General features: G+C 48.0%; 22 protein-coding genes and 3 long non-coding RNA genes across 67 annotated transcripts; 11 read left to right on the plus strand and 14 right to left on the minus strand.

Annotated features, from left to right (window-relative positions):
- The first annotated feature begins 9,064 nt into the window (after positions 1-9,064).
- On the plus strand, positions 9,065-12,905 carry LOC125723319 (uncharacterized). The gene is made up of 4 exons (XR_007386860.1): positions 9,065-9,372; positions 11,598-11,737; positions 12,212-12,298; positions 12,691-12,905. It is a non-coding gene; the product is annotated as an uncharacterized LOC125723319 (long non-coding RNA).
- Positions 12,906-16,758: 3,853 nt separating this feature from the next.
- rnf24 (ring finger protein 24) lies at positions 16,759-33,592 on the plus strand. 2 transcript variants are annotated; one of them, XM_048999791.1, is made up of 6 exons: positions 16,759-17,137; positions 25,515-25,664; positions 28,110-28,152; positions 28,885-28,926; positions 30,380-30,459; positions 31,243-33,592. In XM_048999791.1, the coding sequence occupies exons 2-6, from the start codon at positions 25,522-25,524 to the stop codon at positions 31,382-31,384; spliced, it is 450 nt and encodes a 149-aa protein (XP_048855748.1). In that variant the 5' UTR covers positions 16,759-17,137; positions 25,515-25,521; the 3' UTR covers positions 31,385-33,592. The 2 variants fall into 2 exon arrangements, with proteins under 2 accessions (XP_048855748.1, XP_048855747.1); XM_048999790.1 differs by lacking the exon at positions 16,759-17,137 and adding an exon at positions 20,240-20,328.
- A 10,829-nt stretch (positions 33,593-44,421) lies between these two features.
- Positions 44,422-70,647, minus strand: fbxo41 (F-box protein 41). Its single transcript, XM_048999885.1, has 13 exons — positions 70,517-70,647; positions 59,021-59,998; positions 54,056-54,263; positions 52,650-52,723; positions 48,235-48,590; positions 47,714-47,949; positions 46,976-47,091; positions 45,864-46,016; positions 45,687-45,782; positions 45,467-45,585; positions 45,157-45,315; positions 44,921-45,036; positions 44,422-44,504 (listed from the first exon to the last, which is right to left on the minus strand). The coding sequence occupies exons 2-13, from the start codon at positions 59,755-59,757 to the stop codon at positions 44,442-44,444; spliced, it is 2,433 nt and encodes an 810-aa protein (XP_048855842.1). The 5' UTR covers positions 59,758-59,998; positions 70,517-70,647; the 3' UTR covers positions 44,422-44,441.
- Positions 70,648-82,642: 11,995 nt separating this feature from the next.
- Positions 82,643-85,781, minus strand: LOC125723366 (early growth response protein 4). The gene is made up of 2 exons (XM_048999878.1): positions 84,506-85,781; positions 82,643-84,255 (listed from the first exon to the last, which is right to left on the minus strand). Exons 1-2 carry the CDS (start codon positions 84,660-84,662, stop codon positions 82,916-82,918), a joined length of 1,497 nt encoding a protein of 498 aa, XP_048855835.1. The 5' UTR covers positions 84,663-85,781; the 3' UTR covers positions 82,643-82,915.
- Positions 85,782-93,123: 7,342 nt separating this feature from the next.
- On the minus strand, positions 93,124-98,695 carry mogs (mannosyl-oligosaccharide glucosidase). 3 transcript variants are annotated; one of them, XM_048999719.1, is made up of 6 exons: positions 98,606-98,695; positions 97,644-97,711; positions 96,398-96,770; positions 95,726-95,949; positions 95,362-95,555; positions 93,124-95,254 (listed from the first exon to the last, which is right to left on the minus strand). In XM_048999719.1, the coding sequence occupies exons 3-6, from the start codon at positions 96,762-96,764 to the stop codon at positions 93,493-93,495; spliced, it is 2,547 nt and encodes an 848-aa protein (XP_048855676.1). In that variant the 5' UTR covers positions 96,765-96,770; positions 97,644-97,711; positions 98,606-98,695; the 3' UTR covers positions 93,124-93,492. The 3 variants fall into 3 exon arrangements, with proteins under 3 accessions (XP_048855676.1, XP_048855677.1, XP_048855679.1); XM_048999720.1 differs by lacking the exon at positions 98,606-98,695 and adding an exon at positions 98,304-98,325; XM_048999722.1 differs by lacking the exon at positions 97,644-97,711 and having other exon boundaries at positions 98,606-98,678.
- Positions 98,696-101,300: 2,605 nt separating this feature from the next.
- Positions 101,301-115,313, minus strand: pdcd4a (programmed cell death 4a). 2 transcript variants are annotated; one of them, XM_048999725.1, is made up of 12 exons: positions 115,149-115,313; positions 114,941-115,024; positions 109,230-109,520; positions 108,786-108,883; positions 107,449-107,562; positions 107,013-107,234; positions 105,636-105,733; positions 105,271-105,385; positions 104,039-104,146; positions 103,404-103,514; positions 102,544-102,683; positions 101,301-101,794 (listed from the first exon to the last, which is right to left on the minus strand). In XM_048999725.1, exons 2-12 carry the CDS (start codon positions 114,984-114,986, stop codon positions 101,743-101,745), a joined length of 1,395 nt encoding a protein of 464 aa, XP_048855682.1. In that variant the 5' UTR covers positions 114,987-115,024; positions 115,149-115,313; the 3' UTR covers positions 101,301-101,742. The 2 variants fall into 2 exon arrangements, with proteins under 2 accessions (XP_048855682.1, XP_048855683.1); XM_048999726.1 differs by lacking the exons at positions 114,941-115,024; positions 115,149-115,313 and adding an exon at positions 111,279-111,445.
- A 187-nt stretch (positions 115,314-115,500) lies between these two features.
- On the plus strand, positions 115,501-116,855 carry LOC125723281 (uncharacterized). The gene is made up of 2 exons (XR_007386847.1): positions 115,501-115,638; positions 116,181-116,855. It is a non-coding gene; the product is annotated as an uncharacterized LOC125723281 (long non-coding RNA).
- Positions 116,571-129,230, minus strand: LOC125723279 (WW domain binding protein 1-like). Of its 2 annotated transcripts, none has more exons than XM_048999724.1 (6): positions 128,402-129,230; positions 125,164-125,205; positions 124,521-124,565; positions 124,092-124,233; positions 123,632-123,793; positions 116,571-123,308 (listed from the first exon to the last, which is right to left on the minus strand). In XM_048999724.1, the coding sequence occupies exons 1-6, from the start codon at positions 128,525-128,527 to the stop codon at positions 122,464-122,466; spliced, it is 1,362 nt and encodes a 453-aa protein (XP_048855681.1). In that variant the 5' UTR covers positions 128,528-129,230; the 3' UTR covers positions 116,571-122,463. The 2 variants fall into 2 exon arrangements, with proteins under 2 accessions (XP_048855681.1, XP_048855680.1); XM_048999723.1 differs by having other exon boundaries at positions 124,521-124,730.
- Positions 129,231-142,474: 13,244 nt separating this feature from the next.
- On the plus strand, positions 142,475-160,011 carry mxd4 (MAX dimerization protein 4). Of its 11 annotated transcripts, none has more exons than XR_007386835.1 (7): positions 142,475-142,680; positions 143,347-143,446; positions 146,024-146,053; positions 153,703-153,817; positions 154,142-154,301; positions 155,056-158,475; positions 158,938-160,011. XR_007386835.1 is itself a non-coding variant. In XM_048999666.1 (6 exons), exons 1-6 carry the CDS (start codon positions 142,617-142,619, stop codon positions 155,286-155,288), a joined length of 702 nt encoding a protein of 233 aa, XP_048855623.1. In that variant the 5' UTR covers positions 142,475-142,616; the 3' UTR covers positions 155,289-160,011. The 11 variants fall into 11 exon arrangements, 5 of the variants coding, with proteins under 5 accessions (XP_048855623.1, XP_048855620.1, XP_048855619.1 ...); XR_007386836.1 differs by having other exon boundaries at positions 159,037-160,011; XR_007386837.1 differs by having other exon boundaries at positions 159,136-160,011.
- A 1,125-nt stretch (positions 160,012-161,136) lies between these two features.
- Positions 161,137-168,212, minus strand: LOC125723255 (PRELI domain-containing protein 1, mitochondrial-like). 5 transcript variants are annotated; one of them, XM_048999672.1, is made up of 6 exons: positions 167,938-168,212; positions 166,589-166,775; positions 165,486-165,711; positions 163,759-163,872; positions 163,464-163,542; positions 161,137-162,094 (listed from the first exon to the last, which is right to left on the minus strand). In XM_048999672.1, the coding sequence occupies exons 2-6, from the start codon at positions 166,678-166,680 to the stop codon at positions 161,955-161,957; spliced, it is 651 nt and encodes a 216-aa protein (XP_048855629.1). In that variant the 5' UTR covers positions 166,681-166,775; positions 167,938-168,212; the 3' UTR covers positions 161,137-161,954. The 5 variants fall into 5 exon arrangements, with proteins under 5 accessions (XP_048855629.1, XP_048855625.1, XP_048855628.1 ...); XM_048999668.1 differs by having other exon boundaries at positions 167,880-168,212; XM_048999671.1 differs by lacking the exon at positions 167,938-168,212 and adding an exon at positions 167,549-167,786.
- Positions 168,213-169,844: 1,632 nt separating this feature from the next.
- On the minus strand, positions 169,845-170,492 carry LOC125723327 (transmembrane protein 215-like). The gene has a single exon (XM_048999812.1). It carries the CDS (start codon positions 170,490-170,492, stop codon positions 169,845-169,847), a length of 648 nt encoding a protein of 215 aa, XP_048855769.1.
- Positions 170,493-174,484: 3,992 nt separating this feature from the next.
- Positions 174,485-175,915, plus strand: ndufb6 (NADH:ubiquinone oxidoreductase subunit B). Its single transcript, XM_048999674.1, has 4 exons — positions 174,485-174,794; positions 175,153-175,245; positions 175,542-175,586; positions 175,747-175,915. Exons 1-4 carry the CDS (start codon positions 174,615-174,617, stop codon positions 175,816-175,818), a joined length of 390 nt encoding a protein of 129 aa, XP_048855631.1. The 5' UTR covers positions 174,485-174,614; the 3' UTR covers positions 175,819-175,915.
- A 1,575-nt stretch (positions 175,916-177,490) lies between these two features.
- On the plus strand, positions 177,491-192,581 carry LOC125723301 (methylthioadenosine phosphorylase). 3 transcript variants are annotated; one of them, XM_048999766.1, is made up of 9 exons: positions 177,491-177,509; positions 177,630-177,710; positions 178,828-178,914; positions 179,602-179,660; positions 180,105-180,272; positions 185,765-185,867; positions 186,214-186,453; positions 189,466-189,588; positions 190,414-191,084. In XM_048999766.1, exons 2-9 carry the CDS (start codon positions 177,687-177,689, stop codon positions 190,450-190,452), a joined length of 843 nt encoding a protein of 280 aa, XP_048855723.1. In that variant the 5' UTR covers positions 177,491-177,509; positions 177,630-177,686; the 3' UTR covers positions 190,453-191,084. The 3 variants fall into 3 exon arrangements, 2 of the variants coding, with proteins under 2 accessions (XP_048855723.1, XP_048855724.1); XR_007386851.1 differs by lacking the exon at positions 177,491-177,509 and adding an exon at positions 191,657-192,581 and having other exon boundaries at positions 177,526-177,710; positions 190,414-190,522; XM_048999767.1 differs by lacking the exons at positions 177,491-177,509; positions 177,630-177,710 and adding an exon at positions 177,984-178,631.
- Positions 192,582-193,119: 538 nt separating this feature from the next.
- cdkn2a/b (cyclin-dependent kinase inhibitor 2A/B (p15, inhibits CDK4)) lies at positions 193,120-195,252 on the minus strand. Its single transcript, XM_048999768.1, has 2 exons — positions 194,902-195,252; positions 193,120-193,792 (listed from the first exon to the last, which is right to left on the minus strand). Exons 1-2 carry the CDS (start codon positions 195,199-195,201, stop codon positions 193,544-193,546), a joined length of 549 nt encoding a protein of 182 aa, XP_048855725.1. The 5' UTR covers positions 195,202-195,252; the 3' UTR covers positions 193,120-193,543.
- Positions 195,253-238,988: 43,736 nt separating this feature from the next.
- Positions 238,989-261,163, minus strand: cxxc4 (CXXC finger 4). Of its 5 annotated transcripts, XM_048999879.1 has the most exons (4): positions 260,010-260,124; positions 259,760-259,821; positions 257,037-257,988; positions 238,989-240,500 (listed from the first exon to the last, which is right to left on the minus strand). In XM_048999879.1, exons 3-4 carry the CDS (start codon positions 257,871-257,873, stop codon positions 240,456-240,458), a joined length of 882 nt encoding a protein of 293 aa, XP_048855836.1. In that variant the 5' UTR covers positions 257,874-257,988; positions 259,760-259,821; positions 260,010-260,124; the 3' UTR covers positions 238,989-240,455. The 5 variants fall into 5 exon arrangements, with proteins under 5 accessions (XP_048855836.1, XP_048855839.1, XP_048855840.1 ...); XM_048999882.1 differs by lacking the exons at positions 259,760-259,821; positions 260,010-260,124 and adding an exon at positions 261,040-261,163; XM_048999883.1 differs by lacking the exons at positions 259,760-259,821; positions 260,010-260,124 and adding an exon at positions 260,172-260,327.
- Positions 261,164-280,350: 19,187 nt separating this feature from the next.
- Positions 280,351-312,149, plus strand: tet2 (tet methylcytosine dioxygenase 2). The gene is made up of 10 exons (XM_048999711.1): positions 280,351-280,525; positions 298,792-301,806; positions 302,044-302,134; positions 302,230-302,323; positions 302,702-302,910; positions 304,629-304,779; positions 304,919-305,008; positions 305,878-306,015; positions 306,666-307,020; positions 307,110-312,149. Exons 2-10 carry the CDS (start codon positions 298,836-298,838, stop codon positions 308,507-308,509), a joined length of 5,499 nt encoding a protein of 1,832 aa, XP_048855668.1. The 5' UTR covers positions 280,351-280,525; positions 298,792-298,835; the 3' UTR covers positions 308,510-312,149.
- Positions 312,150-312,379: 230 nt separating this feature from the next.
- On the minus strand, positions 312,380-318,792 carry ppa2 (inorganic pyrophosphatase 2). Of its 2 annotated transcripts, XM_048999712.1 has the most exons (12): positions 318,552-318,791; positions 317,265-317,329; positions 315,952-315,999; positions 315,489-315,542; positions 314,814-314,933; positions 314,523-314,609; positions 314,313-314,439; positions 314,061-314,188; positions 313,862-313,947; positions 313,584-313,653; positions 313,320-313,359; positions 312,380-313,115 (listed from the first exon to the last, which is right to left on the minus strand). In XM_048999712.1, exons 1-12 carry the CDS (start codon positions 318,724-318,726, stop codon positions 313,087-313,089), a joined length of 1,029 nt encoding a protein of 342 aa, XP_048855669.1. In that variant the 5' UTR covers positions 318,727-318,791; the 3' UTR covers positions 312,380-313,086. The 2 variants fall into 2 exon arrangements, with proteins under 2 accessions (XP_048855669.1, XP_048855671.1); XM_048999714.1 differs by lacking the exons at positions 312,380-313,115; positions 313,320-313,359 and having other exon boundaries at positions 313,584-313,700; positions 318,552-318,792.
- Positions 318,793-322,556: 3,764 nt separating this feature from the next.
- arhgef38 (Rho guanine nucleotide exchange factor (GEF) 38) lies at positions 322,557-334,986 on the plus strand. 2 transcript variants are annotated; one of them, XM_048999781.1, is made up of 14 exons: positions 322,557-322,873; positions 326,060-326,253; positions 326,610-326,727; positions 326,896-327,043; positions 327,224-327,241; positions 327,508-327,707; positions 328,275-328,408; positions 328,749-328,853; positions 329,273-329,395; positions 330,414-330,731; positions 331,286-331,417; positions 331,825-332,026; positions 333,258-333,529; positions 334,272-334,986. In XM_048999781.1, exons 1-14 carry the CDS (start codon positions 322,657-322,659, stop codon positions 334,452-334,454), a joined length of 2,364 nt encoding a protein of 787 aa, XP_048855738.1. In that variant the 5' UTR covers positions 322,557-322,656; the 3' UTR covers positions 334,455-334,986. The 2 variants fall into 2 exon arrangements, with proteins under 2 accessions (XP_048855738.1, XP_048855739.1); XM_048999782.1 differs by having other exon boundaries at positions 330,462-330,731.
- Positions 334,987-335,296: 310 nt separating this feature from the next.
- ints12 (integrator complex subunit 12) lies at positions 335,297-339,060 on the minus strand. Of its 2 annotated transcripts, XM_048999787.1 has the most exons (7): positions 338,905-339,060; positions 338,632-338,787; positions 338,296-338,483; positions 338,065-338,224; positions 337,654-337,806; positions 337,229-337,555; positions 335,297-335,748 (listed from the first exon to the last, which is right to left on the minus strand). In XM_048999787.1, exons 1-7 carry the CDS (start codon positions 339,058-339,060, stop codon positions 335,725-335,727), a joined length of 1,164 nt encoding a protein of 387 aa, XP_048855744.1. In that variant the 3' UTR covers positions 335,297-335,724. The 2 variants fall into 2 exon arrangements, with proteins under 2 accessions (XP_048855744.1, XP_048855743.1); XM_048999786.1 differs by lacking the exon at positions 335,297-335,748 and having other exon boundaries at positions 336,319-337,555.
- Positions 339,061-339,098: 38 nt separating this feature from the next.
- Positions 339,099-365,860, plus strand: gstcd (glutathione S-transferase, C-terminal domain containing). 3 transcript variants are annotated; one of them, XM_048999785.1, is made up of 13 exons: positions 339,099-339,219; positions 339,750-339,873; positions 340,442-340,897; positions 341,520-341,960; positions 343,365-343,619; positions 345,260-345,353; positions 358,514-358,629; positions 358,773-358,817; positions 359,322-359,450; positions 362,712-362,845; positions 363,110-363,140; positions 364,199-364,268; positions 365,010-365,860. In XM_048999785.1, the coding sequence occupies exons 3-13, from the start codon at positions 340,490-340,492 to the stop codon at positions 365,159-365,161; spliced, it is 1,875 nt and encodes a 624-aa protein (XP_048855742.1). In that variant the 5' UTR covers positions 339,099-339,219; positions 339,750-339,873; positions 340,442-340,489; the 3' UTR covers positions 365,162-365,860. The 3 variants fall into 3 exon arrangements, with proteins under 3 accessions (XP_048855742.1, XP_048855741.1, XP_048855740.1); XM_048999784.1 differs by lacking the exon at positions 339,099-339,219 and having other exon boundaries at positions 339,785-339,886; positions 358,514-358,689; XM_048999783.1 differs by lacking the exon at positions 339,099-339,219 and having other exon boundaries at positions 339,862-339,996; positions 358,514-358,689.
- Positions 365,861-368,897: 3,037 nt separating this feature from the next.
- npnta (nephronectin a) lies at positions 368,898-397,505 on the plus strand. Of its 6 annotated transcripts, XM_048999796.1 has the most exons (14): positions 368,915-369,420; positions 374,912-375,012; positions 378,041-378,091; positions 380,101-380,193; positions 383,104-383,199; positions 386,091-386,210; positions 387,211-387,330; positions 388,579-388,713; positions 389,203-389,325; positions 391,247-391,636; positions 394,298-394,387; positions 395,501-395,599; positions 396,549-396,808; positions 397,222-397,505. In XM_048999796.1, the coding sequence occupies exons 1-14, from the start codon at positions 369,350-369,352 to the stop codon at positions 397,330-397,332; spliced, it is 1,860 nt and encodes a 619-aa protein (XP_048855753.1). In that variant the 5' UTR covers positions 368,915-369,349; the 3' UTR covers positions 397,333-397,505. The 6 variants fall into 6 exon arrangements, with proteins under 6 accessions (XP_048855756.1, XP_048855753.1, XP_048855755.1 ...); XM_048999799.1 differs by lacking the exon at positions 388,579-388,713 and having other exon boundaries at positions 368,898-369,420; XM_048999798.1 differs by lacking the exon at positions 383,104-383,199 and having other exon boundaries at positions 368,917-369,420.
- Positions 397,506-411,440: 13,935 nt separating this feature from the next.
- Positions 411,441-447,248, minus strand: tbck (TBC1 domain containing kinase). Of its 2 annotated transcripts, none has more exons than XM_048999761.1 (26): positions 447,163-447,248; positions 446,447-446,654; positions 445,585-445,657; positions 444,183-444,297; positions 443,984-444,057; positions 442,602-442,743; positions 442,161-442,221; positions 441,706-441,767; positions 440,514-440,575; positions 440,092-440,240; positions 437,942-438,080; positions 437,138-437,237; positions 434,897-434,946; positions 434,091-434,220; positions 433,668-433,766; positions 433,512-433,574; positions 433,231-433,357; positions 432,843-432,893; positions 432,633-432,716; positions 431,336-431,421; positions 430,000-430,036; positions 427,680-427,841; positions 424,961-425,136; positions 420,534-420,709; positions 418,206-418,365; positions 411,441-412,062 (listed from the first exon to the last, which is right to left on the minus strand). In XM_048999761.1, the coding sequence occupies exons 2-26, from the start codon at positions 446,637-446,639 to the stop codon at positions 411,952-411,954; spliced, it is 2,682 nt and encodes an 893-aa protein (XP_048855718.1). In that variant the 5' UTR covers positions 446,640-446,654; positions 447,163-447,248; the 3' UTR covers positions 411,441-411,951. The 2 variants fall into 2 exon arrangements, with proteins under 2 accessions (XP_048855718.1, XP_048855719.1); XM_048999762.1 differs by having other exon boundaries at positions 447,081-447,197.
- A 450-nt stretch (positions 447,249-447,698) lies between these two features.
- Positions 447,699-457,178, plus strand: aimp1a (aminoacyl tRNA synthetase complex interacting multifunctional protein 1a). Of its 2 annotated transcripts, none has more exons than XM_048999764.1 (7): positions 447,699-447,843; positions 450,630-450,763; positions 451,884-451,997; positions 452,709-452,870; positions 453,821-454,023; positions 455,377-455,545; positions 456,928-457,178. In XM_048999764.1, coding segments are annotated over exons 1-7 (951 nt in total). In that variant the 5' UTR covers positions 447,699-447,841; the 3' UTR covers positions 457,095-457,178. The 2 variants fall into 2 exon arrangements, with proteins under 2 accessions (XP_048855721.1, XP_048855722.1); XM_048999765.1 differs by lacking the exon at positions 447,699-447,843 and adding an exon at positions 450,356-450,442.
- Positions 457,179-483,282: 26,104 nt separating this feature from the next.
- Positions 483,283-496,784, minus strand: dkk2 (dickkopf WNT signaling pathway inhibitor 2). 5 transcript variants are annotated; one of them, XM_048999853.1, is made up of 6 exons: positions 489,502-489,897; positions 489,310-489,338; positions 487,062-487,212; positions 486,325-486,450; positions 484,916-485,106; positions 483,283-483,919 (listed from the first exon to the last, which is right to left on the minus strand). In XM_048999853.1, exons 1-6 carry the CDS (start codon positions 489,737-489,739, stop codon positions 483,842-483,844), a joined length of 813 nt encoding a protein of 270 aa, XP_048855810.1. In that variant the 5' UTR covers positions 489,740-489,897; the 3' UTR covers positions 483,283-483,841. The 5 variants fall into 5 exon arrangements, with proteins under 5 accessions (XP_048855810.1, XP_048855814.1, XP_048855812.1 ...); XM_048999857.1 differs by having other exon boundaries at positions 485,026-485,106; positions 489,502-489,893; XM_048999854.1 differs by having other exon boundaries at positions 483,876-483,919; positions 484,695-485,106; positions 489,502-489,895.
- Positions 496,785-507,728: 10,944 nt separating this feature from the next.
- LOC125723307 (uncharacterized) lies at positions 507,729-512,003 on the minus strand. Of its 2 annotated transcripts, none has more exons than XR_007386854.1 (3): positions 508,726-512,003; positions 508,394-508,452; positions 507,729-507,867 (listed from the first exon to the last, which is right to left on the minus strand). It is a non-coding gene; the product is annotated as an uncharacterized LOC125723307 (long non-coding RNA). The 2 variants fall into 2 exon arrangements; XR_007386855.1 differs by having other exon boundaries at positions 508,394-508,640.
- Positions 512,004-512,557: the final 554 nt, after the last annotated feature.

A 512,557-nucleotide genomic window follows, 5' to 3' on the forward strand; every position in this document is an offset into this window, starting at 1 on the left:
CGTACGTTTTTAACAGCGCCCCAAAGCTAGAGTGCACGGCCAATCTGGCTCCTAATTACAGACCATACTGAACCTCAGAGCAAAAAGCAGAAGCGTGTGAGTGTGTCCTTTGCAGCGCACGACGAAAATACCTCCATCTGCTTTGGAACGGGGGCCCCCATAGGGGCTGTAGAGGGCCAGGAGTGATGAGGATGGAGCGGATGGAGAGGAAGTCCAGCAGAGGGGAGTGAAATCGAACGGCTCTCGCGGGCACATGAGAGGGAAGAATGCAGGTCATTCTCCGAACACGTGGAAACGTGACACGGGGTGACAGCGTTTGAACGAAGGAAGTGACAGGACAAAAAAAGAAACAGTCAGATAAACACTGGCTGGAATGTTTGTTTTGTGGGTGGGGGAGAGAGTGGAACAGATTCCCGTTACATCTGTGACCCCGCCCAACCCGCCTGCACCCAAAACAAAGACTTGGCATGGCCACAGTCAGAGGATTCTGTACCGGTGACATGGATAGGTTCAGCCCGACAATAAACTGTAAGGGGAACTCGACCTGCCCTGGGAGAGAATCCAGAATAGACAAGAAAAGAATAAAATGCAAGACGTAAAAGGGTGAGACATACCCAGATGTTGGTGAATCAGGACACACCTACCGGTGTGGGCCACAAGGGAAGACAGCCATCATTTCAGAGAGACTATTGTTATTGTTGCCGCCCCATGTCGCTATGGAGACAGACAGTGTAGCATCTAAGCTAAGCCCTATCACCACAATGTTGTTGGTTCAAGTCCCCCGAAGAGCTGTGCTGTTGGACATTTGAGTAAGAAACTTGGCAAAATGCTCCAGTAACACAGTCGCCGTAAACAATCCGCAAGATTATAAAACCAGTTAGAGTACTATGGACCTGCTACCTCAAATCTAACAGTAGGTTCAACCTCTGAGCAGACAGAAATACAAAGGCCACCTTGAGGGGGGATGTCAAGCATTTATTACGGGCTATCGTAAGGACACTCGGGACACCATACACCCTGGACGTCAAAAAACCAGGCAGCGGAGAGTTTCAGAGAGACCAGACGACATGGAAAGATAAAGCAAAAGAATCCAGCCTCCGTTTATCGGCCTGTTACCACCGACTGTTACCCGCCGACACGCAAAAGGCCGCAGGCTGCTGAATAGGCAAAATGGAGGAATGTTCCTGTGGGCCGAGGCTGGCTGACATAAAGGAGCCTCTGTTTCTCTCCTGAATGGCCCCAACAGACCACACAGCATCGCCTTCCCAACCCCCCCCCCCCGGGACAAAAGACGGAAAAGAAAGTGTCTTTTCAAAGGAGAGGAGGCTGGAGTTGGAACTGAGGGTGGGGGGGGGGTGGTTATGTCAGTTGGGTACAACTGTCTTTTATCGCTTGCTGAATGGTTCCTCCGGGGGCCCAATACTAAGCAATTGCTCCCTCCCCCCCCCATCCCGTGGCTTTGGTGCCGTCAAAAAGTTCGCAAACACGGAAAAAAAACACACGCACACACAGACACACAAACCGGACATCGTAGAGCCATTGACGAGCGCTCGCCGCTACATGATTGGCTTAAAAAGAGGGGAACTGGGATAAATTATTCCCCCACTTCCTGTCCGGATAGACCCAGATCGGCACTCAGGGAACAGGCGCCTGCCCAGGATGGAGGAACCGCCAAACCGGACTTTCACGCCCCCCGGGGCAGCTTCAGGGATTTTCAGCTTGCATCCGAGATCGTCGTGAGAAGCCACGCTGTAAAACAGAGTTCGCAGACATATTCCCTCCATAAATATCCTCAAGGCATAAATGGCCTTCCAGTGACAATGTGGCAGTTAGCGGCCGCTCTGAGCTAAATACTGGGCGCATGAAAATGAGGGAATGATAAGGAGCCATGATTAAAGGGCGTCACTGTGGGTAACGCCGTCACCCCTGCATAGCGGGTGTCCAACACCCGTAACGGCAGACCTTGATTTGGACTTTGTAACAGAGTAAAATCAGATATTTTAGCTAAGATGTAGACCAGGACGGACTCTCTATAGGTGTTTGAGACACTTTATAATTCACCTCATTTCAGCAGCATTGCTGTAGAGCAGTGTGTTGGTCAGCAGGTTAGGGCACCATATCTGTGATCAGAAGGTCGACAGGCTGTTGGTTCAAATCCCAGAGCCAGTAGAGCGGTTTCACTGTAAGACCCGTAACCGTCAAACCAAGGTTTGGTCTCACCCTGCATCTCAAAAAAATGGTTGTTAATAAAAAAGGCATTATACCAGGCCGGGTAACTTATCATGCACCTATTCAGAATTACAACTGAACAAGTTTGGCAGGAGATTGTGCTGTCGGCAGACATGATGTTCATGATTGAACTGTTTGGAATTTTCAAAGTAACATTCTGGATCTTGACCTTGGGGCATCCACAGAGGGTTTTATATTACAATGTAATAAACAAATGTTTATTTTTGCTCAGAAAAATCCAAAAGAATTACAGACGATGACCTCAGAAACGGAGTCAGGTTTAATGAGCATGTTTGGATGTCTGTCAAGGTTAATTCCTGCTTAAAAAAAGCACAAACTGCCTTTAAACATGCAAAACGCCTTTAATCAACTCCTCCATAAAAGGAGAGTAAACTCCGTTGCCATTGTAAACACCAACCATATGGTAATTCCTGAAACACTGGCCCAGTTACTGCACCCTGTCAGAATATAACGATCAGGCCTACATCGCTAAGCAAGCTCAGCTATCTGCGGCCCTCTTTCTGCTGCCAAAATATCACTGACACGAGTGCAGCGAGTGAGTGGGTGGGGCTACGAGTGGGCGGAGCTACTAGTGGGCGGAGCTACCAGCATAAATACACACAGAATATGGTGAACAGAGCGAGTGTGCTTAATGCAGAGGACAAATCTAAAATGCTTTTCACGTTTTTGACAAAGTTGCTTAGACTGTGGCAGTCTGGTGAGATTTCTAACTTAGAAAGGGAGTGGGGGGAGGACATCACCCCCCCCCCCCCCACTCATACATATGGACAGCAACACAGAGACAAAAACAAGTTGGAGACTTAGCCAGAACACAGCGCACTCGCCAGCACTCTTTTACCCCCCCCCCCCCCCCAGGAATACTCATTTTCTCTGACTTTCTTTCTTCCTTCTTTTCTTCTCTCGCTCACGCTGCGAGTTACGCAATCGGGCAGAAAATCACCCCCCCCCCCTCCTGTTAAAGAAACCTGAACTGGGACTGTGTGTCACGGGTAATCCGACCCGCAAGCAGGCTGCACCCCCCCCGCCCATACGGAAAAACCGCTTGCCACGTTATCGTTTGGAAGGCTGGCAGTATGGAATCCTACTGGGATTTTTTTTTTCTCCGCTTTGTGCCATTTTTACTGGGAAGGACGATGTCCCATTACGTGTATCCCTGCACTGAAACCGCCCAGTTGGCTGGATTTAAAACTGATAGAAGGTGGGGAACCCGTAATTCCTCCAGTCTAGAGAGAGCTGGGGTCAAAGGTCACACTGGGGTCAACGGCAACACTGGAGTCAAAGATTACACTGGGACCAAAGGTCATGTTTCACTGCACAGGGCCTGTGTCACTGTACACAACCTGTCTCCCTACACATGTCAATAACAACAGAACCACCATTGACTCCTGTCACCAGAAGCACATTTAAATCGGCAAGTATGAGGTGACTGATCTCTAATTACCTTATAATGCACCCCTGATCGCACTTGAGCACAAGTTTAGCTGCAGTTTCTTAGAAATGGGAAAAAGTGTCACTTTGCAGTACTTGGTGTTCCCGATGCTCCTGAACTGCAGCCCCCCCCCCCCAAACCCCCCCCAGCCATGATGACGAAAATGGGCCTCGTTCACCGGCCCTGTTTCCATTTTAAATATCCTCCCATCCCTCTGTGGCACTGACTGCGCCTGCGAATCTCAATCTCGCCTGACAGCGGCTTCCCCGCCACGTGTGGCCCCCCCCGTGCCGGTGGGCAGGCCGTCCACAAGGCGGCTCTTCGTTTCTCACACACTGGGGCAGAGTAGCCCTCAGGTTATCCCAGGCTGTAACTGCGAGCCCCAGACACCAGGGCCCTGTCCCGCCTCGGAAAAAAAACGCAGCAGTCAGTTACCTTGCCGAGGTTCTGCTGTTCACGTCCTTTTTATCTACCATGCTTGTCCATTTATGTGTCAGCGCTTGTCCTGACCATTCACTACGCTAGCGTTAGCGGCAGACTGACTCATACGCACGTATTCCCTCCTTTATTTACGCATAAAAAGATACTGCTTGGTCAGACTAGTTTTAGCACAAAATGGTTGGTTGGTCTAGAACTGAAAATATGTTCGACAACCGGGACATTTTTTGTACCGAATGATATGGTCGAGGACCGAACTGCATGAGATGTGACCTCATCGACATCCAAGGTTCCAATGTGAGTTAAACCCCCCCCCAAAGGCAGGATACTAAATAACAGAGATAAAATACAAGGCTCCCCACTACTGGATGCAAAATCGAAATCAGAATCTGGCACTCTGATTCAGTTCACTTGGTGTTTCGTAATTCTGGCTGCTTCTAACGACAGAGAGAAGCAGGCATCAGATGTGCTGAGATCTGCGACCACGTGAGCCGCTCAGGGCTGCAGATTATGCTGTCCAGGTGGGACGTGTGCGAGCTGCCGGGAGATACAGGTGGAAAACCTCCATCGCTACCAAATACGTTCCACTGCCCTGTCCGGACCATATTTCATAAGTCTAAAGTCAACAGATCGGATGACCTTCCTTTGTTGTTGTGACGGAGGGGAATTTCAGGAAGGACATAGTTCGGAGATCTGCCTTTGATTCTGCGTTCGGGGCGGCTTCCCACTGTCCGCTCCTTCTCCAAAGCCCCCGTAGGGCAGGGGCGGCAAGGCTATGGGGTCGGGGGGGGCAGGGGGTGGGTTATATTTAGCCCCGCGTGCCGCCAGGGGGGGAATCAGGAGAATGACCCTCGCTGGACGTGTGTGTAACAGCAGGCCTGGCTGGCTGGCCGCCGAGGTGGGAACCGTCACTGTGCAGTTCCTCCACATTATTCTTTTCATTCTGACAAGATGCAACGGTGCGCAGGAGACGGTCGTTTCGCCCATCCGCTCCGCCGGATCGGGGTTTTAATTATAGCCCTTTCCCGGAAATCCTCAGTCTGCCTTCCCGCCGTGTCCCACAGTGGGATCTGCACCTCAGCGGGAATTTGCTGATAACACAGAGTTGGGGGAAGAAGGTCTCGGGGAAGGTGGAAGTGGACTGGAATGGGTACACCCCCCCCCCCCCTCACCACACACACACACACACACACCCTCCACACTGAACAATGGAGGGAGTGAACTTCAGATCCTATGACACATGTTCAGCTCCAAACACCTCCCCTAGGGGGGCTGTTTCATAGAGACTTGCTGTATTTACCTGATCTGGATGGTGGCCCGCCGTCCCTGAAAGTTCAAGAAGGGACGCGACCCATGCATGACCCTCGCTGGGGGGGGCAGTGTGGATAGGGGGCGGGGCCTGTTGCGGTTGGTGCACAGAGGTCTCCGTGGTGAAGAATCTGCGAGTAGCATCTCTTTAGCTTTCGAATCATATGGCCAGGACTTCCGTCACGGAACAAACACAAACAATCACACCTTCACGGGGGGGGGGGGGGGGGGGGGGGGGAGCACCCCAGGTCACACCTGTAACACTTCGATGTCTATATTTAAACTGTCCTCACATGTGGAGAATCATTTTATAAAAAACATAAAAAGAACTGTATTGAAAACAGCAATATTAGTGAGCAAATTCAGAGTTTGATTGCGCACGCGTGACCACAGACCTGATGAAATGAGAAAAAATCAGTGCTTTTCTAGCTCCAGAAGAAGCGGGCCGACCCTACATGGGGGGGGGAAACACCACCAGCAGTAAGAACACCAGCTATCAGCAGCTGGTCTGGCCCCTGAGTCGAGACTGTAAACAGTGGCTGCCACACCCCGCCCCGGTCGCTGACAGATGGGCCATGCACAAGTGCATGCATGCAGGGACACGCATGAGTGCAACAGCGTGATGGAAGGAGCTGGCTCAGGCCGCCAGCATGCCGTCAAATGTCTTGTGAAAGCGCTGCAGCGTGTCACTTCCTGCTGAGCACCGGCTTGTGCCGGCCGGCATCGGTTCACTTCTGCTATGCATGGAGAAGCCGCAGCATCCGGCACAGAGCTGATTGGGCTCAAACGCATCCTATCAGACGCAACAGCTTGTGGTGATAACACACTGTTACACACTGAATCGCGGGACCTGTGCTGCTACACACTGAAATACAGGACTTGTGCAGTTGGAAACTGAATCGCGGGACGTTTGCTGTTGGACACTTAATCTTGGGACCTGTGCTGTTACATGCTGAAACGTGGGACCTGTGCTGTTACACACTGAAACGCCGGACCTGTGCTGTTACACACTGAAACGCGGGACCTGTGCTTTTACACACTGAAACGCGGGCCCTGTGCTGTTACACACTGAAACGCGGGACCTGTGCTGTTACACACTGAAACACGGGCCCTGTGCTGTTACACACTGAATTGCGGGACCTGTGCTGTTACACACTGAAATGCGGGACCTGTGCTGTTACACACTGAAACGCCGGACCTGTGCTGCTACGCACTGAAACGCCGGGCCTGTGCTGTTACGCACTGAAACGCGGGACCTGTGCTGTTACGCACTGAAACGCGGGACCTGTGCTTTTACACACTGAAACGCGGGCCCTGTGCTGTTACACACTGAAACGCGGGACCCTGTGCTGTTACACACTGAAACACGGGCCCTGTGCTGTTACACACTGAATTGCGGGACCTGTGCTGTTACACACTGAAATGTGGGACCTGTGCTGTTACACACTGAAACGCCGGACCTGTGCTGTTACGCACTGAAACGCCAGACCTGTGCTGTTACGCACTGAAACGCGGGACCTGTGCTGTTACGCACTGAAACGCGGGACCTGTGCTTTTACACACTGAAACGCGGGCTCTGTGCTGTTACACACTGAAACGCGGGACCTGTGCTGTTACACACTGAAACACGGGCCCTGTGCTGTTACACACTGAATTGCGGGACCTGTGCTGTTACACACTGAAATGCGGGACCTGTGCTGTTACACACTGAAACGCTGGACCTGTGCTGTTACGCACTGAAACGCCGGACCTGTGCTGTTACACACTGAAACCCGGGACCTGTCCAAGGGTTGTCTGGAAAATGGTTTTCTGTATGATGTTTTGTCTGGGTGACTTCCTGCTGTACTCTGACTGACCCCCCCCCCCCCCATACTGTGTCAGGGTTTGAGGAATAGGCTTATTGGTGGGGGGGGAGTATCAGGATATCCTTGCTAGCATGGCTGCTCTGTTTTCCAGTTATAAAACACATGCAAACCCAGACACGTGATTTCACATATAAGTGAGCTCCGATGCCAGCACGTTTGTACACAGCCTGCACCACTCATGTTTCTTCACATTTTCTTCTTCCATGGGCAAAGGTACAGCTTAGGCACTGAGCCTATACTGGGCTTTGTTTCCCAAACTTTCCCGTTACCAACATACATACACTATATGGACAAAGCTTTGGGACACTTGGCCATCGCACCTACGGGAACTTTCATGACATCATATTCTAAATTCATAGGCATCCATATGGATTGGTCCCCCCTCTGCAGCTATAGCAGCTGCCACTCTCCTGGGATCATCTGGGCTTTCCACAAGATTTCAGAGTGTGGCTGTGGGAGATTTGCCCATTCGTCCCAAAGAGCATCTGTGAGGTGATCAGACACTGGTGTTGGACGTGAAGGCCTGGCTCACAATCTCTACTCTAGTTCATCCCAAAGGTGTTCGACTGGGTTGAGGTCAGGGATCTGCATGAATCAGTCAAGCTCTTCCACACCAAACTCACCCAGCCATGTCTTTATGGCCCTTGCTTTGTGCACTGGGACACAGTCATGCTGGGACAGAAAAGGGACGTCCTCGTACTGGTCCCACAGAGTTGGAAGCATAGAATCATCCAAAATGTCTTGGTATGCTGAAGCAATAAGGGTTCCCTTCACTGGAACTAAGGGGCCAAGCCCAACCCCTGAAAAACAACCCTATACCATCAGACCGCAAAAACAGAGAATTGTGACTCGTCACTCCACAGAACACGCTTTCACTGCGCGTCCAGAGGCGGTGTGCTTTACACCACTCCATCCGATGCTTGACATTGCGGTTGGTGATGTGAGGTTTGTATACAGCTGCTCAAGCATGAAATTCCATGAAGCTCCTGGTGCACAGTCTTTGTACTGGGATTAATGCCAGGTGAAGTTTGTGACTCTCCAGTCACTGAGTTGACAGACAGTTGGTGTCTTTTACTCAGGATGCGCCTCCGAATTCAGTTCAATTACTTTACGTGGTCTGTCGTTTCGTGGCTGAGTTTCTGTTATTCCGTGTTGCAACAATACCACTTACAAGTGACCATGGAATATCTAGCAGGAAAGAAATTTCACAAACTGACGGCATCCTATGACAGCGCCACGCTTGAATTCACTGAGCTTTTCAGAACGACTCAGTCCTTTCGCAAATGTTTGTAAACCTGACTGCATGGCCAGGTGCTTGATTTTATACACCTGTGGCAATGGGTCTGAATGTAACACCTGAATTCAACGATTAAGAGGAGTGTCACAATTATTTTGTCCATATAGTGTAGTTGGATCCATTCGGTTGCACGAGTTGCTAACGTAGTTGACTGTGTTTTTGCAAGACATATTCCTGTTTGGATATAGGTTTTTTTGCCCCGCTATGTGTTACAGAGATACAGTGAGGTTTTTAAACAAATCGGACTCAATTCCTCAAGAACATAGCTAGAAAAATAAAATGATTCAGGCAACGCAATCGCGTTGCGTCCCCTGCGCCGAGTGTGCTTCACTCCATTTATTAAGATCGTGTGTTGCCACCATGTGGTCATATGTTGTATTACAACATTAAGCTATAAAATTCTCATGCATTTATTTAACGCATGAAATTTCAGTTGCCGTTTAGACGTTACCAGGGTTTAATTTGTGTCGGAGCTGAGCTCCAGGACTTCTGGCTCATTTTACGCACCGCCACTTCAAATGCTTCACCCAGTATAATTAAATATAAAAGTGGAGTTAAACTTTGGAATATATACAAATTGATATAAAGAAATGTATATTTATAAAATCGGTTGTGTTGTATGGTTTTTTTTAAAAAAAACATACATCCACCTAAATTAGTATGTTTCGTTTATCTGACTCGATTTGAAAAGAAAAAAACCGGACCATGCACGCGCACAAAATTCCACTTTTTGCCCACTAAAGTAGATGAGGTTACCTTCTGGACTACGACACTCACCTAATGAGGTAAGTCCTTCTTACAGTTTGATGTAACTAATAAGTGTCGATAGAAAGTATTACAATGTTACGTGTTTAAGTGATTAGGCCTAATAGCGCATTATCGTTGTTAAAGATCGATTTGTGTGTGTGACGTCATTCAAAGTCAGCGTGTTCTGTAATCTCATATGCAGTGGTCGCAGTTGGTCTCTGATATTCATGAGCTCCGACACCTCAGAGTCTACATATTAAGCACTGGATATTACTACTATAATTCTATATATAATATAGATATACTATAATCATTACTAAACCACACGTTTTTTATTCCGCAAATTTTCGGCACTTCTGCTGACGTGGCCATACGTGTGTCTACATTCTGCATTCTGCATACATTCTGTCATGTGACATTCTGTGGCCTTGGTCCAAGGAGGGGAAATGGAGGAGAGTGAATCAGCAGGGATGCCGAACGAGCACCCCCTTGCCGATTTAATGTTGCGCTAAAAATGTGATCCCATTGTTTCCGAGGGCTTTTAATGCCAAAGACGTGCACAAACAGCCTGGAGGTACTTTTCCGGCAGCCCAGAGAGCAAAAAGAAGACTCTATATTAATTATCTATCCATTTTCTATACCCGCTTCGCTTGTGTTGGGTCACGTGGGTACAGAGTCTATCCCGGACACTATGGGCACCAGGCATGGGAATAACCCTGGACAGGGTGCCATCGCATCGCAGGGCACACTCACACACCATTCACTTGCACATGCACACCTACGGGCAAATTTGGTCATTCCAGTTTATCTCTGCATTTTTTTTTTGTGGATGGAAACCGGAGTACCTGGATGAAACCCCACGACAACATGGCGAGAGCATGGAAACTCCACACACATGTGACCCAGGCGGAGACTCGAACCCGGGTCCCAGAACTGTGCTAAGCACTGTGCCACTCCAGTAGTAGCTATTATTACGATAACTTTTTATACCTGCAAGGCAGTGCATTATTATTATTTTATTTTAGTCACGGTGCATTATGGCTCAGGCAGGAAAAAGTTGACGATTCATGCAAATAAGGGGTTTATAAAACAAAACTAATACAAAGACAATCCAGGAAATAAGGAACCACGAGTGGTCAGAATATAAAGCAACTGGGAACCAGGTGGTACTGGGAGCTAGAAAATAAACCATCGCAACAACACAATGACTCGCTAGAGAAGAGAGTGGTGCAGGAACTTAAATACAGACACAAGGCTAATGAGACATGATGCAGAACAGGTGAGAATAATAACCAAATTATCCAATTAATAAAATCAGAGGACAACGAGCAACAGTTGGAAACAGAAACAATTAACACAGAAAGTAGGAAACAAAGCACACCCTAGGGAACAAAGCACACCCTAGGGAACAAAGCACACCCTAGGGGAACAACACAGGGATAACGCAGAACCAGAAGAGAAGCAGGGCAAATCTAGGACAAGATGGGGGGGGGGGGGAAACGAATAGAACATAAACGCCGGGGAACAGAAAAACAAACACAGCCAGGCAGATGGGGTTATAAACCGAGGGATTTATATTTTCAAAGTTACACACTCAACCCACTGAGATATGCAGCAGTCTAGAGAAAGGGGAAAAAGCACTGGGGCTGAAAGACTAGAGACAGTGAGGAGAACAGGCTGGCCAGCGACACCTGCTGGCCAAATGGAGAGAAGACATGAAGGGTAGGGTCAGGATCGCTGACCCTGACATTATTACTATCATTGTTATTATTATCACTATCATTACTATTAAAGTCCTGCATTAATGGTGACCATAGACCCTTTACGTGCGTCCCTGTGTGTGCGTATGGGCACAGCAGACTACAGCACAATCCTGTTACTGCAGCTTCAGTGATCGTCCGCAGGTCACCTTGCAAAAGCCAGGAGATGCTCAGGCAGAATTCCCCCCCCCCCCCCATCAGATCCACGAAACCAAGAGTGGGCTCTGCAAATGAGCTCCTCCCCAATATGCTGGTACTCTAAGTAATAAATCACCCATCCATCACTGACCCTTCCAACAATGCTGCTGTTTGCTAATGGATCCGGGTTTTTTTCTGATATCTCAGCCATCACCCCCCCCCCCCCCCCCCAAAAAAAAAGCTTTCTGGGGTATTTCATAAATCCTTAATAATAGTACCTTTAAATCTTCACCCCGGTCCTCATTAACTGCAGAGCGGCTATACTTTTGGATATCGGCTACCCGCGCTAATGAATCTCCTCACAGCTCCTGATCCAGGAAGTGCCAAGGTGAATATCCTCCATCTCCCATCTGTCGCAGGCCTATAAAGGCCTGGTCCATTCCTGCGGCTCCCTGCACCCGATTTTCAGCAGTGCAGCTACATGATGTCATGTGCAACGGTAAAGGTAATGGTGGGTAGCGCAAGCGCTGACCGGTTAGCGATGCGCTCACAAGCTTCAAGGTCGAGGGGGGTAGGGGGCTGGGGAGGGATTTCGGCTCGGCCTTTTCCCTGAGTTAGCATGTTCTCTGGGAAAAGCACTGAAAAGACACGTTGTATTACACGTGTGTGTGTGTGGGTCAGATATATATTACATTGTGGGGACCATATGTCCCCACAATGTGATATAAACCTGTGTGTATTGACCTTGTGGGGGGCATTTTTTCGGTCCCCACAAGGGAAAATTCAATTTTATAAAACTCTGTGACTGCAATCAAAAAAATGAAAAAGCCAGAAGACTTGTTTGGTTACTTATGGTTACGGTTCGGCCTGGATGTTGGTTAAGGCTGTCATTGATGGGATTAGGGTTATGCCCATAGAAATGAAAGGGAATGGAGAGTCCCCACAAAGATATGATTACAGATTTGTGTGTGTGTTTTAGGTCTTGCTATGACATGGAAGCATTCAAGGTGTGACATCCCCCCCTCCCAGGAAATAGGCTCTACTTCACCAGGATTAGCTGAAAATGGTGAATAAATTTCTCCTCTTTCATATTGTTAGTTATGGGGGGGGGACTTGGACAGTACTTTCAATATTTTTTTACTACGCGATAAAACTATTTTATATCCACTTATCACTACCAATTGAGGCTAAATTAAAAATTACTTCTTAAAACCTGGATTACATATTCTACGAGGGCTTCATTCGTATTGATTCAAGCTGCTGATTTTAAGTGACATTAATCCCATCACCAGAGGGAGACAGAGATGAACATTTCACAAAGAAAGGCTTATCTTTCTCAACGGCTGCGTCTTACTCAATGAAGTGCTTTTAAGCACAAGCTGAAATATGCACACTGCCATCTTAACGCTGAAACCGATCTTCTGGACCATGCGACATCCCTCTCTTCTCTTTCCCCAGGGCACGGCAGTGTCAGCCTCCGTTGGGACTGAGTGTCCCTGGGCAATTACATGTATGCTGGTAACAGAAAAAAAAATACAGATTTCAGTACGTTAAGAAAAGAAAGAAAATCGACTGCTTTGAAATATGGTTTCATTGAAATAAAATGTTGTCACCGACATAAGTAATTCTGCAGTTACAATTTAGTTAGCATTATAAGATATTATTCGTCTTTATTGTTATTGTTGTTATTTGTCTTTATTATTATTGTTTGTCTTTATTGTTATTGTAATTATTGTTATCTATTGTCATTGTTGTTATTCGTCTTTATTGTTATTATTCTCTTTATTGTTGTTTTTATTCGTCTTTATTGTTATTATTCGTCTTTATTGTTATTGTCGTTGTTATTCGTCTTTATTGTTATTATTATTCGTCTTTATTGTTATTGTTGTTTTTATTCGTCTTTATTGTTATTATCATTCGTCTTTATTGTTACCGTTGTTGTTATTCGTCTTTATTATTATTATTCGTCTTTATTGTTATCGTTGTTGTTATTCGTCTTTATTGTTATTATCTATCCATCCATCCATTTTCCAAACCGCTTATCCTACTGAGTCGCGGGGGGTCTGGAGCCTATCCCGGAAGCAATGGGCACGAGGCAGGAAACAACCCAGGATGGGGGGCCAGCCCATCGCAGTATTGCTATTATTATTTGTCTTTATTGTTATCGTCGTTGTTATCTGTCTTTATTGTTATTACTATTCGTATTTATTGTTATTGTAATTATTGCTGCTGTCTTTATTGTTATTACTGTTGTTCTTTGTGTTGTTGTTACGCCCACAGCCCAGACTAGCATTAATTGTCGTATGATGTGTGATCATGATTGTTGTTAATTTTAATTCATGGTTACATAATCCAATATGGCTATTAGCAGTGCTGCTTTCGTGTCTGTGACTGGCCAGCTGCATGTACAGCATGTACTCAGGTGGTGAACCAGCAGACTCCGCCCATCAAAAAATGATTCAAAACACTTCATAAAGAGTCTCGGGTCTAGGGCCGATGAATCATTAATCCTATGCCCACGATTCAGGCAGGGAGGCGCCCACACCACTGCCAAAGTAATCACTCTGCTTTTCAAAATGCTGCTTCTTTGAGGACCCTGTTTTTACACCCACGTTATTCTTTTACAATGCAGGGAAATGTATTTGTCTTATTTTTTCCCCCCTTGTTTCGTTGCCCTATTTTTAGGATCTAAAAAGTCATTTTTCCAGCTCTCTGCACCAAAAGTGGACCGAGTTTCCTGTGATACCTGCGAGTCCTCAGCCATATGTCACGCTGTGACTCACGTGATTCCGTGCGTCCTACGCGAAAGAGCACAGGTAGCTGTGGAACGTTTCGCTAACCAGCTAATTAGTTATGACCTTCTGACTGTATGCACTAGCTATTTATTCAGTTAGTAGACACGTGTGAAGGGGAACGGGGAGCCCCCAAATAACTTCTTCTGTGGGACCCCAGCAAAAACAACCCCGCCACTGAGCACAGATAACAGGAAAACCAGCAGGGGGAATTAACTGTCACGGAATATGAACACAGGGGGGCGCTCTGCAGTGCAAATGCAGCAGTCCATTTGGCTTCCACACTGACGCTGCATAATTACATAAGCCCCCCCCCCCCCCCCCCCCCCAAAAATAATTCTAACTACTTGCCCAGGGTGTCAGCTGAGAACGCAGCATGCCAGAATCAGTGCTGAGCAGACGAAAAACAACTAGTTAGCAAAAGACACTCATCACCCCTGCATCCAGATCTGGGCACTGAGATCGATTTGTACTGTCTGAGCTGATGAGGGTGGAATATCTCCCGGAATGTTTTTTTTTTTTTTTTTTATCTGCTGTTTTATTGGTCGTTAAATTACTGGTCTCTCTCCCAGAAAACAAAGAGAAGCCTTGTGGTCACTATTTGCCTGCCAGCGAGGTTGTTCCGCCTCATTAAATGCAGAGTACCTTTTATTTGCCAACTATATCCACAAATAAAATGTACGATCTAGCAAGCTTATTTAAGGCCAGGTAAGCCCCGTAAAGCATCATTACCACCGGCCTCCCCGGTCGGGGCAGGTCATTGCATAGCGAGGCTTCCCCACATTGCTAAAAGCCCCTGGTGTTGCAGGGAGCTGAAGTAGGCCAATCAGGGTGATGCCTGTTACAGACTAATGGTTAAGTGGCCGGGTTCAACAAAGAAATGCAAACGGCATGATTCTCCACGGAGCAGGTCTGCTGGCCGCCGCTGTACCAGTCAGACATTTAGATACCATCCATCCACCTTCTATAACCACTTGTCCTATTCAGGGTCGCGGGGGATCTGGAGCCTATCTTGCAAGCTACAGGTGCAAGGCAGGGAACAACCCAGGATGGGGTGCCAATTCATTACAGGGCACACACACACCATTCACACCTACGGGCAGTTTGATAACTCCAATGAACTTCATCATGCTTTTGGACTGTGGGGGGAAACCGGAGTACCCGAGGAAACCCCACGATGACACAGGGAGAACATGCATACTCCACATACGTGGAGCAAGGGCTGAGACTGTAACTCTGGTCCCAAAGGTTTGAAGCAACATTGTTAACTACTGCACCACCATACTGTTCATCTGGACACACCTGCTGAAATCAGTTGTTTTTCAACAAGATAACGACCCTAAGCACACCTCGAGGATAACAAGGAACAAGGTAGTAACAAGGAAAGAGATGGAGTGCTGTGACAGAGGACCTGGCCCCCACAATCCCCCCACCTAAACCCAACGGAGCAGGTTTGGGACGAGGTGGATCAAAGACTAAGAGCAAGATACCCAACTTGTGCCCAGTGTTTGTGGGAAACACCTTCAGGACTGTTGGAGAAGCGTCCCAGGTGGCTGCATCTAGAAGCTGGCTGAAAGAACGGCAAGAGTCCGCAGTGATGTCATCGAAGAGAAAGGGGACTATTTGGGAAAGTGTAAAATTTGAGAAAATGTTGAACACTTTTCTCGGTTGTTGCAAAGGCTTTTTCTATATGGTTTGTGTAGCTAAAACAGAGTCATATGCATTAAAAGAAGGTGTGTCCAGACTTTTCACTGCTGCACCTGTTTTCTAGGGTTGAACGGTAGAACAACAGAGAGGCATCTCCAGCAGGGACTCACCCAGGCTCTGGCCCTTCTCCTATCATGGCTGGAAGTGCAGATTCGATCGTGCCATGCTCTTTACCCCCGCCCCCCCACGCCGGACATGATGGCAGCCAGTCCACTCAATGGGCCTTTGTGGTCGCTGTGGTCGCCCATCTCCTGCCCGCTGTCCGGACAGCCCATTCAGGAGGTCACATGAGCCGCCCCCCACTCCCGCGACTCACAAAGTCCCACTGTGACTGGTACTGCATTAGCATGCAGCGCCTGCCGAGTGCTGTCCTGCCAAAAAGCGACAAGAAGACCCACAACTGACATACAGTAGCGTTTCTTTGTAGCTGAAGCGAGCCAGCAGTGCGAATAACACGCCACAGATGATGTCCAACTCTTACTTCAAATGTTTTCACACAACACTCATCAACCTGCCCATACACGGAGAGAGATTTTGTGTCAAGACTCCTCTGTGTCTGATGTAAAATGCTTTGACTGAGAAAAAAAAAACTAAGCCTATGTAAGCGATGTTTTAAAATGTCCATGGTAATAACTGTATTTTGCTCAAAATGATATTGACTTCTGCACTAATTCAAAAGAATTTCTCCTTGGTTCGTCTTGGTTGCAAACCGTAGATGACGTTCATAGATATTTAGCTATATCACCTTGTTTTTTTTTTTTTTTTTTTAGTAAAGGGTCAGACAGAGGTTTAACATCACCGCAGGAATGAAACATTTCATTTAACATTTCAAGTTGATCCAGATGTTGGGCAAGCAGACGGAAGGGCGTATCTATATTTCAACGCAGCAAATATCCGTATTACTAATTTGATTTGCTAATAAATTATCGAGCAAAATAAACAGACGACGGAACGGACCGGGTTAGGTATCTCTTGATGCTGGCTGCCGCCACAAGCCCACCCCTCTCAGCGGTCTCACGCCCCCCTTCCTGGGCTCGCCGTCTGCGCCGGACCGGTTGGGAGGGGAGACCGCGTCGTGTGCTACGTGCAAAAATTGTGTAAAAAAAAAAAGGCGATCGGACGCGGTGGAGGGACCCGATAGAGCCGTGCAAAGGCGAAAGGAGGCGCTACGGCTCGGCGCCTTTCGAAGAAGAGGCGTTTCTGCATTTATACACCAATGAAGCGGACGAGCTATTTAATTCATCCGTGCAGAGGAAAGCAGCCGCATACCGTGCGTACTTGCGTTTAGGTCACATCTTTGCAGTATAGTTGGATGGACTGTATATTTTAGGCTTAAAATACATGTAATCACACTGAACTGATACGTGTGACGATCGGGGGATTATAACTGGAGCCTGGATACCGCGGTAAGTTTGTTTTTATATACATATTTCATAATATTCATGTTACTGCAAGCCCTGGGGTGGGAAAAATGCGACTTTCGTTTTGTCTAACAACTTGGATTAGCGTTCACGGGTTATCTGTAAATGCTGTTACCGACACTGCACTGAGTGATCTGGGTGAAATGTCCATGTGTGCATTGCGTCCGATCCGGGTGAAATGTCCAGTGGAAGCGACACTGCGTCCGATCCGGCCCTCCCGCCGCCCGCCGAACCCTCTGTCCGCCCAAAGACCTGCATCTCGCCGCATGAACCCCGACTTTAAGCGGCACCCTAAAGCGCTTGCATCTGTGTCGGCTGTGGCTGTTTTATATATACGTAGATAACTTTGTAGCCGCAGTGGTCATATATAGATTGCAAAATGAATTAATTATAATGCTCAGCCTTGTTTTAAAATGCACGGTTCGGTTGTGTTTGTGAAACCTAAAGCTTTAGAGAAGATCAGCTCAGCACTTACAGCGCAACGGAAAAAAAACGCGTGCACGTTTATGGATAAAAACATAATAGCCTTATATTAATAATAACAGTAGTAATTATGATTTGAGTGGAAGCTTCTGGATCAGGGCGCTATTTAAAACGGGCACTGCGTATCCGCCATGCGAACACAGTCCCTCGTACATTATGCTCTGTATCAAATGCGGTGTATTTTTCTTGGTTGAGGTCATATTTTTTTAACGGCGTTATTTCGTGTTGGGCTGAGCTATGGATTAACTGTTTAGTGGCTGGTGAATTAGATCTACTATTAGCGCCGTGTTCCCCTTCTACAGCTGTCTTGCGGATTCATGACGTTCCGTGACCGCCGTGGGTGTAAAACGGTAGCGTTCCGTCTCGCCTGTCTTAAAATTTTAATAAGTGGTAAGTAGCACGCCATGATATCGGAATGATAACGTAACATTCCGCGGGTTTGTTGCTTGTTTGTCTTTTGAAATGCACTAAAATTGCCCCGAGAATTTTGGAAGATGCATTTCCACTGCATTCTGATCTATTATACAAATTGGAACATGTTTTTACTGCTGCGAATGATCAATACGATTGGAAGGCGAGGTTGCCATTAAAATATCAAAATATTTACATAGCTTTCTCGGAAATGCATACCAAACGTGCAGCACCTCTGCGCTTTCGCTTTCCTTTACCACATTGTGTGCATCACATGGGATCGCTAGCTGCTGACACCCTGATAACTATTAAGGCATCCACGTGTTTCCAATTTAACATTCCCCGCTGGTCAGAAGTTCCTAATTCTCCAGGCTGCCGGAGTCTAGACATGTTCCACACCTGAGGGATACTTTAACAGGAAAGGGGAGAGAGTTGGTGGTGTATCTCAAGGTGGAAGCACTGTGGGAGATTTTACACAGCTTTACATAAACAGTGTCAGCGCGGTGCGTTTGGTGTAGGAATCCGCTTAGCCTTTAGCTATCTTGGGACATTACCTTTTTAGCATGAATTTAAATCCTCTCCTGGGGTCAGGAGTGACTCGAACTTGTCGTCTGTGAGCGACTGAAGCTGGCGGTTCTGACAGGATCGGGCCGGGACCCCCAGCTCATAAACCAGCACATTCAAAGTTTGCTTTGCTCCTCTAAGGCTGTAGTACTGGTCAAGCACTGGTGGACTTGGCTGTTTTGGTCATGATTAATCCAGATTTGTTCAGGGCTGACTTTAAATTTATCTGGACCCCGTAGTGGCGCCAATATGACTGACCCCAGGCGTAAAAACGCTTAATTTTAAGCTAATGTTATGAATATGGTAAACTTGGATCTTCTCCTTGATTTTCTGTCCACCCATCCATCTGATCAGTGTCCCATGAAGGTCATCAGCCTGTCCCTAGGAAAGTAGCGCGCCTGACAGGGCCAGGCCCCCAATGGGATGCTGATCCCTCGTACTGAAGGTGTGTGTGAGAAGCCAGTTAATTCCTCCCAAAGGAAAGCAGGCAGCCTCCTCAAACATGTGGGGTGCAGGGTCTGAACTTTGTACTCTGGAGACATGAGACAGCAGGGCCCCCCCCCCACTGTAAACCCCAAACAGGAAACCACTACCTCCCTGTGACACTCTCAGGGCCTGACTTATGCACTGCTTTTATTTTTAATTTATTGTTTGCTCTCACTGAAAATAGGAAGTGAGGTGGCTGTAAAACCTAAGAATAAAGCTACTCTAATTGCCTTGGGAACGATGACAGAAGGCCTTATCGCGGCTCTTGGCACACAATGTTTATTTGCCCTGAGCGGGCGAGCAAACACTGCGGTCGGGCGGAGCTCAGACACGTCCGTAGGTGAAACAGACGGTTTCCACGTTTCTGTTTCATCTTGTGTTATCTGTCTGCCGCAGGAGAGCTGGCCCGGCTCTGCGTTCAATCGATCTGCGTTCAGGTTTCATTTTAAAAAGCTCTTGCGTTTCTTCCCCGTGTGCCAAAGTGCAGCTGTCGGTAAGAGGTAAAGAGCTCGGGTTCGGTGGATTCACACATATGCTGGCACTGCATTTTCCTGAGTCGGCGCTCTGACCTCGCTGGTGTCCCCCCCTGCCAGTCTGGGGTCATTTAGATGCCCCCTGTTTCTTTATGCGGAATCCTGGTCCTGTCTGTGATGTGAAGGGTCAGGCGGGTGGGAGATGCGCGGAGCCGTGTCTGAACACACATGTAAATGTCCCTGGGGTGTCCGCTGGCGTGTGATGATCCGTGTTTGGGTGCACGGACCGTGTGTCTGGTATGCTAATGGAATGAGAAACATCACTCAACTTATCCCATGTGAGTTTTACAAGCTACCTCACAGCTAGTTAGAAACAACCCCCCCCCCCCACACACACACACACACACACACACACCCTTCCCGAACAGCCCGTTAAATTAACTTTCCCGCGGCTACCTGGCTACAGCTGTTTACTGGCGCAGTGCCGGGGGTGTTCTGGGGGCGTGGTCATGGTGGCCAAGTGCCAAGGGCACCAGCACAGGTGTGTCAGCGAGTTCGCCCGTCCGTTCCAGCGATGAGAGTGTCCTCTGTCTAACAGCCTGCGCCGAATCCGGCCTGCTCCGGATCTACACACCACATCGGGGCGATGGGGGGGGGGGGGGGGCGAGGCTACAGGGAGAGGAGACAGCTGCACCTGTCATCTTGCTCCCAATCGGAGGAGAAGGAGAGGAGAGCGGAAAGCGGGAGAGGAGGAATGACGTGAGTAGAAATGAGAAACGCACCGAGTCGGCCTGGGGGGTCGTTTCGGGGGGAGGAACAGCCGCTTAGCTACCAGTGAAAGACAGAAGAGCCACCCATCCTTGGAGTGTGCCTTGCAGTGCGGGGCCCGATCTCCTGGCTTCTGATCAGCCTCCAGCAAAGTGGATAAATTAACCGGCTTTGCTCCACATTAAGGAGATGTTAATCTCGTTGGCCTCACTCAGAGCAGACGCGGCCCCCAGTGCAAGGTGACTGCCCAGGCTTGAGACCCGTTTGGGAGACTAAGGATGCGATGCTTCAAATAAATAAATAGGGTTCACCGAGTACCAACTATCTAACACTACAGTCGTCAAAGTACTGCCACGGTTGTCGGCATGGGTTACATATACAAAAGAACCACAATTATACTATATGTAAGACATATAACCATGGGACATGACAGAAAAATGTAAACACGTGAGGTTGTGAAAATGTGCAGTGAAGAGTCACGGTGGGTGAGAGACAGATGTGCAGTGAAGAGTCATGGTGGGTGAGAGTGGCGCTACGTTCGCTGCCAGCGAAGAACTCGGGTCGAATTTATTGGGAATTTGCTATCAATGATCCTGCCTCCCTGTCATTGGAGGAGCTGAAGCGGACCGGGCCAGAACCCCAGCCGACGATGGCCATTAACCACTCCCCCGCCCGTCAGATGGACGGATTAATCTCAGATAAAATCTGGCAAGATATCACTTTTTGTTTCGTTTTTATAAGTATAGCACATAGCCTCAGGGAGATTAATCGTGTATGCAGCAGGCTTAGTGCCATTGCATTGCTTATGGTGGCCAGTCTTTCAGTTTATTTGCAATTACTTTCATCATAATTCACATATTCACATCGATCGAGGCAAGATGCTATGTGCCCCCCCCCCCAAAAAAAAAGACAAGTTTATATTAACATGCCGAGCCCTCCACTGAGATCCTGTCCCTCTGGAGTGACAGGAGTGTTTCTGTTCCTGTATCGCCGAAGCGAGACCCCCGTGTTTGCAATTCGCCGCTGCGGTCGCCCCGCACACGCTGCCTCGCGCTGCGATCTCAGGCGCCCCTGCGCGGTGTTAAGTTTCGCATGTGCAGATCCCGCTGCCAGTGGAAATTTCCACCCCAGATTGTGGCGTAGAAGGGGTCTGCTAAAAGATGGACTGCAGCGGTCGCGACTGTCAGCTATTCAGCTGGACCCGGGGTGGGTGCGGGGGGGGCGGGTGGGGGGGGGGGGGGGGGGGTTGGCAGGGAGCACAAAGGGAAACATTTTTGTCAGCGTGCAGACAGACTAGAACTATGAGCGGCTGTCGGGTGAAAGTTTAGCTAACTGCCGCTAGCCGCTAATCACTGAGTAACCGATGTAACGGAGAAGCTCTTCGTAAATAATGTGCTGTATGTGCAGGTTTCTGTGTGGCTCTCCTATTCCCGCTCTCGACATTTTGGTCACTGACCCAGTTATGTCCCCCCCCCCCCCCAGTCAGCCCACGTTACTATTTATGGCCACCATAACTTTTAGACTCCTAGGAGCACGGTGAGTTGTAAGTGGACGGTGTACCGGGATGCTCCTGTTCCGCGTCGGAACGCTCTTTCAGAGTTTCAGAAGATCGGCTGGGACGAAAAAAGCCAGGAAATGCAGAAATAAGAGTGAAGCACTCGAGACATGACTGACTTGTCATTTCATACTGATTCAGTATGAAATTCTAGAGTTAATTAACAGCTCCTGCATCTCGCCAACTATGTTACACTGTGTTGCTGCTGTAGCTAGTATTGACCTTTGCCGCCCTGTCATCCTCATCGGGGCAGGTGTGGGAAGATCAGGGGGGAAATGGGGCTATGATGATAAGCCAGTTGATTGCACCGGTGAGCATTAGTCACTGAGAAAACAAGTCAGCAGTGGTGGCGGTCATGGAAGCAGGGGAGGGGCAGCGCTGCTGGGCTACGCTGGAGAGGCTCTCGTGTGCCTGTGTGGCCCCGCGCTGGTGTTGGTGTATGGCTGACTGCAGCCAGCATACCGTGGCACTGACGGCACGTGCAAGCCAGGGACGGACTCCCATGGCTACTCCGCGTCGCCCGTTAGGAAACACTGCTGTTTCCGGAACCGGTTCTGCGCGGTATGAAAAAACCAGGATGTGTCTGCAGGGCCTTCTGGTAATCTGCTGAGTGGCCACTAGGGGCACTGCAAGTCCTGAGTGTCTCCTCAGGGAATGCAACAAGTCACTGTGGGTACCGGTTTGATTCCCCTGCTCAGGTTAAGAGGGCTCAGTTCCACCAGAACCTTCGCGCTCTGGGAGGGCTAGGGGGATTTTGGGGCTGGTTCGGGGAGGGGGGTCGGTTGAGTGACCAGCGTAGGGCTCGCGTAATTTTGCTATCACTCAAAAAGCTAAAGCTTCATTGTGGCCATCGGAGGCAGCCAGCCGCCCACAATGCCCCTGGCGCACTGAGCCCACCGCCAAGACCTCTTCCCGTTCTCTCAAGCGGGGGTGTCCCGCAGCATGGATGAAAGGCCCAGGACGATAGAGAGAGAAGGAAGCGGCTCGGCTGTGGGGGTGGGCATTTGGAGTCGTTTTTCTTCCTGACTGCAGGGAAAGCTTAGCCTGACGGACACCTCGGGAGCTGCCTTTGTGGTTGTTTACCGCCATGGGATCGAGTTACCGTGACGATAGAGTTTTACAGCTGTCCAGCTCGGATACTCCTGGTGCCACGTGTGGGGCGACACAAGGGGGGCTTGTCACCATGCTTCACTTCGGCTCTCCCAGGCGCAGGATCACCCCAGTGCCCATTGTGGGCCCCCCTCATGCCCACCCTGTCCTTCCTGAACCCTGTTGTCATGCACACTCTAAGGTGTCCTGCTCTACATCGATCACTATAAACATACGTGTTCTACAATTTCAGCAGTCTGACTAAAATCCTCGCCAGGAGCTGTTACTTAATTTTTTAATTTTTCGTCCAGGTGGGAGGAAATGCCAAAATCACGATAATCACGCTGAGAAAAACTTTTTCAAGCTAATACCTCGATAGATGATAAAAAAAGCATAAATATCCTATTGCAGATTAGGTTGCAGGTACATTCAAACTATAAACTGATTTATCAAGTGTAGTCATCGTAATAGGTGTGGATCTGTTTTGGCAATTTTGTCAAAGAGTTTTACGCTGCACGTTATGTAACCATAAAGTGCTCTTCCGGCTCCCAAAAGTGACGTTACTTAATCCTGGTATGCAGTCGTCGTCTACTTTCAGCGGTGGGCTGGATTGGGTCCAGTCAGATCCAGTTAACGCTGCTCATCCGAGTGCTTGCAGACATACTGGAACCTTTGTGGGAGCCTCCAGTTTTTCTAGGTCTTCCTGGAACATTTTAAAGCCATAAAGAAGTCACATCTGTGGGTCGCTCTTTCGTTCTAGCGGGGACGGGGGGGGGGGGGGGCCCATGGAAGGTCATGACACCTTTAAATGCCGAACTCCAAACTGCTACGGTGCCGGTTAAAAGGGGCCCCAGAGCAGATAACAGAAAACAGGAGGTGGAAAAAGCCGCCCATGCCACTAGTGAGCAGGAGAGCGAGGCTCACATTCCCTACGACCAGCTACCAGCACAGCTCAGCTGACCTCATGTAGCAGGAGATGCTAGTCGGCCCTCGGGGACCAGCTGGGGGTCATGCAATGAGGCCTGTGCAGCAGGGCTAATACAGAACAGAGGTAGAGGTGTCACTGTGTAACACAGGCTGAAACAGAGAGGAGGACGAAGTATCGCTGTAACACAGGCTAAAACAGCAGATGAGGAGGTATCACTGTGTAACACAGGCTAAAATGACAGGGAGGAGGTATCACTGTAACACAGGCTAAAACAGAGAGGAGGAAGTATCACTGTGTAACACAGGCTAAAACAGAGAGGAGGAAGTATCGCTGTGTAACATGGGCCAAAAGAGCACAGAAGAGAAGTTATTACTGTGTAACACATAGAGCAGGGGTGTCGTTTTTCTGTAACACAGGCTATCGGGGAGTGCAGTAGAAAGTGGTGGCTTCAGCCACCAAACAGCACAGAGGCGGTTGGAATTCCCAGGCCAGCGTGGCATTGGACTGAATTCCAGGCCGACACTCTGGCCCCGGTCAGCAACACTTCACTGTGAGTGGATGGATTCTGCGTGGCAACCTCCAGGGACAATGATCAGGGGTTTCCTGGGCAGAGAGACATGGGCGGCCCATCTGGTGTTCCCTTCCCACGTCGGGGGTGCTGGCGTGTCCCAACACGCCCCTTTCGAGTTCAGGGAATGCGACCGCAGCAGACCACACGGGGAGTCCTGTCAAGTTTAGGCGTGATTTGATTAGTGGCTGCTTGACTGACGCTGCTTGGGATGACAGAAAAATGCAGAAGACCTGTGTTCAAAGATCAGCCGCAGGTGCGGATTTTGTGTGTGTGTGTGTGTGTGGCTCCAACCCAACAGCTTCCATGTGTAAATCAGAGAAACCGGAATCGGCGCGTGGGCTGTGCTTTCAATACCCAATTAATCCAAATCCTCTTAGGCTGCAGTGTTACTCACCAGCTCTATAAGCCACGGGCGCTTTTCTCTCTCCCATTATCTTATTTTTTCTTTCACACTCTGCTGCGGCATAAGGAGGCTGAGAGATGACTGTGTGATTCAGTGCGGCATTGATAAGCGCGACAGACCTCGCCGTGCTCCGGGGGGGGGGCAGGTAATGCACTGGGGGTCCAGGAAGCGGACCTGCGATCGCGGAGGTCAGCTTCCCGGAAGCAGCTCACCCACCAAGTGGCCTAGGTGATGAGTTAATTGACATGAAATTACCATCACGGTCACTCCGGAAACAGGACGACACTACATGCAACATGTAGTACTAAATGCGGTCTGGAGTGGTCCTCTGTTTTTGTTTTTTACTCCCTTGGAAATTAAAGATGCCCAAGCTACGGTGATGAGCATAGACCCTGTGATCCTAACGGGGACCAGCAGAGGTCTGAAAGGTGAAAACGTCCCCTTCTGGAGACGCGACTGTTTACTGAGAAACTACAGCCAGCCCGGCGGAAAACGACGCGCTAAGCATGTGCGCTGACAGCCAGCATCTCTTATTTACGCTGTCAGAGGTCACCCGAATGAGGAATGCGTCGTCCTGCTGGTCATCTGACCCACACTTATTATTCTGTCCGTCCTTCCTCTCTCGTTCCAGAATATCTATGAGCTCCGACTCTCTTCACTACAGCTTCAGGATGCCGAATATAGGATTCCAGAACCTTCCGCTGAATATCTACATCGTGGTGTTCGGGACGGCCATTTTCGTCTTCATTCTCAGTCTGCTCTTCTGCTGCTACCTGATAAAGTAAGGCCGCTTCTCCTCCGTCTCAGTCGCCCCGATTTGGATTAAACGGCACATGTTTCTACTCTTATCTTAAAGGACACCCCCACCCCAGGCCTGGTGGGGACGGCGGGGGGGGACGGCGGGGTCCCCTGGATGAAATTTCATTAAATAAGCTGAACAGAAAGCTAACATCAAATGCAATTTCACAAGATATCCGTTAGCGCGAGGACTGCGGCATTTGCCTGTCTTTGCGTGACTCGCCGTTACTCGTGCCGTTACCTGCAGCCGTCAGCGAGCGTCTGCCCGCCACTGTCACCCTGGGTCACCCTGACTGCTGTTGTGCACTCCTTTGTGGGGGCAGGGGGAGGTCACGCGAAAAGGTCAAAGATGCGCATGCAAGTAAACAGAGACAGGTGGCGCTGAACCTGCGTGACTAGCATGCCGCGATCCGACGGCCCGCCAAGCCTGGAGTGTGTGGGGGGGGTAATCCTGTGCCTTCAGAGGAGGCATCTGCCCGACTTGCACAAATAAAAATAAACCTAGCAGCCTGTACCCTGGCAGCACTCCCAGTAAAATTGTTAATGAGGAGGCTTAACCTCCTGAAGAGTAAACAAAAAGGGCAAAATCATTCAGGTCCTTCAATGGTCGACCCGTACAGGTGATGGGCCCTCCCCCACCTCATGCCGGTAACCAGGCATCATGTAGTACACGGGAGAGGATGGCTTTAGGTGGGGGGTGGTAATCGAGACGTGCTTCTTCCCAACGATTCCCACATGGCGGCTGCAAGGCATCGCCCCTGCTGATCACCCAGAGTCCTGCTGATCACCCAGAGTCCTGCTGATCACCCAGAGTCCTCCTTCCGCGGGACGTTTTTCTTGATGTCATGTGAATCATCTAATCCGCTGTTGAGGTTATCCTCAAAAGGTCCAGATGGTCACACGCTTGCATGCTTTTGTGCATAACCTCGTTTTCTGCTCCCCCCACTGTTCAGTGCAGACCAGGCTGATAAGTCACTAGTTCCTATCTGCGGTTTAGTCTTTTAAAATCCCCCACGGGTTGTTTTTCTCAAAATCTGTTACGCTTCACGTGCAGTTTAATATTTTAATGCAAAACTGGCAACGTGCAGTGTGACACGATATAGTTCAGTGGCCTTTTGCCCTGAGGCCTTTAGACCCTGGTCCTGTAGCCTTCTGGAGAACAGGCACGGGGTTTTTAACCACTATGCCCCCTGGTGGTAACAGACGGTCAGCACGGGCCGAAAGCTCAGCCGGAAGCACGGTGGCTTGCTTCTTTATTTGTTTTGTGAGGACACTCCCAGTAGGTCTTGAAACGGGAGTAGGACAAACGGGAATGTGCGATAAATAAATAGATTTTAGCCTCGGTGTTAAGAGTCCAGTTCAGTGCTCTGTACAGCTGGTGGGTGACACTGGCCAAGTCATTAGTGTAAAAATGCCCATGTGTTGATACAGTCCCCTCATATTTCAAAGAAAGTAATTAAAGGGGCAGCGTGCGGATACTGGTTAGCGCTCTGAGACTAACGGCCAGCCCTGGCGTGCTGTAGCAATGCCCACGCCTGACAATGCCTGCACACGATACGTTGGTTAAATGCCTTGGGGAGGTGGGTGGGGCCGCCAGGCAGTCGTGTGGGGGCACGCGCCTGCCAACAGCCTCCAGAGGTGGGTGTGTTTGGGCGTGGGGGCAGGATGCCAAACTTGGCATCGCCACTCGACTCCGCCCCCCTTAGTCTGCACATGAGCTAATGGAGGCTTGCACAGTGTTTACCTGCTGGTCTCTTTCAGGGTGTCATTCCCCCCCCCCCACCCCAAGCATTCTGGCTGTTTAAAAGACCTCCTCTCTCCCAGGGCTGAGAGGTTGAGGTCACTAGTAAAGGAGGTAAATGTCAAACACACCCTGTTCCACTTTTACGAGTATGTTTTCACTTCTACAGATGATTTAAACTATCACGCCCCCCCCCCCCCCCGCTTTGCCCCCCCCGTCACACTGCCGTGACGATATGCAAGAACACATCAGACGCCTGCCCCCTCCCCCCCGCATCTGTGTAATCTGTGTTATTTTTTTATATAGTTATTTTTTTTATGGCGTAGCTAATAGATAGAAGGGGAGCAGAGGTGTTGTCAGCTCAGAAATTAGGGTGGGTACTGTTTGGTTGGGGGGGGGGGCAATATTCAGTGGCATAACAAGAGAAGCCCTGGTGCTGATGAATGAAGCTATGATTAGGCGTCATTTTCACTACAGAGCATGAAGTGAAACTCTCATTAAGCACTGACGCCCTCCATTCGAGCCGGAGTTCATATTTCAAGGGTGAAAATTCTAGCATCTGGTTTAAGTGGCTGAATTCTTGTGTGATGTCGTGAGAGACTATTAAGACACGGTCAGTTCCTGGTTTCAGACTATTGCAGATGCCGGACCGCGTCACTAAACGCCTGTTTCTGTGGTCCTCTGCAGGTTAAGGCACCAGGCACACAAGGAGCTATACGCATACAAACAGGTAAGAGGGCACCGTCCCACGTTGCCGTAAGGTGACAGGTACACCATCCCATAATAGCTCGCAGGGGGGCAGGTCTGGCTGCGCTTGGAGCCGGAGTTTGAGGTCCAGCTCCTTCAGAGCCCTGTCCAGGAGGCAGCGTAGTGTGCCTTAAGTCAGCCAGTTAAGTCTATTAGGAGATCACTGACAATGCCAATACAGGCCCAGACAGACCTGAGAAGATCTTCCTGAAACAATCCCCGCTTCTCACCTTCATAGAAACATGATGCAATCAAGCATCTCATAACTGTGCCTTGTTCCCCTGTACTGGCGCATCACGACGCCAACGATGATGAGCGGAGGTACGTGGAGGCCACCCCCCAGAATAGATGGAGTGATGTGTGGGGTGTTCCCTTGCATACTGAGGCGTTATGCAAGCCCCCCGCTGCAGAAGGTGGCCAGATGGCGTGTGTCACCGCATCTCCTTGCAGTCATACTGCCAAACCCAACCCAACTGCGCCAAAACCTGGTTCCTGTCTTACTTAGTCAGGCAGTGGAGAGAAATATCAAGAGACTAACAATTAACTGCAATATTCAAACCCAGTTAGTCCATATTGAGTCCTACCATGACCCTGCTACCCAGAATCTTCCAATCTGTTTGCTAACTTGCTCAGCCTTGTTGCACAGCTTTGAAAGTGTGTGGTCTGTCTGTCAAAGGAAGTGTTTAATTCTGACCCGGTTCTTGTTTTTCTGCAGGTCATACAGAAGGAAAAGGTGAAAGAACTAAATCTGCATGAGGTAAGCAAACCGGACAGCTCCCCCCCGTCTTTTGAGTCTCACCATGGTACCAGCCAGCTTCACCGTCTTTCAGTGAGAGTCTGCGCCAATCAAAGCGCAGCAAATCAGTCTCTCCATCAGGTGGATTCCTCGCATTTTTCTGAGCTACTTTGTGTTGCGGATCCGGCTAGCGACACGCAGTCAGTTAATTCCAGCTAATAAAAATCTGGAAAATGCCACGTGGTCCTACAGCACCAGCATCTCTGGCGTGTATCAGGGACTCTTATTTAGGAGAGAGACTGTTCCTCAACACTGGCCTGGTTCTCAGAGGCTTCCTGTTGATCCTCCTTCCCATTGGTCCTCCTTCCTGTCTGTCATCCCTGTTAGCCCACGTCTTTCTTGCACTCCTGCCATGACCTCTGCTCACCTAGCGGGTCCTTGCTAATGAAACGCTGTGGGAAGTACCAAGGTGTGAGCCAGACCACCTTCCGCCCCCACCCCAGCTGGAATGCTCCGAAGGCGCTCCCTTGTTGGGCATGGGGTGGGGGGGGGGGTGCCAGAAAGTACTGGAAAGAACCGGACCTCAGGACGAAAAGCACTGCAGGTCCTGCCAGCAAGGGCTTTTTAGCGACAGTTGCTTTGGGCTCGGAACCAGCAAATGGACCGAAATTCCTTCGGCAAGCAGGATCCAGCGAACTGATTGGGTTTTTGCAGAGCAGCCACAGCGCTTTTTAGCAGGGGGCCCAAGCGCCACTGGAAGGACCACATAGTTTCTGTGGATGGAGACTGAAATCCGTCCAGTGAGAAACTGCTTTCACTTGGCACACAGCTGAGCCGTCGGACAAAAACACACTAGGTCACTCTGCACAGAGGACCATAAAAGTACATAGACTACATTTTATAAGCCCACTCTCTGCCTATCAGTTGTCTTAAATTGTTAAGCCATAGACCGTGCAGCTCACACACACACAGCATGAACGTTTACGTTCCCAGGAGTCGCTGATGCTGGGTAGGAATCTCGATGGTATTCGTTGTCCGCCTCCCATAACATTACTGACTCATCTGCAGTTACTTAATTAATTCATTAAATCACATAAGTAGAACTTAGGTCAGTTTCATATCTACCATTTCTGGGATATTCCAGATGTGCTCTTTCAGTTTCTGTTTGCGATTGTCCATATAGCCCCAGAAGCTCTCTCTGCAGACACGTCAGCTGGTTACTATGCTGGTGTTACAGAGGCCTTCTGCAATGCTGCCCTTCAACTTGTAAATCTCGTGGCACCAAAAGAATTTCTGGAATACCGTGGCACAAACGTCACCATGCACACGCACAGGACTCGCCTTCCCTCCTGGCCACATTCCGTTCTGAATCGCACCCCATCCGTCATTCTGCGGCAGCGTGTTGCGGAGGCCGGTGTCCGGCGGTAACGGCCGCCTCACTCACCCGCCAACCCCTGCGATCTTCCCCATTCAGATATGCGCCGTGTGCCTGGAGGAGTTCAAGCAAAAGGACGAGCTGGGGATCTGTCCGTGCAAGCACGCCTTTCACAGGAAGTAAGTGCCTCGGCCCAGCCGGACGCCGGGACCGCTAACGGCTAATGCTAACAGGTCCCTGTTTCTGGAGAGAAGGGTGGGGACGGAGGAGCAGAGACAGAGGCTACGGCCAGACGGAGGCCGACGCCCTTCCCGGCCCTCCACACGCACGCACCGCCGGCCTCCATTTCCGTCTTTGTGGCTGACTTCCTGCCCCATGAAATTAGACATGTAGACAGAAAGTGTGTGTTTTTTTTTTTTTTTAAGTTTTGTTTTGTTGGTCCCTATAGTTACTAGATTTCTGCGTCCGATCGTCAGAACCACCAGTCAGTCTGACCATAAATGTGACCATCAAACTGCAGCTACTGGCCACGTACTCTTTGTCAAATGTCCCTACGAGAGCCACTTCCATTTTGGCGCCATGCGTTCTCCGTCATGGCGTCGGTAACGAACCACTCGGTATCCCCTTTACTGCCTGACCCAGAACTTAACCCCCTCCCCCACGCTCCTTCCCCTCCCCCACCGCCTTAGAAACACCAGCATGTCAAAAATAGTCTTGGCCCCTGTGAATTATTCCCTGCCAAATAGTGGGATCTAGGCCAGGGTGTCACAGGGCACAGACATTTTGTTATTTGTGGGATAATCCAGTGACCACTGATAAATTAAAACCCTTAAAACTGCAATAAACTTGCTCCTCCCAGCCTTGCTGGAAGTTATAACTAATCACTGGAAAATACAGTTTTTACCAAGACTGACCTACCCCCTCCCAGGATAATATTAACATGCCATCTCTCACCCTATCAGGTGCCTCATCAAGTGGCTGGAGGTTCGGAAGGTTTGCCCCCTCTGCAACACGCCCGTCCTGCAGCTGGCCCAGCAACAGGGCCCCCCCGAGCCCCAGGGACCCCCGCAGCAGCCTTTACCGGGCGTGGAGAACCTTGTGTAGTGCCCCCTACAGTACAGGTACACTCCTCTGTAGCAGAGGACAGGAAATCCTTCACTATGCAGCCGGCCACGACCTGTGACTCCCTCGCTAGCCCCTCCCTCCCTCGCCTCTGCAGACTCCTCACGGATCTCATTTTTATTTTCCCGTCCCACATGATGAATGATTTCAGAGTTTCTTCGAGCAAAAGCCTGGACTGTTTCACAACCAAAGCACTTTGTTTTTATTTTTTTTTTGTTTGTTATTTTTTTCTGGAGACACCAGCACAAGGAAGGACGATGAACGAAACAAGCGAAATGGTCGAATGAACGTCAACAGGAATGGCTGATTTGTTTGTTTGTCTGTTTGTTTTGAAAGCAAGCACTTTAAGACACTAATCGCTTGTGAAGACTGTAACGAAATCACATTCTATTTTACTTCAGTGATTAATTTTTTTTAATCGTAGCTAGACGAGTACAGACGCACGTCCGTTTCGTTTTCTCTCTAAAAGGGACAAAGGCCTTTTCAAGGATGGCAACGAAGGTGGACGTTGATGCTCATAGCGACCTGCGAATGTCTCCTGCTTTCCTTCATGGTCAAACCTCTGTCCCATTAACTCCCCTGAGCAATGTGAAGCACCTCCCCTTTGCATCGGGTCCCAGTGGCTATCATCAGCTCTGCCTCTGACGTACGACCCCTGCGCTAAATGCCACCCAGCTCTCCCTTCCCCTCCGGCAACCTAACCCACGTTTACGCAAACGGGTTTTTCAGCACCGGAGGCGTTCAGCCAGTTCCTTTCAGGAATTAAGACTCGAGCCATATTTTCGGAGGGAATTGTGCAGCCCGCTAGCTGACATTACAGCCCTTGTGCAGAAAGGGCATCCACTCTTTAGCTCTTATTATTCTGGCACACCTTATAGGAATTCAAATCCAGATCTTAACGCACAGTCAGTCCCAGTAAAAGGGAAACCGTCAAATTTCTACTTAAGCACTTTGAGATCTTAAGCATAAATGGCAATGTTTTTTAAGTCAGTTTGCACTTTCCAGTTTTTTTCCCTCTTTTTGAAACAGTATTTAGCGTAACAAGCAGGGTAATGAGCATTTCTGTCAGTTTTTCACAACTGTCAAAACCCCTCTGATTCCACAAGGCTGCTGCCCTGCTGGCCGGTGCCGTGATGGCAAGCTTGTGTTTGTAAGACGCGACCCTTGTAGTGCAGTCAGCAATGTCCTGTGCAAGCCAGCTATAAAGCGGGGAAACCAGATGTCCCATTGGCTGCAGGTGGGGCTCGGAACAGCCAATCGCAAGCCATGACTCATTACATAACCTTAAAAAAAAACAAAACACACAACTGGACAGTGCCCAGCACATAAATGTTTTGGCGACACACTATGATTGGGGCGCAGTGTTTTCAGCATGGGCTGGGCCCTCTACTCTGGAGAGAGACAGCACAGAATTGTAACGTTAATCAGCATAGCTTATGTCCCAATACTGCTGCCCCAACTCACTGCCTGCGAGGTCATTTCCCCCAAAATTTTGTGTGATCATCGGCACAGTGCGGGAGGAAATCTAGCACCCAGCCCCCAAGTTTCACATTTGCTCATCATCCCGAGCTGTGAAAATGGAACACGCACACACGCACACTGATTGTATCCACTCCACTGCTTTCATTTTATTGGCTTGCAACTGGGCCCAGCTCCCAGGCTGTTGGGTGGTGTGGTAGCCAACTTTATTGCTAAGCGGCTCCACCCCTCCCCACCCAGAAAGAAAGAAGGCCTTATTCTGGATGTTTCTTCCCTCTCCATTCCCCCGCAAAATGTCCATTGTGTACATACCACCCCCCCCCCCCCCCCCCCCCCCCGAGCATCATGGGAAGTGGTCAGATAATACTCCTGACCACACTCTACCTTTACCTTCCCCCACCAGAAAGCCTGCACACACATACCCACCAGTATAAAAACACGACAGTGATTGGTTACCTGCTACCCGGTCTGTCCAATCGGATGCTTTACTTGCCGTCTTGATTATACCCTGTCTAGTGTGCATGTGTAAGGAGTTAGGGAGTGAAGACGTAAAAACACAAAAAATTTGACTTGGGGTGGCCTTTCTCTTACATTTTTCTTCATAAGTTGTTCTGGGTGCCTTGTGACTTCATTTTGAGACCAATTACCGTCACCTTGAGGAGAAAAAAAAAAAAGAGACATCATTGTATCTGTCCTCTTTCTTCAATGGTCAAAATACTGAACACAGTCTGTGAAAAGAACCGTATGTTGACGAGTTAAAGTTGCATCCCTTGTGCGGCGGGGTCGGGTATGTGCTCCTTTACGCCTGAACCGTAGGGACCTGCTCACACCCAAATGACAAGACCGACACCAAGAAACCCACTTTGCTCTGCCCCATCCTGGAGTTCCAGGTGGAATCCCAACCCAGATTGTCCTGTGTTCATTTTCCACATACACTAAAAGCGTTACCTGTTAATCTTCCACATACCCGAATAGGCTTTCTTTTTAATTAAGGCCTTAATTAGGTTTTAAGAAATTCGCCAGGCCTACATCTATTAATACCTCTTACCTACAGCAGTGGGAGACTCATTCTTATGCATACATGCTGTTTATCAGTATGATAATCTTCTTCAAAATGGCCAACCCATCTCCCGAGCAGAATATGCTACATCGAGCGGCTTCACCAAGATCCGCGGAGCGGACGAGTCCGGTCATCTGCCGCAAGCTCACAGAACAGCAGGAGAGGGTTGTCTGCGATGATGAAACTCAACATGTGATCTGTCAAGTACTCTTCACTGCGTGTTTATTTATGGAAATTTACAGTGTTATTGCTTAATTCCGGTCGGTGTTGATGATGGGAGCTGCTGGTGGGGGAATCCATTTACTGAAAGGGAAGTTTTTGCTCAATGCTTCCTGACTGTCATAGTGCACTGAGCTGCTCACGACTTCAGTCACTCCTACCGTAGTGGGATGCGAGGCTTGTGCGCTTGCAGCATCATTGCCGGACTACCGAAAGGATGTTCAGTTGCCAAATCACGGTCGTCGGGAATGGTGGGAGAGGTGAATCTTGGAAAAGTGGGTGGCTCTCCTGCAATCACTCGATGGTGGTGTGTGTCAAGTTCACGTCAGTTCCTAGGATGAGAAGAACTGTTAGCAAACCCGACAGATGACAAAGTTTCTTGTCAAGGGGTTAGACAGGGCCTCCAGCCCTGAGGTGTCAGACATCCCACAGCCAGTTGGGACAGTGGGAGGGGGCAGCGGTGACCACATCAGTTATCCCTGCTCACCAGGACAAGCGTCAAGATGCTACCACCAGAGAGTCTGTCGGTTAGCACTCGATTTCAAAGCTATCATCAGTGTTCAGTTTTTTTGTGTGCGCCTGTGTGTTTAATGATTTCTAGATTGTTCAGTCCTGTTTGTTTTGGGCGGGAGGGGGGGTGGGCATTGTTGGCTCTTAGACTCAAGACGCACAGTCCCTATTTATTGAGTTTCTGTGTTTGTGTCCGTCTTATCGTCCCTGCCGTCTCGCCGTGTCCCCGAAGGGTGTGGTACTACCCCCCTCACCCCCCCTCCACCCCCACGTGGGAGCCATAAGCTCCCACACTAACTGGGTTTGTGATTTTCACAGACGTGTTTGTAAACTAAGAATTCTGCAGCAGAATATTTTTGGAGACATTAGCTGTACAGTATTTGTAAGCTCTATTTTTGTATATTTTATTGCTTTTTTTGGGGGGGGGGGGGAAATGTAATGCTTTTGTTTTTTGCTAATTTCTTGTTTTATTCATTTAAAAAAAAAAGTGCTGCATGTTATTGACTTGAACTGTAAATAAAAAAAAAAATACCAATTTTGTTAGTAATATCATGTTAATTGTATGTCATCGTGTCCATCCCAGCCTTATGTTTTACGCATTTTCGTTACACCTCAGACCCCTGCGTACTGACCAACATGCATCTTATAATCCAATATCAGCACCATCCTCAGGAACGCCACTCATGGGTCCCTCCACCTGGGTTACGGGGCTACGTCACCCCTGGAGGCCTCCATCACCCCTGGCGGCCTCCATAACTGCGCCTCTCTGAGGCTTGATTCCTGTGGTGAGGGACTACAGGGCTGCCAACTTTGGTCAGGTAGCTGGAGTGAGATGTTCAATTCGAGACAAGTCTGCACACACATACAAGTATGTAACAGTGTTATCGCCTTGTAAACAGTCTGTAGGGTTTGCAAACTACCTTAGTGATTTTGGAGCAGCTAATTTTAAGTTAATAATGGAATAATATAGATTTGCTGTGGGATTTCTTGCATGAGCATGAGCATCTGGAAGCTTGGGTGTCACGCCAGATGCGCGAGACTTGGCAGATGTGGGATTATCATACCATAAACACAGCATACAAGAAAGCAAAACTATCACATGCTGTCAATGTCTGCCACTCCCAAGTTGCATAATTTCTGGGAAGCCCATTAAAGAGCAGGAATTCCCCTTCCCCCCTGGATCAGAAGGAGGCTTGCTTGGGCTGGGGGCCATCTCACGCAAAAGGGCGAATCAGTTGACTCCATGAGTATTTACAATTTATTTACATAACAGAAGCACTGGGAGGTAAGGGATGACATTGTCTTCTTTCGATTAAGTACACAAAATAAAAATACTGTAGCCAATCTGTACGCTACAATACTTAAAATTATGCCTACGATTCGTGGATTTTCACCCATTTCTGGAAACTACAAAAATTATAGCTGCGTCACATATATGCATTTGGGAAAACTGTGTTCCGCCTTTTTTTAAATGATCGATATCACTCACAGCCAATGAAAATGGAGGGTGCCCACGGTAGCCAATCCTATTTCGGGAGAGGGGCGGCCCCCGCATTTTCTATTACCACCTGCTACAACCATATTGCCTCAAGTTAAAGTATTAATTCGCTGGTAACACTCATCTATAAAGCAGCTTCGTATCTCCCAGTTATTCAGTCAGATATTTTACTGGAACGCTTACGTGAAATGCACCAAGCAGAAGCCCTCCTCAGATTCCAGCCGGCAACTATCGGGTTAAAAGCCTGCGTCTGTAACTAACAACCTTGTAGTTGAAATCTAGATACTTGTATGTATACTACAAGACGCCAGGATTAACATACATCTTCTGGTCCAGAAATAGTCGGTTTTGCTTGATGTCTACAGCTGGAATGTAGATAAGACTATAAATAACCGAGAAACACTGTTTGAACAATGTAGTGCAGTGCTGTGTATGTAAACGATGATGGAACCTGCGTGGGTACAAAGGTTGTGTACCACACGAAGCAGCAGCGTGTCGAGAAGACGGCGAAAGAAACGGTCTTTTTGCAGACAGCGTTTCGTAACACCACGTGGCATTAGAAAAAAAACGACGTTTACAAAAAAGCGAGGATACAACATGAAGTGATGGTCAGGATTACAGCGCCTCCTGCTGGTCCGTACCTGATAAACCAATACGCTTAAGTCCGCGAACACGCAGCTATCACTGTCTGGTAATATGGGCACACCGGCTTTGTTTACGCTGGAATTCACCCAAAACACTGATGTACTTATTAGACATTAGTTAATGAAGTATAGTTTCATGTCTGTGACACACTACAGGGGCTCCCCTTTGGAGCACAGATGGGATTCACCTAGATTTCAGCTTCATTTTTGGAATTCCCCTCTAGGGATTGAGCGCTCAGAAACCCAGTAACAATGTTCCTGATCCCTCTCAAGTTTGCCTCTGGTTGTATCTGTAACTACATGCCGTAAACACCAAGTTTAAAATGAAAATTCACTACAAGCGGCCCTACCAAAGTTCAAATATATCATTTATTACTTCTCACTACCATACAATAAAGAACACGACGGTCGAAGAAGTTCCTCCCAAAAGTGTCCAACAAAGGGTCTTACCAGGTTGTGGGGCGGTGTGAACCGAGAAGGGCTTTCGTTTTTAACTTTAAAACTTCAAAGCAGCGTCCGTCAAAAAAAAAGGGAATGTTCCATATTGGCCGGCAACTTTGCGGCTTCGTACCATCCGAACACGTTACTATGTTCTAACTTATTCCCGCCCTGACTTTTGGAAATTTTGAAGCTGTTTAAACTATTTAGAAAATACCAGTGAGGAAGTAACCCGGGCGGTTGAAAAATATTTGAAAACGCCGTGTCTGGTCCTGACGATTAATTATCATGGAGTGTATTAATAAAAATTGCTTTAAACAGTTTTTAATAGCCGCCTCCACTTCCCACAGGAATCGGCATGTTGATCTAAATTAGGGCGTTAAACTGCTGGGGTAACTGCGAAGCACTAATTACCTTGACATCCGGAAAATACTCTTTCTGATTTCCCCCTAATAAAACAAGAGTGATAAAATACAGCTCTAAAGAGATTGCTGGCGTCACATTGTGGCTCTGCACTGCTGGGAGCTGGAAAGACACATAATTTTTCCGCTGATAGACAAATTACTTCCACCTTTTCTGAAACAATACAGCGGTACAGTAGTATAGCTACCTGATAGATGCTAGCTGATAGATAGGAAAGGTCAGAGATTCTCGTAGCGGCTTCCATGACAGGCAAATCGTTTTATTATGCGTGCCATTCACATTTGTTAATAATTTCTTATTTATTAGAAGTTCATTGGCTTTTATTCATTTATGGTATTGACACAACCAGATGAAAATAGCGGACGTACCTTTTTATTTAACCCTTTAGTTTGACGATATTGCCATCGTGTGGCCGGATGCGGCAATACACACAGTCCTAATTCACATAAAATCATTGTGTTTTTCTCGCTCCCCTGTAATTGTTTTCATTGAGAAGTATTTGACTTTCAACTGCACAATGCAACCCCTTTTAGTGTGTGTAAGGTTAGTCTCATAATATTGATTTATAGTTCAAGTGATGAATATTTAAATAAATTTCTATTTAGAATGAACAATCCATTTAATAACTTCTGGAATTATTTATATGCAAAGATGTAATAGTTTTATAGGAATGTTATTTTAACCATTCATTCATTTGCGTTAAAGGCTGGCACTTGTGACTTGGACGGATTTTGGCAAGCATGGACTGTTCATACTTTGATTTGCTATACCAGAAATTGAATTCGTCGCGTTTTTTTCCCTTTATGGATCGTAACGGGTCGCGCGTAGTAAGGCGCACCGTTTCCCCGCGATCCACTGCCACAACACGGTGGTTCACTGGTAGCCCTGCCCTTCCTGGTCTGGTCCCTGCGGGCTCAAGGTATTGGCTGGCCCGTTGTCATGGCAATGAAAAGGGGAGGGGGGCTCTCTGCTTCGCCTCCATACAAACAATGGGGTTTTCAGTAGCTGGTAGGACGGACATAGCAAACGAAACGCCTGTTTGCAAGCAGCTGCATAAACCCCAGCCAGAGTTGAAATGACTGCGAGTGTGAGGAAGTGATGGAGGAGATGACACTCAACAGGTATTTTGTTTTATTCATGACCTTTATTTAACATGTATGATGTATCCACAAAGAGTCAGTGATACACGTTTCTCGAACCCCTTTACTTTCATGTCCGTTCAGCGTATCACAGTCCACAGTAGCAACATCTAAAGTGCTTCTACACTTGGTGTCTCGCCATCGTGTGAGAATCTCATGGTCTTCCATCTATTCCAAGGGTTTCAAACTCCAGTCCTGGGGGACCGGAGCCCTGGACATTTTTGGGTTTCCCCTCATTTAACACACCTGATTCAACTCCTTGTGCTAATTACCATACAGCTCTTGAGCTGAATCATTTGTGATGGAAAAGGGAAAGAGCTAAGCTACACAGGATTCCAGCCCCCCAGGACTGGAGTTTGACACCCCTGAGCTATTCAGACTGGAAGGCAAACTCTCCCTTCTTAACCGCGAAGTTCTACCCGGCATTAACCCTCAGATGGAGCAACCTTCCCAGCATCCTTGCTTCCTTGGGAGGGAAAAACATTCTCCAGACCAGCAGGCCTGGGAACAAGAGCACCGATTTTGATATGTACATTTCCCCCCTCCCAGTTCTACCGCTGACTTTCTTTGGCCCCTGATCTGCTGGGTAGGAAGCCCCACATCGGGATGCAAAGACTCATACAACATCAATGACCTCCAACTGCTGTTTTCTTAACTTCCCTCCCAACCTCAACGGAGCGCTGCAGAGGTGACTCTGAGAGGCCAGAGTGCAGTCAGCTCTCCGACTGTCCTGGCACTGCATTTGCCAGATAATACTTAAGTTATGCAGCGATTTCAGCCTGGACAGAAACAAGCCCTCCGGTTTTTACCCTTAAGTTCCTTTCCCATTTCCAAATCTCCATTTTTGTATCACCAAATAATAGATTTTAAAATCTTTTTTTTTTTTCTCCACAATGATTGGTGACCTGGGAGACTCGCTTGCAAAAATAAGGAAAAGGAAAAAAAGGTTCATCATATTCAATAAAATACATGCTATACGATATTCAATGATCTGTCCAAACAACATTTTGGTTGAAGCAAACAAGTTGAATTTCCAGCACTGAAAATGATTTTTTTTCCCTCGCTCTCCAGTTTTGACTGACATAAAACAATCGGTGACCCAAAGGCTAGTAGTGAAGCCTGTCTCATCTCGCGACACTTCCCAGGACGTCAATAGACTCCTTCTGTCTTTCAGCGGGAAACAAAAAAATTGCAACAGCTATGCAATCTTAATGGTGTAACAATGTACTCATTCGCCTTCCGTTTGGGGTGAGACAGCAGCATTCTTGCATGGTATAGCGGCGATTCACTAAAGCACACAACTGCACAGTCAACACGTTTAACTGGCTACAATATAGTCGATCTCTAAACGGCTTTGTCTACCGAGTTATCTAGATACAGGCACACAGACAACTGTACAGGCGTAACTACGGCCAGCGTCTGATTTCTGGAGTCGGTTGATAAAGGCAGAATATAGTTTAAAGAAGAGAAGCGTTATCTCACACTGCAGGAGTGGCCGGGCTTACAAAATAATAATAATAATAATAAACACGCACACACACTTAGTGCAGAGAAACGGTGGTCACCGTCTTGGCAGCAAAGAATCGAGGTGTTTCCTTACAGTCCACTCAGCTGTCGGGATTCCTCATACCCCATACCCCAAAGAAATAATTAAAAAAAAAACTTGACCCAGAACAGGTTTCTTGCAGTGCAAATTCATGAGAATTCCTGGCTGAATCTAATATTATTTTCGGTATAGTTACTGATATGTGTACTGGAATAATCTACTGAAAATTCTGAAAAATTCTGTCGTTTTTCGCGAAAGACGTTTTTTGTGCTCTGCGCCGAACTGACTGTACGTCCAACACAAACCCGCATGCACACGACCGTGGGAATACTTCGTATCGATAAACTATTCTGTACAAGAACACGGTGCACAGACGAAAAATCGCTCCCGATGGATAGCATTACCTCCACTTTCCCTCTCAGACATAAACAGGAAAAACACAGTGAGATATTTTAGCATTTGCAGCACAGATACGTCAGCAATTTTTGATACGCTATCTGAAGGACAAACGCGTATCAATTTCCCAAAGGGCAGCGTTGGACTGAAATTAAATTACAATCGACGGCGTTTTTTTTTGGCAAAAATCCTCAGTCTTCTCAGAATACAAACACGGTCTGAATAACTCAAACTGCCTTTCGTGTTGTATTTGGTTTAAACTGAAAAGTGACTTCTCTGAGTCCATCAGAATGTTCTGTGGAGAAAATAGGCCTGCCATGTGAAAGAAAATGAAAACCAAAGGAAAAACATTTCCAAATCAGAAGGCAAAATGTTACAGGAAGTCTAACCACAAGAGAGAGTCCAAGACTGGGCTAAACTGGTTCCATCAAGCAGCAAAATCAACATTAAGTTCACAAGCGACATTTAAAACTACAAATACCATTAAAAAACGTTCTTTTCTACTGAAGGAAAAATACATACATACATACATACAAATCAGCATGACGTGAAACAAGCTCTGATGTGTTAAAACAACAGTGATGAGGAAAGCGAAGCACTTTAATGGCGTTTGCTTGTGGTTAGCGTAAACACATTTTAATGCTCTCCAGCGGCAGTCTGGTAACTGCAGAGACGCACACACACACAGAGAGCCGTCCACTCGTCTCAGGGAGGGGGGCAGACGGACCTCCCCCCCTACTTCATAGGCCAAGGGGCCACGTCTGGCTCAGGGTAAGAGTGTGCAGAGACAGACAGCCCACTGCACCATGGCAGCGAGGACGTTACAAAACACACAGACGCACACATTGCACTTCCCATCAATCTCATGGCATCATGGAATGCCGCGCATCATTATACAAGCAAAAAAAAAAAAAGACGACACCCCCCCCCCCCAACAAAACACAGAGTAAGTGTGCAAGCGACTCGGCTCTCGAATTCTCTAAGGAGTACAGCAAAACGGTTAGAAGGCAGGGTGAAAAAGCTAAACCATGCTCAGATATAGACTTCTCTCTTTATAGAAATAAATATCTCAAATACTCTTTACCCTCTGTTATTAAATAATAATCCATCTATATAGCACTTTCTTTAACAGTAATATAAAGCATCTGTATAACACACATCTTACTGCACTACGCACTTTTATATTGTATGTTACATTTTTTTATCCTCTGGAATACGCTTTACAGTAACAGACAGCTCGAAATTTAACCTTTTAAGGTTACGCACCTTCGCAGATTTTTTCCCAGAAGTGACACTAGTCATTGCAGCCAAAATGGAATAACGGGTACTGGCAGACACTAGGGTGGTTAGGTTATGAAGGTGAGATGTGGTTCCGGCAGCCATAAGATCGATTGTCAGTAAGTAAAAACCGTCGGCAGCAGAGGCAGCCTTTGTTGCGTCTCTCCTCTATACAACATACTTTTACAACCCCTTGGGTTGTAGATCCCTGCATCTTTCGGACAAACCGCTCCAGTGTTTACCCACACGTAACGTCTTTGTCCCTGCCTACCACGGACCGAAACCCCCCATGGTACCAACTCCCTTAGATCTTTGCTGCTCCACCGCAATTCGAGCTGATGGGGGCCAGAACCGAGACGGATGTGATGGCAGAGGTTGTGGTGGGTGTCTATTTCATCCAAATCTGTCGACAGTGTTGAGAAAATACTGCCACCTGACCCATTCACTGGCCCCAGGATCCTGGTTTAGACAAGATGATAAATAGTGAATATTTACCATTAATTCAGCAGAGTTACTCCCACCGCTGACCCAAAGCACCAGCTCTCCACAGCACGCCTACAGTGCCACATTCCAAATCAGCGGCCCATTCGCCTTTGAGAAGGCCGCCCTCTGCTGGCCGCCCTCCACAGGTGCGGTGAACGAGCACCACCACCCATGGGGGAAAAAAAAAATCTGTTCTGAGACACAAATTATGGGGTGGATAAAATGCTCTTCTGTAACCAGACTGCCTTCATCTGCATTACAGAAAACAGCTGGCTGGCCTGTGAACACTTCACCAGGCACTGGCACACAAGCTTGTGTCCAAATATCCCAAAATGCATGTTTTTTTGTAAAAAAAAAACTTTATATATTTCAAAAGAAAATCATGTTATTGGGGCTCTTGAACTACAGCCATCCGGCTCCGGTTCTTCAACTGCTAGGTTTTCACGGCTGCCTGCAGGGGGCGCCTCCTTCAGTCAACCTCCCCCGCCCCCCAAGCCTGAGGGAAAGCTGACATTGTGCGTTTGCCTCGCACGCCTACGCGTGTGCCCCAGTGCGTCGGCGACGGCTGAGCGCACGGCGGGGCAGACAGCAGCTGTCTCCTTGCCATCGCCGAAAGAAGCATAGTACCTTGGCTAATGGCACACGACATGTAGGAGAATGTAAAAAATAAAATAAAATAAAACAAACAAACAAAAATAATAAGAAAAAAAATCATGAGAACTCCAGTCAGTTTACGCAGTGCCTCTTTTGGGGCGATGCGCCATTGCTGTTGGACTTTAAGCTGGGCAGGGTGGGGGGGGGGGGCTGGAATGAGGTGTGTTGGATTGTAGGGGGGGGGCATCTAAGGGGGGAGGAGGGAGAGACTGGGGTGGCCCTCATGCCCAAGATGTTAGGGGTGGTCGTACAATTCCTAAGGACTGTAGCCCGTAGACGACGGAGAGAGATGCACCACATAGCCATGTGTCTCAGAGACGGGCGACGCTCGAACCCGATCCCCGATTATACTGGGAAGCGCCGACTCGGAATGCAGGGAAATCGGAGCAGCGTCTCCTTGTTTTGACGAGCCGCCTCCTGTCAGTGGGGAATGAGGACAGGGCTTCTGAATGGTCCCTCTCCAGCACAGGCAGATGTGCGGTCTCTGCTTGCTCACGTCCACGTGACAGAACGGCTCCCCCTAGCTGCAAATTGCTGTTAAAGCGGAATGATGGCAGCCAGACATGCAGGTGCTTTTAACACTGAAATTAATGTCAAATGTGCATTATTATTATTATTATTATTTTTGCAATGTTCTTGATCCTGTCAAGAAAGTTCGGTAAGAAGCATAAACTGTGTAATACACACACACACACACACACACGCAAACACACAGGGCCATGCTAAGCTGCCCCTCCCCCAGTCATGTGTGTGTGCCAAAATGTGCTGTTTCCCTTAAAAAGCATTTCAAACTTGGTCCGCAAAGTTACTAGACCTAAAAAAACGGCATCGCCTCAGAATTTTTGTTGTTTTGTTTCGAAATCCCTGGAGTCAAACTTGTTCTGTGCTGTGCAGAGTCGAAGACTGCTGGTTGGTCATTCCGCATGTCAATCAAACAATCTCCCCGCCTCAGTTAAGCCCTGACAGCTGACTGGCAGTCTTCAAATCAGGCCCCAAGCCCTCAACTACCCCTCCCCCCCATCCTTACTCTAGGCCTTTTTGCGACCACACCACTGTCCAGCAGAGGGCATGATCAGCCACTTGGAGGAGCCCCTGCTGTCCTAAATTCCGGTTTTACAGAGGAATTGGTGGCTTCGTTGTCATAGTGTTGCTTGTTTGGAGAACACCCCCCCCCCACCCCCGTAGTTGGTGAGGGGATGGGGAGGGTGGAGTCCCATGGTGACGGTGCTGATAATTCAGCCGCCCCCCCCCCCCCCCCCGCCCCCTGGAGGGTTAACAGACCACTTCGGCCTTCACATGCAGAATCTTGGAGAAGCCTGGTCTCTTTTTCAGGGCCTGTTGGGAGAGAAAAGACACGGGTACCTCAGACCCCCCAACCCACAGAGGAGGACAGACCGGAGTACCCCTCTGGCGGTAAGGTGGCGCGTTCCATTTCCATGGCAACAGCATTATGTAACTCTCCAAAGTAGTCTGCTGTGTCAGAATGGATCTAGCATGAATCACAGCTAGGATGGCAGGATGGACATCCCATAATAAGGGATAAACCTTGGCCAGGATGCATGAGTAAAACTCACCGTGGGTGTGGTGGTGCTTTCCTGCTTGTACGTTTAGGTGCTGACCACCAACATCGTATTAATATCCCTGAACTACGCAACAGAGCCACAGAATTGTGGAGGTCAGCGAAGCACCAAGCAGGAGGACATCCCCCCCCCCCCGGCTCCCCCGCTGTGGTCCTGCCCCATGCCGCTCACCTGCAGCTTGTTCACCATCTCATCGAAAAGCTTCCTGGCCTCAGGGCTATTGGGGTCTTCGAAGTAGTCTTCAATCCCAATCTGCACCACAATGGACTTCAGGTTACGACACGCACCTAGAAAAAGAACAGAAGTGTGTACTGACCCAGGAAGTGTGTTCTCTCTGAAGAAGCGTGCACTATTTGAGGAAGCGTGCACTCTCCGTGAAAGTGTGCAGTCTCCGAGGAAGTACTCACTGTTGAAGTGCAGCAAGGCCTTGGGTGTGACCGGGGTGGAGGTCAACACCAGCATCTCCAGACCCTTCAGGCCCTCCCTGCACACCTCAGCTGCAACCTCCTGGTTGATCTCACTGACGTGGTCCAACTCCAGGACCTGAAGACGCATGCAGTTTCGGGCTGCAGGACCCAATGGGGGGGGGGGGGGGGTGGTAGTGATCATGTGATCAAGTTACTCATGGAGTAAAACTGAAAGAGTGTTTCCAAATCTGCTCCGGTTATGAAGTAAAAGCATGGACCAGCTATTCTTAGACCACGTGTGTATACTCACCCAACGAGGCCAGCCCCTGCATGCCACAGCCAGCCCCGCCCACACCCAGGGCTCGAAGGTGTGGCCAGCATCGACCAATGGTCTGCAGACAACGGTTACTGAAGCGTGCTGGCTGCTGGCTGGAAATCAGCATTCACAGATACACACCCCATTCGCACGTGAGATTCCAGAAAAAAGCTAACGCTATGCTGCATTAAGGCCGACCTCCCCACGCACTCACCATGGGTGAAGTGGCGCCACCTGCAGGGAGATGATGTCTCTGCAGCCGGCCCCCAGCGCCCAGATCACCTCCTGTCCGACTGGGTCCGTTGCACTCCTGAGAACCAGAGGCCGTATGCAGTGAACAGAACGCAGCGTGACTGAGCCGAGCAGCGCAAGAGGAGTCCCCGGCACGCACCTGTAGGTGACAGCCTGCAGCATCCGGCAGTAGCAGCTGGCCAGCCACAGGGTGCGGTCCGTCAGGAGGTTGGGGCAGTGTGACACCTTCAGGATGAGCAAGTTGCCCCCTGTGGCCTTCAGGAGGGCCTCCAAGCCTTCCTCTAGGCATCCACTGCGAGGGGGACAGAAGATATGGGTAAAAGAAGGGTACAAGACAGATGGACAGAGAGACAGGTAATGGATGAATGGCGGAAAGACAGATAAGTAACACAGAGACAGGTATAGGATGATATTACAGACAGATGCAAAGACAGAGAAGGAATCTATATAAATGTGTATGTGTGTGTGTGCATACGAGTATATATAAATATATACAGAGAGAGAGAGAGAGAGAGACAGGTAATTGAAGATTGGCAGAAAGACAGAGACAAAGAAAAAATGACAGACAGGTAGTAGAAGACGGACAGAGCAAGAGAGAGACAGGTAACAATAAAATGGGTAAAGGAAGAAAAGACAAAGAGAGGGAGAATGAGACAGACAGACAGACAGACAAAGATGGATAAAGGAAGAACGGAGAGACGGATAGCAAACAGAAAGGTATAATCGACATAGGTAAAGAAAGACAGGCAGACAGAGAATGACAGACAGGTAATGGAAGAAAGACGAGAGAAGTATGCAAAGAACCAGTCGGTGAAAGAAGAATGTGATAAAAAATGGACAGAGAGGAAGAGGCAGCAGGCAAAGGCAGGCAAACAAAAGCCGGAGAAGGACGGCCGCGTGGACAGACAGACACACACAGACAGGGATATTTTTAATTCCTTAACTCGGTTCTGTCATAACAGCACGTTTCCTTGCTGAGGAGCCCTTATTTTAGAAGCAGAGGGTGGTCTCCTGCTACGCTGGCTGAGCTGTGACCAGCTCCGTGTTTAGCGTGATCAAAGCCCAGGCTGCCAGCCTGTCCCCTGTCAGCCACACGCTAAGCCACACCGATCCTCCCCCCAGGTGTTGTGACACAGCCATACGTGTCCAAAAACAGGAGACGCAGCAGTGACACGGCGTGGGTGGGGTCATATCACAGTTCGCTCGCCGACGCCCCTGATGTCTGCATGGCGCGCATGCGGTCCGGCTCACCGTGTGCTTTTCAGGTACTCCTCCTTGGTCTCCTTCTTGCCCCTCTGCCTGGGCTTCAGGTTTTGCAGGATGAGTGAGTGTGTTTGTGTGCACCACTGGGACAGAGTGCACAGGAACTGCATTGAAGATAGGACAGAGAGCACAGTCAGAGTAGAGCACAGTCAGAATAGAGCACAGTCAGAATAGAGCACAGTCAGAATAGAGCACAGTCCGAGTAGAGCACAGTCCGAGTAGAGCACAGTCCGAGTAGAGCACAGTCAGAGTAGAGCACAGTCAGAGTAGAGCACAGTCAGAGTAGAGCACAGTCAGAAGGCAAGAAAGTCAGAGTTAGGGCTGGGCATTGTTGAAAACTTTTATGATAACAGTACCAGAACGATACCTTGATTTCAATACCGATTCCGGAAAAATACTTTTTTCGATACCCAATATGTTTTAAAATCAATTTCAACAGCAACAAAAATACATTATCTACATAATACGTTACATGATCGGAACGTTTCGGTCGGTACCGCAAAAGTACCGAAGTTTGGTACTCAGCCCTAGTCAGGACACAGCAGAGAGACAGACGGGATACAGCACAGTTAGGACACAGCACAGAGACAGCAGTCAGCACACAGTACAGAAAGAGACAGACAATTCAAAGCACGCACTTCAGTATGTTTAACCCACACCATCAAATATGAGAGACGCGACACCTGTAGGGGCCACACAGGAACGGGCTCTGGGGTTCATCCGTACCTTGGAGGAGATCCGGGCATTCTCCAGCAGCACCCGGGTCCAAACGGCAGGGTGGCGCGCCACGAACTTCCAGTCGCGGCAAACCTCCGCGGTGCGCAGCAGCGTCTTGGTGTCCAGGTAGGTGAAGATGCAGAAGAGCGCGGCTCGCATCTTCAGCACCTCCGGGCTGATCACCTCACTCCTGGACGGGCTGCTCTTCTCGTGACGGCAGGGCTTGTACCTGCCCTCCGATCGGCCTGGCGAACAGGGTCAAGGACCAGGCCCAGAAGGCCGGTAAATGCCGGGCAGATAGATACAGACGTGACACCGAGAGGGCGGAACTCATTTTTAAGCACTTGATGAAAAGTGGAACACAAACGCTAGAGAGGGGAGTCACCGGAAAATCCCAAGCAGCAGTGATTACGGATTCTAAAACTTGAACTCGAAATGCAAATTAAGTTGCGAAAATCTTTCTTTCAGCAAAGACATTAAACCCGTTATTTCAGCTTAGCGCCACTTCAGCCGGCGTGCCGGTGCATCACCTGTGCCGAGCCGGTACCCGGGCCGGCCAGAGCCGCCGTGCTGGGCATCGGGAAAGGAGCGGCGCTCCTGCTCCCAGGCGTCCACCTCGGACTCAGTAGTGCGGGAGCCCACGTCAGACACGTCGCCCTCCTCGCCCTCCGTGCTGTTGCGGTACGGCCGGCGCTGCCAGTTCTGGATGGCCTGCTTGCGGAGACCCCATCCGCGGGGCCGATCGAACCCGGGCTCGCTCAGCCGGCACTGTGGGTGGTGGTACTGGGAGTCGCCGGGCTCCTCCCCCGGCTGCATGTCCATCTCTGCCCCGCCGCTGTCATAGCCCACCGAGCCCTGAGAGGCCGACTTCCCCCGCGCCGACACCCTGCCGGCGGAAAGGCCGGGGTGGGGGCAGGGTCAGATATTTCCCAGAAGCAGACCCACACACTACGCCATGCAGTGACACCACATGCCGTTGCCTTGGAAACAGACCTTAACCTTGAATATTGAATTCACAGCAGCATCAAAACAGCCACACAGATCGAGTGAGAATAGAGGGCATGTTTAAAGGAAAAAGCACAACCCCCCCACCCCCACACCTTTTTCTTAAAGGGCTTTGTGCAGTTAGCCACACACCCACCAGGGGGCATCATTCCAAAACCTCAGTAGCAGAGCCTTAAGTACAAATCCGGCTGCCTAATGGGACACCCTACACCCTCACTGCAACACCTGTACACACAGTGTTCTAAATACAGTGCCAGGACAGTATTAATACTTTACATTTTTGCACTGTAAGGGATATTACAGGTAAGCAGTGGAATCTGCCCGCAGTTGTAGGCCATACTGGATTTAATTGCAGTGCTGCAGAAAAATACATCAAATTTCCCTGTCAAACTCTGTCAGTGCATTAATCAGACGGCCTGTTACCACTTCCTGCGTTTTTTTTCCCCAATGTTCGAAGTTGGGGGTTCTTGCTGTAAAAAATAACTGTGATTTCCGTTGCTGGTGCATGTAGGCGTCTCTGCCATAGAGTTCTCGGCGCATTTAAGTTAACGGGAGGAATGACAGGATCACAGAGCTGCAGCGGTTGGGCCGGGCCAGGCCTGCGAATGCAGGACATGAGTGCGCCTCGAAACAGCCAGGGGTACATGGCGGGAATACGGACGCGCTGTTTTGTGTCCAGCTAGGGAGTTGGGGGCTGTCCTGAATTCCCAAAAATCACGCCGTGTTGGGTTTCACCACACCTTGCATGGGCGTGACCTTTCTGGGGCATGCCCCCCCCAAAGAGGTTCATGACTAAACACTTCACCTGTGGATCAGTGGGTAACAATAGCTGCAATCCCGCTAACTCTCAATCATTCGGCCTATCTGAGGACACTATTTCCCCACCGTGCAGGCTAACCAGGTCCCAATCACCTGCATGCCCCTATGTTCCACGAACTGGTTGGCTTTTCAAACAGGCACGCCGGCGGATGCCACATGCGCTGCCTGCAGCATCAGGCCCCTCCCGTTGGTGTACGAGGGCACGGGCCGAGCAGGGAGAGTGATCTCAGCATCCCGCCCGGCGCACGGCGGGGGACGTGCCGGGTTACCGGCGCACTGTCACGGCTGCCGCCTCCGGCGTGGCGACCTTGTCGCCCGGCTGGCTCAGATGCCACAGTGCCTGGAACAAATAGCTGGTTTCATATTTATATTTGTTTTTTTGTGTTTACTTTGCCGCGGCCCCATGGCAGGGCTGCGTGAGAAAGCGCCGGCGAGGGAGGGATCTGGAGGCACGGAGGGTTATGTGAAAACAGGGCCTCTTCCGTCCGCGGAGGGAGACGCTTCGTTAAGGAGGTCGTGCAACGGCACACTGAAAGTTAATCTCGCTGGAAGTTAATCTCACTGGAAATTAATCTCACTGGAAATTAATCTCACTGGAAATTAATCTCTGGTCAATTTCTGCTCTGCGGTCGTGTTCTGCTTAAATTGTACCCCAGAGAAAAACACTACAATCTAAGCGTGGGTAATTATCAGCCGGGACTTGGCAGGTGGGGGATGTCCCAAGTCGTGTAGCTCACCCGGACCTTGCTACCGATCCGACAGTACTTGGTTCTGTGTTCTGTCCCAGACCCTGACCCCCTCCCCCTCCAAGTCTGCTCCTGGACCTGTCGTCCGTTTTGTTCCCCATCCGTGTCCCTCCTGCCGCTCCCCCGTCGTCCCTCCCCGCCGCTCCGTCAGAAGCGTGCATCTCCGCCGCCGATCCCAAATAAAATCCCTGCTCCTCCCCTCCCTGCCTGCCTCCTGTCCGGCTGTCATGCAGCTCTGTTCGCAAAAGCCGCCCACGTCTTGTACAGTAACGCGTGATTTGGGGGGGTGAGCAACAGGTGGATCAGAGTTGGAACGGCAGCCGTCGCGAATCTGACATCTGTGCCGTATGATTCATTTGGGAGACAGGATTGCAACCCCCCACCCCCCCCCCCACCCCAGTCCAGCGCACATTCATTACCGTGATACAGACACCGAAATAGCATTTCTGTCACCTCCGTCACAATAGTCATCTCACAAATCACACATTTTTTTTTTTTTTTTTTCCCTCTTTCCCCATGTGCCACTTCGGCAGCCAGCCCAGGGGGTCCTGCATAAACCACTTTATTTTGCTCAAGAAAGCAGCAGGGGGGGGTGGGGTGTTTGGGGTGCTCGCAAGGGTGATGGGCGACCAGCCTATAGGGGGCGCTGATGAGGCAGCTGACTGGCACATTGCATCCTTTAAGCGCTATGTCACCTGCGGGCCCGATCTCGCACGCTCAGACCCGCAACCCCGCAGGGCGCCAGCTCGCAGATGACAGGTCACGCTGCCACACGGATTCAGCCCACTATGAAATGGGCCCCATTTCTAAAATTACCCAAAAGCGTTCCGCCGGCTCTGATGTGGGCCGAGCGGCGTGGAGTCGACCCCTTCGGCTAATGAATCAGCGCACGTACAAATCCAGCACCAGATTGGACGGGTCACTTATAAGTTATTCGCGGCGATCTGTGTTTATTCCGTCTTCCATCTGCAGGCCAGGCCAACGTCAGACAAATGCGAAGCGGCGTTAAAAATAATGTGTCGATTTGAAAAGCAGAGTGACGGGATCAGTCGGCCGCGTTTTCGGGACCTCGCCATCGTCATTGGATGTCGTGGTGGCAGTACATGCAGTACAGAGCAAGGGAGTCAACTGATTCGGGGCAAGGCTGACGAGCTCCTCCTCACAGACCTCAGAGAGTGGGAGTGCCGCATACATCGCGCTTATAAACAGCTAGAGGCAGAGTCGCAACTCCAGTACAGCCCCCCATGATGGAAGGTTCTGCCTTTATTTGGGTCGAATGGAGGGAGGAACCCGAATTATACGCTCCGCTTAGCCTGGGCTGCTCCTGGTCCAAATCCGGCCCGCATCTGACCAGCATCGGACACACTCCACATTCCGCCGACACCTGAATCCGCTCCCTGATACGTTACACTTTACACTTAAGTTAATTAGCACATATTCTCATCCAAAGTGAGGCAGCTTCTGGGCGGAGAGGTGAAGGAAGGGGGTGTCAGAGGTCAAACAGGAAGTGGAATCAATTACAGCCACAGGAAGTGGAATGCATTACGCCCAGTTGTGGAAGAATCTACGGCTACATCCCAAAACCCTTTTGCGCCACCCTCCCTTGCTACTCTTCCTTCGCCTCAGGCGTTTTTTTCTGAATTCTTGGTGCTAAAGTGCTGTCCCAGTACCTTAGGGAACAAGTAATCGAGGGCTAATTTTCGCTGAAATCGCCCCATCGCCGGGGATTGCAGAAGTCCCTCTGCGAAAGCGAAATTCACCTTTGGTGACACCCACGCATGATGTGTCATAAAAGCTTTTACTTCAGTGATGACTTCATACGCACTGGTGGAGCATGGTAAGTCGCCGAGGACGCAAGTGTGTCCCAGTACTGCTTTTATCTGCACTACCTCCCTCGCTCACTCACCATTTCCTCCCCTCGTCAGCGTTGTGAACTTTCACCTTCAGACAGTGAGTCGACGAGGGAGGGAGGGAACCGTCAGAAAACATCAGTTTTGGGATGTAGCCTATTACAGTCGCATAAGGAGGAATCGTCTACACCCACGGGAAGTAGAATCAATTACCTGGCTAAACAAGTAATGAGTAGCCGTACTATCATAGTTTCATTGTAACGGAGTAACATGAATACTAATCATTACTAAGATAATATGTGAGACCTAACATCAGCCAGGCCAGCCTCTTCCTGCTATGGAGCGGGATGCTAACGCTGAGGTACGAGGGTCTGAGGACGGTAGGCAGGTTTGCTGTTGTTTACAGGCGACCAGGGCGGTTCCAGCTGAGCAAGCAGCTCTCTCCAGAATGACGACTCTCAGCAATGTACACACTGCTGGCTAAGAGGTTAAAAGGTCAAGGGAGGGCAGCGTGCGAGCACTCACCCAGTGCTGGCCGACGGCCGGTGATCGGACGCCTGGTACACTCCCCTGGATGTCACTGACACACTGGAGTTTCTCTGGAGGAGGAAAAGACAGAAGCAGAAGATCCATTTTTTTAAAAAATTTTTTTTACCCCTTACAGCCGGGCGTTTAAGGTTTCATTGACCCGCAGAACTTAACCGAGCACGTCGGTCCACTCTCCTCATCAGCGAGATGGCCCCCCCTCTTCATGGTTAATTTACGAGCCTCCCCCGCATCAATTACGTTCCGCTTGCAGTTCTGGGGCACTGCTCAGCCAATGTGCAGCAGGTGAGCTAACATTACTCACACATACCTCCCTAATTCGAACCCGAATTTCACCTGCTTGTGCCTGTTCAGCCAGCTGTACTGCTACTTTATCGGGATGCTGTGAGGAAGGTGTTCTTTTGTTCTTTGTTAAATGTTAGCGGTGTGCCGATTCCGTACCTTTATTTGGCTTTCGCTGTGAATAAACACAGGTTCTCAGCTTGCCTGGCTAAATATGGGGTGCGGTAAAAACGGACGCTCGTGTCCTGCTGGGTCTCTTACATCTCCGCTCTGCCTAGCTGGATGTTTTTAAACCTTCCATATTAAGCAGTACTATAAGAGCTTAATTCTTTCCGCTTTCCTTCTTTTAACGTGTAAACCGGTGTGAATATTCTGGGTGCAAGACAACACATAGGGCCGGGAACGGCGCTGAAGGAGACGCAGTATCAGGAGATGGGAAATGTGTTCTCAGGGTTCGTGGCAGTGCGGCAGACATCGTGGTAGCCCCAGAGGGCTAGGCCAGCCGCCAACACATGGGGGCGCACTAGCAGAAAGAACTCAATCTGTGCTGGCATGCATGGGCGTGATAGATGAATGTTTTCTTTCACCATGGTGGTTCGAAACGGGGGGGGGGGGGGGGGGGGGGGGGGGGTTGGACGACAGGGAACCCAAAGTCTGAAAGGGTGTGAAGTCACTTAAGCCTCGGACAATGTGGGGGCCCAGTGTGAAGGAACGACACAGTGACACACGAGTCCACCCTCTCTAAAGCTTGCGTTCATTTTCACGTCTCTGCAATTTAACAGCAGAGAGCCCATAACGGGAACACAGTCCGCAGGCAGATGAGGCAGAGTGATTTCCAACGAGGTTCTGTCTCTGAGGCAATAAAGTCCACAAAGGCCGTCTAACGGAACGAGGCAGCGCGTCCATCTCCAACGGTTAGTGTCTTCTTAACAGCAGACATGTTCATTCTCATGTCACAAAATTTCACGTTACTAATGAGCGATTTTATACAAACGGTGTTACTTTTTCCCTCGATTTATTTATGTACTCGCCACTTAAGGGCCCCCGCTGGACCTCCGTACACACGCTGATCCTGCCACCCACCCGCCCAGCGCCCTCCTCACCTGCTGGCTCGCGCCCTTCGACCCCGGGATGCTGCACCGGCCCAGGCTGCCGTTGGGCGTGGTCCCACAGCTGCTGATGATCTGGAGCTGCTTCTCGGCGCGGTCAGCCCGGTCCAGCAGCTCCTCGATGAACTGCTGCAGACGCACCTTGGCACTGGCCTCCCGCGCCGCCGTCTCCTGGAGGAACTGGTCAATCTGCACCACCTCCCTGAAAAGGGGGGATTTGAACCAACAACCTTCAGGACAACTTCGGGAAACTTGTGCCACGTTCCAGAAACAGCACAGCGTGCAGTAAGCCAGACAGACATGCACGTACGCTTCGCTTTTGTGTTTGGTTCAAAGCCGAAGGGAAATATGGATACCCAAAAGGGGCACTGCTAGTTTGCTGGGGAGACAGGATGATACAGTACAATCGTGAGGAGAGAAGCAGCTGAGATCCCGGCATGCGTGATGGGAGCAATGGAGGGGTGTTAAACAGATCACACGCACAACTGAGTCTCCCGTTACGTCCAGACGCTATGGGAATTGGATAATGATGAATGTCGCCGCCCCGGGCCGAGGTGCCATGTTTCTTGACACAGTGTGGCTTCCCTGTCCCTGAAATCAGGCCGCTCAGACCCCCCAGTCTTCATGGAGGCCACGTGGGGGCTAACTTCAGGTAATAAGACCCCAACGCTTAAGGTCGCCGGATCACATGACCCTGTTGTTTAAAAAATTAGATCTTCTGGGAGGTGAGGGGAGACACGGCGTCTGGAGGATGGAATGGGCCAATTTTACAGAAATCCTCCAGATGAGGCGGGACGGTGAACAACATGGAAACCTTAAAAGGGCCTTCGATCACCGGCACTCCTCGAATATGCCCACAGCAACCCTGCTTTTTATCTCAGTAAAATTAGATCCTACCTCCCCTCTCCCCCCGAAAGATCGACGCCCTCCATGTGCTTCACACAGATCAGCCCAACAAGGTCAGCCTTGGTTTAGTATTTCAAAAGAGACACAAGGATCCGAAGCAGAAGAATCTCGGTTCTCAAACATTCTATCACCTAGGAGACCAGACGAGGGATGGTGAGAAATCGCTGTGACTGGAACTCACTCCAGGGACGGGCAGAGGGTAGGTCTGGGTTTCTGGCCAACCGGAAAACAAAGAGCAGACTGCGAATGGCAAGCATGATGGGTAATTAATTTATCAAGGAGCATCGCACTGTGGGAGTGACCTCGACAACCTTTCCGGAACGGTCCTGGATGTTTGCTGTCCCAGAAGGGAAAGAAGAGGGTCAGCGAAATCTGGTTGTGCACAGTAGAGAAAATGGACATGGCTTCAGGATGAAGATCCTTATACGGGCATCACCACAAAAGCGAGCTCGCGGGAAGCGATGTCTCCACCCACCTGTGCCATCTGCCGTACGCAAACTCCAGCTTAAATATAGCTTCACATTTATTAAACGTAATAATTGGATGAAAACGTAAGCAAATAAGCAGCATTCATTCTCTGGGGATGCCCATAACTGTGTAATTAGATGACTGAAGTTTAAGAAAAATAAATGAAAGGCACCAAAATACAGAGAGACTAAAATAACCGGTGGAAGAATTAAGAGGTTTAAGACAAATACATCAGGCTAAAGTGGTGTATGAACTCAGCCGAATCGTTATAGGCAGCCTGTTCGTCGTTAAACCTTCAGAGAGCTTAAGCAGATCTACTGTGTGTCAGCGATGCCAGGACTGACAGCGAACTAATCCTGAGCAGGTCAGGTGGAAGGAATTAGCAGTGAACCACTACAGCGCAGCTCCCCCTCACGGATGGGGTGGAAACAGACCCCTGCGGTCAGGGAATGGCAGACTACAGTAGGTAGAAGACGGACACAAGCGAGTGAAATCTTCCTGCTGTAAGCTTGGGTAGCATGGAGCAGCCATAGTTACTGTTATAAGCTTTGCGGCTGCGCAGATACCAGAGAGGAGTGAGTCTGAACTTTGTTAAAAACGTCACCAGTGTGATGCAGTCTTTTTAACACTGAGACATCGGCACTATTTTAATTGCTCTCTTTCAAATAACGGAATATATGCAAATAAAACAGATGCTCTGTCGTGTTTAAGGGGAAATACAAGAATGGAGACACCGATTCCGTCTTGTTTCACGTACTTGTCACACTGCTCAGAGATAGCAGGGGCGAGAGAGAGAGAGAGAGAGAGAGAGAGAATGAAGAGGCCTGCAAGGACAGATGGGCGTGAGGAAGATGAAAGGCGTGTTCTGTTATGAGAGGGGATGGGGGGGGGGGGGGGGCACCGTTAGCCAGCGTGTGAACACTGTGGTGTGGAGCAGGGGGGGGAGCAGGACTCTGTGGAGTGACGGATGAGGGTATAGGCATGAGGGACAGACAGGCAGAGAGGATGACAAGGATGGGGCCATGTATTCTGGAGAAGAAAAGAATGACAAAAGGAGATGCATCCACTGATTTGCTCTAAAAGCCTACCAGCTGCTGCTGGCCTGTACTCTGCAGATCAGCTGCCCCCCCCATCCCCCCCCCCCCCCACACCACGCAGAGGCATGGATTTTTTTATGTTCAAACAATGTTCCCACACATTCCCGAGATCTAGCACACCAGCATAATTGATATCGCGTTACGCTAATGTTAGCAGGCTAACGACCGCACACTTAGCTTTGCAGTCGCCAACCGACTGCTACGCAGCAGTTCCCGCACTTTATGTCTATTACCATGTGTTAAAATGCAACTAATGTCACGCCTCTCGTATGCTGAGTTACAGAATTTATTAGTCTTGCGAACAGGCCATTTACCTCTCTGTAGTTGGCAGTGCATAAGATGCAATTTTGAATGTACTGTCATGCTGGTTAGCTTAATGCTAACGCTATTTGTTTAGGATAATGCAATTAGAACATGAGAATGATTTTTTGCAAAAAGCTAATGCGATGTGAGCATACTGATGTTATTAACTAAAGCTAATGCAATGCGGGCATGCTAAAGCTATTTGCTAACCCTGATGCACTGCAAGCATGCTAAAGCTATTTGCTAAAGTTAATGCAAAGAGTGCGTACTAATAGTGTTTGCTAAAGCTAATGCCAGGCTAAAGAGCCCGCCAAAAGTCTAATAATAGCTCATACTATGGTGGGATTGCCTTCAGTATAAATGCCATGTGTACAAAGAGCCAGGTTCCCACTGGGAAACTGGGAGAATAATTTTCCCAAAGGAGGGGACTACCTGGATGTGAGATATTATTTTCCGTTTGAGCACACATGCTGAGGAGCAGGACAGCAGGAGCCACAGGAGTCCAGTGCAAAAATGATGACCTCACAGGCAGAGACTGAATCCAGCGCAGCTAGAACCTAGAGCCAAACAAATATCTATAACATGTAGCCTAAACCTGCATCAAAAGGTGTTTCCTAAAGCGCCGATTCCCAAAAAGTGAGGTCGCGAGATGATTTTCACAATATGTTTGTCAAATTTTAAAAACAAATGTTCCACATTAACAGCGATTTTAACAGGACCCCGCCACCCCAACATGATCAGCAAAATGTACCAAGCACCCCCCACCGGTTAGCAAAACCTAGCCCCCCTCCCAGTAAGAAAAATGGCGGTTGTAGGTCTGGTGTTGTTATTTTGGAGGTCGTGGGCTGAAAAGTTTAGCAACGCATGGTCTTTTAAAGTATCACATTTACAGGACATCCATATAATTATTAGAAGCTTTTATCCAGAGTGATATGCATTTCTAAGGAAGCAGGATTAAGGACCTTGCTCAGGGGCTCAATGGTGACATCACTCTGCCAACCACAGGATTTGAACCTGTGATCCTGGCACAGCATTCCAACCCACTGAGCCACACATCCATCTTCCTAGGAAAGCCCATGGGATTTAAAAAAATTACTGTCCTCTATATAGGGGGTCTTCACGTGCAGAAAGGTGCCAGCCAGACTAGGACCTGTACTGGCCACTCTCAGCTGCTGGAACCCCTAGTGGTTTACAAATCCGCACCTTCATGTTGACACAACCCTGCTGCCATCATCGAAAGGCACAGAGGACCGAACCTAGCAAACGCCAGTAGCCAAAGGCCCCATTTTCTGATCTCGGCCTCCAAAGGAATTAATTGGCTACCGATCTGGCAAGTATAAAGTATAAAGAAACCCTACAGTTCATCTTGATTTTCCTAACACAAAAAAAACAGAGGATAAAATATATCTTTGTTTACCGGCCATGCTATGGCGCGTCTCCAGAAGAGGATGTATATGAAGGGAAAAATAACAAGGCGTTTTAATTATTCAAGAGTTACAACTTCTGTAACAATTTTCCTTTTTAGGCCATAAAAGTTTAATGTACCTGAAAACAACGGAAATGAATTTAATACACTTCTTTGAAGATCGAGGTGTTATTGTATTAATACTTAATGTTTCACGCTTGAGGCTGCGTGTAGATTGATTCCGGTTTTACACAATACAGTCTCTGGCATAAGACCACAGCTTTCTGATTATAAAACCTCAAAGTAATGTAGCACTTAATATAAGGAAATCTCAGAACTACAGTACTCCCTATTTTCAGCCTGAGGGAAAAAAAACGCCATTAGCAGGTAATGGGTGAATCCCAGGGGTTTAACAGCCAAACAATCCAACTGTGTTTTGTGAAAGTGCAGCAATTTGGGCAATTCAGTAATTACATGTCATTTAGTAAGATTTGTGCACGAGATGAGATGGCAGGTTGATGTTTGTGCCAAGTACCACTGCATCTCAATATCAAATCAATTACAATCCATATATACCAGGATTTAAGGCCAAACTCCCAAACGATTCGTGCAACCTATCATGATTAGGTTCACATTCTCAGCAAGAAGATCTTCCTGACTCTCCTCGAAATAGCCTCCAGGATAGTTCTACATCTACCTGAACATCCCAGGTCAAGATGTCCCTCATGTCAACCTGGGTGACTGAGTTTAATTAAGGAGTTCAGGATGTGTGTCACTCACTGTTGCTTGTGGGTCAGCTCTTGCTCCTTGCTGACCAGGTCCTGTTTGAGGCTGGCCAGCATCTCCACGGAGACGTCCACCTGCCGCGACAGCTCCGAGGCCTTATCCTCCAGGTCCTGCTTCTCCTGGCTGAGCCGCACACTCTCCTGTTTGGCCTTCTCCAGCTCCGAGCTCTTCTTCTCCAGCTCGGTCTGCAGGCGGCCCACCCGGGCTGCGATCTTCTGCTCTACCTCCTCCGAGAGCTTCTCCAGCCGCTCGTCCAGCTCCAGCTTCTCCAGTGCCCGCACCCGGAAGCGGGCCAGCCCTTCCTCGTAGGCCGCCTCCACGGCACTGGCAGCCACGTTGGCGGCGACGGCGACTGCGTTGCTCGGCGACGGGCTACCCTGATTGGCCGAGCTCATGGCTTTCTTGATAAAGATCTCGCTTAGCGGGATCTCCACATTGGGGATATAGCGTGAGGCGGCAGTGGTGAGGCCCAGGTCCTCGGCACGTGAGAAGTCGTAGGGCGAGTGGTGCTCCTTGGCGTCGTGGCGGCTGCGGGCCGGGCTTAACAGGGGCCCGTCGCCAACCAAGGGTACCAGGGCGGTTCCGTCACAAACGGCGTGGGACTTGGACAGCACGTAGAGGGTCTCGTAGGTGTGGCTGAACTCCAGGTGGGCGCGCAGTGACGCCAGGCTCCGGAAGCGCTTGTTGTCCCCACAGCGAGGGCAGCGGTAGGGTAGCTCCAGAGAGGCCATGCCGTGCTCACACGCCGGAGAGGCGCTGGCACGTTAGCGCCCTGGCCGGGCTCTGGGCCGCACTCCTCATCTCGAACGACGGCGGATCGCTGCTGGACACGGGCTGGGGAAACAGCAGCCGTCCATCTCCGGGCCGCATGAGAAATACCGCGCTGTCAAGCCGCCCTCGAGACCCCCCCCCCCCCGAGAACTCCTGGGTGCCGCTACGCGCCTCCAGCTGACGGCATCTGGCTTCTTCGCCCTGAAAGACAGAGGAGAAGGATCAGCTTCATAGCGTCCACAAACAAACGGATGTCCTCTTTCCACCCGCCTGGCCTGGCCTTCTGGCACATTTTATCAGCCATTTCATTCCATATGTAATTTATATCACTTTCAAATACAGCCTCAGCCAATGAGCCCGATACGGCCAGACGCGACATAAACGTCGAGCCACTCTGGCGAGAAAAGAAAAACAGGCGAAAATCCCGACTCCCTGCTGGCCTTTCCGAAAAAAAAAAGAGACAGGGATCGAACCTCCTAAGATACCTTCCACTCGGTTTCCTCTCTCAGGCGACACTGAGCTATTTGCAGACTAATGTGAATGGGAATTAATCAATGAAACATTGCAAAATCAACGTTAGCATTGTGGATGTCAGAGATTCGCAGTCAATGTAGGGCATTCAAGAAGTCGGCTTAATCGACAGAATGACTTAACAAGCTATATATATATATATATATATATATATATATATATATATATATATATATATATATACACACATATATATATATATATATATACACACGATATACTTGATGCTTCTACAAGGTGAAGCTAACTGCTATATTCATTATAAGGAAAAAAGCCAACAAGATTTGGTATTCAGAATTAACAGCCAATCAGAACGGCGGCCCTAACTCAACAGCCAGTCAGCAACTAGTAGCTCAGTACTCAATGGTTAACACCAGACTGTCTGGCACCTGTCGTCTACCATCTGCTGGTGAGGAGGGGAACGGAGGGCACCGGCCAAAGTCACGTTGCACACTGTCGCCGGGCAGCACATAACATTCTGAAGTTAAGCAGGCGCAAATGATGTAGTGCCATTCAAAAAAGGCGGTTCTCACAATTTCATCAGCCAATCAGTAACAAGTGTCTAGGACCACCCTCTGATATGTCATCCCCGATGGGCTCTGAGCACCGGCATAGGACAGGAGATCCAACCCATGTGTGCTTCCCCCAAAGCTGTCAATTAAAACTGAGCAAATTCTTGGAAGCCCCTGATATACACAGAAAGTTGGGGTTTACAAAAACATAGCGTTAATGTCATAAATGTCATTAGCTAGTTCTGGAAAGTTAGCATGTCGCCATCAAACTTTCTGAAAATGCTGCTAAGCCACTGATAGGATCATTGGCCATATGCAAAGATGCCTGCTCATTCACTGTTTCTTACTCCAGTGCTGTGATTGGCTGCTCATTCACTGTTTCTTACTCCAGTGCTGTGATTGGCTGCTCATTCACTGTTTCTTACTCCGGTGCTATGATTGGCTGCTCATTCACTGTTTCTTACTCCAGTGCTGTGATTGGGTGCTCATTCACTGTTTCTTATTCCAGTGCTGTGATTGGCTGCTCATTCACGGTTTCTTATTCCAGTGCTGTGATTGGCTGCTCATTCACTGTTTCTTACTCAAGTGCTGTGATTGGCTGCTCATTCACTGTTTCTTACTCAAGTGTTGTGACTGGCTGCTCATTCGGCTGTTTCTCACTCCAGTGCTGTGACTGGCTGCTCATTCGGCTGTTTCTCACTCCAGTGATGTGATTGGCTATCGTACTGCTGGGTAATAGATGCCGAAAACAAGATTAGGCCTGAGAAAATACCCTCAGAACCGTTTGCCTCAGTGCAGAAAGCCCATTTAACCAGACGTGAGTGAACAGTCTTTCCTCAATCAATGGGGGGAGTGCGTTAATGTCAAACTCTGACAGCCCCAGGGTGGTACAGTCAGCTGCAACGTCTAAAAATCCACAGTGGCCATCAGCCACTTGCAGCACCTGGTAGGAGAAGGACAAGTCTGACAAGAAGAGAGACGATTAATTAGGACGACGTGCCAACTCAATCCCGATTCGAGGGGGTAAGCACGTACTGTCAAAAGCAGGCCTCATCACCTACTCAGAATCACCAATGCCTCCATTCACGGCACCAAAAGCCCCCACTAAATGCTACCATGTGGCCATCTCCGAGGTGGACACGGTGAGAACCGGACCAGGTCATGTCATCCACTGTAACACACCTGGGAAAAAGAAAATCGATTTACTTAACGAAAAGCAGTAAATCAGCTTTGCGCTCAGGAGCTCATATCCTCAAGAGAAAAATGTCACAGTGAGAAATGAAATTTTCTGGAAACTCCAGGGAAGGTCCCCGGTCCCTCTCATTTGCGGAGGTTTTCCAGGATCATCCAGAGACTTTCATTTAAGCTGGAAAAGAGCCCAAGAACTTTACTGAGGTCTGAAAGGAAAGTCAATCCTAATTCCCCTAATCGGGTCATAAAATGAGAAAGATGAGGGACTGCCCACTACTTCAACACAGGCAGGAAAAGCCTCAAACAGTTTGGAAAACATGCAACATCTCCATTTAAACACCGACTGAACTCAGCATGTAGCTTCAAATTTGAGGAATTTCCTAGCCTAAACCTAATCTAATCTGTTTTATTAAACCAACACCCAGGTGTATACGTGGGTAGGATGCACTTCTTTACGCTGTGACGCACCTGCCAAGCTACCAAAGAGAAATAAACAGCGATCGCACTGCTGCGAGCGGTTTGGGCTCTCTGTGCCTGCTGCTCCGATGCTACTCCGCTGTCAGACCTGTCAAGTGATGCACGCAAACCACGTCGACTGGGAGAGCATTTCCATATTTCCTCAGCCTGTCCGAGGTCACTCCCAGACCTGCTGAGACATGCCGACAGCCCCGCAAGTCACACCGGAGCGGGATGATCGCAGGAGCTAATGACGAAGGGTACAGGTAGTAATTAAGTCTAGAGCAGGGCCGATGGGAAGGAAAAAGCGTGCAGAGTCCCTTGTTAAAACTAGGCTCATGCCACCAGGGAAGCTGAGGGTAATCGCAACGATGGTCCCTGGGTTGCCAACGGAACGTCAGCCCGTGTGTCACTTCCTGTCAGCTTGCGTGTCACTTCCTGTCAGCGGCCAGCAGCTTTTGCGTTGAGCTGTGCTTCACGCTTCTGTTTGCCGAGCGAATAGCTCCCTCCGTCTCCCTGCGAGCCTCCCAGGAGGCACTGCACCTAAAGACTCCCCCAACCACAGCCTCATACCAACCATGACCTAACAGTTCCTTTCTTTTTCCTGCACCCTGAAAGCCTCTCAAAGCAAACCAGAGGTCAAACCTGAGGAACGAAGCTCCTATCTTCACTCAGGTAAGAATGCTAAGAAGGGATTGGCTTCGGTAAGTGTCACAGGACCCCTGGCACAGCTGTCCCCCCAGCACATTGAAGCCGAGAAGCCCCCCTCCCATTTCACTTTTCATTCAATCGAGAAGACAGCTGCCCCCCTAAGCACTACACGTCCTCCACACTCCTCGGCCTGTAACTATGGCAATATCTCCTCTCACCAAGAAACAAGCGCTTTAATCTCAAGACCCTCTAGCTCCTACAGCTCTGTCTCATTGATGGCGCAATCTGACGGTTCCTTAAGTCCAGCATCTAGGTTTTGTGCTACACAAGCCACTGGAGTGTGAAACGATGCGCTCTTCATGAGGACCAAAGTCGACTTCCCCAGCCAGCGTGCACAAATGAAAATGAACTTTCGTATGAAAGGCACAATTGACCAGATGCAGGGTTAAAAAAAGCACAATTCACATCAATCTCAATTCTGGTACGAAGTAATGGATTCCATCCCAACCTGGCATGGTCTAGTTTCATCGGCAAAACGTTTATTTTAGTAACAACAAATCATTTCCTTAAGGAGAGGTACAGACAGAATGTGCGAATGGTGAGGAATCTGGCGCCAGAAAGGATGCATAGATACTTCTCCTGAGAATGGAGTGCACCATTCACAGAAGGGCTGTGTGATGTTTCATAACACACTTTGGAATTCGTCTTTCCTGCCTGTTGACGAGGCGTATGATAGTTCAACGTGGTTCCAATAAATAACAGAAGTCGTCCTTCGATCGACTGAATTCAAAGACAGGGAACCCGGGCATCATCGAGGGAATACTTCTGCTGACAGCGGGAGGCCCTCGGTGAAAATTTATCGGCTTCAGTCAGCTCCGGGCTGGACGGACAGGGGCCACGGGTAGGTGGTGAGGGGGAGGTGGATTACGTTGGCAGGCTGCCGATGAAGAAGCAGAGGAGGGATCCAGTCCATGGAGATGGAGGGACGGGAGAGAGACCTAAGTGGGCGGTGGGGATGTTCAAGGGGAGGGTGGGGGACGTGAGGAGGGCCCGTTGGCGTGGGGGCAGCACAGGTACGCAGTAACTGCAGGTCTAATAGTTCCTGTGTGGAGCTACTGAAGCCTGAGGAACACAGGGAGAGAGCAAAAATGTGGATCATCTGTAGGTCCTCGAGGACCAGTTTGAGAAAAATTGGTTAAGACCATCAGCAAATGCATGCCTTCAGTCCATGCTCTGAGAACGCTTGAAGGATATCAGCCTTCTGGTGCACGACTCAGAGCTGGGGAGGGGGGGGGGGGGGGGTTGACTGGAAGATGAGCCGGATGTGTTCTGTTTGGACCAAAGTGGAACAGAAGGCAGGCCCGAATCTGCTCGGATCAGCAAGGGCACCCAGCGAGCCAGCTGGTGGAGCAGCGATGTGGCATGACGCCGGGACTCTCGGCAGAGGGTAGCGCACCACAAAATTCGCAGCGGGGAGCCCCCCCCTCCTCCTGCAAGCGAGAGTCAGGCAGCACCAGGGACAGAGCAGCCGGAGATACTCAGCGTGTTCTCAAGCATGCTAAATTGCTCGAGTCACACACACACACGAGTGTCGAATTCTGGGGGAATCTGGGATTAAGGAGCCGCCAACATCCATAGGCAGGGGAGGGGGGGGGGGGGTGGATCCAGGTGGAAATAAGGACAGACTGTGAGGGGGGGGGGGGCAGTCGCTGTTTCTTCCCCTCATTCATCTAATACGGTGGTATGCTCCTCCTGTGCTCACTGACACTCCAACGTCACAGACGACAGAATACAGGTAACTCCCCACCCCCCGCCCCTCCGGGGCTGGTTCCTGCGGCAACCTATAGAGGACTGAAGCAGCGTAGACACCAATCCTCCAGGTTACAGAACCGGAACGGACAGGATTTCCCTCCTGAGAGAGCACGTCACACAACAGAGAGAGTAAATAAAGAATAAAACTGTGATTCAGAAAGGCCCCCCCCCCTTTCTTACTAATGCTGAATACCCAGCCATCCCTTTTCTCATTGGCCGGCGCCCCCGCGTCAGACTGAAGTCTTGCACACGCCCCCTCCCCCCCCCAACCCCACCCCTGACGCTGCACAGCAAACCATCAGACTCCGCTGAGCAAAGAGCCCACCGACTAAATCACCGAGGAGGGGGCGGCAGGGGGGGGCGTGTGTGAGAGACTGAGAGGTGAGAACCGCCCTTCACGAAGTGAGAGGATCCACGCTCGGTCTGCAAAGTGAAATTTACTCACTCCGGACAGCTAACGCCACGCTGATATCGTTTTCTTATTTGGAAAGCATCCTCCGAAATGCATCGTGTGCATAAAATCAACTTTTTGTGGCCTATCCAAACAGGCACAGACGGGGGCGGTGTTGGTCACCATGAGTGGTTAGGGGACAGCAACAGGACATGGGTGGTGACACTGGACCCCCCCCCCCCGGTGCCCAGGGCACAGCTGGGTGTCAGGCTGGGACATGTAGCTGGACGTCTTCTGCCCTGTTTGATTCTTGTCAGCCTGGCAAATATCCAGGGCTCTTCTTGAACTGTGCCCCAGACAGGGCTGAGCAGGGTCGGGGTTGGGGGGAAATGGGGGACGTGGAGCCCATTGTGAAATCTGTCACTTCACGGTCCGCGGTGGGTTACTTGGTTGGCTTCCCGCCAGCGTAGCTGAAAAATCTGCAATTCAGGAACCAAGCCGTCCGCGGCACGCCCGACTAAAGCCCAGCCAAGCCCCCAGTGACAGAAACATAATCCCCCACCCACACATCACTCCCACCCGTCTCCCTGCTGCTAATTATATTTAGCAGTCAATGCTAACACTGTACTCTCACATTAGTCCCCACACCCAAAACTAAAAAACATTCCGTCCATTGTTCACACGCTTAGCCACATTCCCTACTGTAGCCTTGTTCAGCACGCATCAGTAAAATGGAGTTTTACTGTAATATTACCGTAATCTGAAAGAACCCTCAAGTCATGATTATATAACAAGCGCAGGTAACGACGCCATACGAGTCGAGCGTTCGCTTGGCAGGTGGGGGGGGGGGGGGGGAGGGGGTTGCCGCGACTGGCGGAGAATCGTGAGAACTCTCCACCCTTCACAAGAAGCGGCTTCAGCATACAATCTGTGAGAGGAGCCGGCTGTTGGAACACCAGAATACAGTGAAGGAAGAAAATAATAATAAAAAAAATAATAAAAAAAAAAATCGCATGTGAAAGAAGTAAACAATATGCTACTGATCGCTCTGCGATCGATGGAGAGATTAAGTGCCGTCCGCAACTGTCTCCTCAGATGTAAATAACGGAGCCTGATGTTATGAGCCTCTTCTGCCATAAATAAGATATAAAAGATTGCTGCCATAATCGATGGCTTTTGTTTGGCATCTGAATCTTCAGGCAACGTAGAGCTGCATCGCGTTACATTTACTTTTATTCAGTTAGCAGATATGTTTGGTCAACGCGAGGAATGCTTGGGGGCACAGAGAAGGGTCGGCCGGAGTTCCGAAAGCAGCTGGGATTAAGGCCTTTGCTTCAGAGCCCAATGGTGATGTGAATACTCTGCTGGCCAGGGGATTTGATCCAATTCCCTATCCAAAAATGGTTGCGGATCTCGTGCCATACCGGAAATGGCAGAAGATCTTATGCCCTTCCAGAAATGGGTGCGGATCTCATGCCCTCCCGGAAATGGGTGCGGATCTCATGCCCTCCCGGAAATGGGTGCGGATCTCATGCCCTCTCGGAAATGGGTGCGGATCCAATGCCCTACTGGAAATGGATGCAGATCCTTAACCAGTCAAGCAACAGCGTGACAGTAGCAGTGAGAGCAGACTCAATACCTGCATGTTCTGCTGAGATATTCTCCGGAAAGCTTCTTAAATTAATCTGCTGAAAGCCACTGCCCTTGAACACTGCAGCCTACCACCATATCATGGCATTCAAAGAATATTAGAAAAAATGAATAACTGCTGGATCATGAGATGGGGAGAACCAATTCCCAGTCACTAATTCCAGATCTCAGTTGTGGCTTTTCCCAAATTCCATTCTGTTTCCGTGCATCTATTCACTGTTACGCCCCCAGCCAGATAAATTCCCTTTCCACCCACTGTCATGTCGGCCCAAAACATAGGGAGTCGTACCCATTACAAAGAGCACCTTCTTCAGTCTTCATGGACCTATTTTCCCCCAGGGGTTTCAGCCATGTCTGTGTAAATCTATTCCACATCGGTCTGTCTGAGGTGACCGAAATGCACACCGTGGCCAGCAGGTGTCAGTGGAGACACAGAAGAGGAAGCCCCACCCAACATCAGCTGCTATTCCAGAAGTGTTTTTTTTTTCCTTTTTTAAATCTGAAAGATATCCGTATGTAAAGAGGCGCAATGTGCAACTGCCAGGCAGCCCACACAGCACATGGCTTGTTTCATCGCTACCCAATCCTCTCCCTCGTTCAGAACGGACACTCCCGGCTGGAGAAATCACTGTACATGATAAGGCCGGGCATTCGATCGCTTCCCGAGAAGGTTAGCACAGCATTAGCGTCCAGAGAGCGTTAGCCATGCAAGCCGCCTAGACGGCCTGAAACTGAATGGTCAGGCTTGAGCCTCCAGTAGCGGTAGGGTGCATCACTCTCTCCCCAGGGCGTTTTAATGACACGCGTCGTGTCCGCATCTGAACTGCTCGCCGCCAAGAGCCGCTCGCCACTGCTGCTTTTCGCTAAGTGGCGGAGGGCCGCGCCAGTGTCAGGTCTGAGGCTGTCGAGAGAGTCCGCCGCGTCCTGACCAGCAAAAGAGGCCTCAGTGACACATCTGTGCTCTGGACCGACGTCCAAAATGGAAAAGCGGCATCAGTCTGGTTTAGCTTTACTGCTTTTTCGCCCATTGACTGGCTGACACAACCTGCCCGACATCCCCGGTCTGGACAAGGCTTTCCTACAGATGATGAAACAGGAGTGTAGAAGCCGGCAAATTCCTGACCCCCCCACCAACTTTGCAGTGAGGCCGTCCTAGACTAGTTCACTGCCAACAACCCTTTCATCCATTTTCCGACACCACATGTCCTTCTCAGCGTGGTGGGGGATCTGAAACCTATCGCGGATGGTATGGACACAAAGCATGGCACAACCCAGGATGGGGCGCAAACTAATCACAGGGCACCCACACATCAGTCACACCTACAGGAAATCTGGTAACTACAATTAGCCTCAGCATGTTTTTCGAACTGTGGGGGGAAACCGGAGAACCCAGAGGAAACCCCACAATGACACAGCAAGAACATGCAAAATCCACACACATGGAGCCAAAGCAGGAACCCTGGTCCCAGAGGTGCGAGGCGACAGTGATGATAACAACGATCATGTAGATCATTTTGCCTTTAATGCCAATAAACCAAGCAAACATTAAGGAAACAACCGCAAAAATGTGCTAAACCAACAAAAAAAAAACTAAAACCTATTTAAAAAAACTATAAAACCATAATACTGTAACCAAGATATAACTCCACAAATGGCACTATTATTTGGGAATATGACTTGTCTACAACTCTACAAAAAAACACTTTCTTAAATACTGCGTTTTCTGCTATGTAACATAATGATTTCTTTTTAATGTTCAACCATTAAATTCTTACCGCATATAATGCATTTAAAATAGATACTTTCATCTTAAAATTAGGTGCTGCTGTTCCAATCAAACACGCCAAACCCACTGCATACCTAATACATGTTGGTCTTTTGTAGATAAATACAATTATTCTTAATAAACCAACAGCAATAAAACAAATTTAACCAGAAAGAAAAACGCAGACACGTCCGGTCCTACAAAAGCGCTTTACGGTTGTTGTGAGTAGTAAATGTAAGCGTTACTTATTATATACAACATTTCACCTCCATAACTTTTTCCGGATTTGAAAAATGGCAATGAGACAGCAAGTAAGAAATAAGTGAGAAAGGAGGAATCACTGGGGTGTAAATGAACAATAAGGCCAGGCCGTTGTGAATATACGAACTTTTGGCAGGATAGATGGAGCGACCTTTAACGCCACTACACAGATACGGCTCGTCGGTCCAAACAAAACCGCTAATTCAATTAGAAGAAAATACACGGGATAGTGTCGGTTTTGTATGGAGAGACTAAGGGCGAAGAATTGCTTTTATTATAAGGAAATTCTTTTCCCAAACTCCCGCCTTGTTTCTACCCTTCCTTTACCCACTGCCACTTCAGTTTTTGCCCTGTTGCCCTCTTTACGCTCCCTGCCGCCACAGCGGCTTTAAGCTCGTCAAACTGCCCGAAGCTATATTTACGTCCAGGCAGCATCTAAACAAGAAAGCAAAATCAAGGGAACCGATCAATGTGCACCCAATGTCAGGGTCTTAGGGGTACACTCCACTGTTTCACATTTACTCAATTTGAATGTCATTAGCTGAAATATGGTGATGTATGCTAGGTTGGCCATCATCTCCGTTGTCATCATCATTATGGTAGCCATAATCGCAAGCCTGTAATACTTATCCAATTGATCTATAACCATCTGAGACTGGGGTCAGCAATGTGTCACCGTAACGATGCATGTGTTCTCGTTCGTAATATATAACGTGTAATATCATGGCACTGAAAGACTACACGTTCACGCAGATCGTTAAGGCTGCTCATTTCCCACCTGCTTCCCCTGGATTACTGCTAGCTGGATGATTTGGACATGACCCCCGCATATGGACACGTCTTGCTTTCTGCGACGTCTCAGACAAGGAGGAGGGCAAATGCCATGTTTGTATGCACACCACAAAGAAATCATACCAGCGAAGCACCCCCACCCCCCGCGTCAGCCGGTCCCCCGTCAGCAGTGATGATCGTGAAACCCAAATTAGGCCAATGGCATTATCCCTTAACACAAATAGCAGCTTTGCGACTCTACCTGCTAAGCCCTCGTATGGACGAGTCATTGATTAAGCGTCACTTTACATGGCACGGTTAAAAGTCGATTATACGTGATCGTGCCGATTAATCGAGGGGCAACGCTGCGTCTGCGGATAAGGTGCATACACCCCACCGCAAGCTGGTTCGTTAGCTCATAGTTAATATTTTTAAATACCATAGCTAATTATTGACTAGTATATTATGCATCGTTTGTAATGTTTTTTTAGCGCCAGATGCCAGGCTCGCAGAAACGTGTACAGAAACACCGTCTGCCTTAAAGCGAGCTTTTACACCATTTTCTCTCAGAGCAAGCCGCTACCGCCGCCGCGACTTGATCTGGCTAATTTTCACCACCTTGTCTATCTGCATTCGCGTTCGCTAGTCTGGCAAGCGGCTTGACAGCGTGCCCGGCTAAGCCGAGCCCCGAAAGCACGTAAATGCATTAAAATAAGAGCATCGCTCACCTCGCAGTTTGTCCCCCATTCCTCTGCCGAGCCAAGGAGCCGCTCCGCTGCTGACGTCACGCGCTCCACTCTGCAGCAGCAGCAGCGCGCGCGGGGGGCGGGCCGGGACTGCACGCGCCGAAGGTTGAGCTCGCCGGCTCGAGACCCTGGTCGGCCCATGAAGGGGCACGTTAGTTTACTTATTATTCCTTAACTGCACGGTCACGGCCTCCAGTCTTGCAGATTGAACCCATCCATCCATCACTTTCCAGCCACGTATCAACTATACATTTGCATGGGACCAGGAACCAGGAAAGATATGGTACAGGTTTCGCCGTACACTGGATGCAAGCTCATCAAAAGGTATACACACATGCTCACACACCATTGCCACTAGGGGCATAGCTAAAAATCCATGCCCCACTGACAAACTGTCACCTTGTGTCCCCTGCTAGGCTTGCCTGAAGAAATCTGAGGTAAAATTTGACACTTAGTCACCATACCAGTCAGATACAATGCAATAAATCCTAAACGTTATACATAATTAAAGATTTGTATGTTTTTAATTAAGTAAACTGATTCGATATAACTGTTGACATTTATGTGAACGTCCTAATGCACCTTGGATAGGTTTCAAATTCCCAACAACCCGGTACTGGATGAGGAATTGAAAGATAGATGTTTGCAAAAAATTAACAAAATGTTAAAATGACACGGATCTCGTTTCCATTTTGGTTATCTCATTCTGACCCAGTGCTGCAGTCCTCCAAACAAGTGAATACATCCTAATCCTTTAAACATCAGTGTTTAATGTGTCAAAAATTTAAAAAATTTGCAGATAGATTGCCATGTTCACATATCACTATAAAGAACAGAACAATGATGTACTAAATCAATGACATAATGGATACTGTCATTTTAAAACAGCTGTTTATATTAGCCCATGTACAGGTGAACATAGCGTGACTTTGCAGCCAGTACATTTCCTCATCGAGAGGAGCCATCTTGGTTCATGTCTGTGATGAACTCTCCATCCGGGGTAATTCCCTGCATTGTCCCCCTGTGCTGTTTGGAATGAGCTCCATTGACCCTATACCAGATAAACAGAAAATGGAAGGAGGAAGGACATTAGCAATAATATTCTATCACAGTGTTTCCCAACCCAGTCCTTGGGGACCCACAGACGTTCCACATTTTTGCTCCTTCCCAGCTCCTGGAAGAAGCAAAAACATGGACTGTCTACGGGTCCCTGAGGACCGAATTGGGAAACACTGCTCTGTCAGACGGGTCACAGTCAGCCACCATTAAGCATACAGACTGCTGATCTGGGTTTCTATCTGCCAAGGAAATGAGTCTCATTGTGTCACTGACCCAAAATTATCCGCAGCAACTATAGTAATATCTGCAATTATCTGAGTTTTAAATAATATTAACAGGTGATCAAGTCAGAGATAACCAAGCATCTCCAGAAGGTTTTGGCCCTGCAAAGTGTCAGTAAGCTTTTATTACAAGCTCAAAACTTTTTTGGAGAGAACTTTTGATAGAAAGAGTTTGGCTGAAAACCTCCGAAAGAAAGCAGATCAGATTTAAAGTTCAGAAATTTCCGGGGAGAGATTTTGAAGAGAGGTATCATCATGTCAGCAAATCTATCCTGGACTCATGCTTCTTCTGCGCGGTGGTGAAGATTGAGGGTGACCCGCACCCTGCCTGGCATCACAATCAACAACCTGTATGTTGCAATGATCCATCAACAGGGATTAGGGTCAGCACTATGCAAGAGGGTGCAATCTAAAAGCTCACAGCTCTCTGGCATCATCAAGAAGACGTTTCCCCACTCACTGGGCAACACCTGTCACACAGAACCTATTCCTTACCAAGACCCATCCTCCCAGGAGAGGAGAAGTGTGAGAACCGTAACCGAGAGAGTCAGCTTTTTCCAGCATTGCTACAGTAGCTGACATTTGTGCAGAGATGCACTCCAAGGCTCCACCGAAGAGGAGATCTCCAATCCTCCTTGCAGGGAGTGTGGAGATTAATCCCGTTCCTGAAGCAACAGGGAAGGTCGGGGCCCCTGTTTGCCCGGGTTCTGCTGGAGCATCACCCAGGTCCCCCCTGGCATCAGCTACCCGGTGCCCCATCGATCGGACCACTGAGCCAGCCACATCTTTCAGAACTTATTCACATGATTACATTTGAAACCCAAATTTCACGCTGGATCACAACCAGATCGTCTGAACATTACCCACATACCTGTTGATGTCTGAGCCTGCAATTGTACTCTCTGCTCAGGAGGGGAGGATTTCCAGGTAACTTTGGACCCCTGAAGATTTTCTTCACCTACTATATTCACCTATTGGTTCTGCTGGTTAGGACACTGCACCTGAGGGCAGAAGGTAGCTGGTTTAAATCCTGTGGCCGGCAGAATAATTTCACTATTGTGCTCCTCAGCAAGGCCCTTAATTGTTCCAGGGACTGGCTGACCCTGTACTCTCAACTGTATATAACGCTGGGAAAAAAGGACCATTTCAGGACCCCCAGACACAGAATGTAAGTATATTTTATCTATCTCACAAACATTAGTTCAGATTTGCGAAGACAAGGGAAAGAGTTTTTATTTTTAAATCCATGGTGCTCGGATTTAGTAAGACATAGTTTTCTATTAACGTTTTTTTTTTTTCTGGCAATCCATTGTCAGTACTCAGAAACAAAACTGTTATATCTCACATATTCACAGCTTGAGAATTACAGAAGGGGCACAATTATGTAAATGTAAGAATTTTAATACCTTGGCCGTCAAGGCATGCGTACTGGCTAAGCACATTAATGGAGGTGCAGATGCGCCCCCTTCTGGCCAGTAGTTGTCAATAACTCGAGCGTCACACTGCATCTTCAGTGACTGAGGTTATGCGCTGCACGGGGAGCTTCTGATTCTCGTTTGACGGACGCAGAACCAGGCGAAAACTTCCTACCGTATACAATGGAGTAGGAGGAGTCTGTCGACGCTTTTGAGGGCTTCCATTGACAACACAGCGCTTAAATCCCTGCTTCCTGCTAAACGACGGAAAATATACGTTCAAAAAACCCAAAAGAAACATTAATCTACATTAAATAAGGCAATCCCAGTGCCGAGCTACAGAAACAGATAGTGATCGACCCTGTTGTATTTCTATTTAGAAATGCCCAAATAACTGAAAACCTACAACGCCAGGCCATCTATTCTCTTTGATTCATTGCAATTAAGGCATTTTGATCCTCCACGAACGCCCCGAATGGATATAATTAGCTGTCATTCGCCTAGCAACCGTTACTCAAGCGAGACACTTAGACACAGTACAGTCATATGCAGAGTGCTGTCAATTATTAATTGGCGAGACAAAGGACAACACATAGATGTCAGTCTCTCGTGTTCGTCTGTTCTTTCATCTTTCAGTTCGTAATACACTAACCAATTTCCCTCCGAATTTTGCCTTTAGGTCTTACCGAGCAAAATACGCCTATAGAGAAAAACTTCCAAACAAAACTGGAGAGATTATAAATATCTTCTCCACAGCGCGCACATCCTTCACTGACAAATGACTGGATGTGTAGGTAAACACTGTGGTAACCCTCCTCTCGCACCCCTGCCTTGTACAAGCTGAGAAGAAGACAGCACCATTCTCGTTACTCAGAGTAATATGACAGTCCGGGCCAACAGGGGGCAGCAATGGAGAAAAAATGACTAAGTTCGATATGTAGCCACAAATAAATCATTATTCTGATGTACGAACTGGAGTGTTGTGCTTTTTAGAGAGAGCATTTGAAGGCTGCAGCGCTTAACTTTGGGAATGTTAAATGTGAGGCATTTTTACAATGACGAGAGAATCAAAAGTGCTCCATTGTGTGGCCCCAGCCAATGATGGACATAACAGTGTCAGCCAGCTAGCATGCCGCTATTAGCCCCCTAGCCTGGGTCATTTCTCGCCATTTTGAGACTCGACTTTCTTGAACACAATACCATGGCAACGAAAACAATCTCCAGACACGGAAGGCCGGATCGCGGTGAGTCAGCACCTTCTCCAAGACTTTAGAGCTACCAGCACTGATCAGAAACAGCCCTCCATCAGGCGGCAACGTATTGTCCTGTCACAGTGGGCACGCAAAAGCCGAGGCCCTTATTCAGGAGATCAGTGCAGGCGAACAGCATACCCTGTGGGCAACTACAGAGGAGGTGAGTAAATCAGGGAAGGTGTATGGTTGGCCAGCACAGCAGGGGTGGAACATGGTGGGCCAGCACATTGGAGGTTGGCATACTGTGGGCTCTCTCTGAGGGGGTGCCACAAGATGGGTTGGTAGACTAATGTGGGATCTGGTCAGCTGTAACGGGGGGATGTGAAACAGAGAAAATCAGAAGGTTGTGTATAAATGAGGTTGGGGAGTTTTGCATTGTGGTATCGCAAGACAAAGGGGCCCTTTCTGGAGTAAATATTTTAATTAACATTATGGTATGAAATTTTGTTTTCAAGCTTCTAAGCTGATGCCAATGAAACTGCAAAAAAAGATAAAACCTCACTCAAGGGTAAAACAGCAGGTGCCTCCAAGGGATTCGAACCAGTAAAATATAAGTAAAAGTCATTCACGACTATGCTATCCTACGTATAGGTGTAAGGTGATTAAGGGAGTCCAAGTTATAAGGCTGTAAGACAAAGGCTTTTAACGCCACACACAGGGACTATAGAAATGCTTATTGCAGCCTGATAACATCCTGCTCTGGAGACCCTGTGGGCTCCACAGGTGCCTGATCCCAGCAGTAAGAAGCTCCCCATCAGTTCTGAGAACCTTTCCCAACTGCTCTCATTCATCAATGCGACACGCTGGCACGCTGAGTGCTGATACGCATCCCATAATTTTCTTCCGCACTAGGAGGGTGGTGAACCAATCTAACAATTAAGACCCCCCAACCACTGAGCTTCAGTCAATGATCTCTGGCAATGCCTCCATTTGGTCAGCAAGAGCTTTTTAAGTTCCAGAATAGCAGCAAAGATCCTCTCCATGACGCTTCCCTGATCCCCATTGCAAACCCTGGGTCACACACTCATCGATTTACATGTTTGGTTTTTTTTTTCTAATATCCAAGCATAGAGAATGTCCACAGCTGGCAGCTCCAGTCCTCCCGAGCCATAGGACGCTGTTTCAGCTCCATTTCTCTACTAACTGGTGCATTTCGACAACGAGGAGCAAATCTGATCGCTTCACTTTAACCTGCGGTCCTCAAGGACGGCATCTTGCAGCCATCAAAGTGGAGTTAGACGGAGATAACACACAGGGCTCTCTGCCGTGGGAGCCACGTCCCGAGGCCGGCCTCCTTCCAGGCCCAGCGACTTTCCCGTGACTTGGCTCGACATCAGAACTTGACATCTGCTTCCCGCGAGACGTGATTTTTTTTTTTTTCCAGCAGGAAAGAGATGAAAGCGCGGAAGCATCCGAGAGGAGCTGTGCCAAATTGAAGTGCTCATCATACTCTGAATGTATGAAGGCACTAGCAGGACCCAGGCCAACCGTTTTGTCCTACAAAGGCCGTTCACTGTCATTCCAGAGTAACATCTTGTGCATGATCCAAGCACACGGTCTTCCATGCGATCCAGCTGTTTGCCACGGTCTCACACTGTCACATGCATTTATATAATATGAGGTAAGGCAAAGAGCACATGCTGATTACACCTGCCACCACATAAACCTCCTCGGGGAAGAGAACCTGAATGCAGACATGCAGCGGGTGATACCTCAGCACAGGGTTAGATGGAGATTAACATCATACCCAGGATAACACAATTGCATGTTAAGAGCATTGCTCCAGGGATTCCCAGGATTCGAACCAGCAACCGATTACTACAGCATTGCCCTCGCCTCGGAACCATCAATCCACCATAAAATTTTGCACCCACGAATTATATATTTAAGTCTTGACAGTATGTTAAAATCAAATATGGCACCTTCACGTCTTTAAGCACAACCAGTCCCATTGTGTAACTTTTCCATCCCTCGTGACAAAACTAAATTCGGGTGCCTGATCGAGAGTGATCTCCTCAGGTAACGGGGCAAGCGTCCTATTCTAATAATAACGCCTTGGACTCATGCATCCTTTGCTTGAGCCACAGCTGTTGCCATAGTAACACAGTATATCATATCAAGGATTGCTCTTGTGATTTTTCAGTGGAACTTATTTAGGCGTTCATTGTAGGTATGACAACAGGCTGATGAATTGTTGCATGTATTTACATATTAATGCTCTTCTTCTACCAGTACTGAAACTATCCCCCCCCCCCCGCCCCCACCTCCGCCATAAAGAAGTCCATTAAAATTTCTTTCACACTACCTGGAATATGATATATATATATATATATTGCGAGTCTTATATAACATGAGCTGTGTTAAGCGCTCATATACTATATATAGTTACATTCTTGCCGGTGTCAGCGACCACATCTGTTGTTATGTGATTTTTTTTTTAAATGCAAACTGTGGCGAAACAAATGAACCCTTTCGTTAAGGGGACCATGTGTAACGATGTTACGTATTTGTAGTCACCGGTGAAGTGGACATATGATGGTAATCATGGTGAAATTTCCTAGAGCAGAGTCAACAAGGGGCGGCAGTTAGGGAACCACTGTAGAATTATAAAAAAAAGATCCAAGCTAATCACCGGGTACTCTAATCGACTAATATACTAGCAGCTTTTTGTAATAACCGTAAAGTCACAATGGGTTTCCCACCCACAGCTCTGTTCTTTCCAGCGACATACATTTTCCTTCCAGAAGCTTCTCTTACCCTCGATGGTTGCTTCCTCCCTTGCCTACGGTGGCAATTATCCAAAGAACAAAAACATTCAGAAAAATGTAATGGTGTTTTTTATTCCATGAGTTGCACAGTAGTTGTTGAATGATGGTAATTACCTAATACATTTAACTGTCTGCATGCACACCTCGCAAGGGGAGAGTGTCGCCTCCAGGGTTCACTCTACTCTCAGCCTCGTTGAAGGAGAAACCCCGAGAGCTGGTTGGTCACATGGAGACGCCAGCTGCAGCCTTTCCAGATGTCGAGATCACGATAAATCCTGCTAAATGCAAAATGGTCAGACAGTGTGGCAGAATCACTCTGCATCTTCGATCACCAGGAAAGTGCAAAAAAAGGAGTAAAACCAGGGTGGGGGTTTCCAGCGTGCAATCCCCCCCCCCATCCCTGGAGGTGATAGTCATAAACATCATTGGCCTTCTCAGCTGAACTTCCCCATGCATGACCAGTTTCAACATTGGTATGGACCAAATACCAAATCAGCCCCAAAACCTCCTGCCCCACTAAACACATGCTACTGCAATATTGGTATGGTCCATACCCAGATTAGATTAGATTAGATAGATAGATAGATAGATAGATAGATAGATAGATAGATAGATAGATAGATAGATAGATAGATAGATAGATAGATAGATAGATAGATAGATAGATGGATAGATGGATGGATGGATGGATGGATGGATGGATGGATGGATAGGATAGAACTTTATTGATTCCAAAGGAAATTTTAGAAAATTTATGTATGCTTCCTGTGACATGAGTCCACAATTTTTGCGTTTTTAACACAATGCTTGACTTGCTGAACTACAGAAGTTGGTGATCTCCCTAAATCTACGCCCTTGACCATTAACGTAAAATAATTATGTATAATTATGTACTAGGGAAGTTAGATTCCTTCAGAACAAAATCATCTAGCACACACACACAAACACACACACACACACACACACACAACAGTCAAAGACCATGTTAAGTGTTGGATTTTATTTCAACCAACCTGTTGAGTACTCTGTGACTGTGACTCTTCATACTCAACTGATTGGTTGAAGCAAAACCTTAATATATATTTGCACTGTCTAGACCTGAACTTTCCGCCTCTGTAACGATCTAAATACAAGTCATTAAAAACTGCTAGACTTGTAAGAATCCAGCACTCAGGTGTTCTGATTATCCTGGACTGATGTCTTGTTTCAAAGTCCAGCTTGATGAGTACTTTGAACCAGCTTGGCCCTCATGCTGTCAGTAGAAAATGGACCTTGTCTGAGTGAGACAGTGGCAAGTTCACATGCATGACTGGCAGCGGACATACGACCATTCGGCAATCCGCCATTATACCGATTCTATTCGACGTCTCCCATATCGAGTCGATTCACTTTCCCGGCACCCCAGAAAACTCACCTCTCCAGAAAAATAGCAAAATCCATCAACCAAAAAATATATATATACAGCAAGTGGTATATATACTAACAGTGCTAGATGGGGCCCCGTTGGTTTACCCTTGAACAAGGTACTTAATCTAAAATGCTCCGATTCAAATATCATGCTGCGCGAATGTAAAATTGAAAGCAATCCAAGTAGCTTGCAATAAAATTGAGTATTTTGCAAGTTCAATGGGAATCACTGTGAAGGGCCAAGCAGCGCACTTAGACAGCTTCAAAGACGTCTCTCTCCCAGGGCACATTGTCCCCCCCCCCCTTCCCCGTGCGATGCACCAGACCCCGTTTGACTAAGTTACCATAGAGATGCGGCAAGAGGAAGCTCAACAATCTCCAAGTCTCCTTGAGGCGCAGGTTTAACCCGCAATTCTGAAACCACCTGGCATGCTCTCAAAGCCAACGGTGGCGTGTCTGCCTGCCAGGGAATATTAACAAGGAACTTTGACTTCACAACAATCGCGCGAATTAGGCGCCTTCCCGTATGCATAACGAGCTCTCTTTCCGCATCTAATCACCTACATTCTCCAGACCTCCTACTCCCTTCTTCAGTATCAGACATACGACCATCCGGCAGGGAATGATTCAAAGGCTTTAATCCACCGGACCTGATTGCCATTACAGGCATGTGATTATGCACCTTGATTACGAAGCCCACCCGGAGGTCAGCGCGCCATACCTCCTGCCCGCCTCCCGAACAGGAGCGGAATTGCGCAGTGATTACGCTACCGCGGATCTATGGCACAAAGCCATGCCGCATTAAAAGACCATTTCTAAAGTGTAACAATGATTAATGTACACTTGAAACCAATAACCCGGTACCACTTCATAACGTCTTCGATTTCTACAACAGGGTCCATGCCAGTCAAACGTTTCATTGCATGCACAGAAAACATTTACTTTCAAGTTAATGCGAGGGACACTGGCATCTTTCTCCAAATACCAAGGAGAGGATACCTAGCATACATCTTCAGGTCACATCCAAAAGACCAGACACCACTTCTGCAAAAACAGGAGCGTAGGCTACCTCACGTTTGGCTTGGCTTGTCTCGTCAATTAAAGCGGTTTTAACACTGATGGTATACCAGCTGTCAACACAATACATCACCGAAATGAATAACGAGAGGATGAAATCTTTCTGCCGCAATGTATAATGAGAAGGCCAGATGTTTCCATTATGCTGTATCCAGTTGTTTAAAAATATGATATGAGGACTAACTGTACACGGCGAAGCTGACAGTGGCAATTTAACACTGACAGTATTTATACGAGTCCTGTCAATTTTGCCGTCTAACAGCATTTAATATGATGCGTGGTGCATTTTAAAACATGTAATACCACAAGACGAAGATTGGAAATAGCACAGACGGTATGAGGTTCAAGATTACCGCTCAACATTTTGCGTTTTAATCAGAACTGTAGACACATACACTACCTGCATGAGCTGACACGGAGCTCGAAATAAATCTAATCCTTTAATCGGTTTCGTTTAAGCGTTAAAGGGATTTCTGCTCCGCGGTAAACCCCAAAAATGTATGTGATTTATGTACTGAGCTGGTCCGCTCGATTTACCCTCACTTTCGATCATGTGATGAGCGTTTAATTATGAGAGGCAGAGGCAGGCTAGTTCATACGTGGACTTGTCCTCTAGATAATAATGCTGAGGAGAAGGAACTAAATACGATTACAGATCAGTTCTATCGTAAAGGAAAGATCAATTCCATCATTCACTTTTGGATACTACTGTTACATATGGCAGACGTTGCGCCTCGATAGATTATCTTTAAAATCCCGCACAACGCCAATTATCTCCTTCCGTTTAGTGATTATTAAGTTCGCCAAGTCATGAATTCGTGAAGCTTTCGTTTCTGGGATGTCATACAGCTTTTAAAGTGTTTATTTTAGCGTTTCACACCGAAAGAACAATGCTGTCTTGAACGAATGGCGGTATTCATTCGCGTGAATAGATTCCCAAGAGCCAATGGGATACAAAGACCGTTTTGTCTTAATTATGAAGAATTTTATCACTAAAATGTCGGTGTGATGAGAAAGGTTGGAATGTGCGTGAGAGGAAAGGTTGCAATGAGCGTATAGTTTCAATCTGGGAATGGAACTGGGTCACTATAGTGTATCAAATAGCAGATTTTCGCTTCGGATCACATGGTGCTCTGCTTCCCTGTTTTTGTGTGATCCAAAACGAGCTACCGTACGGGTTTTTCCGACACACCAAGACCTGGAATAACAAACGTGATGGGGAAGCCCCCACAAATATAGTTATGTAAGCGTATATGTGTTTATGTAAGGGAGTGAATACAATCTATATTTAACTTAAATTGCAGTAAATGTGGACGATTTCATCGCGAGATCGAGTTGATGTGTGGAGCTACAGATTTTAAGGCATGTAGCCTGCCCTAGTATTTTGGCAGACTCACTCTATGACTAAGACAACTGGTTAAGGAGAATAGGTTAGTGTGTTCCTGTTTGTGGGTAGTTAGTGGGGTTTTCAAGAGAGAAGAGGAATCCGCGTAGTATTTAAAGAATTCAAATGTTTTATTGTGTCACTTTTATGAAAAATAACAACAGGTTCAAGTTGTAAAAATCATACATATTTACAGTCAATACCTCAATAGTTAATATAACTTAAGGCAAATTTCAATTACAGTCCATCGCAGAGTACCTAGATTGCACACAATCTAAATAAACTCCACCCGTCGTTGTTTAGATTAATATACAGTTCATCCGCGTGGCTTCTTTCAGTGTTATAACGGTTTAACGAGCTAAAATGAACTTGAACTCGGTAATGCTGCAATGTGCGCTACTGGGTAACTCAATTGCAATTGTATAAGGTTGTGCAATTAATCTCCCGCAGGACAGTGTCACAGACTGCAGAACCGGAGAATTCTAATTGGTTTAACCTAACAATACGCGGACTGCGTGATCTCATTAGTGAGGCGCCGCGGCTTGCGCTCGTCGTGTATTTTGCCAGTGACAGGCAATGTTTTCATAAATACCTGACACTCCGTGCAGCTGAATCACAATTATTGACACATTTCATATCTGCTCCGTCCACCGCCGCTTTATCAAAGTCATTAGAGAACAATGAATGGCGTGAGTCCGCGACGACAGAATGTATTGTTTTGAAGGCCTCTGTACCTTCGTCTTGCACTCATTTAATAAATAGTTAATAAATACATAATTTAATATTAAAAATTTGCAGGAAAGCAGTCATCTTGGAAAACGTACAAACACAGTTAGAAAAATACAAATTAAAATACAGTTATACAAATATATTTATTTGCCACTGATTTTATAAGTCTCACAAGTCATCTATATATTGAAGTAATAAAATACAACACAAGGTCTATTCATATGCATGACAGCAAAACGGATTTCGCAGGTCCTCGCGAATTAACCACCCCATACTTGATGGAAATACTATATTACACGTGTCATAATGCGGCCGTGTCTCCTTCCTGCCCAGCGTAGGACAAGTATCAGTGTATCAATTCCATAATAACATTAAACATGCAGTTTTAAGAAAACATTGTCGGACACACAGCAGTATTACGACTAAATAAAAGAAAAGAAAAAAACTTATAAGCACATGATACTGGACTCTCAGTTGGCAAGTTAAAGATAAGTGCAGTATTTACCACCATTCAGTTTCTGGTTTTAGATTAATTTCTCTTTTTGTTCGTTTGAAGTGCAGTCCTGGAGGTTGCTTCTGTGATGAGTGTACTTAATAGCGAGTCTGTTGTCAAACAATACTTCAACAACCCGCTTGGAGGCTAACGCAAAGGAGCGCCCGCAGTCCGAATGGTCACGTGACAGCGTTCCAATCGCTTTGATCAATTATTACGTCGTTGTTGCATAGAACGCCAGCAGCACATATACAAGATGCAGAAAAGGATATCGTTTCCCTGTTTGGTTGTCGGGCTCCCGTTTCAACACATTCCAATTCTCCCAGTCCAAAGACATTCTCTCTTTCTTTTTCCCTCGGCATTGACAGCTGTACCGAGGGCCGATCTGTCAAGTCAACGGGACCGATGCGTCAACTTGTAATCAGTAGTCAACTGCATCATGTAGCTTTAATCTTCCAAGACGGAAAGAATTAATGCCATGCACAATTAGGCTCCGTAAAGCGCACAATGCACGTTCAAATCCCCTCCGGCAAGGTGAAGGGCCAGGCGCTAATTATTTGCGGTTTCAGCTCCATCTTCTCCCTCTGCTTGAGGTGCACGCGTCCGTGCCTTTTTCGCTCGTCGCTCCGGGCAAAACGTTTGCCGCAGACGTCGCACGAGAACGGTTTCTCGCCTGTGTGAGTCCTGGTGTGGGTGGTCAGGTGGTCGCTGCGACTGAAACTCCGCAAACAGATGCGGCACTGGAAAGGCTTGTGTCCAGTGTGAATCCGAATGTGTCGGTTGAGCTCGTCGGAGCGAGAAAAACGCCTGTCGCAGTTCTCCATAGGGCAAGAGAAAGGTTTCTCTTTGGCTGGTCCATTGGAGGTGGATGAGCTCTTCCTGACTCGGGCTGGTTTCTCAATGCGAGTGCAGCTTCTGGAGAACGTGTCTGGCAATAAGGTTGAATAAAGGAGTGAGTCTATAGTGCTCGACAGAGCCGCAGATGCGTAAGCCGAATCGCACTGACTTGTTAGAGGCTGAACTCCGATGTTGGGAAAAACTCCAGGCTTTAAAGCATTGTTCGGCATGTCCATAACTGGCAACTGGCAATTGTTAAAGGCAGAAACGCCAAACCCCTGCGCGCAATTGTCAATAAAACATTGCTCTTGCTTAATTGCACTTTCTAATTTGCACTCGATTTCTGAGGTGGGACAAATAGGAGAGAACGAGTCGAGAAAATCTTTTACATCCACTTGTTGGTCGGAGGGGCAGTCATTTGATATAGGGAAACTGTCCGTTTCGAAACTTGAAGGCATGTAGGTATCAGACTTGCTGAAGGGATCCCACTCGTAGCAACTGCTTTCGAATTCATTCTTGATAACGACTGGGAAAACTGTTGCCTCCGGCTGGGGCTCAAGTTGTCCCTGGTTCTGCACTTGAGCGGAGGAACAGAAGTTACTTTTCGCGGACGTGGGGTCCTGAACCGGCAGATTCGCCTGTAAGTCGGAATAGCTATGGCGGACCTGCTCGGGTGAGTACAGCGGCGGAGGCGTGTTGCCCACTGTGCATGTGGACGCTTGGCTCTGAAACGCCTGCACAGGGAAGCCGCCGCCGCTGGCGCTGTCCATTGGAGATGATGTTCCGTTCGATGGCCCGGGTTCACTACCCTGAAATTCGGAGATGGGCAACGTGGAGATGCCAACTATCTCCGTTATCATGTTGAGCAGTGTTTCCGTGCTGCACGGTGCCCCCTGGGACGTCTCCACGTAGAAACTGCCGGAGTACGCAAACGAGGATGGCAGATTGCCTTTTGAACCCTCGCCTGGGTCAAAGAAGAAATCCGATGCTTCGGTTTTAGGGATTATCGGTACGCCCTCTGAGGAAGATAAAAAAAATGTGTGAGCATTCATATATTAATAAGATATACACGGAAATTGAATGTAAACGTGCATTGTTATATAAGCATGCGACCGAAGCAATGCGTACAGTGGTGCAGCGTTAAAGCCATGCATCGCTTTAATAAACTGTTGCGCAGACAGTAGATCGTGCAAGTAGTTAGTTTTAAACGGCAATTTAAAACCTAATATTTATACAGTATCTTGCGCTGGAAAAGTGGAAACACTCACCTTGACTAAACTGCACAGGTGCATCTCTTCCCGAATCCACGAGAATTTCCTGATTTGCTTTTGCTTGGATGGTGTCAATCCCAATGGACGAGCTTCCACAGTTGTCGAACTGAGGGTAAAACGAATCTTGGGGGTTCAAATCCATGTTGTTCAGCATGTTTCCGGATCAAAGTCGTGGGCCGTGGCAATCCAGGTATGGCAGGAAAAAATAACAAGCAAGTAACAAAACGTCTGTTTTCCCAACAGTAAAATTTCTTCTTGTAATATCCTTCAAGTCCGGCGTTAAAAAGAACTTCTGCAAAATATTCCGAATTCTCCTTTTCTGAGATCTGTATCCACAGGACTTGGTTTGATGATCGTCTGCTATCTGTTGCTGTGAATTCACACTGGCGGCTTACCTCCTCTCTCCTTTTATACACTCCGGCTAGGTAGTCCCGCCTCCCCATTCATCGTCTCCAGTGAGAGGAATCCCCGCTGCGTGTCACCTCAATGCCCATAAATGGACAGAGGATGTGACGGGGTTCCCCAAAAAAGGCGACCTGCGTTTGCTGCGTAGCAAGCAACTCTCCACAAGATCTGCTTGCGAAAATGAGGCTCTGCCATTGCCATTTCTCTGAGGTGTCTAATAACAACAACATAATTCATAATCAAATTCGTGTAAACAGAGAATGGTAAAAAAGTGGCGCGTAATGATAATTTATTTAATGTGTCGTTCGTCTTTTTAACCAGGCAGATTCCACGCGGAGTTCATTTTCTCGATGCGATTTTTTAAGCTTTAAGAATACGGGGCCGGCTATTTGTATTCCACATTTGTTGTAATGATATGTAGCAGTCATTCCTTCATAACAACAGTGATCGAGCCATTCAATGAGTCTGTGCTGTAAGAAACTCTCACCTTGCTTTTGAATAGCGTTTCCACAGACTACATTCTTTTGTGCTCCGTTTAGACTTCACTGTATCTTATAACTTGTCAGTCTTCACTATACTCTTAAACTATTAAACAGTATGAGGAATATTGAATACACCAGGGTTACATTTCATTGTCAATTATTATTACTCTGCCGTGAGACCAAAAAAAAAATCATCTTTGGTGGTAAGTAGCCTATAGGCTATTGTAGGAATGATGAATCTTTAATGAGCTGTAAATATAAGCGCTTGTGTAAGCGTATTAAGCAAAAAATAACGGACAAATAATTAACAGAAAACATTTTCATACAGTTGATCCCTTATTGAGTAAGAGATGGGTTTATACCAGACCGCACTGACTGCGACATCCGTGCACGTATGGGCCACGGTGACGTAAATAAACTCGACTGTAAATAACTTATCCAAACCCCAGCCCTAGCAGAGGTCTCTATCCACAGACACATGCTTTACTCCCACAAACCTGCTTGCCGTCTAATTTATTAGATTATGAGCAAGACAAACGTTTTCAACATACCAATCACGGCCATCAATGCTTTCACAGACAAAACCTACGTTTCTCAACGATTTCCAAATAAAAAGGTACGGCTGATAACGACCAAATGTCACTTGTAATCCCAAGAAAGGAGCCTAATCAACACTGGCCATGAAATCCCATATGGCATGTTACACCCGTCAAAAAACAGCATTTTTGTTCAGTTTAAGCATTAAAGGGTTAAATTGCGATCGGAGCATGCGCAGTCACGCTGTAATTACTTTTAGGTATTTACATGTGACATTGCTAAAGTGAAATGCCCAAACTCCTCATACAAATCTATGTGATTTCAGACAACAGAAGGCGCCTGCATCGGCTAATCAGGACCAAGGACAGCTCCATTTTCACTGAGTCACCGAGTTCCCGCATTCATTCTCTTTAAATGCCATTTAAACACTCGTTCTAATCTTCATTCTAAAGCATCACCCCCGTAGTCAGGCTTTCGGACTTCGATACATTATAAAGTATCTGAAAGTAATTTGCTACAGAATTGGACTATATAAATGCCTCTGTCTGCTTCCATAGTACTGTAATTAATTTTGTTAAGTGGGTTATCTGAGCAATAGAGTCAAGCTTAAAACTTTATATTGGATCTACGTGCTCGCGCGTCCAAGTAGCGTCTTTGTCCCTACATGTTGTTGCATTGCATGCATGTATTGCATGGTATTGCGAATCGAAGTTATAAAAAAATCTTTATGTTCACCGCAGGACAGGAACACAACTCAGTTTCCGAAGAATACTACTTCCGTATATTGGCAATGGGGCAGGGAGCGCCTACTGGTTGTTGAGTTAACTTTAGATTACCACTGTTTTGATTTTAGGCATAACTGGGACGCTTATTTTAATTAACCATTTCATACGATCAGTATACAATACATATTATTTGGATAGCCTACTTCATATCCCAAGCGAAAATTCTGATACTTGTTCTTTCCATCCTTATTTTTGGCAGTAATGCAATCGTCATTATACTTGGGAAACTCGGAGTTTCAAGCGGATTGCATGTTGTTCAGAGATGTTTTAGCCTGAGTACTTCTGAATCCACAATATTGACATAACGCAGCCATCTTGCTGCGAAGGTTTGAATTCCTGAAATAAAAATAACACGGGGTTTACCCTCAGAACTGTGGAAGCTTCCATTGCCAAACACTGTTTCGGCTCGGTGCAGAGCAGTAAAGTCTCGCTTTGCCTCCATTCACTTCGGAACGGTGGCTTTTGTGGTTATTTACAACTTGCGATTTGATTCCGCTCTCTCGTGTCTAATTGCGCGGTATGGTGCCACGCAAATGGATTAAACATTTTTAATTCATCATTCATAAGAAATGAATTATGATTTGAATATTCAAACGTAGCCTATGAGATCGCAATCTGCTCCTGCTATTTTGAATTTCAAATATTTCAGCTTTTAAAATTACTTTATTAAAAACGCAAGAAGTTAAACTGTCTCCGGCCTTTTGGATAGGTATTTTCTACCCGGCACTCAGATGGTCCGGCTGTTTTTTTTTTTTTTTTTAAAACGTGAGCCATATAAACGTTTTAAAAGCCATCTGTATTAATCGTGAGGTCGGTATGTATTTTTTTAAAACCTCGAAACAGTGAGTAGGCTACCGTTTCAACAGCATGTGAGAAGGCTGAGACCGATCTCGAGAAGACAGCTACCATACCTGCACCACCAGCTGGCCAAGAAACACAACAACATCACTGCTGCAATATCTGCATCTAGGTTTCACTAGAGTTACCCTAGACCACAGGTGTGTAGATCCGCCATCACTGTCTATTTGCACGTCAACGATATTGAACGTAACACAATTAATTACACTGGTGACATTTATGACAAGGTCATCCATATATTACCAATTAATGCTAATGATACCCAAAACAACACTTGGAAGTATGAACCTATACGCATACATGTATATAATTGCATTCTATATATTTAAAACAATTTAACAGTGAGTTACATACACAATATAAATATTTCCCATGGTGCAATTCTGACCTTCTTGTAAAGACTGCAGACTGCATCCACATGCGGTTTATATGGTGTCACGCATATTTCTTATATCAGATAAAGGTCTACATTCACGATAGACCACTGTTTCATGAAATTCTCCCTTGACGAAGCGTTAGTGCCATATCTGAGCCCATCTCCCATTTGCAGTTAATTGGTTCCCCTTTTTGGAAACCGAGTTCGAATGATGCCGGACCTCCTCTGAGATCCATAGCATGTCTGAGAGCAGTGGGCAGACTTAGCATGTATGAGCACGCAGGTAAGAGACAGCCAGCGGGAGCGGCCATTAATTAGCGGCCGCAGTCAGGGCGCCGGGCTCGTTAGCGTCACACGAGACTCGACTACCGAGCGAGAGGCACGTGGAAGGTTCCGCACGTGAACTGGGGGAAACAATCCGCAGGAATCTATAAGGAGCGCATCCTGATTACGGGGGGGACGATGCGAGCGCGAATGGCACGTTTTAAACAAGGAAAACAAGTCAGCGATCATATTTTCTGCGGGGAAAAAAATCCACAAAGTGCTACAGTCACTGGAAACTTATGGTTCGGTTCAGATTTCCAGAAAGTTGACTGTAAGTTTGGACAGCCTTGGTCCAATTAGAGGCTTTCCCTCACCGATACAGCCGAGAGACTGTCAGGTCTGGACTGATGACAAGTAACCGGGAAGGCAGAAGAGTATCACACACCCCCAAAGTACATTTATGCCTCCAAAAAAATAAATAATTCCCAGAGGCTTCAGATAACGGCACACTTCTGTTTCTCCACTGAAAAACAACGGGGCTTCCAAAAAAAGGGAAAAAAAAACAAAAAAACAAAAAAGAACGGAGGAGCTGGAAACCCTCTGCCGGAACCACGGCTCGCTATAAATACGAGCGGCGTGTCTCCTGTGCCAAGCTCCCCCGGCGCTGGTTATGTGTCGGCATCTGAAAGCCGCGCGGACAGAGCGGGGGCGCGGAGGGCCTTTGAGAACCTGGGGTGCGGGGAGAGAATTAGGGATCCCCCGGTTCTCTACCGAGCCCCCTGTCGGTGGCAGGCTTCCCTCGTTCACGCACTAAAAATAGCGGCCCGCCCACTTGCCATCACCAGCCTCCCCGTCCCTGCCTCTCCAGCAAGAGGATTATTGGGAGCTCGGCTAACGATCGTGACTGGCGAGGGTTCCAGCGGTTCTGCGTTCTCTTTGCCTCTCCCCCCCCCCCCCTATTCTGTTCGGAGCTCTCCTCGGCCCCCCATCTCTGCTTCGCCTGCGCCAAGCGAACAGGGCGGCTAGCGATCCCTGGGCCGAGTCGTTCCGCTAAAGCGTCCCAGGGACCCCTGCAGCGCTGCACTGGTTCCGCGGAGAACTTGCATGGAGTCGGTGCTTCATCACAATGTCCTCGACATCCATGAAGATGGTAACAATAAATAAATAAATGGTGCTTCAAGAGATTAGCCAACATTCAGAACTTGAGCAGAGTAAGGCCCATGTGACTGGACCATGACTACCAGCACTAACTGGCACAGGTGACAAAAATCAGACCAAGGGGACAAAAGTATATCATTTATCAGACATGGACACCAGCAGGGCATGTGGTTTATACCATGACGTGAACCAATCCTCCTCTCCTAGACGCAGCTGAACCATCAGCAACATCTTCTCCTTGTTACACATTTGGGCACAACTGTTGCAAGATGCAAACCTTTGCCGAGAGATGCCATAAACGCCAAGGAGCTCCACCGATATCTCATAAGCATCCCACACATCCGGGTATTTTAATTTGGTGTCACCCTAAGCCGGACGCAAACATTTATCCAGCCGAGTCATCGAAACGAAATGACGGGGACGATGACCTTTAGCGCACAGCCCAATGCTGCCTCCTAGTCCCAGTGAATCACCCTTACTTTGAAACAAGCACCTGTCTGATCTGCTGCCGGCTTCTCCTGAAGTCCCCGATGAGTCTGAAATGAGTATCGGGAGGAAAAGTCACAGGTCCATCAGAGAGATGAGTCCCACTCCGCAGAGGAATAAATGGACTCCCGGTGCCATTCTGCTTCAAATGTCTCCTCCACCCGTCGCGGTGATGGTTCATAATTGCTCTTCAGCCCTAGCAGATAAGGAGAGTTTCTGGGTCAATATCTCAACCTTTACAAGGAAAAACCCCAGCTAAGTAAACTTTAGACGATTGTCTCACTCATTTCCCCCCGTAAAACATTCACAAATTGGCCTTCCGGCCAACAAAATTGCAACAATCCCTGGTATGGAATTTAAACCACACTAAGGAATTTCATTTAACCCAGGTTTTATCCTCGGTAAATGTGTCTCTCTCTCCCCCCCCCCACCAAAGAAATGCATTTTCAATCTGCTTTGTAAATGGAAAAGGGGGCTTTTTTTTTTTAAAAAAAAGGCACCTTTTGATGTTAAATTATAGATGTAGATGCCGTTTCTCCAAAGAAACAGACTTAGAATTTCTGTGGATTCCACTCACAAAAGTAACTATGGAAACGGTAGCCTGCACGGCCGTGCCTGCGCTGCTCTCCAGAAATATAGCTGTTAGAATAGCAGCAAGCAGGTGAACACAAAAGATCTTGAGCAGGACTATTAATAGTGCCTCACTTACATAACTTCCACGGGGGGCACGGTGGACCGGGGCTAGCTGGGTGCTGGAATGCGAGCCCGAGGTACCACAGGAGCAGGCTCGTGGGCTGGGGAGAGGGCAGGTTGGGCAAATCCATCTGACCCCCAGCTGAGCACCAGGCGAGGGCTCGTTCCCCGGCTCCACAAAGCGGGAAAGAGCTGTGTAGGGAGCAGTAGCGGACCGGCACAGGAAATCGGACCGTGAATGTGCTTTTTGGCGCTTGTGCAGTCAAAGAACACTACGCTGTAAAAACGCCCTCTAGCCCCTCTAATTATTACCAAAATTACACGAGAAAGGGAAAAACAGGACTAGGACATCCCGTTGGGGGCATCCCCTATCTCGTGTCCCATGTTTCCTGGGACCGGCCCCCGCCTCACTGTGAATCCAGTCCCGAATAAGTATTTAGGAATCAAGGTGAGGAGTTTGTCCCCCCACCATGTCATTGTCATGTAATCTTCATGCTTCTTCCTTTAGTATGATGTAACAGACACAAACCATTTTTTTTGTTGAGGAAAGAGCACAGGCTATAGATGACTATTTAGCCTAGATTATACCTCTACAACACCCACAGTTACTGGTCATACTTTGGATGGCATAGCTGTAGGGCTGCCCCAGGTCACAGGCTCACTTTTGACGTGAATATATGACCCTTGTTGCCCTTGCCCCCCCAGTAAAAGGGAACGAGTACCAGCAGAGTGTTTCCACACAGCCTCCTTTACATATGCCCGGAAAAAATTCATGAGTACCCAAGGCCTTTCCATCAGTGTGCAAGTGGGTGCGTCCTGACTCATGTGAGGTGCACTAGCTGTGATCACTAATGCCGTTTGGCCACGGTGCCATTTTGCCGGGGGGGGGCGGGGGTTAGAGGGATATCAATTGCACAATGATGGCTTTAGTCATAAAGATCAGCTGCGCGCTTCAAAAGGTTGGAGCCTCTCTCCGACAGCGGGCAGTTGAAAGGGACACGGAGCCACATGGCATTGTGTTGGTGTGGGCTGGCTGCGTACAGCTCCAGTGCGTTACACTCCAGTGCGTTACACTCCAGCCTCTCAGCCCTGATAGAAAAATTCTGGAGGGCGAGATGGTCAAGCAGCTGGCTCCCCCCTGGCTCGACTTTCTTCCCCCCCCCCCAAAGGTGGCACGAATTGAAAAACACTAGCTTCGGGTCCCATTTGACACCGGTGACATCCAATAGCACCAAATAAGTACTGCCAGTGTTGATACGGGCCCCCCCGACGCAGGGAAAGCCATGGTGATGAGATTGGCCATAGAGACGGTCCACTGAAGGTCCCGTCCTAGAACCGCGGCTATTTTTAGCCGGTTAACCTCGTCGACGAAAGCGTCTCCGGCAGCCGCTGGGGATTTGAAGCGGAATTCTGCCGTCGTCGCTGGTCACAAGGAGGCGAGCCGCGGGTGACGGCAGCTGTGTTTTTGGCAGATCCGTTTAACTGCAACAAACAATGGCAAAAAAGCCGTTGAGGTGGGCGACCGCGGCAATGGCGCACTGATTGAGCAGGGGGCCTCATGACGACGTCTCGCCATGGTAACCCGGCCTGCCAAAAACAATGCCCGCGCCGGGCTGACGTCAGCCGGGGTCCTTTATGTGCCTGCGGCATGAGAAAACGAGGGGCCAAGCACCTGAGTTACCCCCCCCCCCCCCCCCCCACCAATTCAGCACCACTCAGAATCACAAGCATCATTTAATCCACATTGCCCATGTTCCTGAACCAGGATCGTTACTGATCAAAATTCATTTAATCCATTAATATTAAACTGGGCCAACTGATGCCATAATCAATCTGACTGCTGAGAGCCAGACCGGAGAAACACCTGTTCCAGCCTATTTAATCGGCAGAGGCAAAACAGCTAGTGAATGTGTGTCCCTAACTAGCACGCCACCTACAGGACAAACTTCAAAATTAAACTGAACGAATAAGTCGTAACTTCTCTGCTAGGGTGGACAGGCACGGTCAAGGAATGCGAGTTCATTAAAAACCAAAAAAAATTTGACGGAGGATACAGATAGCTTACACAGACACATACACAGCAATCACAGGTGATCTGAAGGACAGCAAACTACCAGATTTCGCCACCTCTGGTAACACACAAATCATTTACTAGAACAGACATATGTGAGTCTTGTGAATAAGTGATATTTATCCGACTTTCCATTGTTCCCTGTAAACAAAACGCATGGCACTGTGCCGTGACTAATCTCGGTGGCAGCCAAGCGGCTGGCGAGGCAGTCCGCAGCACAGCTGCCCGCCGGGACTCGCCCTCTTACATCCTGCGCTCACCTCCGGAACAGACCACCCCAAGAGAGGCACTGCCGTATTCCACTACATAGTAGTAGTGGATCGATGGAATAAAAACGGTAAGTGGATTTTGACCCCAACAGCACACCGGAGTCCTTTTCATACAGGGCTCAAGAAAGTAAAGAGAGGGAGGGAGGGATGAATTGAGGGAATTATGAAGGGAGGGAGAGAGGGATCATCAAATGAAAGCTACACACTGAAGAAAATTCAACACGTGAAAAGTGGGGATCAAAACTGCTTTATTTTACTATTGTTTAAAGAATTATCAGCAATGTTTTTACTGGGTTTCGCAATGTGTAAAGGTGGTATCTTCTGGAGGATGCAAGCACGTTTACTCCGATCGCTCCTTGAAAATGACCTTCGGCGCAATTCAAGTGCGCTGAATAGAACGGTTTCGTATAAATTTTAAGTCAGGAAAAACTCAAAAGACTTCATCCCCGGACCCTTAATTACATTTTATTCCCCCTCACAGAAACTGGAACATTTTTTGATGTCATTAGAACACATCTATACAACAATCTGTAGAGAGACAAAAAGTTAAAAACTAAAACGAAAATCACTTGGCGCGTGACGTCGGTGTGGACCAGCACCTCAGTACTGCTCAGCCATGATCAGCGTGACAAGAGCCGACCAACCGGTAAAGGGGTGGCTCCCCTCACCCCGCCCCGTGGTGTCATTGTACTGTTCCCAGATGTAGCCCGTTTCCATGTACTGTCTGTAAACATTGTCGATGATGTTAGTCCTGAGCTCCTGGTATAGCACCGCCGCGGACTCCTGGTACGGCCCGTCCGTTTTGCCGTAGTAGTGCAAGGCCCTCACAGCCAGGTAATTGATGTTGATCCATATGGGCCCTCGCCAGTAGGGGGCGTCATGCTCTGTGTTACGCTTCATATACATGGGGTCAGCTTTGGACAGCGAGCGCAGGCCGTAGGGGGTCCACAGCTTGCCGGGGTCCCTCATGTCACGTAGGATGTGCCCCAGTTTGGGCGAGTCGGGGGTCAGGAGGTGGAGGAGGAAGGGAAAGAGGCTGACGTAGCCCAGAGCATTGACGTACTGGAGTTTGGGGGCGCGGCGGACGGAGCGCACCAAGCGGGCTGCGGGGAATTGGTGCCGGGGCTGCCCTGGGGGTACGTACACCTTTTCTTGGACCAATGACACAGCAGGGGTGTGGTTCCCGTAGTCGGCGAAAGCACCCAAGTGCTCAGACCAATGCAGCTCGGCCAGCCGTGCGTTGTCGCTCAGCTCGCGCTTGGCACGTTGGTAGTCGCTGGCCGGCTCACCCAGGAGCTGCGCCACGCGGGCCATGATACTGGAGGCCAGCGCCATCCAGCAGCGCAGGTCCACGTGCCGCTCATCGGCTGACGGGTGCGAGGCCCGGGGGTAGTCGTCCAGCCCCGACGTCAGTGTCTTGGGGTTGAGGAAGAGGTTGGCGTCCTTGTCCCGCCCCCGCCAGCGGTACGAACCAGGCAGTGGGCCAGACTGTGTGACATTGTACCACTCGAACCACGTGCGTAGCCGCGGGAAAATCCGCCGGAAGAAGCCCTCAGTGGCCACAGAGTGGCGCCCCAGCGGCTCGGCATCCAACAGCGCCTGCAGTGTCAGGAAGAGTGTGGGCGGGTTGGCGTTCTCGTTCCACTGCACCACGAATTCAGCGGGCACTTTGCTGCGCGCCTCGTCGCCCAGGATCTGCTCACGCGGGATCCAGCCATCCGCGTTCATCAGGTCCAGCCAGTGCGCCAGAGCTTCACGGGTGGCCTCGGGGTCCCAGCGACTTACCAGGAGCTGGTGGAAGCCCTCATCCCACAAAAAGCCCCTGGGGAAAAAGGAGCGTGAGGGGACGGCGGTGAACAAGCTCCCCTCGGGGTACAGCAAGGGGTGCTCGTTGTAGGGTGACTGCACGATGGACTGGCCGTGGAAATAGCCCATCCCTCCAAGCATGTTGCTTAGGGCTGCCTTGGCGAACTTGACTTGGGCAGGAGTAAATCCCTTGCCCTGTAGGCCGAAGGTCTCCTCGAACTTGCGGTTGAATGCTGCCACCTTCTCCTCTAGCTCCTCCGTCATAACCCGGCCCGCCAGCTGGTTGGGCCGCTCCCGGAAACTCCCGGACTCAAAGAGGACCTCGATCTGGAAGGGGGTCTGCGCTGTGACCTGGTGCAGCACGAAGTCGCTCTCCGTCCTAGGGTTGGTTTGTTTCTGCTGATGGGGCTGTGTGGGGGGACGGTGGACGTCCACGCCAACGTAGGGTCTCCTCTCGCCTGAAGGGGGACTGAAGACGAACCTGCGGCTCAGGCTGCTGCGGACGATGTCAGTAAGCTTCTCCAGACCCGGGCTAACAGTCTTCAGGTGATTGTAACTGGAGGACAATGAAAGAAAGTTTAAACCCATCCAGACAGCTCATACAAACCACCGAGCTTCCATCCACCCAGCCATCCATCCATCAGTCTCCCTCAGGGGACATACCTGGCATACTTGGTGCCCGCAGCCTCCCCGGCAGTGGGCTTCCCGAAGGTCACCTTGAAGCTGCCCAGCTCCTCAGAGGAGCCCGTGACGGAGCTCAGGCGGCCACGCTCCTCCACGTGCGCCTGCAGGGAGCCCTGGGTGTCTGCCGCCACATAGAACATCAACGAGATGATGGGCGGCTGGGGGGCGGAGCTCTGGGGTTGGAGGGGGGAGGAGCCAGGAGAGGTGAGCCTACTGCAGCCAATAGTTTAACATCTCGGTTTAAAATGTCCGAGAAGCAGCCAGATCGTTCTTTAGCACGCTGCAGCATTTCTGCAGAGCTGTCCCCTTTGCCTCCGGACGTCACAGGCATGGACCTGCTCACCTGCTGCTTGGCGGTCACTCTCCAGGTCCAGTCCCCACCGTGATCCCCTCCCGGTCGCTTCACAAACTCAGTGGTGAGGATGAAGTCGGTGTCCCGGATCTCCTGCACGCCAAAGCTCAGGCCGTCGTGTGCCAGCCACCCGTAACTGTGAAGCCGGTCACCCTGCTCGCATGTATGCCTCAGACTCACGTCCGCCTCGGGGGACTGCCGCATCCACATCAGCCCTGCAGGGGTGGCCTTCATTTACTTTCTTACAAGAATACATTTATACCAACTAATTTAATGTGGTCCTCAGCCCTTGTTCTCCGGATAGGTGCAGGCTATCAGTCTGTAATTAATGCAATTAATACACTAATTAAACCCATTCAGCTTCCTCTCAATACTGGGCTCCAAAGAACCCAGATTCCCTCCTTTTCTCAAACGCAAGGATAAGGACCAGTTTTATAGACAGTACAGTCCTATCTTTTTCAGCCATTGATACAGCTGGAATTTTGTATAATGGCCTCGTTAAAGCTGAGAGCAGAAGCTGCCTTTCAGGGATGGAGCTGCCAGCTTTTCACGGAAGCCCAGATTACCAAACCACAAAGTCCTGCTTTAGTGTGGCAGAAAACCGCCCCAGACCCAAACCAGGAGGCAGAAGCACAGGCTCAATGTTTAAGGAGAGGTCCGTACCCGTCACCATGGACCTGGGGTTCCTCGTCTTCATGCCGAAGTAGACCTGTGGCCTGTAGGAGCCCCAGAAGCGCTGAGGGGACACAGCAGCACTGGTGCTGTTATCATGGAGGACCTGGGGCGAGGGATGCAGGGTGACCACTCGCCTGGCCAGTGAGGAGCGCATGTACAGGGCGTAGAAGAACCACACCAGGCTGAAGATGCAGAGGCCAATGGAGATATTGATGAAGACCTTGCCCATGTCGGCCTTCTTCTTCCGCTCCTTGTCCTTACGGTGTGGGCCGCTGGGTTTCTCATCTTTCCGGTGGGCGCTGGCATCATTCTGTGAGACTCGCTTCACTGGCCTCTGTCGGCTCATCCTTCCCATGACAGTCTACAGTGGGGGTGAGGGGGGACAAGTGTGCTAGAGTGCTTAAAAATGTGAAAACGAAGAACCTGGATCTGTCAAACGCAGTATCCTTCCAAAAACCCCAATATTCTTCCCGGCATGACAGCATCTCCCCTCTCTTGTGCAACCTGGAATTCATATTTCATGCAGTATAACTGAGGGTTGTATCCATGAACCAAGCTCACATTTTCTACAATTTTTCATAATTATGTGCCATGTTTTTCAGTTTCACCTTAAGCAGGACACCAACTAAACATTAAGAACAGCAATCAGCTTCTGGGAACAGCATTGTAAGATAACCTTCATCTACATACACTTTTGTGAGTCGAGCAAATGCGAGCATTTTCCGACATTATCTGGGTCCCTCTCTCCTGCCGCACTAACTTGTCTCCGTATCCTGATGTTATCTAAAAACGTTATTTGTGTTTGTGTTGAAGGGTGATGTGCCTTTCCTCAAACTGGGCCACTCAGAACTTCCTCATAGGTTTATATACCGTTATCGTCTTGGTACTAGGAAACGGGGGTAAACAGCACAATTACTTAAGACTACGTGACTACTGTAATAAAACGTCGGAGAGATTATCATGTGATTCTAATTATCTTAATACTAAACAGATCTCATGTCGATCTTGTAAATGGTGATTTATTAATTCGCCGAAAATAAAGTCAAGTGTCTGCACTCCAATGAATGGTTTGTAAAAACCAGGAAGCTGACGACGCAAGTGCAACACCCTATATGGAGAGAATGACACGCCTGGCTATTCAAAAAGAAATGGAGGGAAAGAGACGATCACACGACGAATAGCAGAAAATGCACCAGAATTCGCAGCTTCAGCCTAAATCGAACAGCAGATGTACCTTAAATACGTGCGAAACTCCGGTTGCACATTATCAGTCACGCTGCTTCCTGTTCGCCTCGATCCCACCTAAAGACGGCGCAGGAACATGACGTTATCTCCAAGACCTGCAGCAAACGCTTAAAACCTTTCATAAGTGTGTTTCATGCCCCTTTTCACCGCCACACACATACATATTATCTTCATCGAGATTACTAATTGTCATAACGTTATTTCACGAGAAAGGTGCATTTTATTTTCCCCGGGCAAATATTTAGCGTCAACGCGTCGCATACAAATGACGCAAAATGACATTTATAGAGGAGTGACGGGGGAATAAACATGACACTACACAATTAATATTACGTCAAGATCGTCGTGGGAGGCAAATGCCGAAATTAAATAAAGGGCACAGCTATCAAGCTGTTTACATCTACGCTGCATTAATGTATTGGAAGCCATTAAATGTCATGTGATGCAAGCCGAATAGGTCCGGCTCATTCATTGATCTCATACACACACGTTTGACCAAATCTCTTAGCCAGGAAGCAGTCCAGGTAAAACCCGGGTTACTTCGAGTTGATCAAGTACTACAATGGCTTGCTGTGTTCCCAAAAGGACGGCCACAGCCTCAAGCTTCTCCAATTTAATTACTAGCTGTCATCTGATTGACTGCAATTACCTTGTCATCGCTCCAGAAAAGTGCGTATAGCAAGGAAATAAATAATTTTGAAACGTGCTTACAAAGTAGCGCTATAATTAGTCATCAGCCCAAATAATATGGCTGTCACCTGTTCAGGCTTTAAGGGTAAAGAGTTGAACTTAGAAGTAAGACGCAAGTTAGTGAAGACAGAGTTTAAAGAGAACGGGCTTTGGTTTGCCTTATTCTGAAATAGAATTGTACCCTGTTATTTTTATAGGATATAAAAGGAAAAATATTAGACAAAAACATAGAGTACAAAGACCAATCATTCATCATCTTACCGTCAAAATAAGCGGAAGAATTGAGAGGAACACAGCGTGGGAATCCTGAATGATTTTAATGAACGGAGACTACCATCCCACACGTGCAATAAGGGGTTTTATTGAAATAATTACAAACGTCTTGGTGCACTTCAAGTGTAACGCAATTTGTTACAGATGATTAAACAGTTGAGAAGTTAACACTCATGAATTTCTGGGGGAAATAGTTAAACAATAAACCTTTCTATCAAACTTTGGTTAACCGGCAAACAAAATAAAATCTGAAGCTATGATTCTTAAAAAAATCGGTTATTTGCAAAAACAGTAAAAAAATAAAAAAAAAATAGTAAATGAAAGCCCATGCATGTGGCTCTAAGTAATAACGCTGCCCCTAAAAACGGAGTGAGATCTTAACGCTTCATCTGTTAATAAGTAGTTGGGAGGCTTCAGACCACTGCATAGACTTTGTGTAGAAACCCGAATTGCCTACTATTGAGGTGGGGAACATTTGATCCAAGAAGAAAGCAAGACGGCCCGCGGTTCTACAGCCTTGTCGGTGACTCGCCGCCCCTGGTGACGTCACGCCGGCAGCCTCCTCTGCCTCCTGTGGGAAATGACCAATCGCGAGCGGGATCATCCTGCTACCCTTTGCTCCCGACGCCATATCGACAGAGGGCGAAGACTGACGCATCAAAACACACAATCATGGTGGAGTCATCCAGTTCCAGCCCCTGAAACCATTTAATTGTTCTAATTTGCTGGAAGGGGGGGGGGCATGTCCTAATTACAGCGGGGGGGCTTCTGACGCTAAGCGTTTCGCCGTACCGCTTAGCCGGAGAGAGGCCGGCAGGTGTATTCTTCTGTTTACATGGTGGTTCGGGAAATTTTATTAATATTCACGAGAGACGCGTTACATGATTGGTCAACTTATTAATATTTATGAAAAGGGCTACCTGATTGGCCAGTGAACGTGCTCTCATCGAAATGTGCTTCTTATTTTTTCGGTCTAAGGCATTCACTGGCCAATCAGGAAAAGCTTCTCTTATGAATATTAATAGGTTTTCCCAAACGACCCTGTTCGCTGTCACCACGTGTGGGAGCAGACCCTACCTTCTGACAGCACTGTTGGGATCAGAATCGCCGCGGGCGACGAGCAAACCGGCGCCCTTCTGGGTTTTTCCTTCGGGCTCCTGTCCCATGTTCTGTATGTCACTCTACCGGAAGGGCGGTCAGGTCCCAAAATGAAAGCGCCACAGGGGGGCGCTGTCCGGTTACAGCCATCACCCTGTCCTCTGTAATCTCATCATCCTTTGCTGGTCATGTTACAACAGGAGCCCAAAGACCTGTGTGTCACTAGCTTATTTGGACATATTCTGGATCTTCAGGTGAACATCTAGAAATGTCTTCCTCTGTGATTTAAACCACGGTGTTCATGACAGTGCCTCTCGAGATGTTATGTTATCAAACCTACTAAGACTCAGCGTAGGGGCTGTGTCTTTCAACATGGAGAAGCACTGCTGTGCACAGCCGAAGTAGGCGATGCCAAAGAGAGAGACCATACGTTACATGCAAACCGCCCAAAGATGTGGCCCTGAGGACTGCTGTGTTCATCCAGGGCGGGAGTTCATCCCATCTGAGCTTTGCTGACTTACCTGTCGACTGAATCATGTAATTCATACCGTCAAACCAATCTTTTATGACTCATTTTAACATATGCTTCTGAAAAGTATCTGCAGCAGAAAAACAAATTAGTAAACCATTACCAGTTTTTGTGAAAATACAGTCTGTTCACTTCACAATAATTTCACTTAACTGCCCAAGAGCTGGGATTGAATAAAATCTTAGAAACTACGACTCATTGTAAAACTTGTCCCTTTCAGATGCGTTTTCAACCGGTTTGGAACAAATTTCTCAACGCGTGCGTTCGGCGCGATGTAATTTGAATTGTGTATATTATTCAATAAGCGGCGTGTGACGGAGTGGGCTAAGCCTCTATGCTTATGACCAGAAGGCTGCTGCATCGAGCCCAGCCTTGGCATATCTGTGGGTCCTTGAGCAAAGCCCTTAACCCCCCCCCCCATCTCCCTGGGTACTGCAACAGGTGGGTGCCCTTTGTGGCCAGCTTGCTGTCACCTACAGTGAGCAAGCTGGGGGAGGTGTAAAGGGAATTTCCACATGAGAATCACTTAAATCACAAATAACTCAACTGGTTCAAAATCAGTCCTGCTGTGCCACCAAAGGCCCTGGGTTCAAGCCTGTGTTAATTCTGTTGCTTGTGGGGGGGTGGTAAACCTCAGCAGGATAGGATATCGTGCCCGTGATCAGAAGGTCATTGGTTCAAATCCCGGGTTCAGCTGAGAGATGTCACCCCCCGGACCCTGGAGGAAGGCCTTTGACATTTCACGGCCTATCTGACCCTGGCTTCTGATTATACACAACTTTAGATAAAGACAACGAATAAATAACAGGCAAATAGTTTTTCAAGGCCGTGTTTCAAACGCTAACACATAGCACAAGCCTAAAACATTCGGTTTTCACAGCAGTGGATTTTGAGCAGTCAGACTACAGAAAATTGCTGGACAAACTGCAGTGTGTGTTGCAATGCAGTGCGTGTCAGATCAGAGATTCCGTCAGACAGTCACCGGCCGGTACAGACCACGAACCTGTGAATGCTTAGGTGGGGGGGCAGGGCGGATAAACATCCACACAGAGCTCATTTTACTGCTTGAAATTCTGTTTTTCTTTATGTAAGTGTCCTTACAAACAAGTCACATGCAATGGTAACAACAGAAGTACACCTACCAATGAAGTGATACAGAAAAACGGTGTGAGTGACTCCCTTATTCCCGGTTGTCTGCCCCCAAAAAATCATGGGGTAGAAAGCTTAAGCAAGAAAAGAACTTTCAAAAATCCTGCAAACAAATACATTTGGGAAAAGAAACATTTAATGGCGGATGACCCCCCCCCTCCCCTACAGTTCCCTTCCTCATCCACCTGATGACACAGTGGTGGGTGCAGTGATGATGGAAGGCCAGGGCACGGGGGTGGGGGGGGCGGAGGTGTACATCCTCCCATCCAAGCCTCAGGCCTGTAGTGAGGGCTGAAGCACAACCGGAGCATACCCACCCGCTCCCCACCAACATCACCAGCCACCCCTTCTAGTTCTTGATCAGCCCGCCATCACCTTCACTGACAAACCTCTTGCGCCCCCTGGTGGACAAAAAGGAGACGACCGTCGGTCAAACGATCACAGCCGAAAACGTGCCGGAGAAACGAATCGTTCACGCGCTTTTAACAAGGTCGCATATCATAATGTCATAATGATGAGGATTAATTAGACGGCCAATCACTGGCGCGCCAATTACTGTGGCTGTGAAAACAGCCCGTGATTTAAATAAAAGGAATTTCTATGCAATATAAATTCAGCATTAAATTCAGAATATAAACTGAGAAAGCCTTGGGACGCGTGCTGAATTCTGTATGTTTAACATATCTGCTCATATCTTCTACACAGACATTGTCTTTTTATTAAGTGTCATGATTCAGTTGCTGTTCTTGCCATTTCGCTATGAATTGCAATCGTAGTTTTTGGCTCCAGAAGTGATATGAAACACAGATTTTAATATCTTATGTTATCGTAAAGGTGGTACCGATTAAAAAGCTCCCAAATAAATTTCTCGTCAAGGAACGTTTTATCTCAGAACAGCTGACTTAGAACTATAATTTGGGTTTCAGTTTATTGAAACGAATGTTTTACTTAAAACTATTGATTGTTTGTAATGTGATATATTATTTGTAAACAAATGATTAAAATAGTGATTTTTGTTGTTTTTTGACTTAATGTGAGCACTGTAGATGTACAAAATTAGACAAATAGAATTACTAATTCCTATACGGACAAAACAGCCTCAAAGCAAATGCATTGGTGCAGGCCGGGGGTAGGTGGGTGGGGGGGTTACCTGGATGGACAGGTGTCCCTCAGCTGTTTGGTGATGACTGACTCTTGGTGGCACAATTCCACGAAGCTCTCCAGAATGGCGTGAGCATGAGGCACGTCCAGGTTGATTTCGGGGAGCTCGCTGTAAACCCGCTGGAAGCCCTGTGGTGGGGGGGGGGGGGTGTGAAGTAACAGGGGGGGGGGGGGGGTGTGAAGTAACAGGGGGGGGGGCTTAGGAATACAATTGGGGTGCTCACAGAGACATGGCCTGGAAGCTAATGAAATGGAAGCCATTCATTGTTAAGCAAGTACATTTTAACTGGAGGCTCAGACATCAGGGAAGATAATTATCTGGGTAGCCTGGAAGTATGTTAATTAAAGGTACAGAGACTCAGGCAGAGAGGAGACAGCCCCGGGGTCCATCGGGACCGGTCAGGTGGTCATCACAGGACATTGTCTATAGCCCTCTGCTCTGCAGAGAGGGCACAGCCCCGGGGTCCACCAGGACCGGTCAGGTGGTCATCACAGGACATTGTCTATAGCCCTCTGCTCTGCAGAGAGGCCACAGCCCCGGGGTCCACCGGGACCGGTCAGGTGGTCATCACAGGACCTTGTCTATAGCCCTCTGCTCTGCAGAGAGGGCACAGCCCCGGGGTCCACCGGGACCGGTCAGGTGGTCATCACAGGACATTGTCTACAGCCATGTGCTCTGCATGATGTGCACACCCACACGCACGCATACACACACACACACACACACACACAGACACACACACATGTGCGCACACACCCACGCAGCCGTCTGCAGCCAGACGTTGAACCCCACGCCTCTCAGTAGTGAGGAGCACAGAGCTCTGTTTCCATGGTAGCCGCTCCACTGACCCTGTTCATTTGGTCCAGTGTGATGAGGCCCATCCCCCAGAAGGCCTTCAGGAGCTTCACCATCATCTGGATGGCCGTCTCCCCCTTGGACTCCAGGACCATGATTACAGCCTGGGGGTGGGGGGTGGGGGGGGGGTGGCAGGAGGAGAAATGACAGCAAAGGGGGAACTTAAGCAACCACAATACACTCGGCAGCTGTACGTCATCCCGCTAGGCCTTGAGTCATGGGAGAATATTCACCTTTGAAAAGTGCGAAAAAGAGGTCAGTATGATTCAATCAGATTCCCATACGGGTCAGTCAGCAGTAGCATGCGGTTCCATCATTCTTCATGCTAATCTATTAAAGTGAGGCATAGCCCCCAACCTGCCACTAGATGGCAGTGTTACGCAGGATTTCTGCCATTTCAACAAGAACCCTCCCTCGCACCCCTTACGAATGTCCGTTGTTAAGTATAATACCCGGGGTCACAGCCTTCAAGTCAGCTGAGGATCATTTTACAAAGTTAGAAACATACTTTCTTTTATGAAAGTAAAATTTATAAGTAAAGTATGCAAATCACAGGAATTCTATTCACTAAATACAGCAGGGAGGTCGTTGTTTTGTAGCGCTGAGGATCGTGGGACGGGCTCCGAACCTCGTAAACGAGCTCGTGGTGGAAGTGGGGCACTTCCAGATCTCTGAGGCAGCGCTCCGCCTCGGACACCTCCCCCGAGACCAGGTACTCCTTCAGCAGCAGGTTCATCTGGAGCGTGACAGGGGAGCTGCGTTACAATCGCACGCACACGCAAACATTCTCTTTAACACCCCACCCAAAGGTGTGTGACACCGTCAGCAGTCTAACGCCGTTCACACTGCTTTACTGGCTCCCAATGGGTTAAAAAAAACCGAGTGATTCATGGTAATCCCACATACTGGGTTTTTACAGAACTGGAACAAGTGACTAAAACAACATTGAAGTCTAATAGCATTCAGCCAATCCTGTGCAATCGAGAACATGCTTTAAAATGGTCCAAGGGTTAACAAAGTTCACAGACGGCATTAATCGATTTAAAGCAAAACTCTTCTCTGCTGAACCAGAGCTGTCTATGTCCAGGGAATGATGCCAGATCAGGCTGGGAATATGTCGGGAAAATTATATCTCCACAGGGGCCCCTCTCTCACACCGGGGAGGTGAATAATGGTGCAAAATCCTCTCTCTTATGGGCTTACATTCTGCACTGTGCTGCTTCCAACTGACCCCATGTGGTACACTCAGGCAGAAAGAGAGAGAGAGAGCGAGGGAGAGAGCGAGAGAGAGAGCGAGAGAGGACGCAAATTCTGCTGACACAGGAGGATGGCTCCGAGATAGCGATGGCACGTCTCCCACAATTCCTTGCTGACGCCTGAACCTCACAGGAATACTGAAGCCTCCCCAGGAAGGGTCAGGGTACAAAACCAGTAAAGCTTTCCAAGCATTTCCACACACCCAGGCAGAAAAATCACAACAGCAGGTAGTTCGGCATCCAAATGGACCTGCTGCTGACAGACATTCAATCTGCCAAAAACACAGTGGAGTAAATGGCAGATATTTAAAACCAAAAGCTAAAACTGCCTTTTACTAACGTATTTATAAACATCAATAAATGTATACATGCAGGCTTAGGTTAAAATCAGAAATTCCGAATTTCTAAGTAAATCCCTGCATAATCAGTACAAAGGCGTCAACCCCACCTACGCTTAACCTCACATCAAACCCACGCTCGCAATTAATATATTCATACCCCACCCACTACTGTATCCTGGCAACACCCACTCAAGCAACAAGATTCATACACTCACACTGGCCGCCCACTCCCACTCCTGCACCCAGGCTCCACCCACCCTCACCTCCTTAATAAGATGTTTCACGGGTCTCTGGCCGCCGCCCACTCCCCACACGTTGTCCAGTCGCACAATCTCCCGCTTCATGGACAGCAGTACGGCTGCCCGGTCCAGGGCTGCCCTGGAGGGAGGGAAGTAGGCGTGTCCCCAAATCACCAGGAATCATGAAAGCAGGGCATTGTGGGATCGGGAGGGTTATCGGAGTTTAAATCTGAGCAAACAGCAGGAATCACTGCAAGGTGTCTGACAGGAGACTTGACACAGACTGAGCTGCGAAAAAACTTTTTCCCTTCATGAATAAATTTCAAACATGGTCTTGTTTCGTGGTGATGGGGGGGGGGGGGGGTGACTTCTGCGAATGCTGCCCACACCTGGCGTGATCGCAGGCCACCATGCCTTTGTAGCGGTCCAGGAAGTTCAGGGGGAGGGCGTGATCAGCAATGGCCCGAGCGACGAACTGACCCAGCATCTGTGGACACGGCAAGAACACGAACCTCCAAGTTTGGTGAGTCTTCACTCCAAATGGCCGAACATGCTGCTCAATGAGTAGCCCACCATGGCAATGACACAAAGGTCATGGGTTCGAGTCCCAGGGAGCACACTTAAATTGTAACCCACCTCCCCTTACTCTAAGTCATTCTACATGAAAAGTGTTGGACAGACAAATTAACGTAAACTGGCATCCTGACATGTTACAGTAGCCATTCATTATTGGGTTCTTTCACACCAAAGTTCCAGAACCTGCACCTGGTTACAAGTCCCAGGGCTTCTAGAGCTGGAACTTTTGTAGCTCCGGACCACTTTCGTGTATCGCTTTCACACTGCATAACAGGACGTGGAACCTGTATGTTAATTAAGCAGGGAAGGTGCAAAAGGCTTAAAGGTAAAAAATTCACTGTTAATTTCATACGAAACTACACTGACCTCCTGAAACAATGGAGGAGGAATAAGTCATTTTGATAGTTATTTGTTGGTTATTGGGGGATCGATCGCTTTCAAAATGAGACACAGCCTTTATTAAATCTGGCCAGCAGATCAATCTTTTGTTTTCCACAGAATAAAAAACTAGAGAATGCTATCCCACTAATAAGCACCGGCACTGGCAATATTACAGAAAAGTATATGGTTTATCAATTGAATTTTCCCATGCAGAAATACGGAGACACAAGCACAAAATGTATTAATTGGTACAATAAATGGAACTGTTTTTGCACCCCAATTGCATCCGCTCAGTTTTTGCCCTGCTACATCTTTTTCTGCTCTTAGGCGTAACTTCCTTGTTAGCGCCGGTGCTTGTGGTCAACCAATCAGCAAGTTTGTCGCTGTAAATGCTTCGCCAGTAGTCTGTGATTGAACGAGAAGTACCAAGTCTAGAGCAGGTGCTAAAAAGGCTTTGAGAACTGCCTCTGAGGAACTACAATCGGGCCGAGTTCCTGCCATGTGAACGCGACAAAAAAGGTTCTGGTTCCAGAAAAAAAACTTCCACTGGTGTGAAAGCGCCTATGGAAATATACTTCATGGTGCCCACACAATGACGCTTCATAATTCCATTTGCTGTATTTTTTGACGGTGTTTTCTGTTAAAAAAAACTGCACAGAGCATGCCCCAAAGCAAGCCAAGAGCACCATCTAGTGGGAACAAAAAATATGCAGCTAATGGTTCATGAAGCGTCATTTTGTCCATCACTAATCCCCGCCCCCCCCCCCCCCCCCCCCCCCGCCCCCCCCGCGCCCACCCACACCCACTACCTGCGGGGCCTCCGGTGTGTCCAGGATGAGGTCGGGCAGCTCCATCAGCACCTTGTCGAATGCCCGTGCCATGTCCTGTTCTGACATGCCCTTGCCCATCAGGTCGGACAGCAGCCGGGACGTCAGCTCGCGGTGGCTGGCCTTGCCCTCTAGGGACAGCGACACGGCCAGCGATGACACCTTGAACTTGTTCTTGCCCAGGTTCAGCTCTTTCAGCAACATCTGGAGGTGGATCACACACGTGGTTACTAGTGAGAGGGCGTGGCTGCGTCTCACAGACAGTGAGCACATGGGAGCCAGTAAAACTATAGCTTGGAACCTTAGTCCTATTAATATGCAGTCCCCACTAATTTAACAGGATGTCCTCATTAGACCTATCTGAAGTCCGTATGATCACCTCTCCTGTTATACTCCCTGCCTCAGACCTGGGTCTCACCTGAACCTCCTTGGTGTCCCCATGCTCAAAGTACTCCTTCACAACGGGGCTGACTGTCTTCTCCAGCTCCTGCTCTTCCAGCTCCGGCATGACCGTAGCATAGACCGTGTTCCCCTTCAAAAGAGCGACACAAACACCGGAGCTCAAAAACCATCTTGTCTTCCGCGTCGACGAGAACTATACTGCCGTTAAGTCGCGCCACCCGGTGGTCAGAATTTCAACTGCGGCGCTTGGAGCACTGTAGGCTCGCACGCGCGCCGACGAGCATCAACTGGAAGGTTCGGTCCGCCAAGCCCGATGGAATCCACTGTGGCGATGATTAGCATTTTAGCATTTTAGCATGGAGCAACGATGTTCCTCAGATGGCCATACGGTGTCCGGGCTTGAGCTAAAGCAAGCCAAGAAGCTGACAAGGACACAGATTCACGATAAAAGAGCGAGCCCTCGTTCAAAAACATCAGGAGGTAACAGAGGTGGGAGGGGAATTTAAGAGCCCTACTGACTCACTTTTCACCTTCCTGCTTGATTTTCCATTTATTAAGAAAAACGACTTCACCATGTCACATGGGCCTGGAAAACACCCCTGCCCCCCATGAACGCTCAGGGCCCTTTTCCAAAAGCAAACACAGCACCTAAATCACGTCCCTGGTGAAAGGGTGAGGTCTCCGGGTTTGTCCATGGTCTCCTATATCGTCAGATGGACAGTCACCATGGCAACAGAGACCCAACAGCCTGTTCTGAGCCAGGTTTGACAATTAAAATTCGTGGGACGAATTTTAAAAAATAGGAAATCTACACACTACTACAAAAGTGCAAAATCTGTGCTTGATTGTAAAGAAAAAAATGGATATTATGTACCTTCTGAAATAATTCAACGGTTGGACACTTGCTATGAAGTATACTTCAGCCATTTGCCAATACAAAGCAGTGTTTAACAGTCCGTTCCTCAGGGACCCCGCAGACAGTCCACCTTTTAGCTCCCCGTCAGACACTCCACGTTTTTACAGAGAGCCAAGAGGGAGCAAAAACACGGCGTTTGCGAAACATCGGTATAAGGAGAAGCAGAAATCTCAGCGTCAGCCGTGTGCGGAGAGCACACCAGGAAGAGGAAATGCTTTTGGTGGTTACGGTACAGACCCCGGCCATCATTACGAAAGAAAACATTCAGACTGAATGACAAGGCAAGACCACAAAAGGCGAAACAAGTGAAAGACAAAACAGACCCACCCACCAAAACAGAGCTACTGTTTTTATAAGTGAGACCCCTAACCCCGAACAGGGCTTTGAAATATGAAGAAACACCACAGCTCAGAACCCCCCAAGCCTGCCTCTGTCACCTGAGAGGATTCGTCATAGTTGGGGTCCTTGGCATCCGGTTCCTCCATCTCGTAGACCATGCCCGCTGCTCCCCACACGCCCTTACCTCCGGCCCCGCCTGCGTTGAAACAAAACCGCCACCAGTACTCCTTACCCCAGTAATGAAACCAGCAAACATGACCGCCGCCTCTCAGCCACACTTTTAGTCACGATTATTAACAGCCTCTCTGCTGATTTCTGAAACCTCGCAGGAATATGGTTCGACACCCATGAAAAGACAAGCAAAAAACAAGTGAATAACACGCTCAGAGGTTCCATCACAGAAATCCTGTGCTGTGAGACAAACAAGCAGCAGCGATATGCCTCAACTGCTACACCACCTGCTGGTGGGATGACCAAAACAACTCCAGATGAGCTACAGGTGTCGATAAAGCTGATTGGCTAAGGAAGCGGCGTGTGCATACCTTTTTTGGGGAGACCACGGCCCTTTCCCATCCTGGACTTGCGGTCGTTGGTGTGCGGCTTGCCCTTGGGACTGGTGAGGTCTGCCGCGGGGTCGGCGGACGCCTCGGACACCGAGTCGCGGCCGGACTCGCGGGAGGAGGTGCGGCGGAGGCGGCGCTTGGCTTTGGCTTTGAGCCGCGCCTCGTGGAGGGCCTTCTCCTGCGGCGTCCACGCCCCATTCACCTCGGCGTCACTCAGCTCCTCCTCATCGCCGTAGGAGCTGTCCCCGTCCGCCTGCTCACCAAACACCCCTGCAGACCCACATACCGAGGTGGAAGAGATGAGCGGATGGGCGGGGGGGTATCACACAACCACACAAAGAAAGAAAGAAAGAAAAAAACTCTCTGGAAAGTTCTGTGCCAAACCGACGGACATGCATCAGGTTAGGGGAAAAGCCAAAACACAGATAGAGGTTGTATGTTTCAACAATGCACTTCTACACGGGGAAGAAAAGCAAGATTTGTGGAATATTCCCGCAAGCATGCGATTGGTGCAAGGTGACTGGCAGGGGGATCGTACACCCAGCCAAAGTGTCAAAGCTGAGTTGCAGATCACAACGGGAACAAAGATGACTTTCAGTTCATCTTCATGTCCAGGGGGAAGCCATGATGGTAGATACGAGATATAAACGGCTTCATTGTTCCTCTGCGTACAGCAGTTTGACGCCGAGTTGTGGTGAGGGGGGGGGAAGATACTGACCAGCCTCCACAGGGATGTCTCATGTAATCAGCAGAGGTAAGAAAATAAACAGCGGGGCGGGGGCAAAAGGCCACCAGCAGGTCATATCTGACCATTTGACTCATCCTGATGAAATGGCTGCTCTACCTTGACTTGATGCACACAGTGCCTGCAGACGCTTGATCCGTCCCGTTTATTAATGAATAAGTCCCCCTCAAAAAAAAAAACAAATCCAGAACCAGTCCAATTCCTGTGACAGAGCCACCCCAGCGGGCAGGTGGGTGGGGGAGGGGAGGGGGGGGGGTCATCACCACCTGTCCCCGCGATCTGCTAGTGGTCCTCCAGCGTACCGCCTGTAGGAGGGAGGCTTCAGACCCTAAAAATAGACGGGTTGAGCCGTCAAACCTGTCACAGGAAGCAGAGCGGAGCCCACGGCAAGCTGGCGTCGGAGATGATCCTCGCCGGGGCGCTGGCGGACGCCCGCCCGCTCCTCTGCTGAAGTTTCGCCATATTTCCCATTCCCTCATCAGCCAGACTCTCAATAAAACATTTGTTTAGTTTTTTTTTCGCCATCCCACACAGTCGGGGCCAGTCGTGGCGAACAGCAGACACATACCAAGGCTCGACTGGCGTTTGCCAACTCAAGCGGCGACAGGGAACCACTCAAGGACCGGTGAACTCAGGATCCAGAACCACGCTCAGACTTTCAGGTGATTACACTCAGTTCACCTCCGATTAAAGCCCACGGATCTTTGCCCAACCACACCCGCCCAGAAAATAACACCAGTTTAGAAGTGGCCGTTTCAGCTGGTCTAGCAGTTATAAAAGGCGCCTGTGACCCCACTGAGGTAAGCGATCAGATAAAAGACAGGATGTGGGAGTTTAAAAGAAAAAAGAAAAAAAAAAAAAAAGCACTTTAACTGGCAACGTTCGGCTTAAACCGACAGGAACAGGAGCAAAACCAAAACAACTGCACAGCACGATGCTGCCAGACAGAAATAAATAACGGTGCTTGTGTGTGCTGAGCCGGGTAACAATTACTGTCTTCATTAAAAACACGGAGCAGCACATTAAGAGGAGATAAAAACAGCTGCGAAAAGCGAAAGTGACAATCAGGAGTGGGAGGAAGCAGCTGGAAGAGTGAAAGTCCTGCAGCTGTCGATCACAAACAAGCAGAACAGATTCAGAAACGGATTTTGGAGGGAAACTGGGCCGCAGACGGCCGCCGCAGTGCAGCGGCTGGCTGAAACGGAAGGACAGGAATCCCGCGGCCCTGCCCCGCGAGTCCTCCCTCACCAGCCCCCTAACATCACGCCCCACCCCCTTCTCACCGAACTCCATGCGGGCCCCGACCGCTCGGCCGGGACAATGTTCACTTCTGCTTGGCGGGTTCTGAGTGGGCGCCGGCTTGCAGCCAGGCGGGGGTCAGAAGTAAAAACATAAAAATAAAAATCATAGAACGAAGTGAATCAGAATGCGTCTGCTGCCATGCTTGGATATCGTGGCGATCCAAAGGAGCACTCAGAGGCAGATGCTGGACAGCAGCCAAGTGGGAGGGGCCTGAGTAGAGCTGGAAGGAAAAAAGCTGACGGGCCCTTTTTTTTTGGGGGGGGGGGGGGACCTCTACAGTACCCTGCAGGGTAATGTTAGCGGGTATCGCGTGGCTGTCCCAATGCCACATACCGCTCACGTGACTAGAGGAACAGATCTGGCACACATTACTCCCCCCCCCCAAAGGAAAACTTTCATGATCCAATGAATTTCCCTGTAGGGCTGCAGGGTCAGGTCATGTGACTTATACGCCTTAGTTGGCTTGCTCGACCCAAACCGGTCTGACTGATGCTCTTGGCAGGGCGTGCGACACAACCGACCTGTGAACCCAAACACAGGTGTGGGGAAACAGGGCTGAGCAGCGTGGCGACTCCCCAGGCCTTTTTTTTTTTTTTTTTACACACTCGCTGCACCTGACGCCTAAAGCAAAGTGGATACGCAGCTGCCACCAGTAGATCTTTCACAAAATCCCTCGCGCGCTTCGGAGCGCTTTCTGACGGCAGCGACGGGCACGCCAGGTGGAGATCTCTGCGTTTCCGTCGAGTCACGCGAACCACGCGTGGGGGGGGGGGGCGCACAGGAAGCCGCTCGCTCCCCGCAGTTAACCACGCGGCAGCTGGCCTCTCCGCCAATCGCCGGGGCTCTCCTCTGTCACGTGACGCAGGAACTAAAACAAACAACTTGGTCGAGTCAGAGAATCGTTTGGCGAAGAATGTCGAGCTGCCAAACTGGAAAAATATGTAAACAGAAGGTCTGCAAAGGTCATGCCCCACCCTGACATTTATTGTTTATTACTATATTCGTCTGGATGTTTGCGTTCGTTTAGTTCCTCTGTAACTACTAAGCTACCTCCCAAATCAGGAGATTTTAAATGCAGAAAAAAAAACTATGTTTTTTTATTTTTTTAAAAGTGATGTCACCATTGGGCCCCAGAGCAAGGCCCTTAAACCCCTATTGCTCTAGGACAGGGGTGGGCAATCTTACCCAGAAAGGGCCGCTGTGTGTGCATGTTTTTGCTGCAATTACCTAATTATATTACTAATAAGAGGACTGATTGGTTGAAGAGTCCTCAAACCTGGAGTTGAACCTCTGACCTAAATGTTATCTCAAAAACCTGCGAACACACCGGCCCTTTGCGGATAAGAGTCACCTCCCCCTTTCTACTTTATAGAAAAATGACTGCTAAATAAATAAATGTTATTAATGTACCAGGGTACGTCCACACTGGAGCTTCGAGACCTTGACAGCGGCTCGCTGGGTGCTGATAACAACTGGCACTGTAGTGGTAACCAAGAGGAGGAAGAGGGCTGTTACCAAGGCTGTTTCCATGCTCTTATTTTGGAGGTGAGGAGGCGGGGAGGTCATTTCCTCTCAGTCGAAACAAACAAAACAAAACCCAGAAGATTCAGTCTCGTTTCATGGACTGGCTGGGTCACCCTCAGCCACAAGCTACAAAGATAAGTCACTGACACATATCCACCTCAGCAGACGCACCCTTGCGCGTAGCGAGACTTGTGTGGTATTTACGCGGAGCACACAAAGGTTATATGCCGGCCCCTGGATTGGAGCCTGCTGTTGTACCCTTTGAACAGCCATGTAAGATCTAGCTGCATGCTTTAAAAAGTGTTGGGGGAAAAAAGTGATTTATACAAACAGCTTTGCACAGAAATGTAACCAGAAGTGATTAGCCCTAATCCTAACTCTATTATCATTCACGTTTTTCATATATAGCACTTTTCTAATAGTCAAGCGCGTTATACAAAGTCAAAATTTAAAAATCTACAACGCAATATTTATACAGATAAGAATATATGTTCATAAAAACATAAACACGGGGTAAAAAAAATGAAATCTCTGCTCGGCACAGAACGAGCTCAAATAAACCTGCTCGAATCAGGAAACGAGTCAGAGGAGCACGGAGTCTGTCCTCTCCGCAAGACCGCTGCCTAACTGTCAAAAACTCACCCACAAACAGAAATCGCACACCGTGCATTAAGTAAATGTGCAAACCTGCCGCCACTCCAAAGCGCCCAATCTTGGCAATAATGGCCACTGTGTGTGTTACAAATTCATTAATATGGCCTTTTAGTATAGCGATCATCCAGCCTAATGACCGGCATATGAAAGATTCAACTAGTAATGCATAAGCATTGAAGCACCGATGCAAATTGGCAACGACAGATCATTTATACTCTTGCAAATTTTGGCTGCACACCCTCTCGAGAAAGGGGGGGGCGTTGTATCTGACCAAACTGAATGTCACTTTTTATAGCAGGACTGAGCAGAGTTCACCTCTTAACCAGCCCCATCCCTGCACAACAGACCGGGTCGGAAAATCCCACATCCTTCACTTTTGATTACCTTCGATATAAGGAATGAATGGTCCAAAGTGAAGATGAGTAGAAAATGGTCCAGGAATACACCCTCTCTCCCTCTACATACCTGTGGCTTATATTGCACAACTATGATATACACAGAACCATTCGCCGACAGCGCTGGATTTAAGGCAGCATAATTTCAGTAGTGGGGGGGGCAAATATGGCCGAATATGGTTCGTACCGTTGCTGGCAAACATGAGTGAAATCACCATACACCACTTACATAACAGGATGGCAGCGAAGCAGCGCGTTATGTAACAGATCAGCGCTTCCCAAAGGTGCAGACAAGCACCCAGCCTCTTTCTCTGCTAGTTCCGAGCACTCGCAAATTAAATGCATTTATTAAACTGATTTAGGGAGTAGGTACTGGGTTTTCGTGCTTTATAGCGCATGTGCGATAAAATACATATTTATTAAGCACGAAAATTCAGAAACGAATATTGAAAGGAAGGAGCTCTTTGTGCACCGCGGTAAATCCGCAGGTAATCACGTTATTTCTGCATGTTTGGGGGCGTTGCCGTTTAAACAAAACAAGAGACAGTGAACTGGGGATCTTTAACTCTGGCCAAATGGATAATCCCACACAAACAAGGCAATTAACTCACCGAAAACAACGCGACACTAAACCAATTACTACTCGCTTCAGAATGCAAACTTTGGTATAACGGAATAAATCGTTTTTATGTCCCGTAACAGCCCGTGACGTCTCGCGTACTGCAAGCACAATCCGACCGCGTTTATCTGTGTTATAGGGCAAAGGGAAGCGGGCCATGAGTGCATGTCGTTGGAGCTTGTGTCCGGACGTGCCCCCCCTCCTCCCCATCCAGGCAAAACAGACCAACAAAAGGCAGATCAGCGTATACTTTGCCACTTCTTATTCCTGCATATGGAGTAAGGATGTAGCGGATTGAGGTAACAGATCATCCGCCTCCGAGAGTCACATGGCGGCGCCCGATCAGCGCTGTGCCCGACCCCCGATCCGCCGCTGCGGGTCTGCTGCGCTCGCCTCCGCAAAGCCAGGTGCGCGGTTCGCATTCACGCAAAGCGCCGGAGGCGCGCCTTACCGTCGGGCCGTGTGGCATCGGACCGCGGGTTCACTTCGGCCGTCATGTCTCCCCCTCTGGCCCCCGCTTAGCGGTCGCGGATCGCTGAAAAAGAAAACAAAAGAAAAACAGACGCGGAGACGTGACGCGCTCTCATAAGCGTCCGTCAGAATGGCTTTTTTAACTCTGTGACAGCCATGCGCGGCGTTATTATAGGGACACGTCTCACCTCGGCTACAAAAACGAGAGCCTTCAAAAGCAATGCAAATGGCAGAAAGCAGTCGAAACGACGAGTCTCTGATTAACCTTTGGTTGAAAACTTGGAAAAAATAAATCCGCCAAGAAATAAATGCATTAAAAGACAAGAAAATCGTGACTAATTAAAGTCTAAAAAAAATCTGTTTTTAACTTGAGTGCATGTGGAATCACATGGAGGAAATGTATGGAGGAGTGGCTCAAACGGGGACGGAAACTTTTTCCTGTTTCAGCCTATCGGACAAGCAAGCAGCGTGGACCAAAGACAGTATAAGCGACACCCCCGTCCGTGCTCCCCCCTTTGACGTCTTTGACTGATTAGGCAACGTTCTGCAAGTTCCTGGGGCGGTCCAGCGAAAATCATTTTAAGCAAGTTTATCAGTTTTCTTTACGTGCTATTATTCACAGTCTGCAAGCAAATGGTTAAATGAATACGGCATTTTCTCCGCTCCGTTTAATGAGCCGTGGGTATTTTTTTCCGTAATGTTTTTTTTAATATTTTTTTTTGCAGTGAATGATTCATGTATTTGTTCAGTGTTTATACATGTTCACAATATTTTTTTTCGTTGTAGTGCATGATTCATGCGGTATATCTGCATCTTCCCTGTATGTCAGTTCTCCTTCACTCCTGCAGAATTTTACCCAGCTTAACCCCGTCCATTGAGACACTATAAAATTGCGTTTGGGATAAAGAAGTGTCTGAAATTTGAAATTACGTGTGTAGAGAAAGCAGTACTGAGCTAGCCATCTGTCATACTGGGCATTTTCACACTGGGCAAATGTTTTTTTTGTCGTAGATGAACCTCCCATCGATAAATGTTATCGTAGATAATAATGTATGGTGTACGGGCAAAAGTCAAGGTCCGATTTATAGTTCCATTCCACACCCAATAGTAATATTGTAAAACTCTGCTTCATTGAGCAGGATCATGTGATACTTTGAAGTGGAATTTGTGTGTTTTCCAGAGGGAGCCACATAGTTTAAATCAGGGTTTTCTCTTCACAGGACCAAGCCAGAACTTAAAGGAATCTTCTGGAAGATGTCTGGAGAACATTAGGTGTTGGTTCGCTGTTCTCGTGTAAAATTAACTTTTGGAGTGGAAGCGGTGCGGGCCGCGACCCTGGCTGGCCCCATGTAAACGACATCACTGGCATCTGTTTTTGTTTTTGTTGTAGCTCGGGCTGAATTTAAAATGCCATTTTGAAATCAGATCAGGTTTTTCCCTCCCCGGAACTGCAGCATCTTTACCTATGAGACGGTGCAGATTGCAGCTTTCAGTGTTTCATTTTGGCCACTCGGTGGTGCTAAAGTACCGTAAAAGTCCTGAAACGATAAACGCAACGCCTGCAGCTAAGCACATTTCTAGCAACACTTCCGAGAAGCAGTCAAGGTCAGTCAATGACACAGTACTTTTTATTACGTGATGTAAAAAAACACGGACATATAATACGGATACACAACATACTAATATCAAACAACGGTGAAAGGAAGTTATTTTATGCACTGTTATTAATCGCTATAGCTTCTCATGCTTGAGGATTACACATCTAACGTGGTGCACACTTTACTGTAGGTTTATTAGACCAGCTGGCACCCATGTGTGGAAGATAAAATGCGTACTTCGCTCCGCTGTTTTTATTTTACTTAAAATCATAAATTCATAAATGCCTATGCATTACAGTTTGAGTATGTTTGGGGTTTTTATTCAAACATTTTCCATGATTACAAAGTGTTGTTGTTGTTGTATGGCAAGGGCAGATTTCACTCAGATTTTGAAGGTCGTCTTCTTTTGGGATAAATCAAGTAAGGAAACTACAAAAAATAAACAGAATTAAACTGGAAATGTAGTCAACAGGAGGAGAGGGTGAAGATATCAAATAGACCTAATGGGAGACAAAAATTATCATCGGACATACCTTAAGTGAGAAAGCGTGGGATTATAAGCCAAAAAGTCTGAAAACGACAAGGCGAATGAGAAGCTTTTTAATGCATTTCCACCTTGAAACTGCATGAGTGAGTAGGGCGATACGGAGTTTATATTTGACAGCAGAGCTGCCCCCAGCTGTGCCCCAGCCCTGCTGAGTCTGCACAGCCTTAAAGCTTGAAATTTAACTCCTTCAGCCTCCCCCCACTGTGCACTGTTTTAGACAGCAGTAATCAAACTTAACCAACACACTTCACCGATGCCGATACACAGGTGGTTTCTGCAAAGTGAGCATCCCCTTGTAACCTATTTCCCTAAACGAGTGTATAGAAGTGGAGCACAAGCAGGAGGCGAGTCACAGTTAATGCACAAGTGCGCACTAGATGCCCAGTTGACCGTGTCATAGAAACGTCTATCCACACGACCCGGCGTGGAGAATGTGGACGTCTCCAGTGATCAGTGGACTTGTAGGGTCGATGAAACGCCTGTCCTGAATACAAGTGTTCTGGGGGAAAGCAGACGACAGACGACGCATCGAGACGTTTATTTTCACACAAGTTTACGGGGCTGTTTATGAACAATACTGAGAAGTTCGAGAGAGGAGCGACTTAAAACGGTAACAATGAAAGTGAGCCGTATGACAGGAGAAACATCTTCAATGCTCAGACCTCAAAAATTAACAAAGCTTAAGGATAATGAAGGACACACCTTACATCAGGTTATGGACAGGGAAACAGTCATATTTAACAGTTCAGTAAATATAAAAAGTTATAATTGAATAGTAAGACCAACATATCCCTCTGCTTGACTGACAAGCATGTTGGATCACCGAGCATAATTCTAATATGCGTATGATGGATGTTTGGCTGCAGCCCAGGCAGGATATCACTTTTAAAATTTTTGTTGTCCCCACATTAAACACATGGCGTCTGCTTCACGACTCGACAAGCTTACAAATTAAGAGTGTCGCACAGCCGATGTTTTGCATGCATCATACGTCGGGGGGTAAGCGTGCGGCATCAGAGGACCATCTCCACGGAATAGCCTGAATGCCTTTCAGGGTTGCTGCATCTCAAAGGCCCTGGAGGTGTCCCGAGAAATGTGGCGTTGGGGAGAAACATTTAGGCTGAAATGTGATGGTTGTGCATCAAACATAATGCTCCGCAGATACTCATTTGACAGATTGTAGCTTCTCAGAACATGAAGTATTTAAAAATATAGATTATAAAGATTCTGTGATAGACACGACACACGGAGCATGGCCACAGCGCAGGATGACAGTCTGAGGACGCATTCTGGGCCTCTGCACGGACTTCCGTGATACGGGCTGGACCAACGCACTGTTCCTCGCGCCCAGGGTGAGGTTCCCCTCAGTTGTCCTCCAAGCAGCTGACAGCCACTCGCTGAACGGTGTGTAGTTTCGCATTGACAAAATTCAGTTCAAGAATAAAATGCTGAATGCTGGTATTTAACAGTAAGTAGACATATTGGAAATTCACAGCATAAAATTTATAATGCAGCTCCCCATTACAACAGCTCTGCTCCTTCCGTTCATCCTCCAGTCATGTGCATTTTAAAGACTTGCGTTATCAATTAAGATGAATGATACAGATATGATGATGTCTTTTAATTACACAGTAATGGGGTTATTTAAAAAGTTACTGTACTGTGGCATAATTATAAGCCACAATTATGACAGTAACTTTTTATGTTCGGATTAGGCCTAAACAGAAATGATATAATTCGGCACAACTTTGAAATGGTAGGAAGGACAAAACAAAGAAACAGATAATTTAAAGAAAAAACATTTAATCTGAATCACCTCTTTGCAGTGTGTCTGAAATAAGTATCATGGCAAAACGAACGGCTGGAAGCTTCTTCAGCACTAAGACTGAGACTTCAGGCCCCAATTTGACTTCATACCTCCATTGGCAGCATCTTGCACATCATTGGTCATTGGGTTCCACTTCGCTTTGAGTGACAGCTGGCTGGCCAATGACGCGTCGGAGTTACATCACTCGGCTCCGCGGGTTGACCTCACCACTCCACGCCTCAGTGAGCGGCAGTGGGCGGCCGATGAGCTGTCAGAGTGATCTCACCACCCTGCCGTCACGTGACACTTGCGGCCTTCACACGGAACTTTCCCCAACTGCAATACCCTGATCCACCACTAATAAATCCACGAACGGGCGGAAGAATACTAAGGCTTGGAATGGCATCCACAAGACAAAGTGATCTGGTCTAGCCTTGACGTTGTTAGTGTTGGACCTCGGAAACAGATGTTCAGCAAAACAGCTGCAGGTCTACAGGTGCACTGTCAGAAAAAGGGTCACCAGTTTGTACCTTTGCTTGTCACTGGGACTGTACCCTCAGGGGTCTGCTAACTCTACCATTAGCTGTAGGTAAATGTACCCTTTAAGGTACAGAAGTGGACTCTGAGAAACATCACCAAGGTATAAACAGCACTAATGTACCATCAATGCTACAAAAAATGTTCCCCAGAGTCCACTTCTGTACCGTAAAAGGTTACAGCCCCAGTGAGAAGGTACAAATTGGAACTGGAGACTGTACAGGCACCAAACACATTCACGTCACCTTCACGTCCAATTTGAAAAAGGCAACAGTTACTTCATAGCTACATACAGTTTACACTTCAAGTCACAAGTGCTTTAAAATCCTCTTTAAATATAAATTGCTTTACAGTGACTGTAATTACATTCCTCACCAAGGACATTCTGGGAGGGGTCTGAATAAATACTACGTACAGACCCCCCCCATGCCGACATCGCATCAGGAAGTTCCACAGACGGCTGGATCATGGTCCGACTTATGGGACATGTGCACCGGCCCATGTGACACTGACGCAAGTTAATGACAAAGCGTTTAACGCCAAGGCAGCGTCGGGACAGACGCCATGGGTCCTTCATGCGTTTCTTACGTTCATATGCCATCTGAAGTAATGAGGGCGCAGCTTGGTTGAATGCAGGTTTTTCTGTTCGGACTTGGAAGGCAGCATATCATTAACCATATTATCACGATAAGCTGGTACTTATTCATATAAAGCATGTTATTATGGGCTATATCGTCTGACAGTCATACTGGGATATTCCGTGAATTGATTTATAAATTTGACTGATTTATAATTTCCATCCATCCATCCATCCATCCATCATCCATCCATCCCCACTGCATACACAATGCAAGCTCATAGACAGCCTATGATATAATATGTGATTTATTTATTATATTCGATAAGGGGTGGGGGGGGTATTCCACAAAGCAGGATTTCATCATTAGCCATATAAGACAAATGTAAGGATTGTCCAATAGGAATCTCACTTACCTGTCTTCCTATTGGACAGTTTTCACGTTTGGCTTAAATTATCCAGTTGACTGAGAAATCCTGCTTTGTGGAACCTCTCCTAACCCTCCCCCCCAGGTCCATACAGGTCTATTTTTTTTCTTTCTATCTTTAGCTATAGTTGTACATGTTTGCGGAAAAAAGTTAAAGTTACAATGGTACTGACTTTATACTTACAAAACCCCCCTACATTCTCACTTCAAACCGGCCAGCAGCTGATAATGGATGACAAATTACAGTCCATCGAGAGTTACTAGGTGAATTGCAAGACCAGGTACACTGGGTGAGAATGGGGATGGTAGGATACCTCTTCCCAAAGAGGAACAGCAGGTCTACGGCAGCCACAAATATCAGTCTGGACGGGCCGTACCCCCACCCTCTACGCCATGCTGGATCATCAGGAAGAAGGAGTACAACATCTAGCCGAACGTGTCATGATGAACCCAATGGCACTGCATGGGATCCACTCCAGGTTGAGCTGGGCCTTAAATACGCGAGACGTCACACACCAGGTCCGCTTGTGACTGGCTGCTTTTTGCTCAACATTCATATCCTCAAACCATTACAAAAAAAGAAACATTAAACAGAAATAAATATGATGCCTCAAAAGGTACTCTTGTAAATTCACCTCTACATCACCACAAGTACCCACGAGTACCCACGAGTACCCACGAGTACCCACGAGTACCCATGAGTACCCACGAGTACCCATGAGTACCATGCTTCCTCCCGCCCACCCAGAATGTGTTCTATAGTAGTTACGTTCCCCCTCAGTGAGGCTTTTTTCTTGAGGTTTTTTCATGACAGGCCAACGTCTCTCACCGAGGTGGCCAAAGGAATCGGTGCCGGGTCAGGGAGGTACAACATACAAAGTGTGGAGGCACTGAGGCCAGAAATATAGCTGCCCCGGCCCAAGGGAAGGACCAGGTCAGGCTGACATTGTGTTTGACACGATGGAGGCAAATTACATTCAACATCAGCAGTAAGGGTTAGCAGTAGCCTGTACAAGGACAGCCACAGGTTTCTGCGGCATTAACAAGCAGAACAGTGCCCTCTACTGAGAGGGCTGCGATAATACATATTGCAGAGGGCATTGTTCAGATGCCATAACACATTTCACAGCAGTTCGTATACATATATGTATTTAAATACTTGTTTTGTATATATAGCTGGTTAGGAATCCCATCACCAGAATTCAAGGAGCAGCTTTGCCACTGGTTAAACTGGAATCCAAGAGTTCTAGCAGATTGAAACCACTTTGGTGTCATTTAGCATGTCTGAAGCGCCCAACCATAATGTCCAACACTGTACGAGAAAGGATTACTGGCTTAGCGCCACCATTATCACATCACGGGGTTTAACGCCGTCCTCATTAGTGTAATTATTGCATCTGAATGGACAAGTCTAAAGCAGCATGAAAGGTCGGCCATGACAGTGGTCGGTCCGGCCCGTGGGCCAGGAGCATTTAGGGGACAGCAGGCTGGTTTAGAAGACAAACCGGCTCCTTCCTTGTCCCCAGAACCAGAAATGAGTTTTGGATCGACCTACTGACATTCAGGTTTAGAGACAGAAGGAGAGGCTAAATGAGCACACTGGGGTGGGGCGGATCCAGCAGGGGGCGCCGTGAGCACAGCCGTGCCTCCATCACGCTTAATTTCAACACATTAGCATATGGTTGCGGATGTGCGGAGAGCTACTCCCCCTGAAACACCATTACTACACCGCCGCAAACAGACCAATCAGCAGGGGACGCCCCCTGCCTCTGCTTCTAGAAACTTCTAGATACTGGATGCTCTTGTTTGCCTACTCCTTTTCATGTGCGTGGTAGAGAGGGTCGGGTTGCACACAGCCAGGCTCCGTGACACCCCCCCCCTGAGCGCCACCTGGTGGCAGGACTGGGGGGTCTGATGCCACCTCCTCTGTTGCCTCCCGCTGCACACAGTCATTACTCCCACACGCTATTAGCTCCTGTCTAGTTCCATTGCTGGCACACATCAGGCCCCTCACACAGTTTCCATGACAACAACAGAATCTCCACCCCTGTGGAGAAAGGAGGTGGAGCCGCACAGACCGGTGCAGTCGTCAGCAGGTGGCGCCGGTGCCAGAGGCCGGGCAGAGCAGTCCACGCTGTCGTGAAGTAAGCCGGGCTCCTCCTGACCCTCAGCCTCCTCGCGCTCCCCCACCTCCTTGCCCCCGGCAAGCTGGTGCCCTTGCTCCTCCTCCTCATCCTCGCTGTCCACCTGACAGCGGCACACCTCGATGCCTGAGTCGCCCGTCAGCCGCCGGTGCCGGAAGTGGCCTTCGTCTGCCTCCTCAGCCTCTTCCTCGTCCTCCTCCACATCTGCCTCAGAGGCACGCCCGTCCGGTTCAAAGAAATCCACATTCGGGGAGAAGAGGGCATGTCTGGGTGGGGACTGGGCAGGTTTGGGGGAGGGCTGTTCCTCAGGGGGCTCCTCTACAAGGCCTCCGTCCTCCTCCTGCTCCACCAATACACCCAAGGGGTCGGATAGGGTGGGCGGGGGCAGTGATGTGGAGGAGGAGCCCGCATCAGTGGCCAGAGGGCAGGGGTCGCCCACCTCGCTGGGCGTGGTGGCGTTGCTGGTGTCCGTCTCATCAGTGACCTGGACGGAGAAGGAGGTGCTGCAGGGCGAGGAGGCAGAGCAGGACTCGCAGGAGCAGCTGGTGTAGTTGTCGGAGCTGTGGGAGGAGGCCATGCCGCTGGGGCCCGCGTGGGCATACTGCGCCGCTGCCCCCTGCAGGGCAAACACCGTGTTGTATGGTGGAGGAGGGGTGTTGGGCCGGGCTGCCACCTCCTCATAGGATGGGAGCTTGAAGGAGGCCAGGAAACCTAAAACAACATATTCATACATGGGTAACTGACACCAGTGCAATATCAACCACAAAGTTCCGGTCCTTCAGCAAAACGTGGTGTGCATAAAATAAGAACAGCCATCTGAAAATGCAGCACACAGGACCCACGACAACAGGAGCCATGGCGACAGGAGCCATGGTGACAGGAGCCACGGCGAGGAGAGTCATAACAGAACCTGCAGCACCTGCACCCCCGAGATGTGTGGGAAAATAGCTCCCCTGGACTTGAATGAATACTAGGAAATGGGGCGAGAGATGAGAGCCTAGCAGAGGGCTACGGGTCAGCCAGAGGGCACGTACTGAGGTCCAGCATGGATGCCGGGTAGTTACAGGCACCGTGGTAGGCGATGAGGTTGATCTCCCTCTGCCGCTGCTGCTGCTGGATCCGCAGCTTGGCCCGTCGGTGCCGGTAGGCGCAGCAGCAGCTGAACAGGATCAGCACGGTCCAGAGGAGCCAGAACCCTGCGGCGGGGCCCAGCACACACAGCATGGGTTCCAGCACACAGTAATGCTCTGCTATAGTAACTATCCAATTACTTCATTAGCAGATGGCAAGACTCGAACCAACACCCTTCTGGTGAAAAGTTCACATTGACACAAAATGTGGTTTTATTCTATATAAAAACTAAAGTTTCATTTGACTGTTCCTTGTACAAGTGACATCTTTTTTTATTAGCTTGCTGAAGGGTGTATTTAAACGGTACTATATTTAGATAATATGTTACCTGTAAACCATATCTGTGGGGGGAGCCATACTTACACCAGAGCTCATAGTAGTAGGTGCAGCAGCCAGTCTCCCCGCAGCAGTGTCCTGTCTCGCACAGGTAGCCGCCGTGACTGTTGACGCCGGGGCAGTACCTTGGACCGGAGAGGATGGACTGGCCCCCACGGTACTGCACCCCCTGCGTGGGGGAATACCGCAGACCTGGATCACAGCCGCGTCTCTCCCTCTAGCCCAATTACAGCCCCCTGTATTCCCATCCTACAGAGCCCCCTGGCTTACCCACAATGCACCTCACACCCCCTAATTCCCTTAATATCACTCATACCCAGAAAGAGGCATCATAGTTGACATAATAAACGCATAGAACACGACAGTACAGCAGCAGCATGGGTACATTTCACTAATGTTCTCACACATTTTGTGCTGTATAACAAAAAAAAAAGACTGTTTGTTTGTTTGTTTTACCTTACTGATTGTTTCCATGTCCAGATCCTGTGGGAGGGCTGTAATCTGCAATTGACAAGGGACACAGTCGTGGGGAAACGCTAATGCATTACGTGCACGTGGTGTCCTGTGAAACCCGTCTCCACTCAAATCGCAACAGTCTGCAGGTCCCGTGATGCGCCGGCGGGGCCAATTTAAACCGCTGCAGTGGAGCTTAGACTGAGCCCCCACCTAAACAGAAAACAATGGCGACTTTCTGTCACATGCCACGCCTCCTAGTAAATGGGTGCCAAGTGGGCACACGATGCCCAGGGCATTCTCTGACGTGCCAGCCCTCTCCCTCGCCCCCGCCTTCACCCTCACCCTCGCCCTCGCCTTCGCCCTCGCCTTCGCCCTAGCCCTCTACCTCGCCTTTGCCCTCACCTTCGCCCTCGCCTTCGCCCTCACCTTCGCCCTCGCCTTCGCCCTAGCCCTCGCCTTCGCCCTCGCCTTCGCCCTCACCTTCGCCCTCGCCTTCGCCCTCGCCTTTGCCCTCGCCTTCGCCCTAGCCCTCGCCCTCGCCTTCGCCCTAGCCCTCGCCTTCGCCCTCACCTTCGCCCTCGCCCTCGCCTTCGCCCTCGCCCTCGCCCTCACCCCGGACAAAGGATGAGACGCCCCTCCTTACTTTAGCTGTGGTCATTTCGGCCTCTCGAAGGGAGACAGTCATCTGGATGGAGACACAGCAAGCAGCTTTAATGCATTTGACATTTACTGAGGTAGGAAGAGCAGCATCATGTCGGGGGCAGGGGGGGGAGAGAGAGAGAGAGAGAGAGAGAGAGCAGGGGGTGGGGAGGAATACAGTGACAACATGCCATTGCAGAGAACAAAAATCTCACTGTCTGCAGCTCACTGACAATAGTGGGGTTTGGCTGGCCAAGCTGAAGCTGTCTCAATATCACCCCGCCCCCAAAAAAAAAAACGACATGGGACAGCACTTATCCAAGGACTCTGTCCTCAGTAAGGCCTGCAGGGGGTGTCCAGGCAGAACCAAGACACTCCACAGACCAGCAAGCCCCCCTCCCCAGCCCCAAATCCCACAGCCATACAGTGTCTTCATGTACCAATTACAAAACACTCCCCCACTCCAACACACTTGTTTTGATACATTATTTATACGTCTCGCTAGCAACCTCCTTAGGGGATGCTTTCCATATTCCGAGATCCCTGCCCCCCGACCCTCGTCGGAACACACATGTCCAGCAGGAAGAGACTGACAGTAAATGCCAAGAGGTTAAACTCTGCCTTGGAATTACCTTGCTAGAATTTCCCACAATGAAAAACCACTGTCACTGACCAGTTAACCCCTGATACGCCGGCTCCATCCCGGCCCTCAGAAATGCTACATGCGCACTGCCGCGGCTCACAGACAACAAGCGAAGCGGTTTGCATGGAGACGCAGGTCGTTTTTTTTTTTTGCCGTTTTAAATAAGACCTGGGCTCCGGCATACAAATGAGCTCCCCTGCAGTGCATGGCGGGCAGGATACCAGCAAGCTTCTGGACAGCCCAGAAAAAAGAGCGTTATAGGCAGATGCAACCTATATCTGTCTGTAGAAGTTTGCCAGCAGGTAGTACAGAGTAGAAATATTGGGAAGGCCTGCTATTGGACCCTTGAGTGCAATACTGAATGATTAAAATGAATAAGCAAAATCAAAATTAAATGTAGAAGACAGATTGCTCAAAACTATTTTGAGACTCCAAAAGTATCTATTTTCAAGACGTAAAGAGAATGGGCAATCCACAATATAGATCATATCGGCTTAAGAATACTTTTACATCCGCCTTCTGGACAGCCGTCACCTCACACCAAGCCTTCACCTGACTGGATGAACAAAAAGCAGATGCCAGTGTCCTGCTCTGTGATTCGCTGTGGACAGCATTGCGCTAGGTGCGTTGGCATTTGGTGCCTTGTTCCACTGCAACTGCAGTGATTCCGGTCATATTCAGGTCTAATTGTTAGAAAGGCCAGGCTGTGGAGAGCCCATCTGAAAACATGTGATGACATCACATCTCTCCGGACGATTCCCACTGTGGGAAGAGATGCAAATTCTTATTACAATATTCCAGGGCTGCCAAGTCTTATGCATATAACGTCACAATCACGGATTCAGATGCCAATCTATATTTTTCCATTATAAACCTAAAATTAGCTACCTCAGAAGCGTTGGGGTAGTTTACAAGCCCTGCAGACTATTTACAAGGTAATAAAACTGTTACATGCACATAAATGAGTTGTTCAGACTTCTCTCAAATTGAAAATCTCACTCTAGCCTGCTGACTGAAGTTGGCAGCCCCTGTATTCCCTGTTGATCTCTAGAGTCATGGGTGTTTACTCTTAAATTTCACAGTTCACGCTTCTGGCTTGGTCTTAAGAAGCTGAGAGTCATTTGTCTGTCGATCGTGATGAAAACCAGAGCAGCCAATCACATACGATTTCATGGGTGAGGTGGACAGACAAAGAGATGGGTGGGGGGGGGTGGTGGTTGTGTGTGGACCAGTAGGATAAGACTCATCAAGTTCCCATGATATGAAGGTTGGCAATCTAAACCCATTCGAATCTAGGGGCCAGCAGACTAATGCCACCATAGGGCCCCTGTGAAAGGCCCTTAACCCCCCAGCCCACTTCATGTAGGCCTCGCCATTCCCACCATAGCTAGTTATCCTGACTCAGTGCCTCAACTGCACGGAGGCTGCTTGACCCAGCAGCTCTGCCAGTTCACTGTGCAGGTCAGCATATCACTTTAACGCTACGTGACAAAACGTTTCCCTCATCCTGCCAACGGCGGACAAAAAGGCAGCTGGCCAGAGGCAGGAACCACGTCCCACGTCAAACTCACTGCTCACTGCAGGCAGCTTGCAATCCACACCTGCCAGCTTCCTAGCAGCACTCACACCCATTTCAACCCCCCCACCCACGTATCGGAGCTGGCCGCATGCTGCCTTTAACCTGCTCTGGATACTGCCAGACCTGTTGCTTGGAGATTTAGACACGCATCTGGCGCCGAGGCAGTTTGCACACTTAGCCATTTACATGGCTGGGTGCATAACTGCTGTAATTCAGAGTCAAGGTGACCAGCGGAGTTTCTCCCGGGACTTAAACCGCAAACCATCAGGGATCAAGTAATTCACCACCACGTTACGCTGCTTTCCCCCAAAACAACTGCAACTGTAACGTGCATTTCTCTTGCTCTGCCTCAGATTTATTCAGATGTTTATTTGCATTGTTGTTTATGCATGCGATGTATGCACCGTTGTCTGCCGCAAAACTGCTCCGAGTTCATGAAAAACGAACTGCTCCGACTATAATGTCTTTTATATAAAGGAAAACGAGGGTTGCACAACAGCAGCGCTGGAACCTAGGATAATACACGTTATCATCCCGGTGCACCGCCGCACATGCAACACAGTATCCCAGCCGATGCTCGCTTCGGGGTTTGCTGCATTGGTGCAATTTCCCAGCTGCAACGAGTAGAGCGAACAGCCCCGGAACTTTAATGCAATTTAACGCAACACCGCGCACAGGCCAGACTGGGCACGAAAAGTTGCTATGAAAGTGACCGTCCTGCTGTGTGTAATGCAGGAAAATAAACGTGAATGCACCTGAAAGAGGCAGATATGGGGTGGTCACGGTCAGACTTGCGGACTTGCAACATGCACCGAACAAATTTCACCTGATAACACAGTGCAAAAACCCATGATGTATAGAGAATACAGTTCATTAAGAACTCGTCGAACGACAAACGCTGAAAACTAAAAACAATTTTAAAAAACCCAGTGTAATACGACCAACATGACTGTTATTGTTTACCAAAATACAAAAACATGCACAAAGTATATCTGTGTAGAGACAAAAACCCAGGTTTACCTCTTCTGCCTCCTCATCAAAGCAGGACACCATGAAATTTTTCAGATCCATGACGAAGAGCAGGACGCGTATGCTTGGATTAAACACGGATTTCTTGGGTGCCATTCCGCCGCGCCCCCATGTCATCCTCTATCCAGATGCATGTCCAGCCCTATCCGCCATTCCCGGCCGGACAGGATGCCCCTCCCAGAATCCCGGATCGATGAAGGAAGCGCGGCCGGTCCGACAGCGGCGCACTTCAAACTGACGGAGACGGAGCGCATCCCAGCCGGAGGCAGGTCGCCCGAAACGCGCAGCGGAGCGCAGGCGGCGGGCGACCGATCGCCGGTTTTCTTGTGCACGGGGATGGGAGCTGAATTAATGATGTCATTCACTGACCCCCCCCCCCCCATGAAAACCCAACTGGAAGCGAAGTGAAGACCCCGTTTAGGATTGGATGCGACTCCTCCTAGCAACAGCCCGAGAAGCAGCAGCAATGAAACCGTTTCCACGACAATCCCCTTCAGAAACCCCCTTCCCCCCTTTAAAAATTACCGGCCGGTTTGCGTTTTCCTCTGGGGTTATATTGGAGTTAAATTGCCGAATTAATTCAGCAATATAGGAAGGCTGAATTTTCATAAGAGCATCGTTATCTCAGTGTCACCAGCGTTAGGAAAAAATGAGCATATTGGGGTTTTCAGTTAATTACAATAAGACAATGCGCCTCTCAAGGTCATACAGCACACAGAGGTCAGGGACGTGAGCCAACTCTTGCAGATGCAATGCTGACGTGCCGTTTACAATATTGACATTTGTGATGCCAGGCAGTATTAAGGAAGCTTCAGTCATGCTGTGCTTTCAGGCAGTGCGAGTCAATAGCACCTGCCGTCTGCTTATACATAGCTGAAGGATTTAGGCTCGGTTTCATGTTCTGCTCTCGCTTTCGGACACTCCCCAACTGAAATATAATTATATGTTAATTTGTAAGTGCCCTGAAACAGATGGGTGTGTTTTTCCGAAGCATAACCGTATTTTTCAGCCTACTCGGCTACACATTTATTAGTAATGGATGAGTAACTGTGAATTGTAAATTGTGTATTAAAAACAATGCATTAAAATGCAAAATGCCGCATCCTTAAATTCTGGATACGAAAGCTGGAAATTGATTATTATAAGTAGGCCTACTAGAAATATCTTCTTTTTATTTAATTGTGGCGCTCTATTACGTTGGCTGTCTTCCGGAACCATTAAGAATTCTGTAACAAAGCTGTATTTTGAGCATTCTTAAGAATTACAAATTTCTCTAGCAGTTTAAACCGAATAAAATTACATGCTTTCGGTGTTTATTTGTCAACGTATATATCCCTTACAGGATATAGCAATAATTCATTTAAAATATGTATTCAGTCGTTTTTGTTTCATTGTGTATTATGTTTGTCTTAATGATTTTTTTTACTGGATCGTAGTGAAGAATAATAGCATACAAATCAAAAGCTTTTCAGAGAAAACAAAATATCAATTCTCCCAACTTCTAGCCGACAGAACACGCGGCTATGTTACAAATGTCCACAAGATGTCAGCAAAGTCTGAAAAAAAGAGACCTGAAATCTCAAGGGGGGAAAAACCAAACATGAATGAGGCCATTTAAATCGAGGTTTACAGAACTGGGTTTAACGCCGTAGCGCACTGTACAAGCTGCTTCCCGCCGAAGACAAAGGGTGATGGTCAGGGATTAAGTTCGTATAACTAGCCATAAATAGCACGCTAATTCATATGCGTGCAGCGAGGCATGTTACCGCTTCAGCCTGAGTAACCGGCACTAATTCATATGCGTGCAGCGAGGCAGGTTACCGCTTCAGCCTGAGTAACCGGGAGGTTTATAAGAAGGAGGGGTGCAGAGGTGTTTTTCTCACTTCCAGGTGTGCCTCAGGAGGTACCTTCTCCAGTCACGGTGATTCACTAAGCTGCTATCTCAGCTGGCGACAGAAAGGTGTCATTTCAGAATGGAATGGGGGGGGGGGGGGGGGGGGGGGACCTACTATAAGGTTTTGCTCCCAACACCTGTCTGTGGTTAAGGCTCCATGTGGCTTGTGAGCTCACAAGGCTGCCCCCTTGCCCCCCGTGCATATTCGTAGTTGCCTTTGTGCCCCCCCCCACTCCACCCCACTCCATGCCTACACTTTTTAAGCCACCTGGTTGTGAACTGAAACCAGGAATTTCACGACTGACTGATAGTCAACTCTTCGAAATGACCGAAACATCCATCCCTATGAGGAAACGACACGTCTGACAGATAGTGAAGGGGGGGGGGGAGGGGCACAGGTAGCACAGTCCAGTTTTTAAAAAGAAAAAATAATTTCAGGCTCAGGAGGAGGATCCCAGGACATCCATCAGAGGAATTTAAATCGTATTTAGCTGTAAAAATCTAAATGGCTAAAGTGTACAACTACTAGGTATAATTGTCTCTAACACTGGATGAACTGGTCTGCTAGGCAACTAGAGTAAATAATAACAATGCCATAGTTGCGTATGACACTTGGGAGGGGACTGAAGATGTATTTTTTTCTGAGAGGCATGTGTGTGGCAGGGATTAAAGGCGCTGGGCGTGTCAGGGTGAAACCGAGCCACCCAATGGCTTCCATCAGGGCAGTTTCACAGTCAACCTGCTCAGCAGGAGTTAAAATCAGCCAAGGCTGCGGCTGGCTGCCACGTGCCCGCGAAGGCATGGGTCTACGTGACCTCGACCCCCGCCCGCCCCGCCCTCCCAGTACTGTGATTCAGCTCGGGCTTATGACACACCTTTCGCCGAGCGCGCTCACTCACGCCAGGACTGCAGCAATGCCGCGGCAATATTGGCTCATCTTGACCTTCTACCATGCAAGACTGCGGAATCGCAACGCAGCGCGCATCTCATCTGTGGAAGAACAAAGATAAGCAAGCAGGGAAAACTTAGGAGCTCGTCCATGCGCAAGTTATAATAAAAATAAAAAAAATCCATATGGAAAAAAAAATGGTGCAAATTAAAAAGATAAATGATAGAGAGTGCAACTATCGCAATGGAGGGGACCCTTCTGCAGTGTTTTATCAAGGCAGCGCTGTCACTACACGGAGTGAACTTTATCCTCCAGAGGAACTTGACGTCATACGAGGAAAGCCCCTCCTCCACCCCACTGACATCACAAATCCACAAACCCGCCTGTCATCGCCCTAAAGAAGCTTTGACCCTTTCCAGAATATCTGCTCAGATAAGATCAGGGCTCCCCGCGGGCTGAATTGCCAAAGCCCACAGAAGCAGGCTGCGGTGAACATGCTTTCCGCTTCTGCTGGCATGTCTTAAAAGCTCCTGTTTTGAAATGCGCCCATCAAGTGACAGAAATGCATTACAGCTTAGGCTGCAGAATTGGGGAACTGGCGGAAAGTAATGTTTTACTGCATGAGTGTGTCGTCGTTTCCCCCCCCCTCCCCCCCCCCCACGTGCGTGATGGTCATTTAAGCCGACCTGCGTGAACATTTTAAGTCGCGTTTCATAAATGTAGCTGTTGATCTGAAAAAAAAAACAGTCAGCCATTAGATAAGTGACCATTTAAGAAAATTCTTGCAGGACACAAACTGTACGTACCTACATTTTAGAAGATGCAGCAAGTAACATGCCGATGATGAAAATTAATCATCTTCCTTACGCCACGTTTAGAATGTTCACACACCCACTTGTTAAAGTTACACATCCCCCCCCCCCCCACCAGCTGCACCCCCACCCTGACCCTCAGCTATCAGTAGTAGGAAATGGATTCACAGCAGCTCTGACGGCTCATATCCTTCTGCCAGGCCACTCTGCTGGACCACGTGATCATCGCAAGTAAGACGCCGCAGTAACATCTTCCAGAGACTGGAAATGTGCAAAACAGCCTCTGGTCCCGCATGAGCCGTTCAGCCAGGCACCAGCTTTCTGCACATTTAACTCGTTAGTGAGATAGTTCTTTTTTTACTGGAACGATGCCGGTTATGTAGCCCGAGGTCACAACAGCAGCACTCCTTAAAGAATTTGAACCAACGATCTTATGGATGTGCTGACGTTTTGCACGATGTAGACATGCTCACCCTGATATCAAGCGTAAGAGATTAACGACAAAGACTGGCAGCCACGGTGACTCTGACACACTCATCCCGGTGAAGTACACGTTGGGGTCAAAGGACTCACAATTTGTAGATCTGGGGGGGGGGGTGTTTACAGGGCATGATTTAGCGGAATCGCAATCACTGTCACAGTGACTGTCACTGTGTTATGATGCGCAGCAATTTATGGGTCGAACCCTGCATATATTCCAATCCACAGTGTCATAAACACAAGGTCTCTCATCCAGGTCCTACGTAAACCGGCCGTCTCTAGGCCCAGAACTCAAACCCACACGTGCGGGGACACAAACAAACATACACGCGCAGTTAAGGAGAGCAGAAGTGAAACTCTGAAGGACTCTAAAAACGGACGCTCCCACTTTTGTGAAGCTCTGCATGTATGGGGGCGTGTGCGTTTTTTGTCCTTAATCTTCCAAAGACACCGAGCAAGTAGGGAATGGGATTAGTGGGGGAACTGCTGTTGTACCTTAGGGAAAAGGCCTGAACGTGCTCAGCTATGAAAGCTGCCCTTTTGTAAGGCGTGTAACTTACTTTAGCAGCTAGAAAAACAAACATAGTGCTAATAACAGCCTCAGCGCCCAGGCTGGGGGAGAGAGGCTGGGGGCCTGCCCTTGTTTACTCAGCAGTGTGACGCGTACCAGCAGTCTTGGGTGGGGGGGCCGCGTTCCACAGACAGATACCGGCCAGGTGCCATTGGCCACATGCGAGCGTCAGGCTCAGGGCAAGCCGACAGCCCACCGGATTCACAGGTGCTGGAGTTCCGATCCGAATCTTTTTCATCTCCTTTGCTTTTTTATGTTCTTGGACCTGGGACTGTGTGACCCTGTTTAAGTTCCTTCCTGACTGCAGCTCAGGTTGCTGAACACCCCCCCCCCCCCCACCCCCACAAACCGTCCCAGTCAGGATAACACCCCTCCCCCCCAAAAAAAAATCTTGTTTTTGACTTTATAGATTGGACTGGGTGATAAATTAAGGTTTGTAAAAGCACATGGGCAGAGATGGCAGTGGGGCTGTAGTGGGGTTGCGCTCCGGCAGCCTACAGCCCCCATGGAATGCGACGTTTGAAAGAGATGCACAGTGTCGCATTTTAAAGGTTGTCTGCGCACGTAGGGGCCGAACAGAGTCCACAGAGGAGCCGCCGGGGAGGAGCTGGACTGGGCTCCTGTCTGTTTTCCCCTTTCTTCCTGATGTCTGAATATGTGCAGCTGTGAGTGTGGGACATGGAAACACATTCCCAGGCACGCAACTCCCCCCCCCCCCCCCCCCCAACCAAAAACCCCGCCCACTTCGGCGCTGGAGCCAGAGCCTGCCAGCGATCCAAGTTCAAAGATATTCAGCTGAATGTAGGTCAGCAGGCGGTGGCCACTGACCAATTAGAAACAGCTGTGTGGGCTGACCTGTCATGGGGGGGGGGGGTGTTGAGGATGGGTATCTGGGGGTGACCCAGCTGTAAGGAAACTTTCTCCACAGAGCTCCTGGACGACTTGTATGCTGAGATGGCAGAAACGCCCCGACACAGAGGCACACGTCTAGCTGCCCGTCGTGCTCCTGCATTAAGTGTGATGGCTTCTTTGTTCTCTTCGCTCTGTGTTTCTCCCCCCTTGTGACCCCCCCCCCCCCCCCTTGGGTGGGTTGTTTTGCTGTCTGTTTCCCTGTCTCAGTTCCTTCTAAAAATACCCCCCCCCCCTCCCCCGGTCGTCCACAGTTTTCCTCCTCATCCACAGCATTTGAAAATGAAAGCCTGCACGCTGTCCTCCCCGCCATTTCCCATGCCGCTGAGAAAATGACCGGCCAAGAGACTCCCGAAGTCCATGCTGCCCAACGAAAGAGTGTGGATGCGGGCCACCCCCAAGACTGGCCCCCCCCCGGCCGTCTTAGAGATGGTGGAGGCCTATGCGGCCGGCCCCCCCGCTCCTCCTTGCCTTCGCGGGGCCTGTTGACTTGTTGCTGTTGACACTGTCGGCAAGGAAGCTCGTTTCGAGTCCGAGAGCAGACAGGCGAGTGGCGAAAGATAAGAGGCCAGTCATGCTGATGACAGGACAAGTTGCAGCATACTTCGCTAAGGCTGTAGCTAATGCTAATGTGTGCGGAAGACCAAAGGCATATGTCTGCGTGCGAGCAGACATACACAGTCGCCCCAGGAAACTTTAATAATTACAGGGAAGTTCCTCCTGGCCTGATATTTGTGGAGCTGTTGATCATTCGGAGGCCAGTCTGACGAAAACATGAGAGAAACCGCAACTGCATGTAATGGGGGGTGGGGGGGGTGGGCAGCTCAGCGCAGACCCTGAAACTGGGGTGCGGACGCTTCTGTGCCCCACGACAGAGTTTCCCGTTCCTTAACGGATTCCCCTGACGGCGCAGGTGCGGCGGTCGCCACGGTGACGTCGGCCCAGGTGAGACAGTGGGGCCCTTTGTGTGAGGGCCTGAGGGAAATGTGAATTAGCGCAAAGGGGATGAGGGCGCTTTGTGCGGGACGCCGGTCGGATCGCACCACATGTCCTCAGCACGGGGGGTTGGAATGTGCCACCATACAGAAAACGCTCCCCAAAAACGGTGCCATGCTCGGGCTTGCTTCTCTGGACCTGGCCACACATCCAACCTGTGTAGGGTGTGTGTGTGATTGTGTGTGCGGGGGGGGGGGGGCGAACAATGCCTAAAGGGATCCACCATAACTTGGAGATGGTCCAGAATTAAACAAACAATACATATCTCTTCTTAAACAAATGCATCTTCTCCGGTTCCACTCTCATTCTGATTTCGATCTGATTTTCAGTCTTGCACCCCATCGAAGCGGCAATGTCTCTGGGTGAGATTCTTCTCTGGGGCACGATGTTGGTGCAAAATAGTGAGACCTCTCGGGAACCACACACACAGGTGGTGAGCGCTCCCAGCAAACTGACTGGATAATCACCCTTCCAGATCACACATAGCCCTGCAATGGCGTTTAGGTCTCCCCAACTGTAAATATTACCATGCAGTATTATTCTTCTCACTGCCCAGATCTACTCCAAAGCAATTTACTCAGCCACATGTTTTGCTGGAGCAATTTCAGATTATTGGCGCACAAACAGGGAAATGAAAGGTAAACAGTTGGAAAAACAGGGAAGTACGACAGAAGAATCCCTGCCAGAATGGGTGCCTGCAACTCATGTGACTCGCTGGTCAGTGATAAGACATTATCATGATGGATACTGCATCCGTGTATCATCCAGGGAACATCTTCCCACAAAGTGACTCACAGCTGACCCAGTTTTACCACCATTTGGGTCACTATCACTCTTTGCCACTTGCTGAACACTCATGCCGTGGCCCAGCAGTGAGCAGGATACCACAGGCCCGTGTGAGACAAAATAAAACAACAATCTGCTTGGAGAGTTCAAAAATATATCCATCAGCAGGGTCTGTTTGTAGTGGCAGTAGCATTTAGGCCAGACCGGGGCACTTATTATTGCCAAGAACCTCACGCACAGGAACTCAGATGGCCTAACGTTTGTACGTGAATGTGTCTGTGCGCTTGCCCTGCGTGTGGACATGTTTGCTGGAGCACGCCGCCCACCCCCCCAGCAGGAGAGCATGAAGGGAGCCCGACCTCCTCTTCACTCTTATTTCACGCCCACACCAACACAAGTTTCATCAGCAGACCACGGATTTGAGCCCCGAATCAGAGGACTACCTCCTACAGCCCATAGGAGTCTACGCCAAGATTCTCACCGTGCTACCGAGCCCAAATTTCATTTTCATCCACAAACCGGTAGATGCAAAGATCTGGTTTAACTTGCATGTGAAACACACAGGAGCAAAACACAGATGCTGGCTGGAACCTCTTGTACGTCTCGTGGGCAAAGAGCCACTATGATGTAAAGATGAAACTGGAGGATGTGAACTTTCCCCTGGCCCTGGGTGAGGAGTCTGAGGTCCTCTTGAGCAAAGTACTCAGCCTGAATGGCTCCTGCCAGTTATCAAGCTGTATAAATGGGTAAAAATGTAATCAAAACAATGGGAGCAGTTTAGCAGTTCAGTAATGGCACTGAGGAATTCATGACGCAGATGCAGATAGTATGTGGATAAATGGCATGGTAGGGTAGGCTTAAAAGAAGCACATGGTCAAAGACTTCCCCAAATGGCCTCTCCCATTCACCAGCCCTGGTCTCATTCCAACTCCATGGAGATGAATGGATTCTCTTTACGAGGGGAGGGGGACGGTGTGGCGGGGAACGGAGTGCAGGAAACTCCAGCTAGGCGAGTTTGGCCGTCAGAGCTGCACGTCAGGGAGGATCCCTCCCGTGAGCACCTACCGCCCGCTGACGGTACGCCATGTTGAACAGGTGCTTCATGATCGGACAGATCTGGTGAGGTCCTGCATCGCTGTGTTGGGGGGCAGGAAACGCCACTGCGCTCCGGCTTTAAGGATAAGGATTTGGGAAATTAGAGTGTTTTTCCAAGGGAGCTGCGAGGAGTGCCTGTGGACTTGGTGATCCGTTCGCACATGTGCGGCAGCGGGTCAGGATTAGGACTCTAAGCCCGATTCAAGGGAAACCTGAAAGCTGTAGCTGGCAAAGTGATAGGTGCCGTAACTTTGAGTAGAAGGATGAAGGCTATATTTTAGCGTGCGGCAACAAGGAAAACCGAGCACACGTTTGTTTCCGATAACAGACAGAAAAAGTCCTGGCTCTGGACATGTGGTTTAGGTGACCGCTCTGTACCGGTATCAGCACGGTCCGTGAATCGATGGCAAGTATCGGGATGTCTCGGTAAATACAGGGCTTCCTGCCGAAGCCTCATGAAACTGGAACGATGACGTGGCTTTGATAAAGATTCAAACTGCTGCAATAAATCAAGAAATGAAACTAGCAACCCTGTAGATGTTGGTGACACTCTGGCGCGATGCTTTCTCTAGCACCAGGACGTAACTACATAAAGTTAAAAAAAAAACTGCTTTATAATCCTCAAACAATATTGTAAAGACAGTGAAAGCGGTGATGACGCCTGACAAGAAACCATATAGATTTCCAGTCCACACGCAAAGTGACCTTGTCCTGCAAACAATGCAAACGTAAAGTGTTTCTTATAGCATCGCTTATTCTGCTAGGACAAAGTTTCCCTTTAAACCCATCCATCTACCAGTGACTTACCCAAGACAGTGTTACAGGGGAAGCCCCAAATGAATGTCCATGGACTACTGCATGAGAGGCAGGGCATACAAACCCACAGTACACCAGTGAGATCCAAGCTCCCCAAACCATAACTCAGTAAACCATGCAATCTCTAACATTATTTCAAAACCAAATCTAAGATGGGACTTACGGTCTGCAGCAGTATTTTCTAGGATTTGTGTTCATGTTGTTTGGTTGAGTCATGTCAAAACAGCATGTTGCCCTTTTCCAGATTTCAGATGAGTGTGAAAACAAATGTCAGGTTTGACAGGGAAAGAAAAAAACACCTCGCTTATCTTGAAACCACTGTCTGCGTCCATGCAAAATTGCCTCAAGCTAAACTTTACAAACATAAACTAGAGGTACATAAAATATCTAAAATGCAACCTAAGCGTGACGCATCTTCTATCGGACGTTGTTCAATCCATCCCGTATTGATTCCACAGAGATTTTCATTCACAGGAGACATTTTTGATTGCACGTAGGAAACTAAATTGCATGTAGAGTGAAACTTGAAAAAAATGTCACAGTGATCATAAAGAAAAAAAAAGAAAGAAAGAAAGAAAGAAAGACAGAAAAAGTCAAAAACAAAACACTAGGAAATTAAAAAGCCAGCTGGTTGCCAGGTCTGGAGCAGAGAAGCTGTCATTTCCATCAAGCACCATACAGATGATTATAATATAAATAGACAGTTTTTTTTTTTTTTTGGGGGGGGGGGGGGGCGCTGCCTCGCATCTGGTGTGGAATTTCACTGCGGGAAATATCGACCAGACACAAACGGGACACGAAATGCTGTCAATTGTTTATTTCTATACAGACGTTTTTGTCTTCTCATTTATGACTTGACACAGTGTATTTTCCCAGCCAGTGGGTATTTACCCAAGAATGAAAAGACCCTGTACTGTATATGTGCCACAAAGTCGAGTCCATGTCATTAAAAAAAAGGAGCATAAACGCGAACCGATCTCTGTTATCAAGCGTAAATGAACGATTCTACCAGGTAAACCTCATAATTATATTAGTAAGGGATTTGAACCCCTGTCTATGTGTTATTTTATTTATTATGTATTTTGTCGTATTAGTAATGGGGGAAAAGGAGTAATTTCTTCATTCTCAGTTTCCGAGTTTGTCCAGCTGTTTAGCAAAAAAAAAAAAGAGCTTCTTATGATGATGTCACTTACAATTACAATTTGGAGTCTAGATAACAGTGAAAGTTAGAAAACATGCCTACACATGCCTTCCAAACCCATGCGTGTAGCGTCCGATTATGGTTTTCTTGGCTCTTCCAAGCGTCTTTGTTTTAGCATCTACTCATACGTAGGCAGGCGTGTGTTGTTAGCCAACCACTGGATTTACAGCTTCAGACTTTCATTTGACTCATTTGTAGAACCATGTGCCTCACACCAGTATTTAGGCCCGAGGCAAGCAGTTCCGTTGCTCAAAAGGGCCACAGTCCTTGAGGAAGTGGAGTGTCATTTAGAGACCAATCAACAGCTGACACACCACGTGAGTCTTCCGTCACCTGGATGGCGACTTTAATCACGTTGAGTCGTGAGGTTTAATAAAACCCAACCCTCCCAGGGTATGGAAGTCAGTTCAAACCATTTCAAGTCTGTGTCCTAGGTGTGCTTCGAATCCGCACGACACAGCTGCACATGACCCAACTTTCTGACGCAACTTCTGGTGCGTGATTTCACCACACTCGATTCAGAAAGCATGCACTTATAGGAAAGGCGTTTCCAGACGTGTGACGGAAGTGACAGTATGCAAAAAATGAAACTGACCCCCCCAGCCTTTGTCTGAAGCCATACCAGAACAATTACAACAAACATTGTGAGGCTGTTTGGTGAGAGACTCATTATCAAACGAAACAATGTGATACCTTAATGAACACAAAAATGTCATGGTATACATACCGAGTCAGCTCACTTCTTAGCCCTATGGTTAGTTGTTCTTACATCTGCTTTTATTTCCCATAATCCTTTTCAAATGGGAGCCGTGCACCGAACAATGGAGGCCTAAAATGTCACAATCAATCAGTAAAGATATTGACAATTAGAATGAGACTCATACTTCATTCAAGTACTTAATAAGTAATTTGTCAAACAAATGATGTTGTGTTCTGCTGAAAATACATAGCTAAGAAATATCTTCAAACCAAAGAATCGTTTTCAGTGGAGAGATATCCATAATATATTATTCAAACTGAGGGTTGAGAATTGTTTGAATAGTGTGGGGTGAAACGTCTGTATCACGTTAGATAGGGACAGACCTATTCGCGATCTGTAATCGGAACACAGTGGATGCGAGTAGATGTGAGCATGATGTGAACCCAGACTGAGAATGTGAAGCTTTGTGGGTCTGTCCGACCATTCCTCAGTTTCAATTCCAGTGATGTGCAAGGATTCTCTTAATTACTCTTCCACATTCTTTGATCTCTGGCAGCTGTAAACAAGGTCGAGCGTGCCGATCGTCTGTGTCACTTCACAATGGAACTCAGATGGTTTACATGGCCAAGCGTTTCAGCCAAAACAGCGGCGGGGAAACACTCTGCCGCTTCTCAGTAGGCATCACCGTGTTCTCTTCCTTTTACTCGCTTAGTTCCTTTTGCTTTGCTGTGTTTCTGGAGTTGACAGGAGCGATGTAAGAGAAACGAGACTGAAAGTACACAGGGGCGCTGCGAAAGCAGCGCTCTCCTTTTCATTATGGCCATTAGCCATTTTTTGTTTGTTTTTTTTTTACGGTGAATTGAAACAGAACGTGGTTTCAGATAGCAAAAACACCACGCCGGGAGGAAGACGGAAACCTAGGATAAGAAGCTTTGAAAAGCTGCAGCACGATGATTTAAGCCACATGCTAAAAGAAGACTGAGGCAAAGTTTGCGTCTATGAGTGTATGAGTCAGTCAGAAAATAACTGGTCTAACTGGGTCAGTACAAGCGAAATGGTTAATGTTATGTGTAACAAAGCAGCCAAAATCGGTGCCTAATAAAACACGACAGGTGCCACATCCCTTCATACGTTATGGAAACAATGGCGCCCAGGCACATGCACTGGTAGGCCTGACAAAATGACGGGGGAAAATATGCATGATTGTAGTTCGCGCCTCTAGTAATGCGGTTGCAAGTTCACCATGTTCTCAGAAGGGTCCACATTTGGAAATACGCTCAAATTCAGCAATTTCAGGTTTTCACATAAAATTTCACCGACAGGAGTGCTTATTTATTCAGGTGAATACTGTGTATTTTTATATAGCACCGTCACTGCCCCAAAGCACTTAAACAGCATGCGAGACACATTTAACCCTATTGTTATACGGTGGTGGACTGTGTGTAAATATCAGAAGACGACCAAGGAACTGGAAAAAAAAAACATCACAAGTTGGTTAAAGCAGCGAATTGGAATTTTCCGTTTCATTTGCAGTGGTGGGATCAGTCAGATAATATCAGCCAGAATTCATGGATTACTTATCAATAATATCCTGCAATGGATGGCAACGATTTTCAGGAGATTTTATCCATAGATTTACAAGAAACAGACTGGAATGAAAAAGGTTTCCTGGTAGTGTCAGACAGTGAAAGAGGACAAGAAGTGAAATGTTTCATTTGGATATACCAGTCTGTATGTGGAAATTCCCCTTAAGTCTCTGATTCCAGATAGCGACGAAAGCTAGTTCTCTCCCTATATAATTTCCTCGGTGTTCCTACAAGCCGATAAACCTACCTTACTGTTATGTTTCAACCCTGCTCACAAATACGTTCAGCCCTGTAATTTGCCAGAAGTGAACAAATATATTAGACTACACGATACGTTTTTTTTCGTTCAACCCAACGTCCTGTTGGTGCGGGCTGCCATATAAAAACGTTATTTTACAGCCTTACCCCCAGGGCCACCCTACATATTAATCAGTAAAAGAATTATTTTCACAACGAATTACTTATTTAAACTTACAGTCAGTTTATTTTCAAACTAAATGGCGTTCTAATACAGTAAGCTAAAACTATAAACTGCTGGAAAAAGGTGCTTTTTTATTTGACATTTTTCCGTCCTAAATATAAGGATGAAATAGTATGGCACAAAATATATTTGCAGATATATTACGTTTCATGCCAGCTTTCTAAAAGTCTGTTGTCTAAAAGGACTACAAAGACTTAACTTTCTGATAGCCATGGGCATGGCGAAACTAATTTTATTCGGACGCCGAGTCCGTAAATTCAAACTATACCATGTATATTTTAAGACTAGGAGGTCGACGGAGACCGCGAAAAACAGTGTAACTATTAAAGTCATTTTGCAAATGACTTTGCCACGCGTGACTTCAGCAGGAAAGGGGTTACTTATAAGTGCACGTGTTAGCTTTCAATGCTTAAAAATCTCTTATAATTTAAATGAATGTCACGCAAACTATTAAAAAATCGCCTAGACTCAGGAAAAGGCCACATCCATTCTGTTACCCCTGGCAGCCCTGTTCAAGTTCATGTTTCACAGTGTCCTTGGAGGACACGCCCATTCCTTGCAGCATTGCCAATCGGCAGCTGTGGATAGACGTCAGACCAATGAAAGATTACGGGGCTGAGTCACACGTGCTGTTGCTAGGGTCTGCTCCTATCACACTCATAGCCAATCAGAGCACGGCTCGTGACATATCAACATTATACAGTAAGCCCCGCACACTGGGCTTTTTCATTGGCTAAGAAAAGTGTCCCACGTAACAACACCGCTTCGTGATTGGTTGAAACGCCTGTCACTTCGCAGTAGTTATTCGCAGAAGGCAGTACATATATACATTTGGAGTCAAACAGATTCAGTGGATAGCAATTTATATTGGTCGCGCACGGTTTTAGTTAATTGTTTTCGCCTTTTGTTTTTTTTTTTTTACCTTTTTATTTTCATTTTTGTATATAAGATTTTATTTTTTATATATATTTTTTAATATACACAACAAAGATGGAACTTAATTCTCTTTTAATTCTCCTGGAGGCTGCAGAATACTTGGAGAGGAGAGACAGAGGTATTTTTTCCGCTAAACTAGTTAACTAGTTAGTTGACTACTTATACATAGGAGAGCGCATTAAAATAAAGGTCAATGAGACAGCTATTAATACGAGATCATTATATAGCTTTAGCCATGGAGTGGGTATGATGTCACTTTGGGTATGTTTAATTATTTTTTATCGCGGCAAATGTGTATGTACCAGCGGCCAGATTTTGCTGGTAACCACGCACCTAGGATAAGGGTTTTCACTGATGCGATCGGAGGTGCCAGCTGGTTAAATGCAGCGGCTGGGCACAGAGGGGCATAGGCGTCTACAGGTCCTCCCCGGCTGCCCCCTGTCCACTTGCATTTGTTTTCTATTTGCATTGACTGCATCCGACGTATGAAAACATCGTAACCGATCGGCGTGACAGTCTGCGTTGTAGATCGGCGGGACTGTCTGCACCGGCATCACCTGGATGTCTTTTCGCAGCCCATGGCTTTCTTTGCCCGGGACTAATGCTAAGCTCGGGCGTTTATACGATCGTCCGCCTGGGCTCCCCCTCCACCGAAGTCCCTGCAACGCCAGCCAGACCGTCATCTAGAGCAGATGCATTGTATACCACATGCTCCGGGGAGAGGAAAACAACAACAGATCTAACGATGCTTGTTTATATTTTTTTTTTTTTGCTCTGTCACTAGAAGCAGAACACGGCTACGCGTCGGTCTTACCGTTCAATAGCGACTTTTCCGGCAAGAAAACAAAAGCCTCGGCACTTTCAAGAAAGGCGCAGAACAATAGGTAAATATGCACATGGATGATCGGTGTGTGTGTGTGTGTGTGTGTGTGTGTGTGTGCGCGAGAGAGAGTGGGAGCCCCCAGCCCTGCCCTGCCTTGCCGGCCGGGCGCCATGCCTCTCCCCTTGCAGGGCTTGGCTCTCTCCGGCTCTCCGCACAAACACTGCCACGCGTACAGCGTCCTCGCCTCCCTACCCGAAACCCTTCTTCGCTTTCACTCACTTTTTTCCACCCTCGACTCCCCCTCCAGCCCCAGCTCCACACCCCACTCCCCATCTCCCCCGTATTAAATAATGTCACGCCTCCGCTTTGTTTTCCTGCTTTTGGCGTAGCTGTGCAGAACATGTGTACCGATTCATGTGCATCGCATGCGTGACATTTAAGCTCCGGTCCCGTTACGATGTGACCGCAGTAAAGTGTCAGCCGGGCCGTTTTGTATAGCTGGTTTTACATGCCTTGTCACCACTTTAAGTCCCGATCTGCGCGGCGGTTATCGTAAATCCGGGGTGCCTCCCTGCCCCACGATCGAAGCTGTGCCCCCCTCAGAAAAGTTACATTTGCACCCTTTTCCTCTTTCTCTGCGTGTATTCACCATGCTTTCCACCGTTTATTACATTTACGGCTTGTGCGCTCGTATGCCTGCGAGTCCCTGGGAAGTCTTTCTATGTAACTGCGTTTCTGTCGCTCCCCCCGGCCTGATCAGCGAAGTGCATTTTCACTCCGCACGTGTTTTTCGATATAAAACTTGTTTGAAGCTGTAAACTGTAATACTGGCTCTGAGACTGCAGGCTGTAGCGCCAGGATCCGGCAGGGTGATGGAGCGCACACAGGGAGGATATTATTGTTGTTGTTGTTAATAATAATAATAATAGTAATAATAATAGACGTTTAAAGATGACAGCAATTTGCCCAGGATCGGAAACAGAAAGAGGCAAAAATTTTATTAGGAAAAGCAGGGAGACTCGGTTAAGGTCAAACCAGGGACCCGGGCGGCGTCGGACGGAAGAGAGAATAAGAGGCAAAAAGCCGCGTTAAAATTCATTAGGCGTCTCTTAGATATTTTTGTTGCGGGGTGCAAGAAGTGCTGGGTTCCCAACCACCCCCCTTTTTCCTGTCTGACATTCCAAGGTATTTGCATTTTCTTTCGTCACAGCTGGTATTCGTGATGCCCCCCCCACCACACACACACACACGCACAGAACAAGAAGCACATGTCCCTGATTTGCAAGTTCTTTGGATGCAAGCAGGCACTTCTCTAATCTTCGGATAACGAAAACACACGCGCGCCCAAAATGCGTCTTTTCTATCCCATCTCGCGATGACGTCACCGCGGCTGATCTTGTTTGTCGCTTTAAAGCCTTCGCGTTAAAAGAAATCTTGCAAGACCTACCCCCTTTCGAAAGGCCTCTAAAGATTAACGCGAGACACGCGTTTCTGTTTTGATTTCTCTATTGCCGACGGTCTCCGCTTTTAACTGTACGTGGGTCACTCTCCAGTTTAGCTATGTGCGGACGTAGACGAGGCACAGAGGTCATCGTCCGTCGCTTAGTGCAAAATTCTTACCGAAAATAGTCGTGGTATGAGCGGGCGGCAACATGTCTGTCATCTCAAGTGTGTTTTTTCTTATTTGTTTGTTTAAAGAACTCTTTACAGTGTTATTGTGTCTGGAGCTGCCAGACCACACATGCACACACACATACACACCCCGGCAGGTGCATGACTTCGCGCTCCCTTTGAGGATCTCTCTGCACACCGACCCAGTTTGGCAGGACCCTGGCGGGCAGGGTGGAGGGGTGCTGTTCCGCAGATGTCCCGGCTCAAACCCCTTGCCCGCTTTTCATCCTATGTTCAGATTCGCCACCTGGTTCAGCTGCTGGCAGATTTAGGTCAGACGACGAGCCGAAGCCTTGAACAGCGTTGAAACGCAAACGTCAAACGTGAAATAAAGCGACACTCATAAGCTATCCCAGATTCTTACATTTTATCTTTGCATGCAAAAAGACCAGAGTCGCGAATTTGAATTTACATTCAGCTTCCTGTTACCGTTCCTCCTTCTTGTCTTGCTGTCGGGGGATTGTTGGGTGGACCCAACTCGTTTGTGGTCTCCCACAGTGCTGTGTAGCCGCCTGGTGCCCAGCGTCTCACCCACCCTGCCATGCAGGCCCGTGACCTCACCTGCCCTCACCCTGGCGCACGGCACGGGCCCTGGGAGCGCTTTTTTGGCTGTTCGCCATGCGGTTTCCGCTGGGCGCAGCTGCTCGGCCCAGCAGCGCATCAGTCCGTGCAGTCCAAGGGCACAGAACCGGGCCTGGGACACGTGTTGGCCGGAGCACTGTTTTTTGCTGAGTTATGGGGATATGTATTTATTTATTTGCCTCCTTGCATACCACCCCCCCACCGCACTTCCTTCCAGCTTTGGACTATAACCAAAGTTCTGATCTTCTTCTGACCTCCTCGTTCCCTGCTCGCCGTCCCTCTGCTCCTCCGCCGCCGGTCGCATGCGTCAGCAGTAGGAACGTGGTCTTATCTAACCCCCCCCCCTCCACTAACCTCTCTCATTATTTTTTCCCTGTCTTTCCAGATCATCACACAACGAGCTAGAGAAAACCAGGTGAGTACACAAAGTGACCCGCCCTCCCCATGCCCCCACCCGTACATGATCTCCTGACTACCCCAGGACCAGGAACCCCTGACGATTCAAACCGTAAGCTCCAGAGGGTTGGAAACACTGTCAGTACTGTGTTTTTGAACGTCTTACCAAAAAATAATGGCACACTCAATTGAGCAATGATTTGTGTCTGATCTGAGTTCAGAGGAGCTACCCTTAGATTGAAATAGAACAGAGTGACGGCTCACTTTAGCACTTGTACAGTAAAATGTAGCTTAAAAAGTGGAGTGACAGGTTTTGGGAAACAAAAGTTAACACGTCAGTGTCTGTATTACGGTAGATTTTTTTTCTTCCATTTTTTTCCCCCTGCCGTTTCGCGTGACGTGTCCTCATTTGATGGCCGTGTGGTACTTGGTGAAGAATTCAAAGACCCGCGTCACTCTATTTTGGCAGTGGCATGACTCTGAGGTTTTCTTTCCTTTTTTTTAAAACATCTTTTTCAGTGGTGCAACGTCTCCAAGACACGTTGCCTTTCACTTGTGTTTCTGGCGAAGGCTTTCGACAGATTTCCCGATATGTGGGGCGGCCCTTCCCACAGATGTGCGGGGATGCGGCGCTTCGGTTTGCCCTCGCTTCGACCTGTGGCGCATTTCTGCGACTTTCTCCTACCTTCTGCTTTTAATGACCGTAGCTGGGCTTTAAAAGAAGAGGAAGAGGAGTATACCTTTTCGAAAATGTCTAATGCGGTTATTTGTTTGTTTTATGGTATATATTTGGCTCATAGTTTTGGGGCAAATGTGTGACTAATAGCTGTTAGTTGAACTCGTTTGGTCTCGCTCACATTCCATGGAAATCGTGGCTGAGGTTGTCTGTTTTTGTGAAAACGACTCGGGGTAGCAGCCAATGAATGGGTTGGGGTTTAGGGGCAGCAGCCTCCGGTGTGAGGAGCTGGCATGTCAAGATTCGAGTCCTGGCCAGTTCACGTGTCTGATGACACGAGGCCACGTGCATCTGAGTGAAGTGTGACTGTGCCGGCTTCGGGAGACGTGTTCTGGCCCGCGGCGGAGAGGGAGAGCCTGCTCTCCTCTCCCTGGCGATGCCCGGCATGGGCCGATGTGACGTCAGCCCCTCTGGCTTTCATGGTGTGGCTGGGCGATTTCCGGAAGCCTCTGAGAAGTGCGTTTCGTGTAAAGTGGCGTGGCACTCGTTTCCCCACCCGTTCTATTGCAGTTTCATGTGAGCCGTTTGCCGGTTTTGGCTAGCAGGTTATGACAACGATTGCTTCTCTTGCGATGGATTTCCTGAGCATTTCATTTGACGAGCCTCCCCCCACCTTCTTCTGAAAGGTGTTGCAGGGCTGTAACTAGCACAGTATTTTGTGAAACCACTTTGGCGTTGATGAAACGCTTGGTTTTGATTTCTTGGAGGACTGTTGGCCTCCCGGCCTACTGCGAAAGCTGCTTTTAAAGCCAGGAGGTGAAGACGGTTAGATCGCAGCCTGAGGGAGGGAGGCGGCGTCTCCCGGGCCTGAGGGGCAGCCGGGAAATGTGGGCAGGGCAGCTGGGCCACGTCTATAGGGCGAGAATGCTTGTGCCTGACATTGGCTATAGTGTCTGAGCCTGGATTTCTAAGGCCACTAGGAGAATTCGGGCAGTCCCTTGCTCGAGGTCCTTTCCAGGTTGGCCGTCACTAACTCCTGCCCCGATTACCCACCTGGAGTCCTTGTTTTGTGAGGAGCTCTGTTTTCGGCTGTGGGCCTTAATGAAGTCAGTGGGCCGAGTGCTGCCTGCTCAGGCCTGTAATTAAGCTTCAACTGGCCTCACCAGGGTGACGGTTTCCGCCCCATCAGACAGGTGTGTCATCCTCCAGCCTTTGAGAGTCCCCTCCAGGCTGGGTCATGCGACATCATGGTCTAGCTCTAACTGTCAGTTTTAGCAGATGGAGCCCAAAGCTGGGGAGATTCGGTGCACTTTCAAGTACGTGGTCTGCTGTGTTTGTGAGTGCTGCCGTTCGGACTGCCACGTGCACCCGAGCTGCTGTGTGGGTGACGGCGGGTGGAGGTGGCGCCCGGGGTTCCTCTCCTACTCTCAAGGGTGTAGACGAGTCCTGCCTCTCCTTCCTCCACCGAAGTTTTACATTCCTGTCCGGGGGCTATCCCAGCAGCCTTCTGGGGGTTGCTGGCTTGGTATTCTTGAGGCAGAGAGAGAAATGTGAAAGAACTGTGCAGCTGAGGGTCCCCCCCTCCCACTTACAGCCCCCCACCCCCCATTGCACTGACTCAGCAACATGGAGGCCGTATCTGTCCCACTGTCCGCCGGCTGCCCGCTGGCTGTCAGCCGCCCTCCCTGCCAGAGTCATTTTTTAAAATTCCTTTATTTAAAAAAAAAAAAAATCCTTCCTCCTGCGTCAGGGAGCCACATGAAGTTCCTTGTTTGCTCCGAACAACAGGAAGTTGTTCAAAGTGAAGAAAAGAGTCTGGAGAAGGACGCCAGCTTTGCTAAAGCGGGGGGACATGGAGTCACAGAGCCAAGGGGCCACTGGGATTTTAACCCACGATGCTCTGGTGTTTGTTTACTCAGCAAACTGGCCCAGGCCCTAGGATTCAGCCGCTCAGGGAGCACGATCGGGGGTGTGTCCTGCTTACGGAGACTGGGTGTGTTCCTCAGCGGGAGGGCCCCCCCCCCACACATGCATGACGCCTGAGTCATGTCAACCAGTCCTTCCAGTGCCACGTGAAACTGTACTCATGCACTTCCCCAACTGCAGCCTTGCTCTGTCACGCGACCACGTCTTATTTTACCATTTTGTATTTAATAACAAATATAACTGGGGAGGGATCGAATTGTGGGGGTGGGGGGGGCGGTCTGAAGGCCCGTAACCTCTGCAAAATAGACAGATGCCCCCCCCCCCCCCAACTGCCCTAGGAACACCCAATCTGCACTATGCTGCGTTTCCCCACCTCAGAAAACAGGCTCACCGCATCACAGACATACACACACAGCACATGAAAGCACAGGACAAACGGCTTCAACACGCACACAGAGCACATGGCTTCGTACGCACAGAGATCATATGACTATACAAACACGGGCCGCGATCACATGACACCCATGGGGAAATGGGCAGGTCTGCTCCACACTCGCTGGAGGTGGAATCTCGTGTTTCGGGTTTATTGTTTTTGGTGGATTTTTCAGCGTGATTCGGTGGAGGCCTGCCCCCTCCCTGTGCGGGGGTAAGGAGCGCCGTCTGTTCGGTACGTGTTATGCCGCTTCCGCTTGTGAAATTCATGGTAATCCCCTGACACACACGTCAGGCAGGTAAACCAAGAGAATGAATAAAAGCAATTAAACGGATCTTGTCATCTGTGAGCCATGAAAGTCTCCATGCATCTTCTATCTGTACAGCAGTCATTCTATGGCACTCTCGCCCGGTGCTGTCCAGACTCACATCCGCTGGCTTTTGTGTTTTCATGATCAACAATCTGCACCCCCCCGCCCCCGCATTTTTTTCACGTCTAGGGAGTCACCTGAAAGGCTTCCTGTTCCAACTCGTCAGTGGTGATGTGTTTAGGTTTTGGCGGGTGATTCGATGCTGTTTTGGGCCATTGTTTAACAGCCCCCACCCCCCCATGTATGAGGAGGTGTGTATGTCTGAATTCCCGGGCTGTAATGTCAGAGGGCTGCCAGTCTTGGATATTGCCCCGTGGGGGTGCTCTGCTCCCAGGTTTTTGAATCAATCAGCTGACTCCATGAGTCAGAAAAACCCAGATGGGTTGTCAGAGTCATTGGAGTCGTCCTGGCACCCATGAGAGCTCAAAGCCAAAAACAAAATGAAGTTCAAGAGCTCTATACACGTTAAATTTGACCCAAATGCACTGTGCCTCTATGCCCTACCTCTAATGCCCCTTTGGAAATGGGCAGGGGGGCTGTGTCGAGGGGCAGTTTAAGGAGTGCTGGTTTAGCGCGCTGATGGTGTAGTGAGGGTTGGGGGGTGTATGATCTGCCCTTCCTGCGACACTGTGAGGACGTGGGAAGTCACTGTGTCAGTGTACCGGACTGCCATCTCTCCTCTTTAAAAAAAGAAAAAAAAAAAGAAAAATCGAAAGTGAAACTGGGGTGAGCTGAGGAGAGGTAAACACGCGAGACGTGGTGTTTCCGAGGTGACGCCAGTGGCGGTCATGCATGTCTGCGTGCGCATGCAACGGATTGAGACCTGAGCTCAAGCCGCCAGGCCCAGGGGAGAGGGTGCACATGCACGGCTGTACATGCACATGCTCGCCCACGGCACATGCGGGTGCCGTCCCGGGCCGGGCTGACATTTCTTATCTGCTTGGGATCATGTGGCCACCGGCCACGCCGCATACCATTGCTGTGTGCTCGCTCAGACCTTAAACGTGTGTGGAGCGGCATCAGACAGGCGCACCTGTGGGCCAGCAGGGGGAGCAGCGGTTAAGTTGTATCCGTCTCATTTTGCTTGTGTATGTGGTGCTTGTTCATCTTGTGCTTGGGTGGGGGGGGGGGTGCATCCTCTGAGTCTTCGAATGGTACTGCTGTAGAAGTTACCTAGAATTTTGGCTGGCATGCCAAACTCCCTTAATCTTCTTAGAATGATTCGTTGTTGGGGCTTCCTGATGATGTGTGGTGTTTTTTTTTTTGAGTCCAGCCAAGGAGTTTCACTCTTTCCACCTCCGCCTCGCCTGTGTGCAGTGATGCGTGCAATTCCCTCCTCCTCCTTGGGTCGACAGTTATCTCCTTGGTTTTATCTGTATTGAGGGAGATATAGTTTTCATGACACCAGTCCACTAGATCCGCCACCCCACTCCTGTATGCCACCTCGTCTGCACCAGTGATCAGTACGAGGACTGTTACATCTTCCGCTAAATTGTTGATGCGGATGTCGCTCTCTGAGAGGCCACGCAACCCGAGAGTGTACAGTGCATATAGAGATCGGCCGAGTGTAAGCTACTGCCTTCCCCACCCGACTGGGGGGGGGGCCTTACAGTGGCTGCAGGGTGACCTCTTACCCAATGGAATGAGCCGGGGGGGTGGTGGGGGGGGTGTCGAGGTATGGGATGGTTCATGAGCACTGAGCTTTTCCTCTCAGGGTCCGACGGCATGGCTGGCATGCCGTTTGCGGGGGGGGGGGATGTGAGACTGGCTCTGAAAAGGAGCAGGGTCTGGTGTCTCTGCCTGGCTGTGGGACACAGAGAAAGGGCTGATTTGCATCTGTACACTGTGTTCTGTAGAAGCAGGGGGGTGGGGCTGTAAGTCTGGGGGAGGGGGTTGACACGGCTCGCAGACTGCCTGTAATCTGCGGCACACGTGCGAGGGCACCCAGCTGGTGCTGGCTAGCCCAGGTCCCAGGGTTCAAAGGTCAAATTCAGCAGGAAGTCAGCGACTCTGCCTGACTGAGGTCCCTCCTACAGTTCTTGGCAGGATTGGTGGCCAGCCCGTCCACTCACTGGTGCCTGGAGGCCACGCCCACCCCCCGACCCCCCTCCGCAGGGCACACAGAACGAGGGGTCCGCACGCTGCCTCTGACGGCATGTTACCAGAACGAGACGTCCCCTCTGCCTCCTCTGAGTGTGCATTTCCAGCATGCTCTCCTCCACCCGGCCTACATCAGCTAGTCCCCTAAATGGCGTCGCGTGAGAGTCCTAGCGGGACAGGACAGTGCAGCTGGGCGACGGGGAGAGAGGCGCCCCCCTGGGGCTGTCCCAGGCTTCACAGGGGTCTGTGTTTTGGAAGACGTACATCGCCTCGGCCTTAGTGACGGAGTGTTATTCCCAAGTGGCTTCCTATTGCTAAATACAAGAGGTTTATGCTTTTTTTATAGCGTAGTTTGAACCCTGCACGTGAGAGGGATTGGCCGGCTGGGTGTACGGGTTTGTGCGAGGCTGGGAAAGTAATTCCCAGCCAGTTTACTTTCCTCCTCTGACTCCCCATTCAGCACCAGCCGAAGCCAGGTCTGTGTGCCATGGGGTGTCAGGAGTGCAGGTGGAAATAAACATGGGGGAAAAAAAGCAGAGGGTGGGGCCACCCTCTGTCCATGTGACTGGCCCCACCCACCACAGCTGAACACACTGTCCTCAATGGGTCCTTGTTACTCTTCAGTAAAAGAGCAACATTTCCAGCGGATTGCCCCCCCCCCCTTCCTGTCTCTCCTGGGCTCCTTCCAGCCGGGGGGGGGGTGGGCAGGTTGGAGGGGGGCCCCCCTGCCTGCCTCTTTGAGCACCAGCAGGGTGGGGTGAGGTCAGGGGGTCTCTGGGGAGGACAGGGTGTGGAGGGACTGGAGGGAGGGTTCACACGCTCCTGCATGGAAGCCCCTCCTTCCCAGCTCACGGGTTGTGTTTTCCCCCCTCCCTCCTGGGTTCTGCAGGCTGTTGTTTCGCTGTTTCCGTGGGATTTTTAAGGTACCCCGTTATTTCGTTGGTGGTGCCCGGCAGCCACCTCTGTGTCCAGTGAGGGTCTTAGTGGCGGGGGCAGGTTCTGGGGGGTTCAGGGCTGCCACGTGAGAATCCGAGCCTCCAGCATGTGGATTTTCTCATTTCCCCCACGTGAGAGAAGGGGAGCAGCACGCTGACGCCACCTGGGACCCTTTGGGGGTCACTGCATCCTCAGTGGCTACTTTTGCATTCCTGGGGGAAGGGGTCTTTGGTTAGCACCTATGCAGTGGTCACCTTCACCTAACCCAAGGGGGCGCTGTAGGGTTTGGGCAGCACCAGCCACTTAGGGTGAGACATGTCCCCCCCCCGACCCCATCTGGAGAGGCCATAGGTGTAAAATTCTTGGCTCTGGGCTATTTTGGCCCAGCTCCATGGAAACACGGCCCAAAAACAAACAAAAAAAATATATATGATCTTCCACACTGATCCCGACTTGATGACATCACCCTGCAGCTGCCCTCGCTGCAGTCAAGGTCACATCTGATTTTTCTCAGACTGCTATGCCCCGCCCCCCTTCTGTGAATATCGTGCTGTCACTCTTTGGGGCCACGTTTGGGGCCCCTTGGTTTGTCTCTAGGGTCGAAAGCGTTGCCCTTTGCAGTGGTGAAGCTAACCAGGAGAAAAGTCCCCTCCAAACAAAATAGCAACTGTGCAGAATGTAGGAGGCACCCGAGCAGGTAACCCCCCCCCCATGGTACCTAGGGACTTTGCAGCTTCCTGCAGTGGAATAATGATGACCTACCTCGCGTCACACAGCATGCCTCTCACAGCGTGTAATCAAATGCACGTTATGCATCGTGTGCTTTTGCTGATATGAGGTCAGAGCAAAAATGTTTTGCGGCAGCCCCTGACGTTACGTGGTGTGTGTCAAAACGGGAGGGAGGGGGGTCAGAGGGTCATATGTGTGTACGGATACATCTCTGTGACGTCCGCTCATGCAGTTTGCCGCTCTATCAGCACTCAAAATTAAAATAAACAAACAAACGGCAGCATTTGTCAGCCCTGTGGGACCCGGTCTTCTGTTACCTTGGCGACGCAAGCCCCATCTCTGGTTGCTATACAGGGGGTTGCTGCGTCTCTGTGAGAACGCCGGCCCACACGTATGCAAGTGCCCGCCCTCGCCCTGTGTCTTGCGCCGCACTTCCTGTGAGCTCCTGCATACCCCTCCTCCCCCCCCCCGTTACCCAGCTGTCTCTTTACATCACAGACGGGCCAAACTGCGGCTGTACCTGGAGCAGCTGAAGCAGCTGGTTCCGCTGGGCCCGGACAGCACCAGGCACACTACACTTAGCCTCCTCAAACGGGCCAAGATGCACATCAAGGTACGGCGGGGGTGGCCATCTGGGGCGGCGGCTGATGGTGGCTTTGTTGGGACGTTTTGTTCTGCTTAGCTGAGTCCACGCATTGGATCGGCCACCATTTGGTAAAAATAATGGCGGACGTGAGGAACTGGATTGTCGTAGTCAGGCGACAGATTTGGGGAACAAAGTAGGGAACAAAGCATGGATGATATGGCGCAGTACCTGTCATAGACTTGGACTCTGAACCCTCACCCTTGGTCGATGCACCCCGGTCCTCCTCCGGCCGTGCCCTAATGATCACAGGGGTCCGTCCGCTCACCATGTCTGCATGTTTGTATTGTGCAGAAGCTGGAGGAGCAGGACCGCAAGGCGCTGAACGTGAAGGAGGCCCTGCAGCGGGAGCACCGCTACCTCAAACGGCGTCTGGAGCAGCTCTCCGTCTCGGGCCTGGAGCGCATCCGAACTGACAGCATGGGCTCCACCATCTCCACCGACTCTGAGCAAGGTACAGGCCTCCTGTGTGCTCTGACTCGCTGCAGAGCGCTGACTCACGCACTGACTCTCTGCAGACGCGGCCTTAGCGGTAACCCCTCTGCCCGCCCCTCCTTTACGCGAATATTGTGATGTAAGACGCAGCTTCCGGCTTGCAGGGGCTGATGGGTAATCCTTTAAATGGTTCATCTCGCTTGCTGTCAGGGTCACACAGGAATTCCCCGTGCCAAACAACCTTCACCGGGGGTGCCAGAACAATAGTCCAAACCGACTCACCGCAAGGACCCCCTCCCCCCCCAAATGGCGGCCGCATAATGAACTCCCCTGTAGCTCTTTAAGGCTGCCTGGAAGTATCTGGTTGGGTACCAGGATGTGAGCGTCATACCTCAGGATGTGTGTGCGGTAGGATGTGGTATAAGCTGGGTCTGCCTGCTGGTTTTTTGGGGCAACCCCCAGGATGCTTGAAACCCAGAACAAGCCTGGCCAGGCCCCGGGCATGGGAGGAGGGGTGCAGGTAACTCTGCCAGGAAGCCCACAGAATATACCGAGTGGTGAAATTCATATGTTTTGTACAGAAAACACGGTACGATGCAGCAGAGTGTTCAGGTGATAGCTGCCCCAGAGGGCTTACCACGGAATCAGGCCCAAAACTATTTCAGCAGTGATGTGATGGGCAGGTTTATACATTGGCCTCACCTTTTTTTCAGAGAGGGTCGGTGCTGCAGGGTAGTGACCATCCGTCTGTTTCCGTCTGTGCACTCCCGCAGAGGTGGACATTGAGGGGATGGAGTTCACCCCGGGAGAGGGCGACAGCATGGGCAGCGTGAGCGACGCTGAGGAGGACCACTACAGCACACGGATCAGCTCCGCCTCCAGTCCAGTCTCCGCCTCCAGTCCAGTCTCCGCCTCCAGCCCAGGCTCCGCCTCCAGCCCAGTCTCCGCCTCCAGCCCAGACTCCGCCTCCAGCTCCGGCAGCTACACACATTCCCACAGACTTTAGTCCTGCCATTCCTAAGCGTGCTCCCCGGCTCCGCCCAGCTACCTAAATGCACCACCTTCGTTGATTTGCCCCCGGTGGGGCGGAAACGGCCTGGCTTCCAAGAATCGGACCGCAGACAACGCCACTTGTGACGTCCCCTCCATCCCCCTCTCTTTACCCCCCCCTCCCCCGCCCCACTTCATTTGCCACAATTATCATAATCTCAGACAGAAAAGCAGTTCATCGTGGTGAGAAACTGTAGTGTAGCTTTGGCTTGCCAACAAGAACACCCAACTCTATGTGTGTGTGTGTGTGTGTGTGTGCGCGCGCGTATGTGTGTAATTGGCAAATGAAGATCGTTTGCTGGTTTCATTTAAAAATGGCACTTAGACATGGAAATTTCGAGACATTTTAACATCTGTCAACTTCAAAGCTATCTAAATTCCCCACGGGGTTTTTGGCACTCATGGGGAACAATCAGACAACTGACTGAACACTTGCATTTTTCTGGAACTTTCCATTGAGGAATATGGCTGTGGTCCTTCATCGCACCGCGTTTCGCTATAGATTACAGACGAGAGCACTTTTCGAAGGTTCGGTCGGCGCTGACTGGCGTTTTATCGAATTCCTAATATACACCTACTTCCATTCTGTCTGCCAGCGTAGTCACATGTCTTAACTGATACGGTTTTAGTGAATATCAACCTAAATCCAACCACGGCAGCCTAAATCTCGGAAAAATGCACTGACGTTTCGTAAGACTGTCCATCGTCTTGCACAGAAACTTACCGATGCTGATTTTCAGTATTATGCCACTAACTCTGGTCTGTTAATTTTAGCCAAATGTTGGTCCCACATTCCTCACCTGTGATTATGATCTGTGCTGAGAGCGTCGTGAAGAGACAGCCCTCTCATGTGTGTTTGGTATCTCCCATTGTAGTTCTGCGAATGGGGAGGTCTCCTGAATCCCAGACAATGTAGGGGGGTGTTGTGATTTAGGAAAGTAGTCTAGAGAGATGGCAAACGGGGTGAGGTAGGAGGTCTTTGTTCGGCCATGCAGGCTCTCACAGCCCCCGTGTCTCTCTTTGTTTCGCCGTCTTCATGGCGGACTGGGAGCGGGTGCCAGTGGCTCACGGCGGCACATTTCGGTGAGGCTCGACGGGAACTGTCAACGGCCGTGCGCGCTGCGGTTTCAGGTTGGCTTGCCAATTCTACTTGAGACAAGCAAAAACAATAAGGGAACGAAGGGGGAGGGAGATGGCGTGGAGGAGAAGTAGCAGAGAAAGAAAGAAAGCAAGAGAAAGAGAGCGAGAGAGTACACGTGGTTCTCTTCCACCTTTACCAGTGGATTTACCCTTAATTGTATTTTTTTTTTCATTTAACTCTGGAAATTGTCTCTTTCAGGTCTATCTCAAATCTTTTTAAGCGCTTCCATGTTTTTTCCTTATTTTTTTTCTAGTTATATACACGTATATTTACAAACTTAAGTAGCAGGCGAGCTCCGCCTCTGCAGTTTATCCCGACGTCTGGCAGTTTCACCGGCAATTCTCTGCCTCTTTTGTCTCCGTAACCCCGCGGCCCTTATCAGAGTGGCCCGTAATGCCGGGGGGAAAAATAAACATGACCTCTCCAGCCAATGGGGTCCCATAAAAAGATGCAAAAAAAAAAACAAAAAAATCTGCATACAAAAAAAAAAGTTTTTAAGAAGTTTAGTCTATATTTCCTGTATAAAATTTTTGTATTATATTTTCGTAAATGTTCTAAATGACAAAAAAAGAGTATAGTGTATATATGACAAGGAAGGACTCTGGGCTAGGCTTTGAGAAGAACCCCCCCCCCAATGTGGTGAAGTCCGTATGGCACCTGGATGAACCTCGGTGCTGTTACCCCTCCCCCCCCCGGCCTCATGAGTTCTCTTTACTTTGCACTCCTTGCCAAATCGTGCTGACGACTTCTCGTCTGAGGGGTGGGGTCATTTACTTGAATGGAGGGTCCTTCGTAAAACCCGCCCCCAAATCAGCGTTTGAATTGGGGGCTGTCCCTCCACACAGCCCCGCCCACCATCTAGCTCCGCCCCACTGTGTCGCTTACATCACACTGACTGTGTTAGTGATCCCCTTGGCAGCTCCAAAACATCCTGGTTACTGTTCCTTAGCAACAAAAGCAGCCATCATGTTTTACTATATGTAAATGAAGAGGAAGACCTAGGGAGATGAAGGAAAAACTACAATCTATAATGGCAGCTGATGTTCCCCTTCTGTCTCCCAGGGCAGGTTGCAGTGTAGTATTAAAGCATTCTGAGTGAATCCAATACCGCCCTCTGTTTTTTAGAGGTGAGGCAACAAGTATAGAGACCTGTTCTTTTGATAAGTTTACAGGAAATGAGATTAATTCCACTCTGATGCATTGTCAGACCAGCTCTTTGCATTTAACTTTTCTTTCTTTTTTTTTTTTTTACACATTTCCAGTTTGTGCAGTGAAGGAGAAAAGTTTTTTTTTTCCATAAAGAGTTTACATTCATGTTAAGGAACATGTGACCTTTAAAAATGTACTATGTAAACTTGTCAAATAAACAACCAGGTGACTTAAAACTTGCACAGAACCTCCCGCTATTATGTGTGATGCAGGCATATCCAGGGGGTGTCAGTTTTTATGTGAGCTCGCCTCCCAAGTGATACCAGTGGAACCGAAACAGGCTGATATTCTATAAGGGCTCCTGTTATCGCCCATGGTGTGGAACGCGCTGGAAAGGACTGGTGCCGAGTGTTACACAGCCATGAAGGTCTGTCTGTGGGATTTCGAGAACTTCGAGGTGTCCTGCAAGTCATCTGACGACGCCTGTGGCCTGTGAGGTGACTCAGAAAGTCTGAAATAATTTGAATTTGCTTAGAAGCAAGAACACAAGGTGACGGGATGAACGACAGCTGAAAGGATAGGGGAGTGTCAACCACAAGATTTCAGAGCTCAGTGGAAGCACGCGTGGGCAAAGGTACTGAAGAGGCAGAGGTGCCATTGGCTGAGGCTCAGGATATGCCCAGGACAGGCCCAAGACATGTCCAGGATATGCCCAGGACAAGCCCGAGACAAGCCCGGGACAGGCCCAAAACATGTCCAGGATATGCCCAGGACAAGCCAGAGACATGTCCAGGATATGCCCAGGACAGGCCCAAAACATGTCCAGGATATGCCCAGGACAGGCCCAAAACATGTCCAGGATATGCCCAGGACAGGCCCAAAACATGTCCAGGATATGCCCAGGACAGGCCCAAGACATGTCCAGGAAATGCCCAGGACAGGCCCAAGACATGTCCAGGATATGCCCAGGACAGGCCCAAGACATGTCCAGGATATGCCCAGGACAGGCCCAAGACATGTCCAGGATATGCCCAGGACAGGCCCAAAACATGTCCAGGATATGCCCAGGACAAGCCAGAGACATGTCCAGGATATGCCCAGGACAGGCCCAAGACATGTCCAGGATATGCCCAGGACAGGCCCAAAACATGTCCAGGATATGCCCAGGATAGGCCCAAAACATGTCCAGGATATGCCCAGGACAAGCCAGAGACATGTCCAGGATATGCCCAGGACAGGCCCAAAACATGTCCAGGATATGCCCAGGACAGGCCCAAAACATGTCCAGGATATGCCCAGGACAGGCCCAGGACAGGCCCAAAACATGTCCAGGATATGCCCAGGACAGGCCCAAGACATGTCCAGGAAATGCCCAGGACAGGCCCAAGACATGTCCAGGATATGCCCAGGACAGGCCCAAAACATGTCCAGGATATGCCCAGGACAGGCCCGAGACATGTCCAGGATATGCCCAGGACAGGCCCGAGACATGTCCAGGATATGCCCAGGACAGGCCCAAAACATGTCCAGGATATGCCCAGGACAGGCCCGAGACATGTCCAGGATATGCCCAGGACAGGCCCAAGACATGTCCAGGATATGCCCAGGACAAGCCCGAGACATGTCCAGGATATGCCCAGGACAGGCCCAAAACATGTCCAGGATATGCCCAGGACAGGCCCAAGACATGTCCAGGATATGCCCAGGACAGGCCCAAAACATGTCCAGGATATGCCCAGGACAGGCCCAAAACATGTCCAGGATATGCCCAGCACAGGCCCAAAACATGTCCAGGAAATGGATACTCTGGATACCATGCCATCATAGTAACTGGGTTGGGGTAAGGGTGGTGCTTTTGTAATCCCAGATGTATAGTTTCGTACATGAAATGTAGGCTATTTCTATGCAGTCTGTGTCCTGTATGACTGACCGCAAACTCACCCGTCTGGCACACCCACAAGCGCAAACACGACATGCAGGCCCGGGCGACCACAGCGACCACAAGGCTTACATCGCTAATGGCTAATACTTCTAACGGCTAATGCTTACCGTCGGGCTCCTTTGCCTTGAGAGAGCGGTACAGGCTGCTTCTCTACATGTTTTATTTTTTGGTTGGCCAGGGGTGTGGTACAGGGGAGGGGGCTTGACGTTTTTGCCAGCCGTACACAAAATGGAGTTCTGTACCGGAAACTTGTGAATAAATAGAGATATATAAATATATATATGTATATACATATGACTTGGCAGACAAGCGTCGGTGCATTCTGAAGGTGTATCATACTGTATCTGTGCACAGGTCTACTTGGGGTGGACTGTTTTCCAAATTCCCAGTTACTGTGCCGATTATACTTCCATTGTATTATAAATAAAGTTTTATACAGAACATTAACTGCTGTTCCTCTTTCTCTTTATGGGACCTGATAAGCAACGGAGGGTCCACGTATTCTTATTGTGGATGGGATGGCATTTGGCTTAGAGGGGAGAAAGAGTGAAGAGATAAATTTGGGTTAGCCTAGCAGTTAGCAAAATGCCCCTTAAGGAACCACGGTGCAGCTTTTAAAAGCACAGAATGGATTCAAGACACATTTATTCATTAATAATACATGCTTGATATGAAATTAGAAGTGTAGGAATCTTACAAACATTAATATTTCACCCTTATAATAACTGCGCTAAGAATAACAGCTGACACTTGCCAAGCTGGGAGGCTTTGCGCTGGCACTAAACGTCTGAGTTCGCCCCCTGCTGGCCAAACATCGAAATGACATCAAGATGCACGAAAAACGGTCAGAGCTGTAGTGCGATTTTGAGAGCAACACGAAACGGCGAGGCACCTGCCTGCAGGAAGGGGTCTGAGATAGTGTCTGTATGTCCCAGAAGCCAGGTTGGCCACTTACCTCATCCAGGTGCGCCTTCGGATGTTTTTATTGGTTCCATTAACTGTCATGTGACCATGACTACCTTGTCAGCCACCCTCTCCCAGTCACAGTGGGAAGATAAAGGCGGGACAGGATCAGTTCCCATAATCCTCCGTCACTCTCTCCATAAAAGGTATAGGCTAATGACTCTTCTCCAAACTAGTGGAGTTTTAGGGCTAAGCCTCTGTGCGTGTGATTGGATAGGTGCTAGTTTGAGCCTGGCTTTGGCTGAATATTCACATGTCTGCAGGCCCTTAATCACCATTATTATTATTATGATGCTAGGGGCTGTACAGTGGCTGTCCTGCTAGATGCACCCATATGCCCCGTGATGGACAAGTGTCCTGATAGGCTCCACCTTCCCTATAACCCAGCACTGGATACGGTTTTTCTCTTCCTAGTTCAGCAAGTCTTCACAGCTAGTGATGGGTTCGAAAGTATTGGGGGGAGTCTGCTCAACATGATGACATATAACAGGACTGACAAGGTCATTTTGTTTAAGTACTCCTCAGTGCAGCATGATGGCACCTAAAATCTCACCCCAAAATTATGTCCAAATGCACCAGATTGAAAAATAGCACACCAATCCAGGGGGGTGTATTAAAACATTTTTTTTATTCCAATTAAGTTATTAAGTAAATTATTAATAAAAAAAAAAAAAAAAAAGGTCTAATCTTCCCGCACCAAAACTTATGGTGCCGATTCCTATATTACGTCAAGATCAGCCTCAGACTACAGGCTGAATGCCATGGTAACATGGCAAAAATATCGAAGGAGACCCACCGAATCAACATGTCTACTGTGTTAGTTGGAACAGCTTAAAAAGGAATGCAAAGATCCCCCCCCCCCAAAACTAATCACAGTGACAAACCCCCCCCCCCCACCTTCCCCAGATCTGAGAGGGCTACAGCATGTTTGGACACTAAGAGGCACGGCACAGCATTTGCTGAACATTTCTACACAGAACTGAGCACGACGCTTCAGTAAACGTCACGACGCTTTTCAGTCACAGCTGCCGCGACTCAGATTCTTAGGACAGGATGATAGCTTATTGGTTGCCATTGCTGTTGTTACAATAATTCGTTAGTAGGCAATAAAAAGACTGAAAGATAAGACGCCTACGTGTTTTTCTGAATGAAGGGGTAACGTGGCGTCATCTTCACTAGCCAAAAAGGCCCACGGTCCTATGGGGGGGGTCGACCCAACGATGCTCTGGACCATTCAGATCGCGCCCCCAGTGAATGTGCAACCTGAGGGTGGCAGGGCGGAGCCCTAAGCACTAAAAACAGCACTGTAGAGGAGCGGTGATTGGCGTGAGGAGGAGGACTGAGCACCGCGGCAACAGCGGCCCCGGGGGTGATGTCACAAGGATGGGGGCGCCCCACACCCCATGCCGGCTGAGGGGACGTCCCGGTCACACAAACTGCTGGCTCTTCTTGGGGGCGGCGGCAGAGGCGAGGTTCTTAGCGGTTTCAGAGGCAGCCAACGCGGCCCCCTTGGCCTTTCCGGAAGCTTCCTTCACGGCGTCCCTGTGCAGCCACTGGGGGGGCTCTCCTGTGGGGAGGGAGAGAGACGGAGAGTGAACAACAAGTGGATAAGAAGGAGGAGGCAGTATGGCGGAAAGTTCACACACGCACCCAGGACCCCCTCCCCCACAGGCAGACCCAGAAATGCCGACTAGCTCAAAACGCCGCACTGGAGAAAAGACGCCCGTGTCACAAAGAGCTAGAACCTCTCTAGCCCCCCCAAGCGAGCTTCATGGAGGTCATGTAGATCTGAAGTGCATCTGCACTGGAGCCCAGGCCTCACAGCCTGCGTGAATGTTTTTGAGAACACCCCCCCAGTCGTCTTACGTGAGGAATGTGCCCCGTGGGGCAGTGAGAATGGGCCGCACCACCAGCACTGGGGGCGGGATGAGTACTCAGCAGAGGGAGGGGCCTGGCGGCCTTATCGCTGTCAAACGATGCGGGTGCTGTTGATAATGTCCCCCCTCCCCCACGACTGGCCGGAGGCTTCCTGAATGCCCCCCCCCGTGTAGCTGAGCCGGCAGTAGGAGGAGAACGCCCCCCCCCCCGTGTAGCTGAGCCGGCAGTAGGAGGAGAACGCCCCCCCCCCCCCCGTGTGGAGCCAGCCAGTCTGTCACCCTGCACCCCCCCCCCCAGCAATTCAGGCTAATATATCTGAGGACTATCCCACGACATCCGGGTTTGACATCAGCACAGTGATTTGGGGCGAGGGGGGGGGGCTGTCCATCCTTTTGCACGCTCACACTGACCCTCCCACAGCTGCGTGTTACATGTGGTCTCCATATGACGGGGGTGGGTGGGGGGGGGGGTCACCTCGAAAATAACTAAATCAACAATACAGTGCATGTGCGTGTGAGGGAGACACGCGATCGGACCGAGTGTCCAGCCCCCGCTTCTCAGCTACCACAGAAATGACCTTGGGGGGCCAAGACAGATTAGGCAGCCTGCAGTCAAAAGTGCACCATTGCAAAAAGCGTAAATAATTCCATAAGTCCGTGTTCAGTCTGCCTCCTCCCTCCCAGACCCCCACCCCTGCATTTCTAAACAAATTACTTGCAAAGGGCAGACTCCGCGTCTGCAGCTACTCATGTAAATACTCTATTTTAACACTAGGCATAAAACAAAATAAGAAACACCACTAGGAGGGTCTCTATAGCCTACACACCAGGGAATGTTCTGGAAGGGTCGCCCTGCTGACCAGTGTCCACTTACCACTCTACTGCTGACTCCCATGCTACAGAGTGAAAAGCAGGAGAAGGAATGGGGTGTCAAAAAGAAAAGACCGTTTTGTCATGGCGCCACCTAGTGGTTGGTGGACAACGTAGCGGCACACAAGAAGTGCCACGCCTTTGTTTAGTCAGACATAAAGCATAAATAGCCCCCTGGGGCAAACGTACCTTGCAGGTTGGACAGAGCATGCTCTAAGCCCTTCATGGCTTTTGCCTGGTTGCTCTTGAAGCGGGCCAGGCCGAACTCCTGGGAACATTGGGTGGGTGAAGTCAGAGTGTGAGGACTCCAGGGTACAACAGGGGCCGCTTCTGTGAACCAGCACTGGCCCGTATGCAGCATTAAGGTCCAAGGGCTCAATGGCCCAATGGTGACACGATTACAGGATCCAGACCTACTGGGTAGAGTTACACCCTGAAATTCATGGTTTACCCACAATACTGCCCCCCTCATACCCCGTCGTACCTGTATGGCCCTGGAGAAGCCATAGACCCCTGAGAAAATCCATGCTTCCCGCGTTAGCTTGGTCCAAGCAGGACGCTCCTGGTTCTCCTGGAACATGCAGCGCTCCTCCACAGTCTGTAATTAAACGAAGTGAAGCTTTATTTGGTTCAGAGAAATAGCCAATCATACTGTAGAGGAGCTGGGTCCAAGCAACTAGAGGAGATGGGACCAACCAATCACATATCTTGGTCCCGCCTCCACTAGTTGCTTGGACCCACCTGGCCGAGCAGCCGCATGCAAGACTCACATCACCAACCACAATGCCAAGCGTTAGATGGAATAGTGTAAAGCACACCACCATTGGACTCTGGAGCACTGGAAATGTGTTCTGTGGAGTGACAAATCACGCTTCTCTCTTATCTGATGGACGTGTCTGGGTTTGGCAGATGCCAGGAGAATGTTGCCTGCCTGACTGCATTGTGCCAACCGTAAAGTTTGGTGGAGGAGGGATATTGGTATGGGAATGTTCCTCAGGGGTTAGGCTTGGCCCCGTAGCTTCAGGAAAGGGAACTTAGTGCTTCAGCATACCAAGACATTTTGAACAATGCTTCCAACTTGTGGGACCAGTTTGGGGAAGGCCCCTTTCTGTCCCATCATGACTGTGCCCCAGTGCACAAATCAATGTCCGTAAAGACATGGCTGGGTGAGTTTGGTGTGGAAGAACTTGACTGGCCTGCACAGGGCCCTGACCTCAATCCCATCAAACACCTTTGGGATGAACTAGAATGGAGATTATGAGCCAGGCCTTCACGTCCAACACCAGTGTCTGATCACCTCACAGATGCTCTTCTGGATGACCGGGCAGAACTTCCTACAGACACACTCCGAAGTTTTGTGGAAAGCTCAGACGATCACAGAAGAGTGGCAGCTGTTATAACTGCAAATAGGGGACCAATCCATATTGACACCTATGGGTTTAGAATGGGAGGTAATCTGTAGGTGTAATGCGCAGGCGTCCCGGTACTTTCGTCTATATAGTGTATGTTCAGTATAATACAAATTTTTTGCAGTAAATATCCACTGTGACATACATTGAAGAAAGCACTCAGCTAATGCTGGGATTTGATCCGGTGACCTTCTGATTATTCCCCATCTGTTATTTCTGGCACCGGCTGCCTCTATCTGACATTTAGGTCGAGTGCAATAACACAGAGGAGTGGAATCAAGGGCCATAAATTATGGATGTGGGCAAATAAAAGGGCGGTGAGGTGGCGAAATCTGCGAGGGGGGAGTGCATGCGGGGAGGGGGGGGGTCACACGAGGGGCGGTAATTATGGGGATGAATATGTGATACAGCCTGAGGCGCCAGGAGCAGACAGACCTAACAGCATGGGCACAAAGCCCTTCTGAACCAGGATGATCTCCTGGTGCATTTTAGTTAGAGATAAAATTGCTTAATTTATGGCATTAAATGTAAACTCCGCCCAAACACAGAGGCTCGAGACTGTAATTTCAGACAGACGATGATTAATTGCAAAGTAAATTCCGGCCTGGAATTAGGGTTTAGGGTCGGCAGACTGAGCAAATGTACGCCAGGAGCAAAGATTTAAGGAGCGGTTCACAGACGCAGAAGAGGATCTTAGCAGCAAACATCTATAGCCGACCTCGCCATCTGGCCCTAAGAGAACTCTGCCACTGCCGCTACGACCCGACCGGCGGGTAACCGCGAGAAGGCAGGTCGCGCTCACCATCAGCGTTGTGTGGTTCAGGTTCCACGTGAACGTGGTCAGCGTCCTGCTGACCGGGTCCAGGACAGAGTCCTCCACGACGTAGACGGAACGCGACAGGTGGGCGGGAAAGAGCCTTTCCGCCCAGCGCGGCAGCCGGTTGGTCTTGGTCAGGAGGCGCCGGGAGAGCAGCCGGTGATCTGGCGTGACCTCACGGTACACCACATCTTCGGTCAGCACGTGGGCGCTGGGGAGGGTAAGGGACAGGGGGTATGGGGCTACGAGCGTTGGGGCCGAGGTGAGCTTCACAGCGCGGTGCGATTGTCCAAGGCCTTTTTTTCACATCACAGCACGCATTGACTTAGCAGGTCACAGCGCCCGATGGTGGCAAGATTATTCTGCTGTGAGTGGGATTTGAACCTATAACCTTCTGTTCGGTAGAACTACTTCAGCTGTGAGCATGTAGCTGTGCGCGGGGCGTGAAACTAAAGTATAACATTGCAAAAATGGACACCGGTTCTCCAGTTTTGCAGGATTCTAGACCTGGAGCAACACACATGGGCTGTTGATTTATTTTTTTTTGGGGGGGGTTAAAACAAAATGATCTGGTTCAGATGTAGTTCAGAGTCCAGTTTGAGCAAAGGTCCACGGATAGCGCAGCGCTCCCAGAATGGGAGCTGACAGGGTCTCTCGTACCCGTGTGACACCTGCGGACAATTTTTAAAAATTCCAGAGTGTCGTTAGGACATCGTGTTACAGGAAATGCATGGTGCTGGTGTCCCATACGTGACGCATCACTTGTCATTTCTCGGTGCCTGCTAATCTCACTTCCCTCTCTGTGAATGCCGTAAGAGTCCGGAAAGTCTGAGGTAAATACGATGAACGAGAGCCCTATTCCGCTGGAACCGGCTAAAATCTCTGAAGACGATGGCATGGATGCGTGTCAACTCTACTGACATTAGCCATTGCTGCTAAATTAATAAATTTAGGTCAACAGCATGAGGCTTCCATTTTCCCAGATCTGCGTCACGGAAATGGTTCAGCACTGATACAAATGAGACAGGTGGTTTCAAGCCCAACCTCGAACCCCAGCGCCAGGGGCGAGGGTGGTAGTGGTCACGTACCTGAACGGGTTGGGGTAGCGTTGCCAGAAAGCACAAACGACATGGTCCCATGCGCTCTTGATGTCCATCTCATTGAAGAAGTACTTCACCATGGCTGATCACAGGGAGGTTCGAGGGCAAGGTCTGCTGGGATGTTCTTAAAGTGCAGAGTGGCCCAAGCCCCCCTCCTGGCACAGAGCAGATCAGCCTGCGGATACAAAGATTTTCCATAATGTGTAAATCACACGAGATTTTATCAGTTAGAAGAGGATCTACATTACTACACAGTGGGTGGGTCTGTTTTCATTGCCTGTTCTGCACAGGACATAAGGTCTACCCGATAAGATTATTCTGATAGTGAGCAGAGCTGCAAAACCATAGGCTTACATGCACCGGTGCCTAGCACCTAATAAACAGCGTATCAAGCACAGCAGCTAGGGGCCGCGCACCCGCAAACTGTTCCCCGCAAAGGACTTCAAAGGGCCACCCCCGTTTCATTTTCACTCGCCGCCTTCACACGTGGCGACGCTGCCAGCAGGACGGTTTCACCGGCGTTCGCAGTGGGTGTCTGACAACCACAATAAAGCACTAAAACGCGCCGTGGCGGTATACAAACAGCTCTGACATCGACCTTTTCCAGTTTGACTGTGTCACACTTTGCAGGCGTGGGACGCTGAACTTGCAATCCTAGAAGATCCCGTAAAATCCCAGCGTCTGAAGACTGACTTGAGCCACTGAGTCGTTCTCGCTCCCTACTTAAATTAAAAATTGATTTTGCTATGGATAACAGCGTCTGCTAAATAAATATAACGTAAATATAACCCACATCCCCTTTCGCATGTCATGCAATGTACGAAGTCCATCTGCCGCCCAGCCATGTGACAGCTCGATAATGGTAACTCGTGACACCGGGAAGTCCTCGTTTCCCCACGTTAACCGCCCCCATTCATTTCTCCGAAATCGCCTTTCACGTCTACCCACCAATCCGGGTAGCGAAATCGGCGCGATGGACCCTGCTCCCAGCATTCATTTACCGGACCGATTCTGGCCCATGTGACCGCGATTTCCGGGTTTCTACGCAAAAAATCGGTAAAACCCTACAGATGGCATGGGAACTGAGGACGATTCCCACCGCCGGCGAAGGACGCACTTTTCCGCATATGCCTTTAAATCTGTCGCAGTGGTGCCCGGCACTAAAACACCATTACGATAAATAAAACCTAGTATAAAACAATCACCAAAATATTTATTAATATTAAAACATGGGCGCGCCGCACAAGCGTTAGTGCAAAAAAAGTAAATAAAGTGAAACCTGCGAAACGGCCGATCAGCAAACGGGAGGTTGATGGTGCAGGACGCATGGGACGTACCGGCCACGCTCCCCAGCCGCGTTCCCGGCGAGCGGCCCCGCGCACGCCAGCCGCCCACGCGTGGCCCCGCTCCTCCCAAAGTCACCGCTACGCAGCAGGGACGCGCACAGGCCACGTCCGCTACTTTACCATCTAACGCTTCCTCCTAGGCGTCAAGGATCATGAATATGTATTTCCAGAACGCGATCGCCCCCATTGTGCTTTTCCCATGTTGGAGGGCTGTCGGGATCTGCGTTAGGTAACTCCAGAAGCTCAATATCCCTGTATTTTGTCGTCGTTATAGCCGAGAACCTAATAATGTGCAAAAAAAAAAAAACGTCATTTGCATCCCGGGCTGTTTGAACATCTCCACGCTGATACTGAAATAATTTGCATGGGTGGATTTGTGTATCTGGTGAAGCTTGCCCTGTCTTATCTATACCCTAGTTTTTCTGTTTTTAATATTTTTTAAAATCTTATTTTAATGCGATGGGGACCAGTTATACAATGACCAGTAAAATGCTCGCCGTAACCTTAAATGCTCGCGGCTCAGCGGGCGCCTAATTCCCGTTGTACCCTGGTGCCAAATCACTGCTACTGTGTGGCATTTCCGCACGAAGGGAGTGAAACCCGGAGCCGATCTCGTGTTTGGGAGGCAGGTTTGCGAATCAGCCTCTGAAACAGGGTATCGTCTGAGTTTTGATTTATACAGTATATTATTATTATTATTACTTGTCGGATTCGTGGTACTTTTCTAGCATTCTAAACTTTAGTTCTCTTTAATATTGATTTAATATGGTTTTGTTCTGTTTTTATCCCATAATAACCTCTCCAGCAGCCCTCTGCTTCCCTCCAGTGGACATGTGGTTCTTCATGGGACACTCTATACGGGGCTTCCTAAGGTCCAGCCGCCTTAACGTTCATTCGGGTCCCATTTCGTGGGTCCTGTTGGATCCATTCTCTGCGTATAGACTGTTCTGTGTGGATTAGCTAGACAGGCCAGCTGGAGAATGAATTTCAGGCAGTGGATTTTGTGTAGGTAGAAGACACAGCTCACAGCTCTGATCTTCATCTATTTGATAAAGAGGCAACAGTTGTAACAAGTATTTTTATTCTGAAAGCAAGGGAATGTGCAATCCTTTATTGTAGCAGGCAGCAAATTCTGTGATTCTTTAAATGCCTGAATATGACAGGTGCAGTGATAGTTGTAATGCCTTCATAGCAGGAAAAAAAACATTATTTATATAACATATTGTCCAGTATGTTTTATCAAGTCAAAAACAGCGGTTTGTTGAGCAAAAATTCCCTTTGTTATTGTTTTTGCCCAGTTGAGTACAGTGTTAGGGTTAAATTCATTCACATTTCACAACCTGGCACATAACTTCAAAAAAATATATATAAAACTATAAAAATTATAGCTCGTCAGTGGAAAATTATAATTATTAAATTAGGTATCTGATGGTTTGAGATACAACCACGCTGAAAGATTGAAATTCCTTTCTAGTTCTAGCTTATAGTACAAAATTTTTAAAATCGCACATTTGTATAGAAAAGCCTGAGTTTTTATTATTAATCAGTCCAGTTGTAGATTTAGCATCTTTCTAGCTGCCTTAGAAGAACATCAGTAGTCCTAAAGACTGAGAAGCAGCCCATTGTTATAAACCAGAATATAAATACAAAAATTAATTAAATCAAAATTTGTAGCAAAATGTAAAGGCATTGAGGAGACGCTCCACATAGAGGAACAATGAAATCGATATCTGTGTGTTCATTGTTCTGGGTGGACCCCCCCCCCCCCCCAGATTACATCTCCCTTCCTCTGACATGAAGTGTGAGGAACAGTGAGGAGGTAGTAGGGGCATCAGCAGTTTTTGGGTCTGCTTGGGATTCCTCCTGCCTGGGACTTCTCCTGCAGCACCCCCCCCCTATCAGACCACGGTCTCCACGTCCCAGCTGAAGTCCTGGGGAGGGATGTAACAGCAGTAGGACCCGTGGGAGTTGCTCTCGCAGCGTGAGAACACTACAATGCTTTCAGACGGCGCTTGCACAGAGGTGTAGTGGGCAGCTTCGTAGAACATGCTTTCCCGGCTGGGGCAGCGCCGTTCCAGGGCATAGGAGCTCGACTTGTCTGAAGTCTCTAGAAAGGTTCTGGAAGGGTAACAGTCCTGTAAGTAGTGTAAGACCTCATCTCGGTCTACACCTCGAACCAGTCGGCTGGTCTCACCCACCGTGGTCACGGTGGACCTGGAATCCTCACCGGAATGGGCCCTCTCACAGCTGGGGAGTGCCGTCAGATCCTCGCGGCTCCTGCCATCCGCCCTCCTGGGCCTTCCCTGTTTACAGAGCCATCCGTCTCGGAAGGGAGACACCGCACAACCTTTGGTCGCATTGGCGATGAAGATGGCAGCCACTCCCGGCAGGCAGATGGCCGGCCCAATGGCAATGAGCGGGACGTCACCCGGAGTCTCGCCCTTGACTCCCGATACGGTGAACATGAACCCGAACACCAGGAAGAGGCTGGCCATGGCCATGACCATCCCGGTCCGCGGGCTGATGTCATCCAACCGCGCCGACATGCCTTCGACGGTACAGCCTCACTCGCAAGTTTTCAGCCTGTGTAGCAAATACAAGAACATGTCGGAAAATTCTGGAAGTGCTTCAGGTAAACCACGCTACAGCATGCCGCTAGTGGACGCCTTCCTCCTGAGGATTTTGCGCTGTCGGACGGGATGCTGAGGGCCGCCGTAAAACAGATCGCTCTTATAGCGGACCAGCCCTTCCGATGTAGACGGACTTGGAAACCCGAGAAGCACCAAGGGGCAGCTGACCCCACGTAACACGTGTTGGCAGCCTGCCTGACTTCCAGTACCCAACTCGCACACACCCTAACCCCCCTTTATTGCCACAGAGTTTTGGGCCAATTGTTGGCCAAACTCAGTTCTCCCCAAAGCATTGTCACTGGAGGCTTAATGAGCACCTTCAATCAAGATGTTCCATCTAAAGGCACTCAACCAATAAGTCACAACTAGCAAGTCCTTCTTGCTAAACAGCATCCGTCCTCCATTGTGAGTTGGTATCATAGAGGACTCCTAATGAAGACGACCTTGCATGTGTTACTGAACTTGAGGTGCTCATTGTTCCCTCACTGGGCTTGTTTATGTTTTTCATCCAAGCCTTTGCTCACGTTCCTGTTTTAGCATTAGCTGAATGAACAGAGTGTGGACTGGGTTTCATGGGCACGACGCCATCCATCCAAAGCACTTCCATCTGCTGGGCAGTCTGGGATACGCCTTACGGCTGATCCAAACCCACACTAAATATAGATGGGAGAGTCTCTCGGGTCCAGCCCTACCAAAGGCTTGCAGTGCCATCTAAGAAAAGGATCTAGGTGTTTAATGCAGGCAGCCGTTGTCGCCTGTAGCAGAGTCATTGGCGTTAATGTGCAATGATGGATGCCTTCATCCAGGTGTCTCCCTGGATGACTTAGGGGACACAGGACAAACTCCCAGCCGGATACCTGAATGAAGTACGGGGGCCAGGTTACGAGTGGTGGGGTTCACGGTTATAATGTGCCTACAGAAGCAGGTTACTAGGCGAGTTTGAGGCAATCCGATTCCTGGAGTAGCGTAAGACTTTGGGCTGGATGAATAGTCAGCCTTCACATGAGCCCCCCCATGGGACTGAACCAATGCACCCACGCAGTCAGCTCTATGTGATGGATTGCAGTTAATCCTAAAAATGGGGTGGATAAAGGACTATAAAAAAAGCTGAGTTTGCAGCGAAGACACAACTAATTCTTTGCTGATTTTGTCACATTTCATTTTCCTCGATAGTAGCATGTGGTTTCATCTACAGTACCAGTCAAAAGTTTGGACCAGCCTACCTATAGAAAGGTTTATTTATACTATTCCCTAGATTTAAAAATAATTATAAAGACATCAAAACTAGAAAATAATATATATGAAATTTTGCACTGACCAAAAAGTACTAAACCAAAACATTTATTTGTTAGGAAGGGGGCAATTCTGTGGGTTGGACTCAGAAGGTTGCTGGTTCAAAGCCCCGGGCTGGCAGAACGATGACACCACTGAGCCCTTCAGCAAGGCCCTTAACCCCATTTGCTCCAGGGACTGGCTGACCCTACTGTCTCCTACGCCAGTGTCATGAGGTGGTCTCCTGGGATGGTTTTCCAGCTGTCCTGAAGGAGCTCCCACATATATGCTGAACAATCACTGGCCACTTTTCCTTCACTCTGTGGTCAAACTCCTCCAAAACCCTCTCGACTGTGTTTGGGTCAGGTGAGCAGCTCATGTGATGTGACACTATCACTCTCCTTCGTAGGCAGCTTGCTGTGTTCAATCTTTTGCCCGGCACTGTATATATTTGTGTCTGTCATGAACAGGAGATAAATATGGGATATGTAAAACGCTACCCGTGCAAATTGCAAATAAAGGATCATTTTGCTTTGCATTTGATCTAACCCTTCCTGTATATGTCTTGCAAACAGATGATTATGTCAGGATCCCACATGGTTTGGTCAGACTCGCACAGGAATTCACACCTCAACCTCAGTGAAGGGCGACAGAACTAATAATGCAAAACACCAAGTGATCCTGACTCTCTAATCTACCGCTGTGTTTTAAATATAAACCAGTTGCTGATGTGTGGTAATGAATGGTGCAGGAAAGTTAGACACTTGAGAAGGACAATCCAGTGGTTTAGACTGATGTATGTCATATCACGCAATTAATAGTAAGGCATTTAATCTTCATTCACTATTTTTAATTTGTTTTCTGGCCTCGGAGTTTCTAGGAAATTAACAGAATGATCATCTACCAGCACTAACAACAAGATTATCTATGATTAACAGGGTAATGATTCAGCAATAACACAATGATCATCTAAAAACAGGAATGTGATTATCCAGCATCAGCATCATGATCATCCAGGAACAGCAGCATGATCATCTGGGAACAGCAGTGATCATTCCGGAACAGCAGTGTGATCATCCAGGAACAGCAGCATGATCATTCAGGAACAGCAGTGTGATCATTCAGAAACAGAAGTGTGACCATCCAAGAACAGCAGCATGATCATTCAGGAACAGCAGCATGATCATCTGGGAACAGTAGTGATCATTCAGGAACAGTAGCATGATCATCTGGGAACAGCAGTGATCATTTTGGAACAGCAGTGTGATCATTCAGAAACAGAAGCGTGATCATCCAGATACAGCAGCATGATCATCTGGGAACAGCAGTGATCATTCAGGAACAGCAGTGTGATCATCCAGGAACAGCAGTGTGATCATTCAGCAGTAGTGCGATTATCTACTTCCATTTAGAGTTGCTTGTCTGTGGTAACCCCAGAACAAACAGACGAAGCCTTTTCTGAGCATAGTGCAGAAGAATAATTTCTCAAAAGTTAACTATTTAGCTTGACTTTCATGACTCTTTATACCCCAAATATTTCCCAAAAAGGTTTGGAGAACAACATTCTGGATGCAAGTTTGTCTAACAAACTACAGGAAAAAAAAGAATGACTGAATGAATGAACAGTTCTTGTGCATTTGCTAGCCTTCTCGGGAATGCAGTTTGGCAAAGATGTGTCACCAATTTTCTGATTATGATGTCCATCAAAGAGTAATCCAGCCGGGGTCAAAGTCAGCAGTAAACACTGCAGCAAATGATATGGTAATGACATAATCACGCAGTTGTGAAAGCTTAAGATTCGGGGGGGGGGGCACTTTAAAATAACCCATTTGATCTTACCAAACCTCTGGTCAAAGCAGCTTTGCACCATGTATTCTCAGGACGCTTAGTCAATAAATATCTTGCAGTGTTGTGCCATACTTGCCTCAAATACACTTCCGCCTCTTTAATCTGATTTCCATGTGCTCAGAAGGTTTCTGACACCTTATCTGAATGAAAAACCGTAATCTGCACCCTAACCTTGCTGTCCCGTTCACTGCCTCTTTAAATAAGGCAAGGAAGTGTATTGCTGTACGGTGAAATTATACTGGTCAAATGAACCTTAGTTTCACTGGCCAACATCACCCACCTGCTCTGAACTGATGACAGAGAGTGGATGAGATAGACAGTGTACGCTGACATTTCCCCTTCTGTGCTGACATAACTAGATACGTTTCTGTTATGAACAGAGCAGATGACAGAGCTTCTGGTATCTATATTACACACGGATGCATCAGTATTTCTCAATACTTACAAATGACTTAACATATTATGTCTTATTTTCTGGGTCATAATTTTAAAAAGGTAACAAAATGCAAAAATCATTTACTGTATCATAAAGCCCAACTTCTTTTGATCTATTTTGGTTATATATAAATGATTTTATGATATTCGCCTTATGTATAAAAAACACGAATCGATTATTTATTTGGAAAAGTGTATGTAATACAACATATTGGAGGTTTGTTTTGCAGATCCACAAGGAAGCGGCTATTCAAAAAGACGAATGTTATTGCCCCCCCCGTCCAACAGTAGTCGTGCTCCGGAAAAACATGAATTCAGTAACACCGGAAATAAGCAGTATAATCACCGGAAGTTATTCTGAGTCAAGAAACCGGAAGTAAATCAGTGACCTCAATAGGTTGCGGGCTTCAGCTGATGCTGTCCTTCCTTTTAACTGTGTTATTTAATAAGTGAAACTGTTTTGCGAATTTGCACGTCTACAACATGTCGGGTTATACGCCGGACGAAAAGCTTCGTTTGGACCAGCTGACGAAACTAAGAAGGCAGTGGTTGAAAGACCAGGAGCTCAGTCACCGCGAGCCTGTCATTGAGCCCAAACCGCTCGGACCCGTGGCTAAATTCTGGTCCCGCTTCTTGGAGCCGCAAAGTCTGTGGAGGCTCTATGTGAGTTTACTGGTGTAAATGCGCACGCGTGTTCCATTTTCCCAGTTTACTTGGTCGTGAAAATCGGCTGCCGACAGTGGTAGGTGGAGTAAATAGTGACTGGTCAACAAATCAGCGGTCTTTACTGTGACAGCTGCTGTGTACAATCATACGTTACAGCGGCAAGGTGTAAAAGTTTACACGTTGTGAAGAACGCGCAGTATGCTTCAAAATAACAATAATGCTTGTCCAACTGACTGTAAAATAACACCTATGAAGATGCACTTGTTATATTTTAAGATATGCAGGGTTATAATACGTCGAGGATAATAAGCCACACTTCCTTTTATTTACCTGTTTGTTTTTTAATTATTTTCAGACGTTCAAAGTGTATAATGCAGGAATCTTCACTTTCACACGGCTGCTGATCCCGGCTTGGATCGTGCACTATTATGTCAAGTATCACGTAGCGGTAAGTTTCCACATGGCCGGTTGCTATAACTTCTTTGAACGCAGTAGTAAATAAACGAATGCAAAAGAAGGGGGCAGTGCTATGCAATGCACGCTGCGCCTGGCGAAAATTTCGCTTATTCTCGGTTTTGTATGCGTGGCTGTGTGTGTAAATAATTATGCAAATGTATGTTAAAATAACCTTTTGATGGGGCTTTGAGTCTGCTACAGCAGCAAATGTTTAGTCCCTTTGCACAAAACCTTTAGGATATGGATTCTTTTCTATGCAGCTTACAGTAGTTATGTCTTTGGTTGTAGAAAAGACCCTACGGTATTGTTGAGTTGAAGCCAAGGCTGTTTCCTGTAAGTATTTTTCTTCTAACCTGCTGTATTTCATTTGTAATGCAGTGGCGCCAATTGCGTTAGCTGTAAATGTAAGGTTGTCGTGGCCATCTTTTGTGGTAAAACCTTGAAATGGCGTGAGTGGTGCCAGGTCTGACTGCTGGTTTTGGATTCCTCACAGGGAGACACTGTTCTGGAAACAGGGGAGGTTATTCCAGATCTTCCCGAGACTGACAATCACGGGCACCATTAAACTAAAAAATGGACGGCAAGGAAGTCTCACGCCAGTGTCCTCCTGTTTCTTTGTCACATGTATATATTTATCATTAAAAATGATCTGTTCTCCTCAATGCTCTCAGCTGTTTTCTGACTCTTCCCCCATCCACCTCATGCAGTTATCTGAGAGATACATTTTCAAACCTCCTGCAGTGTTTTAATTTGAAATTAATGAACGGAGCTTAAAAGATATGTCTTTGAGACCTGTACGGTCCTGTTTCATTTCGCCTTGTGTCACTGTCCTTGTGTCAGCCTCTCCTCTCCGCTTCGTATTCTGAGAATTTAGCTGCTCATTTTAATCCTGCCAGCAGACACTCCCATAACAAACTACCAGACTTCACAGCAGATAGTCTCTCAATTCAGTGTCCTCATACATCAACATTGTTTGTGTAATAGTAAAAAAAAACAGTTTGCAGTGTTTAAACAATTATAAGAAAGTTAATGACAGTTTCGAATGCTTTTGAAATGTATTTAAAACTGTGGGTGTGCGTCCCACACCCAAAGCCGTTCCCGGGGAATCCTGGCACCGGGAGAGACATTCCAAGAACTACGGTCCAAACCTCAGAGGACACACCTGTCCCGACCGCAATGTGAGACACCATCGCAGATACCATCTGCAATACTGCGAAAGCAAAGATGACCTAATTGTGGAATTGTTTGCCATCCTTACCTCAAGACCACAAATATGTATGTTACATATAAATATTATGACTGAATTGCAACAGATGTTTCATAAGCAAATGTTTTGCCTAACTAGCGTACTGCTGTATTATGTTATGCTAGCGTTTTTCGATGCTCGTTTAATCTGGATATATCACTTGCGCAGTGGACATGGGATGGGTGCAATAGCCCTGAAGTGCAAAACAAGACATTAAGAAAACGCAGATCAAGAAATCAAAAACATTAATAAAACAATTGTTTTCTCAACTTCGGGTTTCGTCGTTTTGTGAGCTTATTTTTTGCGTTCTTGTATTTCTGCTTCCTTGATTTTCCGTGTTTTTCGTATTTTTGCATTTCATAGCCACCGTAGCTAGGAGATGTGGACAATCTATTTCTGATTTCCATCACAGGCGTGTGCTTTCTGGCTATGAATGAACCATCTGTGGAATGTGTCTACTTGAAGCCTTGAATGGAATGTCCTAGATAGCGATATCAGTTTTGTTCCCTAGAGTACAGTATCATCTAGGTAATCATGTCTCCAAAATTATGCACAATGTGACAGACTACTTAATTCAAAACGCCGACTGTGAGTTTGTTGACACCTGGTTGCCCTAAGGTTAATGCCGAGACCTGCGGGTGTGTCCTTCTCTTATGTCAGTTGCTTAAGGGACACAGTTAAAAGGGACAGGCATGTTGTACAATTTTAATTTTTTCAAACAATGCGTCTTTACATCACGTGATAGTAGTCTAAAAGTTTTTAAAAACAGCTCCTTTTTGCACTTAGGTTACATTTCTACTTCTCACGATATTTTCATGCACATTTTCTAATATATCTGACGGTGGTATGAGAGTTCAATATTGATTTACTCAAACCAGATTAAGTGCATTGCTCCCAGGTAAAAAAAAAAAAAAAGTGGTATGACCTGTCGAACCTGAACGTAACCTGTGGTTCCTGAGTGCGAGCATTGTATATTATATTATAAGCGGGTCAAGTTCGTGGAGGGAAATGTAAGTAGGTTTCAAAGCGATGCATTGCCCGCCCTTGAATGCAGGAGTGGTGCAGACACCTACTTTGGAAATGAATCTGAAAGTTGAACGATAATTCTAGAAATAATTTCTGCGACGTAGATCGATCCTGGCGGTTTCGCGCGAGACTTCGCTCTCTCGTGGCTTTTCCCCGTGAACATGGCGGCTGTTATGCGTGTTAAGGTAACGAACTGCACTGGGATTGTAGGCTTTTCCAGCTTTTCATTCACTCCCCAGAACAGAAGAAGGAAACGCGAGTTTAGTGGGTCCGGTTAGACTAGCTGGTGGAGGTACATTGCAGCCACCTGGCGTCTCCCTGTTAAGTTGAATGATTAACTTCCGTATTTTTACAAAACCGATAATGTGGTACAGCCCCGTGGAATGCGGCACTTCGGCGGATTTAACACAGTAGTGGCCATCCTGAGGAAACTGGGTATTTTCACGTGTCCCACCTTCAGGGCTGCTGGCTAGAGTGATATTTTCGATTCGAGACAAGTCTGCACACTCATTTACATGTATTCAAATGGTCTGTAGGGTTTGCAAACTGCCCCAACGCCTATGGTGTTTTAGGCTTATAATACAGAATATAGATTTCGTCGTAAGATTTCTGCATTGGACTCAATTTGGAGTCTAAAAGCGTGAGTCTCACGCTAGATGCGTGAGATCTGGCAGCCCTGCACCTTGTTGTCGATGCAACATTCGACATCCCTCCCTTTGAACCGGCGACCTTCCGATCACAGAGTCCTATCCTGCAGACACGCCGTTGCTCTCCGTTACTTCGATCCTCTGGGTTTCAGTCCCTTGTTATGCTGGTTGCGCGACATGCCTCATCCTGGGTTTATGCAGTGCCGTTGTAAACGCCACGTTACTACAACCCAGTAGCAGCTGTACGTGTGTAATAAACATTAGAACATTAGCGTATTTGCTTCCCATAGCCACGAACTGTCATTGATTGCGTGATTCTGGCTCAGTGTATAGCCCATGGATTGAGCCCAGCCCTTCCCTCCTCCCTTTGTTATATTGACATTTTCTTAAAACATACATTTCCTTTTGTTTTCACCTGGCAGTCTGTTTTCCAGCTGTCATTTAACATATATTGTCATGGTAAGTATTTGCCTTTGGGAACTTTTCATTAACTCCTGAAGGCATCGAGTGAGTAACATGGATTTGCATGTTTTTCCATTCATTCAATTAACGGTCATGGTTCAGCTGCATAAAAGTTCAGGAAATGGGGCGCAGTGAGTTCAGCAGGGCGATTGATGATCGTGAGCTGGGGTCTGACTTTTCCCACTGTGTCCAGATCGGCATCATCGGAGGGTCTGGCCTTGACGACCCCGACATTCTAGAAGGACGGACCGAGAAGTATGTGGACACGCCTTTTGGGAAGGTTGGTTCCTGCGAAACTCGAGGGAGACGGGCTGTTTATTCGTGGGTGTTTGCAGTGATGAAGAGTGCAGATATGATTCATCGTCGCAGGATATATCCTGTCCTGTAGAAGCAGATTGCCGTGGCATCCATGTTGGATCCATGTGTCTGTATTGAGTCATCAGTGTAATTGAGGGAGCAATCCGGAGGTGGCGAATAGCCAATGGTGAAGCAGAAAAATGCTTCTACCGCCACCAGCCAGACGAAGAGCCCCTCACATGTCTGTCTTGTAATCTGGGCCTGTCAGCGAAACATATTTTACTTTGTTGTTCTGCTCTGCGTAACACAAGGCACCGAATGTTTGTAATAAGGTACCAGCCTGTGAAGTTTTGGAATTTTCAGCAAACATTAATTTAAAGAATCTTCGGTAAATTCCGTTTTCGTTTATCTTTTTCTTGTTTTAAATTTCTTGTTAGATTATTTATTTGTTTTACCTTTCTGCCATGATATAACCATTGTTGCCGATTTGGCATTAAAGTCAAGCACACGCACACCACCAATCGGACTGACCCGTTCATACCCAAGTGGAGGTTTGTGTCAGGCCGTATCCGCTGGTCACTCTTGTTGCAGGACAGGTGTTGAGGGACAACACTGCCGACGTATTGTATACATCTCATGAAAAGGTTTTCTTTTTCCCCTCTTGTCTCAGCCTTCAGATGTGCTCATATTGGGGAAGATTAAAAACATCGAATGTGTACTGCTGGCAAGGTAATAGATGATGAAGTATGTCTCGCTCTCAGGCGAAGAGCTGTTGGGAATATTTGTTTTGTGAGTCACAGTGCCCTCTTGTGGTAGTGAGGCTTCATTCGTCTGATTACCAGTAGGGTGTAGGTCAGGTATCTCAAACTCCAGTCCTGGGGGGGCCGGAGCCCTGCACATTTTTGGGTTTCCCCTCATTTAACACACCTGATTCAACTCCTTGTGCTAATTACCACACAGCTCTTGAGCTGAGTCATTTGTGGTGGAAAAGGGAAAGAACTAAAGCTATACTGGGCTCCAGGCCCCAGGACTGCAGTTTGAGACCCGTGGTGTAGGTGAATGGCATAGTGTCTGGTGTATTTTTTGTGCTGCCAGAATAAACGTTTCTAATAAGCTTTCCTCCCCCCGCTGACCTCTCCCCCTGCCCTCCCCCCACCCCCACCACCTTTACAGGCATGGCAGGCAGCATACGATAATGCCTTCCAGCGTGAACTACAGAGCCAATATCTGGGCACTGAAAGAGGAGGGCTGCACTCATCTTTTGGTCACTACCGCCTGTGGCTCCCTCCGGGAGGAGATCCAGCCTGGTGACATTGTCTTGGTCGACCAGTTTATCGACAGGTATGCAGGGAGCGGCTCTTGCGTCACCTTTTCTCTTCATTTTTTATTTTTTTATTTTTTTTAAACGCTCGTTTAGCTGCCGCTTTACAGTGTGACTCTCGGGCGACGTTGCCATGGCATTTTATTTTCCTTTAATTGCGTTGACGATGACAGCAGAGCGTTTATTTACCTCCGAAACTTTTACTCTCGCGGGTGTCGTCTGAGTCTGGGGTTCGGTCTGTGTGACCCTGGTGATCCTTCGCCACGATTCTGCTGGTGCATATTTCTACTTTCCGCATAGCTAGAAATTTTTGCCAAACGCATTTTTCCATTCATATTAGAAATGTATTTCCTGTGGTTATTTATATAATCCACATAGCAATAGTTAAAACGTGATTTTAATTCTTCCCTAGTTAATAAAACTTTATTTGCGACTCTCGTTTGAACCTGCGATGCCATATAAGGAAAACGTTAGCAGTTTTAATTTAAAAATAAGGTCACCGAACCTGTCTGACCTGTGGGAGTTAATTAGGAAACTGAAATTTGATGTTACACAAGGCAAGGTGGCAAACTGTAACTTCCAGGCTGACTAACATTCTTGGCAGCGTGGAAGATTCTGTAGGGACGAGCCGGACGAGCGGCATTATTGCGTTAATAACGGCCAATCACGCATGTGGGGGGGGGGCTGTTACTGCATCCGTTTCCTTGTCGTGTGCTTGAACGTTGACTTTGAAGTGATCACCAGTGACCATAATCATCCAGGGGTCACTGGGATCTGCAGTCTGGGAAGCTGGATTTCAGCATGACATCAAAGATGCATTGTTTGACAGCAACATGCCTTTCCGTCTTTTAAGTAATTACGGTTTTTATAAATGGTTCATCCGCCTGCGCTTCACTCTCCAGCTCACCCTGCACTTTTCCAGTCTTTCCCCATTTAAATACCTTTTACTCCCGCGACCCTCATCATCTTCACTGACTCCTTTTGGGGGCATTCCTTGCTCTTTTGTCTTACATCACCCCTGTATATTTTTGTCTCCAGTGTTTATTTAGAATTTTTTTTCCCCTAGTAGATTTCTCTCCCCCCTTTTTGTTTTACAGAGACGGTCACTCACTTTTTCATTAGATGTCCTCTTATTCTGTGTTTATTCAGTGATTCAGCCCCTAACCCTACTTCCTCTCTCTATGTTCCTGTGGTGGGAACGCTGTTTTGATTTATGTTTTTCTTAGAAGCGCTTGCTCCATAAAGTGGAAACGGAACTGCCGTCCTTCCACTTTTTAATGTGACCTGCCACCCTCCTCATACACATGCCAGAGGTTTTCCCTAAACGCAGCAAGGATGGCCGGTGAGATTTTTAGATTTTTTTTTCCCGTGTGTGTGCGGGATGCATGGCCATTAGTGTCACACACCTTTTTATCGCAGAACAGCGCCTTGCGATACCGACATCGCCGACTTCTGCCCTCATTCCCCTGTCCCTTTAGACTAAAATCTGATAAAAGCCTGCTGTCTCTGCAGACTGCATAAGAAAAGAAAAAAAAAGCTCGTCCGTAAAATCAGTGGCATCTTTCGGCCGCGTTCCCAGAACAGTCACCGCAAATGAGGAAGCATCGCCGCGGCGACAGGCCAGCTCCCTCTCGTCTAGCGCTGCGGTCTGGGCGCGCATCATGTTGGGGCATGTCCGGACTTGTGCTGAATCATTTGACTAATGCGAGCATGTGGCCTGATTTACTGAGTCGCTGTGGGCCCCTCCTCTTTTGGCGCTTTGCCCAAATTAATATCCTCTTGACACCCTGTTAGGCATGAACAGATCACAGGACTCTGTGTGTTTAATTTGTGAGTTATGGTAGTATGTAAATATTTGATAAAAATCTCTATAGGCCTGTCTTCTGGATTAGCAGGAGAATAGCCAATTGCTTTAGGCCTGAAAATAAACAGTGGTAATTATAAAATTAATTCTCCAAAGATCATCTTTTTACATTGATAGTCATGACATGATGGTTTATCATGATTTGTTTGCATGTTGATCCCTAGGGGTAGCCCGTCGTGTGACCCCCATCTCGTCTGTCCACTTTGGGTTTCCAGATCTAATGAGGGTTTCCCATAATTCAGTGTGATTAATGCGAGCTTCCTTAACGTGACCTGTTAGCGGTGTCAGCTCTGGCTGAATAACGAATAATGTAGCAGCAACAAGTTTGATTTATGTGAAACTTAAGGCTTTACAGTGGAATGAAACAAATGAGAGGTAACAATTACAAAAAAAGAATACATTTGATCACAGATAACATGCATAAAACAGCAGACTAATTCAAATCATGGTAAAAGGAATGGGCAACGTAACAGTTAATGGTCAGAAGAGGAACGGTAAGGGGCAATGTAACTTAATGGTCAGAAGAGGAACAGTAAGGGGCAATGTAACTGTTAATGGTCAGAAGAGGAGGGGTAAGGGGCAACGTAACAGTTAATGGTCAGAAGAGGAACGGTAAGGGGCAACGTAACAGCTAATGGTCAGAAGAGGAACGGTAAGGGGCAATGTAACTGTTAATGGTCAGAAGAGGAACGGTAAGGGGCAACGTAACAGTTAATGGTCAGAAGAGGAACGGTAAGGGGCAACGTAACTGTTAATGGTCAGAAGAGGAACGGTAAGGGGCAATGTAACTGTTAATGGTCAGAAGAGGAACGGTAAGGGGCAATGTAACTTAATGGTCAGAAGAGGAACGGTAAGGGGCAATGTAACAGTTAATGGTCAGAAGAGGAACGGTAAGGGGCAATGTAACTTAATGGTCAGAAGAGGAACGGTAAGGGGCAATGTAACAGTTAATGGTCAGAAGAGGAACGGTAAGGGGCAATGTAACTGTTAATGGTCAGAAGAGGAGGGGTAAGGGGCAATGTAACTGTTAATGGTCAGAAGAGGAGGGGTAAGGGGCAATGTAACAGTTAATGGTCAGAAGAGGAACGGTAAGGGGCAATGTAACTTAATGGTCAGAAGAGGAGGGGTAAGGGGCAATGTAACAGTTAATGGTCAGAAGAGGAACGGTAAGGGGCAATGTAACTGTTAATGGTCAGAAGAGGAACGGTAAGGGGCAATGTAACAGTTAATGGTCAGAAGAGGAACGGTAAGGGGCAACGTAACAGTTAATGGTCAGAAGAGGAACGGTAAGGGGCAATGTAACTGTTAATGGTCAGAAGAGGAACGGTAAGGGGCAATGTAACAGTTAATGGTCAGAAGAGGAACGGTAAGGGGCAACGTAACAGTTAATGGTCAGAAGAGGAACGGTAAGGGGCAATGTAACAGTTAATGGTCAGAAGAGGAGGGGTAAGGGGCAATGTAACTGTTAATGGTCAGAAGAGGAGGGGTAAGGGGCAATGTAACTGTTAATGGTCAGAAGAGGAGGGGTAAGAGATGGAACTTGGAGAGAGGAGACGGGATTTGAGCAGAGTTTTTAATATAAATATCATGATAATTGTTATGTATACTCTTCAGGTTCTTCTAAATAGCATCTGTGTTTTGTTTTTGAGGAAGTTGAAATTTCCTGTGCGGCCTCCGAAAACTAACATCGGCAGGTATTTCTGCTGTCAAAGCCAGACGAACACGTTTATGATCCGCACATCCTGATCTGTGTAGGGCTGCCGCGATTAATCGATGTAGTCGATGAGCCGGTGAGTGTCGTCTGTTCATGTTTATTACATTATCATTGGTAGGGGGAGCTTTTTTTAAAAACATCTTTTGTCCTTGTAGCTGCTAAATATGCTATAAAGCTATAAAGTTCTTTGCCTGCTTGCCTTAGAATCTCCATTGAATAAGTGTTTTGAGAAAATGTGTAGGGTTAATATCGGAAACTGAAATGAAAACGGGGACTAAATAAAGAATATATATTTACAAAGAAAAGTATTAACTTTAATCAACAAAAAGCAGCACCACGCCATCACCGTCTTTTTGCTTTGTTTATCCAAAGTATCTTTGTAGATGTTGTGGTCGCTGAGCTGTTCCTTTCTTGACTTTAGTGCTCATGATCTACCAAAACAGTCGCATGTGCTGTGCTCCACTAACCGAATTATATACGCATAACTTAAAGTAACTTGAACGAAACGGTCTGTTTGTTTTTCGGGAGGTGAATTAATTGTTTAGATTGGTTGATTAATCTGTAAAATAGTTGACGGATTAATCCATAGGAAGATAATAATTAGTGGTAGCCCTTGATCTGTGAAAGACATCTGAAGTGAGGATTCCTGTCTGCCGCCGACGACATGGGTGCGCCATCGCTTTTGATGTGCGTGGGGGTGGGCTAGGTTGCTTCATGCATCAGCTGTTTTGATCTAACGTGGAATTTGCTGGGAAGCTTTCTCGACCATATCTGGGCGGTGGGGGTGCGGAGGAGTTTAGCGTCCATCTCCGCTCAGCTCAGTTCAGCCATACCTAAATGTTACGTCTATTTACAGGTGCAAGGTAACTGGACTTTCAAGCGAAATGTTGCCCTAACTTGGTGTCCTTTGTGTCCCGTAAATATTAGACTAAAAGTGCCCACGTGGTTTGGCAGCAGATTGCTGGCGTCCTTCCCTCTGCCTCGCCATGGAAACGCCCAGTGAAAGCGTTTATGCGGGCCCCGCCCATCTTCGGCGTGACGCCCGCGTCTCTCCCGTAGGAGGAGCTCTCTTCCCTCAGGGTTGACCTGTGATGAACACCGCCTGCCACACCCGAATATCTATGCCACCAACTGTCACCCGGACTCGGTGACGGGCAGCCGCAGTGTGAATGTGACAAAAGTCCCTTGTTTAGAATAGAAGAACGCTACTTTATTCCGCCCTGTGGGGAAATTGAGTGTTTTCTGTAAATCTTGTCTTGCTCTCCATGAGACACACAAACACCTAACGGTGAGGTGACTCATCTCTCTGCCATGGGTCTCAAACCCACAACCTTCTGATCAGAGGGGTGGAGTTCTAATCTTTTTTTATCATCTTCTGCACTCGTGTTTAAGCCTCGAAATGGGGAGGGGTTTTTTTCTTTTCTTTTCCAAGAAGGGGAGGGGCAGGGTGCCGGGACAGTATGTTTACACAGGGGCTGGCAGAGCGGGAACTGGATGGCGGCCGTTGCGACGGAGTCGGCCGCGGCCTCCCTCACCTGGACATTCTGGCCGAGCGTGTTTTGCATGGAAGCTTGTGCAGCAGTTTTAAAAATCCGCCGAGGGCAGCGCGGGGTAGAGGCGACAGCACACACAGGTTACGCCTGGTGTCACGCGGCGGGAGTCGTGTGTTCTGATTCGGTGCTGTGTGACGGCGAGAACGGGGGTTAATTATCCTACATCCGGCTGGCCCTCAGAGGCCCTGTCCCCTGTCTGCCGCCGGGCGTCACGCTGCCGGCGTGTGTGTCTGCGTGTGAGAGCTTCTCGAGCGTGACTGATCCCTTCAGAGCCCTATCTACCGCCAGCACCATGTCGCCACTGGTGCTGCGGTGAGATGGAGATAGCTGCACTCAGACAAACATCGATTCTTTCTTGTCTGCTTCTCCTCCTCCTGTCAGAACCACGAAAAGGATTCAGACCTTCTATGATGGAAGCCCCGCAAGCCCCCCCGGAGTGTGCCACATTCCTTTGGCTGTCCCCTTCTGCAGTAGGACCAGGCAGGTGAGTCTGTGATGTCACTCCTGCGATGATAGCTTGCCGGCACCCCCAGTGCAGCCCTCTACCATCGTTTATAGCAGTGGGTGAGTCTTGATACCAAGATCTTGGCAAGATGAGTTGTGCTAATTTGCCTTCCAAGAACAAACTTGGGGCGCAATGAATCATGGGATTGGTCTCATGGATGAGGCTTTAAAAGCCCTCAGGCGTGGGATTACTATCAGCTGCCAATCACAGCCCGGCTTAGCTTCAGAGCAGCCAATAAGCTCATTGATCTCACACGGTAATCCCGCCCACAAGGGAATCCTGATCCCTCCCATCATCCTTTTCCTCGGCTTGCTGTCCACTGCAGGTCCTGCTGGAGGTGGCACGGGACCTGGGGGTGAAGTGTCACCCCCGAGGGACTGTGGTGTCCATCGAGGGGCCCCGCTTCTCCTCCCGTGCCGAGAGCATGGTGTTCCGCCAGTGGGGTGCCGACGTCATCAACATGACCACCGTGCCGGAAGTGGTCCTGGCCAATGAGGCCGGTCTGTGCTATGCCAGTATTGCCATGGCGACGGACTATGACTGCTGGAAGGAGCACGAGGAGGCGGTGAGTGGGGGGCGGGGGGTGGGGCTGGGGGGGGGAGGGGGCGTCTGGGCTCCAGCTGATTTTCCCTGTAATGGCTCCTAGTCTGCTGTGGTATCTTGATGTGTTCTTATTTTATCCTGGAACGTAAATCTTTTAACGGTCTTTGTATAACAAAGGGACCCATAAAATCAAGGCAGTGTGCGGATACATGTATGTGTGTGTGTGTGAGAGCACATTTGCATGCTAAATGCACACGCCAGCCTGTCACGGATCACCATCCTGGTCCCGAGGCCTTCGTTCTGACACATTGCTTCATGAACTGGTATCTGATGAGCTGCCCGTGGACGTAAACGTGTGGTTTAAGTCTCTGGGTCTGTGTTCAGAAGGTTCACATCCTATGGTTTGCAGAGTGATGTCACCACTGGGCCCTTTTGAGTGAGGCCCTTAACCCTCATTGCTCCAAATTAAACCAAATGTTTTTTTTTTTAACGGCATTTAATTAAAAATGTACACAGCGTGGTAGGTGAGCGAAGACGTGGCCGTAACGCAGCTCCGGCTGGGCCGTTCGGGAAAAGAAGCCCAAGGAGAACCGTGCTTTAAAGCGCAGAATACCCACACAAGCGGGGACTGGCGCCTGCTGTCAGCTGCACGGGCTCAGCGGCTCAGGAAGGCAGATAGTATCTTCAGGCACGAGCGAGACGCTCTGGGCAGTGACCTGGCGAGATGCAGCCGCGATCTGCGAGGCTGCAGCTCACAGGACGGTTTCCCGTTTCCTCTAAAGGGAGCCGCACTGCGTTGCGTAAGGTCTGCCTTCCCCGCTTCCTGGCTCGGTCTGTTTACGTTGGTGGTGCACAGGTTCAGCCTGGGGGCTCCGGCAGTTCTGTTCCGGGGAAGACAGTGGTGTGGCAGGCCGAGTGCGCTAGGCTCTCCCCCCTCTCAGATTAGCCCCCGGTAGTTGACCGCGCTGCCGTGACCCCCCGCCCCCGTGACAACACAGGTGTTGCACCCCAGAGTGACATCACACAGCCTGTGTGCCCCTGTTCCTTTGCCTCGATGCCCCCCCCCACCTAATTTGGGTTATGGTCAAACAGAAATAATGTTTTCGTAAATGGAAATAACATGCAAAAAAAAAAAACTACAGCTACATCAAAACTATAAATATTGTGCCCAAACACTGCTGTTTTTAAATAAAAGTAATGATTTATTTATCTTTAATTACCAATAATAATGCCTGGAATATGTTTGCTCATTGTGAGGACATTAATACGTAATTTTGCACTGTGTATTTATGTAGGATTCTTTCAAGGACAGACGCGTAAAGTAGCTCAACTTCCAGTCAGTCCTTAGAAATAAAATTACTGAAACTTGACCTAAAACTAAAATACATAAAAACTTTAAAAAAAAAAAAAAAAAAAAGTTAAACCACACTGAATATGAAGCAACACTAAACTGGATTTCAAAATGACAATTTGAAAATAGTATACAAATAAAATGTACCTCGTCAGCTAGCTGGAGTGTAACTGCAGTAAAAGCTAGGGAGACGTCCCCCAGTCAGCAGACCCCCCCTCCCTGAAGGACCCAGTCGCCCATCTTGAGGGCTGCATGCCTTTACTTATCTTACTGTGCTTACTTGACCCCTGGGTACCCCTCCTTCCCCAAATTTTTGAAACACCCACACTACACTTCCGTCACATTCTTCCTTCTGTCCTTCCTTCCATCCCCGGCTGCCTGGGGGTGGCGGCTGCCAACGGAAGCTGAGTCACAGTGACTCGTCTGGGTCAGCCCTCCCCACCCACGGCCCTCTGGTGGGACTCTTTTCTATCTCATTCATAGCCTACTGTGGGTTAAAGACGTTTTACTAAACCTGTGGCTCAGTGGTTGAGGACTCTGTGCCTGCGATCAGAAGGTCGCCGGTTCTAATCCCAGGGTTGGCAGAGTGATGTCACCGTTGGGCCCTTAACCCCCCCAATTGCTCCAGGAACTGATTGACCCTCGTTTCTTAAAAAAAAAAAAAAAAAAATGAGGCTTTCAGTGAAAGTTTCTGCTAAGTAAAATGTAAAAATGCATGCAATTCTTTAGATGTTTTTGCTTCTTTACATGCTTGCTGGCCAGCACACCTTGTACATTAGGTGAAAACATCATGTTGCTTTGGATGAAAACATCTGCTTTTTCCTTTTTTTAAGAATGTATGGCCAGACAGTGTCTGCAGCACTTGTGACAGTAAGGGCTTTGCTCAACGGTGAAATCACTCAGCCGATCAGGGGATTTGAACTAGCGACCTTCCGATCACAGTCACAGTGTCCAAACCCGCTAAGCCGTGTCCCACCCCCCACACAGGTGACAGTCATTTTGGATGATCTGTAGGGCCAGCTGGTACAAACAGCCGGTTTGCGAAGCGAAAGTGAAAGTCACTGGTGTGGCTGACAAACCAGTACTGCTCAGCGCTTCACTGAAACTATGCGGCCCGTCCTGAACTGGACTCTGCCCCGTGGCTTCTTTACAGATGCATGCTTTACTGCAGGTTCCGGCTCCTCCTTATCGGCCTGTCGCTGTCTGGCTGCTGTCTCTGCGCCGCTCGTGCCCTCTGACAGGGAGGTGCCGTGGGGAGACAGTCGACATTTGTGGCAATTTATCGTTCGAGGGACTGGCAGCTGCTGTAATGGGGAAGTTTAACAACTTTGGCACCAACAGGACCCCCCCCCCCCCCTTTTTTTAAATGCACCCCTCCCACCAGATACACCGTTATGAGCCTTTAAAAAAATTGTCACCAAAATCTATTCATTGCACATTCGTCAACATTCAGTTTTATTGTCCGTTTGCAAAACTGTATTTTTTAACTATTTCTCTGCTTTATGTCTCTGAATTTCACGTTTAAATGTCTTACATATTTATGTTCCGTTTATTACTGCTGTCTTGCACTATGACCAACAGGATTGCAGTTTCACCTTGGTATATGAGCCATGGACCATATATCTTAAGATAACAATTCAGGCGCTTTCACTTTGACTCGCCATGTGACTCGCTGTGCAACAGGTCTGTGTGGACAACGTGCTGAAGACGATGAAGGAGAACGGGAGCAAAGCCAGTAGCATCCTGCTCTCCGCCATCCCCCTCATATCTATGATGGAATGGTCCGGGATTATTAAATGCAAGCGGGTAAGTACCCACGGCCAGTAGCCCTCTGCTGGGGAGTGAAGTACCTTAACTCAATTCAGATTTCTCCATTATTCCTGTAATTCACGTGGCCTGCTGTTTATTTTCATGTCAGACAGCAAGGTAATGAGCTAAAGTAAAATATTTACCTTTTTTTTATAATGCTCGCTATTTCGGAGAAACAGTATAGCCTTACAATTACAGCTTAATTATTTTATGTTTGAACTTAACGAGCAATCAAGACGCGCTGAGCCGGGTCTATCACCGCTTTGACGTAACAGATTTTTACCGCTGTATCATAGTTATTCTGTTTTTATCTGTAAATTACTCCAGCGTACGTTGGAAAAAGCCGACTGTCTGAAATTCCATAGTTAATCAGCACCGGTCTAATATCCCTCTTCTGCAATTATCAGATTAAGGAATCCAGACATATTTCTTCACGTCAACGTGGCCTGATTTCCAAACCGGCACCTGCCGGGTCCCCCCCCCCCCCCACAAGTGCAAGCATGTGCCAGTTTCATAGCAAATGAACCTCCCTTAATGCGCTGAGCCTTTCGTAACACTGCACCACCGTGAACTCCTCCCGCAGCAGACAGGTAGTTGATAGATAGTAAGTTAATACTTTGCCCACACGGATGCAATAAAATACTGCTCGCGCCAGACAGATAACAGATGCCCCAGAAGTTAATCGGTATCGGTTAAAGTTGGGATTAGGCTATGACGTATTACGGTTGTCACGTAAGAATCACATTTAAAGGGCGCAATGTTTTCTCACTGCTTAGTGCGTTTACGCTGTTATTGTTGTTTGATGACGGGTTTTTATTTCAGTCCACAGCTGAAGCTTCCATAATGCTTCCGAAGCCCTAAGGACGAATGCGTGGCCTGCAGACCGGCCTGGCCCGACCGTGGCCGCGCGCCGCTTCACCGATTAGAAAAAGTATTGCCGTTTTGTCTGCACGTCTGTCTGCTTGCCTCTCATATAGACGAGGTCGTTATTTTTAAGTATAGCATTCATTAGAAGTGTTACGGAGCCCCTGAAGGGATCTGTGCAAAAAAATAAGAATCTCTTATTTTTGCGTGCGCACGCAAAAGCAAGTCGTGGGTACGAGTTTATTTGCACAGGTTCCCTCAGGGGCTCCGTAAAATGTAGTATTAGATGCTGCTTTGATTTTTTATATATAACACGTTATTGCTTAAATAATGCACGGTAACCGCTGTACGGTTATCTTGGCACTGACATAGAGGGAACAGTTTAAACGCGTATTAGCTAGAATGAGCCGTTTACCCCGTGCTGCTGTCTTAACACTCGAACAAAGTCGGAGAAACGGCTCTTCATTTTTGTGTTTTTGCCAGGTTTTGATTGACGGCTCGTAATTCCAGTTTTACAGTAGATACTTCCGAGGCACTCCCTTGGTATTGAGCATCTGACTTGAATGTGCAATAATAACAAACGCTTTGTACGGTAACTAATTATAACGAATAAAACTCACTTTGCATAATTCTGTATTTCTTTGAATGCTGCCATTTGATCCCCCATGTATGGTCCTGTTAATAAAAGTTGTCAGGTTTGTCATTGCGCATCTGTGCTCTCATCCTGACGCTAAATAATGTAGCCTTACTTTTGACTGAAATGTGACTGAAACTTGTGACTAGTTTGCATGCTGTGAACCACAGATGAAGGCAAACAGCGGTATATTATTTCTCAGCTAACCACTGTGATTACTTCTTCTATAGAGATCGTTGTAGTGGTTATTTAGTTGCAAACCAAAGCTTATTTTGAAACTCTGAAAATCTACATTGATCATTCAAATGATGAATTATTCGTTTTCTATCAGAAAAATTGCGAAAGTCTCCTAATTTAAAGTACAGAGAGTGCTCAGATGTGAAATGACTTGCTCAGCAATCTTGTGTGATTTATATCTATATACTAACGCAAAAACTGCATTTGTTGAGTTTTAATATTTAATGATTTACATTTTGGGTTTCGGGCCATGTTTCATTTCTCGTTTCGTTGTGAGAAACCCTGGTCAATAACCCGAAGATGACAGTTTTCTCCCTTTGGTGCGAACAGGCTGCATTTTGCGTGGGGTTTCCCGGAGCGACGTGACACGCCTGAGGGAATGGGCGTCACCCGTGCGTGCTTGGAGTCACAAAACTAAACGAAGGGCATGCCGCCTCTCCAGATGATTAATGATATAAACATGTAAAGGAGATTTTAAACGGCAGTTGGGATACGGGAGAGAGTGTATTACTATGTATATTTCATGTACATGGCTTGTTAACTTCACTTTTGCACAACCTTGTTTGCAGTATGTTTGTCTTCGGTCATAATTGAACCTGTCACTGGGTTTGTATCTGCACTTTATGATCTATCTATCTATCTATCTATCTACCTATCTATCTATCTATCTATCTAATGTCTGTCTGTCTACATATAATCGAATAATCATCAATAATTGAGGCATGTACGGTTACTTTGTTTTGGACCCGATATACACTTAGCAGAATCTGATTTTTAGTAATACTGTGAAATTCACTTAGATTCATTCTCCATAATGGCGACATTTCGCAGGTTTAGAGTCCCATTCATTAAACATGCACTGATGCAAATGATTAATTCGGCTAATTATTTGTAATATACTTACAGCTCAGCAAGCAAAGCACCGCGCTACCTACGTTATAGTGGGGGGGTTCTAAATCCTACGAAAAACACACAAAATTGTAACCCTTCCCCCCACACTAAATCACTTGATTCTCTGAAAAATGCAATATGGTCATCTTGTAATTTTATACCGAATTTGAGACGTTATCTGCTTTATTTTTGCCACGTGAAGTTTCATTATACTAATATTGTCTGTACATAAAGTTTTTAATCTTTCGTGGAACTCGGAATTATTTGTTTATCCGCTTAAAAATCCGAGAGTTGCCAATACGATGTCCCCGGAAAGACTTAATGCTTTTTCCATTAATTAAACACACTTTTCAAGCTATAAAAACTGCCATCAAAGCTTTACGTTTCATTTACCATCAGTAATCTACATATTTGAAATCTTTATCAGAACCATATACTAAGTTATATATTATTGCATTTGGCTGGGTTAGGCTATTAGGCTAACTATCATACCATTCCGCGAAACCCACAATGAAAAGCGGTGGAAAAATTACAGTTCTTATTAGGCCTGTATTATTGTAAAGGATGTGCAATAATTGTCTGGAATATTACTGACTAATCAAATTAACCGAAGTATAGCGGTTCGGTGACGTAGCCTTTTGAAAGGTAATAACCATTTCGCATTTTACCATTTGCAAATTAGGTCTATACAATCGTACGTATATCCTACTGATACCTGGAATATATTAAGCATTGTTCTGAATACCTATAGTCCATCGGTCACAGTGCGATAATTTTATAAAAATTCTTTATAATGTATTTACCAACAGACATTCACGTCAACTAAACCGATGCTTGAACTCAGCATGAGAGCCATATTAATACAGGGGCAAAGTGCAAACAATACAATTAAACGCATTACGTAACCCAGCTGCATTTTTAGTTTCTATTAATCGCCCAGTTTAAGACTTCATAAATACAATATACAACGCTGTCATAAAAAGCAATCTTTATACAACTGGTTGTTTTTCCCCTCTAGTGCTGTATCAAACTTCCGCGACACATAAACTTTTGTAATAAATTTTATAGTACAAAGTACTACATGTGTTTATTAAATATGAGTCATAATAGACGTTGAATCACTCTGCAAATGTTTACAATTTTAAAGAACTGAACCGTTAATGTATTTTTAAAATTATATGCATTCAATACATGAATAAATAAAAAACACAAGAAAGAAAATAATGTTAAGTGTCCATAAATTAGCAACTTTCGATTTGTATATTTAAACGCTGATTTAGACTAATGTTTAGCATTGAATTTAAATAGATACAACCTAATATTACATTATAATGATTCCAGAAAAGCCACCAGTTCGTGGTGTCCGTTTTCTCTAGCGAGATCAATTGGTAGGCGATTCCATTTGTCTCTCATATTTAAATTAGCATGATATTGGAGCAAAATCTGCACCGTGTCGCAGAAGCCGTCTCTGGCGGCGTCGTGCAGGGGCGTAGTGCCGGTGTTGTCCGGCTTGTTCGGATTCGCTCCGTTTTCCAACAATAACTTCACCACGGCTGAACTCCCCATCATCGCTACCTGTGCAACGAAATATACATTTGAGACTGTGTTCGCTTCTAGAGTCCATCTGTAGAAAAGATACCACATTAGTCCATCGCTGCTTTAAGTCAATTACAGGACGGATGAAGGAGTTATTAATTTTACATTAACGAAGTGCGAGTTTTCAATGTCATCTGTAAATAATACACAAAATGAATCCGACTTTAACTCCCTAAAAGATTGTATTTCATACAACATTTCAACTCATTTTAAATACAATACAATTTACAATACAATTATACAATATACGTTAACTGAGTGTACTTGTTGGCCACGATGGCAATAATTGGAAGTTAATGTAATATAAACAGGAACGATATCTTCCCACTTTACCTAAACGCGAAGGTTCATTAACAACACGTTCAAAATAAGGATGGATTTGGTGGCTGGTATGTTTGCGGTCTTCATTCTAAAGTGTCCGCGCTTTAGTAAAAAAAATGCTGCGTGTATTTTTCTGCTTCAGACATTTTGCACAAAAAAAGGCTTCGTATACAGTGCAAATTACGTGATTATTATTCGCTCATAAAAACTCGCGTAAATACTCGGTATAGTTAAAGGTGAAAGAGTTTTCAAAGTGGGCGTGTCCCGACAGTATTCTATAACAGATCCTTACCATTTTCGGCAAGGAAAAATGTAAAGATCGATGTATTAAATAAGTTAAACACCACGCTAATACAAGCAGTATGATTGGCAATGACGTTTAACATAACGTCACATGAGCGCATAACTGGACATACATGTGACGCAAAATAATGTTATGTAATTCTAAAGGCAAACTAGATTAAATGGATGCACCAAGAAATAAACTGTCATTTTATTCAGAACGCTTACATAGACCTAAGTAGGCTATAACAGGGTCCCGAAGAGTAAAAACATGTTTGCCAGTGTTCAGGTGTCAGTGACGTTTACATATAGTTTGAAAAAGAAACCAAACCAGAACATAAGCGCAACAATATTTTGTATTACTTACAGATATACCATTATATCATGATTCGGATGCCAACTAATAAAACATCGGTTATTCTCTCTGGGTACTCCATAGCTGCACCTGACGAACAGGACGGTGGAACACGCAGAGGCGAACTAACCTGCAGCGGCGTCCGTCCAAAGCTATTTGTGGCGTTAGCATCAGCTCCATTTTGAAGCAAACGTCCCACTATCTCGGTTTTTCCATTTGCCGCTGCGGATGCGAGCTCATCCTCGAGGGTCATCTTCGTCTGTGGAGCGCCTAGTCCAGATGCGCGGTTTGACGGAACCGTGCTGACAGGTGCGGCTGAGCAGAGCTCATCGCCGGTTCGGGGGAGTCCCAGGCGGGCTGCTGCCCGACGCGAGTGCCGTCGATCGGCACTCTCCCTCGCATGCGATGAGCCGCTCTCGTACACTTTCATCCGGAGTGCTGCCTAATCTTTGAACGACGGTGTTATGTTCTGACCTGCCCGTCGCTGTTGAGCCGGACGTCACTCACGCCTGTGGCTGCGCTCATTGCGCACGCCCGGCGCGGCAGATATATAAGCGCACGGGAGGGTGTTCCTCGCATTATGCGCCTCGCAGAGCCCACAGGCGAGCCCTCCGTGGTGATCTCGGACGGGTAGCCTTTATAGTGCATCCAGTCTTTGCGTTAACTAACTTGCTGGTTTAAACGTCGGCGTAACGTCGTGCTCCGATGGTGCAGCCACCGGCCGGCGATCATACATCGGCTGTAAAATTATTCCCTTTTTTTCCTGGTCTGGGCCCGGTAATTTAACATTATTCTTAGTATCACAACTAATTAAACTGGTAAGCTGTATTTATTCATTCGATGACGTTCATGATGATGATGATAATTATTATTATTGTTAACAACAACAACAACAACAACAACAATAATAATAATAATAATAATAATATGACGCTTCTCTTGACCGCAGATATTGCAGCTTGTTTATTATATTCTCCCCAATTATTTGACTCTTTAGTATTTTTTCAGCTTTTGTTCACTGTTTCTTGCATTATTCTATCTTAATGATGTAATGTATCACCGGACACCCATATAAAGCACCTTGGGGCGACTCTGTTGTGAAAAGCGCTATATAAAAATAAATTGAATTGAATTTTTTGCGTTAATATTTCTTACTAAATTGCACTGTGCATAGATGGCTTTTCTAGATATATAGTTAGTTTAGTTAGGATTTATAAAAACTACAATACTTACTATATTACTACTATAATTACTACTAAACGTTTTATTTAAAATGAAATTAAAATTATTCAAATCATTATTTCAATAACGCGACACAATACATTGTCCAAATGAATAAACCGATAAGAAAATATGAATGTAAATGGGTGCACATGTGACATGCATAGTCTGTTTTGCAAAACGCTGTCCTGGCACGCGTTATGGCCGACATGAGGGCCGGCACGCCGGGGGCGGCCATTGCTGAGGGCAGCAGGCGGAGAAGATGCCCAGTTGCGCTTCTACGCACCCCGTGTCGAGAGCAGCCAGGGCTAACGGTGCACCAAGAAGATGGACGACATACGAAGGCTTTGCCATAGAAGTTTGGCTGACCTGGCTCATATATATGGCCAACATATCGCAGCACATAAACAATAAAGTGTCCTCCGTATGTATAAATCTGTGTCCTCGATCTGAATATCGTTGACTGTACATTTTTATTAGATTCCCTGGGGTTACGCCCAGTGGGTGGGAATCATCGGGTTTCTGCTTGGGAAATCCCCCCAAGTGGAGGAGCTGTATAAAGAGGATTATAAGCACTGTAGGTGTTAGAGAGCACAGCCAATGGGATCCGCCAGCATGATCGCCGAGTAAAATGGAGTAATCAGCCGAAAAAATATATGCTATGCAGTTTTAGGTAGATGATAAATCAAAGACCCTTGTGTGTTTGTGCTGAATTTAGCTTAACATCTATCCATCCATCCATTTCCTGTAGCTACTTGTCCTATGCGGGATTGTGGGGAAGCCTACCTCAGAGGCGAGGAACAACCCAGGATGGGGCGCCAACCCATCGCAGGGCACAGTCACACACCAGTCACACCCACATAAACACCTGAGGGTAAATTAGTGACTCCAATTCACCGCAGCATATTTTTGGACTGTGGAGGGGGGAACTGGAGTACCCGGAGGAAGCCTCACAATGACACCGGGAAACTTGCAAACTCCGCACCCGTGACAGAGAATCGAACCCAACTTAAAATCAATCCTGTTGCCATATTCTGGACAAAGCTTAGCTCATCTTTGGTCTGGTCATACCGCTTGAGGTGGCCAGCTCTTTCTTTTTAAAACATAGCTTAAATAAATGAAATCGCGACAAATAAACGGGTAACATTTTAGTAACAGGTAACTAGTAAGCTTTACTTCAGCATGCTGACAAAAGATAGTTACATTAGCGCACTAGAAGCTTAAAGTTTAAATATATTACTACAGACACATATTCAATTTGCCTTGTCAGTGCACATTTCCATTTATAATAATGATTGAAGTCATAATATTTGCATACAGTTTGTTTGAACAGTAGACTTTAAATTCAGACTTAACGTCGCTGTGATATGTAAGCCGGTTAAACAGGAAAATCAGCGCATTTTTCTCTCTGAATTGCCCTCGGTGTACATGTTGCTGGCACTATGAGTGGGACAGTAAATACGTATGCACATATTTGAAATGAAGAGTAATCCTGTCCTGTTCATTCAGTATGAATCCTGTACGTTCAGCAATACCTGATTAAACCTGTAACTGGAGCAACTTTTAAACAATGATGAGCAGGCAGGTAGATAATGGCCAGGGTGAATAGGTAAGGCTGTTGCCTTACCATTCCAAGGTTGTGGGTTTGAATCCCATGTCTGTGTTATGTTTTGTACTCCTGTAGTCAGTGGCAGAACAACTGTACACTGGGCCCTCGGACAAAAATGGACCACCCCCCCCTTTCCAAATACACACCTAGGGCCTGTCTATACCAGTTGCAGCAGTTGCAGATGATGAAATTTAAGTAGCCTCCAACTATCTTACCCATCATGCACTGCGGTAGTCAGCAAATTCCACAAACTTGCTTTTTTTGGTAAATACGCGTCTCGGCAACATAGTTTGACTACAAAACATTGCAGACATTTTAAAATGGTGTTAAGTATTGTACCATTTTTTGATTTTTTTGTGTGTGTTATGACTCCTACCATAATGAGATTGTATAAATGAAAGTGAGAGATATAAAACTAGTATGTCATGCATTCATCTAGTATGTGTAATGTCAGTGCCTGAAATGTCACAAATACTTTGTGTCAGTTGGAGGGGTCCCTGGCCATCAACCCAACCTGTAGTCTGAAGACATGCAGTTTGGAAAATCTTTGCCTAATGCTGGATTGATATTTCACCCAAAACATTCCCAATCTGAGGTTGGTTAAGCAATGGCTGGCCAATAGCTTAGTCATACTGACAAACTCCCCCTCTAAAGATGTATTTGAACACATTACCAGAGAATCCCTGTCTGTGAAAATCTTCTTAAGTGGCAATTTAGAGGATGTTACTCAACTTTGTGGCTGCGTCCAAACAAGAACTTCTGGGAATTTTCAGAAGAGCACTGGGTTACTAGGTTTAGGTTCATAATCATGAAATGAAACTTTTGTCTTTAGCCGCGTTTCACAGGTGAACATCAGAGTTTTATTTGTATAACTGTTGGTACACTGATTGAAATACTCGACTCTCTAGTTTCAAAAGTACCTCAATAGTTCGAACGCAGCATGGTTGATGGTATTCTGTTATTCGAGCTCAGAGGTCAGCAACCTTTTTAAAGCAAAGAGCCGTTTTATCCTAAATGTCTGACACAAGATTTACAAAGAGCCGCAATGGATAGAGAAGAGGGTTTGAGATATGATTTTTAACGCAACATCGGCATATATGCATGTAACGTAAAAAATGAAACTTCAAGTACTTACAAAAAATAAAGAAAAACAATTTTGGGGTGGGTGGGGGGGGGCTCTCAGTTTTAAATCAGTTTTAAATTGGACGCATAACAGCAGAACGGTGACTAATATGACAATATCGTTCAGTTCTGTAGCGATACTCTTCACCCTCACCTCTTCTTTTTGAATAATGTTCGTTTGGCTCTGCAGTCATCTGCCCTTTAGGCTCCACTTCACTACTTGTAACTGTGCCGACCGAGCAGCGCAAAATGTCCTCACCACTCCGAACTCAGCTGGATATAATACGAGTTATGTAAATCTGAGAAAATATGACAATTTTATGAAGACCTGGGAAGGCGTGGCAGCGATTTACTACAAAAAGTATTTGAAAGAATTAGGAATCCCAATAAACTTTGAAGCCTACGTCCAGTCTCAGACACTGAAGAAAACTCCGAAAAACTACCATTTGACGGGAGACATAATCTTGTCGTAGAGAATGACTTTGAGGAAGATGTAAATGATGCTGGTAAGATATCACAGAAGCTCGCGACAGATCGCCTCATTCACCTATAGCTGAAGAAATATCTAAATGAAAAATAATATTGTGCACATAAATAAATGATTTATATTTACAAAAGTATTATCATATTATGTTAAGACATGAAAATGTGAATGTGTCTCCTTCTGAGAAGAGTCGCGGTCACGTGGCCAAAGAGCCGCAGGATGCCGACCCCCGATCCAGCTAGTTGGAACATCTTCCGGCTATTCAGATTCCTTGGAGTCTCAGATCGGGGTAATTCCTGTTCTGACTCAAGCGTTTGTTCCAGGGCAGATGACAGCAGTGTCTTCAGCTGAGACATCCGCTGCCAGCGCCCGGACTGGCCATCCGGTACACTGGGCATCATTCCAGCTGGCTGATGGAGTTATGGGCTCGGAAAAGTGTGTTATCGGCAATCCCATCCCTATCCATCCCATCCCTGATTTTATCACGCTCGTGTGGTGGACCTGTAAGGGTGATTTTCTTAACCTCGGTCCAGCCCTTCTTCCTGAGGATGTATCGTTTCAAAAGTGGAACCAGAGATTGGTCCTGCTGGCTCATGCCGATCCCAGATGCAGGCGAGAGCAGATTGAGCTCATGTGACTGAGGACGTGACTAAGTGATGGTGGTTGCGGGGAGCGGGGTTATGTGGGTCAGGTGTGCCGGCTTGGGAATCCTGATTGGACCAAAATATAGCGAATCAGCTACGTTTCCTTGACCCGCTATTTATCCATTGTCTTATTATTGTTTACGTCATGGGGCCAGATGGACGACGGGGTGTGTGTGTGTTTTTTCAAAATCATCCTGTGAATTTAAAATGACAGAACGCCGTCAGGGGGGAAGAGAGCAGCTGTCTTTACATTTCGGGCAGCCGCAAAATCGCTTTCAGCTTAAGTCTTGTCGGAAGAGACAGATGACGTAAATATTCTGTCCACATGCTCTTTGAAGAGGTTTAGAAACTTTGTGCCCCCCCAAAAGAAAAAGCACCCAAGCCATAAATTAGTACAAAGTTCTGCCTTTTACTGTTACTTCTTTTCTTTCCTTATTCAAGAATGATCCGCTTCCTGGGAATGTGGTCCGTATGCTCAGTGGAAATGGGGGGAAGACTGACCAGGCCAGAGGATATCCAGGGGTATGGTGACGTGCCCCTGAATCTACACAAACTTGCACTGTGTGTAGCTGGGCCTTAATGGAGTCGGTCTTGCATCTCAAAAGGTTATTTTTTGGGCTCCGCAAGACAGGGGGGGACGAGGCTGTAAATCCAGTCGACCTTGACAGACACGTGCCCCTAAACAAAGCATCACTTTCATCCTATTTACGCAGTAACAAAGTTAACCTGTCGCACTGCTTCGCCCAAGAAAAAAACCTTCGGTACGCTGGGCCGAGAATAGAATTTCCATCGGAGGAACGGAGTTCCAGATAAGTGGCTCGCCGGCCGTCGAAGTGACCCGTGTTTACCTTCGAAATAACCTCTGCCTATGCCTGTTAGTCCTTTGTCTGGTCCTCCCGTGTGCTTACTGACAGAATCAAAGCACAGGAAGTCTTTTGTAATCGGAGTAGTCGACGACCGTGAAAGCACATGGTCCCCTGTAACAGGAACTCAACCGCCCACATAAAGTTCCAGATCCGCTCCTGACATGAGTGCATCAGGAAAAAAAACCGCCTGGGAACCAAGTGGGGGTGACGTGTGAGCGATGTACAACTGACGAGCTTAGAAAAAGACGCCCGTTTAGTCGTCGTAATGCCATTCTCCAGATTTAGATCGGCATATGAAAAACAGCTACTATTTTGGTAGATTATCTAAATTCAAATGATTTTCTCAGATACGCAACATCGCTCGGATCCGTCGGCACGCTTCGCCTCGCACATAAAGAAGTATCACAAGCCCAGGACAGGCAGGAGTACGGAGACGCCTATCAGCGTGTGAGGCCCCGATCGCATCTGATCTGGTTATAAATAAACAAACCTCTCCTGAACCAATCAAACGAGCTGGCAGCAGCTGGATGAATGGCCCTCATTCTGAGCCGCTCGCCACACTTTTCGTACCGCTGAACAAACAGGCAGGCAGATGACTTTGAATTGTGCACACGGCATTATGCTCACGGAAGGTCAAAGGCGTGGCAGTGTTTTCCTGCCTGAGAATAATTTCCAGTAACGCACACAAACAGTCCCCGATGCCACACATAACAGAAATGTCACCCACCTCAGCTGTGACCTCCAAACCCGTGAAAAACCCGGCTTTCCTTCCCCTTAGGCATTCTGAGCGATTGTACCCTCCTTGCCTGTCTCCCAGGCCTGATTTTGTAACAGGAGTGTGGGTAATCCACACAGCGTTCAGCTTCCACCTTTGATGACTGTTTTGAAAGACTTGCCTGCTAGGTTTTGGTTATGTTTATTGTCAAGATGCCTGTAAACCACAGTGCACACCAGGCAGATACAGATCAAACTTTCAGCCATGCCGGTATTTAATAATGTGTATATGATGTAGGTTAATTTTGGCAGAACCGTTGCCTTTGTCTTACCCCTTGAATACTTTTATTAAAAAAAAAAAAAAAAAACTTTTCAATCAATGGAAATGAAATTTCGGTTGTGAGTCACCACATCTACCCTGCATGTTTTGGTTCTTGCTACGATGGGTGGTTGCAGAGTTGGGAACACGGTGAAAAAAATTCCACACCGGTTAGCGACAGATGCAAACAAATTGACCGCTTGAGCGTCGCCGGCCCTGTAACTATGCATGCTGTAGGTTTATCTTCCATGAATGGTTCTCGGTCACTGAGGATTTGTGTTGGTTAGCATTCTTTGGTAAGGTACTGAGGGGATCTCTCACATACATGACCGAGAACCGGCAGTGGTGCTGCCCAGTTGTGTGTGACATCCCAAGAGAACCCTGAGCTGTCCAATAGGGGCGTAGCTCTTCTGTGACTGCGGAAGACTTGGCGCGTTGACGTTGAAGCGAGCGTTAGCAGAGCCCGAACCGAAGATCTAACCTCATTCCCTACGGCCAGACTTAACCGCATAACCTGCAGTTTTAGTATTGTGTTCATGATCGTTTGTTTGCTTTTCTGTTTGTGATTAAAAGGCAAGAAGCTTTGAGGAGAAACATATTGGGCTCTTACAGAACATTCCGGGAAGAAACGGAAGGGGGGTTAGAAACATAACAATGAGCAGTCGGGTACCGCGGAACCGACTCGGAACGCCGGATGAGAGCCCGGTTGAGCTCCAGTGCCGGAAAGAGGAATCTTTGCCTCGGCGGCCACATTATGTGATGTGTTTATGACATCATGAGCTCACAATGGGCCGTTTGAAGTGGATGTGAAACCGGGCCACATCTGCTGGCCTGGCGAAGCACTCTTCCCTTCATACGAGCACTTCTGAAGCTCCTGTGAAGTCACACTCCTGGTCGGATACCGTGCCACGTGTATATGTGGGTATGTGTGTCTGCGTGTTTGTGTCTATTGGATGCATTTCCACTGCAGAGCTTATGTCATGTCAGAAATATTTGCTGAGGTTTTTCCGAGTTGGTCTTTTCTTTCCCTGCATGTCAGCCCACTTCTGGCAGAGTCTGCCTACGTCAGCACCATGGACAGATGCCACCTGCCCCTCCCACCATCTCAGTCGTGGGCATGAGTAACATGCATCGATCTCACACAGGCAAGCCGGTGCTGCCTCCCTGCCCAAAGGAGAAAGAAAAGACAAGAGAAAATAGATTTATTCCTGCCACATGTTAACATCCAGCATGAAGCCTCCGATCATAATCTATAAAACAACTGACTGTTTTAAAAAGCCTCTTAAGACATTTCTTTTTAACAAAACCTTTGGTTCCCCCCTCAGAGGTTTTAAATTTGTTTACTTTTTAAATTGTGTGCTTTATCTCTTTTTAACTTGTAGCCCCTTGAGATCCAGTGATGTAAAGGGTGTTATAAATAAAATATATTATCCATCCATCCATCCATCCATCCATCCATCCATTTTCCAAACCGCTTATCCTACTGGGTCGCGGGAGGTCCGGAGCCTATCCCGGAAGCAACGGGCACGAGGCAGAGAACAACCCAGGATGGGGGGCCAGCCCATCGCAGGGCACACTCACACACCATTCACTCACACATGCACAATTTAGCAAGTCCAATTAGCCTCAGCATGTTTTTGGACTGTGGGGGGAAACCCCACGACGACATGGGGAGAACATGCAAACTCCGCACACATGAGACCCAGGCGGAGACTCGAATCCGGGTCCCAGAGGTGTGAGGCAACAGTGCTAACCACTGCACCACCATGCCACCCCCTATTATTATTATTATTATTATTATTATTATTAAGTTGTAACTACAATGGAAGCTTCCAGAAGCATCCTCATGTGACGGGCCTGACATGACACCATTACCTAATTCGGAAGAAAAAAAACTGAAACTTTTTTTCCACAACATGATATTTTTGAAGACTTTGCTACATATATATTTATAAGCCTGTAGCTACAGGCAAGGGACTGTCTTTGCAGAAAGTACCACAGCACACATCCCAGAGGCACACAGGGGAATGGCTGCTGTTGTCTGGTGGTGTAGATGCTGCCCAGCCCACTAGAGTTGTGTTCACTGGCCAGCGTGGCCTCCGATTGGATGCTTGAAACCAGGGAGATCGCAGTCAAACTGAAATCTGCTTGACATTTCCAGTGCAGAACTCTTCTTGTTTTTTTTCTACCCTTGATAGTCTTTGGGTCTATATTTTGCCCACAGTCCTGAGCTCTGGGTAGCGCTAGAAAAATAGCTGTTGGTCCATCACTGAACCATGAACTGCTTGTTGTTCTGTAGATTTTCCCTTTATGGACAGCAACCGAAAACAGCCTGGAGTTATTTAAATGGTAACCAGTGTTTCATGCCAGGCGCTATCAGATACCTTAACATGAATTTACTGTTCTATCGTGCACCTTAACACTGACTCATTCCACTATCAGATACATTAACATGAATTTACTGTTCTATCATGCACCTTAACACTGACTCATTCCGCTATCAGATACCTTAACATGAATTTACTGTTCTATCGTGCACCTTAACACTGACTCATTCCGCTATCAGATACATTAACATGAATTTACTGTTCTATCATGCACCTTAACACTGACTCATTCCGCTATCAGATACCTTAACATGAATTTACTGTTCTATCATGCACCTTAACACTGACTCATTCCACTATCAGATACCTTAACATGAATTTACTGTTCTATCGTGCACCTTAACACTGACTCATTCTGCTATCAGATACATTAACATGAATTTACTGTTCTATCATGCACCTTAACACTGACTCATTCCGCTATCAGATACATCAACATGAATTTACTGTTCTATCATGCACCTTAACACTGACTCATTCCGCTATCAGATACATTAACATGAATTTACTGTTCTATCATGCACCTTAACACTGACTCATTCCGCTATCAGATACATTAACATGAATTTACTGTTCTATCATGCACCTTAACACTGACTCATTCCGCTATCAGATACCTTAACATGAATTTACTGTTCTATTATGCACCTTAACACTGACTCATTCCGTTATCAAATACATTAACATGAATTTACTGTTCTATTATGCACCTTAACACTGACTCATTCCGTTATCAAATACATTAACATGAATTTACTGTTCTATCATCCACCTTAACACTGACTCATTCCGCTATCAGGTACCTTTACATGAATTTACTGTTCTCTCATGCAACTTAACACTGACTCATTCCGCTATCAGGTACTTTAACATGAATTTCCAGTTATATCATGCACCTTAACACTGACTCATTCCGCTATCAGATACCTTAACATGAATTTACTGTTCTCTCATGCAACTTAACACTGATTCACTGTAATGTGACCTACCTTAAACACAGATAAACTCATATGTTTCTACTTGAAACGATTTTCTTTTTTTTACAGTAACAGGTCAATATTTAGTAATATACGTAATTGTAGAAACACGGAAGAGTTCCGGGCAGGTGTGGGCGGGGAAAAAATCTCACCGTGATGTTTCTGTGCTCAGTCGTCTCCGTGCCTGAATCTCTCTGCCAGTAACTCCTGAGTGGGCGGCGGCTTCCTTCCGCCATCGACCTGCTGATGTTTGGTGAGGCCGGGGGGGTTATTATGTGCGACGGGAAGCAGAGAATATTCAATGACAGCAGCAGGGAAGAATCTCTAAAATAATTAGCATCCGGTAGGGAGTAATACAAAGAGTTAACTGTACATACGGTACATAATTATATAAATGGTAGTTGCCACCTCATTATCTACAATTTTTGCCAAATAAAACATACTTGTCGTGCAGTGAGGAAAATATGCAGTTGAGGTTTTCAAGTGAGGACGTGGGTTTGTTTTTTTTTTTAGTTTTGTGTATTTTTAGGATGGTCTGACTGAGAATCTCAGGAGTTACATCTTAAACATTTTGCAAATGCTTGCTGAAGTTTTTTTGTAGTGCAGACATACAAAAAGGTGACACAAATGCCCCCTATTACACAAATGCCCCCGAGACGATTAGCACGACGGATTGCATGAAGACGGCCTGTCATACATTGTATATGGGCAGAAGGCGCCGCATATCCGGCCGCTGCTTTTGCTGAGGCTCTCCCGGCGACCCGGTGATTATCCGCCTGTCGACCTTCGGTACGGTAAACACCAATGTTTCTCCCGTCGCGTACCGATATGCGTCCTGCTCGGCTTATCTCCCTGCGGCAGCCCTTCTGGGAGATCCTCTGGCGGGTACCAAATTACCGTCGCCGGTGCAAAGGAAAGACTGGCTTTATACGTCATCTGTGTGGCTGGCAATGTGCACAACTTTAAAACGTGAGACCTGGTATCAGACTAATCGGGAAATGGGATTTGGAGAAAAAGCCATTATAGACTAATTATTTTTAAAAACCATTTATTAACTATTAATTCAATTAATTGGAATGGCCAGATAAAACACCTGTCTGTTTGAGGTCACACATCATCCTCCGTGTACCATTTGAAAACATTTGTTTGCCATTATTTTTTGTTTTGTCACACATTTCCTTACATAATTATCGATTACGCATGCAGTTCCATGGCTTTCTATATTGTTCATTTTGTCTTTTTCCATTTACACAAAGCAAATATGTTTCATCTGCACTGTCAGTAGAATTTTAAACCAGAACACATGGTTTAAATTTTTGATTTCGCTCCGAAGTGTGTTTGTAGTGTGTTTGATTGAATCATAATCATCTTAACGAGCAAACACTGAAACAGAAAGGACTGCAAGCCGTTTGAGGAATGACTTCATCCATTAACGCTTATCTGATGGAGGGGGGGGGGGGTAAACCAGGCTGCCTATATGCCAGCATGCACACCCATCCACAAATGGCGATTTGGAGAAGCGGATCCTCTGTCTTTTGGACTGTGCCCGCAAAGCCACGCAAACTCAGTGCCAAACTGCAGTCCACGGGCGCGGCCATAACTGTACAGACCGAGATACCACATCATCTAGCTTCAGGCTAGATAAGATTAAAATGAAGTGTAGTGCCATAAGCGGCAATGTGAGGATCTCGCCAAGCGTCCGTAGATCGCAGTAAAAACTAGCAATGATTAACGACATTTAAAGCAAACGAGGGGCAAATCTGCCGAAAATATGCGGCTGAGCTGTTTACTGCTTCGTTATTGTTGTATTTATTGCATCGCTGTGCACTGAATTATTCAAGCTCAGCGATTATTTATGCTGGAAATCGCTGAGTGACTGCCAAAGGTTGGGTGTGTGCGTCCCCCTTCCCCACTCTGACCTAATGGCCAGGGAAGGGCATTTAACGCAGTTCCAGGGGCAGGATTTTCAGATAGCAGTGGGCTGCCTGACATGGGGATTACGGATAATCACGTAGCAGACCTCGCATATCTTCTCTGAGTTTCGTTTCACCGCGTGTGACCTTCCGCCGTTCCTGGAAAATGTGACCTAATTAAACAGCAGCCGCGGCGGTGCAGAATAATCAGCGTTTCATAAATGTCTTGGCGGAGCAGCTTCTTGGGAATTGTGCCAAGATTGCGCTATTGTTGAGAAACTGTAGACTGCTTCAGATCCCCAAAATGCAATTGCAATTACACACAATTACGGAATTGCGACCGCATCTGTTGAAAATACAGTAGGATGGCATTACATTTCGGAACTGTTAGGAAATAATGGGTAAGAATGTGCAAGTATGGCGATTCATAAATTGTTACTGATAAATAATGTTATGCATCCCATCCACTGTGTTCCCCCGCCTTCTGCCATATGCTGCCTGACATAGACTTTATGCCCCCCCCCCCCGACCTTGCGTAGGATAAACAGTTAGAAAATGGATGGATAGAAGCGGCAATATATCTAGTGGGCACTAGGGGACAGAAGTAACCCACCGGCGAAGCAGTGCTGTTAGTCTGGAAATCTTGGACCGGCTGAGGTATATTTACTGAATGTTATAAAATCATGAAACGTTACTGTGTGGGTGTGTCAGTACTGTAACTGTAAACATTTTGACAGTTATCTGATGCGTGAGCTGCTTTAAGCAAAACGGCCGTCTTAATGCGCAAATTAATTAAGAATTCACTGCGTTAATCTGACACAAGCAACTTCCAGTTCTGCGTGGAGCAAAACTGTTTCCTCACATTATTAATTTAAGCTAAATGCCATCAAATTATATGCCGTAAATTCATCTAAAATATTTATGCACAATTTCAACGTTTTCTAAGTGACCGTAGCTACTGAGTGCGAATGGGAGGAAAGGTTAAACAGGTTGATTTTGTGTGACAGGGGGCGTCTCCATGAAATTAAACACATCCAGCCTTTTACTAATGAATCCGGGTCTCTATAACATCCAAATATATCTTAATTAAGGACCGCGATGCCCCTGCTAACCCCCATTCTGAAGCCACTTTTGCTAAGCATTGCTTGTCAGACCTGTGGTGTCAGTCCCCGCTTCTGAAACTGCCCCGGGTCACGGTGTTCAGGACGCGCGGGCACGGCAGGTGCGAGGCGCGGGGACGCGCACGTGCTGACGTCAGCTCGGGTTCTGCTTCAAAACTGAGCGCGCGGTGGCTCAATCCGACTGATTAATCCCGTAACCGCATTAATTTAGACTCTTCGGCGGCGCGTAGCTGTTTAACACGCTGTCGTGATATTAGGGCCTCTGGTGGCTCAGCAACTCTGTGCCCTAAACGCTAAGGTCGCGTCACTCACAAGGTTATTAAAGCATTAACGCGACGGGAAGTGACGCGCGGCTGATGGAGGACTCTGGAGCCTGGGTGTCTCCGTCAGAGCTCATTCATTCCAGCCGGGAGGGTCTTCGAGAAGCAATCGACCGCTTGCCTTGTGCCTGACCTGTGCATCACGTGACTGTCGCGCCGTGCCAGCGCACAAAGAAGGGTCCTGTGTCTTTTCCTGAGAAAATTCAGAGGAGGTCAGCTTGTAGATGCAGAATGTAGCTCTCTCTCTCTGTGTGTGTGTGTGTGTGTGTTAGTGGAGCATGCCCCTGCTTGCGCTGCCCCACCTCTGGCCAACTCCTGCTTAAGTCACCATGTAACGCCTCGAACCCCTGGAACCGCAAGGCCCCTTGTCCCCTGGTGCTGACCCAGCCACTGAGGCGTGGGAGGGGGCACCTAGCCGTCACTCACCTGCCCCACCGCAGAGACGAAACATGCAACTTACTGGCAGATGTGTGACAATGCACAAAAAAAAATCTAGGCTCGACTCCCCAACCTTAACGGCTGGATCTGTATATCCCATATGTGTGCGATTCTGGAACAGTGCATGTAATCAGAATTATCATAATCATTTCTTGCAGCTAAAAGCGTTAACGCGGCGAGCTCACCGTTGAATGAAACCTAATTTGTCTGCCAGCTTGGAAAAAAATGCACTGCTGCGAATCCGCCACTAGATGGCAGTGTTTTGACGAGAATGCAGTGACGGTCTGACCTTATTCCCTTAACCGTCTAATTACACATTAGCGCGTAATATTCTGTTCCACTACCATAGATTTTAGATGAATGGCTTTCCATCCCACAGCCCCCTCCCTCTATCGCCCCCCCGTCCTCACACTGTTCCAGGCAGCTTCCCTCAATTACTGTCACAGGAAGGCAAACAGACCACAGTGGATCTCCTGCTCAGCCGTGGATAAATGTTCCCAGGCGATTTTTTTCTCCCTCGCCACAGTGGGATGCCCAGTAAACCCAGTAAAAACACAATTTTTATTGATATTTTAAACCGCAAGCTTTAAAACACAAGAAAATTTCACACGGCGAATTATCTGGTTTTATTTTCATTTATTTTTTCCCTCTCAGGCAGGTGTTTGGTTATACCGGGCTCTCTGCTGCCTCTGGTAGTCCGTTACCAATTTATTCATCCGTCGACTTTCCTGTGACATTGTCAGATGCAAACCAGGAGAATTTTTTATTCTCCCTTTTCAGACAACCATCTTTTATCGGCTGGTGCTACAGGACGCACCAGGAACATAAAAAGTGACCAAAATATGTAAATAAAAATTAAAAAGAGGTGGTTTTACCACAGGATATGACGTAGTGTTAATTTAAAACTGTGAACAAACCAAATAGCCACAATCAATGCTGATTTATGTAGAAATGTTACAAACAGCAACCTTGTAAAGGTTTAAGGCACAAGGAGTCACATGATGCAGTCTGAGCCAATCAGACTTCCCATCCAGCTGGACGGTTCCAGCTACACTTGACGACCCACTTGTCGTTAGCAACCAGAGGGGCTGAAGTGTCTTTTCCGCACCTCCAGAGATGATTTCAGTTGATGGCTTATTCCATGTGAGCGTGGTGGGGGGGGGGGGAGTGCGGGTTGGCGGGGGGGGGGGCGGGGACATAATGCACAGCACCAAGGCGTAGCCGGCAGCGTGCTCGCGAAAGAGGCCGCGCCGATGTCTTTATCGCTCGTCGTCCCCGGTGCCTCGTTAAGCGAGCGAGCCCGCCCACCCTCCCCCCCTTTCCAAAAACCCCCTCCCTCGTACGTGAAATTCCTCGTTTCCTGTTCTCAAGCGTGAGTAATTGAATCATTCGACACGGCAGATACGCGTGGCGCGCGCCGGCGAGGGACAGCGTCACGACGGTCACGGTGGCGTTGCGTTCGCTTTCCGCCTGCCCCCCCCCCCGCCCCCACCGGCTCCTCTTCGATGGTCCCCCCCATCCCGCACTGTGCTGGCTGTTCCGTGTGGGGGGCATGACACCCTATTTTTCCATTGCACTGCATGTTCGGGGAGACTTCGCCCATGGGTGCCTGTTTGAGGTGGCACTTTTTGGTGGGGTACCTAGGTACCCCCCCCCCACCTCAGTGAAAAGGCTGGGGGTCCCAATTATGGATGGTGGCATGGGGCAGGTACCAGAGAGCTCTTTCCAGAGCTAAGTGGAGCACTGGAGGACAAGGCGGCCGAAAAGACCCCCCCCCCCCCCACCTCGCTGCACACTCCACAGCCTCGAGAGGGCATTGTGTTAATGTGAGAGCCTGGAAAAAAATGAAGGGGCTTATTGTACTCCAACCTGCCCCCCCCTTTCAATTGGCTGATGTCATGGAAAAGAAGAGTGGTAACGAAGGTGGGGGTCGGCCGGCGGGGGGCGTGGGGGGAGCAGTGATGCTCACCAACAAACTGTGCAAATAAAAGACCCCTGGACTCCCCCTCACCCGGCGGGTCGGATCCTGTCACGGTGAAGTGCAGTAACCACATCTTGAGTGTATCTGCACGCTGTTTAATTCTCAGCTGTGGCGTAAATCAGTCCCGTGACCTACTCTGAAAGCCCCCCCCCCCCCCACTGTTTGTTCGTCTATGTCTAAGTTCAGACACCCTCGAGACCAGCAGACTTTCAGGTGTGTGGTCAGAAGGTTATTTTTTTCAAACCTGAACTCTTCCTGGTATATAATGTGTACTTTTCAAGCATGGTTCTCCTTTAGTAGTTTATTTTTTGTATCCTGGGTAATTTCAGGCCCCAAAAATAGGAGCCCTGTTGTTTAGCTCAGTACGTCTTAGTGTGTTTTTTGTACAGTTCATGGGGATCTAGGTCGTCTTTTTGCTTTTTAAAGATACACTAAGCTTATTTTTTATTCTGGACGGCTCCTGTAAAGTGGTTTCTCATGGTACTTTGAGGGAGCGTTTGTGCTACTGTCTTCCATGGCTTGTGCAGCTTTGCTGGCGACTGTGAAGTTCACGGGATACGGTGGACAGACGGCTTACAGACGGGCCCATCAGAGTATCCCCTGCCCTAGAAGCCAGCGGCCCCCTCCAAGGTCGTGCTGCGGGGCTGCTTTTGGGGGAGCCGTTTCCTGTCCCACTATGCCTGGAAGAAGCCCAGAAGATCCAGAGCAGTCCCCAGAACGAGCCATCAGCACCCCCCCCCCCTCTCCCCGGGGAGGCCTCACATGGGGGCTGGCTCCTGTACTTTTCATGGATTCCCACATCTTGGAGACGGACCAAGTCAGGTGCCTGGATGTGAACGCGGATTAGTTTCTATGCCAACGATAGCTGGGTGTGGATACGCCACCATTAGGGACCTCCCATACGTCCATCCCTGCTTTTGTCTCCAGTGGCGAAATGGTCCCGAGCTGGGTATTAAACCTCACCTAAACCCCAGGACCGCAAATCCCTTGCAGGTATCAATTACAGTGACGTTTCGTCAAAGTGCCGAGGGAGGAAGGAGCTGACCGGCCAGTGTTTGTGCTCAATATCCTTTGTCGTCAGATGTCATTACAGATCCAGGATTACAGAATTTAAAGCCCCAAAAATGATATATTATGCTTTTCACATGAAGATAATTATTCATAAACGTATCGTCCTTGTTATTGCGGGTTCTGGTTAATTGGTTCTTCGATCCTGCTGCCTTTGTCTCTCCCAAAATGTGTCGGGAGGGTAGGTGATCGTTTTCAGAGCTCCCTCACTGCATTTTGCATCGCCTCCTTTGTAAAGGCGGAGAGGCAAACAGGCCAGGCAGGTGTGGTGAGGAAAGGGTTACCGTGGAAACAATAACAAGGGGTGGTGGCGGTGGGGGGGGGGGGGGCTCGCTGCTCTCTGGAAGTGTCAGGCTCTCTGTTCATTGACAGTGTCGTGCACCCACGGCCCCAAGAGCGCCGGGAGCCTCACAAAGACAGACAGCTCGAATTAATCCCGGGGGGTGAGGTGCTGGTGGGGGGGGGGCGAGTGCGTGACAGTTTGGCAGAGCGAAGAATTGAAGAGGAGGGGGACAACGGGGACGGCGGAGGCGCCTGCATTTGTCAAATCCGTAATTAAATGATGAATCGCTCTTTCGTTATTAGCGATAGCCACCTTCAGAAAAAAAAACCCACCAAATAAATAAATAAGGCACCCCCCCCCCCACCTCGCCCACCCCCAACCACCATCCCACCCCCTCGTTTTTTTTTCGGTCAAAGAGACGTTCGATGCGGCCGCATTTGTGCGGCCCACATTGTTTGTCTCGCCGGCGAAATTCGCACGAAAAGTGATGCCGATTTTTTAAAATTCCCCTCACATCACAGTAGTTGTTGTGACCACCCGGATGGAAAAAAAATATATATTATTTACAAAGACGCTGTATCCTAAATGAGGCAAAAAAAAGATGAATGAAAACAATGCGATTTTGCCAGAGGAAGCAGGCCAGGAATGCAGGATCTTCGGAATCTTCTCCGTAAGGATGTGCGATGTGGAGGGAGGAGGGGGGGGGCAGAGGGTGGTGGCAGGTTCGATCGTTAAGTGGCATGGCGTACACGTCTTTTCTCACGAAGGTGAACTGAATCCGTGGCGCGTACAGACGTTGCCTCGGCGACTGTTTTTTTTTTTTTTCCCTTGTTTTTTTTGCCTCCTCAGGGTCCCGGCCCAATCAGGTATTCATGACACGACCGGCTGAGCGCTCTCAGAGTCGGCGGGACGCGCCTGTCAAAACTCCAAACCGCTGTTTTACACTGCTCGGGCCCATGGCCGCGGTGCCCGTCCACGGGCGCTGGTCACAGCACGTCCCACACCGCGGTTAACGTCCCTTAACGCCTCGCTTCTCGAACACGTCCGAGCAGAACCTCGGCCAACTTTTCGTTAGCCACCGGCCGTGACAGCTCGCCTGCTGCCAGGCTTCCTCTCACATCTCGGCGAGGAAGCCCAATCTCCCACGAGGCCTCTCTTTCCCGGAGCTGTGGGGCGCCTGTCTCCTCACCCCCATCTTCGGTGGCAGGCCTGCTGGGTTGGATCCGTCTCCCGACTGGTCTTGGCTTCCGGCGCGGGCCAGACCTCTGCCGGATAATCGAGTTCACCTGCGAGGCTGTACCTGGCAGCTCCATCCTGCCACTCTCATGCTCCTCGCCGTAAATCCTTTCTGTCTTCTTGGCAATCGGCTGCGTGCGTGAGTCGGTTTGCGACACTTTTTACTGTAAGAAAAGCCATTTCCTTTTCGTAGCTTATGCTGTTCGTATCAGAAAAAAATTATTTTATTGCACCTTATATATTATGGGTGGCATGGCAGCTCTGTGTCGAATCACCTCACCCCTCCCGGTCTGGCCGTTCTCTGGCCCCTGCCTTGCTCTCTGCATGTTTGCATGTTCTTCCCGTGTTGCACGGCCTTTCTCCGGGATTTCCCTAGTGCAGTTCCTAAGACTTATATGGAAGTTGTGCAATTGACTGGTCTCTCCCGTTCAGAGAAGCCCCAGTGTCTTGCCCTTTGCATGCTGGGATAGATTCCTGGCTGTCTAGTGACCCTGTTCCAGATAAGTGGATGAGGACAGTTTAATCACATAAATTCCACCTGGTACTCCTATGTTCATTTCTGATGTATGCGCTTGCAGTGCACCATTGCAAAGCTCAGTAGAAAATATCAGTTTTCCAAGGTCCTGTTTTCACTAGCAGAATCCCAGTTTCAGTGTGAGAAACATGGAATTTCAATACCTTTATGGGAAGTAAACACTGACCCTTGAACATATGGGGACATTTTCTATAGCATCCTTTGCATTTTTTAATTCTACCCTCTTATTGTGTGTTAGCAGTAGAATATATAACAAATAATAACATGTAGCCTATAGTGATAATGTGTTGCGTGGAATATTCCTGTGAATACTCCATATTCATTCATTTGTATGTCTTACTCCAAAGTACCTGTCAGAAGCTGAATCACTTTATTCTGTTTCTCAGCTCTAAAATACCTCAGGTGGAGCTCAGAGGGATGGGTGGAGCTCTATGTAATGGGTGGAGCGCTGAGGAATGGGCAGGGCTCTGGGGAATGGGAGGAGCTCTATGAAGTGGGTGGAGCTCTGAGGAATGGGCAGGGCTCTGGGGAATGGGAGGAGCTCAATGAAGTGGGTGGAGCTCTGAGGAATGGGCAGGGCTCTGAGGAATGGGAGGAGCTCTATGAAGTGGGTGGAGCTCTGAGGAATGGGCAGCGCTCTGAGGAATGGGAGGAGCTCTATGAAGTGGGTGGAGCTCTGAGGAATGGGCAGGCTCTGGGGAATGGGAGGAGCTCTATGAATTGTCTAGATTGCTGAGGAATGGGTGTAACTCCGTGTAAAGGGTGGGGCTCTGTGGAAAACAGTGACTGACAGCCAAACAGCACAGTACCAATCTGGAATCAGACTGGCTTGCATTTGCTTTGTAAAGAGGATGTTTCCCCGGCTTTCAGGGTGCAGAGCTAATTTCTCAGCTTTTCAGCATGGTGTGCCTAATGACCGTGCACTACGCAGCACCCCCCTGCAGGCTGAGAAGCATGGCTTTTCCCGCACATATACCTGCAATCGGACACCGAAATACGAATCCGGGAAATGATCTCCTGGCCATCTGTTGCCTGGTACGTGTCACAGCCAGGGTCCAAATTGAGGCAGAGGTACACAGGAGACCTGCTTCACCACAGTGGGTCAAGTTTCTGCCATCCTCCTCTGGGATGCACTGACACGGACTCTGGGACATCGCGAGCTCCTTGCACCACCGCTGGTGACTGGTTCTTCCCCATACCGTCCCCAGTTGTGACACTGTGACCGTCGCACCTTTCGGGGACAAGAAAAACCAAGAGGTATAAGGTGTTAGGCAGGCACCCAAGAGCTCTCCAACTTCAGCTTCTGGAACCTTCTGGGTTCGGTATGTAAATAGAGAACAGCAGGGGAGCAAGCAAGCGGCGTGATGTACGCCGTCTCCCGCCGCTGCCGCCTGTGCTATCTGACACGGTTCCATGACAGTTATGGGTCTCCTGATAAGATAAAGCGAAGCGGAAAAACAAACAGCCCCGACGCCCATCTCGCCCAAATCTCGCTCAGCTCCGTGCAGCGTTGGCCCGCGGGTCTGGCCTCCGGAAGCCAGGCGGCACCGTGGTTTTTAAGGATCGTCGGAGGAAGACATAAAAGACCTTCCTTGCACCCACGACGCCCGCACGACGCTTAAAATATTTACCATGGGTTGATCAGTGGGGATTCGAGGAGGAAAAAAAAAACGCCCGCATTTCGAAATTGTCTTGGGTATCCGCCTCTTCCCTGATTGAAAGAGACCCTTCTCTTATCAGAGACGGAAGTGGAGCCAATTACAGAACCATTAGGAATGCCTCGTGAAAAGTCATGAATCAGACAGCTGCAAATCAGGACACCCTGCACGCCTTTGCCCCAGCAAACCTGTTGCCGTGAGTGCTTCCCGTCTTGGCCGGACGTGATTAGCAGCAGGTGGTGTGGCGGTGACAGAACTGGGCGTGTTAGAGACCATGACCTGCTTCTGGGGAGGAGGGGGGGTCAGTGTGGAGCCAGGTGGGTCGACACTCATCTCCCACTCTATGGCTTCTTTCCTGTCTGGGGTTTTCAGGATGGATGCTTTTTTACGTGCCTTGCGCCCTCCCCCCCCCCCCGACCCCTCCGACACGCACGCACGCACACACGCGTGCACGTGCTTTATTATCTAATTCTGACAGGCAGCTCCGCCCCTTAGCTGCCACACCGATCCACGCTAATTCCTCGGGGACGAGCCGGGCGAGGCCCCCGGTGAACTCAATTGAGGAGTGCTAAATACGCGTGCCGCGCTCTGCATGCTAATGTACTGTATGCCGTGCTGCCGGGTCGCGGTGGGGCCCCGGTGCATGCTGGGAAGGACTGCTTCTTACGGCAAGCTTGTACAGAAATCTGGCTGAGGTTCAGTTGTTCGTAAATATACACCCCCCCCCCCATTTCAGTACTTCAGATCATCTGTCTTATTAAATATGAAATATTTAGTGGAAAAAGACAAATATGGTTTAAATGGTGGTGGGGAGGGGGTGAATGATCCCTTCTGACTGCTGATGTGATGAATGTGGAATTCTTAACATGCATTAGGATCACAAGATCGCGACACCCTAGTAGACCGAGAATGACTGTAAACAGTGACGCTCCCGGGAGGGTGATATCCCACACAATGAGGGTGTTTTCACACATCTCTGCAGTTCACTTCCTCTTTGATAAAAAAACAAAAAACAGTTCTTGCCGAAGTCACATGACGCGATGACATCGCAGCCTGGGCACAGACGGCCTGGTTCAATGGGTTACGGAAGTCACAAAGGAGCAGCGAAAAGAATCGTTCCCGTTTGCGTTTGTCCTTGCCGTACTGATAATTATTACTAATGAGTTCATATGCAACTGTGCTCTAAGTCACACACTGTGTTTCACAGCCGGCACTCTGTGGAACATACTCTGAGAGTCTTATATTCGATATATACGGTGATTTGAAAAAGAGTCTTCGCAGTTCCAGGAAGTAATTTCCATATCCGTCTTTCTATATGGCTTGGAAACACTCATTTAGTGATTTTTACCAGAGAACTCTGAGAGTTTCGTGTGAGCGGCGTGGACTACGTTGTGCTCGCCGCCGGTGCGAGTCAGGACCGAGACGCGGCTAAACGTCAGACAGAGCCCGCATCCTCGCCGTGACCGCCTGCATTCCTCCTTGTATCGTCGTCGCCCCCCCCCCGACTGACAACATCAGATGGAAGCGTTTTAATTGCAAGGCCGCATGGTGGAAAGCTCATTCCAAACATTACTGACATCGGCGAGATTATTCTCGGAAAAAAACACGCAAGGAAGCTCGGCGTTTCGTTTTAAATGGGCGCCCGCGGCGGATTGTGGCGAATCGTGGCCCCCGATGCTCTCCCCAGGTCCGATTTAAACGATGCCGCCGCACCGCAAAACGCATGACTGATTTTATTCCATCCCCTTCCCCCCCCCCCCTCCCCAACCCCATCCCCGCCTCACATGCAGGCTGCGTTCGGTCAAATTGCCTAAACCCCGAGCAGCTGTAATTTCTGGAGAGCCGGCCGAGTGGAGCTTTGAAGTACAGTTGTGGGGGGGGGGGGGGGGGGGCAGGCAGGTCGGCGATGTCATTGGGCACGCCGGCGATCTGAGGGAGGTAAGGTGGGGGGGCAGGGGGGGGTGGTGTTAAGTGCTCTCAGCAAGGAGTCGAGCCGCCCTGCGACCCCCCCCCGATTCCGGCAGCCAGCCTCCACATTGGCCCGAGGCGGTCAGGTTCCCTTTGAAGCAATTAGCCTTCGACCTGGACAAGCTCATCAGAGGCCTAGGCGGGAGAGGAGCTCACTGGGGGGGTGCACCAAATCAGCCAGACGGAACACAGCGGGGGGGGTTCAGCATGCACGTCCCCGGTGTGCCTACACATGCGCCCTTCGCATGACGAGGCCCGGGTGCCGATTTCCTTACTCATTATTATATTAATTATCGACAGTGTTGCTGGGCGTGCGAGAAAAAGGGGCTTCTGGGTAATGTAAAAAAATGGCAATAAAAGGAAGGCCAGTGTTTAACACCGCTCTGCGAAATGGCGACGTGTGAGCGTGTCCACCAACCCCTCCTCCCCAACTACAAAAGCCACGATGGTGATGGATATTCTCCCACCGCCTCGACCTGCTCACCCTCTGGATGTCACTTAGGGGCACCAATGCGTCCTCTAAATGCAGATAAATATATAACAAATGCAATAAAATAAACAAAAAAAAAAAACATCTGTACGTGTGGGGGAAATTCTCCTGCAGCCCGCCGCCATCACCGCAGCGGCGGCGCTCCTCGGCTAATCTCCATGCTCCCCGTGACCTGCCCGCTGCAAACCCTGCTAAATATATTATTCCCCGCGGGGCCTCGCTGCTGCTTGGTGTCAGAAATCAATATGTATGAGGTGCGTAGATGGGAATTTCTAATAGATCCCCGCCGCCCGGCTCTGCTCCTCAATATCTGCCTCGGACTATTAGTGCGGGCTCAGTGGCGGTGAAATAACTGAGATAATCTTTTAAGGTGCCGTCCTTAAGGTGGAACCGTAACTCTTGCCCTCCTCCTCCCCCCACCACCCAAACACCACGCACACACACACACACATACACACACACACACACACATCAGCGCCAGCCCCCCCCCCAGTCCGTGTCACGGACCACAAGCCTCCGTGGGTTGTTTTCATGGCAACGTTTCCTGTAGTTTGTATATTTCCTCTATCTTTTTTTTTTTTTTAACTCGGACATGGATAATTTGTACACATGCATCACCGTCGAATTTAACTGTTTTCCCCCCCTTTTTTAATCTGGCAGCCCTTCCTCTCTCTGTCTCCACCTCGCTCTCTCCTTCTCTCTCTCTCTCCTCTCTCTCTCTCTCTCTCTCCCTCTCTCTCTCCTTCCCATTCAAAATTTCAGCCTGATTATCTCCACCGTTCGGCTTTGGGGTGTGGAGGGGGGAGGTGGTGGTGTTGAGGGGGGGGTTGTTGCTTAAAACAGATATCACCACCGGGTACGGGGATTAATTTTTCTTTCGCTGATGAGAAGGTGGAAACGTATAGTGTTAAAAAAAAGAGGAAAAAAAAACGCTGCACTTGCCCAGAGTGTCAGACGAAATCATAATTTTTCTGTGGTAGAAAAAAGAATGATGTGCCCCCCCCCCTTCCCGGTGAAGGTAAATATTGTTGGCGTTCTGCACGGCACACGCACGCGCCACACACACGAGCGTATTCTCTGCCGTTTTTATTATCCATCCGGCTCTCTCCTAAAAAGACAGGAAGGGTAAGAAAAAAACAGGGCTGTGGGAGCGGGGGGGGCGGGCAGCGAGAGCCGCAGTTGTCTGGGGGGACGTGCCGGCGCGCTAAATTGCCCGTATTCCTAATGCGAGGGTGATTTGCAGCACTTAGCCGCGGTGCGGGAAAGCCGGCGCCCGGCGCTCCGCTCACAGCGGAAAAGACGTCCAGCTCCGGCGGGCAGGGATGGCGGGCTTGTGGGGGGGGGGGGAGAGAAGACAGGAGGGGGATGGGCAGCTAGCGGGAGGGGGGGTTAGCGGCTCAGACAGCACGTGGATCCCAGGGGGAAGGAGATGGCTGAAATCATCCTGCGGTCGTGCCCCCCCTCCCTCCACATCCTCCGTGCAGAGGCCCTGCGGGTGTAATCTGTGCTGCTCCACAGCTTCCCCCCCGAGACAGAGGTTACCTCCCCACACGCCGGCCGCCAAGCACGGATAACCCCCCCCCCCCCGGCAGCAGGGGGGCACGCGGGCGATCTCCCCTCGCGTGCGGCCGCCTGTTTAATCGACTGCAATGGTCGTTAATCCCGTTACTGCTGGGAAATTTCCTATAAATTTTCAATAACAAGGGCGCTGATGGCAATCAGCGTGATGGGGGGGCGGGGTGGGGGGGGGATGAGGATGGTTGGGACAGCTGAACCCCTCCCCTTTTTCCTTCTTAGTTTATAATTAATAAACTTGTGTCAACCCCCCTCCCCCCTGCACTTTGACTCATGGCCCGCCCTTCATCGATCGCCCAGCCGTGTGAGCGGACTGGGGTGTGTAATTCACCTGATTTAGAGCGGGAAAGTGCCCCCATCTCCTCTCCCCTCTTATCGCATGGCGAACTTTCATCAGTGTTCGCCGAGAGATGAGAAAGATCGAAGCAGCTTTTTCTATTTTTTTCCTCCTCTCCTCTTCTCTCTTCCTGATTCGTGGAAGGATCTCTTTGAGTTCCTCCGTTATTGGCACGGACCCGAAATTGTACAAGATATTATTGCTGTTCGGGGCAGAGCTGTCACATGGCTGTGCTCAGGGGGGGGGGGGGGGAGTGGGGGCTAATCTTTTCTGTGTCGCGTATATGTGGGGTGCATTCCGGCTGTGTGGCACGAGATGACAACCATTATGGATGGGGGTTGGTTGTAGTGGTAGCGACGGAGGGTGCCTGGTGGTGGACTTGGGGGGGTGTTTTGTGAAGTTAGTGTTCCCCGGCAGGGGCGATGAGGTGATGGTGCGTGTCTGGACAGCATGGCACCCAGTGGGTCAGTGGTGCTGTCCCCACCCTCTCCTCCATGCAGAGAGGAGAAAGGGTTGTTTTGATTACATCTCTGTAGCATTTTTTACCTTTAACCCCTCCCAACTGTGACCAACAGGTGCACGTTTAACCCTATACCATGGCAGTGCAGAAATCTGATTGGTCAAGCCGCCCTGCTGACATCACTCAGCCAGATTATAATCATTCGTTGTGCTGATGATGGACAGATGATGACTGATGGAAGATATGAGCAGCAGAAGTGAATGTGAACTGGTTTGGATTTTGCCTTGATTTTAATGTACCCAACCAGGTTATGGGGGTGGCCTGACCTGAGCTGGAGATTAGTCTTCTTCCTCCACCAGGCAAGGCAATGGGCCAATCATAGACACTAATGGCTATCTGGGGGGGGCTGAAATCTAGCAGGTTGGTACCACAGCGGAGGAAGAGCACTTGAACACACCAATAGAAGTCCCACTAATATCTAGTAATTTACTGATTATTTTTGTGCATATAGTGAGGTGATCATTCATTGTGAATGAACTGTAGTGCCTTTTTATTGGCTGATGACTGCAGTTAGCTCCGCCTCTTTCCTGAGACCCTCAGGTTTCCATGAATGTCTTTCGGGTGTCGTGCTGTGATAAATATCGAATGAATATTAAGATAATTATTATCAATGCAGAGTAAACATTGTGCAATTGCGACGGAATCTAGCATGAGCTAGAATACGTCCCAGTGAGCTGCCCTCCCTCACAGCACCTGAGACTGAAGCCCCAGGAATCAGTCGTCCTCTCGGAGGTGAAAACGTCAGATTTCCCCGGGAGCTGGAGTAGACTGGTTTGTGGATTGAAAGTCATCCTTCTCTCTCTCTCGCTCTCTATCTCCTCACTCCCCTTCACTGTCACTCCGTTCTCCTCTTTCCCACCCCAAAATTCTTGAGAATTCAGTCGCAAAATCTTGGACAGTCCTGTCGCAAGTTGTGCTGAATGTTCAGCAGGGCAGAAGTAGGTGGAACATGGAAAATAACATGAAAAATTACTTGAATTACAGCCCTCTCCCTGCTTGCACCTCTACGTTCCCAAGGTCTTTCTTCAGTCTTCTTTTTCCTCTGCCCCCCCCAACACACACACACAGGCAGAGCTGCTCTGTAGCGGGGAAATCTCTTTGGTCCAGGGCGGGCTCCTGTGGCGGGCGCTGATTTGGTGGTGCGGGGGGGGGGGGGAACAGCTGCCGTGCACGCCAGCTCTGGCAGCCATCCAGAGGCATGGTGGCCCGTCTTGGCACGCGCCCATCGGGCCTGGCATGTGCATCGCCGCACCTGTTCACATCAACCCCCCCCCCCCCCCACCCACACCGCCCCCGCTCTCTCCCTCTGCATCCGAGCAAGGGAAGCACCGTTTTTAACACCAGGCTGGGGTGTCGGGGGCTGTGTCACATGCAATAAACAGGATCGGAGAAAGAGCAGGAGAGGGGGAGGAAGGTACAGAGGGGTCCCGACTGAGGCCAGGGTTGTCATGCCTCCGGTCCGGTGCAGGAATCTCCTCCGACACACTATGAGCGTTTGTGGAAGCAGAGAAGGAAGGGAATGACACGCTGGCAACGGGCTCGAGCCTGGGGAGTCGTGACCTCCATGGAAGGTTTAGCATAATTTAATTTCCCGCTGGCGGGAGGCGGCTAAATGCCGCCGCAAGATCGATGCACCTGGAGCTGGAGCCACCTTCCCAGCATTCCCTCTCCCGCGGTCACTGCGGACGGCAGTGCTTCACCAGCGATCAGCAGCGGGCGGCCTTTGGGCTGGTTTTCCAGAGATGCGTGAGCATCTGCGTGATTCCCGGAGTGCGCGTGTTTAATTTGTGTTTCTTGTGTGTGTGCGGATTATGTGTATATGATATTGTGGGGACCAAATACATGTGATAAAAACCTGTTATTTTGATGTTGTAGGGACTGTTTTTCAGGTCATTTTGATACAATCGAAAAACTAAAAGTGCCAAAAGTCCTGTATTTTGTTTGGTTACTCATGGTTAAGGTTAGGGCTGGGTTGGGGTTAAGGCTGCCATTGTTGGGATTAGGGATATGCACATAGAAATGAATGGAGCGTCCCCAAAGAGATATAATTGCAAACCTCTGTGTGTGTGTGTGTGTTTGTGTCATTGATGGATCAATTATGGGCATCGAAGGGTAGGGAAAATGCAGAGTCAGGTGCTGGAGCCCAGAGCGCGCGGCGGTATCGAAAACAGGGCGGCCTGCTGAGAAGACTCAGCTTTACTGGGTTTTGCCGGGATTTGGCCGGGGGTGTTCGCCGGCATTTCAGCGGCACACGAGGATCCCCGCCTGGCTCGGCACAGGGAACCTGAGGGAAGCGCCTCACTTCTGCGGCAGATTAAAATATAAGGACGAGTCGGAAGGTTACGCTCCGCTGGTCTTCGCCTCGCTAACGGCGTCGCATCACCTGCGAGGCTCCGAGGAGACGGCGGCGGTTCCTTGTGGGCCACGGCGACCCCTCTCTAAGGCTTCTCTTTTTTCTTGGCCTTTTGCCCCCCCCCCCATCCCCAACCTCTTTGTTCTCCGGTGGTGTTCCTGCTTGCTGCACCTCCCCCTCCCCCACCCTCCAGTCTCTCCACACTGGTAACGGGGTCTGACCAGCACAGCCCCTCAGCCCTTCACATTTCAAACGCCTTAAACCTTTAGATCCTGCTTCTCTCGGGACCCCGTGCTGCTCCTGAGTGAAGGCCGGCGCCCCCCCCTCCGAAATTCTCACTATTACACCCTTTGCTGTATGGTTTCTTTGTTGTTGGCTTTCCAGGTCTGTATCCATTTCACTTCTGCATAAAACTTCTCCCATTTACCTAGTACCCCCCCCTTCCACCAAATCTCCAATGACCTTTAGTCTCTCCAACCTGACGTCCATGTCATGCTCCAGGTGGTCTCATTCAGCTCCTTCAGGTTGAGCTTCCACCGAGCATGCTCGCAAGTCTTCATTAATAAACCATGACTTTGGCATCAAGCCAACTGGAGGTCCTGGAAAATCATCACTGCAACTTTCAGCGAAGATGCACCCAGGTCATTGCCTTAACCCCTTGCACGAATGCTGGTTCTTCATCGGCCAATTGGAGGCACCTGAAAATCGTCATGGAGACTTTCAGAGTAGATGTTGTGAAGTCTTCGCCTAGCCGCTACACAAGCGCCGTTTTTTTATTGGCCAGTTGGGGTTGCCTGAAAATCGTCATGGAGACCTCCACAGAGAAATTCTCAGAACCCTGTAATCACCCCTGGCTAACAGTAGCTTTTCCACAACCAATCATGTGCTCATAGGTCATCGTTCGGCTGCCCCTCCCTCCTCGGCAAGTCATTCAAAGCTGCTTTCCTTGTTTCCTCAGTTTGACTTTAAGTCACCTCTTCCGACCTCCTCCCAACAAGTCCCGACTTATAGTCCCGTGTGACTCATCGTCTGCTATGCTAATAAGTGTTTTGCTTTGGAAAAGCTAGTAATTATTGTCCCTGACACAGACGCATACATACCCTGTACCACATTCTCTTCCGGGACCTTTATGGCCAAAAAACATCACAGAAACCCAGGATAGTCTCGCACTAGTACAGCGCATTCATCTCCACATCGAAACAGATACAATGTAAAATTCACGCGACTCTGTTTGCTATCAGTGAAGATTGTTTGATATAGATATTTTTACACAGGGTCTCAGACAGCAGGGATATAAGATTAGATCATCTGTAATTTGAAGATAATTAAAAAAAAATAGGTTACAAAATGTTCACATTTGGCTCTCTTGTGGGTGGAAACATTTAATTTAAGGATTTTTGGTCTTCTTGATGACTGTGATTATCAAAACAGTACAATGTTATTTGTGTTAATATCAGTTATAGGATTAAAACTAGAATAATACAGCTGGACGACTTCTGTTCTTTGTCTGTGTGTATTTCTGTGTGTGTGTGTGTGTATGTGTGTGTACTAGTAACCATAGAAACCTTAAAGTGCTACACACATTCCTGCGCTTCTCCCCTACATCCCAAACTATGCTACTGCCTATTTCCAATGTTAAGATTATCTTCCACGTTTAAAACGGGGCACCATTTGTCAGCTGCCTCCCCTTTGAGCTTTGCACAGCGCCTCCTGCAGTAACATTAATAACCGCGCCATGACATCCCGCGAGTAACTTGTTTATCTTCGGGGAGGGGCGTGTTCGGGGGCCCGCTGGCGGTCGGCGCGGGGGCGCAGGGCACGAGGGGGATCCAGCAGAGGTTTAATGGGAGATTAGCCCCTAAATGAAAAGCATGGTATATGTGAAATTGCCCTTGATTAGCAGAGTCTGCGTGTGCCCCCCCCCCCCCCCCCCCCCATCTCTCTGACCAGTTAGACACATCTGCGGGCTGCCTCTCCACTCGCCCGGAAACACGCCACATCTTCTGACTCCTAAGATGCACAAACACGTTAAAAAAAATAAATAAATAAGCACCGGAAGGGCGTTGTACGGAAAACCGGAATGCCGGACACTTGAAGGGATTTCGGAAACCGCTTGCGTGCGTTTCTAACTCTGTTGTTTTTTTTTTGTTTAATCCATCCGTGCAAAAGCGTGCACATGACGAGATTTGCGCGAACGCACCTGGCGTGTGCGTAAATCCAGGTCCTTGCTACGCGTACAGAGAGAGAGAGAGAGAGGCGCGTTATAAATTCCCCAAGGTCGCTGCGCTGATTGGTCACTAATGCAAAGCCGTGACCCTGGGTTTACAGGCATTTATTGACCGGGAAAAAAAAAAAGCTTTAATCCATACCCCCTGCCAATCATCCGTATCCGGCAGCAGCTCTGGCTGCAGCAATGCAGGAGATTTCCCGCAAATGGGAGCTGCTGACTGTCTGACCCCTCATCCTCCGACACCCTCAGGATACTCTACTGTCCCCCGCCTGCTCATCTGCTCCCATCGGTTGTCACGTCACCTTGTCCTTATCGTTCCTACTTTGAAAATGGCAGGTTTAAAGTGTCCCTAGCAAGACGGAGTGGCTGTGCAGAGTCACTCGGTATCCAAAGGCTCCGTTTGTGCTCAGGAAACACGTATGTGTGTGTGTGTGTGTGATGGAAAAGCTACTGAATCACCTAACATTTTCATCCGTAAACATATGGACGAAACAGACTTTTGCCGTTTGTCTAGTACATTCATCAGTCTGGGCATTTTCAGCGGCAATGGGGAATCACAGTCCTCGAAGCATAAGGTGTAAGACTGCAATGTTCACTCTGGGCAGGCTATATTATTTCTTGGAAGGCCGGTGCCTTGTTCATCAAAAGCCGCATCTTGATTGTACATGTAAATGAGTACATGGCGAAATGTCAAAAAAGCCTGTCTCTGTGTCTGCAGTTGTCGACTGATAATACAGAGAGACGTCATAACGAAATGTGCACCCATCTGGCCGGGGCCGCCCTACGTCGCTAACCCCTGGCGCGACAGTTTTTTAAGCATTGTTATTGCATTATTCACGCTGCAGATGTTTATAACTAGTTGGGTCTTGACTTTGCAAACTCATATTGTTGGAAGCGGTCCAAAGCATTTAACGTTTGTTTTTACGGTTTCGCCTCAGAGAGGAAGTGACGTGAACTGGTGGTGAGGGATGCATGCCCAGAACCGGAAGGTTTTAGGTGCACATCCCGGAAGGGGCTCTGCACCCTGCCCACAGCTGTGGAGCTTAAACGGAAATTGCCTTGGCGTTAATCCCGCTCTATGGAATTGAATTAAACTGGCATTCTGCCAATCCCCCCCTTCCCTCCCCCGGCCGCTGGCCTCTTTATGTCGTCATAAGATGCAGAAAGGCGTAACAGACGATTGCACGTGCACAGCGAGCAGGAAACGTGAGCAGTACAACCACAAAACAGCCGCATATATTTGAATTAATTGAGCAGCTTGTGGGAGGTTTGACTGAAGAAAGGTCAGTGCATCCATTGGAGGGGTAAAGGGCCGGGGCTTTGATCTGACCTAACTGGGCCACACACACACACGGATCCCCTCACATCCGTCTGTCACACTTCAGGGCATAATCCCAGGACTCCAGGCTACATCCCTGCAATTTTCTAATGGTTCGGCCCGCTAATCTACATCACCGTGGTGACGCGTCACGTCAATCACATGTTACTCTGGGGCTGTGACGTGCGTTCGGGTTTCATGGCGCCATGACAGACCTGCGTTTCCACATACAGATAATCCAGATATTCTCCGAGCAAAGCTGCCCGTGAAATGGTTCTGTTTTTCCCCGCAATTAATTAAACCTCGGGTATCTTTAAAACGATCTAATTAGCCCAACTTTAACGTCGCGGAGTAATTAAGATATTAAAAGGCTCTAATTCGCCTGTATCGTCTGCGTGTGTCATGATCGCAGAGTGTCGGGGGAGGTGGGGGGTGGGCGGTGTTACCCCGCGCCTCTCCTCTGGGTCCCGGAGCGGGGCCATGAGGCACGCCTATGCGCCACGTGCCGCTAACCTTTCCAGGGCCTTGCACGCGCGGCCAGGCATACCAAATCACAGGAGCATGCTAATGGCGGGTGCAGAAGTGTCGGGTAAACAGAGCTGGGAGGGTGGTGGTGAGGGGGGGTGGGGCGACGTGGGGGTTGCCCAGTGATGGACGCTCGCCGCCCCTCGTGTTAATTCCATCCGGCGCCACCGTAATGGGTTTTGCCAGAGGCCTCTTAGACGGATCCACAGTCACTCACCCAGGGGAAGGGCAGTGCCGGGCACGTTGATTAACAACCACTGCGATTGCCGCTGAGGAGGACGGAAAAATACGGAAATAAGGGTCCCCCCCCCCATCTGTCTGAGTGCGGCGGTGATGTAGCGGGACACGCTGGAGGTCAGCGTGTTGGTGCGCCTCCTTGCAGAACCTTATCGGTGCCCGTATTACCTTCCCAAACGCGGTAAAGCATTTTGACAAACAGATTTATCAGGCACGCCATATTTCTTCCCCGTTTTAATCAAATGCCGGGGCGGTGTCTGTGACGTGTGCCTAAATTAATAATGCCATTGATCACCCGGAGTGCAGCTCGCTCGCCGGTCCGGGCAAGAACGCCAACTTCCCGTGCAAAACCTCAGTAGTAATTGGGATTGTTTTGGTCTTTGGACCGAGGTGTGAGTGCGTGCATGTGGTCTTACCCTGTGTTAAACTTGTCTGTAAACAGATGTACGGTATATGCTAAGTGAGTGTGTCTGTAGGTTCTGTTTTTTGTGAAAGACGGAATGCATCTAAGTGTGTGTGTGAGAGGATGTGTGAGTATTCATGTATGTTAATGCATGCATATGCTGCATTTGCGTGAGCTCATGCATGTTTCCTTCCTATGTCTATGTGTTCATTTGTGTATATATTTCTATGTGTGTGTTAGGTTGTGTATATGTTAGTTCTGTCCGTGTGCATGTTTATGAGTGTATATATTGCATTTCTGTGTATTCACACATGCACATGTTGCATGTATGTTTGTTTGCCAACACATGTATGTTGCATTTCTGCACACACTGCGATGGGCTGGCCCCCCATCCTGGGTTGTTTCCTGCCTCGTGCCCATTGCTTCCGGGATAGGCTCCGGACCCCCCACAACCCAGTAGGATAAGCGGTTTGGAAAATGGATGGATGGATGGATTTCTGCACACATGCATGCATGTTTATGTGTGTATTTGTTGCATTTCTGTGTGTTCACCTGTGCCTATGTTGCATTTGTGTTTGCCAGTACATGTTGCATTTACGCCTATAGGTATGCATGGTCATGCGTGTGTTTGTCTCATATGTGTGTTTTCCTGTGTGTATATGACGCATTTCTGGGTGTGCACGTGTCTCTGTGTTGCATGTCTGTGTCTGTTCATGCATGTTGCCTTTTCCTGTATTTTCACATGTATATGTTGCATCCGTGTGTGTTTACGGTACACCTCACAGAGTTGTGACATATACACACCTGCACATAAACACACACACACAAAACATATCTATATATATATTCACTAAAATATAACATAATAAACATGTGAGCATTCAGACATAAGTGCAATTTATGCCATGTGAACACACTGAAATGAATAACATATATACCTAAACCGACCGAAGACGCGCACTTATGGACACCTGCTCACTAATGCAACACATACATGTGAATACACATGTGCAGCAGATATACATGAACACCTTCATGCTTTGTTTTGTGTGTGCGTGTGGAAGTGCGTGTGCATGCGTATGTGTGTGTATTCATGTTTTTATATGTTTACTTCCTTTGTATATGTTGCTTTTTTGCTTGAATTTTTCTCTCTATATGTTGCGTTTGTATGTTGAATGTTCATGTTTACATTTCTGTGTGTTCATGTTATATTTGCTTTCACATGTACACGTGTGTGCATTGCAAGTTTGTGCATGTTTGTGCGTGTATTTCTTGCATTTCTGTGTGTGCATGCTCATGCATGTATATGTTGAATTTTGCAGTTGTATGTTCACACATGTGCATGAGGACGGGAGAGCAGGTGCACCAGAGAGCCTAACAATGCAGCAGGAAGCCATCTTAACAAATGCACAGGAGTGTCTGGGGTAAGTGGCAGCCTTCAGCATCCCTGAGCAGACGCCAAGCCCCGAACACCCCCCCCCAGCCCCCCGCCTGCCACTCAGGCTGAGCCGCCCCACGCGTTTCCACACCTCGATCATGCATGACATGAGGTCAGCCCCCACGGTGGCGGGGTGAGTGGCCTGCACGCCCCCCCCCTTCCTCTGTGGGGGGGGGGGGGGGGGGGGGTTGGGGTGGCGTGGGGGGATATTACCTCACATCTTCTGTTGCTAAGTGCACGGGCTGCCTGATGAACAGAAGCGGCCTTTGGCAGACGTTAACTGCAGGGGTGGGGGGTGGGGGGGGGAGAGCACAGCCTCCTGAATAAGGGTGAAAGACAGCCAGGGAGTGTGGGGGGGGGGGGAGGCGGAGGAGAGGTGGGGTGGAGACAATTTAACACAAGGCTCCCAGCCTCGACCGTCTCAGAGAAATGAGGCAGAAGACGCAGGAAGGAGGATTGCATTGTGTGGGGAGAATGCAGCCCCGAATGCGTCCAATCAGTGGCATACGCATGCCCTGTTTTTAGCACCGTATTTATGCCCATATTCGTGTGGGGGGGTGGTGTTTAAATAGGGGCACCCGCACATTAGCATTCAGCTTTAAATGGGGGGGGGGCGGGGGGGGGGGGAGAGAGCGATGTTAAAAATATTCTGAATCCGCGCAAATTCACAATTGTAATTAAGCAGTGAAATGGCTTATATACGTGTGACGACAGGCAGCGGGGGGAGGGGAGGGGGGCGTGACCCGGTTCACGTGGGCCTCGTGTCCTGCCAAGGCGGGTCGGCGTCGGCGCCGCCGTTCATTATGCGCCGTGACATTGACGTCTAAAATGTCACGCGATCAATAGTCTTTATCGACTCGGAAGAGTTGGACTGAAATGGCAGCCGTTTAACCTCCAAGACACGAGCGGATGAGGCCCCGCCCACATCCGCGGCGGGCGAGCGAGCACCTGTGTCATTGTTATGCCTGTTGCCTGGAAACGCCATTCTCCGGCGAGCATGCCGCGGAGCCGCAGAGAGGGGAGGCCATGCGTGAAGAAAGCCTTCCCCTTTAAAATGAACAAAGGCCCCTGCATCTCATGGACATTTCGAAGAAAGCAGCTCGGCAGCGACGCGACCGGCCCCGACGCGGATCCGGGGACGGCGAACGCCGGGTCCCGTGCACCGTTGCTGAGGATGATGTTGCCACAGAGTGCTAGAATTTTACCAGAACTTTGGATAATAAACCGAAATCAAAAATGTGGTACCAATTGATATTAAATCCAAGGTTAATTATTGGGAAATCAGTCAAATCCTGGACAGAAAGAAGCAGCGAAGCCTATAGGTGCTGCTGATGAGTCATAAGACACCTTTCTTGTGTTATTGCCCCAGACGGGGTGTTGGGGGCATGGCCAAAAGGTATATAGAAAGCAATGCCTTGTCCCAGTTCCTGTCTTCTCTATGAAGCCATCCTATCCTCCCTCTGTTGAGTCCTTCTGTCTGAAAAGGGCCCCCACTCCAGCCAATTATAGATCCCCACACCTCCCAAACACAGGCCAACTCCATCCCCTCGCACAGGAGTCCTGTCCTCCTTCTCCTCCACACTCCATTGACGGATGTGGCCTATGGTTCTGGGGGGCGGGGAATACTCCACCCTCAGTAGGACCCACTCCACTCAGGCATGAGTCCAGGGTGCCCCCCCTAGGCCCCCATTTCTTTGCAGAGGCCATTGGCATTTTGACCCCCCCCATCCGTTCGTGATTTGATGGGTCGCGTCGGTTTCTCGCTCGTGGAGAGTGCATTGCTGGTATGGAGCCACCACGCTTTTCAATTAGCTTATCGGCGCCTCCTGGAGGAGAGGGAGGACGTGGGAATAGCGGCACGAGGCCCATTTGTGGATATTGAATACGCTGCGCAGCACTCCCGGGGAAACGACGTGACACGTGATAGGATGGTCTGTGGATGGTGCTCTTGGAGAGTCGCCTTCTGGCACTCAGGTTACACTTTGGGGGGGCGGGCTATATCCCAAGTCTCTGAAAATGGAGGGAGACTTGGCAAAAAGTTCTAGCCAGGAAAGTTTTGGTGTGTGTGTGTGTTTTTTATTTTTTTTTTGGTGTTCAACTACAACGAGGAGGACACTTTCTAAACACCCGTTAGCAGGAAGCCTCTGAAAGCAGCAGAATCGCAACAAGAATGTTCTCACCTTCGGAAAGCGGAGACAGGAAGCGGCAAGTCGACTCGGTGACGCTGCTCTCCGTCCCGGCGCTTCACACAGGCGCAAAAAATATCTCAGGTACTCATATTACTCATTAGCCCTCCATCTTGCAACTGCTTATGCAGTGAAGGGTCGCGGGGGGGCAGTGCGTGTGTGTGTGTGTGTGGGGGGGGGGGTGCTGGAGCTTATCCCAGAAGCATGGGACACATGGTGAGATACACCCATCACTGGATTAACGGATGCACACACACACACACACACACACACACATATTCACACTATGCCTTTGGCTGTGGGAGGAATCAGAGGTTCTGGAGGGAACTCACCTACATGGGGAGGACATTTAAGCTCCCCCACCCCTGTTTCACCCAGTAAGCCACCAGACTGCCTACCACTCAGCCATGATATTTATGATTTAATTATATTCCCCCCCCTCCCCCATCTATGGATCTCACTACACAGTCAGCACTTAGCACTTTGATCAGGAGTCCAACAGCAGGCATTCGAGATGACCAGCATCAGGTTAAAGGGTCTGTGTCCTCGGCCACCATGCCATCTGCTGGCCCCTTGCTGCACTGTAAGCCAGGGGCTGTAGAGCGGCCCGCGAATCAATAGGCTGTCGGCGGTCCCAGCTTGATGCATGAGGGCCTGCCACGCACACCACGGCCTGCTGTGCCTCTAATAGTCGCCTTAATTTATTAGCCACTCATTATTTACGGGTTCAGTGGGACACGAGGCAGACGGATTGCCTCTCTGCAGCTCACCGGAGATACTCCCCCCGCCTCCTCCCCAACGTGTATTCCGAGGGAGACTCCGGGCCAATGTCTCACTCTGCTGGTGGTTAGACTTAGCCATATCCCCGATCTCCATCTCAGATGACACCGGGGATGTTAAAAGTCATTTTCAAACAAAACCTCTGGATGGAGATTGCAGAGGAGCGTCTCAAAATCCGCGGGGTCGTGCCTTTTCTCGTACTGGCCCGGATCGCGGTCCCGCTGTGTCCTCCATGAGACAGAGGTCCATCGGAGGTCCGTCGGGATGTTACCAGTTCAAGGACCCATCTAATATTTTAATTTGATTCTTGCTGAAGAGTCACGCTAGCATTGCAGGAATGCTTGGGAATGTAGCCGTTGATTCTTCTTGGGTAACCAGTACAAGTGAGGCTGCTGTTCCAGAGAGTTCCTTTGGCTGCTTGCATCATTCATCGAGCCCCACCTTCAGGTTCTATGTCCAGTTGGGGAGGCTGGCACCTGAGTCCAAACGGGGAGGGTCCAGCACACCAACTGATGGAACCTAGAACCAAGACCAGCTAGTGGGCTGGCTCCTGCCCTCTCTGGTGGGACAGTAAGCTTAGGTGTGTGTTCCCATGGCGCTCAAGTCATATGCGGGTGCTGGAATCACTCAGTCGCGGTGGGTTTTTAGTACTAAGGTGAAACGTTTTCTATGTGTACATAAAAAACAGGAGTAAGCATCATACCAAACATAGTGCTGCCTTTATTTTCAGCGTGGATCCCCTGTGTTGCCGGCCGTCTGCTCCGGGCGTGGGCAGGCCACGCGAGAGACGTGCCGCCGGGAACAGTGCCGCACCACAGGCCGTGGCAAAGCGCCGCTCGTGAGGGACGTTTAGCCCCGGCGTGCCTCCGGCCGCCTCGTTAATAATTAGCACCACGGCTCTGGTGGAAACACACCCCCGCATGCTCCGGTGAGGATTCTTCAGAGCAGATACTTTCCTCGGGCTTGGCGGACAGCCACCCACGGCCACGCCACCGGAGAAAGGCAATCCGAAATGGGGAAAAATAATAATAGCCGAGCATCGTTAGCTAGGGCCAGTGATCACACACGGTCTCCTAATCAATCGGCACCGTCTTGCCTAAGTCAATCTAGAACCATTGTTGTGGTCGCCGTGGTTTCCAGGAAAAAGAGCGAGCAAGAGAGAGAGAGAGAGAGAGAGAGGGAGCAAACAAGGGTAGTTTTTTGAGTGGAGAGATTCACAGGCGGACATGTGCCGGGGAGCCGTAGATCTTCCCGGCATTCTGTTTCATCAGCCTCCGGTTCGCCGGGGTGTCGTCATTCGTAGGTAACACATCCACGACAGACGCACGGCGCTTTTTCCTCCCTGAGCCTGTGCCCACGCAGGTTTACTGCGACGCATTTGCAGTGCCCAAGACGTCTTGTTCCTTCTTGGCCCAAATGCAGCGGAATGCGCTTCCCACAATGGCCCGTTTACCGAAACTGAAAGGAAATGGGCCAAACGACGTAGACGGTAATTATCATTAGAAAATAATTATACTTAGAAAATAGGTTTAAGTATTCCCAAGGTGATTCAAAAGAGGATGTAATGATTCATCGCCTTATGGAAATTAATATGTCGGGATGAATTTTGGTCTCAGACTGTTTTTTTCCTGCCTTGGACCAAAGGCAGTTTGGTGATTCTGGAGTTGATTTAGTGGTTTATTTGTTTTTGATCCGAAGATCTGTCGCTTGAAAGAGAATGTGGGAAAGCGGTTTGGTTCAGAGGACGTTCTCCTGAGGATTCACCCCTCAGTCGCGTTTGTGGAGTCCGTTGGTGGTCGATGGGCAGGGAGTCAAAGAAAAAGTACTGTCCGTGCGGGTTTGGGGAGGGGGTGGGGGGCGCATGTGCGCAAAATGGGGTTGAGCGGTTTCAGGAGAAGATTAATGTGTGTCTCTGTTCACACACCAGGTACGGGGGTGCTCCGTGTGAGGCCACTGCATCTTATCCAAACTCTCCGTGTGCAGTGCCGGTTGGAGCAGTGCATTCTGGGAGCTGGGAGAGTCACAGTGCAGATCACCTGTCGACTTTGCCTGCTAAGACAGGAATATTCCGGAGCCTCATTCAGGCCTCCGCAAGGCATTTATGACTCTGTGTACTTATCGATACATGTAAAAGGTGGGGGAGCATCACGCTATTTACATGTCTGTCACGCCACCCGTGAAGCTCGTCGCCTTTATTCTCCATCCTTCCGGCACCTGGTTATCCGTTCGCGGGACAGTGTGTGTCTTACCCCTTCAGATTTCCTGGGAGATCAAATAGCCCCCGTGTCTCGGACCAGGCCGATCCGGCTGGTCAGGTTACCTGCCAGCGATCTCTATCTGTGCATGTTGGCGTGGCGATGCCTGCCGCGATCCCAGATGAGAACGCGCAGAAACACTCCGGAAACTACGCCGATAAAGGAGAAGAAGAAAAATCTGCCTGCACCTCCCACATCTGAAACATTAAACTCTGTATGACACATTTTATATTAAATTGTAAATTATTACTGTACATACTATACATATCTCACATTATCGAAAACAGGACGCTTATAGTAATTGCACAAAATTTCAAAGAAAATACACTAAAAAAAAAAAAACACAAACCATTTTAATATAAAAAATTAGCCCCCAAAAATTGACTCACCTTTGGGAAAAGCTTGAAATTGAAGTTAACGATAATAAATAAATACGAAAAACTATTCCAGATATCTCAGTTAATTATTTTCCTCTCCCTGCCTTAGAGACTCTGCGGAGGATGCGCTCCTGTCCCAGACTTCCACCGTCCCCCTGGATGTGTCCGTCCCGTGGAGGGTATGTAGGTCAGGTTGCGCGGCTGCGAGACTGCGGTACGCCCGGGCCGAGGCAGACGGCCGGATCATTTACATACGGCGGATGATGGAGCGATTGTGAGGCCGGGGGTCATTAATTACGCTGGCGTATGAGATGCAGCCCTCCCCAGTATTATCCTTGGGGATGGTTGGCTATTTAAAGTATTTCATTTGGACTTACTCAGGCTTGTCTCTGCGGAGAGTCCGCACTGAGCGATGGGGGCCGACTTGACGGGGGGGGGCACTCTGTCTCCTAGTGTCCCCCTCAATCATCTGAACTGCTGCCTCACTCGCTCTTGAATATGAGTCACACATCTGCATGCCCCCCCCCCCCCAAATGTGGCCGGTGGATGGGGATTAACCACCAGGTATGTGTTTAAAGGTGATGTGTGTCCTGCTTCCCAGGTGACTCAGCTTCCTGAACCATGTGGGGAAAACGTCGCGACCGATCTGAGGTGGACCCTTGGCTGGTATTCCGCATTTTTGTAAAAATCCCTTAAAACATAACGTAAGGTTTTTACTTAATGCTCTCCAGTAACACCGGATAACACCCCGTAATTACACTGAACACCGAATCCCCAGTGTTTGTAACCGTTACATCTGTATGCCAAATTGATTAACAGATCAATTCATTTGAATGTGGAATTATATAATTCAATCCAAGATTGTAATACGGGGCGGTGATTTCCCAACTTGTCCCCATGCCAGAGCCTCCATTAGCCTCCTGCACCTCCAGACCGTTCTTTGTTCCTCAGCACCCAATAAATTTGATTAATGATGGCTACTTAGATGATTGAAAACGGTGACAGACGGCCCCTTTCAAATCTGTCGCGTTCCAGTCAAACTTGTCCCGAAGTGCGAATATTTCCCTCTAAGTCTCCGAACGGGAAAATGGAGTTAGCTGGCGTCGCCCTGACACGCTAAAGTTAGCCCGCAGAGGCACACGCGCGATGCGGACGTGATTTTGGCCTCAGTACACCTTCCCGGGATAAGTGACCTCGTTAACGGAGCAGAAGCCCGTGAGGTCACACGGGTCGGGCTGAGGTGTGTGCTTGTCGACTGTCGTCCCTCGTGTGCAATCGAAAGTCCGGCGGCGAAGCTGCGCGCTCTCGCTGCAGGAAAATGCTAATGGATGCCTCCGCGAGGCATTTTTCCGGATCAATCCGAAGGTCACCCACACCCCCCTCCCAGGGCAGCAGGGGCCTAAATGGATAAATCTCTCCGTCAGCTACAGGAGGGCGGATGCTGTCACCAGGCACACACACACACACACACACACAGTATTACGTGTGTTGGACGCCATGGCGACAGTTCGGGGGAACTAATCAATCTCACCTGCCTGCCGCCGGGAGAGACAGCCGGAAGCCAGCAAGCCTGGAGGAAAAGCAGAGTTGACATGTGACGTGTGGGGGCTGCATGTGACACGTAAGGACACGTGGCAGCATGTGAGATGCCTATGCATGCATACAGGCAGGTCTCGACTTATGTAAAACCAACTTATGTAAATCTGGACTCATGCAAAAAAATATCTGAGATTTGAATAGTTTACAGAGGTGCTAACACTAAGTAAACGTACGGTTTATTTTTTCATGAATTTTAGTATGTAAACTAGTGGTCAAAATTGTGGAAACACCTATGATTTCTGACATCACACTTTAAAAATAGCCACACCAATATCAGCTGTAATTTTTTTTATAAACAATCAAAGAATGTTACAATTATCATACATTGGATGATTAAATAAGTAACTGGGGTAGCAGCTGAATAAAAAAACACTCAAAAAATTGGAAGTGTTTCCACAATTTTGCCCACTAGTGTATTAATAATATATTGATGGCGCGTGTTTTTTGCTATAAGGTGTCTTGAACGGTTTGGGAGTAAACCTTGACTTAACGCAAGGGTTTGTGGGCCGGTATACTTACATCAGTCAAGAGATGCCTGTATTTCCAAATGTATGGCGAGTTCAGCTGGATGCTATGCTGTGCACTCAACAAAGGTAGCTAAATTAAATAAAACTCTAGACTTGGGGTTCACCCGCCATGCCTGCTTCTTGTTTTTACGCAGATCGGCCATCGGATTTAATTGTTCGAGTCAGTGTTTTTAACAGGGTTGCCGGATCCGTCTTTTGGAATCATATTCACGGTAATGTCACATCGGTCCCCCGACGGCTTATGAAAGCTCGGGAGATTGTAGTGGAATCTCAAAGGGGGGGGGATTTTGACTACAGATCAGAAGTATTTCCCGCTAAACGAGGCTGCTCCTTTTCCCTAAGTTTCCCAGCCCCTGGGCCCCCGACCCGCTCCCCACCTGCTCTTAAATTCGCGGCGGCCGCTCGCGGGCTGTCAAATTGCATCAGCACGGTGCTGATTACTTCCACCTTGTCTCCCTCATCGGGAAATGGCTTTGACGCCCCAGCGTGGCCCCCGCTTTCCCCACATCGATATGGCCGCTACGGAAAACGCCGGATGAATAATGAAAGGAAGGCAGTGTGTGTTTCTGTGGCACCCCCCCCCTGCCAACCCCAATGTCAGCGGTGGGACTCAGACTGGCTTTCTGTTATGTGATCTAGGACAGGGGGCTCGGGGGAGGCTTGTGGGGGGTCCTGAGGTCCGAATCCATAACCTCCCAGCCAAGGAACTAATGTCAGGGTCTTTATCTCATTATAAAACAGGACCAGTAAAAACATCCAGGTAAGTGACCCTCCCCCATGTGTACACCATGAACGCTGGCTAGGGGGGGGGTTACAGTACTCCTTTTTGGGAGGAGGGGGTGATCAGCCGGGTGGAATCCAGATTCAATCCTCACAGCGACCCCCATCTGTTTTGCAGTCCAAATATCTCATGGGAGGGCGGTCCTTCAGGAGTTTTTGACCCCCCCCCCACATGGGAGAAATAAAGGGGCCCAACAGACCCCCCCCAATAAAAAAAAAGAGGGCCGCACCATGGGGCCACAGCTCGCACCCGACACCGCAGGATTATTAAGGACGCTCGTGGCGGGTGGGCGATTACGAGCGGAATCTCTGCAGGCGATAACCTTATCGGCAGAGACAGGGGCGGCCAAACAAAAGGGGCCGGCTCCACCGCGGCGTGGAAGACGGCAAAATGTCAAGGTGAATTACGTGGAAGTTCCATCGAGTAGCTATTTCAGCGCGCCATCGGCCTTTTCTCTAGCACCGTCCTCTACGGTTATACCGCAGATTGCATTCCTGTCCACAAACAAAAGGTATATCTGGGTGAAAAACGCAGCACGATTAAAAGTAATCCATACCTACATGCTAAAAACATTACAGGGGGCGTCTCTGCCCCTGCCTCTCTGTGCCATATATTTTTTCCAGGTCGGCTTTCTGGACCCTGCAGCTTTAAATTTCTGCTCTGGAATGTGCAGAAGAGCAGCGAGGGGGGGGGGGCTTTTCTGATGTTATTTAATCTCACCGTCCAGCGAGCTCCTGATGCACGTTATCACCTCCTGATCACCAGCGGGGGGGATTTGGCCTTATCCGGCCCCACCACTCACGCGGGTCTGCGCCTGTGCGCCCATCTGACAGAAAGCCGAGTCCCGCTTACCCCCCCCCCCCCCCCGCCAATCCCCCCCTCCCGCCCCAACAGCACCACCACCACCCGCCTCCCCTCACACCGCCCCCACAAAGTCGATTTCATCCCGCTGCGCTCCGCCACGACCCATCAAACGCGCGTCCGTGACCGTGGCGTCCCCCCTCCCCCCCCCCCAAAGGCCTAAAAAAAATTATATATAAAAATATAAAAACCACTGGGCTGCAGAAGCCAATCAGAGGAATGCCGGGGTCTTCGCCCGGCCCGCCGCGGCGTGACAAACCACCTGAGATTTCCGTGGCTTCTGAAGCAGTCTCGCCTCGGGCTCCAGCACTGGGCACGGGTGCCGTTTCACAGCGGATTTACCCATTTGGCTTTGGCGTTTCTCTGCCACGCCCCGCCGCCCTCATTTCCTTGGTGGGCGCCTCCGTCCGAAGTGACGTGCTGTACCCCGTTTACCGTTTTCCCAATTTTAATATTTATTTTTTGTTGTTGTTAGCCGATCATCTTTTTTAACTCAAGCAGGACTCCATTTCCCATGGGGCAATGCGGGCGGCACCAAAAACACAGCCAATGAGAATCCGCTGGTGATCATAATCGATGTTTAATTGTACATGTGGGAATAAAAATTTCCATTATTCATTGACATCAAATTATTTTTCATATTTTTTTTTTGCAACTTTTCTTAACACAGAAAATCATCACAACAACAATATACAAATCCTTTGTAATCTTTAAAACGAAAACACGTTTACACATGCAACAATCGGGGTTAAGACAATGAGTAACTTCTTGAATAATTTGTTTGGAATGTGTAGCTCTGCTCCACGGTAACACACTATCGTAGGTTGCATTAAAAACTGCAGCGAGGAGATACATAAAATCCCTTTTCTTGGGATGATTTGTCTGATAATTATACCGTACTGCACTGATACAGAATGCTAAATTTGAATACTTCAGCGTAAAACTAGAATTCCTTTACTGGTATTCCTACCTACGTTTTAGACATTTTTTTTTATGAATTTTTATTTTTTTTTTTCTCGTTTGACCTTGTCGTGTTTAAAAAAAATAAAATAAAAACAGATGAAATGGTGCACACTGGCTTCACCAAATGGTCACCGTGTGATCATTTCATCGCCGGTCTCTCAGTGAGACGCTGTCATGCCGTGCTTGCCTTTTCCGATACACACCACGGACTGGCTTTACTGGTCCACGGTGAGACGCGGGCGGCGCCCTTAAAACGCTTTCCGGCCCTAGAGCCTCGTGTCGGGGGAGGGGAGAGGAGGGGCTAGGGAGGACAACGCTGTGGTTCTTCGACGAGGAGAGGAGGAGGAGGAGGAGAAAGGAAAAAGAGAGAGGGGGAAAAAAAAACCTGCAACTCATCACACAAGACAATGTGCCCTGTTCTGCAACGAGTCGACCAACCGGAGGAAGAACGGAATCATTACGATGTTCGTCAAGCAGAGAATGTGCCCTTAACCAGGCCATAAATTAAAGGCCTTTTCTTTGCAGTATGTCTGAAGCAATGGTCACACACATATCTGGTATGCAAATAAGAGAGATCAAACTGAAAAACAGGTATATATATATTTGTGTGTGTGTGTGAATATATATATATATATATTAATATGTAAAAGCCTGTGTCATCTCAAATGTTATTGCTCCAGATCTAAAAAGTGTTTTTTTGTGTTGAAACGAGATATTAATCCTTGTGGCCTCTTTAGTTTATTTGCTCTGATTGTCTTTTGAGTCCTTTACAGACGAATGACTGCCGCGTGTACAGTCACAACACTGAACCATGTTCATAGACACCAAAAATATACATTATGATACCGTCAAAAAGTACGTTATTACACAGGAAAGGAAATTACAGAGTTAAAGCAACACCCTAATGTTTTCCTCTTTTTTCCCTTCTTCTTCCTCTTCTTCTTCATGGTCCTCCTCTTTTTTTTCCTCCAACGATGCAGGTTTTCGGGTCTGGGAGCCCCACAAGTGCTCTCTGTGGCCAGCCGGGGCGAAGGGGTTGGGGAGGAGCGGGGGTGGGAAAAGGCTCTAAAAGAACCATCGGAACGCCTCACCGCTGTTCACTGGCGTCCTCTTTGAGAGAGAGAGAGAAAAAAACGGTTATCAATCTTTGTGCTCTGTAAATGCAAAAATCCAACATTAGCATAGCATCGTAGAGTAGGCGTGCTCCCAGTAACGTGTGGCTAGGTGCCCATGCTCCTGTGTCATTCCCCCTGGACCCCCCATGGCTGATGGCACCGTCAGCCTTGATTGGAGCCTTTTAAGACAAGATGTTGAGTGATTGGCTGGTTTTCTTGTTGGGATTCATCTAAGCCACGGGATTGGTGCGAGTATTAGACCCATCTCACTCTTATTTAAGCTCAGGTTTTCCATCCAATCAAATATCTTTTTCGTTGTTGTTTTTGTTGTTCTTTAATAAAAGTCGACGTGGCCCATTCTTATAACGAAATGATATTCAAAAGATAAACCAAACTAATAATTACGAGAACGCAAACCCTCAATATTTTGGCACAACCTCCCAAGGAGCCTTAACAAGACGTTTAATTACAGCGCTTTCAGATGCAGCGGGGGGTGTCACGTCACTTTCGTCTGAAGGCACGCCAGGTCTGAAATGACAGTTACCCCCCCCCCCCCACTTTAAAAAAAAAAACAATTTGGCAGTTGGTGCAGTCAACAGTCAAGTCCTTCACGATCACCGCAACCAATTAGTGGATTTTTGATTATTTGTATTTTGACAGGAAAACAGTACTGGCTCAAGGCCGACATTTTGTCTGAAAAGGAGACATTTCAGCTATTTTATAGAGAGTTAAAAAATATAGGAGGTAAAACTGCCCCCCCCCCCCCCCCCACCTCCTTATGCACATACGTGAAATACTGAGGAAATCCGAACTGTCAAAACATTTAATCACTCCTGCAGCTGTCAGGAATCGAATGACTCGGTCCAATTTAACCGAGTTACACTTAATACCGGCTTTCTTGTGAAAATATTTACTTAAAGACAGAATTATAAATAGTTGCGCGTAAACACAGAGTGCTCCCTTCCCGGATGTTTCTCATTACCATTTCCTCGTTAAAACTGCCACGTTTCCCCGTCCGAAGAGGGACAGCTTCCGAACCGAGAGGGCCCTGTCTCGCCTTTCGTTTGTCTAAGAAACGCCAGGTCTGGCAAGCGAAGTCGGCTAGCCTTTGGCCAGCAGATAAAACAGTTTTCCATCGAAGAGCCGAACAAGATCCCGACCGGTTACCTTTGTTTTTCCATCACAATCGGGACGGGATGTCAGTCTTAAGCTAGTAGTGCACTTTTAAAAATATTGTTAGCGTTGATATTAAATAAAACCAACGGCAAGCTCACTATAAATGACTGCTTGCTATGGCACCAAAATAAAAGTCAAGCTAATGACAACGCAAAGTTTAAGTAAACCAATGGAAATCTTTACGGATCTTGCGAATTTAAATTTATTAATCACGCACAGGGCATTTTGTATATTGTGTACGACTTAGGGCTATAGATTATGAACATGAAACAAGTTCCCTTTTGGACTGATGTTGCTAGGCTGTACTGGAAATTTCCAGGCCCTCGAATCTCTATTTTATTTTCATTGTATTTTCTGCGAATCGCTATTCTGCAGAGGAAAGACGACGCGGTGTTCACCGATCGTGAATCACGAGTCGTAGGCCCTGGCAGTTCCCGGGATACGGCACTGATTGTCGTTAACGACGGTGATGGTGACAGATCAACGCGACCTGTCTGGTCTGGCGCAGCAAGTCCACAAATGACCTTCTGAAAGATCTGCTCCAAATTCATTCATCCTTCGGGGAAAGGAGAAATCCTTTCAGCAATGTGAATATCTCCCCTCGTCCCTAAAGCCCCCTAATTAATCAGCTGCTGTGACTTTTGTCTTTGACGGCAGTGACACTTCTACCAAAGTATTGTGCGTATGAGTCCCAGTCAATGTCACGCGTCCACCACACGCCAAGGTCATGATGTCGCAATACAACTTCAGTTACATCCACAGAAGCATTTGACTTTCAGAAGCAAAAAATATGACATTTGTACGGTTTTCTCCTGGACATTCTGAACCTCTATGCTGGATTTTGACCAATTCCTGTTTGGTTTGTGTTGGAATTTTACGATGAGTGAACACTCCCCCCAAAGCAGTATTTCTGTCCCCTCATATCAACATCTACCACACGTACATTGACTGTCTACCATCGATGCATTCAGCTCTTTAAACTTCCATGTTTACAAAAGACAGCTAACGCCATTTTCCAGTTCCCGGTGAACTGTTACTGTTGCCATGTTCAGACGTGATGGACTGTCTAGATGCTTGCTGGGAATTCTGCGAAACCGCTAACCGCCGCTGGCCGTCGACCTCCAGGAAACAACAGTTTAGTAAAAATCACAAACACAGCTTGTGTGTTTAGCGCAAATACCTGGCTGAGTAAATACGGGCGACACGGCTCGGAAAACGGAATTTCCCTTCACGTATAAACACCCCTTTCTGCTCAGCTGGGGCGACGCGCTGAATTTGGGCTTTACGAAACTCCAGTAATGAGTCTGCCAGCCGGCCGGCTTCGCCTCTTCATTGCGCTGCCCCTTAATTCAGAACCGCAGACCTCCGGTAACACCTCAGCCAAACAGACCAATTAGCTGAAGCGTGAAAGCGACCCAGCACACCAAACGTGAATCCACGGTAAAGTAGGATACTCCCGCTAACTGACTTAATAAATGCCCTCATCTTTTGTCCCTGTCTGATGGTCTGTTTGTCTTCTTCGTTTTCACAGTTGTCTGCTTTTTTTTTTTTTAATTATATATTTCCCTTTTAAAAATATCCTTTCATGCATATTTTGAAGGTGCGTCCGTTCCCTTACCTCTGTCGGTGCTTCAGATTTAAAATTAGCCTACAGAATTCGAATGAGATCCCTTTACGAGGAAAGTCAGGTTCAGGGGAAGTGCTTGAAAGGTGCAGGTTTCTTTGTGTGGGGACAATGAAATGGAGGATGGGATCCGGGCGTCCTACAAGCTGCGGGACCTGACCACAGATTTCCACCAAGCCGGCTGTAATTAAGTCGAGGAACAGCTCGCCGGACCCGTTAGGAGGACGCATGTCACGGTCTCCGGCATTTAAGCACACGTCAGATGCCACGTCCCCCCAGAGAGAGCTGTTTCAGCAGGCAGACGGTGAACGAGAAGATGGCCTGTGGTCCATCGGGCCGTAACACAGCACCAGGTCTCAGCTAAACCCTCAGCAAACGTTTTGCTAATTACAGGGACGCTCCTGGAGGAAGCGCTCGAATCTCCCTGAATCCCTGAAGGCAGCGGTGAAATTCTGATTGTGCCCCCCCCCCGCCCCCCTCGGATGTGAGGGTAACAGAGGGGCCAGACCCATCCCCAGGGTGGGGGGAGTTAGCTGCTGCTGACTCATAATCAAACAGTAATCCACAGCCTCCGTTTCTTTCCTCGTGCTGTTCTACTCCCCCCCCCCTCCGCCCCCCGCCACCCCCACTCCTCCCCAAATCCCCGCCCTCCCCCACCTCGCCCACAGGCAGGCCAGAGATAAACCACTCAAGACCAGGGGGACGATAATGGACGACACTGCAGCGCACGGAATTCAATCAGCGCGGCGGAGCTGTCAATGCGGATGAGCGAGGACGGGAGAGCGGGCACGCTGACACACATTAAACGGGCCGGGCGGAGCTTGGCGGGGGGGCGAGGGGGGGGGGACAAAAACAAAGCCAGAAAAAAAGCATCTCTACTGTTCCCTTTCCAAATGAAATCCTGTAGGTCTGCGAGCCCAGTGAGAGACTGAAATACCCTTTTGAACCACAGGCGATTGCAAATGTGCTCTGGTGTGAAAAGTCCCCCCCCCCCACCACCACCACCACCCCCCTAATCCATTTCCCCCACCGTCTATCAGCGGACGCGCTGCACCCCGTAATCTACGCCGACACTTTCTGACGAATGCAAATCCACACCACACCACCCCCCCCCAGGCTGGAGATGCACAGCCCAGGCATGTGTGTGAGGTGGGTACACAGTCTCACATGGTGTGCGTGTGTGTGTGTGTGTGTGTGTGTGTGTGTGTGTGTGTGTGTGTGTGCGCATATTTTTATATTTATAAATGCAGGCAAAAGGCTGGATGGTGCACAGTGTGTGTGTGTGTGTGTGTGTGCGTGTGTTTTGGGGGGGGTTGGTGTGGAGACCGTGGCTCATTGTCACTGGGCAGACCTTCTCTTCCTCGGCGTGGGGGGGGGGTGCAGGGGGGGGTTGGATAGCGGCAGCGGCGGGATCGCGGTGATGCGCTCCGGAATGCTCATTATAAATCCGCGGCCCATACGTTACGCTGACATGCCCATTATTTATTAACGTGCGGACGGGGAGCTGGGCCACCTCGCACAGCGCCAATCCTTCTGGAGGCAGTTCTGACAGCTTCCTAAATAAATAAATAACCCCCCCCCCCCCCCAGCCCACTTCCGCGCATGGGCTGGAGAGCTGCCATAATTGCAAACGCATTCCGCGCACCAGCTCGACACTCGGGGGGGGGCACGAGTGGCGGTGAGGTCAGATCCTGCTGCTTATTGGCTTTTAGAGTGAACGCCCCCCCCCCCTCCACAAGACAGGGATTGTAGCCCTGGATGCACGTTTAGCTGCAGAGCCCATTAAATGCAAAATTATAATATTGGTGGTGACAAAATTCGGCAGTGCCATCGCCCGTAGAAAAAAAAAAAAAGGCAAGTGGAGATCACCTGCCTGCTGATTCCTGTGCCCCCCCCCCACCTCCAAGTCACCCGGGGAACGCGGCTGCGACCCGCTCCGCCGGGCCCGAAGTTTGCCGTGAGCGCAGTCGGCCTTAGCGGATGCGTTATGTATCTCCTGCCACTTTATTCCGCAGGAATATTGGGGCATTGCGGAGACGCGTCCTGGAAGGCGTGACAATCAATCACCAGCCCTGGCGGGCAGGCGGGGGGGGGTGGGGGATCTCATCTCGTATCCTGTAGGCAGTAATCCAGTCGCAGACACGTCGTAGCTTTGGAAAAGGCCCTCAAGGCCACAACGCTCGCACCGCTACTGGTCGTCGTCCCCCTCTGCTGCTAGAGGTGCGAGGTGTTCCTGTCAGAGCAGTCCCTTTTGTGCCCATGAGAGCATGGGGGCTACTGTCAGCTGACTGGTCAGGTGACCTCCCCCACTAACCAATAACTGAAGGCTGGCATCTTGCTTGATTAAACCCATCAACAAAACTACCCCCCCCCCCCCCCCATCAGCTGATTTTCGACATCATCTTTAGTCTTTCGTCTGCAGACAGGAAGTCAGATTCGGCTGCTCTTCGCATCCCTGACGCTGCGCATGATGTCATGATTTAAGAGCGACTTAAGCAGGCGACTTGACTGATAATGCCCTCCCCCAGCCCGGAAGGGGGAACGGCATCCAAATGACCTTCGCTATTGACGGCGATGCCTATCTGCAGATCTCTCCTGCTGCTGAATATCCACCGTGACTCGCGGCCGAGCGCTAATTCACCGGCATGGGCTCTGCGAGATGGTATCAGGGCGGGCACGGCGAAGCGCTGGTGCGTCACCGCCCAATGCAGACGGCGCCCCCACGACCCAGAACAACAGGCGCATGGGGGACGAAACCATACTCCACCCCCCGCAGGTCCGATTTACCTCCAGTAATCTGGACCATCTGGGGCCAGACGCTGTGAAAGTCAACAGTGTGAAAACATTCCCCCCCCGGACAATTAAATCCCCCTAAATGCATTGGTTCCAGAACATTCTTACTGATACGCAGTTCAAAAAAAACACAGGGAATTACAGGATTTGGGGAAGGACACCAAAGGGTTCCCCGGTAAGCTTCAGACCGGAATCCAATGCTACGGACATTTTAATGTATAATGGTGACCGCTGGTTATGGTTCGAATCCGGTGAGCGGAGAGGGAGAGAGAGACAGGATCATCAACCCAGGAAACAGCTGTTTTTCAGCAGCGGACGGCACCCAATAAGGCCGAGAATTCAGTGCAGACGTGTGAATGTGTCTAATGACTAAGCTTGGGCACATGTGCCTTCTGGGCTTGAACTTGGGACAGGCGGCCTAGCTTTCATTTGGAAGCAATGATGGGTACAGTTCTGCTCCAGCTTGGCTTGGTTGAGTTGGCATCTCTGAATGAAGCTGATCAATATATTAAGGAACTAACCTTGTAAATCAGTTCTTACTACTTGTTCCGATTGGGTTAATCCAGTCACTGGCAAAGTAATCTCGCCTGTTTTTCCTGCGATTTTATTCATTATATGATAACCAACACGCTAATCAGATTTCCACATCTGACAGCATAAAATCCCAGTTATTTCACCAATTCCCTTGTGCCATAAAATAGGTTGTTGATTATTAAAAATGGATTTCAGATGTGGTTCTCCTCCGAATCACACTTCGTTTAATACTCCTGTTACTTATTAATCAGCCGGTGAGAGGATATGGACATTGATCAAAGCGATTCACGGAGAAACGGGAAAGAACGGTGCACGACACAATGTCGGTGCTCGACTCTGACTGGCCGATGTCCCAGTCACGCCACACCTCTGCAAATCATACCCTGCGACACCCACCCACCAGGGCGGCGACAGCAGGCACCGTAGGCTTCTGTGACGTTGAGCCGCACAGGTAACGAGACAGCAGGCTTTCTGTCGAACCCAACGCTGACCCGGGCGTCAGCCTGGGACACGGGCCTGGGGGTGTGAATACAAACATGGGGACCGTTCCATGTTCTGCATGTGGCATGGGCAAATCAGGGACGTACCATACCTAACTGCTCTCTGTCAGAAGCATGTCAAATAAAATAAGTTAAAAAAAATAAATAAAATAATTTACTCCTTCGTTCAGTTTCAGTTGCAGGATGTTTGGAAATTCCGCTAAAAAAGTGCAGGATTCTCAAAACACACGGCCACTCATGTAACAGGCGCGACTACCATCACAGTGACGGCCCAGTTTCCCCTCTCAGGACCGAAAACGCTAATATCATCCACGTACCCGGTCGGCCATGAGCATCCCAGGAGTGCGGCTTTGCGGACGCAGAGGCCGCCTGAGAATCTGGCCTTCCGCGACGAGCGCCGTAATTAGGCTGGGGTGCAGTAATCTGTCCCTGCGCGGGTCGTCATGCATGCCTAATGGCTTAGGGGAGCTAGCCCCGCCTCGACCTGAAACACTTCACCCCTTTCTCTTATTTCCATTTAACAGCTGGACTCGAGGCTCAAATAAAACTCAGCTCACCGTTTAAAAAAAAAACAAAAAAAAAAAAAAAAACAAAAATGATGCTTCCACCCATGTCTTTAAAGGGAATTAGCGTGACGGGCTTCCCGGTGCGGATTCCGACAGGAGAACCGGGAGCCCCGGGTGGCAGCATGGCCCCGGAACTGGGACGGGACCTGGCGCCATGGCGACGCGTCAAGCTGAGCACACCGGGCCCCCCCACAGAGAGCCCTGGCAGAACACGCGTCAAGGGCTGCCACCCCTCCCCTGCCCCCGCCCCCCCAGCGTGCTAAAAAACAAGCCCTGTGTGAAAGGCTCAACCCGTGTCGTGGAGGGGGGGAGGGGAAAAAAAAAACAGACGAACGGATGGTCGGGTCATGGGGACCGCAAGAAGAAACAGCTTGAGAGAGACAGCAGGAGGACGCGCCGAGTGGAGGGGGGCCACGCAGAGTCTGCGTGGGTGTACTGGAGGGGGCCGAGGTGGGGGGGGGGGGCACACGTTTGCCAGCTCTCTGAAATGTTAAATCGCGACGCGTAGCGGGAACAGCTCTGCCGGTTCCCGGGCACGTGAATTGGGGACGCTCCAGTGGTCCCATTCCGAGCCTCCAAATTAAGCTCCTGCCGATTCGCCTTCTAATTTAATTAGAACAACCCCCCCCCCCCCATTTTTGATCCGTGCATCCCACAGATATTCCGTGGTATTCCACGCCTAGCTGGAGTATGACTCTCCCGACGTACCTAAAATAGCGCAATTAACGCGCTATTTATCCGAAATCTCATTTTTAAATCTAAACTTCAAATTGCTCATTAGGGGCAGGCCAAAATTCAATCAGCCTGGAACGAGTCGGCGACGTTCCCGTTCTGTTTGTTATTCCCACGCATTGCCAGGAGGCCATTTTTTTCCCCCTCCGTTAAAGACAAAAGGCACCGGGTGAGAGGATGGGGGGGAGGGGGGATAGCGTGAGCCATGAGGTATGGCTGAAACCAGCGACTTAACGCGTTGTTTAATATGTATCGAGCATTTCCATATCTGAGAGGCGGATACGCTGCTCCCTCAGGCGTTACGGCGGTTCACTCAGCTGTTGAGGATTTTTAAGTCGTAGAAAAAAAATAATAATACTAAAAAAAATTGGCAGTATGCGTCTTCCTGAAGAAAAGGTCCCAGCTCGAAGGAAGACACAAAGACAGGCGGGATCTCCCAACGCCATGCCCATGCCTGCATGCAGACGTGCTACATGCATTTTTCAGAGCCTCAGGGTCCGCAGCTACATTGTGGTTAAATCGGCGGGATACCGCAGAAGCGGCCGGGTCCGGATAGAATGGCAGCAGCGCCATTAGGAGACCGCACATTACGGTACGGTTTCAAGCGAGAGCAGGCGCGCACGTCGCTAAAGATGCGTCAACAGCCAAGAGCTACTCTCTGCAAATGTAATTACATATGAGTCGCCAGTTTTAGTATAACTGACCCCCCACTTCGGTTAAAATGGCAAAGGTTTCCAGTCGTTTAGCTGGAACGACCTCAATTAATTGACGTGCTTTTTTTACAGCTTTTTTGGGAGTGTTGTGGTTTGGTAAATAGGCGCAGCTGGGCAAAACATGTCAAAAAGTCGTTGGAGTATGTACTCCATGACGTGCTCCTGTAAATTGATCACTGACCAAGCCAAGTCAGCTGGACATGCGGTGCATGTGGGACAGACGCTGTCCCAGCTGGACTTAAATGTCCCTAAATTCTGAGACACCTATACCTGGATTCAAAGCCGTCCTCGCATCCTTAGGTTAATGGAAGTACTTAGTCTAAAACTGATAATCCCTCATTAATTTCCACGTTATTAAATATAAACATGCAGTACTTGGGTTAGATTCTCAGCAGTGGTGTAGGCTGGATGTCAGAGTCAGGAGTTTCTGGCTCCCTCAGACTATAGGACACCACGTTTCAGTTGCATATTGTTGCATAAGGAATCACAATTTGGGGCTAAACTGCTCAGCGGTGACACTGGTGCATAGAAAACGTCTTATTAGAACCGCATGAATGTGAATAGGCTGATTTCCTCACATCTACTCCGTTAACTTCCGCCGCAGCACTGGAATGAAAATCGGAGCCTTCCCCGAATCTCTTCCGAGCTTAAAGTCACAGCGCGGCTCTTATTTCCTTAATTTGTTTAATTGCCCTTGATTAGCAGATCTCGTCATCTTCGGGTCAGCGGTCTGGCCATAGGATACAGCCTGCATTCTGGTGGATTCCGGAATCCAGAGCTACACCGTTTGAATCCCAGGAATTTTCCGCCGGGCGAAGCTCTCAATCCTACTAACAAAATTGTACTGCGCCAGCGCATATGTGCTAGCCCGCTGCACTCGGAAGATTACCTGCAAGGCAGAGTTTCGGCAAGTCGGCCATCTCCGAGCTCACGCATGCTTTATATGGGATGCGGGACACAGTACCACCATCTCCGAACCAGAAATTATAACATAAAAAAGCCACAAAAATATATATAACACATAGGAGGCGTCATTAAGGTCAGACACGGGCTAACACGCTATTAATTTGGCTCATAACTACACATGTCCCATGACATTTGGTAGTGAGGTATGCTCGGTGCCGTGACAGCGCTGTTAGCAGTACAGTATCTATAAATACCGCCGACTGGACTGGTGGTGTCCTTCCCTCTGTGAATGGGCCGGTCAGCGGCTTGGCCATCCCAATGAAAGGTAATTTTAAGGAGATGTTGCGTCTAGTAGGCTGTCGTGAAATTGGATTTCTTAATCTCTCAGCAGAGAACGATACATATAATTACAGCACGTGAGGCCGAGAGCTGGAGACGGACGGAGTGCCGTCGTCCAATCAGTGTGGCCGACCGTTTAAAACGCCGCCAACATGACTGGACTGCCTTCTGTTCGCACACTAGCCCTTGCCTTAACCAAATGACTGGTCACAAATAAGGCATGTTCAGCTCTCTATAAACCAAAAAAAGGAGGGAAAAAAAAAGGTTTAGCTAACAAAAATAATAAGATGTGATGCTGCTAACGGCTCTCTTATTTGCTAATTTCAAGGGTACACAATACAACAAAGAAAACTATCAAAACTTGCCAAAGCAGACTCTGAGAGAAACCCTCAGCGGTATGGTAAACAAGCGATGTTAGCGCACGCTAAATGACACGATGCTAACACAGGTGCCACATTAGCGCTCGCTAACAGTCAACAACCGAGTCCCACATTACTGTGAAGGCATAGGGAACTAGCAGAAAGTCTCTGGACACATGCGACTTACGACACGTCAAAACTATGTATGTTACTATTGTCTGCTTAAAATTTGCCTATTTTTTTTTTTTAAAGATGAAATAATTATTAGCTTCAAATGAAATTAAAAAATGTCATCTGCGTTTGCTGGGAATGCGGGTATCCTGCAGAGCAGCATCGTTGAAGACTTGGTCTGTCTGCATTTTTCCGTTAAACGGGCTCTCTGTAATAAAGAGATACCTTTTAGCTTCCCAGCCAGAGCAGCCATTAATAATTTACCTTCTCCTATTTAAAATTTAACGTGCCACACATTAACGTCCTCCGCACCTGCACTTTCACGCCGTGTGCACCCCCCTCCCCCTCGCTGGCCGCCCATCTCATTTCCTCCGCATTATGGCCGACGGCGTTGCGTTGCTCCCTTGCGCTCGGCAGCCATGCGGGACGTTAAATCAAAACCGGGGCAAGAGGAGGCGCGGGGGGCGGGGGCACGGCTTCCCCCACGCGCAGCCGATTACGGTCGGCCGTTTAATTGGCGTCGGCGGCTATAAATTCTTCAGCATAGGGGGGGGGGGGCAGAGCCGGGCCGGGCCAGGCAGGAAACCTATCTGTGCAAATGGGAGCTGACAGGAAATCCACGAGCAGCGGAAAATAAATAAATAAAATAAAATGGGCAGGGAGGGGGCGCTGCCGCGCGTGGCCGCGGGAATGGCGCCGGGAGACGTGTATAATTAAGCGGTCGGTGTGCGGCTCGCCTGGCCAAATCCCATTGTCTTGACAGGGGCTTAAGCTTGCCCTTTAGGTTGAGACGCGGCACGGAGCAGAGGCCCCCATCCTCACAACCAGGCAAATTAATCTGTACTTTTAAAGCTGGAATAAACCCCGGTAACTCGGAGATCCGAACATCTAAAGGCTGCCCGTCCCTCAGGCTTCCTCAGTCCTGCCCGCAACCCCCCCCAGCACCCCCACCGCCGTCACCCCGCCCCTCGGAGATTGGCTGGGAGCACTCAGCCTTATCTCCAGGGAAGCAAAGGTTGGAGGTGGGGGGTGTAGTGGGAGGGAGAGGGAGGTGGAAGGAGAGGGCCACCAAATCATCCTTATCTATTCCGAGCACGCCGAAAACAAATTAGACCGAGCCGGTGTCATTCATTTGGCTCTTCGGCTCTCATTAACGAATCGCTCCCGCCGTTTCTTCAAGGTCTGGATCTCTACGCCTTCCACCCCCCACCCCCCCAAAAAAAATAGGTTTCCTATGACATTACTGCAATTTTATCACCCCTTCCGTTTGATCTGGCTATTTAAAAAAAGGAAAAAAGCCCCCCGGCACGTCTGGGAACAGCCCCCCAAGGCTGGCGTGCGAAAGCACGCTGACCTGCGACGTGTTAATTAGGATTCGGTTAATTAGATTTTGCGGAGATGCGTTTTTCTTTCTGTCGGCTGGCGGGATGGCGTATCGCATCTCCACTCTGCTGCGTCACGTGACGGTCACGTCGTCCCCGACTTCTGGGTCACGGCTTGTCAGGATGACGAAATCAGGTCATTTTGATATCACCAGGAATTATTTTCTTATCTTCTTATCATATGTATTTTCTTTTATCAAACACCTTGAACTGTCACGTATAAAACTATGATGCCGTCGCCTATTTAATAGTAAACTTGCTAAAGACTATTACTGCCTTAATTACTGCACCTCCACTCCTAACAATGCCACAAACAATAAAAAACATTTTCTTTGAAATGCTAGTTTCTCATACCTGGTCAAACGTAATCCATCAGTTGTAAAATACGCATTGGAGATTTCTTGGTAATTCACTAACCATTAAGAAATGACAAGACCCTTCAAAGGATTTTCTTGAAGACCTGGAAGCCTCCACACCACTGACTACATATCTCTGTATAGCTTCCTATTTACCATCTGGATATATTTTAGATTCGTCTTACTTCACACATCAGATGTGCATTTCCCCCCCCCCCCCCCCGATGCAGAATATTCTCCGTAGCGCCTCTGTAGATGGGGGATGTAGCTCCACAAAAGAGCCTCCAGCAAAGCGTCAATAATTTATACCAGATTTGAGCTGCGTTTCCCAATTTTAAACTGTCCACCCATTACACCTGTCACCCGGCAAGATAAAAGCCCACAATTCACACCTGCCCCCACTCCCGTCACCGATAAAGCCTGTTCACCACATTAGTGAACTTTCTACATCAGAAAAGACAGTAATAATCTTAATTAGAAAAGACTGGAACTGTAAACATGCTTTGCCAAAAATATTGTTCAAGACAAATTCTGGGGCTGCATCATGAAAGAATATGACACCAATATAAAGCACATACACCATCATAGACAGAATATACCAGCTCATACTCTAGTGTTGCATCAAATATTTAGTACTGGATAAAGAATGTCAGCATACAAGGAATTTATCATGCCAAACCAGGATATACCACCACAAATTCAAGTATGCCACTTTTAAAGACCACAACACCATTCAAAGAATGTACCATTGTGTGAGGAATATACCACCACGAATTCATGAGACGTCATTCAAGACCATACCACCATACAGAGTATACCATCACGTAAAGAATATACCACCACAAATTCATGAAACATCATTAAAGACCATACCACCATACAAAGAATATACCATCACGTAAATATACCACCACAAATTCTAGCACTGCATTTACAGACCATACCATTGTACAAATAATATACCACCCCAAATTCAAGTATCACATCATTAAAGGCCATATTACCATACAAAGAATATACCATCACATTTGAAGTGTACCACCAAGAATTCCATCATTAAAAGACCCAACTGTTATATAATATACAAAAAAAATGCAAACGTTAGGAATATACCACCACAGATTCATGAGACATCATTAAAGACCATACCACCATACAAAGAATATACCATCATGTAAAGAATATACCACCACAAATTCTTGGGTTTTTCCAATTTCATAAAAAAATGCAGCAGGACAGAATTGTCGGTACCACTCTGCGATTTAGGGAATTTCTCTTGTCAAACCTCCATATAACCATGCGTTTATACAAATCACGTGTATCTGTAACCTATATGGTTTGAGAAAGGGGGGGATGGACCCTTCCAGAAGGTAGCATCTCTTCATCATAGCCACAGTGGGCCCATCTTAACACCGTACTTAGAAAAAATATGGCCCCAACGTAGCTAAATCTCAGAACGGGCAGCAACTGCCAGATTAGGACATGTTAGGTCAGAGACACCCCCGCCGCCGGACTAATCCATTGTGGTTTGGGCGCGAGAGCGACGGCCGGGGGGCAACAGAGCCGAGCGCGGCAGTAACACGGGGGCAGCTCTCTGGGGCAGCGCATTAGCGCGCCAAATTAAAGGCGGTATTAGATTAAATTGGCTCTCCGATTTCAGGGGTGTGAGTAAAATTCTGATTTGCATTTTCCACCACTGCTTAGGATATAATTAGTTCGGGGAATGGGGGGGGGGGGGGGGGATTCCCAAGTGGAAATCCAACTTGCCGGCAGTAGCTTAGCAGTACGCGTTGGGTAAGGGGGGGGGGGGGTGTTGGCTGTGCTAACATTTGTAGCAGTGTTTCTGCACATGTCCCGATGACAGAACGGACAGCTGACGTTTAATGGAGACGCTAGGGGGCGCAGTAGAGCACACTTCAGGCTTCCTTCCCTACGCCTACATGCATGGACGACAGTGGGGTGTTTTCGCTTAATCTGATGATCCCACTATTATACATACATGGAAATGTATCAGTTCTAAAATTACCGGAGCAGCAGCAGTCCTGCATACGAAAGCCAAACAAGAATCATAATTACAGGACGAAGAAGCTGTAATATAAATTATAGGATGTTGTCAAGACCCTCTCGCTTTAAAGCAAGCTTTCCGGTAATTTTTTGAGAGCCTCGGAGAAATGAGCGCCTTCGCCGAACGCGGCCGGACGATTTTCGGGGGGAGCCAGCAAGCTGCCTTCCGGGACACCTGTTTCAGACACCTGTTAGCGCAAGATCCGTGGGTAACATTCTCCCCATGCCCCCTTCAGGCGAAAAAACAACCCTTGCGTGAAAGGACACAGGGCAAGTCAAAGCACGTTGGTGTTAATGCAGGCTTGACTACGGGAGGGTGGCTGGAATTCAGGCACGAGTGCCGCAGAACTTGATGTCTTGTAGGCTTTCAAAGCGTGTATCTGCACTAAGGAACGGTAAACTGCATGGTTTTGGCACAGCCTGAACCTTACACTCGTGATTGACCCCCGCCCTCCACCCCCAAGTCACACAAGGCTTCTCTCAGGGTTTCTCTACACATAAATTAAGGTCTTAGCATGTGGGCTAACATCGTGATGCACGTTACCAGCCAAGCAGCGTCCAAACACAGAGTCTTGGTGCATGGAGATCTGCAGTACGAAATAGTTTTCCTTGTTGGGAAATGTGCTCGGAAATTGGTTCCGTTTTCGACCTCCCAACAATTGTTTATTAACGCTGAAAAAAGCAGTTGACTTCCAGGGACCGTTATTCCTCCGTTTAAAAACTACTTCACCAGTCAATAATGATCTTCACCCAAATTTTGCCAAAGACAATATGCTAGTCTTTTGGTTGACCTTGATAGGATCCCTCAATAAACATAGACAATCGATTTAGTGAATTTAGCGTTAGAAAATAATAAAAGTTCCTGTCTTGCAAATTGTAGCCCAAAAACCTTCTTCTCATAGGCTTTTACCATTTTCGTGGCTACTGAACTCCTTCACAGAACACCAAGGAATTATGGGAAACCAGAATCCAAAAAGGTAAGAGGAACCCCACCGATTAACGCAAGGGTTGAAACAGAGCCGAATCGCCGTACAAAGTTGCAACAGCGAGACTTTGCAAAGCCGGACACGTAAACTCACAGACGACGGTATTAGCAACACGTGCGATGGGCATCGATATAGTGAACGGAAGAATAATCGATTGCCATGGGCCGCAAATACTCCTCTTTGCAGAATTCCAGCACAAACTGGGAAACTAGATGTGAACAGGTATGTCCCCCCCACCTCCCAAAGAAAACAAAGGGCCATGCTCTTTGTCTGAGACGCCCGCGAAACAACGGCCTAACGGAAGTGGGTGTTATTGTGAGCCTTCGTACAGCGTCCATGTATAATCAGGGAAGCCACGGGAAAGCGTTCATCTGCAAGCGCTGAGAATGGTGCAGACCCGGCCACGCAGTAAACACGTATACGTACGTTACACGGACGCTAGCGACGGATGAGCCTGTTCACGAGAGACAGCTTCTCGTACGTGTGGCTCAATCTCCCTTTTTTTAGCGAAAAACTTTTACGCCCGACGTATTTGTCCTGAAAAAAAAAGCCCAGTTGTTTGTTTACATGAGACATTAATGCTGCCCATTTCGGTAGTGCAGACAGGGAACGGGATGAGGAGGTGGGGGGCGGGATTAATAATGTGGGGCCAGTCGTCTGTGACCCCCCCCCCCCCCCAGTCCTCGTTACCCTATATCAGGTTAAAGAAAATCATTTTAAACAACAGGCCCACTGCTATTCAATCCAGATACAATCAGCAGCAGGGAGACGGCCTGCTTTTTCTCTAGGACTTGGCGAGGGTGGGTGGGTTGGGGGGGGTGTTCCTTTATTTTTGGGAGAGGGGTGGGCGAGCACCACCTCCGCGTGCATGCGTCGCTCGACATCTCGTGGGGGGCGGTATTGATTCGCCGCCCGGGGCCGGCTCACTTAATTGGTTAAAATGACCGAATAAGGGAGGGGGAATTTGTAGGGGGTCGTCATGGGGGGGGATTCACCACAAAAAAAAAAAAAAAAAAAACGTTTCCCAGCCTGGCCTGGAGAAGAGCCAACCCTGGGGTTGTTCGGATGCCTTCCAACCCCAGCCTGACTGGCAGCAATTAGGGGAGCCGGAGCCAAGCCCAGCTTGCGCTCCACGCAAACACCCCTAATTACCGCCAATTAGGACAGGCGGGTAGGCAGATTTGAGAAGCCAGGGACGTTCAGGCATGGCTGGGCATGGAAACAATTTCAGAGGGCTTAAACATGACTAAATGAAAAGGTTAATGCTTTGGAGTGCAGAGATAATGATAACGCAGGAGAGGTGGGGGTGGGGGGGGGGGTCAGGTCTCACCTCCAGAGACGAGCCGGGCTTCTTCTTCAGCTCCTCGCATTTCCGAAACTTGCAGATCTGGTGGCCGGTTTTGCGATTCCGACAGCTGCTGCACACCCCGCAGTTGATCAGCCGCCTGCAGGGGGCGCACACCCCGCACCTTTTCCTCTTCTTCTTGGCCGGGTTGCCGCTGGACGCCGAGGAATTATTCTGCGGGCAGTCTGCCAGATTGGCAATTTGAAACGCACTGTCTGTAACGGCGGCGGAGGCTGCGGGGGAGTGCAGGGCTGTCATGACGATGACCCCGGGAGGTAATGAGATGCCCCCCAAAGCCGGTATTGCGGAAAAAGTTCCGACGCGTTCTGGGAGATTCATTATCTCCGCTTCAGCTGCTCCGCCGCATTTCAGCTTGTTCATGCATTCCCCCGCTAAAGGTCTGCAGTGGTCGGGGGATAAGGTGGAGAGGAAATTATTATTTGCCATTTGCAACGTCTCTGGCGGTACGCCAGGTTTGCCCGGCCTCTGGGACTCATTTCTATGCATGCTGGTCCTATTAGGAGCGACCGCTGCAGACTTCCTCCCCCAGAGCATAGCGTTATCGCAGTTCCAGGGCGACACGCCGATGCGGGCGCTGGGGAAAATGGGCGTCGTTATGCGGGCGATCTTGGCCGTCTGCGGGAAGGCGCCGTTCGTTTTGTAAAAGTTGGCGAAAGAGCGGTACCGTTCCATCTCGGCATTATAATCCAAAAGTTGGCTTAATCCACTGTCCTGAAGATTGTCCTTCTGTAACAGGGACACATCGGGCCCCTGTCCGTTCTCAATGCAAAGGGTATTGTTTATGTTGGACATGGCTGTCATAGGTGGCGGGGGAGGGGGGGCTCGTCAAGAAAGTCTAGGGGTAGGAACGGCCTTTAGAGAAGCGGACGCCTGGTTACAAACAATACGTTACCATCCTGGTTTATCTTCTCCGGTACTAAAATGAGAAAACAGCAAATTACTGATTACAACAGGCAAACGACCCGTCCCTGATCAATGTCCCCCTACCAAGATGCCCCCATGAAAGCAGACACCACGTTTCCAATCCGCTGACGTTTCATTAATTTTTTTCTCCCCTGATTGCTTGTTAACGAAAGCGTGTGTCACCCCTAAGCTGATGCTCATCGGGAAACAATTTTATAGCGCCTTTGGCATCTTAACATTTCTAGCAACAGAGCAACAAACATCATCAGCAGCAACTCTATGGCAACATTTAAATGGTTAACAGATTTTTTTTTTTCAGCAGAATTATTTTTAAAGGCCATCTTGGCTGTATGACTGACGCAAGTGTTTTGACATCAGTTGGCAGACAGACCCGACGCCCCGATAACGCACGCTGCCTTCCTCCTTCTCTTGGTAACCGGGCGATTTTAAGATTAAGTTGGTGGACGGGCAGATTGCAGTCATGGTGAGCCATGCCGGCCGACCCCTTGCAGCCAAACAAGGCTATCGTCCAAAGCGGCGTCCGGCGCGCCCCCGAGCGCGGCCCCGTCCGACGCAAACGCGTACCTGGTACGCGTTCGCCCGCGGCTCTGTCACATTCACTCAATGACTCGGCTGCTGAACTCCAGCCGAGCCGCGGACCCGACAACTGTAGCGTCAGCTGCCTTGTGGGACTCCATTTCCGTTCTCCAGTCCATCTGGATTTTGTTTCCGTAGATAAAAGCCCATTAGACACATCTCTGCTTCCATTACCTTTTTTTTCTGGGCTCTTCTTTTTAATTGCCAAACCCGATACGTTTCGGGAACACTAAAGCATTTTGAATCATTTCAAGGGGGAAAAGAACCAGCATCTGGCTGGAAAATGAATTATAAATATGTACACTGGAACCAGAAAAACAATACTCCGTGACTCTCGCCGTCCCCCAAAACAATCCATCATACACCAAAAAAAAAATCTTACTTTCACTTGAGTAATTTACATCTATTTACTTTAAGTCTAACCCGCACTTTGTACACTGCGAGATCCATAACAATATATTATTGATAAGTACCATCCTCACTCTGTGGACTATTAAACATAAGCGGACCTCTTTAAAACATCGGAAACCTCAAAACAGCAACTTAATAAAAAAAATAAGTACAGCCGATCGGAAGAACACGCCACAATTCCCATCGTACCTATTGTTCTCTGAAAACTAGAGAATAAAAAATACATTTATACAAGCATCATTTAGAAAAAAAATCTACACATGCAAACCATACAAAGGTATTACCGCACACAAAATAACAGCTACCATGTGTACTAAATATATACACTAAGGTAAAAAACAAAGTGTCCCACTTTAGGGGTCATTATTACTTAATCAATCTATCCCTGGGGAAAATATCCGAGTTATACGCAATTAAGTCACGGACAGTGATTTTCAACCTGTAAACAAAGTTTAAGTGAAACAGAAATACTCAATACTTTAGCGTGGGGCGGAGGAGAAAAGTACTGTCCGTCCGCCGACGAGCCTTTTCGCCGCTGCACCGAGGTGCCATTAATTACTCCCCGTCTGGTCTGCCGGAGACACTCAGATCAAAGGTCAACCACAGAAAATCCGAGGAGGGGGGGGGTCTGGACGGCGCAATTAAAGCAACCAAATTTAATCCGCCTGCGCCCGAAATCACTCTGGCATTAGCGCAAAAAAAAAAAAAAATCGGGCTGTCAGAAAGCATGCAAATGTGATGTTGGGGAGGAAAAATGGAAGAGCATCGTCACCTACCGGGCTCCTGATGAGAAGAGACTCCAGACGCTACCAGTCTGCCAGTATAAAGCGACACATTACTGCACGGTGAGATGGTGCGGAGGGGAGGAGGAGGAGGAGGAGGAGGGGGGGCGAGAAATAACGCAGAATATCTGAAGGTACACGGGACTGGTTCAAAACAAAAGGCGCATCGACTCTTGCCTAAAGAAAAAGTAGGGAAGAAGAAGAAGTAGGACGCGCGGAGAGGGCGAAATGGCTGGCGATCTACCTCGGAGCCGAAGGTGAATTACGGGCAGGATAGGTGCTCGCTCCCTCCCTCGGTCCGGGCTGTATTGTGCGGCTTCGCCGACTCTAAGCTCCGTCCGCGTCTCCTGTCGCTGTGTGTGGCTGATTGGTGCTGAGGTGAGGAAGCTGCGATGCGGACACCTACCGATCATTGGCTGGAAATTACTATAGAAACATGAGGAGCATCTGGGAGGGGGGGATGGCTTAGGGCGCTCCGTGGGGGGAAGCGGCTATGGGAAGCTGCGTCTTAACCTTTTATTCTCCCCCTTTCCCTCTCCGTGCGCCGTTTTGTGTCGCGCACATGACGAGGCGCTGGGAAAGGGTCGTGTGGGTTTTTAAGGAAACGTCACCTAATAGGGTTTTTTTGCGGGTTTGTGGTCCCATTAAAAAAAAGAAAAACTTGTCAAATTAATTAGAATCGAGGAGCGCAGTGATTAAGATAAAATGATCCTACCAGTGTGGTGTTTTTTTTTCTCCAGGAGAAAGACAGCCATAATTACAGAGACCTCCGTGCTCGATGACGAGGATTCATCATTATTATGAATTCATCCCATATCTTGTTATTCGTGCAAACTGGCAGCTGGGTCACACGATCACATGAATTTATATTTGTGCACACACACGAGCACGCACGCGCCGTATATATATACGGCCGCTGTCCTTATTTTTTATTTGAAAGTAATTTACATGTGTCAAAAGAGAGAAGAATTTAACGATTTCAATGAGCACTTGGAAACAAATTGTGATATAGAAAGACCCATGCCTCTCCATTCACTTAGATTTAAATATATATAATTGCAATCCACGGATTTTTTTTTACATGTACTTATACATATAATGGATATCTCATCTGTTATGAATAAGTGTGTGCGTGAGTGGGGGGGGGGGTGTATCTTCCTGAAAGTAGGGGGTACAATGCCCCCCGGTCATCCCTACATATTTAAAGACCGTACACGTATGCAATGGACCATCTATTAAACCTTGTGTTTGAAATAGCTCTTATCCAGACCTACCACAATGCGTGATATTTTCCAAGTTATTCGATTTTAAAAATATTTCCTGTTTTTAATCTTGAAGTCGACGCAGGACAGCATGTACCCGAGAAGATGGTGGGGGGAAAAAACCCCACCGTGGCTGATACCTGCCGATGCGCTACTGAGGCGAAACCGGGGCTCCGGGCGTAATGAGCCGCTGGAGATAATTGTTCATTAGTGCTTGACTGATTTGAACCAATAAAAGCGTTTTGCTTTCCACGGCCAAGTGCCCGGATCGGTTCAGACCAGTCAATCATTAATGAAGCAATTAGTCGCAATGATTTACTGTTTCGCCCCTCGCTAAGTTCACCGCGAGTTCAGAAGTCTTGTCGTCACCGCGTTGCCCGCACTTGCAGGGCTGATCCCGCCGGTACGCTTTCAACTCGCATCCCGGCATGTCTGTAATGCGAGCAGCCCAAAGGCAACGAGGCACCGGCAAACCGATTCATGTTATACTTCCCTCCTTCCATTCTTATTGGCTCATTTATTTATTTCTTTATTTTTCATGCCACTGAACTTTAACTGCCTTAAAATCCCCGAGTATAGACTCAGGCGGGACTGCGCGGAGGGGTATTTAACGGCTGGGATTCAGCCATTCCGTGACCTGCACCGGTGCCGTTACCTTTCTCTGCCTTAATGCCCCCACCTGGCCTCAACACTGGGAAGCAGATGACAGTGAGCGATTTATTGGAAAACTAATGCCTATCTGCTGGCCAAATCCGATCCATTGAGAAAACAGGTCTGTATCTCTTAGCATTCGTTTACTTTCTGAAGAGGGGTGTGTGTATATTTTAAGAAATAGCTTCCCCTCTGTTTGAGTGGCACTCTGGGTCTGCAGGTAGGACTGTTTTGTGCCAGTACCGCTACAAACCCAGGTGGTACTCTAGGCAAGATTCACCGCTGGCGCCCCCTGTCTGAGATTGGTGGCATCTCAGAAGATGGCTAGATGATGGATTGACTGGTGCTCGCCGCAGCCTCACACCTGGAGGGCAGGGGCCACATCGATCTTGTCTCTGGTTCTGTGTGTGGAGTTTGTGTCGGGTCCGCTGGGCACTGGCTTCCGCCAAACATGCGCCATTAGGTCAGCCGGACCGGCTACCTCTATGTGATTATGAGATTCTCCCAACTGCTGGATCAATCAATGCCTCACAGAAGCAGTCTCAGCTTTATGCATCATGGGGTGTCGATTCAGATCCTGGCTGAAAATCGGATATTATGAATGCCTACCCCCCCCCCCCCCCCCCACCCCAAGAAATAAATCTGCTGAGGTGGTCTTAGTTGCTCCTTGGCTGGGTCCATATGCATGCAAAGTCGACCCCCCCCCCCCCATCAAAAAAAGAAGACTGGTCCCTCGTGACAGGCTCTTTTCCTGGCCATGTGCCTTAGCCTACCCCCCCCCCCCCCCTCGGGTTTTAAGCACACTCTGAGGAGTAATTAATAAGCACAGGGCCAGATGTATGCAGAGCTGCCATTTAGCCGGAAGGAAGTAAGATCCTGGAGGAACGACATCACTAAACAGAAACGTGCGAGACATAGTGTGGAAACGCCAAATGGGCTCACCTGATCTGCGGGTGGGTGTCTGTGGGCGCATGTGTCTGTGTGTCTGCATGCCTGTGTGCATCTGTCTGTCTGCATGCGTGTGTCTGTGTGTTTGTATGTATGCCTGTGTGCATCTTTCTGTGTGTCTGCGTGTGTCTGTCTGCCTGCCTGCGTTTCTCTGTGTGTCTGTCTTTCGTGCCTGCATGTGTCTGTCTGTGTGTCTGCATGCCTGTGTGCGTCTGTAGGTGTGACTGCGTGGGTCTGTCTGCCTGCGTGTGCTTCCCTGTGTGTGTCTGTCTGCCTGCCTGCGTTTCTCTGTGTGTCTGTCTTTCGTGCCTGCATGCGTCTGTTTGTGTGTCTGCATGCCTGTGAATGTCTGTCTGTGTGTCTCTGTGTGTCCATCTGAGTGCCTGCATGCATCTGTCTGTGTGTCTGCGTGCATCTGTTTGTGCATTGATCTGTGTGTCTGCATGTATGTATCTGTGTATACGTGCAAGCGTGTTCATGCTGTTTTCTGCATGTGTCGTCCTGTTCTTGCATGTTCAGCTTTGTGCCACATTGACAAGTGGCTCCTAATTCTCGCCCCAAACGCCTGCCATTCACATGTTCCTGTTAATCAAGGGAAGCGGACTCGGATGAACCCGGTACGATGCGAATCGCTCCAGCGGCACTCAAGTGTGCGGTGCTAAAACAGGACGCCATGTCCCTGCTGCAGTCCTGCATCAATTAGCCTGCTCCTCGCATAATGCGCCCTGCTAGGTTTTCAGAATGCCCCGTTAAGCATGAGTTTGAAAGGTCGCACTAAGCAGGTACGAGCACCATCAGTCTGGGGGGGGGGGGCGAGGGTTCGACACGCAGTTTGTGAGTGTTTACAGCATGCAGCCAATTGGGAAGCCACCGAAACGGGTAAATTTATGTCTGGGGAGCATTGAGCGTAAACACTCTGAGAATGTATTCCGTGACCACAGGTTCTCAGCAGTGTACAGTCCCTCATTCGCTGTCGAAGGGTCATGTGACAACAGGGTTGGCGGTTCCATTCCCAGATGGGACCCTGCAATAGTCATATGCAGAACCCGAATATCCAGAGCAAAATATCCACTGTATAGATGACTAACATTTGCTAGTCACCTTCGTTATAGACACTGACTGAACATGTGATTGGACGTTTAAGGATCTTGTGTTCATAAGGGCCATGATGTTCTAACAGGACTCAGAGGTGGATTAATCAGTTGAAAAGTCGAGTACATTTCGGAGTAAAGTAGGAGATGTATTTAAAAATATTTTGAGATCTTGCTGATGTTTAAGCATTGGTGTCGCAAAAAATTAAAATACCCTACTTTGCGAAATGTGCGAAAAATACAGTTTGAATGTGAGCTGTTCCATGTTTTTTGCCACGAAATGTTAGTGTTTACTTTGCTTATTAACGTTGCTTCATTTATCGATGTTAATTACGGGCGGTTCCCTCGTTCGTTTCAGGTCGGGCAAACGCCTCTGCTAGTGATAGTGGCTACGCAATGTAATAGACGTACCACGCACACACAGACACACGCACACACAGGCACGCGCGCACACCACACACACGCATGCACGCACGCAAGCACATGCGCATGCTTCTGACAGCCTAATTCCTTCCTGACAAAAAGCCAGAGAGACTATCCAGAGGACTCTGGTTTTTATGGAGCCCACACTCCGGGGTCCGGCTCTGAACGCCAGTCCTGAGAGGGAGCGAGCACGCGGGCGAGGCAGTTGCCGGCAGTGTTTGAAGATGGGGGAGGGTACACGAAAGCCAAAGGCCCAGTGGGGGGGAGCTGATGTACCTGGATATAAACACAGTCTCCCAGCCCGGCTCACCACGTGCCAGCTTATCACACTCACGTTCACAGTCAGGCTGGCAAAGCCAGGACAGAATGCCCAGCCAAACCTATTCAGGTCAGTTAACAGTCCTTTGACTCCAGTATGACATCACATGCTGAGCTCCGCCCCCTCAGACTGGATGAAGAGTAAAACTAGTGAAATCTCTGGCTTTCATGTTTTTTTTTTATTTTATGAAAATGAGATCAACACGACCAAGGATCACAGCCACTGCTACGCTTCTCGAAAAATGGATCTCTACAGTGTCTCTGAGATTTATTTTATCTTGGCGCCAGGAATCTCAGGGTATCTGAAAATGACATTACAATAAAACCTTAACTGCATCAACTCCAGACCTCCCGTGATCATATAGCTCAGGCTAAAAGTCAGTCGTTTTTTTTTTATTTTTTTTATTTTAAAATTTGAATCCCTTTCTCTTCTATTTATCTGTCCCACAGAATGTTTAGGAGAAATAATTCAGTGAAAAATAAACTTTAATGCGTAAAAAAAGAGATATCAAGTGAGAAAAGGAGATATTCATTTAGCGTAGTAACACTGTCCCACAGGCTGCATCGCGGTTTGGATTTTGTGGTTTGGGCATATGGCAACTCAACATGGTCTCCCTCCCTTGCGGCTACGGGTGCGAACGCACTCACACCGCTAATCGGCTGCGGGGCGACGCGGTGGCGGCGGACGCCGGATGGCGAGAGAGCACGCTTGGGACCGTTTATGGATTTATGGCTGGGGGACGTTAAGATCCAATTCCAGGTGGGGAGCAGCTGTTGGACCCCTAGAGCGCTCTGTCGCTTTCATTGGGCTCTGGAGTGCCGTATTTCCAGCATGTGCGGCCCTGAATTATATGCGACGTATTAAGAGCAGGAGCGAGGCACGGGAAGGTCTGCGGGCTAAATGAATAATGTCCTTTTATTTTATTTTATTTTATTTTTTTTCCTGCAACCAGCCTAGCAGCTGTAAGGGGGCTTCAAATGGCCATAGTGGGAGCTGGAGTAAGTGCGTAATGAGATGGGGGTCCGCGGGGTTCCGGTCACGGCGGGAACTACGAGCTGGGGGTCTGTGAGACTCCGGTCACGGCGAGAACCGCGAGCTGGGGGGGTCTGTGAGACTCCGGTCACGGCGAGAACCGCGAGCTGGGGGGTCTGTGAGGCTCCGGTCACGGCGGGAACTCCGAGCTGGGGGTCTGTGAGACTCCGGTCACGGCGAGAACTACGAGCTGGGGTCTGTGAGACTCCGGTCACGGCGAGAACCGCGAGCTGGGGGTCTGTGAGACCTCCGGTCACGGCGAGAACTGCGAGCTGGGGGTCTGTGAGACTCCGGTCACGGCGAGAACTACGAGCTGGGGGTCTGTGAGGCTCCGGTCACGGCGGGAACTCCGAGCTGGGGGTCTGTGAGACTCCGGTCACGGCGAGAACTGCGAGCTGGGGGTCTGTGAGGCTCCGGTCACGGCGGGAACTCCGAGCTGGGGGTCTGTGAGGCTCCGGTCACGGCGGGAACTACGAGCTGGGGTCTGTGAGACTCCGGTCACGGCGAGAACCGCGAGCTGGGGGGTCTGTGAGGCTCCGGTCACGGCGGGAACTCCGAGCTGGGGGTCTGTGAGGCTCCAGTCACGGCGAGAACCGCGAGCTGGGGGGTCTGTGAGGCTCCAGTCACGGCAGGAACTGCGAGTCGCAGCGCCACAACGTCAATCGGGGAATCCGATACGGAGCATGAGCCCCCCCGCCTCGCGCTGTTAGTGGTCCCCTGTCGGGGGGGCATTCCTCCTCGGAGCGAAGCCGCTAATAGTCCTGAGCTCGTTTTAATTAATTAATGAACACAATTAAGCTTTGTAATTACGCGGCATCGCCCGTTGGAGTGTCCGCCGACCGGGGCTCCCCGTGGGGGGGGGAGCCAGCATGGATTAGCAAGCATAACGATGATGAACGGCAGGGGCGGCGGCCTGTGTGGCATTGGGCTACGCACCTGACACGCGCCCCCTAGGCTGTCTGCTTCGCTAGCGTGGCTGGTATACCTCCTTCTACCTCCCAGGGCCTCTTCACATCACCCAGGGCTGCCTTGCATCTCCCTGCACCTACCTGTGCCTCCTCGCGCCTCCCTGTCCCCTGCTGTGCCTCCCCACTGCCTCTCTGCCCCTCCCATGGTTGCCCTGTGTCTCCCTGCACCTCTCTGTGCTCCCCCATTTATCCCTGCACCTCCTAGTGCCTCCCTGCCTGCTGCTGTGCCTCCCCACCACATCCTTGGCCCTCCCATGGTTGTCCTATGCCTCCCTGCACCTATCAGTGCCTCCCGATCCTTCCTGCCCCCTGCCCCCCCACGCCCTGTATCTCCCCTGCACCTCCCATCTCCTCCTAGTGCCTCCCTGCCCCCCCACTATCCCTCCCGTAGTTGCCCTGTATCTCCCTGCCCCTCCCAGCTCCTCTTAGTTGCCTCCCTGCACCCCCGCTATCCCCTCCCGTAGTTGCACTGTGTCTTCCCTGTACCTCCCAGCTCCTTCTAGTGCCTCCTGCACCCCCGCTATCCCTCCCGTAGTTGCACTGTGTCTCCCTGTACCTCTCAGCTCCTTCTAGTGCCTCCCTGCACCCCCGCTATCCCTCCGTAGTTGCACTGTGTCTCCCTGTACCTCCCAGCTCCTTCTAGTGCCTCCTTGCCCCCTGCTATCCCTCCCGTAGTTGCACTGTCCTCTCTGCACCTCCCAGCTCCTCCTAGTGCCTCCCTGCACCCCACTATCCCTCCCATAGTTGCACTGTGTCCTCCCTGCACCTCCCAGCTCCTCCAAGTTGCCTCCCTGCACCCCGCTATCCCTCCCGTAGTTTGCACTGTGTCTCCCTGTACCTCCCAGCTCCTTCTAGTGCCTCCTTGCCTCCGCTATCCCTGCCGTAGGTGCACTGTGTCTCCCTGCACCTCCCAGCTCCTCCTAGTACCTCCCTGCCCCCCGCTATCCTTCCCGTAGTTGCACTGTGTCTCCCTGTACCTCCCAGCTCCTCCTAGTACCTCCCTGCCCCTCACTATCCCTCCCGTTGTTGCCCAGTATCTCCCTGCGCCTCCCATCTTCTCCTAGTGCCTCCCTGCCCCCTGCTATCTCTCCCGTAGTTGCACTGTGTCTCCCTGTACCTCCCAGCTCCTTCTAGTGCCTCCTTGCCCCCTGCTATCCCTCCCGTAGTTGCACTGTCTCCCTGTACCTCCCAGCTCCTCCTAGTGCCTCCCTGCACCCGCTATCCCTCCATAGTTGCACTGTGTCTCCCTGCACCTCCCAGCTCCTCCTAGTGCCTCCCTGCACCCCGCTATCCCTCCCGTAGTTGCACTGTGTCTCCCTGTACCTCCCAGCTCCTTCTAGTGCCTCCTTGCCCCCGCTATCCCTCCCGTAGGTGCACTGTGTCTCCCTGCACCTCCCAGCTCCTCCTAGTACCTCCCTGCCCGCCGCTATCCCTCCCGTAGTTGCACTGTGTCTCCCTGCACCTCCCAGCTCCTCCTAGTGCCTCCCTGCACCCCGCTATCCCTCCCATAGTTGCACTGTGTCTCCCTGCACCTCCCAGCTCCTCCTTGTGCCTCCCTGCACCCGCGTATCACTCCCCATAGTTGCACTGTGCCTCCCTGCATCTCGCAGCTTCTCCTAGTGCCTCCCTGCCCCCCCATCCCTCCTGTAGTTGCACTGTGTCTCCCTGCACCTCTCTGCATCAGGCACCTGTGCTAGCATGCAGGAAAATCTCGGTTACTCCTGCGTACCAGTTCCAGTTCCCATTATGGCTGAGGCGCCCCTCAGATATGGACGTCCCAGTCTGGCTCTGAGCCACATGGGATCCATGTTTCATACCGGCTCGGTCTGGACTGTCCCTCATCACTAGTGATTTAATCTGTAGTTGGTTCCCATTTTGAAAAAGTGGGTCTCATTTCGGCATCTAACCCAGCTCAACTGAGCTATTCCACAATTCTCAGAACTACGGTTCTTATTAGGGGAAAGATTCAGCTTGGAGGAATAACCATCTGGGGCAAATACATGGTACAAGTGTGCACACATTCATGTTACGAGCAGACTGCACCCCTCCTCTGTCCACCCTCTTGTCTGACCACGTCCCCATTCCACACCTCGCCTGAATTACATAAAAAAATATATATTTTAAAAAACAGCTTCATTAATCATTCCTTCATTCTTTACTGGATGACATTGGCCCAGTATCTGAAGCAGAGACTAAAGGAAACACATAGGAGAGAGTGAGCTCCGCTCCCCCCCCCCCCCCCCCCCCCCCCAAAAAAAAAAGACCTTGCTGTTCTTTGACAAAAAAAAAAACAGCAGAAATAAAAAATGTGCAGGAAAACTCTGAACTTGTCATGCATTTACCAGGAAGATGTCACCCCCCCCCCCCCCCACCTTTCCAGGGAGGGAGGATTCAGCGGTGGATGCACACAGGAAATGTTCGGAGGGCTGTAATACGAGGCCCGGCCTAGAAGGGAAACAGAACCGCGAACAAGGCACCAGCCTAAAAGTCGGACCCTCCGAACAGGAAGGCGTTCACGGTGCTGCTGATCTTCATCGATACCGGATGTACTTGGTGTCCTTTTAAACAAATAAGGAATCTATTTGTTCACAAGCTTTATATGTTATACATATAATATTTACCTTAAGTGATATATTGTACTTCTCATAATGCCTTGCAGCTATAGAACGTTTTTTTTTCTTTGACACACATCTGGCATCGGTTCTTCATCACGCTCCCGTACCCGAGTATGCGTGTAAAAGAACACAGAGAGGCGGTTTTAGGGCGCTGATAGTACTGACAGGACAATCCGGTTTTGGCTCAACAAAAACATCTGTCAATCCTGCTTTAAACACAATACATATTTTTGCCAAATATAGATAGTAAATTATATAGAAAAATTACAAATAGAAATATAGATATGCTGACAGGATGTAGATAACATGTCCAATGCATGGGTGTTTAATTAGCTTGGTTTTTCATTAATCTCGGCAAATTGTGGGATATACTATTTTCTTTTTATTCTGACACTGCGTGGTGGGAAGTTCTTTTCACGCGCCCGAAAACCAACCTCGCTTCCAAGCCGAACAGCGCTCTCTGCTGGCAGCACAGTAATGTAGAATTAATGGAGGAAAAGATCCGTCGGTTTTCATGCATCTTTAGTAATTCCGTATCGCCTTCGGGTCAAAGCGATTTTGAGCCAATCCCTGAGAATAAAGAGCATAAGGCGGAGTGCAGAACAAGACAGAATCACGCACATACATACACACACACAAACACACACACACCAGGCACACGCACGCTCTGAAAATATGCAGGCAATTCAGAGTTGCCAATTTACCCGGACACATACAGCGAGAGCAGAAAAAGTCCACAAAGCCACAGTATGAGATTCAAACCTACAACCTTGCAGGGACGCAGCAACAGCACCCCCTTCTGAGCACGTATGGATATTGAGTGCTGCGAAATGTTTAATTAATCCATCCATTCCAACTTCCAGTTGCATATTCAGGACGGAGCTGGGGTGAACCTAGAACCAATCCCAGGAAGCACAAAGCAAGCGGAATGAGAAAACACAGAATGGGATGCCAGTATTTCATGGGGCATCTGCTATTTACCCTAATTCCTAGGTAAATGGGTGGGCGGTCCCATGCAAATTAAACCCTGCAGTAAATACTGATATCGTAGCTGACAAGACCTGTCCCTCCTATGGCAATGGGACATGGGGATGAGGTAATGTCAGAGAAAGAGCGCAGGATCTCGACGCATGAATGATTGCTGCCTGTCGCCGTGTGATGCAGAAAATGCATTAAATGCGTGAACGTGTCGCAGACCTTGGTGGCCAGGGTTGCATGCTAATGTAAGGGCAATGAACTTTATTTCACAGGCAGCCCCCCCTCGCTTCCCAGGACAGATGCAATTAACGTTTTATTGGACGCTAGCGCTGTAGAGGAACCGATCGCTTAGCTGGCGAAAAATAAAATGACGATATTTTGCCCTCTCGGTCACGTTGTGTGATTTGTGGCCATCCAGCTCCCGATGTGAGGATGCAGCATCGGTGATACATCTCTCTAATTAGGGGTTTCACTCTGTCCCCTTGCCAGTGCCCCCCCCCCCCCCCCCACCTCTGTGCCTCTTCCTTCCCTCCCACTCCGCCAGTTAGGAATCTAATGAGACTCGTACGTTTATCCGCTTATCTGCAGGAGAGGCCGGCGTCTCCACCGCGTCGTTTAGGGGGGCCCTCGTTATTCACACAGGATCAGCTCCCGTCCCCGAGGATCACTGAGAAGCGGTACAGCACATTCACAGATTCACAGACGCAGGATACTTTGGTCCGCCTGGATGTTTTTTAGGCCAAAATGGCCTGAAGCTTTCAAATCGTGGATGTCACACCTCCAGTTTTTAAGAGCCTTTCTCTGAGACTAAAACCTTCCAATTGCACGTGAGAATGTCATCCATCCATCCATCCATCCATCCATCCACCTCCCACCCGCTTATCCTGCTCATGGACTCAGAATGCTAATTCATTCAAATGAAAAATGCCCAGTATTCATGAGCCTATGTGTGTGTCCACAATTCAGAGCAGTTCCCAGGTCTGACCACTAGGGGCAGTGTTGTAGAGGAGTGAAAGATTCTGATGAAACCTTTTGTCAGCTTCTCACCTTACCAGAAAAAGCAAACATTATTAATGAGGTAGGATTCCTGGGTAAATATCTTCATTCTGCTTCATTTGGTCTGTCTTCCTGATGGATGTACCAAACACGGTGGTGAAAAGAATGACTCGCTTATAAAAACCCCGCCTGCTTCCAGTACCTTCACCAACTGGCCCAGCTGCCTTCATCAGAACCTTCAGATCCAGGTGTCGCCCTTTGGTTCTAGAAGGAGGAACACAGGAACGTCCAGAATCGCCCAAAAAAAAATTTATTTTTCATGATAAGGTCTGATCTAGAGATTCTTGATTTTGAGGAGATGACAGGATGGGACAGAAGGTGCTGGAGGTGAGGTGTCTTAAAGTCAATGCTTTGACGCAGGTCTGGAGGGTAAAACTATGCGTAGATGCCTCTGGGAGGGGTTTCGGGGGTAAGGTCGCCCCCCAGGACTCGACTCATGGACGGCTAATCCTCTCAGTGTGGGGGGGCGCTTGCTCCTCCTGCTTTTCCGTACAAACGAGTACCTGCATGGAAGCCTTCAGAAGTCCTGCCTTTGTGTTCAGCTCGCGCACCGCTGAGAGACACAGGCCAAGACCGCAGCCACTCCGCCGTCATGTGAATTATCACCGGTCAGATGCAATTCGACACGAGATCGACACATGGTGAACCACGTGATTAAACTGTATTCCCGATACGGCCCCGGTGCCGTTTTCCTGTTTATCGGGCAATGTGAGATTCTTAAATTCAGCTGGAAAAAGATTCAGAAATATGGTGATTAAACCAACACGCATCGAAAACATTTTGAGACCATATATCAAACCGGAAGAGACATATATCAAACCGGAAGCTAATATGAGCCTGCCGGTTCTTTCAACTCAAGGCCTGTTTATTAAAGTACTAAAACCTGCATTTGACACAGCGTACTGTAACTCTCGTCTCCTCGTCTGGTTAGAGGAGCGGTACGTGAACCTGTGAGGGAGGGGAGGTTGTAGGAGATGCTGGGGACATCTGGGGCAGGTTCTCGCAGATTCACATGACCAGTCATAGTCACAACCCGAGACACTCCTGAACCGCAGGGGAAACCGGAATACCTAGAGGGAACAGGCGGCGACACATGGAGAGCGTGGATTTGCAGCACACGCAGATAGTGTGAGGGAACTGGAATATGCAAAAGTGTGGAGAGCATGTACATCCCAGTGCTGCTGATCTGAGCGGCCGTCCAGTTCCGTGGTTCTGAGCTAAACACGGCCCGAGACATTCAGCTTCAACCTGTAGACCAACATGTCTCCTATTCTTCCACCGGATGGGCCTTTGGTAATCGCTACACATACCTGTTTCTCCCCCCCCCCGATGCAAACTTCCTGGCTTGACGCGAAACTTGACGTTACTAAGAATGGCGACAGCCCAACACCACCTATTTTTTCTCTGTCAACGTAACAAGCGAGTGGAGGGGCTGGATATTTCCAGCGGCTACGGAATCCGAGCGGCGATCTCTGTTCGCGGTTAGCCGTCAGGGAAAAGATAAAGCGATCTCCTGAGGAAGCCTCGTATCTGTGACAGAGGAGGGGCATCTTCCAATGAGCCCGGCTTTCCTGTACCGAACCAAAGCTGCTAAATTTAGCAGGATGTTGCAGGAACTGCGTCGGTTCTGAAGTCAGTCGTCAGGGAGATGAATATGTAGAAAATAACAGAAAGCAAATAGATTCCATTAAGGCTTTATTGAGGCTATATTAATCTCTTTAAGAAGTCAGAGGAAGGAATGAAGGAAAGAGGCTTGGGATTCCAGCATTCAGACAGCTGTCCCGGCCAGTCACCTAGGACACTGGGGACCTGGGTACGGCGACGCTGTGCTCAGTCCTGGCTGGGTTTAAAACCACCAGATATCTATGCTTGGGAATATGATTGAGGGTAGAGTCGAGGATGAGGTCGCCGTAGCAACTGCGCTGACAGTTTTATTCTTAAACAGGAGCCAATTCCTCCGTGTGTTAAGAACGACCAATGGGCTTAACCTGTCAGGCTGCCGTCCTACCAATCACTGGTGGGGGGGGGGGGGCGGGGGGGGTGGGGTTTGAAGAAGAAGCGTTATTTTATCCTCCAATAAGGCGCTGTGGTTCAGACCACAGGCTCTAAATTTGGGATTTGACAGAAAATCAGGGCTGTGAACTAATGGCGCCCTCAAAGGAGTGCGTAAAAAAAAACACAAAAAAGCTCCCCGTTGGCTATAACGTCATCACAACGTAAAATAAATGCAGTCTTTCTTCTGAAGTTAATGAATAATACACTGTATCATTTTGGAATATAAAAGAGAAAGGGTTATGTCGATCGAGTCGTGTTTGAAGTTTAAAAAGAAAACGTGGCCCCGGAATAGAAATGCCGTGTATGATGGAGCGTGTTATCGGCTCCCTTGCAGTTTAATCACGCATGGCGCGCTCATCCCCGAGAGAATGGGAAATTTATGGAAGGCTCAGACTTGGTGAGACTTTTACTATCTCTGAGGCGGCTTGTTATCTGAGGAAAAATACAGGATGGCCAAGGAAAGAGAAACCACTGGCCTAGGGGCAAACATTCCAGGTTTGGGATGACTCACAGACCGACCGGGCCTGTGATGATAAAAGATGGCGTGTAAATGTGGCCAGCATACCCGGGTTCTATATGGGACCGTAAGGCAGGCTGGGGCATGGGTGGAGCTTACCCAGGCACCATAAGGCGGGTCAGAGTGTGGGCGGAGCTTACCCAGTCACCATAAGGCGGGTCAGAGTGTGGGAGGAGCTTACCCAGGCACCATAAGGCTGGTCAGAGTGTGGGCGGAGCTTACCCAGGCACCATAAGACGGGTCAGAGTGTGGGCGGAGCTTACCCAGGCACCATAAGGCGGGTCAGAGTGTGGGCGGAGCTTACCCAGTCACCATAAGGCGGGTCAGAGTGTGGGAGGAGCTTACCCAGGCACCATAAGGCGGGTCAGAGTGTGGGAGGAGCTTACCTAGGCACCATAAGGCGGGTCAGAGTGTGGGCGGAGCTTATCCAGGCACCATAAGGCGGGTCAGAGTGTGGGCGGAGCTTACCCAGACACCATAAGGTGGGTCAGAGTGTGGGCGGAGCTTACCCAGGCACCATAAGGCGGGTCAGAGTGTGGGAGGAGCTTACCCAGGCACCATAAGGTGGGTCAGAGTGTGGGAGGAGCTTACCCAGGCACCATAAGGCGGGTCAGAGTGTGGGCGGAGCTTACCCAGGCACCATAAGGCGGGTCAGAGTGTGGGCGGAGCTTACCCAGGCACCATAAGGCGGGTCAGAGTGTGGGCGGAGCTTACCCCAGGCACCATAAGGCGGGTCAGAGTGTGGGCGGAGCTTACCCAGGCACCATAAGGCGGGTCAGGGTGTAGGTGGAGCTTACAGTAGCACTCGATTTACGGAAAGTGAAGGACATGCTGTATCTTAAATGGAAAGTTCGCTCTGAAGCTCACTTGGGCTTTGAAGCTTCTCTTTGGGACACAGAAATGTAGCAAGAAATAAACCAGGCAAGTTTGGTGGGGGGCAGTGCCTGAGCATCTACCTGTTTTGCCCCAAATTATTTAATGTGAACTTGTGTGTGAGCTTTAAATGTACTGAGTGTCCCTTTGTTAACCTTTCAGCACCTGCCCCCCCCAAAAAGTCTCTGCATAGCCCTGAAATAATAATCAGATAATGTCCCATGACTTCAGGGGTTTACATTACGTTCTTTGGTAGCAGACGTATGTCCTCTATCCTACGAGTGATTATATTGTACTATTTTTAAAATTGGGTGCCCTTTCAAATGAGGGGACCCCCACCCCATCTAATCACTAGTCTGCTAGTGGCTGCCACACCTCCTCCACCTCTCCACACCATGGGAACGGAGCGAGAATCTACCAGCAGTGGGGAAACATGCCCTGAGCAGCCCCCCCCCCCCCCCCCCAGAGGACAGCATGCCCGCCCCCACCTCGAAGCAGGCCTGAGGCACCTTCAGCCTGAATGCCGTAAGCCTTCACAAGCCTTGGAGGCCCCCCACTCCCCCCCGTGGTCGCGGGAAGCAGTGGGTCGCCACGGGAACGTGTCCCTGAAGACCTTTTACAGCGAGGCCGTCAGCCGGTGGTGGTGGGGGGGGGGTCTCCACTCTGCTGGGCACGCACACACACAGACAAACACAGGCAGACACCCAGCCACACACACACACACACACACACACACAGAAACATACACAGAAAGACATACACACATGCAAAACACACATACACAGATAGACCCAGAAATAACAGCCTTTAATTTTATAATTAAAAAGCGGTGATTAACCTAATGAAAACGGCCTTACGATCTTTCCAAGCATCATCTGATTACAGTTCAGTCAGGCATCAATTCTCCCGTCCTCCCCTCGCCCCGGGGCTATACGCCCCCCCCAAAAGCCGAAACAAGCAATTAGGCAGCGTGGGACCAAGAGGGTGAGGAGTGCGGATGGAGGGAGCCCCAGAGGGCCTCGTTAAGCAGGTACGGCGTGGAGAGCGGTGGTGCGGGGACTGCCCACACCAGCAGTCACCTCGTGCCCCCCCACTTCTGTGCGGCTTGCCGATTTAATCCTTTTTACCCCCGCTAGCGGAAATCAAAAGAATGACAGCAGAACAGTGCACACACCCCCCTTCCCCCCCTGCACACACAGACACGGACCGTTGGATCCACGGGGCCAGGGATGCGGCAGATGCTGTTCGGTAAGCTGCGGAGGGTTGTGGGTTTCAATCCCGAAACCTCTACCGCATGCGTCTGAGTTTGAATGTCTTCCCTGTATTTCTGTTAATGTCCCGTGGGAATAACGTTTCCTCCCTGGTGTCCTAAAACAGGCAGATAGCTACACCGGGGTATCCGAATTGCCCTTAGGGTGTGTGTTTGTGTGCGTGTTTGCGTCTGTGCCCTGAGATGGACTGGGATCCTGCGCCCTGCCTTGTGCCCCGCGCATCCAGGGAATGATTCCAGGATTGCCAGAACCGTATAGACGATAAGCAGCCATGGAAGACTGATATTGCATATGTGCTCAGAGATTAAGTACAGCGTGACCCGAATCGTGCTGTTAGCACTTAGCAGTAGCATAACCGTTAGCATTAGCATTAACGTCAGAATTAGCATTAGGTTCTTTCGTTGCGGTAAGCGGCGGTTTAATAGCGCCAGAGTCGGTCAGCCCAGGTGCAGACCCCCGCCGCCTTTGGGAAAATGTTAGTTTAATCCTCCCCAAAGGGGGGCGTAACAACAAGGCACGAATTCCTCCAAGTGACAAGTGTGCCCCCGCTCTGGACAGTCCCCTGAGGGCTCACGACACGTGAAGTGAGAAGTTTAGGGCTCATCTTTGTCTGGGGGGGGGGGGGGGGGCAGTGGGGTGAATGACAGACAGCTGCCTGCATCGTTATATGAAGGCACCGGATAGGAGGGATCACCTAATTGCCTGTATGTGAGAGGAGAAGGAGGGGAAGAGGTTAGAGGGAGGGCGGTTACATCATATGATGGAGAGCTCCGATTGGCTTAAAAATGTGTGTTAGCAAGCTTAGCATGCAGAGCCGCCACAAGCGTGCCTGACCACACACCGCATGGATAAAGAGCGCAGCACGTGGACAGCGGGCCAGCCGGCCAGCACTGAGCACTGTCAGCCATCCCTCACATTTGCAAAAGCGTTTTTTTTTTTTTTTTTAAATGATCCTGCCCCATTCCAAAACATTTTATGTTTCACTCCCCCCAGCGCACACATTCTGAAAGACACTCAATGACTGTTTACCAAGATCCCCTTCTGGGCGTGTGGAATTAAAACTTTAATGGCTGGGCGGCAGTAACACAGCTTTAATGTGTCATAAAAGCCCTTTAGGTGAATCTACTAATGTCAGCGGCCCCAAGTCAAGCAGGGGCCCCAAGTCAAGCAGGGGCCCCAAGTCAAGCAGTGTCAGGCAGCTTTTGTCCTCTCCCAGGCTTGACTTCACCTGACAATAAGGAGGAGAGGGAAGGAGATTAGAGAGAGTGCTGGGGCCAGTTGTGGAGGGGTGGGGGGGGGGGGGCTTTCGCCTCCTATCTGTGCGTCAAGCTGTGTTTTTATCATGGGGGGCGGCGGAGGGTCTAATCAGCCACCACTAGTTGGCCAGCGTGACGCAACTGGGGATTTAAGTAACTGCGGGGGGTGACGTCACCTCTCCTGGGTGTGCTGGGGGGGGGGGCTTTCCCTGCGTAAAGAGCATCTCTCCCACCACCGCTGCCACCACCAACCTACCATTTAACCTTCCTTGCCTGCCCAGAACAGGTATATTCCCAGCGATCTCCATGGTGGGCTTGCTGACATCCATCCTGCTGTTACTGTTGCCATAGTTACAGTTCATCCATCCTTCACCAGAGCTTCTCATTCAGGGTGGTGGCGAACCTGGAACCTATCCCAGAATGCACCACGGATGGGGTGCGGGAACATCGCCCGGGAAATGTGCCAATCTGGCTGCATATTTAATAATTAATAATTTATAATTAATATTTTATGCTGGATTACAGCGCCTCGCCTTGCCTAAATATTTTAATTACAGGCAGAATAACCACATGTCTCTCTGCCTTTTTAAATTTTGAATGAACAGACCGAGTGAAGTACGAGAATTTTTGTCAGGGCTAATGGAGCGGAATAAGAGAGCGGTGCGAGCTGATTGGCTGCCGCTCTCCCAGCATAAGCGGATCAGTGGCATTGTCCTGGTGCCAAGGCACGGGCAGGCCGCCGGCGGGGGAGGGGCGGCTCAGATGAGATTAACCCAGAGCCGAGCCACTACGGCGTCCGCGATGATGGAGCAGGCCAACCCCGGGGGCTAGTAAAACCGGCCCGCAAAGGCGCTCAGCTACGCAGGCAGGCCCGGCCACCAACAATCCCCCCGCCCCCACTGCTGCAGCGTGAAAACAAATCTCCTCTTCTGCTCCGAGCCCCCAACTATTCAGTTAACAAATATGACCGCTGTCATGGAATGGGGCAGAGCCACCTTTCAAACTGGACCGGGGCCAGTGGGTAGATCATTTTCAGACAGGAACCACCTGCTTAAATGGGCCCAGGGATGGAGGAGGGGGATGGCCTGGCCAGCGGGTCTCGGACAGAGTGCGGCGGGGGAACGGGGATGACGAAGAGAACAGGACGTCTGAGAAGCACTTCGCTGCCACACGGCTATAATCCGGACAAAATCAGCCTGCTGACCCTATTATTCTTGTCCTTTAATTTTAACTCCTTCAGATACTTCAGTCTTAGAAATAACATTTGCTAACTAACAACTAACACAGATAGTAAAAAAGTTTTATGGATAACGCTTCGCAATAACTTCACCTTCAGAATGCATGTATATGTTAAATATACCTTAACATGTCTTAAAGCATTGCATTCAGAATACTTTTAATGAACAACACATGACAGCATATTATTAATACCAAACATTAAAATCGTATAATCATATAATGTTTGTATTAATGTATATTAAAGTTGTTAAGGAATGTTCGGATGTTATGGTATGCTTACGTGCTGCTTATGAATGTTCTATGAATGCATTATGAAGGTGCACTGAATGTTCTATGAATGCATTATGAAGGTGCACTGAATGTTCTATGAATGCATTACAAGGTTTTTTGGGTGTTTTAGGTGATTCTGAAAGGGGGCGCTGTTTAAAAGGTAATGTAATGCGTGACCATTTTATGAGATATTCTGCTAGCTGCCCTTACGGTTATGGATAGCACAGCTGCCTGAGCCTTATGATATTATTGCTGACAGGGATATGAAGAGAACATTTTCCGGTTGTCTTTTGAGAGAGAGGCTCCGTTCAGGCAGCGGCGAGGTCACCCGAGTCGCCGCGGTCACCACGGCTGCCGCCGGTCGGCCCCGCATCTGGACCCTTTGATGTTTTGTCTAATTGGGAAGGAATTTTGATCTTTGACCCAAGCTGTGGAAAGCTGATCAAAGGGAGCTTCTCTGAGAAAAAAAAAAAAAAAACAGACATTCACAAACGCGCTCACACATGCACACACACATACACACACATGCATGCCAGTCCGGTTCACGGCGAGGCTGGAAAAGGCGAGTGTCCGAGTGGGGTTGAGGAATTTGGCTTAGTCGTCGCCGGAACCGGTGTGTGGCGAACAAGCCGGGCGTTGTGCATGTGTGAACAACAGGGACTCGGTGTCACGGGGCAGCGGAAGGAGATCGAGAGTCAGTCCGCTGGTTTTTTGGGTTTTCGGGAGTCTTTTTTTGGGAGTCTTTTTGCGCCTCTCTCCTGCCATGAATACGGACACGGAGGGTCGGACATTACCGGACATCCCGGTCTCTCCTCATCGGCTGACATCTCTTAACGCCTGCTCCCTCGCGACCAGTCTTTAGTCCACGTGGCCAGTGTAAACAGGGGGCGGGGCTTGAAGGGTGCATGCACGCCCACACACACACACGCATACACACATCCGAGCAGAGATCTACGGGCTCCGCTAAGGCTCTCAAAGGTCGGGATGCAGTCAGCCGGCACGTGTCGAAATAATCGGCAGGGTGCCGTGCCACCCTTCTCCGGGAGTGTGCGGAGTATCCTGGATCACGGAATCCGGCTTGTGGGTCATGGCCCGTTTGCTGCCGGCAGGCGGCTCAGTCCCTCGGGAACACGGGGTGCGGGGTGGGGGGGTGCGGCGCTCATTTCGACGGAGGGGCAGGATTCGCCGACCTTTTTCACGAGCAAAAATGATGCCATGAGAAAGGAGGAAGTGAAGAAACCAGGCTCCCCACCGGTCGAATATCAGGGCCGTTTGCCCAATCTGCTTCTGCGACCCTCTTCCTCATCCAGTGGGAGGGCTGGCATCTGGCCAAGAAGATAAGCCGGAGGCCCCTGTCAGCGAGAGAGATCAGGCAGGGGAAGCCGGCGAGCCACGTCCCACGAGATCCAGTCCGGGGCTTCCGGGCAGCCGGCACACTGTGCACTATTGTGTGCGGCTGAGGGAAAAAAAAACAGAAAGACAAGGAAGGGGGTTGGTAAGTGCTGTTGGGGGGGGGCAGGGGAGGAGGGGGGGGGGCGGGTTTGGTGGTGAAGGAAACTCAGGCCCTTTGTGTGGGAGGACTCCGCGGCAAAGAGATTCCGTGTCTACTTGGCTCGGCAGTTCAGCGTGGATCCTCAGCCTGCTGGCCTCTCTCTCTCTCCGCTGCCGTGTCTCGTCCCCGATTCCCCAGCTACACATGTAGCCCGGAGAGGCCGCCGGCAGAACCAGCTTCCCCCCCCCCCCCCCCCCCCTCCCCCGGCCACCCACCCCCGGTGATGAGAGCAGACGTCAGACGGCCCTATGAATATTGATGCGGAGGACAGTCTGCTTCACAGAAGAACAGAAGGAGACAAGATGGCCGCCCTGTAGGATTGTGTGAAAGCGCAGAGCCGGACGGTTTGCCGGAATTCCGTGCGGCGGAGGGACGCATCGCCAGGTAAGCGCTCTTGCCCGCGTGGGCTTTCTGTCCGAGAGGCTGTGTTCCTCCCCCGCTGCCGTCTGGTTTTGTGCGTGTGGAAGCCGGGGCTTGGCTGTTGTACGTGAGAGGCACCGTAATAAGGAGGGAGGTATTAATAAGCCTTCTCCAACATGGCTGACATTTTTCATTTCTGTTTTTTTTTCTTCTTTGTAGTTACGAAGTACAGCTAGCCTAGTCGTCCTTATTTTTTTTTACTAAGCCTCCCCCCCCCCCCCCATTTTTTTCTCTGAACATTTTCTCTCAATGTTTTAAGAAACAGAGACATTTAGGTGACTGTACGGCACTCTACCCCCTCACCACCCCCCCCCGGTCATTATTCACAGATGCGGCTGCTTTAGGGGCAGAGTGGTCTCTGTGTTCTGCCTGTTCATACTGGACTCTACTTTATTTGCAGAACCTGTAAGCTGAAAGTTCTCCAACTTTAGGGGAAACCTTTGTTTTTAACAGAATGTTCACGCTTTTCTGAGTGTCTGAGGCTCTCTCTCTCTCTCTCTCTCTCTCTCCCCCCCCCCACTCCCTTCCTCTGGTTATTTTCTGAGCGCTCGTGTGCCGCCACTTTGGTTAAAAGGCTGGGGGTAACTATAAATACAAAAGTGCATAGAGCCCCCACTTTCCCTCCAAACAGTCCTTAGCACACTGTGTCCAGATAGCAGGTGTAGGTAGCGTCACTGCTAGCTTTGTGCATCCTACAAATGATCCCCCCCCGCCACACAGACACAGACACACACAAATTCATCAGTGAATGACAAGCAGACACAAAGAGTAGCACAATCCAAAAGGGAGTGTGTGTGTGTGTGAGGGTCATGTATGTATTACATTGTTCCCACAATGTTATAAAAACCTGTTACTTTGGCATTGTGAGGACCATATTTTCGGTTCCCAAAAAACTCAGTCTTATGAATTGCAAAAAAAAAAAAAATACAAAAGTCAAAAGTCTTGCATTTTGTTTGGTTACTTATGGTTAACTTTATGGCTGGGTAGGGGTTAAGGTTGCCATGTTGGGATTAGAGTTCTGCCCACAGAAGTGAATGCACAGTCCCCAGAAAGGTATGAGTACAGGGGTGTGTGTGTGTGTGTATGTGTGTGGAGGTCGGCAAGGGGAGAATTGTGATGATTTAGCACTACAAGGGCAGAAGCTTTAAAGGGGGGGTGGGGGGGGGTACAGAAAGAGGAATTTGGAACAGGTTTCTCCAGCCTCTCAGAAGTTATTATTTTTTTTATTATTAAATCACATTTCATAACTCCGCCCCCACCCCCCGCCCCCCGCCCCGTTTACTGATTCGCTCCATATGCCTCAAAGTAAAAAAAAAAAAAGAATAGTGTTTTCGGAGTTTACGGGCTTCGTAAACGGTCTACACGTCCTCGTTAACAGAAATCGCGTAACTTTGTGCACTCACTGGCTGTGTATGAAGTTTGCATTCTTGCGCTCTGTCGTCGTGGTTACCAGATGCACCGGTTTTCCAACGTTAATATACTGACAAAGAAAATATGACACTTGGGACAGGAAAACTGCTGCGTTCCATGAAAGGGTGTCAAAAATAATGCTCATTAGACGTAAATGATCATTTTTATAGCTACTATAAAAGGGATGCAATTAGCGGCGTGAGTCACTTGATTAAAGTGTTTTTTGAGGGAACGAATCGTTACCGTTTGGAATCTGTTTCGCTCGAGTGATGCGTGAGGTTTAAAAGTGACACTAACTGCTGTTACTCCATGCTGTCACCCTGCGCTGTCACCGGTGACCCCGGACCGTAAAAGAGAAACGTTAGAAACCCTGACTGTAGACAATTTACATAACAAAGTGGGGGCTCCACAGACCTGAGGCGAGGGCCCACAAACAGGGGCCACTTTCCATCACAATACACATAAAGGCATTAGTGGGCAAAACAGGATCACAGGATAAGTAATGAGGTGAGGCTGATGTCATTACGCAGGTAGGTAGGAGACGACACGCATGTAAAATGCACCTTTAACACCCGGCAGGAGGAATGAGGTTAATGCTTCACGTTCTAAGGTATTAGCTAATACGTTAGGATACACTTCAGAGCCCAAGGGAGGGCGATATGACAGATAAGTATGCTACCTGTTTGTGTATTTGGGTTGTGTATTCCCAAGCCTCTGTGTCGTGATTGGCTGCCTGCAACCTGAGGGGCGGGTGCTGGTGTGTGTGTAAAGTGGAAATGTTTGTGAGGGGAACATGACAAATGTGCTCTAATGCGGTGGTATAAATGAACTCTGTAAATATAAATTTTTAAACAAATTTGTTTAAAAAAAAAAAAAAACAGAAAAGAAAAGTGACGGAGGAACTCCTTTAGCGCCAAAAAGCTCCTCAAAAAACAATAGGTCAACATCCAGGAATAGCAAAGATGTCCTGTGCCATGACTTGATGGGCAGAGTCTTAAAGGGACGGCACCTAGTAAAGGAAATTCGGTCTGGCGATTTTGAAGACTTCCGATATTCTTCAGATCTCTTTTTAATGACTATTTCCATCAAATGCTCAGACCTGGACCGTCACTCTACAGTTCTTCTGAGAAATGCGGCGGCCCCATCCTCACCCACGCTGCATGTGTTGCGCGAACAGTCTTTGTTTTGATACAGTGAGTGCGTCATTGGCAGCCAGCCACGCCCTGTCAGCGTTACTCACGAGGAAAGATTTGTGTGTGTTTAGACAAGTCACCGTGCAAACGCAAGGGTCCCTTAACTGGCAAGGTTTACTTATTATACTGTTTCACCAAGTTAGCATATTTAGGATTGATGAACTGTGAGGAAAATGTCCTGCAAAACTTTGCATGGACCCAAATCACAAACTTAAAATCCAAACAGATCACTCTTTTACCATGAATAATGTGTGAAAAAGTTTGTCCGTGACAAGAAAAAGATGCACGTTTGTTTGTGTTCATGTCGACTGAAGCAGATTCTGAAGAGGCTTGGAAACTCGCAGCCACTGTTAACTCAATACATTGGATTGTTTGATAGTCCCCACATGGACTAAAGAGTCCGGTTCAGTTGGCTGCGGAGGAGCTGCAGTTTGCTCACTTCAGGTGACTGCCTACCTTCCTGGGTGACGTATCTGTGTTTATTGCAAAAGTAGCAGGTAGCTCTTGCCTGGCAGCCTTACATATGCACATTAGAATTGGAGGGAAAAGTTGAGGACCTGAAAGGAATCCTGGGATAGCAGAAAAAATGCATCTCTGGCCCAGATCTGTAGTTTACAGTGAACGGCAGTCATCAATGAACTGGTGAAGTTATGAAAAGAGTGAGGAGAGATGTAGAGATGAGTGTGACATATCCGCACAGTCTTCGTGACCCAAATGGCAGGTCGTTTGCATGGGAGAGCCCTCCCCCTCGGCACGCCGTTTTCCTGAAGCCACGGAGAATTGTTGCCGTTTCCGCCAAAACTCCGTCGCCATGGCGCTCTACAACCACGCCGTGCGTCACAATGGGCCGGTCCAACCCCTGACCCCGCTATCCCAGGGTTCATATTTCGGACTGGAGGCCAAACAGTGACACCCGAGAACAATTCTGAACACTGACCCCAAACAAAGGACGCACAGCGTGGGGGAGGCTAAGAGCCGACCAAATTGCTTAGTAACCAGTCAATGGGTGTAGTAACCAGACTCATCTCAGGGGACGGACTATGAACTCATTTCACAGTCACTCATTCCAGCCATTCTGCTGTCATACGCAAGGGGCAGGCAGTGAAAATGGGTGTCCGCTACTGAAATCCTGATATAGATTCTGCACATTTTATTTCCCTCCTTTCATCAATCCATATGGTTTTATCGTTTGGGGATAAAGTTCCCAAACAAATAAGGAGCAGATGACAGCTGACGCTAACCAGGCGCACGAGCTGCCCACACGGGTATGGCTGAGAAGGACGTGGCCTCTAAAGGAGGCATTCCCCAGTCCGGATTCGCTACGGTAGGCCGTGCGTGCAGGTTCCTGCGGACGCGTCTAATGTGAGCAGAAGGAAACACCTGAAAACTCGCAGTTCTGACGAGTGAATGATGAGCCAGCGTGAATGGCGGCTCTGCGGCGGCTGTGCTAATCCCCATCCCGCCCCCGGGTCTCTCGCAGCTTGACTCGCGCCGAGCAACGTGGCACCTGCTGACCTCTGATTACGAGTTACGGATTAATTACAGGGTTAGCCAGCCGAGGCGGCTCTGCTAAAAAAAAAAAAAAAAAACGGCAACCAGGGGTCCATGAATATACCAGAAACCCTCAACCGCCCACTGACATACTAATGAAGACCCTTACAATGAGGATAATGGGCAGAGGCGAGATGTATTGGCCCCGGGCTAGGATATCGGAGCCAGGGTTTGGCCCACGGGGAGAGCCGTACAAGGGTGAGCCGGAGCTTCCCCCCGCCCCCTGGCCCCACGTGGCGGGCCGTGCACGTGGCCGCTCTGTTTACCAACAGTGTCCCGGAATTCCGGAAAGGCCGTTACGTAACCGACTCTCGGAAGAGGACCTTTTGCTCTTCGCTGGCGCCGGGCGAGGGACATTCGAGCGCTGCGGGGACCGCTGTGGGCAGCGACGGAGGCGGCTGCGGTGAGCGCTGGTGATGCATAGGGGGTGGGAAGAGCGTGGGGGGGGCGGATTTCCCCTCACTGGCCCAGAGAGCGAGCAGCAGACATCCCGGGTTGCGGTATGGCGTCAGGCTTTCGAGATGCATGGGGTGAGCCGGCGGTAATGCTCGTGCGTAGTCGGTGGATGGTGCGTGAAGAACCTCACTGCGAACTGCCGTACCCTCATCCCATGCAGGAACAGTCCTCTTCTGCTGTCACTGTTCAATTAGGAGCTCCTGGAACGTGAGGAATGGTAGGAATGTCTCGCCGTAGTTTTCGACACGTGGGCTGAGTCTGAAAGCATTCTTCACGTCCGGGGTGGGTGGGGTGTGGGGGGATTTTTCAAAACATGAACGAAAAACCACTGGCCAAACAAATAACGACGAATACGGGAAATCTTCAGAGCACGTGCGCCATACACTCGTCACGCACAAATATCTCTTTCTTCCGCTTGCATTCTGTCTTGTTTTCTTCTTTTTTTTCGAGATCTTTGATGAGGCGGAATTTCTTTGAAGAGGTGTAACATTGGTAGCGCGGTTTCCAAAATCTCTGGGGTTTTCCTGCTGCCGGCTGTGCAGATTTTTGAAGGCGACAAAGAAGAAAGAGCAGGATGGTTTACTTCAGAGAAGGCGTTCGTCAACACAAAGCACACATACGAACGCCGTTCGGGCGACACAGGGCCGACCCAAGGCTGTTCCTCATTGCCAGCCATGCTTTTTATAAGTGCTGATGACTCTGGCACATGGCGGAGCTGGTAAAGTCACTGTGTTTTTCCATGCCATCCCTTGCAGCTGTCCCTGTGTCCATGTTCGGCTTGTATTGCAACCTGAGTGTTCTATCCAGTGCGTGCGGAGACGCAAAGGTAGTTTGGTGCAGTTTCACGGCTGCATGTCCAGACGAAGGCTCTTAGTAACGGTGATCTGCTAGGCCTGGGTCGATGGGCCGCCCCTGAAGGTGTTTAAAATGCCAAACACGTGTTAAAAACACACTTCCGTGGGATTCATGTCCTCATCTATTTTAGGACATTTCAAATTATTCAGTTGGAGGGAAGTTTTACCAACAAACCTTTATAGAGACTGAAATCTGAAAAATGTTTCAACAAAAGCACGTTTAACACTTGTGATTGTTCTACAGCCCTCTCACCCCAGAGAGACCTTGGCACAAAGCCAATCCCTGAGTTTTAAAAGATATTTTTTTACAGTGTAAAAATGACTTTTAGGTACGTGGTTAGAGAGGGTTCTGGAGTGCGGCAATTGAAAGGGGAAGGCCCAGCTCTCGCTTGTCTTATTACGCAAAGACGAAGAGGGAAGACATCTGCCATCGGTCGTCCTTCAGGAGAGCAGCCCTACCATTGGCTTTCAGTGACATCGTGAACTACTTTAGCAGGGTTTAGCCAACAGGGCCTTTGCTATTGGGTTTCTGTTCTGGAATGTATCAAGGGCCCAGCCGGGACGGGGGGGGGGGGGCAGGTATATCATTCTACAGTTAAGCCCCTTCACATCGGGAGAAGTCTGGCTTCGAACTTAAATAACAGATTGTCTATTCAAGATGAAGTTTATTGAAAGTGGCGGCTTGCTGCGTTCTGCCGGTTAAATGGCTGCATTGTCATCTTTTAAGATGAAGTTTCAAAGGCAGTAAAATATATGGAATTGCAGATTAATGTAGAATTAGCTGTGTGAGCACTGCCCTGTCGTGTAGTACGCTGTGCAGACCACTTCTGCGTTTTTCTTTAGGCCTTGCCTTTAGCCTCAGCTCATGTTTGAAGCCCTCAGGTCAAGGTTCTGCGTTCCATCGTTGTCCACATCTCAGAAACCAGCAGAAGAAGGTGGCCGACAGAGATAGAGATTAGAGGATCATGTGGAATTTAGGTCGCATGCTTGGGCAGGACCAAGTTTTGAAGTTTTTAATGGGTAAACGTAGCTTGCTGCGTATAACGGATTTGAGTTTATTCCAGGTCAACATTGTCTTATTTATAAATGAGCCCCATCTACAAAAGTCCACCCACACCTTTCTGAGAATCTATAACATCCATGTGGGTCGCAGATCTGATTTCCTTCCTGTAACGGTTCCCTTGCCAATGTTTATGTTTTGCTTCCTCATTTAATCCGACGCCGGCTTTCGCTGGGAAGACGAAATGCAGAGACTTAGTAGAGGCAGGATGGTGTAGCTCGAGCAGACACTCCAATTAAGACAGGAGATGCCGGACAGAGTCCCTCGGAGGCTGAGAGTCACACTCGTGTGTTCTGCTCTACCCAGATACACGGAAACACCCGGAAAAGCCAAGGTGTCTTTTTTTTTTTTAGCTTTGGGCGGAAAGAAACATAAAAGAAAATAATAGGATGTAACATGATTTTGAACCATATATTTTGTGGGTATTTGGCTATTTAAAAAAAAAAAATAGAAGAAATATATTTTCAGAAAATGCGAGCTTAAGTAGTAGTTGTTGTATTATGAATGTCGAGGGCCATTCAAATCCCACACAGAGACCCTAGAAGACATACAAGGAGACAGCCAGACCAGGCATTGTTTCCCCCCACCCACCCTGGTTAATGTTTAGAACAGATGGCTTTTGAGCACTAATAAGTTGGTCACCATGGATACTGTGCACTTTGAAAGAAATTAACTTTGCACTGCACACAGTTTATCAAGTCAGTCAGATATATTGACTTGCTAGGAAACAAAGAGATGGTGAGAGGCAGATTGAAAAGTCCCCTGGGGGAGGGGGGCAGGGGGCTGGGCGGAGGGAAGAGGAGGAGGAGGGGTTGCCAGGCATGAACTGGGAGATCTCTTCTTAATCAGAACCATGGTGCGACATGGCGTGTCTCACAGACGCCTCTAACGCCAGGCCTGCGTCTTCAGCAACTTACCCGTGGCCTCAAACGTCTGACTTCTGCAGGCCAGCAAGCAGAAACGTGGTCGAAGATCCAGCATTACGCATCAATCTGCCGCGCCAAAGCAATAATCAATTGCTGTGTCTCACTGGTGACCCTTGAGACAGAGGGCTAATCTCCCTGCTCGGGAGAGCAACTCGCCAGACTTTCAGCATGCTGAGAGGCTCAGGATGAAAAGCAAAGACCAAATTCTGGCAGGATTTTAAAGGCGGACTATCGCCCAAAAGTCTTTAAGTATATGAGCAGCAGCTAATCTGCCCTGTGTGAAAACTATTTAAATATTGTTTAATGTCACCAGAACAGAGAGTGGAGTGCTTAAGACCAAAATTAAAAAGACGGGGACAGAGACCCCAGTGGAAGTTATCAAAACAAGATCCCCTTTAAAAGATAGAATCCCTCATGATCTATGTTACGATACATCCAGGACTGAGGACTAAGTAGGGTGTACCATGGTAACAACATCTCAATGATAAAAGGAGAACATGTTTCCAAATGCAGAGGTTTGACAAGGCACAAAGGTCAAAATATTCACCAAGACGTCAACAGTGGGTTTGGTTTGGTCGCACTTAGAGCCAGGGGTCGTCGGAGTTGGCACTGGCCAATGGTACAGTAGATTGCATCATGGATCCATGGAGGGGTCATGACGTTATCTAGCCATACGAAACACCTACTCTGGATTTCACCAGCGACGCAATCTGTATAAACAGGCAAACGCAGATAAAAATCTCCAGCTCAGCAGTTAAGCACAAACACAGGTTGCTGCGCGAGTCCCGCTGCATTCCCACCCAACAGGTTATGTGGCAGCAGGACGAGACAAGGACCAGCCCTGAGAACAAAAGGCGGAGCTCATTGGGTGGGGGGGGGGGGGAGGGAGGCTGTTATCGTCGTCGGGGTGGATCGTGGCACGCTTACGGACTTGGCTGCGCATGACAACTCGGTCGAAAAAATCAAGAAGGTCTGTCAGAGAAAGGAGGAAACCGGGTGCAAGGTCATGTGGAATGAGGTTCCTTAAAATGCACGTGAGGTATTTGGAGACACACTTATGCGATCTCTACTACAACAACCCATCTGTGTCCCATTAGACCTAAAGAACAATGTAGACTTTACTGAACTTTACTTTGAGGAGGGGGATTCTCTTAGGATAAAATTGCAACCACTGGTTGGGGTGATCTAATGTATTCCCTTAGAAGAAAAAAAACAAACACACAAGCGAAATGGAAACGTTACTTTTAATAAAGAACAGCATCTAGAAGGCAGTTTCCCCTTTTTGTCATTGTAGCTCACTGGCTGGAGAGAAGCTGGTCTCACGCCAGGAAGAGGTCTTTGGTTCCTGTACTCACAGTAATTGTAGGGGGCGGGATTTGTGAACAAACACTGTTAAAATCATTTGACAAACGGCTTGACTGAAAAGAATATTTATATTGTTGGCTCGCAGGGGAAAAAGAAGAATGAATAAACACGACAGTTAAAGAAAACAGGACTCTGAACTGGATTCCACACCCAGCTCACAAAGTCGGCATGGCCGTGACTGGTGGGGAGGGGGGACATTCTGCAGCCTGGGCGATCATGTGACTCAGTCATTTAAGTTGCGCTACTGAAAGTTAAGCTTCCAATTCACTCATCTGAGGACACTCTCTGTGCGAACGCAGGAAATGAGACCATCGCTACGGAAATCGGCACATATGGGGCACATTTCCTGGAGTGTCCTGTAGTAAATGTTTCTGCATCAGTCGTCTCTCTGCAGAATGAAAACACGTGGCCCGCTTGTCTTAAGGACAGCGAGCATCTCGGCCCCATTCAATGGCAGGAATCAGTCTTTGACGAACAGATACTTCTAAAAATCAGGAGAGCAGAGTACATTTCACTATATCATAGCCAGACTGCAATAAAGTCAAATTATATTTGAACAGTTATGTAGCTCTCGCATCAAAGCTGCTTATGCTCGTGCTTGAGCATTTTTCGGAAGCTCAGCCTAGCTGCACTTATGCCTAGTTGACTCCTTGACAGCCGTATGTTGGTAAAATGCCTCCCTTGTATGTCGCTTCGGACAAAAGTGTCTGATAAAGAAAATAAATGTAAAAATACAGAAAGAAATTAAGGATTAGACATAGCAGCAAACACTAAAGTGAGGTGACCATGTCTAGCTGTAAGATGCAGGGGTGACTCTTTCACATTCCAGCTGAAATAACCTATATCAGCCCTTATTTCCTTCATGCGTGAGTTTGTGAAATGCTTATGTGTCTCATGAGAACGTGAAGTAACATGCAGTGAAGGTAGGGAGACAAACATTGTGTCTCAGAGACCACGCCTCCATTGTGGTCAGAGACAAACACCAATTAGCCCCATTGTGGTGATTGGGGGGAACTTTCTCCAGCGTCCGATTCATATGCAAATTGGGACTTGGGTCTCGTCAGAAAGGCTGAAGCTTCGAGGACTTCCGTGGTAATTATGCGATGACAAAGGGCATGGTACTGTGACAGTGAAGGTAGCAGGCAGCGGCTAATCCAGCAGTCAGCAGCCGGCACAGCGCAACACTGACGCTTCCTGGGAACTGCAGCAAAACACCACTAGGGGAAGGGGCTCCAAAGTATTTACTATCTGTGATAAATTAAGCTACCAGGACCATCCTGGACACTGCCCAGTAGTCAACTAAGCAGTAAAGCATGCATGCTGGCGGGTGACCACCTTGAGAAACGCCCATTTTAAGCAGGAGTCCGAGTCCGTTCACCCACTACATGCGGTACGTCATTCGAATTGCGGAATTTGCTTTAAGTTAAGCATCCCTGCCAAGAAATTTACGGCGATGCCATCATCTGCTGAGCCAGGAGCATTTAAAAAAAGGGTCAGGGGTTTATTTAAGGTCGAAAAAGAGCAGCGTCACACATGACTCTGTAATGCTTAAATGCATCACCCAGGCTTCATCGTCTGTTAGTTTTTACAGTCTAAGAAACAGTGGTATAGCTTCTGGCCTTCAGAGTCACCTTCAGGCTAATGCGAGGAGGTTTCGGATGCATTATTTTACAGTGTTAACATTTAAGTTAAGAAAATTGAACACAAGGTCTCTTCATAGCATAATGTTGCCTGACAACAAAACTGGAGATAAAAAATCTCAACCAACATAAGTGCCACTGTACGTTGTTTCTGCTTTTATGTTTCCGGCTTATAACAAACTCCTCATGTTCTACAGTGTTTGCTTTTGGTTGGTAAGATGCCTATTCAGAGAAGGCAGAACAAACACACATGCACAGTTAAAGAGACACCTACTGTTTGCTGGATCTTTCTGTACCATTATTACAAAGGAGAGTCAGTAATTGAGTCTTTAAAATTCATCTTGAAGGAATATTTCTGGTTTCCTCTGTTTGAATGAACAGCCCCTTTGGTGTCTATAAAAACAAAATTGCCTTCAGGTCTTAGAGGAGACGGAAATCTCACATTTTTGAAATATTTCCACAGTCAGAGGTTTTGACGAATGTCAGGAGACAATCTGGGCTAAGGTTTGTTTTTTATTTCGCGTTTTCTTGGCTTCTGAAATGGGTTTTCATTCCAATTGCAATCGCTTCTGCCGGTCATAGCTCCACTTAATAAAGTGTTGTGAGGAATTCCTCTGTGTTTCATTCATAATGATGCAAATGCCGCCGTTACTCTCCAGGCAGCACTGTGGGCAATTTGTTTTCATGTGGATACCCTTCGGTGTGCGCAGAGCCCCAACGTTGTTCTGTTTGAATAACCATCAGTGGCATGGAGGCTTGCTATCCTAGAGCTAACATTGCAAAGCACCACACAGCACCCACGCCTGCTCGCCTCTGTGTTTGGGCCACGCTGGGAGGTCCATGCCACCGGTAACTTCTACTAATTCATTTATGCCGAGTTAACAATTTTACCTGAAGCAACTTAGAAATTTTCACCCCAGGATCTTTTACTAGTGCAATTCAAATGAAGTGCCTTGTTCCGAGGTGTAAAGCAGCGTTACTCCTGGGACAATAACCCATAAAACGTTCATGCCCTTAAACTGTATGCTACTACACACTCCTTGCTGCACAATTATTTTGTAAGTAACAGCTGAAAGCATCTTTCAATATGAGTAAATTAATGTTTCTTATAGTATATTATTCATTATTTCTTCTGACAAATACACTTGAAAACTGTGTTGTCCACTGATGTACAGGACATAATAACAATAATAATAATTAATAATATTTATAACAGGGAATGAAGTAATTATGTTATATAGCAAGTGATATAACAGAGTCAGGATATGCCCAACTCCCATCTACATGTTGAGTACTTTTGGATTTGGCTTTCATATCATACCAAGTAAAAAATATATTAATCTAATTGGCCTCAAATGAAGACAGGATTTGCATTTGCAGTTTCTTCTCCTTTATGGATGGAGGTTGCTTGGAGGGTAAGGACAAAGACATGTATTGCCTTGAAGGACCCCAGCTATAGCTTCCTTCCCAAGTGCCTAACCATTCTGAGATAGATGGCAACTATCAATCTAATCCTTATAGCATGTTTATGTAATGAGGTATTAGATCAAAAACATACTCCTTCCTTTCCCAGGAGGGTATTTACTGCCTGTGGTGCTATAGAACATCCTCCGTTTTAATTTAGGACAGGAACATATTAACGTGGCCATTTGGAACCAGAAGGGGAAGTGTACACTCGAGATAAGGGCAAACTCAGAGGCGTTATAGAGGGGACCTGCAGGGGCTGATTTATGATGTTCCCATGCCTCCCAACCCAGGCCGATTTCACCGTGCAGCAGTTAACTCAGTGATTAAGGAGTCAGACCTGCAAGTTCAAGTCACACAAATGGCCAGGGAGTTGCCCTATATATCATGTAATATACGACGGAGTGGGCAGTTCACCACGTGGCGTGGCCCCTCTGTTTATGCTGAACACACGTGGCTTCCAGCAGCTGTCCCTATCAGCGGAGGTCACATGACCCGGCTCTCCGCCTTGACCTCGTTCACCCAAGCGCTCTTCCTAGTATTTATGGATAAACACTCGGCGATTACTCACACGGCATCACATGACTACTGTAGCGGATTCCGCAACCGTAAATGGCGTCGGTGGAAAACAAGGACGTGTCCCAGAGTTACTTGATCTCCATTTAACTGTTTAACATATTAAGCTCTAATATTTAAAGATATTTCCAATTTGTTGTGAAAAAAACAAATAATAACCGAACACGTCATAATAAAGGTGTAATACACAGAGAAATAATAAGAGATTAAAAAAAAGAGTAAAGACTGAAAAGCGAGAGCATTTACTAACATGATCTTGATCCAAATGAACGGGACAAAAAATGAATTCCTGAATTCCTCTTATCACCCACTGAGACTCCAGAAACAAAGAGACTAACTGACAGTTGAACTATCGCCCTCTGAACCCCTGAACTTTATTTAACACTATGACACAAGTTCACTATGTACAGTGTGCCCCCCTTACAGACTATAAATACTGGTAAACCCACTCTAAGAGACTACACACTAATCGGGGTCATCTCTTTGTGATCGCCTCCATGCACAAGTGAGCTCACGGATGCTAGATTAACATAAACTGCTGCATTTTTTGGGGGGGGGGGGGGGCGGAGAGGTAAACAGCTGGCAAAGAACAGACCCTGGGACCCAACGGGCTCAGATTAATAACGGGGTCTGGTGATGAACATGCTGCCTCAGGAGGAACTGACGCATACCTCACGGCAACCGACAAGATGCCACTGTTTGCAACTCCGACAGAAAACTTCCCCAAACAGAATTCATCATTAAATACGAACATGTCTCTTAATTAACAATGGACCTCCATTCTCTTTCTCAAACTATCATTTGCTTTTTTTCCCCAAGTGAATCGGGGATTCAAAATCCCTAGACAGAAAGCAGAGGTGGATCACATGATCGATTTAAGTCAGACAGGATGCAAGGGGGTGGGTTTGGAGTGACCCGAGTCGACGTGGGTGTTTTCTGTACGCTGTGCTCAGCGGGGATCTCTGGCCTCTGGCTTTATTGTGCTCTTTTCTTGGGACTGTTTTTTCTTTGTGGGTGTATCCAGTAGTGACGTGCTTCTGGGCTTGACTCTACTCCACTGTGCCGGCACTAAGCTCTGGAGCGGCCTATCAAGCAGACTGGAGTGGACTGGGCCCTCCGCCAGTTTCAGGGAGGACAGCTCCACAGCAGTCTCCATTCATATGCACGCATTCACTTGCCTGCAATGTTCCTATTTCATTGCTGTTGTTAAATGCACTAAACGCTCCCAAAGTACAAAGGGTGATTTTTTTTTTGTTCGTTTTTCTTTGCTTTCCAATGATTTCCTGCAAAAGACTCAAAAGGCCAGCAAAACCGCATAAGAAATAGAAACCCAATAGCCCACTCTGAGTATCTGAGGGAGCATGAACATCAGCCTTGTTAACTTCCAGTTGCACAAAGGCAGTCTGCAGGCCCGTCAAACCATCCATGCTGATGTTCATGAGACCCCCCCCCCCCTCCACAAAAAAAAAACTAGTGCTATGAGGACCTGAAGCTCAGCACTGCGACTGTGGAGCCCATAAATCTTTACTGTTGTTGTTGTTGCCGTCGAGAGATGACCTCCATGCTGTCATTGAGCTTTGATCAGCGTGAGCGTCTGCAGGAGTGACGGTAGGCAGATGGGCGCAAGTTCCACTAGTACCGCTCTGGCTCTGCTCGTTAGCAGCAAATTTAGAGCCTTAATACCCAGAGCATGAGCCGTAAACGTTCCACGGGACGATGCCATCAATATCAACAGCCTCAGAGTCCAACCGCAGTGATTTACAGGGTGAGAGTGTGCGGTAAATTTACAGATTCCTCTTGTATGCGGGTAGCTTCCCAGCAGCAAAACCCCAGCATTTACCAGGCATGCCTACTGTGACCTTTACGAGATCGAATCTCTCCTAACCTTATAGCTCCGGCTCTGATTAATGCTACAGTTCTTTAATTTCGATGCTCCTCCACTTCAGGGAGAAGATTTGGTCCCTACATTCGCCTCCTGACCTCAGTCTTAAAGGTATTTCCCTCGATATGAGCTCGGCAAGTGAAAAACAGATGTATTTTGAAGGTGATGGCTGGTCTCCTGTGATCATGAGCGATGAGATAATGGGCTCCATACGTGATAATCGGCTTCAATGAGGGAATCTTTCCTGGGCCAAGTGACACACAATCATGCACCCTGGCCGGTCTCTCGGCACTCTGCACAGAGCACAATCTCTCTCCCGCAGGCTGTGCCCTGGCAGTGAGCCCCTCGCATGCATCCACAGCTGGCTCTAATTATATTTCAAAGCTCCAAGACCAGGCCTTTCTTATCCCGTCATCGAACTTCAACCGTTGCACCTTCTGCCCGTGCTGAGGCCAGAAGGGCTACGAACATAAAGATATGAAGCATTCTCTGATTTGGCGGGGGGGGGGATCAACATGTTACGAGAACCCAAAGCTGCCCATATTACGTGCTGCAAAGATGCGAGAATGATTCTCCACCATTAATCAGAGCCGGAGAAATCTTCTAACACCAGGACTGTGCAGAAGAACTTGTGGCAGATTTTTCATTCAGGTGCTTTTCACAGCAGTTTGAGGATTAGTTAGTGCATGGAAAAGACACTAATAAAAAAAAATTATTAATAAAAAAATTATATTAGGTCTAAAGTCATACTACTTATTGCTTTCGTAAAACTGTTCTTGCATAAAAATAAATGAATTTTGGTGAATATTCGTAGTTCGAGGGGATGATTTTATAATGTGTTACGCAACTTCACCTGCAGACTTTTGAGTTTGTGAGCGGATTGAGTGAAACGTGTTTTCCTGCCGTCTTGCGTCATCGGGTTTATTTTCGCGGCTCGCTCACGGCGCATGTGGGGTGGTGTGCCCGCCGCCTCCACCCGCAACATCGCATCAATCCGTGTCAGGGTGACGGCTTGCCGCCGACCCGGCGGCTCTGTCGACAAGCATTAGCGGCCCCATGAGCCAAGGTGCAGCGAGCAGGTGTGACACTCCTATGGTGAATCTGCTCCTCTGCCAGCCAGCCCCCACCCCCCCCCCCCCATCCTTACTGCCGCTGAATCTGCAGCAGGGAAGAGGCTCGTAATTATGATGGATTAGACTGCGGCGCCCCGGCCCTGCCGTGCGGTAATTGCCTCGCAGATGCCGCGGATGTGACACGCATTAATGGCCGCTCTTCGCGGCGGCCCAAAATCGCTGCCAGCGAGATCTATATTTGCTCCTGGGGAGAAGCCGTGATGTCGCTCGGAGCGTGCTTCCCGTCCTCGCCTCTGCCTGCGGGGGTTCCTCGCTGTGCCACGGGCGATGCTCCCCCTGCCGAAACACGAGGCGTAGGCGCGGAGACAGAGCACGCTTGGGATGTGTCAAAACGCTCTGCTGATGAGGTCACTGCGTGTACCTCAAAAATTTGTCACAGGTGAAGGCTTCGGTTATTGCATTTCGGCAGTGGCTCCTGAATTTTTAAGGGCAGAGGACTCGTCGCACATGTACGTCAGGTGTCAGTCTGAACGGGCTGTTCTAATACAATACTTTCCAGATTGGGTGCATCGCTTTTAACAGCCTAGAAACGCTTGACCACTTCTGAGCTGTTAATTGTGTAACCCCCCCCCCTCCCCCATGACAGGCATCACACAGCAAGAAGTGGAAAGGAAGTGTAGAACTTGCACAATGTGAAAAGAGGAGATAGGGCTTGCTTTCTGCTGTGTTGGCGCTCTGTAGCACTGGGCTCGCGAGTCACATGCCTCAATGTCCATCAGTCCGCATTAGAGTGAAGACAAGATAGTCGGTCATGGCTGGCTAAGGGGACGGGGGATCAGTCAGTTATTCGCTTGCATTGGACCAAGGTTTGCCCATACTGGAATAGCCCAATGGTATCTTGTGAGAATGTTTAGTTAATAGCAAGTTAGCATTTATTTTGGTATCACTGGAAGATACCAAAGCACTCGATTTTTTTGTTAATCAGTAATGCCTTTGCTTCTGTAGACTTAGTTATCCAGATACATATATTTCTTTGGGAATCCTTGGGCAGCCAGTGTTGAAGATCACACACAAGTGCTGCTCTAAGCTTGGAATACAACAAGTACCCATAATGTCTGTTTAATAGAAATCACAGAACCAACAGCCAGACTGACTAGCTGCCTAGTAAATGAGCTAGCTGCAGCCACACTGTACGTACGCAGTGATGCATTCGCAGTTCTTTGTTGAGCATCTCTTGCGGTCTATGCATCCTGCTATTGTTCATCGCAACAGAAGTATGCGAGTTATGCCGATAGGTTTTCATTATTGAGCAGCTGGTAGGGTTTCACTAACAAGCATCTGGTCGGGTTTTGCTAACGAGCAGCTGGTCGGGTTTTGCTAACGAGCCGCTCCTTGAGATAAAAGGTGAAGAGCTCCTTGGCACAGCCGCTGACACGCTTCGCTATTCCAAAAGAGCCAACAGTGGCATGAAACCTCACTGATCCGTAGCAGCTGAATGTCGCCATGGCGACCCTCGTCAATAAGCTGCCAGGGTTCAATGCCAGACATTTGGGGGGGGGGGGGGGGGGGGGACCTGCGGGAAGCGAATTGACATTCATTCTAAATGCGGGAAGAGTAGAAAAAACATCAAAATAAACACACCAAAGTGATTTTTATTTTTAAGCATACAAGGCTACAGAATATAGCAGCAAGGGAAGCATTATCAACAAGTGATAATACAAAGGACTACATCCAGGCGATAGAAAAAAAAAATATCTGACAGTTGCCGCATCCAATGAAAATGACTTAATAGTTTTCCTGGGAATCTTGCAGGCGTACAGAAGTCACCTTTGTTCTTTCAGTGTTTGGCTTGCTATGTTAAGACACCTTCCAGTGTGTCAGCCATTTCAACGGAAAGCTTCTTATCTATGGCATTAATTGCCCAAACTGTGTCCTGGATACTGTTTATGGCAACGTGAGGAGCCCAAAATGTGAATAATTTCCTGCAAAACCATGACCCTCGATATACGTAACCATTTCATATGCCCAAGAAGCTATAACAGAATGAGGTCTTTATTCTTCGATGTGCAGGCTTAGTGCAAAATAAATGCTGTAGGGGATTACTTTCTGGTGCTAAATAACCCATGGATCTCCTGGTCAAGTTCATCCACCCCACTGCTCAGCAGACATGCAGTGTGCCTTTAGCTTTCTAGAGACACATTTCTTAGCCGGTTAATCTATTTTTGAGATGGTCAACCAGGGACACTGCTTGAACAGCTGTAAGCAAACCTTGTCAGGATGCCGTGAATGTTTCAGCAGTTTTGGAACTGTTGCTAGAGTCTGGCTTACCGAAAAATTGCCATGCACGCTAACTGTTGTGGAACAGGATAGACAGTTAGGTCTGTAGAGCGGTCATGTGGTCACCCACTATCCTACAATGACCTCTGTTGCTTTCATATGTCACACAATTGTACGATCTCAAAGTACATTTCGAAAAGGGATTTTAACTCTGTACCAACCATATCCTGTCACCTACTGGTGTTTTTTCCCCCGATGAAATTGCCTAAGGCTGCCCAAATAAAATCACAGCAATGTCTTGAGGATTTCCAGAAGATGGACATCCCTGATGTGCTGAATCAAATGTGCTGCTGGGTTTCTCTTTGCTATTGATGTTGCTTCGAAGGAAAAACAAACATTGCATCCTAAAAGAAGCATTTACTCACCTACACCCAGATATAACTGAAACTTGTACTAGTCGCAAATCCTCACATTGTGTCTCTTCCTTTATCTCTTCCTGCCAGGACGCAGTGGGGGCAGGCTTGTGGATGGACCCAGAGTAGGCCAGATGGAAACAGAAAAGGCCAACCATGAGACGGAAGAAACTCTACAACTAGTGCAATTCAACTCCGTTCTTCAGCCGGAGAAGCTGGTTGCCAAACTGCAGAATGGCAGCCAGTCGGAGATGCCGTCCCGTCAGCTCAACGGGAATGCCGACAGTCACCGCTTCAAGCGTGGTGCTAGAATCAACCGAATGAAGAGGCTTCACGATAGCTGCGCCAGTCCCGCTGGTGCACAGGACGTTTTTGATCAAGGGTCATGCTTGACGAATGGAGAACTGAAGCATGCGATCTGCGAGCCAGGGCTGCAGGAACTCCATCAGGCCAAGAAATTGAAAACGGACTCCAAGACGCACGACGAGGACAATGCACTAGCAGAGGACACCGCTCTGGCCTCATGGGACAAAACAGAACATGTGGATATGGAGAGTGAAGCAATTTTGCCGGGACTTACAAAGCCTGCAGAGTTCACCTGTGACGTTCTGCTGACGGAGCAGAAGCTGGAGAAGAAAAATTGCAGCTTCTCCAACGGGGACATTTTCTCACTTTCAAAGAATAAACAGGTGCCAATTCCCAATGGTGCTACAGTAAACTACTCCTCCATGGGGGACACGCCTGGTGAGCTTTTAGAGAAGACGTTGTCTCAGTATTACCCGGATCATGTGTCCATTGCACCCCAGAGCATCACAGCTCAAGAAAATGACATCAGGAGACCACTGGCAAGTGACATGCCTGATCAGGCGACCCCATCTCCACCCCTTACCTCAGGTGTACCCATTTCATCCCAAATGTCCATCTCAGGACATCAGAACCAGATGCCGCTGGAGATGGGCAACAGCAATGTTTATAATGCTCCCTTTTCTGTTAATGGGTACCCCAGTCATGTTGGCAAAGGGCACCACCAGCAGCAGGACCAGCCCTACCCTCTCAACCCAGATAGACAGGTTCCTGAGGGAACTGGCATTGTTCCACCCACAGGAGCAGGCGATGCCTCACAGGATCAGAATGGTGATGGCTGCTTCCAGCTAACAGACCAAAAGCAGTACCTGAAGTCTAATCATGAGTCCTTGCCTCTCACAACAGCACTCAAATCCACAGCTCCAATGGAGGAGGCTGGCAGATTTAGCCCCTTTTCCAGCAGTACTGGGGCAAGGATTCCAGAAGCAGAAGATTCAGAGCCTAGCCACCAGTTCCAGGGTGCACAGATGAGTCAGTGGCCTGGGCAGTATACAGCAACACAAGTGGATAGACCCAAACCATCTGAGACCAGCAGCCAACAGGAACCCCAGACTTCTATGGCACTAACTCAGTCTGATCCACCAAAGCCCAATGATATATCTCTCAGCTCCACAGAGAAGTCACCACCTCCCTCTTCTCTGATAGCTAGTGAAACGCCAGGCCCTGAGACAGAGAACAAAATGCCTTTTAATGAGGAGGCAAGGGAGGCCATGTCACCACAAGGCAGTACTTACCGCAAGGTGAACTGGATTGATTTGAATTCTTCGCCACCTCCACGCCCGCCGGGCCCCCCATGGTTGTCATGGGAAAGCCTACGCGCGCCGTCGCAACACGAGTCGGGGAGAAGCGTGCCAAACCAAGGTCAATCTCCGGGCACCGGCTCGATGATGAGGGTTCCTGTGGGGTTCTCCATTCAGTCTGCCTTTCAGCGGCAGGGTAAGCAGATGCCAGAAGCCTACAGCCCTGGCCTGGCACGGCCTGATATGCAGTACAATACCCCCTACACCCATCCTGGCCAGCCAGCGCAGTCTCGAATTCCAGGCAATCAACAACACGTTCCTTCAGGACGCAGTGGATCCCCAGAGCCAGGTGAAAATCCCTTTGGCATCCAGACGCAGCGAGAGCACTTAGATGAGCACAACCAGGATATAGAGGACATCCTATCCCCAACTTTTCTGCAGAAGCAGCTATCACCAGCATCTCACCCACCACAGACAGCCATGACCCTGGGTGCCTCACATCAAGACGCATCTCAACTACAGGACTCTATTAAGAGGCAAGCTCAGACTCATCCCTTGGATAGATTCAAGCTAGAGGAGTATATGGAAAACCAGCTTAAACCTGATTACCAACCTCAAAATCAGGCAGAGCAACCCCAGGTAACTGGACCGAACCCATCCGGTGGGAACAACCCGGGGATCTTTGGGCCAAGGCCAGCCAGCACACAGCCTCCTCCAAGTGACTCACTTTACGGCGGCGCAGATGGTGCTGTGGCTCAGGAGTCGACACAGCAGCAGATACATTATCCGCGGCAGCTAAGTCACACGGAGTTCCAAGAGTCACCGGTGCGACCTCAGTCTCAGTTATCACAAGGTGCTTTAAACCCACAGCTGTCAGGGCAGTCAGCCTGCCCAATGCAGCCCAAGGCGGAGGTGCGGGAGTCTTGCTCTCAGTTTCCACGGGGACCACCCCCAGGATATCCATACGGGGACCACCAAAGTCATGCTGCCCTTCGGATGCACTGTTTTCAGAGACAGACTGATGGCCGACCTCCGCCAAGGGGCATCAAAATCAAGGATGACCCAAGGTACACAGTCCATCTGCCACAACAGGCCCAAGGACCAGAGAAGACCACCATGCCATCTGTGAAGCAAGAGCCCACGCAGGTACCGTGCGGACAGGGGCAGAGGAGCAGCATAATCGCCACCATGGAGCAGCAGCTGAAGCAGTATCAGCACTCTCTGCATTTTGAGAGGACGTCTCTGGTAATGAAGGATCCCAGCAAGATCAAAGTAGAGTCATCGGGGGCAGTCACTGTCTTCTCGACCAACGCAAACTTGAGTGAGGCAGAAATAGCTGCAGCTCTGAAGAAATCTCCAGCAAATAGGACGCCAACAAAGAAGGAGCCTAACCTCAACTTTTTCCTTGAATCTCCTATGAAATTGCTGAACACTCCTGTCAAAAATTTGTTGGACACCCCTGTGAAAACTCAATATGACATTCCATCATGCCGTTGTGTTGGTAAGACCCCTATAGATATAATTTTACGAGCCATCGATGTAGAGTTATGTGTTCCACCCTGCCTTCGAGTTTTTTTTTTTATTTAGCTTTTTTCGATTTAGCTTTTGATTCATGTATTAAATGCTGATCCAGGATTAAAGCAGAACCTTCACCTGTTAAAGGTTATGCAACTATGGGGAATATCACAGTTTGCTAAGGAAATAGGCTGGTCGTAACATGTTTGTTTGCTTTGACCAGAGCAACTCAGCGAGAAAGATGAAGGGCCCTACTACACACACCTTGGGACAGCACCGAATATCGCCAGCATTCGGGAACTCATGGAAGCAAGGTGAGAACCAGACCCTTGCTTGCTTTGCCCCAGGTGTGAAAACAGTAGCCCACTGTTACTGAACCATCTTCTGCTGCTTTCTTGGTCTTCATCAGGTTTGGACAGAAGGGGAGCTGTATCAGGATTGAAAAAGTTGTGTACACTGGGAAGGAAGGGAAGAGCACACAGGGGTGTCCTATAGCTAAATGGGTAAGCCTCGTTAGTGAAGCGCACGGTAGGCGTGTATAATCATGCATTATCTCTGTGGTACCCTAGTAAAAACAATTAGACCCCCCTGAATAGCTGACATCGCTCATTGATTTAATTGTGTAGTACGATGTCTGTCACAGCATGCAGCTAAGTCGCATCTTTGATTGTTAGCGCCCCCTAGAGAAGAGACAATGGCACAAGTTTTTTATCAGTAATTCCTATATATTCATAGGATGTTTGCTTACACCTTTTTCTGTTCACTGTTAATGTACTTTGATGCTTTTTAAGGTGTAGCTGCCCAGGAAATATGAGGCACGTGTTTTTCTTTCTTGGCTCGGTGCCCTTACTTGGGGGGGGGGTCTCACTGTGGCACGGCAGGTGATTCGTAGGTCCAGTGTGGAAGAGAAGCTTCTGGTGCTGGTGCGGGAGCGGGCGGGGCACTCATGCGCGACGGCCTGCCTGGTCGTGGCCATCCTCATCTGGGAGGGCATTCCCACCAGCCTGGCCGACCGTCTCTACAGTGAGCTGAGCGAAACGCTGAGGAAACACGGAGCCCTCACCAATCGCCGATGCGCCTTGAACGAGGAGTGAGTGCCACCATGGATCTGTGGTGTTGTGGGACCCCATCTGTCACCATAGATGTGCAGAGTCGTGGGAGTCTCCCTTAGACTGCATGGGTATCTTTAGCCTGACATGGAAGATAGGCATCAGTCTAGAGGTACTTAGACTACCGACTCATCGGGGCACGCAAACTCCGGTGTTGCTCTCCCATTTTTCCTGAGGTAGCGTGGGGCCCTAATATCTTCTGTGGTCCTAGGCTATAGCATATGATAGCTTGAACCCATGCTTGCATCTCACCACATCTGAGTTTAAGTAATAAATTTGACATATTTTTGCATTTGGGATGGAAATATCTGCCAAACTCTGAGACAATAATTATACCAAGTACGTGTATATTTAACACATAAGAATAGTTAAACAGGCTCCAGTGGGAATTTGCGGACAAGGGGACGCATTCAGATCGCAGACCAGGAGACCCACGGATGGAAAAATAAACAGTTTACTGTGCGATGAAAGACGTCCACAGAGGCCTGGGCGCTGGAGTTAGCGGGGCAGCCCGGGCTTTCTGTCGGGGTTTGACGGATAGTGTGGCTGGGCGTGAGGGTCAGCGGGCACACCACATGAAGGGCCCCTTGTTTTGGAAATGTCAATGGTCCCCTTCATCCCCTCCCCCGGCTGTCTCTCGGGTGGGTGGGGGGGGGGTATAGTCCTTGTCCAATCTGAATGGAATGTGTGAACCACAGAAAAACAGTTGAAAATTATGTGGCCACAATTGTAGTGCCTGATAAACATCTTCAGCATATTGTCGCGTTCTTTGTGTAACTGCGAATTGTACCCCATCTTTATTTTTTCACCGACATGACAGTATAACTGCCTCAACATGCCCTCTGGCCATAGGGCAGATTCCCAAACAGGACAGGACATCTTTCCAGCATGTGGGTGCCTGTGCTGTCTGTACAGGACTAATCTTAGTCATTCTCATCCTCACTCTCCCAACCCTGGTGCAGTCAAAACCACTATCGTCTACTTCCACTCTTAATTACAGAGTAGCTGCACAGTTAAACACAGTCATCTGTGTTCAACCTTTATTTTGTGAGACCAACACATCCTGAATGAAAAGAAGCCTTTAGGGGCTTCACATGCACTGTAATAACAAAGTTAACCCTAAGCCAGCTGGACCTTAGTCATGAATGTTTAAATCAGGGATGTAAAACTTCAGGTGACTTGTACGGTCATCAAACAGACATAATGCTTGGCTGTCATTGCTATGGAACAGCTCCCTCCAAGCTCCCTGCCAGCCAGTCCACATTTTCGCTCCCTCCCAGGTCCCTGCCAGCCAGTCCACATTTTCGCTCCCTCCAAGCTCCCTGCCAGCCAGTCCACATTTTCGCTCCCTCCCAGCTCCTACCGGGAGCTACGAGGGAGCAAAAATGTGGACTGACTGTGGGTCCCCGAGGACCATGTTGGGAAACACTGCTATAGGTCACAGACAAGATTCTGAAAATTAGACATAAGACCCTTCCATTACCAGGAGAAACAACTGTTATAAACAAGGCCTCAAAACCTGCAGTGGGTGGGATTCCTGCAACTGTCAGTCACCAGTAACATACTCGATGGGCAGTGAAAAAATGTATTAGTGACTGATGGGGCACTCATTTCCCACACTATGAGTTTCCAAAGCCTGGTCTATTTCATTGCTCCTTCCAGTGTGATACCATTTTCTTTCTCTTTTCCTCTTCTTCAGGAGGACGTGTGCATGCCAGGGATTGGACCAGGATGTCTGTGGGGCATCCTTCTCCTTCGGCTGCTCTTGGAGCATGTACTACAACGGCTGCAAGTTTGCCAGGAGCAAAATTCCCAGGAAATTCAAACTCCTGGGCGACGACCTGAAAGAGGTGAACCAGTACAGGACAACAAAAATGGGGTCGTCTTGAATTGTGAATCAGTTTCTGTCAGTTTTGGGTTTGGTTGGTCATGTTCTGCTGGGTAGCAAAGTACATATATTTATATATTTAAACATTTTTTTTTTAACAGGAGGAAAGACTGGAGCAGAACCTACAGAATCTGTCAACCCTATTAGCACCCACTTACAAGCAAATGGCCCCCGATGCCTATGGAAACCAGGTTAGGATTGCATGGCCCGGCCCCCTCATAACCATAATCAATGTAAAATTTCTGAGTGGTCACGAGGCAAGTTTATCAGAGCAGGGTGATAGTTCAGCTGTCCTTCTGGTCGACAGACTGGACTCACCCATAGAAAGGTTTATTTGTACAATTTAGAATAAAGACATAAAAACTATAAAAGAACACATGGAATTATGCACTGACCAATAAGTATTAAACGAAAAATGTTGGGGGCAGCTCTGTGGGTTGGGACTCAGAAGGCTGCTGGTTCAAATCCCATGGCTGGCAGAGTGATGCCACCATTGAGCCCTTCAAAAAGACCCTTAACCCCAGTTGCTCCAGGAACTGGCTGACCCCACTGTCTCCTCTACACCAGTTTAATGAGGTGGCCTCCTGGGACGCTTTTCCAGCTGTCCTGAAGGAAGACGTACATGAACACTCATTGGCTGCTTTTCCTTCACTCTCCGATCAAACTCCTCCAAAATCTTCTGTACAGTGTTTAAGTCTCGTGGCTAGGTCATGTGACGCGACACTGTAACTCTCCTTTGTAGGCAGTTTGGCGTGTCCAGACTTTAGACTGTAGATCTTCATACAGAGATATTGATCAGAGAGAATGCTAGTAATGGATGCAGAGCAGCTATAGCACACCTTGCCGTGGTTCTAGCTGGTACTAACTGGTTATGGTGGGTTGTTTGCCTGTAGTTTCCAGTTGCATGTAAAGGCAATTCCCAGTAAAGGCATATTCTGTTAGTGCCCCCGTTTGTTTCAGTTCGCTTGTGGCTGAATTTCTTGACCATGAGCTGCAGCAGAATGAGAGATTAGAGGAGAAGCCAAAGCCCCACTGCTCTGATGTCACTGCTCCTTTGCAGGTGGAGTATGAGCACAGGGCTCTGGACTGCCGCCTGGGGCTGAAGGAGGGCCGCCCATTCTCGGGGGTGACGGCCTGCCTGGACTTCTGTGCCCATGCTCACCGAGATCTCCACAACATGCACAATGGGAGCACAGTGGTGAGCCCCGGAGTGACCCTAAGGTCCCAACAAAGAGTTGGTCCATGACAGCATGGAAGCAGACAACAGACATCCTGCAGTCCTGTCCATATGGGAGAGGCAAAGCTCCACGATTACCACTATGGAAGCGCTTCTCCTCAGTCACCGAACACCTGACTCCACTGACTCAAGTCATTCACTTGATATGCTCTTCAATTTAACTCGAAAGCTTTGCAAAAAAAAAAAAAAGTCCCATCTCACTGAAAATGAATTCTACTCTACATTGTTTAACCTTAGGTTTAAGCCTCACAGACTTAGTATTAAATTCTGGATAACATGCCATAAGAACCTTCCACTACTCATTGATAATAAATATCACAAATCTTTTTAGGGGATTATGTAGGTGCTTAATATAATTTTGAGAAGTTGACACTCAAATTTTATAGGAAACAATGAAAATTTCTCTATTCAGGGTATAACAGTATTCCCAGTGAAAGTGTATTACATTTCAAACACTAAATACTTATAAATAATTGCAGTGCAGACGTTTTCCGCGGCGCAACACGAATTGGGAAAAAAGAAATTTAAATCAGACCTGTCATCTTGTAACATTATGCATCAATGGACATGAGCATAGTAAGGCAATACTTAGGCTCTTCCTGCACTCCCAGGTTTGCACTCTGACACGGGAAGACAACCGGGAGATTGGGAAGATTGCCGATGACGAGCAGCTCCACGTGTTGCCGCTGTATACGGTCTCCCCCACTGACGAGTATGGCAGCGAGGAGGGCCAGCAGGCCAAGATGAAGTCGGGTGCCATCCAGGTGCTGAGCTCCTTCCGTCGACAAGTGCGCATGCTCGCTGAGCCGGCAAAGTCCTGCCGGCAGAAGAAGCTGGATGCTCGGAGGACAGCGGCAAACAAGCCGTCCAATCCCGATGCAGCAAACACCAAGGCGGAAAAGACCCTCCAAGCAAAACTGAAGCAAGGCACTTACGAAAACCCTGGTCAAAGCACTCCTGTGTCAGGTAAAGATGAGGGCTAGCATTTCGCAAAAGCAAGTGACTAACTGCTTGTTGTTCCTTGGTTTCTCACTTATCGAACTCTGTTTCCTCAGGTTCTCTTCCGGGTCAGGGTCAAATGGCAACCCCCCAGCCTGCGCATCAACCACACCCTCCTGCCATTCAACAGCAACAGCAGCCCCAGCAAACCCATCCCCACCCCTACCCTGGGCCTCCCCACCCAGCCAGCTACCCAAGGTTTGCCAATCATGTAGATTCATTTCCTAGCACTTCTCAGACAACAAACACAATATACCCACAATCCCCAGTGTCTAGTAGCCCTTACTCTGGCCCTTTGCCTGCACCAAACACTTACCTGAATGGATCAAATCCTGCAAACTCTTACCCTGGTAATCTTCAGAACCCCAGCAGCCTTTATCCAGGATACTTCTGCAGAGGTAGCATGCCCATGGACAGCTTCCACCCATATTACGGCTCAAACCCAAAGCACCTTGACATGTACCGGCTTCAGAGGCCCCAGCTATACCCACAGCAGCAGTACGGTGCTCATCAGGGCTATGGGGTTAGCTTCCCTGCCCGGTACAGCGAGTCAGGTTTACAAGCGAATGGTTACAGTGGCTCTGCCACCAAGTCTGCCATTCATCCTATGGGTTACCCAACGTATAGCCCCAATGGTAGCCCTAATCCCCAGCTCCTGGAAGCCATCTCTCGACCTCCTCTGGAGCATCCAAACCTGGATTATGCCAACACAATGAACAAAGGCATGCAATATGGTGCATACCCTAACCCCTACCTTGCCCAGAACTCTACCATCTTCTCCCCAGGCCAAGGTCCACTTAATATGCAAAACAAACCCAATGCAAACTTGCACAGCATTAGTGCTATCCCTCAGGTGCTTCCGCCTCCAGGTAGGGAATGCCCGACCCCCACACAACCAGGGTGTGGGCTCCCCAATGGAAATGCCCAAGAAACTCCAATAAAACAAGAGCCTGGGCCACAACCTCCAGATCCCAAACAGAAGGAGGATGTGTGGTCAGACAATGAGCACAACTTCCTGGACCCAGAGATCGGGGGTGTGGCAGTAGCCCCCAGTCATGGCTCCATCCTCATTGAGTGCGCCAAGCGGGAACTGCATGCCACCACACCCGTGAAGAATCCCAACCGGAACCACCCCACCCGCATCTCACTAGTTTTCTACCAGCACAAGAACATGAATGAGGCCAAGCACGGGTTGGCGCTGTGGGAGGCCAAGATGGCCGAGAAGGCGAGGGAGAAGGAGGAGGAGGCTGAGAAGCATGGAGCCGAAAGTGCCCCAAGCAAAAGCAAGAAGGTCAAACGGGAACATTCCGAAACGGTGGAACACGGAGAACCCCCGTACAAGCGCTTCATCCAGACTCTCAACCAGAGGTCCATGTCTTGCACCACAAACACGTATGTCAGTACAGCTCCCTATGCTTACTCCAAGATCACTGGGCCTTACAACCGCTTCATTTGATCGGTTACCTGGGTTACGGTAAATGGACACAGGGCTGTCACGCCTGTACTATGGGTGCTGTGTCACATCGAGGCCTCAGGGTCTCTGTGTAGTTGCCTACTTCATAAGAGTGGCTGCATTTCGGTGTCTAATACGGATCTGCGAAAAGGGTTTAACTAATTGCAAAATACTGTAGAATACACAGTTTGCTCAGCTAGAATCAGGTCACTCACACCTCTGATGTTTAAGCTTTACTAACAAATATTTATGGCAGTATTTATTTTGTTTTTCGTAATTTTACACAACATACTGTACCGAACTTCTGGTGCTCTGTGTCCTATACATCAGGACGTATATTACTGGAAACAAAGTTTCAATTTGGTGGCTTTAATTTTTTTTTTTACTAAATAGATATCTTAAAGTAAAATGGCATAGAGTTCTGATTTCGTGGATTATCTGATTCATGGTGCTAAAAATGTAAGTGTGTCTTTAAAATTTGCCTTCATAATGAATGAACATCTGTTTGTATAATACTCTTTAAGGTGAACAAGCAGTTCTTTCGAGTGACGTTTTCCACAATTTATAGATAACGTAACATATGCGTGTTTTAAAGCACTTTGGCTTTCGTCGAAGGTAAAAAAATGTTTTGATCTTACCTTCAAATCACACGATTGCGTTTTAACGTCGAAAGTGTGCGATGGACCGTGGGCATCCACGTTTGTTTTCATTGTCGGCACAGTATAATTACATTTAGGTCGTTTATTACAGCTGGGATGGCACTGGATGCAATTTTCACACAAGCGTTTTTCATGGTGCTTCTTTGACATTTGAAAAATTTGCATTTACGTTTCCTTAAATACATTTGTGAGCCATTCTAAAGGTGTGTTTTCAGAATAGTAATATTTTAAAGATATAGTGATCACCAGCGTGTTTGCTCTGCAATTCTTTCACTTCTTTGTAAAAATATTATTAAAAAAAAAAAGTTTTGTGGCAGACCGCAGAGAGATGCTAGAGCCAGTGTGTTTGCAGTACTACATCTCCCAGAATGCCACATGATAAACACATGCAGCTGTAGAACTTCAGAGAACGAATCACGGCAACAAATCTGACCTCTGGCTTAACAGTTACGAAAATGATGTGGTTATTGAAAAAGATTCTCTTTTTGCAGCGTAGTAAGGTCCGTGGAACAGGGTTTTCGGTATTTGTGATGATTTTACTGGCAGCTGTCTTGCTGTGGGGTCTTCTTAATCATTGTAGGTTAGTTGTATAAAAAAGTAAAAACTTTGTACAGTAAATTAAAACTATTAAATTTACGCTTTAGATTTTAGTACTGTAAAGAAAAGTAATATTTCATTGGGTTTTAGCTGATTTTGTTTCAAATGGTGCTATTCAACCTGCTATGAACCGTGTACAATGTGAGAATTTTTTGTCAGAAAGATCGTTAATGAAAGGTATGCCTACTTGTCATATACCTCAGAACTATTTTGGCAATATGATTATGATAAAGATCAAGCCTTTTTTCCCCACCATGATTTTCATAAAATACACCAATGAAACTTCATATGTTTATCATGCATCTTCGCGTGCAAATGTTCAGAAAGTAAGCGAAAAGTGTGAAATTTGTATTTTTAAGTAACATCAGGGACATTTCAACGCAGTCTTCGTCTGCCGAGATCACTTGTGTTCATCCCACCTTTTCCATTCGTCCAGGGATTTGACTCCTATCTTTTAAAACCCCTCAACTGTAAATATTTCAGTGGAAAAAATGTTTTGTTTTTCAAGAGAGAAGCTAGTAGAAGTAGCCCTGTCCTTGTGTTTTAGTCGGTCTGTTTGCATACTTTCAAGGTGCAACCTGGACATACGTGCACTGAGTTGACAAAAAGGAGAAGTGTGGCTTTGACTAAACGGTGGTATGACGACTTTTATTAACGAGCAAGCCCAGGACAGTTTTAACAGAAAATGCACATTATGTGCCTGTGTATAGGTAAAGCAGAAATTATTCATAACCACTAGACAATTAGCTTAGTGGGCTAAGTCTCTGTGCCTGCGATTGGAAGATCGCTGGTTCGAGTCTGGCATCGGCACCTCTCTGGGTCCTTGAGCAAGACCCTTAACCCCCAGCCCCCTGGGTGGCTGCCATTTGTGGCCAGTTTGCTCTCATCTAGAGAGAGCAAGTTGGGTGAGGTGTGAAAAGAATTTTCATAGGGCGGGTCAATAAGAAGTATCTATTATTTGACATAAGCTTTTCGATTTACAATTCAGTGTGATTTTGAATGGACAGCGGTTCTGTGTGACAAGACTCCCATCTGGAAACATTGATATACAAAACTTCTTCTGAAAGCACTTCATTTATTTTCAGAAAGAATTTGAAATAAAAATTAAAACACTATCTACAATAAAAAGGTAGTTTAATGTAAATGTGTGTTAAATGTCACAGTGTATATATATATCACAATTGTATTGCAGAACTTAAAATTTTAATTTTGAAATACTTTGATTGCTATACAGTACGTCAGTATGGAGAGGCTTATATGTCTGACCTACCCCAAGGACTTCACTTTCAAAATAATACAACACAGATTGATCCCTAAAGTTAATATTATCATTATTATTAATATAACATGACGTACGGCCGTCCGTATCCGTGAAATTGAGGAATGACAAAAAAAATCTGTCACAATATATTGCCGTTTTCAGTACTAGGTCACAGCTACTTAGATCAATTAGATACGTTTTCGTAAAATTTTTGGTAACACTTAAGGCCATGTTCTTAGTAATTTATAAACACATTCATAACAAATAACGATGCATTCATAAAGAATTATAAACAAGGCTATAAGTATTTCTCAAAAGGCATAACATATATCCATGTGTATTATGCATTATGAATGCTTTATGAAGCTCTCATCTATAATGCACTGTAGATACCTTTATAACACATTATAATGGTTGGTATAAGCATTAATGATGCTTTGTACTGTACTTGTGAAAGTATCTATAGTGCATTATAGATGAAAGCTTCATAAGGAATTCATACTGCATAATAAATATGGCTATAATGTGTTATGCCTTTTTATAAATTGTTATAGCCATGTTTATAATGCTTTATGAATGTGTTATAATGCATTATGAATGTGTTTATAAATTGCTAAAAATATTGCATTAAAGTGTTACAAAAAAGGTTTTTTGCCTGTTTGGTGAGACAATGAAACCTAACGCTCTATATACGGGAGTCTGGTGGCAGGTTTGCAGTGGACCAAGGAAGGATTTGGAGGACGCAGTGGGTGTTTAGCATCTTCATACTTGAAGTGACTGGAGTCAGCATTACTTGAATGACTATGAGGTTGACTAAAGTGGGCGACCTCTTACGTTAAGCTAGCAGTCATTGTACACAAGTGTCTGTATTTAGCAGTTAGACACTAAATGATGAAAAAAAAGATACGCAAATTTGTGTTATTTACAGTTTCTTGCCCTTATTTTCTACTGCTTCTCTTGTTCCCCCTGATGTTTGGTATGATACACAATGAAATTACGGACAGATATAAATACTGTAAGTATTGTAATGTATTGAATGCAGTTTATTTGAAAGCTGTTTATTGTATCATTACTGATATTGCTGAGATGTGGGTGTTTTTAATAAAATTTATATTTATTTAAAGCATCTTCTGAGAGTGATGCGTGTCTATTTCCTATGAATGTGAGTGTGCATGCATGCATACATACAAACATTTCTATATTATTGGACAGGTCAATAAAATTACATCTTTTGAAAAGGACAGACAAAATCGTGATTAGTCAATGAATAAAATGTTCTGATTCCTGGAATTCTGAACAGATGCATTTGTAAAAACTAAGTATTCATAAAATTGATCAGACATTAACAGTTCCAGATAAGAAGTGCTGTGGACAATTGCTTATCCCAGATTCATTTATTTGGAAAATTAAGGGGAAATGATAATACTGGATAAATCACAAAAATGAAAATATGCTTTTTAGCAAAGGAACATTTTGGTTTTCGAAGGCAAAGAAACAGTCTGGGTATCCGTTTCCACTGAACGTGTTCGCGTGTAAAGGTCGCTCAAATGCATCAGAAATACAGATAATCCCTTTAAGGAATATGTATTACGTTAATCAAAATTACAAGTAAGACCTTAATCCCAGTCGGTGGAGAATGCATATCAGGAAACCAAAAAGTTCATTTTTCTATTCTCTCTATGGTGCTTAAAGCCATTTAGTTGGTTTCAGTTAAACACATTTGCCAAACTCCCTGGGTAAATTTCATCTGCTGGAAAGCAAATCATTTCTGATCGCCATTAAACCTGCCTCTCCCACAAGCGAAGAGGGGAAAAAAAACATTAAAAATAACCAAATGGACTCCAGGCAATTAAGGAAAACCTAACCTGCCTGTCGGCGGCTAGAAATAGCAATGTTAAGTTTTCCGTTGGAAATAATTCCCATACAAAAAGGCATTTCTTCTTTACAAAACTCAACATAAAAGCATAACAAATCAGTTTGGTTCTTCAGAACAAGAGTATTTCAATGCTCCAAGAGGGATGAATTCCCATAAACAGCCTTTAGCTTTCAGCGAGGCTTGGAGGTCACTTTGACAGAAAGTGCCATTTGTCCACTGTAAAAAAAAAATAAAAAAATAAATAAAACTCTGTGCGTTTCACAAAAATAAATTCTCCTGAGTACTAGAGAGATTCAAACCCATGTCCCACACCTAGCTCCTTAACCACTACCCCAGGCTACAAACATCTTTGAAACTTGTGCTATAGATGAGAAGGACAAGTAACCAGACAGTGATAGGTGACAGTTAAAAGGCGGTTACCTTCGCTTGGGATGGGAGCGGGTTCTCCACACGCTGGAGCCTGAGGGGTAGGGAGGACAGAGAAGTAAGGGGGAGGGGGCCACGTGCTTGCCTGTAACTCCTGCGAGTTCTCCCTCGAGCTCACATCCCACAGGTGTGAATATAACCTAGCTGGATGTCAAGATTCTGGGCTTTGACTACTTGCGATTTTACCTCACGCCTGAAACAAAAGTGACGTGGTCCCGGTTACAGGTGAAGGACGTGGTAAAAGCAGGTGGTACTCACCGATGTCGCCACATCGCTGGCTTCATTCTCCGTACACCTGAAGGGGCTCTCGCACACGGACAGGTTTGTGCTGTCGGGAATGAACAAGGCCATTTATTCGCTGGGATTCAAACATCTCTGTTTTAAAAAAAAAAAAAAGTTCAAATGATGAGATTCACAGACACATGACTAATGTAATACTGAGAGATGAAGGCCTCTGGAGGCCAACTGTTGGCTGAATGTACAGCCAATCAGAGCACCCTGTGTAAAAAGAGGAAAGAGAAAAAAAACTAGCTCACCAGTTTATTTCCCCTCCATCTGTCTGTTTCTGTACCAGTCCCTTCCAGTGCTCGTGAGTGGACTTTATAACTTCAATGGCAAAATCCTGAAAACCAAGACCCCAAGGGACATCAAATTTTCCCTGCATTTGGGTTCACCAAGTTTACTGGCATAAGATATAGATGATAAAATCACAACACCATGTAGCGCTTCAGGTACCTTGTCCCTGATTTGACCATTGAAGGCAAACCGGTTTTCCGGCTTCCCGTCCGGAACCTTGTACTTCTTGAACCACTCGACCGTGGCTTCTAAATGTCCCGGTCGGCTCTTCTGGATATCCTCGATGCCTGCAGCAAGAAAAAGCAGCAGGACGATGATCAAATGCGATGCCGACTTACGGAGAACATCCGCGAGCAGCAAACGTCTGCTGAGGGTATGCATGTGGCTCTGGACCGGGAACTTTCAGCTCACTGTTTAGCGTGGAGGCATCCGGGTCCTCCATGTTAATGGCAATTACTTTCCAGTCTGTCTCACCCTCGTCGATCAAGGCCAGTACTCCCAGAACTTTCACCTGGATCACCTGTCCTGCAGAGCACACCTGGGGGGCACATTTTAATGCGGGCCGGTTCGGAAGAGCAAATGGCAATTTTAATCGCATCACTTCCTGCCGTCGTGTCTAACCTTCGAGCCGATATCGCAGACATCGATGGGGTCGTTGTCACCACAACACTTAGTGTCCTTGTCTGTGTGGCATGGATCTTCCCAGGTCTGACGTAGAAAAAGAGGCCACGCTTTAATTAAAAACTGACTTTTACAGTTACGTAAAAAAAAAAAAAAAAATCTTCACAGGTACTTCAGCTTTTGCTCTTCTCTACGCATTTTTTTGAGAACAGAAACAGACTTCGGATGGGGTGATTCCACCCATAATCACTTCTCGGACATCGCTAACGTGGCTGTGAAGCTACTTCTCACCTGCGGGAGAGCACCATAGTTCCAAATATAACCCTTGTGGGGAAAGACGTTGGCGACATATCGAAGTTTCCCCTTTTTCACGTCCTGCTTGATCGGGTTCAGTGGTTCTTTGGTGGCAATCTGGGGAGAGAACACCGATAAACACCACCGGCACAGGGGAACGGATCCGACACAACTCAGGTTACTGAAAATCACCAAACCACACCAACAGCGATGGATGTCAATTTTTTAATATGCGTAGAAAAAGAAAAAAAAAACTAACAACATTAGACCATCCTCTCCCGGCGTCTTTATTTGCAATTGTATTTATTAGATTCCCAGAACTTGCACGGTTTGAAATGAAACAAATTTTCCAGACGCTCAAGCCCCTTGGTAACTATTTGCGAAGAATGCTTAAATATCATCGCGACCACCAACGGTATTTTTAGAAACTTTATTACTACAAGTTAATCGATTCTCTCCTATTGTTTCCGAAGGGGGTTATTAGCTAATCCAGATTCTATCTCTGCTGGAGAACGGTAAGACACTGCTGAAGGGCACAGGAGATGCTTTCCATCAGACCCAGTGAAGACATGGTATGACAAGAAGCAAATGAGATGTACGTCACACAACTGAACGGAAAAAGCGGGCAATAGGTGTACATTTCCGATCCTCAAAAAAAGAATCGTTACTTGCCTCCATTTTGGCGTTTGACCAACGTGGAACCTCCACAACCATATTAAACAGCACCTGGAAGAAACGGAGGATGCAAGAGAAGGTTCTTTTGATGTGGACGCAGAAGACTGGCCAACGAGAGGGTGCTCCAACAATTCGGGAACTCAACATGCACCATTCACGTAAAAAATGTAAGGTATTTTGTTATCATGCGTGCAGACTATACTATTAAGTTATTTTTAGCTACATACTTCTTACACACCACTGTGCCCGACAAATTCAAGGCAACAAATATAAAACGAAACACAGAATACAAAACAGAAGCCATCGATAAACAACAAATAACACAAAATAACACCATCATTCAAAGGCAGTTTCCATGTTCTTACAAGAATACTGCATTGGAGATGATGCGGAAAATTGCACGGGTGGCATTGTTGCAGTCGTCACAATCAGTGGCTGAGCACAAGGGCCAGAGACCTACCTCGTTCTCACTCATCTTCACTTTCTTCGATGAAGGAATGTCATTTTCCTGCAGAGGCAAACGTAGCTTTAAACGTCCGAACACCGCAAGACGTACGGCGAGATCCGAGCCGTCCGGAGCATCGGCGTACCAGCTTGGACAAACACAACATGCAGGCTGTCACATGACATGCCACACATCCTTGATCACTAAAGCCGGGCACGCTGACAACACCCACAGTCCGTCTAACGGCTGTCAAAAAGGCCAGCGCCGACCGCAGTTATCCCGGCGTCCGATTGGCTCCTATCTCGTTTGGAAATGGGTGGAAATGTAGGCCACATCGCTATTGACAGGAACCCAGGAAAAACACTTAACCTTTCCCTCTGTTCAATTAACATTTTCCCCCTGTCGGTTTAAATTATCTCTTTCGAAAGGTTCTCGTGCTTTATGGTTGGAGGCAGAGAAATCAATGCAGGAAAAAAATGTTCCCACCCCACATTTTTCTGCCTGGCATTTGGCCCCCTTAAAAAACGGACAGTGGATTTCCGAATACTCACTCTCTCTTTTGATATGTCACTCTAGAATATTTACAGTATATTTTTGGGATAAATGCATAGCAAGCATCACATGGTTTCTGAGTGGGTGGCAATGCTGCCTCACACCTGAAGGGTTTGAGGTTCGAATCCCACCTCCACTCTGTGTGTGGAATTTGTTCTCTTCATGTTATGTGGATTCTACCTGGTAATTCTGCAGAACAGAGACATGCAAGTAGGTGGAAAGGTGTCTCAAAATTGCCCACAGTGTGTGTGCATGTGCCCTGCGATGGACTGGCATCCCATCCAGTGTCTCCCCCGCCCTGTGCCCTGCCAAGGACTGGCATCCTATCCGGTGTCTCCCCTGCCCTGTGCTCTGCCAAGGACTGGCATCCCATCCAGGGTGTCCCCTGCCCTGTGCCATGCGATGGACTGGCATCCCATCCAGGGTGTCCCCTGCCCACCCCACCCCACCCATCCCTCTCTAGGATAAGCAATAAGGAGGTGGGTGGATTATATACTAAATGAACAGCACAGGATGGGCTGCCCACCCCCGTCCTGGGTTGTTTCCTGCCTCGTGCCCATAGCTTCCGGGATAGGCTCCGGATCCCCCGTGACCCAGAAGGATAAGCAGTTTGGAAAATGGATGAACAGTACAGTAATGGATCAAACAGGTTCATACAATAATTTCCAGAATGAGATCAATGACATACGTCTGGGATTTCAACACCACATAGACTTTAGTGAACCGCACAGGCATAATCAAAACATTAGGGAGGAAAATGTATGACAATTATTTACTTGCTCAGCTGCAGCAAACAGCGGAATGTCATGGAAGGGCGAGATGTACTTCCCATCTGATGTTTCTGAAGAGAACAAGATTAAAATCAAATCATTATCAATTCATCACTGATTACATTCAATTACTTTAAAAGCCCTCAAACTTAGAATCAAAATTATAAAAAAAAAAATGTAGGGAGGGGGGGCACGTGGTGGTTTATATTTGGGTACTGCTATTTAATAGCACTTCAGCTGTTAACGGCTAACAAACAATTCAAAAAACATTTTTAGGAATATTAGCTCATCAGTGATACAACGATTCCATGTGAACACCTGCATGATAAAAGCATGAAGGAAGGAAAATCCATGTGACCTCATGCAGAGATCAGTTGACAGCAAACAAGTCATAAGAGTGGTACCATGTTTGTATATACACAGTATTTATGCATTGTATGCGTGTGTATGTATATATAAATATATGAAGAAATATGTAAACAAAAATGACACTATACGGAGGGAGCAGCCCTTTATTGACCCATATTTGTTGTTAACATAAGTTTTGCGTCCTGGTATAGGTTCCAACGTGTTCTGCACAGGACTTTAAGCGCGCTCAATAAAGTATCACTCCGCGGGGATTATTTAAGGATACATTCGAAAGGTCGAATGTCACTGGTCTAAAACCAGCAGTGCAACACAATGTGTATAGCGCACATGTGTACCAATACCGATCAGGTCCAGCACGTGCGGTCACAGGGTGACTTCGTCGGGTCACGTGGAGACCGCGAGCAGCCGCTCGTGACGTTAAACGCAGCGCGCCACGGCGCGTGAGCAGCTCGCTGGTCGCAAAATACGCATTCCTGGCGCCGCTCACGTGCTCGATTGTAACCTCGACCTGCATTTTTATATAACCGAATAATCGGTGTGACTCGCGAATGTCTCTCTGCAAAAAACGCCGTTTTGAGGTCATGGTGAACAAAGTGATTAAGTTAGCCACCCTGGCCGCTTTAACCCCAAGCACCTAAATTACGAATAAATAACTGTTCCGCATGGTATTCAGATGGGTATTTATAAGTTGTTCAGGCGTATCTACGAGAAAGTATACCGCAGATTTCCGCGGCTGCCGTTGTGAAAAAAAAGAGTCATACGAAATGGTGAATGTATCGACTGCAGTTAAATGTCGTTTCTAAACCAAAGCCGATAGTTAAGGATTGTAGTTAAAGATGCATGCGACGCGGTCACTCGTAGGCGTCATGGTGGATATAAAAACCTCAAATGAATGAGCGCCGCTAAGCTGTCGCCATAACTTACTAAAATAAATCCTGTAGTCGGCTGAGTTCGGGCGTCCTCGCTCTTCTGTTAAGTAGTGCACCATTTTTCTTAAGTAACAGAGGGACCCTTTTGAAACAAACCCGTTCCCGGGGCTACGCCGCGGACCGAAAAGCAAAGCAGAGATTCTCGAGCATGAGCCCCAGAGCAGACGCATGCTGAGCCGCTTCTAATCGGCGCAGCCCCGGCGTTCTCTTCCTGCCCGCGCCGCGGCCGGTCTAAGAGCGCCCCCTAGCAGGCGCTCGGTGTACTGACGCCTCCCCCTGAAAGAACATGGGCGACCTCTGTCAGAAAATGGCTGACATCCCACAGCTAGGAAGCGTAACCTACGCCATTGCAACGGCATTTACCGCAGAGGTCAACCAAATAATAACCTAATTACACAGTGGGTTTTTATTAATGTGACTAAATACGACCCATGTAGAGACAGCACTGCATAAATTACTATAATAGTCTACAGTTCAGATAAATGGATTTAATGTTTTACTGCCCATAATCTCAATGACTTGGGATATGATAATATTCATGCTGTACCTTCCGTAGTTTCTTGTAGCTATGTTAAATGTACATTGTTTTATCCATGCAGTGTTACTATCAAAGTCCTGTCCTCCGCCTCAAGTTTTGGGTGGGACTGTACACTTTTTCAGTCAAGGTCATCACGGTGCATTTTACGAGCCTTGGTCTCTGAACTGTTTACCTATAAATACAGGATTTCTGTATGTGTGTGTGTGTTTGCGAGAGAGAGAGAGCAAGAGACACCCCCACCCCTGTGAGTTACGTCATACTGGTTAGTCAACAGCAGACTGCTGTAGGACAAAGACACCCCCAGTTTAAAAGCCTGACGTGCTCAAAATTGCTTATAATATTGGTGACATTGTGGCCATTTCCAGTAAAGGAATGATGCTTCATGACCATTGATCTTTTTTGTTTAACTTTGACTGCATCGGGGGTTAAGACGGGCTGAGCCAACTGGGTTACAGCACTTATCCCCGCTGCTGGCTAACGTGATGCACGTTTCTGGAGCCAATTCCCACTGAGCGCCCTCTCCGCCGCTGCCGCCGCTCGTCTCGGCGATGGTCACCATAGAAACAGGCTATCTGCTTTGTAATCCTTCCCTGGTGTCTCTTTCATTTCCACCTCATCACGGAGGAAGTCGTTTTGATGGGAAATAATTACGGCTGCGTTTAGGGGCTAAGTCGTTATCCGCTCTGCGGGCCAGCGCGGTGTTCAGAAAGTACACACACACGCATGCGCCTTCTCTGTTGCAAGCTGCTACTGTGTGCGTTCTGTTTTAACTGCAGATGCCGTGTATCCCTGCTGTAAATTAAGTTGCCCGGTTGTACTTTACCCCAGCCTCAGGACTGAGATGTTAGGGCTTCAGAAATGTCAGTGGGGAGCGGCACGGTAACTGTTGCCTTGGTCACAGAGCAAGTCATTTCCAGGTCAGCCCCTTTTAGCTCCCGCGTCTGCGGTCGTGACCATTTCTCCGTTGTGGTCTTTTCTCTTCCCCGCTTACAGATCTGGTGGCAGGCGGGTCATTTACTAGTGGGGGAACATGGATTTGTGAAGGGACAAAAAAAAAAGACTGACAGTTCCGCTCCTAAGACAATCTGTCTGCTGTACCCTTGAGCAAGGTCCTGACTGGTTTCAGAAAGACACTGAGCTGATTCCTTCAATTGCATGAGTAAATTTATCATCTGCATTTCAGGTATAAATGACTGCTGAGGTTGTTAATAGTAATGATTATAATTAGGTTGCCAAAATGTAATTATATGAATCAGTTTTTCAGTTGTAGTCCAATTCTGAATGACTGTCAGCAGAGAGCACAAATCCAATGGAACTTCTATCCGCACATATACCTACACATTAATTGCAATATGTGAATCGAATTTCCTATTTCCAATAAGATAAATGCTCCTGTATGCGTGTGAGCCGCTTCCCGAATGTGGCAATTTACTGAATTCTAATAACATTAAATTGGAAGTAAATAATGCTTTAAAAATGATCATTTTTATTATTTCTCATGCTGCAGTTTGAAATCAGTGAGGCAGGCATTCAGCGCCGTGTTGGGCTGCATCGGAGCTAAATAAAGGGGAACGAGTCGATGATCTGTGCAAACTTCAGACAGGTCTGGAAACATAATATGGTCTTTTAATGCCTGCACTTCAGAGGGGAGTGAAATGCATTCATTATTGTGACCAGGAGTATGGTGCCTGGTTGTCAGTCATTGTCTTTGCATGCTGCTGGTGAATATACCTGTCTGACCTGATCTGTGAGCAGCCGGTAATGAACATTCCTCTTCCTGCATATGGGCCACAAAGATAAAAATCAAACACAAAGTTCTGTGCTGTGCTGTCGCACATCTCCTTCTCCTGATTTTTCGTCTTCAAGGCAACTTTGGACCCAGTTAAACAGGAATATTAATCATAAATGTTGTCTGGTTAGCTGGCTAGGTTAGTTACCAAGTGAGTTTTATGACATATTTTACCTATGTATACATGCATACCTGCTATCTAGAGATTGCAGTTTATCCTGTTGTACTATTTGTCTCTTTTTCTCAGTGACTTTGTAATTCCCAAGTAAGAATTTACCCAGATGTTTAAAAACTCAGTTACTACTGAGTCAAAAATCACTTTTGAATTATTTTACATCCATAAATCCAATCCATCATCCAATGGTTTATCCTGGAGGGTGTAACTTAACAGAATGTCTTCATTACCTGCAGGAATGTCACAGGAAGTCTGTGCCTTATGTACAGGAAATGCAAACTCCAGACACACAGAGTGGGGATGCAATTCGAACCTCCATCCCTGGAAGTGTGGGCCAGCGGTACTGCCTACTGAGGCAGCAGGAGTAATAAATTAATATCCCTTAATAATACATGGTTGTGAAATATCTAACCTCAAGTCAATTTTACTGTTAAAATAAACCTTTATCAATGTCATAAAGCAGGCAATTAAACACTGCGGAGCTGCTTTTTCAAACTGGTCTCAGCGGCGAGGCAGTAGGGTAACTAAGAGAGGATACATTTTATTTGCGGTGTGACGTGCGTCAGCACAGGTACATTCTGATCCTGTTTGCTACATTAAACTGTTTTCTTGTTCTCGTTTACTTTTCCTGGTTAGTATTACCTTACTGACCCACACCTTTGTTCAATATTTCCCGTGCTGGTCCGTAGAAACACACATCACCTGGTGTGAGCGGAGGTGGCCAAACGTGTCATGTGACCACATTATAAGAACGTGAAGGTTAATTTTAAACCATTAGGTGAGAAACATGCGTGTGTTACTGACCGATAAGAACAAATGTTGTATTGGTCTGACTGAATCCCCCCCCCCCCCCCAATGGAGTCTTCCTATTTGGGTACCTTGAAAGAGCGCAAAAAATATTGGAACGGAAATTAAATCTAAATAATCTGGAGGCAACACATGGGCCCTGGTTCCAGTCGCTCAGTGTCTCTAGGACGTTGAAGGAATGAAGGATGGGAGGCAGGACGTGAATGGAAACCGACAGATTTAGCCGAACGCTTGTTGTGCGTCCGCTCCAGTCGGTGCTGGCGTTGAGCCTGGACCTCGGGAGAGCCTGACTGACGGGGGCTGACTCCTTCATATGCAAATACGGCCCCCTGCAATTTACATCTCTCATGCTTGCAGAGATACAGACGTTCGTTTATAACCCACCTCCAAGACTGTAGGAGGTTAGTCGTTTCATTCGCCTGATCGCTCGTCTCGATGTGCTGCCGGCATGTAAATTGTTTTTATTTTTTAACCTGGGGAAAATCCACAGGCCGCAGTCACTCGCAGTTCCCCTTGCGCTTGTCTCCTTCCCCTAGCTGACTGCCCCCGCCCCCCCCCCCCGTTGCTGTACCACAAACGCTGGTCTCTCTGGTGGCAGGTAAGGCATGGCAGGAGGGGAGGGGGAGGAGCTTGGCAGGTCTCCCACGACAGGTATGCTAGAAGGTGGGGCGGGGCCACCTGTATCAGAGTCAGCCAGCCGGTCTGCGCTGCGCTGCCACTGCTCCGTGGGTAGCTCACTCCTCTCAGGCTGAGCGGGGCGAAGGGGGGGAGGGCTCCGGGAAAGGTCCACCATGGAGCCAAAAGAGGCCGGAGGTGAGGGCGGGCCGGCTACCGGTGAGAAGAAGGTCCGGAAAATAAAAAGACCGGACAGGCTGTTTGTGAGATACTTAGAAAGGAGGAAGACCGACACCATCGTGGACGACGATGTGGCCAAGGCCGATATCAACATCAGCACCCTGGTGCGGAGGAGCCAGTCCGACAAAACGGAGTACAGCGCCAAACTCAAAGGTAAAGCCACCCGTCACGGTCCCATGGCTCCGCGCGCGCCAGCCTGATCTCCGGGGCTGCCTGTGTCTGAGCGGCTGTCAGCAGGAGGTCGGGGAGAGACAAGGAGATTCCAGGACAGTGCTATTAAAACACAAGACAGAGAGAGCGAGAGGGGAATGAGGCCTGAGCAGGTGATGCTCAACACCTGTTGCGTTGTTATGTGCCAAACCTGGAGCGACTCCCGCGAGATGATGTCATACATGTAAACCGTGTACCAGCCTCAAACAGGATGGCAAGACGACAGGCCGGCAGTGGAGCATTTTAACCACATTACCTCGAAGGCACAATTTCGATTTAGCTGTGAAATTTGTGATGGTCCAAAGGGTCTCCTCGGGAAGCAAGATCAGATGCCAGATTTGGGGGGAAAAGGATGTAGAAGCACAGTACAGGTGGCCCCTGATGTGCCCTCCTCCCCTCCCCCCTGCAGAGGATGAAAACGTGCTGATTTTTCAATACCGCACCTCTCTGACCCAAAGCATGCGAAGGTCACATGTGACCTGTTTGTCAGTGCCTGCTCAGCCATGTGGGGCCGTTTGGCAGTATGCCAGCCGGCTTCCCCGAAAATCCGTCTGTTCCCCATTATCAGCCGCTGTTGCACTAAAAAAAATTTACAACATACCAGGTCACCATCCAGGACTCTCCAAAGATAAGTGGTCGTCATCAATTCAAGTCGAGGACTAGAAGTTTGCTGGTGGGTTTCACGAGGTTAGCAATACATACATGTAGTTCAGGGGACCTGTCAGCTGACACGCGCAGTGAGGATTAGAGAGGTGAAAAACCATATCGAAGGTTGAGTTTCACAGCTTGGTTTGTTGGTACAGTTACTGTATGTCTGTGTAACATGCTGTTATCGACAACAGGTTTTAGACTGCAAAAAAACAGCTGTGTATTGTACGTGAAAGCGTTTATGATCTGGGAACGCAATCTGTTGGTACAATTACCGATGCCTTGGACTTAACACAGCTGACCAAGAGCTGTGTCATCACAAATATTGACACATCCCAGGCTACAGAAAAGGGAAATGGCTTAGCTGTTCCTCACGTCTGCGAAACAGGTTGGTCGAGTCTTGCGTAGACACTTAAAACCTTACAAAAACGATTGATACAGGTCAGCTGTTCATATGTGTAGGACACTGCCTCCTTTCTGATGTATAGACCAAGGACAATAAAGGGAGCAAAGGAGAACGAAAACATACACTGGCAGACTATGTATTTGCACGGAGTACAGAGCAGCACCTTTACGCTCGGCTGGAGGGCTCCAGTCTTACACAAGAGTTGACTTTCGCCTTGCAGCGTCATACAGTAGTGATGCTTGCTTTCATCCCTCTGGCTTCCTGTTGAATACCGGGGCATTCCTTGTGCTGACAAAGGCTCTCTGGGGCGCCCGCGCGGTAGAGTGAAAGAGGCATGCACAAATGCGACTCTGTAGCCAGGCCAACATGCGTCCCGGTTAGCTTAGCTTAGCGACGAGCCGGCATTTTCCGAACCGATGGAAGGACAGGCCTGTCATTGTTGCCTTCTCCGCTGAAGGCCTGCTGTAGGATACTCAGTTTTTTCGGCTGGGGGGGGGGGTTGGTGGAGACATGTGATCTAGCCGTCCTTGTCCCACAGGCTTCCACTTCATCGTCTCAAAGGGCAGCTTGGTAAAAGACGTGTATCCTCTTTCATGGGAACTCCTGTGCATGGAATCAATCCCCTGAACACAAGTGGAGCTGCGCTAAATGGCTTTATTCACCGCCAAGTTATAATATTACCATATTCACTACAAGCTCGTCCTCAATATGCTCCCCCTCTATAACCTAGAGGTTTAATTTCACCAGTGGGGTGGCATTTAATGCCACCAGATGGAAGCTGTCTCAAGCGGGGGCGGCAGTGGGGGGCGGGGTGGGGTGACACTGGTAACACTTGTCATTACAGTGTTCGCTCTAGATATTGCAGGGAGGTGTGGAATACCATAGATGCAGTGATGTCGTCAGTAACAAAAGGACAACTTCAGTGTTATCTCAAGCGATGATCTTGTTTTTTCAGTGAGCAAATGTAACGCACTGATATTGGCTATTTTTCGGAGGATATGGATGTTGTTTTTAAGGACTCTATAATCAAGGGTAAAGGGCAGTCGCGGAAAACAGCTCATTTAAATTGGATTCCCTTATCGGACTCCTGCTTGCTTTCCAAAGCTCTAGGTCACGGTTGCAATTGATAGTCTCTGCCTCTGTTCCCCTAAGGGCTCCATGGACAGGTGGCCCATGTGATCTATCAGGCAGCATCATTTCCTGTCAGCCGCGACGCACTTCCGCAGCAGAACCCCTGCAATTAGTATCCACAGTGCTGATCTGAGCAGCCCTAAACTTCTGTGAAGTCCACTTGGGCAGGAATTTAGGAAATTCCCCCCCCCGTTTGGTCCTCCCCTGAAAAGTCTGCCCTTAAGAAAACAAAGTGCAAGCGAATGGCGGCGTTCTGAATTTGTTGCCGTGGGTGACAACGCCGCCTGTGGCTCGTGTCCAGGTGTTGAGGGGAGGCAGAGCGCCGCGTGTCGCCAGACAGGCCACAAAGCGACAAGGGATAGCACCCAAGCTGGAACGGGTGCAAAGTCCCAGCAAACCAGAATGCATTGCATCATCGAGTCCTGATTGGTTGCGTAACATGACACCGGGGAAAGAATTTGAGCTGTATGCTAATGAGGCACAATGAGGTCATTCCTGTTCCCATATTCACATCCCACCTTGACTCTTTGTAGTTACACAATTGATAAGAAGTCGATTACGAAAGTGCTACACCTGACTGTCATATTTAATTCAGAAGGTTTGAAAGTATTATGTATTAAGTAACTGTGTTCTGGTAGGGCGTGTGTCTGGTAGGACTGTGTGACACGTGTCTTCACACACCTTCATTGACTAACACTTACACTCAAGCAGGATGCTGTGGACAGTGAACTGGATCATGCATGTGCAGTTAGTCCTATTTAATACCACACAAAAGATCGTGTAAATGCTAACCATGGTCTCAGTGGAGAATCCGAACCAAATTAGGATGCATTATCCGTGGATAAGTGCTGGAATTACAGCAACCAAAAAAAAAAAAAGATGTTGATAGGCCAGACGGTGAAGCCAGAGAAGCGGAGTTCAGTCTATGTGTCGCCCATTTTCAGAAAAAATGGCACCCCAGCCCATGTCCTCCACCTCGTCCACCACTTCTCTGGACCTGGACCCGGAAGAGCAGCGAGACAGGAAGATGAGCAGAAGGTCGAAGGTCATTCAGGAGCTGTTGCAGACCGAGAGGGACTACCTGACCGACTTGGAGCTGTGCATCAGAGAAGTTCTCCTACCGCTGCGAGAAGCCCAGGTACCCTTCCGACATCATTAGAGCGTAAATATCGGCGACCCTTAGAGCATCCTTAGGGAGTTTTACAATTTCCCAAAGAATACAAATTATGTGCTTACTGGCGGCACAGTGATTCCCAGTTTGTGTGTGTGCTATTGAGTGCGGCCTTCTGCTGAAATGGATAACATCATTATTTTTGGTTATGACCCTGTCCCACATCTTAAATATGGTATCTGCTCATTATAATTAATAAGTATCGGATCCTTTAACAGGCAATGGATGGAGGAGCCAGATTGAGGATTAGCATTGACTCATCGGGGGGTACTGACCATATGGCCCCCCCCGCCCCCCTTCTTGGCTGCCCACCCTCCCCACAGGTGGTGGAAGTGGACCGTCTGTTCTCCAACATGGAGGCCGTGCGGGACCTGTCCGACAAGCTGCTGGGTGACCTGCGGGAGGCCATGGCCGAGACCGACCCCGAGGCGCAGGCCGTGGGTAATGTCCATCGACGAAGTTTCAAGTTTAAGAGGCAGCCGGTGTGGTAGAAATATTTGGAGAAGGAAAAAACAAATGAGAGGTATGCAAAGCCGGCCCAGTCATGTTTAACTGAGGAGTCGCTCTGTGTGTGTGTATGTGTGTATGTGTGTATGTGTGTGTCCGCAGGTGACATCTTCATACAGACCAAAGCAGAGCTGGAGGATGTGTACAAAGAGTACTGCTACCAGCACGACGACGCAAACGCCCTGCTGAAGTCATATGAGAAGGACGAAGAGATCAGGCAGCATTTCAGGAGCCGTGTCTTAGCTCTCAAGTAAGCGCTCAGCTAATTAAATACCTCTGGCTTTATCTCGGGAACTAAACCTCATAGGAAGAGTTGAAAAAGTATTTGGAAAAATATGAAAAATAAATTCCCCAAATGTCCAATGCTTTAAACATTTTGCGTAATATCTAAGCAGCATAGTTAGATCCGTTCTTTTTCTGTCTTTCACAGGAAAATATATGACCAGGAGTAAGTACTTGACCTATTACTGTTAAGTGATTAATGTGAAGTGGCCCACCTGACATAATTGATGGATTAAAGGATTAATGCTTCAGTGGTACTTGCGTCCTCTCTCTCTTCATCGAGGTATTATTCATCAGCTCCAAAATATGATTTATGGTTTGAGTAATGCCATCAGATGACCGTGTGGTCAGCTGAAGGAGCGTTGGCGGGTACGATATGAGTACTGCCACATTCCTGCGCAGTGCCACATCCACCCCTTGCTACGTTTGCAGGGGCAAGTCCAACCTGCTGGACATGGGCTCACTGCTCATCAAACCCGTGCAGAGGGTGATGAAGTACCCACTGCTTCTGGGCGAGCTGTGGCAGGCCACACCCGAGGATCACCCAGACCGGCAGCCGCTGGAGGAGGCCCTGGCCGCCGTCAAGGTCGTCAATATAAACATCAACGAGTTCAAGAGGAGGAAGGACATCGGTGGGTCTCACCCGGGGCTTCAGGATGGGCCGTGTTGTCAAGTCGCCTTTAATGTGTGCGTGAGGGCCCTGCCGTGGATTCGCGGTATTCCTGCTTTACCGCCTAAGTAACTGCCTGTGTGCTTTTGGCTGAAGGAGACCCCAACTGTGCCAGCCATAAATGAATCTGGGTAGAAGTGGAATCTCCTCCAAGACACTGTAAACTCGTGGTGGGCCGGGATGCGGGGAACCCAGCCGAACCGTCGCCACCATGCATGCAGAAGTCCAGGCGCTCTGTTTGGCAAACAGACCACACTCATTTATCGAGCTTCATGGCATGAATTTTCCGTGTTTCCCTTTACGGCACGTAGATCGGCGCCTTTTTAAGCGCAGATCCCTCCCTACCTCCCCCCGACACCGCAGGCGAGGGAACAAAGCCCATTCTGCTTGCCCGTTTTATCAATCCAGAGGCAACACCCCCCACCCCCGCTGCCGTTGCTTAGAAGCAATCTCGGTAATTACGAAGGAAACAATGGTGTGTACCTTGCCCATCATACTGAGGTGTGCGTGTGCTGTCCCTGCTCCCCAGTGATGAGGTATATCAAACCCGACGAGGAGGGGAACCTGATTGCAAGGCTGAACAAGTTCAGCATCCACTCCATCCGGAAGAAGTCTGACAGGCTGACCAGCTACCTTAAGATGCTTACGGGAGCGGAGCCGCTGGTATGCCTTCTCCTGTGACACGCATAGCTGAGTGCCCAGGCCTGCACTCGTGTCATGTGCCTCTGAGGAGACACCCTTTGGGACTGGCACCTTTTACAAAGGCGAGGTTCCACGCTAGCATTCAAAACCTGCCTGTCTTTTTATTATTGCCTGTCAAATACAGATACATTGGCAGGGTAATGGGCCCACAGAGCTGTTTGCTCTTCACCATTTGCTTATCGCAAGTGCCTTAGGAGACCAAAGGTTCAGCATCCGTTGGAGGTGGTGCAAGCCGCTTCTGAATGAGCCCCTGCCAGTGAGCTGGTTGAATGTTTAACTCCCCCCCCCCCCCCCATCCCAGGTCAAAGATGAAGCCTTTGATAAGGAGGAAAAGCTTTTCCGGAGCCTCGAGAAAGCAGTCAGGCTGCTGGTGAAGAACGTGTGCTGTTACCTCCACCACGTCCAGGTCAGACGTCAGACTCCTACATGGCTGATTGAGCTCGACTGACCCTTGTCTTGCGCCTATGGGAACATTGGGTATCTCCGATAAGGCCCCTATAACAAAAGAACAGACGGCAAGGTTGTGTGGATGTTAAAAGTCTTGGATTTAGAGTGACCTATGGTGTTTGAGCATGGACGTCATCCAAGAATACCTGCAATAAAAGCCTCCAGTCTGAGAGCTGTGAAACGTGCTACTTTCATTCTTGAGAATGTTTAATTTGAAACAAATATAAAGTAATTCAAAGGTATAAATCAGTGGGATAAACAAACAAACCACAAGTGTGTTTCAGCTCTAAAATCGATTAAAAATGGTTTGAACGTTGAACGAAGACGCATGAGACAAGCAAGTGAGGCTTGACCGACTGCTCTTGGTGTTCCTCACAGGAGATGACTTCTCTGGCCACAGACCATGCTCAGGATCTGGAGAAGATAATAGTGGATCCAGACAGGATAGGCTGCAATGGGTCTATCCATCGGAAGAATGGGATTAGTCCATACCGGCACTTTGTGAGTTTTGGCATTTTATGGTATCACGAATAAAATTTGTGGGTGTGCTTCTAGAAAATTCTTCCAAAAGTTTGTGGGTGTGCTTCTAGATAGTTCCAAAGGTTTGTGAGGGTGCTCCAATATGCTTCAAACAATTTGTGAGTGTGCTTTCGATTGTTCCAACAGTTTGTGAGTGTACTGCTAGAAGATGGTTTCAGCAGTTTGTGAATGTGCTTCTAGATGCTTCCAGCAGTTTGTGGGTGTGCTTCTGGATGGTTCCAAGGGTTTGTGAGTGTGCTTCTAGAAGATGGTTTCAGCAGTTTGTTTGTCTGCTTCTAGAAGATGGTTTCAGCAGTTTGTGAGTGTGCTTCTAGAAGATGGTTTCAGCAGTTTGTGAGTGTGCTTGTAAATGGTTTCAGGAGATTATATTTGTGCTTCTAGATAGATCTTTGCCTTGTGTCTTCAAAGCTGAAGCTGTAATAGGGCTATGAATGGCACACTGGGCCTATGTGCTGTTTCTCATTGACTGCTTCACATCAGCTGTCAAGTATGTACAAATCAAGCTGGCATCATGAAAGCATGCAGAATATGTGTTTCTCCCTGGCTTGTTTACATTTGCATGACTTCTCCTTTCTGTGAAGTGGTTTTGGGGGTGGGGGGTACATGGGTCATATGACATAGAAACACCAGCACCACTGTTAATACAGGTCACGCTCCATTCGGCATGGAAAAATTACCCAAGAGTCAGGGATGGAGGTTAAAGTTTAGCCAAAACCACAGGGCAGAAATGAGATAATCATGCTTTTATGACTTGCCGGTTCCTCTCAGTTGTCTTTAACGGAACTGTTATGGTCTGGTTAAGATATTTTGCTTGAGGAATGACAATAACAGAGCCCCTTTCTGGGAATCAAATCAACAACCTTCTGGTCCTTCATCACTATGGCCTCACTGGTATTTTTTATGAAAAGGTGTAATGCACAGGTGAGCAGTTTCCCAGAGCAGGCCGCAATTACCCAGTGTCCTCGCTGTCCTCCCACAGACGGAGAGTCTGGAGCGTTTGGTGCTCACTCCCCTGTCGACACTACAGGGCATGTTCCCTGGGCCCCAGAAGCTGATCCAGAAGCGGCAGGACAAGCTGTTGGACTGCTACAGCCGGCAAGAGAGGCCGGGTTCTGAGGAGCAGTTGCTGGCCCGGCGTGACTATGAGGCCCTCAATGCCCAGCTGGTGGACGAGCTGAAGCGCTTCAACTGCGCAGCACGGGCCATCCTGGACAACTGTCTCCACTGCCTGGTGGGCCTGCTCAGGGGCCTGTTGGACGCCTCCATGCAGAGGGTCCCCACCATGCAGCAGCTGCCGGTGTGTGGGGGAGAGGCGAGGCCTCACGAAAGGGCAAAGCTAAGAAGTTAGGGGTGTGGCTAACCAGATAGGGGGCGGGGGTTCTGGATTGGGTGGGTATCACAGAATGAGGGAAATCTTAAGAGGATAGACTTGGGTATGGATGGTAGGGAGATGTCCATACCAATACTGTGGGAACACTGTGCATGTTTATGGAGGTGGTGGTTCAGGGCTGATTTTGTTCGTACCAAACCTATGCCCTTGGGAAACGTTATTTCTTGAGACGGTGCCTAGAGTTGAACAATCTTGCTCTGTTTTTTCCCTTTTGATGGTAAACAGACACCATAGATTGACAGAGGTTCATCTCGGAAGCTCCAAACGGATTAATTTAATGTCTGTGGACTAACCTGCCTAATTTCAGTTCCATATCCCCCAAAAATCTACCTGGGGGGGGGGGGGGCAGATTGATACTGCCAACGCTAGTAGGGGTCCCATGGTGACATTTTGTTAGGGGGTCTGACACAGCTGGTCTGAGTTCATTCATTCATTCATTCATTCATCACCTATGCGCCTAGGCTCCTCTGTCAAACATCTGTGAAGTCCAAAGCAGCATCATGGAGGGCCTGAACAACCTCAGCTTTGTGAAGGACAACGCTCCCAGGCTCATGGAACGGAAAGTGAGCTTCGAGAAGCCGAAGAAGATATCGGTAGGTAGATGGGAAGCAGAGCAGTGCTGCGGCAATCCGGAACATTCTTGGGGGAGATTAGCACAGAGCCTAGCTGTGGGCTCGCTGATTGATTACTGTGGGAGGCACAGTGCCCCTGCTGTCTCCAGTGTACTCATATTAGATTCTCCCCACTTAGCTTCTGCCTTATTTAATGGGACAAATTAAAACTCAATTAATACGTGCCTGCCGAAGATGTCGCCCGCGTCAGCCAGCGCTGGTCGAAATGGAGCCTGATTTTCTAGATATCACTCCCTCAGGACCAGTGGTGCGTGGGAGGGGTGGTTGCTAACGACCAATCAGCTCCTCCCCCGGGAGGGACAGCCCCCTCCTCCTCTGGGGCTCATTAGCTGTAACCCTGAACTGCCCTCGCCCCTCCCCCCCCGCAGCCTCCGGAGGTGGCCAGGCAGACAGAGGTCCACCGCACCGGGCTGCTGGCCTCCTATCCTCTGGACCGGATGTACCAGCTGAAACGCAACTGCAATGCGTGTCAGGAGCAGGACGTCAGCTTGCTGGAGGGTGAACTGGTGGCCCTGTTGGAGGACCAGGACCCCCTGGGCAGCAGCAGCCGCTGGCTGGTTGACACGGGAGGTGAGTAGGATCTCCCTCTCCAACACCTGGAGCCGAATGGGTGTGTGGAGTCCCAGAATAGCAGGAAGTTGTCCCTGTTGTTAAACTGTACTTGTGGTTCCAATTACATTTAAGTTATTTAGTTGAGACTTTTATCCAAAGCGCTATATAGTTGAGAAAGCAGTCAGCCAGTCCTGAAGCAGATGAGGGGTTGAGGTCCTTGCCTTTGCTCAACGACCCAATGTTGAAATTGTCCTGCAGACCCCGGGACTTGAACCCAGCAGCCTTCCATTCACAGGAACAACATCCCAACCAGTTGAGCCACACACCGCCCCCCCGGTTAAGGTTCCTTAATGTTCCTCGTCATAGGAAAGACATCATGTGGCATCATGGTAATTTAGCGAGTAGGTTAGTCCGCTACAGGCATGAATCGGGCCCGGCTGCCTTGTTTATAAACGGGCCGCGGGTTGGCAGATCATCTGAGACAAACGACCGTGCTACAGCCATCGGTCTACTAGTGATGCATGTTCAGGTTCCCGGTGACATCAAGTGTTGCATAACATCCCCTCCCCCCCATTCTCACACTCTCCCGGGGGCCCGATGACGTGCAGGTGCTTGGAAAACAACATCAGCAGCAGCAATAACACGAGCACCCATCTCCCGCGGGAATAGCAGCGGCATAACGGGGCTGCATCTCGTCGCCGGGGCTCCTTTTATGGATGCGGAGGCCACGCCCCCTTCTAAAGAACGTGGAACTGTAGCCATAGTCCGTAGGTCCTGATCACCGTGAGTGTCGGTGAGCTGAATGCTGTGTCAGTAGTCCGTCAGTTCGCCGCGAAGTCGTCAGCATTCTGCATATGAATTCAGCCATGGCCCTGCTGGTGTGTTGAGTCACTCTCTGGACCTAACGCCCCCCCCCGCCCTCCCCCGCCACGTGCCGAACACTGCGTTTTTTGCGAGAGGCTTGACCTTGACGGAATAGGGCACCTGCTACAAGAACACAACCCAAACGACCTTGAGGGGTGGGAACACACCAACCGCCTGAACAGTCTAGAAGTGAAACTGCAGCGGAACGACTCAGATAAACAAATGATGTAATGTGGCTGTGGTGGTGGAGTGGGGAGATGAGTTTTATGGTTGGCTGGGATGTGTGGCCTCTTCCCTGTTTCCTGGCTTGCAAGCGACACAAAGCGGCTTTTCATATCCACCCCTCCCCCACCCCCAACAAGTCGTTCTTTGTACTTCGTCGCAGGTGCACAGGGCTATGTCTACTCAACCTTTCTGAAACCTTACAACCCCACGAGGGACCGGGCCGGGGCACGGCCCGAGGCCGCCGACGACTTCGACAACATCAGCCTATTCATTTCTGCCGGCACCGGCGGTAGCCGTACCAGCATCAGCGGCAGCGTCAGCACGGGAAGCCTGCGTGGATTTTACCTCGATACTGTCGATGACGCTCCTACCTCTGATGGCCTGCAGGGGGAGCCAGAGGCCCCAGAAGACGAAAATGTCGAAGACCAACAGGTGAGGGAATTATGTGGGGCCACAGACCTCAGGCTCTAAGACCTCAGGAAAAATGTCTGCAGTCTCTTCCTAATCTGTCCCACGTGTATTTAAATCAATTTTACTAGCTATCATCGCTGTCATCTTTTTTAAGTTTTAGAGAAGACATTTCAGGTGTTTGAACACATTCTGTATCTTGAAACAGCGCCATCTAGTGACAAAAGGTTGCTGCTGCAATAGCACCATTGTGTGGTGTGCTGATCAGAGGGCTATTTCCTGGTCTGTGTGTGCAGAATGCCAGATTAGAAGCCATTACCACTGCTACCAGGAGAGCAGTGCAGGGGAATTCTATTATTAGTGACATTTAGTGCTTGTAAATTAAATGGGAAATTGAAAAACATAGCTCCTGATCTGGAAACTAGGTATTTATTGCCAAAGTAGCCTGCAGCAGTAGGTTATAGGTTCAAAGCTAAGGGTGGGCCTCATTTGTACCCTAAAAATGAGGCTCGTGACACAAGGAACTTCAGCGAAAGATTCAGCATCGCTTGCAAATGAAGTGTCGATACTGTGACCATCCGGGAGTCAAATTAGCATCAAAACAAAATTAATACGTAATCAGATGAGCAGATTTACATGTGGAACACCAGGTGAGGTTTCACCGCCATTTAAATGATGACTTCAGTTAGGAGACGAAGCTACCCTCCCCCAGAATAACCTAGGCGTGCCTCTGACGCCCCCTGCCTGTGTGTCCCTTGTGTCGCAGTTTTATGCCGTGTACGCCTTCCAGGCGCGCTGCTCGCAGGAGCTCACCCTGCGGGAGAACCAGCACGTGCAGATCCTGCGCTTCTGCGACCTGGGCGGCAATAAGGAGTGGTGGCTGGCCGAGGCTGAGGGTCAGCAGGGATATGTCCCGGCCAGCTACCTGGGCAAGATGTCCTACGCATAGCACAAGCCCCGGAGAGCGAACCGCGGCCAGTGGCATTTGGCGGCCAGCAGGGGGCGTGGCAGTTAAAGGTCTCAGAACGAACTCTGCTGCTCTGCCCCCAAGTGAAGTACATTACCTGAATCGTTCAGGTAAATCATCATCTACAAAAATGGTTAAAGCATGAAACGAGAAGGTGTGTTAATCACTGTGAAAAACAATATTAACCATAACTTGACCCCATGCCCAATAAATGATTATGGAAGGGGGATGAATGGATGTATGTGTAATCCTCCTATGAATATTCTAGGTAAAGATGGGCACCCAGGACTCCGTATTTAACACCTGCAGTGTTTCATTGATTATAATGAATGTCACAGATGTCTATAAAAAAAAATATGAAGTAGATGTACAGCAGATGTATTTTATCAGAGTTAATATTCATATTAATTATTAGAGGATTTAAATTTATACAGAGATAAATATATCCTGGCAGCATGTATATTTTATAAAAGGTTTTATGCAGTGATGAATAAAGATCTATTATGGATCGAAAGTGTGAACGAGAGGCTGACGGTGTGTGGGGAAACATTCCGGATTTTTCTAATTACCATCTACTTGAACGGCTGCTATGGTGTCGCGTACGACAACGCATCCCGTTAACCCATCAGAGACAAAGTGGTAAGAATTTCCCTAAAGACATTCAGGGAGAACAGTCCAGTGTATCCTTCAGGGACAAAACACGTCCATCCCAGACTACACCATAATTAGCAAAATTATTGTCATTTCTATATTTAGTCAACATGGAAATCCTTTAGTGTCCCCCCCCCCAGAAATGGATTACTGATAAACAATAAAAATACTTTTTTTGACAATCAGATGAGGAATGTATTTCACCAAGTCAAATGTAAGTAGACACAAAGGTTTTGTTTGGGGTTAACAAATGCTATCAGCTAAAGAATAGGGTCTGGAAAATTAGTGTTTCTCTTTTATTACATAAAACTAAATTCTATCAAAGTAAAGCAAATAGAAACATGGACACAGCACCTTTCGCACTGGACCTGACACGGGTCGAACCACAGTGCACAGATCGATCGTGATGAATTCTGCCGGTTCGGGCACACTTTCAAGGAGGGGGGGATGCCTCGTGGCCTCAGGAGGGCAAAGCCACGGGTGATCTTGGCGATGATGCGCCCAGTCCAGGCTGTCTGGAGGAGGGGGTGGCGTCCTTCAGAGCGAAGGAGGCGGCTGCGGACCTGCCAGACAGGGAGGTGGACAGGGGCGCCCGGCTCAGTCACAGTCTCTGGTGCTCGGCGGACTGTTGGAAGGGTGGGGAGGGGGGTGGGTGAGGAGAAAGATAAGGATGGATTACACTGAAGGCAAATCTCCACCAGATGAAGCACAGCACCTGCCCCCTGGTGGCAGATAAGCGGCACAGACCTAAGGCCACGTTGGACTAGGCCTCAGGCCATCGATAATCCTGGACCAGACCCGGTTCAGAGAGCTTGCCGGCTCCATCACAAGCCGCCTGTGCCGATCAAAATCACCCACAGGCAGACAGACCTGGACTTCCATCTCCATCCCAGCCGAGCTCCTTTACCAAAAGCAACACATGCAGGCAAACCTCCTTTGTGCACTTCGGGTTCTTTAAAAATAAAAAAAACGGGTTCTGGAACCCAGGAGGACTGTGACTGACGTTGCCTTTGTCTCCTCTACCGCACCGCCTGTTAGCAAGAACGGCCACAGCACAACCCGGCCCCCTGAATGTGAGTGAGTTCTCTGTGGAGGTGTGTGCATCGCTTCAGACATCCTACTTACAACCCAAAACGTCTAAGAAAAAAAAACACTAAGGCTGCAAAAGAATTCCTTCTGTGTCTTAAAGGTTGAATTCCTTCTGAAGTCAGCATTTTAGATGGAAGTCACTTACCTGACGGTCTTAATAAACAAGGTAAAAATAAGGTACAGTACACCTCCGGCCCCTGCCAGGTTTCTCTGTGCGTTTCTTCGCCCGAATTCGTGCGACTATGTTTACAAACAGTCGTGTGCAGTGTTACACGCACCCCGGACACTGACGGGGGGGTGCTCCGTTCTCATTGAAAGCAGCTTGCCTCTGCTGTCCTCGTCACACTGAGACATGGTGTCCTCCGCCCTGCTCGGAACCCCCCCAAAAGAACGGCAGTCGCGTTCTTACAGAGAGCCTTAACAAAACAAAAAAAAGAGGGCGGCTGAAGTGTTTAGCACAAAGGATCGCAGAGGAATCCCTTGCTGTGATCGGAGCAGCGAGTCAGACGCCGTATTTTAGAACACTCCCAGTATGAAGGCGGGGGAGGGAGGGGACACACATAGAAACGTCATTCAATTGTTAAAAAGATGAAATTTATTTAACTTTTGAGAAGAAGGGGAAAAAAAAACATTTTATTTCCTAAAACAGAAGAGGAGAGCGTACAAAGCTGCCTTCAAGGGAGCGGATTCTTTTGGGCAGACCGGGACACGGGGGTGGGCCTGGGGGGAGAGCAGCATTCAGACGGATTCAAGTATGAAATGGACCGGAGTTCCGCCGTCGTCATGGACGCCGTTTTACATAGCGACGGGCACCATCATCTTTTGATCTTTCTCTGTGCTGCTTTCTTTTTGACCATCTGAAGGCGTTTCATGGCATTGACCTGGGACTCCTGGGAGGTGGGCGCCTTGCCCCCCGCCTGGGACTCCGCGGTCACCTTCGGCCCGCTGCCCCCGGCCCCCCCGCTCCCGGTGGCCTCGCCGGATGGGGCGGCACTGCTGGAGCCCAGTGAGCCCACCTTGTTGCCGTCGGTGGCAGACCCGCGGGTCAGGCCCGGCTTTCCCAGTGTCAGGGGCGGCGGGGGCTTCAGGGGGGTCGCGGAGGAGCCGTTGCCGCCACCCGCCATTTTGGCGCCAAGGCCCGACTTGGCCCCGGCCAGGCTGGAGAGCCCCACTGGCTTCTGGGCCGAGGAGGCCGCCTTCCCGCTGCCACTCTGCGCCGACGAGCCCAGCTTGGATCCGCCAGGGCCCGCTTTGGCCCCGAAAGCGGCCCACCCACTCAGACCACTGGCGGCAGGCAGGGAGGAGCTGGCGCTGGAGGGGGCCACGGAAACCGCGGCAGAGGCCTGTGGGAGCCAGACAGGACGAACACGGTCACCTTGGTAACTGGTCAAAATGGTGCTAATTCAAGCCATCCTCCCCAAATGCAGATGGGGCTGATCACCTTGACCTCGGTCCTCTTGAACGCCTGGAAAGTGCTGGCTGTGTCCTGTTTGGGCTTAACGTCTGGCCTTTTCACCAGCGTGTCCTTCACCACAGGGGCTGCGGACACGATGGCCGGGGCTGGTTTCTGAGGAGGCTTCTGGGTCTTCTGGGCCTGAGCGGGAAGGAGGGAAGGAAGGAAAGTAAATAAACAAACAGACAAACGAATGAACAAACAAACCAACAAATAAAACAGAAAATGCAACGTGGACGGTCACCACAGCGGACCGTCACCTTAGACTTCTACTTATGCACCAAACCATCGAACCCAATTCCTCCGAAGAGAGAGGAAAGGGGAAAAGAGTGACGACAGAGCAGCAAGCAAATGCGCAGCGCGGTGGCGGAGTTTGGAGAAACCGGGAAGAGGACCTACCATGCGCTTCATCTGCCGGGTGCAGCGGGCGCAGTACCACACCAACCGCGGGTCGTTGACATCCTTGTCTGTCACCTGCGGTTTGTGGCAGTCCTGGTGATAGAGGTTGTGGCACTCCTGACACTCGACGAGCTGGTTCCCAGAGGTGACCGTCATCTGCCTGGAGAAAGAGCGGACGGTGTTATAGGATACTTGGATATCCTGGTATCCGCAGCACTTAGAGATACACACCTGCACACCACACAAGCCAGACCCATCTCCATGGCGAAGTCGTCCGCACTGGTCTCGTCAAAGCTAGACAGGTCCGGCACGGGCAGGTCCTTGCTAGTCTGCACCGTGACAGGGGATGCACGGTTCTCTACCCTCTCCAGACGGGGTTTCTTTGGGGGGTCGGCAGTGTCAACGAGGTCAACCTTCAGCTAAAGTGAAAGTGAAGCACACAGTCGCCCAGTGACTCAATGACAGTAGCATTATATTATTATGCAGCTCAGCAAACAGAAAGAAGCCATATAGCGGCACCATGGAAAGAGGCTTAGACTCCCCCAGTCCCCCATCTGAAGCATATACCTTCTCTGATGCTCTTTTTTCACTCTCTTTTTTGCTCTTCTCTGAGCTGCTGGATTTGCCGCTACTGCCGATTGAGGAGGAGCCAGCGGAGGAGGACTTCAAGTCCTGCTTGCTCAAGCTCACCTTAGCGACGGACACCTTTGCGATTTCCATATCCTGTTAGCATGAGAACAGCGGTCGAATCCCAGTGAGTCCGATTACATGTCAACCCGCAATGTTACAAAGAACAGCGGAAATGATGCAGCGACGGTGGGCCTAAAATCGAGAGCGTACTTTCTGTGAGATCCTGTAGCTGCTGTCACTTCCTCTTGCCAAGGACTCGTCCAGCAGAGCCTTGAGTTTCTCCGCTGAATCTTTGCTTTTCGAATGCAGGTATCCCAGACCTTTCAGGAAGATCGGGTCCAGCTCCAGGTTTACAGTGGCGGCCATGATCCCCGTCAGCTGTCACGCGGAACACGGGGTCTTATTTATTATCATCAAATACCATATGACACCATAAAAATTGCATTATCAGCATTATTAGCATATTATCAGCAAGAAAACAACTTGTAAAATGAACCAAAAAGATGTGCATCGAGGAAACAAAAGGTATTATCAGTCATTTTCACTAGAATGAAATTATAAGGAAACTGAAATATTTTCCTCTACTCTAGTTCGTTTATACATCATATAGGACTAACACTTTGTTCTCAACATTATAAACGTAACATTTATTAGTATATCTAAGCTTGAAATATGAAAACAAAACTAACAGATAGACAGTACCGAGAAAACCGCATTTTAATCGCTAACAAACGCGCAAATATGGTGAATTCTCACCCTCGATCAGCATAGGATAAAAATGTATTCAAAAATCGACCCACGCCATCCTTCCGAGTATTTTAATTAATGTTTCATTAGACAGCTTTCTCTGTATTTTCCGCAGCATAACATCTGCAGGAACTCCTTTAGAAACAGAGAAAGCTATCAGTGACGCTCCGCAGTCCCACCATTAAATCCGTCCGCAGAGACAACCTTACCTATACAGTATTGCTGTTATGTGACATAAAACAATTTTAATAAATTAAATGTAAATCATTAATTCAAAAAATAACTGATTTTTCTTCTTCTTTTCATAGAGATTTAATATAGTGAAATATTGTGTCTGTTGATACGCGGTTTTGTGGACAGACGAGCGGCTTTCGTTGTGACACCAGGAAGTTCTGTAAGACCGGCGTGAGTGTTTTGAAAGTGCAGTGAGAGGTACGTCGGCATCGTGAGTATAAGTAGTATGAATAACCTGAAGTGTCACATTTAAACCAGGGTTCCCAACTTTATGCAGCTGGCTGGCGTGAGATTTTCACTTCGAGACACATTTACATATATGTAAGAGTTTTATTACCTTGCAAATAGTCAATAGGGTTTGCAAACTACCCCAATGCTTTCGATATAGCTAATCTTAGGTTTATAATAGAATAATATAGATTTGCTGTAAGATTTCATGCGTGAGCGCGAATGTTACGCCAGGTTGGTGAGAGTTGGCAGCCTTGATTTAAACGCAGTTTCTGGATAACAGGTTGATATCGATCAAATCACCCCACGCAATCTTCGAAATTTTGTGCTACATTTAATTTATTTACGTCACGCTATAAACTTTAGATACGAATTAAATGATTCAGTGGTGGTTCTTATAAGTTTTATATTATGACTCTCAGTTAGAGGAGCGCCATTAATCAGAATTTACTAACCTGATGCAGAATTATTAATTTAGTTTCAGTATGTATTTAAGTCAGCTTTCTTGCCATGCTTGTTGTCCTGTTAATTAATAAAGATTAGCCCGCTGGCCTGGATAGAGACCCCCTGTCTTGACGGCACCACGATGCACCATGCGGGAGAAAAGCAGGAGCACCAGTGTCTCTTCCTGGAAGTTACCGGCCGCAGCGAGGAGTCCGTCCTCCCTCTGCACTCTTCCATCGTGTTGTTCCTTCTCTCCTACTGCGAGTGCACGTCCTTCCGTCTGTTCCTGGTGGCGGGAGACGGGCAGCCATGGAGCGGGCATATCCCGACTGGCTTAGGCGCCGTGGAAATCCGACGGGAACAGATGCCGTCACTGGTTAGGAGCTGCCGGCTGCCCGCCGTGTTGGATGCGGACGGCGGCTTCTGTCGGGCCGGTTTGGCCGTGGTGCTGAGACACATCCTGCACCAGGTCTGTGAGGATGAGCCCCTCCGGAGGGACATGCAGGCGCTGTTCGGGTTCAAGAAAACCTGCTTTAAAGCCTGCGCCGAGGTACGGAGCTGCTGGGGATAACCTGGTGCCTTGATTAATATCGGATGTGCCTTTAGTAGAGGGTTAAACTAAAAGGAAACCCAGCGGAATGTTTTGACGCTTTTTTTATTGTGTTAAAATGCGTAAATGAAATTCACTTTATTTTATTCCGTGTCCTCTTCTATATTGCTGTCATATAAAAACGGACTATAAGCTCTTTGAGTGGTAGTCTTACTCATTTTTACTGACAGCAGTTACATTTAGATTCTGATTAAAAGCAGAAGTGTGGGAGCAGTCCCGGTTCAGTTCCATGGTAAAGAGTAAGGCAGCTGGGACCCTCCAGAGATTTTAGCTTTCACCACTGGGGGCACCAGGAGGCAACGTGGCAATTAAGGGCAGGGATCTGTACTTGGAAGGGGTGCTGTTGTACTCTCCAAGAATTTCTCCAAAGAAATATACAGCTGTATGACGGGGTAAAGCTCTGTGAACAGCTTCGGAGAGAAGGGCAGTTCAAGAAACTGAATGCAATGCAATTTTTTTTTGTATACTGTGTGAGATGCTTAAACACCACTCTGAATCCTGGAGGTTAATTTTCAGTTCCTTGCACAGAACTGATATTCTGTCACTCTGCTGCCCCCTGCAGGTGAGCCAGTGGACACGGCTGTGTGAGCTCAGCATCCCTTCCGCCGTGGAGGAGTTCCTCCGCTCTCCGGGAGGGCCAGACTCCCTGGTGCCTGCTGCCATCCTGCACCTGGAGCGGAAGCTGGGTGAGCCCGTCAAGGTGCACAATGACGACAAGATTCGGCGGCAGAAGCTGCAGCTGCAGCAGCAGGAGGGGGAAGCGGGCCCTCAAGAGGCCTCTGCATCCGGGCCCCTTCCCAGCCAGGGGTCTGACGGACTGGAGCTCAGGGCCGCTTTGGCCAAGCTGTCGGTGGACGCAGTTCAGACTCCAACCACCAGGGGGCCCTCTGACATCAGGAAAGTGAAGACCACCAAGCTGCCCCCTCTGGAACATGTGTTTGCGGAGGGCTTGTATTTTACCCTTGCTGACCTCGTTCTCATACCTTGCGTGCACTACTACTTAGTAAGTTCACTGGAATTTTTAACTTGGTGAATTTCAATAATTACAAACAATTTATGAATTTTGCTGCACGCGGAATCCTATGCATATATAATCTCATTAACGATTGCTTTATATTGCATGCCATAAAAATGCACATACTAAAATGTCATTAGCATAATGCCTGAAGCAGAGCAGCATTGCTGTTTTCTAGCAGAAGTACTGCAAGGCTGAAGATAAAACCTTTATTATGACAGCGTGCGAGAGGACTCCACTTCAGCGCGGCTGTTTGTGTGAAAATGAGCGTTTCTCAGCATATTCAGATGCGTGAGGCAGGAAGAGTGAGAGATTTGGCAGGTCGTATTTATATGGTTGAGAAGACGTCCTGTGAAGCAGACTGTGATTTTTCCCGGGTATTTTGGCCCATGAGTTCGGTCTTCTCTGCCGCGGAGACAGTTTGGTGGAGGCTTTGTTTGTCGGGAGTTTAGAGGGGTGGAGGGACACCTGTGTGAAATATCAGGTCATTTCCAGCTCCACCCATCCATGTCCTGACCGTAATAACCGCTGAGCCTGGGTGCCGACTAAATTTGAACCTTCCTAACAAGGGAAGGAAGTAAGTGTAGCAAAAGAATCTAAAAGGAAGCATTATTTTATACGATTTCCTTATTTAGTAGATGCCTTTATCCAAAGTGATGTACATATTGAAAGCGGGGTCATGCAGTTCTTGGAGCATTTGTGGGTTTAAAGCCCACAAAGGTGAAATTACTCAGCTGACTCTGGAGTTCAAACCAACAACCTTCTAATCAACAGGCGTAATGTGCTAACCCAATGCACCACACACCACCCTCCGTTATACATAATCTTAAGCAGAGGTTAAGGCTGCTCCATTACTTCCAAATTGGGGTCAGTCCCGCCCCCCCAGGACGCTTAAAGAAGGATATCTTGTGCAGGAACAGTTGTGGCAGGTGGCATCAGCTTGGGTGGCTAATTTGTAATTGGATGTTAACGCTGATGGGGCGGGACAATTAGGAATAACTGACAGATTTTATGGAGCCGATAAGCACCTACAGAAATGGTTTCCCCTTTAATTCACCGTAAATAGCATGAACCAATCAAAGGGATCCAACCGGGCGGCTGGATCTGGCCCGAGGGCTGCTAGTCGACTAGCTTTAGCGTCGGGAGTGAATTTATCGCATGCCGGCTAATTAACTAGCCGCCTCTTTCTATGGGGATTTCAATTTGGGCAAGTTGAGCGAAACTGCAGTTTGTTTTGAGACTGGGCAGATGCGGCGTCCAGGTTTGTCCCGTGAGATGCCTGCACACTTGGAGTTACACCATTAGCATCACCCGTGTTGAGTTCCTCCTCATGAAGTTTACTCTCCCTGAGCTCCCAGCCCCTCACTGAGGATATGTGTTTTTGGCCCACAGCGTGCCCTACAGAAGCACGGCGACAGCAGCCCGGCCCGGCTCCCGCTCCTGCACCGCTGGTACCTCCGTGTCCAGGAGGTCCCCGGGGTGCGCAGGGCCGCTGAGGCCTGCGGGATTGCTCTTCTCACCCCGCAGGCCCCGGTGTTTCCAACCCAGGCAGAGCTGTTGCAGCCTGGGGAAGAGGAGCAGGAAAGCAGGGGGGCGGTGCAGGCGGCCTTTGTTGGAGGCCCGAGGCCTACGATGACCAAGCTTAAGGTAATTAAACAGTCCACATGGGTGCAGAGGCCGCCGTCTCCGTAACTCGTGTTCTGGTCCAGTAAACCTGACACTGTAAAGATTTATATTCTCAAAAGCAGCACTGCAGTTATCTCAGTAATGGCATTAAGCAGGACCTTGTGTCCCATTACCAATGCTCGCATCCAGCTCGGCTCCGTATGGATAGCAGCCTTACCGCTGTGAAATTGGCCGGCTTTGATGGAATTCGCCTGCTCTCTCTTACGTCGCCCATATCTCTGAGTAGTCTGTCTGGAGGGGGACGCTGTCATACTGTCCGTGCTCTGGGGGGGGGAGTTTATAGCCGGGACACACACTTTTTTTTGCTGCATTTTTGCCTGTTTGTTTGTATGAATGAATTTTGTTTTTTGTTTGTATGAATGATGAACATGGAAGCAAAAATGGAACCATATGCGAAGCTTGACAGCTCATAATCCCGCAATGTTGACACCGAGGTCTAACAGTGATTGGTGGGTCTTCAGCGTTGGGTTCGTTTGGGGGCTATAACTGAACAGATGTAGCTGCTCCCCCCAGAAGTCCCCAAATTACCCTCTTGTTCTACATCCCCCCACTTTAAATCCCTGAGTTTATAAATTGGCGTTTTTTGGGGGTCCCTGTGGCTGCCGTGAGTGGAAAGCCCCCCCCTCGCCCCTAGTGGTATCCCCCCTAAGCATCATTTTTTCCGTCCATCGCCCCAGATGAGTGATCGCTGCATTGCTTGTGCTTCGTGTCGCAGCTGTTCCTGCCGGCATGGCCAGTTGGCGTACCCCACCCCCCCCCCCCCCCCCCCCAGGCGAGTGGCCTGTGACTCTGGATCCGCATCCATCTCGGTTGCTGTCCAAACAGCATGCCCTCGTCCCAAACAGAAGAGGCAGAATGACTTTTAATGACCAGATTGTATCAGAAGCACGTCTTGGTTTCAGAACCACCTTAATTCTGTGCTTTGCTGTGTGAGAAAAATGTATTACATTATGCTCATTTAGCTGCTGCATGGGTCAGACAGTCCCAGTAGCAACTGGGGGATTAAGGGTCTTGCTCAGGGGCCCAATGGTCACTCAACCAACCCTGGGATTTGAACCAGCGACCTTCTGATCACGGGCCAAGTATCCTTATCTGCTGAGTTTCATACTGTCTGTGGTGGGTCAAAAACATTTTGAGATCTAAGACCCTACTGACAGAACTTGGCTTTTGAACATAGTATCGTAGATTAAAAAATGTTTTGAGTGCAACGCATTTATTACAAACTGAATTGCACAATTTAGAACAATTTACTGTACGATTCCCAAATTCCGTAGCTGGGTTGAAAAGTTCAGCACCCTGTCTAACCAGAGATGGATGGTGCCCTAGCTACCCACCCCAAAGTCCGTTTATAGCCCATCTTGGGCTTTTGAGGATGCTTGTGAGATGTCGGGGAGGCAGGACTTGGTGGGCTTTTGTTCTGCCTAGATTTATCGTGCAGTAACCCTTCTAATGGGTGCCGGATCAGAATGCCGCTCGTTGACGGTTCCAAGAAGCCTGCTGTACAAACAGTTTTGGTGTTCAGGCTGTGATTTGTGCGGTCCTGGGAAGTTTCTATGGTAACGACTGTGCCTTTTGTGTGTGTGTGTGTGTGTGAAACGTAGGAGGGTGGCGTCGAGCCCATCTTCTCCCCCCATCCCTGCCCATCATGGAGCCTGGACTGGGACCGACTGCCGGCGGCTGTCAATCCCACAGAAGGTACCGGCGCCGCTGGGGTTCTCGTGGCAGAGGGATACGCACCAGTCCCACACGCTTGTGACTTAGGTCTCGCCTCGAGAAGTCGGTATTAAAGGAGATTACTGCTCTGGTCTGGTTTTCCGTTGGGCTGGGAAATCACTGGGTGTGTGCAGCAGCGGACCGAAACGCAGCGGTTTTTAATGTGCCTTGGGGCCGCATATGGTGGATTTATAGGATCGTTTGCATACGCGCGATGGCCGGGCATTATTTCTGATCTCAGTGAGCACCCCCCACTCCCCCGAGGGTCTGTGTTGAGGCAGCCACGTGTTGGACACGTTGGGAAACAGCACTAGTGCAGTTCCAGGTGTTTCAAGTCAGACATAAAATATGTCTCTCCAGATGTGGGACAATTCCCCCCTCCCCATTATTGCCGGTGAGGGAGACAGTAGCAAGTGCCCCTCAACACCCCTCCTCCCCCATGAAGATGGATGCATTTTTTGGCCCCGTGACCTTTTCTCTCGTCACGGCGGTGGCTGAGAAATGCAGGGGCCCCTGGAGAGTGACCCCGATTGAGCGACGGGTCGCCTGGTTACGCCCTGAGCGTCAGCCAGTCGCTGTCTCAGCAGAACGGCGCCTGGAGCCGCGGCTCGTTTGCCAGCGATGTCTCCCGGGGATCGAGTGTCACGTGACTGAAGGAGTAAGGCAGCCATTCCACTGCTGTAAAATGTAAAGTTAGCCGATGCTGCCCTGTACCTCCAGTTTCACCCAGGTAATGACTGACAATATAGGCAAACCCCTAACCATGAATGGACCGTGCCACCCCTAACCATGAATTCATTATGTCACCCCTAACCATGAATGAACCATGTCTTCACTTCCGGGTTGTGTCAGGCTCCATCAATCGCTGTCCGATGCATGTCAAACTTCGATTTAGAGTAAGTTATGCTGAACTTTTGTACGGGGATGAGCTGTTCTCATGGGAAGGTCTTATAAGGAGTTTGCCGTAATTGGTGTCTGGATTTCCAGAAAAGACTATAATAAATAGGGTAGAGACCTGTTGCAAAGGTCCATGCAGGAAATGTAATGGTAGTTTTCAGGTGCTAATATGACGTTTGTAGAAACTGATGCTGATATTTCAGTCTCTACCTGGTTCTCCATCTCCAGTGGTCTGCGTCTGCCTGTAGGTGTGTGTGTGGCATCCCATTTGGGTCTTTGCTGTTTGGTCCCTGCTACGGACCCGTAATTGAATAAGATGAGTATTCAGCACAGACACGCTCAAAGGCTTATATAAATATGAGCAGGCCTGCCCATGTCATCAGCAGCCTGTTCATATCAACTTGTGCTTAAATTAAACATGTACAGTGGTTTTTCTCTACCCTGGGAGGAAGACGAGTAATGTTCACTAGTTCCTTTCGCTATTTAAAATGTCCCAAATCTCGCATTTAAGTCTCCCCAAAGCACTCGAATTGGTAACACGATTTGGCGGGACAATTATAAGGGAATGAGTCATGCACAGCCTACAAGGTTTCCTTAGAAGGAAGGAGCCCCCCTCCACCCCCCCCCCCAAGCAAATTGTCACGCTGGTATCTCTTGTGTTGTGGCCCGTTGGTAATTAGTATTAAAGGAGGCAAGATCCGGCCGGTTTGTACCGATTCTGTGTTATGGATCCTTCAGTCTATCTGTGTTCCCATCTCTTTCGCTCCCAAAGGGGCCCAGCAGGTGTTACCCTCCCTGTGAGTTGGATTGTGATGGGGTTTCCTCACATTTAAATGCCACACCGGGAAGTATGATGTCCGTGACTGCTGGATGGGGAATGTGGACCACCTGTTCTCATCTGAGAGGGTAATTTTATCACCTAAAGCAATTTTGCATACAGGTCACTAAATAGCTAAACCACACAATATCATGCGATAATGTGCTGTTAGTTGTCGCCATTATGTTGGCATGACTTTAGCATTTAGGCTAACTTGGCTTAGCAGCAGGAAGGTCTCGCCATGAGTTTTGCGAAAACCAGTTTGTTCAGGGTGGGTGGTTGACCTCTGATCACCAGTCACATGGGGGCAAACGCTATACTTGGTTAGTCACGCCCCTGACTAACCGCTGTGTCGACTGCAGCAATCGCTGGGCGTTCCTCGATTTCGCTCTTAGGTCATTTAATCTGGCTCGTTGAGGGCTGTAATTGTAAGATTTAAAGATGCCAATAAAACGACTCTGGTGGAATAGGGTTCTGGATTCTCCCCCCCCTCCTCAGTAGTTAATTGGTACTTTGTTTTATGTCTTTTGTTTTCCTTATATCTGCCAACGACTCCCTCACTCGCACTCACTGGTCCCCCCTGAATCTTAATAAATGCAGGCTTGGTGGGAGGCCTGGTTGTCGAGCTTCTGAATACCTAAGCACCGTGGCTAAATAATAGGTTTGCCTTGTGAGACGACGGCTGCTTGGCGACCGGTTCGTTTGCCATTGCGTGTCGCTCTCGCTCCAGCCCTACAGCGATGGAATGAAGAACTTCGTAAGGAGCCTGATCCCCCAGATCCTCAGGTGTGTAATTTTTAAAGAAATCTGGATCTCGCGTCCGAACCGCTTCAATCGATTCTCCATCGATTTATATGAAGATGACTGCAGCATCCTGCGAGCCTCTCTGGAAATCAGTCAGTCCCAGATTGATGCAGGTATAGGTATGAATCTGAAAAATATACAAGTATCGTGAGCATGCTGGATGACTGGTAATGCTGCAAAATTTAAGAAAATGTAAAAAGGGTCAAATTCCCAGAAGGAGATAGGACTTCCTCTCTTCCTGTCACCCGTAATCATGAAAGGACCATTCCACCGCTAACCATGATTTGATTATATCATCCCTAACCATGAATGAACCATGTCTTCACTTCCGGGTTGTGTCAGGCTTGAACAATCGCTGTCCGATGCATGTCAAACTTCGATTTACAGAAAGTCATGCAAACTTTTGTATGGGAATGAGCTGCTCTCATGGGAAGGTCTCGTAAGGAGTTTGGGGTAATCGGTGTCTGGATTTCGAGAAAAGACCATAATAAATGTGTTTAATGTAGAGACCTGTTGCAAAGGATTGTACTCCCTCCCTTCCTGTCCCTTATCTCATTTGTCATATCACTGTTGACCCTAGCGTGGACCATATAATCCTTCTCCTCAAATGAAATGTTAACCCTTGGACACCGATCTAACATGCGCCTTCTCGTAATTCCTCTTTGCGCTCATCTCCCAAACCCATCAGTTTGTAGATTAACTGCTCACCGAGGCATATTGGACCCACGTTTCCATGGCTACCAGGGGCAGGATTCTGGAGACGGTCAAGACCCGTAAGCCTTGCCGTGAGGTGACATAGGCTTGCATTTTCCCAAGGGGAGAGAAGTGTCTTGTTGCCCATATTTACTAATTTTGTTGCTGCTACTTGAAAGCCGCTGAGGAAGATGGAATCTGGCCCGCATGGTAATTGAGATGTGAGCTGGGCTGTGGTGTTTTGAAGTTCTGTGTTGGAGTAGTGATTTGTGCAGCCTGCAGGTAATTACTGAAGAACCATGTTGATGGGCTCCTACAATCCTAGTGTCTTTTGGGCTTTACTACCTAGGAAACTATGGTACTGTTTTAGTTTCTCAATGAGTTACCATTTTCCTTTCACATTGGGCTATCTCCAGCACATGGTAACTCTGAGCTTCCGCAACCCCAGGGCAGAGACACCCCGAATGGGTTGCCCGTCCAACACAAACCATTTACTAAACCATGGTCAGTTTAGTAAGGCTGGTTTTCCAGAACTGCAGGAGGAAACTCACCGGGCATGCAAATTCTGTCGGCAGAGGGCCGGGGCAGGATTTGAACACTCTGCCCGGGAGCCGTGAGCCTGTTCTGTTACCCATTAAGCCACCGTTCCGCCCATAGTCAAGTCATTTTTATTTATTTCTTAACCACCTGTGATTTTTTTTTTCTCTCTCTGCAAATCTAGTGCATGCCTTGCACCGGTCTCTGTTAATCGGTTTTACAAAGGGTCTTTGTTGGGGTGTTACGGAAAAAACTCGGGGAGGACAAAGTGTGGGGCGGATGGATTTGAAAAACGGCCTCTGAGAGAGGCTCTCCGCATTCCCGCAGCCCCGAGGCAGACGCGTCAGCAATTACACGGCATGCTTCTGCGGAGAATGGTCTGCCCGGCTGTCGGCGCCAACGCCTTCGTCCCACTGCTATGAATATCATTGACTTGGGGCAGCCCGGATCTTACCGCCGGTGACAGGAGCGTCGGGATGCATTCCAAATCTAGCGTGGCTGGGAGGGTCTCAGTAAAACCTCCTCGTGTGGATCTCTCCAGTGCTTTGTGGCATCTCAACAAGGTCAAGTCCTTCTGGCACTCCCCCCGTTGCAGAGTTATGAGCCAACACCCACCGGCACCCATTTGCTTAGAACCGTGGGAGCTCTGGAGGTTAGATATGCGTCTCGTGTGAAGGTCACCGCTGGTCCTCTGGATGTACCCATGAGTGACATCTTAAGCTAATGCCCTCAGCTGGCTGTAACGTAAAGCCCAGGAGTGTCATTCCCAGTATTTTCCCAGGCTGTTAACCCTCCTTGAAAGACCGAGGCTCCCCAGGGACCTTCTGTCAAAGTCGCTCCTTGCCTGTCGCTCTCTCTTCGTTGGGTTATCACCTTACGCTTGTTAGCCACACCCATGGCGCCCCGTCCAAGCACAGCACCAAGCACTGGTTGACCGGCATTAAAAGATAATCGTCCATGGAAGCAGACTTGGTAAGGTAACCAGCTAGCAGCTCACAGCACACGTCAATTGCTCCTGTCCTCGGTGCTGTGGTTTCATTGCTGCCCCTAGGGAAGCTCCCCTTTTGATGCTGCTATTTGGTCTGATCATCCTTAACCGGTAGCTTCTTACGTAGCTGTAAACCTGCTGGACACCCCACCCCCATCCCAGACACTAATTACTGTTTATTTTTTAACGTCTACTGCAGGGTTACATGTAGAGGACAGATTATCTTCTGTTGGGAGGAATTACAGCTCTGTGGGTTTGAGAGCCAGGGGCTTGTCTTACTCGCTCGTGTTTATTTAGGGCCTTGCTGTTCTTCCCAGCCACTGAGAAGTATCTAGTTCCCCCGTTTGGGGGAGGGGAGGGGGGGGGGGCATTGATGGACTGTTGTTTGTTCGTCAGTCTGCTCACCACACACGTCGTGCCAATTCATCGCATACCACGTGCTAGCCTCCCCCCCCCCCCCCCCCCCCCCAACACCGTGAATACCGCAGGCCCTCAGATGGCACCAGCTGGGCGTAAACGGAGCCCTCAGGACCGCCCTACGTCAGCCGAGCCCTACGCTAGCACTGCCAAGCCCCTCGGTAGAAGCCACTGCACTCATCATGACTACCAATCTGCCGCAGTAAGCACTTATTTCTTGCACAGTGCAGAAATAACAAAGTGACAGTTGTGGCCTATGTCAAAGTCGGGGGACGGGGTGAAATTCCGGCCTCGGGCGGGTTGAGGACGCCCCCTCCTTGTTTGTCGGCAGCTCAAATGTGACTGGTCTCCTTTTCGTCTAGATGCTGGGTCATGGAGAGGGCATGGGTGTCGACGCCGGGGTCTGGGGGTGTCTGCACGGCACTGGTCTCCCTCCCGGTCTTCTCTCTTGTCGCCATACCTCCTTGGTGGGGGGTGTTCTCCTCTTGCGGGCTTGGCAGTTGCCCGCATTCTGCTTGCTTTCTCTCAAAACAAACATGCCAGGATTTCCACCGCCCCACGTGCATGAACGGAGCCTCAATATTCAGCTGAGGACCGCACTCCTGAGCTGGCTTCACACTGACTTGTGGTGCAGGTGGAGGGGACAGGGTTTGAGCTGGGGAATGAGGGGGGGTGGCTTCTGTCTCCGCTTCCACTTCTTTTTACCGTCCCGGCAACACGAAGCAGTGATTCTGTGGTTGCCGTGCTCTCGGTGTATAGCATTCCACTCCCGGTAATGGACATGTGCTGCCGGCATCCTGACGGTCTGACGGGTTCAGGGAGAGTTCGGACTTGGGAGACGGCAGCAAGTCCCTTATCTTCTGGAAACCTTGCTACAATGTGGCACCATGAAACATGGATGACCTTTGCACCAGTGTTGCCAGAACAGAAACAGGTAATGCCCCCCACCCCCCCCAAGATCAGGAACTCATGTAGGCGTCCATTTGACGGTCAGTCGAGACTGGATCGAAGGGGCAGATAGTTTGGCAGTTAAAACAAGCACACAATGACTTGACACTTTAGCTGACAGCTAAACAAAGGATAGGGGGGAGACACTAGAGTGGGGTGAGAAATTATGCAGTTAATGGTTTTTCTAGCCGAACAGCGGCGAACTCAGGAATTATGTTTGGAGTTTGTTTTTGGGAAGGTTGAGGCCTTCTGCGAGGGCTACGTAGGGGTCGGGGTGTTAGCCGTCAAGTTCATCCACCCGACCGCCAGTCTGTGCCAGTCGGCCGCAGGATGACTTCACAGGACTTTTCCCCAGTTTTACTCCCTCTCCAGCAACCTGACGGAGGGTGAAATTCACTGGTGAGCGAGTAGTTAAAGGAAAGGTGCCGCTTCCACGTCAATGGGAGGGAGTTTGATCACGTCTCTGTTTTTCATTCGCGAGGCGGCGTCGGTTAGAGAGATTATATTGACCCTGAGTTTCTGCATGAGTCCGCTGTCGTGTGCGAGAGCAGCCCGATACTGATCAGGCATTAATAGTGATGAGGGCGAGCCGCGCGTCCGAAAAGCGTTACCGCCTGAAGCCACGTCTGTCCGATTTTGACGGAAAATCTGTGTGTGGCGGCCGACAGTATAAGGAAAGTGAGATCTACCCCAAATGATGAGCCGCTGCTGTTCATCAGCATCCTGAAGGCTTTCGGGGGGGGGGGGGGGGGGGGGGTCACAGTATGTTCCTTTAAAGATGAGGGTGTCTTCAATCAGGAGCGTCGTCCTCAGCACGAACATCATCTCCCCGTGCTCCTTTAAGCCCTCAGATGGGCCTGATGTGTGCGATTCCCGCTGCAGTGCGATTTCCTGCATAAAAATGGACAAAATGACGGTTAGCAAAGGGAGGTTGACCAAGCAAGGAAGTCCTTTCAAACATGGATGTCGGAATTAGCGACGGTATGAAAAAAGACTAGAGTTGCATTTTATTGTCCTTGTGCTGTGTGTTGAATATCTATGTCTATTAGTCACTATTAGCATTGTCTGGCATGTAAAGATCTCTCTTACAGGTGCCACCCCCTCCTTTTTATCCCTCATTCCTGGTTCTGGACCAATGCAGTTTAACTTAATGGACAAACACACCTTGGACCCTCTTTTCTTATTCGGCTCGGCCGACCCGATCAGCGAATTGGCTCCCGCGGCCTCTTTGTTTACGAAGGCCTTTCTCTCGGCCTCCTTTTGCGGCGAGATTTCACCACGGTTCCTCTAAAAGTCTCTGAGAAACTCACAATTTCTCCCCGTGTTCCCCGCAATTTGCCCGACGCCTCCTTTGCATTACGCCACCGCCGCTTATGTCATCCCAGACCGTAATTGGCTCGCTAAAGCCCATTACAACAGCCAGCAATGTCTGAAGAGTGTGACCTTGAATTAATGTCGTCTTGAACGGCGTGGGATTTATGTCCGGTGTAAGCTGCGGTCACGCTGGGTCTCGCTGCCTGGCCACTAATGCATGCTTTCCAGCAGTCAGCCGCTGGCTTTGCCTCTGCGCAGATATGCTGCCAGCACCATGCACCAGCAGCTGCGGTGAACTGCGCAAAAATGTCATCCAGTAGTGATTTCTGTCTTCCTTTTTTTTTTGGGGGGGGCTCAGAGATTGGGAAATTGACGATAAGGCAGGCCGTCCCCCCCCCCCCAAGCCCCAGAGCGGAGTCGTCTACATGTTTGCCGGCTTCGTATTCCTCCTGCGGGCTTGTTTCTCCAGGCTTTCAGGAACTGCCTGAGAGAGCAGAGTGGGGGGGGGGGGGGGGGTACATTCCTGGAATCTCTCACCTGAAGCTGAAGGTATGGTAGGTGTTATCATGAGCGGCAGATGCAGGTTTCCCCTGCAGCATGAGCGTGCGCGCACACACACACACACACACACACACACACACACACACACACACACACACCTCACAAAGACAACATTTCCATGGTGTTGCATTTATTCCTGTTCTCCTTCTCCTAGTCGGGCCTTAAAGGGCCGGCGTGACTGACTAGGGAGATCGGCCGTAGTCCTGGAGGTGTTCCCTGTCCGCATCCAAGCTCATCTCTGTGGATGTCAAGGGGATTTACTCGGCTTTCATTCATCACCGTTGTCTTTGGGGTAAGGGGGGGGCGGGCGGGGGGTAGTTGGAGCTTAGTATGATGACTTAGATGAAGATCAAATCACATTTTAGGAGCCATTCATGCAGAAATCTAGATAATTCCAAAGGGTTTGCAGACTGATGAGGTGATGAGGCCGGGGGGGTATCTTTGTTGTCTCTCCTGCCATGGGGGGAGGGGGGTTAGTTTTAAAAATAGGTCAGCTGGATTGTTTACTTGCTGCCGTTGCCCCGAACTCCGTTAAAAAGGGGGCAGGAGAAAAATGCTGGTTCTATTGTGCCTTTAGATGCGTGTTTGTGACATAGGAAGAGTTTGCGTCCATTAGTGGGGGTAGTTCTGCAGTTTTGGGTCCGGCCCAAACGGTTAATAGTAACTCACGTGTTCCGTCCACCCAGCTGTTCCTGCCGGTTATGGAATGTGTGGCATGATAGTCGCATTCTGTCAATGGTGCCGTTTATGAACACCATCGTGGAATCCGTTACCACCTGGATCTTTCACCTGCTGCCGGGGGGGGGGGGAGGGGATGATGGTATATCACTGTGGGTGTTCCGTTGGCCCCCCCATATTGCTCATCCATCTGCATCCACCTCCTTCATGTTTGTTTTTATAACCACAAGGGACTAGGGGGGCCCTATCGCCGCTGTCGTTTACTGTGGTAAGGAAGTCGTTTGTGGACCCGTTTGGAATTATCTAGATTTCTACATGTATTTGATCTGATCTTCATCTAAGTCGCCGTAATAAGAAACAACCCGAAACATGTTTTGGTTACCTGCTCTTCGCAAAGGAATGACTTCGCGATATGGATGGATCAAAAGGGAGAGTCGTCAAAGCTTTTAAGACCAAGAATGGTTGCAGAAGGATTTCAAAAGTCTTGGGCCACCTTCAAATCATTGTTGGGCAGGTTGCAAGTGCAAAACGCATAGCAGCTGCCCTACTGTACCCAAAGATCAATTGAAGAGCACGCCCTCAATTCCTCAAATTAGTGACCAGGTGCCCCAGGGATGATTGCCCAAGTCTTGCATGCATTTCTTCTGCTTCGTTAAATCTGTGTTAATGAGTATACTATAAGAAAACCACTGAACAAAGTGTGGGTTTTCATAGCCAGTTAGCTTGGAAGAAGCCACTGCTCTACAGAAGAATGTTGCTGGTGGTGTAAAGTTTGCTAACAACCACCAGGGTGTTCCACAGGACTTCTGGAACAATGTTCTGGACAGACGAGACAAAAGTTGAGCTTTCCAGTAAATGCGATCGTACACGACTTCAGCGAACAAAACACACCAACCACAAAACCTCATCCCAACTGTGCAGCGTGGTAGAGGGAGCGTACCGGTTGGGACTGCCTTGCGGCCTCGAAGTCTAATGACTTGCAGTCTGTCCAGCAGAATGTCAAGGTGCCTGTATGTGATCAGAAACTCAAAAGAAGGTCGGTTATGTAGTATGACAGCGTTCCAAGCCATGGGTGCAATTCAAACTGAAGAAATGGCATGTATTAGAGTGGCCAATCAGAGCTTAGACCTCAGTCACATGGTGTGGTATGATCTGAAGCAGGCTATTCACACATAACATAAATATACACGATTTCTCCATTGATCTGGTCAGTTATTAATATTTTTAAAGGTGTAGCCTTTCTTTCCACCCTCAGGAATTTTCCCAAAAGGTTTTACATGGCTTTGATGTTGAGGCTGGGCTTCCGGGATACATCCGGTGTCCGCTGTTGATATGAAAGTCTTTCCATTTGTGGCTGGGAAACAATGGAAATCTTGGGTCTTATTTTCCCGTGCGAGGCTTCTCAGCCCGGCGGTGGGGAGCTTGGCACCCTCTATGGGAAAGCAGCTTTCCGGAAGGAGAGACTGAACCAGCGGATTTTCGGGACCCGTGAGAAGGAATGAAGATCTGCAGGTTAATTCTTAGTCCTGCTGGTTTGGTGGGGGGGGTAGTGATTTTCCCTTACAGCAGTTCTACTCGCTTTAATCCCGCGGCTTTTCCCTCCCCCCCAGTTTGTTTGGATGTGTTTTTATAGCGCTTCTATGTAAATTGACTCGCGTAGTTGGGGATATTACCTGCCGGCACGGCGAGGTGTTTGCCGAGGAGCTGGGGCTGCGGGGAGGATCCGCGGACGCTCTGGCGGAGCCCGGACATGCGAAATCTTGTTTCTCGAACTTGACTTCCTCACCTGCTGGGCCGCCTGCTGACTCTCATTCGAGTAGACGGCTGAGACGTTCGGCTGCCGGCAAGCCTCTGCCGTCGAACGCAGACGTGCCCATCGTGCTTGTGAACAGAGTGCCCTGAGGAGTGATTAGCTGAATTAGTTGTCGCCGAAGGACCCTTCAGGTGAGGCCCCTCATGTCCCAGGGAGACCCATGCCAATATAATAGAGATCTTTCACGTGTCCAAAATAGGACATTCTAGTTGTCGTTCTCCATTCCATAAAGAACATACTTCCTGCTGAGTCTCTAGCACAGAGTCTCTCATGGGGTTGGTGGTGGGGGGGGGGGTTAACGTGACAGGCCCCCTAAAGGAGGAAATGAGATTGCATCCCAAGGAAGCATCCCAAGGAATTCCCAGCGGGGGGTTGGATGGGGGTGTGAAAGGTAAAATTCTAGAAGCCAGCGGTAAAATTCTGGGCTGCACTTTCACTGAGGGGACGGTGGATGGATTAGTTACGCCTGAGAAGCGTTTCAGTGCTGTAAACTCGATGAGGAGGATGGTGTAGATATTTCCACAAGCTTCTTTGGGGGGGGGGGGGGGGGGGGTGGTGTGCCATACCTGTGTTCTGCCGGGAAGAAATTCACCCATCTCCACACTCCGTTAGCAGCAGACCGGTCTCCAATTTTAGGCTCATCTGTACGTTTCCTCATGCACAGAGGTGACGTCTATCCATTTTTTTTGCCCCTCTCTCTCCAGGTTTACCCCCACCAAAAATTTTTTTTTTAAATTGCGTAGACATTTGTGTGGGAGGAAACGGAGCTGAATGGCACCGAGGCACGAGGGGGATGTTGGCGTATGGCGTCTGGGAGAGCGGGGTGGCCGTTACGACATCACGTTTGCAGCGAGGTTCTCTCACCTGCCCGCACGCCCTGCGCACCTGCGACGCCTGGCTGTTACGTTTATGGCTTCGGCCGGCTTGACCCCAACCCCCCCACCCCCATCCCTTTCGGTCTGAATTTTTTACTGGCTTTTATGAGCTGGAAGGGGCTGGCATATTTCCGCTGAAGTGAAACGGCACAACCTCTGACAGGGCCGAGCCACCTTGAGAAGCCTGGGTTGACGGGGCTCACCAGTGTGCGGTCGCCCCACATGAAAAGGGTTATTACTGCACCTCAGTGGCCAAGAGGCAGGCCCCGCCCACCTAGCGGAGACCATGTGCTCTGAGTGTTTTTTTTTTTTTTTGTGTGGGCGGAATGCCAAAAGAACCCCCACTACTGCAGCTACCCCCTTCCTCAGCCGTCCTGACCCATTATGCCAGGAAGAGCGATGAATCAGAGTGAGGTCGTGCCCCCCGGGCTGCATACGGGACGGCACCAGGAAGTACCGAATTAACCTCCTTTAATTCAAACCCAACGACTTGAGGAGCGGGGGGGATATAATAACTATAATTTACACCCCGGTGATCACATGCGGAGCGGTCCTGACGACGCGCCGCTCCGACTCCTGCTGGCGTCTGTTGGTGCGCTTGTACTGTAGGTCAGGCTATGTTTTTTTGGGAAATACAGGTTGGCGTGCTGGTGCCTGCTGCCGAATTGTTCTTTTCTCGTCTCGGCCTCCCACAGATGTGACACCATGTTATCTTTTTAATTCGCCTGGCTTTTAACTTTTTTAAATTTTTTCCCCTCCCCCTCTTTTGTTAGCTGATATTTTAATCTGGACTCTCACGTATAAGTTATGCTTTACGCCGGAACGTACCGGAATTCTGGCTCCTTAAATGTCGGGATAATCCCGGGTAAGCTTGACACCTGACCCAACGTGTCCCGGGTCCCAGTTCCCCAGCGCAGATGGCTTACTGTTGGCGGTGATTTAACCAAGACTGTCGCAACGTCCATCTTGATAAATACAGCAGACGCCAACAGCAGCTAGTCAACATTTTTATTTTCCACCCATGAAATGATAAATGACAGCAGAAAGCGATATTAATTAAAATAACGAGGATGGATAATGGCAGATGTGTTGGGGGGGTCTAACTCATGAGGACACAAGTGAGGAAGATCATGAAATTCCATGGTTGTAGCTCCCCTGCCTTCCGAGCAGTTTCTGATGTTCCTGCAGAGGCGATATCACAGCGTGACACAGGGCACAGCGAAGCACTCATCGCTCCTGATTTACGGCTCTGAAGTGAACACGGGCAGATGGCGGAGGGTGGTGAGCTTTGGGGCGGGGACGGGGGGGGGGGAGTTTGAGTTAATGGGGTGCATCCTTGCCACCTCTCCCTGTCTGCGGGTCAGCAGAGCAGGAAGCCAGGCCTCGCGTTTTGGAATGGCCACATACCGAAAGTGGTTTGGGGAGCAGTTAAGCTCAAAAGAAAACATTGGTTTTGGGGGCGGGGGGGGATGAGAATAAGGTGTGAAATGGAGGCATGGGGATCACATTCAGTCAAGCCTGCACCAAGGAAAATTGCTCATAAGAAAGTAGATGCTGTCCTGCCAGCTCCCATGGAGCCTTGTTGGCCTCAGGTGCCGGGGATGCTGGGAACTTTTGCCGTAAAACTTCCTGTTTTCACGAACGTCTTCGCAGATTATAGCAGCACAACGTCAAACTGACCGTAACGGCGAAATAAAGCTGTTGGATATGAAATATTTCTTCAGCTCTTCACGTGCAGGCACTGGGCCGGGAGGGGGGTTTTTAAACGTGTGTATCGATTTATTCATTTACTGTCTGCAGGAAAAATGTCAGACGTCCGGGCATTGAGGAAACGGCAGCAGCTGAACAACCTGGTCGCCATGGTGACGAAGTTAGCACGTCCCGGAGACCGGGTGGTGGACTTCTGCAGTGGAGGTGTAAGCGTCGGGTGGGCGGTCACGCTGTACACGACCGATACGCGGCTCTGGGCCTCTGTGGTGGGTTCATGTGTCAGTCCCATTCCGGAAGCTGCCGGCCTGAACGCCCTGAGCCTCGTCCTCTCCGCTGTTTGTGTTGACAGGGACACGTCGGCATCGTTCTCGCCCACGCCCTTTCCGAGTGCCAGGTAAGACTGCCTAAATGTCGCCCTCGTCCGGCTACGCCCTCTGCTCCAGGTTCGGTAATGGCCATCAGCGGCAAACGGCTCAACCTGAGAAAACATTGAATTCAGTCCCAGCCTCCCGCTGGCGTGAGTTCCCCCCCCCCCCCCCACCCCCACCCTCACTCTCTTAATTTATGAGTCGCGCGACCCTGAACCACCGGGGTGCTGTGTACTCCAACCCTTTTCCTCCTCTCCCCAAACATAACAGCCGGAGACCAAACATTTGTCAGCCGGCAGAATTTAATTTGAAGCCAGCACTGAATCTTCGGGGGCCCAGGAGAGCCTAATGCTGTTTGTTGGTTGAAGGTTTCATTTCCGTTACCTCTGCAGCAATCTAACCCTAACTGACGGCAGCCTTGGGTCTCGCTCGCCGCGGAGACTCGGCGGATCGATCGCGAATTATGTCGAGGGTCGCCTCGGTGGCGTGGTACACACGCTGGTTCCACTGACAGATGTTACACCTCTTAGGTGATTCTGATCGAGAACAAGGAGGAGTCCCTGCTCCGAGCGAAAGCCCGATGTGCCGAACTCAGCCTGAAGAATGTGTCCTTTATCCAGGCGAACCTGGATTACTTCACTGGACCCTTTCAGATAGGGGTGAGTCCCACCGGAACGACGAGCATCTCTGCCATGCATATGAATGTGGCTGTAACACGTCCCTACTGGCCCCCCAGGGTCAGTCTCTTGTTGTCCTAATTTCCATTGGTTCTTCACTGCTCGTGTATGTACTCCCCCCCCCCCCCCACCACCCAAAAATCCCTCATTAGTTTCAAGGACTGCCGTCTTCTCTTGAGCTTATTGTACATTTCGTTTCACAAACGTAACTATTTGTTTTTTTTTTTTTTTCATTTTTCTGTCCTTCCGTGCTCAAGAAAGGCCCACAGCGTCTGTTTTATTTTGAATGGTTGAGTTAATGAATTCCGAGAGCTCTGCTCTTCATTCGAGAGTTTTTACCCTGCAGGCGCCCTTTCACCCCCGTGGGAGTCTGAAATAAAACACAGTTTCCCATTGACGGCCCGTCTTGCTCCCTCTCATCCCTGCCGGCCTGAGGTTAGCAATGTCCATCACCATTGTGGGCCATTTTTGCATTTAACTCCATCATATCTTTGAATGTTGAGTTCTACATCGGCCGTGTTCGTTCGAGGTCTCCCTCTCAGAGTCTCTGATCTTTGTCTGTTGAGTTCTGCCTCTACAGTTTCAGGTTTCTCATATTTCTGTATGTTGAGCTTGTGTTAGAAATGCTTCGTTTTCTCATATCTGATACATCTGGTGACCATGCTGGAAGCGTGGATTGCACTCTTCCCAGAGTTTATCTCTGAACATCTTGACTCATCCCATACTGCTGCAGTGTGTTTCTTGTGTGTCCTGCACGGTTCGGGCAGGCGAGAGCTGCATCGCTCAAGGACAAACTCGCATCCTTACTATATAAAAAGACCTCAGCAGCCTGACTTCTGCGGTCACGTCTCCTTTAATATCTTGTCTTCTCTGAATTCATTCGGTACCAGTTGTCACTTAATTACTCACAAATGTCTTGCATAATTAACGTCCATATCAGTTGCCGATTAAAATTTTTTTAAGGAAGACGCCGTGATGTGACGTGCTTAATAATCTGATTGGCTGCTTCGGACTCCCCAGCCAGTTGTGAAATAAGCCCCCGTTTTGTCATATGGCTGTCAGACACAGGACTCTGGGGCCGGGGAGCTGAAAGCTGCAGGGGAGGCTTCATATTTGGGTTTTTGTTGTGTCGGTGCCCGGGATCCTTAAGCGGGAGTTATTTTCCCCGGTTGCTGGAAGCGTTCGTCACTGCCTCTCCCACCTAACTGAATTTGGAATCGCGAGGGCGTTTTGGACGCGACTTTGCGTCTGTCTAGCTTCCGTTTTGTTGGACGAGTCATCTTGCAGTTTTATTTTTTAAGAAATGAAGGAAACCAGACTCAAGTATTTACCAAGCATGTTCATAGTCTTCTGTAGAACTTCTATAAGGGTTGACCTGAACTTACATAATCCAGAGAATTTCCACTGCACAGAAGCTCACTGCGCAAGTTAAACCAGCTACAGTCTGTGCATGGAACGACACTGTATTGGCTCTTAAAGATCTGCTCATGACATTTGAATTAAGCCATTTATCCAGGGCCCCTGGAGCCTTTTTCGGAGGTTTAAGGGCCTTGCTAAAGGGCCCGACGGAAATGTGGCTACACTACTGAGCACAGGATTCGGACCGGCAGGACCGCACCGGCTCGGCTGAGGTCACAGACGTGTCGGGGACCCTGCTACCCGTCGTGTTCGTCTCCTCGCGGGTTAAGGAACGAGAACCGCAGGCCCGCCGTGGCGTAGAGCCGGAGACCCGCTGTGGCGCAGTGCCGGACCTGAGGCCTGTCCGAGGCTCACGTTTCACTTTCTTCAGTGGTCTGGAGGGTCGATGCTGAGGAAAGTCTGCAGTGTTAAAACAAGCATTTTCCAGCCCAGAAAGTATGTGAATAATCCCCAGCAAGATTGATGAGGCTAATAAGAGCCGCTTTGCTAACACAATTCAACCCCTTATGATCTTTCTTTTATGCATTATTCACTGCGGTCGTGGCTAAAGCTTATTAATAATGGCCTCAGGTTTTTTGCTAAGTGCATCTTCCCAGGGCTTTTCTCGACATGCAAGTTTTGCGACTGGGGGCTTGTAGCTAAAGTAAACATGGAGCGCGGGCGTGCGGTGCATGTCCGCTCGTTTCCCGAGGAACACGCCGTCCCCTTTTTTTCCCGGCCTATTAAGCCTTCTCTGCTATGAAAAACAAAATTCCTCCAGTCGGGTGCCAAACCTGCCCACCATCTTGCTTTCATTACTGTTGCGAACTCCTTTCCAAGGAGGAGATAAGGCAACAGCGGGGCCTCTGCCTGTGGACGTCCACGTGGACTATTTTTGTGTTTAAGTTGTATTTTCAGCCCCCTTTACCACGTTCCTACCCCCGATCTGTGAAATCCACGTTTCATATTGGTAAGTAATGACATAACTGATTCCCAGTTCCCTTTGCAGTCTTTAATTTCCCGCAAATAGAATTAAATTAATGCAACTCATGATTGATGCCAAAATCATTCTCTCGGGATGCAGACGTCTTGAAATGGCCTCCCTGCCGGTCCCATATTCCTGCTCCAATGAATGATTCCGGTCATCAGGTGGACTTCCCGAGTTCCGACGCTTCGCGCTAAGTGCCATGCCAACATGAGCCGTAATCCGGAACCTTCCCGAGGTTCCGAGCTGTGCCCCGCTCCACGGTGTTCCCTTTTGTGTAGAGGTTCTGAAACGTGGCCACTCGCGGTTCCTCAGAAGTCTCGGACTTCCCCATGGCAACCGTGCTCAGCCCAGGTGCCGTGCTGCCTTTGCAGAGAGCTGGAGTGGCTTCGGAGAAATATTCCAGTGAAGGGCAGTGTCTAGAAGGTCAACAACTATACAGAGCACTCTCCCCCCCCCCCCCCCGATGCCCTGAGATGGTCTCAGATGGAAGAGCTTGCAGCTCTACACAGAAGAGGGTCTGGTGGAAAGGAAAGGCTGCTCTCCTTGAACCATTAGTGGAAGAACCCATTATTCATAATGGCGGGGTGATGCATTAATGGAAGAGCCCATTACTCTGAACAGTGTAAGGCATCAGTGGAAAGACCCATTACCCATAATGGGGGTGAATCAGCAATGGAAGGGCCCATTACCCTTAATGGGGGTGAATCATCAACAGAAGGGCTCATTATTCATTGCAGGGGTGAAGTTCTTCATAAGAGGTGAAAGCGGTTCAACTTTCGCTAAGTGGAAATGGGAAGTTGGGGGCCCCAGGATCTGGACCGGTCCAGTTACGATCTCCCCCCGCTGTGTGCCCCTAGGTGGCGCTGCATGCCTGCGGTGTGGCCACAGACATGGTCCTGGAGCACTGCTCGCAGGCCGCCGCCGCCTTCATCATCAGCCCCTGCTGCTATGGATTCGTCCAGAACACCTGGAAGTTCACCTTCCCCCGGAGGTGGGTCACCTAGAAGACACAAAACGGAACTTCCTGTTTGAGTACGGCATGGGTGACATTAGTGTCTTATTAACTTTAGAATATTCACCAGAGGGCAAGTTAAACATTGAAGGCACCAAAAGCAGGCCAACTGCTCATATCCATTGTTTGAGCCCAGTAACCCTACCGACAAATACTAAGATACCTTACTGGGACTACGCTGTTCCATTCTGGGGAATGTGTGAATTTAATGGAAATATCTAACACGTTCACGTCTGTTTGCAGCAAGCGGTTTTCGGATGTGCTGAGCTACAAGGTACGTTCCACTGCGCCATCAGAATGCGATCTGCAGGTTTGGTTCCCAGCATCCAGCCTGAGTCACGCAGGTTTTGTAGTCGTCGCTGCGATGTTGCCATTTGTCAAGCTTATGCTCAGGAGCCGTAAACAGATTAGCTTCTGAAATTCCTGGGGGGGGGGGGGTGTGTGGAATGATACGAGTTTGCCCCGGAAATCTACAAACGCGAGGTTCCTCTGGGCTTATCGGCTTCGTGCCGCGGCGTCGAACATTCTGGAGATTAAAAGGGCCCGGCTGGGATTTGTGGATTTATTTGGGTTTAATTAAACCTGAGACTCTGCGTTCCTGTTTAGACACTTTATATTAACGCTAATATCACGTTAAAAAAGGCATGATGAACTTCGCCTCTTCTTGTGACGTTATCACCTCTGTTCCTTATAAGCGTTCTTTCTAAGTATCTGCTTTATTCATTGTCCTGCGCGCAAGCTCTCTTGGGATTTAATCAATTTAACACCATGCTGGGGGGGAAACAGTGTGGCCGTTGACGATCCTCTGCCCTGAAATACGAGGCAGTATTTAGCGCCCCTCTGATGAATCAGCACTGAGCCCAGAAGCACGGACCCGCCGCTGTCAGTGGGCCTTCCGCCGCCAGGCTGGAATGCCAGGAGGCATGATGATGAATAACGCAGCACCGAGATGGACTATCAATAATTGGAAGTATCGATATTTAACACTGAGCCTTAATGGCTGAATGCTGGCCCAAAGGATGCTTTCTCATCGCGGAGTGAAGAATGGGATCAATTAGAGAGACAGGAATCACGATGAGGGCTGTTAGCAAAGGTGCACTGCTGCCCCAGGGAAGGCTGAGGAGGGAGTGTCGTGTTGTGGTTTGTTTCTACCTCCAAGAACTTCCCTTTTGCCCAGCCGTGTTTGAACTCTGTGACAGTTCTATTGGTGGGGGGGGGGGGGGGTTGCACCTCCAGGATATAGGTTTTAGGAAGTTTCCAGCAAGTTGCAAACAAACAGGAATGCATGGGTACCCACCTCACAAGACGCCGTATGCCAACTTCTCCCCGCAGGAGCACATGATCCTCTGCAGGTTCGCGGACCAAACGGCTGGGCAGTTGCCTCCCGACCGACAGTTAATAGGTAAGTAGGTTACTCCATTAATAGATTCCAAAGTACCACCGACACCCCCGTGGGCCAGTTTTAAATGATCTTGTTTGGTAATCAGTATACAGGGGAGCGATCAGATTAGCGGAGGCAGCGTTTGAAACATGAGCTTGCTGGTGTTCGTAGGAGTAAATCTTGTTCATGGATAGGCTGTTGGTCTGAGCACGTATCGCCGAGGCTGAAGATGTAGGAGAGCTTTTCAGAGGTGTCCTTCATCCCCGAATTTATGACCCCACCTTCTGCCAACTTCACTGGCACTGAAAACAAAGCCCCCCCCTTCCCACGGTCCGTTCAGCTTGAGCCCCTATAAATCATGTCATTTCTGATGGCTGCCGCTCCATTGACGCGCTGAGGTGCGATAGGGTAGACCTTTCCCTTTTGTCGGTGAGCACAACCTAACAAGTTTATTCTCTATTCTTACAGCCACCAATAGAACATTCCTACAGCATCACACTGCTGTTTTTCCAAGCAGACTTCAAAAATAATCATCCTAGCACACACACTGTAACAGGATTTGCCCCTTAAACATATCCTGTAATAAGATTCTTCATTTTAATTAAACTTTGAAATGCTTGTAACATGTTAATGACATTGTTCCTGTTGGCATTTTCTTACAGATGTTGGTTAACATTTCCGATTTTTTTTGTTTACTTTGATGGGAAATGAAGATTAAGATGCACTTTATTGGTGCCATTTGTAACTCCTCTCTCTCCTTAGGCAAGCAGTGCATGGGTTTGGTGGATCTGGACCGGGCTTGGGCCGCCGAGAGTCTGGGTTACTCTGTCAGGGTCCTGACCATGGAGCCTGCAAGCTGCTCCCCCAAGAACAACATGCTGGTCGGGGTCCCCGCAGGCCAGAGACTCTGCTGAAGCTAGGGACAGCATCCCAGGACTTTAGTTCCTCTTGTATTCGCGATGCGATCTTGTTTTTTTTTTTTAACCCCCCATCAGTTCTGCTATGGCACCGTGTGCCATTATACCAAGAAGGTGGAAAAATAGGGCTGTAATTCAAGTTTAAGGGCATTGTCGATATTTTATGGATAAAAAAAGTTTTACAGGCAAAGAAACATGTTTTATTGAACCTGATTTTACATTAGGAACCTTTCCAGGAGCTGAGGACCACCCCAGTCTTAGGCAGCTGTTCCGAAGAAGAAGCGGTGATATAAAATAAGATTATTACGGTTATTAAAACGTCAGGCGGCGGGCTCAGATGAATACCTGAAGCCACCTGAGATGATCGTCTCAGTGATCCAGGGAGCTTGATCCTGCATCGCGCTATGAGCGGTCTTTAGGGGAATGCACCCCTCCCCCGCCCCCACCAACTCAGGTCTCCAGAGTCTTCACGACCCGGCGGACACCACTAAACCAGGCGTGTCGTCCACGCTGCAGATCCTGATGATAACAGGAATCTTTCCCTGATGGTGAACCTCACCGGCTGAGGACGAAACAAGACAAGAAGAAGGAAAAATAGACACAAAAAAGAGACAATAGATACACATTTCCTACCGTACAGTTCAGGAAGGCATTTGTATGGCATTTTAATACTGAATAAATGTTTTCAAAATCTAACGAGTATAATCTGCGTGGTCCCAGCATACCCCAGTACACCAGTACATGCAGGGGATTCTTCACCCTGCTGGGATTTGTCTATCTGCTTCCACCAGCGATAGGATAAACAAAACAAGTGAGATAAGACTCCTCGTAAGTGGAAATGCCTCCCAAACCGCCCGCTTTAGAGAGGAGGCGATCACCCTTGCTTCCCATTTCGTGTCGTTCTACAAATTAGGAGAATGAGATTCCGTAATAGATGACAACAGAGTTTTACATCTGCTGCTCGGTGTCGCGGGTAAGCCCCAAAGTCAGGCCATCTGCCTCTTAAAGTCATTGCGAATGCAAAATTATTCATTGGAATGGACCGACGTTCGCCAGCAATCTATAAGAGTCCTCTTTATCTGCGGATGTTGTGTTTTTAAATGCTCAGCGATAAGAATTCCAAAGGAGAATCACAGACCACTGATCCCTCAGGACCGCTATTGATGTTTTCAAGAGCTGGGCAGTATGCCGATTATTTATGGAAGGCGACAGTCTCAAAGCAGGATTAGTACATCAACAAAGAACGGCAGCTGTACAGATTCAAGGTTGACGTGAACTTTGAGTGACGTTGCCCGGTCAAGATGAAATGTTTTCCTTAATCAAAACGAAGTACTACGTGCTGTGCGTTTCCAGCATCCCGAGTGATGTACCCAGAATTCAATGGGTAATTCTCACATGTGTGATTGTGTTTTTTTTTTTTATTGCTGGTTCAACACCACCTTCCTTAAGCATAGCAACGTGTTGGCCGATTCTTCCGTGTGCCTAATCCCTTCATTTGTTAGTCATAAGCTTGTCTGGCTCGCTGATTAATACAGCAAGATTCTTGGCAAAACTTCTCTGGGGGTTGATGCAGGCTAAGGGTACAGACACTTCCTATCTTTGGCCGTGTGCCTGGTAAGCCTTGGATCCTGGGTCAAGGTCCCTGCCTCGACTCTTGGGGAACACCGACTCGATCCTTCTCGGGCTACAGAGACCACTTGCTGTCTCAGGGACTCATCTGAATTCTGTGCTCGCAGACGGTCTCGGGGTGAGTGGCAAGGCACACGACACCTTCAGGAGCCATATTCATTTCAAAGGGATATTTTCTCAGCCATCCCCCATGCCCCCGCCTCCCATTATCGTTCTCCCTGCCCCGGTACGTATGACAGACACATGGAGGCAGACGCCTATTGAATATGCGATGTGGAGGGCTCAATGAAATGCGTTACTCTGTCGGAAGGCTGAGATGAGGCTTAGGTCTACCTCGTTTGTGTATAAAGCACTATACTGTAGGTCACTCTTTTTAATCAGAGCTAATCCATCCGAATTTCTCCCATCTATGCTTCAGTATTAATTCCTCTTCCAGCCACTAGGGCACATGAGCACGTCCTGAAGTTCCTCAGTATTAGGTTCCCATCGGGCTCAACTATGCTTATCAAAAAAAGATTCAACTTTTCATTATTTTTCCCCCCCCTCTTACTTAAAGACACATTTTGAGGTCTGGAGACTCCCCCGCCCCCCATCCATATCAGGAATTCCACATTTCGTAAGTAGTCCGTTAACTTAATTCCAGGATATATTACTGCTATGTCCTTCTGTGTTTATCGTTAATAAAAACAAAGCAAACAAAATAATAATGATAAAACACACGTTTTTATACTAAAATGTGTTGGGCTAATCTGTCAGAAATTACAATGAATCAAACAGTTCCATATTTTCCCCCGATTTCTCGGTTTAGGGGGGGGGGTAAATTCACTTAGTGTTTAAAACACTGATACATGACCCAGCACGCTCTGACAGAACGCAGTTAAAAGGGATCGTTATCTAAAACTGATCTTGAGATTCAGGTATGGATTTGGTTGGCCTGGAAAAACTCTAGTCCTCCAAGCTTCTAAAACGAGCAGCAAAAGTAAACAAGCCGAACCGAATTCATTTGCTTTATCGCTTAGCACGGAGAGATAGCAGAACGTTTGCTGTAGAGTTAAATGAAAAAAAAAACGCAGGTTTCTGCGGATTCTCTAAGTGCATGTACATTATTATTTTTTAAATCGTGGCTTTCCTGAGACATCTGTCATTCTGAGATGCACATGTTTCACGCTGCGGATAGTTTTAAGATTACCGAACGGCTTTCACCTCTGGAGGTGTTTCAAGCCAACTACCTTACTAATCGGTCACTAAGTCACAGCCCAGTACAGCTGCGGTTGTGTTGGAGACTGGGTTCTGTGCTTATCCGAATCCCAGTTGGGGGCCGTGAGAGATTGTGAGCGAAACTGAGGTGCACTAAAGTGAAAATGGCTCAAGTGAAACGTCTAGTGAGAGACAAAGAATCGATGGCAAAATTATGGCAATTTGTACGTCACAGCCATAGTAATAAAACCTTTCAGGGGGTGGTTTGGTAAAGCTGAACGAATATAATGGTTTTTGTAGCTGTTCTCTACCACAATTGGGATTTCACTCAAGTTGATTTAACTGGGCGAACTGGGAACTTTTTCAAGGCCCTTTTTTAAATAGCTTCAGAGCAAGTAGGTGTTAAAGCTGCTGGTTGTAAACAGCCCATCGTCTCATCGTCCATCATCACCTGAGGAAAATACGTGAAAAAGGCACAGATCTCAAGCAAAAGAATTTCCAAAGATGAGACGACGTGCTTTTTTCCTCGCAATATCAGTACCAGGTTACCGTAATTTCTTAGATACGAGGCTTTAAGTCATGAAACTTTCATCGAGGTGCCCCGGAGGCAGAGCACGTGGTGCATAACAATGGAAAAAACTGAAATGCAATCAGCCTCCAAAAATGCCATTCCCTAGATATATAGTAAACAAGACATCCTCTTCGTAATATGAGCGAGTTGATATGTAGTATATACCAGCATGTCTAAATTAAGGTGTGGCGGCCCTACTTAACTTCCCAGAGTTTATCCATCTACTCTTGGTTTATTACCTACAAGGCACACGATTCCGCAAAACTGGCTTTAATTTAACTGAGCACCAAGCCAGCAGTCCGTTTAAGGGAGAGAATATGTGTCAAGTACAGCTAATGGGGGTAATTTTACCCGGTCCCAGCCCAGATCGTTTGCTCGGATCCGAAAGGTGCGGTGCCCGGTCGCAAACGATGCGAGGCATGCAACGTGCATCTACGTTGCATTACGTTAATGACTTGTTTTTTTTATGAGTAGTGCTAAAAGTGTACGATCTGTGGCGTGGTGCGTGCAGACAGAGAGGGGGCTGTAAGGTGTGTATCGGATGGGTCTGTGGCCGTGTGTGGGGAAACTCCATACTGCGCCGGTAGAGTGCACTCCGCTCATGACAGATCCGGTTTCCCTCTTGTAAATGAAGTGCGCGCAGGGCACCCAAACCGCACCGGCTCTGAGGTTGGAAAAGCTCCCTGTGCTCGCTTTCCTCGCCGGTGACAGTGTTTGAATGCGGGGATCCGCTGCCTGACCGCCAGTGTGGGTTTCGGGAAAGCATCGGAGGACACATTGGTCTAAGGATGGAAGTATGGGTGAAGTTGACGCTTCTGTGCGGCTGCTGCTTCGGAGCGATCGCGGACTTTGACGGCAGGTACGAACAGTGTTTATATGTGCAAAGTGTACACGGCCAGTGTGTTGTGGATGCCGTGCGACTCGCTCATGGAACGGCCAGCGTTTTCCATTATTACAGGGAAAACGTGTTTCTGCATATACATTAAACAATTTACATTTATATATATAAATAACTGCATTGGCAGCAGGGACAGATATATGTTATATATGTGTGTGTGTGTGTCATGCTACTTAAAATTAATTTTAGGTTTCCAGAGACCTGAGTTGTATTTTATTGAGTATTAATTTTCATAACGATAAAAACGTAAACAGCTTTGATTCTACGGCTTATTTAGCACGGACTTCTGAACACGTTCGTAAACCATCGGAAATTTCGACCATTTCAAATGTATTATCTGTTTAGAGCTCCGATTCACACTTGTTTTCACCGTTGATTACTAAATAAGATATAAACGCATATATGCATCTGTTATTTACAACACGGCGAAGTTTTTTTTATATATATATAATCCCGGCAACACAAAACGTGCGTTTGTAGTTCTTGTATTAGTCACAAGTGGGGGGTTGCTTACATATTTCCCTGCTGATCTTTGGGAAGTGACAACCTTCACGTTGCTGGGTGGTTCAAGTCCAAACACGATTGGGGTGAAATATTTGAAGAAGCGGGACAGGAAGGTGCCGAAGCTGAGGAATGCGCTCTGATCCGGGACGGCCGACGTGCGCAGTGCCGCCGCCGCAGTCGGCAAGCTATCCTCCCCTATAATCTGTATATACCACCTCCTTTAATTATCCAATATGCACGCATATGTGATAGCAGAGAATGTCAAGTAGTTTTACTAATATTTTCGTTCTCGTCCACTAGATTACATTGGGTTACCGCTACTGACTTTTTGTTGCCATTTCCCTAAGAAGTTGCCATTTCTACCAAGCAAATATTGAAATTATGTCCACTTGATTTTAAGGTTTGGAAGACATTTAGCCCCCCTGAAGAGTTCGGTCTGATCTCCTTTAATTATAACCTGGGGGTTAAAAAAAGTTTAATGTCGCGCTTCAATCCAACCATCAAACCATAGCGGTGTTTATTTTTCTAAACTGAGTCGGGCTTGCTCAGCCGTGCTTAACTCAGTCATTCCTGCATGCTGGCTGTTCTTCTTGACAACTTGATAACAGCTTTCGATAACACCCCCGAGAGATCCCACACTGATGTGAATTATCTTAGGAAGCGCACGAAACATCAGCATGCTACTGAAAACGCGCTTGAAATTCATTTGTCTTTTTCATGTTTCTACCACGAGTGCCCCGGGTCTCTGAGCTTAATTCTGCCGAGTTTGTCTCCACTATTAGAGGACCGCTAACCCCTGGGTAATGAAAAGGCTGTTTGAGATGAATACGCCAAGGCGTCATGTTACCACAATGGGCAGAGGTACAGCGATGTGGGCTTTGCAGATGGCGAGAGAGAGAGCATCCTGTCTGTGAGCTCACATCTCCTGTCTCCGATCAACGCAGAGTCATGTGGGCACCCCGCCCCCATTAACAGGGGGTTTTGTTTTGTCTGGAGTAATATCAGACCGCTGGGCGCACACGCGGGCGGCCTGCGGGTTCGTAATGGCTTTCGGTCAAAGCACCAGGCTGACTGTAATGAGTATATGGATTAACCTGAAGGCGTCGCCTATTAGCGGTAGAGCTGATGGAGGGCTCTGTCAGAGCGCCCATTATTTGCCAATTTTCGCCATTAGGAACCGGCCCAGGCTCCTTGCTCTTAATTCATGGAAAGAGTATGCCGAGAGAGTTCACAGCCGGGGTCTAGTCCGTGCTCGCTGGGGGTGCCAGTGCCGCATAGGAAGCATGGCCTTCTGGGTACGTGCTCGTAGTTATGGGTACTACCAGGGTACCATCCTGGGGTGGGCATTAATACCAGCATTAAAAAGTTGTCGATCTGTGGGGTAGAAATTAATTATGGGGGGAGGCTGATCTTGTTTTCATTATGATTGGTTCATATTTGGTCTGTCTCTGTTGCGTGGACAGGCGATCTTTCTGGGTGGGCATGGCTCACCTGTAGACACACTCCTGTCTCTCTAGCCACATCCCAGCCTCTCTTGCCACGCCCCTGTCTCTGTAGCCACGCCCCTGTCTCTGTAGCCATGCCCCATCTCTGTAGCCACGCCCCTGCCTCTCCTGCCATGCCCCTGCATCTCTTGCCACACCCCTGTTTCTCTAGCCACATCCAAGCCTCTCTTGCTATGCTCATCTCTGTAGCCACACCCCTGTCTCTGTAGTCACACCCTGCCTCTCTTGCCACTCCCTGTCTCTGTAGCCACGCCCCTGTCTCTGTAGTCACACCCCGCCTCTCTTGCCACTCCCTGTCTCTGTAGCCACGCCCCTGTCTCTCTAGCCACACCCCTGCCTCTCTTCCAATCAAATGGCATGAGACAAAAATTCTGCGTACATTTTCATCCCTAGGGGCTCCTTTACCGAACGATGCCTTGTGAAGGTGCAAGCGCGCTCCCTGCGACATGAACACACACACTCTCCTGCTATTAATCTATGATAATCTGATGTTAGTCTAAGAACTGATTTAATTCTGTTTCACTCTCAGCTTACAGGCCCCTTTGTGTTTATTTCCAGTCGCTGCGTTAACAAACTGGTCTACATGTCTAATGTCCAGGTTCCCCTGAGCCAATTATGTTTTCAGGGTAGCGGTCTATAAACACAGACGTCAGTCGCATTTTTTCACAATTGCACGATCTCTACAGGTGTCTTTCATGTGTTGCCTGCCCCCCCTCCTTTACACCCATATTTTATTACTGTTACATTAGAGGTGTTGTTACAGAAATGCGACAGAGTGCTTCTCATTTTTTCCCCCCGCTGCGGAGAGTTTGTGAATGCCAGCGGGCGGGTTCACCACGCTTACGCTTTTTAGACCATAGAGACCTGCTGTGCTGAGAATGCTGGACCAAAACCCATTACTGCAGCCGGATGCATTAATGTTACACCTCGGCCGGATTGTCTCGCCAGGGGCTGTGACCTTTGACCCCTGCTGTGTACCCACAGCAACCTGTTACAGGCATACAGCCTCACAAGAGATAGTTTGCATGAATCTGAATTCCAGCCATTATTTAAGGTATTTGCAAGGTTAGCTTACATTTATTTAGCTTTCATGGGGTCTGATGATCCTTGGAGCAATTGAGGGTTAAGGGCCTTGCTCAGAGGCCCAATGGTGACATCACCCTGCTGACGCAGGGATTTGAAGCAGGAACCTTCCGTCAACGTACACAGCGTCCTGGTGTTTGGGCTGATTAACGTGGTTCTAAAATGTACAGCAGTAAGAACACAAAGAGCTTTCCAAGCGCAGGTAGTTAATTTATACCGAACGGGTTGAAAATAGCAGCAACCCACGTTCTGATCTGATAGGTCAGCGTGGTAAGTATAGCATATGACCCTTCCTGCGATGGAAGATGGCAAGGTTCCTTTTTCAGCGTCGGACCAAACATGTGCTTTTTGGATCCGCCATTCAGAGGGAGGGATAAACAGCCGGAGGTGGGGGGGGGGGTTGTTTCCGCCAGCAGAAAGCTCCGTTGGCAGGTGATGAATGGCTCCCGCCTTTTCCGAAGATGCGCTAAGAGACCTGTCGGATCGCACAGGCCGCCATGCGGACGGGCAGCCAGGTTCACCGTCTCTTTCGGCCGACTGCCGGATGGCAGCGTGTTTGGCTCCGGGACACTGGGACCGTGAAAAAGATGGAAATGACGCTCCTGACTCTCTGTCGGCAGCCAGCTGGAGTGACACGTCCGCCGCTGTCATTCCCGAGAATCGTCTGCGGTTTTAATTAGACCTGGGATGATGAACGCCTTTAGGTATAGAAGGTGTGACACGTCATGGTGTGTGGAGGAGGAGTGCTGTATCCTTATTAGCCCTGTAGGGCTCAGTGCTGGTATGTAGCTTAATAAGGATGCTGTGCCTGTAATCAGAAGGTCGCTGGTTCAAATCCCAGGCTCAGCAGAGTGATGTCACTCTCGGGCCCCGGAGCGAGGCCCCTAACCCCAGTTGCTTCAGGGACTGTCTCACTCTGCTGTCTAAAAAAAAAATGTTATTTGCTTTAGATAAAAGCATCTGCTAATCCAGTGTTCTTCATTAGATTTTAGAAAAGGGCCACGCTTACCAGTGGGGAGGGGGGTTGGGGGGGGGCATCATTTACTTTTTAAAAGCTGAATAGCTGTATGTAACCTTTATGCTCCTTCACTTGATTGTTAGTTAACTACGTAGCTGCACATTACTGGGGAAGTTGTATTGCATCTAGATAAAAAAAAAACTTTACTTTTTAAAAATAATAATAATTAAAAATTTATATATTTGATGGTCAGCATAATTTTCTCATGTTTTATTTAGTCACTGGCCGCCACACTGGCCTCAACGGGCCGCGCAGTGAAGACCACTGCGCTAAACAGACAAAAACGTCACAAAAAATGTGCAGTGTTGTGAGTCATGGTTTGCAGGTCCTTGGTTAAGGTTCTGCTGGCAGGCTGCAGCACTTGGGCGAGGTCATCACGGAGCCTTCTAGAAAGACGGTCCTTTTCTGTTCCCTCTCCATCTTCACATTGCCGGACTTGGCAGAGGGGGACGCTGGCCCTGGAGGGGGGTGGGGGGGTCATTTTGTTTTCTGAGCCCTTACAGTGGTTTTCCGGGCTGTTCCTGGCACGCTGGGCTTTGTTTTTGATTAAAGCTAATCCTCGCGGCTCGGGCAAAGAATTTATTTCTCTCGGGGGTTTCAAGGTTTTAAGGGGAGGGATATTGTGGGTAAGTCTGAGATTTTCCTCTGGACAGCTCGCCCATTTAAGTGAGGGGCCCTGATTTGTGGAGCGTGCCATTTATAAAAACATGTTGGCACCATTTTCGTTTGCATCTTATTATTTTTATGGGTTTCGTTTAAAAGGTTTAGGACGGTGTTTGCTAGGAAATGCCGGGAGAGGTTTCTGCACTAGGCCGTCGGCTGGTTTGTCGCGTCTATGTCGGGTCACCCGCCCTTACGGTGACTTGCATAACCTGGCCATCGGTGAAGGCGGCGCTGATCCGGAGGGTTACATGGAAGGAGTTGTGACCGTTCCCCGTCGAGTCAGCGGCTGTGTGGGTCCGTCGCCTCTGTCAAAGCCATCAGCGGGAAACTGCTCCCTCTCGCATTGGATGATGCCCTCCATTTTTGTCTTACTAACGCAGAACGCTGCAGCTTCTTACCGATTTCCAGGATTATGTCGGGCACTGCATACGAACGGGCCCAGCAGGTCCTTCCATTCGGCCTGGCCATAGATTCGGATTTGTGTCAGGTTTAGGCCAACATTGCGTCGTTCTCCTGGTAAGTAATGCTGGTGCAGATGGAACAAGCTGTGCAGAGGATGGACCTGGCACCAGTGAGCTGCAGCGGGTCTAGGAGGCACAGAGTTTGCTGACCATTTGTTAACTTTGTATTCATTCTTGTTTAACTACGGTTGCGGTGATGATGCCCTTTTCCCGGACAGGTGGCCCCGGCAGATGGCGTCCTCCAACGGCCTGTGTCGCTACGGAGCCCGCATCGACTGCTGCTGGGGATGGACGCGGCGATCGTGGGGACACTGTCAGCGTGAGTCCTGCTACTGCTCGGCTGGTTGGGTGTGCCTGGGGCTTCTACTCCTCACTGTGGCCTATCAGGAGGCTTCTTCTTTTCAGAGTAACCTATCAGAAAGCTTCCGCTCCTCATAGTGGCCTATCAGGAGGCTTCTTCTCCTCATAGTCACCTATCAGGAGGCTTCTAGATGACGCTGTCACCTCTCGTTGCAGCATAATGGAAGCTTCTAGATTTCTGCTTCTCTTTGTAGTCTTTGTGGATTTCTACAGCAAACGGGGAACCTTTAATGGGAATGTGGAACTGTCAGACAGACAGACAGACACACACACGAACGGTGGATGGCAGCCATGAAGCTTGACAGTCTATGAGGGGAGATTGACCCTCATGCCATATGGGCAGGCAGGCGTGCGTCTTTGTGCAGTAGTGCGGCCCACTGGCAGAGGTCTCAGTTTACCGCGCGGGTCCCGCCGCTGTACCGTAACACTGAGCTTCATGCGGGGAAGAGAGACTGACGCACATCTGAAGGAGCGGAAAAAAAGCAGATCAGTAAGAAAAACTGCCTCTCAGTAATACTGTCCTGCCGTATAATACCTAACATCAGACGTTTGATGGATGTGGCCAAGGACTATGAAAATACCAGTGACTGCACTGTTATCAGCCGCTCAGCACTTTCTGCGATATGCAGTGCCGATCAACCCATTAAGTGATATTGGCAGCTGCTAGTGGGAGTTTTACCTTCACAAAAATGTTCTGAGGGCTGAAGGAAAAATGATTGGTTCATTACGAATCAAATAGTGGAGGAGGTGGGTCCAAGCAACTAGAGGAGGCGGGACCAAGACATCTGATTGACAATGAGCTGTCTTGGTCCCGCTTCTGCTCGTTGCTTGGACCCACTTCCTCTGCAATCTGATTGGTTATCTCTATGAACCAATCATTGTTCCATCTGCCCTCAGAGCATTTTTGTGCAAGTAATACTCATAGAGGCATCTTCCGAGGGGCTACCGACTTAGCAAGTCACATTCATACTGCTCGTGTGTCTCAAGCCCAGACTGTGGTGAAAACTGCATGGCACACTAACCCCGGCTTCGCTTTGGCTAACGTTTAGGCTCACCCGGTTGTCACCGGACGCAGTCACCGGGCAGCATTTAACCCGTCGGTTTCATGTTTCTACGAGTTTAATTCGTTTTTCTCCTTTATTTCTCTCTTGGCCTTGATCAAACAGACAGCATCACCGGCCCCATCAAGAGTATTTAATTCTCCTCCATTTGGAGATGTCTCCGGGCAGGGAGGAGGTCTGTCGTCATCCCTAAAGTGAGATCTGGATGCTTGTGAAGTTGGTGCTTCTTACCGACCGATCGAAGTCTAGCTGTCAGTCAAGCTTGCATCATCGATGCTCCGCATTAGGCCGTGTTTACAGGGCTGAAACGGAGGGTCCTCGATATAGGCGGCCATCACAGATGCCTGACACATTTTCTTTCTTTTTTTTTACAATTAAAATGTAACACTGATGCTGGAAAAGGTCCTTTTTAGACAGACCTCCTCTCGGGCCAACGCCAGGGGCACAAAATCATTTTGTATTCTCTTCTCTGGTCAGATATTGTGGGCCTGGCATGATATAAGGCTCCATCTTGCCCGTAACATTCACTGAGGACTCTTCCACTGTCTTCCTGTCTTTTCTCCTAGCCCTAGAACACCTTCGTCTATTCTCAACATACCTTCATGTAGACCCAGCAAGCTTGTTGGCTGAACACGCTCTCTTGCTATCCTAGCTAACTATATCTCTTCCGGCTAATGAAATACTTTTGATGGGATATGTATCAGATAATCCAAGTCTCTGTTCATCTTTCTTCAACATCACAAATAAACACCACAAACGCCATTTGACCCCCAAACGCAAACACTGTTGGAAAATGAGCCCCAACCAGCCCTCATTTTATGGAAACAGTATCAGCGAGAGATCTGAGTCCTTCCCGTCCGCAAACCTTGGACCCTCCGCCGCATGACCAGGATTGTCCGCAGCAGAGGGCTGAAAGGCATTGATTACAGCCTTGGCTTTGGCTCTAGATTAGATTGCCGTTATCAGGTTTGTGGCTGCCTGAAGTGCTGGGTCTTCTGGCCTGTCTATATGACTTCTTGCACGCCGTGTCAAACCTAATAAACCTTTCCCAAATTAAAAAGTACAGGAACTGAATTAGCCAAACCATTATTACTCAGGTCTGGACTTACAGCCATTTATTGCACCACATGGCAATTACAGGGAGAGACGCCATTTGTGCAGCACACCAACGTAGAGCAAAAGAGCCAGATATATCATTTGTGGCCTTCTGAACACCCTAAACAGCATCCTTCAGGGATTCTGGCTCTCGTTTATAAGTTCTGGGCTAAGAAGTAAGAGTCAGTCGTCTCTAATGTAGTACAGAGGCATCCCAGGACAGCCGGTAATCACAGATCAGTCCCGTAAATGCAGTGACCGGAAAGACAAGATGGATTTGACCAGCGTCACACAGATGCTCGTGAGTTTTCAACTGGAAATAATGAGATCGTGCAAGGTTTAAATCATTCGCTCGGACGTCCGTTTATTTTCATCGACCAGCTTTAGTGGAGGAGCGAAGTAGAAAAATTACTGAGAAAATAGCAGAGTTATCTCCGTTAGACGCTAGGCTGACCTAAATTTTGGGATAAGAGATAAAAATATTACATTCCGATACTGTGTCTTTAAATCGAGGTGGCTGTGTTCCCTCATTCATGGGAATCGTCCCAATATCATGGATTATTCTGGCTCGCAGTCTGGGCGTAAAGTTTCTGTTTACTGAAAATGCAAGTCCATTATAGTTAATTACAGCATATTGTTAATTACTCGACCAGAAATGTAATTTGGAGGCTGGGATTTTCTGAGTGTGCACGTCTCTTGGTTGTGGGTCTCGTTCGTGTCCCATGTAGACACACTCTTCAGGAAATCCTGTGTGACCAGATGTGATTTTTTTTTTTAAGGAAATCTGGAATTTCAGTGTTTTTGTTTTTTTATCGGACGTTTGTCTTTCAGCTCTCTACGTCTTAACACACAGAATAGTCGGGATAAGGTGTCATCCTCAAGGTCAGAGCAACACATTTCTTTAAATAATCCAGTCCTGCCTTCCTTCAAACACTGGGTTCCCCCACTTTTGTATATATAACTCCCTCCTTCTGCAGTAAACATTTGTTTAAGCCCCACCCCTTCATCACCCCCATTCGTGCCCCAATCCCCATCTGACACACCCTTGCACCCCTAGTTGCCAGAGGTGGCATCAGCCATATTCAAAGTGGTTTATTTTTTAATTAGCTGACCTGTCTTGCTGTCCACATGACCACTGACCCCCCCCCCCACCTCCCCCCAAAGTTATATATTCAACACCGTGACCAGTGAGGTCAGGCCCACATCGAGTTCCCATCATCCTTTCTCCTGAACCCGTAATGAACCCAGACTGACGGCTATTTTTAAGAAGAGACGACACTTATATCTGACAGCGACAATTAATTATCAGGACAGTAAAATGTGAACGAGTTAACAAATTGCCACCCACTATTTTGGAGACGTGTTCCCTGTTGTACGCCAAGGGAGGTGGGGGGCTGGAATTGTTTCCAGGAGCTCCTTTCCAGGTTTGACGAGGTCGTCGAGGTGAGCGGAGCAGTCCTGCTCACACATGAGCTGCAACGCTAGTGGGGAAAGGGCAGTGAGGTCGTGGGGGTGGGGGGGTTGTATCCAGGAGTCATGCATGAATCGCATGCGCCAGAGGCACATGGGTGGGGGGGGGGGGGGTGCTTTTAGGATGCAAATGAATACAGGGTATTTCCCACCTACCATGCCAAGATTTTTATTAATAGATGTGCCCCCCCCCTTTGATCCATTAATTGGACATCATTCTTTTCCTGGGAGCTCAGGCCCTGTCACGTCTAAATACGTGCGCTCTCTCTCACTCTCTCTGTCCCTCTCTCTCTCTCCTTCTCCCTCTCTCTCTCTCGGCGGCATGAGTCATCACCCCGGGAACCTGCCTGACCACGTGTCCGGGTTTGTTATGTTAGTTAGTTAGCACTAATATTAATTACGTCCCTAATAGTTGACCTTAAAAAAAAAAAATTGCGCTGGACTTTGTCAGCTTTATAAAAGCAAAGAATGATTAATGTGTGGTCATTAATGAGGGGCCTGTGGACCAAAGTTTTTATTGACAGCTAATTCCTACAGTCATAAACCAGCCTAAAGAGCCACGCCACCACCTCCCTCCTCACCAGTGAAGCCCATTCCACAGCCTCCAGCACTAGAGGGGGCCCTGCAATGAGCACATCTACACACAGGAGGTGCTGTGTCACCCTCCCCAGATGGGGGGCGGGGCAGCGGCCTCCTTTTTTTCCACATGCGGCTGATGGGGAATATAAATTATGGGGCTCGTCTGGTACCACAGCAGACTTAATGAAGCTTTTAAAGGTAATTAGTGACACTTGGCTGAAAATCATAGATCAGCGAGGCTGAGCACTGGAAGGCGGGGGGGGGTGGGGGTGGGTGTAAATACTCAAACCCCCCATTTTCTCATATACACCATTACAGGTACCGGGATGTCAGTTTGTCTCAGCACACTGGTTGACCTCTGACCTGTCAGAGGTCAAAGGTCACATTTCCACTCTTTGTCCGCCTGTTGGTAAATCTAGACACACACCATACAGCGGGTATTATGTCTTGCCTAAAGACGGGGTGTGGGGGGGCAGGGGGGGGTCCCTTCACAGTCCCGGGGGAGAGGTTCCCAGAGCCTTACAGGTGTCCCCTGACAGCCCCACGTATCAGGTTACAAAGAAAAGCACCAAAGGTCCAGCTTAGCATCGCCCAGCCCCGGAAATCGGCTGGCTTTCTTCGAGAATTAGAATTGTATTATTTTATAAAAGTGTAAATAAAAACTGAAGCAGGTCTATAGGACAGTTGTGAGGGAGACACCCCCACAGGGCAATTTCAGGGGGGGGGCAGAGGTGAATGCCATGATAATGAAAGGAGGGTGGGTTTTCAGCCCCCCGGCGGGTCCATTGCTCATGTCGTCGTCTCTCTCCCTGCCTCTGACACCCCCCCCGCCCCCACCACAGCCCTGTGCCCGCACGGCTGTAAGCACGGCGAATGTGTCGGACCCGACAAGTGCAAGTGCTTCCCCGGCTACACTGGCAAGACCTGTAACCAAGGTAACGCCCCTCTTCATCATCATTTTCCTCATGTGGGGGGGGGGGGTGTCATATGAGGCAGCTGTTTGTGGCTGTTGCTGGGGTCGGATTTGGGCACTAGGCACGAAGATATAGGGTGGGGAGAAGAGGCACAGAAATACTTGATGACCCGGTGGGGTGGAGGGGGGGGGGTGGTTAGTGTCATTTGAACATCTGGTTTTTCAGCCTCGGATCCTGTGCGTGAGTTTCTCACGATCCGGGCATCTCTGAGGACAGGAACGGTGATAGGCAGGGAGGGGGCTGTCTCCGATTGTCAGAGGACCCGAGGTGCCATTTTTCTTTTCTTTTCTTTTTTTTTTTGGAAATTCTAGCCCCCAGACAGGAACTGGATAAGGTATAATTAAAACGGAGAAAATACTGCCAAGAATGTCCCTCTGGCCGTCTCCTGTTTCCCTGTTAAGGTGCTGTCTGTCCGCCTCGGTTAGCGCAGTAAACATCACAGCTTTTTAAGGGAATCCGTAATTCTGCTTTACGGCCTGACAGATGGATGCGGGCTCCACGTCTGTGCTGTGTTGCCCCCCCCCTTCCCCAGGTGAATAGTCAGTCAGGAGCTCGCAGCGTTTCTGGGTACCTCCCCGTTATCGACCCACGCTGACGCTGGTAGCGATCTCGCCTTCGGAACACGGCACCCGATGTCTTAGCAACATGCTTCAGAAACAACGTTCATTAATCTTCTGTTTCCGAGAACATTTCGGATTTCGATGCTCCTCAGAGGGGAACGACATGAAAAAAACAAACAGATTTTTTCCTGTAAGGATGTCACAGTGCACTTTGTCTGCTGTGATACTGAAACAGTGGTACGCTTTTCATATGCATTACATTTTTGTAGAATGCTTTTATTTATTCTTTTTTTGTCTCTATGTACAAAGTAATATCTTGCTACGATTTAAACAAGCACTTCTCGAATCTCTTACCAAAACATGGCTGGAGAGTAAGAAGTGTTTTTAAGTGGTGTAATTTTGGATGACGGGAGGCTTTAGTAATGCCCCAAAACACCCAGGGGGTGCGGAAAATATCTTATGTGACCTCATCTCACTCACTTCCAATGCACTATGTTAGTCCGTATAAAAGTTACCTAACCTGATTTGGAAGCGATTTAAGAATAATAGTTTCCGAAGTAATAACATTATTTGTATGGGGGGGGGGCAGGGGTTTGGTATATGTAATATTGAAAATATGCTCATCTCGCCTCAAGCAGTCGAGCCGAGGTGTGAATTCACGCACACGCAGCCGCACGCGCTCAGTCTAGGAAAACAATACTGCTATCGTATAACCCAGAGGAGCACTTTATAAAGTGGGGACTTTAAACACCCCCCCCCTTAAAAACACAGGAGGGGTATTGTGGGATTGTTGTTGAAGAACCTGCGGCTGATGTACATGGAAAGAAAAGGGGTGGGTCAAAAACCACCAGCGGAACCGACGGAACATCCAGCGTGCAGACAGAGAGGTGCGGTCTGGAGCAGAGAGCATTGTGGGAAGGCGGGGACGCCCACCATTGACGTCTCTTTAATGACCCGCCTTCCCAAATTGCAGGTATGGCATCAGCTCCTCAGCAGATGATGTCCCCTCCAGAACCGCAGGTGGACTCTATTAGATGGGATTCGATTTCCCAGAACAAATATACTCATGGGAAGCTGATCCGGTTACCAGAGGCATGGAGTGGGGATGCGCACCCCTCCCCTACCCCCCAGGAAAATCATGTTAATAAGTTGATTATTTTTGCAAATTTGTTTAATGAGTATCTGGCTTCCCGCTGTGCCGGTTCTCCAGTCACATGTTAATAAAGGCCGACCTGGGAATCGCAGGGCGATGCTTTCTGTAAACCAGAGAAAAAAATGCGTAATTCAGAGCACTTCATGGGCGGCAAGCCAACAGCCACCTCTGCCATAGCTCACTTCTCCTCCTTCCAGATGTTCCCCAGACTCACAGAGAGTCAGGTGCTCATTCATGTTCCCTTTAGCCTGGCTCTTCTCGCCCGTTAGCTGTCAGATCTCCCCTGGCACCGGCCGTTGGCAATAAACTACAAGACAGCATTTTGAATTCCTTTGCCAGAATGTCTGCACCTGAAGCTATGGCATTTTAAGTTCGTTTTAGCTGGTATTGCATACCAGTCTTCTGTCGTGTTTATTTCCAGCGGTCTGGCCATTGAAGGTTACTTCCGCTGGGTTATACTTCCATTTATTAGGAAAGTTAAGCCGCTAGGATTATCGCACATGTGCTACATCTCTGTGCTTAACCTGCTTGACCTCAAGTGCGACGTTCCACCATTGCAGGTCAAACCTGGGCCATTCTCTAGACACTTTCAAGGTCATCCTTCAGAAAGGTTCACCCTCAGCTTCTCCATGGTCTTCAGAGGAAGTTGTCAGATCTGGCGCGAGTTGTACTGCCTAAGGTTTTCCGTGGGTAGCATTCTGAAGTTCTGTAGCGATGACCGAGGACTTGGGGCTTTATGAACTTTATTCAGGGATTCTGTCACGGCAGCCATTTGATAGCCAATGGAGGTGGATCGTCATGTGATTCGTCATGTGATTCGTCATGTGAATTAAAATTATGAATGGGCACTTTTAGCCCATCAGTTTGGGGTGAGCACCTTGATGACGAGATCTGAATGTGAGGCGTTACAAGGTGCCATTCGTAGGATCATACATACAGCTGGAGGTGGCAGAGACTTCTGTAGTGCTTCTGTCCCGACAGGAAAACAGTGACTGCATTACTGTACCGAGAATTTGCTGACAGCTGGTCCTTAAGGTTGTAATTCTCCCTGAATAATGTTACGGTTCGCTCCAGGAATGTTGTTTGGTCAGTCGCCTGATTGATGGCTGCTGTCGTTCACTCCCCTCCTGTTATGTCCCCTCCTTTCTCCTCGAGAAGATGAGCAGGAGTATGTAACTCCTCCAGTTTGGGACGGACACCCTCCCGTCTTTTTCCCCGTGGACCTCCCGCCAGCAGGGGTCCTTCCTCCACAGGGTGAGCAGCTCCATTCGGCCAGCAGGCAAGCCAGCCCTCTTTTTCCCTCTCCCCCCTCGCATGGCCCACACTGTCCGGCGGCAAACGCGGAATGCGGAGCCCAAAACCAAGCATGGCATCACCGAGAACTGCGCTGTGCTGAACCTCCTGAAAAGCCGGCAGAACCTCTCCTTCTCCTCCTCTTCATGGCTGTCTCTCCCCTGCAGCCCTCCTCTTTCCTTCTCCTTGAATCTTCTCCTGGCAAGGCTGCCATGCTCCTCTTTGCCTGGCCCTTTGGCCGCGGGCACTGCCACAGTCGACTCTCCTTCAGCATGTACATTATCGGGGCGTAAACCGGACCAGTGCACTTGACGCAGTGGAGCTTTACACTAGCAGATCTGCAGAAGAGGGTGGCTAGTGTTTTGCTCCTTGCAGTTTCCTTGTTATTTTGTCATAAACCAGGCAGTAACAACTAGCTGGTTACATGTTTCACTGCTAAGGACTGTCATGGTTTATTTAACTGATACCAGCCTTCAGGAAGCATTTTCACATTTAGTGTTTACCTTAAATGACCTCGCAGTACAGGTACCAGCAAGTTTGTTTTCTACTCCTTGCTCCTCCCCTCCCGGTGACCCCCCCCCCCCCCAGTGCACCTCCCACCTCAGAAGTCCACGGGAACTGAGCTAGGGCACATTGAGGTCGAGTGGAAGCCGCAGTGATTCCCGAACACTTTCAGAGGCTATTTTTGGGATCTTTGAGTTCCAGCGGAGAATCCGACATCCCAAACCGGAACGAATGGAGTTAGGTACGCTGCAGGGCTGTCCTCTCCCCTCCATTTTTATTTCAAAATGCTCACCCCCCCCCCGGCCACTTGCCAGTATCTGCAGTGAAAAACCCTGGCCGTATACTTAGCCTGGTACTTTTTCCCGGAGAAATGTGCAGTGTGGGGTTTGTGAATCTGCACTCGTCACTGTCGCTGCCTTCCCGGCCGGTACGGACACTGCTCCGCCTTCTTCCTCTTCGCAGCGACCATTGCTGGCGAACTCCACGGCGTGAGGAAGCCAGCAGAAGCTGCCCATCTTCCTTTCCCATGATTCTGGGCCCCTCTCAAGTGGCTGAGGGAAACCGTCAAATGAAATGGAATTGGAACTGCGAGGGAGAAAGCAGGGTGTTAGCAGCTGAGAGGGATAGGTGGAATCCATACTTTAAAAAAAAAAAAAAAAAAAGCTGTCGTTTTACAGACGGAAGAAAAACGCTTACAAAAATTTGCCGAAATCCTCGATTGAACTATCCCGAAAAAAGGAGCTTGAACAGCCAATTTAAATCAAAACTCACATAAATTTACATCAAAATCGCCGATTCTTTTGATTTTAAGTGCAGTGCAGGTGGACTGTTTTTAAAGCTTCACTTATATTTTAAGTTATTTCACAGTCTCCTTTTTATTTCGAAATTGCTGAACTATTATCTTGGGAAGATGAAGTCGCCGCAAAGGATCGATTTCTCTCCCTCCCATCAAGAGATCGTTAGCTCATTCAACATCCCAAGGCTGGCTTTCCGGGCCCCGCGGTTCAGCTTCGGACCGCCAAGGGGCTCCGTGCTCGTTTGCGTGCCTGATGAATTGCCGACGCCCTTCCTGCAGTCACTGCCGATACCTTACAGATGGAAGAAAACTGGTGCAGTTTTGTGGATAAAAACCTGTAACGCGTCTTCTCCTTCGTCTGCTCTGTAATAACAGGGCGGTCAGCAACGGAAAACTGGATCTGAATTGCTGGAGGACTTTAGAAACAAATTTTCCAGCGGCACAGTGGAATAATCTATTTTAAAAATTGAAGATATACTCAGACACTTTAATCTAGAAGGGAAGGTTATATGACTGCCTTCAGGGTTTTCCTGGGTCTTTGTTGTCGTTGACTCTTATCCCTGGCTTCAAAAGACGCAACCACATCAGTGATGAACCTGAGATATGACTGGGAGTGGGAGGCTCTCGGACTGCTCCGACCTCACCCTCCATCTGCCTGCACACTAAGGAGCTGTAAATTGCTGGTTATTGGGGCTGGGGGGGAGGGGGGCTAAGCTTTTGTTATGTATTTGAGGCAAATGATTATGACGTCTACCTGTATCCCCAGTTTGAAAATCTTGAGCAGGATCATGCTGCAGAGGCTTTGCTAGACATCCATACAAGGCAGCACACCCCCTCTCTCCGCTCACCCCGAAGGCTAAAGATGGTGCCAATGAGATGGGGGGTGGGGGGGGGGGGGCAGACACTACAGCCAAAACCCAAGCTGGTGAGCCCTGATCTCATGTTTGGCTTGAAAATCAGCATTGTAACCAGTACAGCTCACTGAGCTATACTTAGCCTCTAACCGCTCAGCAACCCCCCCTCCCTCAGACATCTAGGGAACTCAGGTTACACCTGGCGGTCCACGTGAAACTCTGTAGGTCCCTCTTTCACCCCCTTCAGATGATGTGCTTTAGTTTTTTTTTTTTGTGGGGGGGGGGGGGGGATTCATAACACCTCCATCTGGGATGGAGTAGCCATGGACGCCAGCGGTCCCGGCCGGCGTCTCTGCTGGTAAGTATGCCGCTCATCGTCCGGGGGTTTGCGAGATCTTGGCGTTCATCTCCGGCAAAATTTTTGGACGCCCTCACAATAAACTCTGTGTTTTTTTTTTATCATTATGATGTCATAGTCTGGTAATGGGTGAATTTATTCCAGATTTATGGTCGCAGCGATACATCTGAAATAAATATATTTCAGGAGAAATCCAGGAAAAGCATCCAAAACTGACCGACTTGTCGGTCCTTCCATCTTCATGATCATATCCTGCTCCAGAAAATCAGTGTTTTTTTGTTTTTCCGTTTGAAGGTTGACCTCTGACCTTCGACCTCTGACCTCTGACCCCTCTCTGCAGACCTGAACGAGTGCGGCCTGAAACCTCGACCCTGCAAACACCGGTGCATGAACACTTACGGGAGCTACAAGTGCTACTGCCTCAACGGCTACATGCTGCTGCCCGATGGCTCCTGTGGAAGTGAGTGGTCCAACGCCCCCCCCACCCACCATCAGTGCAGGGCCCCCCCCGGGGAATGTTCGGCCCCCCCCGCCCCTCCAAAACAAGGCCGTTTCGAGAACACGGGAGCCATCCGCCTTCTGGTCTCGCTGGAGCGGATCGAGATCAGTGCCCATTTCCTTTCAGCGAAGATGTCATTGTGGGATAGAGGGGTTGTAAATAGGGGCCAGCGCAGAGCCGGGGGCGTCTCTGCGGAGCAGGGTACGGCGGCGCAACAGAAAGATGTGAGATGCGAGATGAAGGTCACCCTGCGAGTGATGTAAACGCCCCGCCGCTCGCCGCCGGGCACGGCACTCCCTCGGCAGGGCTGCCGACTGAACTCCTCACGCACGCCAACAGCCGTTTGAAGAACTGCAGACTCTCCCTCGGAGACGGGTGGGGCGGTTGGGGGGGGTGGCAGTCTCGTCATGGCGCGGGGGCTGTGCCACGTGACCAGACTTACAATGATGTGCCGGAAAAAAACAAAACAATAGATCTGAAGCAATGATTTGAAGCATGCTTGGTGTTTCCACGGTTACCTATTACGTTGGCAGTAAGGGCTCCCTGTCTGACAGCTTGCGGACCGGCGTCAGGTCCGCCAGTCCGCTGGGTCGCCGGCACCAGTTTTCCACGCACCACGGTAACAAACCGCCTCCATTCAGGTGGTTTAGCGGTGATGGTGCAGCCAGCGAGGGCCACAAGGGCGTTTCCATGGCAAAGGCCACAACGGCGGATCCTGGGGGGACATCTGTAAAATCTAATAAAGCTGGATTAACTTTCCTTCCACACTTGTCATTTCTACCTCTGGGTTATGCTCAACAATGTTGGGATTTGAGTATTTTATATGACGATGATATCCAGTGATATCCCTATTACACGTATGCTATGAATATATTTTTCTGCTAAGTGATTTGCATCCCGGGTGCCTGTAATTGCTGGTACCCTATAACTCTCTCCCCCCCCCCCCCCCCCACCCCACCAGATGCACGTACCTGCGGCATGGCCAACTGTCAGTACGGCTGTGAGGTGATGAAGGGGGAGGTGAGATGCCAGTGCCCAGCGCCAGGGTTACAGCTGGGGCCCGACGGCAGGACCTGTGTAGGTATGTTCTTCGCTACGCCGCGATGATGTCACTCTCACCTGCTGCTCAGCTGGGGCTCAGTCGTGCGGTTAAGGGACAGATCAAGTTCATCTCTGGCAGAGTCACCTGGCAAAAAAGCCTTCAAGGGCATCTGTTTCCATACGCCTTAAATCGTGCCCACAACCCATGGTTTAGGTTTGGGTGTTTCTGTGCAATGTGAGCTAGGCGGCGCCCCCGCTGGCTGAACTGTGCCATGACATCCCAGTCAATTAGATTCAAAGCTGGCATTCATTTAGAATAAAGACATTTCATTTTTTCCCCCTGTTTTGTCTTAACTTCTCCACTGACAGACATGAAAGTCACTGCTTGGGTTCAAACGGGCACAAGGCGGTCGGTGTACAAATCGCAGGGATTAACCTTCATTTAAATGCACCTCCCAAAACACCCCCCTCCAGTTCCCTGTAGCCGGCTCTGCTCTGGGGTCAGGGGTGGAGGAGGGAACTCGTGGATGAGTTAAGACTTCAAAAACAGCTCAGGATTTCTGCATCACAGGATTTTTCCCGTTTGAAGTCAATTTTGAAAAGAAGGACTTAAGCGGGAACATGGAAAGGTTGACGATGGAGGAGGGCGTTGCCTCACTCAGGGGTTATCATGAACGGCCCGCTCCATCCCGCTCCATCCCGCGCAGCCGGCCTGTGCCAGTGATTTACATCAAAATAGATCCAACTGAAATGACTGAAAAAGCCATTTCATTTTAAACAACTGGTTCGCCGTTCTGATTAATTGAAAACCAAGGGGTTTTCCCATAATGTTTTTTTTAAAGTTAACAGTGCTAATCTCTCTTCTGTTAGAAGTGGCATGATTTCCCATAAAAGACGTGGGGAGAAAGAGGTGCTTGTTTGCCGTTGGTGGGCCGGCACTTGGCCAAAGAATGAGGGGGGGGGGGGCTTATTTTGGCTTTTAAACCCAGGCTGGATGTTCGGAGGTTGGGGGCAGATCTGGGGGATCAGAAGGTGCTGAGGACTCTTGGGGTACTTATAGGCACAATACTGGGATTTAAGAGCAGTTGGAGACCTGTTTATAACAGGACAAAGAGAACAAATGGATGGGGGGGTCGGCTTGGGTAGATCAGGCACTTGAAAAAGTGTTCAGATGTAGAATAAGAGGCATAATTGCTAAATACCCTTCTCTCACTTGTAAAACTCATCAAATCCTTGCGTCCTTACATGAGTGCGCTTGCTCGCGTGATCTCCACCGTCCTCTTTCCAGATGTGGACGAGTGTGCCGCGGGACGGGTGGTGTGTCCGCGCTTCCGCAAGTGCGTCAACACCTTCGGGAGCTACATCTGCAAGTGTCACGACGGGTTCGAGCTGCAGTACATCAACGGCAAATACCAGTGCACGGGTAAGGGGGCGGGGCCAGGGATCCTGCCAGCCGATTGGTTGGCATCTGCTGTGGTTACCATGTTTCCCCCCCAATGAGTCGAAGGAAGCTATTTAAGGGACTAAAACTAAAAGGTTAACATGAGATTATGAGTTTATTACTGCGGTAACACTGATGTTTGATGACTTCTTACCAGCATGGCTCTTTCTCAGTCCACTGACAGAAACTTACACGTTGTGTGTTCTGTCTAAACATAATTCTGTATGGAATTTAAGCTAAATTCCCTGCTTAAAATTCGTATAACTACCAGGAATTTCGGCAGAGTGGCTCTGGTGAATGTCTGTGCCTTGTCTGGGGTTCAGTGCTGTTTTTCAGCAGGTGAAAAATTAATGTAGGGCAGGACTGGAGGTGAATTTCCAACAGGTTCTGGTTAATAATGCTCCTGAAAACCGGACATCTAGCCTGTGCGGTGTGCGAGTCTCCCCCCTCTTGTTTGCATCCCCCCCCCAGATGTGGACGAGTGTGCCACCGGCCAGCACCACTGCTTCCGTTCATCCGTCTGCTACAACACACCAGGGTCCTACAAGTGCAAGTGCAAAGATGGCTTCCGCGGGATTGGCTACGACTGCAAACGTAAGCGCCACAAGTCGCCGCCCCCTCCCACCCCGGGACGGACTATCGGGACGGGGAGGGAGGTCAGAGTGCTGTGGAGCTGGGGCTCAGTTCTCTTTTGTTCTTCTCATTCTCTTTCATCCTAAAGTTGGCTGGTTAATAATGTGTGGGATAGGAGTTACGTGAGGCTGCCTCACCCTCTTAAAGTCTGCCAGTCACATTCCCCGGGCTGCCTGCCTGTTCCGAGCTACGCTGCCCCTCACACTTTACTGCTTGAATGTGCGTCGATGTCAGAGTCTTACGGCAGGATCGTTTTAATCTCGAAAGGCGATATGCGGAGGGGGGGGGATCGTATTACTTTCGCTGTCAAATTAATTTTCCCCCCAAACTCTTTTGTTTACACCTACTGTTCCCCAACTGGTGGCTGATAATGCCGACTGACGGTGTGCTGACGAGCTGACAGGTCGTCCGGCGTTAAAGCAGGCTGCTTCTTTATTGACGGAGTGTTCCAATTCCAATTCCAATCCTAAAGCGTCCCGGCAAATTCCGGTCCGTCCCTCCACATTCCGCTACGCTGCTCTAAAAGGACACTCGGTTTGCAGACACGATGGTCATGCAGGCTCCTTCATCAGCTGTCAGCTGGGCATGCGGTACAACCCGCGGGGGGGGAATTAAATTACAACATCCCGTTTGTGATTTTGGTGTCAAAGTCATCCTGTAAGTGGAGAATCTGCACCAGCAGACCCCTCCACAACCAAATGCAAAACTGTCGGGCGTTTTGGAGAATAACTCACGCGATGCAAATGCAGTGTGCCGCGCACTCAGTGTTTGTTTGTTTAATCGGCGTTTGTTATTAACCTGTTTCGTGAGCTTTTACCAAGCCTCTGCAGTTCTTGTCAAATTTTTCACAAGTGCTCTTCAGTTAATTGTGTTTATTAATTGCTTTTGGGGTGGGGGCGTGACCAATACTCAGCGGATACACATGGCCGTTAACAGTTTTAAATGTCAGTGTGGGAACTGAACATCTGTCTTCTCTACTGTAGTTTGCAAAGACAGTTTTGCAAACGAAGTGTCGGGATGGTCGTCTTGACAGTTAGAAAGACAGAATGGCTTAGTGTGAGGACTTGGGGGGGGGGGTATTTACAGCCCCCTCCACCCCCCCTCGGGGTGGGTAATGGTGGCATCTAATTGTCGAAAACCAAAGTACTAATATGATTTGGAGACATAGGGAAGCCTGCAATTCTGTCATTAAGTCTGACATTTTCAGACATGTTGATGCTGGACTAAACCGCAACGGGAGATAACAGTAAATCATCCTCAACTGCCCCTTGAATATGACACCCCATTTATTAGACGATTTAATTAAACTTTAAAAAGTTCTGGGATTTCCTCTTTTTTGAAAAAGGCAAATATATTTAAAAGAACACTATTCGGCACAAGTTGATACCGTTTCTTACTGTGCCGAGGGCCAATTAACCAGATATCGGCCCTGGCTGTTCTCGTTATATTTTTTTTGCTGCTTTATTGACCGTCGGCTGCTTGATCTATAGTGTTTAGGCTTTAAACGGTCAGTGAGGGAGTCAGTCAGACCTCAGGATACCTGGGCTGACTGGTCTGTCAGATTTACTCCTTCCGTGTACTTCCTGTTCGGGGGTGAAACTCAGCTCCAGTGAATTTAACTGCCTGTTTGAGCTCAGTCATCCTTAGAAGGAGGGAGGAGTGGAAGAGGTCAGGCTTGAGAGGATTTAATATGCCCTCCCCCCCCCTTGGTCAAAATAGGCGGTAGCACAGAGGGGGTGATCATCTGGGGCTCTTAATCTATAGATACTAACTGGAACAGATTTTTAAAATCTTATTGAAACTCGTTTTTAAATCGCGCAGCCTTGAGAAGGACTGAAAAACCAGTTGGAAATAAATAGTGTGTTTTTTGTTGCCTTCCTAGCTATTCCCAAGGTGAGCATTGACCCCCCCAGACCAGGGAAAAACCCCCCGAACAACAAGATCCCAGACTACAACGATAAGAAGCCACCCAACACCGTCCGTCCGCCCGCCACGCCCAAACTGATTACCACCACCACCACCAGCACTCCCAGTACCACCAAGAAGCGGATCATTCCCACCCCCAAGCCGCCCATAGTCACAGTCAGACCGGCGGTTCCCACGCAGAAGCCGGTGGTCCCGACCCGTCGTCCCCCCACCCCCACCCTCGCCCCCACGCCCCCCCGCAAGGTCCCAGTGCCCCCCACTCGGCCAGCCCCGACTCCCAAGAGCACCACGGTGGACAACAGCATCCAGAACGAGGTCACCTCGAAGCCCAGAGGGGATGTTCACAGTGAGTATCTCTACTGCTTTTTCCCGTGGGGTAGGGGGGGTTTCCACAGCCACATGTCGCTCAAGTGGCTCGCTAACACCGCTCGCCGTCTTGGCTGGGAAACACTGTCACGACGATCGCTGAACTGTGTCAAACGTGTCGACGCGTCTCAGAGCTCTTCCAGAGTCTGCGGTTACGGCCCTGTTATTGCGGCCGAGATAAATAATTAAATCCTCCGGTCTGTGGACAGATTTACCGGGCATGACAAATTCACAGAGGAGTCTGAAATGTGGTACCGCAGTCGGCTCTCAGCTCTCTCTGGTGCTTACCGTGGGACGTGACTGATGTACGCGACGACTGGGGTTCCCTCGAAGGGGAGGGAGTCTGAGATTTCAGGAACTGGTGGTTTTAAGTTTTGTGTTTCCTAACCCCTGCTTGAAAGTAAGGGCTTGTGAGGTCTCCTTTACATTATTTAGTGTCGGCAGATGACCGCAGGGCAGTAGACAATGTGAGAGGCATTTCGGTGAATTTGGGCTTGTCAGTTGTTCCTACATAACGAAAACGAAACTTCCGGGATTCGCGCCGACAAGCAGGCAAAGCGCTGAGCACCTCGGTCGTCGTCCGACGTGTTGGCGATGTGCGGACCGCCAAAATGTGCCGAATGTTTCAGGTGTGGAGGGTAGCGGACATTTTAATTCGGGATTGAGGTCTGTCCGACGGCTTGGCGTCAGATGGATCCTAATGACATGAAAATGGAGAAATGATAAACAGTCTTCCCCCTGCTGGTGTAGTGATTAAAAACAAATTATGGCTGAATAAATTCGCCTCAGGCCTGATGGGGGATCTCACCCCCCGCGAAGGGGCGATGATGTCAGGTGTCCACGCAACCTGTCAGCTGTCAACTGCAGAATTTTATATAGAGAAACCTCGTGCATGGGAATGGCGGTGTGGTTTAGCTTTGAATGCCACTGTGAGTGGGATTACTGTACGCTTTCAGCAGCTGATTGGTTAATATCGGTTGGAATCTTCCCATCTGTGATTGGCTGCACACAGTAATCCCGCCTCTGGCTTCAGAATTTCTCATGGCTGGCACTGCCCACCTCCCAGGTCACCGGCAGGTCCCTGACCACCCAGACATTTTCCATGAATGAAATAAAAGGACTTTTATCTGATAAGTGCTCGTCTGTGAGTTTATCGCTCTGCGGCTCAAAAGGAGATGGAAGAAGCGGTAAAGTCATGTTTATTTCAACATGCCTGCTTGATAGATCCTGCACCTTGAGAATGTACATGCAGTGAAATGTAGCACATGGTAAATGTGCGTGGAGTCTGTTGCATTAACAGAGCTCGGTGAATTCATTAAATCTTTTTTTGGTCTTTGCTGCATAAATTGTGGTATAAAAATAGCCGGTGGGTAAAAAAAAAATAAAAAATAATCCCACTTGCTTGCTCTCTTTCATTTTGCTGGAGTGCTCTCCGAGGAGATTTCCTCGTCTTCCTTGCCAGCGCAGATAAGGGAACAAACGCGATTATCCTGCGGGCCGCTACAGGCCCCGCCACTGTCGCGCTGGTGTGCCAGGCTGATAACCCTACACCCATCCCGTCGCGCTGGCAGGAGGCGATATGTCACCGATACCTTTGTGCTTAAATCAGGAACCGGCTAATTTAGCACCAGGGGGGTCCTCCTCAGTTTAACCTCCCTTGCTGGTTGAGTGCCCGACATTACCCACGTTCCCCAATCCTACTGGGGCCCCATGTGCAAGGGAGGGCTTGTTGGTCATCTGCGTTCTCCGCTGAGGCCCAGCAGAGTGCTAAATCATGGGGGCCGTGTCTCAGGGTGTCAAGGATCAGGTATTTTATGCTTATGTTTGTGGAATGCTGCAGACTCCACTGCTCCCCCTGCTGGAGACAATCTGCCATTGTGCAGTTAAGGATTTAGTCGTCATGAAAAGAGTAGGCTCCCAGTCAGCCACACAGGAGAAAAGCAGAAAAGGTGGGTTCTAGGTTAGGCTTGAGCTTTGGGATCAGTATGGGTTTAGGCTTGAGTCTTGAACTCGATATATGATTTGGCTTGAGCTTCGCGCTCAGTGCAGGGTTAGGCTTGAACATCAGGTTCAAGGCTGTCCAGTTCGTTTTAGCCTGTGACCTTATAAAGGTACAAAACTGTAAAGTACAGGATCACACAAGGACACCCTGTGTTATTTCAGTGAGGAGCAGGGGTTTATGGGTAGTGCCAGCGGTTACCCACCGCTTGCATCAGAATTACTGTAACACGAGTGCTTTCCAGTGCTCTCCGCTGTCCTAACTAGGAACTGAATTCCAGCATGAGTGATGACATCAAGTCCTCCAACAGCAGCGCAAGGGAATCTTTTCCCTGTGTCATATCAGTCGGTTGTAGGGGGTTTCATTAAATATACTGTAGATTAGATCTAGAAAACCAATTGGGTTTGCTGTAGTGGAATCTGTATCATCAGCTATGACTCGGGTTGTTTTATGAACATTGCCATGAATATTTGAATGTGTGACTGTGATTTCTTTAGAAGGAAGTATAGTAGTTTGTTTAGGCCTGCCGGTGGCACAGTCGTTAAGGATTACACACTTCCTCCACACAGGGTAGTGGGAGTCATAGGTAATGTGCTTCGGTTTGCCGTAAACTTCATGTCTTCCTTTGGTTGTTCTTTATAGTTCCTCGGAATCAGGGCCAAAACAACGTTCTGGGGTTCGATTACGACATCGAGTTGGGGAACACCGCAGAAGAGGCACACGACGACCCTGGTAAGCTGCGCAGTTTTCGCCTGTCCAAAATTGCACTAAAAATGTACATGTAAGGCTTAGATGGCTTAGTGCTCATTGCGGCCCCTCTAGCGGGGCTGTTTCTGCCCTACAGAAAAGCCACATCTCAGCTACATAACGAATTATTTATCAAATCCATTTCTGTTTGCAATCAGCCCCGAAAACAGCAAAAAACGCACCATTCTCATGCCTAAGAGAACAGGATGGGCAGATGCATAGTCTTCTCTAATAGAAAGTTTGGCAACAGATTTGGCTGCAACAAAATCATATGACCTAACGGTGCGAGTACGCCAGGTGTTTGCTTTGGCAAGCGGGCCCTTCGTCTCATTGGCCAGGCTCAGCGCAGAGAGGGTTTTCATTGGCCAGGAAAAGGTAGGAGAGTTGAGTGATGAACATGGGTCCAGTCCAGAATCTAATTTGTACAGCGATGTGTGGAATAATGCCGGCTGTGTTTTTGGAGCTGCCAAGTGAACTGTGAACTGGTGGGGGGGTAGTTATTCAAAGCGCTCTCTGCATCCTCACAGTAATACATTTACTTTGTAGTGTAACGGCCGGCTTGCAGGGTAAGAGAGATTGGCACGTAACAAGAGATTTCTTTGAATTAATTGAGTAAATCAAATACTGGGTATCTTTTCCAATTCGATCCGCCGTAGCTCTCTTTGTTGTCTGGTTTATAATTACATTTCTCCCCAGGCAGCTCTGAAGTCACTCACGCGGCAGTGTCACTCGTCCTCGTGTCTTCACGTTCTTCTCAGTCATGTGGCCAGTGCTGGTGCTTACCACCACTCAAACTACGCATTCGCATTGAGGGCCCTCTGTCGACTATAAGTAGTGACTACGCTAGCAGTCACTTTTTGAGTGGGGGGGGGGGGGGGGGGGGCTAGAAACAGCAAACTCACCCATGCATGTAGCCCTAGCTTAGCCTAGCATAGCCTAGCTTAACTTATTTTAGCATAGCCTAGCTTAATTTAGCATAGCCTAGCTTAACTTATTTTAGCGTAGCCTAGCTTAATTTAGCTTAGCCTAGCTGGAACCATTGCGTGGAAAGCTGAGAGCTTTGCAGACATCTGAGACGGGTCACACATCCATGTACAGATGCCGGTTTCCTGAGCTGCACCTTCGACGACGGGATCTGCAGCTGGATCAGCGACAAGGAAGGGGACCAGCACTGGGAGACCACGGAGGACCCCTCGGGTAACACCTGCACCCCTCATTTGATTGGCTCTTCCCAGTTAGCCACCTTCTTCTTCTCTCAGAGCTATACTGACTAGGACCGTACACAGGGGCAGGACTACAGGGGCCCCAGTTGAAAGCTGACTGGCCCCTGGAGTGTCCCCTCCCCAAACTCACCAGTTCAAAGCATATCATTGGCTGGCCTCTCTAGAAATGATGGCCCCTTTTGTGCCCTCCACCTTAAAAGCAATCCTAGAATAACTTCTGAGGACGTTTGGGTCAGAGTCCATTTGGGTCAATGCTTGTTATGCATTTTAATGAGGCTGGGTATATATCCAGGTCTGAAACTGAAGTGGGACACAAATCGATTTGAGCAAAAATGGAATTGTTTTTGAAATAGTGCTTTCCGTTAGTGGGGCTGTCTGCATTTTGAAGAGGTATGCAAGCAGATAGATGTGACGTTACGTCATTCAGACACTCGCTGAAATTGTACTTTGGTTTGAAAAAGTCATTATTAATCTGGAGCCAAAGTCTCTCTGGCCTTTTCGGTTAGATTATGCTCCTTGCTGATGTTAGGTTATCAGGGAGTAACGTATATTAATTGCTTCTAGCTTAAGTTAACCCAGCTAACTGAGAAATCCTACTTCAGGGAAAACTCCACAGAATGCCAAGAGATCACAAACACGACCAGGTTAATCGTTGAGGTAGAAACACATCCATCGTCCAACCACATAGCCTTTGTCAGGGATAGTCGGGCCTATCGGTAGCATAGTGGGGCCGAGCTACATATGCAGATTGGTGGTATTCGAACCTTCAGCCCAGCTGAAAAACCAATCCAGTCATTTTCAGGGTAGTAATTTGAAATAATAGTCCGAAAAACTTCTGCATTATATATGAAAATGTGCTGTATTAAAAGCTTATTATTCATTCGTCCTCTGTTTTCTGACCTTGTGCTATGTCCCGCCTCCAGGAGGGAAGTACCTGACCATCCCTGAGGTGTGGGGCCGGCGGAGTGGGCGTGGGGCGCGGCTCGTCATCCCGCTGGTGGCGCCCTGGGATGCCGGCGACCTCTGCCTGTCGTTCCGGCACAAGCTGTCGGGGCATCACGTAGGCGTCCTGCAGGTCTTCCTGAGGAAGGCCCAGCAGCACAGCCCGGCTGTTTGGGGCCGCACAGGGGGCCATGGCTGGAGGCACACGCAGATCACCCTGTGGGGTGTCGGCTTGGAGAGCGTGAGTACCACAGCGCGGTGCGGGCACTGGCCAGCAAGGGGGAGCAGGGGTGTAGTGATGGACAAAATGATGTTTCATGAACCATTTGCTGTACTTCTTGACTCCAGTAGATGGAGCTCTCCGTACAAAAAAATGGCACAAAGCATGCCCCAAAACAAGCCAAGAGCACCATCTAGTGGGGGCCAAAAATACAGCAAATGGTTCATGGAGCCTCATTTAGCCATCACTATTAACCCGTACTGTTCAACCTCCTTTGAAAGTGGGTGAATGTTCCCTGGCTTGGTGCTAGGGTTGGTATAGGGCTGCTGGAGCCTTGCTGTCCCACCCGCTTGATTTTTTGGTAAAGAAAGACACATCAGGGCCACCTCCTCTCCCTTCCCGCCTCTGGGGCTCACGGCGTCCACTTCCCGCAGGTGATCCTGAAGGGCGAGCGGGGGAGGAACCGGAGCGGTGAGATCGCGCTGGATGACATAAGCCTCCGGAGAGGCGCCTGCACGGAGGAGCATAGCCCGAGGAGACTGTAATGTGGGGGGGGGGGGGGGGACTCCAAAAATAAAAACAAAACAAAGAAAAAAATGCAACACTGCCCCCCTCGCCTGTATACCCCGAGCCCCTGCAGGCCGAAGATGCCGCATTCAGCCGAAAAGAAAAGGATGATGTCAAGCTTCAGGCACTCTGCCCCAGCCCCCAGCCCCCAGCCCCCGCCCCCAGCCCCTATTGTGCTTGTGTCACTTGACCTGCGGTGTTACAAGACCGAGCAAAAAGAGTCCGAAAAATCCAGTGACAACATCGCACCCCTGCGTCTGAATCGTTTCCGGGCCTCACTCGTTTCCACGCGCTCGGCGCCACCACAGGTTGCCCCGAGTATGGCCGTGTCTGAAGACAAAGACCCACGGAGTTGCGGTGCCGGCGATGTTTGACCGCGGCCGTTCGAATGCTGGGGTTAGGCATCTGACCGCAAAACATCCAACTGTCATTAAATCCACAGAATTACGTTGCAGCAATACGATTGCCGTCTGACATGCGCTTTTGTTTTAATTTTGAGGATAGTCCCAGAATTCCTTGAAAATACCTTGTTAACGGCAGTGTTATTCACTGTCGGCAGTGTTATTCACTGGCGTCAGTGAGAGTTTTCGTGCTAATATCACGCAAGTAGATTCTCAGCATGAATTTGGTTTCCTGATCACTCAGACCCCATGCTTTGACCAAGTGCTTGACAAAAACAAAGAAAATGTAGAGTTTTCCAAAGCATAATTGGCTGAACAGCTTAAAAAGCATGTTCGAATTTTCGGCAGGATGTGGTGTGATTGCATGTTTTGTTTTTTTCATATTCAGAGTTGTTTCACTATTTTTTTAACATATTTCAATGACGGTCTGACTCAGACTGTACTGTACCATATCTGTAATTTCAGAATCGACTTTGTTTTTCGTGTTTATTATTATGATAATATTGGTCTTGAATTATTTTCAAGTAATGAAAGGTATGTTATTGTAAATGTAGCCAAACTGTGTACGTTTCAATAGATTAATGCTTCTATAAGGAAATGTGGTGTATTACTATTACATGAAGTATTGATCTGGAAGTATCGATTATCCTTGTAATGAAAGATGAGTGTTGAATATGGAAGAAGGCGTGGACTTTTCAGCCCAGCGCCTTTTTAATTGACAACCTTTGCACCCCGCATTAATTTCGATCCTCCTTCCATGTTTGAATTTTATTTAATGGACAGCTGTATAATTTTCACGTGATTCGCTTTATGTCACAGTGTTTGGTTTTCGACCGATCCTCCAGTTATTCTCGATCGCGCGACTCGTAGATTTTGCAGGATTAGTGGTTTCCGTTTGATTCACTGAAGCCGTTACTTTCGGGGTCTCGTTCTGCAATATTCCACCGCATAGTAAGGTGCAGCTAAACAAAAAACTGCTACCGAAGGAAACACCAGCCCCCCCCGGTTTAAAAATTCAGTCCATCCATTCCTGACATCCTCAGAAAATCACCCTGTCAGGTACTGTACACTGTTCCTGCTGATTTTTAATCATTTATCACCTCAAAGGCTGTCAATTAAAGTATAATTATGCACCTGATTTTTTTTGTGCTTTGTGCTATTGAAGCTAATTCATCCGGTTGGATTTGAAACGTCTCTGCAGATTCATTATTTATTTGCATAAACTCCCGGGGCTAGGGAAAAATACCTCTGCATGATTAATTAAAATGCATTATTTGTATGACTTTTATACTATTATATTCTATAACACTCATGCTGACAATATGGGAAGGATTCCAAATATAAAAATTTAATCACAAATTGGTTTGTACTGTATTCTGTGTGTAAGCAAAACCAATACAATTTTTTTCCAGATTAATGAATTTTAATTTGATATTAATTTTAATTCACTTTCGCAAAAGTGAATGTAATGAATTAATAGGGTTGATGCAACGAAAGCATGAATCCACAGAATAAATTGAAGCTCTGCATAAAGAACTGGGAATTCTGGGACGTGACATTAATCATAATCATGATGCACGCTGATCAACAACTTGGCCCACAAACCTGGTCCTAAACAGCTCTTAAATGTTTGCGCTGTTTACTAATTACGATTGTTACATGCACAAAACCTTCATTTAATAAATATGAAATCCATCAATCCGTCTTCCATAATGGAAATTCTGGAGCCTATCCCAGCTTGGGAGACCTGCGATGCCAGTGTGCCGAAGGGCGCGCGCACACACGCACGCACGCACGAGCACACACACACGCGCACACAGACACACACAGCCAGCGGCGGCATCTGAACCCCTAACTCACTAGCTGTAGAATATTTGAACTAGTGTGGGGCAGTGTGTGTCCCTGTGGATTAAGCCTCTGTCACTGTGATCAGAAAGCTGCTGGTTCAAACCCATGTGGCTGGCAGAGAATAAAGCAGAGCTATCCTGTTAAAAATTAAAGCAAGAACAAAAGCTAACATTTACAAACACACAATCTATTCCCCAAAGGAGGACATGCGGTATTTATAAACTTAGAAAAACTGGAACTGGATTTTTTAGAAATAGTTTATTAATAATGTTTCCATTACGTTTGGTAACTAAGACGGGCGGATGAATGGGGGATTACAGTCCTCCTGAAATTTACACCGCGCCGCATTTGCACGGCTCTGCTTCAAAGATGCCGAGCTTGGCTCCAGCGACATTATTTATACTAGATCAAGTTCTATATTTACGATAAAATGGGCGAACTTTGTGCATCTGCAGTCGCCGCTGTAGAGATGAAAGACGTATACCACACATCTTAACAAGGTCAGCTAATGTGCCATCCTGTTCTCCGTTACATAAAACACGGTGTTTATTCGTCTAAGAATAGCACCGAGACGCAAACCTCGGTTATGCGTGAGGCGTGCCGCCAAAAGCACTGGCTAATTCAGTTTTGTTTCAGGATTTTTTTTCTTGGCTCCTGTGTTAAGTACATGCAGAAATCAACCCAACTATGAGTAATACTGACCTTTCTGTCAGCGACACTGTTCCTGCCATTAATCACGCTGGGTCACCACAGAGGGAGAATACGAGACAATGCTGATTAACTGGATCTACTGTACAGAGTCATGCGCGGACCAGGCAGGCAGAAATATACCTATAAGAACGGGCGAGGGCTGAAAACTTAATTGTCGCTCTTTACGTTTGTCGGCAGTAATTCCAAATTTGGAAGTTACGTGTTATATTTTACGTTTGTGATGGATCGTGTTAAAATGAGCTGATATTTTTATCTGGAGCATTCATGCATCCATCCATCCATCCATCTACAGGGTCACAAAGAAAGCAAAGGATAGAAGGTAAAACACCCAGAATGGGCCATCAGTCCATCAGAGGGCATCACAGGCATATTTAGAGACACCTAATCACATATGTGATTGGAAGGTCATTGATTCAAATCCCAGGGTCAAGAGAGTGATGCTACCATTGGACCCCCAGTTGCTCCATGAGAGAAGCACTACATGATTGGCCAACTCAATATTTATGAGCGACGCACTACCTGATTGGCCAGTGAACATCAACATATGCTGCCGTTTTTTTTTTTCCTGTCTAAGGCATTCACTGGCCAATCAGGGACGGCTTATCTCATGAATATTAATAAGATTTCCTGAACCACCCTGTGAAGCGCAAATTTGCCTCCAGGGACTGGCTGACTCCGTGTTCTCAAAAAACGAAAAAGAAAGTATGGATTAAAGAGCCTGCCAACTAAATGAAAACGCAGCGTAAAAATGAAAGATCATGGCAAATGTCTGCCGGGACGCAGAGAGGGCGAGTTACTCCCGGCTTGGCAGCCTCGGGGCGCAGGCATGTAACGAATGCCTGTAAGCTCTCGACCCATAAATAGACGGCCTGGCTTGGGCTGCGGCCTGAAGAATGAGACCCAGGGCTCATGTGGGAGCCTGAGTCACGTTCATCTGTTTCCACTCGTCCAGCCGGGCTTGTGCCGCTGCTGAGCATAAATGGGCATTATTTACTTTAGTTAAAAAAAAACACAATCTAAGCTGATAAACACTGTGTAAATGAATAAGGCAGCTGTTCCTATAAAAAAAACTATCCGGCGCATGCAGGGCACAGGCACCATAAGGCAAGGACCCAAACGAGCACAGACACACATCGGTGCAGATGTCACATGACACCGTACGGGACGTGCTGCCATGCTAGGCCCCTGTCCCATATGGTCCCCTTTGCTCCGTAGCTCTCTACAATCCCAGACCTGCCTTGTGAGCCTGTGCATTATAACACCCACCCAAAGGGCTCTGCACAAGAGCAAAATATTGACCCATAGTCAGACTATGCATGTCACCTTGCGGAAAGTATAGCGGTAGATATTTCAGACTCCCCCTGCTGGCTTGGAGGTGATTCATCACTTGTTATTCTTGGCACAGTAATACCTCACACTACATCAGTCATTGGTTCCTAAAGAATTTAGAATTTAGTTATTGTCATTGTTGACACACCACAGCTCACAATAGCAAAACGTGTCCTCTGCATTTAACCCATATGTGACAATGTGACACAGCAGTGGGCAGCTAATTCAGCAGCCGGCAGCAGTGCTTGGGGGCGGTATCTTACTCAGAGTCTCTCAGTGGCAAACGATTTAGACACTATAAATACCTAATAAGCATTTCCATTAAATATATAAATGTCATTAATGCTAAGGAAAGTAAATATTTTAATATTTTCGTTTTCTAAGATTTTATTTTAAAATACATGTAAACATTTTATAAGATTATTATACATAATATGTTATTTTACAAATTTTAATATCGCCTGACCAACATAAGGTTGCGTAAACCAACTTAAAATGATTTATATTTTCCGCCATATAGGTACTGTATTTTTAACAAAAAACCGACGTAAAGTCGAATTGACGTATGACGGGGTATTACTGTATATACAACCTGCAGGACAATTAGTGTATCGACGATTTAAAAGCAAAACATAACATGACATAAATTGATGACGTAAGTGTGACTGATATATCATTACATCATTCTCTTCTCCCTAATCCCGCTAATTTTGTTTTCCAGCTCGTTAAACTTACATCGCTGTTTCTTCCAGTCAGCTGTTGCGTCTAAGACGTTCTTGAAACATGATGCAGGCCCCTAGTGTTAATAATTCCGTTCACTTAAAAAAACAATCCTTTGCTTGTTCGCTCCGGTTGTCTGTTTTTGATCAACGCAATTACCCGAATGTCCCGTATCTGATGTTAGTTTAGATTTCCATCGGTTAAAATTGCTGCTATCCAACGGCGCGGTATTTTGGTATACTTGTAGCTTTGGTTCACTCTAAACTGAAAAATGAAGTTTGACGTATTTTGTGTTTGTTTCACCTATATTTATATCCAGGGGTGCACATCACTACTACGCATGTACGCATTCGTCGTATATGCAAATACTTATTTCACGTTGTTATGAGAAGAAATCAGCGTTCATTTGAGCATTTATACCTTGAAATGAGTATAAATTAGTCACATAAAAAAATCCACGATAATTTCTTCGCGTAACAGCGCGAGAAAGCACATTAAATACGTACGCACTTACGCTGCTTGCGACAGGCCTAATCACAACCCTCCCAGTGCGCCCCCTCGTGGTCTGGCGGCCCCTGCAAATGCCAGGTTTGCCTGGGCTATGTGCCAGCCCAAATAAGCTCATATCCATAATGCTCCTCTTCCTGTCTCAATCCATCCATCCTCACTTATTCTGGACAAGGTCAAGGGCCTGCAGCATGTCCCAGGCAGCACAGACAGGGGTGCATAAGGTCCAAACACCATCACACACTATGTGCAACTAAAAGCCCCAACCCTGAGGGTGTGAAACCACTGCTCATTCCACCACATCAGGTCTCTAAAATTTTAATGACCTAATATTTTATACCTCTGGCAACAAAAAAAAAACTGTTGAATTTCTACTGGGCAGAATTGGTCATGTGACCCAGGATGCGACTGATTAATTAGAGCGGTCTCCTAGATGGAAAGCATCTCCATTTACAGGTGTAAATCTGCTGTGAAATGCAGAACGGCCGCGTCTGGGAATCACTCACCTGCCGAAGCCAGCTGGTGCTGCTCTGTCCTGCTGAGGCTTTCATTTGCGGGGTGAGTGATGGACCAATAACAACCCACGGACAGCATAGCCGGTGTGGGACACAGCAGCCAGACAGACCTATAAAACTGAATAAGCTAAATGTGCAAGTACAGTCAGAGCTGATGTCAGGTTAAGATCTAAGATAAAAGTGTGTAGCACTATTACAGTTTAATAGTGGTACGATTGAGGTAGACGTTTGTAAACATGGAAAGTCTATCATTTATCGCAGGTGTATGAATGGGTTCTGTGTGCCTGTGCAGTGGAAGGCGTTTTGTTCAGATCCATTTTTGCTCCCTGGGAGGATATACGAGTTGGCTTATTTGAAAACATGATTAATGGCTTTCTTAGTGTGTCCTGTGATGGACTGGCATCCTGTTGAGGATGTCCCCTGCCTTGTACCCTGTGCGATGGATGGATGGATGGATGGACACACACATACACAGGCCAGTCTCCATCAGATAGATAGATAGATAGATAGATAGATAGATAGAAGAATGGACACACACACAGGCCAGTCTCTATCAGATAGAATGATGTATGGATTGATGGATGGATGGACACACACATACACAGGCCAGTCTCTATCAGATAGATAGATAGATAGATAGAGGGATGGATGCATGGATGGATGGATGGTTAATCTGGTCAAAGCACGATGGGCCTTGCAGCCGTCTATAACGTGCCAATCCATTCTCTGAGGCTCACACTAACACACTTCGAGTTTCCTGCTTTCCAAGAGGAGCCGAGGACATGAATAATTGTGGATAAAGTGGATTATATCCGGGTGATTTTACAGAATGAATAGTGGATTTATACTTTCCATCCAAAATGCAGGATTGCGAGGGTGCACGACTATTTCTGAAATGTAAATGGACACAAATGTACAACGTGAAACATCAAACAAATTGGAAAATTGAAGAGCATATTAAATCGCATCGATTAATTCATTTTTCTGTGCTGTGAACCAATTTAGAAAATCATGGCAATTGCTCCCTGATATTTAAATGTGGGTTTAAAAGCCACTTTCTGGAAAGATCCCCCTACTGATGGGTGGCTGTAATTGCAGGGAGAGACAGAGGTGTCTGGCCATCAAATTCACACAGGTAATGTGAGAAGAAAAGAATGTTAGTGTCATTCGGGTTTCAGCAAAAATAAAAGGTGATGGCAGGTTTCGGCTGGGCCGTGTCTCACCTGTCCACCGCCAAGAGCAGAATGTCGGTTTGACTCCATGACGATCTCCATGGTGACAAACTTAACAGCCTCTGCTATTGTTCGAAAGGACCGAGAAGTTCCTGAGCACAGATTAGAGCTCTGTGGGTTTGAATAACTGGTTGAATATCACTTTGTCCAGACGTTAGTGTTTAATTAAGAAGTGCCATCTCAGTGATAGTAATTACAGCAGTGTGTGGCATTTGTACCAAACACAAAGAAGCAACAGTAAATGGGTAGATTTTTTTTATATATACAAATTCAGGGATAGGAAGAGTGACTGAAGGGAAGTCATTTATATTCCTGGTGAGAAAACATGTCTGCTGAAATTTAACACTAACTTTCGCTTCTGTCTGCTCATTAAACAACTCTGGAATGTTCTTACCAGTGGCACACATGGGGGCAGTGTAACTTGCACTGTCCGTGCAGAGAATTGTGGATAAAATCGAAGTTAATTTTTCGAATGCCCACTTTCCATCCAGCCTTCCAGCTGTTTCCCTTGTGGCAAGCCTGTAGGTCACTCAAGGAAGCAGAAAGCTATGGATGATGACCTCCCTCATGTTGGCTTCAGCGGTGCTGAAACGGCAACTCAACAGTCACTAGAACGACCTGTAGATCAAGGCTGGGAAACCTGTTCCAAGGAGGGCCAATGTGGATGCAGGTTAGTGGGAGGCCCTCTCAATCAACCAATCACAGAGGGTCCCCAGGACTGGAGTTGAGAACCACTGCTTTGTTATTGGCTTATTGATAGGTGATCCCAAAAATCCACACCCACACTGGCCCTCCATAGATCCAGGTTCACCACCCCTGCTGTTGATAGCCCCAGAGAAGGCTTCCCTGGCAGTTGAGCCCGACATACACAGCATACTGATAATATCAGATCAAGCACAGAGGTCTCTCTGCCTGTTGCTGATACCCCGCATGTGTTTATCGAGCCTGCAGTTGAAGTATAAAATCCCGCCTACATGCTATAAAGTCCTCCAGTAGATAGAGGGTGCTATACACCAGTGAGAAGAAAACTTCCTTTACAACTACTAGCTACAAACTACCAAAAAAAAATCAGGGTACGATTTAAAATGCGTACTAAAATGAGTGTTATAGTAAATGCTAACGCAAGAGATTGTTTTTGCCAGGAAACACATCCTAAAAGACCTCCAGGTTTTGGGGAGCCAGCAGCTTGAAGTTTGTAAGGTATAAGAAGGTGTATTGTGCCTGGACTGAATTTAGACACCTAGACTACTATGGATGCGATTCATTAGACTATGTGAGATACCTTTCATGATACCCACGAAAGTCAGCCTTTGCTATAAAAAGACTGGGCTGCAACCTTGTGGGGGAGGGGGAGCGTGATGGGGAGCTCTCACTATAAAGCCGGCATGATGGTCGCCAGCACCAACAGGTGTGAGCACAGCAGGCGGGTCTGCAGCTGATGTTTGCTGAAATCCGCACCCCCCTCATAGACCCAAGCCAGCAGACTGTCATGTTTAGCACCACCGGCCAAGAAGACAGCTTTCCCCGGTTACTACCTCATCCGTACCGCTGGAGGAGACGACCCAGTCGTGACAGAAGATCTGCATCTTCTGTTTTTTTTTTCTCTTAGTCATCATGCGACTCTGCTTGCTTACTGCTGCAAGATGTTTTGCTCAGCAATGTCCCTGGTCACCTAGGAAGCGTCTGACTCAGGCGGAGGACATGAATCTGAACCGAAGAGATTTTAAATGTAAAGCGGGCGCCTTCCTGTCGCTCACACTGCAGCTGGGCAATGGTGGGCGACACTGTGTCACACAGGATTTGGACTCCGCCAGCGGTCGGATGTAATAGGAACGTTCTGCCGATTTCAGACTCCCAAACAAAACCTGCTCAGGATTTACACAATGCTGCCCCGAAACATGCACAACACTCTGAGAATCGGAGTTGTCTTACCCTACCTCGGTGGTCTTCAGGGTCGTACGGCAAGCACAGGTGAGAGTCCTGGCACTCCTACTTGCTACAGATCAGGCCAAAGGCTACATCGTCCATGTCAGGCACGGAGTGGCACTAATTCTCAGTCCAGGAGTCTTGTGCCCAAAACCAACACATTTTGTCTTATTTCTGGGGGAGCTCTGATAAATGATGCCACAGTTCAAGTCTTATTATCTCTATAAATCTATTACTGACATTTCACGAAGAAAATAAATAATAAATACCCTACCATATTGAACTGTTCAAGGAGTCTGACTTTTTCAGCCCTGCCCAGTCTCTTCCTAACATCCATCGTCTGAGAAAATTCCAGTGATTAGCGATAGCGAGCGATTAGTTGTGGCACTTCTGCAACTGCGCTCACTCAGTTCTAATGACAAGCGATCACTCTGATGTGCCTACTGCATATTTGTGCATTTCTCTATGCAGAGCAATCGTGGGCTATTTTGTGTGACATATCTTGCTGGTTTACATTCTGAAGCGTTGTTGCAGAGCCTCCCGATTGGCCACCCTGGGCCTGAGTTTCCCGATTGGCTACTCTGGGCCATTAATAAGAAGTAATCCTCCATTAACTTCTACAATTAAGCCCCTCAGACTTCAAGGCGTAATGAGAGGCAGGGAAATCTCAGGGCAGCCCGAAACAGTGCAGGATCTTCCTGAGGTTACGTGCATTCAGAAACTAGTCATGGAGACAGTCTGCAAAGGGGAAGATCTAACCTTTTTGCAAACTGAAATGTCAGTAGATGTTGCCTTGCCTAATTTCACATGGAAGAACATGTTTATATAACTGACCACAAAGATGAAGTGATATGCTCTCCATCGGATACCTGGGCAGGAGCCAGATGTCAGAGAAACATAACAAATGGCTAGCTGAAGCACATATGACTGATACGCTGAAAATAACCAGAGACATTCTATCTACATGGATTTTCCCTCCAGCGAATCCCATCCAGGCCCCCTGAAGGCCTACCTGAGATGTCAATCCTGGGGGGAGTTCTAGGCCCCATTGATGTCCTCCAAGTGCGTCTAGGGTTTCTGCCAGCCGGTCTCAGCCACCCCAGGGACGAAAACAGAGGGGCCAATCCTGACACGGCGTCAAATTCTGTGCAACGTGTAGACCTTACTTTCAATTATCATATGAATAAAGTGACAAGGTACAGAGTTCACAGTGTGGGTAGGATTACAGCATATTATTCGGATATTAGACAAGCATTCATAGCTAATCCAAGACGCTTGTGCGGAAGGCCGGTGTAATCAAGTGATGTATTTACAATGAGGCAACTGAAGAGTCCTCCAACTGACTCAGAAAGAGACCGCAACCGTCAGCCGACGGCATGGACCCAGCAGAGGGTTCTGGAAAACAAGCGAGGCGGCCAGGAGGAAGTATGCACATCAGGAAGAAGGATGTTGGAACTGTCCGCCTCCATTGTCTTTGGAAGAACCTCCACAAACACGGCCGAACATAAGAGACATAAATGGTCGGCGGATGCGTCATTTTGGAGGTCAGGAACCGCCTGTGACCAAACCAGTGTATCAGGGCTTGAAAATCATTCTTTATACTAAACAATAAATTGCTAATGCTAAAATGCTTGGTCTTCTGGATCCATCCATCCATTTTCCAGACCACTTATCCTACTGGATCGCGGGGAGTCCGGAGCCTATCCCAGAAGCCTATCCGGGCACGAGGCAGGGAACGCAGGATGGGGGGCCAGCCCATCGCAGGGCACACACACACACCATTCACTCACACATGCACACCTACGGGCAATTTAGCAACTCCAATTAGCCTCAGCATGTTTTTGGACTGTGGGGGGAAACCGGAGTACCCGGAGGAAACCCCACGACGACACGGAGAGAACATGCAAACTCCACACACGTGTGACCCAGGCGGAGACTCGAACCCGGGTCCCAGAGGTGTGAGGCGACAGTGTTAACCACTGCACCACCATGCCTGAATTCAGCCATTCCTCATCTTCTTAACAATTAGTATGTGAGCAAGTCCGTCCTCAAGCTGTTACAGGCAAGCAAGCAGCACCTGGTTAAGGATGGACTACATTTTGTTTCTAAATGTATTTATTTATTTGCCTGACTGAGACTGTATCAATAGCAATTTATGCAGCTTTTGCGTTTCATACCACGTTCATACACTCCTGCTGGTTATGCTGGCCAGAATTCTGTAGGTTGTCAAGGTGACCAGAACTTTCTCCTATAACACTATTTACAGAGCATTCATAGGCAATTGTTCACTGAGAAGCATTCTTTTCTTTAAAAAATAAGGACAAAAATGTGAGAAGGGTTAAGAGGGAAAAGGTCAGTCAGAAGCTCTTCTAGGCTTTGCTGCACTGGAGAAACATTGTGGTCCAGTAAGGCTGCCTATTCAGCCTTGGGCAGAAAATCCCTTTGTCACAATACAGCTGGGGCTATGGCACATTCTTCCTGAAGGGGCTGATTCAGCCGCTGTGTTCTGACCAGACCTGCACTTTCCGAGAACTCACAAGTGTTTCAGGTGACAAAAAGCTTTTCATTTCTATGCTACTAAGGCAAATTTCTAATTACACGCATTTACAAAGGAAAAGGGCCTACAGCCTGGCCACAAGCACTTCAAGAGGATGCATTTCCCAACGTGCATCTGCACTAATGTCTGCTCCCCTCAGAGTCTCCCAATGTGCATCTGTACTGACATACGTTCTCTTTGAGTGTCCCAATGTGCATCTGTACCAAAATCCGCTCTGTCTGAAAGTGTCCCAATGTGCGTCTGTACCAAAGTCCGTTCTCTCTGAAAGTGTCCCTATGTGCATCTGTACCAAAATCCGCTCTGTCTGAAAGTGTCCCAATGTGCGTCTGTACCAAAGTCCGTTCTCTCTGAAAGTGTCTCAATGTGCATCTGTACTGACATCCGCTCTCTCTGAAAGTGTCCCAATGTGCATCTGTACCAAAATCCTTTCTCTCTGAAAGTGTCCCAATATGCATCTGCACCAAAGTTTTTGCGGTATCAGTCATTGTCTGGCAACAAGCAGAAGGTTGAATGTGTGTCCAGCTCCTTCAACATTGGGTCTCCAAGGGACTTCAGACAGGACTCCTCCTGAAGTAGGTTTACTTTTGAGTGGATTGGGGGGGGGCAGCTTGGAGGGCTCAATAAAACCAACCAGCATGGACAATCCCATAGAAATAATCATGGTTATGATTCTTCAGAAAAAAACCCAAAGCACCAAAACTAGATGTAAAACAATTAGCCGTGGAAAAGCAAAATGGTGGGGGGATATTAGCCCTCACTTAATGCCCCACCCATCGTGGGAGTGGAAGCATCATGTCTTCCATCACCAGCATAACTTAGCACTATGCGTAAAAGCCCACTAAACAAAGACGAGTGACCTTCCGTGAGGGCGAGGATCCGGCAATTGCCACCATCACCTGAACAGACCCCCCCCCCGCCATGTGCCCGATGTGACACCGCTGGTCGCACATGCCGGCAGCTCCCCTACGCCAGTGACGTCTCCTCTGTAATTCAGTGTGACAGTTCCATGCGGCAAATCATTCTGCGGCCCTTTAAATCTGAACATAGCCTCAGAAGACTCAGGAAATCACTAACCGTTTTTAATTAGAACAGCACAATATATATATAATAATATAAACCGGCACCTTGACAGACATTTCTGCTGGAAACATTCATCCCTGTTAAAAATAATATAAATGACTGAATATAAATGATCTGTCCCCCTTGGCACTGTTAATTCTGAATCATCACCAGTATGAATTTCTATTCACTAATGTGAAATAAACAACTGCCTGTACCCCCCCCCCCCCCCCCCCCCAGCCCATAGGAGACTGTTCTGTGAAAAAGAGGCCCTTCACCTCACCCTGTGCCGCAAGCAGCGTAAACAAATCTGACCATTCCAGATCCGATGGGAGAAGTGGACCCCCCCGCTTTGGAACAGCATTTTCACTGTGACAGTGACATGGAGGGCAGCCAGGAATCCAGCTGGTGTAGAAGTCGAAGTTTCCCGAGCCAATCAGAGGATCCCTCTGCTGGCCACAGCCTCGTTACGCTCGTGGAACGTCCTGCTCGCTACGCCACTAACGAGCCGGGCCCGTGAATCACAGACGAAGACAGAACGCAGCCGCGCGCACCGGGGGCATCTTTGGGCCGGGTTGCCCTGGCGACCGGCTACTTGTCTCACAGAGCTGTGGTTAAAAGGCCACATTGTTTCCCTTTCAGTGACAAGAACCCATCAGCGGACAAAAATGCGAGGCCTGGTCTAATAAACACCCAGTGACATCACCTGGACTTGTGTTTAGGCACCAATGCACAGTCCAGACGCCTACCGATTAATTGTACTTGTCTCTCCGAATCGCCCTGAGCATGCAGTCGAGTTTGCAGATGGACTACTGTCCCCTCCATGCCCCAACGACAGGGTTATCTGTAAGCACATATTGTGAATGGGAAAAACACACAATTATTGTGAATTCTCAGATAAAATTATGCATACTTGTTTGTGCGCATACACGCATACACAGACGAAGGTGTGGGATAATTCTGCTCGTTAGCCGAGGAATGCAGCCGCGCCACCATTGCAGGTGGCAAACGACACCGTTTTCGCACCTTTCTGAGTCTGGTGGATGCAGGCAGGGGGCGGAGCCGTGTTAAAAATCGCAGCCTCTCAAGTCCTAAACAGGGCTCCAGAATTCTAGAATCTCCAACGAAGGGGCCCTGCTGAATCTCTTTGGCCCTCGCCACTGGCAGAAGGTGTCGCCCCAACCACAGGACGTCATAACATCCTTCCAGTACCATGAAACTCTGAAGAGTAACATTACACTTCAGAAAAGGAGGACAAAAAAAAAATGTACAGACCATTAATTGGAATTAAAAGCCATTTTATTATGACATGGTGCCGGACAGAAAAGCTGCACAGGAAACGCTGATGAGTGACACAGATTCGCTTTTTCACCTGGTTGCGGAGTTGGCATGAAAATTAATGCTGAACGAAAAAAAAAGAAAAACACACACATGGCCGCGGCTCGCGATACAAACGCCGGCAATCAGTCTCCATAAAAACACCGCCGTGGGTGAGATTTACACGGCGCGCGCGATAAATCGATGGCGCGTGGAGAGTTTTAATCGGATGAAATGTCAGGCCTATCGGCGGTAGCAGAACTAAGGCATCAGTCAGGTGTGGGGAGTAACAGCAGGGGCAGGGGGACGGAGACAGTACAACGTGCTGGCACACACACACTGGAAGCCAGTAACCAAGACATTAATAAATATATTACAAAATAAAAGTCTTATTTTTTTTTTTTTTGAAAATGGCTTTAAAAGAAAAAATAAAAGTCCTGAATGAGACTGAAATGTTTCCAGCTTGAGGGGTGGCTCATATCTGTGGCGAGGGCACGGTGAGCAAGCCTGTGGCTCTTAGCTTGTTGATACCTCCATCCAGGATGCACACTCGGGGGTAGTTCAGCCTCACTAGGTTGGCGGCAAACTGCAGAGGAGGGGGGCAACACAAAAACAGTCACCAAGGGCAGGTCCTCCCATGGGCACTCAGGAGCGGTGCTGAATGGAAAAGAGACCAATATGAGGACATGTGAATATGCAGAGAGGCGGGGCCAAAGGTGATTGGGCCTCTCGGCATGCTTGTCACTTAAAACTGACCAGTTTGCTCATTTACACAGCAGGGCATACACAATGAGAATTCAGACCAAGTTCTCATAGTTGTCAAAAATGAGAGCCGTGGGAGATTCCATAAGTCCATAAGGACAAGAGCTAACACTCAGGCTCCATCCACTTGGGCGTGGTCAAAGCCACATGGGTGAGGCCCAGCCCAAAGGGGTGTGGTCATAGTTACATGGGCGTGTCCAAGAGGTATGTCCAATGTACACGATGGACAAATGAAAACAGGGAAACCGGAAGAGTTATTTTCCCCAGCTTACAACTTTTGACCTTCAGCCTACTGATTTAAATCGCAAGCCAAACAGTAAAATAGCTTGCGTGAATTCTCTCATATCAGGATGTCATTACCAATAGCTGTCTGAATGTCCAATCGGTCAGGACTCCCCCTGCAGAGTCACAGAGGTCACTGCAGCACAAAAAAAGAAGCCTACCCCGAGTCTGCCTTCAAACCCCTGACGGGTGATGTCACAGACGGCAGCGATATGATTACAAGGAGATCAATTTCCAGCAGACCCTTCCCAAAACCCGAAGTATTTTCCCTGGTTCTTTATTGTGCTGAAAGCTAAATGTCGTCAGTAGCGGCAGTCGACACGGAGCGTCGCCACGGGACACCGGCGCTATGAGAAATGAAAGCCGTGGGAGAGATTCCATCAGCGGGCGACGAGTTAACCGCCGGGCTCGCTCGCAGGCGGCCGGCGACGCGAATACACGCGGGAGGAGCACAGTGTCGGGGGAAACTTCTCAGAAACTTTGGAGACATACGACTCGGAAGCTTCCTAGCACACTAATGAGTTTGAAACCCAGAGTGAAAAAAGCCGTCCGAAATCATGAGAAATAAGAAAACAAAAATCAACACTCCCTTATTATTTTACGCATGTAAGGCATACAGAATGTTTTTCTCTAAGGAGGTGCTGATTAACAACTCGTTATAGCTATTTCGGGTTTTTATTTTGTTCCTTAGCTAATTCGGAGTTTTACTCATGTATGTGGATGGATGTTCATTAAATAGGTTAAGCTTAAGCTGATCTGAACAACACTGGAGCCCCTTCCTGAGACTAAAGTAAACTCCAGGGTCCAGGCGACTCCACAAAGCCCATACGGATGCAAGTAAAAGAACTGACCCAAAGGCTCCACCCACTTGGGGCGTGGTCAAAGCCACATGGCCGAGGTCCTGCCCAAAGGGGTGTGGCCATAGTCACATGGGCATGTCCATGAGGTGCTACATGGTGGGCAAATGAAAACGGGGAAACAGAAATAGTTATTTTCCCCAGTATACCTCAACAGCTGAGATATTAGTTAGATAATGTTGAAGTATTTGTTACATGGCAGACATCCATGCAATGAAATGTTTGTGATGAGGCTCAAATAATCACCCATCCAATCACGCAGATAATACACATGCATCACTGAAATATAAATAAGGTGAGAACAAAGCAAACAAGTCAGATATAATAAATATATGGCTATAAGTCAGGAATAAAGTAAACAGATTTTGAAAAAAGTGAGAAATACCAGGTAACAGCTATAAATGCAATAGAAAAAAATGTAAAAGTGTATGTTATAGGCACAGTGCTTAGTGTAAATATAGTAAAGATTCACAAGTAGCTTAGCATCAGTGACTGGTAGTATGACACAATAAAGGAGCTGAGAATTCTGAAGGCTAGTGTGTGAAGCCTTGCAGTTTGAGACTGTACGGTCCTAAAGTGCCTTCCAGACGGTGACCTGGTCATCTTAGCGGTTCTTAAACCCCTTTCTGTTTGACAACTTTCATTTACAGGCAATATATCCATGTTGAAGTCGACTTTGCGTTGCACTATAATTAAACAGCCCGTTCCTCCCTGCTGATCTTGCTGGTCAGAGGTGTGATTTTCGCCTAGCTGTGGTAAGAGCGGTAACCTCGCTAACGGTAACCTCGGTAACGGTAACCTCGGCGTGTAACAGGCGACGCAGGCACAGCACCCCGGCCTACTCCTCACCGCGGCAAGCGGCGGACACCGAAACCCCGCGGAGTCGAGCCGAGCCGACGAGCGATCGCCCGATCGGGCGACGATTCAAAGAAGGGGAACAGTGAAAATCTAAGACGTGATTATTTCTGCCGTCAAATTACTTTCAGCCTGAGGTCAGCATTTTAGAAATCCATTAATGTCAGTCAAATTCAACTTTTCTATGGGACATGATGGGTAAGTATGCCCATCAAACCTTAGCTGAGTCAATCCCCATGAATAATACATACAAAACTTGACATTATAAAGTAGAGATATTTAAATAAAATATTTTATCCTTCTATCAAATAAGCATTAGGTGTTTCGTTATGTTACCTGTCACAGTCACGGATTCCTAAACACTTCCCCTGTCTCCTAACCCTAACCCCCCCAAACTGCAGTAAACCTTTCCCAAGGTGATTAAACGTCTCAATTAAAGACACCACTTAATTAAAAGGCCTGGCTTCACGTTGAAGTTGCACAATGAAAATTAACGTGAACCGAAAGGCCCTCTATTACAACATGGAATACATTCAACTGGTTAATGACCAGCAAATCCAGTGCGGCTCAGTACCGCTGACCTCACACTTGACCTCAGTTCAAACAGGCGACAGCGACACATCCTCTGGAGCCATAAATTGCTCCCCCCCCTCCCCCCAGGCAAGCCCGTTCTTAACAGAGCATCAAATTGTGAACAAATGACCCCTATCTCTATCATCTTACCCTGAAAATGTTGTTGATTAACACATAATCTGTATGACCTTTGGGGTCACTCCCTAAACACAGACTTCCATGAAAGACAGGTGTGCTTATCCGCCTATGACTATTTTCTCATCACTGGACAAAAAATACATATAGAAATGTCAAACAGAAATCTAACTTAATACAGGTCATGCATCACAGCTGCGTAACCGCTATCATATTTACAGGGCAGTACTCCTGATGCCTGCAGACCGCTGTAGGAGGCCCACTGGTCCGTGGTCTGGCAGCTCAGCAGCCCGAACCAGAGCAGCAGAGTCCCTCCCCCCAGATATCCTGCCCCCCTGCCGCCCACCCCCTCAACCGGGAAGTTTTTATAAAACTTTGTCAAAGGCGAAAAGGGGCCAAAATCGGTCATTTTAATAAATGATGCGCACACCTCCATAACAGGACTCTGCAGGTGCCTCTGGTGAACCTAAACGTAGTACCTAGGACTGTGGGTGGATAACAAACTGGACTGGACAATTAACACACAGCACCTGTACAGAAAGGGTCAAAGCAGACTGTACTTCCTGAGGAGGCTGCGGTCCTTCAACATCTGCAGGAAGCTCCTGTGGATGTTCTACCAGTCTGTGGTTGCCAGTGTCCTCTTTTATGCTGTTGTGTGCTGGGGGAGCAGCACAGCAAAGAGGGACTTATCCAGGCTGGAAAAACTAGTCAGGAAGGCCGGCTCGGTAGTCGGCATGAAGCTGGACTCTCTGTTGACAGTGGCTGAGAAGAGAAGTCTCAACAAACTGCTGTCCATTATGGACAATGTTAGGCACCCTCTGCACACTGTCATAAACAAACAGAGGAGCCTGTTCAGTGACAGGATGCTTCTCCCCAAGTCGAGAACCAGCAGACTTAAAAACTCCTTTGTCCCACACGCCATCAAACTGTTCAACTCCTCACTGAGGGAGAGGAGGAGGAGGGGAAACAGGGGGTCAGAGTAGGACGGGGAGAAACAGGAACAATAAATTGCACCAGACAATCAAACATTCGGACTGTGCAATGGACCACATAACTGTGCAATCTCATGTGCAATACCGCAATATCTATTTGGCTCTTACTTTAGTACGTGTATTTTAAATTTCTCTTATATTGTATTTTTATTGTATTTGTAACTTGTAATATGCTGGTGTACTGCTGCTGGAAACTAGAATTTCCCAGAGGAACCTTCCCGAGGGATTAATAAAGTTCTATCTATCTATCTATCTATCTATCTATCTATCTATCTATTAAAATGGACCGACACCCCAGAGATTGGGGGGGGGGGGGTCCCAGTGGATTCATTCCAAACAGATCTGGAAAGAGTAGCCTTGTCTCCATCTAAGGACCACATAATAATATTTTTTATTATTATTATTATTATTAGTAGTAGTAGTTGTAGTAGTAGTAGTAGTAGCAGCAGTAGTAGTATTATTAGTATTGTTGTTGATCATTTTTGTTACAGCGATGATTATGATTTTTATTGTTATTTTACTTATTATTGTTTATTCTTTTTCTTAACAATAATAAATAAGTAGAATAAACTATTATTGTTATTATTATGAGCCCGTGCAGTAAGGCAATTCACCACCTTTAATCAGAGACCGGGAGCGTCCTTCCACCCACTAGCCATGCGAGGCACCAGACCCCACATAATGCCCCCCGCCCCCACCCACCCAGCAGTCACGTGGGAGCGGGAGTGATGGACGGTAGTGGCAGCGGAGCATGGCAAGCTGGCGGGCCATCTGGGAGCGTTGCCATGGCAATCCATCTCAGCCCCTGACCCTGATGTCCCTCATCAGTCAAGCGCTAACCAGCCGCCAGGATGCTGTCTCGCTCCCCCGGGGAGGCGGGGCTCCTGCCTCCGTTTGATTGCTGAATTCATTTCCAATCCTGCAGGCCTGACACCTATACACAATTTTTTTCCTCCCCCCCCCCCCCACCCTTTTCCCACGATGCCATGGGGTAGATGTAAAACCAGAAATAGTATCACTGTCAGGAAAGCCGCGAGCTGGGGGAGCATGAGCGCTAAAGTAAGCGCACGGATCCATCGTGCGTCGAACCCCGTAGGGCCCCACGGGACAGGAGACCCCCAATCCAGCTGGTTACCATCACTCTGAGGCAACCGCATGCTCACACCCAACAAGGGCAACCAGTCAGGGTCACATTAAGGTCAAAGGTCAAGACCATAGCCAACACAATGTCTGCCAGCCCATGCTTTTACTATTGATATAATTAATAATTAGTAATATTAATTATGCTGGAACTGCAGTCTGAAATGAAATCTGATAAAGAAGCCAGAGCCAAGCCCATTAAAACACTCCTTCAGGCCAAAGCAATTAAGGCACAAAAGCACCAAACTGACTCAACTGTTCTTCAGTACAGCGGGGGCATAATTTCAGTTTCAAAAGTCAGTCGCTCGCATTATAATCCAGAGCGTTTCACATTCATTTGGAATAAAATTAAAAAGGAGGCACTAAATCATCATTTTCAGCTATTATTCAGTAATCCACAGAACGTGCCGTTTAATGTTTGTCATAACCCAACGTCACATTTCCTTTTTACACCAGAATAAACAAAAACTCGCTCGGAAAATACATTTTAATTACTCTGACTCAAGGGTGCAAAGCAATTGACGAGAGGAAATAAAACCTGGAAAGACTTTCATTCTGCAAATTTCTCTGGGACGCTGATGCGCTTAAGCTTCCAAAGGTGTTCGGAAGGCGCTTCATAGCCGTAAGCTATTGGCCAGCTGAGATAAGGTGTTTTTTTTCCACATTGCCGTACAGGGAACACGACGATGGAACAGTGTGCTCACGCCGTTGGACATGCAGAGCACTTAGCCTGGGAATTTGCAGAACATCCAGCATTATTTGTTTGTTTTTTGGATAACTATGTGGTGAGACACACTAACACCAAAGTCAACTGTTTAAAGCTCCAAGCACTAAACTGCTAAATCAGCCAATAATTGGCAGAGCATGGGAATCCCGCCTACAATGTGTGCCAAAGCCTCATATTATTGGCTTATAAAATCTGTTAGGCCACAGGTGACATAGTGTAAAAGTACATCATGCACTGCACGCAGGACATAAACAAAATACTTGCAAGTCAAACTATAGCTTGTTAACCCCACTCTCCCTGTTGGAAAAGCATGATATTAATAAAATAAGTAAACATAAATTGTGTGGAATGTGTGCTTTTGGGAAGTAGGATGTAGGAAAAGTAATGACCGACTAAGCATGCTTACCACGCTGGCCCTGGTCATGGCATGGCTAATCACCACGATGACTCTCCCCCGGAAGCTCTGGAGGGTAGCGGTGGCCGGACCCGCCACCAGCTCGCTGTCAGGTCCGAAGGCCGTGTGATACGGGACGCTGATGCTGCCCGAAATGTGGCCCCGGTTAAAGCTGTAAGCTTTCAGTCAAGGATGACACTGACCGGAGGGGGGCCTTTATTTAGGACCGCATTTCCCAGAGGGCCGTGCTACGGTATTCTCAGTCAGGTGACAGAATGCGGTACAGAGAGCGGAGGCAAAAGAAAAACACTATGTATCTCGGCACAAATGTCAGCAGAGTTCGGTTTGTTCTTTGCGTTCCTGTCAGTGTTCGTGTTAGAAACATAAAAGAAGCTTTGTTTCGATCTCACCCACACCTTTGGAGAGCTATCCTTGTATCGCTCCTCACACCACACAAGCTTTCGTGCTAACAAGCTGAACTTGGCACATCCTGCTGGCATGGAAAGGGAGCGAGTGGCACCTCTGCATTGGGCTTTCATGATCAAGGCTCTCCTGCCCTAATTAAAACCACGCTAAACTGTGAAAGTGGGGAAAAAAACACACGTGTCAGGATCACGGCTCCCACTGTTTCTGCAATCATGACACGGAGCCTCGGGACGCACAGGCGATGCATGACGACGCTGGAGACCCGCCTCCGTCTCTTTGTGGGAAAAGTCCGGACTGTCAGATTCTCTGCAAGCCCAACGCCACCCCAAAAAAAAAAAATCCTGCACCATGTTTGCTGGGACACTTTCATGTACGGAATTCATGAACGTCAACATTAAAACGTGTTTTGATGTTCTTGAACTTCGAACGTGACACTATCGCAGCTCCGAAGCTTCAAACTCGCCAGTTAGACAGGATGACAGGTATTCACCGGCTCTTAATTACCATCTAACCCATTTTCCCCAGTCATAAGAATCTGTAATAGGATCACAAAAGCAAACTTCAAATAAAACAATCTTGCATTTTTTTTTATTTTTAACACTGAGCATTAAAAAGCACGGCAGAACAGTAACTGTATGCAGTCTCAACAAATTACCGCTGAAGCGCTTTAATCTCCATGCGAGGCTCAGTTTCACCATCTTCAGTCTGATCGTGACGAGGTCATAAAGATGGAGGACGGTGAGAGACACAGGGTCCGTATTCCGCACCTTGAGGCCCTAAGCCCCTGCTGTGGGTGTGTTTCTCCACATTACCACATTTAGCCTATCAAACAGCAGCAGTAAGAGTTTCTCCGAGCAGCTGCAGGATCACAGCGCATCACAGCGCCCCTTGACGCCCCCTCTCTCCCTCCCTCAACCTGCCCATTATCTCTTTCCAGGGAGTTTCACTCAGACGACTCCGTGGGTACAATTTCCCCACTCTGCTGCCTCTCAGTTTCTTTCTTTTATTCCTTCCAGAAAAAAAGCCACACATACCCAACGCCCCGGGACACATTACCTGTAATACAGCCATATATAAAATAACTCGCCAGGGGTTCATGAAAACTGATAAATAATTAGCCATGCCAGAGAAACATGGTTCATAGCATCGAAAGCCAACAAGACTGCATTAGACCTAAACCATCCACGCGATTCAGGGCCCCCTCGACTCCACGTGTCCTGCGAATCGCTCCGGTGTGATCGTTATGGGCGCAGCATCCCCAGGCGCCACCAAAAGCTCCGGACCTCATGCTCAGCCGTGACGACATCACCGAGAACTTCCTGTTTATGATCCGTTACGTCCCTCCGGTTCCACAAAGAACGCAGCAAGCAGCCCCACCGGTCAGTAAATCCCTCTGAGCACAATCCAGCTGTGCTTTTTGAACTTTTGCTTCATCAAAGAGCTTAAACTATAAATATTGCAGCATAATAAAACCTCCCATAATAAAAAAAATGAGAGCTGGCAGACCATTATTAAATTTTCTCTGTTAGTTCAGTTTCATTTTTATTATTGCTGCTGCTCTTGTATGACATGTTGGATCTATGAGTTCATTTTCAACTGAATTTCCTCATCACTCACCACAGGACAGTGAGGTTGTGCTAGACGTTGTCATGTCACCCCCCCCCCCCCAGCAACCCCAACCCCATCTGGCGGGAATTAACGAGAGACTTTGACCCCAAAGGAGTTGCGGTAAAAGATTGGAAATGTGCAAGCAATGGTACATTCACGCGCATGTATAAACAAGTCACGCTACATCGATACAGCTGCGGCCAATCCACACGCAGGCAGGGAGACCAAAAGCACTGGGACAACCAATCAGACTAACTGATAGGCGGAGCTTCCATCCCCACCCCTCCAGGAAGATGGGAAGGATACTCCTCACTGCTACGGATGTCCACGGCGATGACTTTGGGCTTGCCAGACCGTGGCTTCTTGGTGGGCGTCTTAAAATGCGTGGCCGCCGTCAGCTCACAGAGGTCGATGAGGTCCTCGGCGGAGATGCGTGGAGACACTTCCGCCTTCAGCTCACTCAGCTTGAGGGGCTCCCGGGACTGTGGGAGGAGGAGGAGGAGCAACAGGAGAACGATCACATGAAGAGAGGAGTGCAAGAGGAACAAGGGAGTAGCTGGTGCAGTCTGTGAAAAGTCTTAGGTGACTAAGTTGGAAATTGTCGAAATTTATGGGGTCAGCTGAACATAATAACTTAAAGGTCCAAGCATCAGCAGTCCTGGATCTCAATCGTTTTTTCTACGGTTATCATGACCAATATGGCTACCACAGTCACAAAGGTGGCCTTGCTGCAAACCACTTGACACTACTGGTACTGGTAGCCATATTATTAGTGCCCGACTGACCGGGGCCACAACACCATAGTAATTACAAAGACTTCCTGGGGGTCACTGAGGCTGCTGTCAGTCCCCCCCCTCCCCCCGCCCCCAAGCAGTGATGCACTGCGAATGCCGATTAGCGAGCTTTGTGTACAGCTCCTCAGCGGTGTACAGCCAGGGAGGTCTTCAGCTTGCATTGGCTGACATCGACACATCGGCATCCCGTGTTCTGGATTAAGACCACCCCGGAGCTGATATTTGAGGGTCGTGCCCCGGCCCTCACCCCAAGAAACGGGATGCTGTCAGAGTTCCAGAATTTTCTTCTCGTGATAAAGGGACCAATTGCCAGCATTCTGTCCTTCCATGTTAAGAATTGTGGCAGGGCCTTCGAGGGACACGGCTACTTTTAGCGATACCTATGCACACCTCCGTCAGATCATTAAATCCAACACGTTCATCTACTTATGCTGCTGATGTCGTAATCATTTATTTACTGAAGAAACACAAGCAATCTGAAGCTCACTCTCTAACTCCCTCACCGAAGAGCCCGTTCCACCATAACACTGGCAATATATCAGGACAAATGTGATCCCGATAGCAAGAGACAATACATCCTACTTAAAACTGGCATGTCCTATTACTGTGTAAACCAGCTACACAAAACCGGCTAAAATATGCAGAGGGACCGGAGGTGATGAAAGTTGAAATCGGGAACACCCGGTGAACTTTTGACGGATGGCTCCCGACCGTCGCATTTAAAATGCCACAGAAACGACGTCCCAAGGATCACGCGCAAATCGACCGTGGCGAGGTTCCAGGGCATCGAGCCGGACCTCAGGCTGCTGGCTGTGAAAAATCGGCACGCGCAGAGCCTGATTGAAATTGGTAAATGCATCACGGTGCCCAACGGGCCGAGGGAGATTGCGATTTTACGGCGTCGTCGCGCATGGCTGGAGGTACAGGCGGCCGAAACAGCACGGGTGACCTGCGGGGGGTGAAGGGAATGTGGGCTTGCATGATGTCTTTGAGCCCGCAGATGATCAATGATCATTCACTCACACCCGTATGTTTTTATCAAGGACAGCACAATGATTGGCTGGGGCTCCACTTCAGCACCTGCAGCGGTACTTAAGAGATCTGCAAGCTGTAGCTCATTCCCGAGGACAGAGGCTCTCAGAATGCAAATCGAGGTCTCCTGCTAATGGGACAGTCTTTAAAGGGATGCTTTTGGTGGAAGGACATTGGGGCCTGGGAACGCTGACAGCCAGCCGCATCAACGGGACGGACTCCGGTTTGGCCCGCATTCCCGGCCGTGATGTCATTTTGAGCTGCTTGTGGTCAAGCATCCCAAGTCAGTGGGAATCTCGGGATCTCACACGCACATCATGTTGGCATGATGGGATAACATACAGTACAGGATGGGGGAGAGAACAAACTCCTATATTTACCACCGCATCCTATCAAGGAGTAATCACAGTGGGGATGGTGTGTGGCTCAGGGGGTTAGGGTGCTTTGCCTGTGATCAGTAGGTTGCAGGGTCAAATCCCAGGGCCAGCAGAAGGATTTCACTGTTGGGCACCAAAACAAGGCCCTTAATCCAGGGGGTGTCTGATCCTGCTTTCTCATTGGATAAAAACTAGATGAAATCTAAATGAAAAAAAAGCACTGTATATGTAAGACCCAGACATAGAACACAGGGGTGGCATGGTGGTGCAGTGGTTAACACTGTTGCCTCACACCTCTGGGACCTGGGTTCAAGTCTCCGCCTGGGTCACATGTGTGCGGAGTTCGCATGTTCTCCCCATGTCATCGTGGGGTTTCCTCTGGGTACTCCGGTTTCCCCCCCACAGTCCAAAGACACACTGAGGCTATTTTAGAAAATGGATGGATGGACATATTAACACAACATTGAAGTCACACCTCTTCTCCCAAATTCTATCAAAACTATCAATGCATATGTTTAACCAGTTATGGGGGCACGGTTCAGAACATTAGCGATTAGCATTCTGAACCACGGCTGGGATTTACACAGACAAGGCGAGCTAATTTAATCAGAGCGGTGATAGGAGGAGTTTTTGGATAAGAATAAATGAGCCTCCATACCCGGACTGATAGTCATACCGGGGTGAACGTCACATTAAAGACCACAAGTGGAAATACTTACAAGCATCATGGAGAAAGAGACCGTAACCTACACATGTCGTGGAGACCAAAAGCATTCTGGGAAATTGCAAATCGTTCCTCCTTGCTGCCGTGGTTGGACTTATCAAGCCTCTTATGTTGTATTTAAGCTTGTCAATGTGTAAATGCACAATACTGATTCTGAGCACCTGGCAGGAATTATGATCACACAACTGGAGAATGTCGGGTCTGTTATTGTGGGTGCAAACTCTTATTTTTGACATTTATTCCGCCCTTTAGGAGAAATAAAAAATGATATTTGAAGTGATTAAAAAACCCTTGACCTCATAACTCAGAAAAACTTCAAATACTGTTGATATTTCAAAAGCGGTGAGCTAACATGTACAACATAAGGGGCACAGACATGCACCCAAAAGGGCTCAACTTCCAGAAGCTGCAGCAACGAGGAACAGCACAGCATGTTATAACGGCCATCTCAGATTACCAACAATGTATTGCCACAGGAGGACAGTAATCTGTTGAAACTGGTAGCCTGACTTTCGGAAACCAGCACTTTAAAGTCAGTTAAACAACAAACAACGGAGGAAGAAGCCCTTAATTATGTGTACAAAGAATGATAAGAATGTAAGTATGAGGATGACAACCTGCATTTTTTTACATGGGTTATTTACAGCTGGCTAAAATACTTGGGCACACAAACTCATTTACTTTTTAGGTCTCGGCATGATTATTTCAGATACTAGACGTTGATGTCACATGCGAAACCGCTTCCTTGCCACGGCGGGTGAAACAGAGCGATCGTCACTAACTCGCTCGATGCCAAAAGACACAGAGAAGAGCCCCAGATTCGCACACGGAGTTTGTGGAGCTTGTCAGGCGGGGGGTGGGGGGCGGGGGTGTTACATTAGCCGGCTGGCATGAGAGAGGGGCTGTCTGCCACTTTCCCTCCAGCAGAAAAACGGCAAACAGACGAGGAGACCTGGCAGTCAGCATCAATGCCCAGAGCTATCGAAAGATGCAGTCCGATGGATGCCTCCCGTCCGAGCCGGGGGCCTTTGGGCTCCAATCCCGGCCAACGTCTCACTCCCACTGAATGCTAAAGCGAAGCACATGGCTAACGGCAGGCGACTAACAGGGATCAGCTAATGGCGAGTAGCTAACGGCGAGCGGCTAACAGGGATCAGCTAATGGCAAGCTGCTAACGGCGAGCGGCTAACAGGGATTAGCTAATGGCAAGCTGCTAACGGCAAGTGGCTAACAAGGATCAGCCAACAGCAAGCGGCTAGCAGGGATCAGCCAGCAGTGAGCGGCTAGCAGGGATCAGCTAACACCGAGCAGCTAAGAGGTATCAGCTATCAGGGATCGGCCAGCGGCGAACAGCTAACAGGGATCAGCCAGAGGCGAGCGGCTATCAAGGATCAGCTAGTGGCGAGCCGCTAACAAGGATCAGCTAGTGGCGAGCCGCTAACAAGGATCAGCTAGTGGCGAGCCGCTAACAAGGATCAGCTAGTGGCGAGCCGCTAACATCCTTCCTCTCTTCCCACCGATCTCCAGATGCTCTCGTCCCACCTTTCTGTTTAGCTTCCCTCCTCCCTCGGCTCCTCCACACGCTTGGGCAGACGCCCATCCCGTAGGTAATTCAGCTCGACGGGGCCGCAAGCAGCGTGTCCAATCAATAATCGAGCATCCTCAACAAGCCAATAGCAGTGCGCTGATTGGAAGGGCTGAAGCGGGAGCCCTCAGCTCAGAAGCACAGTTAAAGAGCGTGAAGCAGAAGTATCCGGAGTACGATAGACATGCTGGTGTAATCGAAAACCCATGGCAGACACTCACCAAATCTGTCTTGGGCAAGTCCTGGTAGTCGGTGGCGCTGAAGGAGGGTGCCTTGCCGAATCCGTTGGGCTCTGTCATATTCTTGACCGGTTGGGCGTGCTGCCGATAGGTGGCGCTCTTCGGGGTCCAGCAAAAGAGGTTGATGGATTCCCGCACACAGCGCTCAATGTCGATCTCTATGGAAGGGAGGGGGGTGATATCTTGTGTGTTTATTCTAATTTCTTTCTTTTAATTCTTTTTAAATGTCCGTAAAGCACTTTGTAAACCCTGCGGCTAAAACAGAATTGATTGAATATCAATCCCAAATACGCTGGATTAGTCATCGAGGGCCATTTGAGACCCATGTGGTACTTTACTTGTGCCATAAAAAAAAAATTTTAACTCGTAACTCACCCTACCCCCCTCACCACCACAGTCACCCCCCCCCCCCAACGCGCTGTGCATAAGACGGGGATTAAGGAAGGATTGGCGGGATTAGCAGGGGATTTCACAATTTAGCGACTCTTCTCTGCTCTCCCGGATAACAACGGACTCTGTTAATGAGGCGCTCAACGCGACTGAATCCGGATCAAATTAAATCAAATATCTGATTTCTTATGGACAGGTGGGAGACGGCGGGACGAGGGATGCGGCAGGGAGAATGCGATCGGGGAGGGGGGGGGGGGGGGGGGCATGACGACTGGACACACGTAAACACGGCAGGACTGATGGCTAGTTATGGGCAGAATGGAATGCTGGGAATTCCGCATTCCATTAACCGAAGCGGGAGGGATTAGCGTGATCGGGTAGATGACCTGTGTGCGTATAAGCGGAAAAAAAAAAAAACATCAGCGGTGTGTGACAGGGGGGCTGACCCCCCCTCCCAGGAGGACCATGAGCCCCCCCAAGAACCTGGAAGGTAACCCCTGACCAACAAGGTGGCGGAGTAAGCCGCTGCAGTGCATCCTGGGAGTGTCCTGGGTAATTTACAACCTGCTACTGTAACATGGGCTCACATGTACGCACACCCACTGAGGAGGTGCTTCTAATTAGTCTGGGACGGCAGGCAGAACCATATGTAAGTGAGAAGACCTGCGAAAACCCCAACATCGCGCCCCCCCCTTGCCCCCCCCCCCCTCGCCGCCTCACACTTGATGAATGGTGTGTGTACCGAGCCAACTGGGGCTGGCGCCAGACCTTGGTGATGAGTTACACCTCTTGCCAACCAATAAGCCAACTCCACCCCCCCTCACTCCCCCCCCCCACAGCCTGGCAGCAGGTATAAATCAGGAAGAACAGTCCTGATTGAATGAGTTATCAGCCCCGGCCGTGAAGACCATCCTGCGGCAATAAGAGATGCCCCCCTCCACACATACCTCCCCATCCGCTCCCACCCCTGCCCACCCCAGGACAGCCCCAGGCCGTCTGCAGTCCACCTTCCTACAACATTCTCTGTCTTTTCTTCTCCTTCAAAGTCCGTGGCCACAGGGCCCAACTCGAACGGTTCTGGAGGGGGGGGGCACTCACGCCAAGACACGCACACGGCAGGGCCCCCTATGACTCTTTTCGTCAAGTGGGAGGAAGTGCTCAGCCCAGGAAGTACATCCAGAGGAATCTTGCTAGCAGCAAACAGAAAAAGGCTTAAGGATTATCCAACGGAGAGGGTAGCCAGCGCTGGGGACGAGTGCCGGCCAGACTGGCAACAGCACCAAAACACACCCCAGAAAAGTGGACGCACTAAAGCACTCGCGGCAGTATATTGTAACTAACATGCACAATTCCTCTCCCTTCCTTCCCAGTCCGGCTTCTCGGAATTCTGTCCTGATAAGTTGCTTCCGACTATGCCTCCCAACCAATCCACATCTAGGCTGTCCGCAATTTGCACTCGAACCTGAAGCTGCTTGCATGCACATCTTGGGGACTAGAGACCAATGCCAATGGAATGTTTAATGGAATGGCACGAGGCACGGAAAATCGGCACACACTGAAAACGGGCAGCGGGAGAGACACAGGATTAATGTGGACGGAGGGTTGGGCTTTGCCTAAAGAATGAACCCCCGTCCCCAAACACAGGAAAATGAGGACACGTCTGCCAGGCCCAAGCGTCAATCTGCGGACCACCGTTCCAAAAGGCATAATAAATCACACGATGAAGCCAGGAGACTAATCTCGCCGGCTATAAATCACCGATAAGCGCGAGATTAAATCCTGCCAGCCGTTCTCCGTCTCTTCTATTCCATTTCTCGCTAACCGCGCGTTCCTCAAAATCAGACTCCGTGGAACGTTCCGGTCGACTGCCGAAGCTACACCGCCGATTCTCCCGCGGAAAAAGTGGCCCCTCGCTTTTGCATTAGATAAACGTTTGGGCATCGGACACGAATCCAGAGCTCCCAGAAAGAGCAGAAGGCGGGGGAGAGGGTGTCACTGATGGGAGGGGATGCTTGCAATACATACAGCCTCAGGGTGTAAACAGCCTTCTGAACCAGAGCACCGAACGACGACCTGCAGGCAGTCGTTCTGGCCATCTGGGCATGCAGATGGTCTGTGGGGGTGTGGGGTGCAACATTTTTGACCTGCTGCATTCGCTATGCTGGAATTCACATCCCACATGACACCACACGCTCAGAACAGAGGAGCTCGGCAATCCCAGCCTGTCCGTTTAAAGCAACACGTTGCGGGCAGATGGGCAAAGTGTCTGACTGACAGCCAGGTGGGTGCGTGTGCACGCCGGCGCCCTCACCTGGCAGGTCGGAGAACAGCAGGATGCACTCGTTAAATCCATTGGCTAGCAGGCGGTCTCGCAGCTGCTGCAGGATGGCCACACCGATGCAGAACGGGAAGGAGGAGTTTCCTAGCAGAAGTGTGTCCCACAGGTGGAAGATTTTGTGCAGAGGGAACACATCTGGGGGGGGGGCACACAGAGAATTGGGAATTGCATGGTCACTCCAGATGACCAAAAGACATCAGAGGTTCAACCTGCACACCATACAGCCAGAAAACCAGCATTCAACCCAAAAGTCACAGCTGAAATACCTCCCAGTGTAAAAAGCCCCCAACGACAAACATATAAAAGGAGCAGGTTCGGGCAAATACACCCCAGGTCAGGCATCATTATAGATTATTATATTGATTATTAGGGAGAAATTCCTGTTTCAACCCAGACAATGTTCGTCCACAAGGCTGGTCATGGTTATGGGGAATAAACTATGGAGAGGAGAGGAGAGGAGAGGAGAGGAGACTGTACAACACACGGCACCGGGCCATGCTCATCTCAAAGAATGAGCTAGAAGGTTCACTGGAAGAGGAGCTTACAGTTCACTCGGTTCTCCTCCACTCAGCAAAGATTACTCTGCCATTACTGCTAGACTTTAATCGGGTTATGAACTTGGCTCACGGCAACGTTTAGTTCCAAAATGTGGTGACCAATTCAACGAGTTCAAATGCAATGCCAATAATAATAATAATAATAATAATAATAATAATAATAATATTTGTTATCATCTGCAAGACCACAGGTGTTGGGGCGGAGCTCAGCCTGCGGGGGACAGCTAATGGCTACAGCTAACGGCTAACCTGCTAATCGCTAACAGCTAAATGCTAGGAAGAGAACATCTGGTCACAGATTACAGCCTTGCAGCTCCCAGTCCAGGGAGCTATGGGAGGTCTATAGATCAAACCATATATTAGGGGGGAGTCACAAAAAAAATATATATCGCATTCCTTGTCACTGCTGCGTGAGGTGACAGAGGGAATTAATTAAAAGTGGTAAAGGGACGTGAAAATATGGACCACCCACTCAGAAAGGGGCGGGGCAGTACTTGCTCGAGGTCTCTCAGACAAAACCGCTCATCATACCCCCCACCCCCCTGTGGAGCTGCCAAGTGTGAACGCACAGCACTAATCAAACCAAAGCCACTCAGCACTAATCTTCTTTTTGAGAGCTCCGCCCCTTCCTAATTAAACATATTAAACACAGAGCCACTTCTCCCCTATACGCCTCGAACCCGAATCCATGCAGCTACAGATCAGACTGGATTGTCGCCAACAGGGCCTGAGCCACACAGTGTGTCCACAGCGGGACGATACGGCTTATAAACATTTTAAAAACATACCTATATGCTAAAGAAAAATGGTGCCCTTCGTTCAATAAGAATCAGAAATTTTAATCATTAATAAAATAGCACTGCAGTAACTTTCTGTAACAGAGAAGAATATTAGCACCACTACACTGCAAATCATAACAGGGAAATAAAAGTTAATAGGCAGTAAAATACAAAGGACTTCACATGAGCCGTGTCCACGTCTTCCTTTAGAAAGACTTTAAAGGCGTCCTGGGAGCTGGGGCTGCATCGGTTTTAGCCTGCCTGCCTGTCTGCCTGCCTGCCTGTGCCTGTCTGCCTGCCTGTCTGTCTGTCTGTCTGTCTGCCTGCCTGCTGTCCTGCCTGCCTGCCTGCCTGCCTGCCTGCTGTCCTGCCTGCCTGCCTGCCTGCTGTCCTGCCTGCCTGCCTGCCTGTCTATCTGCCTGTCTGTCTGCCTGCCTGCTGTCCTGCCTGCCTGTCTGTCTGTCTGTCTGTCTGCCTGTCTGTCTGCCTGTCTGTCTGTCTGCCTGTCTGTCTGTCTGCCTGCCTGTCTGTCTGTCTGCCTGCCTATCTGCCTGTCTGCCTGCCTGCTGTCCTGCCTGCCTGCCTGTCTGCGTCTCCCTGCCTGCCTCTGTCTGTCTGTCTGCCTGCCTATCTGCCTGTCTGCCTGCCTGCAGTCCTGCCTGCCTGCCTGTCTGCGTCTCCCTGCCTGCCTCTGTCTGTCTGTCTGCCTGCCTGCCTGCTGTCCTGCCTGCCTGCCTGCTGTCCTGCCTGCCTGCCTATCTGCCTGTCTGTCTGCCTGTCTGTCTGTCTGTCTGCCTGCCTGCCTGCCTGCGTCTCCCTGCCTGCCTCTGTCTGTCTGTCTGCCTGTCTGTCTGCCTGTCTGTCTGCCTGTCTGTCTGCCTGTCTGTCTGCCTGCCTGCCTGCCGTCCTGCTCCTCCGAACCCGAGCAACGTGCCAGAGTAAAGTGAGTGTTCTTACGTGTAAACATGGTGAGGAACCAGGGGATGGCGTAGAGCTGCAGAGAGAGAGGAAGACGGGATCATTCAAAAGAGCATCCGAGAGGCCTGTCTGTCTGACCATCCATCCATCCATCCATCCATCCATCCATCCACCAGTACTTAGGGGGAGCCTAGAATCTCTCCCGAGCAGCACAGGGCACAGGGAAGGGGTTCACCCCTGAATGGGACACGTGTCAAAGGCGCTTTATGAAAACTTAAGCCGTCGATCTTCCTGTGCCATGCAGAGAGTGACCTTTCCGACCCGAATGGGCGAACAAGATCCGCCGACAGGAGGTTTAAAATTCAGACTGCAAGCCTCACGATTAGTGAGACAGAATATATGGATACCCAAATTACTGTCTGGTTGGGGGGCAGGTGGCACAGGAAGCTATCCCCTCCCCCCCGCCTTCATTTTCAGGCTGCGGCCCTCATTCCAGCCGCTGACTAACAAAAGAGGAGAAAAAGCCCCCCCCCACTCGAGGATTATTTTGCAGCACTCCCCAAAACTACCACAGAAACAGGTCAGTTTCAGCAAAGAGATGAAAAGGATGCAAATGTTTAGATGTTTTTAGGCGAAACGGACATTTTTCAGCGCGTCGTCTGTTAGCTGCGAGATTCAGCCTGACCCGCAAGCGTATTACCATGGCGGCAGTCGCCTCGATGAGACCGTGTGACATTTCGACGGGCACACAGCCCACCGTGACAGGCCGCCAACCTCAATTAGGGCGCGTTATCGTAACACGCAGCCAGCGTATCTACAGCAACGGCGCGACTGAAGTCAGCAGACCGCCGCTGTGATTCCAAGGGACGCCGACGTTCATTAAGTGGGAGCTGGAACCAAACACGATGACATGGGGTGTTAAGATTTTTTTTTTTTTTTGGGGGGGAGGGGGGTCTACCGGAGACAATGCCCGTGTTTGAGAATCCTTAAAAGGTTCTCTGTGGAGCTGCAGGCTCTTTGATCTCACACTTTCAGCAGGTAGCGGTAAGTAATGTCCAGAAGATCAAAACGAATCGCGGAATGGATGCTTTTAACGTGGAGGACGCTGAGAGCGAATCAGGGCGAGGCTGCATCTCCGCAGCTAACAGACAGGCCTTGGAAGGCAGCCCATCACTGCCAGGTCAGACCGAGCCGTCTTAAGGCCAGATACAGGAAGGCCAGGCGCCAGGGTCCACAAAACACCCGCCGCAAGAGCTCCACTGGAGCACGGCTGGGGTCCAGTCCGGTCTCCGTGACAACAGCATCGAAGAATGTGACTGGGCCGCTCGCTCACGCCCCCTGCCTGCTGGACAGCCTCCCTCACTGGAACACTCACGTCCGGTATGAAGCCGATCTCGTTCAGATGGTTGCTGAGCTCGGGGTCATGGAAGCCGATCAGCTGGGAGAAGACCGTCAGGTATTCTGGGCAGGAAGAGTCGCAACAAAACAGAGCGGTCAGCAGAGGGGGCTACTGTCCACTGCGTTTTATACATTTCTACATGTATAGCACTTGTTTCGTTAACTGGCATTATTCCGTTATCCTTCTTCCTTGCTTATTGCAGTCTGTGCAGTGAACAGTATAAACATTTCACTGGTATAATGCTATATCCCCGCTTTTGACAAATAAAAGTCTTGAAACTTGATTTAACAATGTAAACACAACTTCTTAAGCTGCAGTGCACGTCTTCGGGATCGTGGTTAATCATTTTAATTGCCAAGACGAAACAAACCAATGTCGACCTAAATTCTCCTGAAAAAAAAGTATGTTCTACGAATACATTTGCCCTCATCCTGCGTGTGGAGCTTGTTTTGCGTGTGTGGTGCCCTCCGCGCACTGTGCAGATACTCCAGTTTCTGCTTGCAGTTGCATCATGAAGGCTAGCTGCCTCTAAGTTGCCCAAGCGTGTGATTAAGTGTGTGTATGTGTGTGTGTGCGTGTATGTATGCGCCCTGATATGGACTGGCATCCTGTCCAGAGTGTCTCCCAGCTTGCTACCCTGTCCTGCCGGAGACAGGCGCCAAACCCCCACTACGACCCCGTTTCAGAGAAGTGGTTAGAGGATGGATGGATGGATGGATGGATGGATAGATAGATGGAATGCAAGTTCTTACTCTGGAGAGCTAAGAAACTCTCAGGCACACTTTGGACCCACGGCACGCACTTCTCTGGAATCAGCACACACTGCGGTGGGCGGGCGTGCGGGCGTCTGAGAAGCCCAGAGATTCCTCCAAACATCTGCCGCATGTTGATGGAGATCCGGAAAGCCGCATTCCAGCCGTTACCCAGAAAAACACCCCTGATGGCTGGCTGAGGACCGGCGGCTTTGTCAGTGCCCGTCTGTCAGGTGACAGCCCGTCTGAAGCCCCCTCCAGGGATTTGGGCTAAGTTTGTCATAAATGCCCGAAGGAATTCACACTAGCAGCGTAAGTGGCTCACTGACATTTTCACAGGCCGGGACGCTAATGCACGCCTGAGCCTAAATGTAAACAGAGCTAACGCAACACATGCAGCAGTTTACCTTGTATTTGACAGACGGTTTAACCTACTTAAACTTTTGTGCGAGTTGGGGAGTGGGATGGGGTGGAGGGGGGGGGGGGGGGGGGGGCAGGGAATGTCCAGGAGGCCAGCTCACCTTGAATGACGTGCGAATTGTCCTTCAGGAAGAAATTGTACAGGTACTTGGGTATAAACGCAGACATGCAGGCGTAGGCTAGAGCTGGACGACAAAGGGCAGCATGGAGCTTCAGATCATCACAGCACAGTTCTCTAAGTTCGACACGCACCCCATAATGGGGAAGCAAGACTCACAGATGTCGGATGGTCGTTTAAAAATTTTTTTTACCTTCGTTGTTGAAATTCAAGTAAAGAAACGGTGCACACAGGGAATCCAAACCTGGCAAGACACGGAAAACAATCATTTCTGTTTTCATATGTATGACTTCTAAAGGATTAAAGGGAAATTAGGGAAATGCAAGCAATCTGCAAGATCGCAGGAGTCCTTAATAAAAACTGAGTCAGGAGGAGGCCCCCTGTTTCAGACCTTTATGCCATTACTGCCATCTAGTGGACACAAACATATAACGCGGCCAAAACCCTCACAACTAGAGAGTCAGAAAATGAACCCAGTCTCCTCAAAGTTGTGTCATACGACATGCTGGTCCTGGATGTGTGTGTGTGTGTGTTGTGGTGTACTGGGGAGTTCTATGTATTGGGGAGTAGGGTCAAAGCACCCTGCCAGTAGACCAGGTCAGGGTGGGAAACCACCCAGGCTTTCAGCACCCTCCTGAACTTCACGTGTCCTTGCGGAGAAGACAGCAGCTCGTCGTACTGGTGGCACCTGGGGATGTCCACCTCAATCTGCCGGGGAGGGGGGGGGGGGAGATATAAACTCAGAACATCCCGGATTCCGGAAGGGGCATCAAATGTCAAACGAATCAGAGGAATATCACTGTAACCCTTTGAGGAACATGGATAACATACTTCGAGATTTATCTTGTGGACGCCTGCTCACCTGTCTGTCCGTTGGAATGGGGGTGTCCTTATCAATGCTGTCATATTTGGCCTGAATGTCCCCCTAAACAGAAACACCAGCCCCCGTCATCAGGCACCCCAGATGAGCTCGCTCGCTCACCCCCCCCATCCCCAACGGACACAGGCACCCTCCTACCTCGATGCCCAGCAGTGTAGCCCAAGCCAGGCCCCGCAAGAGAGGCGGGATGTCCACACGTGCTTCCTTCCAAACCAGGTTCTTCTTGTATGGGTACGCCTACAGAAAACAGGCACAGAAAGGGTGACCCCAGGGTTGAGAAGGACCCCACGTTCGCCACAGTAAAGCCCAATCGGCAACTCACCCCAAAGGCTTATTTAGCTAGTTAAGATATATGACAAATGCGATTTTTTATCACATTAATTTAGCAGACGCTGTTATTCAAAGCAGGGTCAACCAGTCCCTGAAGCAAATGTGGATTATGGGCCTTGATCATGGACTCAGCTGAGTATGGGATCTGAACCAACAACCTTGTGAGTAGTTTCTTGGACAAAGCTCACCATTTCAGGCAGTAAGGTTGGGGTCGGGGGGGGAGGGATTTACCTGCAGAATGCGGTCGAAGAGGACGATACGCAGCAGCTGATACTCAGTGTCGCGCTCGCGGATGATGAGGGGGAGCGTCACAGCCGCAGGCAATTCGTTGCTGCTGTTGGAGTGTGGGAGGCTGCTCTGCCTGCGGGGACAGACAGCAGGCTTGCTGGTTACCGAGGAGACGCATCCGTTCACACGGCAACGCAGACTTACAGCGTCAAACGAACGTTTTGCATTACTGAGAAGCACTAGTCCCATTGTGAAAGCCTAGCGTTTTACATTCATGAAATCAAAAGAAGCTTTCTCATTTGTAGGAGTACGTAAATAAGCATATTGGAATGTGTTTTTCGCAAATAACGTCTTGCTCTCCACAAATATACAGGAGTAAGAGCAAAGCTTGGGGTCTGTGCACACGGTCAGCCATGCATCTGGGACATTTTTCGGGCGGTTAAGGGCCTCGCTCACGGGCCTGAGATGTGGCTACTCTGCCAGGCTCCGGATTCAAACCAGCAACCTTCTGAGACCTAACTTGCTGAGCCACACACTCCCCCCCCCAAGTGGTCCATAACTACAACTGCAACCGCTGGTTGGTCACAAGACGTAATGGATTAAAAACTCAGAGAATATTAAATTATAAAATCAGTTCATCAGTTAGTCAACAACGTCAACAGCCTAATGATTAAGAATGTGGTTTGAAAGCTCTTAACGTGCAACAGGGCGAGGAGTGGATGAGTACAGATGGGTAGGATGCCTTCTGGCACAGAAAAGCTTCACGTTCACATTCATTAAGCAATCAGAAGCAAATGAAATATTCATACTCGTCCTCCAGTAATGGGTAATATGCTTCTCCTGCGACATCCGTCAGCCTCTGCAGACGAAGGGAAATAGGCTGTGATTTAGCAACTCCTTTTCCGACTCACAAAAACGACAAAGCTGTAGTAAAGTAAGAGTAACTACAATCCGAATTCCAGAAAAGTTAGGACGTTCTTTAAAATTTGAATAAAATGAAAAGTAAGAGACTTTCAAATCACGAGCCAATATTTTATTTACAACAGAACACAGATATCACAACAAATGTTTAAACTGAGAAATTCTACAATTTTATACACAATATGAGCTCATTTCAAATTTGATGTTTGCTACAGGTCTCAGAATAGGCACAGGGGCATGTTTACCACGGTGTAGCATCTCCTTTGCAAAACAGTATGAAGACATCTGGGCATCGAGGATATGAGTTTCTGGAGTCTTGGTGTTGGGCTTTGGTCCCATTTTTGCCCGATATAGGTTTCCAGCTGCTGAAGAGTTCATAGTCATCTTTGACGTATTTTTCGTTTAATGACGCGCCAAAAGTTCTCTATAGGTGAAAGATGTGGAATGCAGGCAGGCCAATTCAGCACCCAGACTCCTCTCTACAACAGCCATGCTGTTGTAATAGCTGCAGTATGTGGTTTTGCATTGTCTTGCTGAAATACACAAGGTCTTCCCTGAAACAGACGTCCTCTGGAGGGGAGCATATGTTGCTCCAAAACCTTTATATACCTTTCAGCATAGTTCCTTCCAAAACATGCAAGCTGCCCATACCGTATGCACTTATGCACCCCCATACCATCAGAGATGCTGGCTTTTGAACTGAACACTGATAACACACTGGAAGGTCTCCCTCCTCTTTAGGCCGGAGGACACGGCGCCCTTCATTACCAACAAGAATGTCACATTTGGACTCGTCTGACCATAGAACACTTTCCCACTTTGAAACAGTCCATTTCACATGAGTCTCGGCCCACAGGACACGACGGCGCTTCTGGACCATGTTCAGATATGGCTTCCTTTTTGCATGATAGAGCTTTAGCTGGCATCTACAGATGGCACGGCGGGTTGTGTTTACCGACTGTGCTTTCTGGAAGTATTCCTGGGCCCATTTAGTAATGTCATTGACACAATCATGCCGATGAGTGATGCAGAGTCGTCTGAGGGCCCGAAGACCACGGGCATCCAATACAGGTCTTCGGCCTTGTCCTTTACGCACAGAGATATCTCCAGTTTCTCTCAATCCAGCTGAATCTTTTTAAACGTTCCTGCTTTTTCAGCCAATTGTTGCCCCTGTACCCGTAGCAGGCATCAAATTTGAAATGAGCTCATTTACTGGATAAAGGTGTACAATTTCCCAATTTGAACTTTTGTTATGTTATCTAGGCTCTGCTGTCAATACAATATTGGCTCATGTGATTTGAAAGTCTTTTAGTTTTCATTTTATTCAAATTTGAAGAACGTCCCAACTTTTCCGGAATTCAGGTTGTACCACGGCAACTGCCAGAGTAACTACCATGGTATATACTATGATCTTAATCTTAACAGGCACTATTACAGCATCAAAATATACAAGATTTTTGTTTTCATATAGTGCTGAGAACCTGTACTAGAGTAAGCAGTAAGTAATCTTATGTAGGGTGACCCTGTAAGGAGAACACTTTGAGCTACCTCAGATTTTACAAACTGCTTTAAAACTGAAAGGTTCCTGTACTTGGTTAAATAGTTCAGATCTTCTTTGACTGGTTTGTTTCCTTGATTGAAAGACTCATCCAGCCGTTTCACATTAACGTTAGTGACACGTGCAAGATTATAGGAGACTGACCAATCAGCATGCAGCGAGAACTCAGTACTTAAGTGAAATCCAGGTCCTTTTAATGGAAATGGTAGCTTACAAATCCCATACGAGCTCAAAATGTCCTCCCTGACATGGATTATCTAGTCAGCCCATCTTATGAAGGTTATGCGTCTATTTCTGCCAAGTCATGGACAGTGTCTAATAATCCCAGGTTAAATACTCCTACGGCAAAGAGGCATTTCTAGGATTCTAGGATTTTTTTAAAGTGGGCGGCGTAAAAGGGGCCAAAATTCATGCACCTGGGCCGACCTCATCATTAGCCAATGACTTGTTTTGAGTCTGCGAGTGACAGGGGAAGGGGCACTCCTGGGACCAATCGGATTTCAGCTGGGCCCAGTGGCCCCGCCATTGTACACGCCCCCGCTAAGAGAGCTAGCAAGAGTGATGAGCTCACGGTTTTGAGCTGGCTCAGGGACAGGGTGACGGTGGTGTCGTCCAGAAGGAAACTGCGGTCCCGCCCTCGGCCGAAGGACTCGCCATCCTCGAGGATGAAGCTGTGACGAAAGGAGATGGTATTTTAGTTATGAGAGAGGAGGAAGAGCGAAAGAAAACAAATGTACAGCTACTCAACCTCAGCTCCAGATCATGTTACTTAGCGACTCATGGTGCGTTCCATTTGCCCTCGGAACTCGAGCCGCACAGAGGATCCCGAGTTCAGAATCCAAGATGGCGGCCTTTACCAACAGAAGGGAAAGTTGTACTTTCATACTGTTTAAGCACGACTTCTCATTTGTGGCTTATTAAATCGGCCGCACACACTATACCGTCCAACTTATCTGTGGACATGTTATTTGACATGGCTCCATGGTATTGCTACTTCTATGGCAAATGGAACGCATCCGATTAGGCTTTCTCCGAGCTCTTAGCGGATGTGACGTAATCTCGACAACCGAAACTCGGATCCGAAGGCAAATGGAATGCACCATCACCCCCGCGTCACCCAAACACATGGCACTTTTAAAGAGCAGTAAACGGCTTTTGGTCGCTACATAATCAAGGACAGGTTTGTGATTTCCGACGTCCCACTGAAAAAGTAATTTTCCCAGTGTAGTGATCATTTCTGGCCATCAGGGGGCAAACCTCAAACTTTGGATGGTTTCAGTGGTGCTAAACTGCCGCAGTATGCAATTCCTCAAAAGGCTTAGAGACCCAGGACCCCCCCCCACCACAGGAGTCTGCAAGCAGGGGGAGAGCTTACTTAGGCAGCGTGCACACGGGGGGCTTGGACTGGATGATGCCCTTGTTGGTGAGCTCCTTCTCCAGGTCGCCCCCTGCCAGGCACCAGAGGTAATACACCTCGTCGATGGACCTCTCCGCCAGGTAGTCCTCCCTGTCATCTAAAGGAACACATCACATGGATTAAGGTTCTGGTTATTTATTTAATAATCGCCCCCCCCGCCCTCCAGTTTAAAAGTGATCTTTCGTGATTGACAAGTGTCTGACGGCCCAGAAAAGATTCACTAAATTAGGCATCTGAGAGCTACCAGAAGGGGGCAGTGGATATACAGTGCTCAGCATAAATGAGTACACCCCCTTTGAAAAGTACGAATGTAATCAGTAGCTCAATGAACAAAAGAATAACTTCCAAAATTTTCACAAGGCTGAGTTTTATTGAACACTTGTTTAACTCCATAACATGAAATTAAGGTTAATAATATAACTTAGATGACAAAATCTTCAGTTTTACTCAAATTGGTTGAAGCAAAAATGAATACACCCCACAACAAAAAGTACTACATCTAGTATTTTGTATGACCGCCGTGATTTTTAAGGACAGCACCAAGTCTTCTAGGCATGGAATGAACAAGTTGGCGACATATTGCAACATCTATCTTTTTCCATCCTTCAAGAATAACCTGTTTTAGAGCCTGGATGCTGGATGGAGAGTGATGCTCAACTTGTCGCTTCAGAATTCCCCACAGGTGTTCGATTGGGTTCAGATCAGGAGACATACTTGGCCATTCAATCACCTTCACCCTGTTCTTCTTCAGAAATGCAACAGTAGCTTTAGATGTGTGTTTTGGATCATTGTCATGTTGGAAAAGTGCACGACGACCAAGTGCATGGAGAGATGGCAGCATCTTCTCCTTCAGTATAGAGCAGTACATTGTTGAGTTCATGATACCATCAATGAAATGCAGCTCCCCAACACCAGCAGCACTCATGCAGCCCCACATAAGGACACTGCCACCACCATGCTTCACTGTAGGCACCATGCATTTTTCTTTGAAATCCTCACCTTTACGACGCCATACAGTTTTGAAACAAGTAGTTCCAAAAACAGGGATTTTTGTCTCATCACTCCAGAGTATAGAGTCCCAGTAGTCTTCATCTTTTTCCGCATGGGCCCTAGCAAATTCTAGGCGTGCTTTTTTGTGCATGGGCTTTAGGAGAGGCTTCCTTCGTGGACGATACCCATGCATGCCATTCCTCTGCAGTGTGCGCCGTATGGTGTCACGGGAAACGGTCACTCCAGTTTGGCTTTCTACTACTTTAGCTAACTGCAGTGAACTTGCATGGCGATTTTCTTCAACCCTTCTCATCAGCAGACGCTCCTCTCGAGATGTTAATTCCGTGGACGGCCTGGACGGCGCTGTAAGATCGTTGCACTTCCATCTTTCTTAAATTTTTGGATCACTTTTGCTACAGTATTTTGACTGATAGGTAAAGCTTTGCTGATCTTCTTGTAGCCCTCACCTTTTTTGTGTAAAGAAATGATTGCCTTTCTCAGATTTTGTGACATTTCTCTTCCATGTGGAGCCATTGCTGACAGCATGAAATGGGAAGGGCTTTTCTTTGTTAAGTAATGCCCTTTTATAGTCACCTGTCTGCTGGACACCTCTTAAATGAATCATTACACTCACCTGTGGTTGAATGCCTGTTAATTAGAATTTTGTAGTCTTAAGTGTGGCTTTTCTCCTAAGACTATAATTGGGGTGTACTCATTTTTGCAACATGGGCTTGAGTGAATTTGTTAGGAAAATCACTTTTTTGTGTGTGCAAATCAACAAATCTTGTTTGCAATCAATGGCCCACATTTGTGAGAGTATTTTGTAATATAGTATCTCATAGAAAATGTTGATTCTGAAAGGAAACTAAAGGTTTTCTGACAAATGTAGTGGGGTGTACTCATTTATGCTGAGCACTGTAAGTGTCTCTAAAAAAATAAAATGTACGTTTTTAGCTATCTTATTCTGATAGTGGCAACAGGTGTTTTATGTTCGTGCTGATGCTCCCTGCACATGGTCACATGCTCTACATTCATTGCTTATTTCCTGATCGAGGGCTTCCCCCTATCAGTTCAACCTCTGACCACCCCACCCCCCCCATGACCCTCTAGGCAGTAACCTTGGCAGAGTTTGCTGATGTCATCAGGCAGCTCCAGATGGGCACAGCGCAGGGAGGAGGAGAAGAGACCGACGGGCTTCCGGAAGGGCGTGTAGTGGATGGAGACCTCCTGGAACACGGGGTCCTTCAGAAGCTCGGCCGGGGTGGGCCTGCAGCGGAGGATGGGGGAGGAGGTTAGCGACTGGCTGGAGGTCTGAAGGCGTCTCAGCAGGCCGCAGAACATCTCCACCAGCCTGGCTATCATCCTCTTGCTAATCTGACCTTGCTGAGCTTCCTTAGTCCAAGAACAGTTCATGCATTTCCCCAGGACTGTGTTGTAAGCTCCAAGCCATCAATTAGCTACTCTGAACACAAACGTGATTTTACACTGGCTCAAATGGTCTACCCTCTGATGTCAAGCCGACGTGATGCCCCGTGGTTACCTTCCGGATGGGAGAAACGTCAGACACTTCCTTAGCAATGACAGAACATTTTCAGGCAGCTCCTGTAAAGCAAACCGAGTCGTCTTATTCATGCCTGAAGGTCCTTACAAAACCTCACAGCCAAAAGACTACATTACATTACACCACACACTACCATAGTACAAAACTGCTGACGGAACACTGTGGAATATTTGATTGAATTCTATTCATGAATGCATCTCTATTCCTTGACCTCTTATGAAGTACAGTGCTGTGAAGCAGGCAGAGGCCGACCCCTAGGCAGAACCAGTCAAATATCTGAACACACCTGCTCTTAACGCATTCATCTCTATTTCAGCTCCGCTATTCGGCTTACAGTAAAAGACCTTGAGGCAATGAAGTAATACATTTCAAATATTGCAACAACCAGAAGATGTGTTCAACATGTCAAAGTTTTCTCAAATTTTAGACTCTTCGAAATTTCTCTTCGATGACATCACTGCGGACTCTTGCCGTTCCTTCAGCCAGCTTCTAGATGCAGCCACCTGGGACGCTTCTCCAACAGTCCTGAAGGTGTTTCCCACAAGCGCTGGGCACCAGTTGGGTATCTTGCTCTTACTCTTTGATCCACCTCGTCCCAAACCTGCTCTTTGGTGGGGGGATTGTGGGGGCCAGGTCCTCTGTCACAGCACTCCATCTCTTTCCTTGTTACTACATAACCTCGAGGTGTGCTTAGGGTCATTATCTTGTTGAAAAACAAACAGATTTCCAGCAGGTGTGTCCAGACTTTTGACTGGAACTTTAGATTTGATGACTTACATAGATTGATAGATAGACAAACAAGACAGATTAGATCAGGGGTGTCGAACTGCAGTCCTGGGGGGGCAGAGCCCTCTGTAGCTTAGTTCTTTCCCTGTTCCACCACAAATGATTCAGCTGAAGAGCTGTATGTTAATTAGCACAAGGAGTTGAATCAGGTGTGTTAAATGAGGGGAAACCCAAAAATGTGCAGGGCTCCGGCCCCCCAGAACCGGAGGTTGACAGCCCTGGATTAGATAGACAGAGCGATTACAGGATGAAAGGCAAAGAATACAGAGTCAGAAGAAATACTAAATTTAAGGTACAAAGGAGAGCACAGAATGAATAAACATGGCTGAATGCGAGATATCAATTTAGCTAAACTGCACGTTAGACTGGGGTGAAAGACACCGACCTTGATGACCTCCAGGCAGCCGTGCTCCTCCGCCACAACCGTGACGATGTCGTCCACGCAGCCTGCGGGCCGCAGGGAGCCACGCGTGACTAAATGCACCATGCAAACCAGCACAGCTCCCACCATCGCAGGAAATAAACACCCCGCCCCCCCACCTCATTACCCATAACCCAAAGAGCGTCAGATCAGCACAGACCTGCCAACTCCCAAAACTTCTAACTGGAGTCAATTATCCACCCCCCACCCCATGACGGATGTGCCATAACTGCAAGATGATTGACTGCACACTCAGAACAAAGATGGCAGCAAGAAAGATTTTAATGAAGAGCTGGTAAACCAAGGACAACCAAAACAAACAAAAAAAAACACACCTCACATCGTGACTCCATTACGCATTCCGGAATGCCTCCGCGAAAAATAAATTATATTGTACTTTAAATGAGGAAAAAACTCACCCAAAGAAAGGATGAATTTTAATCTCTCGCTTATGTCAAAACTTTGCAAGAGCCGTCTGCCCTGTTCAGAGGGAAAGAAGAAAACCGGATTGGTTAGAGAGTCTAGAGACAGGCTTGAGTTACACTTTTACACAACTGGTGACCAGCAGCAGGACACAAGTTAACAGGTTAAGAGTCCTAAAGACACCGGCAGACTTGTGTAATCACCGTCAGAAGCGGTTTGAAAGGAAGCCTCTGAGAATTTTGTTATTTGCTTTTCCATGCCAAGGGCAACTAATAATAAAAAAACAGAGTGAACATACTTTAAGGCTTTCGCCCATTAATTTCTTATTTTCTCAGAAATCCTGACAGGTGCTTGATGTAAAGAGGAACACAAGAGCAGATTTCTCACGGCAGTCCTTCTCGACTGGCGACGTGCGAGTCGGTGACACGCCAACATACCACACACAACTCGAAGAGCAGGACGCCCAGCGACCACACGTCCACCTTGGGCCCGGAGCGGCGGGGAGGCTCCTTGTGGGAGGGGTCGCTGGGGTGGGACCAGCCCTGTGCGATGACCTCCGGAGCCAAGTAGGCGGGGTACCTGCATGTCAAGCACAGAGATCAGCCGCTGATCCCCGTCCCTGCTGCAGACCACAGGGGCTTCCAGGGCATGATGGCACCATCAGTCTGCTGGTCCCGGGTTTGGAACCGGCGACCATCTGATTACAGGCACATAATCATAACCCACAGGGCCGCACACCACCCATGAGATGTAAAACACCTAGATTTTTATAGAACACCTTTCAGCAGAGTCGCTCTACATGGGTATGCTATGATGCATTATAACATCACCAAGACAGAATATTACAAAAAAAAACAGGGAAAAGCGAAGACAAAAAAAGGAAAGAAAAGAAAGCCAGATGAGAACGGAGGAGAGGAACCAAAAACCCCCAAGTAGGGAGAAAAAAAAAAACGCTGGGGAGTCCAAGGTCAACTGGCTGAGGGTCAGTTGTAAACTGTGGTCAAGGTCAGTAAGTCAGATCTCCATGCCAGCCTGTATAGGGAAGCAGACTGAAGGCTGCACCCACAAATAACCAGATAAGCACACGTCCCACTGGGCGACGCACAGGCTCAGCCTCTACATCCTCATGCACATTTAATACGCATAGCAGGATACAAGGCAACCCGGCTGAAAACTTACTACACTGTGAGCCTCTTCACTCTACAATATGTCTGATGGAGCAGATGACCTGTTACACAACATCTGAGAAAACAGGGACAGCCAAACCGAGCAGCTAGGGGCCAAGGGCCTTGCTCAGGGACCCAACAACACAATCACCCTGATGACCCTGGGATTTGAACCAGCAACCTTCTGATCACAGGCACTGCATCCTAACTCACTGAGCCACACACCGTTAAACCCCCAATCCACCGCTCTAAACCTCATCACGAACCCTGGGGGGGCTGGCTCAGGATTAGGAAACGATTAAAGTCATTTATTACCTGAAATACGGATGGATTTCTTAATATCCAAGCAACAGATGTTAGTAAGACAACAAGAAAGACATATTTCATATTTCCTGTTTGTGATTCATTCTGAGAGGTATCCCTTTCACATCCCTCATTGTGAAATATTGATGTAACTTTAAGGCAAAGAGGAAGAGAAAATTACCCTGTAATCTATTATACTAATCCCGTCTTTGCCAAACATTTTCTAAGATGCCAGTGAAATACAGGCTTTTCACAGAATTGTCAGTGCTTTATCTTGGTCTAGCAGGATGGCCTCTCCTTCAGGGCCCTCCAATGGGCTTCAAGGTGGGAGGAGACAAACGACCTCTTACCCAATAGGGAAGTCCACATCCGCCCCGTGATCAGTCATGTGATACAGACCAAACTTGGCCAGTTTGACATTGCCCTAGGGGGAGACAGAGACAGGCAGAGGAACACACTCATAAATGTCTCCGATAATGGACCGCAGCCTGCCCGCCCGCCCCCCCCCCCTTTCCTCCCGCAAGGCAAAAGCTCATCTTCCTGCCTTACCTTACAGTCCAGGAGCACGTTGTGAGGTCCAAGTACTCTGTGCACAAGCCCGTCCTTGTTCAAAAAGTCCAGACCCTCCAGAACTTCATAGGCAATCTGCAGAACCTTCTCTGGGCTACGGAGGTCAAAGGTCAAAGGGAAAAGGTCAGAGCAGCTATACTCCACTTATATCGTAACCATCTAAAGATAAGGATCTAAAGTTTAGATCCTGGAAAACTAACTGCTGTTGTACCCTCAAATCAGGTATGTGATACAAAGGTACGATAATACAAAGCAATTTAATGTAATGTTATGAGCCATCTATCCTACTGCTGCAGGCTTGTGCTTAATATTGCATATTTAGACAACCAGACCCATCCTAATAAACCCGACTAAAACGTCAGAAGCTAACAACTCCCCTTCTCACAAATGGCATGGTGCAAGAAGAGAGCACTCAAAAAGTGCCATTTAGAAACCATGCAGACATAACGTCCGCTAAATACAGAAATACAACACAGCTGGAAAATGATTCTCTTCTACCACTAGATGGCAAGAACAGTACAATGCATCTGTGTTCTCCAACACTTCTGGAGAACTGAATAGGCACATTATAATGCATACCTAATTCCTGGGTGCTAAAAGGTGACCAGTGGCAAGAGTGCGGTTGTCATGGATACAGTAAACACCAGTACACTTACTCTTTCTATACAAGTTGCTCCTTCAATCAGGAGCAACGGATAAATCCAACATTTACATAAAGGGCGATTCTACACGTTACTGTAGCCAAAATAGTTTATTCTGCTTTTCTACATAATATGTGCATGTTGCATTGTACATTTCTGTTCTCCAGAAGCACTTTGACTTGATTCTTCCATCCATCCATCCATCCATTTTCCAAACCGCTTATCCTACTGGGTAGCGGGGGGTCCGGAGCCTATCCCGGAAGCTATGGGCACATGGATGGGGGGCCAACCCATCGCAGGGCACACTCACACACCATTCACTCACACGCGCATTCCTATGGGAAATTTAGCAACTCCAATTAGCCTCAGCATGTTTTTGGACTGTGGGGGGAAACCGGAGTACCCGGAGGAAACCGCACGACGACATGGGGAGAACATGCAAACTCCACACGCATGTGACCCAGGCGGAGACTCTAACCCGGGTCCCAGAGGTGTGAGGCAACAGTGCTAACCTCTGCACCACCATGCCACCCGACTTGATTCTTTACTTTTTTAAATTCATAGGAAGACTAGGAGACCCTATTTTATATTAATAACACATTTTTCAAAAATATAAACAATTTTCAGAACCAAACCACTGAGACTGACAAGCTAAAAATCTGACAATCATTCACTCATGCATGAAGTGGTCAATGAACAAAATTAGCCGTCATATTTTCGACAGGTTTTTTTTTTCTTACCTTACTGATTTACCCTGCTTCTGGAAATCTTCCAGGCTACTCTCATAGTGTTCAGCCACAACAATCAGCCTCTCTAGAAGGAAAAAGGAGAACATGACAAGTGCATATCCCTGAACTTCACCCACAAGCCCTCAAAGAAAAACGAAAGAGATACACTGAAAAATATGGATGGCTATTAAATACCACGACCAGAGAATTGACCAAAAACAGGAAACCATAAAAAAGATATGGGAAAAGTAATCCACATTAAAAAAAAAAAAAAAAACCTTGAAACGACTCTGCTTGTCACAATAAAATGCGTGCAAGTCCACTCTGGATAAACCTCGAATTCAAAAGAAACGGCCGGTTTCTCTCTTGTAAACAATGGCTCATGTTCATATTAAGATTGCTCCTGGGGAAACTTGAAGCCCCATTACTCAGAAAACACCACATCAGCCTCACACATCAAAGGGCACACAACCCTCAGCTTGCGCACTTCATGTCAAAGATGGTAAAATATCCCATAAATTTGTACGTAGGAGCTGAACACAGGAAAAACTGAGACTGAAGAGATATAGTCACACCTGTCCAACATTTCATGATTTGTCTAAGTTCAATAGCAGCCTATGTTTCTATAATGATTGCATTCATGTTTAAGGGGTGGTTTGAGTGGGGGTTTGTGGCTCAGTGAGGTCACTGTGCCTGAGATCGGAAGGTCATCAGTTCAAATCCCAGGGTCAACTGAGTGATGTCATCGTCGAGCCCCTGACGAAGGCCCTTAACCCCCAATTGCTCCAGAGACCGTCTGATCCTGCTTTCTCACGCTCCACCATCTTCCCCCAAACTGATGCCTACTGGTTGGCACGCTGAGGGCTGAGCGTACCGTGCTTTCCACGGGAAATGTCGACATACTGACAAAGCCGGGGGTGCGTTATGGTCTTCAGGATCTGGAAGCGGCCGAGGATCTTTATGGAGTTGGGGGTGAGGGGCAGGCCATTGCTCCCACAGACATCATGCGGGAGGGCAGAGGCGAAGAAGGTGAAGGCCCCCAGCTGGGCGTCCTTCAGGGGAAGCATGATGACAGCACAGTCCTGCAAAGTCATCACTGTCACTTTCAAAAAGTGCATGCAGTCTAATGCAGAGATTTGAAAGATCGCTTTAAATACCTATAGCACTTCATTTATTTTCTATACAGGGTTTGTGACTTCATCTGGTTTAACTATGCATTGGAAGTATGTTTCACGGAAGCATTTTTACATAAAATACATACGAACGAAAATTCCAGGAATATAATATAAGTGTGCGCCACCGTTTTACTCGCGGATGACCTTATAACAATAGTCTAAACTACGTCTAGGACCAACTATATTTTTGTTATACTACGCTTTCACTAACCCGATGAAATGCCATTCAAATGTGGTTTATATTGCATATAATAACGGGCAGTGCACACATGATAACAAAAAGGAACTAAAAAAGATAACACTTCATAGACCGCTTAATGTAATTCCAGTTACCTTTACAGAAAACCGTTCGTCATTAGCGAGATATCTTAACTGATTTATTTACTCATTCATGACTTCGTTACAGAGTCTGTACCTGTCTTTAGTTTTCGCTTCCTCCTACAACAGCTGCTACGCATGCGCTGACGCGAATCTTGACGTCATATCGCTGCGCCATTTACCCTGTCTCTATTGGAATGAGAAGTATTTTAAGATCACCAATAACACGCCCAGTTATTATTATAAGTATTTCAGGAGTGTTTGTAACAACCACAAGTTTTTCCGTATCTGACGCATCAGTTATTTATAACTATAGCTATTTATAATGTCTGATGCAATTTGTGACAGTCTTACATTATATTCGAGATACTTGAAATTATAAGGCGAAATGAAATGCTTTATTTTAAATACTAGGAAATCACAGCCAGTGGCAAAGAAAAATTGCGTATAATAAATCATTATACGGTTGTTTGAACTAACTAGTCTAGTTGAAAGTTCTAGCTATAAATTTGAGACGACCCTTTATTTGCCTTAATTTTAATCTAGTGTTCAAGCTGTTCATGACGTTTCCGTAACACTCAGAGTTTACGTTTCTTTTTGTAATGCATTAATTTAGTTCATTATTTATTTTTATTTGTTAGAATGGATGAACGTAATTGAAAAATAGTGATGAAATTTAACAGTTAATTCAGGCAGAACACGGGCAGCCCTGTCAAACACCTCTCTTGTCTTTCTTTGCTGGGTTCCGTGAAGCGTGTGTGTGCCGGTGCAGTTTAATGTAAGTAATACGCGAAACAAAATGTATTAATGTCAGCCTTCATAAGCAGACTAAATTACTCCTTGTAACTCCTTTTCACTTATTTCATGGTGTGTGTTTTTGTAGTTTTATTGAAGGTTTATTCTTTTCTGGAACTTGTTGTGGTATCACCATGCGGAATTTCTTGGACAAACCTTTAACTCCATGTAATGGACATTACTTAGGAAAAATGTTCATAAAGCCAGATCACAGGCCATGTAAGCAAAAGCAGTGGTGCATTCATCCAAAAGTATTTCGGGTTGATCTTAAAAGAGACTAAATAGCTAGTGAAAAATATGTTTTTATGTTAGCCCATTTTAGATAAATATTAAGTCATGTTTTTTTATTGATTCGCTTGAATTGAATTTCTTTCAGAAAAATTTTACTAGATAATATTTACTAGATGGGCATTTTTTTTACTTGTAATGCAACTGTTATTATTGAATAATAATCATTTTTGTATCAAACTGATGGCAAAATTAATAGACGGAGTTAGTGTGTTATTGGGATGAAGGGGTGTCGCTAAACGTATTTGAAAAGTAAACGTTTAGTGGTTTTCGTCCATGGGGACTGCATTCATCCAATATGTCACCGGCACGTCTGATCTATATCAGTCAAAACTGAAACGGGTAAATGGTTCCGTCTATCCTTAAACTGAGGACTAAAAACTGGAGCAATGTGATAGGAATTTTAAAAAGTGCTCTACATTTATTATTTTTCTACAGTTTCTCGAACGTAAAATGTGAAAGAGTACAGATCTTTGTCCAATTCTCTATAGGGAAAAAATCTTTTGAGCTGCGGCGAACTAAATAGGAATATAGACCTGAACCACTTTATCAGTTTTTAGTCTAAAACCTTGGGGGGTAGCTGTTGTGGTACCCCCGAGAGTAACCAATGCAAACTGTAGCAGTAAAAATACCCTCCGGCATTGAAACGGTACGTTCGCTAAAAAATACAGTAATAAAGAAGGCGACGCAGTCAGAATCATCTAGAGCAGAATCTTAACCGCAAAGAGCCGGCGTGTATGCAGGCTTTTAGGATAATCTTTAGGTGAGCTGTTCAAACCCAGACGTGAGGACTCTTCAGCCAATCAGTCCTCTAATTACTTATCATCTTGTTCTGTTTTCTGCTTATTCTTGGTTGACCATCTTGGTGCCAGTTGACACCAGAATTTCCACATATTATTTTCTGCTGAGACTTTTTTTAATTAGCAGGATTCTTTAACAAAAGCAAAAGAATCGTTCGCAGTAATAGCTGCCATACACATCCGAAAATGATTAATTTATAGGCTAGAATGTTGCGAGTTATTAAGGGGATGTAAGACTTTCAACAGCTGCTGTGTCCCATCTTCTCTGTTAGTCTCTGCTTAGGAGAAATATGATTATTGCTAAATGTTTATTGGCAAAAAAGGCTGACTGTAACACGTGAAGCAAGACAAAGTGTTAAACTGGATATATTACGTTTTTTTTTTTTTTATTTACAAACTCTCTGCTTGCACCATTTTTAAAAGCTACATTAAGTACTGAAATCTCTGAAGGACCTGCTGTTTAATCGCTTTTATTGGCCACACTTACAACAAGTGGAAGCAGCTCACCCTCTGGTCCTGTTATTTTTCTCCCCGGGGGGGGGTTTCTGGGCCATGATGGACTCGTGTAAACAGCTGTGTGCGGTCAGGACGTTTCAGGGCAACGTTAAACAATGGTGGCTGTGGGAGGAGCCCTGCTGCTGGGGTCCTGCCCCTTTTCCAGGGGCCGCTGTCGGGGACGTGCATCCACTGCAGGCCCGGCGAAGAGGCTCCGGCGTTTCGGGAACAAGGGAAGGCTTTGATGGTCGATATTATCAGCTCCAGCTTTCGTATGTTTCCAATTTCCCCATGTGAACTTTGGACTTTTTTCATCCTGTGCCAGTCTTCCTCCTCCGGCACCATGTGAGAGACGTTCCCCTTGCCGTCTCTCCCCCCCCCCCCCCCCCCCCCGAATAAGCATCCACTACCACCCAGGCTCAGTCCACTCCTGACCTATAGTAACTGGTGAGCAGCTGGTTGCTGAGCGATGTCGCCCTCGGAAACGGGCACCGGCAGAGGTGACTTGGCCCTTGGTTCACGTGCATTTTAATGTTCAGCCTGTTATTTCTTTTGACGGTTATTTTTCTATTTTGCTTCAGTTCTCAATTTTCACATACCGATCTTACCAGCTTGGCTTTTCCTGTACCTTCACCACATTTGTAAGCAGCAGTACTACAACTCCGTTCATGTCAGCCTCAGCTTCAAGTTAAAAGCAGAATGTCTGCAGGCCAGTTCGAAGACATATACAGTATGTCAAATATTCAGTGCAGGGTTGCCAACTCAGACACGTCTGAGACTCACGCAAGAAATCTTACAGCAAATCTATATTATTCCATTATAAACCTACAATTCGCTACATCAAAAGCGTCGGGGCAGTTTGCAAACCCTACGGACTATTTACAAGGTAATAAAACTTGTATACATGTACATGTGTGCGCAGTGTGAAAATTGAAAATCTATCTCCAGCCAGCGGACCGAAGTTGACATCCCTGCGAACGTATTCCCAAAGTGGAACTTTTAAGTAGAGGGATTGTGAATATTCGTTACCGGTTGCTAACTAATCGTTTCACTGCCATTTAATAAGCTACCTAATGTAACATTCAGGAACCTGAACATTGGAGAGGGTTTGAGCGGGTGAGACCGGAGGTGGAGCACGTTCGATGTTCTCAGCGTTCCGCTGATCTGCCACCACTCTGTGCATTAGGTTCCTGGCCCGCTCCTTCTTCAGGATGTCAGGCCACACCCCGTCCCTATCCAGGCTGGAACAGAGGGCTGCCGAGGCTGACCAGATCATCGAGTACCTCAAACAGCAGGTCCAGCTGCTCAAAGACAAAGCCAGTGAGATGCCGTCATCTGGGACCAGTCCCTGAAAACACACAGTCTAGTAGAACCTGGACAGGAAGACAGACCATGTGCTTTGTGGTGTTAGTACTACCCAGAGAGCTTTTTAGTTTAATAACTATATTCAGGTTAGTTTTGGTTGCATAAAAGGAAAAGTGGGTTTATGTGACCTGACATTATATGGACAATTGGGACACACCTCTTAGTGACTGAATTCTGGTGTTTCATTCAGACCAATTGCCACAGGTGGATAAAATCAAGCACGTAATTATGCAGTCGGGTTTACTGTGAAAGAATGGGTTGTTCTGAATTGCTTAGTGAATTCAAGTGTGGTGCTGTCATGGGATGCCACCTTTGAATAAATCGACTTGTGAAATTTCTTCCCTGTTAGATATTCCATGTTCAACTATAAGTGGAATTATTGCAGTTGGAAGTGTTTAGGAACAACAGAGACTCAGCCACGAAGTGGCAGGGCGCGTAAAGTAACAGGGCGGGGTCACTGAGTCCTGAGGCGCGTAGTGTGTAAAAGTCGCCAACACACTGTTGAGTCAATAACTGTAGAGTTCTAGTCTTCCTCTGGCATTAACCACAGCACTGAAACTGTGCTCCAGGATCTTCATGAAATGGGTCTCCATGGCCGAGCAGATGCATGCAAGCCTCACATCACCAAGCACAATGCCAAGCGTCGGATGGAGTGGTGTAAAGCACATCGCCACTGGAAACGCGTTCTGTGGAGTGACGAATCATGCTTCTCTGTCTGGCTGGGGAAATGGGGAAATCTCCCGCAGAGACACTTCAAAGTCTTGTGGGAAACCATCCCAGAAGAGTGGCAGCTGTTATAGCAGCAAAGGGGGGACCTACACCATACTGATGCTTTATTCCGGATTTAGAATGTGATGTCATGAACGTTTCTGTTGGTGTCATGGCCAGATGCCCCAATACTATTGTCCATATAGTGTAAGTAACCCAGGATAGTCACTAGCTGTTGTGCTTCTAATTGTTCTTACAGAGAAAACTAGTGAGGGAATGTTTTGAGCATTGGAGGGAGCTGGAGATGCAGTTTGGTGCTTGTGGCCTCGCGAGTGGGAGGATGCTGAAGGGAGCTGGTTACTGTCAGTCTCACAGGCCACTCAGCGGGAGGAGAAGAAGCTTCTGGTGGAGAATTCCAGGCTGAAGGAGGAGATCGAGGAGCTTAAGAAGCAGCTTCTGGAGAAGGAGAGGCAGAGAGGAGGTAGGCCCCGCATCCCTTTGCTGGTGTGATGAGCCCCCCCACCCCCACCCCACCCGAAGCGGGGCAGGGCCTATGCACTAATCTGCCCTTGGCTCCATCTGACCTATCAGGTGAACCCATCCTCTGATCAGTTGCCAGGTAACTAGCAGAGGTGGAAAGTTCACGTTCAGGAAGTACAAGTCCAGGCCATGATTTTGTTTTAACCAATCAGTTGATTATAAAGAGTTACATTCAGAGAGTACTCAACTGTTCGGTTGAAACAAAATCATGGTCCAGATTTTGACTTTCTAGACCTGTACTTTCCACCTAACTAGCAGCCATGTGACACAGGAGCTTTTCCAACCATACGCCCATAGGCGGTGCCTCTTCACTGGTGCGTTTTTTTTATTTGCATTTATCGCTGGCTGTTTGCGTGGCACCGGGGACGCTTTAAGGACACTACAGAGTGAGGTAACTAACACAGACAGGTTTCTGGGGGCTGAAACCGGTGCAGGCCGGATGAGGACGGGTCCCCGACAGGAATAAGAGCACCAGCGTTAAACGTGGGGTGTATCCCAGGCTGGCTCTGATTTTTATCAGTTTGAAGTTCCCATAAAGACGGGGGTGTGATTTTCTCATCTGGATGTTTATTGGTGTCTGTCGGCAAACGGCAGCCATGAATGAACCTACGTATGTTCAGGTGACATTTCTGTTTATCGCCTAACCCTTCAGTGGCGGATGTAGCAGTGCCCACGGAAAGCAGCCACGCCCCATGTACCCCGTCGGCCCCCACGAAGTCCTCCGCCCCTGCCGTTCCTAAGGCTTCCGCCGACCCCCAGAGGGACACCACCCCCAAAAACTCAGAGGGCAAGAAGAAGAAGCCTGAAAAAGCAGGTGGGGCGGCGCGGCACAGCGTGGCGCACACACCAGCAGGCGGCCGCCGTCGGCTGTCTTCAGGACTCTGGCTCGAGGACTCTGTCCGAATATTTGGGCCCCACTGTCATTTTTAAAGGGGCTCCCGTGAAAAATAAAAGCACTGCTTCAGCGCCATTTCAGATTAAATTAAATGGGTTTCCATTTTATTCAGCTGAATAAATATAAGTAGTCAGACTGCTTAGGGACATCAAATCCAACTCCCAGCTGGCATGTCGCCTCAATTAAATCATTCCTCTGTGTTTTTTATTTTATTTTATTTTAAACCCAGCCCCCATGACATTTTGGCTTTTAAGTCACACGAAGGAGGTGCAGGCAAGTAATATCTGGATTGAGTCTCCAGTATTCATCCCAAAGAGATCTGATTGGCTCTCCGTTGGTCACGTGACGTCGACACCTTTTGTCAGTTTCCGCTTGTCAGCGGCTCCTCTCACCCAAAGCCTTAAACCTGCTGTTAAATGCATGGATCTGACTATCCGTCTTTTATCTTTTTTTCTTTAAGTCTTTTATAAAGGGGTTGCCATGGCCGTACTCTCTGTTCTAGTTTAAAATTGAATTTGTCAGGCTGATCAAAAGTCATCCGAGATTATTTAATTCCTACGTGACCTATTAGAAAATGAATCTTTTTTTTTCCCAGTGCTTTTAATAAAAAAAAAATCCTTTGAACAACTAAATCAAAAGTGGGGCAGATGCTAAACACATAAATCAGGCTGGGTATATATATATATATATATATATATATATATATATATATATATATAAATACAAATACTGATTTGTACAATAGTCATCTGATCTGCCAAAGCCAGTGCAGGAATGCAGTGACTTGCCAGTGACTAACTTTCCCTGATTGCTGGAGCGTGCCAGGGGAACAGATGTAATCACAGTTAATGTGCCCGTTTCCGGCACAGGAGAGAAGAAGGAGAAGAAGCAGACGACAGCGGAACCGGAGACCCCCGTGGACGTGTCTCGCTTGGACCTGCGTGTGGGCCGCATCATCGGTGCCCAAAAGCACCCGGACGCCGACGCACTGTACGTGGAGCAGGTGGATGTGGGCGAGGCCGCACCGCGGACTGTGGTCAGCGGGCTGGTGAAGCACGTGCCCCTGGAGCAGGTACTGCACCGGCGGTCACAGCTGGGTGGGTGGGGCTGACAGCTGCATCTTATTGTCGATCTTTACATCTGTGGCCGTTGTGCTTTCAGACCGAAATTTTAATCCTTCTAGCCCTGTTTCTGGCTGCCACAAGTGTGTGTGTGTTTTTAAAAGCAGTTCATTAGGTGTTCATGGCAGCAATTACTTTAAAAAAACAAAATCTGATGGTTCATAGAGGATAAAATTAGACAGAGGGGCAAATACCAAAACGCATTTGATGATCAAAGACGGGAAACAACAGGGAATCCCGCCTCCTGTGTGAACTAAGGTAACAGCCCAGCATAGCGGCCTGCTGTGTACTGACACAGAAGATTATAGACCATATTAACCTGTAACGCTGCAGAAACATCGCTGTATATAACTCCCCCGACCTGCAGGTGGCGACCTGCCAAGCTGGTCCCTCTTCCCCTGAGCTGCGTGTGGTTCCCCTGTGGTTCACGTGCCATCTTTATACTCACAAGCTGCCTCCTTCCTCCATCTCTGTGCCTCTCGTTTCTTTTCATGTCTTTAAAGAATTTGGAAAAAAACCTCAGAACACAAAGGACCCGCCCCCCCCCCCCCCATTCATTTAATGTGGCAAACAACTGCGATATTTCAGCGTAGAACAATAAACCTTAAAATATAGTATTTCATTTTGAGACTGCACAGGAACAAAACTTTGACAATAAGGAAAGTGTTCTCCCCCCCCCCAGGAAACCGTTCTCCCCTCTCTACATTACTGTGACCCCCCCCCCCCCCCCCCCCCCCCCCGGGATTTCCCAAATGCACCAGTAAGCTTGCTGGGCCCATAGATGCTCTTTTTTTAGAAACTTATGGTTTTCTATTAATCCTCCCCCAGTACTTGTAGGGTGTGAAAAACAGGCTTGATTGCGACATTCCTTCCTCCCGCTGCAGGACATGTATTAGTCTTTGATTGGTGGAAACTCTTATTGTGGGACTCCTCAGCCGTTGCCATCTCATCCACATCTTGAGCTGGGGAGAATTGCTTTTGTGTGTGGGGGTTTACAGCCCAGAATTCCAAGCGGCGCTCTTGATCACTCTATAAAGATGCTAGCGGCGCTTTTTCCGATAAACACCGGCATCAGTAAAACACCGTCGATTCCAAATGCCACAGCTGTGTTCTGAGGATGGGTGTTAACCAGCAGGTCAGTGCAGTGTATCAGGTCATGTCGGGGGGGGGCCTTATCTTCCTGTCCAGGGTGCCCCCTGCTCCTTGCCTTGTGATTCCTGAGTAGAATGAGTAGATGTGTGATTAGCTTGATTGAGAAACCTGTCATGAAGTCACTGGCCTTCTTTTGTCGTCTTTCGGTGAAGATGCAAAACCGTATGGCGGTCCTACTTTGCAACCTGAAGCCGGCTAAGATGAGAGGCGTCGTTTCCCAGGCCATGGTGATGTGCGCCAGCTCGCCAGACAAAGTGGAGATCCTGGACCCGCCCCCTGGCTCGTTGCCGGGAGACCGCATCACCTTCCAGGGTTTCCCCGGTAACACACGCCCCCGTCCCCATTGCCTGCAGAAGTGAATGTGTTAACACTGAGATGAGTAGAACGTGCCTGAAGTTCGCCTCATGCGATGAAACGGAGCTTAACTCATCCCCCAGGGTGCGATTTTAAAAAAAAAAAAAATTCTGTCCAACAGCATTACAGAAATAAATTCCAGCACGACAATTCCGCTACTCCAAAGGAACGAATGAATAAATAACAATGAAAAAAAACTAATAACTTGAGTTTTCTCAAGTCTTTTTTTAATTACTGAGGGAATAAATTCTTCCTTGAAAAGCCCCAGCTGGTTCATGTTTTCTCACCTATTTTTTTACATGCTTGTTTTTATTTGTCCTTCACGCATCAGTGTGGCTACATTTCTGGTTCACGATGCTGAAGTTTGAACCAGTTGCCGGCGAAGCAGTTAAGTGAAGTTTAAAGCGAATGTGACTGATTACATAGCCGCCATCCGGAGGGTCAAGCTCCGCTTTCCTCCAAAAAACAGCAGGCAGCTTTTGGCTTGAGCTACTTTTTATTGTTATTATTACGGCTGCAGCTAGGGACTCGTTCACGGCCCTTTCAAAGGGGCCGAGCCTCTCGTTTTCATGTTTTGGCTGAACGGCGCGCTCCTTAAACGCCCCGCAGTGGCAGTGACTTCTGAGGGCAGGGCCGTTTGTGGCACTGGCCACTGCCTTTTGACCCGTGGATCCATTATCTCTCTCCATCAGAGTAACCCCAACCTTCCAAACTGACATCTTTACCTCTTCAGTGGGATTTACTTGCACAGAAATGTTCTGCAGGCAGAAGGGAAAATGATTAGTTTGGAGAGATATCCAATCAGATTGTAGAGGAAGCAGGACCAACCAATCAGATGTCTTGGTCCCGCCTCCTGCAATTGGTGGAGAGGTAACCAGTCATTTTTCCTTCTGCCCTCAGTACATTTTTGTGTGCGTAAAACTCCCTTGAGCTTTATTATCAATCTCTTCAGTCTGACTTTCTAGTAAGCAGTCAGAACATCAGTCCTCCAAAATGGTCACCAAATGCAGGTACCTTATTTTTTTTAAAGCTGATTTCCACTGGATAATGATTAAAGCAACAGAGAGGCGTAGGTGAATGAAATCATCCTTACCTCCTCCGCCACACACTGCTCACTTTTGGAATTGTCTGGAATTTTCAGAAGTGCTTGATCGTATGTATTTGAATAGCATTACAGATCTGTCTTCATGAAGCTTTTGAGGGAGCAGTCCTGCTAGGTCTTCTCTCTTTCAGCTCGAAAGCTGTTGTGGGAGTGGCATCATGTTGATTGACGTCCACCAATTGTTTTAGCGGGCGATTGTAATCTGCAAACATCTGGAGGTTCTGATCTGGTTCTCCTGCCTTCGTAGGGGAGCCTGACAAGGAGCTGAACCCCAAGAAGAAGGTGTGGGAGCAGGTGCAGCCAGACCTGCAGACCGACGGCCAATGCGTAGCCACCTACAAGGGTGCCGCCTTCGAGGTCTCCGGCAAAGGCATCTGCCGGGCCCAGACCATGACCAACAGCGGGATCAAGTAGGACGAATCCGGAAAACACACACGGAAGGTCGATGGTGCCGATGAAGAATTGCTGAGGAAGAATAAAGTTCTTGCTGAAGTCAAACTGCATCGGACGTAGTCTTTGTTGCTCGCCATCAGAGGTTGAACCTGTTGATTTTGTGAAGAACATCATTACATGTGAAGATCCTTCCATCATCTCACCACTTATTCCTCTCAGGGTCACAGGGGCGGGGGCTTGGAGGTCACCTCATCGCGAATGCTAATGTTATGTATTATTGGTTAATTGATGCTTTTAGTTATTCCCATTAACTCTGTGTTTTAAATCTTGGGTTGACACCCCACCAATATTGTTCTAGAACCAGATCATACAGCCTTCAGGTAACAGATATTGTATCTAACGTATGTCACATGGACCAGATGACCTCATAAGGAGGGCTGCACGTTTCCTGCTCTGTGAGTTTAAGAATGAATACCTCCATACTCATCACGGTACCCTGGGCAGGATGATCTCCCGCTTTGTGGTCGCGAAGCTACACAAGCTTCACAATAATGAAGGCGGTGCCTGTGGCACCGTGTGCTGGCGTTGCGTCGAGACACACACACCTGGCATCTCCCAACCAGTCATGTCATGGCCGGCAACCTTCTTGGCTGATTGATGTGTCTGAGAACCCCTCCCCCCCCCCCCCACATTGCGTGTGTCTAATGCATCGGGCAAAGCGGACACTACCGCTGAGTTTGAACTTCCGCAGCCTTGCAAGAGAGGTGTGGATTTATGATCACTTCTGAAAGTCCTCTCTGCCAGCCCCACTATTCCAGAAGAACAAGGCCGCAGAGACGTCTAGGTTCTCATCTAGATGTTTAATAATCCCTTTTGAAAATATTGTTCTATCCCGGTGGTTTAGTGATTTATATTTGTCCTCTATTCAAAACACATGTGACGATTCCAGGCCGGCTTATTTTCAGTCCTGTTTTCTATTTATCTTTTACTCTCGTGCCCTGGTTCCTAGTTTTTACTCCTGTTTCCCCCCAGCAACATTCGAAAAATATGCTTCCATGGCAGAGGAACGCCCCAGATTCATGAACGCTTCACATGCTGTCACTGCAGCCGGCCTCCAGATCGTGGTCCAGGCCGAAGCTCGGCTATCCTTGACCGCGGCACTCAGAGGTGTGTGCGACTGTGACGGACGGCGACGTGAAACAGGACACACGATCGCCTTATGGTTTCGATATTTGAAAGGATGGGAGCGACACGGCATAAAGGAAGCGTCAGTGCGACCGGGCCGTGCGGCGGTCGCCATGGCAACGGGGTTGACCGCGCAAATCCATGCGTCTCGCCTGAACTTTCACTGGAACCCGAGGTGTTCAGTGGCCTCCTGAACGCTCGCTCTGTTTTTCCTTCGGCGTTAATGGGAACGTTAGTCGGGGGTCAGGGACACGAAAGGAGCCGTCTGGAAAGCCTGAATCGAAGGAGGATTCCAGCTCAATCCAAAGAGATTTTCCCCTCTTTCGTGTTCAAACAGCGGGCTGCACAGATGCCAGACGGAGTTATAGTCTGGGAAGGTTTTCTTTGGAGGCCTGGAGCATAATTTGCACCTCAGAGAGCTCTGAAAATCCTGCAGCTGGAAGTTCAGCCGTAGGCTTTTAGAACCTGATCTCCTGGGCTGTTTTTTTCCACTGACAAACCTGGCACTGCCCCCCCCCTCATCCCCTGGCATTTTGGAATAGAGCAAAACCAGAAGCCATACCTTTGATGTCAGTCACTTATATTAATGTTGGACAGGCTTTTGTTATGGGTGAAATGTTGCCGCTTACAAACCCATCTACAGTCAGCATATTCATGAAAAATTCTTCACTCTGGAGAAGAAAAAAAAAATGTTACGGTTCATTTATCTGAAAACTGCTCCGTTAAACCAAGTGAGTGTTTTGTATTTGAGAATTTTATTGTATTATAAATAATCTGCACGGAAATATCAGAAAGGCCTCAAATTCAGAATTGCAGTGCAGAGTAACGTTGTCATATAAACGGAGAAATTCCCACTGACAAAAAAAAAACAAGCATTTTCATTGGACAGTCTAGGTCCTTCAGTCTGAGTCTCTGAAAGCACCACCCATAAAGTTTATATGGTTTTTTAATTTTTAATTTTTTTTTCATGACTCAGAGTGCTGTAAATATGTTCGCTCCAGACCACCCATACAGTAAAGAGTGCATTGAGATGAGGTGTCTTTTCCATTAGAGATGTAGAGAGTGGCTATGTCTCACCAGCTGAAAGGACTCTGCATGGTGACTGACATACAACATCCCTACCCTGGCCACATTAAAACATCCGCATCAAGGTACAGCACACCTGCAGGGGAAGATGGGGGGACTTTTCTGATGCTTTGCTGGAGGCTGAACAAGGAAGAACATTTCAGGCAACTCCTCCATCTTAATTCTATTCACCAGTGACCAATTCCATGATCCTGATGGATGGATGGATGGATTGATTGATTGATTTATTGATTTCCCTCTGGGTTCTCTGCTGAATTGTAGTTACCAAATTGTATCATGTAGGGTATGTGTGCCCTGCGATGGGTTGGCACTCCATCCTGCGTCATTCCCTGCCTTGCCCCGGTGGCTTCTGGGATAGGTTCTGGAACCTTGAGAAACAGCACAGGACAAGCGGGTGTGGAAAAAGGTTGGACAACATAACAATCAAATGACATGCGAAATATAGTTTTGTGGATTTAAAAAAAAAATGCGTGCAAAATGTCATTGGAGGGGAGACAAAATTTCATCCTAACAACTACAGTTACTAAATGATCATAACCAACCATCCGTTCAGAAACATGAACCATACGGTGAGCTCTTCTGTTCTATAAATGTAAGCATGATACGGGAATGTTCGAAAAGCCCGGGGCGGATTAGCGCATAGGCCCCGCCCACCTCTGGGAAAATGGAACAGTGAGTTAAATCAGCAACACCTGAGTGTCCGTGCTCATGTCAGTCTAGGGTTGCCTGATAGGTTAATATGTCCCCGGGGTCTGCTGTCAGAACATCCTGGAAGCAGATTAAAGAGCATTTATTCTGAGTTTCATTAGTTCATGCCTCTCCAAAGTGCAATTTATCCCATCAAAATGTTTATTTATTTGTTTATATTCATTTGCGGAAAATCATTCGCCCTATAACGGCATAAGATACCCTTTTAAAACATTAGCTATCGAGAAATTCAAAACAGTTCCTAGAAAACGTCGTTAACTGACGCAATTAGTGCCGCTTTTCATGATTAAACATAAGTGTCATTTGACTGAGTTATTAGGGTCAGCTCATGCGGTCCTGGTTAATAGACAAAATGCTCCCTGGTAGAGAGTACGTGTTGTGCAGAACAATAACGGGAGTTCAGCTATAACCTAACTAGAAAACTACTCTGTAGAGAATTCCAGGAAAACAGTGTTATATTAAACCTCATATATGCTCATTATATGCTCAGTGTTATATTAAACCTCATATAACACGAAGCCCCAGCACACAGCCTAAACTCAATGTCACACTAAAATGTAATTTGTTATAGGACATTTTTAGTACGTTGCCGCAAAAAGACAAAATACATTTTCCAGATCCCAACTCAAAAAGGGGAGAGTGTATTCTTTTGGAAAACTATGGAACAGAAAACAAACAATACAAAATAGAAATGGCGTGATTGGCAAATGTCTGGTTTTAAGACAATCAGAGTGCTGACAGACTGCGTGCAGGATACATTAAGGCATCTTTGGAACGTCCCATCGTGTCGCTTGTGACCCCCGCAGACTAGGCTGGGACACTAAAAGCAATGTTCCTTTAAAGTTACTATTTCCACCGTGATTTTAGCTAATCGTGAGGGTTAAGGGGGACCTGTTTCTTCGGTAGGCGTAATGGAAATCACAGCACCGCTCTTATAGCGTCCAGGGTGCGCATCATCCGCGGCTGCCCCAGTACGGTTCTCGGTACAGCCGCCTCTGTGATGTGGATTTGGCACAAACGGCGTCCAGCGGGCTCCGCCACCACGTCGACATGAATCCATCTGAACGTCCACTCCTGCATGAAATCCGTAATGACAGACCAAACAATTCATAAAAAAAAGCAGAGGTACAGAAAACAAAGACTTCTTTTTACACAGCACCGCTCACAACTGAATATTTTCTTTAATTGATTCTTTTTTTTCTACAGAGATTACTTTTGGCTAAACAGTCTCTGGTACTGGTTATATCGGTGCGTTTCTTTCCCCAAGGAGTCTGCGATCTAGAAAGTTCCAAGTGATGTCTTGCATGGAAACCCCTGAATCCAAAGTTATAAGATTGAAGAACAAAAGCTTTAAGTTTCAAGTAGAACATTCCACCCAAAGGTCATGGACTGGGAGAAACACTGCAGGGGCTGATGCATTAGGTTTTAGGTGAAACTTTGCTGCTCTTGTGATCTCCCTGATTTCCCTCCATGTTGCAGTTACAACGAGAATCACCTGAAACGCAGCCAAGGTCGCCATCATCTATACCTGCTTTTCCCTTCACTGAGATAAGCACGGCGTTCATGCTTGGTCTGCCGGCCGGATCTCCTCGGCTTTTTTCGGGACGGTGCGAGCACCCTAATGGTGACCACATGGGGGCAGAGCGTCACCGCAGAGAGCTCCCACGTGGGGGGCTCCCCACCCTAGATGGGACGCGGCCTGTGTTTCTATGGCGTGTCAAGTTACGAAGTAGTCCTATACCAATTTCTTCATCTTGAAGAAATTAAGAACAGCTGGACAAGCAAACAAATAACGAATATTAGCACTAGTGGCTCAAGGATTGATAATATAGCCTATTCCCCTTAGATTTGTTCATTACTGACGCTAACATTTTCTAAAATTATGTATTATTACAGGCCTACATAATGTTCTTAATATGTCGTACTCTTATATTGTCATTCTGCAGATTTTGCTTCGTGTGTACGAGTATGATGTATGGAGATTTTTATGAATACCCATAACAAAAATGTAATAATCATAATTATGTTGGGAGGAATTACGTTTTTGTTGTTTTTATGGAATCAGCGTAATTGAATAAATGTGCTCTCCAGCTACAGCACGACCTGCCAGGTTTTAATTGATATCGGAGTGCATTTAAGATCGACTGTCGAAAAGATAATCAAAAAACCTATGGGAATCATAACAGGAATAAGGATGTGGTTACAATGGCTAATTACCGTATCGTTTTCTTGTCTGCAAGTTAGAAGGAAGAAAGGAAGGAAAAATATTTTCCTGTAAATTGAGTTCACCCCTCGACTCTCTTCGGTGGCTAATAGCTAAATGTTGGTTTGCTTCATTGGACCTGCGTGTTGGGGCTGCTATGTTATACCATCACACCCTATTTTTGAAGTTTCTTGATGGAGGATAAAAGAGCTTTGGCGTCATACTTATTTTATGCATCCATCTTGTAATGCTTATCTTCCGCAACGTCGCAGCGCTGTTAATATAACGTACACCATAATAGTATGCATGTTTAAGAATGTGCATGGTCGACCGCAGTGAACAATTATCCGCTGTGATATTAAATGTTAGGGCTACATGTTTTCCCCAAACCTCCCCTCCACCATTTCATTCCACATGTTGACCCGATCACGATGATTAATTAACTACCTGAATCTCATGAAGGAGTTTACCAACTTTAGGATCCAGTGATGTGGTCCAGTCACGGATAATTGCGGGTGTTTATAGCTTGCAAAGCTTTCATTTTAATGAAGCCTGTATGAATATTTTAATGATGCGGAATTTCGAGATTGCGCGCAAAATACATTTTGTCAAAAAAAACGACCAAATGGTAGCTCAGCCGGAATCTTAAGAGCTGCATCATCAGTGCTGAAAACCTGGCTTGTGTGAAGCGATTCGCCCTCTTTTCTCCTCCAGCTGTTAGTTCCGTAGAGACGTACATCAAAATTCCCATCCCTAAGGTACGATAGGGCGGAGCTTCTTTGGACACGCCCACTTGCGCTCGAATTCCCACGAGCGGTTCATTGTTTGTCTTTGGCCCCACTGTAACCCCCTAAGGACAATTTTGAGGTGAAGGACAGTATTATACAAGCAACCTGTCCTCTGCTGGAGAAATTCAAGGCGTGTTGAGAACAGAACTGCATGCATTGTTATAGAGATTAAGGCTAATAGGCATTTATCGTTTGTTTTGTGTTACCAATATACAATAGTCCCGGAGAGTCAGGCCGCACTCTAATAATATGCTTGTTCTTGGCTAGATGCATTTCAGGGATTGGTTAAAAACATCAGGATTTTATTTACAGGGATATAAAATACAGGATTTAATTTATGGGCCATGTGTTCTTCTTCAGCCGAGGAGGATGTACCTATTAAGAAATAACTCGATTTGACCCCGTTTGGACTGACCAAGGCCTGATTGGTCAATAACAGCTTTCTGTTTATTTTGTGAATAAATTTGTTACTGAAAACAGTACATTTTAGCTGCAAGTAAAACGGAAACACAGTACTACATAGCTCAAACTGTCATGACGCAGCAATTTCAGATTGAAATAAATGTTTTACTCGGCTTGCTCGTTATGTTAAATGCTACAGGATAGTGTCCTGTGACCATTTCTGGGAAATCTGTGGGATCTCGCCGCGCTGATTTCCATCGTGTTTTACACCCAGGTGGGCTCAGTCAAAATGACACTCTGATTTAATTATCCTGTCCGTTTCATCCCGTTCCAGTGTAGAATTTCAGGTCTGGCGGTCTTGTTCTGCATTTTTACGCATATGTGGGTTTGAATGATATAATTAGCAAAGAGAGAGCCGTTTTCCTTATGCCTGTGGAACATCAAATATGGGCGTCATCTTTTTTCGTGGTCTCTGTTTAAGGCGATGATTTCAATCAGGTAGGCTAAGCTGGCAAACCTCTCTCAAACCGGGTAGGTCGTTTCCCACAATGCCATTCGATCCCAGACCCGTTTCGGTGCAGACTATGGAAAATGGAGTTCCTGCGGATGACTTTGCTCCTCATTCCATAGTAAAAAAAAAAAAAAAACCGCAGGATGTAAACACACCTGAATGATTTTTGGGTGAACTCAACGTCTTTTTCCGGTCCTCTGGTAATAAAACCAGTCAGTCGAGAAGAAGAAGTGAAAGGGAAGGGGGACAGATAGCAAATGTGGAAAAAACTTGGTGGCTCCCAGCCTGTTCCGAAGAGAAAAGAAGAGTTTTTTCATGCGAGAAGTGCGCCTGCCCCAGGCAACAACCGCCGATACCGAGGGTGTCTATATTTGGTGGTTTTTTTAAATAGTCCCAATGGCATAAACATGACATGGTGTGTAGCTCAGTGGGATACAGGGTGCTGTGCCTGTGACCGGAAGGTTGTTGGATCAAATCCCAGGGTCAGCAAAGTGATGCCACCAGTGGGCCCCTGAGTAAGGCCCTTAACCCCCCCCCCCCCCAACTGCTCTGACCTTGCTTCTAATTGCAGGTCATTATGGATGATAGAGTGTGGTAAATTATGGAATGATCATTTCTTGTCGTGAGGGGAACAAAATCTGCCACGGGAAGAGTGACGAGTTAATGCCAAAGTAGCAGCAGGGGAGAAATGCGCAGGCTCAAGCCCAGTTCATTTCCAGTAATGGTATTGCCGAAATACCCCAGGACATCCAGTTGAAGAGGAATTGTAGATCATTATATTTCAGCAGTTCGGTTCAGGCCCACCCGAGTTCCTGCTTAGTGACAAACATTATTAAAATAACCAGTTTATTGGAACCAAAAAAAAGTTCCACAGAGACCGCAGGCCTGGCCTGGGGTGAAAAATGTAGATGCATTTGGCAGCAGCAGGGGGAACCTCAGACGCACTGATGCCACATGGAAACGTCGTCTCAATTAACACAACACGCGCTACTTGGTTTCTACCTCCAGCTGTGACCCATGAGATAATCTGCAAGTCAATCACGGACTGCTGTTTCTCAAACCAGGGCCAGACAGAAGAGTCGCGTCGAACACCACATACGGTAACTGTGTCGATGAGTGATTGTATCTTATCCTATGTTATCGCTACGGGCGGGGGGGGGGCAAAAGTACGCCGGGGTGGGGTTGTCGGGGCAGATAACGGACACCACACATGCTTTCATTTTGTCTGAACTGCGATGAAAACAAAATGCAAAACATTTCTCCTTAATTGCCCAAATTTTATCTTGATCAGATGTAATTTGTAGGCTACATGTCCCATTCACGATCGTGAACTTATTTCATCTTGGGGCCACTAGCTTCTCTACTTCTCTTTACATCCCGCCTGTTTTCCCTCCTGGGGGGGGGGGGGGGGGGACTGTTTGAGCTCAAGTTGGAGTCGGGAGAGTCAGACGCTCGCGTCCGGATGTCTTGAGCTGTCCAAAGTGCTGAACAGAGCGATGCAACAAACACTGCAATACCCTGGCTCAACCCCCCCCCCCCAGTGAGCAATCAGATAATTTTACTGTAGTCTGTCCCAGTCCGGTCCTCGGGGACCCGCAGACAGTCCATGTTTTTGCTCCCTCCCTGCTCCCAGTCAGGAGCAAAGACCTGGGCCGTCTGGCAGGGAGTTGGGAGGAAGCAAAAACATGCACTGCCTGCAGGACCCTGAGGACCAGACTGGCACAAACTACAGTAAAATGATCAGAAGTTACCCAGATTGGGAAACATTCCTTTACTGTATTCCTTCCCCCAGCCTATAGGTTTTATATTTGATTGATCAAACGAGTTATCACAGACATAATCGCAGGTCTTTAAGGCACAGGTATGGTGATTCATAATGATTAAGACTTGAATGCAGGCTGTTAGATATATTGTGCGTCTCTAATGACGCTGTAAAGAGGCCCTTTGGTTTGCTGCTTAGCTAATGCATGAATTAGAGGGGTGACTTCCTTTTTTTCCCATGATTAAACCCTGAAAGGGGCTCTTTAAAGGAGCACACCTTGGGGGTGTTATACAAACACCACACTGAATCAGGCAGGTGTCCCGTTGCAGGAAGATGAGGTGTGGACTAATGTGCACATTGGGAAGGGGGGAGGGACAAGGGGGTCAAAGGAAGGTGGGGGCAGGGGCGGGGGGGTCAAAGGAAGGAAAAGAAAAACAATGTTTTTTTTAATGCCCCCCCCCGTGAGACCCAGGGGGACACGTGATACCATAATTACGACATCCGACTGCTTCCTTCCTTTAGCCGGGAGCTGCCAAAGCCCGGAAGGAGATAGGGGTGTCGAAACGTGTCGTGGAGGTGTGGCTGGCGGCCGGTCGATACCACCGCCCCTCCCCCGGAATTGGTGCGCGTCTCGAGGAGTCGGCCGCCATCTTGACAGCAGAAAGAAGGAGAGATCTAACCCTCCTAACCTTTATAGAAACCCATACATATCAGGCTGCGTGGGACGAGGCATGAACACCAGGTTAGAGTAAGACCCATAACTCACAGGTGTGAAGGTTATTTAATTCAGGCGATAAATGCGTCATTAAACGAATCCCGTCTGATGGATGCTTCAAAGGAGAGAAACAAAGGCTGACTGGAAGGGACCCCCCCGACCCGGCTGCTTGGTCACACATTGTCAGGGCTTCCATGCTTTTTGACCTATAATTAGCTACATTGAAAGCGTTGGGGTAGTTTGCGAACTGAAAAATGAGCGATCAGTGGAGCGATGATCACGGACGGGCCACAGTCGATGGTCCTTTTGCAGACTCGTCTCGAATTGAAAATCTCATGCCAGTCAGCTGACCAAAGTTGGTAGCCTTGCTTTATGCAAATGAGCGTGGGGGGGGGGTCTTCAGTGAACCATATTAATCTGTAGATGATGCAACAAATAGATATTCTGAATCTGCTGGCTTTATTTATGATTCATCGTGAGTCCCTGAGTCATCTGCCCCGAGGTCAGCACCATGACCCCTCGCCACCTGCTGTCCGGAAGCCGTTTGTCCAGCGGTTCACTGCAGCATGACGAACCCAGACGTTGAGCCTCTCTATCAGGCGCAGTCATGCGGCGTCGCCGGTGATGGGGGAGAGGAAGGCACAGTGGAGGTGTCAGACGAGCGATGGTGCGTGGGTGAAGCCGTGATCAGAAGCCAGTCATGTCCAGGTCACCAGGGCTGGTTCTGGCAAACAGAATCCAAACTCCAGTTCACTTTGCTCAGTTCCTTTGTCAAAATCCTCCGAAATTTTTACCACTGAATTCTGAGCTTCTGTACTGAAGTCTTAGGATTAGATTTGAGGCTTTTCTATGCCAGTTCAGCAGTTCAATGAACACTGTGTCCAAGGACTTAGGAGAGGGTTTGATGCGGAAGACACACAGCTTAATAAATCCCACTCCTTCCCTGCGTCCATTAAGCATGCAGTAGGTGATCGTCACAGCGATCAGAACCTGTGCTGAATCTTCCCTGTCTGCGTTTCTGCCTAGTGGCGTTTCCATTGACCTAGATTTTATGCATTTTTACGACGCAAACTGAAAAACCATTAATGGAAACATACCCTATTCGCAATTTAACGCAGAACTTTAATGGAGACATAGCTAGTGCCTGATGTCTTACTGTTTTTTTATCATTTCTTTTTTTACCTGCATATTTCGCCATCTAGTGCCACATTCAAGATGGCCGACGGTACATTCAACATGGCCCCGCCCCCTCCCCATCGTCTGCTGACAATTTGGACCATCGACTGCAGCCCGCTCATGATCATCACTCCCCTGATCGCTCATTTTTCACGTACTTGTCCGCCAACAGGTTTTCCACTGTTATTCCGAAACCCACAGACACTTAATGTCATTAAGAAGCACTGTTTATGTAATAACTGATTTAGAGGCACCTGGGACCCTGTACTGGACAAGCGGCTGGAAGATGTATGGATGGGTAGATGGATAGTTTTATAGCTCCTACCAAATAAAAATGTCTACGCTTCCTCTCCTCAGCCAGGGAATGCATCATCCTGACTGCAACACGTCTGGCTCAGGCAGGTCTCACCTTTTGACCCCCTGCTGCACTCCTGATCTGCAAGAACTGTCCCCGTTACTGGTAGATAACTACTAGATCTGCCTATGGCAAAGAGGTACATTTTTTTCAGCTTTTAAAACGCAAACGATCCTTTCATTAGCTATTTGCACAAGTATGATTCCAGATGCATAGGAATTGCTTGGTTTCCACGTATCCCATCATGCTCCACCAGAGTCACATGGACACAGGTGAGAGAGAAGCGTGTTTTAGAACATAGAATTAGATTCAGAATCCTGTTATTCACCAAGTACAAGAAATTTGTTTTGGTGCAGGTGGTGGTGTGTGTATACAGTATAAACATTCCATCAAGACAAAAAAAGCAATACATTGATTCAAAATTAAATAAAGATAAAAGATATTAAAATGTATGGTGAATGAATATAGACCCACTGTGTTTTATACTCTTATTGACTTCATAAGCTTGCGAGGAGATCTTGCAGAGATCATCATTTGGAACACGGAATATTGGACCTGAAGGTTCTGGACTAGAAATACTTATATTATATATTTTCCAGAACACTTGCTACTGCTGAAGTTCCAGGATGGCCTGGACAACGGAGTGGGGCCATAATAGTCACACACACACACACACACACACACACACATGCAATGACGTGGAAGAATGTGCACAAATCACAACTGTATTACCGCTCCTTTATTATATTTACAGAAGTATCATTTTTGGAGGAGAGTAGGACCTACCGAGTCCCTCCAGACAGTTCCGCCTGATTTATATGCGTCTTTCAGGACCTCTGGAACGTGGGACTAAGAGTGGAGGCGGGGAGGCATCCTTGTGGAGCCGTTTCCCACTTCATTTACATTATGTTGCAAAGTTTTTTCGGCCCAGAAAAGTTTCACAATTACAGGCGCCGATGGCGGCGGTCGCCCCCGGAGAGAAAGTGAAAGGGGTTACCTCGCGGACTTCAGCCAAAACGGGACAGGAAGTGAGCGGCGTGGCGGCGATGGGCGGCTGCGGATGGCAGCAACGGCAGCAGGACAGCAGGCAGGGGCCAAAGGTAACGCAGAGCCACAATACCTGCCTGTCTTTGCGAGGCTTCATTCATGTGGGGGCTTCTGGAGGGGGGGTGGGGCTGTCTCCGGCCTTGATGAGGTCCTGGCGTCCCTTTTGTTATTTATAAAAACAAAAAGGGGGGCAGGGGGCGGTCTGAACATAAAAGAAAAGGAAACAGAAAAGAGGGTCTTAGCTCATCATGGACAACAATGCCGTCTGCCTGCCGGGGTAGACATGATGTCATGCGTGGGGCGGGGTGGGGTCTCCGGGGCTGAATAAGGCCTGGGGGGGCACGCGGTAAACAATGGTGGAGGCCAAGGAGCCTTGGCTTCTTCAGGGGAGGTGCTTTGTAACAGTTGGGCCTCCAGGTAACCACTCACCTCTAGGGTGGGGTGGGGGGGGTTGGGTCAATGTGGCGGAAGCTGTGCGGAAAGCAGATGGTGTGTGAAAGGGGAGCGGTCAGCCACGCCCGCAGACATTATGTTATCACACTCAGCTAGCGCTCAATAAGTCGCCATCTTTGGCTGTCTCTAGAAGCATCTCAGCATAGCTAATGAAATAAATCATTAAAAATTTTAGGCTCAAAGTTTATAAAGCAGCGGCACACAAGAACAAAGTAATCCAGGAGACACTGGCGATGACTAAAAAGCAGCCAGGTAGAGGGCAGAAGCGACTTTCTTAGGCCAGAGATGACCGTCAGCTTATCCGGCAGTGTCTCATAAATCGGAGGATGACCTCAAGTGACCTTCAGAAGGAATGGGAGACATTAAATGGTGTGAAGTGCACTGTTAGGACAGTGTGTGTCAGGCTCCTAGAAGCAGGACTGAAGTCCTTATAGGACTTCTTTACTTGCTTCCTTGCCTGCTTCCTTGCTTGCTTTATAAGCAAGCAAGGAAGGAGGCAAGGAAGCAAGTAAAGAAGCAGGCAAGGAAGCAAGCAAGGAAGCAGGCCTTCATCAATGAGAAGCAGGGAGGAGCCAGACTGCAGTTTGCAAAAAAAAAAACTTTACACAGGTACATAGTCATACACTGAGAAATACATGAAACTTTTTTCCAGAGTTACATCATTACCAATGAAGTTTTCCACCTTACTAGCTGTTAATGGAAACGTATAATTAAAATGCCAAAAAAAACATTAAAATGCTGTGAGATAAAACCCAGAAAGCCATGTTATTTATGTAATATTCCTCAGTTATTTCTTACGTATTCTGTTTTTGGATTCACTACTGCTTTGGGGGATGAGAGGAAATTGTGGAATGTGATAATTTGTAGCAGACAGACTCACAGATCCGGAATTACAAACCAAGGCACACAATATACAGCTAAGCAGGCCTTGGCCGGCCTGAAGCCGCATATTAATGATGAGGCTGCATGGCTTTTAGATAAAGTTCATAGCACGATTTTCAGTCATGACGACCAATGCGGTCCGTGGGGACCTCCAGCTCCCTGTCGGACAGTCTACATTTTTGCTACCAGGAGCTGGGAGGGAGTAAAAACATGGACCGTCTGCGGGTCCCCGAGGACCGGATTGGGAATCACTAATGTCGACCAAAACAGATTTATTCTGGGCGAATATTTTAACCTTTTTGTGATTGGATTATGGCTAGGAACATCGTTCAGAATGTTATATAATTTATTACTTTCTGTAATCTCCTTTTACTGCATTGGTTTTGCTTTTGAGCAACAAGCATGTGTAAATATTAGCATTTTTGTTATTCGTTTAATGGGCGAAAACATGCTTTCTCTGGTCAAGGTGTTCTCGGTGGTGGGTACTAGCCCACTGTTTAACCACCGAGACCATGGTTAAGCCAGGAGAAGAGAAATGACAGCGGACACAAGAGGGGGTGACAGGGCTCATCCCTGGGGAGTGGGTGGGGAAGGACCACAATTTCTTAGCCATTGAAAGATGAACAATGGCTTCCAGGATTAAGTTCTCCTATTTGACAAATAGATCCTTCACAGAGTCCTACGACAGGTGGGGCTGGTGACTTTCAGGATTTATATTCACGCTCGGTTACGAGTGAAACATCGCGAGTCTTCAGGATCAAGAACGCGGCGAGTGGTCATTTGTAAACACAGCAGTTTGCATAGCGGGACGTCGGCTGAAGCCACCAGGGTTGACAGATAACTGGAAACAGCCAGATCAAGGTTAGAAATCACGTTTAAAAAGCTTGAGGTCCACTTGGCTTTCTGCTGTTGGCTGCGTGGTTAAATGGATACCGCATGCCATACTTCACTAGGAGGAACAGACATTGTTCTGGTGATGGATAGTTGCCGTGTGGAGATTCGGGGGCCAGACCATCGGGCAAATATTTTTACAAGCCTCTATTGGTCAGGAAGCTATCTCCATGAGTTTCAAAGGCTGATGTTTCGCGAGGAAAGTCGTTGGAATGACTGATTGAAGCATCTCGTGATAAGTCTTGTTTGATCACAGGAATTACTCTCTGGGCGGACGGGTAAAAGAGTGGACAGGATGGAATTTGGGAGCCGAACAGGGGAGTATGCGGGAGGGCGATGAGGGGTTCTGGTATCTGGGTGGGTTTTTTTTTTGGGTTTAGCTCGCCGGGAAAATGAAAGAGGGGGTCACGGGCAGCATGTGGTGCTCTGTGAAAGGAGCACTGTGGCATAGGGGAGATGTCTCAGGCCAGGTTTATAAATCAGAAAGGTCAGCGATCAAGGCAGTACTGTGAATCACAGCCGACACACGCTGCATTCCAGCTTAAACGCAATCACCTGCTGAGGAGCACGTCCTGCTCCGTTCCGGGTCCCCACAAATATGCGCCCGCCCCCCCATACTCACACACAGCTGCTCCCGGAAACACAGATCACGGAAAGAGTAGTCTCTCGCAGGTTTTGCCAAGATTCCCAGATTTTTTTGGAAATTTCAATATGAAACTGTGTGTGTGTGTGTGTGTGTGTTGTGACGATTCTGACATCACAGCCAAACAGAAATGAAGTCACCACTTGATGATGTCACCGGAACGTAACTCAATCGGATTTGTGGGACGTTTTTGTCTGAGTTTACCGAATAGGGTTTATTATCTTTTAGGCTGCCTGGTGACTCAGTGCATCATACTGGGTGAGCAGAGCTGCGCTGAACGTACCGATTTCTGATTACGTAACCAACATCTGTATGATTTTCTTTTATAAATTCACGAAAAAAATACATTAAGGCATGTTCTTCAAACATTCTAGGACATAATCCCATGTACATACATAATTTCTGCTCTGTAAATGAAAAACACAGGTGTTTTGCTAGCGTACAAAGACTTTCTGTCGTTTTTATCTATCCTCTTTACCTTATTTCTTCAGTTCAAACATTTGATTTTCTTAAAAAAAATGAGTCTTATTTCTAAATCATTAAATAAAATGGAAGAGAATTAATGAAAATCATCTCAAATGTATACTTCATCAAGCACTCCATCAAAACGGGCTAATCGTACAACTAGGTTGTAAACATTTATTTAACATTTGCGTTGTGATTTAATGTGTTATCGTTCCTCTTTCTAAAGTCAATATCGCGTAAGAGCAAGTAACGCGAGTGTAGTAGCTGGCCAAGGAACAAAGGCTTTTCTGTGCTCCGACTGACAGATGATAATCAGACCCTCTTCTGGAAACAGAAACAGACGAGTCGCCATGTTGCTTTGATTGGATTGAAATTAGTGCAGTTGTTTAACGCATTATCTAACGTGTAAGGGATGTTGACGCTGGCCCTTTCATGGGACATATTTTACTGCAAACGCTTCATCAAAAAGAAAACATTTCGCAGTCTGAATTTCTGAAAGACTCAACGCTCCTCTTCTGATGTGCTCTTCCACATTAATCTTCCAAGAGATCGCACTGTTCTTGCTTCAAAGTGGATGAAATCCGCATCTTCATCCCTTAGGCTTAAAGTCTAATAGGACGTGACATTTGGACGCAGTGTCCGACTTAAAAAGAGAAATGAAATTCATTTAATCAAACGGACTGTTTAAATATTTAGATCTGTTTCTTTTTATTGTTTACGTAGCTTTACAGATATGTAAACCAAACTGCGATACTTATAGAACATTATAAAACAAGAAATTTGGCTGACTAAAATCAGTCAAGGTTACAAACTTTTTCAAAACTCAAAAAACAAACAAAAATGTGTGTCTCAATCTAAACAAATGTCTGAAACGAATTTATTAACATCAAACCTCTAAGTATTTCAAGTATTGCAGTATGAATGAAAAAAGCGAATTTTCCGTGACAGTTTGTGAATATGTTTACCGAGTATTCTGCCTCGTTAATACTGCAGTGGCGCTATGTGTTGATAGGACCGATCAATTAGGATTTTACAGTTTATGTGGTAAGCTTGATTATTGGTCTTCTTACCAGATACATTTACAGAATTTATTTTTAATTGCCCATATACCTGAGATGATTTATTTAAAGTAATATTTATTGCTTTCAGAAGTACCTTACTTATACTACGCCATGCATAGCACATATTTAAACTGTATATCATCTTCTTGACAACGTAGTTAAATCGGTCGGAACGGTATAAAACAGTAGGAAAATCACATTTAACAGTCTGCATGACACCATATATAACGCAATAATGGAATATTTGAACGTAAGTTTTCCCTTTAGGAAAATGTTGTGATGTATGTCTGTTTTGGCTCTTATATGCTGATTAATAGTTTTCTTATACGATCCAGGCGATTCAGTGGTTGAGTAGATGCATGATGAATTTTGTGCGTTTCCTGAATTCATGATTTCGCAGCCTATAATAGCCTCTGCTGTCTAAACCATTACGGAGTTTCTCCTCACCCTGTTCTGCTTCAGGAAAATCACGTTTTAATGTCGCCAGAAAATTATCCTGAAATTAATTAATATGTGTAATAACTGAACTCATTTTGGCAGAACAAATTTTGCCGCTGTATTGGATTTTTTAAAAAAAACTTCGATTTTGTACTGTCACTACAGAAACGTTTTTATTAATGGCTGACAGGAATGATGGACAGTCGGGAAGAGGTATGATACTGACATACACTGAAAGAAAAAAAGTTGCCTAAGTAAGGAGCGGTTACGGGGGGGGGGTGCAGTGCAGCCGTGACAACATGCACCCCCCAAATATGTATGCTACTTTGGTCTGAAATAAATGTAGTATTATTAATATTTATATACGTACTGTTTACATGTATATATGGGCTAAAACTTTGCGCGCGGAGAACAGGCGAAACGCAAACGTAAGCAGACTTTCCTGACGGACTCGTAACGCGGTTGCGCCGTTGGGGTGGGGGCGGCCACCTCGCTAAAGTTGGTGACGCGAAGTTAACGGCAGAAGAACATAATCGTGATTGCGGAAGCAAGACAGTCCTAACGAGAAGTTAGACTGAGTTACATTTTTGTGAAAAAAACAACTGCAACATGTGACTCCAAAGCACTGCATTTCGCTTCTAATGCTAGCAGTCTAGTGTAAGTAACGCTTGGAGGATAAGGTCAAAAACATGTGCCCCCCCCCCTAACAGAACAATTGGCCCCAGTCTGCCCCCCCCCCAACCAGTTGAAATGATTTAATAAATATATGTATATAAAGCTGATTCTGATGTTGTATGCTACATTGGTCTCTCGCATATCTCCTTCGGCTGAGTTTGATAACCCTAAAGTGGAACTACAGTTTATCCTTAAATGAAAATGACATCGTGCGCTTTTAACGTGCGATTGCTAGTGGTTGGATGCTGCTCCAATCCTTGCTGATTGTGGTTGATTAGATTACTTGGAACTTAATTCGTTATTTAAGATAGGCATGTTTTTCTTGGCTTCCTCTTGTATCGCTGCGTTAAAACACTCATGAGAAGTGTCGGGAGAGGCGCATGATGATTAAACGCTTAATTATTGAGCCGAAAAATGCCTTCCTGCGGTTTAGGGATCATCTCCAAATTCTACTTCGCTCACCGATACTGATTCGTCTCGTATACGCGATGGGTTGCCCAAATATCCCATCGGCCCAGTGCATCTATTCCAACAGGCACATCAACGTTTTTATCCTGTTTCATTGCCTGGCCGACGTTTTAGTACAGAATGACCTGCAAGGTTCAGAATTTTTATACCGTTTATGGCTGAAATTGACTGAATATATAGGTTCAGAATAACAGAAAATGACAGGTCATACCAACTTATTGGCATTTTTAAGAACACGTACTATATACATTCACTATGCGTACATTTTGAACCATTTGGATGATTGTTATTTTATGTTCAATTTGAAAATAAACTTTTATTAGGTCTATTTTAGTCGGATGTAAATTTGAAAAGTGAAAGATTATGCAGCATCGGTGCCAAAACGCTCCACATAAACCATATTCAATAAATACATTTTCGAGCAAGAATCTTTTAAAATTTCCATTTTCCGTGGAGACAGGAGTGATATTTTCAACGCTGACAACTTAATAGCCGGAGTGTTCGTGTACGCCAATTTTTTCCTGCTTTTATGACATCTCAGTCACTCCAGTTTGCAGTGCGGGCTTATAAATGACCAAAGTTAGAAAAATATATTTTTAACTTTTGATCTGGCCTTGTGTAATAGTGCATCTTTTAACGTATATCCCAGCTTTAACGGCTGTAAGAGTTTAATGTTGCTATTTGGTGTTGGTTGCGAAGGGGGTCTATTTAGTCTGAGATCGAATGTGGTAGGAGCGGGAATGAGGGAGGGGAGAAGGCGAGGAGAGAGCATTGGTTTGGAGCGAGCAAGGACGTATGGAGGCAGCAGCCTGTGTGTTTGGTTCTAGGCCTGAAACGTGTCTTTTATTTTCTTATAAATGAGAATAAAGTCTCCGTGTGAGATTTCCCGTCTCAAATCAGTTCATGTGACACTCTTGAAGCCACAAGCAAACCCGGAACATACAGCAACGGCAAAGGGAAAAGTTACGCAACAAAAGCCAATTTACCTGAATTAATGAGCGCACGTATTTACAGAGACAGCAGTTATTTAATAATTAATCTGTCCAGCTCAGCATTCAAGAGCATTTAGGACCTGCTCTGGGCACAGTTAGCATGCTCTCTTATTTAAATGTGTTTTTCATGAACGTATTGTGAATATTTCTGGATTATTGGACATCTGGAAAGCACATTGGAAAACGCGTTCAGTTTTTCGACTTTCCAAGCCTGTTAAAGAGTTTAAAACTAAGAGGAACATCATGTATAAGGTTAGCAAACCTTGTGGGATACTACAACCTATGAACAATATGTAAAAAAAAAATGGTAAACAATAAGTTATTACAAAGCAGGTTGTGTTTTGGTCTTCAATGGCAAAGAGATCCAGTCGTGGAAGACAGAACCCTTGGCTCAGGCCACCATTGATGGGACAATTACCAAGCCGAATCAATATGACAAGCATGGTGAGCTGTCTGTGTTCCGAAGATCCTTCTCGGGTTTCCCAGGAATGGGTATGATCCATTATATTTATTGTGAGAAGAAAGATACAATCTGACAAATAAACAGCACAAAGGAATGACACAAATATGTTCTGACATGAACGGATATAGCTAAATACTTTGAGACAAAAGTAATAAGAAGTCATAAAACTCATGTGAAACATTTTGCAAGTTCCAACCGGGTGAATTAAATGCCTGGGTGTTTTTTTTTTTTTTTTTTAAGCTTTAGCACAAATATTCCTTGTATGTATGACTTAAAGCCTTAGGTTCTCTCAGTTCCCAGGAAAAACTGGGATATGATTAGGCAAACCTTTTAGTGAAAGTAACACTGTGACTGATAAATGTTAATACGTTCAAGCTAGAGAAACAGCACACTGACAGCACTCTAGGCCATAACACTTAATTAAGGTTTCCAGAGAGTCAGGTGGAATAATTGTACGTTAGAAGAGAAGCAGACTGAACAGAGGCCATTGGAGAAGCACGTGGCACCTTTTCTTACACAAAAATGTTCTGAGGGAAGAAGGGAAAAAATAATTGGTTTAGAGAAATAGCCAATCAGGTAGTAGAGGAGGCGGGACCAAGACTTCTGATTGGTAATGTGATCACCTCCTCCACAATCCGATTGGTAATCTCCCCGAGCCAATCATTTTTCATTCTACCATCAGAACACTTTAGTGTGAACAAAACTCCCATGAGGCTTCAAGAACATGTTTTTATTTCTGCAAACTACAGGTTGTCTTTTTCCACTGGCTGAAATCCTGACTTTGGATTGTTTCTATGATCTGGTGCCGTTTTTCATAAATATTCATAAGAATATCACTTGCTGCTAAATACACGAATTCTGAAGCATACAAAAAGGGCATGCAGTACATGGCAAAGTGGCATCTAATACATTGTTTTTTCCAGGCAATATTCTCTGATGTGGTAATAATTACAGATGTATTGGGTCAGCTTTGTTTATTTTCCTGTCTTTCATTTGCATTTTATTTTAAACAGCAGCTCCACTGCCCAGGGGGAGAGGGTGGGCCTTACAATAAATACTTCAAAGCCACCTTCTTGGCCTTTACATCTTTTCTGATCCCGAAGGTGTGCTTTTGCCCCATACTATAGGTATCTCTCTCGTTGACGTTTCCAACATGGACGCTGGACCCCAACGTGGCCCCACTTCAGTTGCTGTTTTCAGAAGCTGTTATAACAGATTACATCGCTGTGGTCCTGCGGTTTGGATTTCCCTAAAACCTGTCAAGTCTCACGCACCTCAGTGCCATTAAAAGTGCATTTTTGCTGACTTCGTCCCGAAGAGCAATAGATTAACACGCACACTGTTCTCATAATCATTATAACGCTTTAACAAATCAGCAATATAAAATATACACATATGCTTCCATTTTACAGATGATTATAAAATAATAAATGCAATTATGTATTATACACGCATATGATGACAGCGGGAAAAATTGACATTTGTGGGGCAAGAATCCAAGTAGGTGAGGCACTGGAGTTATGAGTAACTGCTTTTTAAGTCAGGCTTGTAGCCAGTAGTAAATTTGTGGGGTGAGGTCCCACTGTAGGTTCCCTCGAACCGGAGTAATCCCGATAACTCTGCTTCGAGGGGAGTTTTGACGCGTAATTTTACTACCTGGCTACTACATGCTTGATCAGTGGCAAACAAATTTCAGGGGAGGTGGGGGGGTTAAGATTTTCTAACTAAACTATTCCCAAAATTTCACTCAGGAGTTTATGAAGTGAGCTGCGCATGGACAAGCTCCCCTAGAACAAGTCGAAGATTCCCTAGAACAAGTTTTATTCTACAACAATCGTATCCAGCAGATCTTCCCAACTCATGAATGGGCCAACAGTTCATAATAACAGTTAGCATTTCATTGGACATAAAAATCGCTTGTGTGTACAGGGCTGTAAATAGTTGCCTGGTCGCTTATCTTTGCTTGTCTTTGAATTTCGATGTAACACTATCATTCTTCATGCTAAAGGTGAATGGGGAATGATGCGGGCAAATAAGAATTATGACTTACCTGCTTTATCGGTTTGATTGGGCATGTCGTTATAACGTAGAGCAGATTTATTGTCTGACTGTGGAATTGCTATTGACCGCAATTTATAAAAATTAGGGAAAGGTTCCCATTTGGAACGACACAAGCGGAAAATATGAACGGTAATGCTGGAGTGGGAAGGCTAGGCTCGGAGCAGTGGGACTGCACTGGGCCAGATGGGATTAATTTAATGGGAAGAATAATCAGTACTACCTAGTTAATTTTATGTACTACACAAAGTTTCCATAGGCCATGGTATGTAAACCCTCAACTGGATTTTAAGACCCCCCCCTTAAATCCACAATCGATACGGTGCATTAATAAATGGCCTGTAACAATTAATCTTCTGCTAGAACAGCTTATGTATCTGTGATAGCCTTTTATGAAGACAGTGATGACAAGAAGGAAGACAGTCTTTGCAGAGGAATGCAGAGGAATTTAAAGCAGTGTGACCAAAAATATGGGTAATAAGCCAGCTGCTATTAAAACCAGCAATATCGATAAGAATCAATTATAGCAGACCTTTCACCACTATCTGTTCAGTTATAACTTTACGATATACAGTACAGGCCAAAAGTTTGGACACACCTTCTCATTCAATGTGTTGTCTTTATTTTCATGACCTACAACATTGGTAGATTCTCACTGAAGGCATCAAAACTATGAATGAACACATGTGGAATTACGTACTTAACAAAAAAAGGTGACATAACTGAAAACATGTTTTATATTCTAGTTTCTTCAAAATAGCCACCCTTTGCTCTGATTACTGCTTTGCACACTTGCTAAACACCTCTGGGAACTCCTTCAAGACTGTTGGAAAACCATTTCAGGTGTCTACCTCTTGAAGCTCATCGAGAGAATGCCAAGAGTGTGCAAAGCAGTAATCAGAGCAAAGGGTGGCTATTTTGAAGAAACTAGAACATAAAACATGTCTTCAGTTATGTCACCTTTTTTTGTTAAGTACGTAACTCCACATGTGTTCATTCATAGTTTTGATGCCTTCAGTGAGAACCTACCAATGTAAATGGTCATGAAAATAAAGACAACACATTGAACGAGAAGGTGTGTCCAAACTTTTGGCCTGTACTGTATGCAGTGGCAGTGGTACATATGCAATGAATATGTATTCAACCCCTAAACATGAATATTTTGTCAAAAACCCGAATGCTGCGATCATAGCCTTAATTCTTCGGGTAAGTATGTACCGGTTTTGCACACTGTTCAGGAGAGATCCTTCCCCATTCTTCTTGGCAGAATATTTAGGGATCCTTTAGTTTGGTGGGACGGCGCCTCTGGACAGCAGTTTTCAAACAGTTGCCACAGATTCTCAATAGGATTAAGATCAGGGCTTTGGCTGGGCCGTTCCAGAACATTCACCTTTCTGTCTTGAGACATTCCAGCATTGCTTTGGCCTTATGCTTCGGGTAATTGTCACGTTTGAAAGATGAATCTTCTCCCCAGCCATTGGTTCACAGCATACCGTAGCAAGGTCTCCTGCAATATCGTGGTATTTTTGCCATCAATTGCTCTGATAAGATTCCCAGTCCCAGCACATGAAAAGCAGCCTCATGGCATGTTGCTGCCGCCACCATATTTCACTGTATCTATGGCGTTTCTTGAGGCATGGACAGTGTTATTTGTAGACCACACATACCTCTTTGAAGTCTGGCAAAAAAAGGTTTGTTTTGGTCTCATCTGACCGTAAAACCTTCTCCCATATCTTTCGCCTACTTTGTAGCGAATGCCATACATGCTTTTACGTGGATCTTCTTAGAGAATGCCCTCTTGCTACCCTCCCATAGAGGCCTGTGTTATGGAGAGCTGTTGAATTTGTGGACCCATGCGCCTTCACTGCAGTTCCGGCCAAAGAGTATTGTGGACTTCTCAGAATGGTGGTTGGATTTTTAATAGCCTTCTCACGTCAGTCAATGTCTTGCTCCGATGCTTAGTTTTGAAGGACGGCCTGTTCTAGCAAGGGTCTGGGTGCTGTGATGAGCCTTCCACTCTCTGATGATGGATCCAGCAGAATCATTAATCAGATGCTCAAACTCCTCAATATTTTTCCTGCCTTGAGCACTTCAATGTCTTTGTTACTCACATCAGCAGGATGCTCCTTTGTTTTCATTTTTAATTGTCCAACAAAGACAAAAACCCTTCCAAAGGGTATTTTTTTATATCCAGAAAGAAACATCAAGACTAAGTAGTATCTAATCATGGTCTAATAACGGTCACCTTTGTGTTGTCTGTCAAAGAGAATTTCCCTACAAGGGATCAATAAAGTTTTGTTATTCTATTATTCTGTTTTGTTTAGTGAACTGGTTGCTGGACAGGAACTCCATCGCTAAAGGAGGAGTGACTGTACTGTATATATTTAAATATATATTTATATAAACATAGAAATATATTTATATGTAACGCTATTTAATGGTACTAGATGTGCACTGGAGAGGTGTCCTAGCTAACCAATGTGAATTGTGTCATGTATGACGATTCTATCACATGCTCACGTTTGTAACCCTATCGTTGCCTTGTTGAAGGGTAAATATGACATCTACAATACAGACGTTCCTCGGAATATGATGGGGTTACGTTCCGATAAACCAATTGTAAGATGGAAATATCGTAAGGCGAATATGCATTTTAATACAGTTAACCTAACCTAGCGAACATCGTAGCCTAGTCTAGCCTATCTTAAACATGCTTAGAACACTTACATTAGCCTGCAGTTGGGCAAAATCATTAAGAAAAAGGCTATTTTATAATAAAGTGTGGAATATCTCATGTCATTTATCGAATAATGTAAGTGAACGGAATTGGAACACGTACGGTAAAGTCGAAATATCGCAACACGGGACATCTGCTGTACTGTAGCGTTCAACTCTATAGCTCAGTTCTCTTCTCTATATCTGTATTGCATGTTTATGTTATTTCTGTGTGTTTTGTTCAGTGCCGCATTGTGAGTGGTCAGCTCTGAGGGATTCAACTGGGCATTTAACATACAATATATGTAACATACAAGGTATTGAACAAGTCAGCACTTCTAGCCCTTTAAAACGTGGTGGATTTGACAGTGACGTCCTGTTACAGGCTCAGGCCGTCATCGGACGGCCCTTCTCGCTGGGTAAATGCTGTACCGCTACATCTGAGAAGAAGGTCGACGGATGCGATACAGCCGTAAAGGTAGAGCCATTTAGTCATGGTGCTTTGGTCTCGGGGCAATAAAGTCACATCCTGGAAGATGTTTAATGTCAGGAACTTTGAAGTAAACCGATATCTAACAGTCAGCAAATTGTTGCAATTAATTACCTTCTTTGAGTCCCCGTTGCTCTTAGGCTGCCGGGTTGATATGCTCGCTTGGGAATCCATTAGCGGAAAATGCAACGATTAGAAACATCCTTTTGTGGGGGGAACTGTGAAGGGGTATCCCATTTCAATAAAAGACGAGGGGGAAAGAACATTTTCTGGAAACCCCATTTGACTCACCTTTCCAAAATTTTTTTAAAAAATCTGCGTTTAATTAACCCTGTGGCATTTGCTCTGCCAACCCTACTCCTTAGGTCTGCATGAACTTTGGTGAGAAACCCCTACGTTCTCCTGGTGTTCCAGGCCAATTTCTCAAAATCACTTGAACCCGGAACCCCCCCCCTTCCCCAATTTGTGCCGGACTGCAGAAACGATATTTCTCAGAATGTCCTTCTTCAAAGGTATCCCTTACAGAGGCTCAGGACATGACCGTAGGTGACCCAGCAGCTTATTATACCGCAGAACAGCGGCAACAATAATCATCATGGGATGTTTTTTTTTTATGTTTGTTTGTGTAACTCATACTCATGTAAGATAAAAAATTTCCAAAACCAATAAGAATTAAATCAAGATACATCAAAGGCGAAAATAGCCAAAGACGGGTGGTACAAATACGGGTACCGCTGACGGAGCGACAGTCGTCGCGGGTCAGTGGCTGACCGAGCAAACAAAGGCTCATCACGCATACTGCGCTGTTTTGATCTGCACTAAGAGACCAGGCCATTCCTGTTCTGTAATATTCAATACGTATGAAGACATCGCAGGCCGAGGCAAAAACAAAAACAGAGGAGATCCTTGTTATATAAAATACATTCTTTAATTCTTTCATCACTGTAAATACAGAGCTTTCTCTTAAAGCTTTAAAGTGCCAGGACCTCTTTGTAAAATTCTCCAGTCGAAAATTGAAAAGACGTACATGTAACAAGACCAGCATTTGATCGGGGGGTTTGATAATAATTTAACAGTAATGTTTCCTCCATAAAAGCTCATACGATCTCATACATGGGGAGGGCAATTGCAGTATTTCCAGATGTCACTTTGCTGTAGGCAGGGACAGATTACGGTCCGGGCCAGCGGGGCCGCTGCCCAGGGGCCCTTGGGGTGCAGGGGGCCCGTTAGGCCCCTAGCCCAAAACAATTTGCAACGCTTATCAACAATGTATTTTCGTTTGTCTATTTTAGAGGGCCTACATTCTTTGATCCTCTGCCTACAAGGGCCCCTGACCCTATAGGGAGGGCGTTTGGCTGCCAAGGGCCCACACAACCCATAATCTGTCCCTGGCTGTAGGTGAATGTTGGCACTTCCATCTTCTCATGAACATTAGCCATTTGTACGACACGCTCCCCATTACTTTCCTTCTTCACGTTTCTGAATGTCTTGATTCTTCAGGTTTTGATTCCGAAACCCCTACATGCAATTTATTAAGACGCACCTCCCCCCCAAAATGAAAAGCTGAACACAACATATTGTTGATTCTTAAATAGTGTTTATTTACAAAGTAAGAGCTTATTGGTCTTGTGAACCGATTACAGGCCTTAACTGGTGCATAAAACAACAAATTTAAATGTAATCCGTTACAGGAGATGCATGGAACATATTGCATCAAAAGTGTTTCACAAAGCAATAATGTAACGTTATTCTTGAACAGATGTGGCTTCATTTAGTGAGGAAAGACCAACATCCAACTATACAGCCAATGAAAGTAAATCAAACAAAGTGATAGGAGAATTTTGTAGTCTAATCAATATATTTTCTTAATTTATCAATGCTTACCCATCAGCAATATTTTGTTATAGAAATATATATTATTTCCAAAAATCTCATAAAAAAGAATGGGAATTATAACAGTACTACTTATATGGCTATTCATGAGAATAATTGTTAATGAAGTAATTTTTGCATTTAATGTTAAATGATTATCATTTTGGGGTAACATAGTTTGTTTACAGCTCTCGGTAATTTTACTAAACCCTTCTTCTGATCATTCATCGCGTTTTGTTCCTCGTGGATCCCACATCGCTCTCTCTAGCTGGATTGTAGTGGACGGTATTTCGACAGCAGTTGTATTGAGATTCGTCTCCAGTGATGCAAGATACAACAACTCTGTGTGAACAGTAATGACAACCATGCAGATAGAAAAATCTACTCTGTAACATAAAACCTCTCACTATGCACAATTATAAACATACCATTGAAAAATTGCAATAGTGGCCACTGTTAATTAAAGCCAGTTTGAGTTTGGGTGATGTCCTCAAAGAGACTTAAATCAATATGATTTGTTTCCTATTTAAAATCCATATAGTTTATTTTCTGGGAAGAAAATGCATTTGTACTGTCACTCTAAAGCTCGATATTTCAGGAAAACGTCAATTTGGGAATCCATTTTGTCTCGTTGACCGTCTTGACGAATACAGGCCGAAAAATAAAGATATTTCTCAAGATTCTGGTGACACTGCAAAACGAAGGGGGGGGGGGGGGGGGGGGCAAAGAGGACTGAGGTGTTTGAATCTCACAAAGGGAATTTAATGGGAAATGCGTTCCGGAATGCAGGGAGGTCTTGAGTGGAACTATCAGCCCTTCCCCGACTGAAGACCCCCCACCCCAAATGTAAAACTGTATTAATTTGGAAAGCATGATCCACTTCCTCCCCTGTCAGAACCCAGAAAATATATACATATGATTTGGATAAATCTCTGCCCTGTAGGTCTGGCTGCCACTTGTTGCACTGGCAAATGCACATAAGCGCCGTCTGGGGCGGGGGAGTGGCAGAACCAGGCAGACAGAAGCCTTCCAGTTCCTCAAACCCCTCGACCATCACTCCCACCCCCCCCCCACATTCCCTTGGCATCACCACCATATCAGCTCCGCCCCCTGTCACCTGAATTTCCATCACAGATCCTCTCTTCAGAGACGTCTTTTATTTATGATATTCCTCCATGACGTAAGCAGAGTGGGGTGAGGTGCCACGCCCCAGTAACCACCCCCAACCCCCTCCCGACACTTCCCACCTCCCCCACCAAGCCCCTCCTGCCCTGCGCTTCAAACCCTCTGGCACACGTGGAGGCGGGACTTGGTGCCCGAGGTGGCGTCTGTCCACACCTTGCAGGCGAGGCCCTTGGCACAGTCGCAGCGCTGGAAGAGCTCGAGGCCGTGGGAGCCCTTCCTGCGCTGGCGCGTGCAAACCTCGCCTTGCCGCAGCACTGGCTTACACATCTTAGTCCAGAAGTGGCGGGCGCAGCAGTAGCCCTCCATGCAGTCCGAGGAGCGCAGGCAGGGGTCGCCCTCGTGACCTATTCGCGAGGGGAGGTGCAAAAATGAACACTGTATCCTTCCACCCAATGAAATGTCTGAAAACAAATCGTGTGCACAAAGCTTCGTGGTCACCCTTAACTGGGTGCTAACGGAAACCCGGAAATCATTGTTAACTGGGTGCTAAGCGAAGCCCAGTGGTCACTGTTAACTAGATGCTAACGATGGCCCGGTGATCACCGTTAATGGTAGCTAAAGAAACTGTAGCGATCACTGTTAACTGGATACCAATGGAAGCCTGATGATCATCCTTAACTGGATGTTGACGGAAGCCCAGTGATCACCATTAACTGGAAGCTAATGAAAGCCGTTGATCACTGTTAACTAAATGCTAACGGAAGCCCGGTGATCACCATTAACTGGATGCTAACGGGGGCCATTGATCACCGTTAACTAGATGCTAACGGAAGTCCATTGATACTATTAACTGGATGCTAACAGAAGCCTATTGATAACTGTTACCTAGATGCTAACAGAAGCCCGGAGATCACCATTAACTGGATACTAACAGAAGCCTGGTGATCACTATTAACTAGATGCTAACGGAAGCCCATTGATCACTGTGAAGTAGCCGCTAATGGAAGCCCATTGATCACCATTAACTAGATGCTAACGGAAGCCCATTGATCACCATTAACTGGATACTAACAGAAGCCTATTGATATCTGTTATCTAGATGCTAAAAGAAGCCCGGAGATCACCATTAACTGGATTCTAACAGAAGCCCATTGATCACCATTAACTGGATTCTAACAGAAGCCCATTGATCACCATTAACTGGATACTAACAGAAGCCTGGTGATCACCATTAACTGGATACTAACAGAAGCCTGGTGATCACCATTAACTGGATGCTAACAGAAGCCTGGTGATCACCATTAACTGGATGCTAACAGAAGCCCATTGATCACCATTAACTGGATACTAACAGAAGCCTGGTGATCACCATTAACTGGATGCTAACAGAAGCCCATTGATCACCATTAACTGGATTCTAACAGAAGCCCATTGATCACCATTAACTGGATGCTAACAGAAGCCCATTGATCACCATTAACTGGATGCTAACAGAAGGCCATTTATCACCATTAACTGGATACTAACAGAAGCCCAGTGATCACCATTAACTGGATACTAACAGAAGCCCAGTGATCACCATTAACTGGATGCTAACAAAAGCCTCATGGAAGCTGGCTCACCTTTGACAACAGCAGGCTTTATCTGGTTCTTTTTCCAGCCGTGCTCCTTAGACGCAAGCTTTTTATGGTCCTTCAGCTTCGGGACACGTGGTGACACAAGTCGGTCTGAGACAGGAACACAAATATCTGCAGGGAGAAAGCAGATTTCCTGCTGAAAGGGGATGTAACAGCAGATTCATCACTGAGGGGATCTCTGTAGACAGACTGCAGGAGGAGATTGCTATATGCATTAACCATACAGCTGACCCTTCCACATTGTAAGGGTTAGGGGGGCAGGCCCCCCGCCACCTGGAAAACCATGTAAAAATTTTCGGTCCACTTAGTGAGTGAAGCATTTGACATTTTAAAACAGTTTAAGGCCCTAAACTGGCACAAAAAGATATGAAAAACACAAAATACAATTCTACTATATTCCATTCTATATCATGTGAGAATCATAGACACTCTTGGGGTCCTTCAAACCAGAACTGTACATATTTCTGATCATTTATGAGCTATCAAACTTTCAGTGTGGTGCGTGGCTTTCACAAAACTCCCCAAAAATTCCCATTCAGTTTCTTATGCCGACCCCATGATACATTAAAAGGAGAAGTCGACACAGCTCATAATCTTCATCACGCTCTCTTCGCAACACCCTCTTTGTCCACACTGCGACTTTAAGAATCCGCTGAGACGAGGCAGCAGTTATGTAAACTGGACTCAGGGCTTTTCACCCAAGACAGGATGGGGAGACTCACTGTGGCTGCAGTAGTTGCCAGGGCAACACATGGTGTCTCGATTGCAAGGCTTCTTCCGCCGCCTGCATTTGAGACAGTGGGGGGCGCCGTGCTGCGGGCAGTGACAGTAGGTCCCCTTGCTGCACTCCTTATCACTGGTGCAAGGATACATCTGTAAAGGGAGAAACCCACATTGTCACATGGACATAGAAACATGTGCTACAAAAAATTGAATTATTCGGTTTGCATACTTAAACAGCATTGCAAAAACTAGTTTACACTTATTCAGTAATTACAACTAAAAAAAAATCACAGGACAAGTATTTTATAATCTACAGTCAAACCATTTCAATCTCTGATGAAGGGTGTAGGTTTGGTTTCAACTTTGGTAGGGCCTTCACCCCCCCCCCCCCCCCCCCCCCCAAACATATACAAGGTGCTCCCACAATATTGCGAGAGATTTGTCCGCACTACCTATACCAAAATTCACACCTTTGTCTCTGAATTAATCAAGCAATTTAGCTATTATGGTAATTTTCTCTATACTTGCATTGAAATAATGCGTAGAAACTGGGTGGATGGACCGTATTTTCATTGGATATCCGACTGATGTATCAAAATATACAACAGCCAATGTGATAACGATTCGGGGCAATTCTCGGGACACGTTCAGTAGTCGTCGACGTGAACAGGACACAGTAAACAGCGCGGTCACAACAAACAACCGAACGCTCACATTTTCCACAAGTGCACAGAAGACATGTTCCAGGATCCGCGGTATTCACATTGAATACGGTCTGCCGTTATGTTTCGTTTATTTACATGTGGCATTCATTTGACTGCGGTTTTGAACGCTGCGGAATAAAAAGAAAATATAAAGCCGATAAATAAAACAAAAATGCGGCCGAATCGTGACATTATGGTGAATCTTTTGCAGCGTGACGCGCACTGTAAGGACACAATCACAAGGGACCGATCACACATTTTATTGTTGTTTTTTAAAGAACATTTTTACGAAATATCTACAGTTAGTTACATTACGACTGTATTACCCGTTTATCTGACAGGTTGATGAGCAGGTACTGAATTTACTCAGTTTTTCTATGGTATCGATCAGTATGCAGTGTAATCAGTGTTGAAAAGCAGTGATTACTTACACACACACACACACACACACACACACACACACACACACACACACACACACACACACACACACACACACACACAACAAGTGTACGTTTGCACTTCATTCCCCGTCTGATAATCGGTTTATTTGTCTGCAGGGTTAAAGACAGCACTACCGCATCATGACACCCACATTAAAGGCTTTTCCCGAATCCTCCGTTTCTGCATAAACGCCCGCAGCTGCCAACGAGATAAGAAACAGCCCGTTACGAAACGCCGCGTCTGTTAAACACCAGTTTTAATCTGCTTTGCCAGAAAACAACACTAAAACATCTCCTTATGGGAAAACTAAAATTGCTCGATTTGGTTTTAGATTCTTACTACAGTAAACATGACGAACGGCGCATTAAATTATAACATTGTGCTTTAATTTCCCTTAATTTCCATGCATGTTCCTCTGTTGAACTATCCAACATAACATCTCCCTTCCATGTGGCAAACATTCGGGGCCAACATTCTCATTCAAGAGACCACACTAAAGAATTTAAAGGAAAAAAAAATTCCCCTGTTGCAACTAGTCCCTAAATAATCTGATATAAGCGTTCGATCGAAGCAGTATAACGGGGCTATCCTTGCCGTCGTCGTTTACTGCAATCCGGGGTAATTCTAACGCCAGACTTGGGTGACGTGTTCCTATAAAACCTCATCACCAGCCTAGCGTGCAGCCGACTGCTTGCTGCTACAGGTCCTCGGAAACCTCAAACGTATTTCTACGTAGGATAACCAAGTTGGTTCAGGTGTGTCCAGATTCACACGGCATATAATTGTGTTCTGAAGTCCATAAATCAAACGCAGATGAAGTGATATATAACAGAAATTAAAACTACGCATCGGTACATTCTGTTCTTCTGACGTTTCTGTGGGAAAATGGTACTTTGTATTAGATTTCCATGCATACGTGGCGCCATTTTTCACCTTTGTTACTTGCGACGTCTTAAAATGAACCTCAACTGACGGTATAGCCAGTTGTACTTTTGACCCAGAGTTGGTGACACAGCGGTTAATGTCACGGTCCTCTGCAGAGGGGTCCTCTACCAAAGTGCGTCACCTATTCTCGAGCGCACCACCGCGCCACACTAACCTCTTTGATAAAAAGCATCTTCTGCGCAGCTGTGCGGTAAATAAAAGGCACAAACAATTAGGCGGGACCCGACAGAATCACCAGCACTGCACTTCCAGCGATTTACTGAAGAAACAGCAGTTTGTAATGTCACCACAATAAGCTTGTACTAAAAAAAAAAACTAAATGCGCAACACATGTTAAAAAAAATACCTCCGCAGGAATCTGTTCGCCTCAACCAACAACAAAATATGTTATTCAATATCCATGTTCTGGGGGTGGGGGGGATATAAACGGAGTTAGCTTGCAGGTCTTTACATCCCGTCTGAGGGGAACTCTGTTCCCCATGTTTGAAAGGCTGTAAAGAGCCACCTAGTGACCCGGCGGAGAGTAAAACACAGGCCTCCAAACCGTCGATCTGTGGCTTAAATGGATATATTAAGGTTTCCATGACAATGTGGGTCCTTGAAGCTACAGGAAAGAAACGGACGCTAACATTCAACAACAAACAAGATATCCATCCATCTTCCGACCGCTTATCCAGTACTGGGACAGGCTGGGGAGGGGGGTGAACTGAGATTGGAACCTACGTTGTTTCGCAACATAGGGCATGAGGTGGGGGCAAACCCTGGATGGGCAATCAGTACATCCATAATTTATGTCCCAAAATTCTGCACTTCAGATCATGTTTATGATGATGGTCTGGGCTCACCCACAAAATCTGACATTATGCAGAAAAATAAAAGTATACAATTTATTTGAAAAAATCTATTTATAGCAAGAATATATATATATATATAAAAAATACAAATAAATAAACACTGAAAACTCTTATATCTGGATATTCATTGCAAGCTCAGCCTAGCTACATTTACACCTAGTTGACTCCTTGAAAGCAGTATGTTTGTCATGAGCCATTTGCCTCACTTGTACGTCACTTTGGACGAAAGCTTCGGTAGTATATATAAAATGTAAATGTAAATAGAGAGATTACACGCGAACTACTTGTCAAGGTATCTTTGCAGGTCTTGACTTACACGCACAATTTACTGAAGGCAAAGTCAACAAAACGAAAACACAATACCCTGAGGATATGACTTTTGAAATTTGGCTACTAGAACAGTAGTTTGTGAGCATATAACATTTCATTATCTCACAAAGTCACAGACAAAGGGAAAGAAAAGCCCACAGCTGCCCCAGGATGCGATGCGATGGCTATCAGCGGATCCTAAACTGCAGTCCGGGCTTGATTTCATCGCAGCGTTACAGGCTCATCTTTGTAACCCGATGACACACAAGCACGCCACAGACGGTAATCGCCGCTTATCGCGCTTTGTTTTTAAACGCCAGATTCATGGCTTCTGAGGGCCGCGGCCTTGTGTTTGGATGCGTTTCATTGAGCCTAGCTATCCTAAGCAGCTTTTTTTTCTCCTCCTCTATGCCGCCTTCCGATCCTGCGTCCCTTATTTTCCCAAGGAAATATTCTCCGCCGTAAAGCCGCGGTTTTCCTCTCGGGGACGTTGGCTCCGTGTGTCATGCTGGCTAGACGATAAAGCGCAGAGACAGAGAGGCATGTGGGAAATGCCTTTTTCTGTCTGGTGCTGGTCCCGTTTTACACATCGCTCATGTGGAGCTGAAGGCGAATTTGCGGCTCCGAGGCAATTTCAAGGATGTACTTGTTTGTTTTGAACCAGCCGGAGTCAAGTTCACATCTTAAGGCCTTTATTAAGACGGGAAATGTTCTTGGTGAACAGTGCTGAGATGTTTTCTCTTGTAGTTCACGCTGACGGGCAGGTGAGAGCTGGTAGGGCCAACAAAAGACCTTAAGAAAGGGAAAATTTCAAAAAGAAATAAAAAACAATTTCTTTTCACGATTGCAAATTTTACAAGAGAAAGAATGCTGGCAAAATATCTGAAAGCTTGATAATTGTAAAATAATCAGCAGGATGAATATAATCATTTTGGAAATTCCGGAACATGCTAAATAAATCCGGTCCCTTCCAGAATACATGTAAGGAAGGAAGCACACAGGGCAGGCGGCAGGAGACTTTCTGGACGGAAAGTTCCTTAATCAAATCAGGACAGAGCATTGTCCTATGAAGGCCACTGTAGTGCCATGGAGGTCACCATTGCCCCATGATGCCAGGGCTCTTCCTGTTATTTTAAGAAGAAGTTGCTCCTTACTCTTCTCACTAGCATCTGGGACTCCTGGAGCTAAGTAGAGTCAAACAGGCCTGTTTTTAATATGCCGGAAGTCTCATTCTTGATGGGTTCAGTTAAATGAAATTAATTCTGGCAATGCACGGCCAGCGCAACGCACACGCCATGAATTACACGCAGTACACTACCCACAATGCCCTGGGGCATGGGCATTCCTCCGCAGTCATTCACAACTGTGAGCCGTTTTCTCCGTGCTCCAAGGTACTTTGGCCACAAAGACTCCCTTTAAGAAAGACTTGGACAGTGTTTAGGTCAAAGTCTAGAGGAAACGCCTATGAGGCGACGTGGTCCGAGAAAGGTTGCGGACGCGGTAAGAGATCACGTGCGGCAGCCTCACGCCATGAGCGACCCCGTCGCTCTCAGCTGCTCATGTAGCATAGGAAGAGGGGAACCGTGTGAAGAACAGAAAACAAAAGGTCCTCAGACTGCCACATTTTTCACTCCCACCCAACTTGGAGCCACATCCCCCAACATCTGAATTGCTGGCCACCGCCCAACGTTTATTAGGCGGCAGGAAGAGTCAAATAAATGAATAAATGCATAACACAAGTGCTTCCTGCGCTAACCTTGTCTTCCACAGGGGGGGGGGCTCCCTAATTTGCCAGAATTGAGCAGGGGCCACCTGGAGAAGCTTATTGAGTATGCTAAATTCACATCCCTTGGCGACCGGCTTGGAGGACACACATTTCATCAGCCGTCTGTCGAGTTGTAAAAGACGCAAAGCATTGTGGGTGAGGGTCAGTGGACGCCCCCGTGGGGGAAAACGCTGGAACGAAAGTAAGAGTGCCTCAGTCTGATGAAGTAAAATAGCCAACCAGGCCTGGATGGTGTGGGCGGTGGTACTAAGCTCTGCTACTTTATGGACCCAGAAGGATTTCGTCTGAGACGTGCAGAGCCATTAATCATCAACGTTAACAAACCTCAACGCTATGACAGCCACCCAATAAATCATAATAATCCCCTCAGCAAGCTCACACAGTCATTGCCAAATTGGGGATTCAGACACTTAAAACAAATTCCTGTCCCCTTGTTCTCAAGACTAAGCTTATCTTCTAGCTATATATTCGGCAGAGTAATAAATTACAGGATTAACAAATGGGTGCATGTGATCGTTTAGCATATGTATCCAGTGTGAAACTGTATCTAATGAGTCGACAGAATGTTAACAAACAGACAGTGAGGATAGCTCATCAGCTTAATGGTTTCTGTCAAAAGGATCATGGTGTCCTACCAACTGAAGGTAGAGCGAATGGGATGGAGCTTCTCAATCTGGTGCTGGAGATGAGGACCGAAGGATCCCGTTTGATAAACAATGGCCGAGTGCTAATAAGGAACAGGGAATGATCGTTCGGAGGATCAAAGTGGGAGGTTTGTGTAGTGGATTTACTCGAGCTGTCTGGAGAAGCAAGGAAGCAGGTACTTTAAGGGTCGTGCTTTTTGCAAGCAGACAAGTCTATTCCTTTCAAATCAAATTATAGCGGGGCCAAGTACTAGATCCTCACAGCCAGGGGAAGACACGCGATTCTGACCCAATACAGGGAGAACCACCTCAAGCATCACAGAGAGCGAAGACGCTGGTTTGGCGGTATGGCAGCGTGGAAGTCCTCAGACGCGGCTCTGCGGCCTGGGTTCCCAAACCCCTTTGGTTTGTTCGCGTGGCATGACGCACGCCTTTGTTTGAACGCGGTCCTGGCGGGGCGGCGTCCTGCTGGAGAGGCTCCAGCTCAAATACGCCGCAACACCCCCTCGTAAAGGGACCCTCTGCGTCGATCCCTCTGAGAAGCAAAAACAACAAAGGTACAAAGAAAAGGCGACTGATCTCCTGTGTAACAGCCCCGCAATAAACTTGTCAGATTTTTTATAGTTTGTGCTATAAAATGTAGGTATAAAACAGATTTATGTGAAGCTAATCTATTGAAATGCATGGTTCTATTAAAAATACTGACAAACTAGGTTGGTTTTTTTCTTGATGCCTCCAGTCATTCTGCTTTACCAAACTAACTTTTTCAAACTCCACTGACATCTGCCAAAGAAAGCCTTCAATTCTAACCTTGCGTAACTGCCCAGCAAGCTAGCTGTCAGATGCTGTTCAGTCCACAAAACGAGCAATATCTATTGACCAGTTAAAAACTCCAGTACAACCAGTGCAGCCCAGTACTGAAACTGAAAGTCTTTTATATGTCTCTGAATTATTTCACCAATTCACTCCTGATAAACTTATCTTGACCATTTTCACTTCCACAGCTAGAATGAAATTCTGCTGTTCCACGCGGATCACATTGCAAATTATCCGAGTACCTTTTAACACGTGAGATATTTGAAATTCAAGAGCTTCATTTGACATTTAACACTTTCAGAGTTATAGCGCGGTAAAAACTTTACCGTGATGAGCAGGTAAGTGAAACGAGGGCAAAAATCCCGTCCCATTATTGTCAGGAGATGTGCAGTTAAACTCCGTGTGCGAGAAACACCTCCCCGGGATCGCACTGCCGTTTACAGCTGCTGTTCTTTACAGTTAATAACGTTTCACTTTTAACAATCAGCCAGCACACATGGATGAGTATTTGTCACAGTGGAGAAATTTCCGCAGAATTAATGACAGAGAATTAAAGACGAACGTGTGGTGAGGAATTTGAATGAGAGATGACTCACATCTCTTTATACAGAGCCAGGACATGAACAGAAAAAAACAGGAATCGCAGGGTTAATATTGTACAGCAATAAAGGCCATAGACGAAATAACAGCCCAAAGGAGTCATATAGGCAAAAAACGCTGGGAATCTAAGCCAACTGCCTGTTTATATTAACTGATTTTTGGGCACATTACATAATATAGGTTAGTTTGATGCACGTGTATTTGCACAGACCTTTTAAGACCACATTACACGCAAAAACCTCCCGGCAGTGACCTGAATTACAAAAATCTAGAAACACACAATTATCTTACTTCCTGCATAATCAAAACATCCGATACGGAGATGTGAAAATTGAAGGGTTTTTTTCCCACTCGGAGCGCACAGGCATGAATCTATATTAGCCATTCACAGCTGGCAGACTTCCGGTGGGTTGCTGATGTTTTTCTTCAAAGTTTTTGGCATCTACTGCAGGAGGTGTAAGTTACACGAGTAGATATTACAGTGAATGAGAATTGCAAAAGATTAAATCATTAATAACATTAATCACAATGTGCTTCATCAGCACAACTCGCTCCTTCTTGATTAAACGCTACTCCAGAACGTAAATTAACATCATATTGTCGGATACACTGGGAAGGATAGTTGCACTGTAGTCTCCCTGCAGAAAATAGGCCTGTTGGCGTTTTAGGTAATTTTTGGTAATTGGTGACTGATTTCATTTGGCTGCTCGTTCTCTTTTCGAACCTCAGATTAGTAACAAGGTCTATATTCATTCGCTGTCATCCGCCCAATAAAAGAGTCAATTGCAATCCCAAAGGAGACTTACACGGACCGTTATTTCGGAGTCCCAAATCCGTCAAATCATACCTCTAAAGTAATATCAGGTAATAGGCTACATATATAGCCCCGTTTTTTGTCTGTTCGATATAGTTAGTTGACAATAGCAGTCATTTCTACCTTTCAGTCTTAACGCAGTTGAATTTAATAACTCCAGGGTGCGTCTGGACTCGCTTAAAGACACCCAGACAGGTATTCACCGTGTTTACTCTCTGAACTTTCTGCACATGTTAATGAGATGCTGTTCAGGCGCACACGACCAAAATTGCGGCGTCAAGGTCTGAATTTAACGAGGGGGTCCTTCCCCATAATTTCGCCATAATTAATACCACGTGAGAGGGACTTTTTTATGACAGTAGGCTAATATGCGGTCCTATTCTGTATGTTTCGGAAACACTTTTTGAAACCGCACAGTTTCGAATTGTAGAAGGCTAGTGTTACATTCACTGTAAATCTGTCACTACGAGCCGAGTGCCGAAATCTGTGAACCCCGGCCAAAAGTTTTCATCTGGCCACACAACTTTAATGTTCCAAGGAAGCCCATGAATAAAACAGGTCCCACTGGGATCTACAAGTCTAAATGCCATCATTATTTGTTAAGAGACACGCATCCAAGTGGTATAAAGTAAAGTCGGGTTTTTAAAGTACCGCGGTTAAAATTTCAGTCCCTATAACTCGCATTGCAAAACTGTCAGTTTCAAACAATAAAAGGGAATAGATTTCACTGAACGAAAAGATAAAGTAATATTGTACTGGGGGAGGGGGGGGGGATGTAGATTAAAACATAATATAAACGCTGGTTTTGGAAGAAGATTGCTCAAGGGCAGTTTTTTGTTATAGTTAATCGTTAATCCATCATTATAATCTTAAATAAAATGAAGTTCTAACACACAGTAATGCACAAAGTGTTAATATTTTAGTATTCCTAAATACATTGATGATTAGTATATTTATTCACAGTGGGATTGTCAGTAACGACATATTAATAAGTATGATCGCAAACAGCACTCGTATTGATCTCTGGATGTACCGTGCACGTACATGAACATGTTCTGTTTCAGGCTAGTCCGCTACTGCCGGTCCTGTTCAGACCTGCAAAGTGATATCAGCCAGTAAGCCGTTAGGTAGGTAGAATTCGCTTTACCTGAGACGATTTCTGTCCTTTCTTAATAACTCCGGATCCGGAACAATTTATGGGAGTCGTCGGGGCTTCTCCTGACAAAGGCGACCGGATGGAGTTCACCTTGGATCCGGCGTGTGATTTCTGTGAGCTTGCGATTCTCACAGCGGCGAGCATCAAAAGGAGAGCCGAGCAGCATCTACCCCGGCTCAGTACCAGCATCATTGGCAGAAAGGACTCGGGGATTCTTTTTAATTCTAAAACAAAATCTGAAAACTGTATTCGGAACAAAAATCTAAAATCCGCAATTAGAGGAAAACCAAGTTAATCATAACTACCAGCACCAAAAATTATTTTGTCAATCAAACAAAATAGGGAATAAATACAACAAATTTGTTATTAGGAAAAAAAACGATTAAAAATGTATCAGGAGTAAATATCACTGTCCTGTAAATCGTCGATCACAAGTCAGGGCGAGAGTATAAGTTGGTTTGTATTATCTTCCCAAAATGTCAAGGTAAAAATTCGCGCCGAGTGCTTCGTAGCCTGTCCTTGGCGGTCTGTTGGCATTTTTTTGAGGCAACCTAGTATTTATGACCTCAGATACTTTCTTTTTTTATAGGATCCTAATGGGCTTGTTTCCTCCGCCCCTCATTCAGACCTGACAAAGAGGGAAAGCGATCTCTGTGCTGCCCTCGCGCTGGTGCTGCGCATTGTGCGTCTGTGTGCCGCTTCCAGACACCGACACCCGAAACCCCCGCGAGGGGGAAAAAAACCTATAAAATTATACTCAGGCCATATATTTAACTATTCATTTAACTTGAATGAAAACCACGGAAATGAAGGACAAAGTTAACCCACTTGTTTTTGAAGACTTATTGAAAGTCTCGGCCACTTACCTCTTTATCTCCTCAAAATCTTAAATCACAATGCTCAGAGTAAACCGCAGTAATATTCGAGTATTCTTATATATTATTTTTGTTATAGCTGCAATTATTTCATTTTCATATCCCACCGTTTTGAAATATGAGTTAACAGGTCTCACTTAATGTTTTACTTCTCGACTATTCCATATATATATAGAATTGCTTTAAACTTGGAGAAATGACACCATGTTAAAATTGCTTTAATCGAATACTTCCTAGCTCCTCCTGAAGCGTGCAGTGACCTGCCCCGCAAATGAATTGTGTATTCATACACCGAGGAAAATGTAAATATTTGATAAGTTTTATTTTGCCAAAGAGAAAATGCCTTTCCATGGAGGAAGACGTATACAGAAAGAAGGTGATAACATCCATGTTTAGCTGATGCGCAGATTTATGCGCTAGGTCTGTGCATGTATTTTTAAACAATGCTATTTGTACGCGATCTGGGTATGAAAAATATGATACCGTCGTTCAAGGCTGGTTAGATAACACATAAATGTAAGCAGTGTTTAATTTGTTCATGACATTTCTACATAAAAGTTTAAATGCCAATTCCTTTATATTTTTAGAGCATAAAAATAATAAAAAACGTTATCAATAAACAATTCGCAACACAAGTAGTAATGGTCTAATTTCGTTTTCACAGCATCTTAATGAATGACTGGGTTTAACAGAATGAAATATAGGCTATTTTAGCATTAATGGACGGTCCATGTACAGGCCTAAGTGTTTAAATGCGCAGAGGTTTTGGGGAAATGAGTCAAGTTCTCGTAGACGACTTCGAAGCAGTTAAGCAATCGGATACTTGTAGTGTTACGGAGATTTAATTTCCCTCGAGCAAATGCGCAAGCTATTTTTAATATCTAATTCCTGTAAGTCGTTAGCAGCGATTTAAGAATTATATTCCTGTGTGCTGTTTCATACACTCATAACATTTATTCAACTGTATTAGCTAAACAGACAGATAATATGCATCATAAACGTATGATCTAATTGATATTTTTTAATAATTTAATGCATGTGCACGCAACTTCATGTAAAATTAGATCAGTACCGGTCCTATAGCCAATATGGCGCCTTAGGCGAGCATCAGTGCCGGCGCCCCCCTCAGAAGTTGACGCCCTAGGCGGCCGCCTGTGTCGCCTGTAGCATGGCCAGTCGTGCATTAGATGTAATAAACGCAGATGACAGCTGTCAGCACCACTAATTTAATATCTCGCAAACTGAAGGAATGTAGGCCTACCAATGAAGCGCGAGCGGTGTAGAGTCGAGGGTGGGCATTTTGTTGACATCTAATAGTCTTTGAAGTGCGTTATATTTTGGGACGCTTCCCCCGCTTGTACCGAAAAAAACAGCCCCACGCAATCGGATAAATACTGACCCGCAAAGCCAAGCCTTATTCTCACAACGAATGCTGACCTCTTTCCTTCACTCTGGGAAAAATATTTTTGGTCCCTCCCCCACTACACATGGACGCATGTGTTGTGTTATTTATCGTTGCTTTCATCATAAAATAAGAAAAAAAGACTTTTAGATAGGCATGCAGTTAAATATTACGTGGTTCCGTTGTTCACCATGTGTGCTTGATTTTTTAAAATAGCCAATTTATTTAGATTTTAAACTTCGTCCGGAATCAGCCTTGTTTGATCTAGAAGTGTTTCACACGCCTTATCGGCCAACATTTTCCTTTTTGTCTTATTTCAGTTTGTACACACCATCTGGGACAATTAAATAGTCCGCGGTTATTCACGCAATGCATGCCACTGGTACCGTACGAAAATGGGTAAGTCTATGAGGTCCAGTGTAGCGAGAGTGTTTTAAATTACCAGCTAAGCTTTTACAGGGTTTACTTAAACGTCGGTTAGTCTGGAATTAGTAATACACAGATTTCCACTCAAACAGTAAAAATTAATCAGTTTTAAAAGCCATTACTGTTCCATATGACTTGACAAGAGACTAGTTGCAATACTAGTCGGTAAAGGTACTGTGAAGCCAGCAGGTGGCGTCCTAGTTAAGAAACGGAACTTGTGTGACCTATAATACATCACCTGTGAACGATGTTTCAAACTGCATAATATGTAAATGTGAATCTTAATACGACGACAATCCAACAGGAAATTTTAGTAGAGCTTCGCGTCATGACTAAAACGAAGTTAAATATGTATAATTCAATGTTTCAATACTTTGCCTTTGATTAACAAGACTAACCAATAAAATCGTTTTGCGTAGGGTAGCCTTTTGTATTATTGCAGCTGCGGTTGTAATTCCGTGAAAAATTACGTCACATCATAGGTCACTTCCATCCCCTTATGGTGCCACGCCACGATTAGTGCAACAACGGTAACAAAGGACATCCAAGTCCTTGTAAAATAAACAGAAAATTAAATATTCGTAAACAAAGAGCGCCTTTGACACATATAAAGTTGTAGCTGAGGGATCTATTGAATGTCGTCAAACTTGTTAATGTTAAAACTCAGGATTGTCACGTACAGGCAGACATATACTCCTAAAGCTCACAGCTGCCAAAATCGCTGTCATTACCGAATCCCAGGAGTCCCCCTTTAATCCTATTAATCCTTGTTAACTCACAGTTCTCATGGGGCTTTTATATACTGCTGGTAAAGGCTGAAGTGTAAATTAAATAGTGGGCAGCCTACTCTAGGGAAAAACGTCGCTGCATTAGAAGAAACAGGACATTGCTTATGAGTTTGTAATTACGCAGTTTTACTCAAATGTATTCTTACACAATTCGAACGTGTGATTTCCGCTTGGCGGAAAACACGCATTAATAAATCTCCCCAACAAATAAAATCAAAAAACGTATTTCAAAAGGGTTCCCAGTAAACGTCTGATTGAATTGCCACTGCCGTGAATATCTGACTTTATCTGTGGTATGAGTTTCTATACTTTTAAGGGAACGGAGTGCCTTCCACCTGAGGTCTCTTAAGGAAATACGACCAAATAGTTAACGTCTTTTAAATAAAGCCAGCGCAAGAGGCACTGCTTACATCAAGATGCACTTGTCCGACCACAGTTCCAACCGCCTTTGCTCTGTAAACGCATAACGAAGCTACGAATAACTTGGCTCCGCAAATAAAAAGCGATATTCTGAGAACTGCAGGGAAGGTTTTATTCGGACTCAAGGAATAATATCACTGCACGGATTTTGGAACGCTTTGTCTTTTCCCAGAATGCTTTTGTGCTTTTAAAGTGTTTTACAGCATATGGCGCCGCCACTTTAATTAGCTAGGATATAGCCGGTCCACCTTGAGCAGTCAACACTAGGACAGGCATGCAATGAACTCCTGCAGAGTAAACATTATGATACCTAAAGTACACGAAGCCCAGCTCACAGTCAGCTGTCCGACACAGTCACTAACTCCACCGCATAAATCACTGATCAGCGACCGCTAACCTAGCCCAGACAACAGGGGGTGACCAAAGAAGGTTCCCATCCAGCAGGCCCTTTTTGAAGAACCAGCCACCCAATGAGTGTTGCCGGCTAGCAGCCTGACAACCAGTCAGAAGATAATTCCTCAAGTGTCCTCATCTGTTCTGCATTTGGCCAATCAGAGGTGCAGATTGCCAGCAGCTGAGGTGGATCTCGAAGCCACTTCCACCATGGGTTTGCAGAATTTACGTTATGATTGTTGCACGGGAAAGAACGGGAGCTTCGGAGAGGACAGGAGAGCACAATCCACCGATTTCTGTTTCGCAATGACGGCTGGGACCTCTGCCCCATTCAAACACGTTAGCGACAAATCAGTCTGAATCCTCGAGGGTCGACTTTGACAGAAACCTCCCCTCGCCTTCATTCCGTCACACCAGAAGGACCAGAGACCTCATGGTCAGGGTGCCACAGATGTTTCTGACTGACGAATCCAAGGACCTCAGAGTCACTGGTAATGCTGTTCGACTGGGCGGGGGAATCTTTTCATGTGACTCAGCTCAGCAGATGGCTGACAGTCGTTCATAGCTGTAAACATCCAACCAAACAGCCCTTACTTATCACCATGTCTGTTGATCCCTCCACATGGAAGCAATTGATGGGCTGGGGCCTGTGTAGCAGGTGGGGAACCATTTGAGAGTGACTGGTATGGAAATACAAGCTAACGCTCTGCATCGACATCTCCTCAACGCTATTCCCTGAGGTCATCTGGCCTTGTATAACAATTCTGAGGCTTGTCCACAGAATCTATTAGTGGTTACTTTCCTTTACCCACTTGATACCACTTCTATCAGACAACAGAGCACACAGCCCCACTGGCTAGCTAATACGAGTGTTAGCCACCTGCACTGTCATCACGTCACAAACACTGGTTGATCCTATTAGGCTGACCCAAGGAGAAATAGCCTGTAGTGGCCAATCGGTTGATGTCGATAAACTTCTGGTCCAAACTGCATCCTTTCTCACAGGTCAACGCTTGCGTCATTTTTAGTGATCTCTCTGTAGTTAAAGAAAACCAAATACAGGCAGCTTTCTGCTCTGCTGCCATCGGTAAAATGAGTGAAAGGAGGTCACGAGTACTGAGTACCCAGTACCAGCTGATTACTTTTGATGCAGCATAGCAATACTTCAAATGGTAACAAAACATTTGTTAATAAAGCTGGAATTCTATTGCCAGCGGTAGTTCCATCTGTTATGACTTGCCAAACTGAAGCATCTGTGCAAATGGATGTTGATTGAATAATTTTGAAAGTGCGTACCTGCACCCACTCCCAGATAAAACTTTTTATATTTTAGCATTGTTTTTTTTATTGAAAAAGGGGCTTTTGTTGTATTTGATGTGTAGGAAAATATTAATGCAAAACATCAACTCGTGTTCGTCGTAAATTCAAAAAGATGTTTGTGGTTTTGGGATTTTCTTTGAGTTGTAAATTTCTTTGCTATAAGATTCGGCTCTTTTCGGTTGACATGATGCCGGTGATGACTCTGCGGTAACTCATTACTATCCGGGTCCTCTCTTAATTTCCGCCAGCCTACAAAGAACTAGTGAATCGGAATTTCTCGCGTTTTGCCGAACGAACGTGAGTTTATTATTGCCTGAATAGGAACCAGGTCTCTCTCCAGTAATGCACACCATGCCGCACGGGGGGGGGGGGGACGCATTCCATTCACACACAACTGCATGTTATGTGACTACTATTTAATTACAGGCGCCTTTTGTTTCATGCCCAAATCATTACGGTGTTTATGTTGATCCGGGCACGTCTTTGCCATGGTAAACTTTAAGAAGCCAAGCAACCAGTAATCACGTTACTGTCCCTATATCCTTTGCTTCGTACTTACGTCGTGGAGACTCGCGCGTGCCTCGCTCCAGACAGCTACAAGTGAGCGCTGCTGCTACTATTTAAGAGAAATCGGATTCAATCTGGTTTGAAATAAATTAAAATTTACTTCAGAACTCCCTCCACGGTGCTAATAAAAATCAAATATTTGCCCAGTAACACGACGCCATGTCTCTGAAGTTTAAAATATATCCAAAATATTGGGAATGTCGGTAAAGCGGGACTTCTGCGCCGCATTTTCTGTCAGGCGGTGTCATGCTGCTGATTCCTATGTGCTGACAGCGATACGAAGGAGGGTGTTGTGCTTCCGCCGATCTCGAGGGAAAAAGAACATCCCCTGAATGACGGCATACAGCCTCCTGATCTGTGCACCTTTAACTTTTCAAAGCCCCGTGAAGGAGAGATGAGAACACAGCGTACTTGTTTTTGTAAAAATAAATAAATAAATAAAAATTGCTCCGGGCCGCGCAGATCATTGCTGCACTAATCCTACTACGGGGTAAGAGAAACCATTGTCATCGCGGGCATCCTGAACCCCAGCCCCCCCAATGCTGCACGGGGAGACATCGTGCAAGTATATCACATTGCACACAAGCATATTAAATTTCAACACATAAGATGCGGAGGATGCGAAATGGAGGATTTCAAGGCTACTTTCCATCATGCTCCTCTACAGGTGTTATCCTGCAGACCGACCAGCATACCTTTGTCAATAGTGTATCAGATTTCTCAGACATCTGGGGGAGAAGGATAGGAGAGGCTGCACAAAGCAGGATTTCTCGGTTAACGGGATAATTTAATCCAAAAGAAAACTGTCCAATAGGAAAAGAGGTAAGTGACATTCCTATTGGATAATGCTTACATTTGTCTTAAGTTAACTGGTTATGTCCAAATCCTGCAATGTGAAATACGCCCCTGATCTGGGGTTTTTTGGTATGTCTTTGTCACTGACATTAATACCCCAACACATGTTGATTTCAAATATTGAGCCACGATTAGTACATGTAATTCGTTGAGCAGAAACTTCTATCCAAAACACCACACAATGGAGAAAACAAGATCAAACACCTCCCAGGATTATTAGAGCACAACAGTGACATCATTATGTTGAGTCTGGGATTTGAACCAGCAACCTTCTGGTTACTGTTAAAGTTCCCTTACCACCAAGCCACTCACTGCTCTCCTATACCCTTGTACTCGGTGGAAATCTTGGGATGCTTTCAATAACACAGCCCATACACAGATATATAAGACTGCAGTGTATTGCTTACTAGTTCATTTCCTTTTTCGTGGTGTGAACATGGTGCAGTGAATGTGCAAAAATAAAATAAAGTGAAATATTGGATCAGCAGGGGTTCAGTCCGGAAACCAGAAGACGGGTTCTTAGCTGGCCGGATGCTCTGTACCATGGTCTGAATTATACACCCTGAAGTGATTTAATCAAAACCATCTAAGTGTGATATTGTGCATAGTCCAAACTTCTACAGCACTACATTCCAGGACCTCAGCTGTAGGCGGTAGAAATGGGGGGCTGGGGGGGGGGGAATGTTGCCTATCAGATAATTGGCTCTTTCCCCTTGTTTCAAACGATGATTGATTGGTTCATTTTTGGGGGAAAAGGTCACGCCACGTTTCACTGCGGCTGTAAGCGTGAATGCTGTCTGCTGCGTCCAAAATTACCCCGATGGTAGAAATGATAACAGTTGCCCCCCTTCGACAGGATGTTAGCCTTGATGAAAGGGCAGCTCTGGAAATCAAAGGTCCTCTGGTTTGTCCCTGACTCTAACTCGTTGCTGAGATTCCGTTCGTTCTGGCCCTGTGCCCAAGGTCGGGCAGGAGGAAGCTCTGCGCTGTGCGCTCACGAGGATCTGTCGCCAGGGCCACTGTTGTCATGGACACCGCTGACAGGTGCTTACAGCTAACGGCTAACGGCTATCTGTTAAATGCCTTCAGACAGAGGAAAGGAATATGACGTATGTCTTAGTTGTCCTTTACAGGAAAAGGGACGACTCTGAGTAGCACACTGTGAATTTACCCAGAAGCCATCCTCTTGTTGTCACACATTCCTTAGCTTTGTGTCATGTAGCACAAGTGAAGCATGCTAACCGCTAGTCACCCCGAATAGTGCCAAGGAGAACAACGGCTCACACATACGTCTTCCGCAGCTATAAGTGTCTGTGTGACGTACGGCGTCACCTTGACAATCAGGCCAAGGGTGCGAGTAATTACTTGGAGTGCCGTGTAGCTGCACACCGCGGTGCGGCCGTCGTCCTCCGGCATGCGGTGTGGCCGACGGCGCCGAGTCACGAATCGTGACCTGCTGGCCGTTAATCTGTACGGTTGGCCGACACGATGAACCCGTGCGACCCTACGCTGTTTTAATGACGCGTTCGGCTTCACGGAGCACAGAAAGGATAAATCTAAAGCGAATTGCTCCATCGGCAATCACGTCAAAAGTGTAATTTGGCCCAAAATTCGGAGAGCGTTAATGAAAGCCATGTGACTGCACACACACAACCGTGAATGTAGCGGTAACTTAGCATTCCGTAGCATCTGACCATGACCCTGAGCTGCCCTTCTTAGCTCTTAAGCTTTGACTAATACCAAAGTTATCAGAACCATAGGTATAGTGAAGATATTACCTCCGATTTTGTTTGCTACATCATTACCACCTCAACAAGCCGCGGTGTCATACAATCTATCCTGCAACAAAGGATGCGGCAACTTCATTAACCCCTCGGGTCTATCCTAGGAAGACCAGAGGCGTGTCCCCGAAGCATTGTGCGGAAAGAGGAAATTGCGATCGCATGACACTTAATGCGCTGTAATGCATCAGTACAACACGTCTTTGGACCGGAGGAGGGAAGGGGAAGTTCAAAGCCGCAAGTCGAAGTATGGTACCCGCATAGGGCTGGGCCGCCGTGCTAATCTCAAGCAAGTTCACGTGACGGCTTCGGTCTTCACAACGACATGACTGACTTGCGGGATCCTTACAGACACTTCATTGCTGCCGCCCTATCTGCAAGCCTTCAGGTGGGCCCTTTGTTCGCCTCAAAACCCCCAGCGGTGACATCATTTTGGAGCGATTGCTCACTGTCAGCGGCAGAGTGCGCCGGAGGATTGAATGGCCGTGGAACACAATGCGGCTTTGTTCCTCAGGAGCCACGGCACGGAGCTGACGAGCACTCGCGCGTCGGGAGGTGACGACGCATTGATTTCAGGATCCGTCTTCCTTCGACGGCTACCATTCCTCGAATGCCGGCCCCCTCATGGTGGTTCAGCCAACCCCCCCCCGTCATATTTATAAGGGTATTATCTCATTCGTTACCAGTTTCTTTGGAGAACAAAGTTGCTCTGTGCCGGAGGACGAGATCATTTCACCGCTGGAACGGTCAGCCACTTTTTTGTTTGGCTGTCCCCCTAGTGAAGTTTGACAAAGGGGAAGTACGGCGCTGGCCGGTGGTATTTCCATGCCGGTGCCCTGACGAGTGCCAGATGCGAGGCCTGTCAGGCCCCGGCGGCCGTCTGACGCGATGTTTACTCCTCGCCAAGGCCGTGGCAGACGTCACGCCGATCCCAGAGCAGCTTTTTTTGGGGGTGTCAGGGTGTCAAGTATGCAGCAAACCCTCGGCACGTTCTCCGCTTTTTTTCCACACTTCCATAGGCCAGCAGAAAATATCCGGCATAATTCCGTGGGTGCTTATTCCACGTTTGGGTCATGGACCCTGGATTTCAGCAACGGACGTCCTTGGTACATAACATGGCGCAGATGACACGTCCTGCTTGAGGGCTTGGGGGGTGAAATAAGCAAGCCCCCCCCCCCCCCCCCTTAACGGGGGACATCATTTAACAGCTGGTCGAAGGGTTTGGCTGCCTTCGCAAGAATTCCCCATAAACTAGTGCTTCTCCCACAGAAGTCCTTCCCGTGCATACCTAAGCAACCGGCATTACTGGCGGTCAGAGGGACCCTGGGGGCTGGGAGCATTAGAACTGGAAGCGTATCAAACCCCCAAACGAATTGGGGGTGTAGATTGAGCAAAGTGCCAGTCAATAAGCATAATTTTTGCACACCTACAGTACCTGTAACACAAAATCAGTTGTTAACACAGACAAGATTAAGAGCTAAATAAAAGCAAAGAATCTGACAAGATGTAAGCATAGGTTACAAGTATAAAAGGTATAATTTTTAAGGTTGTTGCACTGCCACTCGGGCACCATAACCACTCGGAAATATCCTTTGGAAAGAGATTATTCTCTATATATTTGAGCCTTGATGTGTTTACTGGTCTGAAATGGTAACCCCAGATGGTCTTAAGTGTCGAATTTAATATGTTGAGAGCGTGCTATCCGTTCCGCTCCAAAACCAACTTTTAAAACGAAGTTCTGAAGACCGCAGGTCACACGACATCCGCAGCCAACAGCGGCAAAGATGGCCGAGAGCGTGTCAGTAGTAAGACCAGGATCAGCACAGATTCTTATCCTCAAAATGACAAACGCTTCTTAAACGGAACATATTCTTGCTATTAATCCTTTTCTCCAGTAGAATTGCCAGCTGTAATTTGCTTAGCCAATATATTAGCTATTTCAATATTTTCTATATTTTCTTTATTATTGTATAAAACTGACACATTTTTATTCTACTTTACGCTTTAAAAGCAGGGGTTATGGGTAGCCGTCTTAGTCATCCAAGTCTCACATTCATGTTGCCTGAAGGCTTATGGAACCACCTATGATGCAGGATGAATATTTCCAACCTGAAAAAAGGCTTAGAATTAGGTATAAACAGGAAGTCAGATTTTGACACGAGGATTAATGGGACATTCTGCGTTTGAGGTTAGTCACTGGTTTGGGAAGCATTTACTGGTTTTCTAGAGGAAATCAGTTGATGATTAGCAATCAGAAGTGGAATACAGCCATGTCAGCAGAAATAAAAAACTGCAACTTTTTAAAATGATTGTATTTATTTTTAAAGGAACATCCCAACCAACAAGGTGATCATTTGGACCGGAGTAGGAAGTAGGAGGAGAAAAGTGATGAGGCTGAACGGCAGAGATCAGGCTTGGTGGAGGCCTGTCTCAAAATCAGATCGTCGTTTGCTTGCAAACAGGGGTCCTTGGAGGAATAGTCGACGTTCCAAAGAGAGTGCCACAAAACTGCACAGCCCTTTATATAACCCACCCCCGTCCCCCCACCCAAAATGAAGAAAACAAAGAACAAACTCTCCTTCTGGATATATCAGTGGCTCAAAAATCGTACTGAATTATGACTTTGCTATAATGAGCTATAAACCCCATTTACATCCCTTATCAAATCATTTAAAGATTAACGGTGATGTTTGTATTTTTTTTTGTTTACAATATAATATATATTATATATATATATACATATATATATATAAACTAGGCAGGGAGGGGTACACACAGTCAGCAGCAGGACAGTCCACGTAACACTTCACATAACACTACAATGACCGGACTCAAGACGAGGCAGCACTATATACACCACAGATGAGGGAGCAGACGAGAGGCACCTGGGGTCATCCACACGAGGGCTGAAACAAGGAACAGGTGTGGCTTGTTAGAGAACACAGGGGAAAGAGGCATGCAGGGCGTGACTGAAGTACTGTATACCACTTTCATTTTCATTCGTTATCCTGCATATTAGCATACTGTATCACAGGGTAAAATATCACTGAAGTGACTGGTTTTCTTCAACCGTGGGACTAGATCAATTGATGCAGCACAAAACTCTTTGGGTTGAAAGCCCTGATGACTCAATGCAGCATCAGCGTTCAGACAGTGGAGAGAATGGAGTGCATAGTCCGCTCGGGTTAATTCACCTTAAGGCGCAGTTATTCCGCCCACGTCGGACTTTCTTTAAACAGCGCCGGCGCCTTTCAACAAACTTGCAAACTGTCGCTAATAAAAAGAACATCGTTCACATCCGTGAGGGATTGTAAAAATTTAGAGATGGCTTTCACAGCCGTGGACAGCTTTTATAGGAAACATTAGGATGAACCGATGGCTAAACTTGCCGATGGAGGGAATTGGGGGTGGGGAGGCGTTACGTTAACTCACGTTAGGGACCACTGTCCGGACAGGTCAGGACTGCAGGTTTGTGAGTGTTACTTGCAGGGCTGGAAAAGGAGAAAAGTTGCTACTAGTCTACTGGGCCAGTTCAGTAACAAATGTAACATTTTTACTAGCCAGCCGGTTAACACCTAGTTAGTACTCACCTTTCACTAAATTACTTGCCAACCTAATTTATAGCCCCGGTAATGTGTGTTCCGTGTGTTTTTCATGCCAGGCTGGGCATGCCGAGTGCCTATGTGGATAGTAATATTGTGACACATTTTCCGATGAGCTCTACACGACCTCCCAAATATCTGCGGGCAAAGAGTCACACTTACCCATAATTCCACGGTCTGCCGGCATTTCCCAATGAACAATCCCCTCCATTCTCCTCTCGGTGGGGTTTACTCAGGTTTGTTTCGGCTGTTTGCTCATTCCATGTGATGTCAGGATCAAAGAAGAAAGAGGGAAAATCTGTAGGGTTCACACATCGGGTCTTAATCACGGTTTGAAGGAGGCAGCACAATAGAAGCAAAACGCTGAACGCCTCGTCGCCGGGGAGGATAATGGGGGCAGTTAACGTGCGGTATTCATCTTTCCCCGCGCATTTCATCTCACGCTCACTCTGGCTAAAGTCACACACTTAATTACCCACAGTTCCAAGCAGTTTGCTGTAGGTTCAAACACTTCTGAATGTATGTAAACTTTAAATGACTCATATGTGCAGATGTTTCCAGTGTGTATAAAGGAAATGAATCTCAAGTATTCAGTTAAGGTTCCAGGTACACAAATGACCGTCAGACTCTTATTTCTCAGTAAAAAATAAGCATAAAAACAAACAAACACATAAATAAAAATATTATGTGGTGGTGAGGTGACCAGAGGCTGAGGGGTCAGGGGAGCACAGATAGTCTGGCACATTCAGAGGCCCCAGAAATTTACAGGGGAGCCTAGAGTTTTTAAACGTATACATAAAATTGGATGGGGAGGCCCAAGGCAGGGACCCCTGGTGGAGATGAGTGTACCTTTCCCACAGAGAATTAACTTGACTCTTAGCTATACTGCAGAAATAACATTAAGACATTTGTCATACCTATTGTTACCTTAATGCGCCCGTTTCAGCATTATATTAGCGGTTTGACGTTTTACATTACGGGTACTTTGAATCTGACTCAGAGGCACTCAGAGGCACATGCGAACTCGGACGGCGGGATGTTTTCGAGAAATCCTCGAGCGAATTCCCTCAGGGTGGTCCAATACCGACATGACTAATAAAGCGCTAATTAACCGCTGCTGCTGTTGTTTCTACAAAAATGTAAGAAAATGACCCTGTTTCTTGTTCCAGGGAACGAGGCACACTACCGTAAGCCAACGGCAGTGTTTACCAGTAATATTTCCAGACAAACAGAAACTTTGGGACAAGATTAGGCTACGATGCATCAAAACCACAGCTTTGGTGTTTTACAGATCCACTCCCGGTGTAGACCACCCATAATGTGCTACGCCGGCGAGTTCAAGATTGGGTCACATCCATGTCTGTGAGTGAACAGCGACATCGCTGTTCTGGAAAGACTTAGCTAGGAAGCCAGAGGAACGACTGTGGCAGCTTACACTGGACCAGGACTGGACCTAGACCTAAATATGTAAAACTCCCTACAGGAGCTAAGTTGGAAAGGTAACTTTAAATAATAAAACAATTTAAGTTATCCCAGGGGGTTTACCTGCTACATCTGTGATAATAAAAGAGCTTTGCTGTCTAGGTCTTTGATGCATTGATGAAGGATGGTTCATGTGAGCGGCCTTCACAGCAAACCACTTAAGAAACAAAGATGGACGCCCGAGAGGTCAGAGGTCACGACGGCCAACACCTGTGACCCCACCCACCAAGATCCCCAGATGATCAACTCCATACGCCGACTGAAAAAGTAGGGTGAGCCCACTGAGCGCTCACCGGATGCCACTCGTCAGCTGCTGCTTGTTCCAGTCCATTCCCCCAGCTTAAGTGATTCAATTAGCAGTTAATGACCTGTACTATTTATACTTTTGCATTTTCCTCAAAATACTAAATCAGCATTGTGCATTCTGGGAATGTCAGATTAGAGCTACAAATGCCACTTCTGTTCCATTTTAAGGCCAGTACAATGACTATGTTGGACCAGAAACTGACCAGGAACATCGGGAGCATCTTCTGACCGTGTATTACATGTGTATTAAAGCGTATTACATATAACAGCTCTGACTTTGGTACTTCTGTTCCTAAATAATCATTGTGGCCTAACTTCAATTTACCTGCTTTTTTCACAGATTTTCTTTTTCTACAGGCCTCAGGTAACACTGCTCCTATTCAGGGCCAGTCATAACAAACCTGCAATCAAGTACAGCGTTATCTGTAAACAACATGCATCAGGTAGAATGGGCAATCTCACTCCTCGCTTGTTACTGAGGACTGACCCGGAGCTTTGGGCGGATGCCTCCCGACCCGAGACCAGGTCGAGAGCTGCAAGGTTCAGAACAGGAGTGAACAGGACATCGGAACCCAGGACACGTTCGGGAATCAGAGCGTTAATGAGATTTCACAGTCATCGGCCAATCATGTAATGCTGTTCTTATAAATATTAATGAGTTTTCCCTAACCACTCCGTAAAACGAGAATTCTCGTCTGGGGAAACCCGGACGTACAGTTTAACTCTCGTTTTATAATCTACACACAATTTTACGCATAATCAATATACTTGTATACAGGTGTTTTTCCATCAAAGTTTCAAAATGCTAAGCTAACGTTTGTTGAACTTCAAGCAAACAACACGATTCACTTTTCACGCGAAAAACAAAGTGTCAAAGTGCCAGTCGTTTCCAGGAGCTGCCACTCGTGAACAGGATGACACGTAATGCATACTGTTCGATTTTTAAACGTGTGCAGGTGCCTTGTGACGATACTGAGCGGCTGCCGTACAGTGAACATTGGTGCCTTTTCCTTCACTTAGTTCTCCACTGTAACTTGCAACACTGGATCATACGGGTTGCAGCGCTAAACCCAGACAAACCCTATTTTTGAAAAACCGTCCGGGCGGGGGGCCCAAAAAGGAGGATGTGTCAGGGGGGAACCTGGACGTACGGTAACACTACAGAAGACCAAACAAAGAGGGCAGAGGTGGGAATCTAAACAAACATGCCCAGCAGGTCCACTGACCTTGGGGGCCCCCAACAGGATACAGGAATGTCACCATGAGCAAAACCACCTCAGGCAGGCTGATGTGGAAAAGTCATGTGACGCAGCCCTTGCCGTGATGTCATTTCCTGCCCATGCGACATGAAGCAATGTCCGTGAATAAGAGCAGTAGATCACGAGTCACAGAAGGGGAGACTTACTGCAATCTCTAAGGAATCGGGGACGCGAACAGAAAAAGCTCTGCATTATATCCCATAACAGACAAAAGCTACTGCGTGGACATCATTGAAACATGTCATTTCTATAAGCATTACTTTTTGAATTGCTTTACAAACAGAAAAAAATAAAGGCGTCTGCGAGCCACGCCTTAGAGTAAGCATGACATCCAGTCATCAGCACGTTAATGACAGGTGGGCGAGGGTATCGTTGGTCCAGCTAGGCTGAACTCAGCCACTGTCAGACTGTAATTCTCGGTTTAAAAGCTAGACACCAGAAATAGAGAAGCATCCTTGGGTACATGCTGAGCAAACACGGAATGTGACACAGACTAGCTGGGGGTTGTGTGTGTGTCGGGGGAAGGGTCGGGGAGGCATGAGTGACCCCAGATCTCCCCTTGTGCTGCAATGGGGCCTGCCTGGTTGTCCACCGTCCTCAGCAAGACCTAAGACCTGCCCTGCGGAACGCACAACCGGGACAACCGGGGGGGGGGGGGGGGGGGGAGGAGCCACTGCTGGTTTGAGGGTAGGACTTGCAGGGATACGATGTTGCCCACTGAATTCCCCAGTAGGAGTCATCAGGGGGAATGGTGAGGGTCAAATTTATTTTGGGGGGTGGAAATCACATAGTTCTGATTAAATTGTGCTTCAGTGTGGAGTGCACCAGTTGAGAACCCTTGATAGTAGATTTACCTTCATGCAAGTGAAATTACACAGAGGGGTTTAGGAGGGTCGACGGCATATTTTCAAAAGGGATGGTTTTTGTCATTATTTTTCCACGTCTCT

This window comes from Brienomyrus brachyistius, unplaced genomic scaffold (assembly GCF_023856365.1).
Source record: "Brienomyrus brachyistius isolate T26 unplaced genomic scaffold, BBRACH_0.4 scaffold47, whole genome shotgun sequence".
NCBI classification, from domain to species: Eukaryota; Metazoa; Chordata; class Actinopteri; order Osteoglossiformes; family Mormyridae; genus Brienomyrus; species Brienomyrus brachyistius.

What these genes read in the sequence shown, in the direction of transcription:
- rnf24 (XM_048999790.1), top strand. An exon ending in AGCTATACGCATACAAACAG is followed by an intron (nt 28,153 to 28,884) that starts GTAAGAGGGCAC and finishes GTTTTTCTGCAG; the next exon opens with GTCATACAGAAGGAAAAGGT. An exon ending in AAGAACTAAATCTGCATGAG is followed by an intron (nt 28,927 to 30,379) that starts GTAAGCAAACCG and finishes TTCCCCATTCAG; the next exon opens with ATATGCGCCGTGTGCCTGGA.
- fbxo41 (XM_048999885.1), bottom strand. Translation starts at nt 59,757, where the DNA reads ATGGCCTCTCTGGAGCTACCCTACCGCTGCCCTCGCTGTGGGGACAAC. An exon ending in CGGCCGTCGGCCAGCACTGG is followed by an intron (nt 48,591 to 52,649) that starts GTGAGTGCTCGC and finishes TTCCGCCGGCAG; the next exon opens with GGTGTCGGCGCGGGGGAAGT. An exon ending in AGATGGTGAACAAGCTGCAG is followed by an intron (nt 44,505 to 44,920) that starts GTGAGCGGCATG and finishes CTCTCCCAACAG; the next exon opens with GCCCTGAAAAAGAGACCAGG.
- LOC125723366 (XM_048999878.1), bottom strand. Translation starts at nt 84,662, where the DNA reads ATGCTGAACAACATGGATTTGAACCCCCAAGATTCGTTTTACCCTCAG. An exon ending in ACCTGTGCAGTTTAGTCAAG is followed by an intron (nt 84,256 to 84,505) that starts GTGAGTGTTTCC and finishes TATCTTCCTCAG; the next exon opens with AGGGCGTACCGATAATCCCT.
- mogs (XM_048999719.1), bottom strand. Translation starts at nt 96,764, where the DNA reads ATGGGAAGGATGAGCCGACAGAGGCCAGTGAAGCGAGTCTCACAGAAT. An exon ending in CCCCAGGTCCATGGTGACGG is followed by an intron (nt 95,950 to 96,397) that starts GTACGGACCTCT and finishes CCACCCCTGCAG; the next exon opens with GGCTGATGTGGATGCGGCAG. An exon ending in GAGTGACCGCCAAGCAGCAG is followed by an intron (nt 95,556 to 95,725) that starts GTGAGCAGGTCC and finishes CTCCAACCCCAG; the next exon opens with AGCTCCGCCCCCCAGCCGCC.
- pdcd4a (XM_048999725.1), bottom strand. Translation starts at nt 114,986, where the DNA reads ATGACGGCCGAAGTGAACCCGCGGTCCGATGCCACACGGCCCGACG. An exon ending in ACACACCGGAGGCCCCGCAG is followed by an intron (nt 105,734 to 107,012) that starts GTAGTGGGTGTG and finishes CCGTGTCCACAG; the next exon opens with ATGCTGGGTCAGTTCGTCGC. An exon ending in AGGGACACCTGTCCATCCAG is followed by an intron (nt 101,795 to 102,543) that starts GTAACCCCCCCA and finishes TTTGTCCACCAG; the next exon opens with GGGGCGCAAGAGGTTTGTCA.
- LOC125723279 (XM_048999723.1), bottom strand. Translation starts at nt 128,527, where the DNA reads ATGACATGGGGGCGCGGCGGAATGGCACCCAAGAAATCCGTGTTTAAT. An exon ending in CCGAAATGACCACAGCTAAA is followed by an intron (nt 124,731 to 125,163) that starts GTAAGGAGGGGC and finishes TTTTCTGTTTAG; the next exon opens with GTGGGGGCTCAGTCTAAGCT. An exon ending in ACATGGAAACAATCAGTAAG is followed by an intron (nt 124,234 to 124,520) that starts GTAAAACAAACA and finishes TCCCCCACGCAG; the next exon opens with GGGGTGCAGTACCGTGGGGG.
- mxd4 (XM_048999663.1), top strand. Translation starts at nt 158,298, where the DNA reads ATGCCCAGGACAGGCCCAAGACATGTCCAGGATATGCCCAGGACAAGC. An exon ending in CCAGGATATGCCCAGGACAG is followed by an intron (nt 159,136 to 159,168) that starts GCCCAAAACATG and finishes TGCCCAGGACAG; the next exon opens with GCCCGAGACATGTCCAGGAT.
- LOC125723255 (XM_048999672.1), bottom strand. Translation starts at nt 166,680, where the DNA reads ATGGTGAAGTACTTCTTCAATGAGATGGACATCAAGAGCGCATGGGAC. An exon ending in TGAACCACACAACGCTGATG is followed by an intron (nt 163,873 to 165,485) that starts GTGAGCGCGACC and finishes GTTTAATTACAG; the next exon opens with ACTGTGGAGGAGCGCTGCAT. An exon ending in GCTTCTCCAGGGCCATACAG is followed by an intron (nt 163,543 to 163,758) that starts GTACGACGGGGT and finishes CAATGTTCCCAG; the next exon opens with GAGTTCGGCCTGGCCCGCTT.
- LOC125723327 (XM_048999812.1), bottom strand. Translation starts at nt 170,492, where the DNA reads ATGTCGGCGCGGTTGGATGACATCAGCCCGCGGACCGGGATGGTCATG.
- ndufb6 (XM_048999674.1), top strand. Translation starts at nt 174,615, where the DNA reads ATGTCGGGTTATACGCCGGACGAAAAGCTTCGTTTGGACCAGCTGACG. An exon ending in AAAGTCTGTGGAGGCTCTAT is followed by an intron (nt 174,795 to 175,152) that starts GTGAGTTTACTG and finishes AATTATTTTCAG; the next exon opens with ACGTTCAAAGTGTATAATGC. An exon ending in TGAAGCCAAGGCTGTTTCCT is followed by an intron (nt 175,587 to 175,746) that starts GTAAGTATTTTT and finishes GATTCCTCACAG; the next exon opens with GGAGACACTGTTCTGGAAAC.
- LOC125723301 (XM_048999766.1), top strand. Translation starts at nt 177,687, where the DNA reads ATGGCGGCTGTTATGCGTGTTAAG. An exon ending in CGGCTGTTATGCGTGTTAAG is followed by an intron (nt 177,711 to 178,827) that starts GTAACGAACTGC and finishes CACTGTGTCCAG; the next exon opens with ATCGGCATCATCGGAGGGTC. An exon ending in GGAAGGAGCACGAGGAGGCG is followed by an intron (nt 186,454 to 189,465) that starts GTGAGTGGGGGG and finishes GCTGTGCAACAG; the next exon opens with GTCTGTGTGGACAACGTGCT.
- cdkn2a/b (XM_048999768.1), bottom strand. Translation starts at nt 195,201, where the DNA reads ATGAAAGTGTACGAGAGCGGCTCATCGCATGCGAGGGAGAGTGCCGAT. An exon ending in TTGGACGGACGCCGCTGCAG is followed by an intron (nt 193,793 to 194,901) that starts GTTAGTTCGCCT and finishes TTCGTTGCACAG; the next exon opens with GTAGCGATGATGGGGAGTTC.
- cxxc4 (XM_048999882.1), bottom strand. Translation starts at nt 257,873, where the DNA reads ATGACAGCCATGTCCAACATAAACAATACCCTTTGCATTGAGAACGGA. An exon ending in AGCCCGGCTCGTCTCTGGAG is followed by an intron (nt 240,501 to 257,036) that starts GTGAGACCTGAC and finishes TCTCTCTCAAAG; the next exon opens with AGGACGCCAGTGAACAGCGG.
- tet2 (XM_048999711.1), top strand. Translation starts at nt 298,836, where the DNA reads ATGGAAACAGAAAAGGCCAACCATGAGACGGAAGAAACTCTACAACTA. An exon ending in CGATGCGCCTTGAACGAGGA is followed by an intron (nt 302,911 to 304,628) that starts GTGAGTGCCACC and finishes CCTCTTCTTCAG; the next exon opens with GAGGACGTGTGCATGCCAGG. An exon ending in TGCACAATGGGAGCACAGTG is followed by an intron (nt 306,016 to 306,665) that starts GTGAGCCCCGGA and finishes CTGCACTCCCAG; the next exon opens with GTTTGCACTCTGACACGGGA.
- ppa2 (XM_048999712.1), bottom strand. Translation starts at nt 318,726, where the DNA reads ATGCGTCTGCTCTGGGGCTCATGCTCGAGAATCTCTGCTTTGCTTTTC. An exon ending in TGAAGATGAGTGAGAACGAG is followed by an intron (nt 315,543 to 315,951) that starts GTAGGTCTCTGG and finishes CGTTTCTTCCAG; the next exon opens with GTGCTGTTTAATATGGTTGT. An exon ending in GATGGAGGGGAAATAAACTG is followed by an intron (nt 313,654 to 313,861) that starts GTGAGCTAGTTT and finishes CATTCCCGACAG; the next exon opens with CACAAACCTGTCCGTGTGCG.
- arhgef38 (XM_048999781.1), top strand. Translation starts at nt 322,657, where the DNA reads ATGGAGCCAAAAGAGGCCGGAGGTGAGGGCGGGCCGGCTACCGGTGAG. An exon ending in CCCCGAGGCGCAGGCCGTGG is followed by an intron (nt 326,728 to 326,895) that starts GTAATGTCCATC and finishes GTGTGTCCGCAG; the next exon opens with GTGACATCTTCATACAGACC. An exon ending in TTAGTCCATACCGGCACTTT is followed by an intron (nt 329,396 to 330,413) that starts GTGAGTTTTGGC and finishes GTCCTCCCACAG; the next exon opens with ACGGAGAGTCTGGAGCGTTT.
- ints12 (XM_048999786.1), bottom strand. Translation starts at nt 339,060, where the DNA reads ATGGCCGCCACTGTAAACCTGGAGCTGGACCCGATCTTCCTGAAAGGT. An exon ending in CTGGCTTGTGTGGTGTGCAG is followed by an intron (nt 338,225 to 338,295) that starts GTGTGTATCTCT and finishes CTCTTTCTCCAG; the next exon opens with GCAGATGACGGTCACCTCTG. An exon ending in CCCGGCAGATGAAGCGCATG is followed by an intron (nt 337,807 to 338,064) that starts GTAGGTCCTCTT and finishes CTTCCCGCTCAG; the next exon opens with GCCCAGAAGACCCAGAAGCC.
- gstcd (XM_048999784.1), top strand. Translation starts at nt 340,490, where the DNA reads ATGCACCATGCGGGAGAAAAGCAGGAGCACCAGTGTCTCTTCCTGGAA. An exon ending in CGCGGCTCTGGGCCTCTGTG is followed by an intron (nt 358,690 to 358,772) that starts GTGGGTTCATGT and finishes TTGTGTTGACAG; the next exon opens with GGACACGTCGGCATCGTTCT. An exon ending in CGGATGTGCTGAGCTACAAG is followed by an intron (nt 363,141 to 364,198) that starts GTACGTTCCACT and finishes TTCTCCCCGCAG; the next exon opens with GAGCACATGATCCTCTGCAG.
- npnta (XM_048999796.1), top strand. Translation starts at nt 369,350, where the DNA reads ATGGAAGTATGGGTGAAGTTGACGCTTCTGTGCGGCTGCTGCTTCGGA. An exon ending in CGGCAAATACCAGTGCACGG is followed by an intron (nt 388,714 to 389,202) that starts GTAAGGGGGCGG and finishes TCCCCCCCCCAG; the next exon opens with ATGTGGACGAGTGTGCCACC. An exon ending in GGGGTGTCGGCTTGGAGAGC is followed by an intron (nt 396,809 to 397,221) that starts GTGAGTACCACA and finishes CACTTCCCGCAG; the next exon opens with GTGATCCTGAAGGGCGAGCG.
- tbck (XM_048999761.1), bottom strand. Translation starts at nt 446,639, where the DNA reads ATGCTTCCCCTGAAGGACGCCCAGCTGGGGGCCTTCACCTTCTTCGCC. An exon ending in CATCAGCAAACTCTGCCAAG is followed by an intron (nt 438,081 to 440,091) that starts GTTACTGCCTAG and finishes GTGTTCCTTTAG; the next exon opens with ATGACAGGGAGGACTACCTG. An exon ending in CCCTGAGCCAGCTCAAAACC is followed by an intron (nt 434,947 to 437,137) that starts GTGAGCTCATCA and finishes CTTCGTCTGCAG; the next exon opens with AGGCTGACGGATGTCGCAGG.
- aimp1a (XM_048999764.1), top strand. An exon ending in GCTGCTCAAAGACAAAGCCA is followed by an intron (nt 450,764 to 451,883) that starts GTGAGATGCCGT and finishes GGTTACTGTCAG; the next exon opens with TCTCACAGGCCACTCAGCGG. An exon ending in AGCACGTGCCCCTGGAGCAG is followed by an intron (nt 454,024 to 455,376) that starts GTACTGCACCGG and finishes CTTTCGGTGAAG; the next exon opens with ATGCAAAACCGTATGGCGGT.
- dkk2 (XM_048999853.1), bottom strand. Translation starts at nt 489,739, where the DNA reads ATGGAAACCTTAATATATCCATTTAAGCCACAGATCGACGGTTTGGAG. An exon ending in TGGCAACTACTGCAGCCACA is followed by an intron (nt 486,451 to 487,061) that starts GTGAGTCTCCCC and finishes TTCTCCCTGCAG; the next exon opens with ATATTTGTGTTCCTGTCTCA. An exon ending in CCAAGGGCCTCGCCTGCAAG is followed by an intron (nt 483,920 to 484,915) that starts GTGTGGACAGAC and finishes CTGTTCACACAG; the next exon opens with AGTTGTTGTATCTTGCATCA.